Source organism: Callospermophilus lateralis, unplaced genomic scaffold (assembly GCF_048772815.1).
Source record: "Callospermophilus lateralis isolate mCalLat2 unplaced genomic scaffold, mCalLat2.hap1 Scaffold_862, whole genome shotgun sequence".
Lineage (NCBI taxonomy): Eukaryota > Metazoa > Chordata > Mammalia > Rodentia > Sciuridae > Callospermophilus > Callospermophilus lateralis.
In genome coordinates, this window is record NW_027516716.1 from 148338 (window position 1) to 725053 (window position 576716).

The 576716-nt window shown below is 37.4% G+C and overlaps 1 non-coding gene across 1 annotated transcript; it reads right to left on the bottom strand.

The window, feature by feature from the left end:
- Nucleotides 1-557862: 557862 nt before the first annotated feature.
- On the bottom strand, nt 557863-557935 carry Trnaa-ugc (transfer RNA alanine (anticodon UGC)). Its single transcript has one exon. It is a non-coding gene; the product is annotated as a tRNA-Ala (tRNA).
- Between the last annotated feature and the right edge of the window lie 18781 nt (nt 557936-576716).

Genomic DNA, 576716 nt, shown 5'->3' on the forward strand with positions numbered 1-576716 from the left:
CAGATTGTGTGGAGAAGACTGGAATAATTATCAGGAGAGAACCCCAAATCCATTTGTTGTACTCCTGAATGAGAAAGGCTGCTGATTTAGGGCTTGTTACTCACGAGGGTTTGTTTGTTTATTTATTTAATTTATTTTTGTGTGTGTAAGTGAGTGTGTGTTTTGTGTGTGTGTGTGTCTGTGTGTGTGTGTGTGTGTGTGTGTGTGTGTGTGTGTGTGTGTGTTGATTTCTTTTTGGTACCAGAAATTCAACCCGGAGGCATTCATCCACTGATTCCCATCCCCACCCATTTTTTATATTTTTATTTAGAGACAGGGTCCTTTTGAGTTTCTTAGTGTCTCATTAATTTGATGATGCTGGCTTTTAACTCATTCTCTTCATGAGTCCTGAGATTTTTAAATGTAGTGGAAGCAGTATCTCAAATCCAGAACAAAATTCTGAGATGCAGAACTTCAGCTGAGCTCTCCATAGGACTCAGAATAAACCCCTAGTTTTCTAGCTCTCTGTTCACATATCCAAATCTAGGATTCTCTCTTCACAGTGAATAAGTATAAAATAGATTAGATATTATAATGACCATGTAATCAGGAAAATGGGCCTCACTCAACAACACCTGGAGTCTAACTGGAAGATATATTAATTGGCACCATCAAGGCCTATTTCAAATATAAAAGACCTTGAAACCCACTTGTGGGAACACCTTCAACAAATTCCTTTTTGAAGAAAAAAGGATGGGTCACTGAAAGGATGAAAGTGAAACCATATGGTAGTCAGGATGCCTTTTCCAAAGCCTATTCTAAATGCATTTTGCTCCATGTTCTGCCCAAAACCATCAGGAAACTTCTAAGTTGGCACACTAAAATGAGTTTTTGTTTTCTGGTATCATTCCTCATACCAAATGATGGGAGTTCTATTTCTTCTTCCTTAAACAAATTTTTGTCTTCAAAATTTATGAGACAAGCACACAGATGGAATCAGCAAACTGAGAAACTTTGGTTCATCTCAAAACTCCATTTTCAGCATTATCAATCATTATTTTCTCATGTTTTATTTCAGATGTATGCATGGTTTATAATGTTTTTCTTCAAGAACTGGAGGGAAATATTAAAAGATTTAAATTTATCATTCTGAGATTTTCACATGAGAAGAAAGCAAAATAAAATTAGGTGATATTGAAAAGAATGAATATCTCCTAAGTAAGGTTTATGTGTCCCAAATAAAGATTTTTTAAAACTGTAATGGGTCTTCAATTCAGGGTTTATTTATTTATTTGTTAACTTGATAAGACTGTGGATTTGAATAACCAATTACTTTACCAAAGCAATCTTCAAAGAATCCATATTTGTGTCCACTTTTAGTATTGTTAAGAGCAACAGAAAGGATTACCTAAATTCAACCATGGGAAAAATAACATTGGACATGAAGGCATAAAACTGATCAATCTAAAGTTAAAATTTTGCACTGTGGCACAATTCAATGGTAAAGCATGTGTGCATAGTGTGCACGGTACTGGGTTACAACCTTAGCAACACACACAAAAAATGCAGATGTTAAGGGGGGAAATGATATTAAAAATAAAGCAAAATATTAAAATTATGTATCATTCTTCTACCTATATACACACTTAATAAAAAACTACTCATGTTATAAGTTTCTCTTTTTAAAGTCACAAATCAGTAGATGGATTAAGATACATTGGACAATCTAGAAAATATCTACCTTCAGTCAGCAGGAAATGCTGGAGTACACTGAGTGTTAGCTCTGTCTTGAGCAAAGTACCTCATTTGGCACCAAATCCCTAATAGCCAGAATTACCCTCAGTCAAGAGGGGCTGCACATACCAGTGACCCTGAGTACTCTTCTCTAGGTGACCCTACCATAATGCCTTTGATCAGACAAATACAGACCTCTGTCATGCCAAAAGGAACTCCTCACACTACTGCTGTGATTGTCCCTCCAGGGCCAGAGGCTGGGTTGATCTACACACCCTACAAATACCTTACACATTGGCATCAGCCACTTCAGTCCTTGAGTACCCTTTGAACCCAATGGTGTATGAGGTGCAGTGTCTACTAAAGTTTGAAGGCACAATATGTGTATTCATCCTTTCCAAAGAATTGTGACTGAAGGTGGAGCTGACACTGTCAACTAACCTATGAACTTCTATCTCTGAACTCTTTGCCCAAAAATGACCTGACCAGCCTGCCTGCTGATCACTTAAGTGATCATTGCCTTTGCTTTCCTGTGCTCAGTGCAGCAAGATGAGGGACTTGTTTGTTCATTTGTCTTACCATCTAGACAAACAAAATAAAAGAAAACATTGTCTTCCAGCTGAGCTTTTTGTCCACTAACTCCACCCCTGTGTAGATGAAAGTGGTTCTAGAACCTGTACTGAATAATAGTAAGGTATTAGGGACCAAATAATTCAAAGCACTGATGATCTTTCAATGTCTACCCCAAGAGACTCGTAAGAAGGCCCCATGGGAGACATATGGCCCTTGACTACACAGTGACAGAGGGAGTAACAGTGAAAGATTTCTAGGAAACTTTTCTTCTCATAGCAAAGGCACATTCTCTTTGAATTAACTGTGTGCTGATGCAACATTCATGAACTCGGTCAGGCAAGTCATTGGTGAAGTGATTTGAAAAGCATTCAAATTTCATGTACTGTTCAGTCACTACAGTGCCCTCCAAGGGCAGAAGGTGCATTTTTAAAAATACATTTCCTCTCATATCTGAAGTATACGAAGATTATGCCATGAGAGAAAAACTTAAGAAGATGTTTTTAAAATAATGCAAAGAACAAAAGTCCAAAAAATGATTTTTTAAAATTTCAGAGTTATTTAAGAGCTAAAATTTAAGAGTCATTGGGATAGAAGAAGGCATAGAGGAACAAATCACAAGAATATACGATCTATTCAATTAAATAATACCAGAAATCTTTCTAAAGATGAGGAATAAATTGGAAATCCAAATTCAAGAAGCCTACAGGATGCCAAATGTACAAAATCACAACAGATCCATATAAAGGCACAGTATAATGAAAATCCCAACATACAGAATAAGGAAAGAATTTTAAAAGCCACGAGAAAAAAGAATAAGTTTACATATAGGGGAAAACCAATTGGGATAATTGCAGATTTTTTAACCCAGACCCTGAAAGCTAGAAGATCCTGGAATAACATATATCAAGCTTTGTAAGATAATTGGTGCCAATCAAGAATCTTGTATCCAGCAAAATTAAGCTTTAGATTTGAAAATGAAATAGAAACCTTCCATGATAAACAAAAGTTGAAAGTATTTATAACTAGACAACTGGTGCTACAAAACATCCTTGGCAAAATATTTCATGAACAGGAAAAGAAAAACAGCAATGAAAATCAACAGAGGGAGGTATGCAGTAAAGGAAAAAACTAATCAAAAAGGAAAATCAAGTCAAGTTAAATAACAAAAAATAAGCAAATATGGCTGGAAATACAAACCATGTCTCAATAGTAACCCTAAATGTTAATGGCTTATACTCAAAAACAACAACAACAAAAACAAAGTTATGGGTTGCAGATTTGATAAAATAAAAGACCCAACAATATGCTGCCTAAAGGTAACTCATCTGATATGAAAAGACATATACAAACTGAAAGTAATAAGTTTGGAAAAACCATACCACTCACATGGACTGTGTATGGAAGCAGGGGTTTCAATACTCATATCAAATAAAGTAGACTTCAAGTCAAAGTTAATCAAAATGGATAAAGATTGACATTACATACTGCACAAGGAATCCTACACCAATATTCCATAGCAATCATAAATATAAATGCCCCAAAACTTGGTGCAGCTGTAATCATCAAACAAACTCTTTTCAAGTTCAAGAGTCAAATTGACCACAACACAATAATCTTGGTTGACTTTAACAGACCTCTCTCATCACTGGATAGATCTTCCAAACATAAGTTGAATAAAGAAACTATAGAACTCAATCACACAATCAATAACTTAGACTTATCTGACATATACAGAATATTTCAACCTGCCCCAAGTGCATACACTTTCCTCTAGCAGCACATGGATCCTTCTCTAAAATAGACCATACAATGTGCCACAAAGCAACTCTTAGCAAATACAAAATGTTAGAGATACTAGCATGCATTTTATTGGATCATAAAGGTATGAAATTGGAAATCAACAGCAAAATAGAAAACAAAATTTTCTCCATCACTTGGAGCCTAAACAATATGCTACTTCCAGAAGAAATCAAGGAGGAGATTAAAAAATTTTTAGAAGTAAATGAGAACATAGAGACAACATATCAAAATCTCTGAGACACTATGAAAGCAATACTAAAAGGAAAATTTATTGCATGGACTTTATTTCTTAAAAAAAAAGTCAAAAATATATGACCTCACCCTACATCTCAAAGCCCTAGAAAAGAAGAACAAATCAGTAGCAAAAGCAAAAGAAGACAAGAAATAATTAAAATTAGAGCTGGAATCAATGAAATCAAAATTAAAGGAACAATTGAAAAATTGACAAAACAAAAAGTTGGTTCTTTGAAAAAATAAATAAAATTGATAGACCCTTAGTCACGCTAATGAAGAGAAGAGAGAGCTCAAATTACCAGCATAAGTGATGAAAAAGGTAATATCACAACTGACACTACAGAAATACAGAGGAATATTAGAAATTATTTTGAAATCTTAAACTGCAATAAAATCGAAGGCATTGAAGGCATTAACAGATTTCTTAAGTCATATGATCTGCCCAGATTGAGTCAGGAAGATATAAACAATTTAAACAGACCAATATCAACTGAGAAAATAAAAGACGCCATCAGAGGCTTACCAACCACAAAAAGCCCAGGACCGGATGTTTACACAGGTGAGTTCTACAAGTCCTTTAATGAAGAACTAATACCAACACTCTTCAATGTATTTCAGGATATAGTAAAATAGGCAGTCATTCCAAACTCATTTTATGACGCCAATATCAACCTGATCCCCAAACCAGGCAAAAACATTTCAAAAAAGAAAACTTTAGACCAATATGTCTAATGAACATAGATGCAGATTTCTCAATAAAATTCTGGCAAATCTAATGCAAAAACATATCAAAAAATTTGTGCACCATGATCATGTGGGATTCATCCCAGGGATGCAAGTTTGGTTCAACATACAGAAATCAAAAAAATATAACTCACCACATCAATAGACTTAAAGGTAAAAATCATATGGTCACCGCAATAGACACAGAAAAAGCATTTGACAAAATGCAACATCCAGTTAAGTTCAAAACTCTAGAAAAACTAGGGATAACAGGAACATATCTCAACGTTTTAAAGGCTATCTAATGCTAAACCTCAGGCCAACATCATTCTAAACAGACAAAAATTGAATGCATTCCCTCTAAAATCTGGAACAAGACAGGAATGCCCTCTTTCACCATTTCTATTCAACATAGTTCTTGAAACATTGGCCAGAGCAATTAGACAGATGAAAGAAATTAAAGGAATACACATAGAAAAAGAAGAACTTTAATTAGCACTATTTGCTGACAATATGATTCTATACCTAGAAGACCCCCAAACCTCCACCAGAAAATTTCTAGAACTAGTAATTGAATTCATCAAATAGCAGTATTTAAAATCAAAACCCATAAATCAAAGGCATTTCTGTATATCAGTGACAAATCCTCTGAGAAGGAAATGAGGAAAACTACCCCATTCACAATAACCTAAAAAATAAGATAATTGGGAATCAACTTAACAAAAGAGGTGAAAGATCTGTATAATAAAAACTACAGAAGCCTAAAGAGAGAAATCAAAGAAGACCTTAGAAGATGGAAATATCTACCTTGTTCTTGGTTAGGCAGAATTAATATTATCAAAATGACTATACTACCCAAAGCACTATACATGTTTAATGCATTTTTCATCAAAATTCCAATGGCATTCCTCATAGAAATAAAAAAAGCAATCATGAAATTCATATGGAAAAATAAGAGACTCAGAATAGCTAAAGTAATCCTTAGAAGGATAAGTGAAGCAGGTGGTATCACTATACCAGACGTTAAACTATACTACAGAGCAATAGTATCAAAAACAGCATGCTATTCACACCAAATCAGACTTGTAGACCAATGATAGAGAATAGAGGACACAGAGAGTAACCCCCCAAATTACAATTATCTTTTATTAAAAAAGGTGCCAAAAACATACACTGGAGAAAAGAGAGCATCTTCAAAAATGGTACTAGGAAAACTGGAAACACATATGCAAAAATATGAAATTAAACCCTTATCTTTTACCTGCACAAGACTAAACTCAAAATGGATCAAGAACCTAGGAATGAAACCTGAAACTCTGTGCCTAATAGAATAAAAAGGTAGGCTCTAATCTTCATCATGTGGGATTAGGCCCAATTTCCTTAATAAGACTCCTATAGCACAAAAATTAAAAGCAAGAATCAATATATAGGATAGAATCAAACCAAAAAGTTTCTTGAAGCAAAAGAAACAATCTGTGAGGTAAACAGAGAGCTTACATCCTGGGACCAAATTTTTACTCCTCACACATCAGATGGAGCACTAATCTCTAGGATATATAAAGAACTCAAAAACCTAAGTACAAAAAACAAAACAACAACAACAACAAAAAACCTCAAAAAACTCAATCAACACATGGGCCAAGGAATTAAAAAAACACTTCTCAGAAGAGGACATACAATCAATTAACAAATATATTTTAAAAATGCTCATCATCTATAGCAATTAGAGAAATGCAAATCAAAACTACGTTAAGTTTGGGCTGGGGATGTGGCTCAAGCGGTAGCACGCTCGCCTGGCATGTGTGCGGCCTGGATTCGATCCTCAGCACCACAAACAAAAAAAGATGTTGTGTCCACTGAAAACTAATATATATATATATATATATATATATATATATATATATATATATATATATATATATAAACTCATTCTCTCTCTCTCTCTCTCTCTCTCTCTTTCTCCCTATCTCTAAAAAAAACAAATCTAAGTTATTATCTCACTCCAGTCAGAATGAGAGCTATTATGAATACAAACAACAAAAATGTTGGCGAGGATGTGGAGAAAAATCTATACTCGTACATACCTGGTTGGACTGCAAATTGGTGCAGCCAATATGGAAAGCAGTATGGAGATTATTTGGAAATGTGGGAATGGAACCACCATTTGACTCAGGTATCCCTTCTCCTTGGACTATACCCAAAGGAATTAAAAACAGCATACAATAGGGACACAGCCACATCAATGTTTATAGCAGCACAATTCACAATAGCTAAACAGTGGAGCCAACCTAGATGCCCTTCAGTGGATGAAAGGATTTAAAAATGTGGCACATATACACAATAGAATTTTTTCAGCAATAAGAGAGAATAAAATCATGGCATTTGCAGGTAAATGAATGGCGTTGGAGAAGATAATGGTAAGTGAAATTAGCCAATCCACACACACAAAAAAATGCCAAATGTTTTCTCTGATACAAGGAGGCTGTCTCATAGTGGGGTAGGGAGGGGGAGCATGGGATGATTAAATGAATTCTACATAGGAAATAGGAGTGGGAGGTAAAGGGAAGGACAGGGAATTAGAAACGATGGTGGAATGTGATGGACATCATTATTCAAAGTACATGTATGAAGACTTGAATTGGGCGTCAACATACTTTATATGCATCCTGAGATATGAAAAAAATGTGGTATATATGTGGGATAAGAATTGTAATGCAAAAAAACCCCAGAAAGTATTTGTGTTAAGGCATGAATTAGTGTGAACATACTTAATATACAAAGGTATGAAAAATTGTGCTCTATATGTGTAATAAGAATTGGAATACATTCCACTGTTGTATACATAAATATATAAAATCCATAAAAATTCATATGCCATTCAGTCACTACAGAGCCTTTCCAGGGGCAGAAGTTGCAATTTTTAAAAAAATTTCCTCTCATACACGAAGTATTAGAAGATTGTGCCATGAGAGAGAAACTTAAAAAGTTTTAAAAGTAATGAAAACACAATGCTGCAATACTATTTTTTAATAGATGGATACTTGATTTTAAATTATTGAACCTGTATTTTATACCTCCTTATTAAAATTTGAGAACAAGATACAATCATTCTGTGTCACATTACTAGGCAAACTGTTGAAGCACTGTTTTAAATCTCCCTGTATATAAAATTATCATGAAGGATGTAAAACCCATAATTTCCTGTTTGCTGTATGCATGTAATGAAATTGTAGATAGAAGTGTATTGCATTAAAAAATGAACAAAAACTAGACACTTTTACTATACAAGACTTCTGATGAAGAAATGTGTTTGTGTGTGTGTGTGTGTGTGTGTGTGTGTGTGTGTGTGTGTGTGTGTGAAAAAGATATCACGGGGACAAATGAGTTGTGGCTTTGAATTAAATGATGTGTGCCACATGACCTCAATGAAAATTTGACAAATTTGATATTGTAAAAAAATTGATAACTGTTCTAATATCTGAGTAGTAAGTTTTTAAAAAGTTTTTAACAACATGTAATCATGGACTAATTTTGGTTGTTACAGTCATCAATGTCAACCCAAAAAATTCAGAGGTAAAAAATATGTGTGATCAAAACACCAGTTGACAGACAAACTTAGAGCTTTATTCTATTCAGAGAAGGCAGATGCATTGGAAATCTTTATTTTTTTTAATTCTGGAGATAATTGTATACCTATCAAAGCTTTTAAAAATATGATTTTTTAATTTCCATTCTGGAAAACAGTGGTCAGCAGAATCATCAGTTGTCACCTTCATGGTGACCTCTCCATCACCTTGTCTCACTTGAACTCTTTTAATTTTATGCTCTGCAGTAGTCAATTATTTGTATTCAGCTAGCTCTCCTTTAATGTGCCACTGCTCTGTCTTTGTGTTACACATTCTGTTGTTTTGATTTATTTACAATACATGCTGTGCCATTATGATTTTAACTTTGTTGTGTTGGTTGAATAACTTGTAATACTTAAATACTTGAGGTCACAGTGAAAAATCATACCAGTGTTTCTTTCAGCTCCATTTCAAATATATTTATTTGATACCAGTATTTCTTTCAGCTTCAATTCAAATATAATTAACCTAAATATTTTGGATTTTTATCAAAGGTCTTTCATGAGGAAAGTAAATTTATGAAATAATAGATGTGTAACATATATGAGTAATGTTGGCTTAGAACAAATTTTGAAAAATTAGATGGCAAAATATCGGATCACCTGAAAAGAAGCATGAATTTTGAAATCTGAATGCCTTGGTTCTCAGTATTATCATTCTTTATATATATATATATATATATATATATATATATATATATATATATATATATATATATATATATTAATTATCAATGGACCTTTATTTATTTATATGAGGTGCTGAGAATCAAACCCAGTGCCTCACATATGCGAGGTGAGTGCTCTAGCATTGAGCTACAACCCAACACCATCATTCCTTTTTTAAAAAAAATACTTTTAATTGTAAATGGACTCAATGCCTTTATATTTTTGGTTTATTGTTTGTGGTGCTTAGAGTCAAACCCATGGCCTCACATGTGTGAGGTAAGTACTCTACTACTTAGCCACATCCCCAGTCCCTGTATTATCATTCTTTATTGAATTTATTTCTTATTAAAGTATATAGATTTTAAGACATTTTTTACAGTATTATGTAACTTTTAGCATGGTTAGATTAGAGTGATGCTCATATGTTACCATAGAGCAGACAATTATATTTTGTCTAGACTTTATTATATCAGTAGTTTTCATGCACTATATATATATATACAGGAAGCAACCTATTTCCAATGAGAAACATGTCAGTTAATGTATTTAAAGCCATTGTTACAAGTTTGTAATGTATGTTTTCCAACTTCTTTTATATGTATGTGATACATTACAAAAAATATTGTTCTTAATTGAAAAACGGATATAAAATGTAAAACCACAATTTTTCATAAATGAAAATTGCCAATTGTTTCCTAGCCCTTTTTTATGTTGGGTGTTTTGACTTGAGATTCAGTTATCTAATTAATGGATAAATTAATTAAACACATGAAATTTAGTTGGGATTTAATTTAGCTTGTAATTTAATTATTTGATTCTCTATTGCATCCATTCAACCACATCAATAATTTTGTGAATGTTATAATGCCAATCTAAAAAACAACCAAAAAAGCAAACTGAGGGATATGGGAGGAGAGGAGTGATGGTGATAGAAGTTACCAGGTACAATCTTTGTAATTCATCAAGATCTGCCTCAGGAACATATTCCTCTTTTAGTGTGTGTGTTGTTAAAATTTGTTTTAACTAGTTAAACATGACAGTACAATGATATTGACATATCATATTTTTGAATAAGATGGGGTATAATTTCTCATTTTTCTGAGTGTACAGGTTGCAGAATCACATTGGTCATACAGTCATGAATATGCATACAGCTATACTAATGTCTGTTTTATTCAGCTGACCTTCCTTTCCCTCCTTACCTTCCCTTCCCCTCCCATCAGTTCTCTCTACCCAATCTAATGTGACACACTTCTTTTTTTCCCCTCACATCATCATACATGTATTCTGTATAACGATGAGGGTCTCCTTCCATCTTCCGTGCAATTCCACTTCTCCCTCACTTTCCCCCCCACCTCTCTTCCCAAGTGTGTTTTATTATACAGAATGAATTTTAAAAGCAACTGTTACCATTAAATATAATTTAATAGAAAAATTTGACATGAAATAGTAATATTAAAATTATTAGACAAAGAACATATAAGTCTGAAAATTCCATATAATATAGACAGTTATGTCATTGGAAATGAAAAACAAGCTCCTGCTCCGAGTCTTACAGGTTAATTTCAGCTGCTGTGCACTGCAGGTATCATCTCTCCTGTGTTCCAGGGCCAAAGTCTCTGCTCTCCCTGGTGTCCTATGGGGTCTATAAAACAGAACAAGGTAAAAACGTCACTTGGGATGAGTTGCTGGCCACAGGGAGTGGCCAGGACCACAATTGTCCTGAGGAAATGCAAGATGAACTTGGACCCTGATCTCTCCTGGGGTCTGGGCAGGGAGCACTGAGACTGGTATGCTGCCTTAAGCTGAGGGTGTTGTCTGTGGGAAGAGTGTCTATGAATGTCCTCAGAAGGAAATTCTCATGGATATTCACCTTCAGATCCTTCTGACGCTGCTTTCCTAGAGAGTGAACATGAGGGAATGGGAAGAGTTCTCTAGGACATCTGGGTGTAAAGGCTGAGTAGCATACATCTGGAATCCTGAAGAGCAGCATCTGTGATGACACAGGGTGGAGCAAGGCCCCTGGCTCCTCCAGCCCTACCCTCTGTAGTGCCATTCCTCAGAGAGCTTCCTGCACTGATTTTTACCAAATTGTACCTTCCCTTGCATGGCCATGGTCACATGCAACTATAGAATCTTCAGTGCTCTAATTGATTCTGATGGATTGCAAAAAAGTGCAACAAAGAAACTTGAGAAAGCAAAGGAGAATATGTGGACTGATATGACCTCTGCTCTCCTTCCCATTCTTTCCAGACTCACATTTCCTCTTCCTAAACTGCTTTATCGCCTTTGCTGCATTAAGCCCATATATTGAATCAGGAGAGGACCCCTGGAAACAATTCATGTTAAGAGACCTACATTCCAATTGTGTAATCTTGACCTAGGAAAGGAAGGATACATTCATGCATGCCCAGAGCCAGCAAAGTCAGAACCCAGCTATTCAGTGGTCAGTAAACCAGAACCAGATTGATTGTGTCTCATGTATCAGGCAACAACTCAGTATTTCTGATGCTCCCTACAACTCAAACTCAGTATATGGGTATGCAGTATTACTCAGCATGATTCAGTGGTGTTGCTTGTGGTAAAAAAAAGTAGGGAAAGACTAAGAATGTTAGTGCAGAGAGATTTAACAGACATTGAAGGTCCAAGGACCTCAAAGATCTGGATGAGGAAAGCACCTTTAGAAAAGTCATAAAATGTGGGAAAGATGAAACATGGAAAACCTACAGAGTTTTTACATAAGAAAGAATAATTAAGAGAAACCAATAGGAAATCAATTACTTGCAGATTTCTTGTTCTTTTGTCCTCCTCCTCATCCTCTGAATCGCTTTCTATGTTTTCTTTGTGGACTATTGCCGTGATGGTCATGATGTGGCCTTAAAAAAAGGAAAGGCAGAGTTAAATTCAAGGTGAGAACTTAAGTTGCTCTTGCTCCTGGTGTTCTAGAATGCACAATCAAAGCTCTCCATTCTTCCTCTTGTCTGCATTCCTGTCTCCTGGTCTCCATCACCTCACCTCTGCAATGAGAAATGGATCTAGCATCCCAAGAGCTCTTTTCCACCAGTTCACATTCTGCCATTGTACTTGGTAGGGATTCTGTGTCATCCTGTTCTTCCAAGAGACAGCCACAGTCTTCCTGATTTTCTGGACTTAGGCCTCTTAAATACAAGCAAATTCAGATTTTCCCTAGTCCAAGTGCTTGGGAATTAGACAAAGACTGGAGGTTAGAAACATGTTCACGGAGAAACTTCTCCCCACACTTTTACAGGAGAACACAGTGGCCTGTCCAGGGTGCACAGAAACAATTTTCTTTAAGTTGCCACATTTGGGAGTTCATTTTCGACCAGAAATAGACAAAACACAGAAGAGAAAGTGCTGCTCGAAAAAGATAACATTCAGAGGGGAATTGTGACTTCTTACTCACTACTTATCACTAGTGAGAGCTTCAATTACAGGTTTGCAAAGTGCTTCTGAGAAAGTATGTCCCACTAGATTCTTTCCCTTGTGGGTCAAACCTAGAGTGCAGATCTTATTTCTTTCATGCACAATGCCAAAAAATAATCAATAATGAAAGCCAGACTACTTGATGTTTATTAGAGGCAAATTTAGGACAGAAAGGGACTTAACATGCAAGATTATGTTTACCTTTCAAAGCAAAAGTTGTCTTCTTATGAACAGGATGTCAGAAGGTCTACTAACCCTTCTTTTTATGAAAATAATACATATTTCTGTTTTCTCAATTTTATTCCCATTCCTTATTTCCCACATGAGTAGGCGAACTCAAATCTTACCATGAAACCTTTCCCATTTTGTCATACCCCAAGTGCTGTTCCTACCTGCAGGCTCTCCCTCGTCACAGCTTGAATCATAATCTTTGCTCCATGTCCAACCTTTAGAGACACAGACATCATCAACTGAGTTACTTAAGATTGACTGATTCTTTCTTCTACACAACTAAGCTTATGATGGTTGCTAGGGTTGGATGTTTTTTATCCCACATTGGATTGTGTGATTGAGGCTTGGTGCTCAGTATGGCCACAATGAGATTTGTGAAATCTGTGTGAGGAAGGGTCTGCTTGGAGGTGGTGAGGACATTTGACGGTATGAGAGTCAGAAGTAAGAATACAGATTTCTCAAACCCTTGTTAAATCCTGTTATATAAGAAGAGCAAATGAATCAACTGATCCCTGCTGGCTTCGTGTCTTGCCATGTGATGTCTCTCTACTGCACCTGCATCCCTGAAGACACCACCAATCACGCAATGCAGCTAAGAGGGTATTCACTAAAGAAAAGTGTTTGCTAGTGCCATGCTCTTGTACCTGCAGAACTGTAAGCTAAACACACCCACCTGTATAATTTATTCAGTTTCTGGGTTTTGTTATTGGAAAGAAAAATATAGTGATACTAATATTAATAGTCAAGATCATCTACATCTCTGTTCTGGGTTCTCAGACCCTCTCTGGGTTCTGGGGAGTCAGAGGCCTCAAACAGGATGCTGCAAACAATTGCAAACTTTCTAATGAGAGAGTGGAGCTGTAAGGAGTCAAATTTTAACTACTTTCTCCCATTGGGACATTATCCTTTCTCGTTGAAAAAGACCTAACTGACATGCAAACTGTGATGCCAACAGTTTCAGGAATATAAACTCACAGAACATACACTGTGCCATCATCAGAGCAGCGGTCCAGAAGAGAATGGGAATGTCCTCTGCTTTATCCACATGGGTCTACTGGCCACTTTGAAAGTTTTGTATAAAAATTAAAATTAAATTAAAAATACTGTTATTTTGGATGGCCAAGACCAGGAGTTCAAAGATGAAGCAGACAAGAATTTCCTTCCCCCGGCTTTCCGTGGACAGCAGTTTGCTAGCATGTTCTCAGTCCTCATACTCCTCATTTACAAGTAGACTGTGGAGTCAGTTTGCTAGAATGTTATCACTCTTCATACTCCTCATTTATAAGTAGACTCTGGAGTCAGTTTGCTAGCATCTACTCACTACTCATACTCCTCATTTATAAGTAGACTGCGGTGTCATGCAAAAGTGAAAAATGCCATGAACTCTCTGAGGGCCTGAGGAATCGACATAAACAAAGTCAACCTTAAGATCCAGATGGCTCCCATCAAATTCAAGCACATCCCAACTAGAGCTCATAAGAAATGTGTGTGAAAAGCTTGGACACAATGCTATCTTAACTTCCCTACTGATTCTGGCTGGTCCTGGTCAGATCTCTGGTGGATACCTGGTTCATTGTAGAGCCCCACATGCTGAACAAGTGGAATCTTAGCACAGAGTTGCATTTATCAAATGATGTCGTGGACTAAGATTAAGACACTCTGCACAGGGAGGAGTTCTAGGATGAGAAGGAATGAGGACCACAGTGGTTCTACCCTCACAGTGACCAGTCAGTGTCAGTATCCATGTATGTATGAATAGAAGGACCTAGACAGTACTTGAGACTGACAGTCTGAAGACGTTTCATATATACTGTCATTGTGATATTCTGCAGGCCACACAGGGGGCAGCACAGACCCAAACAAGGGATCAGACACCACTGCTGTGCTGAGCTGGACCTTCAATAGAGCCCAACTTTTGCTCTGTAACTAGATGAGCTGCAATTTTGCTGATCAGGCCCCATGAAAATCCATCCAGTTAAAACATGTTTCTACAAAGTAGTGTCTACAAAAAGACCCAATAAGGTATTTTTCAGTGTCAGTTGGCACATGCAAAGTAAGCCCTTACTTAGCTAAAGTAATCTCTGGTCTTTGAATCTCCTCTGTCTCAAATGTCCACCATAAGTGAGCATACTGCATTGGTGGACCTGAGAGTCACTGTTAAGGATTGGCCCAGTCCAGAAACTTGTGCCTAGAATGGGAATTGGAAGATGAATTCTGACACCTCACAAAAAAAAAATGTATATGAACTTGAAAATTTTTCATGAGTGAATTTTTCTGAACAATTACATGCACTGATTAAATCTAGGACCTACTGACACGTGAGGTTTGCTATTTAATGAAGTTGCTACTGTTGCAGTGACAGAAATGAAGTGGAGCTTTTTCTTTATAGAGTGTCGTGAAAATTTTCTGGGTTTTGATGGGATATGTTTTGCATGTTAATTGAGGTATTGGTGTGAAATGAACTGCACACATGGAAAGTTTACAGTTTGATCTATTTACACATATACAAAATCATGATCTAATGGAGATGGCTTTTTTTGTTTAAACATGTGGACATTGGCATCTTGGCATGTATATATCTAGAGAAACAGACAAATATGCAAAAACGAACACAAAGTCACACTCAGAATCATGTTGCAAGAATGCACACAGAGATACATGAATAAAACTCTCATTGACCTACCCACGTTGATCAACTCACAAAGGTGCTTCAAGGAAATACGCAGAATGGCCATAGATTTATTTTAATCAATTTAGACCACAAACCCCTCACTTCTCATTCTCAAGGAGGTAGTGGAATCACTGAGTCTCTGCATTCAAAAGGAAGGAAGACTCTCTGACCCTTGGCGTCATCTACATTTTGCAACAGGAAGAGAGTGAGCCCAGGATACATACCAATTATGGATCCTCTTGAATCCTCCTGTGAATTGAGAAAAGGAGTCACTATGAAGATCAAGTCATGCTCTGACCTGTGTGCACAAGTCTTTTGTTTACTTGGTGACATTCGAATATCCAATGAGAATGTGGGCAAATCAAGGGAACAGATAGCAAATGTACTCTCACCAAATGACACAAGCTTTTCTAGGGGATTTGTGTCACAGGTCTATATTATTTGATAATTAAGGAATTCGATGGCCAGGAGGAAAAAACATAGCCAGGCACAAAGCTTGTTATCATACAGTGTGTAGTTTATACTGTTTCTTGTTAATGTTGCTTTCAGTGAGATCTCATTTGGCAACAGACACCCCAATGAGAATCTGCACAGTCAGGAAAGTGTGTAGGTCATCTCCAGGAAACCATATCATATTACAAGAGAAAGAGAAACTAAAGAGCAACACTAGATTTCAGAGGAAGATAAGCAACCTTACCATGGCTTTTGATGGGGTCTCTCGACTCATGATTTCTCCAGGAATGAACTCCACCATGTCATTTGGATGAACTAGGAGGATGCAGAATAATGATTAGTATACTGATTTAAGGCTTATGAATAGTTCATGGCATTTCTTAATATGGACATCAGCGAAAATATACAGCAAAGATAAAAACAAGAATGAGAGATGGCTGCAAATAGAGTGTATCACACCCAGTGTACCGCATCACTGCACAGATGAATACAGGGTTAGAACGACAAAAAGCTATCTTGTTAGGAACTTCTAGCAAAATTGGGGTGCACCGAAACTTAGGGGAAGGATTCTATCATCGAGGACCGGTTACTGAGTCTCAAACGTGAGCCAACAGTGTGACCAGAGATCCAGGCTGACTGATCCGCCGCCCGCCCTGCGGTCCGCCCCGTGGCTACAGACAGTGGGGTGCTACCAAGAAGCGACCAGCAAGCAGAGAGAAACGGCGCTATGGATTCTGTGGAGTCCTCACGGCTGTGCCCTCACTGAGCTCTAGGCTGAGTTTGGGGTTTGAGATTGGGGAAGGAAGCAGTTCAGTTCTATTCCCAACAATGGAAAATCCACCAAGGAAGCCAGCAGACACCATCTTGAAGAGCTGACTTCACCATCGCCAGGTTCCGACAGATTGCAACAATAAAATAGCATGAACAACCAGACTACATATAACTTATCAAATGCAAATAGATGAATTCTACGAACAGGTCTATACTCCACCTAAGCCCTTAACTACCCCCAAGTACTCCTGTCTATTCTCTTGGTAATATCCACGTGCATTTGCGCAACACCCCAAAGAAGCTAACATATACTAACCTCCATACAAGCAAATCACCCGACCTTAACATAAAATCCTAAGTCCAAACCTCAGTTCTCTATACGCCATCAAAATCTGAAGGATTTAATAAAACCAATGAATTTACCTTAAATCACAATTAAATCCAACATCTCTAAACATCATCTCCTAACACAAAGGAGAGATAGTGGAACTATAAAAACCAAAACAAATTTAAAGGAGAAAAAAGATACACAGCAGTCAAAGAGAGTTGGAAAGTAACATGAGCACCATGAATAAACAAGGGAAAAAAAAAGAGCACAAACAATGCAGGACAACTTAAATACAAAAGAGAAGCTAGAGGCACCAGAAAATTGGAGGGAGAAAGAAGTCAAGGCATACCTAATTAAGATGGAATGGAATCTCAGAGAAGAGTTTATAGAGCAAGTTCAAACAATGAAAGTATATTTTGAAAATGAATTAAATAAGCAAATTCAAATGTCAAAGAATGAGCTCTATCATGAAATAGAGATTTCAAAAAAAAAAAAAAACAGTAATCCTAGAAATGCAGGAAACGATAAAGCAAATTAAAAATTCAAACGAGAATATTATGAATAGACTAGGTCAAGCAGAAGCCAGAACATCAGATAATGAAGACAAAGTTTATCAACTTGAAAAGAATATAGTCAACACAGAAATGATGCTTAAAAGACATGAGCAATCTATCCAAGAGAAATGGGATGTCATAAAAAAACCAAACGTGAGAGTCATTGGGATAGAAGAAGGCATAGAGGTTCAAACCAAAGGAATGAACAATCTATTGAATGAAATAATCCTAGAAAATTTTCAGATATGAACGATGGAATGGATTGCCAAATCCTGGAAGCCTACAGGACCCCAAACCTTCAAAACCGTAATAGACCAACTCCAAGACACATAATTATGAAGATATTTAAGGTACAGAAGAAGGAGAGAATATTAAAAGCTACGAGAGAAAGGAGGCATATTACATTCAGGGGTAAACAAATTAGGTTAACGGCTGATATTTCATCACAGACGTTGAAAGTGAGAAGATCCTGGAACAACCTATTTCAACTGCTAAAAAATAATGGATTCCAACCAAGAATACTGTATCCAGCAAAATTTAGCTTCAGATTTGACAATGAAACTAAAATATTTCATGATTAAAAAAAAAAACTTAAAAGAATTCACAGCCATAAAACCAGTACAGCATGGCATCCTTAGCAAAACACTAAAAGAAGAGGAATTGAAAAACAGCACCCCAAAACAGTGGGAGGTAACTCAGTAAAGGGAAGGGAAAAAATAAACAAAAAGGAAAAACCAGCCATATTAAAATAAATAAATAAACAAGCATGAGGTTAGTACTAAGCATATGTCAATAGTAACCTTAAACGTTAATGGCTTAAATTCCCCAATTAAGAGACATAGGCTAATAACCTGGATGATAAAAAACAAATCCAACAATATGCTGCCTACAGGAGACTCATCTGATAGGAAAAGACATACACAGACTGAAGGTGAAAGGTTGGGAAAAATCATACCACTCACATGGTGCCCCGAAGCAAGCAGGAGTGGCCATAGTCAAATCGAATGAAATCAACTTCAAACCTAAGTTAATCAAAAGGGATAAAGAAGGACACTACATACTATTAAAAGGAACCATCCACATACAAGACATAACAATTATCAATATGTATATGCATCAAACAATGGTGCTGTAACATTCATAAAACAAACTCTCCTCAAGTTCAATAGTCAAATAGACCACATCAGAATAATTATGGGTGACTTCAACACACGGCTCTCTCCATTGGACAGATCTTCCAGACAAAAGCTGAATAGAAACTATAGAACTCAATAACCCAATCAATAACCTAGACTTAACCAACATATATAGAATATATTAACCATCATCAAGTGGTTACACGTTCTTCTCAGCAGCACATGAATCCTTCTCAAAGATAGACCATATATTATGCCATAGGACAACATTTAGAAAATATAAAGGTGCGGAGATAATACCATGCATCTTATCTGATTACAATAGAATCAAACTGGATACCAATGATAAAAGAAGGAAGGAAAAATCATACATCTCATGGAAAATGAACAATATGTTACTGAATGATAAATGGGTTACAAAAGACATAAAGGAGTAAATCAAAAAATTCTTGGAGATGAATGGAAATACAGACACAACATATTGAAATCGATGGGACACAATGAAAGCAGTTTTAAGAGGGAAATTCATTTCCTGGAGGTCATTCCTCAAAAAATGAAAAAACTAACAAATAAATGAGCTCACACTTCATCTCAAAGCGCTAGAAAAAAGAAGAGCAAATCAACAGCAAATATAGTAGAAGGCAAGAAATAATTAAAATTGGAGCGGGAGTCAACCAAATTGAAACAAACAAATTAAAAAAACCATTAAAAATTGATAAAACAATAAGTTGGTTCTTTGAAAAAATAAATATGATTGACAGACCCTTAGCCATGCTAATGAAGAGAAGAAGAGAGAGAGCTCAAATTACTAACATACGAGGTGAAAAAGGCAATGTCACAACAGACACTACAGAAATACAGAAGATAATTACAAATTATTTTGAAAACCTATATTCCAATAAAATAGAAGATAGCGAAGTTACTGATAAATTTCTTAAGTCATATGATTTACCCAGATTGAGTCAGGAAGATACACACAATATAAATAGACCAATAACAAAGGAGGAAATTGAAGAAGCCATCACAAGACTACCAACCAAGAAAAGCCCTGGACCAGATGGATATACAGCAGAGGTTTACAAAACCTTCTAAAAAATAATACCAATACTTTTCAAGTTATTTCAAGAAATAGAAAAAGAAGGAGTTCTTCCAAATTCATTTTATGAGGCCAACATCACCCTGATCCCAAAACCAGACAAAGACACATCAAAGAAAGAAATCTACAGATCAATATCTCTAATGAACCTAGATGCAAAAATCCTCAATAAATTTCTGGTGAATCAAATACAAAAGCATATCAAAAAAATTGTGCACCATAATCAAGTAGAATTGATCCCCGGGATGCAAGGCTGGTTCAATATATAGAAATCAATAAATGTTATTCACCACATCAATAGATTTAACCATTTGAACCACATGATCATATCTATAGATGCAGAAAAAGCATTCAACAAAGTTCAGCATCCCTTTATGTTCAAAACACTAGAAAAACTAGGGATAGCAGGAAGTTACATCAACATTGTAAAAGCTGTATATGCTAAGCCTCAGGCTAGCATCATTCTGAATGGAGGAAAACTGAAGGCATTCCCTCTAAAATTTGGAACATGACAGGGATGCCCTCTTTCAACACTTCTATTCAATTTAGTCCTCGAAATACTAACCAGAGAAATTAGACAATCAAAAGAAATTAACGGCACAAAAATAGGAAAAGAAGAACTTAAATTATCAACATATGTGGATGATATGATAACATATCTAACAGACCAAAAAGGTTGTACAAAGAAACTACTAGAGCTAATAAGTGAATTGAGCAATATGGCAGAATATAAAATCAACACGCATTAATAAAAGGCATTCCTTTATATCAGTGACAAATCTTCTGAAATGGAAATGAGGACAACCACCCCATTCACAATTTTTTCAAAAATAAAATAAAATAAAATAAAACACTTGAGAATCAACCTAACAAAAGAGGTGAAAGATTTTTACGATGTGAACTACAGAACCCTAAAGAGAGAAATAGAAGAAGACATTAGAAGGTGGAAAAATATACCCTGTTCATGGAAAGGAAGAACTAACATCATCAAAATGGCGATATTACCCAAAGTTCTCTATAGGTTTAAAACAATGCCAATCAAACTCCCAATGGCATTTCTTGTAGAAAAAGATAAAGTAATCATGAAATTCATATGGAAAAACAAAAGACCCAGAATAGCAAAAGCAATTCTAAGCAGGAAACCCAGGAGGTATAGTGATACAAGATATCAAAGTGTACTACAGAGCAATAGTAACAAAAAAAGCATGGTACTGGTTTCAAATCAGGCGGGTGGACCAATAGCCAGATTACAGGACACAGAGACAAATCCACAAAATTATAACTATCTTATATTTGATAAAGGGGAAAAAAGCATGCAATGGAGGAAGGATAGCATCTTCAACAAATGGTGCTGGGAAAACTGGAAATACATATGCAACAAAATGAAATTGAATACCCTCCTCTCGCCATGCACAAAAATTAACTCAAAGTGGATCAAGAAGCTAGATATCAAATCAGAGACTCTGCGTCTGATAGAAAAAAAATTGGCTCCCATCTACATATTGTGGGGTCGGGCTCCAAATTCCTTAATAGGACACCCATAGCACAAAAGTTATTAACAAGAATCAACAAATTGGACTTACTTAAAATGAAAAGTTTTTTCACAGCAAGAGACACAATAAGAGTGGTAAATAGTGAGCCTACATCATGGGAACAAATTTTTACTCCTCACACTTCAGATTGAGCCCTAATATACAGAGTATACAAAGAACTCAAAAAATTAAACAATAAAAAAACAAATAACCCAATCAACACATGGGCCAAAGACCTGAACAGACACTTCTCAGAGGAGGACATACAATCAATCAACAAGTACATGAAAAATTGCTCATCATCTCTAACATTCAGAGAAATTCAGATCAAAACCACCCTAAGATATCATCTCACTCCTGTAAGATTGGCAGCCATTCTGAAGTCAAACAACAACAAGTGCTGGAGAGGATGTGGGGAAAAGGGCACTCTTGAAAATTGCTGGGGGCATTGAAATCTGATGCGGCCAATTTGGAAAGCAGTATGGAGATTCCTGGGAAAGCCGGGAATGGAACCACCATTTGACCAGCTATTGCCCTTCTCGGACAATTCCCTGAAGACCTTAAAAGAGCGTACTACAGGGATACTACAACATCGATGTTCATAGCAGCACAATTCAGAATTGCTAGACTGTAGAACCAACACAGATGCCCTTCAATAGATGAATGGACAAAAAAATGTGGCATTTATACAACATGGAGTATTACACAGAACAAAAAATGACAAAATCATGGAATTTGCAGGGAAATGGATGGCACTAGAGCAGATTAGGCTTAGTGAAGCTACCCAATCCCTTAAAAACCAATACCAAATGTCTTCTTTGAAATAATGAGAGCAACTAGAAATACAGCAGGGAGGAAGAGCAGGAAGTAAAGATGAATATTAAACATATACATGAGTGGGAGGGAAAGGGAGAGAAAAGAGAAATTGCATGGTAATGGAGGAAGACCCTCCTTGTTATTCAAAATTACATATAAGAAGTTGTGAGGGTAATGGAAAAATAAACAAGGAGAGAAATGAATTATAGTAGATGGGGTAGAGAGCGAAGATGGGAGGAGAGGGGAGGGGGGATAGTAGAGGACAAGAAAGGTTGCAGAATACAACAGTTACTAATAGGGCATTATGTAAAAATGTGGATGTGTAACTGATGTGATTCTGCAATCTGTATTTGGGGTAAAATTGGGAGTTCATAACCAACTTGAATCTAATGTATGAAATAGGATATGTCAAGAGCTTTGTAATATTTTGAACAACCAATAAAAAAAAAACGATCCTGATGGCTCCCCTCAAAGTCAAGCACTTCCCACATAGAGCTCATGAGAAATGTGTGTGAAAAGCTTGGACACAATGCTATCTTCTTAACATCCCAACTGATTCTGACTGGTCCTGGTCAGATCCCAGGTGGATACCTGGTTCATTGTAGAGCCCCACATGCTGAACAAGTGAGATCTTAGCACATAGTTGTATTTACCAAATGATGTCATCGACTAAGATGAAGACACTCTGCTCAGAGAGGAGTTCAGGGATGAGAAGGAATGATAACCAGAGTTCTTCTACCCTCACAGTGATCAGTGAGTGTCATTATCCATGTATGTATGAATACAGGTACCCAAACAGCATATGAGACTGACAGTATAAAGACCTATCATATATACTGTCAATGTGATATCCTGCAGACCACAAAAGGGGCAGCACAGACCTAAACTAGGGATCGGACACCACTGCTGTGCTGAGCTGGATCTTCACTACAGCCCAACTTTTGCTCTGTAACTGGATGAATTGAAATTGTGCTGATCTGGCCCCATGAAAGCCCATCCAGTTAAAACATGTTTCTACAAAGTAGTGTCTACAAAAACACACAAAAAGGTAGCTTTCAGTATTAGTTGTAACATGCAAAGTAAGACCTTCCTTAGTTACAGTAATATCTGGCCTGTGCATCTCCTCTGACACAGATGCCCACCATAAGTGAGCATAGTGCATTGGTGAACCTGAGGGTAACTGTTAAGGATTGGCCTGTCCAGAAACTTTTGCCTAGGATGGGGATTGGAAGATGAATTCTGACACCTCTCACACAAAATGTATATGAAAGTGAAAATTTTTCATGAGTGAAGTGTTGTGAATAATCACATGCACTGATTAAATATAGGACCTACTGACAGGTAAGGTTTACTATTAAATGAATTTGCTACTGGTGCAGTGACAGGAATGAAGTGGAGCTTTTTCTTTATAAAGTGTCATGAAAATTTTCTGGGTTTTGATGGGATATGTTTTGCATGTTAATTGAGGTATTGGTGTGGAATGAACTTCACACACGGAAAGTTTACAGTTTGCTCTATTTACACATATACAAAATCATGATCTAATGGAGATGGCTTTTTGTGTTTAAACATGTGGACATTGGCATCTTGGCATGTATATATCTAAAGAAACAAACAAATGTGCAAAAACGAACAAAAAGTCACACTCAGAATCATGTTGCATGAATGCACACAGAGACACATGTATAAAACTTTCATTGACCTAACCACGTTGCTCAACTCACACAGGTGCTTCAAGGAAATATGCAGAATGACCATAGATAATTTTAAATCAATTTAGACAACAAACCCCTCACTTCTCATTCTCAAGGAAGAAGTGGAATCACTCAGACTCTCCACTCAAAAGGAAGGAAGACTCTCTGACCCTGGGCATCATCTACATTTTCAACAGGAAGAGAGTGAGCCCAGGATACATACCAATTATGGATCCTTTTGAATCATCCTGTGAATAGAGAAAAGCAGTCACTATGAAGATCAAGCCATGCTCTGACCTGTGTGCACAAGTCTTTTGTTTACTTGGTGACATTCGAATATCCAATGAGAATGTGGGCAAATCAAGGGAACAGATAGCAAATGTACTCTCACCAAATGACACAAGCTTTTCTAGGGGATTTGTGTCACAGGTCTATATTAGGTGATAATTAAGGAATTCGATGGCCAGGAGGAAAAAACATAGCCAGGCACAAAGCTTGTTATCATACAGTGTGTAGTTTATACTGTTTCTTGTTAATGTTGCTTTCAGTGAGATCTCATTTGGCAACAGACACCCCAATGAGAATCTGCACAGTCAGGAAAGTGTGTAGGTCATCTCCAGGAAACCATATCATATTACAAGAGAAAGAGAAACTAAAGAGCAACACTAGATTTCAGAGGAAGATAAGCAACCTTACCATGGATTTTGATGGGGTCCTTCGACTCATGCTTTCTCCAGGAATGAACTCCACCATGTCATTTGGGTGAACTAGGAGGATGCAGAATAATGATTAGTATACTGATTTAAGGCTTATGAATAGTTCTGGGCATTTCTTGATATGGACATCAGTGAAAATATACAGCAAAGATAAGAACAAGAATGAGAGATGGCTGCTAATAGAGTGTATCACACCCAGTGTACTGCATCACTGCACAGATGAATACAGGGTTAGAACGATGAAAAGCTATCTTGTTCGGAATTTCCAGCAAAATTGCGGTGCACCGAAACCTAAGGGAAAGATTTCCATCACCGAGGACCAGTTACTGAGTCTCAAACGCAAGCCAACTGTGCCACCAGAGATTCAAGCTGACTGATCCACCGCCGGCCCTGTGGCCCGCCCCGCGTCTACAGATGGTGGGGTGCCGCTGAGAAGCTACCAGCAAGCAGAGGAAAATGGCGCTACGGATTCTGTGGAGTCCTGCTGGCTGTGCCCTCACTGAGATCTGAGATGAGTTCGGGGTTTGAGATGGGTTAAGGAAGCGATCAAGTTGTATCCCTCACAACGGAAAGTCCACCAAGGAAGCAACAGGCCAACATCTTGGAAAGCTGATGTCACCATCGCCAGGTTCCGACAGATTGCAAAAATAAAGCAGCATGAACAACCAGACTACCTATAACATACTAAATGCAAATAGATGAATTCTACAAATAGGTCTATAGTCCACCTAAGCCCTTTACTACCCCCAAGTACTCCTGTCTATTTTCTTGTTAATATCCGCCTGCATTTGAGTTAACCCCCCAAAGAAGCTAACGTATCCTAACCTCCAAACAATCAAATCACTGGACCTTAACATAAAATCCTACGTCCAAACCTCTGTTCTCTATATGCTTTCAGAATCTGAAGGCCTGTAATGAAACCAATGTATTTACATTAAATCACAATTAAATCCAAAATCTCGATACAGTTTCTCCTAACACAAAGGAGAGATAGTGGAATATAAAAACCAAAAAAAAAAAAAAAAAAAAAAATTAAAGGAGAAAACAGAAACACAGCAGTGAAACAGAGTTGGAAAGTAACTTGAGCACCATGAAAAAACAAGTGGAAAAAGGAACACAAACAATGCAGGACAACCTAAATACAAAGGAGAACCTAAAGGCACCAGAAAAATGGATGGAGAAAGAAGTCAAGGCATACCTAATTCAGATGGAATGTAATCTTAGAGAAGACTTTAGACAGCAAGTTCAAACAATGAACGTATATTTTGAAAACGAATTAATTAAGAAAATTCAAATGTCAAAGAACGCGCTCTATCACGAAATAGAGATTTAGAAAAAAACAAACAGTAATCCTAAAAATGCAAGAAACCATAAACCAAATTAAAAACTCAAACGAGAATATTACAAATAGACGAGATCAAGTAGAAGCCAAAACATCAGATAATGAAGGCAAAGTTTATCAACTTGAAAAGAATATAGTCAACACAGAAAGGATGCTTAAAAGACATGAGCAATCTATCCAAGATATATATGATGTCATAAAAAAACCAAACCTGAGAGTCATTGGAATAGAAGAAGGCATAAAGCATCAAACCAATGGAATGAACAATTTATTGAATGAAATAATTCAAGAAAAATTCCCAGATATTAAAGGTGGAATGGATTGCCAAATCCTGGAAGCCTACAGGACCCCGGACATTCAAAACCATAATAGACCAACTCCAAGACACATAATTACGAAGATATCCAACATAGAAAACAAGAAGAGAATATTAAAAGCTATGAGAGAAAGGAGGCAGATTACATTCAGGGGTAAACCAATTAGGTTAATGGCTGATTTTTCATCACAGAAGTTGAAAGCAAGAAGATCCTGGAAAAACGTATTTCCAACGATAAAAAATAATGGATTCCAACCAAGAATACTGTATCCAGTATTGATAATGAAATTAAAATATTTCATGATAAATAAAAGTTAAAAGAATTCGCAGCAGGAAAACCAGCACAGCATGGCATCTTGAGCAAAACACTACAAGAAGAGTAATTGAAAAACAGCTAGACAAACTAACAGTGGGAAATAACTCAGTAAAAGAAAGGAAAAAAAATAACCAAAAGAAAATGCTACCCATATAAAAATAAATAAATAAACAAGCACGACGGTTAGTACTAACCATATTTCAATAGTAACCTTAAACGTTAATGGCTTAAATTCCCCAATTAAGAGACATAGGCTAATAACCTGGATTAAAAAAACAAATCCAACAATATGCTGCCTTCAGGAGACTCATCTGATAGGAAAAGACATACACAGACTGAAGGTGAAAGGTTGGGAAAAATCATACTCCTCACATAGTCCCCCGAAGCAAGCAGGAGTGGCCATACTCAAATCGAATAAAATCAACTTCAAACCTAAGTTAATCAAAAGAGATAAGGAAGGACACTACATACTATTAAAAGGAACCATCCATCAACCAGACATAACAATTATCAATATATATGCACCAAACAATGGTGCTGCAACATTCATAAAGCAAACTCTCCTCAAGTTCAAGAGTCAAATAGACCACAACACAATAATTATGGGTGACTTCAACACACCGCTTTCTCCATTTGACAGATCCTCCAGACAAAAGCTGAATAAAGAAATTATAGAACTCAATAACACAATCAATAACTTAGACTTAACCGACATATATAGAATATATCAACCATCATCAAGTGGACACACATTCTTCTCAGCAGCACATGGGTCCTTCTCAAAGATAGACCATATATTATGCCATAGGACAACTAATAGTAAATATAAAGGTGTGGAGATAAAATCATGAAACTTATCTGATTACAATGGAATGAAACTGGGTATCAATTATCAAAGAAAGATGGAAAAATCATACATCTTATGGAAAATGAACAATATGTTACTGAATGATCAATGGGTTACAAAAGACATAAAGGAGTAAATCAAAAAATTCTTGGAGATGAATGGAAATACAGACACAACATATTGGAATCTATGGGACAAAATGAAAGCAGTTTTAAGAGGGAAATTCATTTCCTGGAGGTCATTCCTCAAAAAATGAAAAAAAAAAACAACAAATAAATGAGCTCACACTTCATCTCAAAGCCCTAGAAAAGGAAGAGCAAAACAAAAGCAAATGTAGTAGAAGGCAAGAAATATTTAAAACCAGAGCGGAAATCAACAAAATTGAAACAAAAAAACATTAAAAATTGATAAAACAAAAAGTTATTTCTTTGAAAAAATAAATAAGTTCGACAGACCCTTAGCGATGCTAATGAAGAGAAGATGAGAGGGATCTCAAATTACTAACATACAGGATGAAAAAGGCAAAATCACAACGGACACTACAGAAATACAGAGGATAATTCGAAATTATTTTGAAACCCTATATTCCAATAAAATAGAAGATAGCAAAGATATCGATAAATTTCTTAAGTCATATGATTTGCCCAGATTGAGTCAGGAAGATACACACAATTTAAACAGACCAATAACAAAGGAGAATATTGAAGAAGCCATGAAAATACTACCAACCAAGAAAAGCCCTGGACGACATGGATATACAGCAGAGTTTTACAAAACGTTCAAAGAAGAATTAATACCAATACTTTTCAAGTTATTTTAAGAAATAGAAAAATAAGGAGCTGTTCCAAATTCATTGCATGAGGCCAACATCACCTTGATCCCAAAACTAGATAAAGACACTTCAAAGAAAGAAAACTACAGACCAATATCTCTAATGAACTTAGATGCAAAAATCCTCAAAAAATTCTTTTGAATCGAATACAAAAGCATATCAAAAAAATTGTGCACCATGATCAAGTAGGATTTCTCCCCGGGACACAAGGCTGGTTCAATATACAGAAATCAATAAATGTTATTCACCACATAAATAGATTTAACCATAAGAACCACATGATCATCTCGATAGATGCAGAAAAAGCATTCGACAAAGTTCAGCATCCGTTTATATTCAAAACACTAGAAAAACTAGGGATAACAGGAACTTACCTCAACATTGTAAAAGCTATATATGCTAAGCCTCAGTCTAGCATCATTCTGAATGGAGAAAAACTGAAGGCATTCCCTCTAAAATCTGGAACAAGACAGGGATGCCCTCCCTCACCACTTCTATTCAATTTAGTTCTCGAAATACTAGCCAGAGCAATTAGACAGACAAAAGAACTTAACGGCATAAAAATAGGAAAAGAAGAACTTAAATTATCACCATATGCGGATGATATGATAATGTATCTAACAGACCAAAAAGGGTCTACAAAGAAACAACTAGAGCTTATAAGTGAATTTAGCAAAGTGGAAGGATATAAAATCAACACGCATAAATCAAAGGCATTCCTGTATATCAGTGACAAATCTTCTGAAATGGAAATGAGGACAACCACCCCATTCACAATATCCTCAAAAAAAAAAAAGGTAAAATACTTGGGAACCAATCTAACAAAAGAGGTGAAAGATTAATACAATGAAAACTACAGAACCCTAAAGAGAGAAATAGAAGAAGACTTTAGAAGATGGGAAAATATACCATATTCATGGATAGGAAGAACTAAAATCATCAAAATGGCAATATTACCCCAAGTTCTCTGTAGGTTTAATGCAATGCCAATCAAAATCCCAACAGCATTTCTAGTAGAAATAGATAAAACAATCATGAAATTCATATGGAAAAATAAAAGACCCAGAATAGCAAAAGCAATTCTAAGCAGGAAGTGTGAATCAGGAGGTATAGTGATACCAGATTTCAAACTGTACTACAGAGCAATAGTAACAAAAACAGCATGGTACTGGTACCAAAACAGGCGGGTGGACCAATGGTACAAATTAGAGGACACAGAGACGAATCCACAAAATTACAACTTTCTTATATTTGATAAAGGAGATAAAAGCATGCAATGGAGGAAGGATAGCATCTTCAACAAATGGTGCTGGGAAAACTGAAAATCCATATGCAAAAAAATGAAACTGAATCCCTTTCTCTCACCATGCACAAAAGTTAACTCAAAATCGATCAAAGAGCTTCATATCAAATCAGAGACTGTGCGCCTGATAGAAGAAAAAGTTGGTTACAATCTACATATTGTGGGATCGGGCTCCAATTTCCTTAATAGGACACCCATAGCACAGAGTTAATAACTAGGATCAACAAATGGGACTTACTTAAACTAAAAAGTTTTTTCTCAGCAAGTGAAACAATAAGAGAGGTAAATAGGGAGCCTACATCCTGGTAACAAATTTTTACTCCTCACACTTCAGATAGAGCCCTAATATCCAGAGTATACAAAGAACTCAAAAAATTAAAAAATAAGATAACAAATAACCCAATCAACAAATGGGCCAAAGACCTGAACAGACACTTCTCAGAGGAGGACTTACAATCAATCAACAAGTATATGAAAAAAATGCTCACCATTTCTAGCAGTCAGAGAAATGCAAATCAAAACCACCCTAAGATACCATCTCACTCCAGTAAGATTAGCAGCCATTATGAAGGCAAACAACAACAAGTGCTGGAGAGGTTGTGGGGAAAGGGTACTCTTGTACATTGCTGGTGGGACTGCAAATTGGTGTGGCGAATTTGGAAAGCAGTATGGAGATTCTTGGGAAAGCTGGGAATGGAACCACCATTTGACCCAGCTATTGCCCTTCTCGGACTGTTCCCTGAAGACCTTAAAAGAGCATAATACAGAGATACTGCCACAATGGTGTTCATAGCAGCACAATTCACAATAGCTAGACTGTGGAACCAACCCAGATGCCCTTCAATAGATGAATGGATTAAAAAGTTGCATTTATACATCATGCAGTATTACGCTGCACTAAAAAATGACAAATTCATGGAATTGGCAGGGAAATTGATGGCACTAGAGCAGATTATGCTTAGTGAAGCTAGCCAATCCCTTAAGAAAATACCAAATGTCTTCTTTGATATAATGAGAGCAACTAAGAACAGAGGAGGAAGGAAGAGCAGGAAGAAAAGGTTAACATTAAACAGATACATGAGGTGGGAGGTAAAGGGAGAGTAAAGACAAATTGCTGGTAATTGAGGGAGACCCTCATTGTTATACAAAATTACATATGACAGGTTGTGAGGGGAATGGGAAAATAAACAAGGAGAGAAATGAATTGCAGGAGATGGGTAGAGAGTGAAGATGGGAGGGGAGGGGAGGGGTATAGTAGAGGATAGGAAAGGTTGCAGAATACAACAGTTACTAATAAGGCATTATGTAAAAATGTGGATGTGAAACCAATGTGATTCTGCACTCTGTATTTGGGGTAAAATTTGGAGTTTATAACCAACTTGAATCTAATGTATGAAATAGGATATGTCAAGAGCATTTTAATGTTTTGAACAACCAGTAAAAAAAGGATCCTGATGGCTCTCCTTAAAGTCAAGCACATCCCACCTAGAGCTCATAAGAAATGTGTGAAATGCTTGGACACAATGCTATCTTCTTCACTTCCCTACTGATTCTGGCTGGTCCTGGTCAGATCCCAAGTGGATACCTGGTTCATTGTAGAGGCCCAAATGCTGAACAAGTGAGATCTTGGCACAAAGTTGCAATTATCAAAAGATGTCATGGACTAAGATGAAGACACTCTGCCCAGGAAGAAGTTCAGGGATGAGAAGGAATGATGACCACAATGGTTTTAACCTCACAGTGACCAGTCAGTGTCAGTATCCATGTATGTATAAATAGAAGGAACCAGAGAGCATTTGGGACTGACATTATGAAGACCTATCATATATAATGTCAATGTGATATCCTGCAGGCCACACAGGGGGCAGCACAGACCTAAACTAGAGATCGGACACCACTGCTGTGCTGAGCTGGATCTTCACTACAGCCCACCTTTTGCTGTGTAACTAGATGAGCTGCAATTGTGCTAATCAGGCCCCATGAAAATCCATCCAGTGAAAACATGTTTCTACAAAGTAGTGTCTACAAAAAAACCCAATAAGGTAGCTTTCAGTGTCAGTTGGAACATGCAAAGTAAGACCTTCCTTAGCTACAGTAATGTCTGGCCTGTGCATCTCCTCTGTCTCAGATGCCCACCATAACTGAGCATAGTGCATTGGTGGACCTGAGGGTCATTGTTAAGGATTGACCCTGTCCAGAAACTTGGGCCTAGAATGGGGATTGGAAGATGAATTCTGACACCTCTCACAAACAATGTATATGAACGTGAAAATTTTTCATGAGTAAAGTGTTGTGAAGTATCACATGCACTGATTAAATCTAGGACATACTGACAGATAAAGTTTGCTATTAATTGAAGTTGCTACTGGTGCAGTGACAGGATTGAAATGGAGTTTTTCCTTTATAGAGTGTCATGAAAATTTTCTGGGTTTTCATGGGATAAGTTTTGCATGTTAATTGAGGTATTGGTGTGGAATAATCTGCACATATGGAAGGTTTACAGTTTGATCTATTTACACATATACAAAATCATGATCTAATGGAGATGGCTTTTTTTGTTTAAACATATGGACGTTAGACTCATGGCATGTATATATATCTAGAGAAACAAGCAAATGTGCAAAAACGAACACAAAGTCACACTCAGAATCATGTTGCGTGAATGCACACAAAGACACATGTATAAAACTCTCATTGACCTAACCACTTTGCTCAACTCACATAGGTGCTTCAAAGAAATATGCAGAATGGCCATAGATATTTTTTAAATCAATTTAGACCACAAACCCCTCACTTCTCATTCTCAAGGAGGTAGTGGAATCACTGAGACTCTGCACTCAAAATGAAGGAAGACTCTCTGACCCTTGGCATTATCTACATTTTCAAACAGGAAGAGAATGAGCCCAGGATACATACCAATTATGGATCCTTTTGATTCCTCCTGTGAATACAGAAAAGGAGTCACTATGAACATCAAACCATGATTTGACCTGTGTGCACAAGTCTTTTGTTTACTTGGTGACATTCAAATATTCAATGAGAATGTGTGCAAATCAATGGAAGAGATAGCAAATGTACTCTCACCAAATGACACAAGCTTTTCTAGGGTATTTGTGTCACAGGTCTATATTAGGTGATAATTAAGGAATTTGATGACCAGGATGGAAAATCATATCCAGGCACAAAGCTTGTTATTATACGGTGTGTAGTTTATACTGTTTCTTGTTATATTGCCTTCAGTGAGGTCTCATTTGGCAACAGACACCCTAATGAGAATCTGCACACTCAGGAAATTGTGTATGTCATCTCCAGGAAACCATATCATATTACAAGAGAAAGAGATACTAAAGAGCAACACTTGAATTTCAGAGGAAGATAAGCAACCTTACCATGGCTTCTGATGGGGCCTCTTGATCCATGCTTTCTCCAAGAATGAACTCTACCATGTCATTTGGGTGAACTAGAAGGATGCAGAATAATGATTTGTATACTGATTTAAGGCTTATGAATAGTTCAGAGCATTTTTTGATATGGACATCAGTGAAAATATACAGCAAATATAAGAACAAGAATGAGTGATAGCCGCAAATAGAGTGCATCACACCCCGTGTAACACATCACTGCACAGGTGAATAGAGGGTTAGAACAACAGAAAGCTATCTTGTTAGGAATTTCCAGCTGAATTGGGGTGCACCGAAACCTAGAGGAAGGATTTCCATCACCGAGGACCGGTTACTGAGTCTCAAATGCAAGCCAACGGTGCGACCAGAGATCCAGGCTGACTGATCCGCCTCCTGCCCTACTGCCCGCCCCGTGGCTACAGACGTTGAGGTGCCGCCGAGAAGCGACCAGCAAGCAGAGAGAAACGGCGCTGTGGATTCTGTGGAGTCCTGCTGGCTATGCCCTCTCTGAGCTCTGGGATGAGTTTGGGGTTTGAGATGAAGGAAGGAAGCGGTCCAGTTCTATCCCCCACAACTTAAAGTCCACCAATGAAGCCAGCGGCCAACATCTTGTAAAACTGACATCACCAACGCCAGGTTATGACAGATTGCTACAATAAAACAGCATGAACAACCAGACTACATATAACTTACTAAATGCAAATAGATGAATACTACAAATAGGTGTATAGTCCACCCAAGCCCTTAACTACACCCAAGTACTCCTGTCTATTCTCTTGTTAATATCCGACTGCATTTGAGTAACCCCCCAAAGAAGCTAACGTATCCTAACCTCCAAACAATCAAATCAACCGATCTTTACATAAAATCTTTAGTCCAAACCTTAGTTCTCTATATGCCATCAAAATCTAAAGGCCTTTAATGAAACCAATGAATTTACCTTATATCACAATTAAATCCAACATCTCGAAACATTTTCTCCTAACACAAAGGAGAGATAGTGGAAATATAAAAACCAAAACAAATTTAAAGGAGAAACAGAAACACAGCAGTCAAACAGAGTTGGGAAGTAACTTGAGCACCATGAAAAAAACAAAGGGAAAAGTGAGCACAAACAATGCAGGACAACTTAAATACAAAGGAGAACCTACAGGCACCAGAAAAATGGACAGAGAAAGAAGTCAAGGCATACCTAACTCAGATGGAATGGAATCTTAGAGAAGACTTTAGACAGCAAGTTCAAACAATGAACGTAAATTTTGAAAACGAATTAAATAAGCAAATTCAAATGTCAAAGAATGAGCTCTATCACGAAATAGAGATTTAGAAAATAAAAAAACAGTAATTTTAGAAATGCAGGAAAACATAAACCAAATTAAAAACTCAAACGATAATATTAAAAGACAAAAGATTTATATGATCTGAAGAGAAACCAGAGTATAACAAACGAGAATATTACAAATAGACTAGATCAAGTAGAAGCCAGAACATCAGATAATGAAGACAAAGTTTATCAACTTGAAAAGAATATTGTCAACACAGAAAAGATGCTTAGAAGGCACGAGCAATCTATTCAAGAGATATAGGATGTCATAAAAAAACCAACCCTGAGAGTCATTGGAATAGAAGAAGGCATAGAGCATCAAACCAAAGAAATGAACAATTTATTGAATGAAATAATCTTTGAAAACTTCCCAAATATGAAAGGTGGAATGGATTGCCAAGTCCTAGAAGCCTACAGGACCCCAAACATTCAAAACCATAATAGACCAACTCCAAGACACATAATTATAAAGATATCCAACATACAGAACAAAAAGGGAATATTAATAGCTACGAGAGAAAGGAAGAAGATTTCTCTCAGGGGTAAACCAATTAGGTTAACGGCTGATTTTTCATCACAGACGTTGAAATTGAGAAGATCCTGGAACAACGTATTTCCAACGATAAAAAAAACTGGATTTCAACCAAGAATACTGTATCCAGCAATATTAAGCTTCAGATTTGACAATGAAATTAAAACATTTCATGATAAATAAATGTTAAAAGAATTCACATCCAGGAAACCAGCACTGCATGGCATCTTGAGCAAAACACTACAAGAAGAGGAATTAAAAAAAGCACCCCAAACTAACAGTGGGAGGTAACTCAGTAAAGGGAAGAAAAAAAAATAACCAAAAAGGAAAAACTATCCATATTAAAATAAATAAACAAGCATGACCGGTAGTACTAACCATATTTCAATAGTAACCTTAAATGTTAATGGCTTAAATTCCCCAATTAAGAGACATAGGCTAATAACCTGGATTAAAAAAACAAATCCAACCATATGCTGCCTTCAGGAGACTCATCTGATAGGAAAAGACATACACAGACTGAAGGTGAAAGGTTGGGAAAAATCATACCACTCACATGGTCCCCCGAAGCAAGCAGGAGTGGCCATAGTCATATCGAATGAAATCAACTTCAAACCTAAGTTAATCAAAAGGGATAAAGAAGGACACTACATACTATTAAAAGGTACCATCCACCAACAAGACATAACAATTATCAATATATATGCACCAAACAATGGTGCTGAAACATTCATAAAACAAACTCTCCTCAAGTTCAAGAGACAAATAGACCACAACACAATAATTATGGGTGACTTCAACAAACCGCTCTCTCCATTGGACAGATCCTCCAGACAAAAGCTGAATAAAGAAACTATAGAACTTAATAACACAATCAATAACCTAGACTTAACCGACATATATAGAATATATCAACCATCACCAAGTGGATACACGTTCTTCTCAACAGCACATGGATCCTTCTCAAAGATAGACCAAATATTATGCCATAGGGCAACTATTAGTAAATATAAAGGTGTGGTGATTATACCATGTAACTTATCTGATTGCAGTGGAATGAAACTGGATATCAATGATAAAAGAAGGATGGAAAAATCATACATCTTATGAAAAATGAACAATATGTTACTGACTGATCAATGGGTTGCAAAAGACATAAAGGAGTAAATCAAAAAATTCTTGGAGATGAATGGAAATACAGACACAACATATTGGAATCTATGGGACACAATGAAAGCAGTTTAAAGAGGGAAATTTATTTCCTCGAGGTAATTCCTCAAAAAATGAAAAAAACAACAAATAAATGAGCTCACACTTCATCTCAAAGCCCTAGAAAAGGAAGAGCAAAACAACAGCAAATGTAGTAGAAGGCAAGAAATAATTAAAATCAGAGCAGAAATCAATAAAATTGAAACAAAAAAAAAACATTAAAAAATTGATAAATCAAAAAGTTGGTTCTTTGAAAAAATAAATAAGATTGACAGACCCTTAGCCAAGCTAACGAAGAGTAGAACAGAGAGAGCTCAAATTACTAACATACGGGATGAAAAAGGCAATATCACAATGGACACTACAGAAATACAGAAGATAAATAGAAATTATTTTGAAACCTTATATTCCAATAAAATAGAAGATAGCAAAGATATTGATAAATTTCTTAAGTCATATGACTTGCCCAGATTGTCAGGAAGATACACACAATTTAAACAGACCAATAACAAAAGAGGAAATTGAAGAAGCCATCAAGAGACTACCAACCATGAAAAGCCCTGGACGACATGGATATACAGCAGAATTTTACAAAACCTTCAAAGAAGAATTAATACCAATACTATTCAAGTTATTTCAAATAATAGAAAATGAAGGAGCTCTTCCAAATTCATTCTATGAGGCCAACATCACCCTGATCCTGAAACAATACAAAGACACTTCAAAAAAAGAAAAGTACAAACCAATATCTCTAATGAACTCAGATGCAAAAATCCTCAAAAAAAATCTTGTGAATCGAATTCAAAAGCATATCAAAAAAAATGTGCACCATGATCAAGTAGGATTCATCCCCGGGATGCAAGGCTGGTTCAATATACAGAAATCAATAAATGTTATTCACCACATCAATAGATTTAACCATAAGAACCACATGATCATCTCAATAGATGCAGAAAAAGCATTCGACAAAGTTCAGCATCCCTTTATGTTGAAAACACTATAAAAACTAGGGATAACAGGAACTTACCTCAACATTGTAAAAGCTAAATATGCTAAGCCTCAGTCTAGCATCATTCTGAATGGAGAAAAACTGAAGGCCTTCCCTCTAAAATCTGGAACAAGACAGGGATGCCCTCCCTCACCACTTCTCTTCAATTTAGTCCTCGAAATACTAGCCAGAGCAATTAGACAGACAAAAGAAATTAATGGCTAAAAAATAGGAAAAGAAGAACTTAAATTATCACATATTCAGATGATATGATAATATATGTAACAGACCAAAAAGGTTGTACAAAGAAACTACTAGAGCTAATAAGTGAATTTAGCAATTTGGCAGGATATAAAATGAACACTCATAAATCAAAGGCATTCTTGTATATCAGTGACAAATCTTCTGCAATGGAAATGAGGACAACCACTGCATTCACAATATCCTCAATAAAAATAAAATACTTGGGAATCAATCTAACAAAAGAGGTGAAAATTTATACAATGAATACTACAGAAACCTAAAGAGAGAAATAGAAGAAGACATTAAAAAATGGAAAAACATACCATGTTCATGGATGGGAAGAACTAACATCATCAAAATGGCGATACTACAAAAAGTTCTCTATACATTTAATGCAATGCCAATCAAAATCCCAACAGCATTTCTTGTAGAAATAGATAAAGCAATCATGAAATTCATATGGAAAAATAAAAGACCCAGTGTGGTGAGCCGCTTCTGCAGATTATGGTCGCCATTGCAGGATGGCGCTGGCTCCACTGTGGTCTGTGACAAACAACTCCTTGTTTGGGAGAGTTGGTGCATAGTTTTTCAGCACCCTATGAGAAAGTTCCACGTGACAGCTTCGCATTGGGGCTTGGGATGCTTTATTAAGGCTGGGCGGGGCATCCGACCAGGAATTAGAAGAAATATCAAGGGCCTGAATAAACTGCTGAAAGAAGATTCCTGAGTTGCGTCTTCCTTGCGGGCAAGGGGTCACAACAAGTGGTGCCGAAACCCGGGAACCAGAACTTTCAGTAGTCAGGGGTGGTGCACCGGTTAGTCCCAGGTAAGTGGGATCCGCGATCAAAGCGGGGGTTAGTCCCAAGTAAGTGGGATCCGCGATCAAAGTGGGGGTTAGTCCCAGGTAAGGGGGACCCGCGATCAAAGTGGCATAGCTCCTCTGTAAAGCCAGAGAGAGCATTACATCTTATTGCAGCTGCACTGTGTACTTTCGCTTTTACTTTCACTTTTGTTTTTTGTGCGTCTTTTGTTGTGTCATGGGTGCCATATCTTCAAGTCCGCTTCTCCTGGCCCTAGATGACCTGTTACGTTCCAAGGGCCTAGAAGTGAAACGTAGTACTTTACAGAGATTTTTACAGAAGACAGATATTGCTGCACCATGGTTTGCGTTCTCGGGCAGCCTTACTATACCAAGCTGGGATAAGTTAGGCACAGATCTTGACTTTGCTTCTGAGCAGGGCATATTAGAGGGTGGGGTGATACCCCTTTGGAAGATGATCCGTAGTTGCCTCGCAGATGGCAGATGTCAGGAAGCACTTACTAAAGGACAAGAAGTTTTACAGCAATTACATGAGGAAAGATCAGAAACGGCAGGCAGTGAGGTATTTCAGGAGGGTGGGAGTGTGCGGAGCGAGACACAGGGGAGGAGGCGATTGTCTCCGGCACGAAGTGACGTATTTCAGGAGGAAGGGAGTGTGCGGAACGAGAAACAGGGGAGGAGGCAATTGTCTCTGGCACGAAGTGAGGTATTTCAGGAGGAAGGGAGTGTGCGGAGCGAGAAACGGGGGAGGAAACTATTGTATCCAGATCTCAGTACGCTGCGCACACTCCCATGCAAAAGTGGGTCAGAAGAGGAGGAGAATGAGGAGGAGGAGCTCGGGAGACTGTCTCGTCAGCTAGGGACTCTAACTATAGGAGAAGGGAACAAAAATAAACAGGAGCTCAAGAAAAATGATCCTCTGGATCCGCCACCGTACGGTGGGGGTGATTCGAGGAGAGCTTTCCATGCCCAAACATGGAGGGCTGTTAACGCTGAGATGGGTCTTGCTTATCCAGTTTCCCAGGATGAAAATAGGGGAAGATTCCATGAGCCCTTAGATTTCAAAATTGTGAAGACCCTGGCGGAGTCTGTGCGCACTTATGGGGTGGATGCCGCCTTCACTCTAACTCAGGTGGAGAGTCTGTCTAGATACTGTATGACTCCCTCTGATTGGGCTAGCCTTGTTTGGGCTTGTGTTTCTCCAGGTAAATATTTGGACTGGAGAGCCTTTGTGCTAGAGTGCGTGGTAGAGCAGGCCACCCAAAACTATGCGGCGGGACACCCCCATTGGGACAAGGATATGCTTTTGTTACAAGGTAGATTTGCTAATCAACAGACAGGATTCCCTCCTGAGGCATATGATCAAATTAACAACATTTGCATTCGGGCATGGAAGTCACTTCCAAATAGAGAAGAGGTGTCTGGTAACTTGACCAAGATTCTGCAGGGCCCCACAGAACCCTTTTCAGATTTTGTAGCAAGGATGGTAGATGCTGCTGGAAAGATTTTTGGGGACCCTAATAGACACCTACAGGGGCGTAAGCATCCTCTGCAAGGTCATCAAAAGCTTAACAGATTTGGTCTGGGTTTTTCCTAGGGGCCACTGGGGCTCAAATACCCATAACATGGCTCACCGTGGAGCCTGCTTGGGTGCCTCAGTGGCCTCTTCCCTTGGCTAAACTGGCAGCAGCCCATGATCTAGTCAAAGAACAACTTGATTTGGGTCACATCCTACCTTCTACTTCTCCATGGAATACTCCCATATTTGTCATTAAGAAAAAATCAGGGAAGTGGCGCCTACTGCATGATCTACGAGCAGTTAATACTCAGATGCAACTTATGGTTCCCATTCAAAGAGGGCTGCCTCTGATCTCCTCTGTTCCTCAAGGCTGGCACATAATTTTTATTGACATTAAAGACTGTTTCTTTTCCATTCCTTTGCATCCTAAAGATTCACAACGTTTTGCTTTCACCCTTCCCTCGTGTAATCACGAGGAACCAAATCAAAGGTTTGAGTGGGTGGTGTTGCCGCAGGGGATGGCTAACAGTCCCAGGATGTCCCAGATGTATGTGGGGAAGGCACTCGCACCTCTCAGACATAAGTATTCCCCCACCAAGATCATTCATTATATGGATGATGTGTTATTGGCCGCAAAATTAGAACAGACAGTTAATGAGGCTTATAAAGAACTCGTGATGCTGTTGGCTCAACATGGACTGCACATCGCACCTGAAAAGGTTCAAACGGGGGATTCTATCAGGTATTTGGGAGCGACAATTGGGTATGACAAATTAAAACTGCAAAAAATTACCATCAGGACTCAAGATCTCCAAACTTTAAATGACTTTCAAAAATTGCTGGGAGATATTAATTGGATAAGAGGATATTTACATATTCCTAATATTGTGCTCCAGCCTTTGTATGCTACTCTCAAGGGTGATCCAGATCTTGATTCCCGTCATAGCCTCACTACTGAGGCTAGAGTGGCCCTTATAAAAAGTAGAACAAGCTATACAGCATGCCACTCTATGCAGGCTCCAGAGTGATAAACCTTTCCAGTTATGTGTGCTTGCCACTATGCGGCAGCCTACTGGGGTACTGTGGCAAGATGGGCCTTTACTATGGATCCACCCACATGTATCCCCAGGAAAATCCTTAGAATATTATCCTGATGCTGTTGCAGCATTGGCACTTAAAGGGATTCAACAAAGCATTCAATTTTTTTGGCCAATCACCTTCTTCTCTTATCATACCCTACACTAAAGCTCAACTTAATGTTTTATGTGCTACTCTAGACAACTGGGCTATTCTGTGTTTCTCTTTTCAAGGGGGTATTGATAATCACTACCCTTCTCATCCATTACTCCATTTTGTTAAAGAACATCCCATCATTTTCCCTAAGGTAACTTCATCCAGTCCAATTCCGGGGGCTGTTAACATTTTTACTGATGGTTCCAAGTCTGGAATGGGAGCCTACGTAATTAATGACTCTCCCCCTATCCAGCATCAATTTGCTCCTGGAAATCCACAATTGGTAGAACTACAAATTGTTATTGAAGTGTTTAAACAGTGTTCTTTTCCTTTTAATCTTATTTCGGACTCCAGCTATGTGGTACAAGCACTAAGAGTCCTGGAGGCCGTGGGAGCTATTAGTGATGCCCACAATGTGTCTGCTTACTTTACTCAGCTTCAACAGCTTATCTCTAACCGCACTGCTTCTTTTTATCCAGTGCACATCAGGGCTCACACCTCTCTTCCTGGTCCGTTAACCCAGGGTAATGCCTGTGCGGACTTAGCCACTAGAGGTCAATTGATATGCTTGGCTTCCTCCTTAGAGGGGGCTAAATTGTTTCACCAAAACTTCCATGTTAATGCATTAAAGCTGCGCAGGCGTTTTTCCATTTCAAGAGCGGATGCTCGGCAGATAGTATTGCAATGTCCCCATTGTGTCACATTTCTTCATCCCCCTAATTATGGAGTAAACCCACGGGGATTAAAGCCATTGGTTGTTTGGCAAATGGATGTGACACATATACCTGACTTTGGTAACCTTAAGTATGTGCATGTTTCCGTTGATACGTGCTCTGGAATTATCCATGCTTCTGCTTTATCGGGAGAAAAGGCACGTAATGTCATTACTCACTGTTTAGAGGCATGGGCAGCATGGGGTGCACCTGCATCCCTTAAGACTGATAATGGACCTGCTTATACTGGCAGACAATTTACAGCTTTTTGTTCTACTATGGGAGTGCAACTTACTCATGGTTTGCCTTATAATCCTCAAGGACAAGGCATTGTTGAGCGTGCTCATCACACCTTAAAGGAAACTTTACAAAAACAAAAAGGGGGAATAAGAGCTGAACACACTCCTAAAGAACGCCTGTCCTTAGCTCTCTTTACCATTAATTTTTTAAATTTGGATATTCATGGTCGCTCTGCGGCCGATAGACATGTGTCCCCTCAGCCCTCTGTGATTGGCTATGTTAAGTGGAAGGATGTTCTTACGGGCCAGTGGAACGGCCCTGACCCCGTGCTGACATGGGCACGAGGATCTGTATGTGTTTTTCCCCAGGATCGTACGGAACCGTTGTGGGTCCCTGAACGCTTGACAAGAAGAGTCTCGACATCAACTGACCAGCAACAAGAGATACCACAACAATCCTGTGATGAGGATCTTCATTCTGCTAAGTGCTCTGGCTCTGGTACTGGTGCCGATGGCACAGGCGACACCAATGCGGTGGTGGGCAGTGGCACGGGCATGGCCAATGCCGATGCCGGTTCATGGTAATTCTAGTGTCCTCCCCACTCTTTTTTCTACCTCATGTGAGATGTCTGCTCCCTGTGCCTCTCCTAGAGGGGACATGGAGAGAATTTTTAATCAATCTCAAGTTAATCTCACAGGAGTTTTTTGTTTCAGCCTTAGAAACGCTAATTGCATTAGCCTTAAGACCAAAAATTTGACTAACTGGGAAGACCCATTACGGTCCAATAAGGTCTCAGGGAGCATTATCAGTGCTGTATTGAGCAAGGTAGTTTCGGGGAAGCAATCAGGCTCAGGGACCCCCGCAAACAGCAGCTCTGCTCTTAACATAACTACCTTGGCTGTTATCTCCGAGGTACTAATCCCAGTGCCTCCTTCTTCTAGTAGTATTCATGATGCCACTCATTTCAAGGCCTCTCCTTAATGTTCCCCTAATCTTGGTTTCCCCCCAACATTTACGCCTTGTCAGGATCATTCTTGGGAGAAACATCAAGTTGCTAAAGGTTTTTCCCTTTCCCCCTCTCTTAAGAGGTATGTATATAACTTTAACAATAGTGCCAGCTCCTCTACAGGAGTAGGTTGGTACTGGTTTCAATGGCTGATTTCCAATGAAAAGGGGGCTTCAGCCGATATTTCTGCACTGGCTCAGTTGGTAGGAGCCAAAAGTTGGCTGGCTAATGTTTCTGGTACTGTTAGGGAAAGTGAACGAAGTAATAGACTTACATCTGTTTCATTCAACTCTCTGTTGTATAATGCCACATTGCCTCCTGCAATGGTCTGTGTCCAATCCCCCTTCTTATTCCTTTTGGCTAAGGCCACCTCGTCGGGGATGCTGGATTGTTCTCATACTACCTGTCTCTTATCTGAGTGTTGGAATGGTTCCTGGACTGTAGCAGTGGTTATGAAAATTCCAACTTTTGTCCCAATCCCGGTCACTGCAGATCCTGATAAATTCCCTATTGTTGAGCTACTTAGAGTCCGCAGAGATTTTGGAATCACAGCGGCTATCGTGACAGCTGTGGTGGTGTCTGCTGCTGCAGCGGTTACGGCCGGAGTGGCTATGGCCAATCAAGTACAAACTGCTGCCACCATTAATCAAGTTGTCCAACAAACTTCCACCATACTTGAATCCCAAAATACAATTAATCAACATATTTTGTCAGGGATTATAGCTGCCAACCAAAGAATAGATTTACTCCAAGCTCAGGTAGAAGAATTGGCTGACTTAGTGCTTTTGGGTTGTGTTGACCAACGTGCACATTTATGCATAACCTCTGTCAGATTTAATGATTCCAGGAATGCTTCCTGCATCATTGGCAAATATTTGGCTGGAAATTGGTCCATGGAAGCGGAAGACATGATCCAGTCTCAACTAACCCAGATAGCTGTCTTGAATAACACCCGTGTTGATCCCGTGACTTTGGTTCAATTCACCGATTGGATATCTTCTGCTTTTTTCTTTTTTAAAGAGTGGGTGGGGGTAGGCATTTTTGGTGCAATGTGTTGCTTCCGTATGTTTCTCTGTTTGTGGTTTCTCTGTCGCCTCAAGGCCCGCAATGCTTACGATAAGGCTATGATCATCCAAGCTCTTGCAGCTTTAGACAATGGCAATTCACCTCAAGTCTGGCTTGCGCATCTTAAACAGTAAATCTTTGACATGGTCGTTGCACCCCAAGTTATTATAACATTTCACTGGGATCGGCATGTCTTTCCTCGTTATTCTCTTAGTGTTGGAAAGCCCTTGCACTCTGCCGGTCTCACTGCCATTGTACGCAGGTGGGTTTCCACACTAATGCTTCTCTATCGCCTTAAAGTCCGTGCCTTTCTTTCAGGGTGCTGTCAACTCGTTTGTCATTGTGTACAGCCACAGTTCAGCCTCAGCTGTCCCCCTTCGTCCACCTTCATCACGATACAGGATGCAAGGCAAGGCACTGCACTTGAGTGATCCTTGAAGTGGACCTCAAGGAGAGCATGTCCTATTGCATGCGGGTTTGATGTCCACGCCCCACCCCACGAAAAAGGCGTCGGCTGATATGGCTTCAGATAGGGGGAAGGGCCCTCCTTAGGACTGAGCCATACTATGCAGCCACTTCTGCACAGTGGGATAGGACCTCTACTCTCGCCTGTATTGTTTTCAGAAAACAGAAAGGGGGAACTGTGGTGAGCCGCTGCTGCAGATTATGCTCGCCATTGCAGGATGGCGCTGGCTCCACTGTGGTCTGTGACAAACAACTCCTTGTTTGGGAGAGTTAGTGCATGGTTTTTCAGCACCCTATGAGAAAGTTCCACGTGGCAGCTTCGCATTGGGGCTTGGGATGCTTTATTAAGGCTGGGAGGGGCATCCGACCAGGAATTAGAAGAAATATCAAGGGCCTGAATAAACTGCTGAAAGAAGATTCCGGAGTTGCGTCTTCCTTGCGGGCAAGGGGTCGCAACAACCCAGAATAGCAAAAGCAATTCTAAGCAGGAAGTGTGAATCAGGAGGTATAGTGATACCACATTTCAAACTGTACTGCAGAGCAATAGTAACAAAACCAGCATGTTACTGGTACCATAACAGGCAGGTGGACCAATGGTACAGATTAGAGGACACAGAGACGAATCCACAAAATTACAACTATCTTATATTTGATAAATGGGATAAAAGCATGCAATGGAGGAGGGATAGCATCTTCAACAAATGGTGCTGGGAAAACTGGAAATCCATATGCAAAAAAATGAAACTGAATCCCTTTCTCTCGCCATGCATAAAAGTTAACTCAAAATGGATCAAAGACCTTGATATCAAATCAGAGACTCCGTGCCTTAAAGTGAAAAAGTTGGTTACAATCTACATATTGTGGGATTGGGCTCCAAATTCCTTAATAGGACACCCATAGCACAGAGTTAATAACTAGGATCAACAAATGGAACTTACTTAAACTAAAAAGTTTTTTTTCTCAGCAAGAGAAACAATAAGAGAGGTAAATAGGGAGCCTACATCCTGGTAACAAATTTTTACTCCTCACACTTCAGATAGAGCCCTAATATCCAGAGTATACAAAGAACTCAAAAAATTAAACAATAAGATAACAAATAACCCAATCAACAAATGGGTCAAAGACCTGAACAGACACTTCTCAAAGGAGGACATACAATCAATCAACATGTACATGAAAAAATGCTCACAATCTCTAACATTCAGAGAAATGCAAATCAAAACCACCCTAAGATACCATCTCACTCCAGTAAGATTAGCAGCCACTCTGAAAGCAAACAACAACAAGTGCTGGAGAGGTTGTGGGGAAAAGGGTACTCTTGTACATTGCTGGTGGGACTGCAAATTGGTGCGGCCAATTTGGAAAGCAGTATGGAGATTCTTGGGAAAGCTGGGAATGGAACCACCATTTGACCCAGCTATTTCCCTTCTCGGACTGTTCCCTGAGGATCTTAAAAGAGCACACTACAGGGATACTGCCACAACGATTCTCATAGCAGCACAATTCACAATAGCTAGACTGCGGAACCAACCCAGATGCCCTTCAATAGATGAATGGATTAAAAAAAGTGGCATTTATACACAATGGAGTGTTATGCAGCACTAAAAATGACAAATTCATGGAATTGTCCGGGAAATGGATGGCATTAGAGCAGATTATGCTAAGCGAAGCTAGCCAATCCCTAAAAAATCAAAGGACAAATATCTTCTTTGTTATAATGAGAACAACTATGAACAGAGCAGGGAGGAAGAGCAGGAGGAAAAGATCAACTTTATACAGAGACATGAGGTGGGAGGGAAAGGGAGAGAAAAGGGAAATTGCATGGAAATGGAAAGAGACCTTCATTGATATACAAAATTACATATTAGATAATTTAAGTTATGAACTCCCATTTTTACCCTGTATACAGATTGCAGAATCACATCAGTTACACTTCCATTGATTTATATATTGCCATACTGGTGTCTGTTGTATTCTGCTGCCTTTCCTATCCTTACTATCCCACTTGAATCAAAGTGTGGAATATGATATATCAAGAACTATGTAATGTTTTGAACAACCAACAATAAAAAAAAGATAATTTTAGGGGGAAGGGAATAAAATCCAGAGAAAGAATTAAATTACAACAGATGGGGTAGAGAGCGAAGATGAGAGGGGAGGGGAGGGAGGATAGTAGAGGATATGAAAGGTAGCAGAATACAACAGTTACTAATATGGCGTTATGTAAAAATGTGGATGTGTAACTGATGTGATTCTGCAATCTGTATTTGGGGTTAAAATGGGAGTTCATAACCCACTTGAATCTAATGTATGAAATAGGATATGTCAAGAGCTTTGTAATATTTTGAATAACCAATAAAAAAGAACAAGAATGAATGGGAAGCACAGCTTTGGGTTTCCAGTAGATTGGAACCAGGTGTGATATATTTTTTGTTGTATTTTGTACCTTTAGGAGTATGTTTTTCTCTAGAGATGACCACTGAGGCCACTTTAAAATATGCAAAACATTTCACATCTCTGTAGGAGATTAGTTATTACTAATATATTGTAATAACCTGGAGTGTGTTATATCACTAAGTGATGTACACAGTTCCTAACCCAAAGCATCACCATCAGGATAATTTCCTGAACTCTTAATGCTTCTTTCACTTACAGAGTGAAGAACCTGGATCTTTTGGCTCAGCAACTTCTCTGTCTACAGAGAGGGCCTACTAACCAAAACTACATTTGGGTGTCATGAAGTGGGAAAAAATTATATCAAGCAAATCATGCATTAGTGTGGGTTTTTATTTTTAAAAAATGGATGTTTGTTCTGGGCATGTTAGAAGAGAATTTCTGAAGAAGCTCCCATAGCCTCACAAACACATACACAATTATTACACATGGACATGCTCAGAGATACCACCCCATGCTCATTCACATAAATGCACACCACACAAAAGACAGCTGTTTCAGGATCATGGTAGTGGGACACAATTCTTCACTGGATTATTACTTTGTCACCATATGCCTATCCTCATTTCCAAACGAAATCTAAATCCAGGATAACTTTTTACATAGAAACAGGAAGGAATGTGTGACCTATCTAAGTACAGAGGTTTTGCTCAGCATGTTAGGGAGTTGAGAATACTTACTTTGCTCATTTGTTGCAGAGGCTACCTGTAGTTACAGAAAGGAAGACAGCGTGAGCAGGAGATCATTTGCACAAGTCTACTGTTGGCTGTGGTGACATTAGATAACTAGATGGGAAACAGCAGTTGGGGCAAAGATCACAAAGTAAGGCAGAGAAGGCACTTGTGAAAATACATGAGCTTTGCATGAGGGATTTCTCAGGTACAATTTGGTGACATGCATAAAATTCTTTTTCTATCAAGGAAAAGTGCCACTGAAGAAAATGCTCACTACAATTATTTGACAATGGTTGTTCTCATATGTGAATGTCATCTTGAATCATTCTCACAGGGAATAGATGTGCAGTTGTAATTCCATCACCTGTGAGTCACCTATAATGAACACTGTCATATTTTCATGAAGGAATTTGAATTAAAAGGAAGAAAACAACACTTATATCTAAGACAAAGAAGGGTCACATTACCTTAGCAATGTAATTTTTTTGGTCTTCTGCCACAATGGGTACCACCTCTATTATGACTTGATAGCAATCTAGGGAACTATAGAGTAACTGTCAGTATATTGGTTTGCTGAAGAAACACTCCAGGGGCTTCCTAACTGTGGACATGGGTCTAGAGTGTATGGAGACGGTTGTTTAACACACACAGGCTCAATTAGTGCTGGAACATGATTGTTTCAGAATGGCAAGAGAAGGAGCAGATCAGGAAACAAAAATTCAAAATAGACAAAAAATGAAAGGAACTACAATGAGAAATTAAATATTCTACTGTTACACTAGAAGGTTTCAGCATTCTTTTTTTTTCAACAAAAAAAAAAAAACCACTTTATTGTGTACATCCAGAAACCTGGGATCCATATATTTAATGCCTTTAAAATGCCTTCTAAACGTTGGAGCATCAGTTTTGGAAATCAACCAGAGAATAAAGGATATTTGGCAATTCTCAGAACTGTTTTGGAGGCATCCAGGGATTGATAGATGTCATGGTACTCATTTTGTAATTTTTCATGGGTCTGAATCATAAGTCATTTTGGAATTCGCTTGATAGGACAAATCATTTTGAAATCATTTGGCAGGACAGTTTTTGCAACTTAGGATAGTCTTTACAAACTAAATCGCCATGCAAAGGTTGACAAATCAAATAATCCATTGGAAATAAATATGACTAGGAAAATATCTTGAAAATTTATTTAATCATAAATAAATTTCCCCTCTTTCACTCCATTCTTTTAAGGGATATAAAACTTCAGAAAGATAGTTTACATGATATGTTTTTGTCGGGCACATGTGATCAAACTCTTCCCTAATTTCCATTGTAGGTGAAAGATGAAACATGGATAGCAGCAAGACCTACAAGTGAGGGGAAAGGCCTAGAGTTTGGAGGGATTGAGAGAAATAACACTTGACACATCCATCAGGAAGTAAAGAAAATATACTTTTGAATCAATCATTTCTGTTATGGGTCAAATTACTTCCACACAAATACATGTTTAAATTCTAAACATGGTTAAGTTAGAACTTAAACCGTACCTCCAAATTTTACTGGGTTTTAAATGAGAGTCATTGTGATCTTAGCAATTAAAAGTATCCTCTTTGAACAGGGTGGACCCATTCTCCAAATAGGGCATCTGTTCTCATGAAGATGGGGCACATTCATGAGAGACTAATGCCATGTGATGATGCAAGCAGAGAGGAAAGTGCTGCAGTTGAAAACCAAGCAGATCAAGGATGGCCACCAAACCAGTAACAGTTAAGAATGGGCAGGAAAAATCCTTCCTTAAAGTTTTCAGAAGTAACATGTTTCTGCTAACAGATCAATGTGGGATTCCTAGGAAATAGAGCTCTAAGATAGTACACTTACATTACTTCAACCCAAGAAAGCTGGTACTTAGTTATGGCAACCCTAGGAATTTACCAAAACCATTATCAATCACATAGATCTATTTGGCATTTGTACAAATACTTCATACGACAGTGAGAGAATAAAATTTGTTTTCAAGTTAACATGAGGTATTCATCAAGATAAAATATAATTTGGCCCAAAATGTTCCTTGGCATGTTGAGAAATTGTGCAAATTTGCTGTCAGGAGAAGAGAAGTTGGCAAATGGAGGAAGGATGCACCCACGACAGTTCTTCAGTGCCAGACTTAGAAGGCAAGAAGACTGCTTCTCAGTGAGAGGGGAACTAAAGGAAGTCACCCAAACTTAACAGTGAATGGAAAAAATTATAGAGGAATATAAAGTCAAAAACTCAAGCAAAAGAAATAATACAAGACAGAAGCAAATTTAAGATAGAGAGAACCTTTATTTCTTGCAGCTCCACAACCTGTAATGCAAACAGTGCGAATAGTCGTTCCTCTCAGGTGTGCAAAAGAGGGGTTTCACGAAAACTCAATAGTGGACACTCAGGGAATCTTAGAGAATCAGAAACTTGGCTACATTAAACAAAGACAAAAAGAAAGTACATTAGATCCAAGCTGATGGTGGCAGAAGCAGCAGTAGCAGCAGCAGGATTAGTGGCACTGCTAGATCACCTAAAGAAAGAAATGGACAGAAACAAAATAGAAAGATTCAGTGTGAAAATCCTGAGATCAGGGAGGAAAGGTTTTCTACTGTACCTGAAGAAAGATCTGTGATTCATGCTGTCTCCAGAGAGCAAGGCAGGAGACACCTTGACACAGCCAAGCTGATGCTGCCACTGCAAGAGCCAGGAGCTGGAAGATCTGAGCAGGTAGGCACACATGGACCTGAAAGGCACCTGCCACAGCACCTAGGCTTTGCCGGGCTGAGCTAGAGCAAAAGGCATGGAGAGAATTCTCCCCAGGGCAACTCAAGTCAGAGATGTGCAGGCAAGCTCTGGTCCTTTCCTCCTTGAGTCTGGTGCCTCCCAGGACCAGCTGAAAGGGATTGAGAATTTGAAGGAGCAGGTGTAAAAATGGGCTGCTGGGAATAGATGCCCAGACCATAAGCCCAGGAAACATGTAAAGGTCGCTCCACAGGCAGCAGAGTGGGTGGGGAGAAGCTGACTAGCACACCCATAGTTGGAATTAAGGACAAGATTCAGAAAATCACCTCAATAGATGTAGAAAAACTCTTGATTAAAAAGGAGAAACAATTCATTTCCAAAATAAAGAAGAAACCTGGAAAAAAAGGAACTAAGTTTCAATATTATAAAAGCCATTTATGAGAAATTCAAAGCCAACATCACACTGAACTGAGATAAAAATGAACTGTCTTCTTCAAATATCAAGAACAAGAAAAGAATGTCTACTTTTGCCAATTTTATTCAATATATTTTTCTGAAAAAGTGTCAGAACAATCAGGCAAAAGTAGGAAATTAATATGATACCATAAGAAAAACTCAAATTGTCCACATTACCTGGTGACATGATTCTATATTTAGAAGGCCCTAAAATTTTCACCAGAAGAATTCTAGAAGTAATAAATTTAGCAATGTAGCAGGATAAAAGATCAACACAAATAAATCAATATTGTCACTATACTCCAACATTGATGGCACTGATTTAGAATTCAAGAAAAATTTTTTTTTATAATAATGTAAAAAAGCCCCTGAGGATAAATCTACCAAATAGGATGTAAGATGTCTACAACAAAAACTATAGAACACTGAAAAAAAATGGAAGAAGACCTCAGAAGGGGCAAAATAGTTCTGTGTTCTTGGATAGGCAGAATTAATATTGTCAAAGTGGCCTAATATCAACAATATCCAGGTTCAATGAATTCAATACAATCCCCTTCAAACTACAAATGATATTACTTACAGTATTGAAAAACTAACCCTGAAATTTATTTGAGATGATGATGATGATAATAATAGTAATAATAATAATTATTATAATATAATATTATATTAATTATTATATTTATTAAATAATAACAATAATAATAATAATTATTATTATTATTATTATTATTTGGCAAAGCAATTCTGAGCAAGAAAAAGTAAGGTGAAAGCCAGCACAATGACGAATTTTATATTTTACTACAAAGATGAGTAGCAAAAACAGTATCTTATTTTATTGAAAATAGATATGAAGATTCTTGAATTGAATATACCACACAGAGACAACCCACCTGATACTTACATTCACCTGATACTGGACAACAGCACCAAAATACATGTTAAAGGGGACATTATGGTTTAAACAAATGGTGCTGGGGAAACAGGATAAGCATAGAAATACCAGGAAGAATGAGAGAAAGAAGGTACACTGACACAATGTTGGTGGGTTTGTAAATTATTATGACAACTCTGGAAAGCAATGTGCAGATTCCTGACAAGCCCAAGAGTGGAACTCATAGGACTCAGCTATTACATTCCTCCCTGCTTATTCTATAAAACTACAAGTCAGCATACTACAGTGATACAATCACTTCAATGTTTCCAGCATTCACCATAAATACATTGTATGTTCAACCCAGATGTCCACCAGCAGTTGAAATAATCAAGTGCACAGAATTAAAAAAAAACTGGATCTTTACTTCTGGAGCTATAGCACTGCTGAATGACTCAAAGCACGTAAATTTGTACATGTTAAATAAAAGAAGAATTGGAAATCTGAATCAACTAGAATCCTTATTGCAGAATGGACACAATGACAGGATTTCCACAGTACCTTCGTTGGAATTCTCATTTGGAACAGCACTGTTTGGTGACCAGAGGTCTCCTCTGGTCCAAGGCCAGAGGCAACAGCCTGGGAAATGTGATAAAACAGAGTTAGCTGTTGACAATGTGCTAGCAAGAAAACATAGGGTCATCAATAGTAATTCAAATAACAGTTCAACCAGTTTTAATTGATAAGTGATCATTGTAAATATCTGGGGGTATAATCTGAGCTTTGAATTCAAGTATGTATTTATTCCCTAATAGCATGCCCAGAAACTTAAATATTTCTTGTATGTTTTTTTTCTGTCATTTTCAACAACAAGAGGTGATAATTATCTTATCAGAAATAGGTCTGGGACACAAAGATAAATGCTGCATAATATCACTCTTTCGTGGAAACTGAAAAATTGATCATAGAAGGTGAGAGTAGAGTATTAGTTAGCAGAGCAGGGGAGACAATGTTACAATTGAATATTAGAAAAAAAGTTTTGATGTATTTTTGCAGTCTGTTAACAGAGTTAAAAACAGTAAAATCTGGGTCTCGGGATGAGGCTCATTTGCAGAATGCTTGCCTTGCATGTCTGAGGCATGGGGTTTGATTCCCAGCACCACATTTATATAAATAAATAAATAAAGGTCCATGAATAACTAATAAAAAATTTTAAAAATAACAAAATCGATGTTTAATAAATTTTGAAGGAGGGATGTGAATGTTCTTAGATTTCACACTACTGAGTTTATTTTTCACCATTGGGGCAGCAAAGCACCTGAGTCAGATTGATCTTTAGGATAACAATGCAATGTGTGAGGTCTACAACCCAACACAATATTGTGTGGTCAAAAAGAATTACTGAGGCGGAATCATAGAAATCAGAGAAAACATTGACCATAAGCAGAGGCTGTGGTTATGTGGCTTTTGTTCAAATCCTACCTCAAAAATTAAATACCTGTTTAGTTAAATAAACCCCTTCTTAATTGTTGCAAAAAGTGTGGCATCTGATCCATGTAATGGTATAAGGCTGACAATGATCACATCCATACATTCTTAAGCGGACTGGTGCTTCATATGGGTGCTAATGTGTCCTGACATTAAATAGTACACTTCATTAAATGTGTGGAAAAATAAGCTCAATCGTTGACAGTGTTTGAACAGAGAGGTGTCAAACAGAGGTCATCCTCCAGATCAATGGGTAAAGAAAGTCTATTCCTCATTCTTTACAGATGGATATTTGTAAAGCTCATGGAGAATATCTGTGACCTCCTATGACTCCATATCAGCCTAAAGGGATGGGTGGAGCAGAGTCTGTCCACCACAATTTAGAGTTTAGGTGTTTGTAATTTGGAGATTTTATGTGTCTTGCCAAGATTCACAAGAATGATGAGCGGTGGATATGGGACAGGAATGTAGCTATTTACCTGGGACCAGAAATCCCTGAGCACTTGAGTCCTCTAGTGGATATCCTAGAACCAGGAAACCAGAACTCTTCTCAGTGCTTTTTGAATACTCCTTCCTTCAGGCCTCTTTGGCATGAGGTTTCAGTAGCAGACACCATGAGAAATGTTCAAGTTATAACCCCAGGCTCCTGTCTCTTCATTGCAATTACTGACTTAAAAATAATCATTTCATGTAAATGAAGCCTATCTGAAGGTCAAGATGAAAAGGGTAAGAATGTAAGAATTAAGTTCTGTTTTTCTGGAACCTGAAATTCATGTAGAAGTTGAAAACAACTCCCGGAAATGCCCACTAAATGTATGTTGAAATCTCCCCTGATCATCTGGTTGCTCTACAAAAACAACCCCCCTCCCAGAATCCATGCAATGATTGGCTATGCTGTATGTGAAGTCCCTGCCCTCTCCAAGGAATGTATATAAGCTCTGCTTAAGCTGTTTCCGGGGCTCTCTGCTCTATTCAAGTGAGCTCTGAGCCCCAGCATGCTGGACACCCCAATAAACCCTTTGCTGTTGCATGAGACAGTCTCTTGGTGGTCTCTTCCTCCGACGCTCGCCCGACCTTTACAAAGGGTAGAGTCCACAAATGGAGCCATCCTCCCCCAGGGTCTTCTCACTTCCAGCTGTCTCCAAGTGATCCTTCCTGACAAGCAGTTGACCATCTAAATCATCAGAGTTCTCTGGGGCTCACCAAGTTCTGAAACGTGGGACATTCTAAACCAACTGCCACTTGATGGCTGTGCCAAGAATGAAGTTTCCTTGAGCTTTTCCCTCCTGGATGGCCTGTTAGTGGGGATTAATCAGGGAAACAGATACTCTGGGCTGATGGTTTGATGTTTCCATGTCAGAAGCTGGCCTGCCCCATGTCTGCAGTCTAATATTCTGAGCCATAATCTGAGCAGTCAGACAAGGCCTGGTTGAAATATCATTTCTCCATATGCACCAGCTCTGATCAGGCATATTCCTGCTCCTGGCTTTACAAGCCTCTTCCTAGACCCTGCATGGCCAGGGGCCAGAGACTTACCTGCCTAGATGGAACCACCACTAACTATAACCTGTGAACCTCAACAAATGAATCCTCCCTGAAACCACTGAGGCCCTCATTTCCTCCATTATCAGACATCCACTCGACTGACCTCAAGGCACTGTCCTTTTTGCCTTTTTCCCAGTAGCCCCCAAACACCTGGGATCCTGTAGTTATCAACCAATTGGAAACGTTTTCTGAAATTTCAGTCCTCTTTTCTTTTACAAAAGTCTTGATTTAGATTTCTCTAACATTATTTTTAAATATTCATATACATTGAGATGGGTTTGGTTTCTAATTGCCCTTTCATGGTATGTATATCGCCTTACTTAGCATTCATATACTATGTCTCACGTTATTTTTTCATCTCATGAAAGCAAGGTGGGTGTCCTGCTCCTGTAATTCACTTTAAAGGCACACATGTTGTTGGCATTAGGAATGGTTCATTTATCTAAATTTAGAAAAACATTTTCAGTAACCAGGTCAATAGAACAAGCAAATATATGAATTGAGTGATAAAACAATATCACCAAATATTTAAATCTCAGGAGAGAAGATTCAGTGTTGAAGATGAAAAAATCAAGAGGAAAATATATTCAGTAAACATTAACTGCCCTTTGAAGGAACACACTTAAAAATATCACTGACAACATACCTTTCCCACAGCAGTTAAGATTTCCCATGGCCAACCAGGAACTCAAAACCTCCCTACTCTTCTCCAACTTTAACTTACACCAACTCACTCACCACACCAACTGAGTGGAAATAGAAGGTAAGATGTGCATTCCACATTACCATGGTGACTGGTCAACATGGAACTTTCATTGTGAGCACATGCCACATTCTGAGCTGCTACTATTAGAAAGTGTATTTTCATATCCAAGTGTGTTGTTGAATAGTTTGTGTATTGCTTCAAAAACTGAAACCTGGAACTATATATTAATATTTGTTGTTAATAAAAATAAGTTAAATTAGAAAAAAAGGATTTACTCCCAAAATTATTTCATTGATCAAAAAATCATGGGATGAAAGGGATGCATAGCTATAGTTTTGAGAATCAAAGAAGATTCCATTTCTGGTTTGTAATTCTAAACCAACACATGTCTCAATCTTTCTGAACCTCAAAACATTTGTAGATAGAGAAAATTAAATTGTCTTTTTGATTCAGAATGAAAATGTATACAAAGTATTATCTTTTAAGAGTTGAGAAAATTTTCAGGAAGGAGAAATTTTAAGATCACATCCCCCTTATTTTTAATTTGAAAACAAAACTATTTTCTATTTAGTAGGATTTAATCCAATCATTTGAATTAATCTTCCTCTTCCATGACTCCTGCTGTGGAATTTATTCTTTTGCTTCTCATCCTAACCGGTCATCTCATACCACAAACACTCACGGTTGAACATGCACATGGTGAGGTCTATACAAACAATGTATGCAAAGTCTTCACATTGTAAAAGCTATCTATGCTAAACCCAAGGCCAACATTATTACTAAATGAGAAAAGGAGAAAGCATTCCCTCTAAGGACAGAAACAAGACAGGGATGCCCTCTTTGAAACTCTAGTCAGAGTAATCAGACAGATGAATGAAATTAAAGTGATTTGCATAGAATAAGAACTCAAAATTTCACCCCTTGCTGAGGACATAGTTCTGTATTTAGAAGATCCAAAAAATTCCTCCAGAAAGCTTCTAGAACCAATAAATACATTCAGCAAATTAGGATATAAAATCAATACCCATGAATCAAATTAATTTCTATATATAAGCGATGAATCCACAGCAAGAGAAAGTAGAAAAACCTCCCCATTGACTCTAGCCACAAATAAATAGAACACTTGGGAATCAATCTAAAAATAGAGGTGCAAGACCTCTACAATGAAAACTATAGAACACTAAGAAAAAAAATTGAAAAAGATCTTAGAAGATGGAAAGATTTCTCATGCTCTTGGATAGGCAGAATTAATATAGCCAAAAATGGCCATACTACCAAAACTTTTACAAAGATTTAATGCAATTCATATTAAAATCCCAATGACATTCTTGTTTTTTAATTAAAAACACCAGGCAAAGGCTAATGCTCTGCCACATGGGGTATTTCTCTTTGGGTCTCTCCTGACCCTCTTTTTGGCTTTGGCTTATTCTTTCCCTCAGGGAAGTCATTCCATGTGGACCTTCAGGACCTTCTTTTTGCTTGGGGCTTTTTCTATCTCCCAGGTTGCATCTGCATGGAAGGTTCTCAGGATATTCATCCGGCCCCCAGCAACTCAGGCAACTCAGGACAAGGCAACTCTGAGAACTCTGGACCCACAGGTAACTCTGGACACATTGAAGAGCCATTTCCTCCTGGCACCCCACTGGAGCCCACAAGCCAGGTGGATAGCTGACAAGAGGAGGCACCCGGGGTGCAATTGCTGTCACTGCTCTGGCTGTTGTTCCTGCTGATTCTGATTTCATTACTACAGGGGCTTGTAGAGATGTTTAATATGGGAATCCGACGGGGATTGGCACTGAATGGGGCACAGACATTTTCACATGGGGTTGCAGTGCCTGGAGCTAAGGACCTGGGTGTCCTGGCACATAAAGCAAAGGTGCTGGGGCTGGCATCTGGGCCTCCAAATGTGGTATGCCCTGTGTTCCAGCTGCTACCACCTCTGCCTGCTCCTCTCCTTCCAGGGACCATGCCACAGCACCATGCTGTTGGGCTCCCATAACAGGTACAACCTTTGTGGGCAATGGATCTGCGAAGGCTGACCTCTCAGCCTAACGTAGCCTCTCACGTAGCACTTCACGCTCATCCATTGCCTGTTGAAACACAATCTAAGTGAAGTGCAGCTGAGTAGTAACATTATCACGGTCCTCACACAGCCACTGCAGCTCAGAGGCCAAAGCCCAGCAAGCCGCCTCACCCTCCTCCAGTTGGTCCTGTAGCAGACAGGCACGATGCCCCTGCTGCTCCCGCTGCCTTGCCACCACTCGCATGCCCAGGGCAAGAGCACTTCAGGTGAATTCCCTCTTGAGGTCTCGAGGCACCTGAAAGTCCACCACCACAGTGCGAATCCACTCCTCTACCTTGTTCCAGGGACAAGAGCGAAAGGCCATGTAGAACTCGGGGCCACCACTGTTCAGGAGAGCTTCATTATTAATGAATCGGACCACCTCCTTGTGGAGAAAGCCACTGGCATGCTCGCCAAATTCCACTCACATGGCTCTGGCGGCCTTTATTTCTTAATTTCATGAAAACAAGGTGGATGTCCTCCCCTTGTTTATTTATTCACTTTTCTATTAAAATATTTATTTATTTTAATTTGTTATATGTGATGGCAGAATGCAATTCATTTCATATTAGATGTAGAGAGCACCATTTTTCAAGTCTCTGGTTGTACAAAAAGTATTTTCACACCATTCGTGTCTTCATATATGTACTTAGGGTAATGATGTCTAACTCATTCCACCATCATTTGTACCCCCATGACCTCTCCATTCCCCTTCTTTTCCTTTGCCCTATCTAAAGTTCTTCCATTTCTCCCATGCCCTGCTATCATCATTATGAATCAGCATCCTCATATCAAATAAAGCATTAGGCCTTTGATTTTTTTCGATTGGCTTACTTCATTTAGAATTATATTCTCCTACTCCAACCATTTACTTGTAAATGCTATTATTTTATTCTCTTTTACTTCTGAGTAATATTCCATTGTGTATATATATAAAAGTTTCTCTGTGTATTCATCTACTGAAGGGCATCTGGTTTTGTTCCACAATTTAGCTATTATAAATTTTGCTGCAATAAACATTGATGTGTCTGTGTTCCTGTAGTAAGCTGTTTTTCAGTCCTTTACATCTAAGCCAAGGAGTGGGATAGCATGGTCAAATGGTGGTTATGTTGTAAGTTTCCATGAACTCTCCATACTGACTTCTAGATTGGCTACACCAAATTACAGTCCCACAAGCAATGTGTGAGTGTGGCTTTTCCCCTACATCCTGGACAACTCTTAGTGTTGTTTGTAATCTTGATGGCTGCCATTCTGATGGGAGTGAGAATCTTAGAGTACTTTTGATTAGCATTATATCTCTACCAATGAATGATAGTCTTCATATAACTAGAAAAAGAAACCACAATTTTCATTTCTAAAAATAAGAGGCCTAGAATAGACAAAGCAATCCTCAGCAAGAAGAATGAAGCAGAAGGCAACACAATACCAGAATTTAAACTATACTATAGATCAATAGTAACAAAAACAGCATGGTGTTGGTACCTAAGGACACATGTGGAACAATAACACAAAAATACAAGACACAAAGATGAACCCACATCTAGATGATCATATGGTCCTCATCTTTAAGTTTATTGAGGTGAAAGATTTATACAATGAAAACTACAAAACCCTAAAGAGAGAAATAGAAGAAGATCTTAGAATTTGGAAAAATATACCCTCTTCATTGATAGGCAGAACTAACATCGTCAAAATGGCGATATTACCCAAAGTTCTCTATAGGTTCAATGCAATGCCAATCAAAATCCCAACGGCATTTTTTCTAGAAATAGATAAAGCAATCATGAAATTCATATGGAAAAATAAAAGACCCAGAATAGCAAAAGAAACTCTAAGCAGGAAGTGTGAATCAGGCGGTATAGCGATACCAGATTTCAAACTATACTACAGAGCAATAGTAACAAAAACAGCATGGTACTGGTACCAAAACAGGCGGGTGGACCAATGGTACAGAATAGAGGACACAGAGACTAATCCACAAAGTTACAACTATCTTATATTTGATTAAGGGGCTAAAAGCATGCAGTGGAGGAAGGATAGCATCTTCAACAAATGGTGCTGGGAAAACTGGAAATCCATATGCAACAAAATGAAACTGAATCTCCTTCTCTCGCCATGCACAAAAGTTAACTCAAAATGGACCGAGGAGCTTGATATCAAATCAGAGACTCTGTATCTGATAGAAGAAAATGTTGGCTCTGATCTACATATTGTGGGGTCGGTCTCCAAATTTCTTAAGAGGACACCCATAGCACAAGAGTTAATAACAAGAATCAACAAATGGGACTTACTTAAACTAAAAAGATTTTTCTCAGCAAGAGAAACAATAAGAGAGGTAAATAGGAAACCTACATCCTGGGAACTAATTTTCACTCCTCTCACATCAGATAGAGCACTAATATCCAGAGTATACAAAGAACTCAAAAAATTAAGCAATAAGATAACAAATAACCCAATCACCAAATGTTCCAAGGACCTGAACAAACACTTCTCAGAGGAGGACATACAATCAATCAACAAGTACATGAAAAAATGCTCACCATCTCTAGCAGTCAGAGAAATGCAAATCAAAACCACCCTAAGATACCATCTCACTCCAGTAAGATTGACAGCTATTATGAAGTCAAACAACAACAAGTGCTGGTGAGGATGTGGGGAAAAGAGTACACTTGTACATTGCTGGTGGGACTGCAAATTTGTGCAGCCAATTTGGAAAGCAGTATGGAGATTCCTGGGAAAGCTGGGAATGGAACCAACATTTGATCCAGGTATTCCCCTTCTTGGACAATTCCCTAAAGACCTTAAAAGAGCATACTATAGGGACACTGTTACAACAATGTTCATAGCAGCACAATTCACATTAGCTAGACTGTGGAACCAACCCAGATGCCCTTCAATAGATGAATGGATAAAAACATGTGGCATTTATACACAATGGAGTATACTCTGCACTAAATAATGACATGGAATTTGCAGGGAAATGGATGGCACTAGGGCAGATTATGCTAAGTGAAGCTAGCCAATCCCTTCAAAATAAATGCCAAATGTCTTCATTGATATTAGGAGAGCAACTAAGAACAGAATAGAGAGGAAGAGCATGAGAAGAAGATCACCACTAAACAGGGACGAGAGGGCAGAGAGAAAGAGAGAGAGAAGGGAAATTGCATGATAAAGGAAGAAGACCCTCATTGTTATACAAAACTACATATAAGAGGAAGTGAGGGGAAAAGGGAAAAATAAAGAAGAGAGAGAAATGAATTACAGTAGATGGGGTAGGCAGAGAAGAAGGGAAGGGAGGGGAAGGGAGAGGAGGGAAGGGGAGGGTGGGGGGATAGTAGAGGATAGGGAAGGCAGCAGAATATAACATACACTAGTATGGCAGTAGGTAAAAAATGGTTGTGTAACCGGTGTGAATCTGCAATAATATGTATATAGGGTTAAAATGGGAGTTCATAATCGGCTTGAATCAAATGTGTGAAATATGATATGTCAAGAGCTTTGTAATGTTTTGAAGAACTAATAAAAAAAAGTAAATTAAATAAAAGAACATGTATTACATGGAGTTACAGTTTTTTTCTCATAAGCACTTAAGTGAGTGAATGCACCACAAGGAAGCTATCACAGGTGTGGTGAGCCACTTCTGCAGATTATGGTCGCCATTACAAGATGGCGCTGGCTCCTCTGTGGTCTGTGACAAACAACTCCTTATTTGGGAGAGTTGGCGCATGGTTTTTCAACACCCTATGAGAAAGTTCCATATGGCAGCTTCGCATTGGGGCTTGAGATGCTTTATTAAGGCTGGGAGGGGCATCCGGGGTGAGAAGAAGAAATATCAAGGGCCTGAATAAACTGCTGAAAGAAGATTCCTGAGTTGCATCTTCCTTGCGTGCAAGGGGTCGCGACAAGTGGTGCCGAGACCCGGGAACCAGAACTTTCAGTAGTCAGGGGTGGTGCACCGGTTAGTCCCAGGTAAGTGGGATCCGCGATCAAAGCGGGGATTAGTCCCAGGTAAGTGGGATCCACAATCAAAGCGGGGCAGCTACTCTGTAAAGCAAGAGAGAGCGTTACATTTTATTGCAGCTGCACTGTGTACTTTCACTTTTGTTTTTTGTGCGTCTTTTGTTGTGTCATGGGTGTCACATCTTCAAGTCCGCTTCTCCTGGCCTTAGATGGCCTGTTACGTTCCAAGGGCCTAGAAGTGAAACGTAGTACTTTACAGAGATTTTTACAGAAGACAGATATTGCTGCACCGTGGTTTGCATTTTCGGGCAGCCTTACTATACCTAGCTGGGATAAGTTAGGCAAAGATCTTGACTTTGCTTATGAGCAAGGCATATTAGAGGGTGGGGTGATAACCCTTTGGAAGAGGGTCCGTAGTTGCCTCACAGATGGCAGATGTCAGGAAGCACTTACTAAAGGACAGGAAGTTCTAGAGCAATTACATGAGGAAAAATCGGAGACGGCAGGAAGTGAGGTATTTCAGGAGGATGGGAGTGTGCGAAGCGTGAAACAGGGGAGGAGACAATTGTATCCAGATCTCAGTACGCTGCGCACACCCCCATATGAAAGTGGGTCAGAGGAAGAGGAGGATGAGGAGGAAGAGCTTGGGAGGCTGTCTCGTCAGCTAGGGAGTTTAGCTATAGGAGAAGGGAACAAAAATAAACAGGGGCTCAAGAAAAATGATCCTCCGGATCCACCGCTGTACAGTGTGGGTGTTCGGGGAGAGCTTTCCATGCCCAAACATGGAGGGCTGTTAACGCTGAGATGGGTCTTGCTTATCCAGTTTTCCAGGATGACAATAGGGGAAAATTCCATGAGCCCTTAGATTTCAAAATTGTGAAGACCCTGGCGGAGTCTGTGCGCACTTATGGGGTGGATGCCGCCTTCACACTAACTCAGGTGGAGAGTCTGTCTAGATACTGTATGACTCCCTCTGATTGGGCTAGCCTTGTTTGGGCTTGTGTTTCTCCAGGTAAATATTTGGACTGGAGAGCCTTTGTGCTAGAGGGCGCGGTAGAGCAGGCCGCCCAAAACCATGCGGCGGGACACCCCCATTGGGACAAGGATATGCTTTTGGGACAAGGTAGATTTGCTAATCAACAGACAGGATTCCCTCTTGAGGCATATGATCAAATTAACAACATTTGCATTCGGCATTGGAAATCACTTCCAAATAGAGGAGAGGTGTCTGGTAATTTGACCAAGATTCTACAAGGCCCTACAGAACCTTTTTCAGATTTTGTAGCAAGGATGGTGGATGCCGCTGGAAAGATTTTTGGGGATTCTTATAGAGCCATGCCCCTTATCAAGCAATTGGTCTTTGAGCAATGCACCAAGGAATGTAAAGCAGCAATCACTCCTTATAAAAACAAGGGCATAGAAGCATGGATGAAGTGTGAAGAGAGCTCTTAAGAACCATGGTAGGACCTGGGAATGTGGCTCAAGCTGTAGTGTGCTTGCCTGGCATGCGTGTGGTGCTGGGTTTGATCTCCAGCACCAAATACAAACAAAGATGTTGTGTCTTCTGAAAACTAAAATGAATAAATAAATATTAAAATTCTCTCTCTCTCTCTCTCTCTCTCTCTCTCTCTCTTTAAAAAAACAACCATGTTAGTTTTTTCAAAACTATCTTTATTAACTTTATATTTTAACCAAAATTTTTATCTATACATACACACATATACTCTGGAGTCCCTACTGTCTTTCAGATATTTGTTTGGTTTGGTGTGCTTTGGTGCTCGGGGGGTGTTTTCCACCGAGTTATGTCCCCAGTCCTTCTTTTTCTTTTTGAGACAGGTGATATATCACTAATATCTCACTAAGTTGCTTATAGCCTTGCTATGTTGTTAAGGCTGTCTTTCAAATCACAATCCTCCTCACTTGCCTGTCTAGCCTCCAACGTATTTGCCACCACACCTAGCTCCTTCGAATTATTACAATAACCTTTTCAACAACACTGCCCAGGCTATAGAAAATCTCTTTGACTGATGCATTTTATCCCTGTGGAAAGTTTATATGAAGTTGCCAATTTAGAACTATTATGTAAAGATTTATTGGAATAAACAGGAATCATTGTTTTTTAACCTCCTTTCTGAACTACTATTTGGTATCATATTCCATAAAAGCGCTGGGAAAAGAATGTAAATTCATTTGTTTGAAATCTACAGAGATTTACATAAGCTCAGTCACCTTTCATTCTGGAGATTGGTACTTCAGGACATAGTAACATAAATAAAATATGTTAAAGTTGAGACATTCAGTACACACATCCACACACACAGACATCCAAACACACACACAAAAAAACTTTCTAGGAGCAATTGTTAGTTCTGGCATTATTACTAGTGTATCAGGGACATAGTAACATAAACAAAATATGTTAAATTTGAAACATTCAATACACACATACACACACTTGTCGCGACCCCTTGCCCGCAAGGAAGACGCAACTCAGGAATCTTCTTTCAGCAGTTTATTCAGGCCTTGATTTAAGTATCTTTTAGTGACTCCCTTTCTTTCTCCTTCTTCCCTTCTCCTTCCTCCCGAGGGCCCAAGCACAGCCTAATAAAGCCTCCCACGTACCAATCTTAAACCGCCGCGTGGGTCTTTCTTATAGGGTGGCAAGAGATAGCGTGCCAACTCTCCACAAAGGAATTTGATTTATCACAGGCCACAGTGGAAGCCGGCGCCATCTTCTAATGGCGGCCACAATTTACAACAATGGCTTACTACAGTTCCCCCTTCTAATTTATAAAACAATGCAGGCGAAAGTAGAGGTCCTATCCTACTGTGCAGAAGTGGCTGCAATGTATGGTTCAGTCCTAAGGAGGCGCCTTCCCCAGACCTGACCCCATATCAGCCGACGCCTTTTTTCGTAGGGCGGGGGTGTGGACGTCAAACCCGCATGCAATAGGACATGCTTTCCTTGAGGTCCGTTGATAGATCACTCAAGTGCAGTGCTTTGCCTCGCATCCTGCATCGTGATGAAGGTGGACGAAGGGGGACAGCTGAGGCTGAACTGTGGCTGTACACAATGACAAACGAGTTGACAGCACCCTGAAAGAAAGGCACGGACTTTAAGGCGATAGAGAAGCATTAGTGTGGAAACCCACCTGCGTGCAATGGCAGCAAGACCGGCAGAGTGCAAGGGCTTTCCAACACTAAGAGAATAACGAAGAAAGACATGTCGATCCCAGTGCAATGTTATAACAACTTGGGGTGCAACGACCATGTCAAAGATTTACTGTTTAAGCTGCGCAAGCCAGACTTGAGGTGAATTGCCATTTTCTAAAGCTGCAAGAGCTTGGATGATCATAGCCTTATCGTGAGCATTGCGGGCCTTGAGGCGACAGAGAAACCACAAACAGAGAAACATACCGAAGCAACACATTGCGCCAAAAATGCCTACCCCCACCCACTCTTTAAAAAAGGAAAAAGCAGAAGATATCCAATCGGTGAATTGACCCAAAGTCATGGGATCAACACGGGTGTTATTCAAGACAGCTATCTGGGTTAGTTGAGAATGGATCATGTCTTCCGCTTCCATGGACCAATTTCCAGCCAAATATTCACCAATGATGTGGGAAGCATTCCTGGAATCATTAAATCTGACAGAGGTTATGCATAAATGTGCACGTTGGTGAACACAACCCAAAAGTACTAAGTCAGCCAATTCTTCTACCTGAGTTTGGAGTAAATCTATTCTTTGGTTGGCAGCTAAAATACCTGACAAAATATGTTGATTAATTGTATTTTGGGATTCAAGTATAGTGGAAGTTTGTTGGACAACTTGATTAATGGTGGCAGCAGTTTGTACTTGATTGGCCATAGCCATTCCGGCCGTAACCGCTGCAGCAGCAGATATCGCCACGGCTGTCACTATAGCCGCTGTGATTCCAAAATCTCTGCGGACTCTAAGTAGCTCAACAATAGGGAATTTATCAGGATCCGCAGTGACCGGGATTGGGACGAAAGTTGGAATTTTCATAACCACTGCTACAGTCCAGGAACCATTCCAACACTCAGATAAGAGACAGGTAGTATGAGAACAATCCAGCATCCCCGATGAGGTGGCCTCAGCCAAAAGGAATAAGAAGGGGGATTGGACACAGACCATTGCAGGAGGCAGTGCAGCATTATACAACAGAGAGTTGAATGAAACAGATGTAAGTCTATTACCTTGTTCACTTTCCCTAACAGTACCAGAAATATTAGCCAGCCAACTTTTGGCTCCTAGCAACTGAGCCAATGCAGAGATATCGGCTGAAGCCCCCTTTTCATTGGAAATCAGCCACTGAAACCAGGACCAACCTACTCCTGTAGAGGAGCTGGCGCTATTGTTAAAGTTATAAACATACCTCTTAAGAGAGGGGGAAAGGGAGAAACCTTTAGCAACTTGATGTTTCTCCCAAGAATGATCCTGACAAGGCGTAAATGTTGGGGGGAAACCAAGATTAGGGGAACAGTAAGGAGAGGCCTTAGAATGAGTGGCATTATAAATACTACTAGAAGAAGGAGGCACTGGGATTAGTACCTCGGAGATAATAGCCAAGGTAGTTATGTTAAGAGTAGAGCTGCTGTTTGCGGGGGTCTCTGAGCCTGATTGCTTCTCCGAAGCTACCTTGCTCAATACACCACTGATAATTTTTCCTGAGACCTGATTGGACCGCAGTTAGTCAAATTTTTGGCCTTAAGGCTAATGCAATTAGCGTTTCTAAGGCTGAAACAAAAAACTCCTGTAAGATTAACTTGAGATTGATTAAAAATTCTCTCCATGTCCCCTCTAGGAGAGGCACAGGGAGCAGACATCTCACATGAGGTAGAAAAAAGAGTGGGGAGGACATTAGAATTACCATGAACCGGCATCGGCATTGGCCATGCCCGTGCCACTGCCCACCACTGCATTGGTGTCGCCTGTGCCATCGGCACCAGCACCAGAGCCAGAGCACTTAGCAGAATGAAGATCTTCATCACAGGATTGTTGTGGTATCTCTTGTTGCTGGTCAGTTGATGTCGAGACTCTTCTTGTCAAGCGTTCAGGGACCCACAACGGTTCCGTACGATCCTGGGGAAAAACACATACAGATCCTCGTGCCCATGTCCGCACGGGTTCAGGGCCATTCCATTGGCCCGTGAGAACATCCTTCCACTTAACATAGCCAATCACAGAGGGCTGAGGGGACACATGTCTATCGGCCGCAGAGCGACCATGAATATCCAAATTCAAAAAATTAATGGTAAAGAGAGCTAAGGACAGGCGTTCTTTAGGAGTGTGTTCAGCTCCTATTCCCCCTTTTTGTTTTTGTAAAGTTTCCTTTAAGGTGCGATGAGCACGCTCAACAATGCCTTGTCCTTGAGTATTATAAGGCAAACCATGAGTAAGTTGCACTCCCATAGTAGAACAAAAGGCTGTAAATTGTCTGCCAGTATAAGCAGGTCCATTATCAGTCTTAAGGGATGCAGGTGCACCCCATGCTGCCCATGCCTCTAAACAGTGAGTAATGACATTACGTGCCTTTTCTCCCGATAAAGCAGAAGCATGGATAATTCCAGAGCACGTATCAACGGAAACATGCACATACTTAAGGTTACCAAAGTCAGGTATATGTGTCACATCCATTTGCCAAACAACCAATGGCTTTAATCCCCGTGGGTTTACTCCATAATTAGGGGGATGAAGAAATGTGACACAATGGGGACATTGCAATACTATCTGCCGAGCATCCGCTCTTGAAATGGAAAAACGCCTGCGCAGCGTTAATGCATTAACATGGAAGTTTTGGTGAAACAATTTAGCCCCCTCTAAGGAGGAAGCCAAGCATATCAATTGGCCTCTAGTGGCTAAGTCCGCACTGGCATTACCTTGGGATAACGGGCCAGGAAGAGAGGTGTGAGCCCTGATATGCATTGGATAAAAAGAAGCAGTGCGGTTAGAGATAAGCTGTTGAAGCTGAGTAAAGTAAACAGACACATTGTGGGCATCACTAATAGTTCCCACGGCCTCCAGGACTTTTAGTGCTTGTACCACATAGCTGGAGTCCGAAATAAGATTAAAAGGAAAAGAACACTGTTTAAAAACTTCAATAACAATTTGTAGTTCTACCCATTGTGGATTTCCAGGAGCAAATTGATGCTGGATAGGGGGAGAGTCATTAATTACGTAGGCTCCCATTCCAGACTTGGAACCATCAGTAAAAATGTTAACAGCCCCCGGAATTGGACTGGATGAAGTTACCTTAGGGAAAATGATGGGATGTTCTTTAACAAAATGGAGTAATGGATGAGAAGGGTAGTGATTATCAATACTCCCTTGAAACGAGCAACACAGAATAGCCCAGTTGTCTAGAGTAGCACATAAAACATTAAGTTGAGCTTTAGTGTAGGGTATGATAAGACAAGAAGGTGATTGGCCGAAAAATTGAATGCTTTGTTGAATCCCTTTAAGTGCCAATGCTGCAACAGCATCAGGATAATATTCTAAGGATTTTCCTGGGGATACATGTGGGTGGATCCATAGTAAAGGCCCATCTTGCCACAGTACTCCAGTAGGCTGCCGCATAGTGGCAAGCACACATAACTGGAAAGGCTTATCACTCTGGAGCCTGCATAGAGTGGCATGCTGTATAGCTTGTTCTACTTTTATAAGGGCCGCTCTAGCCTCAGTAGTGAGGCTACGAGGGGAAGTAAGATCTGGATCACCCTTAAGAGTAGCATACAAAGGCTGGAGCACAATATTAGGAATATGTAAATATCCTCTTATCCAATTAATATCTCCCAGCAATTTTTGAAAATCATTTAAAGTTCGGAGATCTTGAGTCCTGATGGTAATTTTTTGTGGTTTTAATTTGTCATACCCAATTGTCGCTCCCAAAAACCTGATAGAATCCCCCGTTTGAACCTTTTCAGGTGCGATGTGCAGTCCATGTTGAGCCAACAGCATCACGAGTTCTTTATAAGCCTCATAAACTGTCTGTTCTAATTTTGCGGCCAATAACACATCATCCATATAGTGAATGATCTTGGTGGAGGAATACTTATGTCTGAGAGGTGCGAGTGCCTTTCCCACATACATCTGGCACATCGTGGGACTGTTAGCCATCCCCTGTGGCAACACCACCCACTCAAACCTTTGATCTGGTTCCTCGTGATTACACGAGGGAAGGGTGAAAGCAAAACGTTGGGAATCTTTAGGATGCAAAGGAATGGAAAAGAAACAGTCTTTAATGTCAATAACAATTATATGCCAGCCTTGAGGAACAGAGGAGAGCAGAGGCAGCCCTCTTTGAATGGGCCCCATAAGCTGCATCTGAGCATTAACTGCTCGTAGATCATGCAGTAGGCGCCACTTCCCTGATTTTTTCTTAATGACAAATATGGGAGTATTCCATGGAGAAGTAGAAGGTTGGATGTGACCCAAATCAAGTTGTTCTTTGACTAGATCATGGGCTGCTGCCAGTTTAACCGAGGGAAGAGGCCACTGAGGCACCCAAACAGGCTCCTCGGTGAGCCATGTTATGGGTATTTGAGCCCCAGTGGCCCCTAGGAAAAACCCAGACCAAACCTGTTAAGCTTTTGATGACCTTGCACAGGATGCTTACGTCCCTGTAGGTGCCTTCCTAGTCCTAGACCTGGCTCATACCCCATATTTTGCATGATATGTTGAGACACTGGGGAATAGTCATTACTAAGAGTGAACCCCATGTCTTTCATCAAATCACGGCCCCATAAAGAAATAGGTAAATCAAGTACATAAGGCTGAAAGGTACCATCATGTCCTTCCGAGTCCTTCCAAGATAGATGTCTACAGCTGATTTGAGGGGCTTGGGCATATCCAAGTCCTCTTAAGGATTGATCAGAAGCCTGCACTGGCCATCCCCTAGACCAGTCCTTAAGGGCTATGATACTACGATCTGCTCCTGTGTCCAGCAATCCCACAATAGATTTACCTTCTATGCTTAGTTCCAAAGTGGGGCGATTGCTCATATCCAGTGACAAATAGGCACAATTTCCTCCGGTGGTACCAATCTGATTTCCTGTCCGTGACCTTGAGTCAGCAGGGAAGTGATTATGCAAACTAGGCAAAATTAGCAATTGAGCAATCCGATCCCCTGGGGAGATAGACACAATGCCCCTTGGAGCTTCCACCATAACCTTTATTGCCCCTACAGTATCAGGGTTTACAACTCCGGGGAAAACATGAAGACCTTGTAGGATAGAGGATGCACGTCCAATTAACAAACCTACAGTGCCAGGGGGTAAAGGCCCTTTGAACTCAGTTTCCACCAATTGGACTCCCATCTTAGGTGTTAATACGAGTCTGGAGGTGGAACAGAGGTCCAATCCCACGGCACCTGTAGTGGCTCTCCGCATCTCGTGGGATGGCGCAGAGAAGGCCATGTCTCGGGTTTGGGTGTGACATTCTCCATTGCCCCATATATTTGCGGGCCCTGGGGTCGGGGGCCCCTTCGGCCGTTTTTTGGCCCAGCTGAAATAGGCTGTCCATGGATGTCCCTCACTGATCTACACTCCCTTGCCCAATGCTTCCCCTTTTTGCATTTTGGACACAGCCCCGGTTGACGAGGGCCATTAGAAGGGCCACCGCGAGGAGGTCCAGTAAAATTGCCTTTTTTGGGACAGTCACGTTTGAAATGGCCGGATTGACCACAATGGAAGCATGTTCCAGTACCAGGACCGCCCCCTTTTGCAATCCGAAGGACAGCAGCTGCAAGACCTGCATTAGTTAAAGGTCCTCCAAGCTCTCTACACACTTTCATCCAAGCTTCCATGCCCTTGTTTTTATAAGGAGCGATTGCTGCTTTACATTCTTTGGTGCATTGCTCAAAAACAAGTTGTTTAATCAAGGGCATTGCTCTATCAGGGTCACCAAAAATTTTTCCTGCGGCATCCACCATCCTAGCAACAAAGTCTGAGAAAGGTTCTGTGGGGCCTTGCATGATTTTTGTTAAATTGCCACACACTTCTCCTCTATTTGGGAGTGATTTCCATGCACGGATACAAATGTTATTGATCTGTTCATATACCTCAGGGGGGTATCCTGTTTGTTGATTAGCAAATCTGCCTTGTCCCAAAAGCATTTCCTTGTCCCAATGGGGGTGTCCCGCCGCATAGTTTTGGGCAGCCTGCTCTACAGCACCCTCTAGCATAAAGGCTCTCCAGTCCAAATATTTGCCTGGAGAAACACAAGCCCGAACAAGGCTAGCCCAATCAGAGGGAGTCATACAGTATCTAGACAGACTCTCCACCTGAGTTAATGCGAAGGCGGCATCCACCCCATAAGTACGCACAGACTCTGCCAGGGTCTTCACAATTTTGAAATCTAAGGGCTCATGGAATCTTCCCCTATTGTCATCCTGGAAAACTGGATAAGCAAGACCCATCTCAGCATTAACAGCCCTCCATGTTTGGGCATGGAAAGCTCTCCTCGAAACACCCTCACCGTACGGTGGCGGGTCCGGAGGATCATTTTTCTTGAGCTCCTGTTTATTTTTGTTTCCTTCTCCCATAGTTAAACTCCCTAGCTGCCGAGACAGTCTCCCGAGCTCCTCCTGTTCATCCTCCTCCTCTTCTGACCCACTTTTGCATGGGAGTGTGCGCAGTGTACTGAGATCTGGATACAAGCGTTTCCTCCCCCGTTTCTCGCTCTGCACATTCCCCTCCTCCTGAAATATTTCACTCCGTGCCAGAGACAATCGCCTCCTCCCCTGTTTCTTGCTTCGCACACTGCCATCCTCCTGAAATACGTCACTGCCTGCCGGAGATAATTGTTTCCTCCCCTGTTTCTCGCTTTGCACACTCCCACCCTCCTGAAATACCTCACTGCCTGCCATTTCTGATTTTTCTTCATGTAACTGCTCTAAAACTTCTTGTCCTTTAGTAAGTGCTTCCTGACATCTGCCATCTGCGAGGCAACTATGAATCATCTTCCAAAGGGGTATCACCCCACCCTCTAATATGCCCTGCTCAGAAGCAAAGTCAAGGTCTGTGCCTAACTTATCCCAGCTAGGCAGAGTAAAGCTGCCCCAGAACGGAAACCACGATGCAGCAATATCTGTCTTTTGTAAAAATCTCTGTAAAGTACTACGTTTCACTTTTAGGCTCTTGGAACGTAACAGGTTATCTAGGGCCAGGAGAAGCGGACTTGAAGATATGGCACCCATGACACAACAAAAGACACACAACAAACAAGAGTGAAAGTAAGAGCAAAAGTACACAGTGCAGCTGCAATAAGATTTAATGCTCTCTCTGGCTTTACAGAGGAGCTGCCGCCTTGACAGCGAGTCCTAAATTACCTAGGACTAATCTCCGCTTTAACCGGGGTCCCAATTAACCTGGGACTAATCTCTGCTTTAATCGCAGGTCCCAATTAACCTGGGACTAATCTCTGCTTTAATCGCGGGTCCCACCTTACCTGGGACTAATTGGTGCACCACCCCTGACTGCTGAAAGTTCTGGTTCCCGGGTCTCGGCACCACTTGTCGCGACCCCTTGCCCGCAAGGAAGACGCAACTCAGGAATCTTCTTTCAGCAGTTTATTCAGGCCTTGATTTAAGTATCTTTTAGTGACTCCCTTTCTTTCTCCTTCTTCCCTTCTCCTTCCTCCCGAGGGCCCAAGCACAGCCTAATAAAGCCTCCCACGTACCAATCTTAAACCACCGCGTGGGTCTTTCTTATAGGGTGGCAAGAGATAGCGTGCCAACTCTCCACAAAGGAATTTGATTTATCACAGGCCACAGTGGAAGCCGGCGCCATCTTCTAATGGTGGACACAATTTACAACAATGGCTTACTACACACACTCACCAACAAAACCCAAAAAATTTTTCTAGGAGGAATTGGTAGTTCTGGCCTTATTACTAGTGTATCAGGGTTGGGGCAGGATTCAGGAAGTGCTAAAATCTCACTCAAGCTAAGAGAGGTTTACTGGATTCCTCCTTATTTCACCTAGAATTAAAGCTAGAGTGAACTTCATTTGTCAGCAACAGTAATTGGGAAAATATGCTGGCAGATGTTGTTTTGAGATAAATTGACAGCTTTGATATTTGGGTATTTTTGTGTCTTGGTCACAGCTGATGAAACACTTGTGAAGGCGTTTATGGCTCCTAGATATCACCATTTTTGGTATCATTTCTTTCATATTTCCTTCTTTCTTTTTCTTTTCTTTTTTTTTTTTTTTTGGTAGGGGTGTTGCTAGAGATTAAACCCAGGGCCTTGTGCATTCAAGGCAAGCCCTCTGAATACTGAGCTACATCCTCAGCCCCTCTCTCACATTTCTGTTCACTAGAGCTGATGATGGTATTTGGGGATTTTGTCCCAAATGTGGTACATTTTTTAAGACTGGACTAATATCTAGTGTATCTAAATCTCTCTACTCACTCATGATTTTGCCAAAGAGACACTCACAGTAGTTTTTTTCCTTAAATGTATCTATAGATGGAGGGAGAGTGTCTCATTTAATATTCTGCTTTATTTTCAACATCATTCCCTCTTAATATTTGCTTTTTATAGTGTTGCTAAGATTGGAACTGACTATCTTGCACATTCTGCACACACACTCTAACAGTGAACTTTGCCACTATGTCCCATTTCTAACTTTAGGTTGGATAGATTCATTCATTAATGTTTAATGTTAGTTTTCATATGGTTAGTTTTACATACACCTTTCTATTGCTCTTAACAATACTATTGATCTACATATGGTTTCAGATTTGATTAATATTATGATTTATTGGTCTGTATTATTGCAATATAGTTTCATAATATACATTAAGTATGTCTCAGTGCAATAACTATATTATGTGGTTTTTTAAAAAGGTTTTGGGGTATTTTACATATATTTTATTTCTACGATAAATTTATTCTTTTTTTTCGTCCCTTCTTTTCTTTAATTTGGTACTTGGAATTAAACTCAGGGGAATTTTTCCACATCCCCAAGCCTATTTTTTATGACATTTAGAGACGGTGTCTCACTGAGTTGCTTAGGGCCTCACTTTTGCTGATGCTGGCTTTGAGCTCACAATACACCTGTCTTAGCCTACCAAGGTACTGGGATTACAACTGTGCACCAACAGGTCCAGCTCTCTTCTTGTATTTAGAGAAAAACATGATAAAATTTTGATAGTAAAATATTATATATTAAATTGAGTTAAAATAGTTGTCTTTGTAATGATTAGTTTTATTTATGCACATGCTATTTTATGGGCTTTTGTAAATTTTTATTTAGTTTGTGATAAGTTCCACGTATTTTCCTTGAAATCCATTATACACGTGATGTATTTAACAGATGTAACTTCAATATAATACTTATGTGTTATTTTGTACTCTAATTAAACCAAAAATATTTCTGGGCTCCAGAAACCATTTTTTCTCAAACTGTATTTATTTATTTTTCTGAATGACCTCCTCTTTCTTCCTAGGCCCCAGATTTCCACTGCATTAACAAGTAGAGGTCTAGTCTTATGCTATCACATACTTGTACACTGTAATGGTACACACATACTATAATTTCCACAGGTCTAAGCATCTTGGTGAGGAGTATTTCATATGTGTGTGTGTGTGTATATATATATATATATATATATATATATATATATATATTTCATGATGAAATAACAGCAATTTTTACTCCATCTTTAGTTCATGAGAATTTGTTTTGTGTCCTCATCAATACTTTGTATTCTTTTTGTTTTTGTTGTTTCTTACTGGAAATTTAAATTAGGGGCACACAGAGACTGAGTCACACATAGTTGCTTGGGGCCTTGCTAAGTTTCTGAGGCTGGCCTTAAACTCAGGATTATTTTGCCTTAGCCTCACAATCCAGTGGGATTAGAGGTATGTGCCATGAGACCTGGTTCTATTTTACTATTATATTGAAATATATATTACTTCTGAAAATAATATATTCTTGATATTAAGAAAGCATAGAATACCATTTTCCCCACAAATCAACCCCCACTTTTTTGGAAAAGATGTCAATTTTTTTTTTTTGGAAAAGATGTCAGTAGTGCCAAATGTAAAATTTATTAATGTCTAAATGGCAAGTTCATTATTATTATTATTTTTATTATTATTCTATGCATTAGTTACAAAACTTTATCTCTTCATATTATTATAAGTTATATACTCTTTTCTATAACTTTATAGCATACATCAGTATGTATCAAAATGACCTGGGGGGGGGGGTTGGGAGGTGAGGGGAGGGATCATAGGGTTAGAAATGATGGTGGAATATGATGTATTTTGTTATATAAAGTACATGTACAAGGAAGTTAATTCATGTAAATATATTTTGTATAAAACCAGAGAAATAAAAAAAATTTGCTCTGTATGTGTAATAAAAAGTGTAATGCATTCTGATGTCATATATAATTTTAAAAGTATTTAAAATTTAAAGATAAATGATGGCATATGTTCTACCTGAAAATAAACACTACTCCTTTCAAAAATTGAAAAAAAAGGGTCTGTTGGTCAGTTGTAAACTTTAGAAAGTACAAAATGTATCCTGAACATTTGATAATACATAAACCCAGACATAGCTATTTATAGTGTTTTCAGCAAAATTAAAAAAAATATATACTGTAGAGTTCATTTTTTGCAATGTATACTCATAATTATATTAGATGCATTTTGTACATATACATATATACTACCATTATATATAATTAATAAATGATTACTACATCTCACATTAACGACATTTATTTCAAATTAATTTGTCTTTTGAAAGCATCAATATGTGACACTCTTTTATATATACACTTGGTGTGTCTTCAAATTTGTCGCTTTTATGTATTATGTTCTTTTCTTTATTCTCCTTTTTATAGAATTTCTTTTTCCAATTATTGAGATTAATGAATTTTAAACAATTCAGTTTAACAGTGCAGTCTGTAGATTTTCTTTTTTAACCTAAGACAGAATACATCCCAAATAATAGGCTTATTTTTATGTTAATGACTTGAAAAACCTGCATATATAACACCCTGGCCTGACCTTAATCTGGACTATTGATATCTGGGTGGAGGGGATCTGAAAGTGATCCATGGAAAATCAGAACAGGGATGGGACAGGATGTGAAATTGGTGAATATTTAGTATGTAGTAGGGAGTATTCATGAAAAAGTATTGGTGGAACAGGTACGGGTAGAGAAAAAAAGTGCTCTGAAGGAAAGAGGGGAAAGAATGACCAGCTGAAGAGTTCAGATTTAAAAAGTCTAATGGTGGATCAATGGTAGTATGAGGGTAAAGGGTAGTTTCTTTGGAGGCAGAAATAAGGTAGTAATAAAAGAAGAAGGTAACTCTGGCACGAACCCCAAGAGAAAGAGTCAAATGAACACTACCCTCTATATTCACTATATATATATATCAAACTTCTATAACATTAGATTAAAGTCAGCCAGCCTCAGTAACTTAGTGAGGCTCTAAGAAAAACAGCAAAACCCTTTTTCTTTATAGAATAATTTATGAAAGGCTGAGAGTGTTTCTTTGTGAAAAAGCATATCTGATTTCAATTTGTCATATGAGAGAGACAGAGAGAGAGAGAGAGAGAGAGAGATCTTGCAAAAATTAAAAAAAACGTAATCAGTGACACTCATAGTGTCAAGGATGTAAATAATTTAAAAGTAATAATGAACTAGTTGGAAATCTCACCTAGGTTATTAACTACTGCTTAGGAAGTTAGTCTACTCTCCAAAATATAAAAGTGAGAGAGGAATTCTTTATTAAACTGTATATAAGAAAATAGAGGACTTTTTACACAGTTTTTAGTTGACAAAGACTGCGTCAATTTTAGTGGGTGATTAGGGTTCTGCCAAGATGATAAATCCTTGAGTTATTTGGAATAATGTGATTTTATCTACTCTTCATAAATGAAGATTGACGTGTAATATAAATCAGGCTTGGCAAAGAAAAAACATTTCAAAGAAAATTAAATGTATGAATAAAAACATAAAACAATATTTAATAAAACTTCAACATTCAGAATATTTAGGCAATTATGTAATCACAAGTAATGTAAAAACAATGACAACTAAAGAATAAGTGAATTAATAAAAAAACAAATAAATAATGTAATGAATGAATTAATCACATGTAATGTGATTGAAATTGTCAAAGTCAGCTTGTAGCCATGAAAAAGTGTACAGGTACATAGAAATGGTGTTTTACTATTTACTGAGACATAACCTATGAACTATAAATTCCACTCCTAGGTGGGAAGAGTTGAACAAAGAACCATTCACCTGGCTCTCTCACTTGGGAACTGTGCAAAAAATTACCTTTTTCTTTCTCTCAAATTTTATTGCTGCTTCCAAGAACACTACCCTCTATATTCACACTGTCATTGTAGACATGGAACCTGTGAACCCCTCTACTGTTCAAGATTTTCTTCATTTTTCATTGCTCTTTTTCTCCCTACCCCATACTATCCACCAATACTTATTTTGTATTGCAAAATCTACATACTCACGAATCACCAGTCTTATATCTTACTATATCCATTTCCTACCTTGTGCATGACCACTTTGAGATCCCCTCCATCAAAACATCAATAGTCCAAAGTGATCAGAATGGGGGTAAAATTTGAAGAATATTAAAGGTCAGTTATACAACAAGAAAGCTATAAAAAGTGGGCTTCATTTAAAGGTCAAAATAAAAAGAAAATCTTTAGACTTCACTAGTTCAAATAAAGGATCAAAAATTTATGAGTCTCAATAATTTGAATTATACTTGTGAGTCACTTTTTTGGAGGAAGGAATATAAGGACATTGCTAATGAGTTTAATGCTCAAACTGTGTTTTTATTAGACAAAGAATAGAAAGATTTAAAAAATATTAAAATAATTGTGATATCATTTTCATAAAAAAAGATATACATATTTATTCACAAATTGCTTTAACCTTATAAACAGTTATAAGTGTCAATACATTTCTCTCTGGGATAGGACCTATTATTGGAAGAAAATTTTGCCTTAAAATAACCCCATACAGAGGCATTTAATGCAATTAACAGGCTAATAATAATAATAATAATAATAAGAAGAAGAAGAAGAAGAAGAAGAAGAAGGAGAATTGATTTGGGGACAATTTCAGGGTTGTGAAGCATACCTGTAATATTAGTTACTTGAAAAAAAATCACAGGAAAAATTTAAACACTGTCTGAAGACATATATGTACATATTATTTCTAAAATGTGTTTATGATTTATGTAGTGAGGCTGCACAAGTCCAATACACAGTCTTTTTATTTTCTTGAATATTTTTTGTTGTAGATGGACACAGTACCATTAGTAGTTTGTTGGCTTTTTTAAAATATTTTTTAGTTTTGGGCGGACATAACATCTTTGTTTGTATGTGGTGCTGAGGATCCAACCTGGGCTGCCCACATGCCAGGCGAGTGCACTACCGCTTGAGCCACATCCCCTCTAGGTTGGCTTTTTAATGCGGTGCTGGGTGTTCAACCCAGTACCTCACACATGCTAGGGAAGTTCTCTACCACTGATCCATAACCCTAGTTTCCAAAGTCCTTTACTCAATTTTTTTTGGGGGGGAGAGTATGCGTGTAGTACAAGGGATTGAATTCATGGCCTTATAACAGCAAAACAAGCACTCTACTGACTAAGCTATATTCTCAGTTCTGATCTGTAGTTGGTTAACAATGACAATGGAGCAGCCTGTCATTCAGACTTTGATTTTGTGCCCACTTGGCTCAGGTTGGAGGCAGTGCCTGAAGCCTTGACCAATCAGTCTCTTAGGTGAGAACTGTCCAATCCTCACGCAGCCGGTGATGAGGGGAAGGGCTTCCACAATCTTCTGTTCCCTTGGTGTCTGGAGCTCGCCATTTTTTCAATCTTTTTGTAGGCTTCTTCTGTCCTGGATCTGGAACCCAGGTGTCTGTTCTATGCAGAATCTGAAAACAAACCACAGGGAGAACGATGAGGACCCTGAAAGCCAGGAAATGGTAAGTGTGCCTTGCTACCTTGAGACTGGGTAGGAAGGTGGCTTAAAGCTGACAGGAGTGGCAATGGTGGAAACTGGGAGTTGTGGCTAGTGACTCCTCATGGTCCTCTCCAGAGTCTTGTGACCACAGGGTCACTCTGTGGAAGCTTAGCCTTCACCTCCCTCTGACTAGTCTAGTGAGGCTTAGATTGGCAGTTGAAAACCTTGGCATTTTGTTCCATCATTGTATGGTGTTTTCAGCTACTTTCTGAAACCCTATGTGAGCATCCATGTGCCATGAGTCCAGCATGTCCCAGATTGTGTGGAGAAGACTGGAATAATTATCAGGAGAGAACCCCAAATCCATTTGTTGTACTCCTGAATGAGAAAGGCTCCTGATTTAGGGCTTGTTACTCACGAGGGTTTGTTTGTTTATTTATTTAATTTATTTTTGTGTGTGTAAGTGAGTGTGTGTTTTGTGTGTGTGTGTGTGTGTGTGTGTGTGTGTTGATTTTTTTTTTGTACCAGAAATTCAACCCGGAGGCATTCATCCACTGATTCCCATCCCCACCCATTTTTTATATTTTTATTTAGAGACAGGGTCCTTTTGAGTTTCTTAGTGTCTCATTAATTTGATGATGCTGGCTTTTAACTCATTCTCTTCATGAGTCCTGAGATTTTTAAATGTAGTGGAAGCAGTATCTCAAATCCAGAACAAAATTCTGAGATGCAGAACTTCAGCTGAGCTCTCCATAGGACTCAGAATAAACCCCTAGTTTTCTAGCTCTCTGTTCACATATCCAAATCTAGGATTCTCTCTTCACAGTGAATAAGTATAAAATAGAATAGATATTATAATGACCATGTAATCAGGATAATGGGCCTCACCCAACAACACCTGGAGTCTAACTGGAAGATATATTAATTGGCACCATCAAGGCCTATTTCAAATGTAAAAGACCTTGAAACCCACTTGTGGGAACACCTTCAACAAATTCCTTTTTGAAGAAAAAAGGATGGGTCACTGAAAGGATGAAAGTGAAACCATATGGTAGTCAGGATGCCTTTTCCAAAGCCTATTCTAAATGCATTTTGCTCCGTGTTCTGCCCAAAACCATCAGGAAACTCCTAAGTTGGCACACTAAAATGAGTTTTTCTTTTCTCGTATCATTCCTCATACCAAATGATGGGAGTTCTATTTCTTCTTCCTTAAACAGATTTTTGTCTTCAAAATTTATGAGACAAGCACACAGATGCAATCAGCAAACTGAGAAACTTTGGTTCATCTCAAAACTCCATTTTCAGCATTATCAATCATTATTTTCTCATGTTTTATTTCAGATGTATGCATGGTTTATAATGTTTTTCTTCAAGAGCTGGAGGGAATTTTTTAAAAGATTTTAATTTATCATTCTGAGATTTTCACATGAGAAGAAAGCAAAATAAAATTAGATGATACTGAAAAGAATGAATATCTCCTAAGTAAGGTTTATGTGTCCCAAATAAAGATTTTTTAAAACTGTAATGGGTCTTCAATTCAGGGTTTATTTATTTATTTGTTAACTTGATAAGACTGTGGATTTGAATAACCAATTACTTTACCAAAGCAATCTTCAAAGAATCCATATTTGTCCACTTTTAGTATTGTTAAGAGCAACAGAAAGGACTACCTAAATTCAACCATGGGAAAAATAACATTGGACATGAAGGCATAAAACTGATCAATCTAAAGTTAAAATTTTGCACTGTGGCACAATTCAATGGTAAAGCATGTGTGCATAGTGTGCACGGTACTGGGTTACAACCTTAGCAACACACACAAAAAATGCAGATGTTAAGGGGGGAAATGATATTAAAAATAAAGCAAAATATTAAAATTATGTATCATTCTTCTACCTATATACACACTTAATAAAAAACTACTCATGTTATAAGTTTCTCTTTTGAAAGTCACAAATCAGTAGATGGATTAAGATACATTGGACAATCTAGAAAATATCTACCTTCAGTCAGCAGGAAATGCTGGAGTACACTGAGTGTTAGCTCTGTCTTGAGCAAAGTACCTCATTTGGCACCAAATCCCTAATAGCCAGAATTACCCTCAGTCAAGAGGGGCTGCACATACCAGTGACCCTGAGTACTCTTCTCTAGGTGACCCTACCATAATGCCTTTGATCAGACAAATACAGACCTCTGTCATGCCAAAAGGAACTCCTCACACTACTGCTGTGATTGTCCCTCCAGGGCCAGAGGCTGGGTTGATCTACACACCCTACAAATACCTTACACACTGGCATCAGCCACTTCAGTCCTTGAGTACCCTTTGAACCCAATGGTGTATGAGGTGCAGTGTCTACTAAAGTTTGAAGGCACAATATGTGTATTCATCCTTTCCAAAGAATTGTGACTGAAGGTGGAGCTGACACTGTCAACTAACCTATGAACTTCTATCTCTGAACTCTTTGCCCAAAAATGACCTGACCAGCCTGCCTGCTGATCACTTAAGTGATCATTGCCTTTGCTTTCCTGTGCTCAGTGCAGCAAGATGAGGGACTTGTTTGTTCATTTGTCTTACCATCTAGACAAACAAAATAAAAGAAAACATTGTCTTCCAGCTGAGCTTTTTGTCCACCAACTCCACCCCTGTGTAGATGAAAGTGGTTCTAGAACCTGTACTGAATAATAGTAAGGTATTAGGGACCAAATAATTCAAAGCACTGATGATCTTTCAATGTCTACCCCAAGAGACTGGTAAGAAGGCCTCCATGGGAGACATATGGCCCTTGACTACACAGTGACAGAGGGAGTAACAGTGAAAGATTTCTAGGAAACTTTTCTTCTCATAGCAAGGGCACATTCTCTCTGAATTAACTGTGTGCTGATGCAACATTCAAGAACTCGGTCAGGCAAGTCCTTGGTGAAGTGATTTGAAAAGTATTCAAATTTCATGTACTGTTCAGTCACTACAGTGCCCTTCAAGGGCAGAAGGTGCATTTTTAAAAATACATTTCCTCTCATATCTGAAGTATACGAAGATTATGCCATGAGAGAAAAACTTAAGAAGATGTTTTTAAAATAATGCAAAGAACAAAAGTTCAAAAAATGATTTTTTAAAATTTCAGAGTTATTTAAGAGCTAAAATTTAAGAGTCATTGGGATAGAAGAAGGCATAGAGGATGAAATCACAAGAATATACAATCTATTCAATGAAATAATACCAGAAATCTTTCCAAACACGAGAAATAAATTGGAAATCCAAATTCAAGAGACCTACAGGATGCCAAATGTACAAAATCACAACAGATCCATATAAAGGCACAGTATAATGAAAATCCCAACATACAGAATAAGGAGAGAATATTAAAAGCCACGAGAAAAAGGAATAAGATTACATATAGGGGAAAACCAATTGGGATAATTGCAGATTTTTTTAACCCAGACCCTGAAAGCTAGAAGATCCTGGAACAACATATATCAAGTTCTGTAAGATAATTGGTGCCAATCAAGAATCTTGTATTCAGCAAAATTAAGCTTTAGATTTGAAAATGAAATAGAAACCTTCCATGATAAACAAAAGTTGAAAGTATTTATAACTAGACAACTGGTGCTACAAAACATCCTTGCAAAAATATTTCATGAAAAGGAAAAGAAAAACAGCATGAAAATCAACAGAGGGAGGTATGCAGTAAAGGAAAAAACTAATCAAAGAGGAAAACCAAGTCAAGTTAAATAACAAAAATAAGCAAATATGCCTGGAAATACAAACCATGTCTCAATAGTAACCCTAAATGTTAATGGCTTATACTCAACAACAACAACAAAAAAGTTATGGGTTGCAGATTTGATAAAATAAAAGACCCAACAATATGCTGCCTGAAGGTAACTCATCTGATATGAAAAGACATATACAAACTGAAAGTAATAGATTTGGAAAAACCATACCACTCACATGGACTGTGTAAGGAAGCAGGGGTTTCAATACTCATATCAAATAAAGTAGACATCAAGTCAAAGTTAATCAAAACGGATAAAGATTGACATTACATACTGCTCAAGGAATCCTACGCCAATATTCCATAGCAATCATAAATATATATGCCCCAAAACTTGGTGCAGCTATGATCATCAAACAAACTCTTTTCAAGTTCAAGAGTCAAATTGACCACAACACAATAATCTTGGTTGACTTTAACAGACCTCTCTCATCACTGGATAGATCTTCCAAACATAAGTTGAATAAAGAAATTATAGAACTCAATCACACAATCAATAACTTAGACTTATCTGACATATACAGAATATTTCAACCTGCCCCAAGTGCATACACTTTCCTCTAGCAGCACATGGATCCTTCTCTAAAATAGACCATACAATGTGCCACAAAGCAACTCTTAGCAAATACAAAATGCTAGAGATACTAGCATGCATTTTATTGGATCATAAAGGTATGAACTTGGAAATCAACCGCAAAATAAAAAACAAAATTTTCTCCATCACTTGGAGCCTAAACAATATGCTACTTACAGAAGAAATCAAGGAGGAGATTAAAAAATTCTTAGAAGTAAATGAGAACATAGACACAACATATCAAAATCTTTGGGACACTATGAAAGAAATACTAAAAGGAAAATTTATTGCATGGACTTTATTTCTTAAAAAAAAAGTCAAAAAATATATGACCTCACCCTACATATCAAAGCCCTAGGAAAAGAAGAACAAATCAGTAGCAAAAGCAAAAGAAGACAAGAAATAATTAAAATTAGAGCTGGAATCAATGAAATCAAAATTAAAGGAACAATTGAAAAATTGACAAAACAAAAAGTTGGTTCTTTGAAAAAATAAATAAAATTGATAGACCCTTAGCCACGCTAATGAAGAGAAGAGAGAGCTCAAATTACCAGCATAATTGATGAAAAAGGTAATATCACAACTGACACTACAGAAATACAGAGGAATATTAGAAATTATTTTGAAATCTTAAACTCCAATAAAATCGAAGGCATTGAAGGCATTAACAGATTTCTTAAGTCATATGATCTGCCCAGATTGAGTCAGGATGATATAAACAATTTAACAGACCAATATCAAGTGAGAAAATAAAAGACGCCATCAGAGGCTTACCAACCACGAAAAGCCCAGGACCGGATGTTTACACAGGTGAGTTCTACAAGTCCTATAAAGAAGAACTAATACCAACACTCTTCAATGTATTTCAGGATATAGCAAAATAGGCAGTCATTCCAAACTCATTTTATGACGCCAATATCTCCCTGATCCCCAAAGCAGGCAAAGACACTTCAAAAAAGAAATCTTTAGACCAATATGTCTAATGAACATAGATGCAAATTTCTCAATAAAATTCTGGCAAATCTAATGCAAAAACATATCAAAAAATTTGTGCACCATGATCATGTGGGATTCATCCCAGGGATGCAAGTTTGGTTCAACATACAGAAATCAAAAAAATATAACTCACCACATCAATAGACTTAAAGATAAAAATCATATGGTCACCGCAATAGACACAGAAAAAGCATTTGACAAAATGCAACATCCAGTTAAGTTCAAAACACTAGAAAAACTAGGGATAAAAGGAACATATCTCAACGTTTTAAAGGCTATCTATGCTAAACCTCAGGCCAACATCATTCTAAACAGACAAAAATTGAATGCATTCCCTCTAAAATCTGGAACAAGACAGGAATGCCCTCTCTCACCATTTCCATTCAACATAGTTCTTGAAACATTGGCCAGAGCAATTAGACAGATGAAAGAAATTGAAGGAATACACATAGAAAAAGAAGAACTTAAATTAGCACTATTTGCTGACAATATGATTCTATACCTAGAAGACCCCCAAACCTCCACCAGAAAATTTCTAGAACTAGTAATTGAATTCATCAAATAGCAGTATTTAAAATCAAAACCCATAAATCAAAGGCATTTCTGTATATCAGTGACAAATCCTCTGAGAAGGAAATGAGGAAAACTACCCCATTCACAATAACCTAAAAAATAAGATAATTGGGAATCAACTTAACAAAAGAGGTGAAAGATCTGTATAATAAAAACTACAGAAGCCTAAAGAGAGAAATCAAAGAAGACCTTAGAAGATGGAAAGATCTACCTTGTTCTTGGTTAGGCAGAATTAATATTATCAAAATGACTATACTACCCAAAGCACTATACATGTTTAATGCATTTTTCACCAAAATTCCAATGGCATTCCTCATAGAAATAGAAAAAGCAATCATGAAATTCATATGGAAAAATAAGAGACTCAGAATAGCTAAAGTAATCCTTAGCAGGATAAGTGAAGCAGGTGGCATCACTATACCAGACCTTAAACTATACTACAGAGCAATAGTATCAAAAACAGCATGCAATTAACACCAAATCAGACTTGTAGACCAATGATAGAGAATAGAGGACACAGAGAGTAACCCCCCAAAATTACAATTATGTTATATTAAAAAAGGTGCCAAAAACATGCACTGGAGAAAAGAGAGCATCTTCAAAAATGGTACTAGGAAAACTGGAAACCCATATGCAAAAATATGAAATTAAACCCTTATCTTTTACCTGCACAAGACTAAACTCAAAATGGATCAAGAACCTAGGAATGAAACCTGAAGCTCTGTGCCTAATAGAATAAAAAGGTAGGCCCTAATCTTCATCATGGGGGATTAGGCCCAATTTCCTTAATAAGACTCCTATAGCACAAAAATTAAAAGCAAGAATCAATATATAGAATAGAATCAAACAAAAAAGTTTCTTGAAGCAAAAGAAACAATCTGTGAGGTGAACAGAGAGCTTACATCCTGGGACCAAATTTTTACCCCTCACACATCAGATGGAGCACTAATCTCTAGGATATATAAAGAACTCAAAAACCTAAGTACAAAAAACAAAACAACAACAACAACAAAAAACTCAAAAAACTCAATCAACACATGGGCCAAGGAATTGAAAAAACACTTCTCAGAAGAGGATATACAATCAATTAACAAATATATTTTAAAAATGCTCATCATCTACTGCAATTAGAGAAATGCAAATCAAAACTACTTTAAGTTTGGGCTGGACATGTGGCTCAAGTGGTAGCACGCTCGCCTGGCATGCTTGCGGCCTGGATTCGATCCTCAGCACCACAAACAAAAAAAAGATGTTGTGTCCACTGAAAACTTATATATATATATATATACACTCATTCTCTCTCTCTCTCTCTCTCTCTCTCTCTCTCTCTCTCTCTCTCTCTCTCTCCCTCTCTCTAAAAAAACAAATCTAAGTTATTATCTCACTCCAGTCAGAATGACAGCTATTATGAAGACAAACAACAAAAATGTTGGCGAGGATGTGGAGAAAAATCTACACTCGTACATACCTGGTTGGACTGCAAATTGGTGCAGCCAATATGGAAAGCAGTATGGAGATTATTTGGAAATGTGGGAATGGAACCACCATTTGACTCAGGTATCCCTTCTCCTTGGACTATACCCAAAGGAATTAAAAACAGCATACAACAGGGACACAGCCACATCAATGTTTATAGCAGCACAATTCACAATAGCTGAACAGTGGAGCCAACCTAGATGCCCTTCAGTGGATGAAAGGATTTAAAAATGTGGCACATATACACAATAGAATTTTATTCAGCAATAAGAGAGAATAAAATCATGGCACTTGCAGGTAAATGAATGGCGTTGGAGAAGATAATGCTAAGTGAAATTAGCCAATCCACACACACACAAAAAAAATGCCAAATGTTTTCTCTGATACAAGGAGGCTGACTCATAGTGGGGTAGGGAGGGGGAGCATGGGATGATTAGATGAATTCTACATAGGAAAGAGGAGTGGGAGGTAAAGGGAGGGTCAGGGGATTAGAAACGATGGTGGAATGTGATGGACATCATTATTCAAAGTACATGTATGAAGACTTGAATTGGGGGTCAACATACTTTATATGCAACCTGAGATATGAAAAAAATGTGGTATATATGTGGGATAAGAATTGTAATGCAAAAAAACCCCAGAAAGTATTTGTGTTAAGGCATGAATTAGTGTGAACATACTTAATATACAAAGGTATGAAAAATTGTGCTCTATATGTGTAATAAGAATTGTAATGCATTCCACTGTTGTATACGTAAATATATAAAATCAATAAAAATTCATATGCCATTCAGTCACTACAGAGCCCTTCCAGGGGCAGGAGTTGCAATTTTTTAAAAAATTTCTTCTCATATAAGAAGTATTAGAAGATTGTGCCATGAGAGAGAAACTTAAAAAGTTTTAAAAGTAATGCATACACAATGCTGCAACACTATTTTTTAAAAGATGGATACTTGATTTTAAATTATTGAACCTGTATTTTATACCTCCTTCTTAGAATTTGAGAACAAGATACAATCATTCTGTGTCACATTACTAGGCAAACTGTTGAAGTACTGTTTTAAATCTCCCTGTATATAAAATTATCATGAAAGATGTAAAACCCATAATTTTCTGTTTGCTGTATGCATGTAATGAAATTGTAGATAGAAGTGTATTGCATTAAAAAATGAAAAAAACTAGACACTTTTACTATACAAGACTGCTGATGAAGAAATGTGTTCGTGTGTGTGTGTGTGTGTGTGTATTTGTGTGTGTGTGTGTGTGTGTGTGCGAAGAAGATATCACGGGGACAAATGAGTTGTGGCTTTGAATTAAATGATGTGTGCCACATGACCTCAATGAAAATTTGACAAATTTGATATTGTAAAAAAATTGATAACTGTTCTAATATCTGAGTAGTAAGTTTTTAAAAAGTTTTTAACAACATGTAATCATGGACTAATTTTGGTTGTTACAGTCATCAATGTCAACCCAAAAAATTCAGAGGTAAAAATTATGTGTGATCAAAACACCGGTTGACAGACAAACTTAGAGCTTTATTCTATTCAGAGAAGGCAGATGCATTGGAAATCTTTATTTTTTTAATTCTGAAGATAATTGTATACCTATCAAAGTTTTTAAAAATATGATTTTTTAATTTCCATTCTGGACAACAGTGGTCAGCAGAATCATCGGTTGTCACCTTCATGGTGACCTCTCCATCACCTTGTCTCACTTGAACTGTTTTAATTTTATGCTCTGCAGTAGTCAATTATTTGTATTCAGCTAGTTCTCCTTTAATGTGCCACTGCTCTGTCTTTGTGTTACACATTCTGTTGTTTTGATTTATTTACAATACATGCTGTGCCATTATGATTTTAACATTGTTGTGTTTGTTGAATAACTTGTAATACTTAAATACTTGAGGTCACAGTGAAAAACCATACCAGTATTACTTTCAGCTCCATTTCAAATATATTTATTTGATACCAGTATTTCTTTCAGCTCCAATTCAAATATAATTAACCTAAATATTTTGGATTTTTATCAAAGGTCTTTCATGAGGAAAGTAAATTTATGAAATAATATGTGTAACATATATGAGTAATGTTGGCTTAGAACAAATTTTGAAAACTTAGTTGGCAAAGTATCAGATCACCTGAAAAGAGGCATGAATTTTGAAATCTGAATGCCTTGGTTTTCAGTATTATCATTTTTTTTCATATATATATATATATATATATATATATATATATATATATATATGATATATATTAATTATCAATGGACATTTATTTATTTATATGAGGTGCTGAGAATGAAACCCAGTGCCTCACATATGCGAGGCGAGTGCTCTACCATTGAGCTACAACCCAACACCATCATTCTTTTTAAAAAAAAAAATACTTTTAGTTGTAAATGGACTCAATGCCTTTATATGTTTGGTTTATTGTGTGTGGTGCTTAGAATCAAACCCATGGCCTCACATGTGTGAGGTAAGTACTCTACTACTTAGCCACATCCCCAGTCCCTGTATTATCATTCTTTATTGAATTTATTTCTTATTAAAGTATATAGATTTTAAGACATTTTTTACAGTATTATGTAACTTTTAGCATGGTTAGATTAGAGTGATGCTCATATGTTACCATAGAACAGACAATTATATTTGGTCTAGACTTTATTATATCAGTAGTTTTCATGCACTATATATATACAGCAAGCAACCTATTTCCAATAAGAAACATGTCAGTTAATGTATTTAAAGCCATTGTAACAAGTTTGTAATGTATGTTTTCCAACTTGTTTTATATGTATGTGATACATTACAAAAAATATTGTTCTTAATTGAAAAAAGGATATAAAATGTAAAACCACAATTTTTCATAAATGAATATTGCCAATTGTTTCCCAGCCCTTTCTTATGTTGGGTGTTTTGACTTGAGATTCAGTTACCTAATTAATGGATAAATTAATTAAACACTTATGAAATTTAGTTGGGATTTAATTTAGCTTGTAATTTAATTATTTGATTCTTTATTGCATCCATTCACCCACATCAATTATTTTGTGAATATTATAATACCAATCTAAAAAACAACCAAAAAAGCAAACTGAGGGATATGGGAGGAGAGGAGTAATGGTGATAGAAGTTACCAGGTATAATCTTTGTAATTCATCAAGATCTGCCTAAGGAACATATTCGTCTTTTAGTGTGTGTGTTGTTAAAATTTGTTTTAATTAGTTAAACATGACAGTACAATGATTTTGAGATATCATATTTTTTAATAAGATGGGGTATAATTTCTCATTTTTCTGAGTGTACAGGTTGCAGAATCACATTGGTCATACAGTCATGAATATGCATACAGCTATACTAATGTCTGTTTTATTCAGCTGACCTTCCTTACCCTCCTTAACATCCCTTCCCCTCCCATCAGTTCTCTCTACCCAATCTAATGTGACACACTTCTTTCTTTTCCCTCACATCATCATACATGTATTCTGTATAACGATGAGGGTCTCCTTCCATCTTCCGTGCAATTCCACTTCTCCCTCACTTTCCCCCCCCACCTCTCTTCCCAAGTGTGTTTTATTATACAGAATGAATTTTAAAAGCAACTGTTACCATTAAATATAATTTAATAGAAAAATTTGACATGAAATACTAATATTAAAATTATTAAACAAAGAACATATAAGTGTGCAAATTCCATATAATATAGACAGTTATGTCATTGGAAATGAAAAACAAGCTCCTGCTCCGAGTCTTACAGGTTAATTTCAGCTGCTGTGCACTGCAGGTATCATCTCTCCTGTGTTCCAGGGCCAAAGTCTCTGCTCTCCCTGGTGTCCTATGGGGTCTATAAAACAGAACAAGGTAAAAAGGTCACTTGGGATGAGTTGCTGGCCACAGAGAGTGGCCAGGACCACAATTGTCCTCAGGAAATGCAAGATGAACTTGGACCCTGATCTCTCCTGGGGTCTGGGCAAGGAGCACTTAGACTGGTATGCTGCCCTAAGCTGAGGGTGTTGTCTGTGGGAAGAGTGTCTATGAATGTCCTCAGAAGGAAATTCTCATGGATATTCACCTTCAGAACCTTCTGATGCTGCTTTCCTAGAGAGTGAACATGAGGCAATGGGAAGAGTTCTCTAGGACATCTGGGTGTAAAGGATGAGTAGCATACATCTGGAATCCTGAAGAGCAGCATCTGTGATGACACAGGGTGGAGCAATGACCCTGGCTCCTGCAGCCCTACCCTCTGTAGGGCCATTCCTCAGAGAGCTTCCTGCACTAAATTGTACCTTCCCTTGCATGGCCATGTTCACATGCAACTACAGAATCTTCAGTGCTCTAATTGATTCTGATGGATTGCAAAAAAGTGCAACAAAGAAACTTGAAAAAGCAAAGGAGAATATGTGGACTGATTTGACCTCTGCTCTCCTTCCCATTCTTTCCAGCCTCACATTTATTCTTCCTAAACTGCTTTATCACCTTTGCTGCATTAAGCCCATATATTGAATCAGGAGAGGGCCCCTGGAAACAGTTCATGTTAAGGGACCTACATTCCAATTGCGTAATCGTGACCTAGGAAAGGAAGGATACATTCATGCGTGCTCAGAGCCAGCAAAGTCCGAACCCAGCTATTCAGTGGTCAGTAAACCAGAACCAGATTGTTTGTGTCTCATGTATCAGGCAACAACTCAGTATTTCTGATGCTCCCTACAACTCAAACTCAGTATATGGGTATGCAGTATTACTCAGCATGATTCAGTGGTGTTGCTTGTGGTAAAAAAAAAGTAGGGAAAGACTAAGAATGTTAGTGCAGAGAGATTTAACAGACATTGAAGGTCCAAGGACCTCAAAGATCTGGATGAGGAAAGCACCTTTAGAAAAGTCATAAAATGTGGGAAAGATGAAACATGGAAAATCTACAGAGTTTTTACATAAGAAAGAATAATTAAGAGAAACCAATAGGAAATCAATTACTTGCAGATTTCTTGTCCTTTTGTCCTCCTCCTCATCCTCTGAATCACTTTCTATGTTTTCTTTGTGGACTATTGCCGTGATGGTCATGATGTGGCCTTAAAAAAAGGAAAGGCAGAGTTAAATTCAAGGTGAGAACTTAAGTTGCTCCTGCTCCTGGTGTTCTAGAATGCACAGTCAAAGCTCTCCATTCTTCCTCTTGTCTGCATTCCTGTCTCCTGGTCTCCATCACCTCACCTCTGCAATGAGAAATGGATCTAGCATCCCAAGAGCTCTTTTCCACCAGTTCACATTCTGCCATTGTACTTGGTAGGGATTCTGTGTCATCCTGTTCTTCCAAGAGACAGCCACAGTCTTCCTGATTTTCTGGACTTAGGCCTCTTAAATACAAGCAAATTCAGATTTTCCCTAGTCCAAGTGCTTGGGAATTAGACAAAGACTGGAGGTTAGAAACATGTTCACGGAGGAACTTCTCCCCACTCTTTTACAGGAGAACACAGTGGCCTGTCCAGGGTGCACAGAAACAATTTTCTTTAAGTTGCCCACATTTGGGAGTTCATTTTCGACCAGAAATAGACAAAACACAGAAGAGAAAGTGCTGCTTGAAAAAGATAACATTCAGAGGGGAATTGTGACTTCTTACTCACTACTTATCACTAGTGAGAGCTTCAATTACAGGTTTGCAAAGGGCTGTAAGAAAGTATTTCCCACTAGATTCTTTCCCTTGTGGGTCAAACCTAAAGTGCAGATCTTATTTCTTTCATGCACAATGCCAAAAAATAATCAATAATGAAAGTCAGACTACTTGATGCTTATTAGAGGCAAATTTAGGACAGAATGGGACTTAACATGGAAGATTGTGTTTCCCTTTCAAAGCAAACGTTGTCTTCTTATGAACAGAATGTCAGAAGGTCTACTAACCCTTCTTTTTATGAAAATAATACATATTTCTGTTTTCTCAATTTTATTCCCATTCCTTATTTCCCACATGAGTAGGTGAACTCAAATCTTACCATGAAACCTTTTCCATTTTGTCATACCCCAAGTGATGTTCCTACCTGCAGGCTCTCCCTCGTCACAGCTTGAATCATAATCTTTGCTCCATGTCCAACCTTTAGAGACACAGACATCATTAACTGAGTTACTTAAGATTGACTGATTCTTTCTTCTACACAACTAAGCTTATGATGGTTGCTAGGGTTGGATGTTTTTTATCCCACACTGGATTGTGTGATTGAGGCTTGGTGCTCAGTATGGCCACAAGGAGATTTGTGAAATCTGTGTGAGGAAGGGTCTGCTTGGAGGTGGTGAGGACATTTGACGGTATGAGAGTCAGAAGTAAGAATACAGATTTCTCAAACCCTTGTTAGATCCTGTTATATAAGAAGAGCAAATGAATCAACTGATCCCTGCGGGCTTTGTGTCTTGCCATGTGATGTCTTTCTACTGCACCTGCATCCCTGCAGACACCACCAATCAAGCAATGCAGCTAAGAGGGTATTCACTAAAGAAAAGTGTTTGCTAGTGCCATGCTCTTGTACCTGCAGAACTGTAAGCTAAACACACCCACCTGTATAATTTATTCAGTTTCTGGGTTTCATTATTGGAAAGAAAAATATAGTGATACTAATATTAATAGTCAGGATCATCTACATATCTGTTCTGGATTCTCAGACCCTCTCTGGCTTCTGGGGAGTCAGAGGCCTCAAACAGGATGCTGCAAACAATTGCAAACCTTCTAATGAGAGAGTGGAGCTGTAAGGAGTCAAATTTTAAATACTTTCTTCCATTGGGACATTATCCCTTTCTCGTTGAAAAAGAGCAAGCTGACATGCAAACTGTGATGCCAACAGTTTCAGGAATATAAACTCACAGAACATACACTGTGCCATCATCAGAGCAGCGGTCCAGAAGAGAATGGGAATGTCCTCTGCTTTATCCACATGGGTCTACTGGCCACTTTGAAAGTTTCGTATAAAAATTAAAATTAAATTAAAAATACTGTTATTTTGGATGGCCAGGACCAGGAGTTCAAAGATGAAGCAGACAAGAATTTCCTTCCCCCGGGTTTCCGTGGACAGCAGTTTGCTAGCATGTTCTCACTCCTCATACTCCTCATTTATAAGTAGACTGTGGAGTCAGTTTGCTAGAATGTTATCACTCCTCATACTCCTCATTTATAAGTAGACTGTGGAGTCAGTTTGCTAGCATGTTCTCACTACTCATACTCCTCATTTATAAGTAGACTGTGGGGTCATGCAAAAGTGAAAAGTGCCAGGAACTCTCTGAGGGCCTGAGGAATCGACATAAAGAAAGTCAACATTAAGATCCAGATGGCTCCCCTCAAATTCAAGCACATCCCAACTAGAGCTCATAAGAAATGTGTGTGAAAAGCTTGGACACAATGCTATCTTAACTTCCCTACTGATTCTGCCTGGTCCTGGTCAGATCTCTTGTGGATACCTGGTTCATTGTAGAGCCCCACAAACTGAACAAGTGGGATCTTAGCACAGAGTTGCATTTATCAAATGATGTCGTGGACTAAGATTAAGACACTCTGCACAGGGAGGAGTTCTAGGATGAGAAGAAATGATGACCACAGTGGTTCTACCCTCACAGTGACCAGTCAGAGTCAGTATCCATGTATATATGAATAGAAGGACCTAGACAGTACTTCAGACTGACAGTATGAAGACTTTTCATATATACTGTCATTGTGATATTCTGCAGGCCACACATGGGGCAGCACAGACCCAAACAAGGGATCAGACACCACTGCTGTGCTGAGCTGGACCTTCAATAGAGCCCAGCTTTTGCTCTGTAACTAGATGAGCTGCAATTGTGCTGATCAGGCCCCATGAAAATCCATCCAGTTAAAACATGTTTTTACAAAGTAGTGTCTACAAAAAGACCCAATAAGGTATTTTTCAGTGTCAGTTGGCACATGCAAAGTAAGCCTTTCCTTAGCTAAAGTAATCTCTGGTCTTTGAATCTCCTCTGTCTCAGATGTCCACCATAAGTGAGCATAGTGCATTGGTGGACCTGAGAGTCACTGTTAAGGATTGGCCCTGTCCAGAAACTTGTGCCTAGAATGGGGATTGGAACATGAATTCTGACACCTCTCACAAAAAAATGTATATGAACTTGAAAATTTTTCATGAGTGAAGTGTTCTGAACAATTACATGCACTGATTAAATCTAGGACCTACTGACACGTGAGGTTTGCTATTAAATGAAGTTGCTACAGTTGCAGTGACAGAAATGAAGTGGAGCTTTTTCTTTATAAAGTGTCGTGAAAATTTTCTGGGTTTTGATGGGATATGTTTTGTATGTTAATTGAGGTATTGGTGTGAAATGAACTGCACACATGGAAAGTTTACAGTTTGATCTATTTACACATATACAACATCATGATCTAATGGAGATGGCTTTTTCTGTTTAAACATGTGGACATTGGCATCTTGGCATGTATATATCTAGAGAAACAGACAAATATGCAAAAACGAACACAAAGTCACACTCAGAATCATGTTGCAAGAATGCACACAGAGATACATGTATAAAATTCTCATTGACCTAACCACATTGCTCAACTCACAAAGGTGCTTCAAGGAAATATGCAGAATGGACATAGATTTATTTTAATCAATTTAGACAACAAACCCCTCACTTCTCATTCTCATGGAGGTAGTGGAATCACTGAGTCTCTGCACTCAAATGGATGGAAGACTCTCTGACCCTTGGCATCATCTACATTTTGCAACAGGAAGAGAGTGAGCCCAGGATATATACCAATTATGGATCCTCTTGAATCCTCCTGTGAATAGAGAAAAGGAGTCACTATGACGATCAAGCCATGCTCTGACCTGTGTGCACAAGGCTTTTGTTTACTTGGTGACATTCGAATATCCAATGAGAATGTGGGCAAATCAAGGGAACAGATAGCAAATGTACTCTCACCAAATGACACAAGCTTTTCTAGGGGATTTGTGTCACAGGTCTATATTAGGTGATAATTAAGGAATTTGATGGCCAGGAGGGAAAACCATAGCCAGGCACAAAGCTTGTTATCATACAGTGTGTAGTTTATACTGTTTCTTGTTAATGTTGCCTTCAGTGAGGTCTCATTTGGCAACAGACACCCCAATGAGAATCTGCACAGTCAGGAAATTGTGTAGGTCATCTCCAAGAAACCATATCATATTACAAGAGAAAGAGAAACTAAAGAGCAACACTAGATTTCAGAGGAAGATAAGCAACCTTACCATGGCTTTTGATGGGGTCTCTCGACTCATGAGTTCTCCAGGAATGAACTCCACCATGTCATTTGGATGAACTAGGAGGATGCAGAATAATGATTAGTATACTGATTTAATGCTTATGAATAGTTCAGGCCATTTCTTGATATGGACTTCAGTGAAAATATACAGCAAAGATAAGAACAAGAATGAGAGATGGCTGCGAATAGAGTGTATCACACCCAGTGTACCGCATCACTGCACAGATGAATACAGGGTTAGAACGACAAAAAGCTATCTTGTTAGGAATTTCTAGCAAAATTGGGGTGCACCGAAACTTAGGGGAAGGATTCTATCATCGAGGACCGGTTACTGAGTCTGAAACGTGAGCCAACAGTGCGACCAGAGATCCAGGCTGACTGATCCGCCGCCCGCCCTGCGGCCCACCCCGCGGCTACAGACAGTGGTGTGCTGCCGAGAAGCGACCAGCAAGCAGAGAGAAACGGCGCTACGGAATCTGTGGAGTCCTCCCGGCTTTGCCCTCACTGAACTCTGGGCTGAGTTTGGGGTTTGAGATTGAAGAAGGAAGCAGTCCAGTTCTATCCCCAACAATGGAAAATCCATCAAGGAAGGCAGCGGACACCATCTTGAAGAGCTGACTTCACCATCGCCAGGTTCCGACAGATTGCAACAATAAAACAGCATGAACAACCTGACTACATATAACTTATCAAATGCAAATAGATGAATTCTACGAATAGGTCTATACTCCACCTAAGCCCTTATCTACCCCCAAGTACTCCTGTCTATTCTCTTGGTAATATCCGCGTGCATTTGCGTGACACCCCAAAGAAGCTAACATATGCTAACCTCCATACAAGCAAATCACCCGACCTTAACAAAATCCTAAGTCCAAACCTCAGTTCTCTATACACCATCAAAATCTGAAGGATTTAATAAAACCAATGAATTTACCTTAAATCACAATTAAATCCAACATCTCTAAACATCATCTCCGAACACAAAGGAGAGATAGTGGAACTATAAAAACCAAAACAAATTTAAAGGAGAAATCAGAAACACAGCAGTCAAAGAGAGTTGGAAAGTAACATGAGCACCGTGAAAAAACAAGGGAAAAAAAAGAGTAGAAACAATGCAGGACAACTTAAATACAAAAGAGAAGCTAGAGGCACCAGAAAATTGGAGGGAGAAAGAAGTCAAGGCATACCTAATTAAGATGGAATGGAATCTCAGAGAAGAGTTTATACAGCAAGTTCAAACAATGAAAGTATATTTTGAAAATGAATTAAATAAGCAAATTCAAATGTCAAAGAACGAGCTCTATCACGAAATAGAGATTTCAAAAAAAAAAAAAAAAAACAGTACCCTAGAAATGCAGGAAACAATAAAGCAAATTAAAAATTCAAACGACAATATTACAAATAGACTAGATCAAGCAGAAGCCAGAAAATCAGATAATGAAGACAATGTTTATCAACTTGAAAAGAATATAGTCAACACAGAAATGATGCTTAAAAGACACGAGCAATCTATCCAAGAGAAATGGGATGTCATAAAAAAACCAAACGTGAGAGTCATTGGGATAGAAGAAGGCATAGAGGTTCAAACCAAAGGAATGAACAATCTATTGAATGAAATAGTCCTAGAAAATTTTCCAGATATGAACGATGGAATGGATTGCCAAATCCTGGAAGCCTGCAGGACCCCAAATCTTCAAAACCGTAATAGACCAACTCCAAGACACATAATTATGAAGATATTCAACATACAGAAGAAGGAGAGAATATTAAAAGCTACGAGAGAAAGGAGCCATATTACATTCAGGGGTAAACAAATTAGGTAAACGGCTGATATTTCATCACAAACGTTGAAAGCGAGAAGATCCTTGAGAAACGTATTTCAACTGCTAAAAAATAATGGATTCCAACCAAGAATACTGTATCCAGCAAAATTTAGCTTCAGATTTGAGAATGAAACTAAAATATAACTAAAATATAACAGTTTCTCCTAACACAAAGGAGAGATAGTGGAAGTATAAAAACCAAAAAAAATTAAAGGAGAAAACAGAAACACAGCAGTGAAACAGAGTTGGAAAGTAACTTGAGCACCATAAAAAAAAACAAGTGGAAAAAGGAACACAAACAATGCAGGACAACTTAAATACAAAGAAGAACCTAAAGGCACCAGAAAAATGGATGGAGAAAGAAGTCAAGGCATACCTAATTCAGATGGAATGTAATCTTAGAGAAGAGTTTAGACAGCAAGTTCAAACAATGAACATATATTTTGAAAACGAATTAATTAAGAAAATTCAAATGTCAAAGAATGCGCTCTATCACGAAATAGAGATTTAGAAAAAAACAAACAAACAGTAATCCTAAAAATGCAAGAAACCATAAACCAAATTAAAAACTCAAACGAGAAAATTACAAATAGACTAGATCAAGTAGAAGCCAGACATCAGATAATGAAGACAAAGTTTATCAACTTGAAAAGATTATAGTCAACACAGAAAGGATGCTTAAAAGACATGAGCAATCTATCAAAGATATATATGATGTCATAAAAAAACCAAACCTGAGAGTCATTGGAATAGAAGAAGGCATAAAGCATCAAACCAATGGAATGAACAATTTATTGAATGAAATAACCCAAGAAAAATTCCCAGATATTAAAGGTGGAATGGATGGACAAATCCTGGAAGCCTACAGGACCCCGGACATTCAAAACCATAATAAACCAACTCCAAGACACCTAATTATGAAGATATCCAACATAGAAACAAGGAGAGAATATTAAAAGCTATGAGAGAAAGGAGGCAGATTACACTCAGGGGTAAACCAATTAGGTTAATGGCTGATTTTTCATCACAGATGTTGAAAGCAAGAAGATCCTGGAACAACATATTTCCAATGATAAAAAATAATGGATTCCAACCAAGAATTCTGTATCCAGTATTGATAATGAAATTAAAATATTTCATGATAAATAAAAGTTAAAAGAATTCGCAGCCAGAAAACCAGCACTGCATGGCATCTTGAGCAAAACACTACAAGAAGAGAAATTGAAAAACAGCTAGACAAACTAACAGTGGAAAATAACTCAGTAAAAGAAAGGAAAAAAAATAACCAAAAGAAAATACTACCCATATAAAAATAAATAAATAAACAAGCACGACGGGTAGTACTAACCATATTTCAATAGTAACCTTAAACGTTAATGGTTTAAATTCCCCGATTAAGAGACATAGGCTAATAACCTGGATTAAAAAGCCAAATCCAACAATATGCTGCCTTCAGGAGACTCATCTGATAGGAAAAGACATACACAGACTGAAGGTGAAAGGTTGGGAAAAATCATACTACTCACATAGTCCCCCGAAGCAAGCAGGAGTGGCCATACTCAAATCGAATAAAATCAACTTCAAACCTAAGTTAATCAAAAGAGATAAAGAAGGACACTACATACTATTAAAAGGAACCATCCATCAACCAGACATAACAATTATCAATATATATGCACCAAACAATTGTGCTGAAACATTCATAAAACAAACTCTCCTCAAGTTCAAGAGTCAAATAGACCACCACACAATAATTATGGGTGACTTCAACACACCGCTTTCTCCATTTGACAGATCCTCCAGACAAAAGCTGAATAAAGAAACTATAGAACTCAATAACACAATCAATAACCTAGACTTAACCGACATATATAGAATATATCAACCATCATCAAGTGGATACACGTTCTTCTCAACAGCACATGGGTCCTTCTCAAAGATAGACCATATATTATGCCATAGGACAACTAATAGTAAATATAAAGGTGTGGAGATAATACCATGAAACTTATCTGATTACAATGGAATGAAACTGGTTATCAATTATAAAAGAAAGATGGAAAAATCATACGTCTCATGGAAAATGAACAATATGTTACTGAATGATCAATGGGTTACAAAAGACATAAAGGAGTAAATCAAAAAATTCTTCGAGATGAATGGAAATACAGACACAACATATTGGAATCTATGAGACAAAATGAAAGCAGTTTTAAGAGGGAAATTCATTTCCTGGAGGTAATTCCTCAAAAAATGAAAAAAAAACCAACAAATAAATGAGCTCACACTTCATCTCAACGCCCTAGAAAAGGAATAGCAAAACCAAAGCAAATGTAGTAGAAGGCAAGAAATATTTAAAGTCAGAGCGGAAATCAAAGAAATTGAAACAAAAAAAAACATTAAAAATTGATAAAACAAAAAGTTATTTCTTTGAAAAAAATAGTTTGACAGACCCTTAGCCATGCTAATGAAGAGAAGATGAGAAGGATCTCAAATTACTAACATACGGGATGAAAAAGGCAATATCACAACGGACACTACAGAAATACAGAGGATAATTCGAAATTATTTTGAAACCCTATATTCCAATAAAATAGAAGATAGCAAAGATATTGATAAATTTCTTAAGTCATATGATTTGCCCAGATTGAGTCAGCAAGATACACACAATTTAAACAGACCAATAACAAAGGAGAAAATTGAAGAAGCCAGGAAAATACTACCAACCAAGAAAAGCCCTGGACGACATGGATATACGGCAGAGTTTTACAAAACGTTCAAAGAAGAATTAATACCAATACTTTTCAAGTCATTTTAAGAAACAGAAAAAGAAGGAGCTGTTCCAAATTCATTGCATGAGGCCAACATCACCTTGATCCCAAAACCAGATAAAGACACTTCAAAGAAAGAAAACTACAGACCAATATCTCTAATGAACTTAGATGCAAAAATCCTCAAAAAAATTCTTTTGAATCGAATACAAAAGCATATAAAAAAAATTATGCACCATGATCAAGTAGGATTCCTCCCCAGGACGCAAGGCTGGTTCAATATACAGAAATCAATAAATGTTATTCACCACATAAATAGATTTAACCATAAGAACCACATGATCATCTCGATAGATGCAGAAAAAGCATTCGACAAAGTTCAGCATCCGTTTATATTCAAAACACTAGAAAAACTAGGGATAACAGGAACTTACCTCAACATTGTAAAAGCTATATATGCTAAGCCTCAGTCTAGCATCATTCTGAATGGAGAAAAACTGAAGGCATTCCCTCTAAAATCTGGAACAAGACAGGGATGCCCTCCCTCACCACTTCTATTCAATTTAGTCCTCAAAATACTAGCCAGAGCAATTAGACAGACAAAAGAACTTAACGGCATAAAAATAGGAAAAGAAAAAATTAAATTATCACCATAAGCGGATGATATGATAATATATCTAACAGACCAAAAAGGGTCTACAAAGAAACTACTAGAGCTTATAAGTGAATTTAGCAAAGTGGAAGGATATAAAATCAACACGCATAAATCAAAGGCATTCCTGTATATCAGCGACAAATCTTCTGAAATGGAAATTAGGACAACAACCCCATTCACAATAACCTCAAAAAAAAAAAAGTAAAATACTTGGGAACCAATCTAACAAAAGAGGTGAAAGATTAATACAATGAAAACTACAGAACCCTAGGGAGAAAAATAGAAAAAGACCTTAGAAGATGGGAAAATATACCATATTCATGGATAGAAAGAACCAACATCATCAAAATGGCAATATTACCCCAAGTTCTCTGTAGGTTTAATGCAATGCCAATCGAAATCCCAACAGCATTTCTAGTAGAAATAGATAAAACAATCATGAAATTCAAATGGAAAAATAAAAGACCCAGAATAGCAAAAGCAATTCTAAACAGGAAGTGTGAATCAGGAGGTATAGTGATACCAGATTTCAAACTGTACTACAGAGCAATAGTAACAAAAACAGCATGGTACTGGTACCAAAACAGGCGGGTGGACCAATGGTACAAATTAGAGGACACAGAGACGAATCCACAAAATTACAACTTTCTTATATTTGATAAAGGGGATAAAAGCATGCAATGGAGGAAGGATAGCATCTTCAACAAATGGTGCTGGGAAAACTGAAAATCCATATGCAAAAAAATGAAACTGAATCCCTTTCTCTCACCATGCACAAAAGTTAACTCAAAATCGATCAAAGAGCTTCATATCAAACCAGAGACTCTGCGCCTGATAGAAGAAAAAGTTGGTTACAATCTACATATTGTGGGATCGGGCTCCAAATTCCTTAATAGGACACCCATAGCACAGAGTTAATAACTAGGATCAACAAATGGGACTTACTTAAACTAAAAAGTTTTTTTCTCAGCAAGAGAAACAATAAGAGAGGTAAATAGGGAGCCTACATCCTGGTAACAAATTTTTGATAGAGCACTAATATCCAGAGTATACAAAGAACTCAAAGAATTAAACAATAAGATAACAAATCACCCAATCAACAAATGGTCCAAAACCTGAACAGACACTTCTCAGAGGAGGACTTACAATCAACCAACAAGTATATGAAAAAAAATGTTCACCATTTCTAGCAGTCAGAGAAATGCAAATCAAAACCACCCTAAGATACCATCTCACTCCAGTAAGATTAGCAGCCATTATGAAGGCAAACAACAACAAGTGCTGGAGAGGTTGTGGGGAAAAGGGTACTCTTGTACATTGCTGTTGGGACTGCAAAATGGTGCGGCCAATTTGGAAAGCAGTATGGAGATTCTTGGGAAAGCTGGGAATGGAACCACCATTTGACCCAGCTATTGCCCTTCTCGGACTGTTCCCTGAAGACCTTAAAAGAGCATACTACAGGGATACTGCCACAACGATGTTCATAGCAGCACAATTCACAATAGCTAGACTGTGGAACCAACCCAGATGCCCTTCAATAAATGAATGGATAAAAATGTTGCATTTATACACCATGCAGTATTACGCAGCACTAAAAAATGACAAATTCATGGAATTGGCAGGGAAATTGATGGCACTAGAGCAGATTATGCTTAGTGAAGCTAGCCAATCCCTTAAGAAAATACCAAATGTCTTCTTTGATATAATGAGAGCAACTAAGAACAGAGCAGGAAGGAAGAGCAGGAAGAAAAGATTAACATTAAACAGATACATGAGGTGGGAGGTAAAGGGAGAGTAAAGAGAAATTGCATGGTGATTGAGGGAGACCCTCATTGTTATACAAAATTACATATAACAGGTTGTGAGTGGAATGGGAAAATAAACAAGGAGAGATGAATTGCAGGAGATGGGTAGAGAGCGAAGATGGGAGGGGACGGGGGGTAGTAGACGATAGGAAAAGTTGCAGAATACAACAGTTACTAATTAGGCATTATGTAAAAATGTGGATGTGAAACCAATGTGATTCTGCAATCTGTATTTGGGGTAAAATTGGGAGTTCATAACCAACTTGAATCTAATGTATGAAATAGGATATGTCAAGAGCATTGTAATGTTTTGAACAACCAATAAAAAAGAGGATACTGATGGCTCTCCTCAAAGTCAAGCACATCCCACCTAGAGCTCATAAGAAATGTGTGTGAAAAGCTTGGACACAATGCTAACTTCTTCACTTCCCTACTGATTCTGGCTGGTCCTGGTCAGATCCCAAGTGGATACCTGGTTCATTGTAGAGCCCCAAATGCTGAACAAGTGAGATCTTAGCACACAGTTGCAATTATCAAAAGATGTCATGTACTAAGTTGAAGACACTCTGCCCAGGAAGAAGTTCAGGGATGAGAAGGAATGATGACCACAGTGGTTCTACCCTCACAGTGACTAGTCAGTGTCAGTATCCATGTATGTATAAATAGAAGGAACCAGAGAGCATTTGGGACTGACATTATGAAGACCTATCATATATAATGTCAATGTGATATCCTGCAGGCCACACAGGGGGCCGCACAGACCTAAACTAGGGATCGGACAGCACTGCTGTGCTGAGCTGGATCTTCACGACAGGCCACCTTTTGCTGTGTAACTGGATGAGCTGCAATTGTCCTGATCAGGCCCCATGAAAATCCATCCAGTGAAAACAGGTTTCTACAAAGTAGTGTCTACAAAAAAAACCAATAAGGTAGCTTTCAGTGTCAGTTGGAACATGCAAAGTAAGACCTTCCTTAGCTACAGTAATGTCTGGCCTGTGCATCTCCTCTGTCTCAGATGCCCACCATAAGTGAGCATAGTTCATTGGTGGACCTGAGGGTCATTGTTAAGGATTGACCCTGTCCAGAAACTTGAGCCTAGAATGGGGATTGGAAGATGAATTCTGACACCTCTCACAAATAATGTATATGAACGTGAAAATTTTTCATGCGTGAAGTGTTGTGAACTATCACATGCACTGATTAAATATAAGACCTACTGACAGGTAAAGTTTGCTATTAAATGAAGTTGCTACTGGTGCAGTGACAGGATTGAAATGGAGTTTTTCCTTTATAGAGTGTCATGAAAATTTTCTGGGTTTTCATGGGATAAGTTTTGCATGTTAATTGTTGTATTGTTGTGGAATAAACTGCACATATGGAAGGTTTACAGTTTGATCTATTTACACATATACAAAATCATGATCTAATGGAGATGGCGTTTTTTTTGTTTAAACATATGGACGTTGGCCTCATGGCATGTATATATCTAGAGAAACAAACAAATGTGCAAAAACGAACACAAAGTCACACTCAGAATCATGTTGTGTGAATGCACACAAAGACACATGTATAAGACTCTCATTGACCTAACCACTTTGCACAACTAACATAGGTGCTTCAAGAAAATATGCAGAATGGCCATAGATATTTTTTAAATCAATTTAGACCACAAACCCCTCACTTCTCATTCTCAAGGAGGTAGTGGAATCACTGAGACTCTGCACTCAAAATGAAGGAACACTCTCTGACCCTTGGCATTATCTACATTTTCAAACAGGAAGAGAGTGAGCCCAGGATACATACCAATTATGGATCCTTTTGATTTCTCCTGTGAATACAGAAAAGGAGTCACTGTGAACATCAAGCCATGATTTGACCTGTGTGCACAAGTCTTTTGTTTATTGGTGACATTCAAATATTCAATGAGAATGTGTGCAAATCAAGAGAAGAGATAGCAAATGTACTCTCACCAAATGACAGAAGCTTTTCTAGGGTATTTGTGTCACAGGTCTATATTAGGTGATAATTAAGGAATTTGATGACCAGGATGGAAAATCATATCCAGGCACAAAGCTTGTTATTATACGGTGTGTAGTTTATACTGTTTCTTGTTATATTGCCTTCAGTGAGGTCTCATTTGGCAACAGACACCCTAATGAGAATCTGCACACTCAGGAAATTGTGTATGTCATCTCCAGGAAACCATATCATATTACAAGAGAAAGAGATACTAAAGAGCAATACTTGAATTTCAGAGGAAGATAAGCAACCTTACCATGGCTTCTGATGGGGCCTCTTGATCCATCCTTTCTCCAGGAATGAACTCCACCATGTCATTTGGGTGAACTAGGAGGATGCAGAATAATGATTAGTATACTGATTTAAGGCTTATGAATAGTTCAGAGCATTTCTTGATATGGACATCAGTGAAAATATACAGCAAATATAAGAACAAGAATGAGTGATGGCCGCAAATAGAATGCATCACACCCCATGTAACACATCACTGCACAGGTGAATACAGAGTTAGAACTACAAAAAGCTATCTTGTTAGGAATTTCCAGCTAAATTGGGGTGCACCGAAACCTAAAGGAAGGATTTCCATCACCGAGGACCGGTTACTGAGTCTCAAATGCGAGCCAACGGTGCGACCAGAGATTCAGGCTGACTGATTCGACGCCCGCCCTGAGGCCCGCCCTGTGGCTACAGATGGCGAGGTGCTGCCGAGAAGCGACCAGCAAGCAGAGAGAAACGGCACTATGGATTCTGTGGAGTCCTGCTGGCTGTGCCCTCTCTTAGCTCTGGGATGAGTTTGGGGTTTGAGATGAAGGAAGGAAGCGGTCCAGTTCTATCCCCCACAACTTAAAGTCCACCAATGAAGCCAGCGGGCAACATCTTGTAAAACTGACGTCACCAATGCCAGGTTATGACAGATTGCTACAATAAAACAGCATGAACAACCAGACTACATATAACTTACTAAATGCAAATAGATGAATACTACAAATAGGTGTATAGTCCACCCAAGCCCTTAACTACCCCCAAGTACTCCTGTCTATTCTCTTGTTAATATCCGACTGCATTTGAATAACCCCCCAAAGAAGCTAACGTATCCTAACCTCCATACAATCAAATCAACCGATCTTTACATAAAATCTTTAGTCCAAACCTTAGTTCTCTATATGCCATCAAAATCTGAAGGCCTTTAATGAAACCAATGAATTTACCTTATATCACAATTAAATCCAACATCTCGAAACATTTTCTCCTAACACAAAGGAGAGATAGTGGAAATATAAAAACCAAAACAAATTTAAAGGAGAAAACAGAAACACAGCAGTCAAATAGAGTTGGGAAGTAACTTGAGCACCATGAAAAAAACAAAGGGAAAAAGGAGCACAAACAATGCAGGACAACTTAAATACAAAGGAGAACCTACAGGCACCAGAAAAATGGACAGAGAAAGAAGTCAAGGCATACCTAACTCAGATGGAATGGAATCTTAGAGAAGACTTTAGACAGCAAGTTCAAACAATGAACATAAATTTTGAAAACGAATTAAATAAGCAAATTCAAATGTCAAAGAACGAGCTCTATCACGAAATAGAGATTTAGAAAATAAAAAAACAGTAATTTTAGAAATGCAGGAAAACATAAACCAAATTAAAAACTCAAACGATAATATTAAAAGGCAAAAGATTTATATGATCTGAAGAGAAACCAGAGTATAACAAACGAGAATATTACAAATAGACTAGATTAAGTAGAAGCCAGAACATCAGATAATGCAGACAAAGTTTATCAACTTGAAAAGAATATTGTCAACACAGAAAGGATGCTTAGAAGGCACGAGCAATCTATTCAAGAGACATGGGCTGTCATAAAAAAACCAACTCTGAGAGTCATTGGAATAGAAGAAGGCATAGAGCATCAAACTAAAGAAATGAACAATTTATTGAATGAAATAATCTTAGAAAACTTCCCAAATATGAAAGGTGGAATGGATTGGGAAGTCCTGGAAGCCTACAGGACCCCAAACATTCAAAACCATAATAGACCAACTCCAAGACACATAATTATGAAGATATCCAACATACAGAACAAAAAGGGAATATTAAAAGCTATGAGAGAAAGGAGGAAGATTTCATTCAGGGGTAAACCAATTAGGTTAACGGCTGATTTTTCATCACAGACGTTGAAAGCGAGAAGATCCTGGAACAACGTATTTCCAACGATAAAAAATATTGGATTTCAACCAAGAATACTGTATCCAGCAATATTAAGCTTCAGATTTGACAATGAAATTAAAACATTTCATGATAAATAAATGTTAAAAGAATTCACATCCAGAAAACCAGCACGGCATGGCATCTTGAGCAAAACACTACCAGAAGAGGAATTAAAAAACAGCACGCCAAACTAACAGTGGGAGGTAACTCAGTAAAGGGAAGGAAAAATAATAACCAAAAAGGAAAAACTATCCATATTAAAATAAATAAATAAACAAGCATGACCGGTAGTAGTAACCATATTTCAATAGTAACCTTAAACGTTAATGGCTTAAATTCCCCAATTAAGAAACATAGGCTAATAACCTGGATTAAAAAAAACAAATCCAACAATATGCTGCCTTCAGGAGACTCATCTGATAGGAAAAGACATACACAGACTGAAGGTGAAAGGTTGGGAAAAATCATACCACTCACATGGTCCCCCGAAGCAAGCAGGAGTGGCCATAGTCATATCGAATGAAATCAACTTCAAACCTAAGTTAATCAAAAGGGATAAAGAAGGACACTACATACTATTAAAAGATACCATCCACCAACAAGACATAACCATTATCAATATATATGCACCAAACAATGGTGCTGAAACATTCATAAATCAAACTCTCCTCAAGTTCAAGAGACAAATAGACCACAACACAATAATTATGGGTGACTTTGACACACCAATCTCTCCATTGGACAGATCTTCCAGACAAAAGCTGAATAAAGAAACTATAGAACTCAATAACACAATCAATAACCTAGACTTAACCGACATATATAGAATATATCAACCATCACCAAGTGCATACACGTTCTTCTCAACAGCACATGGATCCTTCTCAAAGATAGACCAAATATTATGCCATAGGGCAACTATTAGTAAATATAAAGGTGTGGAGATAATACCATGCAACTTATCTGATTGCAGTGGAATGAAACTGGATATCAATGATAAAAGAGGGATGGAAAAATCATACATCTTATGAAAAATGAACAATATGTTACTGAATGATCAATGGGTTACAAAAGTCATAAAGGAGTAAATCAAAAAATTCTTGGAGATGAATGGAAATACAGACACAACATATTGGAATCTATGGGACACAATGAAAGCAGTTTAAAGAGGGAAATTCTTTTCCTGGAGGTAATTCCTCAAAAAAATGAAAAAACCAACAAACAAATGAGCTCACACGTCATCTCAAAGCCCTAGAAAAGGAAGAGAAAAACAACAGCAAATGTAGTAGAAGGCAAGAAATAATAAAAATCCGAGCAGAAATCAATAAAATTGAACCAAAAAAACCATTAAAAATTGATAAAACAAAAAGTTGGTTCTTTGAAAAAATAAATAAGATCGACAGACCCTTAGCCAAGCTAACGAAGAGAAGAACAGAGAGAGTACAAATTACTAACGTACGGGATGAAAAAGGCAATATCACAATGGACACTACAGAAATACAGAAGATAATTAGAAATTATTTTGAAACCTTATATTCCAATAAAATAGAAGATAGCAAAGATATTGATAAATTTCTTAAGTCATATGATTTGCCCAGATTGTCAGGAAGATACACACAATTTAAACAGACCAATAATAAAAGAGGAAATTGAAGAAGCCATCAAAAGACTACCAACCACGAAAATCCCTGAATGACATGGATATACAGCAGAGTTTTACAAAACCTTCAAAGAAGAATTAATACCAATAGTATTCAAGTTATTTCAAGAAATAGAAAAAGAAGGAGCTCTTCCAAATTCATTCTATGAGGCCAACATCACCCTGAACCCGAAACAATACAAAGACACTTCAAAAATAGAAAACTACAAACCAAAATCTCTAATGAACTCAGATGCAAAAATCCTCAAAAAAATCTTGTGAATCGAATACAAAAGCATATAAAAAAAATTGTGCAGCATGATCAAGTAGGATTCATCCCCGGGATGCAAGGCTGGTTCAATATACAGAAATTAATAAATGTTATTCACCACATCAATAGATTTAACCATAAGAACCACATGATCATCTCAATAGATGCAGAAAAAGCATTCGACAAAGTTCAGCATCCGTTTACATTCAAAACACTAGAAAAACAAGGGATAACAGGAACATACCTCAACATTGTAAAAGCTATATATGCTAAGCCTCAGTCTAGCATCATTCTGAATGCAGAAAAACTGAAGGCATTCCCACTAAAATCTGGAACAAGACAGGGATGCCCTCCCTCACCACTTCTCTTCATTTTAGTCCTCGAAATACTAGCCAGAGCAATTAGACAGACAAAAGAAATTAATGGCTAAAAAATAGGAAAAGAAGAACTTAAATTATCACATATTCAGATGATATGATAATATATCTAACAGACGAAAAAGGTTGTACAAAGAAACTACTAGAGCTAATAAGTGAATTTAGCAATTTGGCAGGATATAAAATGAACACTCATAAATCAAAGGCATTCCTGTATATCAGTGACAAATCTTCTGCAAAGGAAATGAGGACAACCACTGCATTCACAATATCCTCAATAAAAATAAAATACTTGGGAATCAATCTAACAAAAGAGGTGAAAATTTATACAATGAATACTACAGAAACCTAAAGAGAGAAATAGAAGAAGACATTAAAAAATGGAAAAACATACCCTGTTCATGGATAGGAAGAACTAACATCATCAAAATGACGATACTAAAAAAAAGTTCTCTATACGTTTAATGCAATGCCAATCAAAATCCCAACAGCATTTCTTGTAGAAATAGATAAATCAATTATGAAATTCATATGGAAAAATAAAAGACGCAGAATAGCAAAAGCAATTCTAAGCAGGAAGTGTGAATCAGGAGGTATAGTGATACCAGATTTCAAACTGTACTGCAGAGCAATAGTAACAAAACCAGCATGTTACTGGTACCATAACAGGCAGGTGGACAAATGGTACAGATTAGAGGACACAGAGACGAATCCACAAAATTACAACTATCTTATATTTGATAAAGCGGATAAAAGCATGCAATGGAGGAGGGATAGCATCTTCAACAAATGGTGCTGGGAAAACTGAAAATCCATATGCAAAAAAATGAAACTGAATCCCGTTCTCTCACCATGCATAAAAGTTAACTCAAAATGGATCAAAGCCCTTGATATCAAATCAGAGACTCTGTGCCTTAAAGTGAAAAAGTTGGTTACAATCTACATATTGTGGGATCGGTCTCCAAATTCCTTAATAGGACACCCATAGCACAGAGTTAATAACTAGGATCAACAAATGGGACTTACTTAAACTAAAAAGTTTTTTCTCAGCAAGTGAAACAATAAGAGAGGTAAATAGGGAGCCTACATCCTGGTAACAAATTTTTACTCCTCACACTTCAGATAGAGCCCTAATATCCAGAGTATACAAAGAACTCAAAAAATTAAACAATAAGATAACAAATAACCCAATCAACAAATGGGTCAAAGATCTGAACAGACACTTCTCAGAGGAGGACATACAATCAATCAACATGTACATGAAAAAATGCTCACCATCTCTAACATTCAGAGAAATACAAATCAAAACAACCCTAAGATACCATCTCACTCCAGTAAGATTAGCAGCCACTCTGAAGGCAAACATCAACAAGTGCTGGAGAGGTTGTGGGGAAAAGGGTACTCTTGTACATTGCTGGTGGGACTGCAAATTGGTGCAGCCAATTTGGAAAGCAGTATGGAGATTCCTGAGAATGCTGGGAATGGAACCACCATTTGACCCAGCTATTGCCCTTCTCGGACTGTTCCCAGAGGACCTTAAAAGAGCATACTACAGGGATACTGCCACAACGATGCTCATAGCAGCACAATTCACAATAGCTAGACTGCGGAACCAACCCAGATGCCCTTCAATAGATGAATGGATTTAAAAAAGTGGCATTTATACACAATGGAGTATTATGCAGCACTAAAAATGACAAATTCATGGAATTGTCTGGGAAATGGATGGCATTAGAGCAGATTATGCTAAGCGAAGCTAGCCAATCCCTAAAAAAATCAAAGGCCAAATATCTTCTTTGTTATAATGAGTACAACTATGAACAGAGCAGGGAGGAAGAGCAGGAGGAAAAGATCAACTTTATACAGAGACATGAGGTGGGAGGGAAAGGATGAGAAAAGGGAAATTGCATGGAAATGGAAAGAGACCTTCATTGATATACAAAATTACATATTAGATAATTTAAGTTATGAACTCCCATTTTTACCCTGTATACAGATTGCAGAATCACATCAGTTACACTTCCGTTGATTTATATATTGCCATACTGGTGTCTGTTGTATTCTGCTGCCTTTCCTATCCTTACTATCCCACTTGATATCCCATATATCAAGAACTATGTAATGTTTTGAACAACCAACAATAAAAAAAAGATAATTTTAGGGGGAAGGGAATAAATTCCAGAGAAAGAATTAAATTACAACAGATGGGGTAGAGAGTGAAGATGAGAGGGGAGGGGAGGGAGGATAGTAGAGGATATGAAAGGTAGCAGAATACAACAGTTACTAATATGGCATTATGTAAAAATGTGGATGTGTAACTGATGTGATTCTGCAATCTGTATTTGGGGTTAAAATGGGAGTTCATAACCCACTTGAATCTAATGTATGAAATAGGATATGTCAAGAGCTTTGTAATATTTTGAATAACCAATAAAAAAGAACAAGAATGAATGGGAAGCACAGCTTTGGGTTTCCAGTAGATTGGAACCAGGTGTGATATATTTTTTTTGTATTTTGTACCTTTAGGAGTATGTTTTTCTCTAGAGATGACCACTGAGGCCACTTTAAAATATGCAAAACATTTCACATCTCTGTAGGAGATTAGTTATTACTAATATATTGTAATAACCTGGAGTGTGTTATATCACTAAGTGATGTACACAGTTCCCTAACCCAAAGCATCACCATCAGAATAATTTCCTGAACTCTTAATGCTTCTTTCACTTACAGAGTGAAGAACCTGGATCTTTTGGCTCAGCAACATCTCTGTCTACAGAGAGGGCCTACTAACCAAAACTACATTTGGGTGTCATGAAGTGGGAAAAAATTATATCAAGCAAATCATGCATTAGTGTGGGTTTTTATTTTTAGAAAAATGGATGCTTGTTCTGGGCATGTTAGAAGAGCATTTCTGAAGAAGCTCCCATAGCCTCACAAACACATACACAATTATTACTCATGGACATGCTCAGAGATACCACCCCATGCTCATTCACATAAATGCACACCACACAAAAGACAGCTGTTTCAGGATCATGGTAGTGGGACACAATTCTTCACTGGATTATCACTTAGTCACCATATGCCTATCCTCATTTCCAAACGAAATCTAAATCAGGATAACTTTTTACATAAAAACAGGAAGGAATGTGTGACCTATCTAAGTACAGAGGTTTTGCTCAGCATGTTAGGGAGTTGAGAATACTTACTTTGCTCATTTGTTGCAGAGGCTACCTGTAGTTACAGAAAGGAAGACAGCGTGAGCAGGAGATCATTTGCACAAGTCTACTGTTGGCTGTGGTGACATTAGATAACTAGATGGGAAACAGCAGTTGGGGCAAAGATCACAAAGTAAGGCAGAGAAGGCACTTGTGAAAATACATGAGCTTTGCATGAGGGATTTCTCAGGTACAATTTGATGACATGCATAAAATTCTTTTTCTATCAAGGAAAAGTGCCACTGAAGAAAATGCTCACTACAATTATTTGACAATGGTTGTTCTCATATGTGAATGTCATCTTGAATCATTCTCACAGGGAATAGATGTGCAGTTGTAATTCCATCACCTATGAGTCACCTATAATGAACACTGTCATATTTTCATGAAGGAATTTGAATTTAAAGGAAGAAAACAACACTTATATCTAAGACAAAGAAGGGTCACATTACCTTAGCAATGTAATTTTTTTGGTCTTCTGCCACAATGGGTACCACCTCTATTATGACTTGATAGTAATCTAGGGAAATATGGAGTAACTGTCAGTATATTGGTTTGCTGAAGAAATACTCCAGGGGCTTCCTAACTGTGGACATGGGTCTAGAGTGTATGGAGACGGTTGTTTAACACACACAGGCTCAATTAGTGCTGGAACATGATTGTTTCTGAATGGCAAGAGAAGGAGCATATCAGGAAACAAAAATTCAAAATAGACAAAAAATGGAAGGAACTACAATGAGAAATTAAATATTCTACTGTTACACTAGAAGGTTTCAGCATTCCTTTATAACACTTGACAGATCCATCAGGAAGTAAAGAAAAAGTATACTTTTGAATCAATCATTTCTGTTATGGGTCAAATTACTTCCACACAAATACATGTTTAAATTCTAAACATGGTTAAGTTAGAACTTAAACCGTACCTCCAAATTTTACTGGGTTTTAAATGAGAGTCATTGTGATCTTAGCAATTAAAAGTATCCTCTTTGAACAGGGTGGACCCATTCTCCAAATAGGGCATCTGTTCTCATGAAGATGGGGCACATTCATGAGAGACTAATGCCATGTGATGATGCAAGCAGAGAGGAAAGTGCTGCAGTTGAAAACCAAGCAGATCAAGGATGGCCACCAAACCAGTAACAGTTAAGAATGGGCAGGAAAAATCCTTCCTTAAAGTTTTCAGAAGTAACATGTTTCTGCTAACAGGTCAATGTGGGATTCCTAGGAAATAGAGCTCTAAGATAGTACACTTACATTACTTCAACCCAAGAAAGCTGGTACTTAGTTATGGCAACCCTAGGAATTTACCAAAACCATTATCAATCACATAGATCTATTTGGCATTTGTACAAATACTTCATACGACAGTGAGAGAATAAAATTTGTTTTCAAGTTAACATGAGGTATTCATCAAGATAAAATATATTTTGGCCCAAAACGTTCCTTGACATGTTGAGAAATTGTGCAAATTTGCTGTCAGGAGAAGAGAAGTTGGCAAATGGAGGAAGGATGCACCCACGACAGTTCTTCAGTGCCAGACTTAGAAGGCAAGAAGACTGCTTCTCAGTGAGAGGGGAACTAAAGGAAGTCACCCAAACTTAATAGTGAATGGAAAAAATTATAGAGGAATATAAAGTCAAAAACTCAAGCAAAAGAAATAATACAAGACAGAAGAAATTTAAGATAGAAAGAACCTTTATTTCTTGCAGCTCCACAACCTGTAATGCAAAGAGTGCGAATAGTCCTTCCTCTCAGGTGTGCAAAAGAGGGGTTTCACGAAAACTCAATAGCGGACACTCAGGGAGTCTTAGAGAATCAGAAACTTGGCTACATTAAACAAAGACAAAAAAGAAAGTATATTAGATCCAAGCTGATGGTGGCAGAAGCAGCAGTAGCAGCAGCAGGATTAGTGGCACTGCTAGATCACCTAAAGAAAGAAATGGACAGAAACAAAATAGAAAGATTCAGTGTGAAAATCCTGAGATCAGAGAGGCAACGTTTTCTTGGCTGAAAAGAGGCTTCTTTGCACTGCACACTGTACATGAAGAAAGATCTGGGATTCATGCTGTCCCCAGAGAGCAAGGAGCCACCTTGACACAGCCAAGCTGATGCTGCAACTGCAGGAGCCAGGAGCTGGGAGATCTGAGCAGGTAGGCACACATGGACCTGAAAGGCACCTGCCACAGCACCTAGGCTTTGCCGGGCTGAGCTAGAGCAAAAGGCATGGAGAGAATTCTCCCCAGGGCAACTCAAGTCAGAGATGTGCAGGCAAGCTCTGGTCCTTTCCTCCTTGAGTCTGGTGCCTCCCAGGACCAGCTGAAAGGGATTGAGAATTTGAAGGAGCAGGTGTAAAAATGGGCTGCTGGGAATAGATGCCCAGACCATAAGCCCAGGAAGCATGTAAAGGTCGCTCCACAGGCAGCAGAGTGGGTGGGGAGAAGTTGACTAGCACACCCATAGTTGGAATTAAGGACAAGATTCAGAAAATCACCTCAATAGATGTAGAAAAACTCTTGATTAAAAAGGAGAAACAATTCATTTCCAAAATAAGAAACCTGGAAAAAAAGGAACTTAGTTTCAATATTATAAAAGCCATATATGAGAAATTCAAAGCCAACATCACACTGAACTGAGATAAAAATGAACTGTCTTATTCAAATATCAAGAACATAAAAAGAATGTCTACTTTTGCCAATTTTATTCAATATATTTTTCTGAAAAAATGTCAGAACAATCAGTAGGAAATAAATAGGATACCATAAGAAAAATTCAAATTGTCCACATTACCTGGTGACATAATTCTATATTTAGAAGGTCCAAAAATTTTCACCAGAAGAATTCTAGAAGTAATAAGTTTAGCAATGTAGCAGGATAAAAGATCAACACAAATAAATCAATATTGTCACTATACTCCAACATTGATGGCACTGATTTAGAAATCAAGAAAATAATTTTTTTCATAATAATGTAAAAAAGCCCCTGAGGATAAATCTACCAAATAGAATGTAAGATCTCTACAACAAAAACTATAGAACACAGAAAATGAAATGGAAGAAGACCTCATAAGGGGCAAAATAGTTCTGTGTTCTTGGATAGGCAGAATTAATATTGTCAAAGTGGCCTAATATCAACAATATCCAGGTTCAATGAATTCAATACAATCCCCTTCAAACTACAAATGATATTCTTTACAGTATTGAAAAACTAACCCTGAAATTCATTTGAGTTGATGATGATGATAATAATAGTAATAATAATAATTATTATTATATAATATTATATTAATTATTATATTTATTAAATAATAATAATAATTACTATTACTATTATTATTATTATTATTATTATTATTATTTGGCAAAGCAATTCTGAGCAAGAAAAAGTAAGGTGAAAGCCAGCACAATGACCAATTTTATATTTTACTACAGAGATGAGTAGCAAAAACAGTATCTTATTGAACTGAAAATAGATATGAAGATTCTTGAATTGAATATACCACACAGAGACAACCCACCTGATACTTACATTAACCTGATACTGAACAACAGCACCAAAATACATGTTAAAGAGGACATTATGGTTTAAACAAATGGTGCTGGGGAAACAGGATAAGCATAGAAATACCAGGAAGGATGAGAGAAAGAAGGTACACTGACACAATGTTGGTGGGTTTGTAAATTATTAGGACAACTCTGGAAAGCAATGTGCAGATTCCTGACAAGCCCAAGAGTGGAACTCATAGGACTCAGCTATTACATTCCTCCCTGGTTATTCTATAAAACTACAAGTCAGCATACTATAGTGATACAATCACTTCAATGTTTCTAGCATTCACCATAAATACATTGTATGATCAACGCAGATGTCCACCAGCAGTTGAAATAATCAAGTGCACAGAATTAAAAGGTAACTGGATCTTTACTTCTGGAGCTATAGCACTGCTGAATGACTCAAAGCACGTAAATTTGTACATGTTAAATAAAAGAAGAATTGGAAATCTGAATCAACTAGAATCCTTATTGCAGAATGGACACAATGACAGGATTTCCACAGTACCTTCGTTGGAATTCTCATTTGGAACAGCACTGTTTGGTGGCCAGAGGTCTCCTCTGGACCAAGGCCAGAGGCAACAGCCTGGGAAATGTATAAAACAGAGTTAGCTGTTGACAATGTGCTAGCAAGAAAACATAGAGTCATCAATAGTAATTCAAATAACAGTTCAACCAGTTTTAATTGATAAGTGATCATTGTAAATATCTGGGGGTATAATTTGAGCTTTGAATTCAAGTATGTATTTATACCCTAATAGCATGCCCAGAAACTTAAATATTTCTTGTATGTTTTTTTTCTGTCATTTTCAACAACAAGAGGTGATAAATAGGTCTGGGACACAAAGATAAATGCTGCATAATATCACTCTTTCGTGGAAACTGAAAAATTGATCATAGAAGGTGAGAGTAGAGTATTAGTTAGCAGAGCAGGGGAGACAATGTTACAATTGAATATTAGAAAAAAAAGTTCTGATGTATTTTTGCAGTCTGTTAACAGAGTTAAAAACAGTAAAATCTGGGTCTCGGGATGTGGCTCATTTGGAGAATGCTTGCCTTGCATGTCTGAGGCATGGGGTTTGATTCCCAGCACCACATTTATATAAATAAATAAATAAAGGTCCATGAATAACTAATAAAAAATTTTAAAAATAACAAAATCGATGTTTAATAAATTTTGAAAGAGGGATGTGAATGTTCTTAGATTTCACACTACTGAGTTTATTTTTCACCATTGGGGCAGCAAAGCACCTGAGTCAGATTGATCTTTAGGATAACAATGCAATGTGTGAGGTCTACAACCCAACACAATATTGTGTGGTCAAAAAGAATTACTGAGGCTGAATCATAGAAATCAGAGAAAACATTGACCATAAGCAGAGGCTGTGGTTATGTGGCTTTTGTTCAAATCCTACCTCAAAAATTAAATACCTGTTTAGTTAAATAAACCCCTTCTCAATTGTTGCAAAAAGTATAGCATCTGATCCATGTAATGGTATAAGGCTGACATCCATCCATGACATCACATCCGTGCATTCTTAAGAGGACTGGTGCTTCATATGGGTGCTAATGTGTCCTGACATTAAATAGTACACTTCATTAAATGTGTGGAAAAATAAGCTCAATCGTTGACAGTGTTTGAACAGAGAGGTGTCAAACAGAGGTCATCCTCCAGAGCAATGGGTAAAGAAAGTCTATTCCTCATTCTTTACAGATGGATATTTGTAAAGCTCATGGAGAATATTTGTGACCTCCTATGACTCCATATCAGCCTAAAGGGATGGGTGGAGCAGAGTCTGTCCACCACAATTTAGAGTTTAGGTGTTTGTAATTTGGAGATTTTATGTGTCTTGCCCAGATTCACAAGAATGATGAGCGGTGGATATGGGACAGGAATGTAGCTATTTACCTGGGACCAGAAATCCCTGAGCACTTGAGTCCTCTAGTGGATATCCTGGAACCAGGAAACCAGAACTCTTCTCAGTGCTTTTTGAATACTCCTTCCTTCAGGCCTCTTTGGCATGAGGTTTCAGTAGCAGACACCATGAGAAATGTTCAAGTTATAACCCTGGGCTCCTGTCTCTTCATTGCAATTACTGACTTAAAAATGATCATTTCATGTAAATGAAGCCTATCTGAAGGTCAAGGTGAAAAGGTTAAGAATGTAAGAATTAAGTTTTGTTTTCCTGGAATCTGAAACTCATGTTGAAGTTGAAAACAACTCCCGGAAATGCCCACTAAATGTATGTTGAAATCTCCCCTGATCATCTGGTTGCTCTACGAAAACAACCCCTCTCCAGAATCCATGCAATGATTGGCTATGCTGTATGTGAAGTCCCTGCCCTCTCCAAGGAATGTATATAAGCTCTGCTTAAGCTCTTTCCGGGGCTCTCTGCTCTATTCAAGTGAGCTCTGAGCCCCAGTATGCTGGACACCCCAATAAACCCTTTGCTGTTGCATGAGACAGTCTCTTGGTGGTCTCTTCGTCCGACGCTCACGCGACCTTTACAAAGGGTAGAGTCCACACTTGGAGCCATCCTCCCCCAGGGTCTTCTCACTTCCAGCTGTCTCCAAGTGATCCTTCCTGACAAGCAGTTGACCATCTAAATCATCAGAGTTCTCTGGGGCTCACCAACTGTATCAGAACTTGGGACATTCTAAACCAACTGCCACTTGATGGCTGTGCCAAGAATTAAGTTTCCTTGAGCTTTTCCCTCCTGGATGGCCTGTTAGTGGGGATTAATCAGGGAAACAGATACTCTGGGCTGATGGTTTGATGTTTCCATGTCAGAAGCTGGCCTGCCCCATGTCTGCAGTCTAATATTCTGAGCCATAATCTGAGCAGTCAGACAAGGCCTGGTTAAAATATCATTTCTCCATATGCACCAGCTCTGATCAGGCATATTCCTACTCCTGGCTTTCCAAGCCTCTTCCTAGACCCTGCATGGCCAGGGGCAGAGACTTACCTGCCTAGATGGAACCACCACTAACTATAACCTGTGAACCTCAACCAATGAATCCTCCCTGAAACCACTGAGGCCCTCATTTCCTCCATTATCAGACATCCACTCGACTGACCTCAAGGCACTGTCCTTTTTGCCTTCTTCCCAGTAGCCCCCAAACACCTGGGATCCTGTAGTTATCAACCAATTGGAAACTTTTTATGAAATTTCAGTCCTCTTTTCTTTTACAAAAGTCTTGATTTAGACTTCTCTAACGTTATTTTTAAATATTCATATACATTGAGATGGGTTTGGTTTCTAATTGCCCTTTCATGGTATATATATCGCCTTACTTAGCATCCATTTACTATGTCTCACTTTATTTTTTCATCTCATGAATGCAAGGTTGGTGTCCTGCTCCTGTAATTCACTTTAAAGGCACACATGTTGTTGGCATTAGGAATGGTTCATTTATCTAAATTTAGAAAAACATTTTCAGTAACCAGGTCAATAGAACAAGCAAATATATGAATTGAGTGATAAAACAATATCACCAAATATGTAAACCTCAGGAGGGAAGATTCAGTGTTGAAGATGAAAAAATCAAGAGGAAAATATATTCAGTAAACATTAACTGCCCTTTGAAGAAACACACATAAAAATATCACTGACAACATACCTTTCCCACAGCAGTTAAGATTTCCCATGGCCAACCAGGAACTCAAAACCTCCCTACTCTTCTCCAACTTTAACTTACACCAACTCACTCACCACACCAACTGAGTGGAAATAGAAGATAAGATGTGCATTCCACATTACCATGGTGACTGGTCAACATGGAACTTTCATTGTGAGCACATGCCACATTCTGAGCTGCTACTATTAGAAAGTGTATTTTCATGTCCAAGTGTGTTGTTGAATAGTTTGTGTATTGCTTCAAAAACTGAAACCTGGAACTAAATATTAATATTTGTTGTTAATAAAAATAAGTTAAATTAGAAAAAAAGGATTTACTCCCAAAATTATTTCATTGATCAAAAAGTCATGGGATGAAAGGGATGCATTCCTATAGTTTTGAGAATCAAAGAAGATTCCATTTCTGGTTTGTAATTCTAAACCAACACATGTCTCAATCTTTCTGAACCTCCAAACATTTGTAGATAGAGAAATTAAAATGTCTTTTTGATTCAGAATGAAAATGTATACAAAGTATTATCTTTTAAGAGTTGAGGAAATTTTCAGGAAGGAGAAATTTTAAGATCACATTCCCCTTATTTTACATTTGAAAACAAAACTATTTTCTATTTAGTAGCATTTAATCCAATCATTTGAATTAATCTTCCTCTTCCATGACTCCTTCTGTGGAATCCATTCTTTTGCTTCTCATCCTATCCTGTCATCTCATACCACAAACACTCATGGTTGAACATGCACATGGTGAGGTCTATACAAACAATGTATGCAAAGTCTTCACATTGTAAAAGCTATCTATGCTAAACCGAAGGCCAACATTATTACTAAATGAGAAAAGGAGAAAGCATTCCCTCTAAGGACAGAAACAAGACAGGGATGCCCTCTTTGAAACTCTAGTCAGAGTAATCAGACAGATGAATGAAATTAAAGTGATTTGCATAGAATAAGAACTCAAATTATCACCCCTTGCTGAGGACATAGTTCTATATTTAGAAGATCCAAAAAATTCCTCCAGAAAGCTTCTAGAACCAATAAATACATTCAGCAAATTAGGATATAAAATCAATACCCATGAATCAAATGCATTTCTATATATAAGCGATGAATCCACAGCAAGAGAAAGTAGGAAAACCTCCCCATTGACTCTAGCCTCAAATAAATAGAACACTTGGGAATCAATCCAAAAAAAAAGAGGTGCAAGTCCTCTACAATGAAAACTATAGAACACTAAGAAAAAAAAATTGAAAAAGATCTTAGAAGATGGAAAGATTTCTCATGCTCTAGGATAGGCAGAATTAATATAGCCAAAAATGGCCATACTACCAAAACTTTTACAAAGATTTAATGCAATTCCTATTAAAATCCTAATGACATTCTTGTTTTTTAATTAAAAACACCAGGCAAAGGCTAATGCTCTGCCACATGGGGTATTTCCCTTTGGGTCTCTCCTGACCCTCTTTTTTAGCTTTGGCTTATGCTTTGCATCATGGAAGTCATTCCATGTGGACCTTCAGGACCTTCTTTTTGCTTGGAGCTTTTCCTATCTCCCAGGTTGCATCTGCATAGAAGGTTCTCAGGATATTCATCCTGGCCCCAGCAACTCAGGCAACTCAGGACAAGGCAACTCTGGGAACTCTGGACACACAGGTAACTCTGGACACATTGAAGAGCCATTTCCTCCTGGAACCCCACTGGAGCCCACAAGCCAGGTGGATAGCTGACAAGAAGAGGCACCTGGGGTGCAATTGCTGTCACTGCTCTGGCTTTTGTTCCTGCTGATTCTGATTTCATTACTACAGGGGCTAGTAGAGATGTTTAGTATGGGAATCCGACTGGGATTGGCACTGAATGGGGCACAGACATTTTCATATGGGGTTGCAGTGCCTGGAGCTAAGGACCTGGGTGTCCTGGCACATAAAGCAAAGGTGCTGGGGCTGGCATCTGGGCCTCCAAATGTGGTATGCCCTGTGTTCCAGCTGCTACCACCTCTGCCTGCTCCTCTACTTCCAGGGACCATGCCACAGCACCATGCTGTTGGGCTCCCATAACAGGTACAACCTTTGGGGGCAATGGATCTGCGAAGGCTGACCTCTCAGCCTAACGTAGCCTCTCACGTAGCACTTCACGCTCATCCATTGCCTGTTGAAACACAATCTAAGTGAAGTGCAGCTGAGTAGTACCATCATCACGGTCCTCACACAGCCACTGCAGCTCAGAGGCCAAAGCCCAGCAAGCCGCGTCACCCTCCTCCAGTTGGTCCTGCAGCAGACAGGCACGATGCCCCTGCGGCTCACGCTGCCTTGCCACCACTCGCATGCCCAGGGCAAGGGCACTTCAGGTGCATTCCCTCTTGAGGTCTCGAGGCACCTGAAAGTCCACCACCACACTGCGAATCCACTCCTCTACCTTGATCCAGGGACAAGAGCGAATGGCCATGTAGAACTCGGGGCCACCACTGTTCAGGAGAGCTTCATTATTAATGAATCGGACCACCTCCTTGTGGAGAAAGCCACTGGCATGCTCGCCAAATTCCACTATCATGGCTCTGGCGGCCTTTATTTCTTAATTTCATGAAAACAAGGTGGATGTCCTCCCCTTGTTTATTTATTCACTTTTCTATTAAAATATTTATTTATTTTAATTTGTTATATGTGATGGCAGAATGCAATTCATTTCATATTAGATGTAGAGAGCACCATTTTTCAAGTCTCTGGTTGTACAAAAAGTATTTTCACACCATTCGTGTCTTCATATATGTACTTAGGGTAATGATGTCTAACTGATTCCACCATCATTTGTACCCCCATGCCCTCTCCATTCCCCTCCTTTCCCATTGCCCTATCTAAAGTTCTTCCATTTCTCCCATGCCCTGCTATCATCATTATGAATCAGCATCCTCATATCAAATAAAGCATTTGGCCTTTGATATTTTTCGATTGGCTTACTTCACTTAGAATTATATTCTCCTACTCCAACCATTTACTTGTAAATGCTATTATTTTATTCTCTTTTACTTCTGAGTAATATTCCATTGTGTATATATATAAAAGTTTCTCTGTGTATTCATCTACTGAAGGGCATCTGGTTTTGTTCCACAATTTAGCTATTATAAATTGTGCTGCAATAAACATTGATGTGTCTGTGTTCCTGTAGTAAGCTGTTTTTCAGTCCTTTACATCTAAGCCAAGGAGTGGGATATCATGGTCAAATGGTGGTTATGTTGTAAGTTTCCATGAACTCTCCATACTGACTTCTAGATTGGCTACACCAAATTACAGTCCCACAAGCAATGTGTGAGTGTGCCTTTTCCCCTACATCCTGGACAACTCTTAGTGTTGTTTGTAATCTTGATGGCTGCCATTCTGATGGGAGTGAGAATCTTAGAGTACTTTTGATTACCATTATATCTCTACCAATGAATGATAGTCTTCATATAACTAGAAAAAGAAACCACAAATTTCATTTGTAAAAATAAGAGGCCTAGAATAGACAAAGGAATCCTCAGCAAGAAGAATGAAGCAGAAGGCAACACAATACCAGAATTTAAACTATACTATGGATCAATAGTAACAAAAACAGCATGGTGTTGGTACCAAAGGACACATGTGGAACAATAACACAAAAATACAAGACACAAAGTTGAATCCACATCTAGATGATCATATGGTCCTCATCTTTAAGTTTATTGAGGTGAAAGATTTATACAATGAAAACTACAAAACCCTAAAGAGAGAAATAGAAGATCTTAGAAGGTGGAAAAATATACCCTCTTCATTGATAGGCAGAACCAACACCATCAAAATGGCGATATTACCCAAAGTTCTCTATAGGTTCAATGCAATGCCAATCAAAATCCCAACGGCATTTTTTCTAGAAATAGATAAAGCAATCATGAAATTCATATGGAAAAATAAAAGAGCCAGAATAGCAAAAGAAACTCTAAGCAGGAAGTGTGAATCAGGCGGTATAGCGATACCAGATTTCAAACTATACTACAGAGCAATAGTAACAAAAACAGCATGGTACTGGTACCAAATCAGGCCGGTGGACCAATGGTACAGAATAGAGGACACAGAGACTAATCCACAAAGTTACAACAATCTTATATTTGATTAAGGTGCTAAAAGCATGCAGTGGAGGAAGGATAGCATCTTCAACAAATGGTGCTGGGAAAACTGGAAATCCATATGCAACAAAATGAAACTGAATCTCCTTCTCTCGCCATGCACAAAAGTTAACTCAAAATGGATCGAGGAGCTTGATATCAAATCAGAGACTCTGTGTCTGATAGAAGAAAATGTTGGCTCTGATCCACATATTGTGGGATCGGTCTCCAAATTTCTTAAGAGGACACCCATAGCACAAGAGTTAATAACAAGAATCAACAAATGGGACTTACTTAAACTAAAAAGATTTTTCTCAGCAAGAGAAACAATAAGAGAGGTAAATAGGAAACCTACATCCTGGGAACTAATTTTTACTCCTCTCACTTCAGATAGAGCCCTAATATCCAGAGTATACAAAGAACTCAAAAAATTAAGCAATTAGATAACAACCCAATCAACAAATGGGCCAAGGACCTGAACAAACACTTCTCAGAGGAGGATATACAATCAATCAACAAGTACATGAAAAAATGCTCACCATCTCTAGCAGTCAGAGAAATGCAAATCAAAACCACCCTAAGATACCATCTCACTCCAGTAAGATTGACAGCTATTATGAAGTCAAACAACAACAAGTGCAGGCGAGGATGTGGGGAAAAGGGTACACTTGTACATTGCTGGTGGGACTGCAAATTTGTGCAGCCAATTTGGAAAGCAGTATGGAGAATCCTGGGAAAGCTGAGAGTGGAACCACCATTTGATCCAGCTATTCCCCTTCTTGGACAATTCCCTAAAGACCTTAAAAGAGCGTACTATAGGGACACTGTTACAACAATGTTCATAGCAGCACAATTCACATTAGCTACACTGTGGAACCAACCCAGATGCCCTTCAATAGATGAATGGATAAAAACATGTGGCATTTATACACAATGGAGTATACTCTGCACTAAATAATGACATGGAATTTGCAGGGAAATGGATGGCACTAGGGCAGATTATGCTAAGTGAAGCTAGCCAATCCCTTCAAAATAAATGCCAAATGTCTTCATTGATATTAGGAGAGCAACTAAGAACAGAATAGAGAGGAAGAGCATGAGAAGAAGATCACCACTAAACAGGGACGAGAGGGCAGAGAGAAAGAGAGAGAGAAGGGAAATTGCATGATAAAGGAAGAAGACCCTCATTGTTATACAAAACTACATATAAGAGGAAGTGAGGGGAAAAGGGAAAAATAAACAAGAGAGAGAAATGAATTACAGTAGATGGGGTAGGGAGAGAAGAAGAGAAAGGATGGGAGGGGAGAGGAGGGAAGGGGAGGGGAGGGGGGATAGTAGAGGATAGGGAAGGCAGCAGAATATAACATACACTAGTATGGCAGTAGGTAAAAAATGGTTGTGTAACTGGTGTGAATCTGCAATAATATGTATATAGGGTTAAAATGGGAGTTCATAATCGGCTTGAATCAAATGTGTGAAATATGATACTTCAAGAGCTTTGTAATGTTTTGAACAACTAATAAAAAAAGTAGATTAAATAAAAGAACATGTATTACATGGAACTGTTTTTCTCATAAGCACTTAAGTGAGTGAATGCACCACAAGGAAGCTATCAAAGGCACATTGAGATACTCAGAACTGCAGCTTAACCCAGCTGATGCTCACTGTGGGTGGGGGTCTGCACTTGGCTGCAGAATTGGGTTTCTGTTTAAACCCAGGGGTGCAGGAGTTGTACAAGACTCACATCCACATTAGAATACCAACAATATCCTCTGGCGAAAAGGTAGACTCTGCCTTACAGCTGAATAAGAGTTGCAGAACATGGGGTGACTGGAGGACATCAGTGGCCAGCGTACCTGTTCCCTCAGCGACCATGGATAACTTAGTACCACCGGGCAGAAGGTAAGAAAACCAAGGCAGCAACACCTGGCCTTGACTCAGGGGACCAGAGGCCATGGCCTACAATCAGCACCCTTCTGACCCAGGAGGTGGGTGGCAGGAGGAATTAACAGCAGTGGCTCTGTCAATATTCAGAGCCCTGACTGGGCTGCAGCTCCTGGATGGCAGATATGTAGGTATGCAAGGCTTGTCCCCAGCACTGAGCTCTGGCAAATTTGTCTATGGAGAAAACCACCTAATTGGTGTACTTATTCACTTGTGTGCACAAATCAAGAAAAGGACAGTTAAAATGCAAATGCAGTGTGATCTCTTAGCATAATGATCAAACGAGAACAGCAGGTCTCCTACAAAAAGAGGTTTTTGTAGATGTTAGAATCACCTAGTGATTGCAGGAGACAGGACACAGAAGGACTAGGCTGCAGAGAGATCCACTGTCTCAATGGGGTCTCAAGAGGCACACACTGGCTGGTCAGTTTGCTTTCTAGTCACTGTGCTTAGAAACATTTGACTAATCCAAGGCTGTGATTACAATTTTAAGAGGAACTGCTCTGGCTGTTAGGGACCATTGTGTCTTTTATTAAAAGCATTGTTCTGGGAGCTTCTGACAGACACTAGGGCATTTTAGTGCTTCCCGGAAGGCGGCCACTGCCTCCTCAGACTTGAGCATCTGAACTACCAACTGACCAGATTTCCAGCCAGGGTGACCCTCACCGTGAAGGTAAGAATCAAACTGCATGTCCAGCAATGGCTCCTTAGTGGACCACAGAAAGACGCAGTTGGGAACACACTCCAAAAACAAAAGACAACATTTTTCAAAAATATTTTTTACAGCAGCATAATTAATTTAAAAAAAGCTACAAAAATCATATTTACCAGGACACATCTGTTAAATAAAAATATCATGTTAGTGTGCATTTAGGCAGGGCTATGTACAAGGATTCTTGTTCTTGCTCTCCTTAGAACAATAGCCCATGCCCAATGGGGCTCACCCTGGCAGGGCTGCAGGGAGGATAGCAGAGGCAAAACAGACCGTCCACACAGTGGCACCCTGCCCACCCTGTTTCCCCTAAAACTTACCCCGGCATCATGCAATGTTCCTGGCAGCCCCTGGAGGCCGGTGGGAAACAGGGCTCAGACTTCCCAGTCAGGGTGAGCAGCGATAACTCCTTTCAGCAGAGCATCCAAGCAGAAATAGAATTATTTCTGAATGAGAAAAGACAACATGTAAACCAAAAGTGTGACAGGTCTGTGGATACGAAAACAAAGTCAAATGAAAATTCTCCCCAATCCACACTGAAACCCACCCAGAAGCCCCCTGTCATGGTGCTGCTAGCCACAGTCTGATGGAGCCTGTTAGGAGTTTTTCTTTCATGAACTTTCAGATCAGAAAAGATTAGCACAGCACCCAGCAGCCTCAAGCCTAAGATTACCACAGAGCTGAGAACCTGGGCGGCACAAGGTCTGCTGTCCCCAAGCCCCAGGCAGCACAGTGTAGGAGCGCGGGCAATAGGAACTGCAGGGCTGAAGGGAGGGGCAGCAGCTCCAGGTCCCTGGAGCCCCAGCACAAGGTCTTGACTCCAGCAGCAATGATGGCATCCAAGAGGCCATCCAGCTGTGTCAGTTGGAGAAAACCAGGAAGGAGTACAACAACAAGAGCCCAGCTCATCAACAAGGGGCTGAAAGTTGCCAGCAGCCTGGGTAGCTCACTGAAAAGTGTCTTCCCTGAAGCCCCCAGGAGAACACCCAGCAAGAGGAACTCAGCAGTCTCCAGGGACACAGACCTCATGCCAAGGGGCTTGGACTCTTACCACCTCTCCAAGCCACCAAAGGATGCCACAGCTGCTGCACCTCCAGGAAACACCACCACCAGGAGGGAGCCAATGGAAGTGACCTTGGTGGGGCAGACACTTCTGCTGAGTTGATGTGCACTGAAGCAATCCGGGGTGTTTCCAAGACCACCCTGGAAGGCAGCAATGGGCCTGCATCTGTGAGCACACGCTTCTGCTCCTCCAGTGTGCCTTCCCACTCTAATGGGAACAGCAGCTCTTTGGATAATTATGACAGCATATAACAGAAGATCCAGGTGTTTTTGGCTCTGAAGACACAGTCAGGAAGCCTGCTGCTGAACTTGCAGAGATGCCTTCCCACTCCTCCCTGGCCTCTCCTTCCATGTCCACTCACATCATCCCTTAAGGCTCTTTGATCATGTTCAGTAACAGGTGGGGGAGGGGATACTTGGCCCCTTTCCTGGATGGAGCATGCACAGCCTCTTTGAGGAGACTCTGCAGAGTGCTCTACAATCTAACTTGCCTCAGAGCCTAAGGTATGATCATGGGCCTGAACTTGCTTAAGTGAAAAGATCCTCTTTGCTTAAGGGATATTTATACACCTACCTTCCAGAGATCCCTTCTAAGGTACTTGCACCTCAGCTTTGTTTCTTGTGTGATTTTCAGCCCTACAAAATCTACTCAGTTTGATACCTGAGGCCACGTTCCTCCAGGACCTTTCTTAGGTGAGTCTTGTTCTATGTCCTGGGCTTCTTTGAATGTCCTGGAGAGACCCAAAGATTCAGCCCTCAGACTCAGGTTACAGTCCAGGGCATAGGATGAACTGTTCTGACTTCCAGTTCAATGCCTGACTCTTAATCTTCTGTCCTGAACCCCCACCCTAGCCTCTTCTTTGTCTTTTCTGGGCAACTCTATCCTCTGACCTGGAGTAGTACCTCTGCTGCTATTTGTTGATAGAGGAGGCCAAGAGCTTGCCATTTCTTCTAGATGACACCAAAAGCCTCTGTCACCTGAAATAATGTGGACAGGAGTACTGCCTCGCTGTGCCAGCTGCACCCTTTCCTGCACAGCACAGAAAGGCAGCTTTTGTCCCATGCATGGAGGGACACTGGTGTATTTCCTGTAACTGAGTCTTAGTATGAAAATCTGTCTCTAAGCCTTGTGTTTTAATAGAAAGTGGAGCCTATTGAATAAACTATAGCTATTCTTTAATGTGTCCAGCCTACAGAAACTTTTGTGACACATTTTGGTGCATTTACCACCTTCACATTTTATGCTGGAATCAAGACTGATGCTTTCCTCTGCTCCAATAGCAATAGTAGAAATGTCATCAGAACAGCTATTGCTCTGGCACAGCAGTTCAACTGTGTGTATATCACCATCACCATCACCATCACCATCTTCTTCCTCCTCCTCATTATAACCTCTGATACAACTATTTTACTCCACCGTGCACATTTGCAGTGCATAGTGGAGAATTTCCCCATCAACTCAGTGTGTACTTTCTTCAAACTGGGGACTTCCTTCCCATATCTAAGGGGGAAGTGTTCTCCCACCACACATAAAAGCAACCATTTGTTGATCCAATTTTCCACATTTCTCCAGAGGAAGGTCAAGACTCCAAGAATCATCTCACTCACTGAGATCTAGGTGAGCCTTTTTTCAATTAATGAGGCCCTTTCTGTTATTATATCATTTAATTAGAAAACAAAATCAGAAAGCCATACATGTAGATATAGTTGAGGCCCAAGGATACTCTATTGACAGGATAACTGAGAACATTTCTTTTAAACTAAGAAAATTATGCTAAACATTTGTATTGCTTTTGTTGTAGCAGGATTTGTAAAGGTCATCTAGGGTCGGGGGAGGGCATGAGGCCAGGATGGGAGGCACAGCTGGGCACACACTTTATAACGGTGAACACAAATACATATATGCACACACTCAGATGAACAGTGATGTTTTTATTATATGCATAGGCTAGAAGAGGGTCCCTATGTCATGAGTAGATGGTTTTATGTTACAGGGACCTGGTCCTAGTTCTAGAGCCATCCCCAGGATGTGTACAAGAAGACCTAGAGCCAACTACTTTGTCTTGTCCACTCTGTGATGAGTGTGTAATTTCATTAGTTGCCTCACTAGACTTGAGGCTGGTGTGACATCCAGATTCTGGGAGGAGAAACTTACCTATGCAGTAAACATGGTTAACACAGCCTTAATAAGTTATGTCCTCTTACCTATTCACTTGGGCCAAGGGGTGGAGAATCACAACCCTTAGAATCCAGGATTTTTGATGAAAATAACCTTTTTAATTTAGATCCATAGTATTTATTGTTGCTTAATATAAATCATAGTGCTCTGAAGTCTTATTAAGAAAGTAAGGCTCTAACCAGATAGATTTGGGCCTATTTTTCTTTTAATATACACAGTGTCTCTGGTTCAATTTTTAGGTCCTTGATTCAATTTGGGTGGAGTTTTTTGCATGGTGAGAGAGAGGGGTTTAATTTTATTTTAATGTATATAAATTTCCAATTTTCCCATCATTATTTTTTGAAGAGGATATCGTTTTCTCCAATGTACATTTTTTATGCTTTTTGTCAAATATATGAGAGCTCTAATTATGGGCATTGGTCTCTGTGTTATCTATTCTATACCATTAGTCTACAAGTCTATTTTGTTGCCAATACCATACTGTTTTTTGTTACTATTGATCTGTAGCATAGTTTAAGGTCTAGTATAGAGATGCCACCTAATTCACTCTTCTTGCTAAAAATTGCTTTAGCTATCCTGGGTCTCTTATTTTGTCAGATAAATTTCATGACTGCTTTTTCTATTTCTCTGAGAAATGTCATTGGGATTTTGATTGAGATTACATTAAATGTGTATAGTGCTTTTGGTAGTGTGGTCATTTTGACAATATTAATTCTGCCTATTTAAGAAAAAAAATAGATCTTTCCATATTGTCATGTCATCTTTTATCTTTTTTCCATAGGGTTCTGTAGATTTCATTGGAGAGATCTTTCAACTATTGTTAGGTTGATTCCCCAGGATTTTATAATTTTTATACTATTCAAAGTTAGTAGTTTTTCTCATTTCCTTTGCAGAAGATTTTTTTATTGATATTCAGAAATGCCTTTGATTTATGGGTGTTGATTTTGTATCCTGCTACTTTACTGACTTCATTTACTAGTTCTAGCAGTTTCCTGATGGAATATGTCGAGTCTTTTAGGTATAGAATTATATTGTCTGCAAATAGTGCTAATTTGAGTTCTTCCTTACTTATCCATATCCCTTTAATTTATTTTATTTGTCTAATTGGTCTGGCCAGTGTTTCAAGAAATATGTTAAATAGAAGTTGTAAAAACGGGCATCCCTGTCTTTTTCCAGTTTTTAGAGGAAATGCTTCCATTTTCTGCCTTGGTGTCCTAGAATTGTGCTCCCCAATCTTGTGGCCATTGGCCATGTAATTCATCAAATTGACAAACTCAGCTTTTTCTGTCACAGGATCTATTTGCCAAAATATCATGTGCTTGAAGCTACTGAATTAGGCAGGATAGACATGGAACATTTCCATAATCGCAAAAATTATTGAATGATGATGCTCTATAAATCACCAGGAGCAAATATTATGGATAATATGACCTATTTGGAGTTCAAATTTAGTACCTTTCAACAAATACCTTGCTAACTGTGTTTCAATATAAATTTTTTGTTAAAAAGAATAAATAAATAAATAAAATAGAATGGTGTGGATACAGCTATCAGGAGCTACATTTATGAATTCTGTTCTCGAGCATCCACTAGGTTTTACCTGGCCTCTTTCAATCACAGGATTTCAAGCACCTCTCTTGAAGGCCCCCTCCCATTCTGGTAAAGGCCATTGACTCTTATGGTGTCCTTTGTCAGAATCCCTCTTACCTTCTAGGCTAATGAGGAAACTAGCCAATCAATAAACCACTACCCCCGCCACTCCAGATAATTCTTGTGCATGGGAATTCATAGCCATCCTAGAAGTATGAAGCTGCTGGCATTGGTACCACACTTAGAAAATTAGTAATTTTCTGGTTTTATAACAGGTCCTAGTAGAACATGACTCAAGCCCACTTAGTTATAGGCTGGGAATGCTACTGAAATAAGACAAAAGCCACCACCACCAACAACAATAACAATAACATAAAACCCTCTACATTTATGTGGGGATTTTTCTCTAAAAAAGACCTTGAATTTTTTAAAATTATCACATCTCCCTATGGCTTCAGCCCAATAAACCCCTCAATGATAAACAGTTTTTTCAAAGAATATTTTCTGAAATATTTTTTGAGGAAGTAAAGAGCAACCCACTTGGGAACAGTACAGAATGTGAGCACTTTTTTGCTAGATTATAACATAAAATTCTAATGAAGCTGTGGCGAAGACGAAGACCCTTCACAGACTTCAAGAACAGATAGGAGATTTCCTCCTGCTGACATGGTCTCAAGTCAGAGCTGCACCCAACTTGGATTCTCCTGAGGCAAAGAAGGCCCACAAGGTCATTGAACTAGCTGTTCTGTCACAAGGGGGGAATATATATCATAAATTACCAAATGATACATCTAATAAAACTAATAATTACAAAATGCTATCTTTGACATAGTTTAATTAAATTTAATTTTGAATGAAAGTGTTTAATCTTTAATACACCATATTTATCTTATTGCTGATAGATGAGATTTTACTACCAAAAAGGGATAACTTAATGATCTCTGTTAAAGAATGCAAGTCCAAAGAGACTTCAAGCATCAATTATTTATAAGCAGACTTGCTGCTGTGTCCCCATGTAAAGGTAGCAAAACTCCTCTCTTGAGGTTGATGCACCCCTGCATCACCTGACCATAATGATCTCATCTGAAAGAGACCAGAAGTATGGCACCACCTTGAACCTCAAGAAATCTTAGAGAGGTAAGGCCGCAATAATGTCTTAGAGTCAAGTTCATGGAATACTGCCTTCATAGCATACATTAAGAGTGCCTGAGTGTCAACACACTACCCCATGCTAGGTTGTGAGAACAGCAAACTACTTACCCCTTAGGCACAACCCTGGGCATGAGGCTATGTGTTAAATTTTCTGCTCTTACTCCATTGCTCACTCCTTGATTGGTCACTGCAGAAATTGCATTGGTGGCTGCCTGTAATCTGATAAGCTACTGCCTGAGTATATATACATGGTAACTTCACAATAAAATGAGACCTGCTTTCTGCTTGATGTCCAGAGGTCTTGATTAGTGACTTCACAGACACAGCCTCTTCTACAATTTTTCGTGAAACCCCTTGCTGGACCAGAAAGAGCCCACATAAACATCAGTACATAGCATTTGTCTTTTTTTTTTTTTGAAGGTTCAAAAAAAAGTCTTGTAATGTGACTCTTCTGACCTCTAATAAATGTCAGTATGTTTAGCATTTCCCTCACCACATGTTCAATATTTGGATATTTACTCACTTTCTCTTTGTATCAGAGAAGGTTATTCTTCCATTAGAAATGACTGGGTAATTTTTGCTTTTCTTTAAGCATTTATTAGGGTGGAGATAATGAAAAGAACTTTCTGTATCCTGCCATTTTCTAAGAATGACAGTTCCTTCATACTATTTTAAGCAGGATTCAGCTTGTCCATGAGTTCCTTTTTTTCTTTTAATCTATGCAGCAGGTTTTACTTTTCTTTACACTGCTTTTCACATCATACCTACAAGTCAACTGATGGAGCTTTGCTGAGTAAGAAAAAAATACCAATAAATTGATGATAGGTAGGCCTACTTACATCTTCTATGGAGGTTGTAACAACTGAGTTGTTGCCTCAGATTATTGGGAGAAAATAAATTCAGTGTAAACTCACTAAGCTTGTAATACTTTAGCCTAAATTCAATCTCCACAGAGAATTTTAGGTCCTCCAAGGCATCTATTTACCACAGGATTCTTCAAAGTAACCATGGATCCACTAGCTACAACATAAACCAGGGGATCATCCCAAAATTTATCGGGGACCAAACCAAACCAGTAACTGTTTCTCTTCTGCAGGATTCAACACCCTCACCATGAGAGTCATATTCACTAATGAAAAAAAAAATCTAGTACAATTTTCAACTGCATTGACCATATGCAACTTTGCTTTGATTTTGATCAAAGTATTAATATAATCACTAATGAAACATTTTAACTAGAAAAAAATCAGGATATACACTTTTAAAAATATTTATTTTCTAATTGTTTATTTTCTAGATGTAGGTGGACACAATATCTTTATTTAATTTATATGTGACACTGAGGTTTTAACCCAGTGCCTCACATGTGCTAGTTGATCACTCTACCTCTGAGGAAAAATCCCAGTCTCTCATGATATTCACTTTGATGTCTATGTTTTTGTTTAAAAGAGTGTTTTGATTCTTCCATGTTTTTCTGTGGATAAGCAGTTTACTTATTTTATTTATTCTATTTATTTATTTCCTTTGCACCTGCAATGAAACCCAGGGACACTTAATCACTGAGCCACATCCCTAGCCCTTTTATCTTTTTTTTTTTTATTTTGAGACAGAATCTTTCTAAAATTCTTAGGACATTTCTGAGTGGCTGAGGCTGGATTTGAATTATGATCCTCCTGCCTCAGCTTCCCAAGCTTCTGGGATTACAGGCATCATTTTCATTATGTTTAAATAATTTGACATTTTATGAATATTTAAAAAAACGTGCTGAACATTTGGAATCTTTAGTTGTAGGCACATTTTGAAATGGGCACAAACACTGGTAGGATTAACTTGTTCTTGTGTTTTATTCTATATATACAACAATATATGATATGATTCAAAATTACTAGAAGAAAGTAAATGTGATAAACAAAATGAGAAATGATAAGTATTTGAGGAGGCAAAATGATAATTACATCATTATCATCAGTATATGTGTCAAATTACTATATTGTATGATAAAGATATACTTGTGTCAGACTGGAGTGGTGGCTCAGTGATAAGCACTTTCCTTGCATGTGTAAGGCACTGTGTACAATCCTCAACATGACATAAAATAAAGAAGGATGTAACGATTTTCTACAACTAATCAAAGAAATTAAAAAAGATATATGTGTAAATTAAATTGTAAAGTTATGAATAGTTGCACATATATATCAAAGTATTTTCCCCAAGATATGTATTAATTCAAAAGAAAAATATAGTAACTTTATAGTGGATAGACCCTTTAGACTTCAACTTAACTAAGTAATCAAGGTCATCACCACCAGTAATCAGACATGTTGAAGACATGAGCCTCTTGATATGGTGAGCTGAGAAGGAGCCACCACCATTTCTGTGGTATTGCCAAAACTGCAGAGCCTCCCTCTGATCTAGAGAAAACACAAGGAAACCCACAGTTCTACAAAACACTTGTTCCTCAGTGCTGTCAAGATCATGAAAGATGAGTATAGGCTGAGGGAATGTCACCAATGTTAAGGTCTGTAAACAAGTCGAGATGGCGCCAGGCATTTTGCCAGAGGGAGTGGTTTGTGAGGTTGCGCCAGCGAGCCATTAACTGTGGAGATTTCTTATTGGTTGACTGCTGTATCTAGTTTATGTTAATTAAGATAAGCTGTGTGGAATGTATATATACCCCTCCTGTCCTACAATAAATGGCTCCGACTCCTGCTTTATCAATCTACACAAGTTGTTCGTCACCCCCTGGTTATTTTGCTGCAGCCGGACTGCTGCAACCAATTGATCAGGGACACAAAAGAGAAATGACAACTAAATGCAGTGTGGGGTCCAGAATGGGATGATGGAATAAGGAAAGGATCTTGGTAGAAAAATGGGAAATTCCAATAAGAGCTATTTTGTTTTGTTTTAGGTACTGGGGGTCTAACTCAGGACTGCTTTACTATTGAACTACATCCCCAGCCCTTTTTTATTTTCATTTTTTTTAAATTTTGAGACTGGGTCTCATTAAATTGCTTAGGGCCTTGTTAATTTGCTGAGGCAGGCCTCGAATTCCCTATCCTCCTATCTCAGCCTCCTGAGCTGCTGGGATTACGGACATGCACCACTGTACCCAGCATCCAATGAGATGTGAAGTTCAGGTGATAGTACTGAACTAAGGATAAGTTCACAGGCTTGATCATTTACTAGGGTTATGTAAGATGTGAATATTAGGGAAGGCTAGGTGAGGCGTGTACTGAAGCTATCTGTTCTATTTTTGGCAACTTTTCTGTAAATCTAAAATTAGGTCAAAATAAAAGTTTTAAAAAGTTGCCACATTGAAAATTTAGGGCAGATGCCTGGAAGGCCTCATTTGAAATTTCACTGCTCTGCCTGTCTTTGGATTTGAGATTGGGAGACCTCCTGTCCTCAGAGCATTAAAGCACCCACAAAGATTTATTCAGTCATTCTGGCCTATGGTTGGCCAAATGGCTTATACCTTTAAAACAGACAGGCCCCCCCTCCTCCTCTGCAGTATGGAGCCCTGAGCCCCCCACCCCACCTTGGGATTCTCATTCTGGCTGGCGGAGGCTGCGAGGTGAGGCTGCAGCAGTCTGGGGAAGGCTTGGCAGGTGAGTGAGAGGGTGCTCCAGAGGGAGGGAGGCTCAGACAGTGGTTAGCTGCAGAGTGGGGCTTAGCAGAGGCGAGGGGAAAAGGGAGGGGGGCTCTCCTTCTCAAGGGGCCCTTTCATGTTGAAATCAGCCATCATGAATGCTGGGGGCCCAGGATACCAGGCGTGGGAAATATGAGAGCCCCCTTATGTCCCCTCATGTGACAGTGCCATCTGTGGCTCCCAGCTGGCCAGCCAGGATGCATTAGGAGAAGTGTCGGTGTGCACCTTGGGCGGGTGAGGGTCCCATCAAGACGTTGACTCACTGAGGGAAGGGAGATTTGATGAAGGAAGTTCTAGACTCTCCTGGTGCTGGAGTAGAGGGTGGAGTGGGCACCCTGTGGGCTTCAGGATCAAGGGTTGGGCAATTGGCGAGAATCCAAGAGAAGGCTCTGGTCCCAACCCTCTCCAATGCCCTGAGTAGCCTGCTTCTCGCCAGCTCTGAAGGTGCAGACCCTGCTGACAAACCTCCGGGGACAAGGAGCTCACTCTATCCTGGGAGAGCGTAGGGTCCAGTCATTGGTTCCACCTCTGGATTCAGTTTTCATTCCCAGCCAGGAAATCTGAGACATTGGACAGGGGAGGCTGTGGCCCCATCTTCCCTGGTACACTCTCAGCCCAGGAGTGACCCCTGCTGTCCGGACAACCCTGGAGGCAGAGGACCATGCTGGCTAGCTGTGCACGGATTGTGCTGGGTGTCCTACCAGCCCCCTCCCCACCCGGCATTCTGTGTTGCTCTCCGCTGGCCCCCAAGTTCCTCTTCAAATGTACTGCCACAGAAGGGAGGTGGGTGAGGCCAACATCTGGACCAAGGGGACATCGTTGGCCCTCACAGCTCGAGCTATCAGCAGCCAATGTTTACCCAGACATTATTTGCCTTTGTAAGTTCCTGGCCTCCAACATGCCCCCCCACCCTAGGAGATGGTCCTGAGCCTTCTCCCCATGACTGGGCAGGGACGACCCGAGAGCGCCGTGGCTGGCTGGAGTTCAGATCCTCCCAGCAGCTTCAGCTGCCTGGGAGAAGAAAGGGCTAGCCAGCTGGGCTGTCTGTGCCGAGGTGTGGGCACGAGTAGGACAAGGCCATGGAGAAAGTGTGAGTGGACCCTGGACACAGCGTGGTGCAGAGAGAAGGGGCGGACCCCTGGAATGTTCCAGAACCTTGCTGGCTGACCTTGGGTCAGTCTGTTCCTCTGTATCATGTGCCACCATATGGGAAGATTTCTTTGCCACCTGATTGAAAATAGTATCTGTTTTAGTCAGCTTTTTTGCTGCAGGATGGAAGGACCCAACCAGAACAATTGTAGAGAGGGAAAAGTTGCCTTGAGGGCTCAGGGTTTTAGAGGTCTCAATGCACAGACAGCAGGCTCAATTCATCAAGGTTTGAGGTGAGCTGAACCTCATGGCGGAAGAGTGTGGTGGAGGGAAGGGGCTCACATGATGATCAGGAAGCAGAGGGAGGCTCCACTTGCCAAATACAAATATATATCCCAAATAATTGGCCCATGACCCTCCTCCCCAGCCACACCCCACCAATTCCGTAACCACTCAATCAATCACTATCAGGGGATTAATTCACTGAGGAGTTAAGACTCTCACAACCCCATCATTTGTCCTCCGAACCCTCTTGCATTGTCTCACAGCTAAGTTTTTTGGGGACCCCTCACATCCAAACCAGAACAGCCTCCTGCCACACCTATCCCCTCCCGTGCCTGTTTGCCCTTTGTAGCATATGTTCCAACATGCACCCCTCTGCTGGAGCACGACCACTAGGAGGGCAGGCAGGACCTCACTTTACTGTCACTGCTCCCTGGCATCCAACCAAGCTTCCACAGCTCTTCCCTAGCTTGCCCCTCTCATTCCATCTGCTTCAAGTGACATTGTGGATTGGGGTCAGAGAAGGACAGACTATTTTCTGGGGTGGCAGGCTCTGGCCAGAGGAGTTTTCTCCTGGAGCACAGTGAGTCCCAGGTGGGCACTAGGGTGGGAAAGACTATTATGCCTTCATGATAATAGAGTATGCATTCACATGAGGAACCAGATTCAGAGATGTTCACTATCTTACCTAAGGTCAAACAGCCCCAAAGTTACAGAACCAAGATATTAGCGCTGGTTCAAGGTTTCCTCTTTACTCTGCTGCCTTCTGTAAAAGATGTTCAAAGTTCTCATTTAATTTCCCAGGACACTTGTGTCCCATGCTTCATTGTATCTATACATTCTTTCTATATCATTGCATCCTCAACTCCAACCTTGTTGATGAGCACAGAAGACAACATGAGCCCGATTTCACAGACCAGAGAGAAGCCAGTAGTCACACAGCCAGTAAATGGCAACATCTGAACTAAGCTCAGGTCAGCCTCATGTTGGCACATTGCCCTTAACCTTCTACCAGGCTGGGACTAAGCTTTCAGGTCTCATTGGCTGGCATGGGGCTCCTGACCTCCCAGCCTGCATTAACACACCGTGCTGGAAGATTCCCAGGGACCTCACCCTGGACAGAACCTGCTCCATTTACGCCATCCACAGGGTCATTTCAAAAACCCCTGTTGGCCCTCCAGTGAAGAGGCAAAGGGTGTCCAGGCTGCCAGGGCCCAGGAAACAAGGTAAACCTTAGGCTACTACAGAGCACCTACAAAATACTCAGACTTAAGGCAGCTGCAACTTGACTCTTGCTGAAAGCCAAGCATCAACCCAAAGAATATTTACTGCATCTCTGCAATATGCCTGACATTCCATGAAATCATTTTCTTTTTTTATTTTGTGGAATTGGGGATCAAACCCACAGGTGCCTTTATCACTGAGCCTTATAACCCTGGCTCTTTATAATTTTTTATTTTTATTTTTTATTTTGAGGATCTCAGTAAGTTGCCCAAGCTCATCTGAAGCTTTTGATCCTCCTATCTCAGCCTCTTGATTCACTGGGATTACAAGGAATGTGTTTTTTTGAATCTGAAATACGTTTATGAAAAGACATGAATTAGTCCAGTGCTTGCTATGTGGGATATAGTCACCGCATACAATCCATAGGAATCTTTATAGAGTCTTGCAAGAGGGGCTACAGATATCACCCCCATTTTGCAAATAGGTAGAGTGAGACTCAGAAGAGCCAAGCCACATGTCCAGGATCTCCAAGGTAGCAAGTGGCAAGGCAGGGAATAGAACCCAGGTTTTCCCAACAAAAAGTCTATGTCTTTCAGGCCTATAATCCCAGCAGCTTTGGAGGCTAAGGCAGCACGATTGCAAGTTCAAAGCCAGCCTCAGCAACTTAGCAAGATGCTAAGCAAATTAGCAAGACCCTATCTCTAAATAAAATATAAGAAGAGCTAGGAATGTGGCTCAATAATTGAGTGCCCCTGAGTCTAATCCCCAGTTCTTAAGCCATGTGCTGTCTGTCCCTTCCTATGAGCAGAGGGCCCTGCATTTCAGCCTCACCTCCTCAGACATGCTTTTAGGAGCACATCCTAATTCCCCATGTCTGGACATGCTCACTTGAAAAGTGGGAGGAACCCTGATGAGGCTCCTAAGCAGGCCTCCGGGTATGGGGGTGGACCCAGGATGCCCACCCTTGTCACACCAAGTTCAACCAACAGGTCCCACTCACTGTCCTCCAAAGCAAAGGCAGTCTGTGTAGAAAGGAGTCCCCTTCATGATGGTCCCTCAGAGCTCCCAGGGGCTGCCTGGTGGCACCTAGGAGGGGGCTGGGTGGCTGTCCCTCCCTCTGGGTATTTGGGATCCGGTGCCCAGGAAGCCTCCAGAGGATGATGATGTGGAACTGGAGCCACTGGCCATTCCCTGTACATGATGAGCAGGGAGTGTGTTGATGGATATGCTGATTTCACTATCGCGCAAACCATTACCATCTAGAATTTGGCAGCCTTCTGGGTGAGAATGGGAGGGGAGGAAATTTACTAACTTCCTCATGTGTGTGGTGGCATCCTTTACTCTTGAATGAAGGCCAGGGACCTGATTCACTCCTGGAGGCCTGAGGATAGAGGCACCGCACTCCCTGGGTCTCTCCCTCCCATCCACCCTCCTCCTGCAGAGGTCTTGCCCTTGTCCAGGGCTTCCCCCCCACTTCTGGGGGTGCCAGGATGATGGGAAGCCAGCTGTCTACCTTCCCCACGACTCCACACTTCCCCATCTCATGGTCATGTTCAGGGAGCAAGAAATGGACATCTTGGTGTGGTAGGGGTGAGGTGCAGGCGCCTCTAGGCCACGAGGGAAGAGAACCCAGAGGGCTTCCTGGAGAGGGAGGCTAGGGGTCCTTGCTAAGGGGCGACTTGGGGGTAGGGAACAGCCTGGACAAAGGCTGAGAGGTGGGGCCACCAGCAGATGTGAGGGGCTGGGCGGGTGGAGAGGAAGGGAGGGACGGGTGGATGCTTCTAGAACAGGCCCCCCCGAGTGGCAGCCCCTGTCGTCTCTACCCACGCCCACTGATAAGTCCTGGGCAAGGGCGACGGGGCGAGGAGAAATGCCCGAGGCTCACTCATTGCCCAGGGCCCTGGCGGGAAAACCAACTAGGAGGGCAGGACAGCAGGTTCCCCCCGAGCACTGTCCTGGTTGACAAAGGCAGGCTGGGGGCAGGAGGGCCTGGAGAGGGTGACATTCTCCCTCGAGGCCGCCCATGGCCTGCTCCCCCAGCGCTCAGGGGACAAAGGACAGCTGTTCAAACACTGATCAGGGAGTGGGGCTCCATGAGGTGGGGTGCTGGGAGGTGGGGAGGCCACCGTCACTGGGTGCGCTACGCCCCATGTGTTTGGCCTGTGCTGGACGGGCACCTGCTGGGAGTGTGGGACGTGCGGCAGAACGAGGGTCTGTCCACCTGTGTGCACGTAAGTGGGCTCCTGAGTAAGACAGAACGGGTGTGGGGGGGGGGGCAGTGCATGCATCATGGGGTGGGTGCACATGGTCTGCACATGTGCAGGTGAACTGACCCTGCCAGTCCCTTCTGCTCGGGCAGTGATGCTGGTGCAGGGGTGTGACATCCACGCTAGTGAGCGTGCGCTGGCCCACACACATGCATGTGTGTGTGCGTGCTGCACTAGGAGGACATTGTGAGAGGCCGACACTGTGGAGGCCAGTGGCTGGCTTCAGTCCTGGAGCCCACGAATCCCCAGGGCATTGTCCCTTTCAGTGCCCAGCGAGTCCCCAGGCCCAGCACCTTCGCCCCTCACCTTGGAGAGGGCATAGAGGTGGCCCCAGGTCCTCCCTAGAATGGTCTCCGTGGACATCCGTCCCATGCCTCTGCACCCCACCCCGGGCTGCGCTCACTCCAGAGGTGCAGGTGATGGTGGGGGCAGGTGGCAGTGTTGCCGGCACGAGGCAGGTCCGTGTCCCTGAGCCACAGCTTGGCTGGAAAGCTGAGAGGACCTGATCCCTGGTCTCCTTTGGCCAGATATCATGCCTGTCCTCCCAGGACAGTCCCCCAGAGCCACCAGAGCCCCGCCAGTTGGGAACCTGATATAGGAGTCAGGGCACTCCAGGCTCATGGCCCTGCCCTCCACCCGCCCCTTCCCACCTCAACCTCCTGTTTGGTAAAGGGGACACCGAGCTGCAGCCCTTGGGTGACAGAGGAACCTGAGCCCTCCAGGTTGAGTGGAGATTAAAGGGACTGGTGTGGCTTCTCTCTCCTCCTCTCTCTGGGTCTCTCCAGCCAGTCGTGCCCCCAGTGCTCACACACTTTTTAAAATGTCAATAGACTGTCACTCACTTTTCTTGTTATACTTCTTAAAATGAGTGTTTCCTCTAGTCGATGGAGGGAGGTGACACTGGAGTCACGGGCTTGGCTTTATTTCTGTTGAGAGGAGATGGACTGTGGAGAGCTCAGCTTTCAAAGGAACTATTTTATTTATAAGGATTTTCCTAATGTCATGAATGTGCCATGCCTGGCTTCTTTGTGCCCACTCTGGAGAGAAGGGGGGACTGAGCATGGCCCAGGTGGGGTGGCTTTCTTTACCCCGAAGCCCAGTATCCTAGAGGAAGTGACCTTCAGCAGTGTAATGCAACAGTTTCTTTTTTTTTAAATTAATTTTTATTGTTGGGTGTTCAAAACATTACATAGTTCTTGATATATCATATTTCACAGTTTGATTCAAGTAGGTTATGAACTCCCATTTTTACCCTGTATACAGATTGCAGAATCACATCAGTTGCACATCCATTGATTTACATATTGCCATACTAGTGTCTGTTTTATTCTGCTGCCTTTCCTATCCTCTACTATCCCCCCTCCCCCCTCCCCTCCCCTCTTCTCTCTCTACCCCCTCTAGTGTAATTCATTTCTCCCCCTTATATTTTTGTCCCCTTTCCCCTCACTTCCTCTTGTATATAATTTTGTATAACCCTGAGGGTCTTCTTCCATTTCCATGCAATTACCCTTCTCTCTCCCTTTCCCTCTCACCTCTCATCCCTGTTTAATGTTAATCTTCTTCTCATGCTCTTCATTTCTACTCTGTTCTTAGTTACTCTCCGTATATCAAAGAAGACATTTGGCATTTGTTTTTAAGGGATTGGCTAGCTTTACTTAGCATAATCTGCTCTAATGCCATCCATTTCCCTGCAAATTCTATGATTTTGTCATTTTTTAATGCAGAATAATACTCTATTGTGTATAAATGCCACATTTTTTTAATCCATTCGTCTATTGAAGGACATATATGTTGGTTCCACAGTCTTTCTATTGTGAATTGTGCTGCTATGAACATGGATGTAGCAGTGTTCCTATAGTGTGCTGTTTTTAGGTCTTTAGGGAATAGATCGAGTAGGGTAATAGCTGGGTCAAATGGTGGTTCCATTCCGAGCTTTCCTAGAAATCTCCATACTGCTTTCCAAATTGGCCGCACCAATTTGCAGTCCCACCAGCAATGTATAAGTGAACCCTTTTCCCCACATCCTCGCCAACATTTGTTGTTGTTTGACTTTCTAATGGCTGCCAATCTTACTGGAGTGAGATGGTATCTTAGCGTGGTTTTGATTCGCATTTCTCTGACTGCTAGAGATTGTGAGCATTTTTTCATGTACTTGTTGATTGATTGTATGTCCTCATCTGAGAAATGTCTGTTCAGGTCCTTCCTTGGCCCATTTGTTGATTGGGTTATTTGTTATCTTATAGTCTAATTTTTTAAGTTCTTTGTATATTCTGGATATTAGGTCTCTGTCTGAAGTGTGAGGAGTAAAAATTTGTTACCAGGACGTAGGCTCCCTATTTAACTCTCTTATTGTTTCTTTTGCTGAGAAAAAACTTTTTAGTTTGAGTAAGTCCCATTTGTTGATTCTAGTTATTAACTCTTGTGCTATGGGTGTCCTATTGAGGAATTTGGAGCCGGACCCCATAGTATGTAGATCATAGCCAACTTTTTCTTCTTTCAGACGCCATGTCTCTGATTTGATATCAAGTTCCTTGATCCACATTACGTTAAATTTTGTGCATGGTGAGAGAAAGGGATTCAGTTTCATTTTGTTGTATATGGATTTCCAGTTTTCCCAGCACCATTTGTTGAAGATGCTATCCTTCCTCCATTGCATGCTTTTAGCCCCTTTATCAAATATAAGATAGTTGTAATTTTGTGGATTGGTTTCTGTGTCCTCTATTCTGTACCATTGGTCCACCCGCCTGTTTTGGTACCAGTACCATGCTGTTTTTGTTACTATTGCTCTGTAGTATACTTTGAAGTCTGGTATAGGTGTACTGCCTGATTCACACTTCCTGCTTAGCATTGTTTTTGCTCTTCTGGGTGTTTTATTTTTCCATATGAGTTTCATGATTGCTTTCTCTATTTCTACAAGAAATGCCATTGGGAATTTGATTGGCATTGCATTAAACCTATAGAGAACTTTTGGTAATATCACCATTTTGATGATGTTAGTTTTACCTATCCATGAACAGGGTATATTTTTCCATCTTCTAAGATCTTCTTCTATTTCTCTCTTTAGGGTTCTGTAGTTTTCATTGTATAAGTCTTTCACCTCTTTTGTTAGGTTGATTCCCAAGTATTTTATTTTTTTTTTTTGAGGATATTCTGAATTGAGTGGTTGTCCTCATTTCCATTTCAGATGATTTGTCATTGATATACAGGAATGCCTTTGATTTATGTGTGTTGATTTTATATCCTGCCACTTTGTTGAATTCATTGATTAGCTCTAATAGTTTCTTTTTCGACCCTTTTGGGTCTGCTAGGTAAAGAATCATGTCATCTGCAAATAGTGATAATTTAAGTTCTTCTTTTTCTATTTTTATGCCTTTAATTTCTTTCATCTGTCTAATTGCTATGGCCGGTGATTCGAGAAATATGTTGAACAGAAGTGGTGAGAGAGGGCATCCCTGTCTTGTTCCAGATTTTAGAGGGAATGCCTTCAATTTTTCTCCATTCAGAATGATGCTAGCCTGAGGCATAGCATATATTTCTTTTACAATATTGAGGAATGTTCCTGTTATCCCTAGTTTTTCTAGAGTTTTGAACATAAAGGAATGCTGTACTTTGTCGAATGCTTTTTCCACATCTATCGAGATGTTCATATGGTTCTTATTTTTAAGCCTATTGGTGTGGTGAATAACATTTATTGATTTCCATATATTGAACCAACCTTGCATCCCAGGGATAAATCCTACCTGATCAGGGTGCACAATTTTTTTTGATATGTTTTTGTATCCAATTCGTCAAAATTTTATTGAGGATTTTTGCATCTAGGTTCATTAGAGATATTGGTCGGTAGTTTTCTTTCTTTGAAGTGTCTTTGTCTGGTTTAGGAATCAGGGTGATGTTGGCCTCGTAGAATGAATTTGGAAGTTCTCCCTCTTTTTCTATTTCCTGAAATAGCTTGAAAAGTATTGGTATTAGTTCCTCTTTAAAGGTTTTGTAAAACTCTGCTGTATACCCATCCGGTCCTGGGCTTTTTTTAGTTGGTAGTCTTTTGATGGTTTCTTCTATTTCCTCCATTGATATTGGTCTGTTTAGGTTGTCAATATCCTCCTGACTCGATCTGGGCAGATCATATGACTTAAGAAATTTATGGATGCCTTCACTATCTTCTATTTTATTGGAGAATAAGGATTCAAAATAATTTCTGATAATCGTTTGTATTTCTGAGGTGTCTGTTGTGATATTGCCTTTTTCATCCCGTATGCTAGTAATTTGAGTTCTCTCTCTTCTGCTCTTCGTTAACGTGGCTAAGGGTCTGTCGATTCTATTTATTTTTTCAAAGAACCAACTTTTAGTTTTGTCAATTTTTTTCCTTAAAATGAGGTCACTTCTAAGGATCTCTGACATGATGTGGCCCTGCCTCCTCAGAGCAGTGGGGACTTTGCAGCTCAGGTAAGTGAACGTTCTGTTAAACCAAAAGGCTGGAAGGGGGCTCTCTTCTCCCCCAGGCTGAGTGGGCCTCTCAGGACCAGGTGAGGCAGCCCCCGAGTGGGGACACTGTCTGTGTCACAGAAGGCTCCACTCACCCAAGTCACCTCCTGCCATAGGTGGATCATATGTCTGATGTTCTCCTCCCACTTACTGCATCTTTGGTTTGAGGGGTCTGGAGTAAAACCAAATGGCCCGGGTTTAAAACCCCTATGGGCCTCTCTTGAGCTGTGTGATCATGGGTAAGTTAATAAATCTCTCTGTGCCTCAGTTTCTTTCTTAAATGGAGATACTGGTGTGTCTCCTGGGGTTTTTTAATGCAGAACAGTCCCTAGCTCATAGGAGGTGCTGCATCAACGTGGCTGCAATGACTATTAAGGCCATTTTTGGATGTTGTGGGTGGAGTGGGGTGGGGAACTTCAGTGAGGATCAGTGTGAACTCTTCTCTGTTAATTCATTTTCTTTTTTGTGGGAGGTATGGTGTCAGGGGCTAGAAGGAAATTCTCCTTCAAAGAATAGCCTGACATTTACAAGAAACAGCCCCCTGGGTGACATCCTGCCTGTGAGACATCCTGCAGCTACTTATCTCCCTGAAACATCCTGTGGCTATCAGGAACATCAGACATCTTGCAGCTGCCAGTTTTACCACCCACATCCAGCAATTGCTGATTAGAGAGCTTCCCCATCCCCAGCATATAAATACCCCTGTGTGAACAATAAAAGTTTGCAGCTTGATCAGAACTCCTGTCTTGCTTTCATCCTTCGTGTCTCTTGTTCCTTCATTCCTTCTCACCTAGGTTCACCACCCACGTTGATGTGTCTTGTGGGTCAGAACATTTGGCGCCCAAAGATTGGGGCTGGAGCCTTTGACTGAGAAGGAACACCATCCTCCTGGGACACTTGGCCAAGCGGAGCTCGTGATCGCCTTGGCAGACACGACCGAGAGACTGATCCAGGAGGAGAGTGGGGACGACGCACAGTGAGTGACCCACCATGGGACAAGCAGTTTTGTCACATTATTTGTTTTTGTCAGGCCTCAAGGAGGCCCTCAAGACACGGGTGGCATGTGTTAAGAAAAAGGACTTAAAATTATTCTTTTCATACATAGGAGAATTGTGTCCATGGTTTTCCCTTGAAGCGACCATTGATGGTAAAAGATGGCTTAGAGTAGGAGACTGTTTAAAAGATTATTATGAATCCTTTGGCCCAGAAAAGGTGCCTGTTCCCACCTTTTTCTTACTGGAACTTAATTAATGAAATTCTTAAAAGTTTACCCTTTGACAATGGTACCTTAAAACTTGTCAGGATTGGGGAAGAGGCTATGCAAAAGACCTCTCGTCTCTCTCATCCCCCCTCGGCATGCCCTTCAGTTAGTATAGACATAGATCCTTCTCAGTCTCCCCAGGACCCTGGGAACCTTCCTGAACCCCCTCAAAATCCCACCCTAATGAATAAGGCTCCAACAGCTACCAACCGCCTATATCCAGTTTTAAATCCCAGAGACACATTGACCCCTGGGGAGGAGGCTACCTTGGAGAAGGAAGCAGCTCGCTACCATTCAGAAGACCCCCCACCTCTTAGGACCCTGCCACAGCCTATAGCACTTACACATCCACCTCCCTCCTATATCCCTCCTGCCTTTTGTGCTCCGGCCCTTTAGGGGCCAACTGCCCCATCAGATATTTTTTCTCCACTTACCTTGCCTAACCTGGCTCTCTTGAGCAAGTCTCTCCAACAAAGACGGGAACACATCCAACTTCTAAAAGAATCAAGATCTCTTGACTCTGAGCTCCGCTCATTGGCCTTAGGCACAGAGTCAACCCGAGCTGGCCCAAGGCGGTCTAATAAAAAGGTTAAGCCGAGCCATTGGCCTATTCTCGTCTTCCCAGTCACCCACAGTCAGATAGATAAGCCCACCCAGGCTGAGGACAAAGAGGAGGATCAAGTGGAGGAAACGGATCTAGGGTTCATAGTTTGTCCCTGGTGAGCAGATTTCTCTCTCTCTGCTTCCTCATTGCCATATGCTGAGCTGCTTTCCGACTCCCTACACTTCCCCCACTTTGTTCTCCCTCACGGTGGCCCCAGAGCTATGCAGTTGGTGGTCAGTGGAGTGAGACCTGAAACTATGAGCTACATAAACTTGTCCTGCTCTAATTGTTGTTGTTAGATTTTTTTGGTCACAGTGATGTAAAAGGCAACTAAAAACACGGACTAATTTATCCAGCAGGGAATATTAAAGGCAGTACAGCATTTGAGATATGGCCTGGGTATTTCTAGCTGCTTTCAGCCTTATATACCATGGGGATCAGGGGCAAAAGCCAGGGTATAAAGATTTAAAATACTTGCAGGTTTTCCAGGAAAGAAAACTTTGTAATGTTGGGGCCAAAATGGTGTGGTTGGTAAAGAGATTAGTTCCATTACACAGAAGCCACCTTTAGGCATCTCAGGAATGGGAAGGACACCACCCTTAGCAGGCTCAATGACTTGTGGAGAGATTATCAGGGTGCCCTGCGTGCAAAAGGCAGCCTCAGAATCCTATGTCCAGATTCATTTTGCTGTGTAACTAACATCATATGGGCTCACAGAGGCCATGGTCTAGGTGGGTCTGGCTACTGTCCTCATTCTCAGCTGACCTTGTTATTGTCCATGTGATGCTGGTTATCAGGTTTACAGAGTGAAGAGTTGAGGGGTTGTGAAGGTTTGCATTCATACAGGCCTATGAACACCTGCTCAGGTAAGTGAAAGTCAGTGAGCACAGAAGCTCTAGGGAGTGGTCCCACATCAGACCAAGCTGGAGGGGTAAGGATGCTCAAGTTCTAGGGCACCCATATTACACCATCAGGTGCCCTAGTTTCACACCTGGAGCACTAGACTTAATGGAGCACTAGACTTAATGGAGCACTAGACTTAACGTGTGCCCTGCTGTGCTTTTTCAGTTTCCTCCTTACTACTGTCCTCTTCTTCCCTTTGGGGTTAGTTGTGTTTCCCCTGCGTAGACGTATCTTTGAAATGTGTTAACAATTTTTTGATTATTAATGAGGATTGCAGCCAATGCAGCTACAAAAGGTTTGATTCTTCTGCTTTGCTTCCACGCATGAAAGTTAGTAACTGAAGAGGCAGAGAGGTGGGAGAGGAAAAGGCTTCATTGGCAACAATTTAGCATTTCAGAGATGAATGGCTAGCTCCTGGTTTCATCTTGCTTAGTACTGCTGAGTGAAAGTGTATACAGTGTGTTATGTGGAATTGTTCTCGCAGTCTTGGCCAGGTGGACACAAGCACAGTTTACTAGTGTTGACAGACTGTCCTTTAGAGGGGTCTGGAGTCATGGCTCAGTGGTAGAGAGCTTGCTTGGCATGTGTGAGGCAGAGTGGTCAATTCTTAGAACCATATATAAATCAATAAATATTGATAGACAACTAAAAATAGATGTCACTAAGGAGCTGGGGATTTGGCTCAAGTGGTAGCGCACTCCCCTGGCATGTGTGCAGTGCTAGGTTTGATCCTCAGCATCACATAAAAATAAAGATGTTGTGTCTGCCCAACACTAATAAATAAATATTAGAAAATTCTCTCTCTCTCTCTCTCTCTCTCTCTATATATATATATATATATATATATATATATATATATATATATATGTATATATATATATATATATATTTTAAAAAACTGTCATTTAAAGTAGTTGGGATTCTGTGGGTTATATCTGGGTCCAGTGGACCCTGACACATCCCAGACCTGTGAATCTAAGATAATGTGATTTTTTATATGCTTGCAATTCTGAAGGTGTGTGTGTCTGGCTTCCCTCCTAGTCAGTGTCTTCTGTACACTTCTGCCAATACCTTTTAATTTGGACATTTCCTGTGACAGAGTAAGGTGGAGTGCCCAGTGCAAGGGCCCTTTTAACTGACTTTCGTGCTTTTAACTGACTCTATGGTTAGTCATTAAGATAGGGTTGAGGGTGTGGGGAGAAAAAAAAGCTATACTCATGAATTAAAAAGAAGAGAATGGCAGAAAAAAAAAGTTCAATTCAGGGTTCAGCGTCACTATGTTCCCTTGAGACTCAGAAGAGACTTTGGGCAAAAACTATTGAGAATGCACTGTTGATATTTGTGGACTCTTGGAGTCCAAATGCTTGTTTATTTATTTATTTTTAATTATTTATTGCTGTGAGACAGACATGAGCTTTTGGGGACAAGGGATAGATGTTCTGGCATTAACATTTGGTGATCCTCAAAGGCTCACCTCTTAAACATCTGGTTCCCAGCTGAAGTCATTATTGGGAGGAGTTGGAAGCTTGTGGAAATTGGGGCCCATTTGATGAAAATTACCTCATTGAGGATGTGCCACTGATGGGGTACTGGGACCCTAATGCACTTCTGTCTCTGTCTCTCTCTGCCTCCTAGCAGCCATGAGGTGGTCAGTTTTTCTATGCCATACACTCTTGGCCAGATGTTCTGCTTTGCTACAGGTCCAAAGGTAAGAGGGACAAGTGACCATGGACTCTAATCTCTGAAACCATAAGCCAAAATAAATCTCTGCTCCTTTGAATGTGGTGATCTCAGGTATATTATCACAGGTTTGGAAAGTGATTAAGACAGCTGCTGTCCTAAATTTTGACAAACAAACATGCCAGTAATATCACCAGATTATAATTTGGACATGTAAGGATGCCAAAGGCCTCTTGTGTGAGAACACTGCAGACCCCATTCAGAAATTGGAGCTGATGTGGCTTAGGGGGGAGCCCACGTGAACAAGTCAAGCCCTGGCATTGGAACACACATTGCACAATGGTCTGGCTTTCTAGCTAGAAGATATCCATCTCGGCTGATGGTGGATACTCAAAAGAATCTATTTGGGGTGATTCTCTTTTAGAAACCCCTTAAATGTCCCAGAGTACCTTCATCTCCAGAAGCATTATCTGAGAGTACTCTCTTATTATTTGAAGAGTTTTCTCTATATTGAGGAGTTATTGAGTGGCTGGCAAGTACCTTTCAGTTTTATAGGAGGGAATGTGCTCTTTCCTTTGCACTTTTATATTTTCTTACATTTTCAACAGCAAGGTATGTGCCTGAAATCTGCATCTTCACCCCTCTACCTCTGTGTGCAGGGCCCACAAGATAATATCCTTGAACTGGGTGTGTCAGTGTTCAGATTATGTATGTAATGTTCTGTATGTGTGTGTGTGTGTGTGTTTGTTTGTGTGTGTGTGTGTGTGTGTGTGTGTGTGTGTCTGAGAAAGAGAGAGAGAGAGAGACAGAGAGAGAGAGAGACAGAGAGAGAGAGAGAGAGAAAACACAAGAACTTGTTTCTCTAGCACCAGGACTTTGTGCTTTTATGTGTTTCATGTGTATACGTATGGAAAGGATATGAAACAAGACACCATAAATTCTCCTGTGTGGGACTGTTTGGTTGTCATGTGTAAATATTTTCTGAGTGATTTTTGGTCATTGTTGGCTGAGTACCTTTCTGGCAGGACATGTGTTTAGGGTTTTAGTGGTGCGTCTGTAGGTGTTGTTGGCATTGTGGACTATTGTGAACATGACTATTGTGAATGCATTTGAGAGGAGTTAGGATGTTGTCTTACTATTATGTGTTGGATCTGTGCATTTTCAGATTTTAGAATGTATGTGTATGTTGATGTCTAGGTCAGAATTTAGGGACATAATCTTTGGTGTTCAGAGATTTGGAGAGAATGGAATCATGGGGTATGTTGGGGTGTTTAGAATTATGTATATGTGGCACATAGATGTGTATAGATTCTGTTGATAATGTCTCAAGTGGACTGCTTTGTATTTTCTTGTTTAGGGCTTTGAGGTGATCATGATATTTTTGGGAATGGAGGGGTGTCCTTTGTGAGTATGTAGGAGGAGTTACCAGTGTCTGTACGTCTGAGATTTGTTGTTGAACTTCATATTCTGAGGCATTCTGTGTATGTGCATGTTTGCAACATAGAGGTGATTGTAAATGTTTTCATTTGAGAATACAAATTGTTGTCATGTTAATAAGTAATTTGTTTGCTCCATTCAGTTACTGAGGGAGTGTTTGTGTGATTGCTTTTTGGGTGATACTGATTGATGTGTGGTCTGAAAATGAGTGTATCTGAAGCACACCAGATACTCTCAACGAAAAGACCCTTGCCATAATTAAGCTTCTTCTCTTGTCAGATCAGCAGCAAGTATGCAAAGATTACTGTGGTTGGTAGCTTCCTCTTTTTTGTAAATGCCAGTTTTTTTTTGTTTTTTTTTTTGGTAAATACGTGTGAAACCTCTGTCTGGCCTAGAGAATGGAATGAAAAACACTTGTCAAGTGAATCTTCAAGCCCTTTTCCCGCATGGGACATAAAAGTCAAAATATTTTGAAATTATCTGTCCCTAGAATGTTTCAGGCATGAGCCACACTCTGGACTGATTGGCAACATCCAATAAACCTGCTTTCTGAAAATTCCTGTGGTATCCAGCCTCTTCAGTCCTACTTCATATCTATTTTAAGTGTTGCATGGAGGCGACTGGAATATGTGGGAGACTTTGTAAGGAAGGTGATTGATTGGAATTGTTTGGATTTTGCTGTGTATTTGTATTAATTTGGGCATGAGGAACTCTGGGTTTAGAGTCAGGCATCTGGAAGATAGGAAGTTTATGCTATTGAGGATTTTCAGAGCTCCACAGTGTTGTGTGCTGTTAACTGAGTATATCAGAAATAATGAGCAGTTTTGTACATTAATAGTGAGTTCTGTGCCCTTTAATAGTGAGAGAGTGGCTGAATGTACTTTGGGTCTGTGGGAGTACTGTGGGTTTGTAGATTCAGATGGACACGTGTGTTCCCAGACTTGTATAATCTAGGACTGTGAATGTATTTAGGAAGTGTGATGGCTGAGTATTCATTCTCAAATAGTAGATGGGTAGTGTGTGTTTCCACTGAGATAATATAGAAGTTATATTTATATGGGAATACAAGTTAGGAGGATTAGGTACTGACAGTGTATATGGGTTATTATGACATGGTGGGACTTGTGAATAATTATTAAAAAGAGTTTTTGAATGGAGTATTTTGGTGAATACTTTTTGATATTCACAAAATATTGATTTTTTAATTTAATTTAATTTTTTCTTTAGGGAAGGGTGTGACATTAGAGTGCAGGGTAAAATATGTGTATTAAGGCAACACATGTGTTATGTATGTATTTGGGAAATGACAATGAGTAGATTGTAGGTGACATCATTGTTGTGTACATTTGGAGAAGGTTGAGAAACTTTATGTGTTTTTTGGAGTTGGTGTTTGCGTATCAAGTGATTCTGGGAATATAGACTCATGTTTATGTGTGTATGTGGGTTGTTGTACCTGTGTCATTTAGGGTTAAGAATGTTACATTTTTGTAATCAGGGTATTTCTGGTTCCACTCAATCTTAGGGAAGTTCAAAGAGATTTTTATGCACACATGCCACCCAGCCACAGAGACCTGTGAACACCTCTTGCTGAGGCACATACATGGAAAGATGCACACTCATTAAAACCCCTTTCACCACAGATATCATTAAAACACCTCACATTTAGAAACAGGTGCATGACCCACAACTCACTGCCATTCCAACAAAAACACAGATGCATAAATCACCTTAATCCCTGCTTTTTCCGAATACACACACCACCACTTCCTTTCTAAAAAAATATATACATACCCACAAATACACCTGCCTGTTATCACCCAGGTACTGACGGACATGCAATTATAATGTATACTTTCCAAATGCAGGCTTATACATTCCTATATACTCTACACTTCCTGAAGGCATGCACATGATATAACCAAACACTGAGTATGCATGCACACAGAAATACAACATACAATCCCCCTACACACACACACACACACACACACACACACACACACACACAAAATAAACCCTATTTGTTACCAGAAGTCACATAAAAAAACCATAAGTACTCTGGAAAATCTCACAGACTTGATCCTCTCATCAGAAATACAGCATACACAACACCTTGCTTCTGTCTCTTCTTGCTTTACACAGAATTTAAAGTACACTGCAGAGCAGATAGGCTTAACTGAACTTCCCAACAAAACCCAAAAGATGACAAATTCTTCACAACAGTACCAACAACATTCTCCAGAATAGACAACAGATTAAGTCATAAAAAAACCTTAAAAATTTTTAAAAGCTAAAAATCATTTGAAATCACTTTTTTTCTAAACACAATGTAATAAAACTGGAAACCTACAACAGGTGGCACTTCAGAAACATCCTGCATGTCTGCGATTATAACAAAAAGCTCTCAAATAGCAGAGTCAATGACAAACAGAATGGAAATTTTTAAAGATTCTTGAGAAAAATGATAGAAACACAAAATAAAAATCCCTATATCATAGAGCAGAGGCAATTTTAAGATTAGATCAGTACATACCTACATCAAAAAAGAAAACAACCAAGACTTCCTCTTCAAGGAGGTAGAAAATCAAGAACATGCCTGACCCAAAGCTAGTAGAAGAAAAAATACTAAACATCAGAGAAGAGGTAAATAAAATAAAGATTAAATATTATTTTAAAAATATCAACAACAGAAAGAATTTATTTACTTACTTACTTACTTACTTACTTACTTACTTACTTACTTATCCCTAGGATTGAACTCAGAAGCAACCACTCACTGAGAGATGTCTCCAGACCTAGTTTGTTTTTTATTGAGAGACAGGGTCCCACAGAGTGGCTCACTGCCTTACTTTTGCTGAGGCTGTCTTTGAACTTGCCTTCCTCTTGCCCCTCCTTGAGGATCTAAACTGTTCATGTCAATGGTTAAGTGTACAGCTTTGCCATTGAACTCTCTTAAGCAGTGGGAAGATCATGATGCTGTATAATATGAGCATTCCCAGACGTGACACCTACGGACATCTTCGCATTGGCTTTGTCCACAGAAAGCATGAGACTCACCTTTCAGGACCCTGCTTGGTGCATGGTTTGGCTTCTTCGCTTTTTTGGTGGAGGTTTTCTGTTGGAGACTAAACCCAGAACATCATGCATGCTCGGCAAGTGCTTCCCCATGGAGCTGTGCCCCCAGCCCACCTTGGCCTTTCTTGGGGTTCAGAGAAAGTGTCTGTTGGACTCTATTTTTAATGACTTACTGGGAAACTTCATGTCCTCTGATTCTACCTCTTCTGCAGATCCAGTTGAAGGCAAAGGTGCTGTGGCAAGCCATCCCCCTTTTCATCTTCTTAGTGTACTGTCAGGTCAATCCGGTCTCCTGTGCTGTTGTTGGGCAAAGGGGGAGAGGGGGGAACCATGTGCCACTCCTTTTGTTTCTACTTGTTTCAAGATCCTTTGTTTGGTATTATGGCCTCAGATTCTGTGGACCCTTTCTACTGGATGTGAGGGATTCTGGCCTCCAACAGAGGGAGGCTCAGACTCACTGTGCCTCTTTTCTGCTGGACCAGCACCATTTAGTTGAACTACAGCCTTTCTGTGAAGCTCAGAGAATGGGCAGCTCTGTGGCCTGGAAAGTCTGCATGTGCCACGTCAAATAGCCTGATCAACGGTGCATTCAGCCTGGGAAACACCATCTTCTCTAGAGTTTGGTTTGAATGCAATACAAAACCTGGAAGAGCTAGATAAGTCTCTGCTTGAGAATTTCTGAAAACTTAAAAAAACTAGAGTGTTTGAAATCCCTGAAATGAGATGGTGAGTAGACATAGAACACTCTCTAGAACTCTCTAATGGTTTCTCAGCTGCATCTTTTTCATATCTACAGGTGAAATATATGGATCAATACCATGAGTGACAGTGGAGGGTCAAATCTAACCAGTCACCTGTGGGTCTAGAAATGATTTTCTTGTGTATGTTGATGGTGCATTTGATGGACACGGTTTAAAAATGGGGTTGCAAAAAGGTTCCAGTCACTCAGAATCAAAGCTCATCTGAACATGATGGAAAGGGAAGGTTGATTCCCAACTAGATCCAAATGTGCCAGCCTCATCTGCAGACTCAGGAAATGATTGAAATGTTCTCCAGTTTTATGAACTGATGAAGGACGGTCCTCTCTGTCCTCTTTCCATCCAGAATGGATCTGTCCATGGGGATGGGAATGCAGCAGGCTCTTGAGGGGTACATGAGTTTCCAAACAGAATGACATGGTGTCTGGTGAGCTCGACAGAGGGACTCAGTTGTGTTCTTATCTTTGGTTTTGGGGTGTTATGCTATAATTGCTGCCAGCAACCTGAAGCCCATCCAATGTGGAAAAGGGGTCACATTCAATTCTGTAGGTTCATTTTATTAAATAATGTCTTTCTTTATTGAGCTCACAGCGGCTTTGTGGCTGCCCGTTTCCTTAGGCACACTCATGGAGCTCGGTATCTCTGCAATGGTCGCCTTGGGCCTCATCATGCAGCTCTTGGCTTGCACCAAGATGATTGAAGTGGGTGACACCCCAAAAGACCAAGCCCTCTTCAACATGAGCCCAGAACTTTAAGAAAGATCATGGGTAAATTTCTGGTGTCTAGTTGAGAATTTGAATTGGCTCTAAAATTGGGGGCAAGAAAACAGCCCAGTTTGGCCTGTGTGCTTTGCCTGCCGACCCTGTAGGTGCTCCATGGCCTGTTAGTGAGAGAGCACTTCTGGGAGTTGCTGGGTGTGGGGGAAGGCCAGGCAGGGCAGGGGAGGGCAGGAATGCCCCAGAGCATGGACTTGAAGGATCAGTGCATGGAGGTCACCCCTTCACCAGCCATGATTTCCATACCTCACGAAGGAGGTGACATCTACTTCAGAGGTGTCATAAGAATTCAATCAAAGCCAGATGCTGTGGAGTATGCCTCTAATTACAGCAGCTTTGGAGGCTGAGGCAGAATGATCACTATTTGGAGGTCAACCTCAGCAACTTAGTGAGGCCCTAAGCACCTCAGTGAGACCCTGTTTCTAAATAAAATAAAAAAATGGCTGGGGATGAGACTCAGAGGTGAAGCTCGTCTGCTCAGTCCTCAGTATAAAAAAAAAGAGGATTAAATTAAATAATCACTCTCACAGTGCCTAACACATGGTACTTATTTAGCAAGTGTTATTTTTCCTTCTGTATTTAAAAGGATTTAATGAGCAAAAAGGTGATCCTCTCAGTCCAGCTCTGCTGTTGATTAGATTTTTTGATGTGGAAGAAATTTAGATAATAGTTCTGGATCTCCGTTTCTACATGCTGTTAAACTAGGTTAAGAGTATTGGCTGTATCAAATGATAGGCAGCCCCGATAATGGGGTCCAGCCTCAGAGTCAGACAAGCCTAGCCTCTGTTAACTGGAATGTGCTATTTAGAAAACAATATTTACAATTTTCTACTCTGCCATCTTACATACAGCATGTCTTAGAAATCTTAAGTTAGTAGGTTAAATAATTCAGTGAGAAATCCATCTAACTTAAATTGTGAGTTTCAGACACAAATCAAGTTTGTAGAATATATTTATGTAATAATGCATTAATCATTAATGAATTAAGTAATGCATTATTAAATATTAAGTAATGCATTTATTATTCAATGCCTTAAATTAATGCATTATCCTTCTAAAGCACTAATAAGTGGTTTTCTTTTTTTAATTTTTATTTTTGACATTTTATAATATACTTGGCTTAGTGCAGTGGTGCGCACCTCTAATTCCAGCAGTTTGGGAGGTTGATCCTGGAGGATTGTGAGTCAAAGCCAACCTCAGCAATAGCGAGGCCCTAAGCAGCTCAGTGAGACTCTGTCTCTAAATAAAACCAAAATAGGGCTGGGGATGAGGTTCTGTGGTTGAGTGACCCTGAGTACAATCCCTAGTACCAAAATCAAAACAAACAAACAAAAAATTTGCATTATTTTTCTAAAGCCCAAATTGGGTGTTTTTTTCTTTTTCTCTCTTTGTTTTTAATATTTTTTTGCAGACCTGAAAATGGAACTCAGTGCCTCTACCACTGAGCTACAGCCTCAGAAGTTTTCTCCTTACCCTTGACAATTTTTAAAAAATGTTTTTCCATATTAAGAATTCAAGATAATTTTTTAAAAAAAGAATTTAGGATGACTGGTCTGAAGTTTAGTAAAGCACTTGCCTATGGGCAGTGTCAGTATTTGTCATCTATATTCCTGCCACACTCTGCTCAAGATTTTCTTAGGACCCCAGTGTTTGGCATGATTGTCACCATCGACCAGTCCATTATGGATGTGATGACAGGCATGGACAGGGACCCCCTCAAAGATGGGTTCTGGGATCTGCCTTCTGATCACCACTCAGGTGAACCCCCACTCTCACCCCGCTTCCTGAGTGACCCTGTTGTCCCACTTCCTCCTCAGCAGTACTCATCCAGACCTGGTGCCATGCCAGGCTCAGGGCTAGGCTCAAGGCTAAACACTGGCCTGAGCAGGGTAAGGCCCCGGGTTGGAGGCTGGTCACTGCCCAAAAAGAAATCATTCAAATAAAGACACTGCCCCCATCTACAACGAGAAATATTGAAATCAATAAAGGCCTGCTGTCCACCTGCAAACCCAAAAACAATTAAGAAACAAAAAAAAATATTGGGGCTGGGGCTCAGTGGCAGAGGTTCACCTGGCATGTACAAAGCCTTGGGCTCGATCCTCAGCACCCGATAAAAATAAAAAAAAAGATGTTGTTTCCACCTCCAACTAAAAAATAGATTTAAAAAAAAATAGAGAATTGAAAGACCCTGGCTTTGGCTTCTGAATTTCCATGAGGCCCTCATAGCAGAGAGCCCTGTCATTGAAGATGGAAGGAACCAGGGCACTGGGGCCAGTAACACAGAGTTCACTTTCATTAATTAATTTATTTTAATTCTGCAGTTCTTTGTGGCAGGCTTGATCGTCCTCCTTTTGGATGAGTTTCATTATAAAGGGAACGGCCTGGGCTCTGGCTTTTCCCTCTCCATCTCAAGCAACATTTGTGAAACCATCCTCGGGAGGGCCTTCAACCCCACCACCATCAACACCGACCAAGTTAAGAGCCCTGCCTCCCGTTGGGCACATCTGCAGGAAGTTTTCATGTATGCAGAGTATTCCTCTGGGGGAAAATAACTGTTTCAGAATCATTTCTTCTGAATTTTCAGTGTGCAAATGTTTAAAATTATAGCTGAGTGCAGAAGCTCAAGCCTGTCATCCCAGCAGCTCAGGAGGCCGAGGCAGGAGGATCACAAGCTGGAGGCCAGCCTCAGCAACTTAGTGAGGCCCTGTCTCTAAATAAAATATAAAAGGAGCTGGGGACAGGGCTCAGGGGTAAAGTGGTCCTGGGTTAAATCCCTAGTACCAAATAATAATAATAATAATAATAATAATAATAATTATTATTATTATTATTATTATTATTATTATTATCATTATTATAACAATAACAACAACAACACTTACAATCAAAATGATATCTAAACTTTCATGTCTTATCAGAATATTTCAAGGACAGTTAGCATGCCACAGAGTAATCGTGCCTCAAATTTCTTAGCAGGAACCTGCACTGCAAGGATAAAGAAGTGTTGATTTTAGTCAATTTTCTTCTGGTGGACATTTCAGTTCTTTCTCAGTCACAGTTAGCATCAACGTGAATATCCTTGGGCAATCACCTGCACATATTTTAGCAGTTGTTGTTAGCGAATAAGATTCTAAAGATAAAATTTCTACACCAAACCACTTGTTCAGGCAAGGAGCAGTTAGTTCAATGATTACAAGTTCAAGGACAGCCTTGGCAAAGAAGTGAGACCCTGTCTCAAAACAGTCATGGGTAGAATGACTGTTCCTGGGTTCAACCCACAGTATTGCCATTTTGGGGAGGAAGGCACTGGGGATTGAAATCAGGGCCAGTTAACCCCTGAGCCCCATCTCCAACCCTCTTTTGTATTTTATTCAGAGACAGGGTCTCGCTGAGTTGCTTAGAGCCCCAATTTGGCTGATGTTAGCCTCCAATTTGCAATCCTCCTGCCTTAGCCTCCAGAGCCACTGGGATTGCAGGCATGCACCATGACACCTGGCTTACAAATCTTAATAAAATAAAAATTGAAAAACATGTGAGACTTCTTAGAAGAGGGAAATTGACTTTTTTTTCTTTTCTTTTTCTTTTGGCCTCTGATCCCTGAATCTGATTTTTGCTGGGAAGTCTCTCATGGAAAATATTTGTGTGCATTTTTTGTGTTTTTTTGGAATTGACTGTGTAGCTGGTTCTTGGCTTTCAGTGCCATGACATCAAATTGAGGAAACTGCAGATGAGTCCCTGCAGGGTGCCTGAGAGATCCCATGGGAAAGACTGGACCCCAGGTAGGAGTGTCGGCGACACTTACAGAAGAGTAGGCAAAGGTGACACGAGACTCTTCCTAGAATTTCAGAAAATCTAAGGTGAATTGAGGATCTGGGGGCAAAGCAGCTGGGCCCCAGCTGTGGATGTGGCGGTGAAATCTGGGTAGGAGTTAAGGAGTCTGCCAAGACCTTCTGGCTTTGGCAGGGGGCTGCCTTCAAAAAGAGTGTGAGCAGTGGTGACCACAGGGGACCAGTCAGTGAAGGCTTGGGCCGTGGCAGCCAGCCAGAGGATCACTTTGCTCTGGAGCAGGATGGTGAGTGAGGGGACAGTTTTGAAGGAATGATTTGCTGTCCCTTGGAGACAGGCTGAGAAAATGTCTGGCAAGCTGGCACAGCCATTCAGCCTGAGTCAGAAAGTGTGACATCAGAGTGAGGGCCTTAGGACTTAGTGAGAGATGAAGGCCACAGACAACTGAGAAATGGAGGTGGCTGCCTTGGCCACCTCTGGTACCTCGTTGGGGCAGAGATCTTACCTGGGGGGCTTTGAGTGGTGCTGTAAGGAGCCAAAATGGTGGAGCCACGGGGACAGCCCCAGGACGGGCAAGAGGATGGTGGAGCAGGCTCAGGTAGCTTTCAGCTGAAAGGCTTTCCTGTTAGCAGGAGTGCCACCACGGCTCAGCTTGTGACCTGGAAAGTGGGGTGTGGAAGGGCCCCTAGAGTGGAGAGTGCAATTGGTCCTTCTTCCCTGAGGTTTGGGACAGTCCAGGGTGGGAGGGCGGTGGACAGTACAGATGTCACATGGCTCTTGCCCCCTGTGCAACTAGTGCATGAAACAACCCATTTCCTAGAGATCAGAGGGTAGTGATTTGCAAGAAATGACCATGTTAAACATTCAGAAAGCTTCTAAAACCCACACCCTGCCATTGATGTCACCCACCTTTCATTCCAGACATTTGTCAGTAAGGTGCTGTTAAGCACTAGGCGCTTCTGTGGGTGCTAATAATACAAAGGGATAGAACGTAAGGTGTGTGAGCGTCAGTGTCATCCCAGGGCCCCGGGGTCAGAATAGAGCAGAGAAGGAAGATGGGGTGACTGGGAAAGAGTGATACAGGTCCATCTAGAGAACCTGGCGGGTGCAAAGGCCCTGGGGCAGAGATGACTTGGTCTGTTTGAGGGTCAACTTGTGGCTCAGCGGAGCAAGTGCAAGGAGTTCAGAGAGGTCATTGGTGGCAAGCGGAGCCAGGACAAGTCCCTACTCTCTCCCGCTGGGATTGCTGAACTTCCTCCTTTACAAAATGCTCAAGGTTTCATGTCTCCAGATTCTTTACCATAGGGACATCAGCGGTTGTCCTACACAGCCACAGGCAGCAGGGAGAGGGTCTGTTAGAAGACCACCATGGGTATGCCAGGGGGCCAGGGAAAGCTAGGACAGCGTTTCTGTCACAGATATCCTGTCCATGTGGTCTACAGGACAAATGGCCCATGTGAGTGGCCATCCAGAAGGTGACACGAGTCCTGCTTTGCCAACTCTGGGGTGACAGGAAAATGCAGTCCCAGGGAGAGACTGGGACATCTGAGTCCCCAGCTATTAGCCACTCTGCCCACAGATGCCACGTTTAGTGAAGCACCGATCTGGGCCGCAGGGGCCATGGTAAGAGCGTTTCCCACTGTGATCTTGTTCTAAAGTCAGTCTCATGCCATTTCTGAAGTGCTCAGACCTTGGTGCCCTGTGCTGCAGTGTCCCTGGCTGGTCTGTTGCCTTTTCCTCAGGCCAGGTCCATTTCTGCCTGTTGCTGAGGCTGAGGTAGGAGGATATCAACTTGGAGGCCAGCCTCAGCAACAGCAAGTCCTCAGCAACACAGTGAGATGCTGTCAGTGAATGAAATACAAATAGGCTGGGAGTGGGGCTCAGTGGCTGAGGGCCCCTTGGTTCCATCCTTGGTGCCAAAAAAAATCCAGATTGTGACCCTGTGACTGTTGGTGCCGTGAGTCTCCTGGCTGAGTCTCCTGGCTGATTCTGTTCTTCTGCCTCTGCTTTGGCCAGGAGGAGGCCCAAGACCCAGCAGAGTCCAGCCATTTGTTCTTCCCTTCATGTTTGTGTCCTCCTCTGCCAACAGGCATGGAATTGGAGGTTTCCATCTTGTACTGTTCCATCTCTGGGCCATGAACACAGACAAAGTCCAAGCCCTTATAGAGGTTTTCTCGCACCAGAATCTCCTCTACCTCATGAATCTCATTGCCTCCATCTTTGTCTTTGCTGTAATCATCCATTTCCAGGTATGTCCAGCATGAGCACAAGAAGTCTGGATTTTTTTTTAAATTTTTTGGTACCAGGAATGGAACCCAGGGACATTGAACTCCTGAGCCCCATCCCCAGCCTTTTTTATATTTTATTTAGAGACAGACTCTCACTGAGTTTCTGAGGCTGGCCTCCAATTTGCAGTCCTCCCGCCTCAGCCTCCAGAGCTGTTGGTGATGACAGGCCTGTGCCAATGTCTCTGGCTTCAGTATAATTGTTTATTTGTTTTTTGTTCTGTTTAGATATGAATGGCTGTAGAGTGAATTTTAGTATATTTTGAGACCAGTTTTTCTGGTTTCTTTCTGTGTGTTCCCCAAGCAGAGTGGGAGGAGGGAAAGGGCAGATGCTCTCCAGCAATGTCAGAAAGTTAGTATTCAATATTTTAAATAAAAGAAAGGGCAGGAATATTTAAAATAGTTTTGATTATTATATGCATGTAAAAATTAATAGGTAGTGTCCTGGCCTGATGTGGTGGTACATACCTGTAATCTGAAAAATCATAGAGGCTGAGGCCTTGAAGGATCACAACTTCAAGACCACCCTTGGTTACTAAGAGAGACCAGTTCTCAAAATAAAATATTGAAGAATTGAGAATATATATGAATGATAAAGCACCCCTGGTTTCAATCCCCAGTACCATATAAAACAGTAGTTTCTAAAATTTAGACCCAAATCAGCATCCTCCACTCTATCTGCAACTATGTAAAGTTCTAAAAGGCAATAAATTTAGCCATACATACTACTAGTTGTCTGATATTGACCATAATCTTGAAATATATACATAGAAGACCCTTCACAATGTATTAGGTGTTCCCATTATTTTTTCCAATAGCAATGAGAGAGCAAAGAAAACCAATTTAGCTTATGGGGCCACTTCTTTCTTTACAGGACTAATGAATCAAATATTAAAAGGCTTTAGTGTTTAATTGATTATCATTTATGAAATCAGAATGATATGCATTCTGTGATTTCTTGCTTAATCTACATTGGAAACTTTATTATTTCTGAGTATCAGCATCTGTACACACCACCACACCCCACTCTATTTTTCAATAGTTACAAGTACCTGTGTTCATGCTTCGTCAGTTAGTTATTCCCTTTTAAAAATAATTATGTGTAGCATTCTTTGTTTACAGAAAATTTATGAAGGTTAAAAACCAGTAATCATTTCCACAAATTTGACTTTAAAATAGATTTCATCACAAAACACACACAAGAAGTAAGAATGCTTTCTTTCTCTAATTTATTAGCCTTTCTAACATCCAATATCAGGACATAAATGCTGCTCATAGAGGGATGTTCTTACCATCAAGAACAATCAGTACTACTTTCTTCTATCTCATCAAATGTTACAAAGGGTGCACATTTTACTGTGTTTCATATGCAGAACTTGACTTTCCATTATTTGTTTAGTGGGTTTTTGCTTTCTTTTTTATCACTTTGTTTTTCCTGTATTTTCCAATACTCATTTTTTTGTGTGTGTGGTATGAAAAATAGATCACTAGAATTTTCTAACTTTTGCTGCATTCAATCACTTGATTACTTACTAGCTAATATTTCTATTAAAGCATCATTTTAAAGGTAGGACTAAGGTAAGCTAACAAAACTATTTTCAAGGTCTACTGCAGAATCAGCATAACTTTCTTGAGCTCTGTAGTTAGAACCACTATTTCTGTCCACAAACTGTGCTCTTTTTGTTTTATTTTTTTTCTATATTGAGTAACTCTCTTTGAAATGAGGCACAGAAAATTGCTTTTTTATAATTTTGTCATTAATGAAAATCCATTATTATTTGTCATTAATTGACAGTCTGCTTCAGTTTAGAATACCAGGTTGAATACGATTTTTTCTTTAAATCTTGTGGTTATTCTGTATGTATCATCTATAATCCATCATTAATGATAAATAATTGGGTTCTATTTTTGCTTTATTGAAGCTGACCATAGTTTTTTCTTTTAAAGATATTCTATTTGGTTAAAGCATTTTTCCCACTTCAATTGTCAACTCTCTCTAATATTCTCCAGGTGCCATTCGAATATTATTACCAAATCATGTCTGGATTGTGTAATAGTAGCTGTGCTCCCACTGTACATAGCCTTTCTTATAGATTCAGAATTACCATATATTCACAAAATATTTCTTGATATTATCTTCTTTTGAGATTTTCTGAGGTAGAGTGTTAAGTTGATTTCATCTTTCTCTTCTTGATTAAGCAGTAGGAATATATTGAAAACTCTACAATTTTCATTGAATTGAAATGGAATGATTGTACAAAAGTAAAGAATTGCTACCTTCTCAAAAAATGAATCTCAATGTAGTAGGTGTGCACATAGATGTATTTTTTAGATCTATCTTTTGACCATTTATTATCAGACTTAATGCCTTTAATATATCATCTAAGATGACACTGAGAAGCATATCCTCTAAGATGATTTTTTAATTTGTATTTGTAGTCTTTTATTGAGTTCAATGTTATGTTGGTGCTAAATCTGATCATCTTGTATTACATATATGGAGTCTTATTACATATATTCTAGAGCTATTGTGTATGAAAGAAGAACAAGGATCAAATATGGATGTGTTTCTGAAATAAAAAGTACTCAGTAGAAATGCTGCCCATTATCTTTTAATTATGTACTTCATCATCTATGTGATTTAATAGATTTAAAACTTTTCTTTTCATAATGGCTACATATGTTGTGGATTCAAATTATTTTCATGATATTAAAATTTTCTAGCAATATGTGTAGAAAGCTCTTTGACAGTATTTAAGGCCTGTTTTTGAATCCCCAATGTAGCTATCCACCTTGCATATATGCTATTATCATGACCAGAAAAACTATCTTAAGTGACCAAAGTCCAGCTATTGAATATCAGTAGAAATATATTATTATTGTTTTCTCCTTAGTCATCTGAAATAAAGGTGTAATTAAAGTCACAGTTCAGATAGACTCAAAGTCATTCCATTGTAAGGTTTTTAAATTAAAGGTCGAGAATTTGACCCAAGCCTACAAGACAAACTTCCATAAGAGTCCCAATATTCATCTGCTTGAAGTAAGCGATGCATTTCTCCAGTAAAGAAACCATGCATAAAATTGATACATAATAATTGATGTTAATCTGATGGAATTTTTTTTATACAAGGCATGTTGGATTTTAAGTCAAGTACCTGAAATAGTAGGTATGTATTTTAGCTTTTTTCCAGCCACATATTAAAAAATACCAGTCATCAGGGCTAAGATTGTGGTTCAGTGGTAGAATGCTTGCCTAGCACATGTGATGAACTGTGTTCAATCCTCAACACCACATAAAAATAAAATAATAAAATAAAGTGTAAAGAAGTTTTGAAAATAAAAAACAGTCATGAGAAATCCATGTAAATAAGTCTAAATCATTCCATGACTCTTTAGACCTTGCAGATCTAAAAGACATGACAGTAAGGGAAACCAAAACAGTGAAACATTCATGAACATAGGATACCATTTAAAAATCTGAGGTAATGTAGATATTTGGCTAAAACATCAAAGAATTTACTTCTATTTATTTTTATTTTTACCTGGAATCTACTCTTTGTACTTGGATATGAGACCCATTATTATAACTCGGCATGTTTACATAGTGTGTAATTATCAGATCAGGGTAATGTTCATCTCATTAAAATTATTATTCTGTGTTTGAAACTTTCTAAGTTCTGGCTATTTTGATTTATTTAAGTAGTTATTATACAATGTAATCACCTTATTGTGCTCTAAAACCTAAGAGTTACTTTCTGGACTTAATTATTTTTGCACTCCCTACCCAGAATCAGTCAGTTTCTCATTCTTATCATAAATCCAGGAAGTGTTTCTGTTCTCAGTTTCTGTGTAATTAACTTTTCAGCTTCAACACATAAATTCCACATGCTGTATTTGTGGGAAAATAAATGCCACTACTAGGAAAAATAAAATATTATTCTAAATTAGTAATTAGGGAAATTGGCATAAACCTTTGCATTCACTCATTTAGTGTTTAGAATTTGTCTATAATAATAAATATGGAAAACAGAATAAAATATATAAATCAAATGTCCATATGTGTTTAACATTTTATGGGTCATATTTGGTCACTGGGAACAAGTGTTGTGACATCTATTTTTATAAAAATGACATATTCTAATTCCTTTAACTTTATTTATAATAAGTGAATATATTGTAAGTATGTTTTTATATTGTAAGTTTCAATAGATCAACATTACCATGGAATAAATAACTTTAAAAATTGTATAAGAGTTGGCTCAGTGGTGCAGGCCTGACATCCCAGGGGAAAAATATTTTAAGAAAAAAATATTTTAAAAAATGGGGATGTATCTCAGTGTGTAACCACCAAAATGCACTCACGCTCTACCCCTTCTCCACCTGAGATGCCCATCACAACACATGAAAGAACAGTATCTCAGTCTGCCACCTATCCAGCAGTTCTACTTTCACAGCCCATCCGAACCCATTCCCCACTTGATGCCCATCTTTTTATGCCACCCTGTGAGTATGCATTGGGCCTGCACTAAGGCACACCAGCACAACTGGTTGCTAAGGTCCAGTTGGCAGGTATCCCTCATTCATTCCACTGAGACCTTATATTTTTTTTAAAATGGGTTGCTAATAATTCAATATGGCAAGTTTATGGCTGAAATTACAGCTCAGTAGTAAACAAATTTCACATGTGCCTGTCTCTGTGTTCCAACTCCAGCACCTAAAAAATCACAGGCAGGCCTAACGGCACATGCCTATAATCCCAGTGACTATAGAGGCTGAGGCAGGAGGCTCACAAGTCTAAGGACAGTTTCAGCAATCTAGTAAAGCCCTAAAAATCTGTCTCTAAAATTTAAAAAGGTTTGGGGATGGTTATTCAGTGATTAAACAATCATAGATTCAGTCCCCACAACCAAATACAAAAACAAACCCAAAGTAAAAGTGAAAAACAACTGTATTCCCCAATATCCTTTGCAGGTAGGGGTCTCTGTGATTTTGTGCTGGCCAATGAGATAACATTGGAAGCAACTGGGACTCTAGCTCTTTGTTTTTATTTTCCTTTTTCTTTTTCCCCTGATTGCTGTATTAAATGGATGGCACAATGAAAAACAGGAAGGGCCCTGGGACATGATGGAATAGCTGGATACCCATAGCAGCCCAGACTACCAATCACTGGGCTTTTTGATTTTCAAGTAAAAGTAAATATTTTTCAGTATTTGATGGGTTTACCTTTCCACTATTGGAAAGACAGATGCATTGATTTTCCTCCTTGTTCTGCTTTCTGTTCATTGTCTTCAGGTTCAGGAACAATGTAGGTCAAGAAAACCAGCCATCTTTGTCACCAATTGTTTTTCAGGTCTCTGAGGATGGAAGGAAAGTACAACACAGAACCTCTATAGTACCTAATTTGAGCCATTGGGACAGTGTTAGGCCTGAGTCATCTCCAGGGTCCCTCATCTGCTGCAGAAGGTTCACAGAGAGTGAGTATCTTTTCTCTTGATGCCAACACTCAAGTTCAAAATTTCAGGGCTCTCATGGTTCTCCTGATAACTATTCCACAACAGGCTGACACTGGTCCCAATCTCCATTTCTGCACTGATGGGCCATTGGGAAAGTGAGTTTAAGCACGCTTTACTGTCCCCAATTTTCAAGTGTGTCTTCTCCAAAAAAAAAAAAAAAAAAACTTGAAACTAAATGAGCACTGAAGGAAGAAGTCAGGTTCCAAGGACTGAAGAAGAACTCTGCTACCAGAGAAATCTAGGATTTGAAAAAAAAATTCCAATTTAAGTGAGGTGGCAGGTAAATTATAGACCTTGACATAAAGCAATAGCCTTACAGCAAAATGTCAGGTGTGGGCATGGAAGTATGTATGAAAGACTGACTTTTCACAGCCTCCACAACAGGTAAACATGAATGCTAATTTTGTAACACATAACAGAAGAAAAAGGAACCACATTTTTTCTTACTTGCCTATTTTTCTTTCCTTATTCTTTTTTTTTCTTTTTCTTTTTTCCTTTTTCTTTCTTTTTCTTTCCTTTTTTTTTTTGTACAAGGGTTTCAAACTAGGGGAACATAATGACTGAGCCTCATCCTCAGATTTTTTTAATGTTATTTTTTAACTTTTGAAAAACATTGTTAATCACAATATTGAGGTATTCTTATATCAAACAAGCCATACTACAGAGGTTCCAGAGCTAGAGAGAAAATCCTGCAATCCCAGAGTGTTAAATATGTCTGTGGAAGATGAGCCACATGGACAAAATGTAGAAGGTCAAATGGGTGGAGTGGGCATGGCTCTGCAGAACAGTGCAGGTAAGAGGCCAGATGCTGGGTGGAGCCTATGAAAAAAAGTGGAGAGGACATAGTGGGGCTTAGTTGTTTGGCAGAGTTGGTGAGGCAGAGTCAGGCTGAGTGAGTGGATCCCAACCCATAAGAACAGTGGATGGGGAGAAGACAGGTGAAGCATGTTAGAAGCAGCATCCCATCCGGGAGCCTTTAGGTGAGCACAGCCTAGGAACCAGGAGATGCAATGATGAAGGAGCAGAGGGCATGGTGGGTGCATCCACAGGAAGCAAAGGGAGTCAGGAGAGGCATCCAGTAATTCTGTCAGAAGTCACTGTTGACCCAGTGGGGAAGAAGGGTCTTAGGGCTCTGAGATAGATATGTGACCTCAGGGTCTGCTCCACAAGGGGGCTCAGTTTACCCTCTTACACACTGAAGCAATAGAGGGAGGCTGAAGATGCCACAGCACAGCCTTTTTTCTTCCTCCCTCTCATGGGATGCAGTGCACTTTCCATTAATTTTTTCTGTTCTTCCAGGTCCAGGAGAGTACCTAAATCTGTTCTCTAGACAACGATATTTGTAATAAACTCTTCAAAACCTTTTGGCAAGAGTATCCAGGGAGAGCACTGTTTGGCTCACAGGAGCAAATAGGTAATGGCAGAATATGAGCCAACAGGACCAGACACTGATTTATAGAGAAAGACACTTTCCAAGAAACTCTCATGTTATCCTGACTCGGTGCCAAAAAATTATTCCCAGGTCCTACCATGAAATCCTGAACTGAGGTCCCAAACTGGTAACCAGAGAAGCGCACCTAGCTCCAGGTTTTTGTTGGTTGGTTTTTCAGGTTTAAAATTTGCTTGGGGTCTGGGGCTGTGGCTCCGCGGTAGAGCGATCGCCTAGCACGTACAAGGCCCTGGGATTGATCTTCAGCACCACATTAAAAATAAATAAATAAATAAATAAATAAGATAAAGGTATTGTGTCCAACTACCACTAAAAAATAAATATTTAAAAAATTTGCTTGGAATTAGAACGCAATTCTTTTTTATATTTACTTTTTAGTTTTAGGTGGACACAATATCTTTATTTTATATTTATGTGGTGCTGAGGATCGAACCCAATGCCTCACACATACTAGGTGAGCCCTCTACCACTCAGCCACGACCCCAGCCCTAGAACGTAATTCTTAAGATTCAGGAAAGTTTGCACAAAAACTCACGTTTCTAACTGTCCTTCAAAGTCACCAGGAGATCTGGCAGCCCCAGACTGAGTTCTTACACAGCAAGGATCGCTGGCAGTGTCCTGCCAGTTTCCATGACTCCGGAGTGCAGCCGAGTCCTCTTTGCCCCTTTTGTGTTAGGTCCTGGAGGCCTTGATTTTTGCTAACACACTAAGGGTTAGATGAGCTGGGGCAGCAGGCAGAAGTCAGCATGGAACTTCTGGTCCAGCCCTGCTTCCTGCTTGCTGTGTGACTTTGCTCCAGTCACACCACCTCTCTGTGCTTCAGTTTCCCTATCTGTCTGGAGGCCAATAGACTAGATCAGTGGTTTCTCACTTTAAGCCAAGGCAAGGCTGAGAGGTGGCCTGCCTTGTCTCCCTTCTCTCCTTTCTGAATTAGGCCTGGGCATCAGATTTTGCTTAGGTGACTCCCTGTTTATCCAGGGTTGGAAAACTCCCAGGTAACTACTTGTGTTAACCCCATAGCCAGGGCCTTGAGGTGTATTACAACAGAAAAGGGAAATACCTTTTTTATTTTTATTTCTTTGGTGGTAGTGGGGATTAAACCCAGGGTGCCTTACTGCTGAATTCATTCCACAGCCTCCACCTCCTTTATTTTTGAGACAAGGTCTTCTAAGTTGCTGAGGCTGGCCTCAAACTGGTGATCTTCCTGCCTCAGTTTCCTGAGCTGCTGAGATTACAGGCATGCGCCAAGGCTTCTGGAAACATAATGTGTTTATTGATGGGGAAGCATATGCAGTATCCTGGGTTAAAAGGGAGAGTCCCTCAAGGTCCGCACAGGGAATAGTTGGGTCTTAGGGCACAGTCAGGGTGCTGGTAGCAGAGGCGGGGCAGAGGCTGCCTGGAGGCGCGGACACCTGCCCAAGCACTGCTGTTGTTTGGGTGTGCCATCCCAACATCTTGGGAGGCTTCAGCGGCCTAGGTCGGGGTCGTGGGGTGGGCTGGGTGGAGAGGTTTTTTGCACATCAGACCAGCTTTGGGCCCTGGATTAGGTTTACCGAGTCACAGCACATGGGACATTGGGATGGGTGGGGTCTGGGGGGAAACCTGGTCCAGTCTCACCTTGTACCACAGGGAAATGGGAGTCCAGAGAGGCCAAGAATTTCTCCAGGGCCCCACCACCCAGCAGGGACAGGTTGGAGAGAGGGGGTCGAGGTGGAGCACCACAATACCCTGTCCTCAAGGGAATATGGGCACCCTGGGGTTGGGACAGAGGGTTGTAATGAGGACACACACACACTTTTAAAAACACTGACTGCTCATAAATGCTTATGGCATAAAAATAAAAACAGCCCTCAGCCATCCTCCTGCCTTTCCCAGAGGCCACTGCCATTCTAGTTTCTGATACCTGGTAATAGGCAATTGCGTGTTCGACCACATGCGTGACAGACACAGACATCTTCCTCCTGTCACTGCACCGAGCTGTGGTCTGTGTTGGTAACAATTCCAAACCCGTTCATTCAGCACCACTTCAGGACTTTCTCTTTCCCTCCCTTCCTCTCTGCCTCCTTCCTTCCTTTCTCTCTCTCTCTTCCCTCTTTCTTTTTTGATACTGGATGTGTGTGAACCCAGGGCCACACCTGCTTGAGAAGCACTTGACCACATTGCCGCACCCTCAGTCCCTTCTGTTATTTTGGGAGGGGATGAACTCAGGGGCACTCCACCACTGAGCCACCTCCCCAGCCCTATTTTGTATATTATTTAGAGACAGAGACTCACTGACTGCTTAGCACCTCTCCGAGGCTGCAGCTGTTTTTGAGACAGGGCCGCACTGAGTTATCCAGGCAAGCCTGGAACTGGCGATCCCCCAGTTTCAGCCTTCCAAGTCACTGGGATTGCGGGTGTATGACACCACATCTGGGACTTTAGTACTTTGTAAGTCAACTTGTTTTTGTTGACACTCAAAACACAGGCAAGTCCACTGGCCACCAGCGTGTTCCAATGAGGAACAACAGGTCAAGCTTCCCAGGGGCCGACTCTGCTCCACCCTCTGCCCATGGACAGTGGCTGTCCTCACTTGGAGGTTTTAATTGCTATGTGTTTGGTTTAGTTGCTTTATGTTTGAAAAACCAAACCAAACCCCAAACCAAACCAAAACAAAACAAAACAAAAACCCAGCCGGCACACCCCACTGGAGATTTCCCAGGGAGGATTGCTTGGGATGGCAAGTGGGGTGCTAGGCCTGGGGCTCTGATTCTGTGACACAGGATGACTTAGGCTTCTCAAACCCAGTATTGACAGTGGGAAAACTGGGGGTCACAGGGACCTTATTTTCTCCTGCTCACCCTCATTCCAGTCCCACCCCCTTGACTGTCCACACACAATCCACCATTCCTGCAAGACATGGCTCATCTGTCATGCTGCAAGACACAGACTCCCCAGGACAAGTGGGGAAACTTAGGAAAGTGGCTTAGCCTCTGCCAGTGTATGTGTCCCAGCCTCTACCAATAACATGACTCGGGTCTCTATCCCCCCTGCACTGTCAGAGCCTTGAGCAGGATAGGTGGGGGTCATGGGTGGAGCACCCACAGCGTCTGCTACAGCAAGTTACCCAGCCCCAGCCTCCACAGCTTCATCTGTTAAATTGGGACATCAGAACAATCTTGCTTGTTTGTCTTTTTTTAAATCATGTTGTTGTATTTTTTAATGTTTATTTTATTATTTTTATGTGGTGCTGAAGATAGAACCCAGTGCCTCATGCAAGCTAAGCAAGGCAGCTCTACCATTGAGCCCCAGACCCAGCTCTAGACAGCCTTGTTTAAAAAATAAGAAGCCAGTCATGGTGGCATGACCTTGTAGTCCCCGCTGTCCCCACTGTACAGGATGCTGTGACAATGAGAATCACTGGAGCCCAGGAGTTGGAAGCCAACCTGGTCAACATAAGGAAGACCTCACCTCAAACATAAGATAAAGCCAGGCACGGTGATGCCCACCTGAAATCCCAGCTGCTTGGGAGGCTGAGGCAGGAGTATTGTGAGTTCAAAATTGGCCTCTGCAAAAGCGAGGCGCTAAGGGTTGGGGTTGTGGCTCAAGTAACAGAGCACACAGCTAGCACATGTGAGGAACAGGATTCCATCCTCATCACCATAAAAAGATAAAGATATTATGTCCACCTAAAACTAAAGAATATATATATATTTTTTAAAAAAACAGGTGCTCAGCAACTCAGTGAGACCTTGTCTTTAAATAAAATACAAAATAGGGCTGCAGATGTGGCTCAGTGATCAAGAAATTAGTCTTTTTCCCAATTGTCTTACTAATGAACACATGTCATTTAGAAAGTGGTTTTTCCACTATACCCTTCTTTCATAAATGTGCTTTTTCTCACTCTTTCCCTAAAGAGGCTGTGAATTCTCCATATTTTTCTTTTAAATTATACATTTCAGCTTTAGATTATCCCATTGGTTCCAAGTTCTATAGAATACAATTGAAAATTACCAGGAAGGAGCCTGAATGCTGTTTTGACTACATATTTTCTTCATTAGATATTATAGTCCATCACTTCTAGATTTGGCCCTCCATAAGCTTCAGAGCATGGACACAGTTCAGCCACATTCACAGCAGAGGTGTGACAATTGTTGATTCCAGTTTCCAGTAGAATAGTCTTCATTTGCATCTGAGTTCTCATCAGCATGGTCCTTACTGTCTGTATTTCTATCAGCATTCTGGTCATGGCCATTTATCCCATCTTTCCGATATTTCAGATCTTTACAGGTTTAAGGCTCTGAGAGGAGTCCCTCTTGGATGCATCACAACATGGCAGGCGCCATGTTGTGTATCTCTCAAATCTATATCTTATCTCTTTCTTTTTATAAAACCACCAGAACTCTATCAAAGGGGCTCCATCCTAATGAAGGAATCAAACCTAAACATTTTTCAAGGGCCCTACCACTAAACACCATAGTCCAATTAGTTTCTACCTTCTTTAATATCATTGACATAAGATTTTTGTAATTAAATTCCTTCATGAGTTCAGAGAGACAACCCATTTTCATACATAGCCTCCAACGTATATTCAATTCATCATGAAAGAATTACTTAGACAACTTCTATCATACAGTCGTCCAACAATACTTTTATTAAAAAGTGGAGAAGTTTTTAAATATCCTTCAATTTGCATTTTGAAAAACAAAAACCATAAATATGATAATAAATTCACCTGTATTTTAAGTTTAACATGGCTTGTATTTTAGTGTTTTATCATACATCTGTATGTAAGGTGTGTTTATGAAGACTTCTTTTTAAATACAAAAATAGTGTAAATTTAAACTTATATGCTTATATGTCTATATATGACCAAACACCCAATGAACATATTTTATACTTTTTTAACTTGAGCATTTGTAATCTAATGTCTCTCCAGATCAATAATCTTCAAAAATATTTTGAAACTATTTTGCTGTATACTATCATAGTAATAAGGTGTAAGATATTAACCAAAAGATTATTATTTATAATTCATACAAATTAAATTATATAACACATTTTAATATAAATATTTAACCTGCATATCAAGAATGAATGAAATTGGAATTACTAGATCAAAAGTATACAGTTTAATAAAAGTACACACATACTCCAAAATTTTGGCAAATTTTTTTAGAAAGTTTAGGAAGTGAAAATTCTTATATCAGTTTAACTTTATTTTCATTTTCTTTAATGATGGTTAAATATATATGCATATACACATATATTTATCTGCATATATAAAGAACAGAAAGTTTATAGCTTAAAATGTCATCAAAATCTTGTTTTACTCAGTGGCTCAGGAGGGTGAAGCAGAATAATCACAAGTTCAAAGCCAGGCTAGGAGACTTAGTAAGGCCCTAAGCAAATTAGTAAGATATATATATATATATATATATATATATATATATACACACACACACACACATACACATACATATGTAAATTTAAATTAGTAAGATATATATATGTATATATATGTATATATATACATACACATACATATATAAATTTATATAAAATATTTATTTATTTATAGGTTGTATATATGGAAAAGTTATAGATAATGTCATATATATATATATATATATATATATATATATATATATATATGATATTATCTATATTTTTTATTTCTTTTATTCCAAATGAGTATGTTCAGAGATTCTAATGTTTTATTATTTATACTGTAAAATATGATAAACTTTTGAATTGCTCCTCTACTCCTAGTCTTACAACCTTCTTCTCAATTGCAAAATTAGTTATTCCAATGTTAGTTATCCACATCTTTTTCTTTGATTTCACTTCTTTCATTCTAATTTTGTCATCTAAGTGTTGAGTCTTCCGGATGCAGTGACACACACCTGTAATCACAGCTGGTGGGTTGACCCCCCAAAAATGTGAATCCATCTGGGATTAATTATGGTATGTTATAAAGATCCAGTTTGATTTTCAAATGAAGCAAATTTGTTCATTGAAAAAATCCTCTTCTTTTTATTGAATTGCAATTCTCTTTATTTATTTATGTATTTATTCATGTATTTATTTTAAATATTTTTTAGTTGTAGGTGGACAAAATGCCTTTGTTTTATGTATTTTCATGTGGTGCTGTGGTCTGAACCCAGTGCCTCATATGTGCTAGGCAAGCATACTACCACTGGCCACAACCCCAGCCCCTGCAATTCTTTTTTTTACTGTGTACATGAACATGTGTACACACTTGGACATGCACACTTATATCCACATCTAAAGTAATATCTTCTCTAAGATTATTTGTTTGTTACCCATTTTTTAGGTTTTTAAAATGAGTTGTTTATTTAAATTATCTAATTCCGAAGCTTTCAAGATTTATTATCTATTATCTCTATTTCAAATAAAATGTAAAAGCATTACTTTCAGTAAAAAAGACTCAGTGAAAAACAATAAACTCTAAACCTGTTGATCTCCTAAAAGTTGAGAGTAGAACAGTGGTTAGGCAAGATTTAGAAGGGGTAGGGAAGTTGTCAATGGGAATAGTTTTATAGTTAGAAGGAATAATTTCTGGAGTTTTATTGTAAAGTAGAGTGACTTAGCAATAATGTATAAAGAATTGAAGGGAGAATTCTGAAGGTTCTAACTTTAAGAAATGATAAATATTTAAGAAGGATTTGTTGTTTACCATGAATCAATGATTATACAACGTATACAAGTGTTTAAACATCCTATTATATCAATCAGAAATAAAATAAAACCTAAAAAATCTCAATTGTTATTTTCTCCATTCTTGCACAACTCTTATAAATTAATTCTCAAATAATTGACACTTATGTAATAATTAGTTTTCCTATGTAGGAATAAGACTCTGAGGAATTATATAATCATCTAAGGAACTTAATAATTGCAAGAGTATTGCATCTATGGGACACAGAGAAAATAAATATTACTTTTGTCCTGAATTAAAATGAAAATGATGGTATAATTTATACTGCATCTCTGACATGAACCTTAAATTATTAGACAGTTTTCCTTCTCTGTGGACTAGGGTATCTCAGTGGCAAAGTGAGCTTGCAAACCTTCAGGACAGATCTGAGTATTGATAAAACCATTTTATTTTTAAAAATCAAATATAATATAGAGAGAACACATTCATTCTATTTGTCTTCATTCTGTTATGCACACTATACTCTCCCCGCATTTTGTAATATTGATCACTTTAGTTAAAGAAGAAAACATTTTATATCATGGAAGTTTTTGAATCATTTTGCTGAGGTAAATTTTAGTTTATTCAAGTTTTGAATGTTTGCTTTAGAACTGAAGGAAAAGGCATTGAATAGAAGGTTTCAAGAACTTAGCTAGGAACACTGGATGGGCAGTGATGTCAAGCAGAGCTCATTTTTCCTAACTGGGTGCTTCTGGGAAGTCCACCAGGAGGTCAGGGCCTTCTTTGGTTTTCATGCTAACTGTGTGAGTTCAAGACTGCTACAATTTCAGTTCTCAGGGTTCATGTGGCTTTTTAAAACTTATGTTGGCAGTAATTTTAGATTTAGTGAAAAAAAAAAGTCAATGAGTGTAGAAACCAGGGAATAGGATGCATTTTTCTTCTGAAAGGGATCTTCATGTGAGAAGTGAAAGTTTATCTGTGGAACAATATATTGATATAGGCAGGAAGGTTGATAAGGGCATGCTAACTCAGGTTGTTGAACAGAATAAAATTGAAAAGTAGTGTTATAATGTATTCATCAGTTATTTTTTAAAAATATTTTTAGTTATAGATGTGCACAATACCTTTCTTTTATTTATTTTTTTTAATGTTGCGCTGAGGATTAAAAAACTATCACTGAATACCCAAGCCCCACCAGTTATTTCTTGCAAAGGTTATTTTTGGGCTCATTAAATGAATGAGGTACATTCTAAGTGCCAGGTATTTAGCAGTTAACAGGCAAGTGTTTTCATACGTGCGAGGGGGTAAGTGGTTCTTACAGTTGCCTGATTTATAGAAGATGTTAAAATAAATGTCATTATAAAGAAAATAAAAATGAATGTAAGATCAAAGAAATTTTATCACAGAATATATGTGTATATTGACATTTGTATTTGACTTTTTGCAAATAAAAATAACAGTTAATTTAAAGTGCTCGCCAATTTTTTCTGATCCTCATGCAATAAATAACCACCATGTTTATACTAGCAACATGTCATAAAATATCTATAGGTTAAAATAAGCTTTTTTTTCCCATTTCCCTCACAACCTCTTGTATGTAATTTTGTATAACAATGAGGGTCTCCTTCCATTTGCATGCAATTTCCCTTTTCTCTCCCTTTCCCTCCCACCTCATGTCTCTGTTTAATGTTAATCTTTTCCTCCTGCTCTTCCTCCCTGCTCTGTTCTTAGTTGATCTCATTATATCTAAGAAGACATTTGGCATTTGTTTTTTAGGGATTGGCTAGCTTCACTTAGCATAATCTGCTCTAATGCCATCCATTTCCCTGCAAATTCCATGATTTTGTCATTTTTTAGGGCTGCATAATAGTCCATTGTGTATAAATGCCACATTTTTTTTTTTTAACAATTCGTCTATTGAAGAGCATCTGGGTTGGTTCCACAGTCTAGCTATTGTGAATTGTGCTGCTATGAACATCGATGTGGCAGTATCCCTGTAGTACGCTCTTTGAAGGTCCTCAGGGAATAGTCCGAGAAGGGCAATAGCTGGGTCAAATGGTGATTCCATTCCCAACTTTCCCAGGAATCTCCATACTGCTTTCCAAATTGGCTGCACCAATTTGCAGTCCCACCAGCAATGTACAAGAGTACCCTTTTCCCCACATCCTCGCCAGCACCTGTTGTTGTTTGACTTCCTAATGGCTGCCAATGTTACTGGAGTGAGATGGTATCTTAGGGTGGTTTTTCTTTGCATTTCTCTGACTGCTAGAGATGGTGAGCATCATGTCAGAAAATATCTATAGGTTATAATAAGCTTATGCTTGTTAGTATTTTTCCTAGTGTAATGATTCTGGTAGCACCAGATTCAAACTATAAAGAGCACTGCTTTTAAATAATAGACCATTATGAACAAATTTCCATTAGACTTTTAAGTTGGTTAATAATCATCTGCTATTTAAAAAACATCTAGCTCAGATTTGTGTTTCTGAGGTTAACTACAAAGGTCTGCACACAAATCATTAAAAATTCCTGGGCCATTTTATATTTTTTGTTAACATAGTATTTTTTTTTAATTACTGTATCATAATCTTACCTGGAATTTAAATTTTAAATTTCAGCTTTGCTAATACACTTAAATTATCCAGCCAAAATATTTTACAGAACATTTTCAAGAATATATTCTGATATAAATCCTATGTGTTGTTAATTATTCATTAGTAAGCAAATATTACCACAATAATATTATGTAATATTATTTAGAGTGTGAAAGTATGTAGAAATATTTTGAATTATATATATATATATATATATATATATATATATATATATATATACACACACACACACACACACACACACACACACACTCACACACACATACACACATCACACATACACACATCACACATACACACAAAGCTTGAAAAAATAATTTGGTTATCTATTGGATAGACAAATGAAAATTTAAATAAATTTAGCCTCAATCTTGCCAGAAATAGTTGTACATAGTACTGATTTACTTGTCATTTTCTATGTAACTGTATTGTTACTACATGTCATATTCAATTATAACACTATGAAATTTGTAATCAGTATGAGCATATCATTAACAAAAATCAATAATACATTATTGCATTTCTGTGAGTTTACAAATCTCCAGTCCTTCTTAGAAAGACTTACTAAAGGCTTTGAAGGATTTATAAATTTAACGTATTACTGCAATGTGTTGTTGGGGTCCATTACTAAGAAAATAGATATTTTCTAGATGGCATTGAGATACATCTCTAAAACTTTGATGAAAGTATGGAATGCAAGCTTGGAAGAAGAATAAAAACTATCTCAGGCATCAAGAACCACAGGAACTCAAGCACCACAGCAGCAAATTGTTGAATGAGCACTGCACAGTGCATCTTATCCATACTCATGATAACCTGGGAGTTCACAGCTATCAGACTGAGGGAAGATTGAATAATAGAGAGTTGACAATTCATGTTAAGAGTGAATTGGACCCAATTAATGGTCTGCCCTCAGAAAATTAATGTTTTTAAGGTACACATACAATAATATCCACATGTACCCAAAATGAAAATGGTAATTTGTTAAAACACAAAGACTATAAAAGTCCTGTTACATTTTCATTTTTAAATTTAATCATTTCATTTAGTTTACATGGCAATCTCTAGTCACATACTAGCTTACATATTTTTATGTGTTGTCAAATTCTTTTCATCAATTTCAATACTTAAAGATGAAACTAAATAATTCCATTATTATATTTTAAGAAATTACCACCATAAAGAAAATAGACAGGAAAATCATCTTGTCCTTAGTTTACTTTGCTTTCTTTGTGTATTCTCATGCTGTGCTTTTTATTTATGATCATGAGAAAGCCATGGGAAGGTGAATTCACCTTGTTGCAAAAAAACAGAGAAATGTATCATAGAATGTTTAGTTGTTTCCTGGTGGTATCTTTTTCAAAAGGTATATGGAAATGACATTATAGACAATATCAAGTTACAGTTAAATATTTTTCTGTCAAGGAGAGAGGAGATTTCAGAAATATGAATCTGCTCCTTTTTGGGCCTATTTTGAATTCTGGCTCTTACACCCAGCCAACTGTAAGGCACAGATCTATGTAAACATGAGTTCCTCACGGGTGGGCCTGAGATCTTTTAATTCCAGTCTTTAAAGCTAAAGTTTCTTGACCGAAGATATTTTAGGAAGACATCTCCTGAGACTTTCTCACTGTTCAATTAGGCATGTCTCGATTTGTATAGGAAAATCTCTGCATTTGCTCTATTGTTTCTTACAAGAGAGAGAGTGTGCTCCCAATGAGTAGACACATTAAGATTTGCCTTTATAGAAGGTTTATCCATGATTGTTTAAACATGATATTTATGCATTATTATTTTTGTGGGATAATAAATTCAACATAAAGTATTCATTCCCATTTTAAAATTACAACCTTGGTTTCAGAATGATAAGGGTATGTAAAATTTTCTAAAGAAAACATTTTATATAGAAGAAATCATGTAATACCTTGAATTTCAAAGAAGTTTCACATTTGACTGAACAATCATATGGAATAGAAAATATCTGAAAAGTCCAAAGTACAAAAACTACATGATAAAGGGTCCAGAATATGTAGGGATCTAAAACTATTTTTTTTTGTATGAAATACACTTAATGGTCTCTCCAATTTTACAAATTCATTGCTAGCTTATAAAACAAAAACTATTGAGTTACATTTACCTTTTCAGATGCAGAAAACACACAACAAAAGTCAGACAGATATTAAAATATTCCAGCCTTCCCATGAGATGATATTATTTCCATAAACTTTATAAAGCAAAATTAAATTCTTCTCTAATTATAGCTAAATATATTCACAAATTTTTAAAGATAAATAATGATTTAAGAAATTTTTAAGAACTTAAAAATTCACTTAAGAAAAGGTCCTGAGTTATTGTAAAAAAAAATATTTTAATGCTGTTTTGTTTTAGGCTTTACATAATAAATTTGCAAGAGAAAAATAAATGCTTTTTCATAATGATATAATATGTACTTAAGAGTATTCAGCTTAATATGTGTTTCCTTGTAGTGACATATTTCTAATAGTAAAAAAAAATTAAGAATTTAAATACTTAAGTGATTCTGTTTTTGTATGTTTTAGGAAAGAAATAAATGTGATGATCTTATAAGGGATATTATCTCTGAAGATCAAGTTCATATCCATGAAGAAATTACAACTAAAAATATGAACTACTTTGTAAAATGTCCAAGTTACATATTCAAGTTTCATTTAAAACTTTTTTTTCCTTCTCTTTTTCTGGGAGAGCAAGTGATCCAGTATTTGCCTCTTAGGAAAATTGAATTACTAACCAGTAATTACAGTTCTCTGAATGTAATATTCTCAGTGGATTTGTATCAATTGTCTTGGGGCATTTTGGCATATGAGTTCCAGTAATGTAACATTGTGAAATAAAGAAAATTAAGTTCTAATAGATTATATCTTAAATTTGTCTAGTATATTTCTATAAAGCCACTTTGAAATTTTTTTTTCCAACAGTCTTGTGAAATAGATTCAGTTAACCCAAGATGTAGTTCTTTAGCACACAGAAAGGTGAAATCCAAATCCAAGATCATAATGTAATTTATGAAGCTAGAAAAATCTGTGCATGATGAGGTAGCACAGATTCACTCTGCTATATTGAGTCTGCAATTCCATTTCTTAAATTATGTAGCAAAGCAATATAAATGGGAGATACTAATCTTTAGAACATTTAAAATACCCTCGCTATCATTGTCTTGTAATTTTTAAGCATTTAATTCATTATAACATGCTACATATTAAAGTATGAATTACTAATTAATATGTGTATTTAAAAACTGAGATAAATGTAGAAATTCAATTCTTAGGAGAGTTTTTGAAAATACAAGATATTATAATCTAGAATCTAAAGTGAAAATGTTTAAGCATAATTATTATATTTCCAGTTATATGAACAGTAAGAAATATCTTACCAATCTAGAACCCTTAAAGATAAAAATACATATTTCATTGAATCAGGATTTTGTTTTAGGGTATAATGTAACTAAGGATGAACTAGTGTTTTTTTGGAGAACAGAAAGATAAAAATTTTACCTTATGTAATATTGATTTTGGGAAATTTTTAAGAAATACTTTAAAAAGCTTAATTTCCTTTAAATTTTAAATGTTTCCTTCCTATTGCCAAATTAAAAGATCCTATTTCCTTGACTTATATTCAATCAGTAAGGTTAAGTATTATTTTAAAACACATGAGCTTACTTATTAACTAAGAGGTATGAAAATGAAGAAAGCTATTATTTTAGATATTTGGATGGTAAAAATTGCTATTATGCAAAGGGATTTTATCTTAATTATTCTGGAAGATGATTCACTTTATTTACATTGCATATCGTAAAATTAGCATACATGATTTATTTATTCATATGATTATCTGGAAATAAATATTGAACTAAGAAAAGATTAAGTTTTAAAATAAAAAATTTGGCTCTTGCCCTCTGAGTCAGTCTGAGTCAGGGGATAGGGGACTTTTCCAAAGAGCTTTGCAACTCTAGGCCACATAACCTCCCGATCAGGGAGATTAATGAGATCAGTGGAGGACAGAAAGCCAATCAGTGCATTTGCTGTGAAGAGGAGGGTCATCAGAAAATTGAGACATCCCTGATGCTTCCAAGGGAAGCCACATGGTCAAGCAAGGCCTGGACCCATCCTAGCACAAATGGCACTAGCAGATCTGAGAAGCTGCTGCAAGTTCCCGAGGACTCCCAAGGAAACTCAGCTGACTGTTAACAATAGATAGAAACAAAAGTCAGTTTGACTTGCTTCATCTTAAACACTTAGCAAAGACAGTCAAAGCCAAAACACAGCTATTCCTGGGCATTTTAAATAAAATAATAGTTAAATGTAACTTCCATAAATAAGTAAACAGGAGGCTTCAAAAGAGATTCTCAGACAGGAATGCCTGATTACTATCAAAAGAAACTGCCAGAGTAGTTTTTAGTTCAAGGCCTTTATTTCTAACCTATGCAGGTAGCCTTAATGTTTGCTAGTATGATTATCCAGCCCTAAGTAACAGAATTAAATATTTCTCTATTAGACACAGAGGTCATACTAGTAAAAGGATTTTGCAAGCTCAGATGACATTAAGTTATTAAACTGTATCTTAAGGAAAAGGACATCTGTAACCCTAAAAATTAAATGTTGTGTTTACACCCCTGACAATTCTGGCAATGTGACGAATATCCTTAAAGATTTACATGCTCAGATAGAAGTCATGTCCTCAGCAAATTTGTCATGGAAACAATATCTTAGCTCCTGGTTCTTGGTACTTCCTGGTGGAAAACATTGTTAGTCTTTGTCTTTGCCATCATACTCATTGGCATATTCCTGTGCTATGAGATTTATTGCTGCATCAATCTGGTTCCAGTACTAATGAATTCTTGTTTCTCTTATAGACCACCCATCACTCAAATGGCCTTCCAGTCTATTACTTCTCAATCAGACTTCTATCATGGACCCACTCGATAGACCCGATTTTTAAAGGGAGATTCCAAACTGCTTGCCCCACACGGTCCCTTTTCAGCCTGAAGAAGCCAGAAAGATTTTCTTCTGCCCCCTTGCTTACAGCAGTAAGGAGTTCCCAAATTAGAGGGGGGAATGAAGCCCAATTTAAAGTTAGGTAGTCAGTGTAGTTAGGTAAATCAGGTCTAATATCGAGTGAAATCTAAAATGAAGGCCATGCTGGGAATGACTCAGGGAAAATGCAGGACAATTCATGGAATGTTAATGAAGTCCTGAAAAGGCCCTAGGCCAAAGTCCACCTCAAAGAAATGTTAATGGAGCTCAGGAAACAGCCCCCAACAGATTTGGAGATAGCCCATCCTAGAGAAAAGATAAGCCCATCCCAAAAAGTGATAATTGGGTCCACCTGTGTCCTAACCCCTTCAACCTATATTCCATCACCAAAACTATATAAAGGGGAAAGAACAGCCCTTTCACGAATTTCCACCTTTTGGGTCCCCTTCTTCCTCCGGGAGAAGTCTTTTCTGCTGTCCTTTAATAAATTTCTAATTTCTACTCTGAAAAAAAAATTCATCTTGTAATAAGCATATTTTGTTACTAATGACATACATAACAGATTTTTTGAAGAGATTGCATGCAATACATATATTTGGGACTGGGAGTATACCTCAGTGGTAGAGCATTTGCCTAGCAATTGTAAGGCCTTGGGTTTAATCCTCACCTTCACAGAAAAGGAAAAACAACCACAACCAATTGTTCCCTAACACTTTTGTCCATATGTTTGTGAGTATAAAATAACTTGTATTTCAAATGAAGGGTTGTGTTTCTTATTTAAAGGAATGAGTAGTTTCAAGTTTCCAGTATCAAAGATGACTTCCAGGTAGACATGTTTGTCATTGCCATGAGAACTGGTTGCCTTTTTTCACTACCCTAGAATAATATGTTAAGTGGAAAATACAATATAAATTGAGTGAGTATTTGCCCAGGTCCAAGTATGAGTTAAATGTTTAGAAATTTTTTATTGTCAAAAGAGTACAAAGTGTGAAATGTCTAATAGTTTGTAGGTTGTTCATTTTATTAAAATTAGGTTTTAAGGTAATAATAAAAGCAACTATCCTTTGAAACTAACTATGAGTGCCAAGTACCTTGCAAGCACTATTGTATTTGAGGTTTACAACACCATTGTCTACAGAGCTGTGTTCCTTGTTAAGTAGGAGAGGCAGAGATAGAATTCAGACTCAGAAAAGCATAACTCTAAAATGCAAACTTTCAATCCATGTACTATATTCCCTTCTGAGCCCCAAAGTTTTTTTTTTTGGTTACTAAAAATGAAATCTATTCTAAGTCTTAATTTACTTTTAATTGTATTAAAATTTTTTTGAAAGGGAATATTCTTATTACAAAAGTAGAACATCCTGTGAAGTCTATAAAAAAAGGTAAATAAAAGAAAAAATTAATTACCCATAGTCATAATACTCCCAAATTAATTCATTCAATAACTGGAAATTCTGTAGTTTTTTTAACATTAGGTATCTGTAGGCCCACATAGCCAAAGACTAGTGATGGTCTTCTTCTATCTAAAACTTAGACCCTAAAATGTGAAGGCATTAAGATTAAATGATGCCTCCCTGTTGTTATATAGCAAGTGACAATGTTAAGTGTAATGTTTAAAAAATATTTTTTTCTGATAACATTATAGTTTATTAAATGTTCATGTTGTCAATGTTTACAACATAATTGATAATAGTTCATGGTATTCCAGTAAATATCTATGTATTTTAACACTTAGTTTCTTTAATTTTTTTTTTACCAACTATTGGAGTTTAGTAAAATTTTACCATGTTTATTTTTGTTTAAACTTGAATCCATGTACTTACGCATTATGCATGCCTACATGATTGCAGGAATGCATTCCTAATTTATTTATTTATTTATTTTGGTACCAAGGATTGGACCCAGTGATGCTTAACCACTGATCCAGATACTCAGCCCTTTTTTGTATTTTAATTAGAAACAGGATCTCACTGAGTTGAGTTGCTGAGGGACTCGCTAAATTGCTGAGGCTGGCTTTGAAATCACACTCATCCTGCCTCAGCCTCCCAAGACTCTGGCGTGTACCACTGCAACCAGCTACATGAATTCATGTACAAGAGACCACATTGCAGTTAAATTCTCCAGGTATACTAAACACATTATCCTTAAAGTAATTTTTATGTAAGCAATGTGTGGGGGTATATATATATATATATATATATATATATATATATATATATACCCATAAATTACCTTAAAGAATTTTATATATAATTGTATACAAACATATATAGGTATAAAAACTTGAAAAACAAGATACTTCTTTCCACTCTTTATTAGGATTATAAGATGATGGAAGAGGATTTCCCTGTAGGAAGTAAAAGGTCTCAGTATTCATATTTTTCAGGAATACCACCAAAGGAATTTTGAAGTAAGACTGCTAACAATGTGTAATGGTTTTCAGTCTATTGAGAAAACAGTGGATTGAGCAAGACTATATAATAGCACTATTTTAGAGTAGAAATTTTTTTTGAGACAATTATTCACTCAAAGAAACTTGAGAAAATAATACATTTTTTGCCTTAGAGAATTCAAAAGATGTGTTTTCTACTGTGCTGATAGTATGATACTATTTTCACAAATTAAGAGCCCTCAATAGAGAAATGGTCCGACTCTCTAACTACTGTCAATGGTAATAGCTCAAGATCAACTACTTTAAAATTAAAATGACAATTTATTTTTTCAGCTCTTCTCTCCTGTTTAATTGGAATCTATTCAAAAATTCCATACATGGGTCAAATTATTTATTTACCTAGAAATACATTCTGCAATGAATTTACACTGGAGCCTTTTAAAGTGAGTTGTGGTGCAGAAAATTAGATGTCTCCTGGGTAAAACATTGTGATTTTCAATAAATGCAATGGTAGATTGGTAACATCAGTTTTTAACATTTTTGAAAGAAAATTATTCATGCTGTTTCTCTGCAGTGCTGAACTTTGAGGATTCCTATAATCATTTGACCTTATGTTACATGAAGCTGATCCAGATTTGCATGCAGAGAAAAAACATTTTGGCTCAGACAGCAATCACTAAACTCACTTAACTGAATAAATTGGTTGTTCAGTAAAAAGTCTTGGTTAAATTCCTGTATATTGAGGCATTGGGGTTTTGATGCTATGTTCAGCTTGTTAGAAAAGAAAGATATATAAACTTAGTATTACTACATAAACAAAAGCACTATTTTACTCAGGTATTAATTGCCTGAAACTTTTGTTCAATTGATTGGTTTCTATAGATAGTAACATTTAGATACCTAACCAAGCCAATAACTATTGATAGTAAGTGAATTTACAAGTGTTATCTTTCTGACAAAATTATGGCTTTCTTCTTATACTGTATTCAATGAGTATCTTGCTTTAGGCTAAACAGTCATAGTAGATGACTTATACTTTAGAATTTTTGATTGAAAAAATCTGGGTCAAATAACCATTTCACCCAGCTATTGCCCTTCTTGGACTATTCCCTGAAGACCTTAAAAGAGCGTACTACAGGGATACTGCCACATCAATGTTCATAGCATCACAATTCACAATACCTGGACTGTGGAACCAACCCAAATGCCCTTCAATAGATGAATGGATAAATAAATGTGGCATTAATACACAGTGGAGTATTACTCAGCACTAAACAGTGACAAAATCATGGAATTTGCAGGGAAATGGATGGCATTAGAGAAGATTATGCTAAGTGAAGCTAGCCAATCCCTAAAAATCAAATGCAAATGTCTTCTTTGATATAATGAGAGCTACTAAGAACAGAGCTGGGAGGAAGAGCAGAAGGAAAAGATTAATATTAAACAGAGACATGAGGTATGAGGGAAAGGGAGAGAAAAGGGAAATTGCATGCAAATGGAAGGAGACCCTCATTGTTTAACAAAATTACATATAAGAGGTTGTGAGGGGAATGGGAAAAAAGCAAGGAGAGAAATGAATTACAATAGCTGAGGTAGAGAGAGAAGAGGGGAGGGGGGATAGTAGAGGATAGGAAAGGTAGCAGAATACAACAGTTACTAATGGCATTATGTAAAAATGTGGATGTGTAACCGATGTGATTCTGCAATCTGTATTTGGGCTAAAAATGGGAGCTCATAACCCACTTGAATCTAATGTATGAAATATGATATGTCAAGAACTTTTTATTGTTTTGAACAACCAATAAAAAAGAGAAAAAAAAAGAAAGAAAAAAAAAGAAACACCATAATGTGGTGAAAATAATCGAACAAACATTGTTGAAATAGTAATACTGAATGGAGAAAGAATTTTAAGTATGACTAGCTTCATAATAACTATAAGTTCAAACTATGGTGATGTTTTTTTTTCATTAAAGGAAAAGAACGACTGTTCTTTATAGGTATAGCATCTCTGTGGTTCTTATTTACTACTATATAATAAAATTACAAATTATGGTTAGTTATACAATATTTTTATACATGTCCAAAATCATTAAACATGTCCAAAATAGATTTTTCACATTTAAAGTTCTTTATACATAATAATGATTTTTAATCACTTCCCACTCAAGAAAACGATCACTATCCCCTTATTTTAGTGATTAGACACAGAGAAGTTTACCTTCTTGCTTATTGACACATGAATATAGAGACGGAGATCAGAGTATTCATCTAGATTTGGTTCTCATTCATTTTTGGCAAATGTCATTAGTAGTTTGTTTGTTGGCTTTTTTTAAAATATTTACTTTTAGTTTTTGGCGGACACAACATGGGGTGCTGATGATCAAAACTGGGCCCCCCACATGCCAGGGAGTGCTGTATCATTTGAGCCACATCCTCTCTTGGGTGGCTTTTTAATGCAGTGCTGGGTGTTCAACCCAGTACCTCACGCATGCTAGAGAAGTGCTTTACCTCTTATCCATAACCCTAGTCCCCAAAGTCCTTTACTTATTTTTTTGGGCGGGAGTAGAGTGTGTGTGTGTAGTGCAAGTGATTGAATCCATGGCCTTAATCAGCAAAACAAGCACTCTACTGACTAAGCTATATCCTCAGCCCTGATCTATAGTCTTTTAACAGTGACAATGCAGCAGCCTGTCATTCAGCCTTTGATTCTGCACCCACTTGGCTCAGGTTGGAGGCAGGGCATGAAGCCTTGACCAATCAGTCTCTTAGGTGAGAACTGTCCAACCCTCATGCAGCCAGTGATGAGGAGGAGGGCGTCCACAATCTTCTGTTCCCTTGGTGTCTGTAGCCCACCATTTTTTCAGTCTTTTTGTTGGCTTCTGTCCTGGATCCAAGCGCAGGTGTCTGTGCTATGCAGAAACTGAAAACAAATCACAGGGAGAACACTGAGAAACCTGAGAGCCAGGAAATGGTAAGTGTGCCTTGTTATCTTGAGACTGGGTAGGAAAGTGGCTTAAAGCTGACAGAAGTGGCAATGGTGGAAACTTGTAGTCATGGCTAGGGAGTCCTCATGGTCCTCTCCAGAGTCTTGTGGCCAGAGGGTCTCTCTGTGGTAACTTAGCGATCACCTCCCTCTGACTAGTCTAGTGAGACTTAGATCAACAGTTGAAAACATGGGCATTTTGTTCCATAATTGTAAGGTGTTTCCAGCTTTTTTCTAAAGCCCTTTGTGGGCTTCCATGTCCCATGATTCCAGCATGTCTCCAGAATGCATAATGAAGACTGAGATAATTACCAGGAAAGAACCACAACTACATTTGTTGTATTCAAGCATGAGAGAGGCTGCTGATTTTAGGGCTTGTTACTCATGAGGGTTTGTTTGCTTGTTTGTTTGTATATTATTTTTTTTTTTTTTGTGTGTGCATGTTTGTTTCTTGTTTTCTTTTTGGTACCAGAAATTCAACCCAGAGGTGTTCATCCACTGATTCACATTCCCACCCATTTTTAATATTTTTATTTAGAAACAGGGTCACTTTGAAGTTCTTAGGGCCTCACACATTTGATGATGCTGGCTTTTAACTCATTCTCTTCATGAGTCCTGAGATTTTTAAATGTAGCAGAAGCAGTATCTCAAATCCAGAACAAAAACCTGAAATCCAGAACTTCAGCTTATCTCTCCATAAATCTCAGAATAAACCCCTAGTTTTCTAGCTCTCTGTTCACATATCCAAAACTAGGGTTCTCTGTTCACAGAGAATAAGTTTAATAATGACCATGTAATGCAGATAATGGGCCTCACTCAAAGACACCTGGTGGCTAACTGAAAGATGTTAATGAGCACCATTAAGGCCTATTTCAAAAGTAAAAGACCTTGAATCCCACTTGTGGGAACACCTTCTACAAAGTCCTTTGTCCCAGGAGTGATTCCTTATTGAATTTGAAGGAAAAAGGATGGGTCACAGAAAGAATAAAAGTGAACCCATATGGTAGTCAGGATGCCTTTTCCAAAGCCTATTCTAAATGCATTATGCTCCATGTTCTGCCCAAAACCATCAGTAAACTTCTAAGATGGCACACAAAAATGATTTTTTTTCTGATATCAATCCTCATACAACATGGTGGGCGTTCTATTTCTTCTTGCTTAAATTTTTTTTTTCTTCAAAATTTATGAAACAAGCACCCAGATTCATGAAAAAATGAGAAATTTTGGTTTATCTAAAAACTCCGCTTTCAGCATTATTAATCATTATTTAACCATGTTTTATTTCAAATGTATGCATCATTTATAATGTTTTTCTTCAAGAACTGGAGGGCATTTTTAAAAGATTTTAATTTATCATTCTGAGATTTTCACATGAGAAAAAAGCAGAATATTATCAGGTGACATTAAAAAGAATTAATCTCTCCTAAATGCGGTTTATGTGTCCTATATAAAATTTTTTTAAAAACTGTAATGGGTCATCAATTGAGGATGTATTTATTTATTAATCAATATGTTTATTTACTTATTTATGGTCAGACCATTTCATTAAAATAACCCACAGAAAATGCTGGGGTTGTGGCTCAGTGATAGAGCACTCACCTATTACATGCAAGGTCCTGGGTTCGATACTCAGCACCAAATAAAAATAAGTAAATAATAAATAAATAAATAAATAAATAAATAAATAACCCACAGAAATTTTCCAAACATTTAAAGAAACGCTTTTATTCTGGTGTGGCAGGAAAAAATAGAAGTGGGACTAACTTGAATTAAAATTACATGCAAGTACAATCTCTCTCTCTCTCTCTCTCCCCCCTTTCTCTCTCTCTCTCTCTCTCTCACTCACTCACTCTCTGTACTGAGGATTGACCCCAGGGCCTCATACTTAGAAAGCAAGCACTCTACCAGCTGAACTATTTACTCAGTCCCATTTTTTGGGGGGGAGAGACCAGGGATTGAAGTCAGGAGCACTCTACCACTGAGCCACATTCCTACACCTATTTTGTATTTTACTTAGAGACAGGGTTGCACTGACTTGCTTAGTGCCTCACCATTGATGAGACTGGTTTTGAATTCATTAATTTTATTTCTCAGTCTTGTGAACAGCTGATATTACAGGCATGCACCATTATGCCTTGCCAACTTCAATCTTAAGGGCTAAAGTACAGGCAAATTAGATCAAAGTCCATGTCAATATCTTGGTACTATATATATAAAGGTGTTGATAGACCTTATGTTTTATTTACTTATATGTGGAGCTGAGAATTGATTCCAGTGTCTCACATGTGTCAGACAAGAGCTCCACTGAGCTCCAGCCCTAGCCCCCTGGAACATTTTTTATTGGGGATATTGGAGATTGAACTCATGAACACTTCACTACTAAGACAAATCCCCAGAATTTTTGTTTTGTTTTGTTTTTTACTTTATTTTGTGAGAGGATCTCACTGAGTTTTTTAGCACCTCGCTTCTGCTAAGGCTGGTTTTGAACTTTTGATAACTCTTCTTCAGCCTCTTCAGCAACTGGGATTACAGGCTTGCACCCACACACCCAGCCCCTGCTACATTTTTAATACCTGTTATAGGTAGATTTTAACCAGTAGCCTTAACTTTTTTCTAATATATATTTGATTTTAATACATAATAGTGAAACAGTTTCTATTTTTTATCTCCAACACTGCTTTTGGTTATGACAGTGTCTGAGTTAAGACTCCCCATTAAAGAATTTACTGTGTGTTGTGTTCTCATTCTGACTTCCCATATGACCTAGTTCTGAGTTTTAGAATATCTGAAACAAGGTTCTCAGAGATTCCAAATTTTTTGGAGTATTTAGAAAACACCACTATCTGAGTCTTGCCTTCTAGCGACCAGTTTGAATTTTAAGTATGTAGCTTCTGAAGGGATGGACTAATTGGATGCTTTGCAGCTGGAAGGCATTTTCTGATATACTTTCTATCTAAAAGGTACTTCATTTGTTTCCTTTTATTAGATACTGTGAATAAAGTTACAATAAAAATAGATGTGTGGCAATATATTTAGCAAAAGGATTCCAAATTTTTTACATATATACCCAGAGTTATTATTAGTGGATTGTATTTCATTTTTTTCCCAGAATTATTATTTATATTTTTTATTTATTTAAATAATGGAAATTAACCCCAGGGAATTTTACCAGTGTGCTACATACCCAATCTCCAACACTTTTATTTATTGATTGATTTTTGAGAGAGGGTTTCACTGGGTTTCTTAGGACATTGCCAAGTTCTTGAGGATGGTCTTTAACTTGAGAATAAACCCCTAGTTTTCTACCTCTTATTCTCCTAAGCCACTGGGAGTACAGGCATGTAGGACCTTGCACTTCTACCCCAAATTATTACTAGTGGATTATGTGCACTTTTGTTTAGGGCTTTTAAAGAATCTTAACCCTTTTATTAAAGATATTTATTAAATTTATTTAAAATATATTTATTAAATGTATTTAAAAATGTCACCAACATTTTTAAATATTTGTGTACCGTGGAATCCCTATTAATTATGTGATATTTGCTTGGTTTTGTATGGTTTGGTGCTGAATATTGAACCCAGAGTTGCATATCACTGAGATACATCCACATTCTTTTTTATGTTATATTTTGAGACAGGCTCTCATTAAGTTGATTGTAGCCTTGTTATGTTAATGAGGCTGTCTTTGAACTAACAATTCACCTGTGTCATTTTCCATAGCTTCTAGAATTTCAGGCATATTCCACCATGCATGACAATTTTAGATTTTGATAATAGCCATTCCAATAGAACTGCATAGGCTGCAGAAAATTTTTTGATTACTGCATTAAATCCCTGAGGCAGTTTATGTGAAGTAGCCAGTGTAGGAGTGTTGAGTAAAGATTAGCAAGGATTGTGGAATGTGATAGACATTATTATCTAAAGTACATGTATGGGGCTGGGGATGTGGCTCAAGTGGTAGTGCGCTCACCTGGCATGCGTGCGGCCAGGGTTTGATCCTCAGCACCACATACAAACAAAGGTGTTATGTCCGCCGAGCACTAAAAAATAAAAATATTAAAATTCTCTCTCTCTCTCTCTCTCTCTCTCTCTCTCTCTCTCTCTCTGTCTCTCTTTAAAAAAAAGTACAAATATGAAGACAGGAATTGATGTGAACATACTTTATATACAAACAGAGGTATGAAAAATTGTTCTATATGTGTAATAAGAATTACGATGCATTCTGCTGTCATGTATTTAAAAAATAAAACAAAAAAAATATTTATATGTATTGCTGAGAATCAAACTCAGTGCTTTTGCACATGCTAGCAAAGTAGTCTACCACTGAGACACAACTCCAGCCCATGTAACCAGCTTTTTATACTCTCTTTGTAGTAATCAGAAACAACTTTAAAAATTGAAATTGCATTTATATCACTTTTCCTAGTACAGTAATGCATTACTAACTAAACTTATTCTTAGTATTTTTTAAAAATAATCTAATGGATGACTGTTATTTTTTTCCAGAGACTATTTTATCACTTCTTTAGGCCTTGGTGAAGGGTCTTTTTTTTCAGAATATAGATGTCTTCTATTATCAAATGGGTCCATGCTAAGTGTGTTGAAAATAGTGATTCTAAAACTTCACACAATCTACACATTTCCAAGACTATAGGGGAAAGGGAAAGACAATATTCATAACCAAGAAACCATTTCTATTGGAAGCATAGTATCAGTGTCCAACCTGGAGTATAATCCAGGTCTTTCAGTAGTAAGGTTGTTTAAGAACCACAACCATAGGTTTTTGGGATTCTCTAAAGTACACTGAATGGCTTTCAATCATTACTCTTATTCAAAATAAAATTTCTGCTACCTACTTAAAAATAAAGCACTATGAATGAGAAAGGAGAATGAGACATAAGTTCTGTCCAGGTACTGAGGTTGACCTTTAATTATAGTTTATAAATAGTCAAATAAGAAGGGCCTTAGGGTGGTCTCATCTTTTTCAACACATGATATGGAATACTTAGATGAACTGACATGAAATAATGAAAATGCATTTCAGGAAAGTGATGTCATAGAAATTTTCAGGGTAGAATCTTGGAAATGTGGGAAAAATATATTCATATTCATATGCATTTCTATAGAAAAAAAATAAGTGATAAGTACATGAGTAGGGTAAATTCAGTATGCCTCATGCATTGTAGGTTGAAGGTAATTATAAAGTAATAACTGAGGAGATCCAGAACTCTATAATTGTGGGAGACATTAATAGCAATTTAGAAAAAGAAAATATAGTTAAATCCCTTTAGATTTGCCTCAGTCCTCTGTTTCTCTAATGAATTTGATTCTGTCAAATGAGATTATGTGGGTATGGTTCTCTCTGAATTTATGTTTTCTCTTGTTTTTAGGATTTTGTCAGCTATGTCATGTAAAGCCCTGCCTAAACTCCCTTTGGGGGCTCTTTTACCTCCTGTTCTGGACTGCAGAGCAGAGACCCACCTCACTCATTCTGTGCAATGAATTGACTTTTGTAAGTCTTTGCCAACAATGGTTGGAAGAACAAGCATATTGGAGGGTCTTTCATATCATATAATATGGTTGTCAAACCCTGTGGGTTAAAAGGTAGTTACTTGCTATGTTAGAAACATCTTCCCTATGAGAAGGGCTTACCTATATTGTTTGGTTTGTAAGCCCCGTGAACACAGAAGAGACGCATTTATGCTCACAAACAAAGGAATACCAAAAGCCATTAGATATGAGAAAATACATAAAATAAAATCTTCTCTTAGAGCTTTCAGAGGTAAAAAGTTTATTTCTGTTTTCTGTAAGAAAACAAAAATTTCTCTTTGGCCTGACAATATTTTGATGTTTTAAACTTGCTTGCAATTTCTACCTGTGTTTTGAATTCACCTATGCCTGGCTATCCCTTTCCAGATAGCAACCCTCTCTAAAACCTTACTAGTGTCTCATAAATTCTGGCTCCCACTGACCCAATAACAATTCTCTCTAAATCTCAGTGGCAGCTCATACATTCTAAGTCTGGAGCTGAATTTATTCCCTCCCTTGAAATGTTAGCCATGTAGATCCTTAACCTGCTATCTGCCTTTATATTATGATTTTCAAAATATTGTTAGCTGTAAGTACCTTAGCACCCACCTCCTTTGTAACTTTTTGTGCTGTAAAAATATTTTCCTGAAGATCAGGGCGATGATCTCTAGCATGGGGTCTTGTAAGAGACAGTCCTGGCCAGCTTTTGTCTACACAATACAATCTTGATTTAATTTGATTTAAAATTGGAGTTGGTGGTCTTTTCTTTGTGTTTTGGTTTAAGATTAACCTTTTTTTTAACTTTACTGTAAATAAAACCAAAGAACACAACAAAACTCCTGTAAATGAGCCAGGTGCATAAGAATAGTCATTCCTTACTGAAAGCACAGTATTCATTATAGAAATGATTTAAAGATCTCTCAAATATCAAGAGAGTTTAGGAGGTAGAAATTTTCTTTCTTTCAGAATATAGGTAGTAAAATAGTACTAATAAGAAAATGTGAAACATAAATATATTAAGTAATATGCAAAAAAATCACAAAAATATTTATTACAAAAAATCATATCTACAGAAATGGTTCAAAGAAGCTGTCTTTTTGTTAGGAATAAACATTTGGATAAAAATGGAAGTTTTGGTTCTCTTTTTAAGTAGTTTTACTCATAGTGAATTATCTTTACACTATTTCTGCATTTTACTGGTTGGAACTAATTATAATTCATATATCTTCAAAAAAGGTACTGAATGCAGAAAAATATTATTGCTCATGTTTGAATCACCTACATTATTTGATCTTTCCCTTTTTAAACCAAAAATCTGCATAAAACCATCTCTTAATAAATATCTCTATCTCTGTATATTAGCAGCAACTGGGTTATAAAATTTGCTATGATAACTTGTCTCTTCATGTACTTAAAGACTATGAATTTGCTGCTTAGCACTTAGGTATAATTCTCTATGGTGTTCTCTAGTTATTTTTGTCTCTACGTTTTATACCAAGCTCTTAGTATCTGCCTTAATTACTCTGTGTAGCAATGTAGGATTTATGTCTTATTTGTGACACTTTGTTCCCAGAACTGTGTCTAAAGGGAAATATTTACAAAATGATTATTGAGGAAAAAATTTGTTTAATATTATATCTTATTTTATATTTATTTATATGTTTATGTATACATATTTTATTATTTAGAAACACACTTTGATCTGAAATTATAGTGCTACTAGTGTATGTTAGCTTGAATTGGTTGTGAGAAACAAACTAAAAAGACTTTTCTCTGTGTTGGTTGGTGATTTCTGGAACCTCAGGAAACTAGTGAATAATGGCAGAAATAAGTAACTCTCTAGTTTGAGGCAGAACCACCAAACTAGATGATGTTTTGCTCCTGCTTTCTATCTTGATCATTGGAATCATAACTTTAAATATACATGGAAGACTTTTGGAATTCTGTACTGTTACTTCTTTAAAAAAAATCAATGAAAGTGAAAAATAATGCAGGAAAGATAGATAATTAATTTCAAACTATTCATTTGTTAAAATAAATAATTTTTTTAAATCACCAGAAATTCTGAAAAGTTAGAAAAGTTGAAAGCTTTAGAAATAGCCTAAGGCAATTTCTCTTTACTCAGAATAGTAGACTATGTATCTCTTTTCTCAGGACAGCATACTATGTCTCCAACTCATTCCTCTATAGAATTGGACTGTGTGCAAATATGAAAAATAAGTGCTAAGATGCCCCACATGGCTTAGAAGTTTAAAATCCTGACAGAAGCTCAAATCTGCCATTTTTCTACTTTAGAGAATACAAAATCTTAAATTTATAAACTTCACAAACATTTAAAAAAGTGTAATTCAAAATGACCTAAAAAATGAAAAAATTATTGAAGGATGACCCACTGAACATGAGGACTTATAATATTGAAGCCCTTATATTAAATGTCTTCTTATCATTGTCAAAATTTTCCATGTTCATATAATCAATATATTAATCAAAATTTTATGCATTTAATAACAAATATCTAATTTCCTATTTTATTCTCTCTTTTAAAAATTATTAGTAATCAATATTAATAATTTAATGCTCATACTTTTAAAGTATGAAACATATACTTTAAAAGCTATGGCTATAGCAAGTGAAAAATCCAGCCTAATTTTTTTTAAGACTGGAAGCCATCTCATCACAAAGGCATGAAAAGTTAATTTCTGCTTCATTATAAATTACCTTGATTTGTAACCTTGCTTGAAATGCCTTCCAGTGCCTTGAACTCATCCATGTCTGGTTTTCCCTGATGAGATAACAACCCTCACTGAAAATTTAGTGATGACTCATAAATTCTGGCTTTTCCTGACCAAATAACAACTCACTCTGAAACTTTAGTGGTGCATCATAAATTCTGATGTTGTTATCTAAATTTACTCCCTAAGTGATGAACCATTTAGACCATTAACCTACTACCTGCATTTGTATTATGCTTATGAAAATCCTGTTATTCGTGTAAGTTCTCAAGACACCCCCCTTTTGTAACCTTTTGTGCTATAAAACTACAGTCCTAGAGAACTGGAATGGTGTCTTCTTTTCCCATGGGTTTCAGGAGAGACTGTTATGCTCAAATATGGGACCCCCAAAAGACCACCAGAGACCAAGATCGATGTAAGCACCAAAGAGATGTTTATTGGAATCTAGCTCAGTCCTCCACACACACAGCAACTGGTGGCTTAGAGGCCCTGAGCCCAGGGTTAGCAGTTTTATAACTCTTTGGGGAAGGCAGGGACCCCACATACATCATAGCATCTCTTAGCAAATCATCACGCACCTTGGGAAAATCATAAACAACAGTAAAACATGATTAGCACATTCACTGGTGGGAACAAGTTGGGTAAGCGTGATTAATTAGTACAAGATGGGTATTCATTTGAACAGACTGGCTTAGGCCATGAGGGGAGTGTATGCTGAATTGTATGGTTTCCCAAAATGTTATTAACCACCATAAACTAGTGTAAGGGTCTTTTGGAATCCCAGGAATTTTCCTTGCTTCATGCTGATTGGTGGCTGCTAAGGGGTTGCTATGGATCCCCACCTAGCCTGACTGAGTCACAGACACCAGGTCCAGCAGGTGTCTCATGTTGTTTGTAGATAAACAACTCAGCAGGTTGGGTATGAGCCTAGGAGTGCTCTGTGTGTCTTTCCAACGACAAGAGTCAAGCCCCCTTCCTTCAACAGTCTTTGCTCTGAGGTAAAGGATGGTTTCTCACCTTATATCTTATGGATTTTTTATGTACTTTTTTAGCTATAGCTGGACACAATACCTATATTTCACTTATTTATTTTTATGTGGTACTGAGTATTGAACCCAGGGTCTTGCACATGGGAGGTGAGCACTCTACTGCTGAGCCACAATCCCAGCCCCTTATGTCTTGTTTTTATTAGGCATTTTTACTTTAGGAGGTTTCTTCCCAGTTCAAACTTCAATCTGTCACCTAAAAAGAACAGAGATCAATCAATCAATCGATAAAATTTTATAATTATTGTCATTATTTTATATTAATTCCTAAATAATATACAAACATATATAATTCATAAACTGAAATGACTTTATATGTAAGTTTAAATTTAAATTAGTTCCCACTTATGGGAAAACAACCTTGTCTTAAAATAACAGCAGCCTGAGACACTGGGGTACATTTCTCAGATTAAAAAAAAAAAAAAAAAAAAAAAAAAAAAAAAACAGCACTCAATGACCTGGGATTCTAGCCTTTATTCTTGCCTGGATTGGATAATATTCCCTGTCACTCAAAAAAGGGCTCAATTCTCTAGATCCAATGTTCATGATCTGAAGTCCCTTCCAATCAAGAGCATTTTGTGGGAACTGTCCAATCCTGTGTGTCATCAGGCAGTAGGAGGGTGGGCTTTCACTTCTTATCTCCTGAGTCCTCCATTTTTGCCATCTGTAGTCTCATACTTAAGAGTCACAGGCTGTTCTGCTGTGCAGGAACTGAGGATCCCAAGTAGCCCTACTCCTGAGAACCAGAAAATGGTGAGTGTGCATTGGCCTAGCAAGGGAGGCTGGGGGAGGAAGACTATTGGAACCACAAGACTGGCTGTGTTGAAAACAGGAGCTAGCAGATTGGGACCCTGGGCAGTCTCTGGAGTCTGCAGGCTTAAGTCCTCCACTGGGCCACTATGTCCTAAGTCCTACTGGCCAACCAGGTGGGGAACATGTCACTGGCAGAGACTCTTTGCTGCCTTCCTTAAGCTCAGAGGGCATCCTCAGAATCTGCATAAAATACTATGTGGCAGATGTGTTCCTGCAGCCCAGTGTCTTACCAGATGCTGGAGACTGACAGGTGGAATAATTATCAATATCAAATCTCCAAGGGCAATTCTCCTGCAGGAGAGGGGCTGTCATTTTGTCATTATGGTACCTAATTTCCTTTTGGGCTAGCTAATTTTCATTTTGACATTCTTTTATTTTTACTTTCTTCATTATTATTATTTTGTAAAAGTTAGGTGAACTCAGGGATACTTTACTACTTCCATATCCTTGGAAGTGGAGCCAGATTTACAGATAGGTAGTTAGTGTATTTAGGTAAATTGGGTCTAATAGCCAGTAAGATCAAGAATGAACACCATATTGAGGATGGAGTCCAGAATAAGGGGAATTGAAATTGTCCCCAAGGCCCTGAGCCCATCTCAAGGAAATTTTAATGAAGCAACTCACAGCAAACATGAGGTTGCTAATCCAAAAGCCCTTCCTGACCAGATTACTCCTTCAGCCCACCTGTCCTCCACACTTTGGGTCTTCCCACCTACATTCCAACACTGCAAGATAACAGAACAAAGGACAGGAATGTGATAGGAATGAGGGATAGCTGAAGGAAGACCTTAGCTATAAAAAAGCTAAAAAGACCTTAGTTTAAAAAAAATACCTTTCATGGATTCTACCTCTTTGGCCCCCCTTTTTCTTCTTGGGAAAAGTCTTTTCTACTGTCCTTTAATAAAGCTTCTACTTTCCGCTCTAAACCTGCCTTGGCACACTTCTCTGGTGTTATACTTCAGCATTGGGGAAGCAAGGACTCTTCACCCATAAACAGCCCTAACAGGTTTAAATTTATTTTGAGAAAGGCCCTAGCTAAGTTGCTGAGATTATTTTTGTTATGGTTTGATTTATCTAAAATTTTCTATTGCAATAAAGCATACTGTTTTTACATATATATATATATGTATATATATATATATATATATATATATATATATATATATATGTGTGTGTGTGTGTGTGTGTGTGTGTGTGAGTGTTCATATGGGGATCTTATTTATATTGTGATTCTTTGATGATTATTGTAATATTATAATTTCACAATATCTATGAATAGTAGGTCATGATAAGTTCGTTTTTTGCTCTTATAATTGAAAAGGTTTTTGACTAAAGTTACATATAAATTTGTAGATGAATTTTTAAAATTTTTGCTTATTGCATTATTGCTGTATTTAATAGTCAGGTTTATTTTGACATAACCATAAAACATGGAATATAATTTGCCCCCCTTAGGTATCCAGTAGTTCCCTTTTTCCCTATTCTCCTACTTTCTTCTATCTTATATTTATTTATCATTTTTTTAAAAAAGAATTATTGCTTTATAGAATACACATAAAAGTAGACGTCATGTGATATGTTCATATTTGTACATAGCAATTTTGGTGAGATATATTGTTTAATTTGAAAGAAAATTATCACCTTTATAATGATGAGCTTTATCCTCTATACATGGGATGTATAATTCAGTCTTTTATGTGCTTTTTGTGATTTTCATTTTCTCATAATTTCTACATATTTAGTTTCTAAAAATGTACACATATGAAATACCACTTGCATAAGGCACCTATGTAAAATTTATGAATAGTGTTTTATGCTCTTTTGTAAACTGGATATATTATGGAATGTAACTGGCTCTAGTTACCAATTTTCCTACAGATTATTATTTATCTCTTCCATGATCTATATTGTATTGAGCCGTGTCCTTGGGCTTCAAGTGTTTGGGTGAGTACCATTGAGTACTTATATGTTATCATGATCACATATGCTCTAATATCAGTAAGTCTCTGTGATGGGGAATATCATGTATATTCAATAGCAAAATAGTTTCCACAAATAGATACTAATTTAAACTTTTTTTGAGTTAATGATTATTGATTTGTTTTAAATATTTATCAATATTACTTAACTTTTCCCATGATGGGTTTTTATTTTGTATTTCTTAAGTTTCTAAAGTTTTTGAATTTTATACTTAATAAACATATCTCATGTATAAATTTGTAGTTCAAACTTCTGTCCTTTATATCTTTTTGGCTTAAAAGATGAGAAAAGAATCTAAAAATGCAGCTAGCGATTGATTTCAAGAAAAAGAAAAAGTTTTAAATTATTTTTTTAAATTGACATTTTTCTTTACTCATCTTTTATTATAGATTTTTTGTATGATTGTAAAGGTAGGTTATTTAAAGTGGATTCTAGGGCTTATATTTCTTAATTACTACAGGAAAAATAAATAAGAAATTTCTCTACACTAAGGCTGCATGAAAGTGATTAAATTTCTTTAAAATCATATGTTAATAAAATTGTTAAATGACATATTTACTAAACATCCACTCATTAAAATTTTTTTCTGTAATATTTTTGGCAGTGAATCATGAACTCTATTATCTGGATTTTGGAGTTTAATATAAAATCATATGGAATAAAATTTGGCCACTCCTAGAAATATTTATACATAATTTGTTGTTTACTTAATGACATGTTGTGGAGATAGCAACTAATGAACATATTTATTTTTAGAAATACTTACTTTTTTCCTTTTCAGTTTCTAATAAGCCTTTTAGATTTATTTCCTTACTGAGTCACTCAGGGCCACTGATGTGGTTTTTTTTTTTTTTTTTTTTTTTTTCATTTTGTAATCTCCAGGCATTTATCCTTCTAAGAAATCTGTCTTCTGAGCTCTGTTTCTGAAGATTTTCTTAAAATGACAGAAAAAAAAGTATTTGTGTTGCCCCTGAAATGTATTCTCAAAGCACTGTCTTCAAAATGGAGAGAAAATAATATTTCCCTAGACTGACATCCCTGTGTCAGGAGCTTAATATACATTGATGATCTTTGAAGAAATTTCTACAATTCTGTCTCTGGGTAGTTTTCTCTTGTCTGCTGAATTGCCATTTAGTATCCACATACACATGTTTTTTCAAATGCTATGTGAATAATTTTAGAGGGTACAGATGAATAATGCTCTTCATTGACGCTATGAATACCTGTGTGATCTGTAGTGCACAGCTGACAAAGCCCTGGGAGACACTGTGCAGATTCTAATTGGTTAACCATTATCTGCCACTCACATGAATTTTCTTTGAAAAGCTTGTAATAATCTTTTCACTTTAGGCATCCATGTCATCCACATTCCCAAGTATAAAAGTTTGAATCTTTCTTTTCTGAACTCCAGGTTCCATTTCTCTTATGGTTCAATGTGGTGCAAATAATTATGTTTTTTGTCTTTCTTTTACACTGTGTTTCTAATAAAAATGTTCTCTGCTTCATGCCAATATTTTCCATGTTCAGCTATGTTTAGAAAATGACATAGAAAATTGTATTTAATAATTTATAAATGAGAGTTGAGAATACTTCTTTCTTGTATTCCTCTTCCTTCGAAACTGAACCAGAACTATGCTTGGCCTTTTGAAGGGGGCACCATAACCAATCAGATATATAGAAAAAATGTTGATTGATTGTATATTCTCTTCTAAGAATTCTCTGTTCAGATTCTTGGCCCATTTCATGATTGGGTTGTTGTTGTTGTTATTATTATTATTATTATTATTATTATTATTATCATTATTTTCTTAGCTTTTTGAGTTCTTTGTGTACCCTAGAGATTAGTGCTCTATCTGATGTGTGATGGGTAAAAAATTCATTCTAGGATGTAGGCTCTCTCTTCACCTCACAGATTGTTGCTGTTGCTGAGAATAAACTTTTTAGTTTGATTCCATACCATTTATTAATTATTTGTTTTAATTCTTATGCTATAGGTGTCTTATTAAACAATTTGGGGCCTAATCCCACATGATGAAGATTAGAGCCTGCATTTTATTCTGTTAGATGTAGAGTCTCTGGTTTAATTCTGAGGTTCTTGATACACTTTGAGTTGAGTTTTTTCTGCATGGTGAGAGATAATGGTTTGTTGAAGAGGCTATCTTTTCTCCAGTGCATGTTTTTGGCACCTTTGTCTAATATATTATAATTGTAATTTTGTGGGTTAGTCTCTGTGTCCTTATTCTGTACCATTCGTCTACCAGTCTTTTTTTTTTTTTGCCAATGACCTGCTGTTTTGTTACCATTGCTCTGTAGTCTAGTTTAAAGTCTGGTATAGTGATGCCACCTGCTTCACTCTTCCTGCTAAGGATTACTTTAGCTATTCTTGGTCTCTTATTTTTCAGATAAATTTCATGGTTGCTTTTTTATTTCTATGAGGAATGCCATTGGGATTTTGATCACAATTGCAGTAAATATGTATAGTGCTTTGGTAGCATGGTCATTTTGATTATATTAATTCTGCCTATTCGTGAGCAAGGTAGATCTTTCTATCTTCTATGGTATTTATTTTATTTTTTTCTTTAGGGTTCTGTAGTTTTTCTTGTTTAAATCTTTCACCCAAAAAGTGATAATTGGGTCCACCTGTGTCCTAACCCCTTCAACCTATATTCCATCACCAAAACTATATAAATGGGAAAGAACAGCCCTTCCACGGATTTCCACCTTTTGGGTCCCCTTCTTCCTCCGGGAGAAGTCTTTTCTGCTGTCCTTTAATAAATTTCTAATTTCTACTCTGAAAAAAAAATCCATCTTGTAATAAGCATATTTTGTTACTAATGACATACATAACAGATTTTTTAAAGAGATTGTATGCAATACATATATTTGGGACTGGGAGTATACCTCAGTGGTAGAGCACTTGCGTAGCAATTGTAAGGCCTTGGGTTTAATCCTCACCTCCACAGAAAAGAAAAAACAACCACAACCAATTATTCCCTAACACTTTTGTCCATATGTTTGTGAGTATAATATAACTTGTACTTCAAATGAAGGGTTGTATTTCTTATTTAAAGAAATGAGTAGTTTCAAGTTTCCAATATCAAAGATGACTTCCAGGTAAACATGTTTGTCGTTGCCATGAGAACTGGTTGCCTTTTTCACTACCCTAGAATAACATGTTAAGTGGAAAATACAATATAAATTGAGTGAGTATTTGCCCAGGTCCAAGTATGAGTTAAAGGTTTAAAAATATTTTATTGTCAAAAAGAGTACAGAGTGTGAAATGTCTAATAGTTTGTAGGTTGTTGATTTTATTAAAATTAGATTTTATGGTAATAATAAAAGCAACTATCCTTTGAAACTAACTATGAGTGCCAAGTACCTTGCAAGCACTATTTTATTTGAGGTTTACAACACCATTGTCTAGAGAGCTGTGTTCCTTGTTAAGTAGGAGAGGCAGAGATAGAATTCAGACTCAGAAAAGCATAACTCTAAAATGCAAACATTCAACCCATGTACTATATTCCCTCTGAGCCCCATAGTTTTATTTTTGATTACTAAAAACTAAATCCATTCCAAGTCTCAATTTACTTTTAATTGTATAAAATTTTTTTTGAAAGGGAATTTTCTTATTACAAAAGTAGAACATCCTGTGAAGTCTATAAAAAAGGTAAATCAAAGAAAAAAATTAATTATCCATAGTCATAATACTCCAAAATTAATTCATTCAATAACTGTAAATTCTGTGGATTTTTTAACATTAGGTATCTGTAGGCCTACATAGCCAAAGACTAGTGATGGTCTTCTTCCATCTAAAATTTAGACCCTGAAATGTGAACGCATTAAGATTAAATGATGCGTCCCTGTTATTATATAGCAAGTGATAATGTTAACTATAATGTTTAAAAAATATTTTTTTTCTGATAACATTATAGTCTATTAAATGTTCATGTTGTCAATGTTTACAACATTATTGATAATAGTTTATGGTATTCTAGTAAATATGTAAATATTTTAACACTTAGTTTCTTGAATTATTTTTTTAACAACTATTGGATTTTAGTAAAATTTTACCATGTTTATTTTTCTTTAAACTTGAAACCATGTACTTATGCATTATGCATGCCTACATGATTGCAGGATTGCATTCCTTATTATTTTTTTTTTTTTTTGGTACCAAGGAATGGACCCAGTGATGCTTAACCACTGATCCACATACTCAGCCCTTTTTTTGTATTTTATTTAGAAACAGGATCTCACTGAGTTGAGTTGCTGAGGGACTCGCTAAATTGCTGAGGCTGGCTTAGAACTCACAATCATCCTGCCTCAGCCTCCCAAGACTCTGGCGTGTACCACTGCAACCAGCTACATGATTTCATGTACAAGAGACCACATTGCAGTTAAATTCTCCAGGTATATTAAACATATTATCCTTAAAGTAATTTTTATGTAGGCAATGTGTGGGTAAATACACACACACACACACACACACATATATATATATATATATATATATATATATATATATATATATATATATATATTTATAAATCACTTTGAAGAATTTTTATATATAATTGTATACAAACTTATATAGGTATATAAAACTTGAAAAACAAGCAACTTCCTTTTACTCTTTATTAAGATTATAAGATGATGGAAGAGGATTTCCCTGTAGGAAGTACAAGGTCTCAGTATTCATATTTTTCAGGAATACCACCAAAGGAATTTTGAAGTAAGACTGCTAACAATGTGTAATGGTTTTCAGTCTATTGAGAAAACAGTTGATTGAGAAAGACTATATAATAGCAGTATTTTAGAGTAGAAATTTTTTTGAAACAATTATTCACTCACAGAAACTTGAGAAAATAATACATTTTTTGCCTTAGAGAATTCAAAAGATGTGTTTTCTACTGTGCTGATAGTATGATACTATTTTCACAAATTAACAGCCCTCAATAGAGAAATGGCCAGACTCTCTAACTACTGTCAATGGTAATAGCTCAAGATCAATACTTTAAAATTTAAATGACAATTTATTTTTTCAGCTCTTCTCTCCTGTTTAATTGGCATCTATTCAAAAATTCCATACTTGGGTCAAATTATTTATTTACCTAGAAATACATTCTGCAATGAATTTACACTGGAGCCTTTTAAAGTGAGTTGTGGTGCAGAAAATTAGATGTCTCCTGGGTAAAACATTGTGATTTTCAATAAATGCAATGGTAGATTGGTAACATCAGTTTTTAACATTTTTGAAGGAAAATTATTCATGATGTTTCTCTTCAGTGCTGAACTTTGAGGATTCCTATAATCATTTGACCTTATGTTACATGAAGCTGACCCAGATTTGCATGCAGAGAAAAAACATTTTGGCTCAGACAGCAATCACTAAACTCATTTAACTGAATAAATTGGTTGTTCAGTAAAAAGTCTTGGTTAAATTTCTGTATATTGAGAGATTGGGGTTTTGATGCTATGTTCAGCTTGTTAGAAAAGAAAGATATATAAACTTGGTATTACTACATAAACAAAAGCACTATTTTACTCAGGTATTAATTGCCTGAAACTTTTGTTCAATTGATTGGTTTCTATAGATAGTAACAATTAGATACCTAGCCAAGCCAGTAACTATAGATAATACCTGAATTTACAAGTGTTATCTTTCTGACAAAATTATGGGTTTCTTCTTATACTGTATTCAAAGGGTATCTTGCTTTAGGCTGAACAGTCATAGTAGATGATTTATACTTTAGAATTTTTGATTGAAAAAATCTGGGTCAAATCATCATTTCACCCAGCTATTGCCCTTCTTGGACTATTTCCTGAAGACCTTAAAAGAGCGCACTACAGGGATACTGCCACATCAATGTTCACAGCAGCACAATTCACAATACCTAGACTGTGGAACCAACCCAGATGCCCTTCAATAGATGAATGGATTAAAAAAATGTGGCATTTATACACAGTGGAGTATTACGCAGCACTGCAAATGACAAAATCATGGAATTTGCAGGGAAATGGATGGCATTAGAGCAGATTATTCTAAGTGAAGCTAGGCAATTCCTAAAAATCAAACGCAAATGTTTTCTTTGATATAATGAGAACAACTAAGAACAGAGCAGGGAGGAAGAACACGAGGAAAAGATTAATATTAAATAGAGACATGAGATGGGAGGGAAAGGGAGAAAAAAGGGAAATTGCATGCAAATGGAAGGAGACCCTCATTGTTTTACAAAATTACATATAAGAGGTTGTGAGGGGAATGGGAAAAAAAACAAGGAGAGAAATGAATTACAGTAGATGGGGTAGAGAGAGAAGAGGGGAGGGGTAGTAGAGGATAGGAAACATAGCAGAATACAATAGTTACTAATGGCATTATGTAAAAATGTGGATGTGTAACCGATGTGATTCTGCAATCTGTATTTGGGCTAAAAATGGGAATTCATAACCCACTTGAGTCTAATGCATGAAATATGATATGTCAAGAGCTTTTTATTGATTTGAACAACCAATAATAAAAAGAGAAAAGAAAGAAAGAAAAAAAAGAAACACCATAATGTGGTAAAAATAAACCAACAAATATTGTTGAAATAGTAATACTGAATGGAGAAAGAATTTTAATTATGACTAGCTTCATAATAACTATAAGTTCAAACTATGGTGATGTTTTTTTCATTAAAAGAAAAGAATGGCTGTTATATATATATATATATATATATATATATATATATATATATATATATATATATATATATACTTATATATAAATTTCTCTCTCTCTCTCTCTCTCTCTCTCTCTCTCTCTCTCTCTCTCTCTCTCTCTCATATAGATTATTTTTGAATGGAGTTTTCTCACCCCTTAATAGTTCCTGAAAGAATCAAGACCCACAGTGCCATCTACTTCATCCTTGAACGATGTCTAGACAAATACAGTGAATATTTGAAATTCTCATGACCAGGAATTTCTGAAATGGAGATCCATCCGATCTCCTGTTGCTAATCATTACTGAACCAGATAGTTCCTTTATTGACTGGAATTCATAAAAATGGTGTAGAACAGAGATGCAATTGAGTTGGAGCCTGCTGGGAACTAATCTTGGAGCAGTGGAGTGCAGGTGTCTGATAAAACATCTGTGGTGGAGCCATGTGGATCTGTCATTGGCTTCCAAATAACATGTGACTGACATGGGACAGTCAGCAGACCCTTATATGTAAAGGCCTCTTGTTTTGGGGAGAGGTTTGGGGGTGATAATCAGAGTCAGATTGCTACTCTAAGTAGGAAAGATGTATGGGATAGCAGCCCAGTTGGTGTTTTCTCTTGCAAAACCTGACTCATCACATGTGACAGTACTCCCTCCAGTGCTGTGTCCTAGTTTGTTGTAGGGACAAATGAAGCAAGGCACTGAAGATAGAAAGAAACAGTTTCATTTGGCTGCATCCAGGTTCAGAAAGCACAGCTTTTGCTGTTATCAATCAATCCCTCCAATTTCAGGGAATTTCAGAGTTTTATACCCAGCATGTAAGTAGAGGGGCGCAGAAGTTTACAGTGTGCAGAAGTTCACATAAAAGCAGCTTTTTTCTTTCACTGTCTGGGCAAGTTAACCCTTCAAGGACAACACTTGAGAAGAGGAGAACTTTTTCTACCCTTTCTTCCTCCCTCTGCCAGCTGTTACTATGGAGCCAATTTGTAACTTATCTTAAAAATGTAGACATCTCTGTGAAGCCTAGCTCAAGGCCAGAGGCCTTGTTTGCAATTTCTTCAAAGTACTATACTGGATATATTTGTGAAAATAGTAAGGGGGTGTCCAGCACCTTGGTCAGTGGCCAAGTAAACAGGGCAGCACAAAAATAGAAAGTTTACCTACATTGAACTATTTTGCAGAGACTCTTTGGCTGACAGTTCCCAAATCAGCCATGGTGAAGTGGACTTTTCTGTGGAGAAAGCGGGTACCACTAAATTGGGCCCCCTCTTCCTCCAGGGAGAATCTTTTCTGCTGTCCTTTAATAAAGCTTCAACTTTCCACTCTAAACTTGTCTTTATGTGCTTCTCTGGTGTTATACTTCAGCATTGGAAAAGCAAGGCCTCATTACCAGTTAATAGCCATAACAATAACAGTGAAAGGAAAGAGATAATGCCAAAAGTAAATTCAACATTTAGAATTGAAGATAATAATAATCTTTAGTGATAAGAATTCCTTAATTTAATACTTTAAAAATAATAACAACATGTTTCCAGGGAGCAAATTTGTGACATTGCAGTCAAGGGGAGAAATAAAAAATATCCATGCATTTCTGCCCCTTTCAATTCTTTATTCACTCAAATTCTTAATACAACTTTACTCTATAGGTTCCTAATGAAGAAAACAACAATCCTTAATGATAGGCTCTGCAGTGGAGATAATCAAATAACACCAAGCAATTGTAGATTAATTAATTCCCAGAAAACAATTTTAGATTAATTCTGAACATTGCAAAACAGATTTAATCATGACAGGCTAGTGACAGACATTTCCTCTGAATGCTAAGTTCAAAACTCTCAAGCCTTTGGCTTTATGTCCTGCAGATGCACACCCACTCAGACAGCAGTAATCAGGTCCCAAACCAAAACAGGCTTTTTCTGGTGGGGAGTGGATGACCAGTTGAGGAGAGGGTCACAGGGAGAAGTTGCAGCTCTCACAAAGATCCAGACAAGGCGGTAGAGTTTGAGAGCAGTGAGGATCACACAGAGAATAGGAAAATGATGGCAAGTGATGGGATGTCAGTGTAGGTCCACATCAGGCTCTCCAGCTGGAGTACATACTCATTTAGGCTGGCTAAATCCCTGTTTTTAGCTCTATTTTTATACTAAATTTTGTTTTATTTTTTATTTTTTACCATACCTTGTAATTATCAGGTGCCACCAGATTTCTCATTTACCCTGAGGTCAGAAATATCTGGTCTGGTGGTCTCCATCCTGATATTCTCACCTTTCACTCTTATCAGGAGAGGAAAGCCTGCCAGAGGCTTTATTCAGATTATCAGGGTGAGGGCAAGTAATTTGTCTGAGGCCATATTAGAGGGCTCTGTGGGTGTGCCTGGTGAAAAGTGACCTCTATTAATGACCTCAGGTTTCAAAATGGAGTTTTTTAAATGGAATGAGAAACTGATGAGACTCCATTTTTGAGAAACCAGCCACTTCAGAGCAAAGCCTGTCCAAAAGGGGGAGTTACCCTTGTCCATGGAAAAACTCAGAGTGCTCCTAGGCATATACCAACCCTGCTGATTTGTTTGTCTGTAAATAACTGGAGCGATCTTCCATGCCAAGTGATCCTGACTCAGTTACACTAGGTTAGGACCCACAGCAACCCCCTAGGTACCACAAAAATCATGAGACACAGAAAATACCTGAAACACCAGGTGACCTTCCCAGTAGTTTTGTTGACTGGTAACATGATTAGGCAAGTTTATCATATACACTCTTGCAACCTCTCATGGCCTAAACCAATCGGTTCAAATGTATCCACAACTTGAACTAACCAATCACCCTTACACAACTTGTTTCTGCCAATGAATGTGCTAATCAATGTTAAGAGTTGTTGTTTGACTTTTCTGTGATGTGAAATGATTGGCTATGTGATGCTGTGATGCATACAATATCCCCCAAAATCTATTAATCCTCAATGAATTAAGGGTCAAGACTCACTCTTTGGGACCACTGTATCTGAAATGGTTGTGAGTCCAGGCTTGAGCTTACAATAAACACTCTTGTGTGACTGCATCAGATTCAGCTCTTGGAGGTCTATTGGGGTCTCATGAATCTGGCATTACAGGAGTTGCTTAGGTTCAGGCCTAAGGCCATTCTCACACAACCCCTTTCACCTTGACAGCTCTTCTGCAGATAAACAGAAGCCATAACACATAACTCCTGTCTTCATAAACTTGATAACTCTTGAGTCCAGTGTCATTTCAAGTTCTGGGTTTAAAAAGACATATTCATTTTCCTTGATGTTTTCAATAAATCACACTGAATTCTTAGAAATGGCTTGCAAGGATAACAATGTTATGTTGCAAACCTTCATGAACTTTCAAATTGCTTGCTGTGTGTGACTGACCAGTATGTGAAAGGCCTTGGGAATATGTGAATATATTATGAATATAATAGAACTCTTGAGACTTTTTTTCTTACTGTACACACATCCTGAGGCCAAATGAGGCTGTTTACTAGAGGTCATTTCTCAAAGAAGAGATAGTGATCATAAAGGAATAAATTAACCTATATATTATAAGTAAATCTAATATATATTTGATTAAAATTGATGACATATATGGCCATGCCTAATAGTTTGCTGAATCATTTCAATTACAGTTATTTAGTTATTTTAATGTTTTGCTTACTGTCTGCATTAGAGACATCGTTGACCTGCAATTCAGGAAAACTGTTAATTCTAGCACTGAATTTATCAGGTTTTGACACTTTGATATATTACTTATTGCCATAGGATCTATTGTTTCTCAATGTGTATATTTATAAATTTACACATTCTAGAAGGTTTTAGAAAGATAAAAGAAAATATGTATTAAAAGTGTAGTTTATAAAGCTCTTTAATATACCATTGCTATGGTTATTAAATAGCATTTTCTTTTTAAGAATGTATTAACCTGGGGCTGGGGATGTGGCTCAAGCCGTAGTGCACTTGCCTGGCAAGCATGCAGCCCAGGTTCGATCCTCAGCACCACATACAAACAAAGATGCTGTGTCCGCCGAAAACTAAAAAATAAATATTAAAATTCTCTCTCTCTCTCTCTCTTTAAAAAAAAGAATGTATTAACCAGCAATATGTATACAACAATAACATAATAAATAAATATGGTACAAACAAATAAACATAAATTAATAAATGTTATATGATTTATTTTATAATAAAATTGGTAAAATATACCCAGAGGTGAAAATAAATATTTAAATAATGATACATATACATGTCCATTTTTATTAAGGTATAGTGAAATACATCTATTTTTGTAATATACTTTTGTTCATGAAAGCATCATTAATATTGTTATCAAATAATATTGTAGCTGCACAAAATTAAAAATCCAAATTGGACATATATCAGTAAATAAATGGCGTTTAGTGACTGAAATTTCTGAGTCTGTTATTGTGAAACACAAATATTCAGTAAAATATGCTCTGAAGAAAACCTCAATTTGAAAATGTAAAAACATAGAAAGGAGTATTTAGAGTTGTTTAACCATGACATTAATTTAAAATACCTTTGATACCCAAACAAATACTCTGAAGTTTTTGCTCTTAAGAAATACATATGAAAGAATACAGCAATTCTGTCTCTGAGTAATGCAAGCATAAGAGAAAGATGATAAGAATATTAAGTAAGCCTCAAAAATCTGAGGATCATGAAATCAATAAATTCTTGGCAAGAAAATATCAATCAATTTTGATGTAAAGTCAAAACTATTAAGCATTCTAATTTACCAAATCTTAATGATTTTATATATTAGAGAAAAAAAGTCAGAATTTTAAGCAAATACATGAGAAATGGGTGTGCACAACAAGGTTTAACCTCAGAAAGTTTTATACATCCCCTGTGTCTGTCCATGTGTCTCTCTCATGTCTTTCCAGTGTGACATCCAAAAAAAAATGAAGAACAAGTTTTTGAGTAATTATATTTAGGTCTTAAAAAAGTTAAAGAAAATAATTAGCTCTCTTTATCTATTTTTAGAAGTAATTTGCCTTCGTATTTCTTCAATAATTAATGATTACCCTGTGCTTGTTGCTGATAATACAGAATGTGTAGAACCACCCAGAATGAGAGCACTATTTAAATAATGTCAGAACAAAAAGTGCTACAGAAGAGTAGGAACTGAAAAACAAGGCCAAAGCCAGTGCAGGACCACACAGCATTTAGGGGTATTTCAAAGAGGAATGGAGTTGGTCTTAAGAGGTCTGACTTCCCTTAGCCAAGACAAATAACTAGTACAAACTGTCTTAAAATATTTTTCTTCAAATCTTATAATTTAATGGATACATGTTAAGAATCCAGAAGTTAAATGTAAACTAGCAAATTTACATTCATTTCTGGGACACTTTTACTTCTAGTTTTATAGATTAATTAATTTTAATGCCTTTCTAGATATGGTAGATAACGTTTTCTTATTCAACATTTATCAGGTAATTAACAAAGGACTCCATTACAGAATTCGGTCATTTTTAAAAATTCATAAAGCAACAGATGAAATTGTTTAAAACATAGACACAGTAATATCACAGGATATAAAGTCTGTGTAGACACCATGGTCTTTATGTTTAGCTCCTAGTTTAAAAAGAGCTTAACTGGCTTGTGTGTTTAGTATTAAACCAAATTTTATTTTTTCATGTTCTATCTCCCCTTTTCCATATCTAATTTCTCTCATTTTAGAATCATGTTAGGAAAATTTAATGTCCTTGTCTAATCTTCTGTTTTCATTCTGAAGGATCTTTTCAACATTATCTTTCAGGTTTTATAATATCCATCTATTTAAAAAAAAATTAAACTTGTTCTTAATATACAAATTCTCTGCCTTCATTTTTGAGTTTTGCACCTGGTGAGGTGTGATTCATTGAGTTTAGGTTTGAAAAAATAATCTTTAAGTTATAAAGTTTCAATTATATATTTTAAGATAAAGAAACAGTTTTAAAGTTACCGTTTTTGCTATAATATTTTAAGTACAATAATTTTAAATTACAAATATTTTAACTACATTAAATTTCTTTCTCATTTGGCAATCCTAATAAAGGCGTAATGGCTCATTCTATTTTTACTTATAATTTTATTCTATTAAATATGCCTTTTCATTTATTATTCATGTAAAATTATTAATAGAAATTCATCACTGGTTAAGAGACATGAGTCAGCCATGAGGCAAGTTAAATAAAAATTCAAGTTTATCTCCATACACAAAATAACTCTCTAAGCATACTTTTTGCTGGAAAAAATACTTTAAGATGGCAAGTAGCACAAAGAAGTGTGCTGAAGGCTGAAACTGATTCTGAAAGCTAATGCCTCTCCCACAGCACACCATCACAAAGTGAAGATTTCTAAAGTCTGGGAGACTAAGGTGGATATTTTTGATGGAAACACATACTCTTGTGATACTAACAAATTGCAGAGAAAAAATGATTGATAAAACCCATGAAATGCAGGAACCCCAGAGTTCTAAAAACTATCTCAGATGTAAGCCACACAGTATACCTGCCTGACCATTAGATTTTGTTCACTTTAGACCTTTTAGAGTGGGAAATAAACATTGATTAAATAAATCACTGAGATGTGGGGTTCTAAACAACATTTATTTTCTCAACTATACAGTCTAAAACATTAGTCCTAATAGATTAAAGCACAAGTATCTGCGACATATTTTTCAAGGCTTTTTAATTTTATTAGAATATACATTTAATGTGCCACATTCTTTTCCAAATTTCTTATGGAACAATATCAAAGATTTGACATTTTGTTTGATGATACTTAGGGAGTCACTTAAAGAACTGTAGAGTCATTCCACTCACGCCAAGATGATATCATATTTACATAAAGAGTGAGTTTTTAGGTTATTTGTGGTATAAGGCACAGATTCTATTCAAAACATTAGCAAAAGAAAATACAATCATTGTCAGATGAAGTCCTGATATATAAAAATAAAATAACATAAAAAAATTCCAAGCTGGGCATGTTGGCAAATGCCTGTAATCTTGGTTGGCTCTAGAGACTAACGCATGTGAATTGCAAGCTCAAAGCCAGTCTCAGAAATTCTGCAAGATTAAGTCTCAAAAACAAAAAAAGAAAGAAAGAAAAAAGAAAAGAAAGAGCTGAGGTTTGGCTCAGTAGTTAATCACCTGTGGGTTCAAATCCTGATTTAAATAATAATACTAATAATAGTTCTAAATGACATCATGATAAACACAATAAAAATTTGTAACTGAACTTTTTTTTTTTTGGTGTTACTGGGGATTAAACACAGGGCCTTGTGAATGAGAGGCCAGCACTCTACCAACTGAGTTATATCCCCAACCCTATAACTGAACATCTTACTAGACTCTAGCTTCCTTCTGTGACTTTTGTGTTTTTGCTATTCCTTCTATTATTCTATACTTTCTGCCAAAATTTTCTTCAGAAATGAAAAACTCACTCCTTCCACAAATGACCTTCATAAAGGAAAATTTCTGGACATCTTCACCCCTTTGGTAAGGATTGTCAAGTCTTCTGTTATGAGTTAAAAACTCTATCCTGTTCTTTAATTTGATACCTCTGCCTGTTTTCTGTCCTTTTGTTTAAAATTGTGATTTATAAGTGTATAGTTACAATTATGGTTTACATTGCTTCCTTGTCCTAGAACAAATATGCCTTTTGCACACTTATCTCTAAACACCAAAACTCATGCTTTCATTTTTCTTTGTGTTCAGCTACATCACCAAGGTGGCTACAGGTCTTAATGCAAGCAGTTTCTGTTTGATCTGATCCTGGCTTCCTCCCTCCGATGTATGGTGTCCAAATTTTTTTGAGCTTGGTGAGACTTTTACTGAGGTTACATCTCATATACCAGTTTTGATGTAATGAGATGTTTTTTGAAAATATGGTGCAAGTGATAAGTGGATGTGATATTGGGACTTCATGGGGATATGTGACTGCAGTGTCTACCTGTCCTGCTATGAGGTCTTCTTCATGGTACAAAAACATTGTCTTATCCCTTGTTTACAAAACTTGAATTGATGGGGTATACGAAACCAAGGTTCATGTAGTTCTGATCTCAAAGGTTATGACCACTGCATGTCTACATTGTATAGAGCGCTTGCTTTTTTTTCAGGGCTACTTTACTTTAGAGAACTCTGAAAATTTCTTTTATAACATATAAGTAAAGAAAACAGGGCTGGTGATGTGGCTCAAGAGGTAGTGAGCTTGCCTGGAGTGTGTGTGGCCTGGGTTTGATCCTCAGCACCACATACAAACAAAGATGTTGTGTCTGCCAAAACTTAAAAAAAAATATTAAAATTAAAATTCTCTCTCTTTCTCTCTCTCTCTCTCTTTAAAAAATAAATAAATAAATACATATTTTTAAAAAAGAAAAAGAAAACAATGTTGGGCATATTCAAATTTTCCAGAAAATCTGAGAGCAATTATTAATGATTGACAGACAAGCAAACTGAGAATCCCCGAGTTAAGTGATATATCATAGTTTATAAAGTTACTAAATGAGAAAAGCTAAGATTCTAATGAAATCTAGTTAAGGTTTTACACCTAAAAAATACTATAATATTCACAAAGTCTTACACCTAATACATTATGAGGCAAGGCTATTACTTTATTGACTTCTCCATTTAATATTTTCATTTTAGAAACATTCTATTAGTAGAAATAATAGTATTTCTGATGATACATATATAAGAAAATATTCAACACCTTCAACATCCACAATGTTCAATAGAAACCATGTAGAGTTTTCATACCTTTATATCAGATTTTTAGAAAAAGCATTTATAATCAGATAGTTAAAATCATTTTTTAAATTGTAGTAGTATAAACATTGTTGTAGCTGCATTCATGTAGTGTGCTGTGATGCCCTCCAGTATATGAATTGATAAAGAAAATGTTCTTTTTATACAAAATGGAATAATGCTCATCATTTAAGAGAATGAAATCATGGCATATGCAAGTAAATGGATGGAGCTGAAGAATATTATGCTAAGTGAAGTAAGCCAATCCCCCAAACCAAATGCTGAATGTTTTTTCTGACATAAAATTTCTGATACATAATGGAAAGGAGTGAGAAGCATGGGAGGAACAGAAAAAACTATAGATAAGGCAGCGTGGAGGAAGGAGAAGAAAGGGAGCATGGGGATAGGAAAGTGATGAAATGAGATGGATGTCATTATCCTAAGTACATGTATGAAGACATGAATTGTGTGACTCTGTTGTGTACAAGAGATATGAAAAATTGTACTCTGTTTGGGTAATATGAATTACAATGCATTCAACTGTCTTTTATAATAAATTAGAGTAAAATCTAAAAATTATGTCATAAAAGATTGTGAGCAAATTCAGAGGAAATAAAATATTTAAATACAAAAATAAAAAAGCATGTTTATATATGTTGAAATGTTGTATATATTCCATTGTGGAGTTTGTAATACTCAAGAATAACTATAACATATTATGAAAAAAAGCAAATACTTTTGAAGCAACTAAAATATATTCATTTATTAAAAAATAATATATGTCTCATTTAAATCTATTCTTTGAGTGAGATGCAGAAAGACAGAATACAAAGAGTGATTAAGAAAGTAAAACAAAATAGTTAGAAGTGAAAAACTAAATATACAAATGAAGAAAGAAGTCTTAATGTACTAGAGAATCCATGCTAAAAATAAGAAAAGAAGTGAATGCATGATAAGACAGTGAGGAATGACAGATTATGTATCCTCTGATAAATCTATGAAAACTTATTTTTTTTGGATAAAGATAACATATGAAACTATTTCTCACAAGTTTAGACAAGATTTTCTAATTAATTATTCATGAAAGTGTATTAAATAATATCAATACTAGATACTTCCTGAAATTTTTCTCCAAGTCGATGAAATCTTATATATATTTTAGAATATGTATTTGCATGTGCACTCTAGAACACTATGTATAAATGTATATATGTTCTATCTAAGGTTAACTTTTATATGTTTGTGAAATAATTTGATTCTTTTATATTTTTCTAAATATAATGGTAAATAAAATATTTTTGTAGAAAATATAATGTGAGTGATTTGTTTATTTTAAAGTGTCTGAATTTTTTTTACATAACTGGCTTTGTAAAGCCAATCATTTCTATATTTTAAATAAAAGGTGTGTTTGAGGAGGCTGGGGATATGTCTCAAGCAGTAGTGTGCTCACCTTGCATGCGCATGCCTCTGAGTTCGATCCTCAGCACCACATACAAATAAAGATGTTGTATCCGCCAAAAACTAAAAAAATAAATATTAAAAATCTCTCTTTCTCTCTCTCTCTCTCTCTCTCTCTCTCTCTCTCTCTCTCTCTCTCTTTCTCTCTCTCTCTGTCTCTTAGAAAACATGTGTTTGAATAAAAGTATTTTAAGAAAGCCTCCACTCAATGATGAATAAAATTCTCTATTAAAGAGTATTGGCCATTTTCATTTTTTTTAAGTAGAAAATGTTTCCCATAAAAAGAAGAAATGGATGTTAGCCCACCACAGTACGCTAAATCACCTTTCATAAAAACCTATGTCAAGGATGCTAAGAAGATTATATTTCAAAGCACAATGGATCTCAAACATCAAATAAAACTTTTGGCTTAATGAAAGCAAAAGAATAGATTTGATCAGCATTTTCTATTTACCACAGAGCCTTCTGTCAAAGAAGTAGGCAGTCCTATGCAAAGTATTTGATAGCATACCCTCGGTGTCAACATTTCCTATTCTTCTATAACAATCACTGGAGGTCTAGATTTACCCTCACAGTCAGAATTCTATTTTCTTCTATAGGGTATGCTCACAAAGCAAAACAAATAGGATTTCATGGAAAAGGAGTTTTTAACTCATATTTTTCTTACTCTTTTTTCTGGAAACAAACAGAATGCATCTGTCTTCAAAATTACTTTCACCATAGTTTACTACAATTTTCTAATCCCAATATTGGACTGCAGGACTCTCTTTTGTGGGAGCCAGTGTTGAGGGTGTTCTGCTGCCAAACAGAGGCCTCACAAGCCATGTGGAATTTGGATGATCCATGTCATGTCTTGTGAACTGCATGGCTTACACATTTGCTTTCCAAAAGAGTCAACCTGATGTGATCTAAAAGGTCCTGTATTATATAAAATATGATTTTCTTTGAAATTGCCCATCTTTATTCAGCTCAGCTAGTGTGCTGCTCCTAATGGTCTCTGAATTAATATTAGTGAAACACAAAAGAGCAGTGGGCCTCAACCATTATTTTTTACCTGTTTCAATCCAAATATTCTTCAGGACTACTTCAGGATTTTTTGTATAAAAAGCCCAACCATCTTAAATAGTTTAATATACCAGTGGATTAAAAGGCCCTATTATTATAGCTTTATGACTCTAATTAGCTTGAATGCTTAAAATTGATTTAAGTTGTAAACCATGCTGTTTTTTTGCATAAATGGTATTCTGTATGTGCATCAAATCACTGTATCAATGTGAAGAAAATGTATGGATACTTAGATCAAGACAGCAGAGGCATGGGTGAGAAATTCTACACATCAAGAAAGAGCTGAAAGACCTGTGTCTGTGCCTGGATCTGGGATTGTGACTCAATGGTAGAACACTTGCTTAGCATGTTTGAGGCACAGGGTTTCATTTCAGTACTGCATATAAACAAAATAAACAAAATAAAGACCCATCAACATCCAAAAATATATATAAATAAATAAAGTGCTTAAGTACATTCTCAGAATTAGTCTATGTCATTTTAAGAAAATAAAAACAAAATAAAATGTTTCACCCCTTGTAGAAAAGCTATTACCTTCAATAAAGTGCAGGTTATAAATTTATTTCTTCTTTGTTATCCTGTGAGGAAATTACTTCATGTTAAAAATTCAGTTGTATGTTATCACCCAAAAGAATGATTGAATATCAGAGTTTTTCTTCCTATGCAATAATCACCACCCTTACTGTTATTGTAGGAGAAATTAATAAACACAGAAAGCTTGGCTATTCTCACAAAGTTTATGTAAACATGTTACTCTAAATTAAATTTATATAATCAATTATGATTTGCTACCAATGCAGATATCTTGTTACCATTTGGAACACATGAAGAGGTGATGAATTGATTGCTATTTCAGTTTCAAGAGAAACATTTCCTATAAGCGCATTTGTATTTTGTCAAGAAGATAAAACAAGAACAGTAAGGACTTATTGATTCCTGATCCATGCAAAAATAACTGAGAAAGAAGGGAGATATCACTTAGAACATGTACACAAGTCTATAAACCACTTTTTAAAAATCATATTAAAAATACATACAAAGAACTACAGATCCAGTTAAGAAAAAATCAGCTACTCCATGCAATAAAACTACAGGAGATATCACAATATCAATACTTGACAGAATAGAAGATGGCGGCGAAGGGAGTGCATTACCCCCGTGTACCGCATCTTTGTGTCAGGAGAATGATGAGTTAGAAAGGCTAAAAGCTATCTTGTTAGGAATTTCCAGCAAAATTGGGGTCCTCCAAAAGCTAGAGGAAGGATTTCCATCGCAGAAGACGGGGCTTGTGAGGACCGGTCAGGACTCACCCGTTGCTTTGGTCAGCCGGCAAAGGAGACAAAATGCTGCCATTCCCGTGGGATACCAACACAGCAGAGATCTGATGTCATCAGAAAGCGGCGGAGGAGAGAACTTCATCGATACCAGCGGTGACACAAACAGTTGGTCTCGTGGTAAAGAAAGTGAGTCACAAACACCCGAGTCTCTCTCACTTTGTCATCAAGCCAGAGGGGCAGAGCAGAGCTGCTGCCCGCTCCTGGAACAGGCCCAGCGGCCCGCCGGCATGACCCCAATTGGAGTAGGGACAGAGCAGAGCCACCACCCACGCCCGCAAAGTAGGCAGTCCTGTGACAGACCAGCGGATGAGACCCAGAGGCCTGCCAGCATGGTACACACGTCACCCCAACTGGAGTAGGGGTAGAGCAGAGCCTTCGTGCCCAGATCAGGGCAGTCCTCAGGTGTGGTACGAGGGGCAGGGCAGAGCTGCCGCCTATGCCTGCAAGGTAGGCAGACCTGTGACAGACCGGCAGATCAGGCCCAACAGCCTGCTGGAGTGGTACACACGTCACCCCAATTGGAGTAGGGGCAGAGCAGAGCCACCACCCACGCCCGAAAGGTAAGCAGACCTGCAACCGACCAGTGGAACAGGCCCAGTGGCCTGCTGGCACGATAGACACGTCACCCGATTTGGAGTAGGTGCAGAGCAGAGCCGCCGCCCGTTCCCGCAAGGTAGGCAGACCTGCAACCGACCGGTGGAACAGGCCCAGAGGCCGGCCGGGGTGGTAGGCACGTTACCCCTATTGAAGTAGGAGCAGAGCAGAGCCTTCGCCCGCGCCCGGAACAGGCCCAGCGGTACATGGGTGTGGTAGACAAGTCACACCAATTGGAGGAGGGGCAGAGCAGAGCAGCCGCCCGCATCTCCAAGGTAGGAAGACTTGCAACTGACCAGCGTATCAGGCCCAGTGGCCTGCCAGCGTGATACACACGTCACCCCAATTGGAGTAGGGGCAGAGCAGAGCTTTCGCCCGCGCCCGAGAAAGGCCCAGCGGCCCGCCGGAGCGGTAGTCACATCACCGCAATTGGAGTAGGGGCAGATCAGAGCCACCGCCCGCGCCTGCAAGGTAGGCAGACCGCCGCCCAACCCTGCAAGGGAGACTTTTCAACTATAAAAGAGCAATATAAATATATAGGGGGAAATTTTTTTCAAAAACTCAACAGTTTCACCAAGCAGAAAGAAACGCAAGCAATATGAAAAGACAAGGAAAGAAAGGACCACAAGCAATGCAGGTCAACTCAACTTTAGAAGAGGTAACAGCTGCAGCAGGTGGAATGTCAGATAAAGAATTCAGGATATACATGCTTCAGATGATCTGGAGTCTCAAGGAAGACATTAGACAGCAAAATCAGACAATGAAAGATTACTTCGACAATGAATTACACAAACAAATCCAGGCAGCAAAAGATCAACTATACAGGGAGATAGAGGTTATAAAAAACAAACAAACAGAAATCCTAGAAATGCAGGAAGCAATAAACCAACTTAAAAACTCAATTGAGAATACTACCAGCAGAGTAGAACACTTAGAAGATAGAACATCAGACAATGAAGACAAAGTATTTCACCTCGAAAAGAACATAGACAGCTCAGCAAGACTGTTAAGAAACCATGAGCAGAACATCCAAGAAATATGGGATAACATTAAGAGACCAAACTTAAGAGTCATTGGGATACAGGAAGGTATAGAGCTCCAAACCAAAGGAATGAGCAATCTATTCAATGAAATAATACGAGAAAACTTCCCAGACTTGAAAAATGAGACAGAATCCCAAATCCTAGAAGCCTACAGGATGCCGAATGTGCATTTTGATCCTAAAGGAGAAGTTTACTTGAAATTTAAAAATTATGTGTCACTGAAAAGGTAGAAGATATATTAGACCTTATTGTTTAAAAGATAGAAATATGCCAATGAAATTCTTTCCAGGTATTTGGTCATTTTTGATGTACTGATCTGTGCATGATAAATAAAATTTAATTGCATTTGTAGATTTAAGGAAATATGCTTCAAAATAAATGTGCCTTGAGAAAGAATATTAATGTATTTAGCTTCTATATCTATGTCTAGAAAATTTAGATAATATCACAAAAATTACATGATTTGTGAAGAAATGCTATTCACTGTATCTTTATAGTATTTTGAGGAGATTCATGGATTTTGAACTTTTGCTTCAAATATATTTTGTCAAAAATAAACAGAATTGGTCATAAAGGTTTTTCTTTTATATTATATCATCAATTTATGGTGACATTATTATTCTCTTTCAAGCACAACTAAATATAAAAAATAGTGATTCTTTTTCTTGGTGCTATGTTATCTTCCAAAATTCTTATCCTTTGTGAAAAACAATGATAACTTTGTAGTGCAGAATTACATCCTTATAAAGTATTTTATTTCCTCCAATTTTAATCATGGATCTAAATTCATAATAAAATGTATTAAATATTTTTGACTATAAGCCTATAAACTCAGCTAACTATTTTACCTAGAGATCTGGATTTTCATATATACAAGTCTATTTTACCCACAATGAATTAAAGTAACAGTCAAAGAGAAACATAAAATGAGATAAACACCACATCAACAGAGGAGGTGATCTCCAGTGACAAAAGACTTCAAAGAACTTTTGGAAAACAGAAAGTCTGGAAGCAGATGAAGGATGCATTTGAGTTCTAATTAGGTCTCCCCAGGAGGGAGATTAAGACCATGACTAGGCATCTTGGAAGTCCATAAGTGAGTGTGCTTCAGATCAGCACAATGGAAATAAAGAGAAGGAACCATCACAGAATCTGGGTTTGCAGTCTTATCTCAAAGGAGGCTTCTGCTTACTCAAAGTGAAATTTTGGGGCTGTCTTGCACTCTCATTTGTATTTCTACATGAGACATGGACTGTGATTTACATGCGTCTCAAATAGTCTTTAGTGTAGAAAGCCTTGAATGGTCATCACCAGAAAAACTCTCTTCTACTGATGAAAGTATTTTGAAAAGATCACTTTCAACAATTGTCTGGGAAATGAATCCTTCAGTCCTAATGGTGCCATAAAAAAACAGTTCCCTATAGTGACACCTCAAAAATTCACTTTTCAGTCTAAGTTCTGTACGTAGTTCATGGTACTAGTGAGACTGTATTCCTTATAAAAAGGGAAGACAGTGCAATTAATTACAGTTTTGACATCTGTGTAAACTGAATATCAAATTAATGGTCATCTTATGTCTTTTCTGCTGTTCATTTTAAATCCCTTAAAAATACTTCTTTTGATCTTTATAACTTAGCTGAGTGAGTGAAACTCATACTCTTCCCCAAATCATTTGAGCCTGCTCACCATAATTTTCTCAAGAAACAAATACAACACTGTTTTTTTTTTAACCATTCCTGTAGGGCAAGTGAGTACTAAAAAGTAGAAAATAGGATCATCTGTTTTCAGATTGAATCATCTGATTTTTGTCTTTATTGCAACATGGAATAAATGTCCTTCTGGTAAGGAGAGTGAAGTGACCTAGCTAGGATTGTAATTTCTTCTGCTCCTTTGTGTTTTCTTAGTACATAGAATTTAAAGTTCTCAGGTGCAGTTTAAATTTTATTTGGAATCTTGTTCAACATCCTGTTGGAAAAGTGTCCTCTTAAATAATTAGAATTTCTAAAACTGCAGGCTGCAGAGGAATGGTGTAAGAAAATATAATTGCCAATTTATCGAAGTGATCATGAGTGAAGACTCTTCAACTTTGACACACTGATTCCTGAATCTATGTAGTCTATCTCTTGGTAGCACAATCTGATATGATGTGAAATTTAACAAGTGTTAGCAACACCATCACATTTTCCAATATCCTACCATGCCAGTTGCTTTTTGTTTCTTTTGTAGATGACAATACAGTGGATACCATGGTCATAGACAATAGTAATATCTTTATTTTTGTTAAATGTGGTCTGATTCAATTTTAGGCATGATCTATTGATACTTTATTAGTGATGCTTGCTTAGCATTTATTATCTGTAAAAGCAAAATGTAAAAAAAATGTTTGGGGTTTTCTGGTTAAAATTATTTCTGAGGTCCACTTGTTAATTTATTATGAGAGAATGATGAAAAGAATTATGCTCTAACAAGAACCTAGAGATAGACCTTTCCTCCTAGCTGGTGGATATTTGGAAGAGGAATTTGATAGATAAAATGTGGTGATGGAAACCATTATGGTACTCAGTCCTCATTCATCCTGTGCAGCATCCGAGGCTGGATAAAAACAACTAGCCAAATCCAGTTGTCAACTTGGTTGTCTTGTACATTGTCCATGATGTATGTGCTTTGGTATGTGATAGCATCAAATTCCATGATATTAACACTGCATTGACTCTCTCAGAGATGCATCCTTATTACTGTACCCCCCAAATTTTATAGTCATCAAAAGTTCTTTCTAGACCCTTGACCAAGTCTTGATTTCTTTCTATTAGTTTATGTACCTTCTTACCTGAGGTAACTTCTTTTTCTACATGAAAGTGTGGATGAAGTGTGCTGCCAAGTATTCTGCTCTTTAGAAAAAGTTTTTTTTTTCCATTTTTTTTTAAAGGCTAACCCTGAAAGATGCTGTACAATGGTGTTATTTTATTTCAGTTTACTTCTAAATGAAGATAACTCATATTTATTTCTAGTAATATTTTGATAGAGGTTGGCCAATTTAGTTTTCTATCTGATTTGCAAAAGGGACCTTTTCCCAAAGAAGGAAATGAAAAGGTGTTGTATCACACCTTTGCTCTGAAATTGATTGGGGTCTTATGAGAAAGAGTGTAGGTTCATGACTAACTTCTTGGTTAGTTTTTTGCTTAGTGATTGGTCACACTCTACAAGTGTGACCTCAGGGGAAATGCCAAGGAAGATAGACAGTAAAATAAGTAGAAGCTATCAATTGATTATGCTTTTGTAACTTAAGTAGGGTTTTTGACTTACATATCTCTCTGCCATCCATTTAAAGTGAAAATATAAAATTCATCTTTATTTTTTATGTATCATCAATAAATTTCTAAAAATAAAATTTACACCTATTTTTTTCTAATCCTGTTCATGATTTCTCTATTTTCATGATTATATGAATTTTGTATAACTGATACTAACTTGATAATCTGTATCAATTCCTGCTTTACAAACACTTATTGATATTTGCCTCTTTTTAGTTATAGTTGGCCTCCAGTAACAAAGGGAAAGATCCCTTTCTGTCTGTTCCTCCCAGCCCTGATCCAGCCTGTCAGCTTCCCAGACCCTTATGCAGTTGGTTTTAAATTCTGCCAAAATTTTTCACTATTTTTCAAGATTAAAAAAAAATCAAAAACTTTAAAAAATACTTTAAAAAGAAAAATGTGCAGGGAGAAAGCAGCAATATATTTTTTCATAATTAGGCGTTTTAAATTTTTTTAATATTTGTGTGTATTTAATGTAGGTCAGCCACTGATACTTCATCAAAAAAACAGTTTCTTTGCTGAGTTCAGGTGACCAAGGAATAGCCACACCCTATGAAAAAAACAGAACACACACACACACACACAAAAAAAAAAAAAAATAAAACACAGAATCATCTTTAACCTAACATTTTATATGATGTTTCAGATCCCCGTAACTTTGCACACAAGATTCTGTGTTCAGTTGAATTTTAATTTCTTTTTGTATTTGTATAGAGTGTGACTATTGAATTGAAACATTTTTTTCTAAGTGTCTTTGTGGTTTCTTGTGAGGTTAAGTGGGTGAGAGGGAGAAGGGAAAGTGGGGGATTCTTTTGTATCATAACATGAAGTTTCCCACACAGTCTGCTCCCAGGTGCCAGACTTCAAGTTTTTCTTTCACTGGTATACTTTGATTATTCTTACTTCCCCTTTACCCATAAGTTAAAACTTATGGTAACAGCACTTTATCAAACTGCACTTATTAAGAACAATTTTAAAAATATAGTTATAGTTCACTTCACCAGTCTGCACTTATTGCTTATGGTTTCACTCATCTGCTATGCCTGTTTTTGGTGTCTAAAAAACCAACATTGTATTTTCAATATTTTACCCAGTTTCCTACATGTATATACTGGAAAGAAAATCTGGTCTGGAAATATTCCATTTTGATTGAATGCTATAATCAAGAAAATAAAATTTAAATATGCTAAATATATCTCCAGAATTTCTCAAGTAGCTATGCTTAAAACAAAGAGAATATCCTGAAAAGAAAAACCATGGTCAGCTTCAAGAAAGCATTAATAGACCCCAAGTACTTATCACTAATGATGGATTATAGATGATAAATAAAGAATAACCTCAAGATTTAAAGGAAAACTAGTATTCAACCTGGTATTCTTAACTGAAGCAGACTGTCCATTAATGATAAATAATAATAGATTTTCATTAATGATAAAATTCTAAAAAGCTGTATTCTGTGCCTCATTTCAAAGAGAGTTACTCAATATAGAAGAAAAATCACACAAAGGAAGCAGAGTTTTTGGATGAAACAGTGGCTCTAACTGCAGAGCTGAAGAAAGTTATGCTGATTATGCAGTAGACCTTGAAAATAGTTTTGTTAGCATACCTCAGTCTTACCTTTAAAATGATGCTTTAATAGAAATATTAGCTAGTGAGTAGTCAAGTGATTGAATGTAGCAAAAGTTAGAAAATTCTAGTGGTCTATTTTCTTCACCACACACACACACAAAATTGAATATTACAAAATATAGAGAAAAACAAAGTGATGAAAAAGAAAGTAAAAACACACTAAACACAAATAATGGAAAGTCAAGTTTTTCGTATGAAACACAGTAAAATGTGCACTTTTTGTAGCATTTGATGCGATAGAAGAAAGTAGTATTGATTGTTCTTGATGGTAAGAACATCCCTCCATGAGCACCATTCATGTCCTGATATTGGATGTCAGAAAGGCTAATAAATTAGAGAAAGAAATCATTCTTACTTCTGGTGTGTGTTTTGCGATGAAAACTAGTTTAGAATCAAATTTGTGAAAATGATTACTGGTTTTTAACCTTCATAAATTTTCTGTAGACAAAGAATGCAACACATAATTATTTTTAAAATAGAATAACTAACTGATGATGAATGAACACAGGACTTGTAACTATTAAATAATAGACTGGGGTGTAGTGGTCTGTACAGATGCTCATACTCAGAAATAATAAAGTGCCCAATGCAGATTAAGCAGAAAATCACATAATAATTATTACATAAATGATAATCAATTAAACACTAATGCCTTTTAATATTTGACTCATTGGCCTTAAGAGAAAGAAGTGGCCCCATAAGCCAAATTGGTTTTCTTCCCTCTCTCATTGCCATTCGAAAAAATAATGGGAACCCCTAATACTTTGTGAAGGGTCTTCCATGTATTTATTTCAAAATTATGGTCAATATCAGACAACTAATAGTAGGTATGGCTAAATTTAGTTTCCTTTTAGAACTTTACATAGTTGCAGATAGAGTGGAGGCTGCTGATTTGGGTGTAAATTTTGAAAACTACAGTTTTATATAGTCCTGGGGTTTGAACCCAGGGGTGCTTTATTACTCATATATATTCACAATTCTTCAATATTTTATTTTGAGACCTGGTCTCTGTTACCAAGCCTGGCCTTGAAGTTGTGATCATTCAGCCTCATACTCTATGATTTTTGAGATTACAGGTATGTACCACCACATCAACCTGGACACTTCCTTTTATTTTTTTACACGAATCTAATAATCAAAAGTATTTTAAATATTTCTGCTTTTTCTTTGATATAAAATATTCAATACTAACTTTCCAAATTGGTTTTCACCATCACATTCTTTTTTTTCAAAAGGCCAATATTCATGTTGTGTAGTTGTACATTTTTTTTACCCCAAAAGGTATACTCAATAGATTGTATTCTGAGTTAGCAAGTCAATTTTATATGTTTCAGAAAAACAAATTGCCATAAATTGTTCTGGTTATGCTCTTAATAGAAGTACCTTACTCTTAGTCATTATAAAAAAAAAAGAAGGGAATTTAGTAAAGTCAAAAGGTAAGATCCAACAGTTGGCTAGTTGTTTCAACCAGATGTTTATGATTTGATTGTTTCTCTTTTAAATTTCTTATTCTGATTGCTCTGATGGCTTTTCCTATGATATATAGTAGTCAGCTCAATTTAAAAGAACTAGTTTATGTGAAATCTGGATACTAAGGGAAATAAATATCTGGAACAAATTAATAGTACTCAATATGTTTCTGATGATTATATACAGCTTCCTCCTACCATTCTGAGATTGCAATTCATAGAGCTTTAAATTACTTTCATTCCTCACTATATTTCACTAATTAGCACATGCAGAAATAATTTTTCAACAAATTTATATTAAAGAAGTAGCAATTTAAAGAAAAACAGATATAATTCACACCTGTGAAATTAAAACATGACATTTTGCCAAAGAATATTTGGCATATTCAAATAATAAAATGAAGAATTGTTGCTTTTCTTTATGTGGTACAACACAGTTTATTGTCATGTTGTTTCAAAAAAAAAACATTGACAGTTTTCTTATGAAAAAACAGTTGTTATTGTTTAACATGGATTTTACTTGAATTTTTTTTTTATTTTTACCCATTTGAACACTGAGAAGCTATTTGCTGCGGTCAAACACAGTGAGATACTGTTGTAAGATGTATCTCTGAAACATCTGCAGTTCTTTTCATTTTATGTAACAGCATCATGCCCACCCAGCATGAGAAGAGGTTGCTCATTAATTTTGGTATCAATACTGGCTTAGGTACATTGAAAAGATGTTGAGAAAATTACATCTATAATGGTGGAATCTCCCATTTCTTTGTTTTCATTTTTCCTGTGGTGCTTCTGCTCTTGATATTAGTTATGTTAACTTTAATTTGAATTGTCCATACAGTTTCTTAAAACATAAGACACTTAGAATTGAGGAAATTACTTATAGCATATTTATTTCATAAACTGATATAAGATTCAATGAAAGACTTCAGCATTATTAATGCACATTTTATCAAAATTCCTTTAAGTCACAACTTGAGATACAGTATTAAAATCTTACATAGCTAAAGGTTTTTTAACAATGAATTATAGGCACCCTAAGCAAGTATGTAGTTCCAATTATTCATTTACTTTACTTCATTCATTCATAATATCATAGTTGATAAATACCACACATCAGAGTGTCTGTTTTTGAAAATAAATTGCTTGGTAAATTACTAACAATGCAGCATGCAATTTTTATTTATTATTGGTTCATCATACCCACATCTTACCCACATAGTAAGATTGCTATAATATTCAATAAGTTGTAGCTAAAAACATGAAATACCACATAACCTATTGTACAGATTACATAAATGCTCTTATTATTTCTTCATCCTTTTCACAAATATTTATCAGGAATTTACTATATGATAATTAGAACTAAGATCATCCTAATTATTTCAGATATTTGAAAAAAGTGCAAGACCTCATTTAAAAAGGGCAATATAGATTTCAGAAGTAACTACTGTTTCTCTAGTGAATAATGTGTATAGAAATCTGTTAAGGTCTTGGGGTATGCAAATATATTTGAGATGCATCAGAGTGCATATGAAAAAACCATAGTATTTATCATGTTACATAAATGAAGTGAAATATCATACCAAAATGTTAAAAAAATTAACTTTTGGGAAAAAAGCGAAAGTGTGCACTAGTATTTGAAATAAGGTAATAATAATTTTTACCATAATTAGTTGTTTCTGAGTCTCATTTCACTCTTTACTTTAATTATCAATCCATTTTGTTAAGTACCCCTATAGGTGTTATTGGAAAATATTGGCATTTAGTGAATAATGCCACCAATTTTCTGTTCTGCAATATTAAAGAACTATTTCAGATTTATTGCAATGAATAGTTTTGCTTAAATGTAACAGTAGTTTTTCAATGTAGAAATTACTAAGATAACTCTGGGTGTTCTCAAAGTCTATAACAACCATATTTGATGAAATTTGTGGCATAGTGTATAAGAAAAGATGCTTCTCTAGCACAAAGCAGACATCATTGAAATAACCTTGTGTAGTATCAGCATATACAAGTTTGGATGAGGACTTTTGCATCTTTTCTCCTTTTACTTCCCACCTACAACATGGCTTATTTTTCATAAGCAAATTTCTATACTTGTTAAACCTCTCATACATCTCAGAATTTACTAGGAGGGATCCATGACAATCTAGAAACAAACATGTGAGACAGTGTGTAGATTAATATATGATGATGTTCAAGAAAATATTGGTCTGGTCAAGAGATGGTGCAGCAACTATATAGAAAGCTTAAAATTGAAATTGAAAGAAAGATAATACTGCCAAGATTTACTAAGAATCATGTAGTCTTTGGAAGCAGATATTTTAATACGAAGCTCTTGAGACTGATGTCCACTGCATCTTTCTTATGAATATTTGCTCTGGTTTTGAGGGCCACCACATCTAGCCAGTACACATTTGGCTTGATATAGCATATTCAGAAAGCACACCATTTTCTTTATAAACCTAGGCATGGTTTACTATACATCCACTGAGTTTTTGCACAGACTTTTCCCTTCTTTTAATATACCTAGCCCATTAGTCTTGTCATATTTAAATTTATTCATTCTTCAAGAAGTAGTTTAATTGAATTCCCTATTGTCTTTAAAATAAATTCTCCACCTAAAATAATTTATATATTTTAAAGCATTTTTTGTAGTATCTAGAATCTTTATAAGTACAAAGAAATGACATTCTATGTCTCATTTTTACCATTGTCTTTCTCATATAACTTTCATTATGAATTGAGTATGTCCCTCAAGTACTCATGTGTTGGGAACTTGGTTTCCAAGGGGAGAGAGTTGGAAAATAGTAGAATGTGTAAAAAGTGAGATCTAGTAGATTGTGGTTAGATCATTGGGGGAGATGCCCTTGAAAGAGTTAATGAAATTTTCATGGGACACAAGATAGTTCCTATTAAAGCAGATTGTTACAAAAAGAGCAAGTCTTCTTACTGGATTTCTCTGACTTCCTGTGTCCTTATGTTCTCTCTACCTCTCAAATGAGCCCTAATCATAATTCCATCTCATGTGTAATGCTGGTGAAGGGGCTGTAACAGGAGCTGCGAAGATTCTGGTACAGAGCACTTAAATCTTCAGAAGTATGTACTCAAAAAATATTTATTTATTTATCTATTTATCTGTTTATTTGTTGTAGTTGGACAGATAACTTATTTTATTTATTTATTTATTTTTATGTGGTGCTGAGGATTGAACCCAGATTCTTGCATGTGTAGGTAAGCACTCTACCACTGAGCCGAAACACCAGCCCCTCAGAAAATATTTTTATGCATTTATACCTCTTTTTATACATTGGCCTGGTTCTGGTATTTTTCTATAGCATTATAAAATAGACTATAACAACAAAAAAAATGACTTTGAGTCTAAGGCTTCTTACTATAAGAGTGAGTAGAACATCTAAGATTACATTTTATAAGCCCTGGTATAGTTTAGATGGTAATGGCTTAGCATTTATGATTCTTATTTTTTTTATATTTCAAAGGTGATATCTTGTATTTCTTATATTCCTCACGGTGCTTAGGTTAATGTATTGCCATATACTTTGGGACTCAACAGTGTGGAATTGATTCTGTTTTGCTAAACAGAATCAAGAGTGGCTCCTTAAAATATAACAAAGACTCTATGAAAATGTTTTGAGTTTTAATGGGAAGAATTACTATTGATTATAGAGGGAATTTGAATACATGGCTCCATCTTGATGATACTCATTAATCAGAAATGGTCTGAACTGACTAGATTAAAATCATTAGAATACCATGAATAAAGAGGCAGATTAAAAAAAATAGGTTTATCTAGTACCATTTTGAGTCTCCTATTACAATACAAATTATAGTATTTTTTTTTACCAGTGAAACGACTCAAACTCATGTAGCTGCATTTTAAGCCTCATGTATTCACCCAAGTCATATAGGTAAAGAATCCACTATAAGTTGGGCAGGATGGTCCATGCTTGTAATCCAAGAAAATTGGGAAACTGAGTACTTTCAGAAGTTTAAATTCAGCCTCAGCAACTTAGTGTGGTTTCAAGCAACTTAGCAAGACAGTCTCAAAATTTGAAAAAGTGGGGAGAGGGCTTAGGAATGTGGCTCCGTGTTTAAAAATCCCTAAATATAAACTGAAATACAAAAAAGAAATACAGTTTAAAATGCTACAATTTCGTGTTAAAACTAATAAAAAAATATTTCATATAATTCTTTTCTCCAGTATTCAAAAATGAAAATAGTAATTTTTTATTTAAATAGGTAATGTCTTTTACTGATCCTCATATACATCAAGGTGTAATGTAGAGATAATGACTTTACTATACTCTCTTATTTGTCAAAGTGTTTATTATAAATGATTCATTTTTATATAAGGTATGCATTTTGGACAAAATCTGTTCAATGTTCACTACTGGTATGAGTTTTCAGATGTTCAATGAATTTAAAATTTGAATAAGTTTTCAAAATATCATTTAACTTTTTAGGGTTTCTGGGCACAATGAATCCTCCAAAAATAAGTAGTGTTAAAGAAACATGTGGTTATGACATGTTTTTTTCCATTTGTATTCTCTCTAACTAGTATGTATCCACAGGTGCTGAGTATTGGTGAATAAATTTTGGAAGCATTGTCAATTGTCAATTTTCACATTTCACAACTTTGTCTCTTCTATGGTTGTTGTGGTGAGGATTAAATGTTGACTCTTCCTTAGAGAAATGGTACGATGGTCTCATTTGTAAAGCTTCTCTTCAGTGTGTTTTCTCTGATGTCTAATAATATATGATATATAATTTAAAATATTTCTATATTATCTACATTTATGTCTTCTTTCCAGAATAAATAGTTTAGTGGTGAAAATGAATTGATTTCTTATTAAAAAGTTTGCTAATTTGTTTTCATTTGTAGGGGTTCTTTTCTGTATAAATTCTGTTGTTAATGAAGTTTAGTTTTTCTTTAAAAGTATTATCACTTTATTTACATTTCACATTCACCAGGGTGTCTTCTGCTGTGGTGAATAAATTTTTATTTTTTATTAAAAGTTTTGCCACTCATTCACATTTGTAGGGCTATTCTCCAGTGTGAATTCTGTTCTGGCAAATAAGGGTTGATATTTGAGTAAAAACTTTGTTACATACTTTGCATTTGTTAGGCTTCACTCCAGTGTGAGTTCAGCTGTGGAAAATAAGGTGTGATTTTTGACTGTAAGCTTTTCCACATTCATAAAATTTGTAGGGCTTCTCTCCAGTGTGAGTTCTGCTGTGCCTAAAAAGGTCTGGTTTTTGACTAAAAGCTTTGCCACATTCTTTACATTTGTAGAGCTTCTCTCCAGTGTGTGTTCTCCTGTGGCAAATAAGGTGTGATTTTTGACTGAAAGCTTTGCCACATTCTTTACATTTGTAAGGCTTCTCTCCAGTGTGAGTTCTGCTGTGCCTAAAAAGGTTTCCTTTTTGACTAAAAGCTTTGCCACATTCTTTACATTTGTAGGGCTTCTCTCCAGTGTGAGTCCTGCTGTGGCCAATAAGGTGTGATTTTTCACTATAAGATTTTCCACATTCTCTACATTTGTCAGGCTTCTCTCCAGTGTGAGTTCTGCTGAGGCCAATAAGGTGTGATTTTCAACTGAAAGCTTTGCCACATTTTTTACATTTGTAGGGCTTCTCTCCAGTGTGAGTCTCCTATGGCCAATAAGGTTTGTTTTTTGACTGAAAGCTTTGCCACAATCTTCACATTTGTAGGGCTTCTCTCCAGTATGTGATCTGCTCTGGCGAATAAGGTGTGATTTTTACTGTAAGCTGTGCCACATTCTTTACATTTGTAGGGCTTCTCTCTATTGTGAGTTCTTGTGTGGCAAGTAAGGCCTACTTTTTGACTGAAAGCTTTTCCACACTATTTACCTTTGTAGGGCATCTCTCTAATGTGGGTTTTTCTGTGGTAAATAAGACCTATATTTTACTATAAGTTTTGCCACATTGTTTATATTTGTAGGGCTTCTCTCCAGTATAAATTCTCTGGTAGTGAACAAGGTCTGAATTTTTATATGATTTCTGGTGTTCACTCTCACTAGTAGTTTTCCATATTTTCTCTTGTTGTAAACAGTCAAGATTACAACTTCTATATTTTCCACTTATCACACTGTGAAACATATGTTTTATGCCCTTTTCTGTTGAATATTCTTGAATATCTTGAGGAGTCATGGCTGAAATAAACAAAAAATAAAATTAACAATACCTATTAGAGTAGGATGGATATACTTTGCATACATAACTTGAAATTAAGGTAAAATAAGTACATCAGGAGTGTAACAGATTAGTACATTCAAAGTCATCATAAACTCAAAAATATATCAGTTCATTAAAAATGTACAGACACAATTAATTTGAGAATATTACCAAAATTCTTTTAGAGACCACAGTATCCAAGAGGAGTACATCATTAAGAAGAGTATTATAATAAAGACAAGGAAAGTATGTTACTCTTATCATCCACAGCTTTTTGTTCTTCATAATATAGCATTACATATTTAGGAAATATCTACCAGCTACCTTTACTCTCAGTAGAATAAGAGAAATGTAAAACATATACAAACATTTGTGGCTTTTTCAAAGAGTGTCCAAAAACTGTTTTTTTTCTAAGATGACATAGAGATGTGAAAATAACTGGCAGATTTTGTGTGATAATGCCACAAATAGTCAATAAGGGTAAAGAGGCTATGGACTCTTAACAAGAAATATGAACAAAAAATTTACTAAGAAATATACACATATATGTCTCTAAAATTTTCCATAAAAACATTTTAAAAGACTATAAAAACCTGGCATAGCCTATGCCATAATACTTGGCTGAAGTCAACAGTTGACAATCAAGTATAATAAATTGATTTTCATATTTTTAAATTCATTTGATATGATGATTTTTTTCACTGACAAATACTACTTTATTTACTAAATGTATCATGGTATTTCATACTATATATAAAAGGTAAAATGACTAAACAGAACTGATTAACAAAATCATTATTTAATATAAATATCAGTTTTGTCTTACAAGGTATTGTATTCCTTCTACTAGTAGTATTAATGAAGAACATAATACACTCAACATTTGGTAAAAAAAAACAAAAAAACAAAAAAAAACTCTTGACCCTCTTAAGCTCAATAAAATAAAAAATAATATAAATAATATTAATAAATATTATAATATTAATTATAATATTATAATATTATAAATAAATAAAATTAAAATACGGAGACTTTGACTATAATATCAACCATACAAAAAACACAGTACCTGGTGAGCACAATTTTTCTCACTTAAATTTTGACTTCCAGATGCGAATCAAATGTTCCTGCAACTTAATCCCTGCCTGTCACATTTCACTTAATGCAAAGTCCTGCATGTATTTTTTAAAAAACTATGAGAACAAATATTTTCATAACTAAATAATAATTGTATATAAGTGCAATATTTTTACTCATTTGATCATTGATGGGCACACACATTGAGTCCCTAGCTTTAATACTTAGAACAATGTTTGCACTAATCACAAAAGCAGAGGTATCACTCCAATTTGCTAATTTAATTGTTCATAGATACATATTTAGTACTGGCATTTCTGAATCTTTAGGTCATCCAACTGTTAATTTTTCATGTGTGGTGCTTGAGATTAACCCCCAAAATTCTATATCCCTGAACTACAACACAATTTTTTAAAATTTGTTTGAGTCATGCTGTTTCTAAATTTCTGCGACTTCCCTCAAAAATGAAGTAATTTTGGATGGCCTCTCAATTCTCACATATTACAAGGATACAGCACTGTTCTTGTGTATTTTTATTTATTTAAATATTTTTATACTTTTTTCCCCAAAATGGACTATATAATCTACTGCTGACTCCTTTAATGAACAAATAAAAAATAGTACAGCAATATAAAGAAAGAGAAGCATGGCTTAATCCAATTAACAAAAGAAGAAAAAAAAACTTTAAGAACTGAATATTAGGATATTGACAGTTATTAATTACTCAATAAACTCTAAATAACTATTTAAAGAAAGTTTAGAGAGTAAAATTGAGACAAAAAATATTAATATAATTAGGCACAAATCGTGTATGTGAATAATTCTTTAAGATTAAATGAGAGGGGGATTCCTAGTGTGCAAAGCTGAAATTCTACCAATATGGGAGAGCCTTATCAAACAGGACTAAGGTTAAGACAAGTCTAAACAACTTGTGAAATACTGTAATAATTAAAAACCTGTAGGATATATAAAGGGAAGATATCTATATATATCTATATCTATATCTATGTCTATATCTATCTATCTATGTAAAGAGAAGTGTGAAACGAATCCAAGCATGTTCCAGAAATTAAATCATTAATAAAAATAAAAATAAAAAAAATAAGAAATATAGAAAACAGCTTACAAAGTAAAAGTATAATGAGGTATTCACTTCAAAATATTTATGATTATTAATGCATTGTTGCAAGCCACAAAACAAAAGAAAAAATTGACTAATAGAATTAAATCTAATAAAAAAAATCCACCAAGTCAATTCCAACAGAGAGCATGGAGAGAAACCAAGCATGATCTGCTCCTTGAAGCCCTATTTGTTTAAAGATAGGTAATGACCCTGCCTTTGCATCTCATCATTTTGCACAATTTTTAATCAATGAGATATAGTTTTAAATAATAAAATTTCTCATAATCTTTTTGGACAAGCTTTTTTGAGTGAGCAAATTGTATCCTAATACTTGCCTTTTAAAACAGAGACATACAAACAAAGATATAGCCTCTCTCATTTTAATATGCATTAAATATTGTTTTATTTACTGTTACTATGCTCAATATACAACATAAAGTTTATACTCATAGTTAGTCATCTGCATTGAATAGACATTCTATTCTGAAAAAGTCATTACCAAAATAAAGTATGCAATATATAAGATTCCACCTGACCAGCATGATGAGATCCTATGCCTTTGATCACCTGGGGAAAAGCTTACACTGCTACACTTATGTCAACATGTCCTGTTTGGACTCTAGCTTGATGTATGAAATATAGCAATTATAAATGTAAATCAAGGACTTCTAAGCTGATTCATAAGTTTCATTTAACCCTGAAAGAGAAGAGTCCCTTCAAAGAAGAGAATAATCATTCTCCTCAAATGAGGAGAAACATTATAAGAGGAACCCATGATACTATAATTATTTCCAGGTACTTGGGGAGATATAAAACCATTACCAGCCTCAGCTAAAAAGATGTTGGCTCAAATAGGTTAGAATGTACTTTGGATAAATTAGTTACTGCTTTGGTTGCTAAACTCACACAAAACTCTGTAAATGTTTTGGTCTTAATAATAATGTTGCTCTGTTTTTTTACACCAGCTATGGGAAATTCAGTACTGACAGATCCTGGACTTCTATAACCCAGTACAATATCTTGTCTCACTTGAATGGAATTGTTATATACCTGAAAAAATATCTCATGGTATTCTTTGTTGTCTTAGCAGAATAACTGTTTCCTTATCATAGTATTTAATAGGTCACCATCCTGTGAAATTTGTTTATTAAAGAGCTATTCCTCTTGATAAAAACTGTGATAATTCAGTAAACCTTCTCTCTAAGGCAAAATTTGATGTTTTGCATTCTCTTTATAGGGTTTCCCTGGACTAGCCCTATGGGCTTAGAAAACTATTATGAAACTCACTTATGCTATCATAAAAAGTATTAGCCATGCCTCCATGGCCGTTAATATGCTTAATAAAGAACAAAAACAACCTTGTCAAGCCATACTTGACATTCATGCTGCAATTGATTGTCTGGTATTGTTACACCATAATGGATATTCAAAGTTTAATAACATGTGTTCCTTCAATTTAAGTGATAATAGTAATTTTATTTGAAAAGGGTTCAATTACCTTAAAGATATCATTAATAAGGTCCAACAAGATGATTGATGTTTAGACTTGATGGATTGGATAATTTCATGTTTATTCAATTTCATCTGTGTCAAAAAATATTCATAGGTGGATATTTACTCATGTTGGCACTTGCTATTGTCTATAGCTGCCTTATTTTTTGCACCCACCAGCATTAAGAAGATAAGTTACATTATTTATTCAAAAGGCCTTTAAAAAGAGGGAAGACTGTAGGTATTCTGACCTTAGAAATAGACAGGAAAGTGTGGGGGTGATGATAACTGGCACCGTGATATCCACAATTAGTAATGCCTAGCAGTTTCTCCCTGAAGCTATTGAGACAACTCTACAGGTGCACTATCTAGTTTCTCTGGTAATGTCGTTAGGGAGAAAGGGCTCTATGTTTGTAGTAACTGTACCTTATCATGGTTAGCTAGCACTTGGGGTTAAAATAACACTAGGTTAGAATGTAGTCATGGTAACAGAAGCTATGTAATTCTGGAGTATACTATGTGCAGCCATGAAGAGGAGTGGCCAGTATTTTTTTCCTTATTTCTTTTTACTGTGAGTGTGTCTCTCTCTTCTGTTAGCTTCTTTACAGGTTTCCTCACAAGATTTGTAACTGATTATGCTGGCCCTCACAACAAAAGGTAAGTTTTGATGGTTAATCTGAATGAACTGGGACATCAGTGAAGAAGAAAACTGAAGAGTACAAAGAATTTGAAAATGTAATAAATGTAGGGCAGTATGTGTTCAATGATTAAAATCAAAAGAAATAAAGCTAAGCTTCTGAAAATTGTTTTCTGCTGAATAACTAGTCTTTCAACATTTTTTAGTTTGGTTTTCTCCATTTGAACTTCTCAACTCTGTCCCCTGCTATGTGTAGGCTACAATAGTTTACATCACTAAATCATGCTAGGTACTATTTATCTAAAGTGAAGGATGTATAACACACTGAGAAAGAGAAAGATTAATGTGCAAAATAATATATATTAAAGAGTAAAATATCTATATAAAAATGCCCTTTTTCTTTGAAACACAAATCTGAAACTCATTCTTATTGAGAAGTTCCCAGAAGATACAAGATAAGTAAATTAAATAATAATTATTAATTAAAAATTTTAAAGGAAAATTAAACTTACCAAGCAAGGCAAAGTTTCTATAGTTCTTTAACATCACATCTTTATATAAGTTTATCTGAGCAGGCTGAAGGCATTCCCACTCCTCTTCAGTAAAATCAATGGCTATATCCCTGAATGTTAACGGTACCTGAAATAAGAATATGTAAATAAATAACACATTGACCACATGAACTTTTGCACAGTCTGTAAGGTAATCGAAGTTGAAATGAGAGTTAGTAGACTATCATGTAGGTGGTTTTGGAACACAATGATACTATTATCTACTTCTGCAGATAAAGTGATTTAAGTTCAAAAAAATATATATAATCCGCATTTATGAAACACAATATGAAACTCAGACATTACTACAAAAATACATATTTTGTAATTTTTAAATATTATGATCTAAAATATACATATTTTTCAGATGAGAAAATTATGGTAATTAAAAAAGGGAATCCTCAAATTTTAATTGTACAACCACTAATCAGAGATTTACTAAAGTGTAGAATCTTATTTGTAATTTCTCTGATGGAGCTGGCTCTTCTGAATATGTAGTGAGAACTCTAACAATGGTATAAGAGAAATTTTGAAATTTAACAAGGTAGACAGACCACTTAATGGAAATATTTAACAGTGAATTTAAGTTCAAACATTTTATGGTACTTATGCATGTTTTTAATATAAAAAATAGCAAAAGCAATCCTGTTTGGATTTTCCTTTTTATAATTTTAACAATTTATAACATACAAAATAATATATACATATGCATAAAAACTTTGTTTGATGTATATATTGTATGATGTTTATAATAGAACATACATATAGCTTTTCAAACAAATATAATTTGTTTTTTTATTTTATTGGTTCTTTCTAATTCTACCTGATTGTAAAATCAATTTTTATGACATTATGCAAGCATAGGATATATCTTATCCTAAATAAAATCCTGTTCTTGTTGGTGGCTATCATGGTAGGATTTATATATATATCTTTAATATTTTCATCCCCTTCCCTTTTATTTGTTAATTCATTGTTTACCATTGTGAAATCTACTGATTTTTTTTCTTACCCTTTTCCGCTTTATGAGCTTTAGATTTCACATATCAGCAAAAACTTTCAACCTTTGGTTTTAAAGAAATGGTTTGTTTTACTTAGCAATAAAATCTCCAGATTCATCCATTTACTGACAAATATCATAAAGTCATTCTTCTTTATGGCTGATTCATAGTTTATTGTGTACATAGCATAAAGCAACAATTTTTTATCCTGTCATCACTGAATGGACCCATTTATCATGGAATGGTTGGCTTTATAGCTTAGCTATTGTGAATTGTGCTGCTATAAATATTAATGTGACAGTTTCAATGTAGTATGCTGATTTTATGTTCTTTGGGTATATACTGTACAGTCAAAAAATGGGCAAAATTGTGGTTCCATTTATTTAACAATATCCATACAGGTTATTATGTTTCACTTAGACCTCCTTACAGCTAAAAAAATGAAAGTCATCTAAACCTGAGGTTGAAATAAAACATACAAAAAAATATTAAGCCGTAAAATGACTAGAATTTATTATCAAATCATCCATCCCAATAAAAAGTAAATTTTATAAACTAAAAGTAAGAAAATCTTTAAAAAATGAGCAAAATTAGAAGCTATTAAAGATGAACATAGCAGAGAGAGAGTTAGCAATATCCATGTTGGTGCTTTTATAAAGCAAATGAGCCAGGTCTAGTGATAGATAATTTTAGTTCCAGTGACTGAGGAGGATAAAAAAAGATCATAAGTTCTAAGACAATATTATATATATATATAAATAGTACTGAGCAACTTAGTGAGCACTTAGCAACTCAGCAAGACTCTGTCTCTAAATAAAATATAAAAAAAGGACTGAGGATGTGGCTTCATGGTTAAGCACTTCTGAGTTCAATCTTCAGTACAAATAAATAAAAAGCAGATACAATTTAAAAAGCACTAGCCAATTTGAAAATTCAACAAATAAAAATTATATCAATTATACAGTTTATAATTGCAAAAATATGCCTATATACTAATTTCTCACTTGATGGAAATACACTCTGGAAAATTTCTCCTAAGAATCTTCTGCAATTTTTCAATTCTCTGAGTGTAATGACAAGAATCTAGATGGTATAGACTAGTACATGGCTAAGATATTTGTTATATCCACTGTTGTAGATAAAGTCTCCTCCTGACCAAACTACCATGATGCCACATGATTGATGTTATGAAATTAAATCAATCAGAGTAAACCTCCTAATAAAATAAATGGTGGAACTACAGAAAACCAGAATAACAAAACTCTTTATAAGTCTCTTGTTATTTAGGCAGTGATACATAATGAAGATTACAGTGCAGGGAAGAGAAAAAAATGGTATTCATTTCAAAGAACGATGCTCGCATATTGGGAAAAACAGTGTGATAATAAAATGCTATTTTATGCCTTCACTCATTAAATATTACAACATATTTTGACTTTAAATTCTGAATATAAGTTATTAATAAATAGTACTGAAATATATAAGAAAGTACAAAGCTCAGAAGTTTTCATACAAAAGATAGGGTGCATATGGTGGTGCACACCTGAAATATCTTCTATTCTGGAGTCTAAGAAATGAAGTTGAAAATTTAAGGCCAACTGAAGAAATTGAGCAAACCTCATCTGAAAATAAAATTTAAAACAGAATTGAGAATATGCTCAGAAATACGACACTTTGGTTGATCCCTAATATCACAAAAGAAAAACAAGTTTTTGTTTTCAAAATTATACAATATAATATGTGTAAATTTATGAATTACAAAATATTAATAAAAAATCTATTAATCAAATTATTACATTAAATGTACAAAAGTGACAAGGTAAAAAAAATCTAATTTCCTCATATAATCAAGAAACAAAATATAAAACAGACTGCAAAAGAAAAGCAGAATAAATTCTTGAAGAGACACTTTTAAAAGGATATATCTAAGTGTTCAATAACCATAAAAACTCAAAATCTTTAGAAATTTGGTAACATTGAATAAAATCACATCATATAGATGAATTAAATAGTATTGATGAATATGTGGAATGAATGCATTCACAAAAGTGGGAAATAATAATTTAAGCTTTTATTATCCATTTGTACAAACTGCTTTGTAATCAAATGTATATGATGTACCCACACAAGAAACAGAGACTAAAATTAAAACAACTGTATATATGAGAATACAGCCATATTCCTCCAGTGTTGAAACCAACGGGCATGGTTACAGAGAAAGAAATAATTATTAAATTTTATAAATAGTAAATTCAAAGAACTAGAATTATTGTTCATGTATTATATTCAGTTTGACAAAACTACAAAATACCATGTATGTTTTATGCCAATGTCACATGAATATTGCATTTCAGATGCAAGTATATTTAGAAAATGAATATGCAATATTTGAGAAAATAAAAATATAGAAAAGCATATAAAAGACTCAAATATTTAACATATTTACAAAGGATAAATCTATTGTAAAAATGACCATTTTCCCAAGTTAACCTATAATAATAACTGGTCAAAATTTCACCATGCTTTAGTTTTTGTTAAAGAAGAAATCAAAGCAAAATCTTCTAAGATTTTCCTGGAAATTTAAATGTATACAAAATTAGCCAAGAACTCTCTCATATATAAGAGCAAATGTACTAGTGATTATTTCCTGACACTAATACATGTTATAATATTGCAACAGTGTAGTAATTTTAAGATAAAGAAATCACAATACGGAAAACTACATAGGGAAATTCATATGTAGGCAAATATCTTTTTATTGTTAAGTATAATAAGTGTATAAATCAAAACATATCAATAAAATATTTAATATAAGTGAAAAAATGGTATTCATTTCAACCTCAATCCAACCTGAATGTAGATGTTAGAACCATAGGCACAGATCACAAGTAGGGACTTGTGTGCAGAATGTGTGTGACACTGGAATTATACACAAGCATCCACCAAACCATAGATATAAAGAGATAATTTTAAAAATAAAATAAAAATAAAAGCAGAATATAAGCCTCCCTCTGTTTATGAATACACCAAATAAATATTTACTCCTGTTTTGAGGCCTTCTTAAAACTGTAAAGGAATTAGGGGCACACACATTGGAAAAAAGAAAAAATATATATATCGACCAAGAGATAAGTAGAATGCACTTGAAGATTTTCCTGATTTGAGCAATATGCAAAATTACTGGAACAAAATGCCCAAATCCAGTGTTAATATAAATAAAGGAAGATTGATTTGGTTTTGAAATATATTATTTAACTCTAAATTGCCTGTAGTTTAAATGCTAATTTATCTGTACACAGAGAGGAAGAAATAAGATATACATGAGTATCAACTCCAGAGGGAAAAATAAGTGGTTTTCTATGGTCATGCAAGATCCATGGGCTTTATTCCATTAGACTAGAGTGAAAAATATGTTAAATCTTAAGGAAACCCCTTAATCCCTTAGAGGGATTTGCCAACATTCTCTAAAAATGCAAAGAGCTGTTGTTGACAGTTCAACTTTTATCTAGACAGTACCAAAAAATTAACAGGGAAATACAGACCACCACTGAAAACTGAAGTGTCAGTTTAGCACTTCCTCAGCTCTCTCACCCAGCTCACTTTACTAATAACACCAGAACTAACCAATTCTTTCTGTAAGTAATTTTTCCCGATATTAACTTTTTCCATTCAATAGACTATATCTGAAACCTCAGAGCATTGAAAGCTCTGGTAACTGTGCAGGTGCAAATCTCCCTAGATCAAAAAGGAGTGGTTTCACATTGGTGTGCAAACATTCTAATGGGCTAAAATCTCAAATGTTATGGAAAAAATATGGTTACAATCACAGATACCTCTTTATTTCTAATATAGGTGTATATCTTTTTTTTTCCAGTGAGCATAAGGCACCCTGGAATCTAAAAAGCTTACATCAGAATTTTAGTGCACAGGCCAACTATAAGATCTTCTGCATTAGCACATCTGTTAGAATGGCAACTCTCAAAAAGTGGAATAGTACATAGTACTCCAAGTGTATTGATATGGTAGAAAGAAACACTGTGCTAGACAATAAAATTAGTGGACATTAAAAAAAAATGGAAGTTGAGAGTTCTCTCAGTTACTTCCTTGAGAAACTATACTATCTACATTTATACTGCTTTTGAATAAAATAAGCCCCTAATACTGGTCTGGACTTATGAGAGGCATTAGATTTGACAGGTGTGGGATCCTCATATTACATACGTTCTGAAACACAGTTCCAGGAAAATACCAGAGTAGGGAATGAGAATGCTCTCATATACATTTCACAAAAGAAAATCTGAGCATAAAGACACTCTGATAGGTTGACTGCCCTTGGAGACATAAAGAAAGAATAGAAACACATGATTTTTCCAAGATCAAAGGATTCTTCTTTACTTTTCAATCATGTAAAATGCTCATAAACAACAACAAAATTTTTGCTTTTGATTTTTATCCATGGTACTGGGGATTTGAAACAGGAGCATGTTAATTCTGGGCAACATACCCAGCCATGTTTTAAAATTTTGAGACAGGTTTTTCTAATTGTCTAATTGGTCTACCTAAGTTCCTGATGCTTACCATGAAATTGCAATCTTTCTTACTTAGACACTTGACTCTCTGGAATTAATATGCATGTATCATTGCACCCAGAGGAAAAAAAAAGATTATTTTAAAAGTCTCATCCAGTTTTTGGTATAACAATTGAAAATACCATGTTCATTTGAAATATAATATGGGTAAAGTAACTGATAATACTGCAAAAATGTAACTGATAATACTGGGAAGGGGGAAGTTGTCATTGAACAGTAAGCTAAAATTTTATATATAAATACAACTCACAATACTGGCACACAAATTTAAAATCACACTCAGCAACTGTCTGGAGATAAAAAAAAAAGTACCAGGTATGTAGCTAAATGGTACAGTACCTCTGGCTTAATCCACAATACCACAATCTCCAAAAAGAAGGAGAATGTATTCAGGAGTAAAGAAAAACTGAGATACCTATAGAGTATCTCATCCCTCTCCTGGAGGAAAAAATACATGGAGTTGTGATTGTGATGATGTCCTGACTCCAGAATCCATAACACAATCTGAGAAGATTCGGAAATATTGCCACAAATGTTCTCAAATAGAATTTAAAGTAGGGGATGAAGATATTCTATAGAATACTATAGAACTTGCAGGGTCTACTGTTAATATATGGTCCAGTTGACTGGCCAGTGGAGATTCATGGCTGACCTTTCTCAGAAGAAGACACAGGACTGGAGAAACCAAAGATTACACCAGGGATTCTAGCCAACAATTGCCAGTTCCCACCATAGTAAGTGCAGCCAGTTACAACCAGACTCACCATCCAGTCTCAGGATTTCACTGCACACTCATCATTTACTGTATTTTTAGGAACCAAGTGTCCTCTCTATAAATCACACAGTACCTATACAGGAGCAAAAATCAGGTTCACTGAATATAAGTGAGAGAGCCTAGAAATGGATACTCACACTAGCAGGCTTCACACCAGATGGTCAAAACTTGCTTCTCTTTACTGAATATGTGTAGATTGGACAATGCTTATATAAGGGCTCCTGATTGGACACAACTTATGTCATCATATGCTCAATCTGAGCCTAGTGAGTTTTTTGAGTGACAGGAGATAACATCAAATCTAAAAATAAATGATGTCACAATTATAGGGTCTTGTCTGTACATTTATTTTTTTTTTCTTTTGAGGCTGCAGCTAATTTAAGGCTAGGTATCCTTGGAGAAGTAAAATCCAGCCAACCCAGAAAAGCATTTGCATTTAAACTTGCATATGAGGCCTTTTGAATTTGTAGATTATATATGTAAATATATTATTTATGGAGGAAAATAATACAGTGAAAATCCCGTAAAATTTCAGTTAACTTCTGTTGTATGGAAACAGATTGAGCATTAAAATTATATGGGGTGGAAAGTTAATTATTTTTTAGAATTCATATAAAAAATAGTAAAAATTGAATTTTATAGTATAACCCATAATTTCCACTATGTGAAAATCACCATTATGTATTTAAAATATTCCTAATAAAGTAGATGTATTTTTGGAACAGCACCTTCAAATTGGTGACGACTCTAAATTGGTGACACCAATCTTGGAAAGAATAAGGAGATTCCTTAGAAAACGTGGAAAGGAACCAAAATTGATCCAGCTATCCCAATCCTCAGTTTAGACCAACAAGAGCTAAAAATAGCATAATACAGTGGCATATCCACATCAATGTTCATAGCAAAATAATTCACAATAGGTAAACTATAGAACCAATCTATATGCTCTTCAAGAGATGAATGGATAAAGAAAACATGGTCTATATACACAGTGAAATATTACTGAGCATAAAGAGAATAAAATTATGGAATTGGGAAGTAAATGGATAGAGTTGGAGAATATCATGTTAAAGAAAGTAAACCAATCCACTAAACCAAAGACCTAATGTTTACTCTGCTAAGTGGATGCTGATCCACAATGAGTGAAGTGGGAGGTAGCATGGAAGAAATGAAGAAACTTTGAATAAGACAAAGGGGAGGGAGGTGTTGGTAAATGGTATAGAGGTAAGTAAGATGGTGGAATTAGATGGAAATATTTTGTACACAGAGTTACATGGGTTTTGTAATTATACTTTCTGTATAAGAGAAATAAAATTTTGTGCTCCACTTGTGTACTATGAAGTTAACTGCATTCTGCTCTAATAGCAAATTATAACAAATTCATAAATTAATTGATTTTTTAAAATTCAGGAAAGAGACTTGCTTTCTCCTAGATCTATACATAAACATATATATTTATATATATATATATATATATTCTATGTATAACATGCACATATTTAATATATATAATTTATAAACATTTTTTTCATATTATTTCAATTTTTTAAATAAATGATAACAGAACCATTACAATTCTTATTCCATGTATAGAGCACAATTTTTCATATCCCTGGATGTATATAAAGTATGGTAATACCAATTTGTGTCTTCATACATGTACTTTTGATGATGAACTCTATTACATTCCACCATACTTGCTAATCCTTTGCCCCCTTTTTTTTTTCTTCCCACCTTTCTGGTCTATCTAGAATCCATCTATTTCTCTCATGCTCCCCCTCCCTACCACATTATGAGTCAGCCTCTTTATATCAGACAAAACATTTGGCCTTTTTTTTTGAAATTGGCTAGCATCACTTAGCATTATCTGCTCCAATGCTATCCATTTACCTGCAAATGCCAGATATGATTATACACCTAAAAAACTCAAAAAGCTCCACCAGAAAACATCTAGAACTAGTAAATAAATTTAGCAAAGTAGCAGGATATAAAATCAACACCTATAAATCAAAGGCATTTCTGTATATTAGTGAAAAATCTTCTGAGAAAGAAATGAAGATAACTACCCCATTTACAATAACTTTGAAAAAATAAGATACTTGGAAAGCAACTTAATGAAAGAGGTGAAAGATGTAAACAAGAAAAACTACAGAACCCTAAAGAAAAAAAAATTAAAAAAAATACCATAGAAGATGGAAAGATGTACCTTGCTCACGAATAGGCAGAATTAATATAATTAATATAATCAAAATGACCATGCTACCAAAGCACTATACAGATTTACTGCAATTCTGATCAAAATCCCAATGGCATTCCTCATAGAAATAAAAAAAGCAACCATGAAATTTATCTGGAAAAATAAGAGACCAAGAATAGCTAAAGTAATCCTTAGCAGGAAGAGTGAAGCAGGTGGCATCACTATACCAGACCTTAAACTAGACTACAGAGCAATGGTAACAAAACAGCATGGCATTGGCAATAAAAAAAAAAAGACTAGTAGACGAATGGTACAGAATAGAGGACACAGAGACTAACCCACAAAATTACAATTATAATATATTAGACAAAGGTGCCAAAAACATGCACTGGAGAAAAGATAGCCTCTTCAACAAACCATTATCTCTCACCATGCAGAAAACTCAACTCAAAGTGTATCAAGAACCTCAGAATTAAACCAGACTCTACATCTAACAGAATAAAATGCAGGCTCTAATCTTCATCATGTGGGATTAGGCCCCAAATTGATTAATAAGACACCTATAGCATAAGAATTAAAACAAATAATTAATAAATGGGATGGAATCAAACTAAAAAGTTTATTCTCAGCAAAAACAACAATTTGTGACGTGAAGAGAGAGCCTACATCCTAGAATGATTTTTTTACCCATCACACATCAGATAGAGCACTAATCTCTAGGGTACACAAAGAACTCAAAAAGCTAAGCAAATAATGATAATAATAATAATAATAATAATAATAATAATAATAATAATAACAACAACAACAACCTAATCATGAAATGGGCCAAGAATCTGAACAGAGAATTCTTAGAAGAGAATATACAATCAATCAACATTTTTTCTATATATCTGATTGGTTATGGTGCCCCCTTCAAAAGGCCAAGCATAGTTCTGGTTCAGTTTCTACGGAAGGGGAATACAAGAAAGAAGTATTCTCAACTCTCCTTTATAAATTATTAAATACAATTTTCTATGTCATTTTCTAAACATAGCTAAACATGTAAAATATTGGCTTGAAGCAGAGAACTTTTTTATTAGAAACACAGTGTAAAAGAAAGACAAAAAACATAATTATTTGCACCACATTGAACCATAAAAGAAATGGAACCTGGAGTTCAGAAAAGAAAGATTCAAACTTTTATACTTGGGAATGTGGATGACATGGATGCCTAAAGTGAAAAGATTAATACAAGCTTTTGAAAGAAAATTCATGTGAGTGGCAGATAATGGTTAACCAACTAGAATCTGCACAGTGTCTCCCAGGGCTTTCTCAGCTGTGCACTACAGAACACACAGGTATTCATAGCGTCCATGAAGAGCATTATTCATCTGTACCCTCTAAAATTATTCACATAGTATATGAAAAAACATGTGTATGTGGATACTAAATGGCAATTCAACAGACAAGAGAAAACTACCCAGAGACAGAATTGTAGAAATTTCTTCAAAGATCATCAATTTATATTTAGCTCCTGACACAGGGATGTCAGTCTGGGGAAATATTATTTTCTCTCCATTTTGAAGAGAGTGCATTGAGAATACATTTCAGGGGCAACACAAATACTTTTTTTTTCTGTCATTTTAAGAAAATCTTCAGAAACAGAGCTCAGAAGACAGATTTCTTAGAAGGGTAAATGCCTGGAGATTACAAAATGGAAAAAAAAAAAAACCACATCAGTGGCCCTGAGTGACTCAGTAAGGAAATAAATCTAAAAGGCTTATTAGAAACTGAAAAGGAAAAAAGTAAGTATTTCTAAAAATAAATATGTTCATTAGTTGCTATCTCCACAACATGCCATTAAGTAAACAACAAATTATGTATAAATTTTTATAGGAGTGGCCAAATTTTATTCCATATGATTTTATATTAAACTCCAAAATCCAGATAATAGAGTTCATGATTCACTGCCAAAAATATTACAGAAAAAAATTTTAATGAGTGGATGTTTAGTAAATATGTCATTTAACAATTTTATTACCATATAATTTTAAAGAAATTTAATCACTTTCATGCAGCCATAGTGTAGAGAAATTTCTTATTTATTTTTCCTGTAGTAATTAACAAAGATAAGCCCTGGAATCCACTTTAAATAACCTACCTTTACAATCATACAAAAAAATCTATAATAAAAGATGAGGAAAGAAAAATGTCAATTTAAAAAAATAATTTAAAACTTTTTCTTTTTCTTGAAATCAATTGCTAGCTGCATTTTTACATTCTTTTCTCATCTTTTAAGCCAAAAAGATATAAATGACAGAAGTTTGAACTACAAATTTATACATGAGATATGTTTATTAAGTATAAAATTCAAAAACTTTAGAAACTTAAGAAATACAAAAAAAACCATCATGGGAAAAATTAAGTAATATTGATAAACATTTAAAACAAATCAATAATCATTAACTCAAAAGGAGTTTAAATTAGTATCTATTTGTGGAAACTAGTTTGCTATTGAATATACATGATACTCCCCATCACAGAGACTTACTGAAATTAGAGCATATGTGATCATAATAACATATAAGTACTCAATGGTACTCACCCAAACACTTGAAGCCCAAGGACACGGCTCAATACAATATAGATCATGGAAGAGATAAATAATAATCTGTAGGAAAATTGGTAACTAGAGCCAGTTACATTCCATAATATATCCAGTTTACAAAAGAGCATAAAACACTATGCATAAATTTTACATAGGTGCCTTATGCAAGTGGTATTTCATATGTGTACATTTTTAGAAACTAAATATGTAAAAATTATGAGAAAATTAAAGTCACAAAAAGCACATAAAAGACTGAATTATACATCCCATGTACAGAGGATAAAACTCATCATTATAAAGATGATAATTTTCTTTCAAATTAAACAATATATCTCACCAAATTTCTATGTACAAATATGAACATATCACATGAAGTCTACTCTTATGTGTATTCTATAAAGCAATAATTTTTTAAAAAATGACAAATAAATATAAGATAGAAGAAAATAGGAGAATAGGCAAAAGGGAACTACTGGATACCTAAGGGGGGCAAATTATATTCCATGTTTTATGGTTATGTCAAAATAAACCTGACTATTAAATTCAGCAAGAATGCAATAAGCATAAATTTTAAAAATTCATCTATAAAGTTATATGTAACTTTAGTCAAAAACCTTTTCAATTATAAGAGCAAAAAACGAACTTATCATGACCTACTATTCATAGATATTCTGAAATTATAATATTACAATAATCATCAAAGAATCACAATATAAATAAGATCCCCATATGAACACATATATATGTAAAAACAGTATGCTTTATTGCAATAGAAAATTCTAGATAAATCAAACCATAACAAAAATAATCTCAGCAACTTAGCTAGGCCCTTTCTCAAAATAAATTTAAACCTGTTAGGGCTGTTTATGGGTGAAGAGTCCTTGCTTCCCAAATGCTGAAGTATAACACCAGAGAACTGTGCCAAGGCAAGTTTTGAGCGAAAAGTAGAAGCTTTATTAAAGGACAGTAGAAAAGACTTCTCCCAAGAAGAAAAAGGGGGGCCAAAGAGGTAGAATCCATGAAAGGTATTTTTTTTTAAACTAAGGTCTTTTAGCTTTTTTATAGCTAAGGTCTTCCTTCAGCTATCCCTCATTTCTATCACATTCCTGTCCTTTGTTCTGTTATCTTGCAGTGTTGGAATGTAGGTGGGAAGACCCAAAGTGTGGAGGACAGGTGGGCTGAAGGAGTAATCTGGTCAGGAAGGGCTTTTGGATTAGCATCCTCATGTTTGCTGTGAGCTGCTTCATTAAAATTTCCTTGCGATGGGCTCAGGGCCTTGGGGACATTTTCAATTCCCCTTATTCTTGACTCCATCCTCAATATGGTGTTCATTCTTGATCTTACTGGCTATTAGACCCAATTTACCTAAATACACTAACTACCTATCTGTAAATCTGGCTCCACTTCCAAGGATATGGCTAAGTAGTAAAGTATCCCTGAGTTCACCTAACTTTTACAAAATAATAATAATGAAGAAAGTAAAAATAAAAGAATGTCAAAATGAAAATTAGCTAGCCCAAAAGGAAATTAGGTACCATAATGACAAAATGACAGCCCCTCTCCTGCAGGAAAATTGCCCTTGGAGATTTGATTTTGATAATTATTTCACCTGTCAATCTCCAGCATCTGGTAAGACACTGGGCTGCAGGAACACACCTGCCACATAGTATTTTATGCAGATTCTGAGGATGCCCTCTGAGCTTAAGGAAGGCAGCAAAGAGTCTCTGCCAGTGACATGTTCCCCATCTGGTTGCCCAGTAGGACTTAGGACATAGTGGCCCAGTGGAGGACTTAAGCCTGCAGACTCCAGAGACTGCCCAGGGTCCCAATCTGCTAGCTCCTGTTTTCAACACAGCCAGTCTTGTGGTTCCAATAGTCTTCCTCCCCCAGCCTCCCTTGCTAGGCCAATGCACACTCACCATTTCATGGTTCTCAGAAGTAGGGCTATTTGGGATCCTCAGTTCCTGCATAGCAGAACAACCTGAGACTCTAAAGTATGAGACTACAGATGGCAAAAATGGAGGACTCAGGAGATAAGAAGCGAAAGCCCACCCTCCTACTCCCTTATGACACACAGGATTGGACAGTTCCCACAAAATTCTCTTGATTGGAAGGGACTTCAGATTATGAACATTGGATCTGAGAGAAGTGAGCCCTTTTTTGAGTGACAGGGAATATTATCCAATCCAGGCAAGAATAAGGGCTAGAATCTCAGGTCATTGAGTGCTGTTTTTTTTTTTTTTTTTTTTTTTTTTTAATCTGAGAAATGTACCCCAGTGTCTCAGGCTGCTGTTATTTTTAAGACAAGGTTGTTTTCCCATAAGTGGAAACTAATTTAAATTTAAACTTACATATAAAGTTATTTCAGTTTATGAATTACATATGCTTGTATATTATTCAGAAATTAATATAAAATGATGACAATAATTATAAAATTTTATTGATTGATTGATTGATCTCTGTTCTTTTTAGGTGACAGATTGAAGTTTGAACTGGGAAGAAACCCCCTAAAGTAAAAATGCCCAATAAAAATAAGACATAAGGGGCTGGGACTGTGGCTCAGCAGTAGAGTGCTCACCTCCCATGTGCAAGACCCTGGGTTCAATACTCAGTACCACATAAAAATAAATAAGTGAAATAAAGGTATTGTGTCCAGCTACAGTTAAAAAAAAATACATAAAAAACCCATAAGGTATAAGGTGAGAAACCAGCCTCTACCTCAGTGCAAACACTGTTGAAGGAAGGGGGCTTGACGCTTGTCCTTGGAAAGACACACAGAGCACTCCTAGGCTCATACCCAACCTGCTGAGTTGTTTATCTACAAATAACAGACGACATCTGCTGGGCCTGGTGTCTGTGACTCAGTCAGGCTAGGTGGGGATCCATAGCAACCCCTTAGCAACCACCAATCAGCATAAAGCAGGGAAAATTCCTGGTATTCCAAATGACCCTTACAGTAGTTTATGGTGGTTGATAACATTTTGGGAAACCATACAATTCAGCATACACTCCCCTTGTGGCCTAAGCCAGTCTGTTCAAATGAATACCCATCTTGCACTAGTTAATCACGCTTACCCAACTTGTTCCCACCAGTGAATGTGCTAATCATGTTTTACAGTTGTTTATGATTTTCCCAAGGTGTGTGATGATTTGCTAAGAGATGCTATGATGTATGTGGGGTTCCTGCCCTCCAAAAGAGTTATAAAACTGCTAACCCTGGGCTCAAGGCCTTTAAGCCACCAGTTGCTGTATGTGTGGAGGATTGAGCTAGATTGCAATAAACATCTCTTTGGTGCTTACATCGATCTTGGTCTCTGGTGGTCTTTTGGGGGTCCCATATTTGAGCATAACAGTCTCTCCTGGAACCCATGGTAAAAGAAGACACCATTCCAGTTCTCTAGGACTGTAGTTTTATAGCACAAAAGGTTGCAAAAGGGGGGTGTCTTGAGAACTTACACGAATAACAGGATTTTCATAAGCATAATACAAATGCAGGTAGTAGTTTAATGGTCTAAATGGTTCAGCACCTAGGGATTAAATTTAGATAACAACATCAGAATTTATGATGCACCACTAAAGTTTCAGAGTGAGTTGTTATTTGGTCAGGGAAAGCCAGAATTTATGAGTCATCACTAAATTTTCAGTGAGGGTTGTTATCTCATCAGGGAAAACCAGACATGGATGAGTTCAAGGCACTGGAATGCATTCCAAGCAAGGTTACAAAAGGACTCATGAAGAGAATGAGTTAAAAGCCAGCATCATCAAATGTGTGAGGCCCTAAGAACTTCAAAGTGACCCTGTTTCTAAATAAAAATATTAAAAAAGGATGGGAAAGTGAATCAGTGGATGAACACCTCTGGGTTGAATTTCTGGTACCAAAAAGAACACAACAAACAAACACGCACACACAAAAAAATAATAAACAAACAAATAAACAAACCCTCATGAGTAACAAGCCCTAAAATCAGCAGCCTCTCTCATGCTTGAATACAACAAATGAAGTTGTGGTTCTCTCCTGGTAATTATCTCAGTCTTCATTATGCATTCTGGAGACATGCTGGAATCATGGGACATGGAAGCCCACAAAGGGCTTTAGAAAAAAGCTGGAAACACCTTACAATTATGGAACAAAATGCCCAGGTTTTCAACTGCTGATCTAAGCCTCACTAGACTAGTCAGAGGGAGGTGAACGCTAAGTTACCACAGAGAGACCCTCTGGCCACAAGACTCTGGAGAGGACCATGAGGACTCCCTAGCCATGACTACCAGTTTCCACCATTGCCACTTCTGTCAGCTTTAAGCCACCTTCCTACCCAGTCTCAAGATAACAAGGCACACTTACCATTTCCTGGCTCTCAGGGTTCTCAGTGTTCTCCCTGTGATTTGTTTTCAGTTTCTGCATAGCACAGACACCTGGGCTTGGATCCAGGACAGAAGCCTACAAAAAGATTGAAAAAATGGTGGGCTCCAGACACCAAGGGAACAGAAGATTGTGGACGCCCTCCCCCTCATCACTGGCTGCCTGAGGGTTGGACAGTTCTCACCTAAGAGACTGATTGGTCAAGGCTTCATGCCCTGCCTCCAACCTGAGCCAAGTGGGCGCAGAATCAAAGGCTGAATGACAGGCTGCTCCATTGTCACTGTTAAAAGACTATAGATCAGGGCTGAGGATGTAGCTTAGTCAGTAGACTGCTTGTTTTGCTGATTAAGGCCATGGATTCAATCCCTTGCACTACGCACACACACTCTCCTCCCCCCCAAAAAATAAGTAAAGGACTTTGGGGACTAGGGTTATGGATAAGAGGTAAAGCACTTCTCTAGCATGTGTGAGGTACTGGGTTGAACACCCAGCACTGCATTAAAAAGCCACCCAAGAGAGGATGTGGCTCAAATGGTACAGCACTCCCAGGCATGCGGGCAGCCCAGTTTTGATCCTCAGCACCCCATGATGTGTCCGCCAAAAGCTAAAAGTAAATATTAAAGAAAAGCCAACAAACAAACTACTAATGACATTTGCCAGAAATGAATGAGAACCAAATCTAGATGAATACTCTGACCTCTGTCTCTATATTCATGTGTCAATAAGCAAGAAGGTAAACTTCTCTGTGTCTAATCACTAAAATAAAGGGATAGTGATTGTTTTCTTCAGTGGGAAGTGATTAAAAATCATTATTATGTATAAAGTACTTTAAATGTGAAAAATCTATTTTGGACATGTATAATGATTTTGGACATGTATAAAAATATTGTATAACTAACAATAATTTGTAATTTTATTATATAGTAGTAAATAAGAACCACAGAGATGCTATACCTATAAAGAACAGTCATTCTTTTCCTTTAATGAAAAAAAACATCACCATAGTTTGAACTTATAGTTATTATGAAGCTAGTCATACTTAAAATTCTTTCTCCATTCAGTATTACTATTTCAACAATGTTTGTTAGTTTATTTTCACAACATTATGGTGTTTCTTTTTTTTCTTTCTTTTCTTTCTCTTTATTATTGGTTGTTCAAAACAATAAAAAGTTCTTGACATATCATATTTCATACATTAGATTCAAGTGCGTTATGAACTCTAATTTTTAGCCCAAATACAGATTGCAGAATCACATCGGTTACACATCCACATTTTTACATAATGCCATTAGTAACTGTTGTATTCTGCTACCTTTCCTATCCTCTACTATCCCCACTCCCCTCTTCTCTCTCTACCCCAGCTACTGTAATTCATTTCTCTCCTTGTTTTTTTCCAATTCCCCTCACAACCTCTTATATGTAATTTTGTAAAACAATAAGGGTCTCCTTCCATTTGCATGCAATTTCCCTTTTCTCTCCCTTTCCCTCCCACCTCATGTCTGTGTTTAATATTAATCTTTTCCTCCTGCTCTTCCTCCCTGCTCTGTTCTTAGTAGCTCTCATTATATCAAAGATGACATTTGCATTTGATTTTTAGGGATTGGCTAGCTTCACTTAGCATAATCTTCTCTAATGCCATCCATTTCCGTGCAAATTCCATGATTTTGTCACTTTTTAGTGCTGAGTAATACTCCACTGTGTATAAATGCCACATTTTTTTATCCATTTATTGAAGGGAATCTGGGTTGGTTCCACAGTCCAGGTATTGTGAATTGTGCTGCTATGAACATTGATGTGGCAGTATCCCTGTAGTATGCTATTTTAAGTTCTTCAGGGAATAGTCCAAGAAGGGCAATAGCTGGGTGAAATGGTGATCTGACCCAGATTTTTTCAATCAAAAATTCTAAAGTATAAATCATCTACTATGACTGTTTAGCCTAAAGCAAGATACTCATTGAATACAGTATAAGAAGAAAGCCATAATTTTGTCAGAAAGACAACACTTGTAAATTCAGGTACTATCTATAGTTACTGGCTTGGTTAGGTATCTAATTGTTACTATCTATAGAAACCAATCAATTGAACAAAAGTTTCAGGCAATTAATACCTGAGTAAAATAGTGCTTTTGTTTATGTAGTAATACTAAGTTTATATATCTTTCTTTTCTAACAAGCTGAACATAGCATCAAAACCCCAATCTCTCAATATACAGGAATTTAACCAAGACTTTTTACTGAACAACCAATTTATTCAGTTAAGTGAGTTTAGTGATTGCTGTCTGAGCCAAAATGTTTTTTCTCTACATGCAAATCTGGGTCAGCTTCTTGTAACATAAGGTCAAATGATTATAGGAATCCTCAAAGTTCAGCACTGCAGAGAAACAGCATGAATAATTTTCTTTCAAAAATGTTAAAAACTGATGTTACCAATCTACCATTGCATTTATTGAAAATCACAATGTTTTACCCAGGAGACATCTAATTTTCTGCACCACAACTCTCTTTAAAAGGCTCCAGTGTAAATTCATTGCAGAATGTATTTCTAGGTAAATAAATAATTTGACCCATGTATGGAATTTTTGAATAGATGCCAATTAAACAGGAGAGAAGAGCTGAAAAAACAAATTGTCATTTTAATTTTAAAGTAGTTGATCTTGAGCTATTACCATTGACAGTAGTTATAGAGTCGGGCCATTTCTCTATTGAGGGCTCTTAATTTGTGAAAATAGTATCATACTATCAGCACAGTAGAAAACACCTCTTTTGAATTCTCTAAGGCAAAAAATGTATCATTTTCTCAAGTTTCTTTGAGTGAATAATTGTCTCAAAAAAATTTCTACTCTAAAATAGTGCTATTATATAGTCTTGCTCAATCCACTGTTTTCTCAATAGACTGAAAACCATTACACATTGTTAGCAGTCTTACTTCAAAATTCCTTTGGTGGTATTCCTGAAAAATATGAATACTGAGACCTTTTACTTCCTACAGGGAAATCCTCTTCCATCATCTTATAATCCTAATAAAGAGTGGAAAGAAGTATCTTGTTTTTCAAGTTTTTATACCTATATATGTTTGTATACAATTATATATAAAATTCTTTAAAGTAATTTATATATATATATATACCCACACATTGCCTACATAAAAATTACTTTAAGGATAATACGTTTAATATACCTGGAGAATTTAACTGCAATGTGGTCTCTTGTACATGAATTCATGTAGCTGGTTTCAGTGGTACACGCCAGAGTCTTGGGATGCTGAGGCAGGATGATTGTGAGTTCAAAGCCAGCCTCAGCAATTTAGCGAGTCCCTCAGCAACTGAACTCAGTGATATCCTGTTTCTAAATAAAATACAAAAAAAGGGCTGAGTATGTGTATCAGTGGTTAAGCATCACTGGGTCCAATCCTTGGTACCAAAATAAATAAATAAATAAAATAAATAAATAAGGAATGCATTTCTGCAATCATGTAGGCATGCATAATGAATAAGTACATGGATTCAAGTTTAAACAAAAATAAACATGGTAAAATTTTACTAAACTCCAATAGTTGGTAAAAAAAAATTAAAGAAACTAAGTGTTAAAATACTTACATATTTACTGGAATACCATGAACTATTATCAATAATGTTGTAAACATTGACAACATGAACATTTAATAAACTATAATGTTATCAGAATAAAATATTTTTTAAACATTACACTTAACATTATCACTTGCTATATAATAACAGGGAGGCATCATTTAATCTTAATGCCTTCACACTTTAGGCTCTAAGTTTTAGATAGAAGAAGACCATCACTAGTCTTTGGCTATGTGGGCCTACAGATACCTAATGTTAAAAAATCTACAGAATTTACAGTTATTAATTGAATTAATTTGGGAGTATTATGACTATGGGTAATTAATTTTTTCTTTGATTTACCTTTTTTTATAGACTTCACAGGATGTTCTACTTTTGTAATAAGAATATTCCCTTTCAAAAAAAATTTTAATACAATTAATAGTAAATTAAGCCTTGGAATAGATTTAGTTTTTAGTATTCAAAAAAAAAAAACTTTGGGGCTCAGAAGGGAATATAGTACATGGGTTGAAAGTTTGCATTTTAGAGTTATGCTTTTCTGAGTCTCAATTCTATCTCTGCCTCTACTACTTAACAAGGAACACAGCTCTCTAGACAATGGTGTTGTAAACCTCAAATACAATAGTGCTTGCAAGGTACTTGGCACTCATAGTTAGTTTCAAAGGATAGTTGCCTTTATTATTACCTTAAAATCTAATTTTAATAAAATGAACAACCTATAAACTATTAGGCATTTCACACTTTGTACTCTTTTTGACAATAAAATATTTCTAAACCTTTAACTCATACTTGGACCTGGGCAAATACTCACTCAATTTATGTTGTATTTTCCACTTAACATATTATTCTAGGGTAGTGAAAAAGGCAACCAGTTCTCATGGCAATGACAAACATGTCTACCTGGAAGTCATCTTTGATACTGGAAACTTGAAACTAATCATTCCTTTAAATAAGAAACACAACCCTTCATTTGAAATACAAGTTATATTATACTCACAAACATATAGACAAAAGTGTTAGGGAATAATTGGTTCTGGTTGTTTTTCCTTTTCTGTGAAGGTGAGGATTAAACCCAAGGCCTTACAATTGCTATGCAAGTGCTCTACCACTGAGGTATACTCCCAGTCCCAAATATATGTATTGCATACAATCTCTTTAAAAAATCTGTTATGTACGTCATTAGTAACAAAATATGCTTATTACAAGATGAATTTTTTTTTCAGAGTAGAAATTAGAAATTTATAAAAGGACAGCAGAAAAGACTTCTCCCAGAGAAAGAAGGGGACCCAAAAGGTGGGAATCCGTGGAAGGGCTATTCTTTCCACTTTTTATAGTTTTGGTGATGGAATATAGGTTGAAGGGGTTAGGACACAGGTGGGCCCAATTATCACCTTTTGGGATGGGCTTATCATTTCTCTAGGATGGGCTATCTCCAAATCTGTTGGAGGCTGTTTCCTGAGCTCCATTAACATTTCTTTGAGGTGGACTTTGGCCTAGGGCCTTTTCAGGACTTCATTAACATTCCATGAATTGTCCTGCATTTTCCCTGAGTCATTCCCAGCATGGCCTTCATTTTAGATTTCAGTGGATATTAGACCCGATTTACCTAACTACACTTACTACCTAACTTTAAATATGGCTTCATTCCCCCCTCTAATTTGGGAACTCCTTACTGGTGTAAGCAAGAGGGGCAAAGAAAATCTTTCTGGCCTCTTCAGGCTGAAAAGGGATGGTGTGGGGCAAGCAGTTTGGAATCTCCCTTTAAAAATTGGGTCTATCGAGTGGGTCCATGATAGAAGACTGATTGAGAAGTAATAGACTGGAAGGCCATTTGAGTGATGGGTGGTCTACAAGAGAAACAAGAATTCATTAGTACTGGAACCAGAATGATGCAGCAATAAATCCCATAGCACAGGAATATGCCAATGCGTATGATGGCAAAGACAAAGACTAACAATGTTTTCCACCAGGAAGTACCAAGAACCAGGAGCTAAGATATTGTTTCCATGACAAAGTTGCTGAGGACATGGCTTCTATCTGAGCAGGTAAATCTTCAAGGATATTCGTCACATTGCCAGAATTGTCAGGGGTGTAAACACAACATTTAACTTTTAGGGTTACAGATGTCCTTTTCCTTAAGATACAGTTTAATATCTTAATGTCATCTGAGCTTGCAAAATCCTTTTACTAGTACGACCTCTGTGTCTAATAGAGAAATGTTTAATTCTGTTACTTAGGGCTGGATAACCATACTAGCAAACATTAAGCCTACCTGCGTAGGTTAGAAATAAAGGCCTTGAACTAAAAACTACTCTGGCAGTTTCTTCTGATAGATATCAGGCATTCCTGTCTGAGAATCTCTTTTGAAGCTTCTTGTTTACTTATTTATAGAAGTAACATTTAACTATTATTTTATTTAAAATGCCCAGGAATAGCTGTGTTTTGGCTTTGACTGTCTTTGCTAAGTGTTTAAGATGAAGCAAGTCAAACTGACTTTTGTTTCTATCTATTGTTAACAGTCAGCTGAGTTTCCTTGAGAATCTTCGGGAACTTGCAGCAGCTTCTCAGATCTGCTAGTGCCATTTGTGCTAGGATGGGTCCAGGCCTTGCTTGACCATGTGGCTTCCCTCGGAAGCATCAGGGATGTCTCCATTTTCTGATGACCCTCTTCTTCACAACAAATGCACTGATTGGCTTTCTGTCCTCCACTGGTCTCATTAATCTCCCTGATCGGGAGGTTATGTGGCCTAGAGTTGAAAATCTCTCTGGAAAAGTCCCCTATCCCCTGACTCAGACTGACTCAGAGGGCAAGAGCCAAATTTTTAATTTTAAAACTTAATCTTTTCTTAGTTCAATATTTATTTCCAGATAATCATATGAATAAATAAATCATGTATGCTAATTTTACGATATGCAATGTAAATAAATTGAATCATCTTCCAGAATAATTAAGATAAAATCCCTTTGCATAATAGCAATTTTTACCATCCAAATATCTAAAATAATAGCTTTCTTCATTTTCATACCTCTTAGTTTTTAAGTAAGCTCATGTGTTTTAAAATAATACTTAACCTTACTGATTGAATATAAGTCAATGAAAAGCAGAATCTTTTAATTTGGCAACAGTAAGAAAACTTTTGAAATTTAAAGGAAATTAAGCTTTTTAAAGTATTTCTTCAAAATTTCCCAAAATCAATATTACATAAGGTAAAATTTTTATCTTTCTGATTTCCAAAAAATACTAGTTCATCCTTAGTTACATTATACCCTAAAACAAAATCCTGACTCAATCAAATATATTTTTTTATCTTTAAGGCTTCTAAAATGGTAAGATATTTCTTACTGTTCATATACTGGAAATATAATAATTATGCTTAAACATTTTCACTTTAGATTCTAGATTATAATATCTTGTATTTTCAAAAACTCTCCTAGTAATTGAATTTCTACATTTATCTCAGTTTTTAAATACACATATTAATTAGTAATTCATACTTTAATATGTAGCATGTTATAATGAATTAAATGCTTAAAAATTACAAGACAATGATAGCGAGGGTATTTTAAATGTTCTAAAGATAAGTATCTCCCATTTATATTGCTTTGCTACCTAATTTAAAAAATGGAATTGCAGACTCAATATAGCAGAGTGAATCTGTGCTACCTCATCATGCACAGATTTTTCTAGCTTCATAAATGACATTATGATCTTGGATTTGGATTTCACTTTTCTGTGCACTAAAGAACTACATCTTGGGTTAACTGAATCTATTTCACAAGACTGTTGGAAAAAAAAATTCAAAGTGGCTTTATAGAAATATACTAGACAAATTTAAGATACAATCTATTAGAACTTAATTTTCTTTATTTCAAAATATTACATTACTGGAACTCATATGCCAAAATGCCCCAAGACAATTGATACAAATCCACTGAGAATATGACATTCAGAGAACTGTAATTACTGGTTAGTAATTCAATTTTCCTAAGAGGCAAATACTGGATCACTTGCTCTCCCAGAAAAAAAGAAAGGAAAAAAAAGTTTTAAATGAAACTTGAATATGTAACTTGGACATTTTACAAAGTAGTTCATATTTTTTGGTTGTAATTTCTTCATGGATATGAACTTGATCTTAAGAGATAATATCCCTTATAAGCTCATCACATTTATTTCTTTCCTAAGACATACAAAAACAGAATCACTTAAATATTTAAATTCTTAATTTTTTTTACTGTTAGAAATATGTCACTACAAAGAAGCACATATTAAGCTGCATACCCTTATGTACATATTATATCAATATGAAAAAGCATTTATTTTTCTTTTGCAAATTTATTATGTAAAGCTTAAAACAAAACAGCATTAAATATTTTTTTACAATAACTCAGGACCTTTTCTTAAGTGTATTCTTAAGTTCTTAAAAATTTCTTAAATCATTATTTATCTTTAAAGATTTGTGAATATACTTAGCTATAATTAGAGAAGAATTTAATTTTGCTATATAAAGTTTATGGAAATAATATCATCTCATGGGAAGGCTGGAATATTTCAATCTCTGTCTGACTTTTGTTGTGTGTTTTCTGCATCTGCAAAGGTAAATATAACTCAATAGTTCTTTTTTTATAAGCTAGCCATAAATTTGTAAAATTGGAGAGACCATTAAGTGTATTTCATACAAAAAAAAATAGTTTTAGATCCCTACATATTCTGGACCCTTTATCATGTAGTTTTTGTACTTTGGACTTTTCAGATATTGTCTATTCCATATGATTGTTCAGTCAAGTGTGAAACTTCTTTGAAATTCAAGGTATTACATGATTTCTTCTATATAAAATATTTTCTTTAGAAAATTTTACAAACCCTTATCAAGTCTGAAACCAAGGTTGTAATTTTAAAATGGGAATGAATACTTTATGTTGAATTTATTATCCCACAAAAATAATAATGCATAAATATCATGTTTAAACAATCATGGATAAACCTTCTCTGAAGGCAAATCTTAATGTGTCTACTCATTGGGAGCACAGTCTTTCTCTTGTAAGAAACAATAGAGCAAATGCAGAGATTTTCCTATACAAATCGAGACATGCCTGATTGAACTGTGAGGAAGTCTCAGGAGATGTCTTCCTAAAATATCATCTGTCAAGAAACTTTAGTTTTAAAACTGGAATTGAAAGATCTCAGACCCACCCGTGAGGAATTCATGTTTACATACATCTGTGCCTGACAGTTGGCTGGGTGTAAGAGCCAGAATTCAAGATAGGCCCAAAGAGGAGCAGATTCATATTTCTGAAATCTCCTCTCTCCTTGACAGAAAAATATTTAACTGTAACTTGATATTGTCTATAATGTCATTTCCATATACCTTTTGAAAAAGATACCACCAGAAAACAACTAAACATTCTATAATATATTTCTCTGTTTTTTTGCAACAAGGTGAATTCACCTTCCCATGGCTTTCTCAAGATCATAAATAAGAAGCACTGCATGAGAATACACAAAGAAAGCAAAGTAAACTAAGGACAAGATGAATTTCCTGTCTATTTTCTTCATGGTGGTAATTTCTTAAAATATAATAATGGAATTGTTTAGTTTCATCTTTAAGTATTGAAATTGATGAAAAGAATTGGACAACACATAAAAATATGTAAGCTAGTATGTGACTAGAGATTGCCATGTAAACTAAATGAAATGATTAAATGTAAAAATGAAAATGTAACAGGACTTATATAGTCTTTGTGTTTTAACAAATTACAATTTTCATTTTGGGTATATGTGGATATTATTGTACGTGTACCTTAAAAACACATTAATTTTCTGAGGGCAGACCATTAATTGGGTCCAATTCACTCTTAACATGAATTGTAAACTCTCTATTATTCAATCTTCCCTCAGTCTGATAGCTGTGAACTCCCAGGTTATCATGAGTATGGCTAAGATGCACTGTGCAGTGCTCATTCAACAATTTGCTGCTGTGGTGCTTGAGTTCCTGTGGTTCTTGATGCCTGAGGTAGTTTTTATTCTTTTGCCCAGCTTACATTCCATACTTTCTTCAAAGTTTTAGAGAAGTATTTCAATGCCATCTAGAAACTATCTTTTTTCTTAGTAATGGACCCCAACAACACATTGCAGTAATACGTTAAATTTATAAATCCTTCAAAGATTTTAGTAAGACTTTCTAAGAAGGACTGGAGATTTGTAAACTCACAGAAATGCAATTATGTATTATTGATTTTTGTTAATGATATGCTCATACTGATTACAAATTTCATAGTGTTATAATTGAATATGACATGTAGTAACAATACAGTTACATAGAAAATGACAAGTAAATCACTACTATGTATAACTATTTCTAATATACATGGCAAGTTTGAGGCAACATTTATTTGAATTTGCATTTGTCTAATGCAAATAGATAACCAAATTGTTTTTTCAAGCTTTGTGTGTATGTGTGTATGTGTGATGTGTGAATGTGTGATTTGTGTATGTGTGTGTGTGTGTGTGTGTGTGTGTGTATATATATATATATATATATATATATATATATATATATTTAAAAATATTTCTATATACTCTCACATTCTAAATAATATTACATAATATTATTGTGGTAATATTTGCTTACAAATGAATTATTAACAACACATATGATTTATATCAGAATATATTCTTGAAAATATTCTGTAAAATATTTTAGCTGGATAATTTAAGTGTATAAGCAAAGCTGAAATTTAAAATTTAAATTCCAGGTAAGATTATGATACAGTAATTTAAAAAAAAATACTATGTTAACAAAAAATATAAAATGGCCCAGGAATTTTTAATGATTTGTGTGCAGACCTTTGTAGTTAACCTCAGAAACACTAATCTGAGCTAGATGTTTTTAAATAGCAGATGATTATTAACCAACTTAAAAGTCTAATGGAAATTTGTTCATAATTGTCTATTATTTAAAAGCAGTGCTCTTCATAGTTTGAATCTGGTGCTACCAGAATCATTACACTAGGAAAAATACTAACAAGCATAAGCTTCTTCTAACCTATAGATATTTTCTGACATGTTGCTCACCATCTCTAGCAGTCAGAGAAATGCAAAACAAAACCACCCTAAGATTGGCAGCCATTAGGAAGTCAAACAACAACAGGTGCTGGGGAGGATGTGGGGAAAGGGTACTCTTGTACATTGCTGGTGGGACTGCAAATTGGTGCGGCCAATTTGGAAAGCAGTATGGAGATTCCTGGGAAAGCTGGGAATGGAATCACCATTTGACCCAGGTATTGCCCTTCTCGGACTATACCCTGAAGACCTTAAAAGAGCGTACTACAGGGATACTGCCACATCGATGTTCATAGCAGCACAATTCACAATAGCTAGACTGTGGAACCAACCCAAATGCCCTTCAATAGATGAATGGATAAAAAAAAAATGTGGCATTTATGCACAATGGAGTATTATGCAGCACTAAAAAATGACAAAATCATGGAATTTGCAGGGAAATGGATGGCATTAGAGCAGATTATGCTAAGTGAAACTAGCCAATCCCTAAAAAACAAATGCCAAATGTCTTCTTTGATATAATGAGAACAACTAAGAACAGAGCAGGGAGGAAGAGCAGGAGAAAAAGATTAACATTAAACAGAGACATGAGGTCGGAGGGAAAGGGAGAGAAAAGGGAAATTGCATGCAAATGCAAGGAGACCCTCATTGTTATACAAAATTACATATAAGAGGTTGTGAGGAAAATGGGGAAAAAACTTATTCTAACCTATAGATATTTTATGACATGTTGCTAGTATAAACATGGTGGTTACTTATTGCATGAGGATCAGAAAAAATTGGCAAGCACTTTACATTAACTGTTATTATTATTTGCAAAAAGTTAAATACAAATGTCAATACACACACATATATTCTGTGATAAAATTTCTTTGATCTTACATTTATTTTTATTTTCTTTATAATGACATTTATTTTAACATCTTCTATAAATCAGGCAACAGTAAGAACCACTTACCCCCTCGCACGTATGAAAACACTTGCCTGTTAACTGCTAAATACCTGGCACTTAGAATGTACCTCATTCATTTAATGAGCTCAAAAATAACCTTTGCAAGAAATAACTGGTGGGGCTATGGTATTCAGTGATAGGGTTTTAATCCTCAGAACCACATTAAAAGAAATAAATAAAAGAAAGGTATTGTGCACATCTGTAACTAAAAATATTTTTAAAAAATAACTGATGATTACATTATAACACTACTTTTCAACTTTATTTTGTTCAACAACCTGAGTTAGCATGCCCTTATCAACCTTCCTGCCTATATCAATATAGTGTTTCACAGATAAACTTTCTTTCTCACATGAAGTTCCCTTTCAGAAGGAAAATGCATCCTATTCCCTGGTTCCTACACTCATTGACTTTTTTTTTCTTCACGAAATCTAAAATTACTGCCAATATAAGTTTTGGAAAGCCACATGAACCCTGAGAACTGAAATTGTAGCAGTCTTGAACTCAGACAGTTAGCATGAAAACCAAAGAAGGCACTGACCTTCTGGTGGACTCCCCAGAAGCACCCAGTTAGGAAAAATGAGCTCTGCTTTACATCACTGACCATCCAGTGTTCATAGCTAAGTTCTTGAAACCTTCTATTCAATGCCAATAAAACTCCAGAAATTATTCCTTCTAACTATAAAACTATTCCCATTGACAACTTCCCTACCCCTTCTAAATCTTGCCTAACCACTGTTCTACTCTCAACTTTTAGGCGAACAACAGGTTTAGAGTTTATTGTTTTTCACTGAGTCTTTTTACTGAAAATAATGCTTTTACATTTTATTTGAAATAGAGATAATAGATAATAAATCTTGAGAGCTTCTGAATTAGATCACTTAAATAAACAACTCATTTTAAAACCCTAAAAAATGGGTAACAAACAAATAATCTTAGAGAACATATTACTTTAGATGTGGATACATATGTGCATGTCCAAGTGTGTACACATGTTCATGTACACAGTAAAAAAAAGAATTGCAGGGGCTGGGGTTGTGGCCAGTGGTAGTATGCTTGCCTAGCACATATGAGGCACTGGGTTCAGACCTCAGCACCACATAAAAATACATAAAACAAAGCCATTTTGTCTAACTACAACTAAAAAATATTTAAAATAAATACATGAATAAATACATAAATTAATAAAGAGAATTGCAATTCAATAAAAAGAAGAGGATTTTTTCAATGAACAAATTTGCTTCATTTGAAAATCAAATTGGATCTTGATAACATACCATAATTAATCCCAGATGGATTCAACATTTTTGGGGGGTCACCCCACCAGCTGTGATTACAGGTGTGTGTCACTGCATCCGGAAAACTCAAAACTTAGAAGACAAAATTAGAATGAAAGAAGTGAAATCAAAGAAAAAGATGTGGATAACTAACATTGGTATAACTAATTTTGCAATTGAAAAGAAGGTTGTAAGACTAAAATTAGAGGAGAAATTCACAAGTTTATTATATTTTGCAATATAAATAATAAAACATTAGAATCACTGAACAGACTCATATGGAATAAAAGAAATAAAATAATATACAATATCATATATATATATGAAATTATCTATAACTTTTCCATATATACAACCTATAAATAAATAAATATTTTATATAAATTCATATTTGCATGTGTATGTATATATATACATACTTATAACTTACTTATAACTTATATATTATAACTTACTAATTTGCTTAGGGCCTTACTAAGTCTCTAAGCCTGGCTTTGAACTTGTGATTATTCTGCTTCACCCTCCTGAGCCACTGAGTAAAAGAAGTTAAACTGATATAAGAATTTTCACTTCCTAAACTTTCTGAAGAAAAATTTGCCAAAATTTTAGAGTATGTGTGTACTTTTATTAATCTGTATACTTTTGATCTAGTAATTCCAATTTCAATCATTCTTGATATTCAGGTTAAATATTTATATAAAAATGTGTTCTATAATTTAACTTGTATGAATTATAAATAATAATCTATTGGTTAATATCTTACACCTTATTGCTATGATAATATATGGCAAAATAGTTTCAAAATATATTTGAAGATTATTGATCTAGAGGGACATTTGATTACAAATGCTCAAGTAAAAAAAATATAAAATATGTTCATTGGGTGTTTGGTCATATATAGACACATAAGCATATAAGTTTAAATTTACACTATTTTAGTATTTAAAAAGGAGTCTTCATAAACACACCTTACATACAGATGTATGATAAAACACTAAATTACAAGCCATGTTAATCTTAAAATACAGGTGAATTTATTATCATATTTATGGTTTTTGTTTTTCAAAATGCTAATTGAAGGATATTTAAAAACTTCTCCACTTTTAAATAAAAGTATTGTTGGAAGACTGTATGACAGAGGTTGTCTAAGTAATTCTTTCATGATGAATTGAATATACGTTGAAGGCTATGTATGAAAATGGGTTGTCTCTCTGAACTCATGAAGGAATTTAATTACAAAAATCTTATGTCAATGATATTAAAGAAGGTAGAAACTAATTGGACTATGGTGTTTAGTGGTAGGGCCCTTGAAAAATGTTTAGGTTTGATTACTTCATTAGGATGGAGCCCCTTTGATGGAGTTCTGGTGGTTTTTTAAGGAGAAAGAACTAAGATATAGATTTGAGAGATACACAACATGGCCCCTGCCATGTTGTGATGCATCCAAGAGGGACACCTCTCAGAGCCTTAAACCTGTAAAGATCTGAAATATCTGAAAGATGGGATAAATGGCCATGACCAGAATGCTGATAGAAATACAGACAGTAAGGACCATGCTGATGAGAACTCAGATGCAAATGAAGATATTCTACTGGAAACTGGAATCAACAATTATCACACCTCTGCTGTGAATGTGGCTGAACTGTGTCCATGCTCTGAAGCTTATGGAGGGCCAAATCTAGAAGTGATGGACTATAATATCTAATGGAGAAAATATGTAGTCAAAACAGCATTCAGTCTCCTTCCTGGTTACTTTAAATTGTATTCTATAGAACTTGGAACCAATGGGATAATCTAAAGCTGAAATGTATAATGTAAAAGAAAAATATGGAGAATTCACAGCCTGTTTAGGGAAGGAGTGAGAAAAAGCACATTTGTGACAGAAGGGTAGAGTGGAAAAACCACTTTCTAAATGGAATGTGCTCATTAGTAAGACAATTGGGAAAAAGCCTAATTTCTTGACCACTGAGACACATCTGAGCCCTATTTTGTATTTTATTTAAAGACAAGGTCTCACTGAGGTCCTTAGCACATTTCTTGTAAAAAAAAAAAAATATTCTTTAGTTTTAGGTGGACATAATATCTTTATTTTTTTATGGTGATGAGGATGGAATCCTGTTCCTCACATGTGCTAGGTGAGTGCTCTGTTACTTGAGCCACAACCCCCACTATTAGCTCCTCGCTTTTGCAGAGGCCAATTTTGAACTCACAATACTTCTGCCTCAGCCTCCCAAGCAGCAGGGATTTCAGGTGGGCATCACCGTGCCTGGCTTTATCTTATGTTTGAGGCGAGGTCTTGCTTATGTTGACCAGGTTGGCTTCCAACTCCTGGGCTCCAGTGATTCTCATTGTCACAGCCTCCTGTACAGCGGGGACAGCGGGGAGTACAAGGTCATGCCACCATGACTGGCTTCTTATTTTTTAAACAAGGCTGTTCCAGAGCTGGGTCTGGGGCTCAGTGGTAGAGCTGCTTGCTTAGCTTGCATGAGGCACTGGGTTCGATCCTCAGCAGCACATAAAAATAAGTAAAATAAACATTAAAAAAATACAACAAGATGATTTAAAATAGACAAACAAGCAAGATTGTTCTGATGTCCCAATTTAACAGATGAAGCCGTGGAGGCTGGGGCTGGGTAACTTGCTGTAGCAGACGCTGTGGGTGCTCCACCCATGACCCCCACCTATCCTGCTCAAGGCTCTGACGGTGCAGGGGGGATAGAGAGCCGAGCCATGTTATTGGTAGAGGCTGGAACACATACACTGGCAGAGGCTAAGCCACTTTCCTAAGTTTCCCCACTTGTCCTGGGGAGTCTGTGTCTTGCAGCATGACAGATGAGCCATGTCTTGCAGGCATGGTGGACTGTGTGTGGACAGTCAAGGGGGTGGGACTGGAATGAGGGTGAGCAGGAGAAAATAAGGTTTCTGTGGCCTCCAGTTTTCCCACTGTCATTACTGGGTTTGAGAAGCCTAAGCCATCCTGTGTTACAGAATCATAGCCCCAAGCCTAGCACCCCAATTGCCATCCCAAGCAATCCTCCCTGGGAAATCTCCAGTGGGGTGTGCCGGCTGGGTTTTTTTGTTTTGTTTTGTTTTGGTTTGGGGTTTGGTTTGGTTTTTCAAACTAAAAGCAACTTAAAAAAACACATAGCAATTAAAACCTCCAAGTGAGGGCAGCCACTGTCCTCGGGCAGAGGGTGGAGCACAGTCGGCCCCTGGGAAGCTTGACCTGTTGTTCCTCATTGGAACACGCTGGTGGACAGTGGACTTGTCTGTGTTTCGAGTGTCAACAAAAACAAGTTGACTTACAAAGTACTAAAGTCCCAGATGTGGTGTCACACACCGGCAATCCCAGTGACTTGGAAGGCTGAAAATGGGGGATCGCAAGTTCCAGGCTGGCCTGGACAACTCAGTGAGGCCCTGTCTCAAAAACAGTAGGGGCCACACACGTGTGGGAGGCTGAGATGGGAGGATTCCAAGTTCAAAACCAGCCTCAGCCTCGAAGAGGTGCTAAGCAGTCAGTGAGTCTCTGTCTCTAAATAAAATACAAAATAGGGCTGGGGAGGTGGCTCAGTGGTGGAGTGCCCCTGAGTTCAATCCCCTCCCAAAATAACAGAAGGGGCTGAGGGTGTGGCTATGTGGTCAAGTGCTTCTCAAGTAGGTGTGGCCCTGGGTTCAAATCCAGTACCAAAACAGAAAGAGGGAAGAGAGAGAGAGAAAGGAAGGAAGGAGGCAGAGAGGAAGGGAAGGAAAGAGAAAGTCCTGAAGTGGTGCTGAATGAACGGGTTTGGAATTGTTACCAACACAGACCACAGCGTGGTGCAGTGACAGGAGGAAGATGTCTGTGTCTGTCACACATGTGGTCGAACACACAATTGACTATTACCAGGCATCAGAAACTAGAATGGCGGTTTCCTCTGGGAAATGCAGGAGGGTGGCTGAGGGTTGTTTTTAATTTTATCCCGTAAGCACTCATGAGCAGTCAGTGTTTTTAAAAGTGTGTGTGTGTCCTCATTACAACCTCTGCCCCATCCCCACGGTGCCCATATTCCCTTGGGGACAGGGTATTGTGGTGCTCCACCTCGACCCCCACTCTCCAACCTGTCCCTGCTGGGTGGTGGGGCCCTGGAGAAACTTTTGGCCTCTCTGGACTCCCATTTCCCTGTGGTACAAGGTGAGACTGGACCAGGTTTCCCCCAAGACCCCTCCCATCCCAATGTCCCATGTGCTGTGACTTGGTAAACCCAATCCAGGGCCCAAAGCTGGTCTGATGTGAAAAAACCTCTCAACCCAGCCCACCCCACGACCCCGACCTAGGCCACTGAAGCCTCCCAAGATGTTGGGACAGCACACCCAAACAGCAGCACTGCTTGGGCAGGTGTCCCCGCCTCCAGGCAGCCTCTGCCCTGCCTCTGCTGCCAGCACCCTGACTGTGCCCTAAGACCCAACTATTCCCTGTGCGGACCTTGAGGGACTCTCCCTTTTAACGCAGGATAGTGCATATGCTTCCCCAAGCCCTTGTTCTGCAGCCCAGGGACACAGCGACACCAGGACAAGGGCCTCTCCCCACGATGGGGTTCCCTGGAGGGTGGTCCATTCCTTAGTCCCCTAGGGTCTGGAGCCAACCAAGCCCTAGTCCTTCTCCCATTCATCCCAGCAGCTCTCCCCGGCCAGGAAATCCCTCTTGGGCCTATGTTGTCACCTCTGTCATGTGCACCCTGAACCCTGATGGACAGAAGAGCGCCCTGTTACTAAGACAGCCGCTAAGACCAAGCACATCTCCACACAAATCCCACTCAGGAGCCACCTGGGAAGGGTGATCTCAGCAGGCCCGAGAGCCTACAGCCCTCCACTCCGCCCTGGAGAGTCAGGAAGAGAGCCCCACAGCCCTCCAGGAATTGCTTTCACCTAGAGGAAGAAAGCAATCTCTTCCTTCCTGGAGGGCTGTGGGGTGCCGCAGTCTCTGGCTGGGCACAAATCACGAGTCTCCACACAGCTTGTAGATTCAAACAGCAATTCTTTATTCCCGAACTCACACCGGCCGTCTACAAACACGCTCTGGGGGAATCCACGTTCTCTCCCCAAATCCACTCCGCATGGGCTTCTGACTCCCAAAATATACTGTCTGACCCTAAGCACTCAAGAGGAACTCAGCACCAGGATACGCCCTATTCTAAAGGGGGAACACCCTAATCTCCTATTATGCTAAACCGCCCTATTCTAAAGGGGGAACACCCTAAACACGGATCCTGCCCTGGTCCTTGAGCAAGGTCACCTTTCAGAAGTCCTTCCACTAGACAGCATGGGAGTAAGCTGGCAAGGAATTTGTCATACCTACTTGGCTGATGGCTCCCAGCATCTCCCCCCTTCTGATTAATTAAACAACAAGTAATGTGGCTTAAGGACCGTGCCTGGTAGGTTGTCCAGTTCAACATATGGCTCTTACCCGTCATTGGAAAACTGACCTTTAGGCATCAGCCTCCTGTCTTAGGTTGATACCAATGCAACTGGATCATACCCGTCACTGACTACCGGTCCAGCATACAGCCATACTTGTGGATAGGTCTATGCACCAGTGGGGGGGTGAGGTTCTTTGCCTCACCTCTGTTGGCCCCCAAATTTGGCCTTGGTGCCAGTGGGGGAGTGAGGTTAATGTGGCTTAAGGACCGCGCCTGGTAGGTTGTCCAATTCAACATATGGTACTTACCCGTCATCGGAAAACTGACCTTTAGGCAACTGACCTTTAGGCGTCAGCCTCCTGTCTTAGGTTGATACCACTGCAATTGGATCATACCCGTCACTGACTGCCGGTCCAGCATATAGCCATTGGCCCCCAAATTTAGACCATCACTAGCAGAAGGGAGGAGGATACAGAAATGCCACGACACCAAGCCAATTGACAGTTCCTTTGGAAAAATTGCATCATTGGTGACACCATCAGCAAAGATCACTGGTGACACCATCAGCAAAGATATGCCAGCATTACCACAATTTGCTGCACTAAACGTAGTTACATAGTCCAGGCAAGTTCTGTAAGCAGTTCAAAGGGGAGGAATCTATCAATCTGTCCGTCTCCTCCCAAAGTCCGTTTCCTCCCAAAGTAAGTTGACTCCTTGATTGAGCATACTTGTTGAGTTATATTCATTGGGATGAAGATAGGAATTCTGGCAATGATGCTAAAAAGACATTATCCTGAAAAGAATTATTAAATATAATGAAAAGGAAAGGTGAAAGTAAACAAACAGATCTGTTAACCTTCTTAAAAAACAATCCTTAACAGCTGTTTACCTGATTTAAATTAGTAAACAAGCAGATCTGTTAACCACCTTTAAAAATAATCCTTAACAGCTGTTTACCTAATTTAAATTAAGCCATTTAAATCACGTGAATAAAAAAAAAAATTCGGATCCATTTTCTCATGAGCGCTCCTCATATATGAAATACGCACACACAGACATACAATACAAAACACAAATGTGCAAACAAACGTACAACACATAAGATAATAATAAAGGCCTTGTAGCTTTACCTAGGTGAAATCTCCATTGCAATGTTTAAAAACTCCACAGTCAAAAAATAAAACTGATCAAAAAAACATTAACCTAGGTTTGTATGAGCTCAAAAAATAAAAATAGAACCTTATGATGTGGAAAAATGCAATAATAAAATAGATATTGAAAAAAACATCCTGGTTAATCACAGTCGCAGACATAAGAATGGCCAAGCTGGAGTTCTGGATATCAGCTGTTATGGATTTGAGTCAAATCATCTTCTTTTCGATCTGTAGAAATCATTTTAGTTAGTCTTTCTGGAATCCAAATCGGCTGCTGTTCTCCCTGTGGAAACACACAGACAGAGCCCCGACTCCAGACGATTACTGGGTCAGGACCTTTCCATTGTCCTGTTAGAATATCTTTCCAAAGAACTTTAGGCTTATGCACATTTTTTGGATACATATGCCTTTCTGGCACTAAGTCCTGATGAATCCAAATTTAAAAAGTTTAGAGTAAAAAGTGTTATTTTAAGTTTATCTTTGGGGGATATATACCCCTTTCCAATTCCCTCTTTTTGCTTTAATAAGTACGTTTTAATAGTTTGATGAGCTCTTTCAACTATGCCTTGTCCCTGTGGATTGTATGGAATTCCTGTTATATGAGTAATACCAAATGATGAGCAAAATTGTTTAAAAGAGGTAGAGGTATAGCCAGGACCGTTATCAGTTTTTAACTGTTTAGGAACACCCAAAGTGGCAAAATTTTGTAAGCAATGAGCTATAACATCTTTAGTTTTTTCTCTGGCATGAAGGGAGCCCATCAAAAATCCGGAAGAAGTATCAATTGTAATATGTAAATATTTTAATTTTCCAAATTCTGGCAAGTGTGTGACGTCCATCTGCCAAATATGGTTAGGTATCAGTCCTCTAGGATTGACTCCAAGATTAACTTGTGGTAAAAAGGTCACACAATTTTTAAATTGTTTTATTATATGTCTGGCTTGTTCCTTAGTTATTTTAAAACACTTTTGTAAAGTATTAGCATTAACATGGAATTTTTTATGAAAATTCGTAGCTTCTTCTAGTGTAGAGAAAATATGTATGTCATGCGTAGTTTTATCTGCTAAATCATTGCCCAAACTAAGGGCTCCAGGCAATCCTGTATGTGCTCTAATATGTCCTATAAAGAATGGATCTTTTCTGTCCCAGATTAGACTTTGTATAGTGGAAAACAAAGAGAAAACAGTAGAAGAAGGGGAAATCCTACCAGCATCTTCAAGAGATACTATAGCATTAACTACATACTGACTATCAGAAAATAAATTAAATACAGAATCTTTAAACATTAAAAAGGCTTGTAATACTGCATTAAGCTCTACCTTTTGAGCTGATTGTTTGGGTACTAAAAATGTAAAAGTTTGATCAGGGGTAACTACTGGTGCTGTACCATTATTTGACCCATCAGTGAATATATTTGGAGCATTCATGATAGGGGTTTTTCTTGTCATTTTTGGAAAAACTACAGGATGCTTAGACCAAAAAGACAACAAAGGATTAGATGGTAAGTGATTATCAAATGAAACATTAGATTTACACATGATTATTGCCCAAGTATTTAACTCATTAGCTAACTCATCAATTTGATCCATAGTATATGGAGTAATAATTTTATTGGGAGAAATTCCAAACACTCCCTTCGCTGCTTTTATTCCTTTGAGTATTAATTGTCCTACAGCCTCAGGATACCTAGTAAGAATAGTGTTAGGAGAATAAGATAAATGTATCCACAATAATGGACCTTCTTGCCAAAATACTCCTGTCGGAATATTTTTTGTTGGTAGTACAATAAATAATAAAGGCAAACTTATATCAATTCTATCCAAATGTATATTTTCCATATATGTTTCAATAATTTTCAATGCCTTTCTTGCTTCAGGCATTAACATGCGGGGTGAGTTAGGATCTGATGGACCTTTTAGAATATCAAATAAAGGTCCCAACTCTCCTGTTGGTATGCCTAGATAAGGCCTTATCCAATTTATGTCTCCCAATAACTTTTGAAAGTCGTTATGTGACTTGAGTTGATCTACTCGTATTTGAATTTTTGGTGGACGGACCATGGTTGAGGATAATAGAACTCCTAAATAATTAATTGGAAAATTTAATTGTACTTTATCTATTGCTATCTCTAGATTATAATTTTTTAATAAGTTTGTAAGTGTGGCATAACATTCCAGCAATATGTTTTTATCTTTATGTGCCAATAATACATCATCCATATAGTGAAATATTTGTAGTTCAGGATTTTGATTTCTAAGTGGCTGGATTGCTTTATTAACATATATTTGACACATAGTTGGACTGTTAGCCATCCCTTGAGGGAGTACTTTCCATTCATATCTCTGATCAGGACCTTCATGATTTAATGCAGGGATAGTAAATGCAAAACGTGGACTATCCTCGGGATGAATTGGAATTGAAAAGAAAACAATCTTTAATACCTATGGCTAAAACATGCCAGGTTTTTGGCAAAGCAGACAATTGAGGAATCCCTGATTGAGCAGGTCCCATAATAACCATTTCATTATTAATGGCTCTTAAATCTTGCAATAATCTCCATTTACCAGATTTCTTTTTAATGACAAAAATGTGAGTATTATGGGGAGATATGGAAGGTTGTATATGTCCTTCCGCTAATTGTTGTTTGACCAGATCATGGGCTACTTGTATCTTTTCTTTAGTCAGGGGCCACTGAGGAACCCACACTGGTCTTTCTGATTTCCAAGTAATTTTTATTGTCTCAGTGGCCCTTTCTGAAAATCCAACCCATGTCTGTCTGTTCCTTGATCTATTTGAATTGGTGCTGCTATACCTTGTCCTTGTTTTCCTAATCTTTTTTCTTTCCTAAAACCTTGTCTAGCCCTAGTAGTGGGCGCATTAGGATTGATGTTATTTGTTAATGTCAAACCTAATTGATCTAGGACATCTCGTCCCCATAAATTTATAGGAAGATGATCCAATACATAGGGCTGTATAGTTCCCTCACAACCTTCAGGATCCTTCCAATCTAATATCATTGCACTTCTATGGGGATTAGTAGCCACACCTAGGCCTCGAAGCGTTTGAGTGGCTTGTTGTAATGGCCAATGTTTTGGCCATTCCTTACTAGATATGATGCTAAGGTCTGCACCTGTGTCCAGTAGCCCATTAAAGTCGTGTCCTTGAATATTTAGTTTTAACATTGGGCGAGAATCTAAATTTAAAGACAACATAGCCCAATCTACACCTGTGGAGCCTAATCCCCTGGAACCTCTTTTTACACTATGACTAGGAAATTTATTATGTAGGCTGGGTATTATTAACAACTGTGCTATTCTATCTCCAGGTGAAATTACTGATATACCTCTTGGAGAACTAGCTATAATTTTTATTTCACCTACATAATCGGGATCAATTACCCCAGGACTTATCATAAGTCCTTTTAATGTAGATGAACTACGTCCCAATAATAAGCCTACTGTCCCTTGGGAAAGAGGTCCTTTTATTCCTGTGGGAATGATTTGAACTCCCATCTCTGGAGTTAGTACTGCTCTGGCAGAGGCGCAGATGTCCAACCCTGCGCTCCCTCGGGTTTGTCTGATGAGGGATTTAATGGACATTGTGTCCTGGGCACTACTCTGATGGTGTTGCTGGGTTCCTCCACTGCCCCGTATATTTGTGGTTGTGGGCCCCGGAGCATTGGGCCCGGCTGTCCGTTTTTTGGCAATGGAGCCTGATGCCTTTCTCCATGATATCGTGGGTAAATACCTGGTCCTTTTCCGTTTTTTGGTAAGGGAGTACCCTCTATGGTAGTTTGAGAACGGCATTCATTAGCCCAATGTCTCCCTCTACGGCATCGTGGGCAAATACCCGGTATTCTATTTCTTTGATACCTAGTTTTGTTAAATCCTCCTCCTATGGGGCAACTCCTTTTAAAATGTCCTGTTTGTTCACAATCATAGCATGTTTTTGGCCTGGTATCTAAAGCCTGTTGTACTGCAGCTGCCAAGACTTGCCCTTGTTCATTAATATCTCTACATAATTTAATATATGTGTTTAAATCTTCATGTCTCCATGGTCTAATAACCTCTCTGCAGCAACGATTTGCTTGGTCATAAGCCAGTTGTTTTATTAATGGCATTGCTTGTTCCGTATCCCCAAATATTTTGGCAGCCGTTTGAATTAGCCTATCTACAAAGTCAGCGTAAGGTTCATTAGCTCTCTGTATTACCTTAGATAGCTGACCTTGTAAATCTCCATGTCCTTGTAAAGTCTTCCATGCCCTAACTGCGTCTGCAGCAATTTGTGCATATATAGCAGGATCATATTCAATTTGCTGCCGTTGACCCTCATAAGGTCCTTTCCCTAGCAGCATTTCTAGATTTCTTTGAGGGTAACTGGCTGCTGCATTTCGCCTAGCTGTCTCTGCACAAAATTCCTCATTGGCAACCTTCCATAACAAATATTGTCCTCCATTTAGCACAGATTTACACATACTAGCCCAATCTGCTGGCGTCATGTCCAAGTTAGTAATGGACTCGACCATGCTCACCGTGAAGGGAGCTTGGGGACCATAGGTTGTTACAGCCTCCTTTAACTGCTTCACTGTTTTAAAATCTAAAGCACGGTGAATTCACTGCCCTCCTACCTGTTCAAGTACAGGGCATGCTAATCTTTGAGGTCCTCTCTCAGGATTCCATTTATCAACTACGGGGTTTGAGGGCCACTCAGCTGTCTCTATCGGTGGGGCTGTTGGTTGAATTAAACCCTCTTGTGATAAAACGGAGTTAGTAACAGCCTCCTGTTGTGGCCTTTTTCCTAACAACCCCTTTTCCTTTAAATTTTCTTCCTCTGTCTGACTAGCTGGAGAGACCTTCTCTTTTGCTTGATCTAAAATGTCTTTCACCATGTTCTGAACCTCTAACAATTTACTTAACATCTTTTCAGTTTGTTTTAATCTACTATAAAGATAACGCAACCCAATAAGATAACACAAAACAAAACCGAAACTGAATGAAGCAAAAACAGAATAAAAAATCGTTGTATCAATTTTCTCTTCCTCAGGGCCGACAAACTTCAAACATTTAGTCAACCATTTTTTCCAGTTTGCCTGAGAAATTTCTAGGGATAGGCAGCTTGAAAGAAAAACAAAATAAATCAAAAGAAGAACACATTGTTTTCTGAAATGGTCACCCATTCTCTCGCCTTCCCTCAGGGGCGAGCAATTTCACTTACCTCCAAGTTTCAGACGTTCCGCGTACGAGCCACCAGATGCCGCAGTCTCTGGCTGGGCACAAATCACGAGTCTCCACACAGCTTGTAGATTCAAACAGCAATTCTTTATTCCCGAACTCACACTGGCCGTCTACAAACACGCTCTGGGGGAATCCACGTTCTCTGCCCAAATCCACTCTCTCAAAATCCACTCTCTGCCCAAATCCACACCGCATGGGCTTCTGTCTCCCAAAATATACTGTCTGACCCTAAGCACTCAAGAGGAACTCAGCAGCAGGATACGCCCTATTCTAAAGGGGGAACACCCTACTCTCCTATTATGCTAAACTTCCCTATTCTAAAGGGGGAACACCCTAATCTCCTATTATGCTAAACCGCCCTATTCTAAAGGGGGAACACCCTAAACACGGATCCTGCCCTGGTCCTTGAGCAAGGTCACCTTTCAGAAGTCCTTCCACAGACAGCATGGAAGTAAGCTGGCAAGGAGATTGTCATACCTACTTGGCTGATGGCTCCCAGCAGTGGGGCTCACTGAGAACCCACTTTTTTTCCCTGGAGCCCAGAGCACTCAGGAAGCAGCGAGCACAGGAAGGGCAGCCTGCACCCAAGGACTGGCTAGAGGCTGCCAGGAGTTCCTGACTGGTTCCAGGCTCCCCCAGCCATTGGGAACCCAGGCCTGGGATGGACGGGGCCTTGGAAAAAGTCACAAGCTGTCCTCAGCAGTTGAGGACATTGGCCAGAGCCTATAACATTAACCTTTACAGATATCACCAGTAAATGGGAGGATTCAGCCCCTTTCCTGAGAGGAGCTGCAGAAGGGATGAGCTGCATTGGGAGCCTGGCAGAGGAGGTTACACTTGCCCTTTCCATCAAAGGGACACAGGCTGGGAGTGGGAATGGACAGGGGTTCTCCTTTCTCACATGGGAGAACCAAGACTCAGACAGAACACGCTGGGTCCTGAGAACTACAAGAACCACCATTCTTCAGGATTCTCGTAAAAACCATAGCAGTTGTCTGGGCTGCAAAATGTGGCTTGTGGAGCTCGGTGAGCAATTGTTACACCTGCAAAGAACCACAAGGGTCTTTTGACTCAATGGGCCTCGTGTGCATCTCCCTATCCCATCCAAGGGCAGCGCAGAGCACCACAGACCCTTGCTGTGCAAGAACTCAGTCCAGGGCTGCCAGATCTTTTGATCACCTGGAGCCTGGGAGCCCAGCCAGGGTCAGCCCTGGGGGAGGTAAGCCTGGTCCTGAGCACAGAGCCTGAGGAGGACTCCCCTGTGTGTGCCGATGGCCTTCAAGGAGGGCTAGTGCAAGAGGTGGCAGGGTCTCCCAGGGCACTGGCCTCCCCTTTGCTGCAGGACACCTCTCTACACCCACCTCCTCCCAAGCCACCTAAGGGACAGAAAAAGTAGTTAGGGCCTCATTGTCTGCAATGACACAAACATGGGCTCTTGGCCACTTGTAGCTGTGTGACCTCTGGCTAGTTACTCAGCCTCTCAAAACTTCACTTTCTGCATCTGTAAAACAGGGGAGGAGAGCCTCTCTTTGTAGGAGAATAATGCTGCTCATCAAATTCCATCATTCCTATCTATAAACACATTATGGTTCCAGAAGCCTTGGCGCATGCCTGTAATCCCAGCAGCTCAGGAAACTGAGGCAGGAAGATCACCAGTTTGAGGCCAGCCTCAGCAACTTAGAAGACCTTGTCTCAAAAATAAAGGAGGTGGAGGCTGTGGATAGAATTCAGCAGTAAAACACCCTGGGTTCAATCCCCACTACCACAAAAGAAATCAAAATAAAAAAGGTATTGTCCCTTTTCTGTTGTAATACACCTCAAGGCCCTGTCTATGGGGTTAACACAAGTAGTTAACTGGGAGTTTTCCAACCCTGGATAAACAGGGAGTCACCTAAGCAAAATCTGATGCCCAGGCCTAATTCAGAAAGGAGAAAAGGGAGACAAGGCAGCCCACCTCTCAGCCTTGCCTTGGCTTAAAGTGGGAAACCACTGATCTAGTCTATTGGCCTCCAGACGGATAGGGAAACTGAAGCACAGAGAGGTGGTGTGACTGGAGCAATGTCACACAGCAAGCAGGAAGCAGGGCTGGACCAGAAGTTCCATGCTGACTCCTGCCTGCTGCCCCAGCTCATCTAACCCTTAGTTTGTTAGCAAAACTCAAGGCCTCCAGGGCCAGACACAAAAGGGGCAAAGAGGACTCGACTGCACTCCGGAGTCGTGGAAACTGGCAGGACAGTGCCAGCGATCCTTGCTGTGTAAGAACTCAGTCTGGGGCTGCCAGATCTCCTGGTGACTTTGAAGGACAGTTAGAAACGTGAGTTTTTGTGCAAACTTTCCTGAATCTTAAGAATTACGTTCTAGGGCTGGCGTCGGGGCTGAGTGGTAGAGGGCTCACCTAGTATGTGTGAGGCACTGGGTTAGATCCTCAGCACCACATAAATATAAAATAAAGATATTGTGTCCACCTGAAACTAAAAAATAAATATAAAAAAAGAATTGCGTTCTAATTCCAAGCAAATTTTTTAAATATTTATTTTTTAGTGGTAGTTGGACACAATACCTTTATCTTATTTATTTATTTATTTATTTATTTATTTATTTTTAATGTGGTGCTGAAGATCAATCCCAGGGCCTTGTACGTGCTAAGCGATCGCTCTACCACGGAGTCACTGCCCCAGACCCCAAGCAAATTTTAAACCTGAACAACCAACCAACAAAAACCTGGAGCTAGGTGCGCTTCTCTGGTTACCAGTTTGGGACCTCAGTTCAGGATTTCATGGTAGAACCTGGGGATAATTTTTTGTCTACGAGTCAGGATAACATGAGAGGTTCTTGGAAAGTATCTTTCTCTATAAATCAGTGTCTGGTCCTGGTGGCTCATATTCTGCCGTTACCTATTTGCTCCTGTGAGCCAAACAGTGCTCTCCCCGGATATTCTTGCCAAAAGGTTTTGAAGAGTTTATTACAAATATCGTTGTCTAGAGAACAGATTTAGGTACTGTCCTGGACCTGGAAGAACAGAAAAAATTAATGAAAAGTGCACTGCATCCCATGAGAGGGAGGAACAAAAAAGGCCGTGCTGTGGCATCTTCAGCCTCCCTCCATTGCTTCAGTGTGTAAGAGGGTAAACTGAGCCCCCTTGTGGAGCAGACCCTGAGGTCACATATCTATCTCAGAGCCCTAAGACCCTTCTTCCTCACTGGGTCAACAGTGACTTCTGACAGAATTACTGGATGCCTCTCCTGACTCCCTTTGCTTCCTGTGGATGCACCCACCATGCCTCTGCTCCTTCATCACTGCATCTCCTGGTTCATAGGCTGTGCTCACCTAAAGGGTCCCGGGTGGGATGCTGCTTCTAACGTGCTTCCCCTGTCTTCTCACCATCCACTGTTCTTATGGGTTGGGATCCACTCACTCAGCCTGACTCTGCCTCACCAACTCTGCCAAACAACTAAGCCCCACTATGTCCTCTCCACTTTTTTTCATAGGCTCCACCCAGCATATGGCTTCTTACCTGCACTGTTCTGCAGAGCCATGCCCACTCCACCCATTTGATCTTCTACATTGTGTCCATGTGGCTCATCTTCCACAGAAATATTTAACACTCTGCGATTGCAGAATTTTCTCTCTAGCTCTGGAACCTTTGTAGTATGGCTTGTTTGATATAAGAATACCTCAATATTGTGATTAACAATGTTTCTCAAAAGTTAAAAAATAACATTAAAAAAATCTGAGGATGAGGCTCAGTCGTTATGTTCCCCTAGTTTGAAACCCTTGTACAAAAAAAAGAAAGAAAGAAAGAAAGAAAAAGGAAAAAAGAAAGAAAAAAAAAAAGAATAAAGAAAGAAAAATAGGGAAGTAAGAAAAAAATGTGGTTCCTTTTTCTTATGTTATGTGTTACAAATTTAGCATTCATGTTTACCTGTTGTGGAGGCTGTGAAAAGTCAGTCTTTCATACATACTTCCATGCCCACACGTCACCTTTTGCTGTAAGGCTATTGCTTTATGTCAAGGTCTATAATTTACCTGCCACCTCACTTAAATTGGATTTTTTTTTCAAATCCTAGGTTTCTCTGGTAGCAGGGTTCTTCTTCAGTCCTTGGAACCTGACTTCTTTCTTTAGAGCTCATTTAGTTTCAAGTTTTTTTTGTTTGTTTGTTTTTTTGTTTTTTTTTTTTTTTTTTGGAGAAGACACACTTGAAAATCGGGGACAGTAAAGCTTGCTTAAACTCACTTTCCCAATGGCCCATCAGTGCAGAAATGGAGATTGGGACCAGTGTCAGCCTGTTGTGGAATAGTTCTCAGGAGAACCATGGGAGCCCTGAGATTTTGGACTTGAGTGTTGGCATCAAGAGAAAAGATACTCACTCTCTGTGAACATTCTGCAGCAGATGAGGGACCCTGGAGATGACTCAGGCCTAACTCTGTCCCAATGGCTCAGATTAGGTACTATAGAGGTTCTGTGTTGTACTTTCCTTCCATCCCCAGAGACCTGAAAAACAATTGGTGACAAAGATGGCTGGTTTTCTTGACCTACATTGTTCCTGAACCTGAAGACAATGAACAGAAAGCAGAACAAGGAGGAAAATCAATGCATCTGTCTTTCCAATACTAGAAAGGTAAACCCATCAAATACTGAAAAATATTTCCTTTTACTTGAAAACCAAGAAGCCCAGTGATTGGTAGTCTGGGCTGCTATGGCTATCCAGCTATTCCATCATGCCCCAGGGCCCTTCCTGTTTTTCATTGTGCCATCCATTTAATACAGCAATCAGGGGAAAAAGAAAAAGGGAAAAAAAAAAAAAAACAAAGAGCAAGAGTCCCAGTTGCTTCCAATGTTATCTCATTGGCCAGCACAAAATCACAGAGACCCCTACCTGCAAAGGATATTGGGGAATGCAGTTGTTTTTCACTTTTACTTTGGGTTTGTTTTTGTATTTGGTTGTGGGGACTGAATCTATGATTGCTTAATCACTGAATAACCATCCCCAACCCTTTTTAAATTTTAGAGACAGATTTTTAGGGCTTTACTAGATTGCTGAAACTGTCCTTATACTTGTGAGCCTCCTGCCTCAGCCTCTATAGTCACTGGGATTATAGGCATGTGCCGTTAGGCCTGCCTGTGTTTTTTTAGGTGCTGGACTTGGAACACAGAGACAGGCACATGTGAAATTTGTTTACTACTGAGCTGTAATTTCAGCCATAAACTTGTCATTTTGAATTATTAGCAACCCATTTTAAAAAAAATATAAGGTCCCAGTGGAATGAATGAGGGATACCTGCCACCTGGACCTTAGCAACCAGTTGTGCTGGTGTTCCTTAGTGCAGGCCCAATGCATACTCACAGGGTGGCATAAAAAGATGGGCATCAAGTGAAGAATGGGTTCGGATGGGCTGGGAAAGTAGAACTGCTGGATAGGTGGCAGACTGAGATACTGTTCTTTCATGTGTTGTGATGGGCATCTCAGGTGGAGAAGGGGTAGAGCGTGAGTGCATTTTGGTGGTTACACACTGAGATACATCCCCATTTTTTAAAATATTTTTTTCTTAAAATATTTTTCCCCTGGGATGTCAGGCCTGCACCACTGAGCCAACTCTTATACAATTTTTAAAGTTATTTATTCCATGGTAATATTGATCTATTGAAACTTACAATATAAAAACATACTTACAATATATTCACTTATTATAAATAAAGTTATAAGAATTAGAATATGTCATCTTTATAAAAATAGATGTCACAACACTTGTTCCCAGTGACCAAATATGACCCATAAAATGTTAAACACATATGGACATTTGATTTATATATTTTATTCTTTTTTCCATATTTATTATTATAGACAAGTTCTAAACACTAAATGAGTGAATGCAGAGGTTTATGCCAATTTCCCTAATTACTAATTGAGAATAATATTTTATTTTTCCTAGTAGTGGCATTTATTTTCCCACAAATACAGCATGTGGAATTTATGTGTTGAAGCTGAAAAGTTAATTACACAGAAACTGAGAACAGAAACACTTCCCGGATTTATAATAAGAATGAGAAACTGACTGATTGTGTGTAGGGAGTGCAAAAACAATTAAGTCCAGAAAGTAACTCTTAGGTTTTAGAGTACAATAAGGTGATTACATTGTATAATAACTACTTAAATAAATCAAAATAGCCAGAACTTAGAAAGTTTCAAACACCAGAATAATAATTTTAATGAGATGAAAATTACCCTGATCTGATAATTACACACTATGTACACATGCCGAGTTATAATAATGGGTCTCATATCCAAGTACAAAGAGTAGATTCCAGGTAAAAATAAAAATTAATAGAAGTAAATTCTTTGATGTTTTAGCCAAATATCTACATTACCTCAGATTTTTAAATGGTATCCTATGTTCATGAATGTTTCACTGTTTTGGTTTCCCTTACTGTCATGTCTTTTAGATCTGCAAGTTCTAAAGAGTCATGGAATGATTTAGACTTATTTACATGGATTTCTCATGACTGTTATTTATTTTCAAAACTTGTTTACACTTTATTTTATTATTTTATTTTTATGTGGTGTTGAGGATTGAACACAGTTCCTCACATGTGCTAGGCAAGAATTCTACCACTGAACCACAATCTTAGCCCTGATGACTGGTATTTTTTAATATGTGGCTGGAAAAAACTAAAATACATACCTACTATTTCAGGTACTTGACTTAAAATACAACATGCCTTGTATAAAAAAAAATATTCCATCAGATTAACATCATTTTTTTTGTATCAATTTTATGCATGGTTTCTTTACTGGAGAAATGCATCGCTTACTTCAAGCAGATGAATATTGAAACTCTTATGGAAGTTTGTCTTGTAGTCTTGGGTCAAATTCTTGTACTTTAATTTAAAAACCTTACAATGGAATGACTTTGAGTCTATCTGAACTGTGACTTTAATTACACCTTTATTCCAGATGACTAAGGAGAAAACAATAATAATATATTTTGACTGATATTCAATAGCTGGACTTTGGTCACTTGAGATACTTTTTCTGGTCATGATAATAGCATATATGCAAGGTGGATAGCTACATTGGGGATTCAAAGACAGGCCTTAAATAGTGTCAAAGAGCTTTCTACACATATTGCTAGAAAATTTTAATATCATGAAAATAATTTGAATCCACAACATATGTAGCCATTATGAAAAGAAAAGTTTTAAATCTATTAAATCACATAGATGATGAAGTACATAATTAAAAGATAATTGCCAGCATTTCTACTGAGTACTTTTTATTTCAGAAACACATCAATATTTGATCCTTGTTCTTCTTTCATACACAATAGCTCTAGAATATATGTAATTAGACTCCATATATGTAATACAAGATGATCAGATTTAGCACCAACATAACATTGAACTCAATAAAACATTACAAATACAAATTAAAAAATCATCTTAGAGGATATGCTTCTCAGTGTCATCTTAGATGATATATTAAAGGCATTAAGTCTGATAATAAATGGTCAAAAGATAGATCTAAAAAAATACATCTATGTACACACCTACTACATTGAGATTCATTTTTTGAGAAGGTAGCAATTCTTTACTTTTGTACAATAATTCCATTTCAATTCATTGAAAATTGTAGAGTATTCAATATATTCCTATTGCTTAATCAAGAAGAGAAAGATGAAATCAACTTAACACTCTACCTCAGAAAATCTCAAAAGAAGATAATATCAAGAAATATTTTGAGAATATATGGTAATTCTGAATCTATAAGAAAGGCTATGTACAGTGGGAGCACAGCTACTATTACATAATCCAGACATGATTTGGTAATAATATTCGAATGGCACCTGGAGAATAGTAGAGAGAGTTGATAATTGAAGTGGGAAAAATGTGTGTTGGGTGAATCCACATATATCCCTAATAATAGGATAGGCTGAGATTGATAAAGATGACACTATTTGAAATAAGGGCTTCTGCTTCATTTTCTCTTGAGATATATACTATTAATATGGAATTTGAAAATAAAGATCAACAAAATATATTATTTTATTAGTATAAGAAACATTTCCTCTGAAGTTCATCTTGAGATCTCAGCTAACACCATAATTTTCTTCTGCAACTTCACGTGCCTTTTCTAGCACAAGTTCTAACCCAAGAACTTTACCATTGGTATCTTGGCCGTAACATATCTAGGGATGCTGATAATGATGGGGTTTATAGTTACAGATGTTTTTGTCTCAGAATTTTGGAGATGACATCAAATATAAATTAATAATCTACTTTCACAGGTTTGGAGAGGGGGCTTCTCCATTTTTACCATCTGCCTGCTGAGTGTTCTCTATGACATACACCTCAGCCCCAGAAGCTCTTGTTTGGCAACGTTCAACCATATATTGTCACATCAGAGCCTGTGGTTCCTTGTTTCCTGTGGGTATTCTGCATGTATGTGACCTGGTGTGATCTTATATATATTACTGAATGCTGAATAATCATACAGATGCATTACTTTCTAAGGCATTTATTTTAAATATTTGGGATGTTCCAGGAATTCTTTTTATAGGGTTCATGTGCTCAGGTCTTTCTAAAGTTCAATAAATAGAAAAACCTCTAACTAAAAAATAAATGATGTTATCACTATTAAAATGTGAACATTAATATAAATAAACAATATTTAAATCTCTCAGCCCATAGGTATAAGGACTTAGATTACAAAGATCAATTTTTTGGGAGACATAAACTACCAAATTGCATTGTGTCCTTGGTGATCATTGTACTGGGAAGAAACTATTGGTTTCAGCATTGGACTCTCACCAAGCCATGGTTTTATTAAGGGTAGGACACTGATGTTTTCTTCTGTAACCATGACATGGTATCAATCATATGTAAAAAGAAAAAAAAAATTACAGAAAGAGAAAATGGTTCCCACAGAAAAAGAAGGCATTACCAGCATTCTGTAATAGTGCAAAGAATATCCAAAATGTGGCCTCTGTCTACTGGGGCATCTACAGAAAGCATGAACTTGTATACTTTCTGGCAGAAAAAAAAATGTTCTAACCTTCCAAAGAATTGGGCTTTATTACTTGAAATTATAAAAAGTAGCTGTGGATAAAGCAATATTTCTTGCAGGACTGAACATTCAATGTACATTTGCAAGAATATAAAATAGATTCCCAGAGCTATTCAATACAGAAATATTGTTAATACATAAAGCTCAGGAATAGCCCAAATGTCCATCATTTGTTTAGTTCCAACTTTGGTCTATCTACACCATGGAAAGGTAAGATTTTTGCATATGTGGGTTGTTTTCCAGGTTGTTTCATTGAGTAATAAATAAGGGGCAGACAGGATATACAGGAGCACTCCCTTTTGGGTAAGAAAGAAATTTACCTAATAACTTATTATTGTTATTGACTCCTACCAGAACAAGAAACAGTAAGAATATATACTAAAAACAATTAAAACAGATGTTCATGAAGGGCAATGGGAAAAGGTTAGTGGGGATGGAATAGAGTTGAGTCTTTAACATGGGTTTATATTTGAACCACATAAGCAACAACCATGTTGAAAAGATAGAATTAAATCAATAACAAAAATCAAGCCCAAAAGGTAAGAGTCTGACAACCCAATCATGAACCACACTATTCGGTGACTAATATCCTTTTGTTTTTCTTTTTTTTTAAAGAGAGAGAGAGAGAGAGAGAGAGAGAGAGAGAGAGAGAGAGAGAGAACTTTGAAAAAAAAATATATATATATATATTGTTTTCAGGGGACACAACATATTTATTTTATTTTTATGTGGTTCTGAGGATAGAACCCAGTGTCCCGTGCTTCCCAGATGAGCATGATACCACTTGAGCCAGATCCCCAGCCCCTAATTAGTTTCCTAAGCTTGCCTGATTTCCAGGATCTTTTTCTCCAATGTGAACAATAGTTTACCTAAATTTTTTACCACATGCTTGTTGCAATGTAATATTTACTGATTAGTAATTAGCCAAAAAGGAGCCCAGGATTCATATGCAATGTTTAGTGTCAGTGCAGCAAGGGACAACATGGGTTTTATGCTTTCTCCATTAGACTGGAGTTTACAATGGAAGGGGCCACTTCTTATCTTGAGTGAGCAGCCTGATGAATACACAGATACGACTATTAATATGCATGAAGAATTCTTTGAAAGTTTATTGCCAGGAACACATAGAGGACTTGACAGTTACTTCCAGGTCCAGATTTCAGAAACTTGGCTATACACACTTGGGGCAAAATGACCAGTCCTACACCCTGTGTGAATATGTATTGTAATATTGTGGTAGTTTATCATAAGCCTAGGCAGAAAAAGGTTGCGTCTTGAAGGTTATACAGTCATGTGGGTAGAGCTATGGAATGGGATTAATGTCCTTTATTTAAAGAGAGCTGCAAAGAAACTTCTCAATTTATCCTGTGAGGACACACATGGTGCACTTCCTTACTCTCATCAAGCTGCTATAATAATTTATGGTAGACTGGGTGGTTTATAAGCCACAGACACTCATTTTTCACATTGTAAAAGATCAAGGCACAAGGCTATTCAATGCTTGTTGAGAAAATTTATAATGGGTAGAAGCTCCTGGCTGTGTCATAATGTGGTGGAAGAAGCCAGCTAGCCTGTAGCACCTGTTCATTAGAGCATTAATTCCACTGATGAAGTCTTCAGCCTCAGAAACTCAACACCTCTCCAAAGACTCACCTTCTAATACCATCACCTTATTGGAGAGAAGTTCAACCAAGATACTCAAAGGGACACAAACCTTCATATTACAGCTTTCTATGAAAAATCAGGATCTCAATAGTCAATAAATCTGTTGGAAAGTTGATCTTAGAAATCTGAGCTTTCAGAAGTCCACAAATAAAATTTGTTTTTTGCTTGTAAAGTATGTAGTTTCTAGAACTCCCTTAGAGCAGTCCAATCCGACTAAAGTATATTTCAAATGATGATATTGTCTTTTCAATTGTTCCTCCATTATGAACAGTTCTCTGATTTTTACACAGGTTATCAACTCTCTGGGCATCTCTCTCTCTCTGCATGAGCCTATGTACATGCACATACAACAGAAAGGAGTTTGGGACTTTCTGCCAAGCCCAATCCTCATATTCTGCATTTCTACATGTCAAATTTGAAAACCACCCGCTTGGCCCCATCCCTGCAAGGCAGGCCCAGGCCTCCTGTGGTGTTATTCTCTGAGCTACCTCTTTATGGTTGGAGTGAAGCCTGCTTCTACCCTGTACTCTGGACTCTGCTCTCTCCTCCTCAGTCTTTGCCTATACCCTGGTTAGAGCCAGGCCTTCCATTGCACCCGTACCTCCTTTTACTGCTCTATAACCTGATCATTATGTGCCAATGCTTTACCATGCTCATTTGTGCATTTCTTCCCCTCTGTTCCCACAGATACAATGAAGCTGCCATTTGCTAGCTGTGTGACCTAAATCAAGTTAACTTGACACAGCTGAGCATCTTTGTCCTGCAACATTAGTGTAAACATGGCTTCTGCTCATGGAGTTCTTATTGCCAGTGAAGAGGGCAGGGATAAAAGTCTCAAAAACAATGTCCAGTACATGGTCATCAAGGGCTCCTGATGTCATTAAATGTTACCACTACTAGCTGTCAATCTCATTTCACAACTTGGGAACATGAATCACTGAAAAGTAAAAAAAAAAAAAATAATAATTATACTTAACTTCACCTGGCCAGTGGGACCAGGTCTGCTCTGACTCTAGATTCTCTGTCCCAACCAGAGCTCAGGGCCAAAATGAATACAAATGTGCCACATTAATAGAGGACTAATGTAAACCTGGTAAAAGCAGTTTCATGAATGGACAAAAGGGAAAGAATTGTGGGAAGGAACCATATCCTATATCTGACACCTGGAGAATCAGGAGATTTTTACCTTCACATTGATTCCCTTCTCTTGAGAACAAAACTGTACTGAAAACAGACCCCAGAAACAGGTTAGTCATCAATGCAGACAATAAAGGACACTCTGGAAGTTACCAGGCTGTTTGGTGCATGTACAAGCAGTAAGAGCCACAGATCGGAAGACCTCAAATGGTTCACATGAGACCTCATTATTCCTGCATCTTCATTCCCTGGCTCACACAATGGCAGGCTGAGCTTGGAAACTCAAGGTTCTGTGTGCTGGAAGGTGATATACCCAAAAAATAGCATCTACACATCTTTTCACAAGTTTACTCATTCCACTCAGCCATAAACAACAGAGGAATTATATCATTTGTGGGAGATGGAGGAACCTGGAGCACATCAAATTAAATTAAATAAATCAGCTGCAGAAAGTCAATTTTCAAGTGCATTCTCTGATATGTGAAAGGTAAAAAGAAAAATGGAGTGAAAAAAGAAGTGGATCTCGAAAAAATTGGAGAGAGAATAGTTGAGTTTAGATTGATGGAAGAGAGGATAAGAGAGATGATTCAGGCACTGAGAAATGAGACTGATCAATGACGTTATGCCCATACATGTATATATTACAAAAAATATACTAATAAATTAATATAATGTCCTAATATAAATGACATTTTTGGCACCTGTGACTGAAATTCACCATGCTTCACAATTGAGCAACATTTCTTCACCACTCCTTTTATGTATATTTTTTTTAAATAGGTTTCTGCTAAGTTGTTCAAGGCTTTGCCAACAGACAAAAAGCTGGGTGACCACTTTTTGTCTTTGTAAAAATACAAAGGTCTGTCATCCCCCTGGCTTATGGAGCAGTCACTAGGCAACAAGTGCCAACTATTTATGACTTCATTTAATTCTCATCATAGTCTTGAGAAGCAAGTGGCATCATCCCCATCTTTAACATAAATAAATAATAGTGGCGAGAAATTAAAGATCTATTCAGGCTGAGTGAGGTGGCACATGTCTGCAATACCAGCAGATTAGGAGGCTGAGGCAGAAAGATTGTGAGTTCAAAGCCAACCCCAGAAAAACTGAGGTGCTATGCAACTCAGTGAGACACTGTCTGTAAATAAAATACAAAATAGGACTGGGGATGTGACTCAGTGGTCATGAGCCCCTGAGTTCAATCCCAAGTACCAAAGGAAAAGAAATCTATTCAAGCCTTAAAAATATATAAAAGCCAGAATACAAATATACAATATGTATTCAAGACCTTGGTCCATTAACATTTATTTTATACTAATCATAACATCTAGGAACCTCCCTGAAAGCTTAATAAATCCAATGCTTGAGAGTACTCCCCAGAGATTTTTGTTTCACTGTTTGGAGCTAAAGTCCAGGTATCAGGATAATTGACTCTAATGCTCACAATTAGGAATGGAATCACTTTTCTATTAAAAATCAGGGAAGCACAGACAAAGAGATTGGATTCACCTGCTCAATATTGTGTGTCAAGTCGACAGGAAAACCAGGGTATGTGTATATACTTCTGTAGCTCTCCAAAGAGCACTCTGTGGCTCCAAAGAAAAGAAGACTCCACAAAGCTGGAGGCGGAACACAAGCCAAACCCTCTGCCACAACTCACCCCACAATACTCCAATTCTCCTAGACAATAAGTGTGCATATAGGAGACAATTCCAGATGGTACCTTGGTGATCAATGGGCGACATGCAAAGAAATAGGGCACAACCAACTTTAGAAAAGGCAGAGGTGTGGCTGGGCCAGGGTGGGTACTAGTCTAGAGGATAAACTTTTCCAGGGCACATGAAGTCCAGGGCTTCCTCCTCCCCAAATGAGCCTTGCCTTATCACACATATGCTTGTTCAACTATTTATGCCCTTCTCCTATTTTATATTTCTCTTGCACATGGCTTTGGAGGTCTTGTGCTTTGGCATTTCTTATATTTTTTAATGCATCTTTCAAACTACCACAAAATCAACCATGAGGAATATTACCTGTACAGGTTACAGTTTTATTTTATTACCATTTAGGTCAAGTTCCCAAATCTCTCTGAAATACACATTTTTTAGTTTTTATAATTTTATTATCCCTTTACATATTGACAATGCTTGTGATAAAGCAGTATTCTCTGATTTCAACACTTGGAATATCAGTGACCTGCTTAAACTGATTGTACTTTCTTTTGATTCTCCATCATAAGCCTCCTTTTTATTTTTTTACAGTATATATAACTTTATATATAGTACAGAAAAGCCCAAGCTAATATTACATGGTTTCTCTCAGAGAAAGGGCAGGTAAATCCATTAGTGAGTATGAGGGCTCATCACAGCTTCCTTAGTTTGGCCTTCCACCATGGGCTATGACTCAGCTCAATGTTCAATCTTCCTGTGATCTCCTCAGCCTGTGGCCTTCAGCTCATCTTCTTCTTTTAAAATTTTAGATTAATTTTAATATTTTACAAAGACCCTGAATGACAAAAATGCCAGTTTGAAAATGGTGGCATACATAAACAACACTACCCAGAAATCAGGTGCTTCATGTGGGAACAAGCAAGGGAAGAGGAGCCTATCACACATGATAGACAGAGGATCCTCAGAGCTATAGTGGAACCATTGGAGGATACAGAAATCCCTCACCTCAAAGTTGAGGCATTGTAAGTTGTTTAATGGGTCTGAACTAATGTTATCATACAATCAGAACAATAGCAACTGTGATTGGTACATGATTCCAATTGAGATGCCTTTCCAAATATGTCCAGAAAAATGTTTGGAGACCAGCTATCCCAGGATTGGTGTTATCAACCAAAAAAGAAAGTAAAATTAAGAGACAGCTGACATGTTACACTGGGAAAGCCACAGTTCTGTGTTTTCCAGGGGGATGTTTGTCATCTTTCTATAGACATTAAAATTATAGGCCTGCAGGGAAAGAACTTAAAGATGTCTTTCCTTAAAACATGCAACTCTTGAGGCTATTACCTGCACCACATTCTTCCTGGCCTCATCCATCTGGGTAATTGCCTCTGCATTCTTAGATTCAGAAGTAGTGTGCAGTTGGGCCATGGAAAGGCTGTGGAAGAAGGGAATTTTAGCATATTGCTGAGGTTTCTTGTAGATGAAGAAGAGAGACTTCAGCTCCAACAGTTCAATGCAGCCCAGAAAACTTTGTTCTGTATGATACATTGAGGATATTTTCTTCTAACAATGTTTGCTTTTTAATTCATATCCTCCTAAAATGAGTCATTTTTTAAATAGGGATTGATGATTAATTTTAGTTTCTCATTTGTTCTAAGTTTAATGAGTTCTACTGATACAACTTACATATAGAATGTCATCTAGAGATTTTAAACATTACTTATTTGTATACATATTATAAAAGAAGACATGAGTTTTAACTTGATATTTAATAAACATTTATTTTATTTACATGTGGATCTGAGGATCGAACCCAGGACCTCACACATGCTAGGCTCACACCACTGAGCCATATCATCATCTGTAATTTAGCATTTTTATTTATAAACTTGCTTCTGTAATATTAATAAATAAAATAGAACTACTATTGATGTGATTTCTATAATTTGAGTAATTATAAGTTTTTAAACTTTTAGAAGAAAATGAGATTCTATGTTCAAAACTTCATTTCATAGAGGGCAATATCACAATGCCATAAACTACATATATTTCTTATAAAGACTTTGGATCCAATTTAACTCAAAGAATTAAAAATTTCCTGACCCTGTACTCTCTCAGTTAGGAAATGTCAAATGAGAGGATCATAATAAAAGTGTTTGGAAGCACACTGAAAATTTTTGAAAATCAAATGAACATACTAGTAATTTCCTAATCCTGGATTAATAATACACAGGAATATAATTTCCAAGTTTAGAGGAGGAATATTGGTGTTGATTAGTTCTTTATGTATTAGTTTTATGTGTATATATATGTGCCTATATACACACATATGTCTTTTCCAATTTCTATTACAATGGAACTGTCTGACTCTAACTTTTCTTAAAGGAACATTTAGGTCAGTGGAATCTCATCCTACCCTGTCACTGTATTTCAATTTCTGATATTTTCACAAACTCAGGTTATTTTTTAGTTGTTTTTTTTTACTTGTTTGCTTGATTCTTTACATGAACAAGTAATTGTGAACCTGTCTCCTTCTCTGGTCACTGAAACACAAAGAACAAGATGACACAGAAAAGCCAAAGTTGTGGGGAAGAAAAGCAGGACTTGAATTTTACATAAGGACATCAATCAGAGAGACAGACTGCCCTTTAGGAATCCATGGGTTTCCCAGTAATGAAAGCTTGGCATCTGTGAAAAAGCACTCTCTGGCTTTTTATTTCTTTACTTTACGATTAAACAGATGTTAACTTTATGAACCATATAAATTTATTGCCCATCAACTATGTGAAAAATTTAAGGCTAAACTCTTGGATGAAGAGTTCTTTAAGCCACTGTGCATTTTCTAGCTTTCATGGTAATTGCTCTCTAATTTAGAAACTGTGAAGAACAAGAATTTCTAGACAATTCTATAATTAGAAAGAGGCATATAATTTCAAACTACTCATATAAGCATATATTACATTAATACATCTGAATAAATGAAGCATGTGAGATGACAAAACAAAAACATGGTCCTAAAACTCCACACACAGTTATGAAAAGTGCTGTAATGACAAAGCAAAATAATTGTCTTTTGGGTCCAAAGCATGAGGTTTCAAAGTCCTGTAGCTAATAAATATCTATACCCTCTTTATTTCAAATTGATTGCTGTGCATGCATTATCATAATTTGTTTGAAGGATCATGTGTTGATCTAGTGTTTCATTTCAAACAACTCTCTTAAAAGTACTAAGAATTTTTTTCTAATATCCATCACTAATAGTATTAGTACCATAGTTATATCGTGATTTTTGAGCCTAAAGGAGAAGTTTACTTAAAATTTAAAATTTATGTGTCACTGAAAAGGTAGAAGATATACTATATTAAAGCTGGCTTTATTGTCTAGGAAATAGAAATATCAAAGGAATTATTTCCAGGTATTTGGTCATTTTTGATGTACTGATCTGTGTATAATAAATAAAATTTAATTATATTTGCAGATTTATGGAAGTATGCTTCAAATTAAATGTTCCTTGAGAAAGAATATTAGTGTTTTTAGCTTCTACATCTATGTCTAGAAAATTTACACAATATCATTAAAATTATATGTTTCCTGTAGAAATGCTATTCACTGTATTGTATTTGGAGGAGATTAATGGATTTGATATTTTTGCTTCAAATATGTTTTGTCAAAAAAAAAACAGAACATGGTTATAAAGCTTTTTTTATATTATATTATCAATTTATGGTGACGTTTTTATTCTCTTTCAAGCACAACTATATATAAAAAATAGTGATTCTTTTTTTTGGTGTCATGTTATGTTCCAAAATTCTTATCTTTTGTGAAACAAAATGATAATTTTGTAGTGCAGAATTACATCCTTATAAAGCCTATTTTATTTCCTCCAATTTTAATCATGGATCTAAATTCATATTAAAATGTATTGAACATTTTTGACTGTGTATTATAAAGCCATAAACTAAGCTAACTATTTTACTTAGAGACCTGGATCTTCAAATATACAATTCTATTTTACCCACAATGAATTAAAGTAACAGTGAAATAGAAGCATAAAATGAGATAAACATTCACAATGAAAAGAGGAGGTGATCTCCAGTGACAAAAGACTTCAAAGAACTTCTGGAAAACAGAAAGTATGGAATCAGATGAAGGATGCATTTGAGTTCTAATTAGGGCTCCCAAGGAGGGAGATTAAGACCATGACTAGGCATTTTGGAAGTCTCTAAGATAGGGTGCTTCAGATCAGCACAATGGAAATAAACGGAAGGGAGCTTGCTTGGGTGCACAGAATCTGGGTTTGTAGTCTTAGCTCAAAGGAGGATTTTGCTTACTCCAAATGAAATTTTGGAGTTGTCTTGCACTCTCATATTGGGTCCTAATTGAGACATAGAGTGTGATTTACATGAGTCTCAAACAGTCTTGAGTGGTGGAAGCCTTGAATGGTCATAGCCAGAAAAACTCTCTTCTACTGATGAAAATATTTTGAAAAGACCACTTTCAGCAATTGTCTGGGAAATGAATTCTTCTGTCCTTATGGTGCCATAAAGCACAGGTCCCTATAGTGACACCACAAAAATTCGCTTTTCAGTCAAAGTTCTGTACTTAGTTTATGGTACTGGTGACAGTCTGTTCCTGAAAGAAAAAATAAAAAACGTATAAAAAGGAAAACAGGGCAATTAATTACAGTTTTGACAGCTGTGTAGACTGAATGTCAAATTAATGTCATCTTGTGTTTTTTCTGCTCTTCTTTTTAGATCCCCTAAATGGACTTTTTTTGGTCTCTACAACTTAGCTGATTGAGTGAAACTCATACATATGTCCAAATCAATTGAGCCTCCTCACCATGATTTTCTCAAGACACAACTACTTCACTGGTCTTTTTACAATTCCTGTATGGAAAGTGAGTACTAAAAAGAAGAGAATTGGATCATCTCTTTTCAAATTGAATCATCTGAGTTTTTATCTCCATTGCAACATGGAATCAATGTCCTTCTGATAAGGAGAGTGAATTGACCTAGCTAGGAATGTACTTTCTCCTCTTGCTTTCTGTTTTTTTTTTTAGTACATAGAATTTTGAGTCCTCAGGTACAGTTTAAATTTTAGTTCGAATCTTGTTAGACATCCTGGTGGAATAGTGTCCTCTTAAATAATTAGGATTTCTAAAACTAGAGGATGCGGAAGCATGGTGTAAGAAAATGTAATTGCCAAGTGGGTTAATGGGAGTGATAGAGAATGAAGAATCTTCAACTTTGACAGTCTAGCTCCTGGACCTATGTAGTCTATCTCTTGGTAGCACAAACTGATATAATGTTATGTAATTTAAGAAGTATAAGCAACATCATCACCTGTTCCAGAATTCTACCAGGCCAGTACCTTTTTATTTATTTCTTTTTTGTAGGTGAAAATACAGTGAATACCATGGTCATAGACCCATATAATATCTTTGTTTTTGTTAACTGTGGTCTCATTCACTTTTATGCATGATCCCTTGGCACTTTATTAATGGTGCGTGCTTAGGATTTATTGTCCCTAAAAGCAAAATGTAAAAAAAAAAAAAAAGTTTGGGTTTTTCTGGTTGAAATTATTTCTTCATTAAAAGAGGTCCACTTGTTGATTTATGATGAGAGAATGATGAAAAGAATGATGCTGTCACAAGTACATAGAAATAGACCTCTCTTCCTAACTGGCTGGATATTTGTAAGAAGTATTTGATGGATAAAATGCAGTTACTGGAAACCACTATGGTACTCAGTGCTCATTCATCCTGTGCATCATCAGAGGCTGGATAAATAAAACTAGCGAAGTCAAGTTGTCAAGTTGGTTGTCTTGTACAATGTCCATGATATATTTGCTTTGGTATTTGATAGCATGAAATCTCATGATATTTACACTGCATTATCTCTTTCAGAGATCCATCCTGATTACTGTACCCCCCAAATTTTATAGTCTTCAAAAGTTCCTTCTAGACTCTTGAAAAGTCTTAATTTCTTCCTATAAGTTTATGTACCTTCTTAGCTGAGGTAACATTTTTTACAGTGTAATTAAGGGTGAAGTGTGCTGCCAAGTATTCTTCTCTTTAGAAAGAGCTTTTTCCACTTTTCATTTTTCAAGGCAAACCCTGAAAGATACTGTACAATGATGCTATTTTATTTCCATTTACCTCTAAATGAAGCTAACTCATATTTATTTCTAGTAACATTTTGTTAAAACTTGGCCAATTTCTTCTTCTACATGATTTATAAAGGGACCTTGTCCCAAAGAAGGGAATGAATAGGTGTTGTAGCAATTCTTTGCTCTGAAATTTATTGGGGTTTTCTGAGAAAAGTGTAACTTCGTGATTATCTTCTTGATTAGTTATTTGCCTAGTTATGGTCACACTTGTAGAGTGTGAAATGCAAAGGATGATAAAGAGTAAAATAAGTAGAAGCTATACATTTATTATGCTTTTGTAACTGAAGAAAGGTTTGTGAAGTACTTTATGACTTGCATAACTCTCTACCTTCCATTTAAAGTCATAAGATAAAATTCATCTTTATTTTTTGTGTTTCACAAATAAACTTCTAAAAATAAAATTTACCCCTATTTTTCCTAATCCTGTTCATGATTTTTCCATTTTCTTGATTATATGAAATTTTCATAACTCATACTAACTTGATAATCTGTGTCATTTCCTGGCTTACAAACAATTATTGATTTTTGTCTCTTTTTATTTATAGTTGGCCTGCAGTGACTAAGAGGAAGACTCCTTCCTGTCTGCTCCTCCCAGGCCTGCTCCAGCCTCTCAGCTTCCCAGACCCTCATGCAATTGGTTGTAAATTCTTCCAGAAGCTTTTTTACTGTCTAATTTTCAGAACTAAAAATAAAAAATAAAATAAAATTTTTTAAAAAAACCTTAAAATGCAAAATGTGGAGGGAGAAAGCAGTATATATATATATATATATATATATATATATATATATATATATATATATATGTATATATTTGCAATTAGGCTTTTTTAAAATTTTGAAAATATTTTTCTTTTTTTAATGTGGGTCAGCCACTGATATTTCATCAAAATATAACAGTTTCTTTGTTGAGTTAAGGTAACCAAGGAATAGCCACACCCTCAGAACAAAATAAAACACACACATACAAAAAAAAGAAAAAAAAAACCAGAATCATCTTTAACCTAACGTTTTATAAAATGTCTCAGATCCTCGTAACTTGCACACAAGCTTCTGTGTTCAGTTGAATTGTAACTGCTTTTTGTATTTGGAGAGAGTGTGACCACTGAACTTGAAACCTTTTATTCTGAGTGTCTTGGTGGTTTTTGGTGAGATTAAGTAGGTGACAGGGTGAAGAGAAAGTGGGGAGCTCTTCGCTTTTATAACATGAATTTTTCTCCACAGTCTACTCTCAGCTGCCAGACCTCAAGTTTTTCTTACACTGGTATACTTTAACTATTCTTATTTCTCCTTTACCAATAATTTTTAACAGCAGTTTATCAAACTACACTTATTAAGAACAATTTTAAAAGTAAAGTTATAGTTCACCTCACCAGTATACACTTATTGCTTATGATTTCACTCACCTGCTATGCCTGTTTTTAGTGTCTGAAAAACATAGATATTATTTTCCATATTTTATCCAGTTTCTTACATGTATATACTGGAAAGAAAATCTGGTCTGGAAATATTCCATTTTGATTGAATGCTATATTCAAGAAAATAATATTTAAACATGCTAAACATATCTACAGAATTTCTCAAGAAGCTATGCTTTAACCAAATAGAATATCCTTAAAAAAAAAAAAAAAAAACTATGGTCAGCTTCAATAAAGCAAGAATAGAACCCAAGAATTTATCATTAATGATAGATTATAGATGATACATACAGAATAACCACAAGATTTAAAGAAAAAATCGTATTCAACCTGGAATTCTAAACTGAAGCAGACAGTCAATTAATGAAAAATAATAATAGATTTTCATTAATGATAAAATTCTAAAAAAGCAATTTTCTGTGCCTCATTTCAAAGAGAGTTACTCAATATAGAAAAAAAATAAAACAAAAAGAGCACAGTTTGTCTACAGAAATAGTGGTTCTAATTACAGAGCTCAAGAAAGTTATGCTGATTCTGCAGTAGACCTTGAAAATAGTTTTATTAGCTTACCTCAGTCATACCTTTAAAATGATGCTTTAATAGAAATATTAGCTAGTAAGTAATCAAATGATTGAATACCGCAAGTTAGAAAATTCTAGTGATCTATTTTTCATACCTCACAGACAAAAAAATGAGTATTGGAAAATACAGGAAAAACAAAGTGATAAAAAAGAAAGCAAAAACCCACTAAACAAATAATGGAAACTCAAGTTCTGCATATGAAACACAGTAAAATGTGCACTCTTTGTAACATTTGATGAGATAGAAGAAAGTAGTACTGATTGTTCTTGATGGTAAGAACATCCCTCCATGAGCAGCATTCATGTCCTGATATTGGATGTTAGAAAGGCTAATAAATTAGAGAAAGAAAGCATTCTTACTTCTTGTGTGTGTTTTGTGATGAAATCTATTTTAAAGTCAAATTTGTGGAAATGCTTACTGGTTTTTAACCTTCATAAATTTTCTGTAAACAATGAATGCAACACATAATTATTTTTAAAAGGGAATAACTAACTGACAAAGCATGAACACAGGTACTTGTAACTATTGAAAAGTAGAGTGGGGTGTGGTGGTGTGTACAGATGCTGATACTCAGAAATAATAAAGTTTCCAATGTAGATTAAGCAAGAAATCACAGAATGCATATCATTCTGATTTCATAAATGATAATCAAGTAAACACTAAAGCCTTTTAATATTTGATTCATTAGTCCTGAAAAGAAAGAAGTGGCCCCATAAGCTAAATTGGTTTTCTTCGCTCTCTAATTGCCATGGGAAAAAATAATGGGATTTCATTGTGAAGGGTCTTCTATGTATATATTTCAAGATTATGGTCAATATCAGACAACTAGTAGTATGTATGGCTAAATTTATTGCGTTTTAGAACTTTACATAGTTGCAGATAGAGTGGAGGATGCTGATTTGGGTCTAAATTTTAGAAACTACTGTTTTATATGGTACTGGGGATTGAAACCAGGGGTGTTTTATCATTCATATATATTCTCAATTCTTCAATATTTTATTTTGAGAACTGGTCTCTCTTAGTAACCAAGGGTGGTCTTGAAGTTGTGATCCTTCAAGGCCTCAGCCTCTATGATTTTTCAGATTACAGGTATGTACCACCACATCAGGCCAGGACACTACCTATTAATTTTTACATGCATCTAATAATCAAAACTATTTAAAATATTCCTGCCTTTTCTTTTATTTAAAATATTCAATACTAACTTTCTGACATTGTTGGAGAGCATCTTCTCCTTCCCTCCTCCCACTCTGCCTGGGGCACTCACAGAAAGAAACCAGAAAAACTGGTCTGAAAATATACTAAAATTCACTCTACAGTCATTCATTTCTAAACAGAACAAAAAACAAACAAACAATTATACTGAAGCCAGAGACAGTGGAACAGGCCTGTCATCACCAACAACTTTGGAGGCTGAGGCAGGAGGACTGCAAATTGGAGGCCAGCCTCAGAATCTCAGTGAGAGTCTGTCTCTAAATAAAATATAAAAAAGGCTGGGGATGGGTCTCAAGAGTTCAATGTCCCTGGGTTCCATTCCTGGTACCAAAAAAATAAAAAAAAATGCAGACTTCTTGTGCTCATGCTGGACATACCTGGAAATGGATGATTACAGCAAAGACAAAGATGGAGGCAATGAGATTCCTGAGATAGAGGAGATTCTGGTGCGAGAAAACCTCTCTAAGGGCTTGGACTTTGTCTGTGTTCATGGCCCAGAGATGGAACACTACAAGACGGCAACCTCCAATTCCATGTCTGTTGGCAGAGGAGGACACAAACGTGAAGGGAAGAACAAAGGGCTGGACTCCGCTGGGTCTTGGGCCTCCTCCTGGCCAAAGCAGAGGCAGGAGAACAGAATCAGCCAGGAGACTCAGCCAGGAGACTCACGGCACCAACAGTCACAGGGTCACAATCTGGATTTTTTTGGCACCAAGGATGGAACCCAGGGGCCCTCAGTCACTGAGCCCCACTCCCAGCCTATTTGTATTTCATTCACTGACAGCATCTCACTGAGTTGCTGAGGCCTTGCTGTTGCTGAGGCTGGCCTCCAAGTTGATATCCTCCTACCTCAGCCTCAGCAACAGGCAGAAAGGGGCCTGGCCTGAGGAAAAGGCAACAGACCAGCCAGGGACACTGCAGCACAGGGCACCAAGGTCTGAGCACTTCAGAAATGATATGAGACTGACTTTAGAACAAGAACACAGTGGGAAACACTGTCACCATGGCCCCTGCGGCCCAGATCGGTGCTTCACTAAACGTGGCATCTGTGGGCAGAGTGGCTAACAGCTGGGGACTCAGATGTCCCAGTCTCTCCCTGGGACTGCATTTTCCTGTCACCCCAGAGTTGGCACAGCAGGACTCATGTCACCTTCTGGATGGCTACTCAGATGGGCCATTTGTCCTGTAGACCACATGGACAGGATATCTGTGACAGAAACGCTGTCCTAGCTTTCCTTGGCCCCCTGGCATACCCGTGGTGGTCTTCTTACAGCCCCTCTCCCTGCCACCTGTGGCTGTGTAGGACAACCGCTGATGTTTCTATGGTAAAGAATCTGGAGACATGAAACCTTGAGCATTTTGTAAAGGAGGAAGTTCAGCAATCTCAGTAGGAGAGAGTAGGGACTTGTCCTGGCTCCTCTTGCCACCAATGACCTCTCTGAATCCCTGCACTTGCTCCACTGAGCCATAAGTGGACCCTCAAACAGACCAACTCATCTCTGCCCCAGGGCCTTTGGACCCGCCAGGTTCTCTAGATGGACCTGTATCACTCTTCCCCAGTCACCCCATCTTCCTTCTCTGCTCTATTCTGACCCCGGGGCCCTGGGATGACACTGACACTCACACACCTTAAGTTCTATCCTTTTGTATTATTAGCACCCACAGAAGCGCCTAGTGCTTAACAGCACCTTACTGACAAATGTCTGGAATGAAAGGTGGGTGACATCAATGGCAGTTTGTGGGCCTTAGAAGCTTTCTGAATGTTTAACATGGTCACTTCTTGCAAATCACTACCCTCTGATCTCTAGGAAATGGGTTGTTTCATGCACTAGTGTTATGGGGGCAAGAGCCATGTGACATCTGTACTGTCCACCTCCCTCCCAGCCAGGACTGTCCCAAACCTCAGGGAAGAAGGACCAACTGCACTCTCCACTCTAGGGGCCCTTCCACACCCCACTTTACAGGTCACAAGCTGAGCCGTGGTGGCACTCCTGCTAACAGGAAAGCCTTTCAGCTGAAAGCTACCTGAGCCTGCTCCACCATCCTCTTGCCCGTCCTGGGGCTGTCCCCGTGGCTCCACCATTTTGGCTCCTTACAGCACCACTCAAAGCCCCCCAGGTAAGATCTCTGCCCCAACGAGGTACCAGAGGTGGCCAAGACAGCCACCTCCATGTCTCAGTTGTCTGTGGCCTTCATCTCTCCCTAAGTCCTAAGGCCCTCACTCTGATGTCACACTGGCTGACTCAGGCTGAATGGCTGTGCCACCTTGCCAGACATTTTCTCAGCCTGTCTCCAAGGGACAGCAAATCATTCCTTCAAAACTGTCCCCTCACTCACCATCCTGCTCCAGAGCAAAGTGGTCCTCTGGCTGGCTGCCACGGCCCAAGCCTTCGCTGACTGGTCCCCTATGGTCACCACTGCTCCCACTCTTTTTGAAGGCAGCCCGCCGCCAAAGCCAGGAGATCTTGGCAGACTCCTTAACTCCTACCCAGTTTCATCGCCACATTCACAGCTGGGGCCCAGCTGCTTTGCCCCCAGATCCTCAATTCAACTTAGATTTTCTGAAATTCTAGGAAGAGTCTCGTGTCACCTTTGCCTACTCTTCTGTAAATGTCGCCGACACTCCTACCTGCGGTCCATTCTTTCCCATGGGATCTCTCAGGCACCCTGCAGGGACTCATCTGCAGTTTCCTCAATTTGATGTCATGGCACTGAAAGCCAAGAACCAGCTCCACAGTCAATTCCAAAAAAACACAAAAAATGCACACAAATATTATCCATGAGAGACTTCCCAGCAAAAATCAGATTCAGGGATCAGAGGCCAAAAGAAAAAGAAAAGAAAAAAAAGTCAATTTCCCTCTTCTAAGAAGTCTCACATGTTTTTCAATTTTTATTTTATTAAGATTTGTAAGCCAGGTGTCGTGGTGCATGCCTGCAATCCCAGTGGCTCTGGAGGCTAAGGCAGGAGGATTGCAATTTGGAGGCTAACGTCAACCAAATTGGGGCTCTAAGAAACTCAGCGTGACCCTGTCTCTGAATAAAATACAAAAGAGGGTTGGGGACGGGGCTCAGGGGTTAACTGTCCATGAGTTCAATCCACAGTGCCTTCCTCCCCAAAATGGCAATACTGTGGGTTGAACCCAGGAACAGTCATTCTACCCATGACTGTTTTGAGACAGGGTCTCACTTATTTGCTAAGGCTGTCCTTGAACTTGTAATCATCAAACTAACTGCTCCTTCCCTGAAAAAGTGGTTTGGTGTAGAAATTTCATTTTTAGAATCTTATTCGCTAAGAACAACTGCTAAAATATGTGCAGATGATTGCCCAAGGATATTAACTTCGATGCTAACTGTGACTGAGAAAGAACTGAAATGTCCACCAGAAGACAATAGACTAAAATCAACACTTCTTTATCTTTTCAGTGCAGGGTCCTGCTAAGAAATTTGAGGCAGGATTACTCTGTGGCATGCTAGCTGTCCTTGAAATATTCTTATAAGACATGAAAGTTTAGATATCATTTTGATTGTAAGTGTTGTTGTTGTTATTGTTATAATAATAATAATAATAATAATAATAATAATAATAATAATAATAATAATAATAATAATATTATTATTATTATTTGGTACTAGGGATTTAATCCAGGACCACTTAACCCCTGAGCCCTGTCCCCAGCTCCTATTATATTTTATTTAGAGACAGGGCCTCACTAAGTTGCTGAGGCTGGCCTCCAGCTTGTGATCCTCCTGCCTCGGCCTACTGAGCTGCTGGGATGACAGGCTTGAGCTTCTGCACTCAGCTATAATTTTAAACATTTGCACACTGAAAATTCAGAAGAAATGATTCTGAAACAGTTATTTTCCCCCAGAGGAATACTCTGCATACATGAAAACTTCCTGCAGATGTGCCCAACGGGAGACAGGGCCCTTACCTTGGTCGGTGTTGATGGTGGTGGGGTTGAAGGCATTCCCCAGGATGGTTTCACAAATGTTGCTTGAGATGGAGAGGGAAAAGCCAGAGCCCAGGCCATTCCCTTTATAATGAAACTCATCCAAAAGGAGGACGATCAAGCCTGCCACAAAGAACTGTAGAATTAAAATAAATTAATTAATAAAAGTGAACTCTGTGTTACTGGCCCCAGTGCCCTGGTTCCTTCCATCTTCAATGACAGGGCTCTCTGCTATGAGGGCCAAATTAGAGACCCTTCTCAATCTGACTCATGGGAATTCAGAAGCCAAAGCCAGGGTCTTTCAATTCTCTATTATTTTTTTTAAATCTATTTTTTAGTTGGAGGTGGACAAAACATCTTTTTTTTTTATTTTTATGGGGTGCTGAGGATCCAGCCCAAGGCCTTGTACATGCCAGGTGAACCTCTGCCACTGAGCCCCAGCCCCAATATTTTTTTTTGTTTCTTAATTGTTTTTGGGTTTGCAGGTGGACAGCAGGCCTTTATTGATTTCAATATTTCTCGTTGTAGATGGGCACAGTGTCTTTATTTGAATGATTTCTTTTTGGGCGGTGACCAGCCTCCAACCCGGGGCCTTACCCTGCTCAGGCCAGTGTTTAGCCTTGAGCCTAGCCCTGAGCCTGGCATGGCCCCAGGTCTGGCTGAGTACTGCTGAGGAGGAAGAGGGACAACAGGGTCACTCAGAAAGCGCGGTGAGAGTGGGGGTTCACCTGAGTGGTGATCAGAAGGCAGATCCCAGAACCCATCTTTGAGGGGGTCCCTGTCCATGGCTGTAATCACATCCATAATGGACTGGCTGATGGTGACAATCATGCCAAACACTAGGGTCCAAAGAAAATCTTGAGCAGAGTGTGGCAGGAATATAGATGACAAATACTGACACTGCCCATAGGCAAGTGCTTTACTAAACTTCAGACCAGTCATCCTAAATTCTTTTTTTAAAAAATGATCTTGAATTCTTAATATGGAAAAACATATTTAAAAAATTGTCAACGGTAAGGAGAAAACTTCTGAGGCTGTAGCTCAGTGGTAGAGGCACTGAGTTCCATTTTCAGGTTTGCAAAAAAAAATATTAAAAACAAAGAGAGAAAGAGAAAAAAACACCCAATTTGGGCTTTAGAAAAATAATGCAAATTTTTTGTTTGTTTGTTTTGATTTTGGTACTAGGGATTGTACTCAGGGTCACTCAACCACAGAACCTCATCCCCAGCCCTATTTTGGTTTTATTTAGAGACAGCGTCTCACTGAGCTGCTTAGGGCCTCGCTGTTGCTGAGGTTGGCTTTGACTCACAATCCTCCAGGATCAACCTTCCGAACTGCTGGAATTAGAGGTGCGCACCACTGCACTAAGCCAAGTATATTATAAAATGTCAAAAATAAAAATTAAAAAACAAAACCACTTATTAGTGCTTTAGAAGGATAATGCATTAATTTACAGCATTGAATAATAAATGCATTACTTAATATTTAATAATGCATTACTTAATTCATTAATGATTAATGCATTAATACCTAAATGTATTCTACAATCTTGATTTGTGTCTGAAACTCACAATTTAAGTTAGATGGATTTCTCACTGAATTATTTAACCTACTATCTTAAGATCTCAAAGACATGCTGTATGGAAGATGGCAGAGTAGAAAATTGTAAATATTGTTTTCTAAATAGCACATTCCAGTTAACAGAGGCTAGGCTTGGCTGACTCTGAGGCTGGACCCCATTATCGGGGCTGCCTATCATTTGATACAGCCAATACTCTTAACCTAGTTTAACAGCATGTAGAAACGGAGATCCAGAACTATTATCTAAATTTCTTCCACATCAAAAAATCTAATCAACAGCAGAGCTGGACTGAGAGGATCACCTTTTTGCTCATTAAATCCTTTTAAATACAGAAGGAAAAATAACACTTGCTAAATAAGTACCATGTGTTAGGCACTGTGAGAGTGATTATTTAATTTAATCCTCTTTTTTTTTATACTGAGGACTGAGCAGACGAGCTTCACCTCTGAGTCTCATCCCCAGCCATTTTTTTATTTTATTTAGAAACAGGGTCTCACTGAGGTGCTTAGGGCCTCACTAAGTTGCTGAGGTTGACCTCCAAATAGTGATCATTCTGCCTCAGCCTCCAAAGCTGCTGTAATTAGAGGCATACTCCACAGCATCTGGCTTTGATTGAATTCTTATGACACCTCTGAAGTAGATGTCACCTCCTTCGTGAGGTATGGAAATCATGGCTGGTGAAGGGGTGACCTCCATGCACTGATCCTTCAAGTCCATGCTCTGGGGAATTCCTGCCCTCCCCTGCCCTGCCTGGCCTTCCCCCATACCCAGCAACTCCCAGAAGTGCTCTCTCACTAACAGGCCATGGAGCACCTACAGGGTCGGCAGGCAAAGCACACAGGCCAAACTGGGCTGTTTTCTTGCCCCCAATTTTAGAGCCAATTCAAATTCTCAACTAGACACCAGAAATTTACCCATGATCTTTCTTAAAGTTCTGGGCTCATGTTGAAGAGGGCTTGGTCTTTTGGGGTGTCACCCACTTCAATCATCTTGGTGCAAGCCAAGAGCTGCATGATGAGGCCCAAGGCGACCATTGCAGAGATACCGAGCTCCATGAGTGTGCCTAAGGAAACGGGCAGCCACAAAGCCCCTGTGAGCTCAATAAAGAAAGACATTATTTAATAAAATGAACCTACAGAATTGAATGTGACCCCTTTTCCACATTGGATGGGCTTCAGGTTGCTGGCAGCAATTATAGCATAACACCCCAAAACCAAAGATAAGAACACAACTGAGTCCCTCTGTCGAGCTCACCAGACACCATGTCATTCTGTTTGGAAACTCATGTACCCCTCAAGAGCCTGCTGCATTCCCATCCCCATGGACAGATCCATTCTGGATGGAAAGAGGACAGAGAGGACCGTCCTTCATCAGTTCATAAAACTGGAGAACATTTCAATCATTTCCTGAGTCTGCAGATGAGGCTGGCACATTTGGATCTAGTTGGGAATCAACCTTTCCTTTCCATCATGTTCAGATGAGCTTTGATTCTGAGTGACTGGAACCTTTTTGCAACCCCATTTTTAAACCGTGTCCATCAAATGCACCATCAACATACACAAGAAAATCATTTCTAGACCCACAGGTGACTGGTTAGATTTGACCCTCCACTGTCACTCATGGTATTGATCCATATATTTCACCTGTAGATATGAAAAAGATGCAGCTGAGAAACCATTAGAGAGTTCTAGAGAGTGTTCTATGTCTACTCACCATCTCATTTCAGGGATTTCAAACACTCTAGTTTTTTTAAGTTTTCAGAAATTCTCAAGCAGAGACTTATCTAGCTCTTCCAGGTTTTGTATTGCATTCAAACCAAACTCTAGAGAAGATGGTGTTTCCCAGGCTGAATGCACCGTTGATCAGGCTATTTGACGTGGCACATGCAGACTTTCCAGGCCACAGAGCTGCCCATTCTCTGAGCTTCACAGAAAGGCTGTAGTTCAACTAAATGGTGCTGGTCCAGCAGAAAAGAGGCACAGTGAGTCTGAGCCTCCCTCTGTTGGAGGCCAGAATCCCTCACATCCAGTAGAAAGGGTCCACAGAATCTGAGGCCATAATACCAAACAAAGGATCTTGAAACAAGTAGAAACAAAAGGAGTGGCACATGGTTCCCCCCTCTCCCCCTTTGCCCAACAACAGCACAGGAGACCGGATTGACCTGACAGTACACTAAGAAGATGAAAAGGGGGATGGCTTGCCACAGCACCTTTGCCTTCAACTGGATCTGCAGAAGAGGTAGAATCAGAGGACATGAAGTTTCCCAGTAAGTCATTAAAAATAGAGTCCAACAGACACTTTCTCTGAACCCCAAGAAAGGCCAAGGTGGGCTGGGGGCACAGCTCCATGGGGAAGCACTTGCCGAGCATGCATGATGTTCTGGGTTTAGTCTCCAACAGAAAACCTCCACCAAAAAAGCGAAGAAGCCAAACCATGCACCAAGCAGGGTCCTGAAAGGTGAGTCTCATGCTTTCTGTGGACAAAGCCAATGCGAAGATGTCCGTAGGTGTCACGTCTGGGAATGCTCATATTATACAGCATCATGATCTTCCCACTGCTTAAGAGAGTTCAATGGCAAAGCTGTACACTTAACCATTGACATGAACAGTTTAGATCCTCAAGGAGGGGCAAGAGGAAGGCAAGTTCAAAGACAGCCTCAGCAAAAGTAAGGCAGTGAGCCACTCTGTGGGACCCTGTCTCTCAATAAAAAACAAACTAGGTCTGGAGACATCTCTCAGTGAGTGGTTGCTTCTGAGTTCAATCCTAGGGATAAGTAAGTAAGTAAGTAAGTAAGTAAGTAAGTAAGTAAGTAAGTAAATAAATTCTTTCTGTTGTTGATATTTTTAAAATAATATTTAATCTTTATTTTATTTACCTCTTCTCTGATGTTTAGTATTTTTTCTTCTACTAGCTTTGGGTCAGGCATGTTCTTGATTTTCTACCTCCTTGAAGAGGAAGTCTTGGTTGTTTTCTTTTTTGATGTAGGTATGTACTGATCTAATCTTAAAATTGCCTCTGCTCTATGATATAGGGATTTTTATTTTGTGTTTCTATCATTTTTCTCAAGAATCTTTAAAAATTTCCATTCTGTTTGTCATTGACTCTGCTATTTGAGAGCTTTTTGTTATAATCGCAGACATGCAGGATGTTTCTGAAGTGCCACCTGTTGTAGGTTTCCAGTTTTATTACATTGTGTTTAGAAAAAAAGTGATTTCAAATGATTTTTAGCTTTTAAAAATTTTTAAGGTTTTTTTATGACTTAATCTGTTGTCTATTCTGGAGAATGTTGTTGGTACTGTTGTGAAGAATTTGTCATCTTTTGGGTTTTGTTGGGAAGTTCAGTTAAGCCTATCTGCTCTGCAGTGTACTTTAAATTCTGTGTAAAGCAAAAAGAGACAGAAGCAAGGTGTTGTGTATGCTGTATTTCTGATGAGAGGATCAAGTCTGTGAGATTTTCCAGAGTACTTATGGTTTTTTTATGTGACTTCTGGTAACAAATAGGGTTTATTTTGTGTGTGTGTGTGTGTGTGTGTGTGTGTGTGTGTGTGTGTGTGTGTAGGGGGATTGTATGTTGTATTTCTGTGTGCATGCATACTCAGTGTTTGGTTATATCATGTGCATGCCTTCAGGAAGTGTAGAGTATATAGGAATGTATAAGCCTGCATTTGGAAAGTATACATTATAATTGCATGTCCGTCAGTACCTGGGTGATAACAGGCAGGTGTATTTGTGGGTATGTATATATTTTTTTAGAAAGGAAGTGGTGGTGTGTGTATTCGGAAAAAGCAGGGATTAAGGTGATTTATGCATCTGTGTTTTTGTTGGAATGGCAGTGAGTTGTGGGTCATGCACCTGTTTCTAAATGTGAGGTGTTTTAATGATATCTGTGGTGAAAGGGGTTTTAATGAGTGTGCATCTTTCCATGTATGTGCCTCAGCAAGAGGTGTTCACAGGTCTCTGTGGCTGGGTGGCATGTGTGCATAAAAATCTCTTTGAACTTCCCTAAGATTGAGTGGAACCAGAAATACCCTGATTACAAAAATGTAACATTCTTAACCCTAAATGACACAGGTACAACAACCCACATACACACATAAACATGAGTCTATATTCCCAGAATCACTTGATACGCAAACACCAACTCCAAAAAACACATAAAGTTTCTCAACCTTCTCCAAATGTACACAACAATGATGTCACCTACAATCTACTCATTGTCATTTCCCAAATACATACATAACACATGTGTTGCCTTAATACACATATTTTACCCTGCACTCTAATGTCACACCCTTCCCTAAAGAAAAAATTAAATTAAATTAAAAAATCAATATTTTGTGAATATCAAAAAGTATTCACCAAAATACTCCATTCAAAAACTCTTTTTAATAATTATTCACAAGTCCCACCATGTCATAATAACCCATATACACTGTCAGTACCTAATCCTCCTAACTTGTATTCCCATATAAATATAACTTCTATATTATCTCAGTGGAAACACACACTACCCATCTACTATTTGAGAATGAATACTCAGCCATCACACTTCCTAAATACATTCACAGTCCTAGATTATACAAGTCTGGGAACACACGTGTCCATCTGAATCTACAAACCCACAGTACTCCCACAGACCCAAAGTACATTCAGCCACTCTCTCACTATTAAAGGGCACAGAACTCACTATTAATGTACAAAACTGCTCATTATTTCTGATATACTCAGTTAACAGCACACAACACTGTGGAGCTCTGAAAATCCTCAATAGCATAAACTTCCTATCTTCCAGATGCCTGACTCTAAACCCAGAGTTCCTCATGCCCAAATTAATACAAATACACAGCAAAATCCAAACAATTCCAATCAATCACCTTCCTTACAAAGTCTCCCACATATTCCAGTCGCCTCCATGCAACACTTAAAATAGATATGAAGTAGGACTGAAGAGGCTGGATACCACAGGAATTTTCAGAAAGCAGGTTTATTGGATGTTGCCAATCAGTCCAGAGTGTGGCTCATGCCTGAAACATTCTAGGGACAGATAATTTCAAAATATTTTGACTTTTATGTCCCATGCGGGAAAAGGGCTTGAAGATTCACTTGACAAGTGTTTTTCATTCCATTCTCTAGGCCAGACAGAGGTTTCACTCGTATTTACCAAAAAAAAAACAAAAAAAAACTGGCATTTACAAAAAAGAGGAAGCTACCAACCACAGTAATCTTTGCATACTTGCTGCTGATCTGACAAGAGAAGAAGCTTAATTATGGCAAGGGTCTTTTCGTTGAGAGTATCTGGTGTGCTTCAGATACACTCATTTTCAGACCACACATCAATCAGTATCACCCAAAAAGCAATCACACAAACACTCCCTCAGTAACTGAATGGAGCAAACAAATTACTTATTAACATGACAACAATTTGTATTCTCAAATGAAAACATTTACAATCACCTCTATGTTGCAAACATGCACATACACAGAATGCCTCAGAATATGAAGTTCAACAACAAATCTCAGACGTACAGACACTGGTAACTCCTCCTACATACTCACAAAGGACACCCCTCCATTCCCAAAAATATCATGATCACCTCAAAGCCCTAAACAAGAAAATACAAAGCAGTCCACTTGAGACATTATCAACAGAATCTATACACATCTATGTGCCACATATACATAATTCTAAACACCCCAACATACCCCATGATTCCATTCTCTCCAAATCTCTGAACACCAAAGATTATGTCCCTAAATTCTGACCTAGACATCAACATACACATACATTCTAAAATCTGAAAATGCACAGATCCAACACATAATAGTAAGACAACATCCTAACTCCTCTCAAATGCATTCACAATAGTCATGTTCACAATAGTCCACAATGCCAACAACACCTACAGACGCACCACTAAAACCCTAAACACATGTCCTGCCAGAAAGGTACTCAGCCAACAATGACCAAAAATCACTCAGAAAATATTTACACATGACAACCAAACAGTCCCACACAGGAGAATTTATGGTGTCTTGTTTCATATCCTTTCCATACGTATACACATGAAACACATAAAAGCACAAAGTCCTGGTGCTAGAGAAACAAGTTCTTGTGTTTTCTCTCTCTCTCTCTCTCTGTCTCTCTCTCTCTCTGTCTCTCTCTCTCTCTCTTTCTCAGACACACACACACACACACACACACACACACAAACAAACACACACACACACACACATACAGAACATTACATACATAGTCTGAACACTGACACACCCAGTTCAAGGATATTATCTTGTGGGCCCTGCACACAGAGGTAGAGGGGTGAAGATGCAGATTTCAGGCACATACCTTGCTGTTGAAAATGTAAGAAAATATAAAAGTGCAAAGGAAAGAGCACATTCCCTCCTATAAAACTGAAAGGTACTTGCCAGCCACTCAATAACTCCTCAATATAGAGAAAACTCTTCAAATAATAAGAGAGTACTCTCAGATAATGCTTCTGGAGATGAAGGTACTCTGGGACATTTAAGGGGTTTCTAAAAGAGAATCACCCCAAATAGATTCTTTTGAGTATCCACCATCAGCCGAGATGGATATCTTCTAGCTAGAAAGCCAGACCATTGTGCAATGTGTGTTCCAATGCCAGGGCTTGACTTGTTCACGTGGGCTCCCCCCTAAGCCACATCAGCTCCAATTTCTGAATGGGGTCTGCAGTGTTCTCACACAAGAGGCCTTTGGCATCCTTACATGTCCAAATTATAATCTGGAGATATTACTGGCATGTTTGTTTGTCAAAATTTAGGACAGCAGCTGTCTTAATCACTTTCCAAACCTGTGATAATATACCTGAGATCACCACATTCAAAGGAGCAGAGATTTATTTTGGCTTATGGTTTCAGAGATTAGAGTCCATGGTCACTTGGCCCTCTTACCTTTGGACCTGTAGCAAAGCAGAACATCTGGCCAAGAGTGTATGGCATAGAAAAACTGACCACCTCATGGCTGCTAGGAGGCAGAGAGAGACAGAGACAGAAGTGCATTAGGGTCCCAGTACCCCATCAGTGGCACATCCTCAATGAGGTAATTTTCATCAAATGGGCCCCAATTTCCACAAGCTTCCAACTCCTCCCAATAATGACTTCAGCTGGGAACCAGATGTTTAAGAGGTGAGCCTTTGAGGATCACCAAATGTTAATGCCAGAACATCTATCCCTTGTCCCCAAAAGCTCATGTCTGTCTCACAGCAATAAATAATTAAAAATAAATAAATAAACAAGCATTTGGACTCCAAGAGTCCACAAATATCAACAGTGCATTCTCAATAGTTTTTGCCCAAAGTCTCTTCTGAGTCTCAAGGGAACATAGTGACGCTGAACCCTGAATTGAACTTTTTTTTTCTGCCATTCTCTTCTTTTTAATTCATGAGTATAGCTTTTTTTTCTCCCCACACCCTCAACCCTATCTTAATGACTAACCATAGAGTCAGTTAAAAGCACGAAAGTCAGTTAAAAGGGCCCTTGCACTGGGCACTCCACCTTACTCTGTCACAGGAAATGTCCAAATTAAAAGGTATTGGCAGAAGTGTACAGAAGACACTGACTAGGAGGGAAGCCAGACACACACACCTTCAGAATTGCAAGCATATAAAAAATCACATTATCTTAGATTCACAGGTCTGGGATGTGTCAGGGTCCACTGGACCCAGATATAACCCACAGAATCCCAACTACTTTAAATGACAGTTTTTTAAAATATATATATATATATATATATATATATATATATATATATATATATATATATATAGAGAGAGAGAGAGAGAGAGAGAGAGAGAGAGAGAGAGAGAGAGAATTTTCTAATATTTATTTATTAGTGTTGGGCAGACACAACATCTTTATTTTTATGTGATGCTGAGGATCAAACCTAGCACTGCACACATGCCAGGGGAGTGCGCTACCACTTGAGCCAAATCCCCAGCTCCTTAGTGACATCTATTTTTAGTTGTCTATCAATATTTATTGATTTATATATGGTTCTAAGAATTGACCACTCTGCCTCACACATGCCAAGCAAGCTCTCTACCACTGAGCCATGACTCCAGACCCCTCTAAAGGACAGTCTGTCAACACTAGTAAACTGTGCTTGTGTCCACCTGGCCAAGACTGCGAGAACAATTCCACATAACACACTGTATACACTTTCACTCAGCAGTACTAAGCAAGATGAAACCAGGAGCTAGCCATTCATCTCTGAAATGCTAAATTGTTGCCAATGAAGCCTTTTCCTCTCCCACCTCTCTGCCTCTTCAGTTACTAACTTTCATGCGTGGAAGCAAAGCAGAAGAATCAAACCTTTTGTAGCTGCATTGGCTGCAATCCTCATTAATAATCAAAAAATTGTTAACACATTTCAAAGATACGTCTACGCAGGGGAAACACAACTAACCCCAAAGGGAAGAAGAGGACAGTAGTAAGGAGGAAACTGAAAAAGCACAGCAGGGCACACGTTAAGTCTAGTGCTCCATTAAGTCTAGTGCTCCATTAAGTCTAGTGCTCCAGGTGTGAAACTAGGGCACCTGATGGTGTAATATGGGTGCCCTAGAACTTGAGCATCCTTACCCCTCCAGCTTGGTCTGATGTGGGACCACTCCCTAGAGCTTCTGTGCTCACTGACTTTCACTTACCTGAGCAGGTGTTCATAGGCCTGTATGAATGCAAACCTTCACAACCCCTCAACTCTTCACTCTGTAAACCTGATAACCAGCATCACATGGACAATAACAAGGTCAGCTGAGAATGAGGACAGTAGCCAGACCCACCTAGACCATGGCCTCTGTGAGCCCATATGATGTTAGTTACACAGCAAAATGAATCTGGACATAGGATTCTGAGGCTGCCTTTTGCACGCAGGGCACCCTGATAATCTCTCCACAAGTCATTGAGCCTGCTAAGGGTGGTGTCCTTCCCATTCCTGAGATGCCTAAAGGTGGCTTCTGTGTAATGGAACTAATCTCTTTACCAACCACACCATTTTGGCCCCAACATTACAAAGTTTTCTTTCCTGGAAAACCTGCAAGTATTTTAAATCTTTATACCCTGGCTTTTGCCCCTGATCCCCATGGTATATAAGGCTGAAAGCAGCTAGAAATACCCAGGCCATATCTCAAATGCTGTACTGCCTTTAATATTCCCTGCTGGATAAATTAGTCCGTGTTTTTAGTTGCCTTTTACATCACTGTGACCAAAAAAATCTAACAACAACAATTAGAGCAGGACAAGTTTATGTAGCTCATAGTTTCAGGTCTCACTCCACTGACCACCAACTGCATAGCTCTGGGGCCACCGTGAGGGAGAACAAAGTGGGGGAAGTGTAGGGAGTCGGAAAGCAGCTCAGCATATGGCAATGAGGAAGCAGAGAGAGAGAAATCTGCTCACCAGGGACAAACTATGAACCCTAGATCCGTTTCCTCCACTTGATCCTCCTCTTTGTCCTCAGCCTGGGTGGGCTTATCTATCTGACTGTGGGTGACTGGGAAGACAAGAATAGGCCAATGGCTCGGCTTAACCTTTTTATTAGACCGCCTTGGGCCAGCTCGGGTTGACTCTGTGCCTAAGGCCAATGAGCGGAGCTCAGAGTCAAGAGATCTTGATTCTTTTAGAAGTTGGATGTGTTCCCGTCTTTGTTGGAGAGACTTGCTCAAGAGAGCCAGGTTAGGCAAGGTAAGTGGAGAAAAAATATCTGATGGGGCAGTTGGCCCCTAAAGGGCCGGAGCACAAAAGGCAGGAGGGATATAGGAGGGAGGTGGATGTGTAAGTGCTATAGGCTGTGGCAGGGTCCTAAGAGGTGGGGGGTCTTCTGAATGGTAGCGAGCTGCTTCCTTCTCCAAGGTAGCCTCCTCCCCAGGGGTCAATGTGTCTCTGGGATTTAAAACTGGATATAGGCGGTTGGTAGCTGTTGGAGCCTTATTCATTAGGGTGGGATTTTGAGGGGGTTCAGGAAGGTTCCCAGGGTCCTGGGGAGACTGAGAAGGATCTATGTCTATACTAACTGAAGGGCATGCCAAGGGGGGATGAGAGAGACGAGAGGTCTTTTGCATAGCCTCTTCCCCAATCCTGACAAGTTTTAAGGTACCATTGTCAAAGGGTAAACTTTTAAGAATTTCATTAATTAAGTTCCAGTAAGAAAAAGGTGGGAACAGGCACCTTTTCTGGGCCAAAGGATTCATAATAATCTTTTAAACAGTCTCCTACTCTAAGCCATCTTTTACCATCAATGGTCGCTTCAAGGGAAAACCATGGACACAATTCTCCTATGTATGAAAAGAATAATTTTAAGTCCTTTTTCTTAACACATGCCACCCGTGTCTTGAGGGCCTCCTTGAGGCCTGACAAAAACAAATAATGTGACAAAACTGCTTGTCCCATGGTGGGTCACTCACTGTGCGTCGTCCCCACTCTCCTCCTGGATCTGTCTCTCGGTCGTGTCTGCCAAGGCGATCACGAGCTCCGCTTGGCCAAGTGTCCCAGGAGGATGGTGTTCCTTCTCAGTCAAAGGCTCCAGCCCCAATCTTTGGGCGCCAAATGTTCTGACCCACAAGACACATCAACGTGGGTGGTGAACCTAGGTGAGAAGGAATGAAGGAACAAGAGACACGAAGGATGAAAGCAAGACAGGAGTTCTGATCAAGCTGCAAACTTTTATTGTTCACACAGGGGTATTTATATGCTGGGGATGGGGAAGCTCTCTAATCAGCAATTGCTGGATGTGGGTGGTAAAACTGGCAGCTGCAAGATGTCTGATGTTCCTGATAGCCACAGGATGTTTCAGGGAGATAAGTAGCTGCAGGATGTCTCCCAGGCAGGATGTCACCCAGGGGGCTGTTTCTTGTAAATGTCAGGCTATTCTTTGAAGGAGAATTTCCTTCTAGCCCCTGACACCATACCTCCCACAAAAAAGAAAATGAATTAACAGAGAAGAGTTCACACTGATCCTCACTGAAGTTCCCCACCCCACTCCACCCACAACATCCAAAAATGGCCTTAATAGTCATTGCAGCCACGTTGATGCAGCACCTCCTATGAGCTAGGGACTGTTCTGCATTAAAAAACCCCAGGAGACACACCAGTATCTCCATTTAAGAAAGAAACTGAGGCACAGAGAGATTTATTAACTTACCCATGATCACACAGCTCAAGAGAGGCCCATAGGGGTTTTAAACCCGGGCCATTTGGTTTTACTCCAGACCCCTCAAACCAAAGATGCAGTAAGTGGGAGGAGAACATCAGACATATGATCCACCTATGGCAGGAGGTGACTTGGGTAAGTGGAGCCTTCTGTGACACAGACAGTGTCCCCACTCGGGGGCTGCCTCACCTGGTCCTGAGAGGCCCACTCAGCCTGGGGGAGAAGAGAGCCCCCTTCCAGCCTTTTGGTTTAACAGAACGTTCACTTACCTGAGCTGCAAAGTCCCCACTGCTCTGAGGAGGCAGGGCCACATCATGTCAGAGATCCTTAGAAGTGACCTCATTTTAAGGAAAAAAATTGACAAAACTAAAAGTTGGTTCTTTGAAAAAATAAATAGAATCGACAGACCCTTAGCCACGTTAACGAAGAGCAGAAGAGAGAGAACTCAAATTACTAGCATACGGGATGAAAAAGGCAATATCACAACAGACACCTCAGAAATACAAACGATTATCAGAAATTATTTTGAATCCTTATTCTCCAATAAAATAGAAGATAGTGAAGGCATCCATAAATTTCTTAAGTCATATGATCTGCCCAGATCGAGTCAGGAGGATATTGACAACCTAAACAGACCAATATCAATGGAGGAAATAGAAGAAACCATCAAAAGACTACCAACTAAAAAAAGCCCAGGACCGGATGGGTATACAGCAGAGTTTTACAAAACCTTTAAAGAGGAACTAATACCAATACTTTTCAAGCTATTTCAGGAAATAGAAAAAGAGGGAGAACTTCCAAATTCATTCTACGAGGCCAACATCACCCTGATTCCTAAACCAGACAAAGACACTTCAAAGAAAGAAAACTACCGACCAATATCTCTAATGAACCTAGATGCAAAAATCCTCAATAAAATTTTGACGAATTGGATACAAAAACATATCAAAAAAAATTGTGCACCCTGATCAGGTAGGATTTATCCCTGGGATGCAAGGTTGGTTCAATATATGGAAATCAATAAATGTTATTCACCACACCAATAGGCTTAAAAATAAGAACCATATGAACATCTCGATAGATGTGGAAAAAGCATTCGACAAAGTACAGCATTCCTTTATGTTCAAAACTCTAGAAAAACTAGGGATAACAGGAACATTCCTCAATATTGTAAAAGAAATATATGCTATGCCTCAGGCTAGCATCATTCTGAATGGAGAAAAATTGAAGGCATTCCCTCTAAAATCTGGAACAAGACAGGGATGCCCTCTCTCACCACTTCTGTTCAACATATTTCTCGAATCACCGGCCATAGCAATTAGACAGATGAAAGAAATTAAAGGCATAAAAATAGAAAAAGAAGAACTTAAATTATCACTATTTGCAGATGACATGATTCTTTACCTAGCAGACCCAAAAGGGTCGAAAAAGAAACTATTAGAGCTAATCAATGAATTCAACAAAGTGGCAGGATATAAAATCAACACACATAAATCAAAGGCATTCCTGTATATCAATGACAAATCATCTGAAATGGAAATGAGGACAACCACTCAATTCAGAATATCCTCAAAAAAAAAAAAATAAAATACTTGGGAATCAACCTAACAAAAGAGGTGAAAGACTTATACAATGAAAACTACAGAACCCTAAAGAGAGAAATAGAAGAAGATCTTAGAAGATGGAAAAATATACCCTGTTCATGGATAGGTAAAACTAACATCATCAAAATGGTGATATTACCAAAAGTTCTCTATAGGTTTAATGCAATGCCAATCAAATTCCCAATGGCATTTCTTGTAGAAATAGAGAAAGCAATCATGAAACTCATATGGAAAAATAAAACACCCAGAAGAGCAAAAACAATGCTAAGCAGGAAGTGTGAATCAGGCAGTACACCTATACCAGACTTCAAAGTATACTACAGAGCAATAGTAACAAAAACAGCATGGTACTGGTACCAAAACAGGCGGGTGGACCAATGGTACAGAATAGAGGACACAGAAACCAATCCACAAAATTACAACTATCTTATATTTGATAAAGGGGCTAAAGCATGCAATGGAGGAAGGATAGCATCTTCAACAAATGGTGCTGGGAAAACTGGAAATCCATATACAACAAAATGAAACTGAATCCCTTTCTCTCACCATGCACAAAATTTAACGTAATGTGGATCAAGGAACTTGATATCAAATCAGAGACATGGCGTCTGAAAGAAGAAAAAGTTGGCTATGATCTACATACTATGGGGTCCGGCTCCAAATTCCTCAATAGGACACCCATAGCACAAGAGTTAATAACTAGAATCAACAAATGGGACTTACTCAAACTAAAAAGTTTTTTCTCAGCAAAAGAAACAATAAGAGAGTTAAATAGGGAGCCTACGTCCTGGTAACAAATTTTTACTCCTCACACTTCAGACAGAGACCTAATATCCAGAATATACAAAGAACTTAAAAAATTAGACTATAAGATAACAAATAACCCAATCAACAAATGGGCCAAGGAAGGACCTGAACAGACATTTCTCAGATGAGGACATACAATCAATCAACAAGTACATGAAAAAATGCTCACAATCTCTAGCAGTCAGAGAAATGCGAATCAAAACCACCCTAAGATACCATCTCACTCCAGTAAGATTGGCAGCCATTAGAAAGTCAAACAACAACAAATGTTGGCGAGGATGTGGGGAAAAGGGTTCACTTATACATTGCTGGTGGGACTGCAAATTGGTGCGGCCAATTTGGAAAGCAGTATGGAGATTTCTAGGAAAGCTCGGAATGGAACCACCATTTGACCCAGCTATTACCCTACTCGATCTATTCCCTAAAGACCTAAAAACAGCACACTATAGGAACACTGCTACATCCATGTTCATAGCAGCACAATTCACAATAGAAAGACTGTGGAACCAACATATATGTCCTTCAATAGACGAATGGATTAAAAAAATGTGGCATTTATACACAATAGAGTATTATTCTGCATTAAAAAATGACAAAATCATAGAATTTGCAGGGAAATGGATGGCATTAGAGCAGATTATGCTAAGTAAAGCTAGCCAATCCCTTAAAAACAAATGCCAAATGTCTTCTTTGATATACGGAGAGTAACTAAGAACAGAGTAGAAATGAAGAGCATGAGAAGAAGATTAACATTAAACAGGGATGAGAGGTGAGAGGGAAAGGGAGAGAGAAGGGTAATTGCATGGAAATGGAAGAAGACCCTCAGGGTTATACAAAATTATATACAAGAGGAAGTGAGGGGAAAGGGGACAAAAATATAAGGGGGAGAAATGAATTACACTAGAGGGGGTAGAGAGAGAAGAGGGGAGGGGAGGGGGGAGGGGGGATAGTAGAGGATAGGAAAGGCAGCAGAATAAAACAGACACTAGTATGGCAATATGTAAATCAATGGATGTGCAACTGATGTGATTCTGCAATCTGTATACAGGGTAAAAATGGGAGTTCATAACCTACTTGAATCAAACTGTGAAATATGATATATCAAGAACTATGTAATGTTTTGAACACCCAACAATAAAAATTAATTTAAAAAAAAAGAAACTGTTGCATTACACTGCTGAAGGTCACTTCCTCTAGGATACTGGGCTTCGGGGTAAAGAAAGCCACCCCACCTGGGCCATGCTCAGTCCCCCCTTCTCTCCAGAGTGGGCACAAAGAAGCCAGGCATGGCACATTCATGACATTAGGAAAATCCTTATAAATAAAATAGTTCCTTTGAAAGCTGAGCTCTCCACAGTCCATCTCCTCTCAACAGAAATAAAGCCAAGCCCGTGACTCCAGTGTCACCTCCCTCCATCGACTAGAGGAAACACTCATTTTAAGAAGTATAACAAGAAAAGTGAGTGACAGTCTATTGACATTTTAAAAAGTGTGTGAGCAGTGGGGGCACGACTGGCTGGAGAGACCCAGAGAGAGGAGGAGAGAGAAGCCACACCAGTCCCTTTAATCTCCACTCAACCTGGAGGGCTCAGGTTCCTCTGTCGCCCAAGGGCTGCAGCTCGGTGTCCCCTTTACCAAACAGGAGGTTGAGGTGGGAAGGGGCGGGTGGAGGGCAGGGCCATGAGCCTGGAGTGCCCTGACTCCTATATCAGGTTCCCAACTGGCGGGGCTCTGGTGGCTCTGGGGGACTGTCCTGGGAGGACAGGCATGATATCTGGCCAAAGGAGACCAGGGATCAGGTCCCCTCAGCTTTCCAGCCAAGCTGTGGCTCAGGGACACGGACCTGCCTCGTGCCGGCAACACTGCCACCTGCCCCCACCATCACCTGCACCTCTGGAGTGAGCGCAGCCCGGGGTGGGGTGCAGAGGCATGGGACGGATGTCCACGGAGACCATTCTAGGGAGGACCTGGGGCCACCTCTATGCCCTCTCCAAGGTGAGGGGCGAAGGTGCTGGGCCTGGGGACTCGCTGGGCACTGAAAGGGACAATGCCCTGGGGATTCGTGGGCTCCAGGACTGAAGCCAGCCACTGGCCTCCACAGTGTCGGCCTCTCACAATGTCCTCCTAGTGCAGCACGCACACACACATGCATGTGTGTGGGCCAGCGCACGCTCACTAGCGTGGATGTCACACCCCTGCACCAGCATCACTGCCCGAGCAGAAGGGACTGGCAGGGTCAGTTCACCTGCACATGTGCAGACCATGTGCACCCACCCCATGATGCATGCACTGCCCCCCCCCCACACCCGTTCTGTCTTACTCAGGAGCCCACTTACGTGCACACAGGTGGACAGACCCTCGTTCTGCCGCACGTCCCACACTCCCAGCAGGTGCCCGTCCAGCACAGGCCAAACACATGGGGCGTAGCGCACCCAGTGACGGTGGCCTCCCCACCTCCCAGCACCCCACCTCATGGAGCCCCACTCCCTGATCAGTGTTTGAACAGCTGTCCTTTGTCCCCTGAGCGCTGGGGGAGCAGGCCATGGGCGGCCTCGAGGGAGAATGTCACCCTCTCCAGGCCCTCCTGCCCCCAGCCTGCCTTTGTCAACCAGGACAGTGCTCGGGGGGAACCTGCTGTCCTGCCCTCCTAGTTGGTTTTCCCGCCAGGGCCCTGGGCAATGAGTGAGCCTCGGGCATTTCTCCTCGCCCCGTCGCCCTTGCCCAGGACTTATCAGTGGGCGTGGGTAGAGACGACAGGGGCTGCCACTCGGGGGGGCCTGTTCTAGAAGCATCCACCCGTCCCTCCCTTCCTCTCCACCCGCCCAGCCCCTCACATCTGCTGGTGGCCCCACCTCTCAGCCTTTGTCCAGGCTGTTCCCTACCCCCAAGTCGCCCCTTAGCAAGGACCCCTAGCCTCCCTCTCCAGGAAGCCCTCTGGGTTCTCTTCCCTCGTGGCCTAGAGGCGCCTGCACCTCACCCCTACCACACCAAGATGTCCATTTCTTGCTCCCTGAACATGACCATGAGATGGGGAAGTGTGGAGTCGTGGGGAAGGTAGACAGCTGGCTTCCCATCATCCTGGCACCCCCAGAAGTGGGGGGGAAGCCCTGGACAAGGGCAAGACCTCTGCAGGAGGAGGGTGGATGGGAGGGAGAGACCCAGGGAGTGCGGTGCCTCTATCCTCAGGCCTCCAGGAGTGAATCAGGTCCCTGGCCTTCATTCAAGAGTAAAGGATGCCACCACACACATGAGGAAGTTAGTAAATTTCCTCCCCTCCCATTCTCACCCAGAAGGCTGCCAAATTCTAGATGGTAATGGTTTGCGCGATAGTGAAATCAGCATATCCATCAACACACTCCCTGCTCATCATGTACAGGGAATGGCCAGTGGCTCCAGTTCCACATCATCATCCTCTGGAGGCTTCCTGGGCACCGGATCCCAAATACCCAGAGGGAGGGACAGCCACCCAGCCCCCTCCTAGGTGCCACCAGGCAGCCCCTGGGAGCTCTGAGGGACCATCATGAAGGGGACTCCTTTCTACACAGACTGCCTTTGCTTTGGAGGACAGTGAGTGGGACCTGTTGGTTGAACTTGGTGTGACAAGGGTGGGCATCCTGGGTCCACCCCCATACCCGGAGGCCTGCTTAGGAGCCTCATCAGGGTTCCTCCCACTTTTCAAGTGAGCATGTCCAGACATGGGGAATTAGGATGTGCTCCTAAAAGCATGTCTGAGGAGGTGAGGCTGAAATGCAGGGCCCTCTGCTCATAGGAAGGGACAGACAGCACATGGCTTAAGAACTGGGGATTAGACTCAGGGGCACTCAATTATTGAGCCACATTCCTAGCTCTTCTTATATTTTATTTAGAGATAGGGTCTTGCTAATTTGCTTAGCATCTTGCTAAGTTGCTGAGGCTGGCTTTGAACTTGCAATCGTGCTGCCTTAGCCTCCAAAGCTGCTGGGATTATAGGCCTGAAAGACATAGACTTTTTGTTGGGAAAACCTGGGTTCTATTCCCTGCCTTGCCACTTGCTACCTTGGAGATCCTGGACATGTGGCTTGGCTCTTCTGAGTCTCACTCTACCTATTTGCAAAATGGGGGTGATATCTGTAGCCCCTCTTGCAAGACTCTATAAAGATTCCTATGGATTGTATGCGGTGACTATATCCCACATAGCAAGCACTGGACTAATTCATGTCTTTTCATAAACGTATTTCAGATTCAAAAAAACACATTCCTTGTAATCCCAGTGAATCAAGAGGCTGAGATAGGAGGATCAAAAGCTTCAGATGAGCTTGGGCAACTTACTGAGATCCTCAAAATAAAAAATAAAAATAAAAAATTATAAAGAGCCAGGGTTATAAGGCTCAGTGATAAAGGCACCTGTGGGTTTGATCCCCAATTCCACAAAATAAAAAAAGAAAATGATTTCATGGAATGTCAGGCATATTGCAGAGATGCAGTAAATATTCTTTGGGTTGATGCTTGGCTTTCAGCAAGAGTCAAGTTGCAGCTGCCTTGAGTCTGAGTATTTTGTAGGTGCTCCGTAGTAGCCTAAGGTTTACCTTGTTTCCTGGGCCCTGGCAGCCTGGACACCCTTTGCCTCTTCACTGGAGGGCCAACAGGGGTTTTTGAAATGACCCTGTGGATGGGGTAAATGGAGCAGGTTCTGTCCAGGGTGAGGTCCCTGGGAATCTTCCAGCACGGTGTGTTAATGCAGGCTGGGAGGTCAGGAGCCCCATGCCAGCCAATGAGACCTGAAAGCTTAGTCCCAGCCTGGTAGAAGGTTAAGGGCAATGTGCCAACATGAGGCTGACCTGAGCTTAGTTCAGATGTTGCCATTTACTGGCTGTGTGACTACTGGCTTCTCTCTGGTCTGTGAAATCGGGCTCATGTTGTCTTCTGTGCTCATCAACAAGGTTGGAGTTGAGGATGCAATGATATAGAAAGAATGTATAGATACAATGAAGCATGGGACACAAGTGTCCTGGGAAATTAAATGAGAACTTTGAACATCTTTTACAGAAGGCAGCAGAGTAAAGAGGAAACCTTGAACCAGCGCTAATATCTTGGTTCTGTAACTTTGGGGCTGTTTGACCTTAGGTAAGATAGTGAACATCTCTGAATCTGGTTCCTCATGTGAATGCATACTCTATTATCATGAAGGCATAATAGTCTTTCCCACCCTAGTGCCCACCTGGGACTCACTGTGCTCCAGGAGAAAACTCCTCTGGCCAGAGCCTGCCACCCCAGAAAATAGTCTGTCCTTCTCTGACCCCAATCCACAATGTCACTTGAAGCAGATGGAATGAGAGGGGCAAGCTAGGGAAGAGCTGTGGAAGCTTGGTTGGATGCCAGGGAGCAGTGACAGTAAAGTGAGGTCCTGCCTGCCCTCCTAGTGGTCGTGCTCCAGCAGAGGGGTGCATGTTGGAACATATGCTACAAAGGGCAAACAGGCACGGGAGGGGATAGGTGTGGCAGGAGGCTGTTCTGGTTTGGATGTGAGGGGTCCCCAAAAAACTTAGCTGTGAGACAATGCAAGAGGGTTCGGAGGACAAATGATGGGGTTGTGAGAGTCTTAACTCCTCAGTGAATTAATCCCCTGATAGTGATTGATTGAGTGGTTACGGAATTGGTGGGGTGTGGCTGGGGAGGAGGGTCATGGGCCAATTATTTGGGATATATATTTGTATTTGGCAAGTGGAGCCTCCCTCTGCTTCCTGATCATCATGTGAGCCCCTTCCCTCCACCACACTCTTCCGCCATGAGGTTCAGCTCACCTCAAACCTTGATGAATTGAGCCTGCTGTCTGTGCATTGAGACCTCTAAAACCCTGAGCCCTCAAGGCAACTTTTCCCTCTCTACAATTGTTCTGGTTGGGTCCTTCCATCCTGCAGCAAAAAAGCTGACTAAAACAGATACTATTTTCAATCAGGTGGCAAAGAAATCTTCCCATATGGTGGCACATGATACAGAGGAACAGACTGACCCAAGGTCAGCCAGCAAGGTTCTGGAACATTCCAGGGGTCCGCCCCTTCTCTCTGCACCACGCTGTGTCCAGGGTCCACTCACACTTTCTCCATGGCCTTGTCCTACTCGTGCCCACACCTCGGCACAGACAGCCCAGCTGGCTAGCCCTTTCTTCTCCCAGGCAGCTGAAGCTGCTGGGAGGATCTGAACTCCAGCCAGCCACGGCGCTCTCGGGTCGTCCCTGCCCAGTCATGGGGAGAAGGCTCAGGACCATCTCCTAGGGTGGGGGGGCATGTTGGAGGCCAGGAACTTACAAAGGCAAATAATGTCTGGGTAAACATTGGCTGCTGATAGCTCGAGCTGTGAGGGCCAACGATGTCCCCTTGGTCCAGATGTTGGCCTCACCCACCTCCCTTCTGTGGCAGTACATTTGAAGAGGAACTTGGGGGCCAGCGGAGAGCAACACAGAATGCCGGGTGGGGAGGGGGCTGGTAGGACACCCAGCACAATCCGTGCACAGCTAGCCAGCATGGTCCTCTGCCTCCAGGGTTGTCCGGACAGCAGGGGTCACTCCTGGGCTGAGAGTGTACCAGGGAAGATGGGGCCACAGCCTCCCCTGTCCAATGTCTCAGATTTCCTGGCTGGGAATGAAAACTGAATCCAGAGGTGGAACCAATGACTGGACCCTACGCTCTCCCAGGATAGAGTGAGCTCCTTGTCCCCGGAGGTTTGTCAGCAGGGTCTGCACCTTCAGAGCTGGCGAGAAGCAGGCTACTCAGGGCATTGGAGAGGGTTGGGACCAGAGCCTTCTCTTGGATTCTCGCCAATTGCCCAACCCTTGATCCTGAAGCCCACAGGGTGCCCACTCCACCCTCTACTCCAGCACCAGGAGAGTCTAGAACTTCCTTCATCAAATCTCCCTTCCCTCAGTGAGTCAACGTCTTGATGGGACCCTCACCCGCCCAAGGTGCACACCGACACTTCTCCTAATGCATCCTGGCTGGCCAGCTGGGAGCCACAGACGGCACTGTCACATGAGGGGACATAAGGGGGCTCTCATATTTCCCACGCCTGGTATCCTGGGCCCCCAGCATTCATGATGGCTGATTTCAACATGAAAGGGCCCCTTGAGAAGGAGAGCCCCCCTCCCTTTTCCCCTCGCCTCTGCTAAGCCCCACTCTGCAGCTAACCACTGTCTGAGCCTCCCTCCCTCTGGAGCACCCTCTCACTCACCTGCCAAGCCTTCCCCAGACTGCTGCAGCCTCACCTCGCAGCCTCCGCCAGCCAGAATGAGAATCCCAAGGTGGGGTGGGGGGCTCAGGGCTCCATACTGCAGAGGAGGAGGGGGGGCCTGTCTGTTTTAAAGGTATAAGCCATTTGGCCAACCATAGGCCAGAATGACTGAATAAATCTTTGTGGGTGCTTTAATGCTCTGAGGACAGGAGGTCTCCCAATCTCAAATCCAAAGACAGGCAGAGCAGTGAAATTTCAAATGAGGCCTTCCAGGCATCTGCCCTAAATTTTCAATGTGGCAACTTTTTAAAACTTTTATTTTGACCTAATTTTAGATTTACAGAAAAGTTGCCAAAAATAGAACAGATAGCTTCAGTACACGCCTCACCTAGCCTTCCCTAATATTCACATCTTACATAACCCTAGTAAATGATCAAGCCTGTGAACTTATCCTTAGTTCAGTACTATCACCTGAACTTCACATCTCATTGGATGCTGGGTACAGTGGTGCATGTCCGTAATCCCAGCAGCTCAGGAGGCTGAGATAGGAGGATAGGGAATTCGAGGCCTGCCTCAGCAAATTAACAAGGCCCTAAGCAATTTAATGAGACCCAGTCTCAAAATTTAAAAAAAATGAAAATAAAAAAGGGCTGGGGATGTAGCTCAATAGTAAAGCAGTCCTGAGTTAGACCCCCAGTACCTAAAACAAAACAAAATAGCTCTTATTGGAATTTCCCATTTTTCTACCAAGATCCTTTCCTTATTCCATCATCCCATTCTGGACCCCACACTGCATTTAGTTGTCATTTCTCTTTTGTGTCCCTGATCAATTGGTTGCAGCAGTCCGGCTGCAGCAAAATAACCAGGGGGTGACGAACAACTTGTGTAGATTGATAAAGCAGGAGTCGGAGCCATTTATTGTAGGACAGGAGGGGTATATATACATTCCACACAGCTTATCTTAATTAACATAAACTAGATACAGCAGTCAACCAATAAGAAATCTCCACAGTTAATGGCTCGCTGGCGCAACCTCACAAACCACTCCCTCTGGCAAAATGCCTGGCGCCATCTCGACTTGTTTACAGACCTTAACATTGGTGACATTCCCTCAGCCTATACTCATCTTTCATGATCTTGACAGCACTGAGGAACAAGTGTTTTGTAGAACTGTGGGTTTCCTTGTGTTTTCTCTAGATCAGAGGGAGGCTCTGCAGTTTTGGCAATACCACAGAAATGGTGGTGGCTCCTTCTCAGCTCACCATATCAAGAGGCTCATGTCTTCAACATGTCTGATTACTGGTGGTGATGACCTTGATTACTTAGTTAAGTTGAAGTCTAAAGGGTCTATCCACTATAAAGTTACTATATTTTTCTTTTGAATTAATACATATCTTGGGGAAAATACTTTGATATATATGTGCAACTATTCATAACTTTACAATTTAATTTACACATATATCTTTTTTAATTTCTTTGATTAGTTGTAGAAAATCGTTACATCCTTCTTTATTTTATGTCATGTTGAGGATTGTACACAGTGCCTTACACATGCAAGGAAAGTGCTTATCACTGAGCCACCACTCCAGTCTGACACAAGTATATCTTTATCATACAATATAGTAATTTGACACATATACTGATGATAATGATGTAATTATCATTTTGCCTCCTCAAATACTTATCATTTCTCATTTTGTTTATCACATTTACTTTCTTCTAGTAATTTTGAATCATATCATATATTGTTGTATATATAGAATAAAACACAAGAACAAGTTAATCCTACCGGTGTTTGTGCCCATTTAAAAATGTGCCTACAACTAAAGATTCCAAATGTTCAGCACGTTTTTTTAAATATTCATAAAATGTCAAATTATTTAAACATAATGAAAATGATGCCTGTAATCCCAGAAGCTTGGGAAGCTGAGGCAGGAGGATCATAATTCAAATCCAGCCTCAGCCACTCAGAAATGTCCTAAGAATTTTAGAAAGATTCTGTCTCAAAATAAAAAAAAAAAAAAAGATAAAAGGGCTAGGGATGTGGCTCAGTGATTAAGTGTCCCTGGGTTTCATTGCAGGTGCAAAGGAAATAAATAAATAGAATAAATAAAATAAGTAAACTGCTTATCCACAGAAAAACATGGAAGAATCAAAACACTCTTTTAAACAAAAACATAGACATCAAAGTGAATATCATGAGAGACTGGGATTTTTCCTCAGAGGTAGAGTGATCAACTAGCACATGTGAGGCACTGGGTTAAAACCTCAGTGTCACATATAAATTAAATAAAGATATTGTGTCCACCTACATCTAGAAAATAAACAATTAGAAAATAAATATTTTTAAAAGTGTATATCCTGATTTTTTTCTAGTTAAAATGTTTCATTAGTGATTATATTAATACTTTGATCAAAATCAAAGCAAAGTTGCATATGGTCAATGCAGTTGAAAATTGTACTAGATTTTTTTTTTCATTAGTGAATATGACTCTCATGGTGAGGGTGTTGAATCCTGCAGAAGAGAAACAGTTACTGGTTTGGTTTGGTCCCCGATAAATTTTGGGATGATCCCCTGGTTTATGTTGTAGCTAGTGGATCCATGGTTACTTTGAAGAATCCTGTGGTAAATAGATGCCTTGGAGGACCTAAAATTCTCTGTGGAGATTGAATTTAGGCTAAAGTATTACAAGCTTAGTGAGTTTACACTGAATTTATTTTCTCCCAATAATCTGAGGCAACAACTCAGTTGTTACAACCTCCATAGAAGATGTAAGTAGGCCTACCTATCATCAATTTATTGGTATTTTTTTCTTACTCAGCAAAGCTCCATCAGTTGACTTGTAGGTATGATGTGAAAAGCAGTGTAAAGAAAAGTAAAACCTGCTGCATAGATTAAAAGAAAAAAAGGAACTCATGGACAAGCTGAATCCTGCTTAAAATAGTATGAAGGAACTGTCATTCTTAGAAAATGGCAGGATACAGAAAGTTCTTTTCATTATCTCCACCCTAATAAATGCTTAAAGAAAAGCAAAAATTACCCAGTCATTTCTAATGGAAGAATAACCTTCTCTGATACAAAGAGAAAGTGAGTAAATATCCAAATATTGAACATGTGGTGAGGGAAATGCTAAACATACTGACATTTATTAGAGGTCAGAAGAGTCACATTACAAGACTTTTTTTTGAACCTTCAAAAAAAAAAAAAGACAAATGCTATGTACTGATGTTTATGTGGGCTCTTTCTGGTCCAGCAAGGTGTTTCACGAAAAATTGTAGAAGAGGCTGTGTCTGTGAAGTCACTAATCAAGACCTCTGGACATCAAGCAGAAAGCAGGTCTCATTTTATTGTGAAGTTACCATGTATATATACTCAGGCAGTAGCTTATCAGATTACAGGCAGCCACCAATGCAATTTCTGCAGTGACCAATCAAGGAGTGAGCAATGGAGTAAGAGCAGAAAATTTAACACATAGCCTCATGCCCAGGGTTGTGCCTAAGGGGTAAGTAGTTTGCTGTTCTCACAACCTAGCATGGGGTAGTGTGTTGACACTCAGGCACTCTTAATGTATGCTATGAAGGCAGTATTCCATGAACTTGACTCTAAGACATTATTGCGGCCTTACCTCTCTAAGATTTCTTGAGGTTCAAGGTGGTGCCATACTTCTGGTCTCTTTCAGATGAGATCATTATGGTCAGGTGATGCAGGGGTGCATCAACCTCAAGAGAGGAGTTTTGCTACCTTTACATGGGGACACAGCAGCAAGTCTGCTTATAAATAATTGATGCTTGAAGTCTCTTTGGACTTGCATTCTTTAACAGAGATCATTAAGTTATCCCTTTTTGGTAGTAAAATCTCATCTATCAGCAATAAGATAAATATGGTGTATTAAAGATTAAACACTTTCATTCAAAATTAAATTTAATTAAACTATGTCAAAGATAGCATTTTGTAATTATTAGTTTTATTAGATGTATCATTTGGTAATTTATGATATATATTCCCCCCTTGTGACAGAACAGCTAGTTCAATGACCTTGTGGGCCTTCTTTGCCTCAGGAGAATCCAAGTTGGGTGCAGCTCTGACTTGAGACCATGTCAGCAGGAGGAAATCTCCTATCTGTTCTTGAAGTCTGTGAAGGGTCTTCGTCTTCGCCACAGCTTCATTAGAATTTTATGTTATAATCTAGCAAAAAAGTGCTCACATTCTGTACTGTTCCCAAGTGGGTTGCTCTTTACTTCCTCAAAAAATATTTCAGAAAATATTCTTTGAAAAAACTGTTTATCATTGAGGGGTTTATTGGGCTGAAGCCATAGGGAGATGTGATAATTTTAAAAAATTCAAGGTCTTTTTTAGAGAAAAATCCCCACATAAATGTAGAGGGTTTTATGTTATTGTTATTGTTGTTGGTGGTGGTGGCTTTTGTCTTATTTCAGTAGCATTCCCAGCCTATAACTAAGTGGGCTTGAGTCATGTTCTACTAGGACCTGTTATAAAACCAGAAAATTACTAATTTTCTAAGTGTGGTACCAATGCCAGCAGCTTCATACTTCTAGGATGGCTATGAATTCCCATGCACAAGAATTATCTGGAGTGGCGGGGGTAGTGGTTTATTGATTGGCTAGTTTCCTCATTAGCCTAGAAGGTAAGAGGGATTCTGACAAAGGACACCATAAGAGTCAATGGCCTTTACCAGAATGGGAGGGGGCCTTCAAGAGAGGTGCTTGAAATCCTGTGATTGAAAGAGGCCAGGTAAAACCTAGTGGATGCTCGAGAACAGAATTCATAAATGTAGCTCCTGATAGCTGTATCCACACCATTCTATTTTATTTATTTATTTATTCTTTTTAACAAAAAATTTATATTGAAACACAGTTAGCAAGGTATTTGTTGAAAGGTACTAAATTTGAACTCCAAATAGGTCATATTATCCATAATATTTGCTCCTGGTGATTTATAGAGCATCATCATTCAATAATTTTTGCGATTATGGAAATGTTCCATGTCTATCCTGCCTAATTCAGTAGCTTCAAGCACATGATATTTTGGCAAATAGATCCTGTGACAGAAAAAGCTGAGTTTGTCAATTTGATGAATTACATGGCCAATGGCCACAAGATTGGGGAGCACAATTCTAGGACACCAAGGCAGAAAATGGAAGCATTTCCTCTAAAAACTGGAAAAAGACAGGGATGCCCGTTTTTACAACTTCTATTTAACATATTTCTTGAAACACTGGCCAGACCAATTAGACAAATAAAATAAATTAAAGGGATATGGATAAGTAAGGAAGAACTCAAATTAGCACTATTTGCAGACAATATAATTCTATACCTAAAAGACTCGACATATTCCATCAGGAAACTGCTAGAACTAGTAAATGAAGTCAGTAAAGTAGCAGGATACAAAATCAACACCCATAAATCAAAGGCATTTCTGAATATCAATAAAAAAATCTTCTGCAAAGGAAATGAGAATAACTACTAACTTTGAATAGTATAAAAATTATAAAATCCTGGGGAATCAACCTAACAATAGTTGAAAGATCTCTCCAATGAAATCTACAGAACCCTATGGAAAAAAGATAAAAGATGACATGACAATATGGAAAGATCTATTTTTTTTCTTAAATAGGCAGAATTAATATTGTCAAAATGACCACACTACCAAAAGCACTATACACATTTAATGTAATCTCAATCAAAATCCCAATGACATTTCTCAGAAATAGAAAAAGCAGTCATGAAATTTATCTGACAAAATAAGAGACCCAGGATAGCTAAAGCAATTTTTAGCAAGAAGAGTGAATTAGGTGGCATCTCTATACTAGACCTTAAACTATGCTACAGATCAATAGTAACAAAAAACAGTATGGTATTGGCAACAAAATAGACTTGTAGACTAATGGTATAGAATAGATAACACAGAGACCAATGCCCATAATTAGAGCTCTCATATATTTGACAAAAAGCATAAAAAATGTACATTGGAGAAAACGATATCCTCTTCAAAAAATAATGATGGGAAAATTGGAAATTTATATACATTAAAATAAAATTAAACCCCTCTCTCTCACCATGCAAAAAACTCCACCCAAATTGAATCAAGGACCTAAAAATTGAACCAGAGACACTGTGTATATTAAAAGAAAAATAGGCCCAAATCTATCTGGTTAGAGCCTTACTTTCTTAATAAGACTTCAGAGCACTATGATTTATATTAAGCAACAATAAATACTATGGATCTAAATTAAAAAGGTTATTTTCATCAAAAATCCTGGATTCTAAGGGTTGTGATTCTCCACCCCTTGGCCCAAGTGAATAGGTAAGAGGACATAACTTATTAAGGCTGTGTTAACCATGTTTACTGCATAGGTAAGTTTCTCCTCCCAGAATCTGGATGTCACACCAGCCTCAAGTCTAGTGAGGCAACTAATGAAATTACACACTCATCACAGAGTGGACAAGACAAAGTAGTTGGCTCTAGGTCTTCTTGTACACATCCTGGGGATGGCTCTAGAACTAGGACCAGGTCCCTGTAACATAAAACCATCTACTCATGACATAGGGACCCTCTTCTAGCCTATGCATATAATAAAAACATCACTGTTCATCTGAGTGTGTGCATATATGTATTTGTGTTCACCGTTATAAAGTGTGTGCCCAGCTGTGCCTCCCATCCTGGCCTCATGCCCTCCCCCGACCCTAGATGACCTTTACAAATCCTGCTACAACAAAAGCAATACCAATGTTTAGCATAATTTTCTTAGTTTAAAAGAAATGTTCTCAGTTATCCTGTCAATAGAGTATCCTTGGGCCTCAACTATATCTACATGTATGGCTTTCTGATTTTGTTTTCTAATTAAATGATATAATAACAGAAAGGGCCTCATTAATTGAAAAAAGGCTCACCTAGATCTCAGTGAGTGAGATGATTCTTGGAGTCTTGACCTTCCTCTGGAGAAATGTGGAAAATTGGATCAACAAATGGTTGCTTTTATGTGTGGTGGGAGAACACTTCCCCCTTAGATATGGGAAGGAAGTCCCCAGTTTGAAGAAAGTACACACTGAGTTGATGGGGAAATTCTCCACTATGCACTGCAAATGTGCACGGTGGAGTAAAATAGTTGTATCAGAGGTTATAATGAGGAGGAGGAAGAAGATGGTGATGGTGATGGTGATGGTGATATACACACAGTTGAACTGCTGTGCCAGAGCAATAGCTGTTCTGATGACATTTCTACTATTGCTATTGGAGCAGAGGAAAGCATCAGTCTTGATTCCAGCATAAAATGTGAAGGTGGTAAATGCACCAAAATGTGTCACAAAAGTTTCTGTAGGCTGGACACATTAAAGAATAGCTATAGTTTATTCAATAGGCTCCACTTTCTATTAAAACACAAGGCTTAGAGACAGATTTTCATACTAAGACTCAGTTACAGGAAATACACCAGTGTCCCTCCATGCATGGGACAAAAGCTGCCTTTCTGTGCTGTGCAGGAAAGGGTGCAGCTGGCACAGCGAGGCAGTACTCCTGTCCACATTATTTCAGGTGACAGAGGCTTTTGGTGTCATCTAGAAGAAATGGCAAGCTCTTGGCCTCCTCTATCAACAAATAGCAGCAGAGGTACTACTCCAGGTCAGAGGATAGAGTTGCCCAGAAAAGACAAAGAAGAGGCTAGGGTGGGGGTTCAGGACAGAAGATTAAGAGTCAGGCATTGAACTGGAAGTCAGAACAGTTCATCCTATGCCCTGGACTGTAACCTGAGTCTGAGGGCTGAATCTTTGGGTCTCTCCAGGACATTCAAAGAAGCCCAGGACATAGAACAAGACTCACCTAAGAAAGGTCCTGGAGGAACGTGGCCTCAGGTATCAAACTGAGTAGATTTTGTAGGGCTGAAAATCACACAAGAAACAAAGCTGAGGTGCAAGTACCTTAGAAGGGATCTCTGGAAGGTAGGTGTATAAATATCCCTTAAGCAAAGAGGATCTTTTCACTTAAGCAAGTTCAGGCCCATGATCATACCTTAGGCTCTGAGGCAAGTTAGATTGTAGAGCACTCTGCAGAGTCTCCTCAAAGAGGCTGTGCATGCTCCATCCAGGAAAGGGGCCAAGTATCCCCTCCCCCACCTGTTACTGAACATGATCAAAGAGCCTTAAGGGATGATGTGAGTGGACATGGAAGGAGAGGCCAGGGAGGAGTGGGAAGGCATTTCTGCAAGTTCAGCAGCAGGCTTCCTGACTGTGTCTTCAGAGCCAAAAACACCTGGATCTTCTGTTATATGCTGTCATAATTATCCAAAGAGCTGCTGTTCCCATTAGAGTGGGAAGGCACACTGGAGGAGCAGAAGCGTGTGCTCACAGATGCAGGCCCATTGCTGCCTTCCAGGGTGGTCTTGGAAACACCCCGGATTGCTTCAGTGCACATCAACTCAGCAGAAGTGTCTGCCCCACCAAGGTCACTTCCATTGGCTCCCTCCTGGTGGTGGTGTTTCCTGGAGGTGCAGCAGCTGTGGCATCCTTTGGTGGCTTGGAGAGGTGGTAAGAGTCCAAGCCCCTTGGCATGAGGTCTGTGTCCCTGGAGACTGCTGAGTTCCTCTTGCTGGGTGTTCTCCTGGGGGCTTCAGGGAAGACACTTTTCAGTGAGCTACCCAGGCTGCTGGCAACTTTCAGCCCCTTGTTGATGAGCTGGGCTCTTGTTGTTGTACTCCTTCCTGGTTTTCTCCAACTGACACAGCTGGATGGCCTCTTGGATGCCATCATTGCTGCTGGAGTCAAGACCTTGTGCTGGGGCTCCAGGGACCTGGAGCTGCTGCCCCTCCCTTCAGCCCTGCAGTTCCTATTGCCCGCGCTCCTACACTGTGCTGCCTGGGGCTTGGGGACAGCAGACCTTGTGCCGCCCAGGTTCTCAGCTCTGTGGTAATCTTAGGCTTGAGGCTGCTGGGTGCTGTGCTAATCTTTTCTGATCTGAAAGTTCATGAAAGAAAAACTCCTAACAGGCTCCATCAGACTGTGGCTAGCAGCACCATGACAGGGGGCTTCTGGGTGGGTTTCAGTGTGGATTGGGGAGAATTTTCATTTGACTTTGTTTTCGTATCCACAGACCTGTCACACTTTTGGTTTACATGTTGTCTTTTCTCATTCAGAAATAATTCTATTTCTGCTTGGATGCTCTGCTGAAAGGAGTTATCGCTGCTCACCCTGACTGGGAAGTCTGAGCCCTGTTTCCCACCGGCCTCCAGGGGCTGCCAGGAACATTGCATGATGCCGGGGTAAGTTTTAGGGGAAACAGGGTGGGCAGGGTGCCACTGTGTGGACGGTCTGTTTTGCCTCTGCTATCCTCCCTGCAGCCCTGCCATGGTGAGCCCCATTGGGCATGGGCTATTGTTCTAAGGAGAGCAAGAACCAGAATCCTTGTACATAGCCCTGCCTAAATGCACACTAACATGATGTTTTTATTTAACAGACGTGTCCTGGTAAATATGATTTTTGTAGCTTTTTTTAAATTAGTTATGCTGCTGTAAAAAATATTTTGAAAAATGTTGTCTTTTGTTTTTGGATTGTGTTCCTAACTGCGTCTTTCTGTGGTCCACTCAGGAGCCATTGCTGGACATGCAGTTTGATTCTTACCTTCACGGTGAGGGTCACCCTGGCTGGAACTCTGGTCAGTTGGTAGTTCAGATGCTCAAGTCTGAGGAGGCAGTGGCCGCCTTCCGGGAAGCACTAAAATGCCCTAGTGTCTTTCAGAAGCACCCAGAACAATGCTTTTAATAAAAGACACAATGGTCCCTAACAGCCAGAGCAGTTACTCTTAAAATTGTAATCACAGCCTTTGATTAGTCAAATGTTTCTAAGCACAGTGACTAGGAAGCAAACTGACCAGCCAGTGTGTGCCTCTTGAGACCCCATTGAGACAGTGGCTCTCTCTGCAGCCTAGTCCTTCTGTGTCCTGTCTCCTGCAATCACTAGGTGATTCTAACATCTACAAAAACCTCTTTTTGTAGGAGACCTGCTGTTCTCCTCGTTTGATCATTATGCTAAGAGATCACACCGCATGTGCATTTTAACTGTCCTTTTCTTGATTTGTGCACACAAGTGAATAAGTATAGAAATTAGGTGGTTTGCTCCATAGACAAATTTGCCAGAGCTCGGTGCTGGGGACAAGCCTTGCATACCTACATATCTGCCATCCAGGAGCTGCAGCCCAGTCAGGGCTCTGAATATTGACAGAGCCACTGCTGTTAATGCCTCCTGCCACCCACCTCCTGGGTCAGAAGGGTGCTGATTGTAGGCCATGGCCTCTGGTCCCCTGAGTCAAGGCCAGGTGTTGCTGCCTTGGTTTTCTTACCTTCTGCCCGGTGGTACTAAGTTATCCATGGTCGCTGAGGGAACAGGTACACTGGCCACTGATGTCCTCCAGTCACCCCATGTTCTGCAACTCTTATTCAGCTGTAAGGCAGAGTCTACCTTTTTGCCCGAGGATATTGTTGGTATTCTAATGTGGATATGAGTCTTGTACAACTCCTGCACCCCTGGGTTTAAACAGAAACCCAATTCTGCAGCCAAGTGCAGACCCCCACCCACAGTGAGCATCAGCTGGGTTAAGCTGCAGTCCTGAGTATCTCAATATGCCTGTGATAGCTTCCATGTGGTGCATTCACTCACTTAAGTGCTTATGAGAAAAACAGTTCCATGTAATACATGTTCTTTTATTTAATTTACTTTTTTTATTAGTTGTTCAAAACATTACAAAGCTCTTGACATATCATATTTCACACATTTGATTCAAGCCGATTATGAACTCCCATTTTAACCCTATATACATATTATTGCAGATTCACACCGGTTACACAACCATTTTTTACCTACTGCCATACTAGTGTATGTTATATTCTGCTGCCTTCCCTATCCTCTACTATCCCCCCTCCCCTCCCCTTCCCTCCTCTCCCCTCCCCTCCCTTCTCTTCTTCTCTCCATACCCCATCTACTGTAATTCATTTCTCTCTCTTGTTTATTTTTCCCTTTCCCCTCACTTCCTCTTATATGTAGTTTTGTATAACAATGAGGGTCTCCTTCCTTTATCATGCAATTTCCCTTCTCTCTCTCTTTTCCTCCCCCCTCTCGTCCCTGTTTAGTGGTGATCTTCTTCTCATGCTCTTCCTCTCTATTCTGTTCTTAGTTGCTCTCCTAATATCAATGATGACATTTGGCATTTATTTTGAAGGGATTGGCTAGCTTCACTTAGCATAATCTGCCCTAGTGCCATCCATTTCCCTGTAAATTCCATGCCATTATTCAGTGCAGAGTATACTCCATTGTGTATAAATGCCACATGTTTTTATCCATTCATCTATTGAAGGGCATCTGGGTTGGTTCCACAGTCTAGCTAATGTGAATTGTGCTGCTATGAACATTGTTGTAACAGTGTCCCTATAGTACGCTCTTTTAAGGTCTTTAGGGAATTGTCCAAGAAGGGAAATAGCTGGATCAAATGGTGGTTCCATTCTCAGCTTTCCCAGGAATCTCCATACTGCTTTCCAAATTGGCTGCACAAATTTGCAGTCCCACCAGCAATGTACAAGTGTACCCTTTTCCTCACATCCTCGCCAGCACTTGTTGTTGTTTGACTTCATAATAGCTGCCAATCTTACTGGAGTGAGATGGTATCTTATGGTGGTTTTGATTTGCATTACTCTGACTGCTAGAGATGGTGAGCATTTTTTTATGTACTTGTTGATTGATTGTATGTCCTCATCTGAGAAGTGTTTGTTCAGGTCTTGGCCCATTTGTTGATTGGGTTATTTGTTATCTTATTGCTTAATTTTTTGAGTTCTTTTATACTCTGGATGTTAGGACTCTATCTGAAGTGAGAGGAGTGAAAATTAGTTCCCTGGATGTAGGTTTCCTATTTACCTCTCTTATTGTTTCTCTTGCTGAGAAAAATCTTTTTAGTTTAAGTAAGTCCCATTTGTTGATTCTTGTTATTAACTCTTGTGCTATGGGTGTCCTCTTAAGAAATTTGGAGACCAACCCCACAATATGTGGATCAGAGCCAACATTTTCTTCTATCAGACACAGAGTCTCTGATTTGATATCAAGCTCCTTGATCCATTTTGAGTTAACTTTTGTGCATGGGGAGAGAAGGAGATTCAGTTTCATTTTGTTGCATATGGATTTCCAGTTTTCCCAGCACCATTTGTTGAAGATGCTATCCTTTCTCCACTGCATGCTTTTAGCCCCTTAATCAAATATAAGATAGTTGTAACTTTGTGGATTAGTCTCTGTGTCCTCTATTCTGTACCATTGGTCCACCCGCCTGTTTTGGTACCAGTACCATGCTGTTTTTGTTACTATTGCTCTGTAGTATAGTTTGAAATCTGGAATCGCTATACCGCCTGATTCACACTTCCTGCTTAGAGTTTCTTTTGCTATTCTGGGTCTTTTATTTATCACCGTGATGATGCTACTACTCAGCTGCACTTCACTTAGATTGTCTTTCAACAGGCAATGGATGAGCGTGAAGTGCTACGTGAGAGGCTACCTCAGGCTGAGAGGTCAGCCTTCGCATATCCATTGCCCCCAAAGGTTGTACCTGTTATGGGAGCCCAACAGCATGGTGCTGTGGCATGATCCCTGGAAGGAGAGGATCAGGCAGAGTTGGTAGCACCTGGAACACAGGGCATACCACATTTGGAGGCCCAGATGCCAGCCCCAGCACCTTTGCTTTATGTGCCAGGACACCAAGGTCCTTAGCTCCAGGCACTGCAACCCCATGTGAAAATGTCTGTGCCCCATTCAGTGCCAATCCCAGTTGGATTCCCATACTAAACATCTCTACAAGCCCCTGTAGTAATGAAATCAGAATCAGCAGGAACAGCAGCCACAGCAGTGACAGCAATTGCACCCCAGGTGCCTCTTCTTGTCAGCTATCCACCTGGCTTGTGGGCTCCAGTGGGGTGCCAGGAGGAAATGGCTCTTCAATGTGTCCAGAGTTGCCTGTGTGTCCAGAGTTCCCAGAGTTGCCTTGTCCTGGGTTGCCTGAGTTGCTGGGGCCAGGATGAATATCTTGAGAACCTTCCATGCAGATGCAACCTGGGAGATAGAAAAAAGCCCCAAGCAAAAAGAAGGTCCTGAAGGTCCACATGGAATGACTTCCCTGAGGGAAAGCATAAGCCAAAGCCAAAAAGAGGGTCAGGAGAGACCCAAAGGGAAATACCCCATGTGGCAGAGCATTAGCCTTGCCTGGTGTTTTTAATTAAAAAACAAGAATGTCATTGGGATTTTAATAGGAATTGCATTAAATCTTTGTAAAGTTTTGGTAGTATGGCCATTTTTGGCTCTATTAATTCTGCCTATCCAAGAGCATGAGAAATCTTTCCATCTTCTAAGATCTTTTTCAATTTTTTTTCTTAGTGTTCTATAGTTTTCATTGTAGAGGTCTTGCACCTCTTTTTTTAGATTGATTCCCAAGTGTTCTATTTATTTGAGGCTAGAGTCAATGGGGAGGTTTTCCTACTTTCTCTTGCTGTGGATTCATCGCTTGTATATAGAAATGCATTTGATTCTTGGGTATTGACTTTATATCCTAATTTGCTGAATCTATTTATTGGTTCTAAAAGCTTTCTGGAGGAATTTTTTGGATCTTCTAAATATAGAACTATGTCCTCAGCAAGGGGTGATAATTTGAGTTCTTATTCTATGCAAATCACTTTAATTTCATTCATCTGTCTGATTACTCTGACTAGAGTTTCAAAGAGGGCATCCCTGTCTTGTTTCTGTCCTTAGAGGGAATGATTTCTCCTTTTCTCATTTAGTAATAATGTTGGCCTTGGGTTTAGGATAGATAGCTTTTACAATGTGAAGACTTTTCATACATTGTTTGTATAGACCTCACCATGTGCATGTTCAAACATGAGTGTTTGTGGTATGAGATGACAGGTTAGGATGAGAAACAAAAGAATGGATTCCACAGCAGGAGTCATGGAAGAGGAAGATTAATTCAAATGATTGGATTAAATCCTACTATATAGAAAATAGTTTTGTTTTCAAATTTAAAATAAGGGGGATGTGATCTTAAAATTTCTCCTTCCTGAAAATTCCCTCAACTCTTAAAAGATAATACTTTGTATACATTTTCATTCTGAATCAAAAAGACATTTTAATTTTCTCTATCTACAAATGTTTGGAGTTTCAGAAAGATTGAGACATGTGTTGGTTTAGAATTACAAACCAGAAATGGAATCTTCTTTGATTCTCAAAACTATAGCTATGCATCCCTTTCATCCCATGATTTTTTGATCAATGAAATAATTTTTGAAGTAAATCCTTTTTTTCTAATTTAACTTATTTTTATTAACAACAAACATTAATATATAGTTCTAGGTTTCAGTTTTTGAAGCAATACACAAACTATTCAACAACACACTTGGACATGAAAATACACTTTCTAATAGTAGCAGCTCAGAATGTGGCATGTGCTCACAATGAAAGTTCCATGTTGACCAGTCACCATGGTAATGTGGAATGCACATCTTACCTTCCATTTCCACTCAGTTGGTGTAGTGAGTGAGTTGGTGTAAGTTAAAGTTGGAGAAGAGTAGGGAGGTTTTGAGTTCCTGGTTGGCCATGGGAAATCTTAACTGCTGTGGGAAAGGTATGTTGTCAGTGATATTTTTAAGTGTGTTTCTTCAAAGGGCAGTTAATGTTTACTGAATATATTTTCCTCTTGATTTTTTCATCTTCAACACTGAATCTTCTCTCCTGAGATTTAAATATTTGGTGATATTGTTTTATCACTCAATTCATATATTTGCTTGTTCTATTGACCTGGTTACTGAAAATGTTTTTCTAAATTTAGATAAATGAACCATTCCTAATGCCAATAACATGTGTGCCTTTTAAGTGACTTACAGGAGCAGGACACCCACCTTGCTTTCATGAGATGAAAAAATAAAGTGAGACATAGTATATGGATGCTAAGTAAGGCGATATATATACCATGAAAGGGCAATTAAAAACCAAACCCATCTCAATGTATATGAATCTTTAAAAATAATGTTAGAGAATTCTAAATCAAGATTTTGTAAAAGAAAAGAGGACTGAAATTTCAGAAAACGTTTCCAATTGGTTGATAACTACAGGATCCCAGGTGTTTGGGGGCTACTGGGAAGAAGGCAAAAAGGACAGTGCCTTGAGGTCAGTGGAGTGGATGTCTGATAATGGAGGAAATGAGGGCCTCAGTGGTTTCAGGGAGGATTCATTGGTTGAGGTTCACAGGTTATAGTTAGTGGTGGTTCCATCTAGGCAGGTAAGTCTCTGCCCCTGGCCATGCAGGGTCTAGGAAGAGGCTTGGAAAGCCAGGAGCAGGAATATGCCTGGTCAGAGCTGGTGCATATGGAGAAATGATATTTCAACCAGGCCTTGTCTGACTGCTCAGATTATGGCTCAGAATATTAGACTGCAGACATGGGGCAGGCCAGCTTCTGACATGGAAACATCAAACCATCAGCCCAGAGTATCTGTTTCCCTGATTAATCCCCACTAACAGGCCATCCAGGAGGGAAAAGCTCAAGGAAACTTCATTCTTGGCACAGCCATCAAGTGGCAGTTGGTTTAGAATGTCCCAAGTTCTGAAACAGTTGGTGAGCCCCAGAGAACTCTGATGAATTAGATGGTCAACTGCTCGTCAGGAAGGATCACTTGGAGACAGCTGGAAGTGAGAAGACCCTGGGGGAGGATGGCTCCAAGTGTGGACTCTACCCTTTGTAAAGGTCAGGCAAGCGTCGGAGGAAGAGACCACCAAGAGATTGTCTCATGCAACAGCAAAGGGTTTATTGTGGGGTCCAGCATGCTGGGGCTCAGAGCTCACTTGAATAGAGCAGAGATCCCCGGAAACAGCTTAAGCAGAGCTTATATACATTCCTTGGAGAGGGCAGGGACTTCACATACAGCATAGCCAATCATTGCATGGATTCTGGGAGGGGGGTTGTTTTCGTAGAGCAACCAGATGATCAGGGGAGATTTCAACATACATTTTGTGGGCATTTCCGGGAGTTGTTTTCGACTTCTAAATGAGTTTCAGGTTCCAGGAAAACAGAACTTAATTCTTACATTCTTAACCTTTTCACCTTGACCTTCAGATAGGCTTCATTTACATGAAATGATCATTTTTAAGTAAGTAATTGCAATAAAGAGACAGGAGCCCGGGGTTATAACTTGAACATTTCTCATGGTGTCTGCTACTGAAACCTCATGCCAAAGAGGCCTGAAGGAAGGAGTATTCAAAAAGCACTGAGAAGAGTTCTGGTTTCCTGGTTCTAGGATATCCACTAGAGGACTCAAGTGCTCAGGGATTTCTGGTCCCAGGTAAATAGCTACATTCCTGTCCCATATCCACCGCTCATCATTCTTGTGAATCTGGGCAAGAAACATAAAATCTCCAAATTACAAACACCTAAACTCTAAATTGTGGTGGACAGACTCTGCTCCACCCATCTCTTTAGGCTGATATGGAGTCATAGGAGGTCACAGATATTCTCCATGAGCTTTACAAATATCCATCTGTAAAGAATGAGGAATAGACTTTCTTTACCCATTGCTCTGGAGGATGACCTCTGTCTGACACCTCTCTGTTCAAACACTGTCAACGATTGAGCTTATTTTTCCACACATTTAATGAAGTGTACTATTTAATGTCAGGACACATTAGCACCCATATGAAGCACCAGTCTGCTTAAGAATGCATGGATGTGATCATTGTCAGCCTTATACCATTTCATGGATCAGATGCCACACTTTTTGCAACAATTGAGAAGGGGTTTATTTAACTGAACAGGTATTTAATTTTTGAGGTAGGATTTAAACAAAAGCCACTTAACCACAGCCTCTGCTTATGGTCACTGTTTTCTCTGATTTCTATGATTCCGCCTCAGTAATTCTTTTTGACCACACAATATTGTGTTGGGTTGTAGACCACACACATTGCATTGTTATCCTAAAGATCAATCTGATTCAGGTGCTTTGCTGCCCCAATGGTGAAAAATAAACTCAGTAGTGTGAAATCTAAGAACATTCACATCCCTCCTTCAAAATTTATTAAACATATTTATTTTAAAATTTTTTATTAGTTATTCATGGACCTTTATTTATTTATTTATATAAATGTGGTGCTGGGAATCAAACCCCATGCCTCAGACATGCAAGGCAAGCATTCTCCAAATGAGCCACATCCCGAGACACAGATTTTACTGTTTTTAACTCTGTTAACAGACTGCAAAAATACATCAGAACTTTTTTTCTAATATTCAATTGTAACATTGTCTCCCCTGCTCTGCTAACTAATACTCTACTCTCACCTTCTATGATCAATTTTTCAGTTTCCACGAAAGAGTGATATTATGCAGCATTTATTGTTGTGTCCCAGACCTATTTATCACCTCTTGTTGTTGAAAATGACAGAAAAAAAAACATACAAGAAATATTTAAGTTTCTGGGCATGCTATTAGGGTATAAATACATACTTGAATTCAAAGCTCCAATTATACCCCCAGATATTTACAATGATCACTTATCAATTAAAACTGGTTGAATTGTTATTTGAATTACTATTGATGACCCTATGTTTTCTTGCCAGCACATTGTCAACAGCTAACTCTGTTTTATCACATTTCCCAGGCTGTTGCCTCTGGCCTTGGTCCAGAGGAGACCTCTGGCCATCAAACAGTGCTGTTCCAAATGAGAATTCCAACGAAGGTACTGTGGAAATCCTGTCATTGTGTCCATTCTGCAATAAGGATTCTAGTTGATTCAGATTTCCAATTCTTCTTTTATTTAACATGTACAAATTTACGTGCTTTGAGTCATTCAGCAGTGCTATAGCTCCAGAAGTAAAGATCCAGTTACCTTTTAATTCTGTGCACTTGATTATTTCAACTGCTGGTGGACATCTGGGTTGATCATACAATGTATTTATGGTGAATGCTAGAAACATTGAAGTGATTGTATCACTATAGTAGGCTGACTTGTAGTTTTATAGAATAAGCAGGGAGGAACGTAATAGCTGAGTCCTATGAGTTCCACTCTTGGGCTTGTCAGGAATCTGCACATTGCTTTCCAGAGTTGTCATAATAATTTACAAACCCACCAACATTGTGTCAGTGTACCTTCTTTCTCTCATCCTTCCTGGTATTTCTATGATTATCCTGTTTCCCCAGCACCATTTGTTTAAACCATGTGTCCTCTTTAACATGTATTTTGGTGCTGTTGTCCAGTATCAGGTGAATGTAAGTATCAGGTGGGTTGTCTCTGTGAGGTATATTCAATTCAAGAATCTTCATATCTATTTTCAGTTCAATAAGATACTGTTTTTGCTACTCATCTCTGTAGTAAAATATAAAATTGGTCATTGTGCTGGCTTTCACCTTACTTTTTCTTGCTCAGAATTGCTTTGCCAAATAATAATAATAATAATAATAATAATAATTATTATTATTATTATTTAATAAATATAATAATTAATATAATATTATATTATAATAATTATTATTATTATTATTACTATTATTACTATTATTACTATTATTATCATCATCATCTTCTCAGAAAGAAATATCATTTGTAGTTTGAAATCATTTGTAGTTTGAAGGGGATTGTATTGAATTCATTGAACCTGGATATTGTCGATGTTATGGCCACTTTGACAATATTAATTCTGCCTATCCAAGAACACAGAACTATTTTGCCTCTTCTGAGGTCTTCTTCCATTTCTTTTTCAGTGTTCTATAGTTTTTGTTGTAGACATCTTACATCCTATTTGGTAGATTTATCCTCAGGGGCTTTTTTACATTATTATAAAAAAATTATTTTCTTGAATTCTAAATCAGTGCCATCAATGTTGGAGTATAGTGACAATATTGATTTATTTGTGTTGATCTTTTATCCTGCTACATTGCTAAATTTATTACTTCTAGAATTCTTCTGGTAAAAATTTTTGGGCCTTCTAAATATAGAATCATGTCACCAGGTAATGTGGACAATTTGAATTTTTCTTATGGTATCCTTTTAATTTCCTACTTTTGCCTGATTGTTCTGACATTTTTTCAGAAAAATATATTGAATAAAATTGGCAAAAGTAGACATTCTTTTCTTGTTCTTGATATTTGAAGAAGACAGTTCATTTTTATCTCTGTTCAGTGTGATGTTGGCTTTGAATTTCTCATATATGGCTTTTATAATACTGAAACTAAGTTCCTTTTTTTCCAGGTTTCTCCTTTATTTTGGAAATGAATTGTTTCTCCTTTTTAATCAAGAGCTTTTCTACATCTATTGAGGTGATTTTCTGAATCTTGTCCTTAATTCCAACTATGGGTGTGCTAGTCAGCTTCTCCCCACCCACTCTGCTGCCTGTGGAGCGACCTTTACATGTTTCCTGGGCTTATGGTCTGGGCATCTATTCCCAGCAGCCCATTTTTACACCTGCTCCTTCAAATTCTCAATCCCTTTCAGCTGGTCCTGCGAGGCACCAGACTCAAGGAGGAAAGGACCAGAGCTTGCCTGCACATCTCTGACTTGAGTTCCCCTGGGGAGAATTCTCTCCATGCCTTTTGCTCTAGCTCAGCCAGGCAAAGCCTAGGTGCTGTGGCAGGTGCCTTTCAGGTCCATGTGTGCCTACCTGCTCAGATCTCCCAGCTCCTGGCTCCTGCAGTGGCAGCATCAGCTTGGCTGTGTCAAGGTGGCTCCTGCCTTGCTCTCTGGGGACAGCATGAATCACAGATCTTTCTTCATGTACAGTGTGCAGTGCAAAGAAGCCCCTTTTCAGCCAAGAAAACGTTGCCTCTCTGATCTCAGGATTTTCACACTGAATCTTTCTATTTTGTTTCTGTCCATTTCCTTCTTTAGGTGATCTAGCAGTGCCACTAATCCTGCTGCTGCTACTGCTGCTTCTTCCACCATCAGCTTGGATCTAATGTACTTTCTTTTTTGTCTTTGTTTAATGTAGCCAAGTTTCTGATTCTCTAAGACTCCCTGAGTGTCCACTATTGAGTTTTCGTGAAACCCCTCTTTTGCACACCTGAGAGGAAGGACTATTCGCACTGTTTGCATTACAGGTTGTGGAGCTGCAAGAAATAAAGGTTCTCTCTATCTTAAATTTACTTCTGTCTTGTATCATTTCTTTTGCTTGAGTTTTTGACTTTATATTCCTCTATAATTTTTTCCATTCACTATTAAGTTTGGGTGACTTCCTTTAGTTCCCCTCTCACTGAGAAGCAGTCTTCTTGCCTTCTAAGTCTGGCACTGAAGAACTGTCATGGGTGCATCCTTCCTCCATTTGCCAACTTCTCTTCTCCTGACAGCAAATTTGCACAATTTCTCAACATGCCAAGGAACGTTTTGGGCCAAAATATATCTTATCTTGATGAATACCTCATGTTAACTTGAAAACAAATTTTATTCTCTCACTGTCGTATGAAGTATTTGTACAAATGCCAAATAGATCTATGTGATTGATAATGGTTTTGGTAAATTCCTAGGGTTGCCAAAACTAAGTACCAGCTTTCTTGGGTTGAAGTAATGTAAGTGTACTATCTTAGAGCTCTATTTCCTAGGAATCCCACATTGACCTGTTAGCAGAAACATGTTACTTCTGAAAACTTTAAGGAAGGATTTTTCCTGCCCATTCTTAACTGTTACTGGTTTGGTGGCCATCCTTGATCTGCTTGGTTTTCAACTGCAGCACTTTCCTCTCTGCTTGCATCATCATATGGCATTAGTCTCTCATGAATGTGCCCCATCTTCATGAGAACAGATGCCCTATTTGGAGAATGGGTCCACCCTGTTCAAAGAGGATACTTTTAATTGCTAAGATCACAATGACTCTCATTTAAAACCCAGTAAAATTTGGAGGTATGGTTTAAGTTCTAACTTAACCATGTTTAGAATTTAAACATGTATTTGTGTGGAAGTAATTTGACCCATAACAGAAATGATTGATTCAAAAGTATACTTTTTCTTTACTTCCTGATGGATCTGTCAAGTGTTATAAAGGAATGCTGAAACCTTCTAGTGTAACAGTAGAATATTTAATTTCTTATTGTAGTTCCTTCCATTTTTTTGTCTATTTTGAATTTTTGTTTCCTGATCTGCTCCTTCTCTTGCCATTCAGAAACAATCATGTTCCAGCACTAATTGAGCCTGTGTGTGTTAAACAACCGTCTCCATACACTCTAGACCCATGTCCACAGTTAGGAAGCCCCTGGAGTGTTTCTTCAGCAAACCAATATACTGACAGTTACTCTATATTTCCCTAGATTGCTATCAAGTCATAATAGAGGTGGTACCCATTGTGGCAGAAGACCAAAAAAATTACATTGTTAAGGTAATGTGACCCTTCTTTCTCTTAGATATAAGTGTTGTTTTCTTCCTTTTAATTCAAATTCCTTCATGAGAATATGACAGTGTTCATTATAGGTGACTCATAGGTGATGGAATTACTACTGCACATCTATTCCCTGTGAGAATGATTCAAGATGACATTCACATATGAGAACAACCATTGTCAAATAATTGTAGTGAGCATTTTCTTCAGTGGCACTTTTCCTTGAGAGAAAAAGAATTTTATGCATGTCATCAAATTGTACCTGAGAAATCCCTCATGCAAAGCTCATGTATTTTCACAAGTGCCTTCTCTGCCTTACTTTGTGATCTTTGCCCCAACTGCTGTTTCCCATCTAGTTATCTAATGTCACCACAGCCAACAGTAGACTTGTGCAAATGATCTCCTGCTCACGTTGTCTTTCTTTCTGTAACTACAGGTAGCCTCTGCAACAAATGAGCAAAGTAAGTATTCTCAACTCCCTAACATGCTGAGCAAAACCTCTGTACTTAGATAGGTCACACATTCCTTCCGGTTTCTATATAAAAAGTTATCCTGGATTTAGATTTTGTTTGGAAATGAGGATAGGCATATGGTGACAAAGTGATAATCCAGTGAAGAATTGTGGCCCACTACCATGATCCTGAAATAGCTGTCTTTTGTGTGGTGTGCATTAATGTGAATGAGCATGGGGTGGTATCTCTGAGCATGTCCATGTGTAATAATTGTGTATGTGTTTGTGAGGCTTTGGGAGCTTCTGCAGAAATTCTCTTCTAACATGCCCAGAACAAGCATCCATTTTCTAAAAATAAAAACCCACACTAATGCATGATTTGCTTGATATAATTTTTTCCCACTTCATGACACCCAAATGTAGTTTTGGTTAGTAGGCCCTCTCTGTAGACAGAGATGTTGCTGAGCCAAAAGATCCAGGTTATTCACTCTGTAAGTGAAAGAAGCATTAAGAGTTCAGGAAATTATCCTGGTGGTGATGCTTTGGGTTAGGGAACTGTGTACATCACTTAGTGATATAACACAGTCCAGGTTATTACAATATATTAGTAATAACTAATCTCCTACAGAGATGTGAAATATTTTGCATATTTTAAAGTGGCCTCAGTGGTCATCTCTAGAGAAAAACATACTCCTAAAGGTAAAAAATACAAAAAAAAATATATCACACCTGGTTCCAATCTACTGGAAACCCAAAGGCTGTGCTTCCCATTCATTCTTGTTCTTTTTTATTGGTTATTCAAAATATTACAAAACTCTTGACATATCCTATTTCATGTGTTAGATTCAAGTGGGTTATGAACTCCCATTTTAACCCCAAATACAGATTGCAGAATCACATCAGTTACACATCCACATTTTTACATAATGCCATATTAGTAACTGTTGTATTCTGCTACCTTTCCTATCCTCTACTATCCTCCCTCCCCTCCCCTCTCATCTTCGCTCTCTACCCCATCTGTTGTAATTTAATTCTTTCTCTGGATTTTATTCCCTTCCCCCTAAAATTATCTTTTTTTTTATTGTTGTTGTTCAAAACATTACATTGTTCTTGATATATCATATTCCACACTTTGATTCAAGTGGGATAGTAAGGATAGGAAAGGCAGCAGAATACAACAGACACCAGTATGGCAATATATAAATCAACGGAAGTGTAACTGATGTGATTCTGCAATCTGTATAAGGGGTAAAAATGGGATTTCATAACTTAAATTATCTAATATGTAATTTTGTATATCAATGAAGGTCTCTTTCCATTTCAATGCAATTTCCCTTTTCTCTCCCTTTCCCTCCCACCTCATGTTTCTGTATAAAGTTGATCTTTTCCTCCTGCTCTTCCTGCCTGCTCTGTTCATAGTTGTTCTCATTATAACAAAGAAGACATTTGGCCTTTGATTTTTTAGGATTGGCTAGCTTCGCTTAGCATAATCTGCTCTGATGCCATCCATTTCGTGGCCAATTCGATGAATTTGTCATTTTTAGTGCTGCATAATACTCCATTGTGTATAAATGCCACTTTTTTTAATCCCTTCATCTATTGAAGGGCACCTGGGTTGGTTCCACAGTCTAGCTATTGTGAATTGTGCTGCTATGAGCATTGTTGTGGCAGTATCCCTGTAGTACGCTCTTTTAAGGTCCTCAGGGAACAGTCCGAGAAGGGCAATAGCTGGGTCAAATGGTGGTTCCATTTCCAGCTTTCTCAGGAATCTCCATACTGCTTTCCACATTGGCCGCACCAATTTGCAGTCCCACCAGCAATGTACAAGAGTACCCTTTTCCCCACAACCTCTCCAGCACTTGTTGTTGTTTGCCTTCAGAGTGGCTGCTAATCTTACTGGAGTGAGATGGTATCTTAGGGTGGTTTGGATTTGCATTTCTCTGAATGTTAGAGATGGTGAGCATTTTTTCATGTACATGTTGATTGATTGTATGTCCTCCTCTGAGAAGTGTCTGTTCAGGTCTTTGACCCATTTGTTGATTGGGTTATTTGTTATCTTATTGTTTAATTTTTTGAGTTCTTTGTATACTCTGGATATTAGGGCTCTATCTGAAGTGTGAGGAGTAAAAATTTGTTACCAGGATGTAGACTCCCTATTTACCTCTCTTATTGTTTCTCTTGCTGAGAAAAAAACTTTTTAGTTTAAGTAAGTCCCATTTGTTGATCCTAGTTATTAACTCTGTGCTATGGGTGTCCTATTAAGGAATTTGGAGACCGATCCCACAATATGTAGATTGTAACCAACATTTCACTTTAAGGCGCAGAGTCTCTGGTTTGATATCAAGGTCTTTGATCCATTTTGAGTTAACTTTTATGCATGGCGAGAGGAAGGGATTCAGTTTAATTTTTTTGCATATGGATTTCCAGTTTTCCCAGCACCATTTGTTGAAGATGCTATCCCTCCTCCATTGCATGCTTTTATCCCCTTTATCAAATATAAGATAGTTGTAATTTTGTAGATTCGTCTCTGTGTCCTCTAATCTGTACCATTGGTCCACCTGCCTGTTATGGTACCAGTAACATGCTGGTTTTGTTACTATTGCTCTGCAGTACAGTTTGAAATCTGGTATCACTATACCTCCTGATTCACACTTCCTGCTTAGAATTGCTTTTGCTATTCTGGGTCTTTTATTTTTCCATATGAATTTCATGATTGATTATCTATTTTTACAAGAAATGCTGTTGGGATTTTGATTGGCATTGCATTAAACGTATAGAGAACTTTTTTGTAGTATCGCCATTTTGATGATGTTAGTTCTTCCTATCCATGAACAGGGTATGTTTTTCCATTTTTTAATGTCTTCTTCTATTTCTCTCTTTAGGTTTCTGTAGTATTCATTGTATAAATCTTTCACCTCTTTTGTTAGATTGATTCCCAAGTATTTTATTTTTATTGAGGATATTGTGAATGCAGTGGTTGTCCTCATTTCCATTGCAGAAGATTTGTCACTGATATACAGGAATGCCTTTGATTTATGAGTGTTCATTTTATATCCTGCCAAATTGCTAAATTCACATATTAGCTCTAGTAGTTTCTTTGTACAACCTTTTTGGTCTGTTAGATATATTATCATGTCATCTGAATATGTGATAATTTAAGTTCTTCTTTTCCTATTTTTTATCCATTAATTTCTTTTGTCTGTCTAATTGCTCTGGCTAGTATTTCGAGAACTAAATTGAAGAGAAGTGGTGAGGGAGGGCATCCCTGTCTTGTTCCAGATTTTAGTGGGAATGCCTTCAGTTTTTCTCCATTCAGAATGATGCTAGACTGAGGCTTAGCATATATAGCTTTTACAATGTTGAGGTAAGTTCCTGTTATCCCTAGTTTTTCTATTGTTTTGAATATAAACGGATGCTGAACTTTGTCGAATGCTTTTTCTGCATCTATCGAGATGATCATGTGGTTCTTATGGTTAAATCTATTGATGTGGTGAATAACATTTATTGATTTCTGTATATTGAACCAGCCTTGCATCCCGGGGATGAATCCTACTTGATCATGGTGCACAATTTTTTTGATATGCTTTTGTATTCGATTCACAAGATTTTTTTTGAGGATTTTTGCATATGACTTCATTAGAGATATTGGTTTGTAGTTTTCTTTTTTTGAAGTGTCTTTGTATTTTTTCGGGATCAGGGTGATGTTGGCCTCATAGAATGAATTTGGAAGAGCTCCTTCTTTTTCTATTTCTTGAAATAACTTGAATAGTATTGGTATTAATTCTTCTTTGAAGGTTTTGTAAAACTCTGCTGTATATCCATGTCGTCCAGGGCTTTTCGTGGTTGGTAGTCTTTTGATGGCTTCTTCAATTTCCTCTTTGGTTATTGGTCTGTTTAAATTGTGTGTATCTTCCTGACAATCTGGGCAAATCATATGACTTAAGAAATTTATCAATATCTTTGCTATCTTCTATTTTATTGGAATATAAGGTTTCAAAATAATTTCTAATTATCTTCTGTATTTCTGTAGTGTCCATTGTGATATTGCCTTTTTCATCCCGTATGTTAGTAATTTGAGCTCTCTCTGTTCTTCTCTTCGTTAGCTTGGCTAAGGGTCTGTCGATCTTATTTATTTTTTCAAAGAACCAAATTTTTGTTTTATCAATTTTTTAATGTTTTTTTTTGTTTCAATTTTATTGATTTCTGCTCTGATTTTAATTATTTCTTGCCTTCTACTACATTTGCTGTTGTTTTGCTCTTCCTTTTCTAGGGCTTTGAGATGAAGTGTGAGCTCATTTATTTGTTCATTTTTTCATTTTTTGAGGAATTACCTCCAGGAAATGAATTTCCCTCTTTAAACTGCTTTCATTTTGTCCCATAGATTCCAATATGTTGTGTCTGTATTTCCATTCATCTTCAAGAATTTTTTGATTTACTCCTTTATGTCTTTTGTAACCCATTGATCATTCAGTAACATATTGTTCATTTTTCATAAGATGTATGATTTTTCCATCCTTCTTTTATCATTGATATCCAGTTTCATTCCACTGCAATCAGATGAGTTACATGGTATAATCTTCACACCTTTATATTTACTAATAGTTGTCCTATGGCATAATATATGGTCTATCTTTGAGAAGGATCCATGTGCTGTTGAGAAGAACGTGTATCCACTTGGTGATGGTTGATATATTCTATATATGTCGGTTAAGTCTAGGTTATTGATTGTGTTATTAAGTTCTATAGTTTCTTTATTCAGCTTTTGTCTGGAGGATCTGTCCAATGGAGAGAGCGGTGTGTTGAAGTCACCCACAATTATTGTGTTGTGGTCTATTTGTCTCTTGAACTTGAGGTGAGTTTGTTTTATGAATGTTTCAGCATCATTGTTTGGTGCATATATATTGATAATTGTTATGTCTTGTTGGTGGATGGTACCTTTTAATAGTATGTAGTGTCCTTCTTTATCCCTTTTGATTAACTTAGGTTTGAAGTTGATTTCATTCGATATGACTATGGCCACTCCTGCTTGCTTCGGGGGACCATGTGAGTGGTATGATTTTTCCCAACCTTTCACCTTCATTCTGTGTATGTCTTTTCCTATCAGATGAGTCTCCTGAAGGCAGCATATTGTTGGATTTGTTTTTTTAATCCAGGTTATTAGGCTATGTCTCTTAATTTGGGAATTTAAGCCATTAACATTTAAGGTTACTATTGAAATATGGTTAGTACTACCGGTCATGCTTGTTTATTTATTTATTTTAATATGGATAGTTTTTCCTTTTTGGTTATTTTTTTTTCCTTGCCTTTACTGAGTTACCTCCCACTGTTAGTTTGGGGTGCTGTTTTTAATTCCTCTTCTTGTAATGTTTTGCTCAAGATGCCATGCAGTGCTGGTTTTCTGGATGTGAATTCTTTTAACATTTATTTATCATGAAATATTTTAATTTCATTGTCAAATCTGAAGCTTAATATTGCTGGATACAGTATTCTTGGTTGAAATCCAATATTTTTTATCGTTGGAAATACGTTGTTCCAGGATCTTCTCGCTTTCAACGTCTGTGATGAAAAATCAGCCGTTAACCTAATTGGTTTACCCCTGAGAGAAATCTTCCTCCTTTCTCTCGTAGCTTTTAATATTCCCTTTTTGTTCTGTATGTTGGATATCTTCATAATTATATGTCTTGGAGTTGGTCTAGTATGGCTTTGAATGTTTGGGGTCCTGTAGGCTTCCAGGACTTGGCAATCCATTCCACCTTTCATATTTGGGAAGTTTCCTAAGATTATTTCATTCAATAAATTGTTCATTTCTTTGGTTTGATGCTCTATGCCTTCTTTTATTCCAATGACTCTCAGGGTTGGTTTTTTTATGACATCCCATGTCTCTTGAATAGATTGCTCGTGCCTTCTAAGCATCTTTTCTGTGTTGACAATATTCTTTTCAAGTTGATAAACTTTGTCTTCATTATCTGATGTTCTGGCTTCTACTTGATCTAGTCTATTTGTAATATTCTCGTTTGTTATACTCTGGTTTCTCTTTAGATCATATAAATCTTTTGTCTTTTAATATTCTCGTTTCAGTTTTTAATTTGGTTTATGGTTTTCTGCATTTCTAAAATTACTGTTTGTTTTATTTTCTAAATCTCTATTTCGTGATAGAGCTTGTTCTTTTACATTTGAATTTGCTTATTTACTTCGTTTTCAAAATATACGTTCATTGTTTGAACTTGCTGTCTAAAGTCTTCTCTAAGATTCCATTCCATCTGAGTTAGGTATGCCTTGACTTCTTTCTCTGTCCATTTTTCTGGTGCCTGTAGGTTCTCCTTTGTATTTAAGTTGTCCTGCATTGTTTGTGCTCCTTTTTCCCTTTGTTTTTTTCATGATGCTCAAGTTACTTCCCAACTCTGTTTGACTGCTGTGTTTCTGTTTTCTCCTTTAAATTTTTTTGGTTTTTATATTTCCACTATCTCTCCTTTGTGTTAGGAGACAATGTTTCAAGATGTTGGATTTAATTGTGATATAAGGTAAATTCATTGGTTTCATTAAAGGCCTTCAGATTTTGATGGCATATAGAGAACTAAGGTTTGGACTTAAGATTTTATGTAAAGATCGGTTGATTTGATTGTATGGAGGTTCGGATACGTTAGCTTCTTTGGGGGGTTACTCAAATGCAGTCGGATATTAACAAGAGAATAGACAGGAATACTTGGGGGTAGTTAAGGGCTTGGGTGGACTATACACCTATTTGTAGTATTCATCTATTTGCATTTAGTAAGTTATATGTAGTCTGGTTGTTCATGCTGTTTTATTGCAGCAATCTGTCATAACCTGGCGAGGGTGACGTCAGTTTTACAAGATGTTGCCCGCTGGCTTCATTGGTGGACTTTAAGTTGTGCGGGATAGAACTGGACCGCTTCCTTCCTTCATCTCAAACCCCGAACTCATCCCAGAGCTCAGAGAGTGCACAGCCAGCAGGACTCCACAGAATCTGTAGTGCCGTTTCTCTCTGCTTGCTGGTCGCTTCTCGGTGGCACCTCGCCGTCTGTAGCCACGGGGCGGGCCGCAGGGCAGGCGGCGGATCAGTCAGCCTGGGTCTCTGGTTGCACCGTTGGCTCGCATTTGAGACTCAGTAACCGGGCCTTGGTGATAGAAATCCTTCCTCTAGGTTTCGGTGCACCCCAATTCAGCTGGAAATTCCTAACAAGATAGCTTTCTGTTGTTCTAACCCTGTATTCACCTGTGCAGTGATGTGTTACACGGGGTGTGATGCACTCTATTTGCGGCCATCACTCATTCTTGTTCTTATATTTGCTGTATATTTTCACTGATGTCCATATCAAGAAATGCTCTGAACTATTCATAAGCCTTAAATCAGTATACTAATCATTATTCTGCATCCTCCTAGCTCACCCAAATGACATGGTGGAGTTCATTCCTGGAGAAAGCATGGATCAAGAGGCCCCATCAGAAGCCATGGTAAGGTTGCTTATCTTCCTCTGAAATTCAAGTGTTGCTCTTTAGTATCTCTTTCTCTTGTAATATGATATGGTTTCCTGGAGATGACATACACAATTTCCTGAGTGTGCAGATTCTCATTAAGGTGTGTGTTGCCAAATGAGACCTCACTGAAGGCAATATAACAAGAAACAGTATAAACTACACACCGTATAATAACAAGCTTTGTGCCTGGATATGATTTTCCATCCTGGTCATCAAATTCCTTAATTATCACCTAATATAGACCTGTGACACAAATACCCTAGAAAAGCTTGTGTCATTTGGTGAGTGTATATTTTCTATCTCTTCCCTTGATTTGCACACATTCTCATTGAATATTTGAATGTCACCAATAAACAAAAGACTTGTGCAAACAGGTCAAATCATGGCTTGATGTTCATAGTGACTCCTTTTCTGTATTCACAGGAGGAATCAAAAGGATCCATAATTGGTATGTATCCTGGGCTCACTCTCTTCCTGTTTGAAAATGTAGATAATGCCAAGGGTCAGAGAGTCTTCCTTCATTTTGAGTGCAGAGTCTCAGTGATTCCACTACCTCCTTGAGAATGAGAAGTGAGGGGTTTGTGGTCTAAATTGATTTATAAATATCTATGGCCATTCTGCATATTTCCTTGAAGCACCTATGTGAGTTGAGCAAAGTTGCTAGGTCAATGAGAGTTTTATACATGTGTCTTTGTGTGCATTCACGCAACATGATTCTGAGTGTGAATTTGTGTTCGTTTTTGCACATTTGTTTGTTTCTCTAGATATATAAATGCCATGAGGCCAACGTCCATATGTTTAAACAAAAAAAGCCATCTCCATTAGATCATAATTTTGTATATGTGTAAATAGATCAAACTGTAAACCTTCCATATGTGCAGTTAATTCCACACCAATACCTCAATTAACATGCAAAACTTATCCCATGAAAACCCAGAAAATTTTCTTGACACTCTATAAAGGAAAAACTCCATTTCAATCCTGTCACTGCACCAGTAGCAACTTCATTTAATAGCAAACTTTACCTGTCAGTATGTCCTATATTTAATCAGTGCATGTGATAGTTCACAACACTTTACTCATGAAAAATTTTCACGTTCATATACATTTTTTGTGAGAGGTGTCAGAATTCATCTTCCAATCCCCATTCTAGGCTCAAGTTTCTGGACAGGGTCAATCCTTAACAATGGCCCTCAGGTCCACCAATGCACTATGCTCACTTGTGGTGGGCATCTGAGACAGAGGAGATGCACAGGCCAGACATTACTGTAGCTAAGGAAGGTCTTACTTTGCATGTTCCAACTGACACTGAAAGCTACCTTATTGGGTTTTTTTGTAGACACTACTTTGTAGAAACATGTTTTCACTGGACGGATTTTCATGGGGCCTGATCAGCACAATTGCAGCTCATCTAGTTACACAGCAAAAGGTGGGCTGTAGTGAAGATCCAGCTCAGCACAGCAGTGTTGTCCGATCCCTAGTTTAGGTCTGTGCTGCCCCCTGTGTGGCCTGCAGGATATCACATTGACATTATATATGATAGGTCTTCATAATGTCAGTCCCAAATGCTCTCTGGTTCCTTCTATTTATACATACATGGATACTGACACTGACTAGTCACTGTGAGGGTAAAACCACTGTGGTCATCATTCCTTCTCATCCCTGAACTCCTTCCTGGGCAGAGTGTCTTCATCTTAGTCCATGACATCTTTTGATAATTGCAACTGTGTGCTAAGATCTCACTTGTTCAGCATTTGGGGCTCTACAATGAACCAGGTATCCACTTGGGATCTGACCAGGACCAGCCAGAATCAGTAGGGAAGTGAAGAAGATAGCATTGTGTCCAAGCTTTTCACACACATTTCTTATGAGCTCTGGGTGGGATGTGCTTGACTTTGAGGAGACCCATCAGGATCCTTTTTTGTATTGGTTGTTCAAAACATTAAAATGCTCTTGACATATCCTATTTCATACATTAGATTCAAGTTGGTTATAAACTCCCAATTTTACCCCAAATACAGATTGCAGAATCACATTGGTTTCACATCCACATTTTTACATAATGCCTTATTAGTAACTGTTGTATTCTGCAACCTTTCCTATCCTCTACTATCCCCCCTCCCCTCCCCTCCCATATTCGCTCTCTACCCATCTCCTGCAATTCATTTCTCTCCTTGTTTATTTTCCCATTCCCCTCACAACCTGTTATATGTAATTTTGTATAACAATGAGGGTCTCCCTCAAAGACCATGCAATTTCTCTTTACTCTCCCTTTACCTCCCACCTCATGTATCTGTTTAATGTTAATCTTTTCTTCCAGGTCTTCCTTCCTGCTCTGTTCTTAGTTGCTCTCATTATATCAAAGAAGACATTTGGTATTTTCTTAAGGGATTGGCTAGCTTCACTAAGCATAATCTGTTCTAGTGCCATCAATTTCCCTGCCAATTCCATGAATTTGTCATTTTTTAGTGCTGCGTAATACTCCATGGTGTATAAATGCAACTTTTGTATCCATTCATCTATTGAAGGGCATCTGGGTTGGTTCCACAGTCTAGCTATTGTGAATTGTGCTGCTATGAACATCGTTGTGGCAGTATCCCTGTAGTATGCTCTTTTAAGGTCTTCAGGGAACAGTCCGAGAAGGGCAATAGCTGGGTCAAATGGTGGTTCCATTCCCAGCTTTCCCAAGAATCTCCATACTGCTTTCCAAATTGGCCGCACCAATTTGCAGTCCCACCAGCAATGTACAAGAGTACCCTTTTCCCCACAACCTCTCCAGCACTTGTTGTTGTTTGACTTCAGAATGGCTGCTAATCTTACTGGAGTGAGATGGTATCTAAGGGTGGTTTTGATTTGCATTTCTCTGACTGCTAGAAATGGTGAGCATTTTTTTCATATACTTGTTGATTGATTGTAAGTCCTCCTCTGAGAAGTGTCTGTTCAGGTATTTGGACCATTGGTTGATTGGGTTATTTGTTATCTTATTGTTTAATTTTTTGAGTTCTTTGTATACTCTGGATATTAGGGCTCTATCTGAAGTGTGAGGAGTAAAAATTTGTTACCAGGATGTAGGCTCCCTATTTACCTCTCTTATTGTTTCTCTTGCTGAGAAAAAACTTTTTAGTTTAAGTAAGTCCCATTTGTTGATCCTCGTTATTAACTCTGTGCTATGGGTGTCCTATTAAGGAATTTGGAGCCCGATCCCACAATATGTAGATTGTAACCAACTTTTTCTTCTATCAGGCGCAGAGTCTCTGATTTGATATGAAGCTCTCGGATCGATTTTGAGTTAACTTTTGTGCATGGTGAGATAAAGGGATTAACTTTTATTTGTTTGCATATGGATTTTCAATTTTCCCAGCACCATTTGTTGAAGATGCTATCCTTCCTCCATTGCATGCTTTTATCCCATTTATCAAATATAAGAAAGTTGTAATTTTGTGGATTTGTCTCTGTGTCCTCTAAGTTGTACCATTGGTCCACCTGCCTGTTTTGGTACCAGTACCATGCTGTTTTTGTTACTATTTCTCTGTAGTACACTTTGAAATCTGGTATCACTATGCCTCCTGATTCACACTTCCTGCTTAGAATTGCTTTTGCTATTCTGGGTCTTTTATTTGTCCATATGAATTTCATGATTGTTTTATCTATTTCTCCTAGAAATGCTGTTGGGATTTTGATTGGCATTGCATTAAACCTACAGAGAACTTGGGGTAATATTGCCATTTTGATGATGTTAGTTCTTCCTATCCATGAATAGGGTATATTTTCCCATCTTCTAAGGTCTTCTTCTATTTCTCTCTTTAGGGTTCTGTAGTTTTCATTGTATTAATCTTTCACCTCTTTTATTAGATTGGTTCCCAAGTAATTTACTTTTTTTTTTTGAGGATATTGTGAATGGGGTTGTTGTCCTCATTTCCATTTCAGAATATTTGTCACTGATATACAGGAATGCCTTTGATTTATGCGTGTTGATTTTATATCCTTCCACTTTGCTATATTCACTTATAAGCTCTAGTTGTTTCTTTGTAGGCCCTTTTTGGTCTGCTAGATATATTATCATATCATCCACATATGGTGATAATTTAAGTTCTTCTTTTCCTATTTTTATGCCCTTAAGTTCTTTTGTTTGTCTAATTGCTCTGGCTAGTATTTCGCGGACTAAATTGAATTGAAGTGGTGAGGGAGGGCATCCCTGTCTTGTTCCTGATTTTAGTGGGAATGCCTTCAGTTTTTCTCCATTCAGAATGATGCTAGACTGAGGCTTAGCATATATAGCTTTTACAATGTTGAGGTAAGTTCCTGTTATCCCTAGTTTTTCTATTGTTTTGAATATAAACGGATGCTGAACTTTGTCGAATGCTTTTTCTGCATCTATCGAGATGATCATGTGGTTCTTATGGTTAAATCTATTGATGTGGTGAATAACATTTATTGATTTCTGTATATTGAACCAGCCTTGCATCCCGGGGATGAATCCTACTTGATCATGGTGCACAATTTTTTTGATATGCTTTTGTATTCGATTCACAAGATTTTTTTTGAGGATTTTTGCATATGACTTCATTAGAGATATTGGTTTGTAGTTTTCTTTTTTTGAAGTGTCTTTGTATTTTTTCGGGATCAGGGTGATGTTGGCCTCATAGAATGAATTTGGAAGAGCTCCTTCTTTTTCTATTTCTTGAAATAACTTGAATAGTATTGGTATTAATTCTTCTTTGAAGGTTTTGTAAAACTCTGCTGTATATCCATGTCGTCCAGGGCTTTTCGTGGTTGGTAGTCTTTTGATGGCTTCTTCAATTTCCTCTTTTGTTATTGGTCTGTTTAAATTGTGTGTATCTTCCTGACAATCTGGGCAAATCATATGACTTAAGAAATTTATCAATATCTTTGCTATCTTCTATTTTATTGGAATATAAGGTTTCAAAATAATTTCTAATTATCCTCTGTATTTCTGTAGTGTCCATTGTGATATTGCCTTTTTCATCCCGTGTGTTAGTAATTTGAGATCCCTCTCATCTTCTCTTCATTAGCATGGCTAAGTGTCTGTCGAACTTATTTATTTTTTCAGAGAAATAACTTTTTGTTTTATCAATTTTTAATGTTTTTATTTTATTGTATCAATTTCGTTGATTTCCACTCTGACTTTAAATATTTCTTGCCTTCTACTACATTTGCTTTTGTTTTGCTCTTCCTTTTCTAGGGCTTTGGGATGAAGTGTGAGCTCATTTATTTGTTGTTTTTTTTTTTCATTTTTTTAGGAATGACCTCCAGGAAATGAATTTCCCTCTTAAAACTGCTTTCATTTTGTCCCATAGATTCCAATATGTTGTGTCTGTATTTCCATTCATCTCCAAAAATTTTTTGATTTACTCCTTTATGTCTTTTGTAACCCATTGATCATTCAGTAACATATTGTTCACTTTCCATAAGATGTATGATTTTTCCATCTTTCTTTTATAATTGATACCCAGTTTAATTCCATTGTAATCAGATAAGTTTCATGGTATTATCTCCACACCTTTATATTTACTATTAGTTGTCCTATGGCATAATATATGGTCTATCTTTGAGAAGGACCCATGTGCTGCTGAGAAGAATGTGTATCCACTTGGTGATGGTTGATATATTCTATATATGTCGCTTAAGTCTAAGTTATTGATTGTCTTATTGAGTTCTATAGTTTCTTTATTCAGCTTTTGTCTGGAGGATCTGTCAAATGGAGAAAGCGGTGTGTTGAAGTCACCCATAATTATTGTGTTGTGGTCTATTTGACTCTTGAACTTGAGGAGAGTTTGTTTTATGAATGTTGCAGCACCATTGTTTGGTGCATATATATTGATAATTGTTATGTCTGGTTGATGGATGGTTCCTTTTAATAGTATGTAGTGTCCTCCTTTATCTCTTTTGATTAACTTAGGTTTGAAGTTCATTTTATTCGATTTGAGTATGGCCACTCCTGCTTGCTTCGGGGGACTATGTGAGTAGTATGATTTTTCCCAACCTTTCACCTTCAGTCTGTGTATTTCTTTTCCTATTAGATGAGTCTCCTGAAGGCAGCATATTGTTGGATTTGGTTTTTTAATCCCGGTTATTAGCCTATGTCTCTTAATTGGGGAATTTAAGCCATTAACATTTAAGGTTACTATTGAAATATGGTTAGTACTACCCGCCGTGCTTGTTTATTTATTTATTTTTATATGGGTAGTATTTTCTTTTGGTTATTTTTTTTCCTTTCTTTTACTGAGTTATTTCCCACTGTTAGTTTGGCTAGCTGTTTTTCAATTCCTCTTCTTGTAGTGTTTTGCTCAAGATGCCATGCAGTGCTGGTTTTCTGTCTGCGAATTCTTTCAACTTTTATTTATCATGAAATATTTTAATTTCATTATCAATACTGGATACAGTATTCTTGGTTGGAATCCATTATTTTTTATCGTTGGAAATACGTTGTTCCAGGATCTTCTTGCTTTCAACATCTGTGATGAAAAATCAGCCATTAACCTAATTGGTTTACCCCTGAATGTAATCTGCCTCCTTTCTCTCATAGCTTTTAACATTCTCTCCTTGTTCTCTATGTTGGATATCTTCATAATTATGTGTCTTGGAGTTGGTCTATTATGGTTTTGAATGTCCGGGGTCCTGTAGGCTTCCAGGATTTGGCAATCCATTCCACCTTTAATATCTGGGAATTTTTCTTGGATTACTTCATTCAATAAATTGTTCATTCCATTGGTTTTATGCTTTATGCCTTCTTCTATTCCAATGACTCTCAGGTTTGGTTTTTTTATGACATCATATATATCTTGGATATATTGCTCATGTCTTTTAGGCATCCTTTCTGTGTTGACTATATTCTTTTCAAGTTGATAAACTTTACCTTCATTATCTGATGTTTTGGCTTCTACTTGATCTAGTCTATTTGTAATATTCTCGTTTGAGTTTTTAATTTGGTTTAGGGTTTCTTGCATTTTTAGGATTACTGTTAGTTTTTTTCTAAATCTCTATTTCGTGATAGAGCGCGTTCTTTGACATTTGAATTTTCTTAATTAATTGGTTTTCAAAATATACGTTCATTGTTTGAACTTGCTGTCTAATGTCTTCTCTAAGATTACATTCCATCTGAATTAGGTGTGCCTTGACTTCTTTCTCCATCCATTATTCTGGTGCCTTTAGGTTCTCCTTTGTATTTAAGTTGTCCTGCATTGTTTGTGTTCCTTTTTCCACTTGTTTTTTCATGGTGCTCAAGGTACTTTCCAACTCTGCTTCACTGCTGTGTTTCTGTTTTCTCCTTTAATTTTTTTTTTTCTGGTTTTATACTTCCACTATCTCTCCTTTGTGTTAGGAGAAACTGTTTCGAGATTTTGGATTTAATTGTGATTTAATGTAAATTCATTGGTTTCATTAGAGGCCTTCAGATTTTGATGGCATATAGAGAACAGAGGTTTGGACTTAGAATTTTATGTTAAGGTCCGGTGATTTGATTGTTTGGAGGTTAGGATACGTTAGCTTCTTTGCGGGGGGTAACTCAAATGCAGCCAGATATTAACAAGAAAATAGACAGGCGTACTTGGGGGTAGTGAAGGGCTTAGGTGGACTATAGACCTATTCGTATTTTTCATCTATTTGCATTTAGTAAGTTGTAGGTAGTCTGGTTGTTCATGCTGTTTTATTTTTGCAATCTGTCGGAACCTGGCGATGGTGACGTCAGCTTTCCAAGATGTTGGCCTCTGGCTTCCTTGGTGGACTTTTTGTTGTGGGGGATACAACTTGACCGCTTCCTTAACCCATCTCAAACCCCGAACTCATCCCAGATGTCAGTGAGGGCACAGCCAGCAGGACTCCACAGAATCCGTAGCGCCATTTTCCTCTGCTTGCTGGTAGCTTCTCGGCGGCACCCCACCATCTGTAGATGCTGCGCGGGCCGCAGGGCCGGCAGTGGATCAGTCAGCCTGAATCTCTGGTGGCACAGTTGGCTTGCGTTTGAGACTCAGTAACTGGTCCTCGGTGATGGAAATCCTTTCCCTAGGTTTCGGTGCACCGCAATTTTGCTGGAAATTCCTAACAAGATAGCTTTTTGTCGTTCTAACCCTTTATTCACCTGTGCAGTGATGCGGTACACTGGGTGTGATACACTCTATTCGCAGCCATCTCTCATTCTTGTTCTTATCTTTGCTGTATATTTTCACTGATGTTCATATCAAGAAATGCCCTGAACTATTCATAAGCCTTAAATTAGTATACTAATCATTATTCTGCATCATCCTAGTTCACCCAAATGACATGGTGAAGTTCATTCCTGGAGAAAGCATGAGTCGAAGGACCCCATCAAAATCCATGGTAAGGTTGCTTATCTTCCTCTGAAATCCAGTGTTGCTCTTTAGTTTCTCTTTCTCTTGTAATATGATATTACAAGAGATGACATACACAATTTCCTGACTGTGCAGATTCTCATTGGGGTGTCTGTTGCCAAATGAGACCTCACTGAAGGCAACATTAACAAGAAACAGTATAAACTACACACTGTATGATAACAAGCTTTGTGCCTGGCTATGGTTTTCCCTCCTGGCCATTGAATTCCTTAATTATCACTTAATATAGACCTGTGACACAAATCCCCTAGAAAAAGCTTGTGTCATTTGGTGAGAGTACATTTGCTATCTGTTTCCTTGATTTGCCCACATTCTCATTGGATATTCGAATGTCACCAAGTAAACAAAAGACTTGTGCACACAGGTCAGAGCATGGCTTGATCTTCATAGTGACTCCTTTTCTCTATTCACAGGATGATTCAAAAGGATCCATAATTGGTATGAATCCTGGGCTCACTCTTTTCCTGTGAAAATGTAGATGATGCCCAGGGTCAGAGAGTCTTCCTTCCTTTTGAGTGCAGAGTCTCAGTGATTCCACTACTTCTTTGAGAATGAGAAGTGAGGGGTTTGTTGTCTAAATTGATTTAAAAATATCTATGGTCATTCTGCATATTTCCTTGAAGCACCTGTGTGAGTTGAGCAACGTGGTTAGGTCAATGAAAGTTTTATACATGTGTCTCTGTGTGCATTCATGCAACATGATTCTGAGTGTGACTTTTAGTTCGTTTTTGCACATTTGTTTGTTTCTTTAGATATATACATGCCAAGATGCCAATGTCCACATGTTTAAACAAAAAAGCCATCTCCGTTAGATCATGATTTTGTATATGTGTAAATAGATCAAACTGTAAACTTTCCATGTGTGCAGTTCATTCCACACCAATACCTCAATTAATATGCAAAACATATCCCATCAAAACCCAGAAAAATTTCACGGCACTCTATAAAGAAAAAGCTCCACTTCATTCCTGTCACTGCACCAGTAGCAACTTCATTTAATAGCAAACCTCACCTGTCAGTAGGTCCTATATTTAATCAGTGCATGTGATTATTCACAACACTTCACTCATGAAAAATTTTCACTTTCATATACATTTTTTGTGAGAGGTGTCAGAATTCATCTTCCAATCCCCATTCTAGGCAAAAGTTTCTGGACATGGCCAATCCTTAACAGTGACCCTCAGGTTCACCAATGCACTATGCTCACTTATGGTGGGCATCTGTGTCAGAGGAGATGCACAGGCCAGATATTACTGTAACTAAGGAAGGTCTTACTTTGCATGTTCCAACTGACGCTGAAAGCTACCTTTTTGTGTTTTTTTGTAGACACTACTTTGTAGAAACATGTTTTAACTGGATGGGTTTTCATGGGGCCAGATCAGCACAATTTCAATTCATCCAGTTACAGAGCAAAAGTTGGGCTCTAGTGAAGATCCAGCTCAGCACAGCAGTGGTATCTGATCCCTAGTTTAGGTCTGTGCTGCCCCTTTTGTGGTCTGCAGGATATCACATTGACAGTATATATGATAGGTCTTTATACTGTCAGTCTCATATGCTGTTTGGGTCCCTCTATTCATACATACATGGATAATGACACTCACTGGTCACTGTGAGGGTAGAAGAACTGTGGTCATCATTCCTTCTCATCCCTGAACTCCTCTCTGAGCAGAGTGTCTTCATCTTAGTCCACGACATCATTTGGTAAATACAACTATGTGCTAAGATCTCACTTGTTCAGCATGTGGGGCTCTACAATGAACCAGGTATCCACCTGGGATCTGACCAGGACCAGTCAGAATCAGTTGGGACGTTAAGAAGATAGCATTGTGTCCAAGCTTTTCACACACATTTCTCATGAGCTCTATGTGGGAAGTGCTTGACTTTGAGGGGAGCCATCAGGATCGTTTTTTTTTTTTTATTGGTTGTTCAAAATATTACAAAGATCTTGACATATCCTATTTCATACATTAGATTCAAGTTGGTTATGAACTCCCAATTTTACCCCAAATACAGATTGCAGAATCACATCAGTTGCACATCCACATTTTTACATAATGCCCTATTAGTAACTGTTGTATTCTGCAACCTTTCTTATCTTCTACTATCCTCCCTCCCCTCTCCTCCCATCTTCGCTCTCTACCCCATCTACTATAATTCATTTCTCTCCTTGTTTATTTTTCCATTACCCTCACAACCTCTTATATGTAATTTTGAATAACAAGGAGGGTCTTCCTCCATTACCATGCAATTACTCTTTTCTCTCCCTTTCCCTCCCACTCAGGTGTATGTTTAATATTCTTCTTTACTTCCTGCTCTTCCTCCCTGCTGTATTTCTAGTTGCTCTCATTATTTCAAAGAAGACATTTGGTATTGGTTTTTAAGGGATTGGGTAACTTCACTAAGCCTAATCTGCTCTAGTGCCATCCATTTCCCTGCAAATTCCATGATATTGTCATTTTTTTGTGCTGTGTAATACTCCATGTTGTATAAATGCCACATTTTTTTGTCCATTCATCTATTGAAGGGCATCTGGGTTGGTTCTACAGTCTAGCAATTCTGAATTGTGCTGCTATGAACATCGATGTTGTAGTATCCCTGTAGTACGCTCTTTTAAGGTCTTCAGGGAATTGTCGGAGAAGGGCAATAGTTGGGTCAAATGGTGGTTCCATTCCCGGCTTTCCCAGGAATCTCCATACTGCTTTCTAAATTGGCCGCACCAGATTGCAATGCCACCAGCAATTTTCAAGAGTACCCTTTTCCCCACATCCTCTCCAGCACTTGTTGTTGTTTGACTTCAGAATGGCTGCCAATCTTACAGGAGTGAGATGATATCTTAGGGTGGTTTTGATCTGAATTTCTCTGAATGTTAGAGATGATGAGCAATTTTTCATGTACTTGTTGATTGATTGTATGTCCTCCTCTGAGAAGTGTCTGTTCAGGTCTTTGGCCCATTTGTTGATTGGGTTATTTGTTTTCTTGTTGTTTAATTTTTTGAGTTCTTTGTATACTCTGTATATTAGGGCTCAATCTGAAGTGTGAGGAGTAAAAATTTGTTCCCATGATGTAGGCTCACTATTTACCACTCTTATTGTGTCTCTTGCTGAGAAAAAACTTTTCATTTTAAGTAAGTCCAATTTGTTGATTCTTGTTAATAACTTTTGTGCTATGGGTGTCCTATTAAGGAATTTGGAGCCCGACCCCACAATATGTAGATGGGAGCCAATTTTTTTTCTATCAGATGCAGAGTCTCTGATTTGATATCTAGCTTCTTGATCCACTTTGAGTTAATTTTTGTGCGTGGCGAGAGGAGGGTATTCAATTTCATTTTGTTGCATATGTATTTCCAGTTTTCCCAGCACCATTTGTTGAAGATGCTATCCTTCCTCCATTGCATGCTTTTTTCCCCTTTATCAAATATAAGATAGTTATAATTTTGTGGATTTGTCTCTGTGTCCTGTAATCTGGCTATTGGTCCACCCGCCCGATTTGAAACCAGTACCATGCTGTTTTTGTTACTATTGCTCTGTGGTACACTTTGGAATCTTGTATCACTATACCTCCTGATTCGCACTTCCTGCTTAGAATTGCTTTTGCTATTCTGGGTCTTTTGTTTTTCCATATGAATTTCATGATTACTTTATCTGTTTCTACAAGAAATGCCATTGGGAGTTTGATTGGCATTGTTTTAAACCTATAGAGAACTTTTGGGTAATATCGCCATTTTTATGATGTTAGTTCTTCCTTTCCATGAACAGGGTATATTTTTCCACCTTCTAAGGTCTTCTTCTATTTCTCTCTTTAGGGTTCTGTAGTTTTCATCGTATAAATCTTTCACCTCTTTTGTTACGTTGATTCTCAAGTATTTTATTTTATTTTTTGAAAAAATTGTGAATGGGGTGGTTGTCCTCATTTCCATTTCAGAAGATTTGTCACTGATATAAAGGAATGCCTTTTATTAATGCGTGTTGATTTTATATTCTGCCATTTTGCTCAATTCACTTATTAGCTCTAGTAGTTTCTTTGTACAACCTTTTTGGTCTGTTAGATATGTTATCATATCATCCGCATATGGTGATAATTTAAGTTCTTCTCTTTCTATTTTTGTGCCGTTAATTTCTTTTGTCTGTCTAATTTCTCTGGTTAGTATTTCGAGGACTAAATTGAATAGAAGTGTTGAAAGAGGGCATCCCTGTCATGTTCCAAATTTTAGAGGGAATGCCTTCAGTTTTCCTCCATTCAGAATGATGCTAGCCTGAGGCTTAGCATATACAGCTTTTACAATGTTGATGTAACTTCCTGTTATCCCTAGTTTTTCTAGTGTTTTGAACATAAAGGGATGCTGAACTTTGTTGAATGCTTTTTCTGCATCTATAGATATGATCATGTGGTTCTAATGGTTAAATCTATTGATGTGGTGAATAACATTTATTGATTTCTATATATTGAACCAGCTTTGCATCCCGGGGATCAATTCTACTTGATTATGGTGCACAATTTTTTTGATATGCTTTTGTATTTGATTCGCCAGAAATTTATTGAGGATTTTTGCATGTAAGTTCATTAGAGATATTGATCTGTAGATTTCTTTCTTTGATGTGTCTTTGTCTGGTTTTGGGATCAGGGTGATGTTGGCCTCATAAAATGAATTTGGAAGAGCTCCTTCTTTTTCTATTTCTTGAAATAACTTGAAAAGTATTGGTATTATTTTGTTTTTGAAGGTTTGTAAACCTCTGCTGTATATCCATCTGATCCAGGGCTTTTCGTGGTTGGTAGTCTTGTGATGGCTTCTTCAATTTCCTCCTTTGTTATTAGTCTATTTATATTGTGTGTATCTTCCTGACTCAATCTGGGCAAATCATAAACTTTTGAAATTTATCAGTAACTTTGCTATCTTCTATTTTATTGGAATATAGGGTTTCAAAATAATTTCTAATTATCTTCTGTATTTTCTTCGTGTCTGTTGTGACATTGCCTTTTTCATCTCGTATGTTAGTAATTTGAGCTCTCTCTCTTCTTCTCTTCATTAGAATGGCTAAGGGTCTCTCAATCATATTTATTTTTTTAAAGAACCAAATTTTTGTTTTATCAATTTTTAATGGTTTTTTTTTGTTTGTTTCAATTTGGTTGACTTCCGCTCCAATTTTAATTATTTCTTGCCTTCTACTATATTTGCTGTTGTTTTGCTCTTCCTTTTCTAGGGCTTTGAGATGAAGTTTGAGCTCATTTATTTGTTAGTTTTTTCATTTTTTGAGAAATGACCTCCAGGAAATGAATTTCCCTCTTAAAACTGCTTTCATTGTGTCCCATAGATTTCAATATGTTGTGTCTGTATTTCCATTCATCTCCAAGAATTTTTTGATTTCCTCCTTTATGTCTTTTGTAACCCATTTATCATTCAGTAACCTATTGTTCATTTTCCATGAGATGTATGGTTTTTCCTTCCTTCTTTTATCATTGATATCCAGTTTCATTCCACTGTAATCAGATAAGATGCATGGTATTATCTCCGCACCTTTATATTTTTTAAATGTTGTCCTATGGCATAATATATGGTCTATCTTTGAGAAGGATTCTTGTGCTGCTGAGAAGAATGTGTAACCACTTGATGATGGTTGATATATTCTATATATGTTGGTTAAGTCTATGTTATTGATTGGGTTATTGAGTTCTATAGTTTCTATTCAGCTTTTGTCTGGAGGATCTGTCCAATGGAGAGAGCCTTGTGTTTAAGTCACCCATAATTATTCTGTTGTGGTCTATTTGACTATTGAACTTGAGGAGAGTTTGATTTATGAATGATACAGCACCATTGTTTGATGCATACATATTGATAATTGTTATGTTGTATGTGGGTGGTTCCTTTTAATAGTATGTAGTTTCCTTCTTTACCCTTTTTGATTAACTTAGGTTTGAATTTGATTTTATTCGATTTGACTATGGCCACTCCTTCTTGCTTCGGGGCACCATGTGAGTGGTATGATTTTTCCCAAACTTTCACCTTCAGTCTGTGTATGTCTTTTCCTATCAGATGAGTCTCCTGAAGGCAGCGTATTTTTGGATTTGTTTTTTTTTTCATCCAGGTTATTAGCCTATGTCTCTTAATTGGGGAATTTAAGCCATTAACGTTTAAGGTTACTATTGACATATGCTTAGTACTAACCTCATGCTTGTTTATTTATTTATTTTAATATGGCTAGTTTTTCCTTTTTGTTTATTTTTTCCCTTCCCTTTACTGAGTTACCTCCCACTGTTAGTTTGGGGTGCTGTTTTTCAATTCCTCTTCTTTTAGTGTTTTGCTAAGGATGCCATGCTGTACTGGTTTCATGGCTGTGAACTCTTTTATGTTTTTTTTTTATCATGAAATATTTTAGTTTCATTGTCAAATCTGAACCTAAATTTTGCTGGATACAGTATTCTTGGTTGGAATCCATTATTTTTTAGCAGTTGAAATACGTTGCTCCAGGATCTTCTCGCTTTCGACGTCTGTGATGAAATATCAGCCGTTAACCTAATTTGTTTACCCCTGAATGTAATATGCCTCCTTTCTCTCGTAGCTTTTAATATTCTCTCCTTCTTCTGTATGTTGAATATCTTCATAATTATGTGTCTTGGAGTTGGTCTATTACGGTTTTGAAGGTTTGGGGTCCTGTAGGCTTCCCAGATTTGGCAATCCATTTCATCGTTCACATCTGGTTAATTTTCTAGGATTATTTCATTCAATAGATTGTTCATTCCTTTGGTTTGAACCTCTATGCCTTCTTCTATCCCAATGACTCTCACGTTTGGTTTTTTTATGACATCCCATTTCTCTTGGATGGATTGCTCATGTCTTTTAAGCATCATTTCTGTGTTGACTATATTCTTTTCAAGTTGATAAACTTTGTCTTCATTATCTGATGTTCTGGCTTCTGCTTGATCTAGTCTATTTGTAATATTCTCGTTTGAATTTTTAATTTGCTTTATCGTTTCCTGCATTTCTAGGATTACTGTTTTTTTTTTTTTTTGAAATCTCTATTTCGTGATAGAGCTCGTTCTTTGACATTTGAATTTGCTTATTTAATTCATTTTCAAAATATACGTTCATTGTTTGAACTTGCTGTATAAACTCTTCTCTGAGATTCCATTCCATCTTAATTAGGTATGCCTTGACTTCCTTCTCCATCCAATTTTCTGGTGCCTCTAGCTTCTCTATTGTATTTAAGTTGTCCTGCATTGTTTGTACTCTTTTTTTTCCCTTGTTTTTTCATGGTGCTCATGTTACTTTCCAACTCTCTTTGACTGCTGTTTTTCTGTTTTCTCCTTTAAATTTGTTTTGGTTTTTATAGTTCCACTATCTCTCCTTTGTGTTAGGAGATGATGTTTAGAGATGTTGGATTTAATTGTGATTTAAGGTAAATTCATTGGTTTTATTAAATCCTTCAGATTTTGATGGCGTATAGAGAACTGAGGTTTGGACTTAGAATTTTATGTTAAGGTCGGGTGATTTGCTTGTATGGAGGTTAGTATATGTTAGCTACTTTGGGGTGTTACGCAAATGCACGCGGATATTACCAAGAGAATAGACAGGAGTACTTGGGGGTAGTTAAGGGCTTAGGTGGAATATAGACCTGTTCGTAGAATTCATCTATTTGCATTTGATAAGTTATATGTAGTCTGGTTGTTCATGCTGTTTTATTGTTGCAATCTGTCGGAACCTGGCGATGGTGAAGTCAGCTGATCAAGATGGTGTCCGCTGGCTTCCTTGGTGGATTTTCCATTGTTGGGGATAGAACAGGACTGCTTCCTTCCCCAATCTCAAACCCCAAACTCAGCCCAGAGCTCAGTGAGGGCACAGCCGGGAGGACTCCACAGAATCCGTAGCGCCGTTTCTCTCTCCTTGCTGGTCGCTTCTCGGCAGCACCCCACTGTCTGTAGCCGCGGGGCAGGCCGCAGGGCGGGCGGCGGATCAGTCAGCCTGGATCTCTGGTCGCATTGTTGGCTCACGTTTGAGACTCAGTAACCGGTCCTCGATGATAGAATCCTTCCCCTAAGTTTCGGTGCACCCCAATTTTGCTAGAAATTTCTAACAAGATAGCTTTTTGTCGTTCTAACCCTATATTCATCTGTGCAGTGATACGGTACACTGGGTGTGATACACTCTATTTGCAGGCATCTCTCATTCTTGTTCTTATCTTTGCTGTATATTTTCACTGATGTCCATATCAAGAAATGCCCTGAACTATTCATAAGCCTTAAATCAGTATACTAATCATTATTCTGCATCCTCCTAGTTCACCCAGGTGACATGGTGGAGTTTATTCCTGGAGAAAGCATGAGTCGAGAGACCCCATCAAAAGCCATGGTAAGGTTGCTCATCTTCCTCTGAAATCTAGTGTTGCTCTTTAGTTTCTCTTTCTCTTGTAATATGATATTACAAGAGATGACATACACAATTTCCTGACTGTGCAGATTCTCATTGGGGGTGTCTGTTGCCAAATGAGACCTCACTGAAAGCAACATTAACAAGAAACAGTATAAACTACACACTGTATGATAACAAGCTTTGTGCCTGGCTATGGTTTTCCCTCCTGGCCATCGAATTCCTTAATTATCACCTAATATAGACCTGTGACACAAATCCCCTAGAAAAGCTTGTGTCATTTGGTGAGAGTACATTTGCTATCTGTTCCCTTGATTTGCCCACATTATCATTGGATATTCGAATGTCACCAAGTAAACAAAAGACTTGTGCACACAGGTCAGAGCATGGCTTGATCTTCATAGTGACTCCTTTTCTGTATTCACAGGAGGATTCAAGAGGATCCATAATTGGTATGTATCCTGGCCTCACTCTCTTCCTGTTGCAAAATGTAGATGACGCCAAGGGTCAGAGAGTCTTCCTTCCTTTTGAGTGCAGAGACTCAGTGATTCCACTACCTCCTTGAGAATGAGAAGTGAGGGGTTTGTGGTCTAAATTGATTAAAATAAATCTATGGCCATTCTGCATATTTCCTTGAAGCACCTGTGTGAGTTGAGCAACGTGGTTAGGTCAATGAGAGTTTTCTACATGTATCTCTGTGTGCATTCTTGCAACATGATTCTGAGTGTGACTTTTTGTTCGTTTTTGCATATTTGTCTGTTTCTTTAGATATATACATGCCAAGATGCCAATGTCCACATGTTTAAACAAAAAAAGCCATCTCCATTAGATCATGATTTTGTATATGTGTAAATAGATCAAACTGTAAACTTTCCATGTGTGCAGTTCATTTCACACCAATAGCTCAATTAACATGCAAAACATATCCCATCAAAACCCAGAAAATTTTCACGACACTCTATAAAGAAAAAGCTCCACTTCATTTCTGTCACTGCAACAGTAGCAACTTCATTTAATAGCAAACCTCACGTGTCAGTAGGTCCTAGATTTAATCAGTGCATGTAATTGTTCAGAACACTTCACTCATAAAAAATTTTCAAGTTCATATACATTTTTTTGTGCTTGGTGTCAGAATTCATCTTCCAATCCCCATTCTAGGCACAAGTTCCTGGACAGGGCCAATCCTTAACAGTGACTCTCAGGTTCTCCAATGCACTATGCTTACTTATGGTGGACATCTGAGACAGAGGAGATTCAAAGACCAGAGATTACTTTAGCTAAGGAAGGGCTTACTTTGCATGTGCCAACTGACACTGAAAAATACCTTATTGGGTCTTTTTGTAGACACTACTTTGTAGAAACATGTTTTAACTGGATGGGTTTTCATGGGGCCTGATCAGCACAATTGCAGCTCATCTAGTTACAGAGCAAAAGGTGGGCTCTATTGAAGGTCCAGCTCAGCACAGCAGTGGTGTCTGATCCCTTGTTTGGGTCTGTGCTGCCCCATGTGTGGCCTGCAGAATATCACAATGACAGTATATATGAAACGTCTTCATACTGTCAGTCTCAAGTACTGTCTATGTCCTTCTATTCATACATACATGGATACTGACACTGACTGGTCACTGTGAGGGTAGAACCACTGTGGTCATCATTCCTTCTCATCCTAGAACTTCTCCCTGTGCAGAGTGTCTTAATCTTAGTCCACGACATCATTTGATAAATGCAACTCTGTGCTAAGATCCCACTTGTTCAGCATGTGGGGCTCTACAATGAACCAGGTATCCACCAGAGATCTCACCAGGACCAGCCAGAATCAGTAGGGAAGTTAAGATAGCATTGTGTCCAAGCTTTTCACACACATTTCTTATGAGCTCTAGTTGGGATGTGCTTGAATTTGAGGGGAGCCATCTGGAACTTAATGTTGACTTTGTTTATGTCGATTCCTCAGGCCCTCAGATAGTTCCTGGCACTTTTCACTTTTGCATGACACTGCAGTCTACTTATAAATGAGGAGTATGAGTAGTGAGAACATGCTAGAAAACTGACTCCACAGTCTACTTATAAATGAGGAGTATGAGGAGTGATAACATTCTAGCAAACTGACTCCACAGTCTACTTATAAATGAGGTGTATGAGGAGTGAGAACATGCTAGCAAACTGCTGTCCACGGAAACCCGGGGGAAGAAAATTCTTGTCTGCTTCATCTTTGAACTCCTGGTCTTGGCCATCCAAAATAACAGTATTTTTAATTTAATTTTAATTTTTATACGAAACTTTCAAAGTGGCCAGTAGACCCATGTGAATAAAGCAGAGGACATTCCCATTCTCTTCTGGACCGCTGCTCTGATGATGGCACAGTGTATGTTCTCTGAGTTTATATTCCTGAAACTGTTGGCATCACAGTTTGCATGTCAGCTTGTTCTTTTTAAACGAGAAAGGGATAATGTCCCGATGGAAGAAAGTAGTTAAAATTTGACTCCTTACAGCTCCACTCTCATTAGAATGTTTGCAATTGTTTGCAGCATCCTGTTTGAGGCCTCTGAATCCCCAGAACCCAGAGAGGGTCTGAGAACCCAGAACAGAGATGTAGATGATCCTGACTATTAATATTAGTATCACTATATTTTTCTTTCCAATAACGAAACCCAGAAACTGAATAAATTATACAGGTCGGTGTGTTTAGCTTACAGTTCTGCAGGTACAAGAGCATGGCACTAGCAAACACTTTTCTTTAGTGAATACCCTCCTAGCTGCATAGCGTGATTGGTGGTGTCTGCAGGGATGCAGGTGCAGTAGAGAGACATCACATGGCAAGACACGAAGCCAGCAGGGATCAGTTGATTCATTTGCTCTTCTTATATAACAGGATCTAACAAGGATTTGAGAAATCTGTATTCTTACTTCTGACTCTCATACTGTCAAATGTCCTCACCACCTCCAAGCAGACCCTTCCTCACACAGATTTCACAAATCTCAATGTGGCCATACTGAGCACCAAGCCTCAATCACACAATCCAGTGTGGGATAAAAAACATCCAACCCTAGCAACCATCATAAGCTTAGTTGTGTAGAAGAAAGAATCAGTCAATCTTAAGTAACTCAGTTGATGATGTCTGTGTCTCTAAAGGTTGGACATGGAGCAAAGATTATGATTCAAGCTGTGACGAGGGAGAGCCTGCAGGTAGGAACAGCACTTGGGGTATGACAAAATGGGAAATGTTTCATGGTAAGATTTGTGTTCACCTACTCACGTGGGAAATAAGGAATGGGAATAAAATTGAGAAAACAGAAATATGTATTATTTTCATAAAAAGTAGGGTTAGTAGACCTTCTGACATCCTGTTCATAAGAAGACAACTTTTGCTTTTAAAGGTAAACACAATCTTCCATGTTAAGTCCCATTCTGTCCTAAATTTGCCTCTAATAAACATCAAGTAGCCTGGCTTTCTTTATTGATTATTTTTTGGCATTGTGCATGAAAGAAATAAGATCTGCACTTTAGGTTTGACCCACAAGGGAAAGAATCTAGTGGGACATACTTTCTTAGAGCACTTTGCAAACCTGTAATTGAAGCTCTCACTAGTGATAAGTAGTGAGTAAGAAGTCACAATTCCCCTCTGAATGTTATCTTTTTAGAGCAGCACTTTCTCTTCTGTGTTTTGTCTATTTCTGGTCGAAAATGAACTCCCAAATGGGGGCAACTTAAAGAAAATTGTTTCTGTGCACCCTGGACAGGCCACTGTGTTCTCCTGTAAAAGAGTGGGGAGAAGTTCCTCCGTGAACATGTTTCTAACCTCCAGTCTTTGTCTAATTCCCAAGCACTTGGACTAGGGAAAATCTGAATTTGCTTGTATTTAAGAGGCCTAAGTCCAAAAAATCAGGAAGACTGTGGCTGTCTCTTGGAAGAACAGGATGACACAGAATCCCTACCAAGTACAATGGCAGAATGTGAACTGGTGGAAAAGAGCTCTTGGGATGCTAGATCTATTTCTCATTGCAGAGGTGAGGTGATGGAGACCAGGAGACAGTAATGCAGACAAGAGGAAGAATGGAGAGCTTTGACTGTGCATTCTAGAACACCAGGAGCAGGAGCAACTTAAGTTCTCACCTTGAATTTAACTCTGCCTTTCCTTTTTTTAAGGCCACATCATGACCATCACGGCAATAGTCCACAAAGAAAACATAGAAAGCGATTCAGAGGATGAGGAGGAGGACAAAAGGACAAGAAATCTGCAAGTAATTGATTTTCTATTGGTTTCTCTTAATTATTCTTTCTTATGTAAAAACTCTGTAGATTTTCCATGTTTCATCTTTCCCACATTTTATGACTTTTCTAAAGGTGCTTTCCTCATTCAGATCTTTGAGGTCCTTGGACCTTCAATGTTTGTTAAATCTCTCTGCACTAACATTCTTAGTCTTTATCTGCTTTTATTTTACCACAAGCAACACCACTGAATCATGCTGAGTAATACTGCATACCCATTTACTGAGTTTGAGTTGTAGGGAGCATCAGAAATACTGAGTTGTTGCCTGATACATGAGACACAAACAATCTGGTTCTGGTTTACTGACCACTGAATAGCTGGGTTCTGACTTTGCTGGCTCTGGGCATGCATGAATGTATCCTTCCTTTCCTAGGTCAAGATTATGCAATTGGAATGTAGGTCCCTTAACATGAATTGTTTCCAGGGGCCCTCCCCTGATTCAATATATGGGCTTAATGCAGCAAAGGCGATAAAGCAGTTTAGGAAGAGGAAATGTGAGTCTGGAAAGAATGGGAAGGAGAGCAGACGTCATATCAGTCCACATATTCTCCTTTGCTTTCTCAAGTTTCTTTGTTGCACTTTTTTGCAATCCATCAGAATCAATTAGAGCACTGAAGATTCTATAGTTGCATGGGACCATGGCCATGCAAGAGAAGGTACAATTTGGTAAAAATCAGTGCAGGAAGCTCTCTGAGGAATGGCATTACAGAGGGTAGGGCTGGAGGAGCCAGGGACCTTGCTCCACCCTGTGTCATCACAGATGCTGCTCTTCAGGATTCCAGATGTATGCTACTCAGCCTTTACACCCAGATGTCTTAGAGAACTCTTCCCATTGCCTCATGTTCACTCTCTAGGAAAGCAGCGTCAGAAGGATCTGAAGGTGAATATCCATGAGAATTTCCTTCTGAGGACATTCATAGACACTCTTCCCACAGACAACACCCTCAGCTTAAGTCAGCATACCACTCTCAGTGCTCCCTGCCCAGACCCCAGGAGAGATCAGGGTCCAAGTTCATCTTGCATTTCCTGAGGACAATTGTGGTCCTGGCCACTCTCTGTGGCCAGCAACTCATCCCAAGTGATTTTTTTATCTTGTTCTGTTTTATAGACCCCATAAGACACCAGGGAGAGCAGAGACTTTGGCCCTGGAACACAGGAGAGATGATACCTGCAGTGCAGAGCAGCTGAAATTAACCTGTAAGACTCGGAGCAGGAGCTTGTTTTTCATTTCCAATGACATAACTGTCTATATTATATGGAATTTTCAGACTTATATGTTCTTTGTTTAATAATTTTAATATTAGTATTTCATGTGAAATTTTTCTATTAAATTATATTTAATGGTAACAGTTGCTTTTAAAATTCATTATGTATAATAAAACACACTTGGGAAGAGAGGTGGGGGGGGAAAGTGAGGGAGAAGTGGAATTGCATGGAAGATGGAAGGAGACCCTCATCGTTATACAGAATACATGTATGATGATGTGAGGGAAAAAAAAGAAGTGTGTCACATTAGATTGGGAAGAGAGAACTGATGGGAGGGGAAGGGAAGGTAAGGAGGGAAAGGAAGGTCAGCTGAATAAAACAGACATTAGTATAGCTGTATGCATATTCATGACTGTATGACCAATGTGATTCTGCAACCTGTACACTCAGAAAAATGAGAAATTATACCCCATCTTATTCAAAAATATGATATGTCAATATCATTGTACTGTCATGTTTAACTAGTTAAAACAAATTTTAACAACACACACACTAAAAGAGGAATATCTTCCTGAGGCAGATCTTGATGAATTACAAAGATTTTACCTGGTAACTTCTATCACCATTACTCCTCTCCTCCCATACTCCTCAGTTTGCTTTTTTGGTTGTTTTTTTAGATTGGTATTATAACATTCACAAAATTATTGATGTGGGTGAATGGATGCAATAAAGAATCAAATAATTAAATTACAAGCTAAATTAAATCCCAACTAAATTTCATAAGTGTTTAATTAATTTATCCATTAATTAGCTAACTGAATCTCAAGTCAAAACACCCAACATAAGAAAGGGCTGGGAAACAATTGGCAATATTCATTTATGAAAAATTGTGGTTTTACATTTTATATCCTTTTTTCAATTAAGAACAATATTTTTTGTAATGTATCACATACATATAAAACAAGTTGGAAAACATACATTACAAACTTGTAACAATGGCTTTAAATACATTAACTGACATGTTTCTCATTGGAAATAGGTTGCTTGCTGTATATATATAGTGCATGAAAACTACTGATATAATAAAGTCTAGACAAAATATAATTGTCTGCTCTATGGTAACATATGAGCCTCACTCTAATCTAACCATGCTAAAACTTACATAATACTGTAAAAAATGTCTTAAAATCTATATACTTTAATAAGAAATAAATTCAATAAAGAATGATAATACAGGGACTGGGGATGTGGCTAAGTAGTAGAGTACTTACCTCACACATGTGAGGCCCTGGGTTTGATTCTAAGCACCACACACAATAAACCAAGTATATAAAGGCATTGAGTTCATTTACAATTAAAAGTATTTTTTTTAAAAAAAAGAATGATGGTGTTGGGTTGGGTTGTAACTCAATGGTAGAGCACTCGCCTCGCATATGTGAGGCACTGGGTTTGATTCTCAGCACCTCATATAAATAAATAAAGGTCTCTTGATAATTTATATATATATATATATATATATATATATATATATATATATATATATATATATATGAAAAAAGAATGATAATACTGAGAACCAAGGCATTCAGATTTCAAAATTCATGCTTCTTTTCAGGTGATCCGATATTTTGCCAACTAAGTTTTCAAAATTTGATCTAAGCCAACATTACTCATATATGTTACACATCTATTATTTCATAAATTTACTTTCCTCATGAAAGACCTTTGATGAACATCCAAAATATTTAGGTTAATTATATTTGAAATGGAGCTGAAAGAAATACTGGTATCAAATAAATATATTTGAAATGGAGCTGAAAAAATACTGGTATGGTTTTTCACTGTGACCTCAAGTATTTAAGTATTACAAGTTATTCAACCAACACAACAAAGTTAAAATCATAATGGCACAGCATGTATTCTAAATAAATCAAAACAAAAGAATGTGTAACACAAAGACAGAGCAGTGGCACATTAAAGGAGAACTAGCTGAATACAAAAAATTGACTACTGAAGAGCTTAAAATTAAAACGGTTCAAGTGAGACAAGGTGATGGAGAGGTCAAAATGAAGGTGACAACCGATGATTCTGCTGACCACTGTTGTCCAGAATGGAAATTAAAAAAACATATTTTTAAAAACTTTGATAGGTATACAATTATCTCCAGAATTAAAAAAATAAAGATTTCCAATGCATCTGCCTTCTCTGAATAGAATAAAGCTCTAAGTTTGTCTGTCAACTGATGTTTTGATCACACATAATTTTTACCTCTGAATTTTTTGGGTTGACAATGATGACTGTAACAACCAAAATTAGTCCATGATTTCATGTTGTTAAAAACTTTTTAAAAACTTACTACTCAGATATTAGAACAGTTATCAATTTTTTTAGAATATCAAATTTGTCAAATTTTCATTGAGGTCATGTGGCACACATCATTTAATTCAAAGCCACAACTCATTTGTCCCCGTGATATCTTCTTCACACACACACACACACACACACACACACACACACATTTCTTCATCAGCAGTCTTGTATAGTAAAAGTGTCTAGTTTTTGTTCATTTTTTAATGCAATACACTTCTATCTACAATTTCATTACATGCATACAACAAAGAGGAAATTATGGGTTTTTACATCCTTCATGATAATTTTATATACAGGGAGATTTAAATCAGTACTTCAACAGTTTGCCTAGTAATGTATTGTATCTTCTTCAATGATTGTATCTTCTTCTCAAATTTTAATAAGGAGGTATAAAATACAGGTTCAATAATTTAAAATCAAGTATCCATCTTTTAAAAAATAGTGTTGCAGCATTGTGTTTGCATTACTTTTAAAACTTTTTAAGTTTCTCTCTCATGGCACAATCTTCTAATACTTCGTATATGAGAGGAAATTTTTTAAAAAATTGCAACTTCTGCCCCTGGAAGGGCTCTGTAGTGACTGAATGGCATATGAATTTTTATTGATTTTATATATTTACGTATACAACAGTGGAATGTATTCCAATTCTTATTACACATATAGAGCACAATTTTTCATACCTTTGTATATTAAGTATGTTCACACTAATTCATGCCTTAACACAAATACTTTCTGGGGTTTTTTTGCATTACAATTCTTATCCCACATATATACCACATTTTTTTCATATCTCAGGTTGCATATAAAGTATGTTGACCCCCAATTCAAGTCTTCATACATGTACTTTGAATAATGATGTCCATGACATTCCACCATCGTTTCTAATCCCCTGTCCCTCCCTTTACCTCCCACTCCTCTTTCCTATGTAGAATTCATCTAATCATCCCATGCTCCCCCTCCCTACCCCACTATGAGTCAGCCTCCTTGTATCAGAGAAAACATTTGGCATTTTTGTGTGTGTGTGTGGATTGGCTAATTTCACTTAGCATTATCTTCTCCAACGCCATTCATTTACCTGCAAATGCCATGATTTTATTCTCTCTTATTGCTGCATAAAATTCTATTGTGTATATGTGCCACATTTTTAAATCCTTTCATCCACTGAAGGGCATCTAGGTTGGCTCCACTGTTTAGCTATTGTGAATTGTGTTGCTATAAACATTGATGTGGCTGTGTCCCTGTTGTATGCTGTTTTTAATTCCTTTGGGTATAGTCCAAGGAGAAGGGATACCTGAGTCAAATGGTGGTTCCATTTCCAGATTTCCAAATAATCTCCATACTGCTTTCCATATTGGCTGCACCAATTTGCAGTCCAACCAGGTATGTACGAGTGTAGATTTTTCTCCACATCCTCGCCAACATTTTTGTTGTTTATCTTCATAATAGCTGTCATTCTGACTGGAGTGAGATAATAACTTAGATTTGTTTTTTTTAGAGAGAGGGATAAAGAGAGAGAGAGAGAGAGAGAGAGAGAGAGAGAGAGAGAGAGAGAGAGAGAATGAGTATGTATATATATATTAGTTTTCAGTGGACACAACATCTTTTTTTGTTTGTGGTGCTGAGGATCGAATCCAGGCAGCACGCATGCCAGGCGAGCGTGCTACCGCTTGAGCCACATCCCCAGCCCAAACTTAAAGTAGTTTTGATTTGCATTTCTCTAATTGCTATAGATGATGAGCATTTTTAAACATATTTGTTAATTGATTGTATATCCTCTTCTGAGAAGTGTTTTTTCAATTCCTTGGCCCATGTGTGGATTGAGTTTTTTGAGGTTTTTTTTTTTGTTGTTGTTTTGTTTTTTGTACTTAGGTTTTTGAGTTCTTTATATATCCTAGAGATTAGTGCTCCATCTGATGTGTGAGGGGTAATAATTTGGTCCCAGGATGTAAGCTCTCTGTTCACCTCACAGATTGTTTCTTTTGCTTCAAGAAACTTTTTGGTTTGATTCTATCCTATATATTGATTCTTGCTTTTAATTTTTGTGCTATAGGAGTCTTGTTAAGGAAATTGGGCCTAATCCCACATGATGAAGGTTAGGGCCTACCTTTTTATTCTATTAGGCACAGAGTTTCAGGTTTCATTCCTAGGTTCTTGATCCATTTTGAGTTTAGTCTTGTGCAGGTAAAAGATAAGGGTTTAATTTCATATTTTTGCATATGGGTTTCCAGTTTTCCTAGTACCATTTTTGAAGATGCTCTCTTTTCTCCAGTGCATGTTATTGGAACCTTTTTTAATATAAGATAATTGTAATTTGGGGGGTTACTCTCTGTGTCCTCTATTCTCTATCATTGGTCTACAAGTCTGATTTGGTGTGAATAGCATGCTGTTTTTGATACTATTGCTCTGTAGTATAGTTTAAGGTCTGGTATAGTGATGCCACCTGCTTCACTTATCCTGCTAAGGATTACTTTAGCTATTCTGAGTCTCTTATTTTTCCATATGAATTTCATGATTGCTTTTTCTATTTCTATGAGGAATGCCATTGGAATTTTGATGAAAAATGCATTAAACATGTATAGTGCTTTGGGTAGTATAGTCATTTTGATAATATTAATTCTGCCTAACCAAGAACAAGGTAGATCTTTCCATCTTCTAAGGTCTTCTTTGATTTCTCTCTTTAGGCTTCTGTAGTTTTTATTATACAGATCTTTCACCTCTTTTGTTAAGTTGATTCCCAATTATCTTATTTTTTAAGTTATTGTGAATGGGGTAGTTTTCCTCATTTCTTTCTCAGAGGATTTGTCACTGATATACAGAAATGCCTTTGATTTATGGGTTTTGATTTTATATACTGCTATTTGAGGAATTCAATTACTAGTTCTAGAAATTTTCTGGTGGAGGTTTGGGGGTCTTCTAGTTATAGAATCATATTGTCAGCAAATAGTGCTAATTTAAGTTCTTCTTTTTCTATGTGTATTCCTTTAATTTCTTTCATCTGTCTAATTGCTCTGGCCAATGTTTCAAGAACTATGTTGAATAGAAATGGTGAGAGAGGGCATTCCTGTCTTGTTCCAGATTTTAGAGGGAATGCATTCAATTTTTGTCTGTTTAGAATGATGTTGGCCTGAAGTTTAAGCATAGATAGCCTTTAAAACGTTGAGATATGTTCCTGTTATCCCTAGTTTTTCTAGTGTTTTGAACTTAACTGGATGTTGCATTTTGTCAAATGCTTTTTCTGTGTCTATTGCAGTGACCATATGATTTTTACCTTTAAGTCTATTGATGTGGTGAGTTATATTTTTTTGATTTCTGTATGTTGAACCAAACGTGCATCCCTGGGAGGAATCCCACATGATCATGGTGCACAAATTTTTTGATATGTTTTTGCATTAGATTTGGCAGAATTTTATTGAGAAATCTGCATCTATGTTCATTACACATATTGGTCTAAAGTTTTCTTTTTTGAAGTGTCTTTGCCTGGTTTGGGGATCAGGGTGATATTGGCGTCATAAAATGAGTTTGGAACGACTGCCTATTTTACTATATCCTGAAATACATTGAAGAGTGTTGGTATTAGTTCTTCTTTAAAGGACTTGTAGAACTCACCTGTGTAAACATCCAGTCCTGGGCTTTTCGTGGTTGGTAAGCCTCTGATGGCGTCTTTTATTTTCTCACTTGATATTGGTCTGTTTAAATTGTTTATATCTTTCTGACTCAATCTGGGCAGATCATATGACTTAAGAAATCTGTTAATGCCTTCAATGTCTTCAATTTTATTGCAGTTTAAGTTTTCAAAATAATTTCTAATATTCCTCTGAATTTCTGTAGTGTCAGTTGTGATATTACCTTTTTCATTACTTATGCTGGTAATTTGAGCTCTCTCTTCTCTTCATTAGTGTGGCTAAGGGTCTATCAATTTTATTTATTTTTTCAAAGAACCAACTTTTTGTTTTGTCAATTTTTCAATTGTTCCTTTAATTTTGATTTCATTGATTCCAGCTCTAATTCTAATTATTTCTTGTCTTCTTTCGCTTTTGCTACTGATTTGTTCTTCTTTTCCTAGGGCTTTGAGATGTAGGGTGAGGTCATATATATTTTGACTTTTTTTTTTAAGAAATAAAGTCCATGCAATAAACTTTCCTTTTAGTATTGCTTTCATAGTGTCCCAGAGATTTTGATATGTTGTGTCTATGTTCTCATTTACTTCTAAGAATTTTTTAATCTCCTCCTTTATTTCTTCTGGAAGCAGCATATTGTTTAGGCTCCAAGTGATGGAGAAAATTTTGTTTTTTATTTTGCTGTTAATTTCCAATTTCACACCTTTATGATCCAATAAAATGCATGCTAGTATCTCTAATATTTTGTATTTGCTAACAGTTGCTTTGTGGCACATTGTATGGTCTATTTTAGAGAAGGATCCATGTGCTGCTAGAGGAAAGTGTATGCACTTGGGGCAGGTTGAAATATTCTGTATATGTCAGATAAGTCTAAGTTATTGATTGTGTGATTGAGTTCTATAGTTTCTTTATTCAACTTATGTTTGGAAGATCTATCCAGTGATGAGAGAGGTCTGTAAGTCAACCAAGATTATTGTGTTGTGGTCAATTTGACTCTTGAACTTGAAAAGAGTTTGTTCGATGATTATAGCTGCACCAAGTTTTGGGGCATATATATTTATGATTGCTATGGAACATTGGTGTAGGATTTTTTGAGCAGTATGTAATGTCAATCTTTATCCATTTTGATTAACTTTGACTTGAAGTCTACTTTATTTGATATGAGTATTGAAACCCCTGCTTCCTTACACAGTCCATGTGAGTGGTATGGTTTCTCCAAACCTATTACTTTCAGTTTGTATATGTCTTTTCATATCAGATGAGTTACCTTTAGGCAGCATATTGTTGGGTCTTTTATTTTATCAAATCTGCAACCCATAACTTTTTTGTTGTTGTTGAGTATGAGCCATTAACATTTAGGGTTACTATTGAGACATGGTTTGTATTTCCAGCCATATTTGCTTATTTTTGTTATTTAACTTGACTTGATTTTCCTTTTTGATTAGTATTTTCCTTTACTGCATACCTCCCTCTGTTGATTTTCATTGCTGTTTTTCTTTTCCTGTTCATGAAATATTTTGCCAAGGATGTTTTGTAGCACCAGTTGTCTAGTTATAAATACTTTCAACTTTTGTTTATCATGGAAGGTTTCTATTTCATTTTCAAATCTAAAGCTTAATTTTGCTGGATACAAGATTCTTGATTGGCACCAATTATCTTACAGAGCTTGATATATGTTATTCCAGGATATTCTAGCTTTTAGTGTATGGGTTAAAAAATCTGCAAATATCCCAATTGGTTTTCCCCTATATGTAATCTTATTCCTTTTTCTCGTGGCTTTTAAAATTCTCTCCTTATCCTTTATGTTGGGATTTTCATTATACTGTGCCTGTATATGGATCTGTTGTGATTTTGTAGATTTGGCATCCTGTAGGCTTCTTGAATTTGGATTTCCAATTTATTCCTCGTGTTTGGAAAGATTTCTGGTATTATTTCATTGAATAGATGGTATATTCTTGTGATTTGGTCCTCTATTCCTTCTTCTATCCCAATGACTCTTAAATTTTAGCTCTTAAATAACTCTGAAATTTTAAAAAATCATTTTTTGGACTTTTGTTCTTTGCATTATTTTAAAAACATCTTCTTAAGTTTTTCTCTCATGGCATAATCTCCGTATACTTCAGATATGAGAGGAAATGTATTTTTAAAAATGCACCTTCTGCCCTTGGAGGGCACTATAGTGACTGAACAGTACATGAAATTTGAATACTTTTCAAATCACTTCACCAATGACTTGCCTGACCCAGTTCATGAATGTTGCGTCAGCACACAGTTAATTCAGAGAGAATGTGCCTTTGTTATGAGAAGAAAAGTTTCCTAGAAATCTTTCACTGTTATTCCCTCTGTCACTGTGTAGTCAAGGGCCATATGTCTCCCATGGAGGCCTTCTTACCAGTCTCTTGGGGTAGACATTGAAAGATCATCAGTGCTTTGAATTATTTGGTCCCTAATACCTTACTATTATTCAGTACAGGTTCTAGAACCACTTTCATCTACACAGGGGTGGAGTTGGTGGACAAAAAGCTGAGCTGGAAGACAATGTTTTCTTTTATTTTGTTTGTCTAGATGGTAAGACAAATGAACAAACAAGTCCCTCATCTTGCTGCACTGAGCACAGGAAAGCAAAGGCAATGATCACTTAAGTGATCATCAGGCAGGCTGGTCAGGTCATTTTTGGGCAAAGAGTTCAGAGATAGAAGTTCATAGGTTAGTTGACAGTGTCAGCTCCACCTTCAGTCACAATTCTTTGGAAAGGATGGATACACATATTGTGCCTTCAAACTTTAGTAGACACTGCACCTCATACACCATTGGGTTCAAAGGGTACTCAAGGACTGAAGTGGCTGATGCCAATGTGTAAGGTATTTGTAGGGTGTGTAGATCAACGCAGCCTCTGGCCCTGGAGGGACAATCACAGCAGTAGTGTGAGGAGTTCCTTTTGGCATGACAGAGGTCTGTATTTGTCTGATCAAAGGCATTATGGTAGGGTCACCTAGAGAGGAGTACTCAGGGTCACTGGTATGTGCAGCCCCTCTTTATTGAGGGTAATTCTGGCTATTAGGGATTTGGTGCCAAATGAGGTACTTGCTCAAGACAGAGATAACGCTCAGTGTACTCCAGCATTTTCTGCTGACTGAAGGTAGATATTTTCTAGATTGTCCAATGTATCTTAATCCGTCTACTGATTTGTGACTTTAAAAAGAGAAACTTATAACATGAGTAGCTTTTTATTAAGTGTGTATATAGGTAGAAGAATGATACATAATTTTAACATTTTGCTTTATTTTTAATATCATTTCCCCCCTTAACATCTGCATTTTTTGTGTGTGTTGCTAAGGTTGTAACCCAGTACAGTGCACACTATGCACACATGCTTTACCATTGAATTGTACCACCAGTCCAAAATTTTAACTTTAGATTGATCAGTTTTATGCCTTCATGTCCAATGTTATTTTTCCCATGGTTGAATTTAGGTAGTCCTTTCTGTTGCTCTTAACAATACTAAAAGTGGACACAAATATGGATTCTTTGAAGATTGCTTTGGTAAAGTAATTGGTTATTCAAATCCACAGTCTTATCAAGTTAACAAATAAATAAATAAACCCTCAATTGAAGACCCATTACAGATTTAAAAAATCTTTATTTGGAACACATAAACCTTACTTAGGAGATATTCATTCTTTTCAATATCATCTAATTTTATTTTGCTTTCTTCTCATGTGAAAATCTCAGAATAATAAATTAAAATCTTTTAAAAAATTCCTTCCAGTTCTTGAAGAAAAACATTATAAACCATGCATACATCTGAAATAACACATGAGAAAATAATGATTGATAATGCTGAAAATGGAGTTTTGAGATGAACCAAAGTTTCTCAGTATGCTGATTGCATCTGTGTCCTTGTCTCATAAATTTTGAAGACAATCATCTGTTTAAGGAAGAAGAAATAGAACTCCCATCATTTGGTATGAGGAATGATACCAGAAAAAAAAACTCATTTTAGTGTGCCAACTTAGAAGTTTCCTGATGGTTTTGGGCAGAACATGGAGCAAAATGCATTTAGAATAGGCTTTGGAAAAGGCATCCTGACTACCATATGGTTTCACTTTCATCCTTTCAGTGACCCATCCTTTTTTCTTCAAAAAGGAATTTGTTGAAGGTGTTCCCACAAGTGGGTTTCAAGGTCTTTTACATTTGAAATAGGCCTTGATGGTGCCAATTAATATATCTTCCAGTTAGACTCCAGGTGTTGTTGAGTGAGGCCCATTATCCTGATTACATGGTCATTATAATATCTATTCTATTTTATACTTATTCACTGTGAACAGAGAATCCTAGATTTGGATATGTGAACAGAGAGCTAGAAAACTAGGGGTTTATTCTGAGTCCTATGGAGAGCTCAGCTGAAGTTGTGCATTTCAGAAATTTGTTCTGGATTTGAGATACTGCTTCCACTACATTTAAAAATCTCAGGACTCATGAAGAGAATGAGTTAAAAGCCAGCATCATCAAATTAATGAGACCCTAAGAAACTCAAAGGGACCCTGTCTCTAAATAAAAATATAAAAAATGGGTGGGGATGGGAATCAGTGGATGAATGCCTCCGGGTTGAATTTCTGGTACCAAAAAGAAATCAACACACACATACACACACACACACACAAAAAAAACACACTCACTTACACACACAAAAATAAATTAAATAAATAAACAAACAAACCCTCGTGAGTAACAAGCCCTAAATCAGCAGCCTCTCTCATTCAGGAGTACAACAAATGGATTTGGGGTTCTCTCCTGATAATTATTCCAGTCTTCTCCACACAATCTGGGACATGCTGGACTCATGGCACATGGATGCTCACATAGGGCTTCAGAAAGTAGCTGAAAACACCATACAATGATGGAACAAAATGCCAAGGTTTTCAACTGCCAATCTAAGTCTCACTAGACTTGTCAGAGGGAGGTGAAGGCTAAGCTTCCGCAGAGTGACCCTGTGGTCACAAGACTCTGGAGAGGACTATGAGGAGTCACTAGCCACAACTCCCAGTTTCCACCATTGCCACTCCTGTCAGCTTTAAGCCACCTTCCTACCCAGTCTCAAGGTAGCAAGGCACACTTATCATTTCCTGGCTTTCAGGGTCCTCATCGTTCTCCCTGTGGTTTGTTTTCAGATTCTGCATAGAACAGACACCTGGGTTCCAGATCCAGGACAGAAGAAGCCTACAAAAAGATTGAAAAAATGGCGAGCTCCAGACACCAAGGGAACAGAAGATTGTGGAAGCCCTTCCCCTCATCACCGGCTGCGTGAGGATTGGACAGTTCTCACCTGCCGCAGTCTCTGGCTGGGCACAAATCACGAGTCTCCACACAGCTTGTAGATTCAAACAGCAATTCTTTATTCCCGAACTCACACGGGCCGTCTACAAACACGCTCTGGGGGAATCCACGTTCTCTCCCCAAATCCACTCCGCATGGGCTTCTGTCTCCCAAAATATACTGTCTGACCCTAAGCACCAGGATACGCCCTATTCTAAAGGGGGAACACCCTAATCTCCTATTATGCTAAACTGCCCTATTCTAAAGGGGGAACACCCTAATCTTCTATTATGCTAAACCACCCTATTCTAAAGGGGGAACACCCTAAACACGGATCCTGCCCTGGTCCTTGAGCAAGGTCACCTTTCAGAAGTCCTTCCACTAGACAGCATGGGAGTAAGCTGGCAAGGAATTTGTCATACCTACTTGGCTGATGGCTCCCAGCACTCACCTAAGAGACTGATTGGTCAAGGCTTCAGGCACTGCCTCCAACCTGAGCCAAGTGGGCACAAAATCAAAGTCTGAATGACAGGCTGCTCCATTGTCATTGTTAACCAACTACAGATCAGGGCTGAGAATATAGCTTAGTCAGTAGAGTGCTTGTTTTGCTGATATAAGGCCATGGATTCAATCCCTTGTACTACACGCATACTCTCCCCCCAAAAAAAAATTGAGTAAAAGACTTTGGAAACTAGGGTTATGGATCAGTGGTAGAGAACTTCCCTAGCATGTGTGAGGTACTGGGTTGAACACCCAGCACCGCATTAAAAAGCCAACCTAGAGGGGATGTGGCTCAAGCGGTAGTGCACTCGCCTGGCATGTGGGCAGCCCAGGTTGGATCCTCAGCACCACATACAAACAAAAATGTTGTGTCCGCCCAAAACTAAAAATATTTTTAAAAAGCCAACAAACTACTAATGGTACTGTGTCCATCTACAACAAAAAATATTCAAGAAAATAAAAAGACTGTGTATTGGACTTGTGCACCCTCACTACATAACTCATAAACACATTTTAGAAATAATATGTACATGTATGTCTTCAGACAGTTTTTAAAATTCTCCTGTGATTTTTTTTCAATTAACTTATATTACAGGTATGCTTCACAACCCTGAAATCCTCCCCAACTCAATTCTTTTTCTTCTTCTTCTTCTTCTTCTTCTTCTTCTTCTTCTTCTTATTATTATTATTATTATTATTATTAGAGGCCAGTTAATTGCATTAAATGCCTCTGTATGGGGTTATTTTAAGGCAAAAATTTCTTCCAATAATAGGACCTAGTCTAGAGAGAAATGTATTGACAGTTATAACTGTTTATAAGGTTAAAGCAATTTGTGAATAAATATGTATATCTTTTTATGAAAATTATATCACAATCATTTTAATATTTCTTAAATCTTTCTATTCTTTGTCTAATAAAAACACAGTTTGAGCTTTAAACTCATTAGCAATGTCCTTATATTCCTTCCTCCAAAAAAGTGACTCACAAGTATAATTCAAATTATTGAGACTCATAAATTTTTGATCCTTTATTTGAACTAGTGAAGTCTAAAGATTTTCTTTTTATTTTCACCTTTAAATGAAGCCCACTTTTTATAGCTTTCTTGTTGTATAACTGACATTTAATATTCTTCAAATTTTACCCCCATTCTGATCACTTTGGACTATTGATGTTTTGATGGAGGGGAACTCAAAGTGGTCATGCACAAGGTAGGAAATGAATATAGTAAGATATAAGACTGGTGATTCGTGAGTATTTAGATTTTGCAATACAAAATAAGTATTGGTGGATGATATGGGGTAGGGAGAAAAAGAGCAATGAAAAAAAAGAAGAAAATCTTGAACAGTAGAGGGGTTCACAGGTTCCAAGTCTACAATGACAGTGTGAATATAGAGGGTAGTGTTCTTGGAAGCAGCAATAAAATTTGAGAGAAAGAAAAAGGTAATTTTTTGCACAGTTCCCAAGTGAGAGAGGCAGGTGAATGGTTCTTTGTTCAACTCTTCCCACCTAGGAGTGGAATTTATAGTTCATAGGGTATGTCTCAGTAAGTAGTAAAACACCATTTCTATGTACCTGTACACTTTTTTCATGGCTACAAGCTGACTTTGACAATTTCAATCACATTACATGTGATTAATTCATTCATTACATTATTTATTTGTTTTTTTATTAATTCACTTATTCTTTAGTTGTCATTGTTTTTACATTACTCGTGATTACATAATTGCATAAATATTCTGAATGTTGAAGTTTTGTTAAATATTGTTTTATGTTTTTATTCATACATTTAATTTTCATTGAAATGTTTTTTCTTTGCCAAGCCTGATTTATATTACACGTCAATCTTCATTTATGAAGAGTAGATAAAATCACATTATTCCAAATAACTCAAGGATTTATCATCTTGGCAGAACCCTAATCACCCACTAAAATTGACGCAGTCTTTGTCAACTAAGAACTGTGTAAAAAGTCCTCTATTTTCTTATATACAGTTTAATAAAGAATTCCTCTCTCACTTTTATATTTTGGAGAGTAGACTAACTTCCTAAGCAGTAGTTAATAACCTAGGTGAGATTTCCAACTAGCTCTTTATTACTTTTAAATTATTTACATCCTTGACACTAAGAGTGTCACTGATTACGTTTTTTTTTTTAATTTTTGCAAGATCTCTCTCTCTCTCTCTCTCTCTCTCTCTCTCTCTCTGTCTCTCTCATATGACAAATTGAAATCAGATATGCTTTTTCACAGAGAAACACTCTCAGCCTTTAATAAATTCTTCTATAAAGAAAAAGGGTTTTGCTGTTTTTCTTAGAGCCTCACTAAGTTGCTGAGGCTGGCTGACTTTAATCTAATGTTATAGAAGTTTGATATATATATAGTGAATATAGAGGGTAGTGTTCATTTGACTCTTTCTCTTGGGGTTCGTGCCAGAGTTACCTTCTTCTTTTATTTCTACCTTATTTCTGCCTCCAAAGAAACTACCCTTTACCCTCAAACTACCATTGATCCACCATTAGACTTTGAATCTGAACTCTTGAGCTGGTCATTCTTTCCCTCTTTCCTTCAGAGCACTTTTTTTCTCTACCCGTACCTGTTCCACCAATACTTTTTATGAATACTCCCTACTATATACTAAATATCCCCCAATTTCACATCCTGTCCCATCCCTGTTCTGATTTTCCATGGATCACTTTCAGATCCCCTCCACCCAGATATCAATAGTCCAGAGTAAGGTCAGGCCAGAGTGTTATATATGCAAGGTTTTCAAGTCATTTACATAGCAATAAGCCTATTATTTGGGATGTATTATGTCTTAGGTTAAAAATGAAAATCTACAGACTTCACTGTTAAACTGAATTGTTTAAAATTCATTAATCTGAATAATTGGAAAAAGAAATTTTATAAAAAGTAGAATAAAGAAAAGAACATAATACATAAAAGTGACAAATTTGAAGACACACCAAGTGTATATATCAAAGAGTGTCATATATTGGTGCTTTCAAAAGACAAATTAATTTGAAATAAATGTAGTTAATGTGAGATGTAGTAATCATTTATTAATTATATATAATGGTAGTATATATGTATATGTACAATATGCATCTCATATAATTATGAGTATACATTTCAAAAAATGAACTCTACAGTATTTTTTTTTAAATTTTGCTGAAAACACTATAAATAGCTAAATCTAGGTTTATGTATTACCAAATGTTCAGGATACATTTTGTACTTTCTAAAGTTTACAACTGACCAACAGACCCTTTAGTTCAATTTTTAAAAGGAGTAGTATTTATTTTCAGGTAGAACATATGCCATCATTTATCTTTAAATTTTAAATACTTTTAAAATTATATATGACAACAGAATGCATTACACTTTTTATTACACATATAGAGCAAATTTTTTTATTTCTCTGGTTTTATACAAAATATATTTACATGAATTCACTTCCTTGTACATGTACTTTATATAACAAAATACATCATATTTCACCATCATTTCTAACCCTATGATCCCTCCCCTCACCTCCCAACCCCCCCCCCGAAAGGTCATTTTGATACATATTGATGTATGCTATAAAGTTATAGAAAAGAGTATATAACTTATAATAATATGAAGAGATAAAGTTTTGTAACTAATACATAGAATAATAATAAAAATATTAATAATAATGGACTTGCCATTTAGACATTAATAAATTATACATTTGGCACTACTGATATCTTTTCCAAAAAAAAATTGACATCTTTTCCAAAAAAGGGGGGGTTTATTTGTGGGGAAAATGGTATTCTATGCTTTCTTAATATCAAGAATATATTATTTTCACAAGTAATATATATTTCAATATAATAGTAAAATAGAACCAGGTCTCATGGCACATACCTCTATTCCCATTGGATTGTGAGGCTAAGGCAAAATAATCCTGAGTTTAAGGCCAGCCTCAGAAACTTAGCAAGGCCCCAAGCAACTATGTGTGACTCAGTCTCTGTGTGCCCCTAATTTAAATTTACAGTAAGAAACAACAACAACAAAAAGAATACAAAGTATTGATGAGGACACAAAACAAATTCTCATGAACTAAAGATGGAGTAAAAATTGCTGTTATTTCATCATGAAATATATATATATATATATATATATATATATATATACACACACACACACACACACACACACACACACACACACACATACATGAAATACTCCTCACCAAGCTGCTTAGACCTGTGGAAATTTTAGTATGTGTGTACCATTACAGTGTACAAGTATGTGATAGCATAAGACTAGACCTCTACTTGTTAATGCAGTGGAAATCTGGGGCCTAGGAGGAAAGAGGAGGTGATTCAAAAAATAAAAAAAAAATACAGTTTGAGAAAAAATGGTTTCTGGAGCCCAGAAACATTTTTGGTTTAATTAGAGTACAAAATACCACATAAGTATTATATTGAAGTTACATCTGTTAAATACATCACGTGTATAATGGATTTCAAGGAAAATACGTGGAACTTATCACAAACGAAATAAAAATTTACAAAAGCCCATAAAATAGCATGTGCATAAATAAAACTAATCATTACAAAGACAACTATTTTAACTCAATTTAATATATAAATATTAAAATATATAATATTTTACTATCAAAATTTTAGCATGTTTTTCTCTAAATACAAGAAGACAGCTGGACCTCTTGGTGCACAGTTGTAATCCCAGTACCTTGGTAGGCTAAGACAGGTGTATTGTGAGCTCAAAGCCAGCATCAGCAAAAGTGAGGCCCTAAGCAACTCAGTGAGACACCGTCTCTAAATGTCATACAAAATAGGCTTGGGGATGTGGAAAAATTCCCCTGAGTTTAATTCCAAGTACCAAATTAAAGAAAAGAAGGGACCAAAAAAAAAAATAAATTTATCGTAGAAAAAAAATAAATATGTAAAATACCCCAAAACCTTTTTAAAAAACCAAATAATATAGTTATTGTACTGAGACATTCTTAATGTATATTATGAAACTATATTGCAATAATACAGACCAATAAATCATAATATTAATCAAATCTGAAACCATATGTAGATCAATAGTATTGTTAAGAGCAATAGAAAGGTGTATGTAAAACTAACCATATGAAAACTAACATTAAACATTAATGAATGAATCTATCCAACCTAAAGTTAGAAATGGGACATAGTGGCAAAGTTCACTGTTAGAGTGTGTGTGCAGAATGTGCAAGATAGTCAGTTCCAATCTTAGCAACACTATAAAAAGCAAATATTAAGAGGGAATGATGTTGAAAATAAAGCAGAATATTAAATGAGACACTCTCCCTCCATCTATAGATACATTTAAGGAAAAAAACTACTGTGAGTGTCTCTTTGGCAAAATCATGAGTGAGTAGAGAGATTTAGATACACTAGATATTAGTCCAGTCTTAAGAAATGTACCACATTTGGGACAAAATCCCCAAATACCATCATCAGCTCTAGTGAACAGAAATGTGAGAGAGGGGCTGAGGATGTAGCTCAGTTTTCAAAGGGCTTGCCTTGAATGCACAAGGCCCTGGGTTTAATCTCTAGCAACCCCCTACCAAAAAAAAAAAAAAAAAAGAAAAGAAAAAGAAAGAAGGAAATATGAAAGAAATGATACAAAAAATGGTGATATCTAGGAGCCATAAACGCCTTCACAAGTGTTTCATCAGCTGTGACCAAGACACAAAAATACCCAAATATCAAAGCTGTCAATTTATCTCAAAACAACATCTGCCAGCATATTTTCCCAATTACTGTTGCTGACAGATGAAGTTCACTCTAGCTTTAATTGTATGTGAAGTAAGGAAGAATCCCACTTTCAGGAAGTGAGATTTTAGCACTTCCTGAATCCTGCCCCAACCCTGATACACTAGTAATGAGGCTAGAACTACCAATTCCTTCTAGAAAAAGTTTTTGGTTTTTTTTGGTGGGTGTGTGTATGTGTGTATTGAATGTTTCAAATTTAACATATTTTGTTCATGTTACTATGTCCCTGATACACTAGTAATAATGCCAGAACTAACAATTGCTCCTAGAAAGTTTTTTTGTGTGTGTTTGGATGTCTGTGTGTGTGGATGTGTGTACTGAATGTCTCAACTTTAACATATTTTATTTATGTTACTATGTCCTGAAGTACCAATCTCCAGAACAAAAGGTGACTGAGCTTATGTAAATCTCTGTAGATTTCAAACAAATGAATTTACATTCTTTTCCCAGTGCTTTTATGGAATATGATACCAAATAGTAGTTCAGAAAGGAGGTTAAAAAAACAATGATTCCTGTTTATTCCAATAAATCTTTACATAATAGTTCTAAATTGGCTACTTCATATAAACTTTCCACAGGGATAAAATGCATCAGTCAAAGAGATTTTCTGTAGCCTGGGCAGTGTTGTTGAAAAGGTTATTGTAATAATCTGAAGGAGCTAGGTGTGGTGGCAAATACGCTGGAGGCTAGACAGGCGAGTCAGGAGGATTGTGATTTGAAAGACAGCCTTAACAACATAGCAAGGCTATAAGCAACTTAGTGAGATATTAGTGATATATCACCTGTCTCAAAAAGAAAAAGAAGGACTGGGGACATAACTCAGTGGAAAGCACCACCCGAGCACCAAAGCACACCAAACCAAACAAATATCTGAAAGACAGTAGGGACTCCAGAGTATATGTGTGTATGTATAGATAAAAATTTTGGTTAAAATATAAAGTTAATAAAGATAGTTTTGAAAAAACTAACATGGTTCTTTTTTTAAAGACAGAGAGAGAGAGAGAGAGAGAGAGAGAGAGAGAGAGAATTTTAATATTTATTTATTCATTTTAGTTTTCAGAAGACACAACATCTTTGTTTGTATTTGGTGCTGGAGATCAAACCCAGCACCACACGCATGCCAGGCAAGCACACTACAGCTTGAGCCACATTCCCAGGTCCTACCAGGGTTCTTAAGAGCTCAAAATAAAAATGCCATATAATCCACTAATAATAATTTTTTTGAAGCAGGGTATTATTGTGAATATATGTACTCTCAGTAGCTCGGGAGGATGAAACAGGAGGAACTTAAATGCAAGACCAGCCTCAGAAACTTGGCAATAGCTTAAGTGACTCAGTGATATCCTGTATTATTTAAAAAATAGGGATGTAATGATAGACCCAACCTGATCTTTTCTTAAAATTGGGAGCCATCTTGCCACAAATCCATGAAAAGATAATTTAGGCTTTTCTATAAATTACTGCAAATTCTGAATCTGCTTGGAATGCCTGCCCGTGCCTTGAACCCACCCATGCCTGGCTCTCAGACAAGAGAGCAGCCCTCTCTAAAACTTTAATGACACCTCATAAATATTGGCCTTCCCTGGCCAGACAATGACCCTCTCAGAGGCTCAAATGGTCCTAATAAATTCTTATGTTGTGTCCAGCAATAAATGTAAACTACCATTAGTGTGATCCTTATCAGAGTTCTGTTATCTGTAACCCCCCTTTGTGTAACTTTCTGGCCTATAAAGCTGGGCTGCAGAAAAGCTGGGGTTTCTGTCTTGTTCCCACGGTTTTGGGATGGAGAGGTAGCCAAGCCAGTCAAAATAATAAGCTTTCTTTAAATTGATTTTAATTGGAGTCAGTAGTCTTTTCTTGTGTCCTGGACTAACATTTTGGAGGCCCCAGCAAAATGACCCTGCCGACCAGATCACAAGACCAGACTGCTGGAAATTCTGAAGCCAGCATTTGCTCCAGGGCTCTGGGCTGGAGAGCCACTCTAGGGGGTGCGCGCCTTGAGATGTTCCAAGGCCTTGGAGTGAGCCTCAGTCTCTGGAGCACTGCAGTGAACTGCCGCACTAAAAATATTAGCAAGCACCTGGTGGAGGAGGCCTCCATAGGTAAATGGTGCCATTATAACATCTATTATCCAGTTAAGGGAGATCTCTTCTGAAGACCGAGGGGTGGCCTGAAAAGGCTCACATATACTCCTCTTCAGGACAGTAATGAGAAATTGTTCTGTCCTCTGTTCTGTTCTGTAGGGAATTCCTCTGGAAGGATAGAGAGGTGCCGACGGGCATGCACGCGCTCCTGCCCTGGAGCTTTAGCAAGACGATGCATTGCTCCTCTGTTTTTCTGTTTTGGCACCGGGTTTCTGTTTTCTTGTGTTTTGTTCTGTGTTCTATATGTTTTTTGTTTGTTTGTTTTTGTGCCTTTTGTTGTGTGATTTCTGTGGTAAAAACTTAAGGATATTGGATGTGAAAATGGGTAATAAAGCAAGTAAGTCTGAAACCCCTTTGGACTGTGTTTTAAGGAACTGTGATGAACTTTATCCCCCTTTGTTAAGCAGGATGAGAGAACCCCTAGCTGGCTGCTGGAGCACACCCACTGCAGAGGGCAATGCCTGCTGGGGATCTAAGAACTGAGTATCTCCTAGGTTAACAAGTGAACCTCCTTTAAAACCCCTTGTCCCTCCAAATCAAGAGAGTCACAACCTTTGGGCAGAGTCCCTGTGTTTCTTCTTTGTTAGAAAAGCAATAAACCTCCCTTTTTCTTTTTCTCAAAACCCTGTTCTCATTTTTAAATTGCCATTAATTGGTTTCAAGTTCAGGAACCAAACTTTCAGTTACAAATGTTGATACCACACCCCCCTGGAAATTTTTCAGAGCTGACTACTGAAGTGTTAGGAGATGGAGCATGCCTGGGATGGAGTGGAACCAGAGGATCTAATCCTGTAAGTAAAAGGAGGGACTGAGGGACTCCCAGCAGCTGCTGAAGCCCTGTTTCTTTGGGGAATTCCCTCCTTTTTTTGTTGCACTGTAAGGATTATGCCACCTCTGTCTTCTTAAAAAAATAAAAAAGAAAAAGGGGACACTAAATGCAGTAAAGTCGCCATGGAGACCCTTGATTTTACATTTCTGGTTGCTCCTCTGTGAAAACATCTGGTCCCCTTGTGGGGGCATCTATAGTGCACTGGTGAAGGAGATTTTTTTCTTATCTGCTCTGTTTTAAAGGTTTCTGTTTGTCAGCCACAGTCTGGAGCTCCTTTCTGTCTGTCTGACCTGTGTCTTTGTTTCTGGCCCTTTAAGACATGTGCAATAGTGTATTGATATCATAAATTGTTTCTTGGGAATGATCTTTGCTGAATGTGTGTCTAAAAGATGATGTTTAATTGTAACAGTATGGTATCTGAATGGGTTTTTGAAGCATTGCACAATCTTGCAGTTAAAAGTTGGGATTAGGTAATTGTTTAGTTTATGATTTCAGATAATTTATGCCAGAGAACTTAAATACTTAGAATGGAAAACTAACTCTACTTCCAAGTTGGCAAGTTACTTCCAATCATTCAGTTTTTTTCACCAATTTTGAATTGAATAGCCTGGGAAAATGTCACTGTGTACCAGTGCATTAATTTGGAAAAAGATAGTAAATCATAGTATGGAATCTGTTGACAAAACGAGATGTAAAGATATAAAATTTTGTGAATTGTATCTTAAACTTGTATCATTATTTTCAACATCCGAACCTGAAAATTATGACTTATGGTTAAAATGCCTTAGGCCTGAGGTGTCTCCTTGGAATAGCAGTTTTTCTTTCCAGACCTCAGCCAGGACTTATGTTGAAATGCAAATGAAAGAAGCCTGCAAGCTCAGTATGAGACTGATCTGAGGCCTTAACAAAAAAGGTAAATTGTATGGTATTTACTAAATAGTGGCCAGTCATTTTTTCTAGGATTCTTTTTTTTTTCTTCTTAGATTCTGTATTTTTTTGAGCTCATGATTTTGATCCTACAGACATAGGTTAATGTTTTTCTGATCAGTTCTATCTTTGACCAACCTTGGAGTTTTTGAAATGTTGCAATGGAGATTTCACCTGTGAAAATCTACAAGGCCTTTACTATTGTTATGTGTGCACACTTGTGTTAAGTGTTGTATGTCTATATATATACATATGTCTGTATATCATATATATGATATACAAATTAACATATATAAGAAGCGCTCATAAAAACAAAGTTTAAAAAGTGGATCCAAAGATTTAAATCATGTGATTTAAATGGTTCAATTTAAATTGAATAAACAGATAAAATAAATGTCTTTAAATTTAAGCTTACATGTTTTTCTAGGTGTTCAAAAAACTCATAAAATATTAATGTCTATAAAATGTCTAATATGCCTTGGTTCTAGGATTTTTCCTTCAACAACAACAACAAAAAATGGCTAGCACTGTTCAACTCACTTGTCTAATATTTTGGTGAAATAAGTAAAGTAAATTTCATATGGGTTTACTCATTCAAAAGTACTTTTTTTACATATCTGATTAATTTACTGTAGTCTGTATGAGTTTGTTTTTACAATCAGTCATGTGTGAAAGAGACAAAAATTTCTTAAAACACAAGTTTACCCATTACATTGTGTTTATTAAGATTTTTTTATTTTCTAAAGCAAGCAACCATAAAAATTAAACAACTGGTTAAATAAAAACTGTTATTTTAGAGCATCGTACTGTCATTTTTTAAAAGCTAAACTTGGTTAATATTAAAACATCAAAGTAATTGTGATGCTATTAATGTGCTCATATCTTCCAGGTATACAAGTCTGTAAGGGAGAAACTTTAAAAGAGCATATATCAAGCTAGTGTTCTGAAGTTGTATGGTAAAAAAATATATTGGGGATTTATTTACTTGTTATCAACAAGATATGTAAAGTTTTATGTTACTTTTTACATTGGGGAACAATTTACATGTATTTTTAAGTTAATGAGAGCCTAAACTATGTAAAGGTTAAAAACTTTTTTAACCTTTCTTTAAGCCTTTCTTTAATTCATGTTTTAAATGTGATATCATATGGTGTTAGCTAATGTTCATGTGACCTCAAACAATTTATGTAAACTTTGTAAAGTGATATTTAAAAAGCAAATATCAGCTTTAGAACTGGAACACTTACGATTTATAAAGAGCCGGGCCTTACCTGAGTTAAGGTTCTGTGTTCCATCTTACTATATGTGAGAATGACTACAAAAGCAATACGCCAGATTTTAGTTCCTTTAAAGTTATGTTCAAAAGTTTTTTTTTTATCTGTCAAGACTCCTAGGATCTCAAACAGGGGATATAATGTATTCCTCAGCCAAAATTCAGGGTAGCTATTAAATGAACTAAATATTTTCACTCTAGTTAATTTTATTTTGTAATTTCCTTTTAAGTGATCTAAAGATTCCCTGTTATTATTTTACAGAAATTTTGCATTAAGAACACAACATGGATTAATTTAAGATAATAAGCCATCACCTAAAAGACAGATAGGATAATACAGATCCCATTTAATAAAAAAGATAAATAATTGTAAAGTTATACACATTAAAGCCCAGTACTCTTAATATAAGGGTGTTAAGATTTATTTGTTGGATGTTTAAGATTAAGTTTTAAAATGTTGAAGCCTTGTGAGGGAATTTCTGTACAGTGACATGCGCCAGTTGCTGCAACATTTATTCAGTACTCATGGTCTTTTTTTCTCTCATCGAAGCACCCATCCCCAGATGACTTTACAACCTGTTCTTCCCCAACCAGACTTCAAACCGAACTGACTTCTAAAAGGAAACTCATGTCCCTCATGGCGTGTCTCCTCACATCACCCCCTCTCAGCTCAGAAGAAGCCAAGACAAGTGATGCCCCTTTCTTACAACAATGGAGCCAAAAATAAATAGACTGTCAATATAAGTAATTAATTAAGTCAGATCAAATCAGGAAGACCAGTTTTGGGTGAGTTCAAAAAATGTTGGAGACTGTTACCTAAGGAATTAAAATTCTCTCAGTGCTCTTTCCCTACCTTATCAAGTATTAGAAAAAATACATAAAAAGGGGGGGGGAGTGATAGACCCAACCTGATTTTTTCTTAAAATTGGGAGCCATCTCGCCACAAAGCCATGAAAAGATAATTTCAGCTTTACAATAAGTTACTGCAAATTCTGATCCTGCTTGGAATGCCTGCCTGTGCCTTGAACTCAACCATGCCTGGCTCTCTGACCAGATTGCAGCCCTCTCTGAAACTTTATTGATGCCTCACAAATCCTGGCCTTCCCTGGCCAGATAACGACCTCCTCTGAGGTTCTAATGACCTTCCTAAATTCTGATGTTGGGGTCAGCAATAATGTAAACTACCATTAGTGTTATGCTCCTCAGAGTTTTGTTATCTGTAACCTCCCTTTTTGTAACTTTCTGGGCTATAATGCTGGGATGCAGGAAAGCTTCGGGTCTGTCTTGTTCCTGCAGTTTTGGGTGGGAGAGGCAGCCGTAAGTGGTCTTTTCTTGTGTCCTGGTCTAACACCACCAGACACTGAAAACAATTATGATGAGTTCCTGGCCACAAATTTCAGTTCCTGACATTGCCAGTCTCAGTGGCTTCAAACAGCCTCCCTACCCAGTCTCAATATAAGAACACACACTTGCCATTTTCTGGCTTTCAGTATGCTTAGTGTCCCTGCTGTAGTTTTTTCAGCTCCTGTGTAGCACAGAAGCCTGGAGCTCCAGATCTACAACAGAAAACATAGAAATGGATTAAAAGAATGGCAGGCTCCAGAAACACAAGGACAGGAGAATGTGAAAGCCCACCCATCATCACTGGCTCTGTGTTGATTGGACTGTTCTCACCTAAGAGAGAGATTAGAAAGGGCTTCAGGCACTTCCTCCAAACTGAGGCTAGTAGGTTTACTGTTTGAGTGACAGTAAATTGCATTCAGACCAGAAACAAAGTCACAAAGACTGGTTCTTGGTTGCTTTTTTTGTTGATAAAGACTGGGGATCAACCATGTGCTGTGGTGCATGACTGTAATCCCAGCAGCTTGACAGGCTGAGGAAGGAGGATTGTGAATTCAAAGCCAGCCTAAGCAATAATAAAACATTAAGAAACTCAGTGAGACACTGTCTCTAATATAATACAAATAGGCCTGGGGATGTGGCTCAGAGGTCATGTGCCCCTGAGTTCAATTCCCAGTAGGAAAAAAAAACAATAGGGATCAGATCAAGAGGTACTCACTACAGAGCCCCATGACAACAGATGAATGCATTCATGGATGGGTAGACACAGAGATAGAGTGTTGGGACAGGTTCTCATATTCTCCTGTGATGGCTTTATTTTTTTAATTTGCTGTGAATTGCACTAAGTGCTCAGGACCATATTATTTCATGGCAGAGTTTCCTCCAAATACATGGATCCAGCACTGAGAGAAGTGCATTTGTCATGTATATAAGGATAAATCAATTCATGAATACATATGTGTATATTTTTATAAAAAAGAAATATTACAATTACTTTAAATTTTCTTTAATATTCATGTTCTCTGGTCTTATGAGAAAACAGCTTGAGATTTCAACTCATTATTAATTCCCTGAGGCAGTAATATCCCCACTCCGTTATAAATTAGGAGACACAGTAAAATGCTAAAGTTTCTAGTATTAACATTAATAAAGAGAAAGATGTGGAGTGGGCCAGGTCTCTAGATCTGTCAGTATCCCAGACCCTGGAGTATAAGTAACTAAATAATAATTATGATTGGAGACTAATCATAGGATTTTGTCTTTTTTTTCTTTTGGTATGGGGTACTATGAGAATATTAGCACAAATCACAGGCATTTATGTCTCTCTGTGTATATATATATATATATATATATATATATATATATATATATATATATATATATTATTTTCATAACTTAATACATCCCATCAACAGAGTCAACTTTAGATTTAAATGAAAAAAAAAGTAAATCACTATTGCCAAGGTCAAGCCCCAGTACGGATCAAGGGATCCTGAGGGACAAGTGGTGTCTGGTGCTGAAGGATAAGTAGCGTCCATGAAAGAAAAGGAGACAGGATGATGGTTTCAAGTTATGAGCAGCCTTCAGAAGGATCTGCTGCCCCTAGAGGGCCTTTATTATTTTTTTGTTTGTTTGTTTTACAAGTTTTTTTTCCTTTTGGTAGTTAATGGATAGCATCAAAACTTCTTTGGTTTACATAACTTTCAAGAGTTACAATCTTGTCAAACATATGTTAATTATCAAAGATATTAAGCACATTATATAGAATTTTTCGTGTAACTTTGCCAATCATGATTAGTCTTTTACATTTTCACCTCAGTCTCTAGGGGCTCGAATACAAAACTTGACTACCTGTCTCTTGACCTATTATTATCTTTTAACTTTAAATCATACCTATAATTATTCCATTGACCTTTAAATTTAAAATATACTTATAATTATTTGTAAGCTTTCTTACTCCTAAAGTTCCCATAAATAACACTAAAACAGTGAAAGCCTATTTTTTAGAAGCCTACTACTCTGAACTGTCTCAAAAATATATCTATATTAATTTTACATTATTTTGTTTTTAATTTCCAACTAATTTCCTTTGTTCATATGACCTATTTAACCACTTTCTTAAAAGAGTTTCTTTGATCATTGTTCAAAGTATACCAATCCTCATGACTTTGTGATCTTTAATTAAAAGGCAGGCTCTGCACCTCAAACCATTTGTCATTTTTATTAACTATTTTTTTTCCTATTTTCTTTTTTTTAATTTATTTTTTAGTTTTCAGTGGACACAACATCTTTATTTGTATGTGGTGCTGTGAATCGAACCCAGGCCGCACGCATGCCAGGTGAGCGCGCTACCACTTGAACCACATCTCCAGCCCTTGTTTCCTATTTTCATCATGAATTCCTGTGTAAAGTAAGAGAGTATGTTAGTTGGAGGAATATATGTCACAAAAGTGTGACTTTAGGATTGGGGGCTTAGAGTAAATTGTTAATTTTTTCTCAGGAAACTTGATTTGAAATCTTTTCCCCATAAACTTCTTGAGAAATAAAACTATTTTGTGTCCTCAGAGATATTGAAATACATCTCAGGGCATGTCTTAATTGTACCCTTAGTCTCATTCTGGGAGTTTTCCTGCAATCTCAAGTAACACATACTTTTATTATTGATTGATGTATACCCTTTTATTTATATCATGAGTATCATAAACAAAGCACTTAACATTCCTTATGGTTCCAGATTCCATATGGTTCTGCTCTGCCCCAGCATCCCGCAGTGTGACTGTGTCAGTGGGTTCAGGAACACTTCACCACAAACACTATCTATAAGTCACCATATGACTTCATATGACTTCTGTGAACCTTGTGATTGAATCTTGGCACCCAGTCTATAGTATTGGAATAGTTATGTATCACTGGATATTAAGTCATTGTATAACTTATTGGCACATTTGAACCCTGAGCCAAATCCCCATCCCTATTTTATATTTTATTTAAAGAAAGAGTCTCACTAAGTTTCTTAGCACCTGATGTTCACTGAAGCTGGAATTGAACTCATGATCCTCCTGCTTCAGCCTGACAAAATACTGGGATTGATTTCAGTGTGCACCACTGCACTCGGTTCTGTTCACATATTTAATGCCAGCATTCCCTCTCTGCATTGTCAACTATTTTATTTTTTCTATTCAACATTCCAAATGAATGCAGTATTTTTAATTTTTTTGAAAAGAACTTCATTGCAGTTTAAAGATTTTGCTTTCTCTTTGTGAACATTTTACATGAAAGAAAAGAAGACAAGTAACTTGAAAATTTAAAAAATAAAAACAATGTCTGTCTCCTCCCTCTGTCTTCCCAGGCACATTCACCTTATCAAAATGTCTGATTTAAAATTTTTCTTTTATTACGTTCCTGTGTGATGCATCCTCATTCTAACCTCCCATATTGTGTTAAATGGGGGTTTCATAACTGCCTGATAAAATTGTGAAGAGATATCATATCTAAAGTCTGTTGAAGTTTCTAGTGAATATCGTTCTTTTGTTTTCTTCCAGAGAGCAGTATAAAGTATGAAGTTAAGGCACTTAAGGAAGTCTCTGATAGCCGTTCAGATGTCAATGATCTTTTAGTTATACAGGGCTGGGACCCTCTGGGAAACTGAGGTACTGTGAAGACCATGCCCCTTAAAATGCAGTTTTTTTTCCAATGAAGACATAAAGTTCTCAAACTTATCGATCAGAGTAGCAACCAATTAGTTTATTAGAAGTGAAGTGAAAGAGGAAACAGATGACACTCTGAAGAGAGAGAATTTTCTGTCTGAAAAGAGAACATGTCTCTCTTGCAGGCTCTCTTGCATTCCAGTTTTCTTCGAGATCTAAACAGAGATTCCAAAGGGTCCTTCCCAGGTACAGTTCTTGATTTTGTACTGATAGTTAGAATAACATAAAACTCTCAAGTATTCACTGCCCTGACAACTTTAGGTTAATTAGATTCATGCTCACCATTTCTAAATTAACTCATAAGCAAAATTGTTGCAGATTTTTTGGTTATTAAGAATTACCCTTGTTTCTCTGTTTTTCAGAATCTGGTCTTTAGCACAGTCAAAAAATTCTCCTGTTTAGAGTAACATAGGTTGCTTTTATAAACATTATTTTGAAACTGCATTTCTCTTGCAGATAACAGTTTGTTAAGGAATGTGACATATCCTTTCCAGCTAAGCCAGAAAGGATGCAAGTAAATTGCTTCATAGAAAATAAAGAATGGGGTCAGTATGTTGGTCCTATTCATTTCTTTCTTTCTTTGTTTGTTTCATTATGGTATTGTGTGTTGAATCCAGAGCTATCCTACCACTGAGCTACATCGCCAGCCCTATATTTATATTTTATTTAGAGACAAGGTCTCACTGATTTTGTTAGTGTCTCTTGGAGAAGTTACTAAGACTCGCTCTAAGTTCATAATCTTCCTGCCTCACCCTCCCAAGCTACTAAAAATACAGGCATGTGGCACCATTACCAACCTAACATTTATCTAAAAAAAGTACTTCATTTTTTTTACCAGGTTCTGTAAATAATACTATAATGAAAATAGCCATGCAGTGGTTCTATGATGTAATAACTCCAGTATTTTTTTAGATTCATACCCAGAATAACATCTAGTGGCCTTTTTTTATTTTAACTTTCTGAAGAACCTTAATACCATTTTCAAAAATAGCTTTATTCAATTGATATTCTCACCAATATTTTTTTCAACTGAGTCGTTTTATATGATGCTTGCATGCTCTGGAGTACCTATTATCTTTCAGATTTTTATATTTTAGTTCTTAATATTTTATTTACGTTTTGTTAGTCATAGATAGACAAATTACTTTTATTTTATTTATTCATTTTTATGTGGTACTGATTCTTAAATATAGTGCCGCTGATGTGCTGTGCAAGCACTCTACAACTAAACCAGAACTCTATCCTCAGTCTTTGAGATTTTAAGCATAGGCATTCTGACAACACTGCACAAAGTGCAGGATACTTTTTATTTTATTGATACTTTAAATTACTTATGCAAGTGTGTTATATTCCAGGATTTCAAGTAGCCAGAGGAAGAGTGTCCTGTAAATATTTTCTGTGATGAAATGAAACAAGGATCTGCGATTTGTAAACTTTGTTAACACTACTGCTGAAAATTTTTGTCTTTGGAAGTGTTACAAACAATGCAAATCCAACGGCTTGAAATACATCAAGATTTGCCCATGCTCGTCTCTATTGCTTTTAGCAATTGAAAGTTTAAGATATTCTCCCTTGAACAGAAGTTGCTAATGTTAGACATTCAGTGCATGGAGAAACTTATTCTGAAAACCTACTGGTAGGCCTGGAATTATTACTGGTGTAAACAAGGGTAGGTCAGGTCTCAGAAAGTGCTCAAATCTTACTGAGTCTATCAGGAGATTGATTAATTTTCCCTTTTGTACCCTTTATTGATTCAAGAGTGAAGTAATTCTTCCAACAAGAGAAGTTAGTAAAACCACTGGTAAATCTCTTTTTGGGACAAACTGACACCTTTGAGATGTAATTTTTCTGCCTTGACTTCAGGTTGTGAAACAAATCAAAAGACTTACTTGGTCATAGAAGAAAACCACTTTGTAATTTTCACATTTACATTTCACTTCTTCTTTAACCAGTGGATAAGTTAAGATAAAAATTACAGAAAATTTTAAAGTCAGTTTATATATTATCTCAATCTCCCCTTATTTAAGGTGCCTTCAAACTTGTAGGAATATTTCTCAAATATGTGGCACTTCAGTAAACAACTCAAATGCCCATGTGTACCCTAGCTTTTTCTACTCATTTGATTGTAGATATTCTTTCACTTGTCCAATGTATGTAAATCTCATAATTCATTTATGACTTTGTCAAAGTAACACACATAACATGAGTAAATGTGTATTAATATAATAGTAAAGAAAGGGTGGGTTAAAAGCCTTCTATTTTGCTCTATTTCTGTTATAGTCCAGCTGTGACGTGTTCCCCAAAAGCTCATATGTGAAACAATGCAGGAAGGTTTGGAGGAGAAATGATTGGGTCATAGCTTTAAAGTCCTCAGTGAATTAATCCCTGAATGAATTAACTATGTGGTAACTGAATTGATAGTGTGTGGCTGAAAAAAAGTGAGAATTGGGGATAGAGCTTTGGAATCTAAATTTGTATATTCTCCCCAAAATGAATCTGTCTCTTTACTGTTATCACTATGTCAGTTGATTCCCTCTACCACACCCTTTAGCCATAATGTTCTGCCTCACCTTGAGCCCTGAGAAATGGAGCAGTATTCTATATGCTAAGACTTTTGAAACCCTAAGCCTGTAAATAAACTTTTATTCCTCTACAATTTCTCTGGTCAATTTGTTAGTCACATTGTTGAAAAAGGCAACTAAAACAACTTCTAACTTGATCTCTCCTTAATATCTGCTCTTTGTGATGATTTTGAACCCAGTACCTTACATATTCTGCAAACAAACGCTCAGGAAAATGTGACCCATCTAACTTTAGATTGTATTGTATTATCCATTTACTTCTAGCCTTATTTTTCATACGGATAGGCTTAGACCATTTTATTTATCTTAAAAATAGAAGAAATTACATGCATATGGATTCATCTTTGTGTTTGGTTCATACTATGACTCCTTGGATTTCAGTATTGTATTATACATTCATTATATACATCAGTTTCTCTTAATGATACTAATAGTTAATTTGATTCTCTGAAGCATAGGTTTTGGAGGTATTTCATAAATACTTTTCATTCCATGTAATTTTTTTTTTCAGTCTCTTTCTTTTAATAGAGAAGCATGCTGAAATTTCTTTGTTAATGTTTTTTTTCTTAGTTGTAATCATAATAACTTTATTTTATCTATTTACTTTTAGGTGATGCTGATGATTGAACCCAGTGCCTCATATGTGCTAGGTAAGCACTCTACCATAACCCCAGTCCTACATGCTAAAATATTGATGAAAATGTTACAGATTTCATTCAAGGAAAATTGTTTTCTTTGTAGTGATGTATAGTATCTAAACACATGTGTGTAATTGGTTTTTTTAATGTCCTAATTCAAGTTTTATTTACCAGTAAATTCTATATATTTCCCTTTAAAATGTATATGCAATGTGTGAAGTAGTATCAAAAAGTTACCTTTATATAATACTGATGTGGTGTTTTTTACTGTTTGTTAGGCTGAATGTAGTGTGGTAAAAAATGTGTCTTGACAGTAGAAACCACTTTACTCACACTTTATTATTTTTACGTTTCTTATGTGCACATTATATTTTCTTTCACCTTACAGATTTCAACTCTATGGACCATGCAGCTCTTCTTTTATATATTATTATGGTTTTTAAGAGCAGTCATATTTATAAGTTAATGTTACCGGTGGGGAAGTGTCATGTCCTTCAATAGGCACACATTTTTTTACAAAAAGATAGCCACTTATAATTAATCTGTAGTTCATGAGAACTTTTCACTCCACATCTTCATGAATACTGTTTAATTTTATGTATTTGGTTATATTTTATTTTTTATGAGTACTGAACCCTTAGATATCACCTGTATAAAGAGAATATTCAAGTTATTTGACTGTTCTTCTCATGATGTCCTTGTCTTTTTCTTCCTGAATGTATTTATTCATGCATCAGGCAATTTATCTTACCTGTTACTTTGTGCCATTTAATGGTATAACTTCATTTATTGATTATTTTAATGCCCAATTTATTAATTTGTTTAACATTTTGTTTTGTGCAACTTTGAAAAGAAATAAGTTTCCCATTGCTGTGTGCTTCTTATGACTGAAATCAAGGGTGCCTTTCCATTCAAAACTAGACTCTAGTCTTAATATTATATGAGACAGAGTCTCAATAAGTTGTTAATCATCTCTGTGAAATTTCTTTTATTATTATTATTGTTGTTATTATTTATATGAGGCAGTGGAATGCATTATAATTTTTATTACACATGTAGGGCACACGCTTTATGTCTCTTGCTGTATACAAATATATTCACATCAATTTGTGTCTTCATTAATGTACTTTAGAGAATGGTTTTCATCAGATTCCACCATAATTGCAAACCCTCTGCCACCTCTCTTCTCCCCTACCCTGCTACCCTATCTAAAGTTTGTCTATCCCTCTCATGTCCCTCCCTACACCACTATGAATCAGTCTCTTTGTATTAAAGAAAACATTCAGCATTTGTTTTTGGGGGATTGGTTTTGTCATAACTTCTTAAGCAGTTGATACTATGAGCAATACCAACACATTCACAATAAAACTTACTTTTTCTTATAGTAACTATTGAATGTTTTATAATTACATATTGACTATCTTTGAAAGACTTATTATGTTGCACTAAGCAAGATTAAAATCACTTTGTGTGTGTTTGTGTGTGTGTGTGTGTGTGTGTGTGTGTGTGTGTGACACAGATACCCCATAGATATAAAACTTTATTTAGAAAGGATGGCAATTTTGTACTCTTCAGCAGTGGAAACTTTCATTTTTCATTGTCTAATTGTAAAGATTTTTTTTAAAGATTCTGTTTTAGGGATAGGATTAGGGCTCAATAGTAGGGTGCTCACCTAGTACATGAGAGGCATTGGGTTTGATCCTCAGCACCGCATTAAAATAAAATAATAATAATAATAAATGATATTGTGTCCACTAACAACTAAAAAAATTTAAAATTCTCTTTTTGGTACACTGATCTCTCTAAGTTTATAACATACAATAATGTGTGGCATAGTGATCTTTTAGTCAGTGATGGAATTTATATACAACAACAGCTACAATATATAGCCTAAGATTGTAGTAGTATACAATCTAAATGTCAGTATACAGTATGATATTTGCAACAATGGAAAAGTCATTTTGAGTGCATTTCTTAGAGTGTATGCCTGTCTTTTAATGAGGCATTTTTATACACATACTATACATTACAAGAACTGATATAATTTTTGTATGACTGTTATATCTCAGATTTACCAAAGCATGCATGAAATTTTATTTGTCTATCAAAGATCAAGAATTTGACACCACTGACACATTAATGGCCATTACTGGAGATTAGTTTATTTTGAATATTATATTATTGTTGTTGTTGTTATTATTATTATTATTATTATATGGTATTGAACTCAAGGGCACTGAACTCCTGAGCAACATTGCCGCCTTCATTTGCATTTTATTTAGATATAGGCTTTCAGTGAGTTGCTTAGTGCCTCCCTTTCGCTGAGGCCGAGTTTCAAATTATGACCCTTCTGCCTCTCCTACCTTGTTAGTTTCACAAGATTCTTACCTGCTTTTTTTTTGACATCACATGCCTGCTATCCTCTCATGCTGTTCATTGCTGGACTCAGCAGTTTTAGATATTCTCCTTTTCACATTTTGACACCATTGTTGGCAGATCCAAGATCTTTAATTAGATAGTCCTTAATACACAGTTTCTCATTTTGACTCCTTGGTGTTCATGCTCATGAAGAACTTGAAAAGTGTTCAACAGATATCTATAAATGGTATAAAATGTGAAGAAAAGAAAATCTATAAAAAAAGTTAAAACATACTAACATTTATCTTTGGATAAATAATAAATTGTGAATTAAGGTAGCACCAGCACTATCTTATGGAGAAAAGTAAGCATATTCCAAGAAAGATAAGAAAAAAATAATGAGAGAAACAATAGAATAAAAATATATTTTTACTTTGAGAAATTGATTTTTGAGAACTTTCCAGCTAAATCTGGCACATAATTTTATAGGGGTAAGAGACACCCATGAAATTGATGCCTCACAAGTATCTAAACAAACTCATGGTAAGGAAACCTTTGACAGTAATACCTATAAAGCATGAGAATGAATCAAAGAAGGGTGATGAATACTCCTCTGTGAAAGTGCTTATAAAACATAATTTTTCATTGAATCCTAATGTAAAAGATTATTTGTGTGCATAGTGACTAGATAGTACTTTTTTCAGATGTACAAAAAGGGTAAGATGCTGATTAAAGTCACATCTTCTAGCTAGAATCATATGGAAGAGAACATAATTAATATACGGAAAGAATTCTGTTTTATTTTTGGTCCTATTATTTATTTGTATTTGAACTTAATCTTCCACTAATGTTATATGCAACTCAAAATAATACAGTTATTTCTCTGAGTCCCTCATTTCTTGACTATAGAATGACAAAATTTAGATTTTGCCATTTCTTATATTCTTTATACCAGAAATCAGAGGGCTAAATGTTACTTTAACTATACTTGGAGTTGGGGTTTTGGCTCAGAGAAAGAGCACTCACCTAGCATGTATGAGGAATGCAGTTTAATGTTCAGCTCCATACAAAAATAAATAAATAAATAAATAAATAAATAAATGTATTTTGTCCACCTACAACTAAATAATAAATGTTAAAAATTACTGACTGATCTTTACTCAGACAATAATATTTTAACTTTACGTCTTTTATAAACAGTTCCATGAAGGGGCTGGGGTTGTGGCTTAGAGGAATATCACTCACGTAGCATATGTGAGGAAATGGGTTTGATTTTTTGCACTACATATAAATAAATAAAATTCTCTATAAAAAAACACCATGACACAAATCAAAAGAAAACGAGATTATTTATTTATTAACGAATATTTAATAACACTGACTTCTCAGGAGAGTTTTGGTTTACACTTAGACCAGCACAAAAAAAATTCGAGAGTTCTGTCAAAATTATGATTCTTTGTCTTACAAAAGTAGAGGATATATTTCAATCAGTGTATATACTTTTTGTTAGCTTAAAAAATAACTTTTTACTATGTAATTATATACTATTCTTAAGAGTCATGAATTTTTGGTGGTTGTGCCAAGATTAATATATAAATAATAAATTCTACATTGGAAAACATTTTAAGGTAGTATTTGTTTTAAAAAATTGGTAAACTGGGTAGTCATGGTGGTGCATGACTGAAATCTCAGTGGCTTTGGAGCTAAAACAGGAGGATCACAAGTTCAAAGCAAGCATCAGCAATGGCAAGACACTGTGCAACTCATTGAAACTGTCATAAATGGAATACAAAATAGTGCTCAGAATGTGACTCTGAGTTTAATCTCTATGACCCACCCCCCCCCCCAAAATTGCTAAAATCCCAGGAACATGCCTGTCATACCACCGGCTTGAGAGGCAAAGGGAAGAGGAGAATTAAAAAAAAAAAAAACAGGCTTAGAAACATAGCAAAACCCCACGCAACTTTCTGATAACCCTTTCTGAAAATTAAAATAAATAAATAAATAAAATTTTGGGGATGTGACCCGGTGGTAAAGTGTCCCTGTGTTCAATCCATAAATTCTCCAAATGGTAAACTAACTATCATGCAAATGAAAACAACAAAATATATTTATATTTTTAAAAATCATTTAGTTAATACATACATTCCATTTTCAGATGCCACACACAAGCAACCACATATCTAAAAACAGGTTTTATATTAAAGTTATGAAACTTGCAAATGTCTCTCAAAACTAGATCAAGACTTCTCAGCAGACTAGACACTTTCTATTGAGCTGCTTGTGCTATCACTTGGATGCTTCTTAACTAAACTTTTCCTAGATAAAAAAAAAACTGCAAAAAAAAATTTAAAACTAACAGGGATATCCTCCATGCAAGCCTCATAGATATACACACATATATGTCTTGATATTATATACCTCTTTTTGCCACTTCATAAATTATAACATTTTAGTGACAAATTGAATGGAAGAAACACTTTATAATCGTATGTCATGGGTGAGCTGTATTTGGTCCTGTAAGGAACAAGATTTATCTGTTAAAAAATTAGGGTTACTACTCTCTGAACAGAAGGATAAGAACTGTCATGAAATTCAGACATTTCAATGATTCACTGAAGACAATTTATTTATTCATTTATTTTAGGTACCAAGCTTTTTCATTTCTAACCAATAATCTGGACATGTCTCCACTTTTTTAAATCTCTTTTTGTTAGACTTTTAATCATGTAATGACATGAGACAGCGATTATGTCACAAAGAATGATAAATATATCATGGCAATCCCCATTTCAAAACCGTACAATGATATCACCATTCAGATATCTGTGACTTGTGAATTTTTACTGTGGAAATTATAATTGTTTTACTGTAGGTGACTGAGCATTCAAAACTAATAGTCACATTTTAAACAAATCCATAAAATTAATTATTATTATTAAATTTTATTAGGAATTTTGATTTGATATGCTCTAATATTATTATTAGAGCATAGTGATTAATTTTAATTGATAGTTGAATAATAATAATTAATTTTATTGTTTTAAAATTTTAATACATTTACCAAGGTAAAATACATTATTTCATTCACATTTTAACATATTAAGTATGAGCAACTATGGTTGCAAGAGTTTTTTGTTTGTTTGTTTGTTAGTTAGTTTTTGTGTTGTTCTTGTTGTTGTTTTTCAGAAAAGCCTTTAAATGAAAAAAAAAATAACTGAATTGGCAATTTCAGGTGGATTTCCTAATTTTTCACAGAAGAATTAATTAAGGCACTGGGTGATGGTCACTGCACCCAGACATCATTTTCAATATAGACCTAGAACATTATCAGGAGAGCATGTCAAGATTTACAACATCAAACAAGGGTTAGATATAAACATAGATATTAGGCCAGGGTAAAGAGCTCATGAATTACATCTTGGAGCATTTCAAGTAAAACATCTGAACATATACTTTAAAATTTAAATGAATACATAAATTAAGACTGAAATATTTCACAATAATTTTATAACTGAAATATTAGATCATTATTTCATGCATAGCAACTTGTAAATTACAGAGCAGACATCAATTGTAAATGATCCAAATGCTAATGAAAGTTAAATGATAAACCTTGTTCTAAAAGATAAGCATTGCAAATCTAAAAATAGAAAATTCTCAGAAATTTGAATTATTATGAGAGGTATGAGAGGTGACATGATGCTGCATGTGGAAAATTCTACAACAGACCTATGTGACGTGGTCACAGTCAAAACACAGGTGCATTAAATTATTTTATGAAATTACCTTCACACCATGTATAAAAACTATCGGAAAATTATAAATTTTTGAAAATTACAATGCCATCCACAAGATATTTCTGTCTCTCTGACTCTTAAAATAAAGTTATTATATATAAATCTCTTTGAATATTCTCATTTGAAGCATTTGGATAAAAAATATTGAATTCTAACAAGTGAGGACTTAACGACACTAATGAAACACTCAGAACATAAGTAAGTATCAAAATAATTACACTAAATGAAATAAGTTAGACACCAAAAATGGTATTGAGTAGTTTGATTTATTTAAATTCTTGATGATATGAGTTTAAGGTACAAAAACAGCAGCAGAAGAAATATTCCTGAGAATGTGGAAATTGATCCATAGGGTATACTTATATCAAAACATACTCATACGTAGGATAAATGTGTGTGCATAATTCTAAGTGTACCTAAATGAAGCTATTAGAACATTATAGCTATTAAAGCAAACTTTCACTTCGTTGACAACTACTCATTACAAATGTAAGAGTTACCCTTTAACATTTTCTTACGTTGCAAAGCAATCCACATTAGATTTAACTAAAAAAAAAATAAAAGACAAAAACTCTGTTAAAATAAATTGGACACTCCAAACCTTGTGTTTATGAGAAACCAATGGCCACACTGAGCTTCTCAGTTATGGACCTTTGCTCTCTGCAGAGCTACAAACACCATCTTCACCATTACTTCAAAACCTTAGAATGTTTTCTCTTGAAAGCAGTTGTGGTGAGCAGTAAACTGGTAGCATGTCATACTGGTTTTTCTAATTTATTCATTTCCTTATTATTTTTGACAGAAAGCCTATTTAGCGTCCTCTATGTCTTGAGATTTGTAGGCCTTGGCTTTATTTGGAGGGGATGAGGGTATAGAGATAATATAATGCTCTTTGGATTTGACAGGAGGAAGAATGAAAAGAGTCTCTACACCCTGTGTTTTCAGGGATGTGCTATAGGAGAACCATCAAATTTCTGTTTGCCATTGTGAAGTTGAGTTGATTTCCCACTTTGTTATAATTTAGAAGATGCAGAAAATAAAGGGGATAATGAGAGGTGCTTGGGTCCATGTTGACTAGGTGGCAGATGAGGTAATGGGTAGAGTTTGCTATAGAGTTCAACTTATTGAAATAAGTATATGTGGGTGCTGAGAGACTGGCTTAGTATCACTCTGAGAATATGTGCTTTGCTAGTTTGCAGAAATGGAAAAAAAAGAGGCTATATATAGCACAAGGCAAGTATATGTGTTAGGTTTCTCAGAGCAGGAAACAAACCAGACCTCTGTGTAGGGAACTAGGCAAAGGGAATTGGCCTATGTTCCTGTGTGGAGGGGAGGTTTTTCTGTAGAAGACCAAGCCACCTAAAAATTGCTAGCCTCGGTACCTGTACTTTTCCATATTGCCCTTAGTTAACTGGCTCTCTCTTGACTCCACCTGCAAACCAATACTACACCTTCTATGGTATAAATGCCAGTGCATATTCCTACACTAATCACACCTCCCTTTATGAATCTTCCATCATTCTTTAATTACAGTCTGCCCTGAGATAGTAGGAATGCCATCCATCAAGGCCAGTTCACTGCAAACACCATAGTTTCTACCTATCCCCCACTCACTATCAATAACTTCTTAACAAACAGAAAGTACCTGTAAAGGCTCAGTGCTATCACTATACAACACTTGAATGTTCAAAGTCAGTCATATTATCAATGCAAAACAAAAGGTCAACCACCAAAATCTACTTCTGTCAAATGTTATTATCTTTGAAGGTAGTGTTTTAATTTTCTTTTAAAATGAATTATTAAATTTTTCAGTATACCTTTATGTATGAATAAGATGTTGGGGATTGCTTAATTTATGACACCACTTAATGACCTAATATTTATGTTATTATTTTTTTATGTATTCATTTCTTAAATTATTTTTTAAATATGATAACATAATGCATTACAATTCATGTTACATGTATTTATGCTTGCCTTATGCTCTATATAACCTCTTTTTCCCCTTTTTTCCAAACTAGCAAAACACATATTCTCAGAATGATACTGTGCCAGCCTCTCAGCATGCATACATTCTTATTGCAATAAGCTGAACTCTAATGCAAAACAAACCCATAACCTCATCTGTCACCCAGTCAACATGGACTCAGCACCTATCATTATCCACTTCATGTTCTGCATCTTCTAAATTTTAGCAAAAGTAGAATATCAACTCAACTTCCTTCATTTATTACATGTATTGAACACAATTTTTCATATCTCTGGTTCTACACATAGTAGATTTATATCTTGTGTGGCTTCATACATGTACTTAGGGTATTGATAACAATTACATTCCACTGTCCTTTTTTACCTCCATGCCCCCTTCCTTCCCTTCTCTCCCCTTTTATCCTTTTCCTTATCTGAAGTTAATGTAATCTTTCCATTCTGTTCCCTAACACATAATGCTCTGAATTAGCATCCTTACTGAGAAATCATTTGGTGTTTGTTTTAGGGTGATTTGTAAATTTTACTTAGCATTATATTCTTCAGCTCCATCAATTTTTTCTGCAAAAGCCATAATTTTTTTCCCTTTAATGGCGAGTAATATTCCATTGTGTACATATACTACATCTTTTTCCATTTATCTACTGAAGGGCATCTATTATGGCTACACAGTTTAGCTATTGTGAAATGTGCTGCTATAAGTATTGATGTGACAGTGTCCCTGTAGTATGCTGTTTTTAAGTCTTTTGTGTAAGAACAAGGAGTGGGATTGCTCTGTCAAATGGTTCCATTCCAGTTTTTTCAAGGAATCTCCATACTGCTTTCCAGATTGGCTGCACCAATTTGAAGTCCCACCAGCATTGTATGAGTGTGCCTTTTACCACACCCTCATCAACAATTATTGTTGTTTTTTTTCTTAAATGACTGGAGTAAGATGAAATCAGAGTAGTTTTGATTTGCATTTATCAAATTGCTAGACATGTTGAGCAATTTTTTATATGTGTGTCAATTGATTGCATATCATCTTTTGAGAATTGTCTGTTCAGTTATTTGGCTCATATATTGATTGGGTTATTGTTGTTTTGGTCAGCAAATAGTGCTAATTTGAGTTCTTCCTTACTTATCCATATGCCTTTAATTAATTGTCAGCAAATAGTGCTAATTTGAGTTCTTCCTTACTTATCCATATGCCTTTAATTAATTTTATTTGTCTAATTGGTCTGGCCAGTGTTTCAAGAATTATGTTAAATAGAAGTGGTGGAAACGGGCATCCCTGTCTTTTTCCAGTTTTTAGAGGAAATGCTTCCATTTTCTGCCTTGGTGTCCTAGAATGGTGCTCCCCAATCTTGTGGCCATTGTCCATGTAATCCATCAAATTGACAAACTCAGCTTTTTTGTCACAGGATCTATATGCCAAAATATCATGTGCTTGAAGCTACTGAATTAGGCAGGATAGACATGGAACATTTCCATAATCGCGAAAGTTATTGAATGATGATGTTCTATAAATCACCAGGAGCAAATATTATGGATAATATGACCTATTGAGAGTTCAAATCTAGTACCTTTCAACAAATACCTTGCTAACTGTGTTCCAATATAAATTTTTTGTTAAAAAAGAATAAATAAATAAAATAGAGTGGTGTGGATACAGCTATCAGGTGCTACATTAATGAATTCTGTTTTAGAGCATCCACCAGGTTTTACCTGGCCTCTTCCAATCACAGGATTTCAAGCACCTCCCTGGAAGGCCCCCTCCCATTCTGGTAAAGGCCAGTGACTCTTATTTTGTCCTTTGTCGAAATCCCTCTTACCTTCTAGGCTAATGAGGAAACTAGCCAATCAGGAAACCACTACCTGCGCCACTCCAAATAATTCTTGTGCATGGGAACTCATAGCCATCCTATGAGTATGAAGCTGCTGGCATTGGTACCACACTTAGAAAACCACTGCTCCAGCAGAATCCAACATCTAGGACATTGGGGTGTTTTCATAAAAGGTCCTAGTAGAACATGACTCAAGCCCACTTAGTTATAAGCTGGGGATGCTGCTGAAATAAGACACAAACCACCACCACCAACAACAATAACAATAACATAAAGCCCTCTACATTTATGTGGGGATTTTTCTCTAAAAAAGACATTGAATTTTTAAAAATTATCACATCTCCATATGGCTTCTGCCAATAAACCCCTCAATGATAAACAGTTTTTTAAAAGAATATTTTCAGAAATATTTTTTGAGGAAGTAAAGAACAACCTACTTGGGAACAGTACAGAATGTGAGCACTTTTGTGCTCGATTATAACATAAAATTCTAACTGAAGCTGTGGCAAAGACCCTTCACAGACTTCAAGAACAGACAGGAGATTTCCTCCTGCTGACATGCTCTCAAGTCAGAGCTGCACCCAACTTGGATTCTCTTGAGGCAAAGAATGCCCAAAAGGTCATTGAACTAGCTGTTCTGTCACAAGGGGGGAATATATACCATAAATTACCAAATAATACATCTAATAAAACTAATAATTACAAAATGCTATCTTTAACATTGTTTGATTAAATTTAATTTTGAATGAAAGTGTTTAATCTTTAGTACACCATATTTATCTTATTGCTGATAGATGAGATTTTACTGCCAGAAAGTGATAACTTAATGATCTCTGTTAAAGAATGCAAGTCCAAGGAGACTTCAAGAATCAATTATTTATAAGCAGACGTGGTGCTGTGTCCCCATGTAAAGGTAGCAAAACTCCTGTAATGAGGTGGATGCACCCCTGCATCACCTGACCACATTGATCTCATCTGAAAGAGATCAGAAGTATGGCACAACCTTGAACCTCAAAAAACCTTAGAGAGGCGAGGCCACAATGATGTCTTAGAGTCAAGTTCATGGAATACTGCCTTCATGGCATACATTAAGAGTGCCTGAGTGGCAACACACTACTCCATGCTAGGTTGTGTGAAGAGCAAAATACTTACCCCTTAGGCACTGCCCTGGGCATGAGGCTATGTGTTGAATTCCCTGCTCTTGCTCCATTGCTCACTCCTTGATTGGTCACTGCAGAAATTGCATTGGTGGCTGCCTGTAATCTGCTAAGCTACTGCCTGAGTATATATACATGGTAACTTCACAATAAAATGGGACCTGTTTCCTGCTTGATGTCCAGAGGTCTTGATTAGTGACTTCACAGACACAGTCTCTTCTACAATTTTCCGTGAAACCCCTTGCTGGACGAGAAAGAGCACACATAAACATCAGTACATAGCATTTCTCTTTTTTTGAAGGATCAAAAAAAATCCTTGTAATGTGACTCTCCTGACCTCTAATGAATGTCAGTATGTTTGCATTTCCATCACCACATCTTCGATATTTGGATATTTACTCACTTAGTCTTTGTACCAGAGAAGGATTTTCTTCCATTAGAAATGACAGGGTGATCTTTTCTTTTTTTTTAAGCATTTATTAGGGTGGAGATAATGAAAAGAACTTTCTGTATCCTGCCATTTTCTACGAATGACAGTTCCTTCATACTATTTTAAGCAGGATTCAGCTTGTCCATGAGTCCCTTTTTTTTTCTTTTAATCTATGCAGAAGGTTTTACTTTTCTTCATGCTGCTTTTCACATCATACCTACAAGTCAACTGATGGAGCTATGCTGAGTGAGAAAAAAATACCAATAAATACAAATAAATTGATATTATTTAGGCCTGCCTACATCTTCTATGGAGGTTGTAACAACTGAGTTGTTGCCTCAGATTATTGGGAGAAAATAAATTCAGTTTAAACTCACTAAGCTTGTAATATTGTAACCTAAATTCAATCTCCACAGAGAATTTTAGGTCCTCCAAGGCATCTATTCACCACAGGATTCTTCAAAGTAACCATGGATCCACTAGCTACAACATAAACCAGGGGATCATCGCATAATTTATTTGAGACCAAACCAAACCAGTAACTGTTCCTCTTCTGCAGGATTCAACACCCTCACCATGACAGTCATATTCACTAATGAAAAAAAAACCTAGTACAATTTTCAACTGCATTGACCATATGCATTTTGATTTTGATCAAAGTATTAATTTAATCACTAATGAAATATTTTAACTGAAAAAAATCATGATATCCACTTTTAAAAGTATTTATTTTCTAAATTTTTATTTTCTAGATGTAGGTGGACACAATATCTTTATTTAATTTATATGTGACACTGAGGTTTTAACCCAGTGCCTCACATGTGCTAGTTGCTCACTCTACCTCTGAGGCAAAATCCCAGTCTCTCATGATATACACTTTGATGTCTACGTTTTTGTTTAAAAGAGTGTTTTGATTCTTCCATGTTTTTCTGTGGATAAGCAGTTTACTTATTTTATTTATTCTATTTATTTATTTTCTTTGCACCTGTAATGAAACCCAGGGGCACTTCATCACTGAGCCACATCCCTAGCCCTTTTATCTTTTTTATATTGAGACAGAATCTTCCTAATTTTCTTAGGACATTTCTGAGTGGCTGAGGCTGGATTTGAATTATGATCCTCCTGCCTCAGCCTCCCAAGCTTCTGGGATTACAGGCATCATTTTCAGTATGTTTAAATAATTTGACATTTTATGAATATTTAAAAAAACGTGCCGAACATTTGGAATCTTTAGTTGTAGGCAAATTTTGAAATGGGCACAAACACTGGTAGGATTAACTAGTTCTTGTGTTCTATTCTATATATACAACAATATATGATATGATTCAAAATTACAAGAAGAAAGTAAATGTGATAAACAAAATGAGAAATGATAAGTATTTTAGGAGGCAAAATAATAATTACACCATTATTATCAATATATGTGTCAAATTACTATATTGTATGATAAAGATATACTTGTGTCAGACTGGAGTGGTGACTCAGTGATAAGCACTTTCCTTGCATGTGTAAGGCACTGTGTGCAATCCTCAGCACCACATAAAATAAATAAAGATATAGCAATTATCTACAACTAAACAAAGAAATTAAAAAAGATATATGTGTAAATTAAATACAAAGTTATGAATAGTTGCACATATATATCAAAGTATTTTCCCCAAGATATGTATTAATTCAAAAGAAAAATATAGTAACTTTATAGTGGATAGACCCTTTAGACATCAACTTAACTAAGTGATCAAGGTCATCACCACCAGTAATCAAACATGTTGGAGACATGAGCCTCTTGATATGGTGAGCTGAGAAGGAGCCAGCACCATTTCTGTGGTATATCCAAAACTGCAGAGCCTTCCTCTGATCTTGAGAAAACACAAGGTAACCCACAGTTCTACAAAACACTTGTTCCTCAGTGCTGTCAAGATCATGAAAGATGAGTATAGACTGAGGGAATGTCACCAATGTTAAGGTCTGTAAACAAGTCAGGATGGCGCCTGGCATTTTGCCAGAGGGAGTGGTTTGTGAGGTGGTGCCAGCAAGCCATTAACTGTGATTCGTTGACTGCTGTATCTAGTTTATGTTAATTAAGATAAGCTGTGTGGAATGTATATATACCCCTCCTTTCCTACAATAAATGGCTCCGACTCCTGCTGTATCAATCTACACAAGTTGTTCGTCACCCCCTGGTTATTTTGCTGCAGCCGGACTGCGGCAACCAATTGATCAGGGACACAAAAGAAAAATAACAACTAAATGCAGTGTGGTGTCCAGAATGGGGTGATGGAAGCAGGAAAAGATCTTAGTAGAAAAATGGAAAATTCAAATAAGAGCTGTTTTGTTTTGTTTTAGGTACTGGGGATCTAACTCAGGACTGCTTTACCATTGAGCTACATCCCCAGCCTTTTTTTATTTTCATTTTTTTTAAATTTTGAGACTGGGTCTCATTAAATTGCTTAGGGCCTTGTTAATTTGCTGAGGCAGGCCTCGAATTCCCTATCCTCCTGTCTCAGCCTTCTGAGCTGCTGGGATTACAGACATGCACCACTGTACCCAGCATCCAATAAGATGTGAAGTTCAGGTGATTGTACTGAACTAAGGTTAAGTTCTCAGGCTTGATCATTTACTAGGGTTATGTAAGATGTGAATATTAGAGAAGGCTAGGTGAGGGGTGTACTGAAGCTATCTGTTCTATTTTTGGCAACTTTTCTGTAAATCTAAAATTAGGTCAAAATAAAAGGTTTAAAAAAATGCCACTTCGAAAATTTAGGGCAGATGCCTGGAAGGACTCATAGTAAATTTCACTGCTCTGGCTGTCTTTGGATTTGAGATTGGGAGACCTCCTGTCCTCAGAGCATTAAAGCACCCACGAAGATTGATTCAGTCATTCTGGCCTATGGTTGGCCAAATGGCTTATACCTTTAGGACAGACTGATCCCCCTTTCTCCTCTGCAGTATGGAGCCCTGATCCCCCCACCCCACCTTGGGATTCTCATCCTGGCTGGCAGAGGCTGCGAGGTAAGGCTGCAGCAGTCTGGGGAAGGCTTGGCAGGTGAGTGAGAGGGTGCTCCAGAGGGAATGAGGCTCAGACAGTGTTTAGCTGCAGAGTGGGGCTTAGCAGAGGCGAGGGGGAAAGGGAGGGGGACTCTCCTTCTCAAGGGGCCCTTTCATGTTGAAATCAGCCATCATGAATGCTGGGGGCCCAGGAGCCCAGGCGTGGGAAATGTGAGAGCCCCCTTATGTCCCCTCATGTGACATGTCGTCTGTGGCTCCCAGTGGGCCAGCCAGGATGCATTAGGAGAAGTGTCGGTGTGCACCTGGGGCAGGGGAGGGTCCCATCAAGACATTGACCCACTCAGGGAAGGGAGATTTGAAGAAGCAAGTTCTAGACTCTCCTGGTGCTGGAGGGGAGGGTGGACTGGGCACCCTGTGGGCTTCAGGATCAGGGGTGGGGCAATTGGCAAGAATCCAAGAGAAGGCTCTTGTCCCAACCCTCTCCAATGCCCTGAGTAGCCTGCTTCTCGCCAGCTCTGAAGGTGCAGACACTGCTGACATACCTCCAGGGACAAGGAGCTCACTCTATCCTGGGAGAGCATAGGGTCCTGGCATTGGTTCCACCTCTGGATTCAGTTTTCATTCCCAGCCAGGAAATCTGGGACATTGGACAGGGGAGGCTGTGACCCCATCTTCCTTGGTACACTCTCAGCCCAGGAGTGACCCCTGCTGTCCGGACAACCCTGGAGGCGGAGGACTATGCTGGCTAGCTGTGCATGGATTGTGCTGGGTGGCCCTGCCAGCGCCCTCCCCACCCCGCATTCTGTGTTGCTCTCCGCTGGCCTACAATGTTCTCCTCAAATGTACTGCCACAGGAGGGAGGTGGGTGAGGCCAACATCTGGACCAAGGGGACATCATTGGCCCCCACAGCTGGAGCTATCAGCAGCCAATGTTTACCCAGACATTATTTGCCTTTGTAAGTTCCTGGCCCCCAACATGCCCCCCCTGAGGAGAGGGTCCTGAGCCTTCTCCCCACGACTGGGCAGGGATGGACCCGAGAGCGCCGTGGCTGGCTGGAGTTCAGATCCTCCCAGCAGCTTCGGCTGCCTGAGAGAAGAAAGGGCTAGCCAGCTGGGCTGTCCCTGCAGAGGTGTGGGCACGAGTAGGACAAGGCCATGCAGAAAGTGTGAGTGGACCCTGGACACAGTGTGGTGCAGAGAGGAGGGCCAGACCTCTGGAATATTTCAGAACCTTGCTGGCTGACCTTGGGTCAGTCTGTTCCTCTGTATCCTGTGCCACCAAATGGGAAGATTTCCTTGCCACCTGATTGAAAATAGTCTCTGTTTTAGTCAGCTTTTTTGCTGCACTATGGAAGGACCCAACCAGAACAATTGTAGAGAGGGAAAAGTTGCCTTGGGGGCTCAGGGTTTTAGAGGTCTCAATGCACAGACAGCAGGCTCCATTCCTCAACGTTTGAGGTGAGCTGAACCTCATGGCGGAAGAGTGTGGTAGAGGGAAGGGGCTCACATGATGATCAGAAAGCAGAGGGAGGCTCCACTTGCCAAATACAAATATATATCCCAAATAATTGGCCCATGACCCTCCTCCCCAGCCACACCCCACCACTTCAGTCACCACTCAGTCAATCACTATCAGGGGATTAATTCACTGAGGGGTTAAGACTCTTACAACCCCATCACTTGTCCTTCGAACCCTCTTGCATTGTCTCACAGCTAAGTTTTTTGGGGACCCCTCACATCCAAACCAGAACAGCCTGCTGCCACACCTATCCCCTCCCGTGCCTTATTGCTCTTTGTAGCGTATGTTCCAACATGCACCCCTCTGCCGGAGCACGACCACCAGGAGGCCAGGCAGGACCTCACTTTACTGTCACTGCTCCCTGGCATCCAACCAAGCTTCCACAGCTCTTCCCTAGCTTGCCCCTCTCATTCCATCTGCTTCAAGTGGCATTGTGGATTGGGGTCAGAGAAGGACAGACCATGTTCTGTGGTGGCAGGCTCTGGCCAGAGATGTTTTCTCCTGGAGCACAGCGAGTGCCAGGTGGGCAATATCATGGGAAAGAGTATTATGCCTTCATGATAATAGAGTACGCATTCACATGAGGAACCAGATTCAGAGATGTTCTGTAACTTACCTAAGGTCACACAGCCCCAAAGTTACAGAACCAAGATTTGAGTCCCTGTTCAAGGTTTCCTCTTTACTCTGCTGACTTCTGTAAAAGATGTTCAAAGTTCTCATTTGATTTCCCAGGACACTTGTGTCCCACACTCCATTGTATCTATGCATTCTTTCTATATCATTGCTTCCTCAACCCCAACCTGGTTGATGAGCACAGAAGACAACATGAGCCTGATTTCACAGACCAGAGAGAAGCCTGTAGCCACGCAGCCAGTAAATGGCAACATCTGAACTAAGCTCAGGTCAGCCTCATGTTGGCACATTGCCCTTAACCTTCTTCCAGGCTGGGACTAAGCTTTCAGGTCTCATTGGCTGACACGGGGCTCCTGACCTCCCAGCCTGCATTAACACACCCGTGCTAAAAGCTTCCCAGGGACCTCACCCTGGACAGAACCTGCTCCCTTTACCCCATCCACAGGGTCATTTCAAAAACCCCTGTTGGCCCTCCAGTGAAGAGGCAAAGGGTGTCCAGGCTGCCAGGGCCCAGGAAACAAGGTAAACCTTAGTCTACCATGGAGCACCTACAAAATACTCAGACTAAAGGCAGCTGCAACTTGACTCTTGCTGAAAGCCAAGCATCAATCTAAAGAATATTTACTGCATCTCTACAATATGCCTGGCATTTCATGAAATCATTTTTTTTTATTTTGTGGAATTGGGGATCAAACCCACAGGTGTCTTAATCACTGAGCCTTATAACCCTGGCCCTTTTTACTTTTTTATCTTTATTTTTTATTTTGAGGATCTCACTAAGTTTCCCAAGCTCACCTGAAGCTTTTGATCCTCCTACCTCAGCCTCCTGATTCACTGGGATTACCAGGAATGTGTTTTTTTGAATCAGAAATACTTTTATGAAAAGGCCTGCATTAGTCCAGTGCTTGCTATGTGGGATATAGTCACCACATAAAATTCATGTGAATCTTTACAGAGTCTTGAAAGAGGGGCTACAGATATCACCCCCATTTTGCAGATAGGTAGAGTGAGACTCAGAAGAGCCAAGCCACATGTCCAGGATCTCCAAGGTAGCAAGTGGCAGGGCAGGGAATAGAACCCAGGTTTTCCCAACAAAAAGGCTATGTCCTTCAGGCCTATAATCCCAGCAGCTTTGGAGGCTAAGGCAGCACGATTGCAAGTTCAAAGCCAGCCTCAGCAACTTAGCAAGATGCTAAGCAACTTAGACAGACCCTATCTCTAAATAAAATATAAGAAGAGCTAGGAATGTGGCTCAATGATTGAGTGCCCCTGAGTCTAATTCCCAGTTCTTAAGCCATGTGCTGTCTGTCCCTTCCTATGAGTAGAGGGCCCTGCAATTTAGCCTCACCTCCTCAGACATGCTTTTAGGAGCACATCCTACTTCCCCATGTCTGGACATGCTCACTTGACAAGTGGGAGGAACACTGGGGAGGCTCCTAAGCAGGCCTCTGGCTATGGGGGTGGACCCAGGATGCCCACCATTGTCACACCAAGTTCAACCAACAGGTCCCACTCACTGTCCCCCAAATCAAAGGCAGTCTGTGTAGTAAGGAGTCCCCTTCATGATGGTCCCTCAGAGCTCCTGGGGGCTGCTGGGTGGCGGCTAGGAGGGGACTGGGGGGATGTCCCTCCCTCTGGGTATTTGGGAGCCGGTGCCCAGGGAGCCTCCAGAGGATGATGATGTGGAACTGGAGCCACTGGCCCTTCCCTGTACATGATGAGCAGGGAGTGTGTTGATGGATATGCTGATTTCACTATCCCACACACCATTACCATCTAGAAGTTGGCAGCCTTCTGGGTGGGGAGAGGAGGGGAGGGAATTTACTAACTTCCTCATGTGTGTGGTGGCATCCTTTACTCTTGAATAAAGGCCAGGGACCTGATTCACTCCTGGAGGCCCGAGAATAGAGGCACCGCACTCCCTGGGTCTCTCCCTCCCGTCCACCCTCCTCCTGCAGTGGTCTTGCCCTTGGCCAGGGCTCCCCCCCACTTCTGGGGGTGCCAGGATGATGGGAACCCAGCTGTCCACCTTTCCCACAACTCCACGCTTCCCCATCCCATGGTCATGTACAGGGAGCAAGAAATGGACATCTTGGTGTGGGAGGGGTGAGGTGCAGGCGCCTCGAGGCCAAGAGGGAAGGGAACCCAGAGGGCTTCCTGGAGAGGGAGGTTAGGGGTCCTTGCTAAGGGGCGAGTTGGGGGCGGGGAACAGCCTGGACAATGGCTGAGAGGTGGGGCCACCAGCGGATGTGAGGGGCTGGGCGGGTGGAGAGGAAGGGGAGGGATGGGTGGATGCTTCTAGAACAGGCCTCCCCGAGTGGCAGCCCCTGTCCTCTCTACCTGTGCCCACTGATAAGGCGTGGGCAAGGACAATGGGGTCAGGAGGGATGCCCGAGGCTCATTCATTGCCCAGGGCCCTGGCGGGGAAGCCAGCTAAGAGGACAGCATAGCAGGGTCCTCAACTCCCCACACAGCCTCAAATGTACCAAGCCCACTGCTGCCTCAGGTCCTTTACACATGCTAAAAATCCACTTTCCAGCTACATCCATATGATGCATGGTAGTGGCTCAACAAACAATGCATAAACTGCTGTGAGATGGAGGCCCTTGATGTCTTCCCCTGCTGGCCACCATCCTGCTCATGCCCATAATCTGATGAGGCCTGAAATCTTCCCTGTCCTACCCTGAAGCTGGAGCAAGTAGGGCCTCCCATGCATGCACCTGAAAATCACCATGAAGGCAGTTTCCAGGATCTCCCGGACAGGGAGGATGTCAGCTGGGAGCCACTGGGCCGTGCCCAGGCCGTGCTCCAGGCCCCTGGACCCTGCTCCGGCTCATCTCTTCAATGGTGTCCCCTCTGCTGGCTGCCTGTGCTGGCCCCTGACTTAGTCAATCTCGGACAATTGGCCACAGGCTTGTTTCCTTAAAATGAGGTCACCTTTAAGGATCTCTGACAGGACGTGGCCCCAACTCCTCAGAGCAGTGGAGACATTGCAGCTAAGGTAAGTGAACATTCTCTTAAACCAAAAGGCTTGCAGGGGGCTCTCTTCTCCCCCAGGCTGAGTGGGCCTCTCAGGACCAGGTGAGGCATCCCCCGAGCGGGGACACTGTCTGTGTCACAGAAGGCTCCACTCACCCAAGTCTCCTCCTGCCATAGGTGGATCATATGTCTGATGTTCTCCTCCCACTTACTGCATCTTTGGTCTGAGGGGTCTGGAGTAAAACCAAATGGCCCGGGTTTAAAACCCCTATGGGCCTCTTTTGAGCTGTGTGATCATTGGTAAGTTAATAAATCTCTCTTTGCCTCAGTTTCTTTCTTAAATGGAGACACTGGTGTGTCTCCTGGGGTTTATTTATGCAGAGCAGTCCCTAGCACATAGGAGGTGCTGCATCAACGTGGCTGCAATGACTATTAAGGCCATTTTTGGATGTTGTGGGTGGAGTGGGGTGGGGAATTCAGGAAGGATCAGTGTGAACTCTTTTCTGTTAATGCATTTTCTTTTTTGTAGGAGGTATGGTGTCAGGGGCTAGAAGGTAATTCTCCTTCAAAGAATAGAATGACATTTACAAGATCAGCCTCCTGGGAGACATCCTGCCTGGGAGACATCCTGCAGCTACCTATCTCCCTGGAACATCCTGTGGTTATCAGGATCATCAGAAATCTTGCAGCTGGCAGTTTTTCCACCCACATCCAGCAATTGCTGTTTAGAGAGCTTCCCCATCCCCAGCATATAAATACCCCTGTGTGAAAAATAAAAGTTTGCAGCTTGATCAGAACTCCTGTCTTGCTGTCATCCTTCATGTCTCTTGTCCCTTCATTCCTCCCCACCTAGGTTCACCGCCCACGTTGATGTGTCCTGTGGGTCAGAACATTTGGCGCCCAAAAATTGGGGCTCGAGCCTTTGACTGAGAAGGAACGCCGTCCTCCGGGGAGACTTGGCCAAGCGGAGCTCGCGATCGCCTTGGAAGACACGACGGAGAAACAGATCCAGGAGGAGAGTGGGGACGACGCACAGTGAATGACCCACCATGGGACAAGCAGTTTCGTCACATGATTTGTTTTTGTCAGGCCTCAAGGAGGCCCTCAAGACACGAGTGGCACGTGTTAAGAAAAAGGACTTAAAATTATTCCTTTCATACATAGGAGAATTGTGTCCGTGGTTTCCCCTTGAAGGGACCATTGATGGTAAAAGATGGCTTAGAGTAGGAGACTGTTTAAAAGATTATTATGAATCCTTTGGCCAAGAAAAGGTGCCTGTTCCCAACTTTTCTTACTGGAACAAAATGAAATTCTTAAAAATTCACCCTTTGACAATGGTACCTTAAAACTTGTCAGGATTGGGGAAGAGGCTATGCAAAAGACCTCTCATCCCTCTCGTCCCCCCTAGGCATGCCCTTCAGTTAGTATAGACATAGATCCTTCTCAGTTTCCCCAGGACCCTGGGAACCTTCCTGGATGCACTCAAAATCCCACCCTAATGAATAAGACTCCAACAGCTACCAACCGCCTTTATCCAGTTTTAAATCCCAGAGACACATTGACACCTGGGGAAGAGGCTACCTTGGAGAAGAAAGCAGCTCGCTACCATTCACAAGACCCGCCACTCTCAGGACCCTGCCACAGCCTATAGGACTTACCCATCCACCTCCCTCCTATATCCCTCCTGCCTTTTGTGCTCTGGCCCTTCAGGCGCCAACTGCCCCATCAGATATTTTTTCTCCACTTACCTTGCCTAACCTGGCTCCCTTGCTCAAGTCTCTCCAACATAGACGGGAACAGATCCAACTTTTAAAAGAATTAAGATGCCTTGACTCTGAGCTCCGCTCATTAGCCTTAGGCACAGAGTCAACCCAAGCTGGCCCAAGGCGGGCTAATACAAAGGTTAAGCCACACCATGGGCCTGTTCTCGCCTTCCCAGTCAACCACAGGCAGATAGATAAGCCCACCCAGGCTGAGGACAAAGAGGAGGATCAAGTGGAGGAAACGGATCTAGGGTTCATAGTTTGTCCCTGGTGAGCAGAGTTCTCTCTCTGCTTCTTCATTGCCATATGCTGAGCTGCTTTCCCACTCCCTACACTTCCCCCACTATGTTCTGCCTCAACATGGCCCCAGAGCTATGCAGTTGGTGGTCAGTGGAGTGAGACCTGAAACTATGAGCTACGTAAACTTGTCCTGCTCTAATTGTTGTTGTTAGATTTTTTTGGTCACAGTGATGTAAAAGGCAACTAAAACACAGACTAATTTATCCAGCAGGGAATATTAAAGGCAGTACAGCATTTGAGATATGGCCTGGGTATATTTTTCTGCTTTCAGCCTGATATACCATGGGGATCAGGAGCAAAAGCCAGGGTAGAAAGATTTAAAATACTTGCAGGTTTTCCAGAAATGAAAACTTTGTAATGTTGGGGCCAAAGATGGTGTGGTTGGTAAAGAGATTAGTTCCATTACACAGAAGCCACCTTTCGACGTCTCAGGAATGGGAAGGACACCACCCTTAGCAGGCTCAATGACTTGTGGAGAGATTATCAGGGTGCCCTGTGTGCAAAAGGCAGCCTCAGAATCCTATGTCCAGATTCATTTTGCTGTGTAACTAACATCATATGGGCTAACAGAGGCCATGGTCTAGGTGGGTCTGGCTACTGTCCTCATTCTCAGCTGACCTTGTTATTGTCCATGTGATGCTGGTTATCAGGCTTACAGAGTGAAGAGTTGAGGGGTTGTGAAGGTTTGCATTCATACTTCAGAGGAAACGCTGGTGAACAGGATGTGCATATCACATTCAGAGTGCAACCCAGTAACCCCAAAAACAGTGATTTATCAAACTATGAGAGTGGAGCCAGTGTTGTGGTGGAAGTTATCAGTGGCAGGCCTATGAACCCCTGCTCAGGTAACTGAAAGTCAGTGAGCACAGAAGCTCTAGGGAGTGGTCCCACATCAGACCAAGCTGGAGGGGTAAGGATGCTCAAGCTCTAGGGCACCCATATTACACCATCAGGTGCCCTAGTTTCACACCTGGAGCACTAGACTTAATGGAGCACTAGACTTAACGTGTGCCCTGCTGTGCTTTTTCAGTCTTCTCCTTACTGCTGTCCTCTTCTTCCCTTTGGGGTTAGTTGTGTTTCCCCTGCGTAGATGTATCTTTGAAATGTGTTAACTTTTTTTTGATTATTAATGAGGATTGCAGCCAATGCAGCTACAAAAGGTTTGATTCTGCTGCTTTGCTTCCACTCATGAAAGTCAGTAACTGAAGAGGCAGAGAGGTGGGAGAGGAAAAGGCTTCATTGGCAACAATTCAGCATTTCAGAGATGAATGGCTAGCTCCTGGTTTTATCTTGCTTAGTACTGCTGAGTGAAAGTGTATACAGTGTGTAATGTGGAATTGTTCTCGCAGTCTTGGGCAGGTGGACACAAGCACAGGTTACTAGTGTTGACAGACTGTCCTTCAGAGGGGTCTGGAGTCATGGCTCAGTGGTAGAGAGCTTGCCTGGCATGTGTGAGGCACAGGGGCCAATTCTTAGAACCATATATAAATCAATAAATATTGATAGACAACTAAAAATAGATGTCACTAAGGAGCTGGGGATGTGGCTCAAGTGGTAGCGCACTCGCCTGGCATGTGTGCAGTACTAGGTTTGATCCTCAGCACCACATAAAAATAAAGATGTTTTGTCTGCCCAACACTAATAAATAAATATTAGAAAATTCTCTCTCTCTCTCTCTCTCTCTCTCTCTCTCTCTCTCTCTCTCTCTTAAAAAACTGTTATTTAAAGAAGGTGGGATTCTGTGGGTTATATCTGGGTCCAGTGGACCCTGACACATCCCAGACCTGTGAATCTAAGATAATGTGATTTTTTTATATGCTTGCAATTCTGAAGGTGTGTGTGTGTCTGGTTTTCCTCCTAGTCAGTGTCTTCTGTACACTTCTGCCAATACCTTTTAATTTGGACATTTCCTGTGACATAGTAAGGTGCCCAGTGCAAGGGCCCTTTTAACTGACTTTCGTGCTTTTAACTGACTCTATGGTTAGTCATTAAGATAGGGTTGAGGGTGTGGGGAGAAAAGAAAGCTATACTCATGAATTAGAAAGAAGAGAATGGCAGAAAAAAAAAAAAAACGTTCAATTCAGGGTTCAGCGTCACTGTGTTCCCTTGAGTCTCAGAAGAGACTTTGGGCAAAAACTATTGAGAATGCACTGTTGATATTTGTGGACTCTTGGAGTCCAAATGCTTGTTTATTTATTTATTTCTAATTATTTATTGCTGTGAGACAGACATGAGCTTTTGGGGACAAGGAGTAGATGTTCTAGCATTAACATTTGGTGTTTCTCAAAAGCTCACTCTTAAATATATGGTTCCAAGCTGAAGTCATTATTGGGAGGTGTTAGAAGCTTGTGGAAACTGGGTCCCATTTGATGAAAATTACCTCATTGAGGATGTGCCACTGATGGGGTACTGGGACCCTAATGCACTTCTGTCTCTGTCTCTCTCTGCCTCCCAGCAGCCATGAGGTGGTCAGTTTTCCTATGCCATACACTCTTGGCCAGATGTTCTGCTTTGCTACAGGTCCAGAGGTTAGAGGGCCAAGTGACCATGGACTCTAATCTCTGAAACCATGAGCCAAAATAAATCTCTACACCTTTGAATGTGGTGATCTCAGGTATATTATCACTGGTTTGGAAAGTGATTAGGAGAGCTGCTGTCCAAAATATAAGAGGCCCCAGACCTTCCTCTAACCAGATTCACCTCTTCTGTCTGAAGGTAACACAGAAAAGCTGACAATTTACTCACTAATTTTTTGACCAACAAACATGCCAGTAATATCTTCAGGTTAGAATTTGGGCATGTAATGATGCCAAAGGTCTCTTGTGTGAGAACACTGCAGACCCCATTCAGAAATTGGAGCTGATGTGGCTTAGGGGGGAGCCCAGGTGAACAAGCCTAGCCCTGGCATTGGAACACACATTGCACAATGGTCTTGCTCTCTAGCTAGAAGACATCCATCTGGGCTGATGGTAGATACTCAAAAGAATCTATTTGGGGTGATTCTCTCTTTTAGAAACCCCTTAAATGTCCCAGAGTACCTTCATCTCCAGAAGCATTATCTGAGAGTACTCTCTTATTATTTGAAGAGTTTTCTCTATATTGAGGAGTTATTGAGTGGCTGGCAAGTACCTTTCAGTTTTATAGGAGAGAATGTGCTCTCTCCATTGCACTTTTATATTTTCTTACATTTTCAACAGCAAGGTATGTGCCTGAAATCTGCATCTTCACCCCTCTACCTCTGTGTGCAGGGCCCACAAGATAAATCCTTGAACTGGGTGTTTCAGTGTTCAGATTATGTATGTAATGTTCTGTATATGTGTGTGCGTGTTTGTTTGTGTGTGTGTGTGTGTGTGTGTGTGTGACAGAGAGAGAGAGAGAGAGAGAGAGAGAGAGAGACAGACAGAGAGAGAGAGAACACAAGAACTTGTCCCTCTAGCACCAGGACTTTGTGCTTTCATGTGTTTCATGTGTATAAGTATGGAAAGCATATGAAACAAGACACAATAATTTCTCCTCTGTGGGACTGTTTGGTTGTCGTGTGTAAATATTTTCTGAGTGATTTCTTTGGTTATTGTTGACTGAGTACCTTTCTGGCAGGACATGTGTTTAGGGTTTTAGTGGTGCATCTGTAGGTGTTGTTTGCATTGTGGACTATTGTGAATGCATTTGAGAGGAGTTAGGATGTTGTCTTACTATTATGTGTTGGATCTGTGCATTTTCAGATTTTAGAATGTATGTGTATGTTCATGATGTCTAGGTCAGAATTTAGGGACATAATCTTTGGTGTTCAGAGATTTGGAGAGAATGGAATCATGGGGTATGTTGGGGTGTTTGGAATTATGTATATGTGGCACATAGATGTGTATAGATTCTGTTGATAATGTCTCAAGTGGACTGCTGTGTATTTTCTTGTTTAGGGCTTTGAGATGATCATGTTATTCTTGGGAATGGAGGGGTGTCTTTTATGAGTATGTAGGAGGAGTTAGCAGTGTCTGTACATCTGAGATTTGTTGTTGAACTTCATATTCTGAGGCATTCTGTGTATGTGCATGTTTGCAACATAGAGGTGATTGTAAATGTTTTCTTTTGAGAATACAAATTGTTGTCATGTTAATAAGTAATTTGTTTGCTCCATTCAGTTACTTCGGGAGTGTTTGTGTGATTGCTTTTTGGGTGATACTGATTGATGTGTGGTCTGAAGATATGTGTATCTGAAGCACACCAGATACTCTCAACCAAAAGACCCTTGCCATAATTAAGCTTCTTCTCTTGTCAGATCAGCAGCAAGTATGCAAAGATTACTGTGGTTGGTAGCTTCCTATTTCTTGTAAATGCCAATTTTTTTTTTTTTTTTTTTTTTGGTAAATACGTGTGAAAGCTCTGTCTGGCCTAGAGAATGGAATGAAAAACACTTGTCAAGTGAATCTTCAAGCCCTTTTCCCCCATGGGACATAAATTCAAAATATTTTGAAATTATCTGTCCCTAGAATGTTTCAGGCATGAGCCACACTCTGGACTGGTTGGCAATAGCCAATAAACCTGCTTTCTGAAAATTCCTGTGGTATCCAGCCTCTTCAGTCCTACTTCATGTCTATTTTAAGTGTTTCATGGAGGCGACTGGAATATGTGTGAGAGTTTGTAAGTAAGGTTTTTGATTGGAATTGTTTGGGTTTTGCTGTGCATTTGTTTTAATTTGGGCATGAGGAACTCTGGGTTTACACTCAGGCAGCTGGAAGATAGGAAGTTTATGCTATTGAGGATTTTCAGAGCTCCACAGTGTTGTGTGCTGTTAACTGAGTATATCAGAAAGAATGAGCAGTTTTGTATATTAATAGTGAGTTCTGTGCCCTTTAATAGTGAGAGACTGACTGCATGTACTTTGGGTCTTTGGGAGTACTGTGGATTTGTAGATTCAGATGGACACGTGTGTTCCCAGACTTGTATAATCTAGGACTGTGAATGTATTTAGGAAGTGTGATGGCTGAGTATTCATTCTCAAACAGTAGATGGGTAGTGTGTGTTTCCACTGAGATAATATAGAAGTTATATTTATATGGGAATACAAGTTAGGAGGATTGGGTACTGACAGTGTATATGGGTTATTATGTCATGGTGGGACTTGTGAATAATTATTAAGAAGAGTGTCTGAATGGAGTATTTTGGTGAATACTTTTTGATATTCACAAAATATTGATTTTTTAATTTAATTTAATTTTTTATTTAGGGAAGGGTGTGAGATTAGAGTGCAGGGTAAAATATGTGTATTAAGGCCACACATGTGTTATGTATGTATTTGGGAAATGACAATGAGTAGATTGTAGGTGACATCATTGTTGTGTACATTTGGAGAGGGTTGGGAAAATTTATGTGTTTTTCAGAGTTGGTTTTTGCGTATCAAGTGATTCTGGGAATATGGACTCATGTTTATGTGTGTATGTGGGTGGTTGTACCTGTGTCATTTAGGGTTAAGAATGTTACATTTTTGTAATCAGGGTATTTCTGGTTCCACTCAATCTTGGGGAAGTTCAAAGAGATTTTTATGTATATTGTATTTCTGATGAGAGGATCAAGTCTGTGAGATTTTCCAGAGTACTTAGGGTTTTGTTTATGTGACTTCTGGTAACAAATAGGGTTTATTGTGTGTGTGTGTGTGTGTGTGTGTGTGTGTGTGTGTGTGTGTAGGGGGGTTGTATGTTGTATTTCTGGGTGCATGAATACTCAGTGTTTGGTTATATCATGTGCATGCCTTCAGGAAGTGTAGAGTATATAGGAATGTATAAGCCTGCATTGGAAAAGTATACATTATAATTGCATGTCCGTCAGTACCTGGGTGATAACAGGCATGTGTATTTGTGGGTATGAGTATAGTTTTTTAGAAAGGAAGTGGTGGTGTGTGTATTCGGGGAAAGCAGGGATAAAGGTGATTTATGCATCTGAGTTTTTGTTGGGATGGCAGTGAGTTGTGGGTCATGCACCTGTTTCTAAATGTGAGGTGTTTTAATGATATCTGTGGTGGAAGGGGTTTTAATGAGTGTGCATCTTTCCATGTATGTGCCTCAGCAAGAGGTGTTCACAGGTCTCTGTGGCTGGGTGGCATGTGTGCATCTGTGGCCGTAAGGGATGGCAGAAACACATTGGTTATGGCAAGCCTTTCCCAAGAGCACTAATGCTTGTTCCTGTTGATCTGGAGCTCCAACAGTGATTTCTGCATTCTCATTCTTATCTGACATCTGTCTACATTACTTGTGGTGGTGAGTGGATGTGCCTCTTGGATCCTGGGCTGGTGGATGGGAGTTGATCAGGGATGGTCCCTCATTAGTGGTTGGGGGACCTTTTTCTCCAAGATGTAAGGTATGGCCATTGTGATTCAAAGGGACTGACTCTGGAAGAAAACTGCCAGGAGTTTCACAGATTCAAGGACAATTGTTGAGAGAGTTGTTTGTTTGCCCACATGTTGCATCCTCCCTTGCATTTTTCCCTCTGCCAAGACAAAGACAGAGACCCTAAGACCAAGTCTCCACTGGCCCTCACAGCTTGGTGGTGTCCTAGGCCCATATGTGCACATGACTGGCCTCATGGTGTGCATCTCTGGCAACATCACAAGCTCTATAATTATTACACCACTGCACCTCAGTCAGATTAGGAGAGGAGTTAAGAATTGATTGTACAATAATACTTATTTTAAATTTTCCTGTGGAGCTACCCTCATTGTATTCTTTTTTTCTTTGCATGACCAAGTGAGTGATTCATCCTTTCAACCTGAATGATCCTTTCACATTTCTACTCATAGAGAACTTCCTTTTAATAAGTTTCTACTAGTGGAGAATTTACTTGGTTTTTGTTTGTGTGGAAATAAGCCGAATGAGTTTAATTTTATATACATTTTCAAATATTCACAGCAAAGTTTTGCCATGTCAGCTATTTGGGAAAGCACATCAGTGGTGTTTTGCAGCCACAAAACTTTTCTCATCTTGCAAAATTGAAGCTCATTTGTTAGACAGTAATCATCAATTTCCCTCATGCTCCAAGAAGTCACCATTCTCCTTTCTGTATTATTTTAATTATTCTGTGTACTGTACTTCATATAAGTAGGATCATACAGTATGTATTCTCAAGGTCCATCCCTACTCTACTATCGGTCAGGATTTTCTTTGTTTGTTAGACCAAGTAATACTTCATCATGTGCTACATGTAAAAAACAAATTTTTCCTTGGGATAGGAAAAGGGCAAAATTTTAGAATGAAATTGACCATACTATCCTATATACATATATGAAGAGACCACAGTGAGTTTTATCTTTATGTATATCTGTAAAGCACAAGTTAAGAAAATTATAAATACATGGATGGAAGACCAGTATAGAAGAAGAAAGGAAACTGGGTCAGGGAGGAAGGGAGGGAAAGGGCAAGTTCTCGAGACTGAATTGGAACAAACTATATTCCATGCTTTTGTATAACTATAATGCACAGCTAAAAATAAAAAGATTCTTCCTCAATGTACCCTTGAGTATAATAAATAACCCTGTAATAATTACAAGCATATAAATATCTCTTCAAAAGAAGTAGAATTGAATGGTCATTTGAATGATCCTTTTGATAATTTGGGGAACCACCAATCAGTTTCCCATAGAGCCTGCACTACTTTGCATTCTAACCCACTAGGGTTCTGGCTCCATCACATTCTCAGCAGCACTGGTGTTTTCTGTTTTAGTTGTGGTGGTGGGTGGATGTGCCTCTTTGTTCCTGGACTGGAGAATGGGAGCCGATCAGGGATTTTTCTGTTTTCTGTTTCTTTCTGTTTCATCTTGTGTTTGAAGCTGGATCTCATTTTGATTTTGATTTTGATTTTGATTTCTCCACTTAGTATTGATATTGAACATCTTCCGATGTGCTTCTCAGCCATTTGCATATCTTCTTTGGAGAAATATCTGTGCAAGTCCTTTTCCCATTTTAATATTGATTTGCTGTTTTCTTCTTATTGAGGTATAAGGGCTCTTTATATCATAGATCTTAAATTCTAATCACAAATATAATTTTCAAATGCTTTCTTGCATTTAGTGAGTCATCTTTTCACTAATGAATGTGTCCATTGATGAATCAAAGTTTTCGGGTTGATGTAGTTCAGTTTGTTTCTTCCTTTTGGTGCCTGTGCTTTTGATGTGCTGTTCAAAAAGTCTCTGTCAAAATCCCTTGTCATGGGCTTTTTCTATTGTGTGTTATGAGTTTTATATTTCAGATCTTACATTTAGGTCCCCTATTTATGTTGAGTTAATTTAAGTCCATGGTGTCAGATAAGGGCCCAACTTCCTTGTTTCATGTGTTGCTATCATTTCAGTCTTCTCAACAGTATTTGTGGAAAATACTGTCAATTTCCGTGGAATGCTATTGACAGAAATCACTTGAGAACTTATTTTCTTTCATTTCTGAATTTCTTACCCTGTTTTATTAATCAACATTTCTATATTTTGTATTTGTATGACTGGTAAATTTATAGCATGGAGTCTTGAAATTATGACAGGTTAGACCACCAATTTTGTTCTTGTTCAAAATGTTCCTGAAGTTGGTTGTTTTCACATTCCCTATCATTTTAGGATGGAATTTTAAATTTTTGCAATGAATAATTTCTGCATCATGTACAACAAGACTGGGATCTTAATTAGAATAAGATCCATTCCATGTTTTTATGAATAAATCAAAATATTCTCTACTCTCATGTAAAACGAATATGAGTAAATAAAAACATGAAATAAAAATGGTATTCATGAAAAAAAGAAGTTTGGAATTTTTTTAGGGATGGAACAGAAACTGTAGATTTCTTTGGATAGTGTTGATATGTTAACAAGTTTAAGTGTTCCTGCCCATGATCATTTGATATCTTTCACTTTTTGTTGTTATTCTAAGTTTCATTGCTTGTTTTAAAGTCTTCATGTTTGATCTACTTGATTGGGTAGTAATACATTGGGTGTAGTATTACATTTTATTTTACTTGTCAGATGAAATTGTTTTCTTGATTTTCTTTTCATATATATAAATATTTATTATTTGTGTATAGAAACACAGTTTGTGTGTGTGGGGTTTTTGTATTGGCACCTTTGCTGAATTTATTCATTGTGGTGATTATTTTCTTGGAATCTTGAGATTCTCCAGATATAACTTTATCTCACTGATAAACAGAGGTTTTTATACTTCTACCTTTCCATTTGGCATGCCCTCTGCCTGTACTTCTTTCAGATTGATCTGACCAGGATTTCTAATATGTTAAAAAGAACAAGTGAAAGCATGTAAAATTGTCTTCTTTCCATTTTGGGAAGAAAATATTTTGTTTTTTTGATTAGTTAATGTATTAGAAGGTAATTTCTCATGTGTGATCTTTATTTTGTTGTTGTTTGCATTTTTCATTTTTTTCAGTATCAAGAATTGCATTCATGGTCTCACATATACTAGACATGCATACTCCCAGCAACAGAATTAAATCCTGACCCTTTTAAAAATGTTGAGACAGAATCTGGTCAAGGGGTTCAGGGTGGTTTAGAACTTATGTGTTTTCTGACTTGGACTTTGAATAGCTGGGATCACAGGTATACACTATATCATCCAGCTGTTTTTCTTTCTTCTATTTCTAGTTGTTTTCAACTTCTAATCATGAAAGATTTTCTTGCAAGATGGATGCAATGACAAGGTTTGTAGTTCAAGGTTCTTTTTGTGAACAGATAATTGAAGGAGACACTCACTAGACAGAGCATGAGGAGTTACTGAAGTGAGAGTACACTGCCTTAAATAAGGGGCAGTGGGCTCACCCATGGGAATGGGACGCCTTGAGGCAGAGAAGGAACTGGGGAGCTGGCTTTGACAAATAAAGAGACCAGATCTGGGATGCTAAAGTTAGTGATAGAATATGACTATCACTCCATAGGATATGACTACAACTGAGTTTGGCAAATAAAAATTTCTATCAATAGAGAATATTGATAGAAATTTTGTTTCTGTAGCTTCATTGGGAACTTGACTAATTTTAGATGAGATTAAGTAGAAGAATTTGTTTAATACTGCCCTACTTCTCAAATTAGAAGCCTACTGACTGCTGGGGGTAGATTCTTTATGTGTAATGATATGGTGTATACCTGTTATCCCAGCTATTCAAAGTCCAAGGCAGAAAACACAACCACTTATATGCTAGCTACTTCAGGGCTTGGAACACCTCATTTGATGAATAAATCCCTTTTCAAACTAAATGGAGGTCAGGAGCCTTACCAGAAAGAGGTGAAAGACTTAATCCAAAATTACTGTTCTTTTCTGTAATTTTAGTTTTGGATGGACATATAGGATCTTTATTTAGTTTCATGGGGTGCTGAGAATCTAAGCCACAGCCTCACCCAGTGCCAAGAGGTTGATTCAGACACATCCCTTCACAAAGCACTTTACCAAAAAACCACAGGTGAGGCCCCTTAATTTCCATTTTGAAACTGTTTTCTTGAGGCTTCACAAAGGTGTGGCCTGAGGCAAAGACCTTCCTTACTTGCAGGGGAATTGAACAATAGGTAAGAACACAGCTGGGGGACAGACTTCTGCACAAGATGTACACTATGGCACTGACAGCTCCTGATGATGCTACTTGAGTTGCTATCTAGCCAAGCAGGGTTTCTCCACTGAGACCCTTACCGGTCACACTGATTACTGAGTTTTCTAAGATGCTTGAAATTCCTTTCAACAATCCAGGAAATGGCCATTTCACAGAGCTTGGAGCTGGTACATATCTTGGACACAAAACCACAAGCCCATTCTGGAGAGTGGCCAAAATTCAGGAAAAATACAGGAACTTAGGAACATAGTAGGTCTTTCCCATCTGCAAAGCAAGCAGCAGTCTATTTATATATTCACCAAGATGAGTGCTGGAAAGCTTTCCACTAATGCATTCTGTTTCTCAATTCTTTGTTTCCAGAGACTCAGTAAAATACTACCTGAGATCAGGTTTTGGAAGGGCACAACCAAGAGTAGGAGAGATTAAAGGCTCAGTCACTGTAATCTCCTCTGCCACCTACAAGGTTGTGAACTGCTGAGCATTTTCCATTCCAGTATGTATTCACAGATATTCTTCTTCTTCTCCCTCTAATTGTGTATAACTTGGGGTGATGGTAATGTCAAGGCATTTTTCTGGATGACAGTGGGAGGTGATCTTGTGTAGCACATGTTCATATACACATTGGATTGATTTTAATATTTTCTCTTTGAAGTATTGAATCTCTGACCCTAACCCATACCCTACTAGACTCTGAGTACTAATCCTAACATATGCATAAAAGCAAACCTAAAATAGAGAAATGCAGAAAGTTCATAGGAGGAATTGTGTATTTTGATTTTCCTTTTGCTTTATCAAGGGAATGTGTTATATCACTAGTCACATTTTCATTCTAATGCTTCTCCATGTATCGTCAAATTTAACAAATATATAACTTATGGATTCCCTTTCTCTGTAGGTTGGGTAAGAACATGTATTGTTATATACATATAGATTGCCCTTCCTGCTATCACAGGTACATTCATGTGAGTATTCTGACTTTGGCAAATACAAATTCCATGAACAGATCACTTCCACCAAACCCCAGGGGAACTGAAAGTTCAACCAATGGTGAGCTCCATATTTGAACAAGTTTATACATAACCCTATGTAAAGTCAAATAAATAATTTTGAGATCTTTGAATGTTATATATTCCATTAAGAATTTGAATTTGCAAATCTATTGCTCCTTTTACATGTCTTTAATATATATTTCTCTCTCTCTCTCTCTCTCTCTCTCTCTCTCTCTTTCTCTCATATATATTATTCTTTGAATGGAGTTTACTCACACCTAATGGTTCCTGAAAGAATTGAGACCCACAGTGCCACCTACTTCATCCTTGAATGATGTCTAGACCAATACAGTGAAATATTTGAAATTCTCATCACCAGGAATTTCTGAACTGGAGATCCATCCGATCTCCTGTTGCTCATCATGACTGAACCAGATAGTTTCTTTATTGACTGGAATTCATGAAAATGGTGTAGAACAGAGATGCCATTGAGTTGGAGCCTCCTGGGAACTGGCCTTGGAGCAGTGGAGTGCAGGTGTCTGATAAAACATCTGTGGTGGAGCCATGTGGATCTGTCATTGGCTTCCAAATAACATGTGACTGACATGGGACAGTCAGCAGACCCTTATATGTAAAGGCCTCCTGTTGTGGGGATAGGTTTGGGGGTGATAATCAGAGTCAGATTGCTACTCTAAGTGGGAAAGATGTATGGGATAGCAGCCCAGTTGGTGTTTTCTCTTGCAAAACCTGACTCATCACATGTGACAGTAGTCCTTCCAGTGCTGTGTCCCAGTTTGTTGTAGGAACAAATGAAGCAAGGCACTGAAGATAGAAAGAAACAGTTTCATTTGGCTGCATCCAGGTTCAGAAAGCACAGCTTTTGCTGTTATCAATCAATCCCTCCAAGTTCAGGGAGTTTCAGAGTTTTATACCCAGCATGTAAGTAGAGGGGCTCAGAAGTTTACAGTCTGCAGAAGTTCACATAAAAGCAGCTTTTTCTTACACTGTTCTGGGCAAGTTAACACTTCAATGACAACACTTGAAAAGAGGAGAACTTCTTCTTCCCTTTCTTCTTCCCTCTGCCAGCTGTTACCATGGAGCCAATTTGTAACTTATCTTAAAAATGTAGACATCTCTGTGAAGCCCAGCTCAAGGCCAGAGGCCTTCTTTGCAATTTCTTCAAAGTACTATACTGGATATATTTGTGAAAATAGTAAGGGGGTGTCCAGCACCTTGGCCAGTGGCCAAGTAAACAGGGCAACACAAAAATAGAAAGTTTATCTACATTGAACTCTTTTGCAGAGACTCTTTGCCTGACAGTCCCCAAATCAGCCATGGTGAAGTGGACTTTTCTGTGGAGAAAGGGGGTACCACTTCATTGGGTCCCCCTCTTCCTCCAGGGAGAAGTCTTTTCTGCTGTCCTTTAATAAAGCTTCAACTTTCCACTCTAAACTTGCCTTGATGTGCTTCTCTGGTGTTATACTTCAGCATTGGGAAAGCAAGGCCTCATTACCAGTAAATAGCCGTAACAATAACAGTCAAAGGACAGAGATAATGCCAAAAGTAAAGTCAACATTTAGAATTGAAGATAATAATAATCTTTAGTGATAAGAATTCCTTAATTTAATACTTTAAAAATAATAACAACATTTTGCCAGGGAGCAAACTTGTGGCATTGCAGTCAAGGGGAGAAATAAAGAATGTCCATGCATTTCTGCCCCTTTCAATTCTTTATTCAGTCAAATTCTTAATACAACTTTACTCTATAGGTTCCTAATGAAGAAAACAACAATCCTTAATGATCGGCCCTGCAGTGGAGATAATCAAATAATACCAAGCAATTCTAGATTAATTAATTCCCAGAAAACAATATTAGATTAATTCTGAACATTGCAAAACAGATTTAATCATGACAGGCTAGTGACAGACATTTCCTCTGAATGCTAAGTTCAAAACTCTCAAGCCTTAGGCTTTATGTCCTGCAGATTCACACTCACTCAACAGCAGTGATCAGGTCCTAAAGCAAAACAGGCTTTTTCTGGTGGGGAATAGACGACCAGTTGAGGAGAGGGTCACAGGGAGAAGTTGCAGCTCACACAAAGGTCCAGACAAGGTGGTAGAGTTTGAGAGCAGTGAGGATCACACAGAGAATAGGAAAATGATGGCAAGTGATGGGATGTCAGTGTAGGTCCTCATCAGGCTCTCCAGCTGGAGTACATACTCGTTTAGGCTGGCTAAATCCCTGTTTTTAGCTCTATTTTTTATACTAAATTTTGTTTTTATTTTTTATTTTTTACCACACCTTGTAATTACCAGGTGCCACCAGAATTCTCATTTACCCTGAGGTCAGAAATATCTGGTCTGGTGGTCTCCATCCTGATATTCTCACCTTTCACTCTTATCAGGAGAGGAAAGCCTGCCAGAGGCTTTATTCAGCTTATCAGGGTGAGGGCAAGTAATTTGTCTGAGGCCATATTAGAGGGCTCTGTGGGTGTGCCTGGTGAAAAGTGACCTCTATTAATGACCTCAGGTTTCAAAATGGAGTTTTTTAAATGGAGTGAGAAACTGATGTGACTCCATTTTTGAGAAACCAGCCACTTCAGAGCAAAGCCTGTCCAAAAGGAGGAGTTACCCTTGTCCATGGAAAAACTCAGAGTGCTCCTAGGCATATACTAACCCTGCTGAGTTGTTTGTCTGTAAATAACTGGAGAGATCTTCCATGCCAAGTGATCCTGACACAGTTAAACTAGGTTAGGACCCACAGCAACCCCCTAGCTACCACAAAAAACATGAGACACAGAAAATACCTGAAACACCAGGTGACCTTCCCAGTACTTTTGTTGATTGGTAACATGATTAGGCAAGTTTATCATATACACTCTTGCAACCTCTCATGGCCTAAACCAATCGGTTCAAAAGTATCCACAACTTGAACTAACCAATCACCCTTACACAACTTGTTTCTGCCAATGAATGTGCTAATCAATGTTAAGAGTTGTTGTTTGACTTTTCTGTGATGTGAAATGATTGGCTGTGTGATGTTGTGATGCATACAATATCCCACAAAATCTATTAATCCTCAATGAATTAAGGGTCAAGACTCACTCTTTGGGACCACTAAATCTGAAATGGTTGTGAGTCCAGGCTTGAGCTTACAATAAACACTCTTGTCTGACTACATCAGATTCAGCTCCTGGAGGTCTATTGGGGTCTCATGAATCTGGCATTACAGGAGTTGCTTAGGTTCAGGCCTAAGGCCATTCTCACACAACCCCTTTCACCTTGACAGCTCTTCTGCAGATAAACAGAAGCCATAACACATAACTCCTGTCTTCATAAACTTGATCTCTTGAGTCCAGTGTCATTTCAAGTTCTGGGTTTAAAAAGACATATTCATTTTCCTTGATGTTTTCAATAAATCACACAGAATTCTTAGAAAGGGCTTGGAAGGATAACAATGTTATATTGCAAAACTTCATGAACTTTCAAATTGCTTGCTGTGTGTGACTGACTAGTATGTGAAAGGCCTTGGGAATATGTGAATATATTATGAATATAATAGAACTCTTGAGACTTTTTTTTCTTACTGTACACATATCCTGAGGCCAAATGAGGCTGTTTACTAGAGGTCATTTCTCAAAGAAGAGATAGAGGAAATAAAGGAATAAATTAACCTAAATATTATAAATAAATCTAATATATATTTGATTAAAATTGAGGCCATATATGGTCATGCCAAATAGTTTGCTGAATCATTTCAATTACAGTTATTTAGTTATTTTAATGTTTTGCTTACTATCTGCATTAGAGACATCGTTGACCTGCAATTCAGGAAACCTGTTAATTCTAGCACTGAATTTATCAGGTTTTGATTCTTTGATATATTACTTATTGCCATAGGATCTCTTGTTCCTTAATGTGTATATTTATACATTTACACATTTTAGAAGGTTTTAGAAAGATAAAAGAAAATATGTATTAAAAGAGTAGTTTAATAAGCTCTTTAATATTCCATTACTATGGTTATCAAATAGCATTTTCTTTTTACGAATGTATTAACCTGGGGATGGGGATGTGGCTCAAGCAGTAGCACACTTGTCTGGCATGCATGCAGCCCAGGTTCGAACCTCAGCACCGCATACAAACAAAGATGTGTGTCTGCTGAAAACTAAAAAATAAATATTAAAATTCTCTCTCTCTCTCTTTAAAAAAAAGAATGTGTTAACCAGTAATATGTATACAACAATAACATAATAAATAACTATGGTACAACCAAATAAACATAAATTAATAAATGCTATATGATTTATTTTATAATAATATTGGTAAAATATACCCAGAGGTGAAAATAAACATTTAAATAATGATACATATACATGTCCATTTTTATTAAGGTATAGTGAAATACATCTATTTTTGTAATATACTTTTGTTCATGAAAGCATCATAACTATTATTATCAAATATGATTGTAGCTGCACAAAATTAAAAATCCAAATTGCACGTATAACAGTAAATAAATGGCTTTTAGTGACTGAAATTTCTGAGTCTGTTATTGTGAAACACAAATATTCAGTAAAATATGCTCTGAAAAAAACCTCAATTTGAAAATGTAAAACATAGAAAGGAGTATTTAGAGTTGTTTTACCATGAGATTAATTTAAAATACCTTTGATACCCAAACAAATACTCTGAAGTTTTTGCTCTTAAGAAATACATATGAAAGAATACAGCAATTCTGTCTCTGAGTAATGCAAGCATAAGAGAAAGATGATAAGAATATTAAGTAAGCCTCAAAAATCTGAGGATCATGAAATAAATAAATGCGTGGCAAGAAAATATCAATCAATTTTGATGTAAAGTCAAAACTAATAAGCATTCTAATTTACCAAACCTTACTGATTTTATATATTAGAGAAAAGAAGTCAGAATTTTAAGCAAATACATGAGAAATGGGTGTGCACAACAAGGTTTAACCTCAGAAAATTTTATACATCCCCTGTGTCTGTCCATGTGTCTCTCTCATGTCTTTCCAGTGTGACATCAAAAAAAAAATGAAGAACAAGTTTTTGAGTAATTATATTTAGGTCTTAAAAAAGTTAAAGAAAATAATTAGCTCTCTTTATCTATTTTTTAGAAGTAATTTTCCTTCGTATTTCTTCAATAATTAATGATTACCCTGTGCTTGTTACTGATAATACAGAATGTGTAGAACCACCCAGAATGAGAGCACTATTTAAATAATGTCAGAACAAAAAGTGCTACAGAAGAGTAGGAACTGAAAAACAAGGCCAAAGCCAGTGCAGGACCACACAGCATTTAGGGGTATATCAAAGAGGAATGGAGTTGGTCTTAAGAGGTCTGACTTCCCTTAGCCAAGACAAATAACTAGTACAAACTGTCTTAAAATATTTTTCTTCAAATCTTATAATTTAATGGATACATGGTAAGAATCCAGAAGTTAAATGTAAACTAGCAAATTTACATTCATTTCTGGGACACTTTTACTTCTAGTTCTATAGATTAATTAATTTTAATGCCTTCCTAGATATGGTAGATAACTTTTTCTTATTCAACATTTATCAGGTAATTTACAAAGGACTCCATTACAGAATTCGGTCATTTTTAAAAATTCATAAAGCAACAGATGAAATTGTTTAAAACACAGACACAGTAATATCACAGGATATAAAGTCTGTATTGACACCATGGTCTTTATGTTTAGCTCATAGTTTAAAGAAAGGTTGACTGGCTTGTATGTTTAGTTTTAAATCTTATCTGAAAAAACATGAAACAACTTCTCCTGTGTCTTTAGACAGAGAGACTGGTGGTAACACAGGGACAACTGTGGGTTTGGCACCTTTATTCATGATCACTTTTTACTTTGTGGAAAGACTTAAAACTCTTTCAAGATTCACATTCCCACTCAGCAGTAGGGAATTTTATTTTTTCATGTTCTGTCTCCCCTTTTCCATATCTCATTTCTCTCATTTTAGAATCATGTTAGGAAAATTTTATCTCCTTGTCTAATCTTCTGTTTTCATTCTGAAGGATCTTTTCAACATTATCTTTCAGATTTTAAAATAGCCATCTATTTTTTTAAAAAAAATTAATCTTGTTCTTAATATACAAGTTCTCTGCCTTCATTTTTGAGTTTTGCACCTGGTGAGATGTGATTCATTGAGTTCAGGTTTAAAAAAATAATCTTTAAGTTATAAAGTTTCAATCATATATTTTAAGATAAAGAAACAGTTTTAAAGGTATTGCTATAATATTTTAAGTACAATAATTTTAAATTACAAATATTTAAAATACATTAAATTTCTTTCTCATTTGGCAATCCTAATGAAGGCAAAATGGCTCATTGTCTTTTTACTTATAATTTTATTCTATTAAATATGCCTTTACATTTATTATTCATGTAAAATGATTAATAGAAATTCATCACTGGTTAAGAGACATGAATCAGACAAGAGGCAAGTTAAATAAAAATTCAAGTTTGTCTCCATACACAAAATAACTCTCTAAGCATACTTTTTGCTGGAAAAAATACTTCAAGATGGCAAGTAGCACGAACAAGTGTGCTGAAGGCTGAAACTGATTCTGAAAGCTAATGCCTCTCCCAAAGCACACCATCACAAAGTGAAGATTTCTAAAGTCTGGGAGACTAATGTTGATATTTTTGATGGAAACACGTACTCTTGTGATACTAACAAATTGTAGAGGAAAAATGATTCTTAAAACCCATGAAATGCAGGAACCCCAGAGTTCTGAAAACTATCTCAGATGTAAGTCACACAGTATACCTGCCTGACCATTAGATTTTGTTCACTTTAGACCTTTTAGAGTGGGAAATAAACATTGATTAAATAAATCACTGAGATGTGGGGTTCTAAACAACATTTATTTTCTCAACTATACAGTCTAAAACATTACTCATAATGGATTAAAGCACAAGTATCTGGGACATATTTTTCAAGGCTCTTTAATTTTATTGGAATATACATTTAATGTGGCACATTCTTTTCCAAATTTCTTATGGAACAATATCAAAGATTTGACATTATGCTTGATGATACTTAGGGAGTCACTTAAAGAACTGTAGAGTCATTCCACTCACGCTAAGACAATATCATATTTACATAAAGAGTGAGTTTTTTGGTTATTTGTGGTATAAGGTACAGATTCTATTCAAAACATTAGCAAAAGAAAATACAATCATTGTCAGATGAAGTCCTGACATAATAAAAATATAATAACTTTAAAAAATTCCAACCTGGGCATGGTGGTGAATGCCTGTAATCTTGGTTGGCTGTAGAGACTAAGGCATGAGAATTGCAAGCTCAAAGCCAGTCTCAGAAATTCTGCAAGATTAAGTCTCAAAAAAAAAAAAAGAAAGAAAGAAAAAAGAAAGAAAGAGCTGGGCTTTGGCTCAGTAGTTTAACACCTGTGGGTTCAATTCCTGATTTAAATAATAATACTAATAATACTTCTAAATGACATCATGATAAACACAATAAACATTTGTAACTGAACTTCTTTTGGGTACTGGGGCTTAAACCCAGGGCCTTGTGAATGTGAGGCCAGCACTCTACCAACTGAGTTATATTCCCAACCCTTTAACTGAACATCTTACTAGACTCTAGCTTCCTTCTGTGACCTTTGTGCTTTTGCTATTCCTTCTCTTATTCTATACTTTCTGCCAAAATTTTCTTCAGAAACGAAAAACTCACTCCTTCCACAAATGACCTTCATAAAGGAAAATTTCTGTACATCTTCACCCCTTTGGTAAGGATTGTCAAGTCTTCTGTTATGACTTAAAAACTCTATCCTATTCTTTAATTTGATACTTCTGCCTGTTTTTCTGTCCTTTTGTTTAAAATTGTGATTTATAAGTGTATAGTTACAATAATGGTTTACATTGCTTCCTTGCCTTAGAACAAATAAGCTTTTTGCACACTTATCTATAAACCCCAATACTCATGCTTTGATTTTTCTTTGTGTTCAGCTACATCACCAAGGTGGCTACAGGTCTTAATGCAAGCAGTTTCTGTTTGATCTGGTCCTGGCTTCCTCCTTCCCATGTATGGTGTCCAATTTTTTTTTGTGCTTGGTGAGACTTTTAGTGAGGTTACATCTCATATACCAGTTTTGATGTAATGAGATGTTTTTTGCAAATGTGGTGGACGTGATAAGTGGATGTGATATTGGGACTTCATGGGGATAAGTGACTGCAGTGTGTACCTGTCCTGCTATGAGGTCTTCTTCATGGTATAGAAACACTGTCTTATCCCTTGTTTACAAAACTTGAAATGATGGAGTATACAAAACCAAGCTTCATGTAGTTCTGATCTCAAAAGTTATGACCACTGCATGTCTACATTGTATAGAGCGTTTGCTTTTTTTCAGGGCTACTTTACTTTAGAGAACTCTAAAAATTTCTTTCATAACATATAAGTAAAAAAAAAACAGGGCTGGGGATGTGGCTCGAGAGGTAGTGCACTCGCCTGGAGTGTGTGTGGCCTGGGTTTGATTCTCAGCACCACATACAAACAAAGATGTTGTGTCCACCAAAAACTAAAAAAAAAAAAAAAAAAAAAAAAAAAAAAAAAAAAAAAAATTAAAATTAAAATTCTCTCTCTCTCTTTAAAAAATAAATAAATAAATAAATATTTTTAAAAAAGAAAAAGAAAACAATGTTGGGCATGTTCAAATTTTCCAGAAAAATCTGAGAGCAATTATTAATGATTGACAGATAAGTAAACTGAGAATCCCCGAGTAAAGTGATATATCATAGTTTATAAAGTTATTAAGTGTGAAAAGCTAAGATTCAAATGAAATCTAGTTAAGGTTTTATACCTAAAAAATACTATAATATTTACAAAGTCTTACACCAAATACATTATGAGGCAAGGCTATTACTTTATTGGCTTCTCCATTTAATATTTTCATTTTAGAAACATTCTATTAGTAGTAATAATAGTATTTCTGATGATAAATATATAAGAAAATATTCAACACCTTCAACATCCACAATGTTCAATAGAAACCATGTAGAGTTTTTATACCTTTATATCAGATTTTTAGAAAAAGCATTTATAATCTGATAGTTAAAATCATTTTTTAAACTGTGGTAGTATAAACATTGTTGTAGCTGCATTCTTTTAGTATGCTGTGATGCCCTTCAGAATATGAATTCATGAAGAAAATGTTCTTTTTATACAAAATGGGATAATGCTCATCATTTAAGAGAATGAAATCATGGCATATGCAAGTAAATAGATGGAGCTGAAGAATATTATGCTAAGTCAAGTAATCCAATCCCCCGAAACCAAATGCTGAATGTTTTCTGTGACATAAAATTTCTGATACGTAATGGAAAGGAGGGAGAAGCATGGGAGGAACAGAAAAAACTATAGATAAGGCAGCGTGGAGGAAGGGCAAGAAAGGGAGCATGGGGATAGGAAAGTGATGGAATGAGATGGATGTCATTATCCTAAGTACATGTATGAAGACATGAATGGTGTGACTCTGTTGTGTACAAGAGATATGAAAAATTGTACTCTATTTGGGTAATATGAATTACAATGCATTCTACTGTCTTTTATAATAAATTAGAATAAAATCTAAAAATTATGTCATAAAAGATTGTGAGCAAATTCAGAGGAAATCAAATATTTAAATACAAAAATAAAAAAGCATGTTTATATATGTTGAAATGTTGTATATATTCCATTGTGGAGTTTGTAATACTCAAGAATAACTGTAACATATTATGAAAAAAAAAACCAAATACTTTTTAAGCAACTAAAATATATTCATTTATTAAAAAATAATATATTGTCTCATTTAAATCTATTCTTTGAGATACAGAAAGACAGAATACAAAGAGTGATTATGAAAGTAAAACAAAATAGGTAGAAGTGGAAAACTAAATATACAAATGAAGAAAGAAGTCTTAATGCACTAGAGAATCCACACTAAAAATAAGAAAAGTAGTGAATGCATGATAAGACAGTGAGGAATGACAGATTATGTATCCTCTGATAAATCTCTGAAAACTTACTTTCTTGGGATAAAGATAACATATGAAACTATTTCTCACAATTTTAGACACGATTTTGTAATTACTTATTCATGAAAGTTTATTAAACAATATCAATTCTAGATACTTCCTGAAATTTTTCTCCAAGTCGATTAAATCTAATATATATTTTAGAATATGTATGTGTATGTGCACTATAGAACACTATGTATAAATTTATATATGTTTTATCTAAGGTTAACTTTTATATGTATGTGAAATAATTTGATTCTTTTATATTTTTCTAAATTTAATGGTAAATAAAATATTTTTGTAGAAAATATAATGTGAGTGATATGTTTGTTTTAAAGTGTCTGAATTTTTTTTTACATAACTGGCTTTGTAAAGCCAGTAATTTCTATATTTTAAATAAAAGGTGTGTTTGAGGGGGCTGGGGATACGTCTCAAGCAGTAGTGTGCTCACCTGGCATGTGCACGGCCCTGAGTTCGATCCTCAGCACCATGTACAAATAAAGATGTATCCACCAAAAACTAAAAAAAATATATAAAAATCTCTCTCTCTCTCTCTCTCTCTCTCTCTCTCTCTCTCTCTCTCTCTCTGTCTCTCTCTCTAAAAAAAAAGATGTGTTTGAATAAAAGCATTTTAAGAAAGCCTCCACTCAATGATGAATAAAATTCCCTATTAAAGAGTATTGACCATTTTTATTTTTTTTAGTAAAAAATGTTTCCCATAAAAAGAAGAAATGGATGTTAGCCCATCACAGTACGCTAAATCACCTTTCATAAAAACTTGTGGCAGGGATGCTAAGAAGATTGTATTTCAAAGCACAGTGGATCTCAAACATCAAATAAAACTCTAGGCTTCATGAAATCAAAAGAAAAGATTTTACCAGCATTTTCTATTTACCACAGAGCCTTCTCTCAAAGAAGTAGGCAGTCCTATGCTAAGTACTTAATAGCATACCCTTGGTGTCAACATTTCCTATTCTTCTATAACAATCACTGGAGGTCCAGATTTCCCCTCACAGTCAGAATTCTATTTTCTTCTATAGGGTATGCTCACAAAGCAAAACAAATAGGATTTCATGGAAAAGGACTTTTTAACTTATATTTTCCTTACTCTTTTTTCTGGAAACAAACAGAAGGCATCTGTCTTCAAAATTGCTTTCACCATAGTTTACTACAATTTTCTAATCCCAATATTGGACTGCAGGAATCTCTTTTTTGGGAACCAGTGTTGAGGGTCTTCTGCTGCCAAACAGAGGCCTCACAAGCCATGCGGAATGTGGATGATCCATGTCATGTCTTGTGAACTGCATGGCTTACACATTTGCTTTCCAAAAGAGTTAACCTGATGTGATCTAAAAGATCCTGTATTATATAAAATATGATTTTCTTTGAAATTGGCTATCTTTATTCAGCTCAGCTAGTGCGCTGCTCCTAATGGTCTCTGCATTAATATCAGTGAAACACAAAATAGCAGTGGGCCTCAACCAATATTTCTCATCTGTTTCAATACAAACATTCTTCAGGACTACTTCAGGATTTTTTGTATAAAAAGCCCAACCATCTTAAATAGGTTAATATACCAGTGGATTATAATGCCCTATTCTTATAGCTTCATGACTCTAATTAGCTTAAATGGTTATGTGTGTATGTGAGTGGTTGTACCTGTGTCATTTAGGGTTAAGAATGTTACATTTTTGTAATCAGGGTATTTCTGGTTCCACTCAATCTTGGGGAAGTTCAAAGAGATTTTTATGCACACATGCCATCCAGCCACAGAGACCTGTGAACACCTCTTGCTGAGGCACATACATGGAAAGATGCACACTCATTAAAACCCTTTTCACCACAGATATCATTAAAACACCTCACATTTAGAAACAGGTGCATGACCCAAAACTCACTGTCATCCCAACAAAAACACAGATGCATAAATCACCTTTATCCCTGCTTTCCCCGAATACACACACCACCACTTCCTTTCTAAAAAAATATATACATACCCACAAATACACCTGCCTGTTATCACCCAGGTACTGACGGTCATGCAATTATAATGTATACTTTCCAAATGCAGGCTTATACATTCCTATATACTCTACACTTCCTGAAGGCATGCACATGATATAACCAAACACTGAGTATGCATTCACACAGAAATACAACATACAACCCCCCTACACACACACACACACACACACACACACACACACACACACACACAAAATAAACCCTATTTGTTATCAGAAGTCACATAAACAAAACCATAAGTACGTTGGAAAATCTCACAGACTTAATCCTCTCATGAGAAATACAATATACACAACACCTTGCTTCTGTCTCTTCTTGCTTTACACAGAATTTAAAATACACTGCAGAACAGATACGATTAACTGAACTTTCCAACAAAAACCAAAAGATGACAAATTCTTCACAACAGTACCAACAACATTCTCCAGAATAGACAACAGATTAAGTCATAAAACAAACCTTAACAAATTTTAAAAGCTAAAAATCATTTGAAATAACTTTTTTTCTGAGCACAATGTAATAAAACTGGAAACCTACAAAAGGTGGAACTTCAGAAACATTCTGCATGTCTGCGATTATAACAAAAAGCTCTCAAATAGCAGGGTCAATGACAAACAGAATGGAAATTTATAAAGATTCTTGAGAAAAATGATAGAAACACAAAATAAAATCCCTATATCATAGAGCAGAGGCAATTTTAAGATTAGATCAGTACATACCTATATCAAAAAAGAAAACAGCCAAGAATTCCTCTTCAAGGAGGTAGAAAATCAAGAACATGCCTGACCCAAAGCTAGTAGAATAAAAAATACTAAACATCAGAGAAGAGGTAAATAAAATAAAGATTAAATATTATTTTAAAAATATCAACAACAGAAAGAATTTACTTACTTACTTACTTACTTACTTACTTACTTACTTACTTATCCCTAGGATTGAACTCAGAAGCAACCACTCACTGAGAGATGTCTCCACACCTAGTTTGTTTTTTATTGAGAGACAGGGTCCCATAGAGTGGCTCACTGCCTTACTTTGGCTGAGGCTGTCTTTGAACTTGCCTTCCTCTTGCCCCTCCTTGAGGATCTAAACTGTTCATGTAAATGGTTAAGAGTACAGCTTTGCCATTGAACTCACTTAAGCAGTGGGAAGATCATGATGCTGTATAATATGAGCATTCTCAGACGTGATACGTACGGACATCTTCGCATTGGGTTTGTCCACAGAAAGCATGAGACTCACCTTTCAGGACTCAGCTTGGTGCATGTTTTGACTTCTTCGCTTTTTTGGTGGAGATTTTCTGTTGGAGACTAAACTCAGAACATCATGCATGCTCGGCAAGTGCTTCCCCATGGAGCTGTGCCACCAGCCCACCTTGGCCTTTCTTGGTGATCAGAGAAAGTGTCTGTTGGACTCTATTTTTAATGACTTACTGGGAAACTTCATGTCCTCTGATTCTACCTCTTCTTCAGGTCCAGTTGAAGGCAAAGGTGCTGTGGCGAGCCATCCCCCTTTTCATCTTCTTAGTCTGCTGTCAGGTGAATCCGGTCTCCTGTGCTTTTGTTGGGGAAAGGGGGAGAGGGGGGAACCATGTGCCACTCCTTTGGTTTCTACTTGTTTCCAGATCCTTTGTTTGGTATTATGGCCTCAGATTCTGTGGACCCTTTCTACTGGATGTGAGGGATTCTGGCCTCCAACAGCGGGAGGCTTCGACTCACTGTGCCTCTTTTCTGCTGGACCAGCACCATTTAGTTAAACTACAGCCTTTCTGTGGAGCTCAGAGAATGGGCAGCTCTGTGGCCTGGAAAGTCTGCATGTGCCACGTCAAATAGCATGATCAACGGTGCATTCAGCCTGGGAAACACCATCTTCTTAAGAGTTGGGTTTGAATGCAATACAAAACCTGGAAGAGCAAGATAAGTCTCTGCTTGAGAATTTCTGAAAACTTAAAAAAACTAGAGTGTTTGAAATCCCTGAAATGAGATGGTGAGTCCACATAGAATACTCTCTAGAACTCTCTATTGGTTTCTCAGCTGCATCTTTTTCATATCTACAGGTGAAACATATGAATCAAAACCATGAGTGACAGTGGAGGGTCAAATCTAACCAGTCACCTGTGTGTCTAGAAATGATTTTTTTGTGTATGTTGATGGTGCATTTGATGAACACGGTTTAAAAATGGGGTTCCAAAGAGGTTCCAGTCACTCAGAATCAGAGCTCATCTGAACATGATGGAAAGGGAAGGTTGATTCCCAACTAGATTCAAATGTGCCAGCCCCATCTGCAGACTCAGGAAATGATTGGAATGTTCTCCAGTTTTATGAACTGATGAAGGACGGGCCTCTCTGTCCAGCCAGAATGGATCTGTCCATGGGGATGGGAATGCAGTAGGCTCTTGATGGGTACGTGACTTTCCAAACAGAATGACATGGGGTCTGGTGGGCTCGACAGAGAAACTGAGTTGTGTTCTTATCTTCGGTTTTGGGGGGTTATGCTATAATTGCTGCCAGCAACCTGAAGCCCATCCAATGTGGAAAAGGGGTCACATTCAATTCTGTACGTTCATTTTATTAAATAATGTCTTGCTTTCTTGAGCTCACAGAGGCTTTGTGGCTGCCCGTTTCCTTAGGCACACTCATGGAGCTCGGTATCTCTGCAATGGTCAACTTGGGCCTCATCATGCAGCTCTTGGCTTGCACCAAGATGATTGAAGTGGGTGACACCCCAAAAGACCAAGCCCTTTTCAACGTGAGCCCAGAACTTTAAGAAAGATCATGGGTAAATTTCTGGTGTCCAGTTGAGAATTTGAATTGGCTCTAAATTTGGGGGCATTAAAACAGCCCAGTTTGGCCTGTGTGCTTTGCCTGCCGACCCTGTAGGTGCTCCATGGCCTGTTAGTGAGAGAGCACTTCTGGGTGGTGCTGGGTATGGGGGAAGGCCAGGCAGGGCAGGGGAGGGCCAGAATGCCCCAGAGGATGGACTTGAAGGATCAGTGCATGGAGGTCACCCCTTCACCAGCCATGATTTCCATACCTCACGAAGGAGGTGACATCTACTTCAGAGCTGTCATAAGAATTCTATCAAAGCCAGATCCTGTGGAGTATGCCTCTAATTACAGCAGCTTTGGAGGCTGAGGCAGAAGGATCACTATTTGGAGGTCAACCTCAGCAACTTAGTGAGGCCCTAAGCACCTCAGTGAGACACTGTTTCTAAATAAAATAAAAAATGGCTGGGGATGAGACTCAGAAGTGAAGCACGTCTGCTCAGTCCTCAGTATAAAAAAAAAAAAAAAGAGGATTAAATTAAATAATCACTCTCACAGTGCCTAACACATGGTAGTTATTTAGCAAGTGCTATTTTTCTTCTGTATTTAAAAGAATTTAATGAGCAAAAAGGTGATCCTCTCAGTCCAGCTCTGCTGTTGATTAGATTTTTTGATGTGGAAGAAATTTAGATAATAGTTCTGGAGTCTCAGTTTCTACATGCTGTTAAACTAGGTTAAGAGTATTGGCTGTATCAAATGATAGGCAGCCCCAATAATGGGGTCCAGCCTCAGAGTCAGCCAAGCCTAGCCTCTGTTAACTGGAATGTGCTATTTAGAAAACAATATTTACAATTTTCTACTCTGCCATCTTCCATACAGCATGTCTTTGAGATCTTAAGTTAGTAGGTTAAATAATTCAGTGAGAAATCCATCTAACTTAAATTGTGAGTTTCAGACACAAATCAAGATTGTAGAATATTTTTTGTATTAATGCATTAATCATTAATGAATTAAGTAATGCATTATTAAATATTAAGTAATGCATTTATTATTCAATGCCTTAAATTAATGCATTATCCTTCTAAGGCACTAATAAGTGGTTTTCTTTTTTAAATTTTTATTTTTGACATTTTATAATATACTTGGCTTAGTGCAGTGGTGCGCACCTCTAATTCCAGCAGTTCGGGAGGTTGATCTTGGAGCATTGTGAGTCAAAGCCAACCTCAGCAACAGCGATGCCCTAAGCAGCTCAGTGAGACTCTGTCTCTAAATAAAACCAAAATAGGGCTGGGGATGATGTTCTGTGGTTGAGTGACCCTGAGTACAATCCCTAGTACCAAAATCAAAACAAACAAACAAAAAATTTGCATTATTTTTCTAAAGCCCAAATTGGGTGTTTTTTCTCTTTCTCTCTTTGTTTTTAATATTTTTTTATGCAGACCTGAAAATGGAACTCAGTGCCTCTACCACTGAGCTACAGCCTCAGAAGTTTTCTCCTTACCGTTGACAATTTTTTAAAAATGTTTTTCCATATTAAGAATTCAAGATCATTTTTTAAAAAAAAGAATTTAGGATGACTGGTCTGAAGTTTAGTAAAGCACTTGCCTATGGGCAGTGTCAGTATTTATCATCTATATTCCTGCCACACTCTGCTCAAGATTTTCTTAGGACCCTAGTGTTTGGCATGATTGTCACCATCGGTCAGTCCATTATGGATGTGATGATAGGCATGGACAGGGACCCCCTCAAAGATGGGTTCTGGGATCTGCCTTCTGATCACCACTCAGGTGAACCCCCACTCTCACCCCGCTTACTGAGTGACCCTGTTGTCCCTCTTCCTCCTCAGCAGTACTCAGCCAGACCTGGGGCCATGCCAGGCTCAGGGCTAGGCTCAAGGCTAAACACTGGCCTTAGCAGGGTAAGGCCCCGGGTTGGAGGCAGGTCACCGCCCAAAAAGAAATCAATCAAATAAAGACACTGCGCCCATCTACAACGAGAAATACTGAAATCAATAAAGGCATGCTGTCCACCTGCAAACCCAAAAACAATTAAGAAACAAAAAAAAAAAAAATTGGGCCTGGGGCTCAGTGGCAGAGGTTCACCTGGCATGTACAAGGCCTTGGGCTTGATCCTCAGCACCCCATAAAAATAAAAAAAAGATGTTGTGTCCACCTCCAACTAAAAAATAGATTAAAAAAAAATAGAGAATTGAAAGACCCTGGCTTTGGCTTCTGAATTTTCATGAGGCAGATTGAGGAAGGGTCTCTTATTTGGCCCTCATAGCAGAGAGCCCTGTCATTGAAGATGGAAGGAACCAGGGCACTGGGGCCAGTAACACAGAGTTCACTTCTATTAATTAATTTATTTTAATTCCGCAGTTCTTTGTGGCAGGCTTGATCGTCTTCCTTTTGCATGAGCTTCATTATAAAGGGCACGGCCTGGGCTCTGGCTTTTCCCTCTCCATCTCAAGCAACATTTGTGAAACCATCCTGGGGAAGGCCTTCAACCCCACCACCATCAACACCGACCAAGGTAAGGGCCCTGCCTCCCGTTGGGCACATCTGCTGGAAGTTTTCATGTATGCAGAGTATTCCTCTGGGGGAAAATAACTGTTTCAGAATCATTTCTTCTGAATTTTCAGTGTGCAAATGTTTAAAATTATAGCTGAGTGCAGAAGCTCAAGCCTATCATCCCAGCAACTCAGGAGGCCGAGGCAGGAGGATCACAAGCTGGAGGCCAGCCTCAGCAACTTAGTGAGGCCCTGTCTCTAAATAAAATATAAAAGTAGCTGGGGACAGGGCTCAGGGGTTAAGTGGTCCTGGGTTAAATCCCTAGTACCAAATAATAATAATAATAATAATAATTATAATAATAATAATTATTATTATTATTATAACAATAACAACAACAACACTTACAATCAAATGATATCTAAACTTTCATGTCTTATAAGAATATTTCAAGGACAGTTAGCATGCCACAGAGTAATCCGGCCTCAAATTTCTTAGCAGGACCCTGCACTGAAAAGATAAAGAAGTGTTGATTTTAGTCTATTGTCTTCTGGTGGACATTTCAGTTCTTTCTCAGTCACAGTTAGCATCGAAGTGAATATCCTTGGGCAATCATCTGCACATATTTTAGCAGTTGTTCTTAGCGAATAAGATTCTAAACATAAAATTTCTACACCAAACCACTTGTTCAGGCAAGGAGCAGTTAGTTCAATGATTACAAGTTCAAGGACAGCCTTAGCAAATAAGTGAGACCCTGTCTCAAAACAGTCATGAGTCGAATGACTGTTCCTGGGTTCAACCCACAGTATTGCCATTTTGGGGAGGAAGGCACTGTGGATTGAACTCATGGACAGTTAACCCCTGAGCCCCGTCCCCAACCCTCTTTTGTATTTTATTCAGAGACAGGGTCTCGCTGAGTTGCTTAGAGCCCCAATTTGGCTGACATTAGCCTCCAATTTGCAATCCTCCTGCCTTAGCCTCCAGAGCCACTGGGATTGCAGGCATGCACCATGACACCTGGCTTACAAATCTTAATAAAATAAAAATTGAAAAACATGTGAAACTTCTTAGAAGAGGGAAATTGACTTTTTTTTCTTTTCTTTTTCTTTTGGCCTCTGATCCCTGAATCTGTTTTTTGCTGGGGAGTCTCTCATGGAAAATATTTGTGTGCATTTTTTGTGTTTTTTTGGAATTGACTATGGAGCTGGTTCTTGGCTTTCAGTGCCATGACATCAAATTGAGGAAACTGCAGATGCATCCCTGTAGGGTGCCTGAGAGATCCCATGGGAAAGACTGGACCCCAGGTAGGAGTGTCGGTGACACTTACAGAAGAATAGGCAAAGGTGACACGAGACTCTTCCTAGAATTTCAGAAAATCTAAGGTGAATTGAGGATCTGGGGGCAAAGCAGCTGGGCCCCAGCTGTGGATGTGGCGGTGAAATCTGGGTAGGAGTTTAGGAGTCTGCCAAGACCTCCTGGCTTTGGCGGGGGGCTGCCTTCAAAAAGAGTGGGAGCAGTGGTGACCACAGGGGACCAGTCAGTGAAGGCTTGGGCCATGGCAGCCAGCCAGAGGATCACTTTGCTCTGGTGCAGGATGGTGAGTGAGGGGACAGTTTTGAAGGAATGATTTGCTGTCCCTTGGAGACAGGCTGAGAAAATGTCTGGCAAGGTGGCAAAGCCATTCAGCCTGAGTCAGCCAGTGTGACATCAGAGTGAGGGCCTTAGGACTTAGGGAGAGATGAAGGCCACAGACAACTGAGACATGGAGGTGGCTGCCTTGGCCACCTCTGGTACCTCGTTGGGGCAGAGATCTTACCTGGGGGGCTTTGAGTGGTGCTGTAAGGAGCCAAAATGGTGGAGCCACGGGGACAGCCCCAGGACGGGCAAGAGGATGGTGGAGCAGGCTCAGGTAGCTTTCAGCTGAAAGGCTTTCCTGTTAGCAGGAGTGCCACCACGGCTCAGCTTGTGACCTGTAAAGTGGGGTGTGGAAGGGCCCCTAGAGTGGAGAGTGCAGTTGGTCCTTCTTCCCTGAGGTTTGGGACAGTCCAGGCTGGGAGGGAGGTGGACAGTACAGATGTCACATGGCTCTTGCCCCCATAACACTAGTGCATGAAACAACCCATTTCCTAGAGATCAGAGGGTAGTGATTTTCAAGAAATGACCATGTTAAACATTCAGAAAGCTTCTAAGGCCCACAAACTGCCATTGATGTCACCCACCTTTCATTTCAGACATTTGTCAGTAACGTGCTGTTAAGCACTAGGCGCTTCTGTGGGTGCTAATAATACAAAGGGATAGAACGTAAGGTGTGTGAGCGTCAGTGTCATCCCAGGGCCCCGGGGTCAGAATAGAGCAGAGAAGGAAGATGGGGTGACTGGGGAAGAGTGATACAGGTCCATCTAGAGAACCTGGCGGGTGCAAAGGCCCTGGGGCAGAGATGAGTTGGTCTGTTTGAGGGTCCACTTATGGCTCAGCGGAGCAAGTGCAGGGATTCAGAGAGGTCATTGGTGGCAAGAGGATCCAGGACAAGTCCCTACTCTCTCCTACTGAGATTGCTGAACTTCCTCCTTTACAAAATGCTCAAGGTTTCATGTCTCCAGATTCTTTACCATAGAAACATCAGCGGTTGTCCTACACAGCCACAGGTGGCAGGGAGAGGGGCTGTAAGAAGACCACCACGGGTATGCCAGGGGGCCAGGGAAAGCTAGTACAGCGTTTCTGTCACAGATATCCTGTCCATGTGGTCTACAGGACTAATGGCCCATCTGAGTGGCCATCCAGAAGGTGACACGAGTCCTGCTGTTCCAACTCTGGGGTAACAGGAAAATGCAGTCCCAGGGAGAGACTGGGACATCTGAGTCCCCAGCTATTAGCCACTCTGCCCACAGATGCCACGTTTAGTAAAGCACCGACCTGGGCTTCAGGGGCCATGGTGACAGCGTTTCCCACTGTGTTCTTGTTCTAAAGTCAGTCTCATGCCATTTCTGAAGTGCTCAGACCTTGGTGCCCTGTGCTGCAGTGTCCCTGGCTGGTCTGTTGCCTTTTCCTCAGGCCAGGCCCCTTTCTGCCTGTTGCTGAGGCTAAGGTAGGAGGATATCAACTTGGAGGCCAGCCTCAGCAACAGCAAGGCCTCAGCAACTCAGTGAGATGCTGTCAGTGAATGAAATACAAATAGGCTGGGAGTGGGGCTCAGTGGCTGAGGGCCCCTGGGTTCCATCCTTGGTGCCAAAAAAATCCAGATCATCACCCTGTGACTGTTGGTGCATGAGTCTCCTGGCTGAGTCTCCTGGCTTATTCTGTTCTCCTGCCTCTGCTTTGGCCAGGAGGAGGCCCAAGACCCAGCGGAGTCCAGCCCTTTGTTCTTCCCTTCATGTTTGTATCCTACTCTGCCAACAGGCATGGAATTGGAGGTCGCCATCTTGCACTGTTCCATCCCTGGGCCACGAACACAGACAAAGTCCCAGCCCTTAGAGAGGTTTTCTCCCACCAGAATCACCTCTACCTCAGGAATCTCATTGCCTCCATCTTTGTCTTTGCTGTAATCATCCATTTCCAGGTATGTCCAGCAGGAGCACAAAAAGTCTGCATTTTTTTTTTTTTATTTTTTGGTACCAGGAATGGAACCCAGGGACATTGAACTCCTGAGCCCCATCCCAGCCTTTTTTTAAATTTTATTTAGAGACAGACTCTCACTGAGATTCTGAGGCTGGCCTCCAATTTGCAGTCCTCCTGCCTCAACCTCCAGAGCTGTTGGTGATGACAGGCCTGTGCCACTGTCTCTGGCTTCAGTATAATTTTTTGTTTGTTTTTTGTTCTGTTTACATATGAATGGCTGTAGAGTGGATTCTATTATATTTTGAAACCAGTTTTTCTGGTTTCTTTCTGTGTGTTCCTCAAGCTAAGTGGGAGTGAGGGAAAAGGCAGATGCTCTCCAGCAATGTCAGAAAGTTAGTATTCAATATTTTAAATAAAAGAAAAGGCAGGAATATTTAAAATAGTTTTGATTATTAGATGCATATAAAAATTAATATGTAGTGTCCAGGCCTGATGTGGTGGTACATACCTGTAATCTGAAAAATCATAGAAGGTGAGGCCTTGAAGGATCACATCTTTAAGACCACCCTTGGTTACTAAGAGAGACCAGTTCTCAAAATAAAATATTGAAGAATTGTGAATATATATGAATGATAAAGCACCCCTGGTTTCAATCCCCAGTACCATATAAAACAGTAGTTTCCATACTTTAGACCCAAATCAGCATCCTCCACTCTATCTGCAACTATTTAAAGTTCTAAAAGGCAATAAATTTAGCCATACATACTACTAGTTGACTGATATTGACCATAATCTTGAAATATATACATAGAAACTTGAAATATGTACTTGAAATATATACATAATCTTGAAATATATACATATACACAATGTATTAGGTGTTCCCATTATTTTTTCCAATAGCAATGAGAGAGGGAGAAAAACCAATTTAGCTTATGGGGCCACTTCTCTCTTTTCAGGACTAATGAATCAAATATTAAAAGGCTTTAGTGTTTAATTGATTATCATTTATGAAATCAGAATGATATGCATTCTGTGATTTCTTGCTTAATCTACATTGGAAACTTTATTTTTTCTGACTATCAGCATCTGTACACACCACAACATCCCACTCTATTTTTCAATAGTTACAAGTACCTGTGTTCATGCTTCATCAGTTAGTTATTCCCTTTTAAAAATAATTATGTGTTGCATTCTTTGTTTACAGAAAATTTATGAAGGTTAAAAACCAGTAATAATTTTCACAAATTTGACTTTAAAATAGATTTCATCACAAAACACACACAAGAAGTAAGAATGCTTTCTTTCTCAAATTTATTAGCCTTTCTAACATCCAATATCAGGACATGAATGCTGCTCATGGAGGGATGTTCTTACCATCAAGAACAATCAATACTACTTTCTTCTATCCCATCAAATATTACAAAAAGTGCACATTTTACTGTGTTTCATATGCAGAACTTGAGTTTCCATTATTTGTTTAGTGGGTTTTTGCTTTCTTTTTTATCACTTTGTTTTTCCTGTATTTTCCAATACTCATTTTTTTGTGTGAGAGGCATGAAAAATAGATCACTAGAATTTTCTAACTTTTGCTGTATTCAATCATTTGATTACTTACTAGCTAATATTTCTATTAAAGCATCATTTTAAAGGTAGGACTGAGGTAAGCTAACAAAACTATTTTCAAGGTCTACTGCAGAATCAGCATAACTTTCTTGAGCTCTGTAGTTAGAACCACAATTTCTGTCCACAAACTGTGCTCTTTTTGTTTTATTTTTTTCTATATTGAGTAACTCTCTTTGAAATGAGGCACAGAAAATTGCTTTTTTAGAATTTTATCATTAATGAAAAATCTATTATTATTTATCATTAATTGACAGTCTGCTTACGATTTTTTCTTTAAATCTTGTGGTTATTCTATATGTATCATCTATAATCTATCATTAATGATAAATACTTGGGTTTTATTCTTGCTTTATTGAAGCTGACCATAGTTTTTTTCTTTTAAGGATATTCTATTTGGTTAAAGCATAACTTCTTGAGAAATTCTGTAGATATGTTTAGCATGTTTAAATATTATTTTCTTGAATATAGCATTCAATCAAAATGGAATATTTCCAGACCAGATTTTCTTTCCAGTATATACATGAAAGAAACTGGATAAAATATGGAAAATAATATCCATGTTTTTCAGACACTAAAAACAGGCATAGCAGGTGAGTGAAACCATAAGCAATAAGTGTAGACTGGTTAGGTGAACTATAACTTTATTTTAAAAATTGTTCTTAATAAGTGTAGTTTGATAATCTGCTGTTAAAAATTATTGGTAAAGGGGAAGTAAGAATAGTTAAATTATACCAGTGTAAGAAAAACTTGAGGTCTGGCAGCTGAGAGTAGACTGTGGAGAAAAATTCATGTTATAATAGGGAAGAACATCCCACATTCTCTTCACCCTGTCACCTACTTAATCTCACCAAAAACCACCAAGACACTCAGAATAAAAGGTTTCAAGTTCAGTAGTCACACTCTCTCCAAATACAAAAAGCAGTTACAATTCAACTGAACACAGAAGCTTGTGTGCAAGTTACGAGGATCTGAGACATTTTATAAAATGTTAGGTTAAAGATGATTCTGTTTTTTTTTTCTTTTTTTTTTTGTATGTGTGTGTTTTATTTTGTTCTGAGGGTGTGGCTATTCCTTGGTTACCTTAACTCAACAAAGAAACTGTTATATTTTGATGAAATATCAGTGGCTGACCCACATTAAAAAAAGAGAAATATTTTCAAAATTTTAAAAAAGCCTAATTACAAATATATATATATATATATATATATATATATATATATATATATATATATATATATATATGGCTTTCTCCCTCCACATTATGCATTTTAACGTTTTTTTTTAAGTTTTTATTTTATTTTCTATTTTTAGTTCTGAAAATTAGACAGTAAAAAAGCTTCTGGGAGAATTTACAACCAATTGCATGAGGGTCTGGGAAGCTCAGAGCCTGGAACAGGGCTGGGAGGAGCAGACAGAAAGGAGTCTTCCTCTTAGTCACTGGAGGCCAACTATAAATAAAAAGAGACAAAAATCAAGAATTGTTTGTAAGCCAGGAAATGACACAGATTATCAAGTTAGTATGAGTTATGAAAATTTCATATAATCAAGAAAATGGAAAAATCATGAACAGGATTAGAAAAAATAGGTGTAAATTTTATTTTTAGAAGTTTATTTTTGAAACACAAAAAATAAAGATGAATTTTATCTTATGACTTTAAATGGAAGGTAGAGAGTTATGCAAGTCATAAAGTACTTCACAAACCTTTCTTCAGCTACAAAAGCATAATAAATGTACAGCCTCTACTTATTTTACTCTTTATCATCCTTTGCATTTCGCTTAGGGCCACACTTGTAGAGTGTGACCAATAACTAAGCAAATAACTAATCAAGAAGATAATCACGAAGTTACACTTTTCTCAGAAAACCCCAATAAATTTCAGAGCAAAGAATTGATACAACACCTATTCATTCCCTTCTTTGGGAAAAGGTGCCTTTATAAATCATATAGAAGGAGAAATTGGCCATCTTTTAACAAAATGTTATTGGAAATAAATATGAGTTAGCTTAATTTAGAAGTAAATGGAAATAAAATAGCATCATTTTACAGTATCTTTCAGGGTTAGCCTTGAAAAATGAAAAGTGGAAAAAGCTCTTTCTAAAGACAAGAATACTTGGCAGCACACTTCACCCTTAATTACACTGTAAAAAATGTTACCTCAGCTAAGAAGGTACATAAACTTATAGGAAGAAATTAAGACTTTTCAAGAGTCTAGAAGGAACTTTTGAAGACTATAAAATTTTGGGGGTACAGTAATCGGGATGGATCTCTGAAAGAGATAATGCAGTGTAAATATCATGAGATTTCATGCTATCAAATACCAAAGCAAATATATCATGGACATTGTACAAGACAACCAAGTTGACAACTTGACTTCGCTAGTTGTATTTATCCAGCCTCTGATGATGCACAGGATGAATGAGGACTGAGTACCATAGTGGTTTCCAGTCACTGCATTTTATCTATCAAATACTTCTTACAAATATCCAGCCAGTTAGGAAGAGAGGTCTATTCCTAGGTTCTTGTGACAGCATCATTCTTTTCATCATTCTCTCATCATAAATTAAAAAGTGGACCTCTTTTAATGAAGAAATAATTTTAACAAGAAGAACCCAAACTTTTTTTTTTTTTTTTTACATTTTGCTTTTAGGGACAATAAATCCTAAGCACGCACCATTAATAAAGTGCCAAGGGATCATGCATAAAAGTGAATGAGACCACAGTTAACAAAAACAAAGATATTATATGGGTCTATGACCATGTTATTCACTGTATTTTCACCTACAAAAAAGAAATAAATAAAAAGGTACTGGCCTGGTAGAATTCTGGAACAGGTGATGATGTTGCTTATACTTCTTAAATTACATAACATTATATCAGTTTGTGTTACCAAGAGATAGACTACATAGATCCAGGAGCTAGACTGTCACAGTTGAAGATTCTTCATTCTCTATCACTCCCATTAACCCACTTGGGAATTACATTATCTTACACCATGCTTCCGCATCCTCTAGTTTTAGAAATCCTAATTATTTAAGAGGACACTATTCCACCAGGATGTCTAACAAGATTCGAACTAAAATTTAAACTGTACCTGAGGAATCAAAATTCCATGTACTAAAAAAAAAAAAAAAAAAAAAAAAAAAACAGAAAGCAAGAGGGGAAAGTACAATCCTAGCTAGGTCAATTCACTCTCCTTATCAGAAGGACATTGATTCCATGTTGCAATGGAGATAAGAACTCAGATGATTCAATTTGAAAACAGATGATCCAATTCTCTTCTTTTTAGTACTCACTTTCCATACAGGAATTGTAAAAAGACCAGTGATGTAGTTGTGTCTTGAGAAAATCATGGTGAGGAGGCTCAATTGATTTGGGCATATGTATGAGTTTCACTGAATCAGCTAAGTTGTAGAGACCAAAAAAAGTCCATTTAGGGGATCTAAAAAGAAGAGCAGAAAAAACACAAGATGACATTAATTTGACATTCAGTCTACACAGCTGTCAAAACTGTAATTAATTGCCCTGTTTTCCTTTTTATAAGTTTTTTTTCTTTCAGGAACAGACTCTCACCAGTATCATAAACTAAGTACAGAACTTTGACTGAAAAGCGAATTTTTGTGGTGTCACTATAGGGAACTGTGCTTTATGGCACCATAAGGACAGAAAGATTCATTTCCCAGACAATTGCTGGAAGTGGTCTTTTCAAAATATTTTCATCAATAGAAGAGAGTTTTTCTGGCTATGACCATTCAAGGCTTCCAACACTCAAGACTGTTTGAGACTCATGTAAATCACACTCTATGTCTCAAGTAGGACCCAATATGAGAGTGCAAGACAACTCCAAAATTTTACTTGGAGTAAGCAGAAGCCTCCTTTGAGATAAGACTGCAAACCCAGATTCTGTGCACCCAAACAAGCTCCCTTCCCTTTATTTCCATTGTGCTGATCTGAAGCACCCTACCTTAGAGACTTCCAAGATGCCTAGTCATGGTCTTAATCTCCCTCTTTGGGAGCCCTAATTAGAACTCAAATGCATCCTTCATCTGATTCCATACTTTCTGTTTTCCAGAAGTTCTTTGAAGTCTTTTGTCACTGGAGATCACCTCCTTTTTTCATTGTGAATGTTTATCTCATTTTATGCTTCTATTTTACTGTTACTTTAATTTATTGTGGGTAAAATAGAATTGTATATTTGAAGATCCAGGTCTCTAAGTAAAATAGTTAGCTTAGTTTATGGGTTTATAATACACAGTCAAAAATGTTGAATACATTTTAATATGAATTTAGATCCATGATTAAAATTGGAGGAAATAAAATAGGCTTTATAAGGATGTAATTCTGCACTACAAAATTATCATTTTGTTTCACAAAGGATAAGAATTTTGGAAGATAACATGACACCAAAAAAAAAAGAATCACTATTTTTTATATATAGTTGTGCTTGAAAGAGAATAAAAAAGTCACTATAAATTGATAATATAATATAAAAAAAGCTTTATAACCATGTTCTTTTTTTTTGACAAAAAATATTTGAAGCAAAAATACCAAATCCATTAATCTCCTCCAAATACAATACAGTGAATAGCATTTCTACAGAAAATATATAATTATAATGATATTGTGTAAATTTTTCAGACATAGATATAGAAGCTAAAAACACTAATATTCTTTCTCAAGGAACATTTAATTTGAAGCATAGTTCCATAAATCTGCAAATATAATTAAATTTTATTTATTATACACAGATCAGTACATCAAAAATGACCAAATACCTGGAAATAATTCCTTTGATATTTCTATTTCCTAGACAATAAAGCAAGCTTTAATATAGTATATCTTCTACCTTTTCAGTGACACATAATTTTGAAATTTTAAGTAAACTTCTCCTTTAGGCTCAAAAATCACCATATAACTATGGTACTAATACTATTAGTGATGGATATTAGAAGAAAAATTTTTAGTACTTTTAAGAGAGTTGTTTGAAATGAAACACTAGATCAACACATGATCCTTCAAACAAATTATGATAATGCATGCACAGCAATAAATTTGAAATAAAGAAGGTATAGACATTTATTAGCTACAGGACTTTGAAACCTCATGCTTTGGACCCAAAAGACAATTATTTTGCTTTGTCATTACAGCACTTTTCATAACTGTGTGTGGAGTTTTAGGACCATGTTTTTGTTTTGTGATCTCACATGCTTCATTTATTCAGATGTATTAATGTAATATATGCTTATATGAGTAGTTTGAAATTATATGCCTCTTTCTAATTATAGAATTGTCTAGAAATTCTTGTTCCTCACAGTTTCTAAATTAGAGAGCAATTACCATGAAAGCTAGAAAATGCACAGTGGCTTAAAGAACTCTTCATCCAGGTTAAATAATTCAGTGAGAAATCCATCTAACTTAAATTGTGAGTTTCAGACACAAATCAAGATTGTAGAATATATTTATGTATTAATGCATTAATCATTAATGAATTAAGTAATGCATTATTAAATATTAAGTAATGCATTTATTATTCAATGCCTTAAATTAATGCATTATCCTTCTAAAGCACTAATAAGTGGTTTTCTTTTTTTAATTTTTATTTTTGACATTTTATAATATACTTGGCTTAGTGCAGTGGTGCGCACCTCTAATTCCAGCAGTTCGGGAGGTTGATCCTGGAGGATTTTGAGTCAAAGCCAACCTCAGCAACAGCGAGGCCCTAAGCAGCTCAGTGAGACTCTGTCTCTAAATAAAACCAAAATAGGGCTGGGGATGAGGTTCTGTGGTTGAGTGACCCTGAGTACAATCCCCAGTACAAAAATCAAAACAAACAAACAAAAATTTTGCATTATTTTTCTAAAGCCCAAATTGGGTGTTTTTTTTTTCTCTTTCTCTCTTTGTTTTTAATATTTTTTTTTTTTTGCAGACCTGAAAATGGAACTCTGTGCCTCTACCACTGAGCTACAGCCCCAGAAGTTTTCTCCTTACCCTTGACAATTTTTTAAAAATGTTTTTCCATATTAAGAATTCAAGATCATTTTTTTTTTTGAAAAAAGATTAAAGATGACTGGTCTGAAGTTTAGTATAGCACATGCCTACCGTCCGAAAGGCCCTAGGTTCAATCACAAAAGCCACAAAAAAGATGAAAGGTGCTTTCACTAGAAAGCCTCTGAGTTCTCATGCGCTTTGACGTGTGACAGTTGGACACTCCTCAACAAGGTTTCCGTGGGCAGTGTCAGTATTTGTCATCTGAATTACTTCCAGTCTCTGCTCAAGATTTTCATAGGACCCTAGTGTTTTGCATGATTGTCACCATCGGCCAGTCCATTAAGAATGTGATGACAGGCATGGACAGGGACCCCCTCAAAGATGGGTTCTGGGATCTGCCTTCTGATCACCACTCAGTTGAACCCCCACTCTCACCCCGCTTCCTGAGTGACCCTGTTGTCCCTCTTCCTCCTCAGCAGTACTCAGCCAGAGCTGGGGCCAGGCCAGGCTCAGGGCTGGGCTCAAGGCTAAACACTGGCCTGAGCAGGGTAAGGCCCCGGGTTGGAGGCTGGTCACCGCCCAAAAAGAAATCAATCAAATAAAGACACTGCGCCCATCTACAACGAGAAATACTGAAATCAATAAAGGCATGCTGTCCACTTGCAAACCCCAAAACAATTAAGAAACAAAAAAAAAATATTAGGCCTGGGGCTCAGTGGCAGAGGTTCACCTGGCATGTACAAGGCCTTGGGCTCGATCCTCAGCACCCCATAAAAATAAAAAAAAAAAAGACATTGTGTCCACCTCCAACTAAAAAATAGATTTAAAAAAAAATAGAGAATTGAAAGACCCTGGCTTTGGCTTCTGAATTTTCATGAGGCAGATTGAGGAAGGGTCTCTTATTTGGCCCTCATAGCAGAGAGCCCTGTCATTGAAGATGGAAGGAACCAGGGCACTGGGGCCAGTAACACAGAGTTCACTTTTATTAATTAATTTATTTTAATTCTGCAGTTCTTTGTGGCAGGCTTGATCGTCTTCCTTTTGCATGAGCTTCATTATAAAGGGCATGGCCTGGGCTCTGGCTTTTCCCTCTCCATCTCAAGCAACATCCTGGGGAAGGCCTTCAACCCCACCACCATCAACACCGACCAAGGTAAGGGCCCTGCCTCCGGTTGGGCACATCTGCTGGAAGTTTTCATGTATGCAGAGTATTCCTCTGGGGGAAAATAACTGTTTCAGAATCATTTCTTCTGAATTTTCAGTGTGCAAATGTTTAAAATTATAGCTGAGTGCAGAAGCTCAAGCCTGTCATCCCAGCAACTCAGGAGGCCGAGGCAGGAGGATCACAAGCTGGAGGCCAGCCTCAGCAACTTAGTGAGGCCCTGTCTCTAAATAAAATATAAAAGGAGCTGGGGACAGGGCTCAGGGGTTAAGTGGTCCTGAGTTAAATCCCTAGTACCAAATAATAATAATAATAATAATAATAATAATAATAATAATAATATTATCCTCACCCCTGAAGTTTACCTTGTAGTTGCAGTGTGCTTTGTTCCTTTATGAGATTTTATGTTGTATGGGCTGCCCACCACTTCCTTCCCAATTTCCAGACTTCTTACTCAGTTACTTTCCTCAAAATGCAGTCAATCTTAAGCATTTTGTTTCTTCTCTGTGGCAGATGACTGCAGGCTCTCTATTAAACTATCTCTCTTTCTCTCCACCCCCCCCCTACTTAAAAAAATACAGTTAAACTTTTCCTTTGAATCATTACTGGGAAATTTGATTTTTACAAGAACATACAGATAACACTGCATAAGATACTGGGGAGTGGGCATTTCAGCTGTTCTGGATGCTGTTGTTTGGTGTGTGGTCCTCCTGAGGGGCTTTCTCTGGAGGGCAGCCAGTGCAGGCCACAGTGACAGGGCCATTCGCCCCTGCGCACCCTGCCTCTTCCCTGGAGCAGCGTCTGCTGGTGTCTTCCACCTCCTGCAGGCCTAACACGGTGCAAGAGGTGTCAGAGTTCCTGAGCCAGAACCCGTGGGTGGCCGCCTGGGTGGCGGTGCTGTGCTGAGAGGGCAAGACTGACAAACACTGGCGCCACCACTGGGAGTTTTTGTTCCACAATGCTGGGCACCTGGCCCCCTAGGGTGGCCTTGCCTCTGCTAACCCGGAGGAAGTGGGACCTGCAGTCGGCAGATGCAGCAGCTAGTCTCCTTTTCCATGACCTAGGCAAACCACATCTTGCTTTGGTGCTCGTACCCTCAAAAAGTTATGGATAAAATTCTTAGTATGGCTGAAGGCATCAAAATGACCGATGCTCCAATCCATACAACAAGAGACAAACTGATTGCTAAGATGGGGTATAAGAGCTATCCAAAAAACAAATCAGAAGGAAAAAAACAACTGTGCAGTTGAGCGAGATCTTGCAAAAATTTCTGGCAAAACAGAAGGTACATCAGCTCAGTTGGAAAAGAGTTCTACATGTTCCGGGTCATTCACCAAACAGAGAGTAGTGGAAACTCCACTCAGAGCTCTGGCATCTCTGGTCAGAATAGCTCTACACGTGAGGGAGAGCGATCTGTTTCCAGTCAAAGCAGTAGCAGCATTTCCTCTCAGGTAACAACGGCAGGATCTGGAAATGCTTCTGAATCAGAAGCTCCAGATAAGCATGGTTCAGCATCTTTGTTTCTTTATTGTTGAAATCCAATGTGAATAGTCCGTGACCCAGTCCACTGATTCCAGACAACAAAGTGGCTCATCTAAAATGAGTGCTATGGAAGATTCTTCAGTCTCTGCTTCTCAGAGCAGCAGGCCAGGATCGGTGACTCTCCTGGAACTTATTATCCTTTGTTATTTTTGCTTTGAAAGTTTATCTCATTTGTTTAAAGCCCTATACATATTTTTTTGCAACCCTGTGACACAAATGAAGGTGCCAAGAACCTGGGCAGAGCATTCTGCAGGCACCAACTCTCAATTGTTCCATTCAGGTCCTAGACGTTGAACTTCCATTGTTCCTTCTTCAAGTTTCCCCAGATCTGTTCCTCTGAATGCTAAGAAGCTTTTTCTCCTCTCTCCCAATCTCCCCAGCAGACAATGCATTGCAAATCCCCATGTCTGACCTGATAGCTTGTGATAGATTACCACATCAAATGTCAGCTTGGAGGAGGAAATTTCTATGAGGAAGTCACCAAGATTCACAGCCATCTTTCCTACTCTGATTTCTGATGTCCCCCCTCTACACATTGCCACTACCACCAGTAAGATCAGCTCTCTACAGACACCCCTGATTATGATGAATATGTGTGACATCTCTCTTCCTCATGGCAGTGTTCTCCATGAGAGTGACAGGCTCAGGATGCAGCATCTCAGCCTAGCTTCTCTTAACCCTCTGCGTGGATGTGGCCATTTTTTTTCCCAGGAGCCACTGCATGGCTGGACATGGTTGATGTGGCTATGGGGGGTTGCAAGGGAAGTCAAAAACTCTGTACAGGGAACATAGTTACAATTCCCCAGGGAGGATAAAGAGGGGCCAGAGATAGCTCCTTCCAGAACTTGACATCACATATCTGGATCCAATGTTTGCTGTTCACAAGAGCATCCCCTTCTATGGAAGCCTTCCTAGATGAAGCTGCTCATTTGCCCTCCAATTATGGTCAGCTCCCTTGCTTTATCTTCATAGCAATTCACAATCTAATGCCAGTTGACATTTGTTCTGTCTCTGTCTGTTTGCCTCTAGATTTTGTTAGGACAGAGATTAAACCTTGTTCCTAGCTTCATTCAAGTTGTCTCACCCAATATCTAACACATAGGAGAAACTTACATATATTTGTTGAGTGGATGGATAAGTGGGTTCCATTTGTAATTCATCTGAACTCTATAAGGTGTTGTTGGCTTTATGAAGAAACAGAAATGGACCTTGGATGAGCTAAGTATACTCTTAATTGTGCAAAATTTTCTGAAGTTCTAAGACACTCAGAAAATGTGAATATTCTTAATGCAATATTTATTTTAAATGAGTGTAAAAACTTCCACAATAATGAAAACTTCAAAACTTTATTAAATGAAGTCACACAGGGCACCACATCCTCTTGATCCTAATCCTGAGCCACAAATTTTACATTTATTTAAAATGTTGATAATTTGCTCATCATGGATTTTTGCATTCATTTGCAATTTAAAGATACCGCACTCAAATATTAATTACCTTGCTTATATTTTTGGTAACCCTTTAAACTGTGTCCCTCAGACAAGTGTTTCCCACACCTCACTCTAGTTATGGACAGAAAATTCTAGTTGAAACATCAGCTTTGCCTCAAACAACTCGTTTTTATTTATTATTATGTGGTGCTGAGGATCAAACCCAGGGACTCGCATGTGCTAGGTGAGTGCTCTACCACTGATCCACAACCCCAGCCCAAACAGCTCTTCTTTGTTCTACCCAGAGCTTACTAGTGGCACACCACATAATTGGAGTCTGTCTTTAATTTTTAGAGGATTTCTTGAGTGCCAGAACTTTGTAGTTCTTTCATACATCTGCAGTTCATGAACATAACACTCAAACAAAAAGGGGAACTAGAAGCATTGCAATCACGCACACAAAAACCTGACCTCCGATCACATGACCCTTTTGGTACCCAGGAAACCACTGCACTGGATTTAGTTTTATTTTTCCCATCAATCTTGTTACACCATCAGCTATATAGCCATATAACAAATATATAGTAATTTTTATGGTTTGAATGTGTTCCCTCCCATGTTATTGTGTTGGAGACTTGATCCTTAGTGTAGCAGTGCTGAGAGGTATGACCTTGCAGAGGGGATGACATTGCAGGCCTTATAGATGGATTAATGTGGTTACAACCTGTTTTTCATGAAAGTGAAGATGGTCCCTCTTCCTCTTTCTTACCAGCCCTCTCATTGTGTGTTGTGTTTCAGCAGGGGATGATGACAGAAAGAGGCCATTGTCAGATATGACCACTTGATCTTGGACCACCTAGCCTTCAGAACCATGAATCAAGTAAACTTCAATTGTCTACAAATTACCTAATCTGTGGCATTTTGGAATAGCAGCACCAAATGGATTAAAACAGTAATGTACAAATTTAAATGTCCATCCTGTAATATTTTAAATATTCCTCTATAGCTTAATCTTTTCTTTCATATCACATTTGCAAGGGCAATTCATGTTGATGACTCTCTAGTTTAAGTATCAGGAAATTTTTCTGTAAATATGCAACTAGTAGAACTAAGTGCCGTGGCACATGCCTATAAACCTAGCATCTTAGGAGGCTGAGGCACAAGGATTGAGAATTCAATGCCAGCCTCAGCACTTTATCCAAGCACTAAGCAACTCAGTGAGACCCTGTATCAAAATAAATATAAAAAAGTGTTGGGGGTGTGGCTCAGTGATTAAGCACCCATGATTTCAATCCCTGGTACCAATCCCTGGTACCAAAAAGAAGGAAGGAAGGAAGGAAGGAAGGAAGGAAGGAAGGAAGGAAGGAAGGAAAGAGAGAGAGAGAGAGAGAGAGAGAGAGAGAGAGAGATAAAGAAAGAGAGAGAGAGAGAAAGAAAGAGAGGACTAGTAAATCGTTAGTTTTTGCAGGCCATATGGTTTCCAGTTGCAGCCACTCAGCCCAATCATGCTAGCAGGAAGGTGCCCTTATTCTATAAGTTAATAAATGGGCTCTAATAAACTTTATCTGCCAAAAAGCAGGAAATAAACTGGATTTAATGTGGGGGCCATAGCTTGGAATCTCTTCACACACTCTCCCTCTGGGGAACTCATTTTTAAAGTAAATAACTGTGTCCCACCCATTCTCCTATTAACAAACTCTCACCTGGACATTACATCCCTTTGATCTGCACATGCTTCTGCTATGAACTCTCTGGCTTTTTGTAGACACATGGGTGATATTCTCCAGCACATATCCATAGAATTGAAATTGCTGGCCATCAGCTATGAACATCTTCATCTTCCATAGACAATGTCAGGTTGGTTAAGAGCAGTGAGACGAGTGTGACTCCCCTTCGTAGTGCAGAGAGTTCATGCTGCTGTGCATCTTGGGCAACATTTGGCTACATTGGACTTTTTGGTTTTGCCAGTCTGAAATGTGACCTGGTACCTAGTTTTGTGATTATTTGCCTTTCCTGCTTGCTAGTTAGATTAACATCTTTTCATGACTTTATTGGCCATATGAGTTGTTGACCACATGAACATTTGAAATAAGAGCCTCCTACACAACTCCAAGGATATTCTTATTTATATTTTTGAACCATTTCTTTTCCTATTTGAATGTTTGTTTTCAAATTGATTTGAGGAAGTTATTTACACTTTGTGGTTTCTCTTTGACAGTTTTATGAGCTGCCCATTTTTACTCCAAGTACATATTGTGTCTTTATGTTTTGATCAATGGAATTTCTTAACTTTAGTGTAGTCAGAATGTCATTTTCCCTTGTGATTTGTGCTTCTGTGACTCATTTAAGAAATTCTTCCTTTAGAGCAGATGAGGTTGGCATGACTCTCACTTTTAAATTAGTTTTACACAATTTCCCAGAGCCTCAGTTTTCTCCTCTGTGAAATAGGCATAACAGTGGCACATGCCTCATGTATTATTCCCAGGGTGTGTGAAGCAAGTAGCAGAGCATGAGGCAGGTAGTCATTCTTCCCTTCAGCTGACTCCACACCTATGGAGCCCCACACAGGGACTTGTGAGATGGCATGTAGATAGACACCTGGCTCTCTGGCCCACTTGTGTTCTGCTGGAGTTCAGTACTCAACTTTTCTGATTTTTCTAGCTTCTGTTTCAGCATTGTTAGCTCCCTGTGCAAAAACAGACACTTTACCAGAAACCATTCCAGCCCAGAAACTCACATCACACTCTTGTTCAGTGGATTAAAATGGCAGTCAGAAAAGAGAAATATGGCCTAGTGATCTCTTGCAAATAAACCACAATGTTTTATATGTTTCAAAATTGTAAAAGAGTAGATTTTAAATGTTTTCACCATACCCTCAAAAGTTGAGTATATGAGGTGATGGATTAGTCTCATTTCATCACTCTCCATAAATAGGTGGAGTTATTATTTATCAATCAAAAATAAAATTTAGCATGTGCAAAGTCCTGGGTTTAAACCAAAGCACTTCAAAATAAATGATTAATTAATTGGTTAATTAATTAATATGTCTAAAACAGAATGGTTGGGGAATGGTGTGGTGACCAGCCAGCATGTCGTAATGATGCCTAAGTGCTCAGTTCCAAAAGACTTCTTTTTTCACCATTTCAAAAAGTCCACATCTGGCCTGGGGTTTTGGCTCAGTCGTACAGCACCCGCCTAGCACATGCAAAGCCCTGGGTTCAATCCTCAGCACCACATAAAAATAAACAAATTTTAAAAAGTCCATATATCTTCTCATATCAGTCTGGCCAAAGAATCCCAGTCTAGGAGATGTGTGTCAATCCCCAGAAGGGGTCCATTGTTCACCCTGAGATGGGACAGGCTGTTGTGGACATGTGCTCAGTGCTTCATTCTCCAAGGTAGATCACTCTTCTGCCAGTTCCCCTGCCCTAACCTATGATGCCACCATTGGGAGAAGCTCACATACTCACTGAAGGCTAGGGAAAATAAACTACATCCACACAGAGAGAATCATGCCACTGTACAGAGGAAAATGAACAAGACTAATTTAAAACATATATATATATATATATATATATATACACACACACATAAATATATAATATATGTAAAAACACACATCAATATATATAATATATGTAAACACACACATAAATATATATAATATATGTAAACACTCACACACATATACACACACATTTAGGTATATTGGTACCAGGGATTGAACTCAGGGGCAACCAACCACTGAGTCATATCCCCACCCTTATTTTGTATTTTATTTACAGATAGGATCTCATTGAGTTGCTTTGTGCCTCACTTTTGCTGAGGCTGGTTTGAACTTGAGATCCTCCTGCTTCATCCTCCTTGTCACTGGGATTACAGGCATGTACCACCACTTCCAGTTTCAGAATATATTTTTAAGTGCAAAATGTAAGGTGGTAAGGAGAATATATAGGTTTAGTATCCTTATCCAAAACAAAAGGGGCCAGAGTTCTCTGGTTTTCAGAGATTTTCAGATTTTGGAATATTTCCTTTTATTTTACCTGTTGAGATTTCAGAATGCTGATGTTCAACTGGCATAGTATTCACTTTTTACAAAAGAAAGAACAAAGTGTGTGTGTGTGTGTGTGTGTGTGTGTGTGTGTGTGTGTGTTTGTGCATGTGCTTGTGCATCCCTAGATAGTGCTGTTGGAGGATGGCTTGTGTCAATGGAGGCACCCAGAAGGAGGCATTGAGGAATGCTTGGAAGAACATTTCCAGGTCAAAAGTTCTCAGGATTAAGCCACCAGGTTCTAGGTGCCAGATGGGGTACAGGGAGAAACATCCACCCTTCTGCTGCTTCATGGGCTGACCTCTTTGGCTTGAAGCTGCTCATTCCTGATGGTGGCACTCAGCAGTGCCTGAAGGAAATCAAAGAGCTGTCACCATGGCCAGTCCTTGACTGCCAGGAACATGGCCAAGTTCTTCTGGATGCACTGGGCAGCTAGGCAGTGAATCTGCCAGGGATGGAGAGGACACAAGGAGTTCCCTCCCTACACAGCTGAGAGAAAAAAAGGAGAGGAAGCAGGGAGTGGCCCTGGGAAAGGAGGAAATGGCCCTAATCCAAATCTATTTTCCAAATCATCCCAAGGAAACATATAGTTGAAAGTGTTGTGGATCAATGGGGTTGTTCACAATATCTCAGTTATTTATGTTTTCTCCTTTTCCTGCCTTTGTCATGTGCATATAGTTGAATTCACAAGTTCATATAAACTGGTGGTGCATGTAATGGGGAAACTGAATTCTGGTAGTAGCATTCATAATTACAATGTCAAGGTCACAGTAGCTAGATTTTTTTGAGCATTTGCCATGCGCTTCCTTCCTTACTAAATCCCTTATTATGTGTCTCCCCTTTCCCAGTTGGTAAGAGAAAGAGGCGGGATTTGAACACAGGCTGTGTTTGTCCTGAAAATACAGCCATGCTGTTTTCTTTCCATTATGCAGGTAGCAGAGAGGAAATCCAGGTTCCAGATGTCTCTGAAGCTGTGACCCAGGATGACTCACATCTTTAGAATCAACTGGAGCTTGCGTCCCAAAGACCTCTAGCTGGAACCTGCCTATATCCTGTCTGCTCAAACTAGAGAATGATTTCCTCAGATAGGGGATAGGTTGAGACCATGAATAGGCTTAGTAAGGCATGGGTGAGATTGTGTATACCTCGATCAAGGCTGCCACTTCAAATATACCTGAGAAATAATAAAAATATTCTGCAGAACATTACTTGCAAAGCATCATCACACTGCTTAGGTGGTTTTTGAGCCAGTAGTTTAAGCATTGTCCAGGGAGATGGATTGCACTTCCTGCTCATCCCACATCCGGAGGATCAGCATCTTCAAGCCAACACTGAGCAGTACCTTCAGATTCTTGAATTCCTGGTGAGATAAGAAGCTCTTGCAAGTTGCCTGGGAGAGAATGATATTCTGAGAGCCAGCTTCTTTCAATGCTTCTATAGCCTGGAGACCACATCTGCCTTGAAGGAAGACCTGGGAGAGAGAAAGGCTGCAGGTGACTCCTGGACTCCATGATGGTGACTGGGGTGAGAGATGCTTGCAACTCAGACACCAGCTCATGTACTTCCTTCCCCAATATCTGTTGGTAGTATCCTTTATGAAGGGTCTGAAGTATCAAACAATTTTTTTCCAATAGCTCCTCTTTCCCTTCTTATAGTCCTGGGCATTATTCTCAGTGTTGTCCAGGCACCAGAAGCTTGGGCAGGCATGGAAGCTTGTTTGATGTGCAGAATCTCTGATCCTACTAATCTGAATCTGCAACTTAACCCAGGGCGGATTACATATATCTTAGTTTGGGAACCACTTCCAGGACAGATGTGCTTAATATTGTCTTTGCACCAGGCTCACCCAGGCAATGTGGTAAGTACAGATTCCCATGCCTCACCAGGAAAGGGGAGGTGAGGGCCACTTTCCTTGCCCTGGAAAGGGTGAGGCTGAGATAGCTCCCCATATGACAGTGACTGGAATATCTAGTAGAAAATAGCTCTCCACTCGCCACCAGGCTGTGGCTCATAAATAATGGATGGTGGCCTTCATTACACCATGTTCAAGGGATTCTTGTCTCCCCATAGGGTTGCGTCTAGTAGGCTGCAGGGAACAGGACGAAGAAAACCCAGAAACCCAGGCTGCCTGTGAGCCAAATATGAAGGCCAAGAGTAATGGAGGTTTGGACTAAAGGATTCTTCGGAGAGAACTTGATACTCTGGGGACATATCTACTCAATAGAGTATGGGTAGTCAGTGTTTCTGGTTCCTCAGCTCCCCACAGGCAAAGGAAAGATGCTGTATACATGGGGTCTGGATCAGAGGCAGCGGGAGACAAGTTCCTTTTCAGATGAACCTATGCTCTTTATTTCTAAGAACAGTCAAGTAGTTTTCTTGGTCAGATGTGTCTTGAAATCTTTCAAGTGTCCATTTCTCAGGACACTTGAGAAATGAAGCTCTGTCTTCATTGGTGAATTTATCAGCTAATGCCTAACATTCATTCAGTAATATTTGGGGGACTTCACATGCATGATCCCCTGTACTGTGATTCTGCAATGTCACAGAGGGAGAAACTAATGCTCAGGGGCATTCACCCATGATCCTCCCCTAGTGACGGGAAATGCCAGGATTCTTTTCCTTCTGTGTTACTCCAGATAAGGCCACTATTGTTACTGAATGTAACTGACACCTGCATGACTTCTACATTCACAAAGTTTTCCACCCATGACCCATTTTAGCCTTCCCAACTACCCTGGAAAGAATTTGTCATGTAATTGACTCAAATTCATACATCCAGTGAGCAACAGAGTTTAGACTTGAACCTGGGACCTCAGTTGTCTCTCTCACACCAATTTCTCATTGTTGACTTCAAGCTTCATTTCCTCACTAACTAGGATACAAATATCTGCAACTTGAGGTTCAACTGCAGTTTGATTACAGGTGGAACCAAGGGTCTCAATCAATTCTCCATTATCTGAAACATATTTTCAGTAAAAGAGATCATTTTGCCAATCATATTATAAGCCATCTCTCAATACACAGACGAAAATCAGCACATGCCACTGGTACTAACCTTGTGTTGCAACTGTTCATTTGTTTTTCAGAAATAACACTTGCTATCAGTCAGGGCCACCAGGATAATTAGTATCAATGAAATAAAGACAAGAATGGCTCATTACCCATCAAATTGCCTTGATAATGACTGTATTAATTTCACAAGCTATCAAGTCCCACAAGCTGCTATAAAAATATCAATGATAAAAATGAGGGCAACATCAATTTGCATATTACCCTGGGTGGCAGAGGCCATGTGAATCATTACTGAGTAAGTTTTAAGTTTTTGTATAATTAATTCAAGCAATATTTTTTTAAAAAGGATAATTTGAAACAACCATACACAGAATGGGAATAAGTAGTCACCTCCAAAGAATCGTATTTTATTTTTATTTTTTGTTTTTTTCTGCCTTTTAAGAGCATATGGCCAATGAGAGGTCCAACCATAAATGGAATCACACCTTTTTCATAATATGTCATGACCTGGGGAACAAGACTGCAGAAGTTTGAAAGAACACAAAGAAAAATCTGAATTATTCACATTCACAAGTCCAGCTGCTTATTGGACCCTAGCAGAGCCCAACATCCTGACATTCCAATCATTAAGGAATCCATGTAGATAGCAGCTGTGCCAGCAGATTTTCCTCCAAAAATGCTGATAGCTAAGGTTTTAAGCTCCTCTCTGCTTTAGTCTATATATATATATATATATTTTAGAGGAGTTTCTTTAAACAGTAAAATGTTGCCCTATTTAATCCTTGCCTTGCCCCACTGACAATTGTGTTCTGTGATTAATGACAGCTAACTTGTTAAATGACCATACACTGGTTCCCATACTTGGGATGCAGAAAGTTGTGGCCCCATTTTACAGGTGAGGTAACTGAAGGTCAGAAAGGTTTAGTCACTCACTCATGGTTCACAGTTAGGAAGTGGTAGATCCTGGGCGTGGGCCAGGTCTGTCTGTTCTCTTTTCCACTGTGCTTTACAGACTTCCCAGCTATGAATAACCAGCCCACAAAGTATAAAACTTTGTACCTGCCCTAGGGGATCAATCTATTGTCTAGTCTGGCTTCCAAAAGGATACTTTGACCTTGAATTGGTCTTGACAGCATCTTAGGAAATACCAAGTATGGATTTTTCACTAGTAATAACATTTTATTATTGAGATACTTAGGTTTATAGACTTCTAGCTTCTGTCACTAGAAAAAAAAGGGTCTGAAGTATCAAACTTCTATTTTCTGCCTCACTATATGGTAGCTTCTGGGATTGTGGGAACTGATTTTTGTCTTCCTGCAAGAGGTAAACAATTATTCCTTTTCTATCCCCTGGCTAAACACCATTGGTCCAGAACATTAGGCAAAAACCCAATTGGTTTTTATTGCACCTAACAAGATAATTCTGGTGAATGCAAAGTTTGAGAATTTGGGTGAAAACTCTCAAAGATGGTATGAAGCAGTGACATTTTCTCATGGGTGCTGGAGGGGCCTGACCTCTAGATGGGCCTCTAGGTGGGAAATGGTGACATAGGATTCTAGGTCAGCAGCAAGAGAAGTAGCCCAATTCAAAATGGGGAAATGAGAAGGGGGAACCAAGATGCAAATCCTGAGGGACTCTGGAGCAGAGTTCTTTTTTTTAAAATATTTTTTTATTGGTTGTTCAAAACATTACAAAGCTCATGATATATCATCTTTCATACATTTGACTCAATTGGGTTATGAACTCCCATTTTTACCCCAAATACAAATTGCAGAGTCACACTGGTTACACACTCACATTTTTACATAACGGCATATTAGTGACTGTTGTATTCTGCTACCTTTCCTATCCCCTACTGTCCCCCCTCCCCTCCCCTCCCATCTTCCCTCTCTACCTCATCAGCTATTGTTCAATTCTCTCCCTTGTTTCCCCCCCTTTCCCCTCACAACCTCTTATATGTAATTTTGTGTAACATTGAGGGTCTCCTACCATTTCCATATGCTTTCCCTTCTCTCTCCCTTTCTCTCCCCCCACTCGTCTTTGTTTAGTGTTAATATTTTCCTCATGCTCTTCCTCTCTGTTATGTTCTTAGTTGTGGAGCAGAGTTCTTGAGGATGGCCCCAAGTGGTCTTGTTCACAGCAGTAACCATAGGACGTGTGTCTCTACCAACCACCTTATATATTTTCTCTCTGTCATTCCTGAGGCAGCTGTCGCTATACTTACTTCACAGATGAAACTGCTGGGGCTTGACGCACTGCCAGGGGCTATCAGGTGTCAGAACTGGGATTCAATGCTCTCTGAACCACTGTATTTTGCCTCTATACAGAGCAGGAATTACAGAAATATTGATTGGACAGATGATGGATGATCTATGTTGGGATGGAGGAAACTGGTATCATAAATTGGAAACTGATTGCAGAGGAGGGATTTTCACTTGTTATCCTCTAGTACCTTTAAAATATTACACGAATGAGTGTTATTTTCAAAGTAAATATATGAAATAATAAAGATATCTCCCAAAATGAATAAAAGGCCACTTTTTAAAAATCTTTATTTATTCTAATTTTGACAACAGAATGCAATTCAATTTATATTACACAAATAGAACACAATTTTTCATGTCTCTGGTTGTACACAAAGTAGAGTCACAACATTTGTGTTTTCATACCTGTACTTAGGGTATTTGAAGTCCATCTCATTCCACCATCTTTCCTATCACCATGCCCCCTTCTTTCCTCCCCCTCCTCTTTGCCCTATCTAAAGTTCATCTATTCCTCCCATGTCCCCCCATCCCCATTATGAATCTGTACCCTTATATCAGAGAAAACATTCCACATTTAGTTTTTGATAGTCTTACTTCATGTAGCATTGTGTTCCCCAACTCTATCCATTTACCTGCAAATGCCATGATTTTATTCTCTTTTAATGCTAAGTGATATTTCATTGTGTATATATACTACATTTTCTTTATCCATTCATCTCCTGAAGGGTATCTAGGTTGGTTCTTCAATCAGGTTATTGTGTATTGGGCTGCTATAAACATTGATGTGGCTGAGTTAATATAGTGTTTTGATTTTAAGTTCTTTCAGTATAAACAGAGGAGTGGGATAGCTGGGTCAAATGGTGAATCCATTCCCAGTTCGCTAAAGAATAACCATGCTCCTTTCCACATTGGCTGCACCAATTTTCAGTCCCACCAGCAATGTATGAGTGTGCATAAAAGGCCAGTTTTGATGGATTTACAATCAGCAGAGTTCCTATTTTCATTTTTTTCAAAAATACATTATTCTAAACCCAGCATGATGCTTTGACTGCTATTCAATTCTCGTACCTTAAAAAGAATTGAGGCAGAAGTGGCAGGAAATTGTTTTCAGCAAAAAGTATAGAAAGCAGTTAATATTATATTTTATTTTATTTTTTAAATTAAAAATTATAATTTTATTTTTTAATTAACAGATAAAAATTGTATCTATTTTGTTGAAAAGCATGTTCTGATATAAGCATTCATTGTGGATTGATGAAATCAAGTTAATTAATATTCCCATTGCTTCGTATACTTATTTTCTTGTGTCAAAAACATTTAAACCTACTCTTTAAGCAATATTCTAGTGTACAATACATCCTTATTTATTATGGTCACTATGTGTACAAGAGATCTCTGAAATTTCATCTTCATGTCTAACTGAAATCTTATCTTGTTTGAAAAACATCTCCCTGATCCAACACCTTCAACTCATACCTCAAGTAACCACTATTCTACTCTTTATTTCTATGGATTCAACTACTTTAGTTTCCAACCTATAAATGAGATAATGCAGTATTTAATTATACATGATCAGTTTCTTTCACTTAGCACAATATCCTTTGAGTTCATTCATGTTATCACAAATGACAGGATTTCTTTGTTTTTTAAGGCTGCATAGTATACCATGGCACATTTACTCCATTTTGTTTACCTATCTGTCCATTGATGGACAGTTATGTGATTTATGTCTTGGCTACTATGAGTAGTGCTGCAATAAACACAGTAATGCAGGTGCTTTCTGACATACTGATTACTTTTCCTTTGAACATATATGCAGAAGTGGAATTGATGGATCATAATATAGTAACTATATAATCTATAATTATTTGAAAAATATCCATATTGTTTTTCATACTAGCTGTACTAATTTACATTACCTCCAAGAATGTACAAGGTGTAACATTTTCTCCACATTCTCACCACAGTTATTTCTTGTCTTTTTGATAATAATCATCTTCAGATATGGGTTGATATCTGATTATAGATTTAATTTGCAATATTACACTTTAATAAAAGTTTTTACTATCTGGACTGAAGACCTGGATTGAAAACCTTAACAGAAAATTGGATAATTCTCATATAAAAGCAAAGTACTAAAAATAAAATACAATTATAGCATTTCATATATTAGAACATCTGTAGTAATCATACAAAGGTAATTAAAATAAAAATGAGGCACTGTTTTTAATCACTGAAGTGTGTAAATGTATTCTATTTTCATGTATAGCTAACTAGAACAGATTTTTAAAAGTACTTGGAACAGAATGTTAACTATGTAATAAAGGTAAAACTCTCAAAAAATAGATGTCATTGTTTAAAAAAACATAATAACTAATTCTAAAAGAAGTATGGTTTTGGAGCAGAAAAACAAATTGTTACAATATGTTTGAAATAATACTGTACATACATACACATATATGATGTGTATCAATTGTCATAAAATATTGATATACTATGATTGATAAATCTTGAGTTAGAATAATCTGTCTAAGGATATTTTCAAATGGAGCTTAACAAAATATATCAAAAACATTATTGCAACAGTATTTATAATGTTAACAAAATTGGATGTAATTACTGTATGGAAATTAATGGAATATTAATATCAACAAAAAATTTTCCAAATAATGCAGGGGCAAAGATTAATTGCATTTTATAGTAACAAAACTCACCATGTGGTATTTTACATTTTTATTTAAATTTGTGTTATAGCATTTGTTGACATGAGAATGTGAGTACTTAAAAGTTTTTGAAGTGAAAGTTTACAAAGGAGTGGTTAAAGGTGAAAATCATACTTCTCAATTTCAAAACTTATTATAAAGCATGACAAGGTTGTATAGGCATAAGGATAGATTTATAGATCAATGAATTGAATTGAAGACCAGAAAAAATACACCTCTTTGGTCAATTAATTTCAACAAGGGTACTGAAGCCATTGAATAGGAGAAGAGTCTTTTCAACAAATGGTGCTATACAACTAGACATTCCCATGCAAAAGAGGGAATTTGGACCCTTGACATCATGTCATATACAAAATTTTAACTAAAAAAGATTAAAAAATATAAATATAAAAACTAAAACCTTAAAACTCTCAAGAGAAAAGAAAGGCATAAATCTTCACAAAATATAAATGATAAAAAACTAGATAACTTGGAATTTATCAAAAGTGAAACATTTTGAGGGAGGGGGTGGTGGGCATCAAAGGACTTTGTTCACATAATGAAAAGATAACCCAAGAAAAGGGAGAAAATATTTGTTAATCATATATCTGGTAAGAGTCTATTATCCAGAAAAGTACTATTTCAATTCAATAAAAATAAACTAAAAAAAAAGTGGGTGAAGAACTTTAAGAGACATTTCTCTAAAGAAGTTATACAAATGGTCAATGAGCACATGAAAAAATGCTCACTAGCCATTAGAGAAATGCAAATTAAAACTACAGAAAATACCACTTCATCAAACAACACAGCCTCCTTTAGACTTGCTATACTAAAAAGAAAAAAAAAAAAACACCACTATTGCAAAAAATTGTGAAGAAGTTAGAATGTTTAAACTTTGCTGGTAGCAATGTAAAATGGTGAATTATTGATCCAGCTTTCAAGACCCCAAAATCCTACTCTTGCATACACACCAAAAGAACTGAAAAAAGATATGCCCATGCAACCATGTGTACAAGAATATTTACAACTTTATATATAATTATCAAAAAGTGGGTTTGGGGTTTTAGCTCGGTGATAGAGCACTTGCCTAGCATATTTGAAGCACTGGGCTTGATTTTCAGCACCACATACAAATAAATAAAATAACGATCTATATTTTTTAAAAGTGAAAAAAAAATTCAATGTCCATCAGCTGATGAATGGATACACAAAATATGGTCTGTGCATACAATAGAATATTATTAAGCTATAAAAAGAAATCAAGTATTAATTCATACTACAACATGAATGAACGTCAAAAATATGCTAAGTATAAGAAGCTTTTCACAAAGAGATGACATATTATGATTCTATTTATTAAAATATCCAGGATATTAAAGAAAAATTAAATTATGACATTTTCAGGTAAATGGATGGAGCTAGAGGATATCATGCTAAGCAAAATAAGCAAAATCCAAAAAAAAACCAAAGGTGAAATATTTCCTTTGATAAGCAGATACAGATCCATTATGGAGGTGGGTAGGGAAGAATGAAGGAACTTTGGATTTGGCAGAGGGGAGAGAGAAGAGGAGAGGGGTTTGGGGTTGGGTAGGATGATGGAATGAGAGAGACAGTATTATCCTATAATTATTCTACTGTCATATATAACTAATTAGAACAAGTTTTAAAAATGTCCAAAATAGAGAATTCCACAGACAGAAAGTAGATGGTTGCTTGAATCACATTTTGAAGATGGCAGGCAATGGGGAGTGATTACCAGTGGGTATGGGGTTTCTTTTTGTTGTGATTGAAAATATTCTAAAATTGATAGTGGTGTGATTGCACGTTATGAATACACAAAAAATCTTGAATTGTACACTTGAGCACTGTCTCCTTTGTTGAATAGTATGTCAATTTTAAAATTTAGAAAAAGAGGATTCTAATCCAAATGTACTATTTTATCTCTGTCTCTAGTTAGTGGAATTACATATGTATTTTTAGTTTCTTCATAACCCAATGCATTATCTAAGTTAGTTCCAATAATTATTTACCATTTTTTTTAAAAAAATATTTTAGTTTTAGATGAATACAATACCTTTATTTTATTTATTTACTTTTTATGTGGTGCTGAGGATTGAATCCAGTGCCTTACATGTGCTAGGCAAGTGCTCTACCACCGAGCCACAATCCCAGCCCCAACATTTATAATTTGTAAAATAAGTAATACATTTGAATTGTTAATTTTAAATATGGCAATTTTAATATTCAACTTATAAAAGAAAGGATAAAAGTAGTCACACTCTGTACAGCCTTGCAACATAAGGGTATAATACTAATAATGGAAAAGGGGATAAAATGAAAATAAGTATGCAAAAGTGATTAAATTGGCATGAATTTATTGTAACATTTTTGGTAATGTTTATCTTTACAAGTATGGGAAATGGCCACATTTGCATCACAAATTAAATTGGAGTTTTATTTGACATTGAAAATGACAACATTTTCAGGGGCAGGTGCCCTCTTTTACTCTTCAATTCTTTATTGATTATGATTCCCATTATTTCTTCCTGGAATTTTCCCTTCTCCTTATCTTTCCCTGTTGTTCATTCTGAGTTTTCTTTTTTCTAATTGTGTTACTTATATCCAAAAGTTTTCATTTCCTCTAATGCTCTAAAGATTTGAGTTTATAACTTTGGATATTATTTCTTAAAAATTTGAACTTTTAATATTTATTCAGCTTTTTGAATTTTGTTCTATTCTTTTGACTCTTTAATTATTCAGTGGTTAATAAATATCACATTTATTTTTATCTCAGTTTTGGATGCTAAATAATCTTTCCTAATTATTTGATTTCATGCTTATTGCTTTTTGATTTTAAATTTGCTATATATATTTAAATTAGGTATAGATCTCATTATTCTTTTTTTCATTCTTGTTAACATCTGGCGAAAGATAAAAGTTCTTCTGATTCAATACACACACACACACACACACACACACACACACACACACACACACATTGTGACACCCTGCTAGGTGACACACAGCTCCAGGGTCCCCTGGAGCACAGTGCCCTTTGGTGAAGGAGGGGTCCCCACTGGGCAGGAAGGTATCTCATGGACCCCCATTCACTGAAGCCTTCAGCAACAGCGAATTCTCCCGGTGCTGTGAGGTCAGATAAGCAGCTGCTACCTCTTTTGCACCATTTCACCTGGTGACATGGGAGCACCATTGGATGAACTCCACTGCACACTCACCTGCGTGCACCACATTTGGCTCCACCTGGCTGCCTTCACTCTCTAGAGAGCGTGTCTGTGACCCAGAAGAGCATTCTTCTGGGCAACTCTGGGATCAGCATTGGACTCGGCTTTTTGGAAGCAACAGTGAGTCCCTCCCTGACCCCTCACTATCCGCCCTGGGCCACTGGGCCAGGTCTCTCCAGGCGCCTTGAAGCTTCATTCTGCACCTAAGGCTGCGGCCCTGGGCGAGCATTCTATGTCTCTGGCGGCTTTCCATGTCCCTGGGGACTCTGCTCCTGGAGCCCTGCTCCTGGGGCCTTGATCTCCTGGATGGCATTCACCTCCCCCTTCTCGGCAGAAAACAGCCTAACAGGCCCGTGGAGACTGGCAATCCAGGTGCTAGCAGGGCAACTGGGCATTCACAGAAGCTAGGCAGGTATGGCTTGCAAATCAGGCAACTTGTGAATTACTAGAGTACTAGGAGAAGGAGGGGAAGAGGAGCAGGTCTGTGGTAGTTATCACCACCATCACAGGGAGTGAAAAGAAAGTGACCAGGACACTCAGAGCAACCCAGAGGTCTGTATTGTGGCAGTGTCAGATTCACAGGGTAGGAAGAGAAAAAAGAAAGAGCTGGAAAAGAGAGAGAGTGGGTGTGAAAGAGAGAGCAAAGTGTGTGTGTGTGTGTGTGAGAGAAGAGAAGAGGAGAGGGGAGAGTGAGAGAGAGGGGAGGGGTATGCCGGGAGACTTTTTATAGCCAAAATCTAATGGTTTATCTGGTTGGAAAACAGTGAATGGATCATGCAGTATTTGCTAAGGGGGTCATCTTCTGCCTTCAGGCATACCTGGCAGGGGTGAGATGTGGGTTTCTGTTGCATCAAATGGGGTGGGGGGATGATTTTCCATCCTTGAGACAGACAAGAGATAAGGAACCAGATGGATGGGGTTTGGGTGTTCAGCCCACCCTGCAGCTAACAGGGAGAGGAAGATTTCTTAGGATGGGGGAGACCCTCCTACCACTTAGAGTGTCTTTGGTTTGTTTTTGAAAAAGGGAATACAAAATAAAGGAAACAGAAAGGAGAAGGGGAAAAGCTAAAAAGAATGGGTGGGAGGAGGCCTGACCAGAAATGGCAAGAGAATGCAGGGGAACCAGGGGCGTAGGGGGGAATGGCTCTTCCCAGCCAGATCACTGCTATTTGCACAGGTGCCTGGGCTTCTGCTTGGAGGAAGCCACAGCTGTACATGTGCTGAGCACTCTTGGAGGCAGGGGAACCCACCAAGGGGAAACTCAGAGCCATACCTGTTCCCATACAGTTCCTTGTTCGACAAAGATTCCAGCAGGGTTCTAAGAAGGCAGGCATGGAAGCATGACACCTCACAAGTGACTCAAGAGCCTAACAACAGTGGCTTCCTAATTAATGCCAAGAGGCAGAAGACCAAGATGTGGTGGACCTGATGACCCTGGCGTTTTGGGGCTTAGAGAACTGTCATGGGAAGGCCACCTGGAGCTAAACTGCCAGGTCAGGACTGCTCTTACCACCCAGCTCTCAGAAGCAGGTGGTGGTAGCAGGTGACCTATTTCTTGGCTTATCTTCTTATTAAAGGAGGAAAACATTTTCTGTGCTAGTAAGAAATAATTTTTCTATAGGAATTAAAAGAAGGAACTGTGGATGGTACAAAAATGACTGTTCTGTTAATTTGAGGCTTGGGGTAGGGCTTGAGCCTCAAGAGGGCCTTATGCTATGGGATTGAAGCTCCCCAACTGAGGGTGGGAAATTCAGAGGTGACAAACAATGGAATGTATCTGTAATGGGACATGAATAAGGCAAGAGGTGGCCAGGCCATAGCTGAGATTACCTCACCCAGCAAACTTTTGCTTAGATTTTCTCTCTGTCCCATGTGGGATCTAAGGCAAAAAGCATCAGGTTTGGTGAAGCTCATAAGCTGTGTACATGTGTTTGTGTGCATGTCCATAGTTGTATGCAGAGTGCCAGTTGGGGTCCTTGTTTGATTTTCTATGTTCTTTAGGAAAGCACCCAGATCAACCTCCTGGAGGAGCTGCTTGTTTGAATTACACTTAAGGGATGGAAGAGGGAAATGTGGCTCTTAGAGTAATGCAGGTAAAGGTTTAGCATTGTTATGCTTTTTGACCCACCCAGCCAGTCTATACTTGATTAACTGTGGCTACTGCATTGCACTTGATCTCCTCTCTGGAACCCTCTGCAGGCACAACCACCTTACAACAAGGCTGATTTCTGGTTTTTAAAGGGTGGAGGTTTGGAGGGGGGAAATTGACTGGAGTCATTTTTCAAGAAGAGTCTACTGTCTACCTGGCTAGGTGCAGGTTGAAGTTGTGATCTTGATCTGTGTGCTTGTGCATGAATGCCACTTGCTGCATGCAGATTGGAAGTGAAGAGAAAGCAGGAATTTTGGCATTGATTGCATCCAGATGGACAGATGCCAAGCATGCAAACCTTTATTTGCATACAAGTATGCAAATGTATGAACCTGTTGGAAATTCATGAGGCTATGTGCTGCCTACCTCATGCTGCTGATTGTGTTTGCAGTGTGAATGGATGGGTCTCCTTGGGAGAAAAATGTATGTGTCAGAGCAATTGTGTTGTTAAGCAGACTGACTATTTCACAGTGTGCTTTGCATAGACCTTTACTTCTCCCTTGGCTTCTGAATTCCCAAAAGGCAAATAACCTATGCCCCATTTTAGCCTTTTATTTTCTGGGTTACTATTTAAAAAGAAAGAAAGTGTGGTTCATAATTATGTAGACCAAATAACTATATATTGTGAGATAATTATATTCTGTGAACCATTTAGGACTATTTCCTATGTTTGAAACATTGCCTATGTATTTGCTTTAGAGAGAGATCATGCATCTGTAAGTACTTTTCCAAAGAGAGAATGAGGAAACTACAACAAATATGTACACGTAAACAGAATTGTTGGGGCCACAAAATTTAAAAGAAAAAAAAATCAAATTCTTTCTGTTTCAAATACCATAGGATAGATTTGATATGGGATGCACCCTCTTGTTCTGGAAGCCGATATTGCAAGATACACATGTGTATGGAACACGTCTTCCCCTTCAGTGTGTGTTTCAACACAAGTGGTTCCCACCTCATGTTTCTAACATTAAATAGCCTGTCTATAGGTTTTCTTTGCATAGTTCATCTGCATTCAATGAATATATATTGATTTTTTTTATAGTTAATGACTGTGGAGCTCCAAGGCATTGTATTTTTTAGGGGGTTTACATATTAAAATAAACTTATATTACTAGTTGAAAAGTAATTATGTTGTAGGTCTGATTTAGATGCTTTTTTGTATGATGGTTATTGTGAGATTGAACAGAAATGTAAATAGTGATGATGAAATTTTTTTCCCAATAAAGTAGGATAACAATTCAAATGGGCTTGATAGGTGAAAGGCATTCTAGAATGAAAAGGAGACTTACAAAAATCTTTGTTATGGAAAATTACCATGGGGAAAAAGTGCAAGTTGGGAAAATTAATGAATGGAATTGGTTAAGATTTAGAGAAAGATCAAATGTTAAAATAAAAGTTTTGTATTAAGCACACTTGAAACTTATTTTTAAAAAACTTAGTTTAAAGATTAGAGAAATATATGAATATGCTTTACCCTCTTTCTTCCTGGGGAGGGGGAATACTAAAATATCACTTTATTTATTTACTCTAAAATGTGCACATCTTTTGAATGGAATTTCAATTTAGAAATAATTCAGCATTTAAAGACATCTATTTCAGATATGCCTAATTCCATTTTTAGACATCAACCCAGAATTAATTTATTAATTCTAAGTTCCATAGGTTTCCCTCTTAACTGCAGACAATTTGAAAAATAGAGCAAATTTCAGACTCTATACAGATGAACATGATGAAGAAAAAAAATAGGCTACAGATTTTGTTATAACTATTTGTCAGAGGATAACCAGATCTAACAAACAGTTTATCCTTTTTTAAAAAATATTATTTTTAGGTTTACATGGACACAATATTTTACTTTATTTATTTTTATGTTGTGCTGATAATTGAACACAATGTCTCACATGTGTGAAGCAAGCACTCTGTCACTAAGCCACAACCCACTCCCAGTTTTTCCTTTTTGAAAGAGTTTTAATTTCTCATTACCAAAGATTCATTTCTGAATGAAAAACTATATAGATTTGATGCCACTACTTCTTGATTTGAAATGAAGTGGCATTTCCTAGACTATAATGTGTGGTACATTAGCTAAATGTTTTCTAAAGGTTTGCAAAAATGTATCTACATTTAGGGGTTGAAATAGAAGTTCTAAAAGTCATTTGCCTGAAGCAGCAGTGCAGTGGGACACTTAAGGGCACATTACCCCCTTGGAGAGGACTTTGGTTAGACAGGTAGTGTATGCCCTTTTGAAGGCCACACATTGCCAAATTGGAGTCTTCCTTCATTTATTTACTTACTTTTTAAAAATTTTCAGGTGACAATTATGCATCTGTATGGGGTACAGTGCATTTATACACTGCATCATAATCAACTGAGGATATTTGGTGAGATGTTCATTTCAAATGTTTCATTTCTTTTTAATATATATATATATATATATATATATATATATATATATATATATATTAGATGAACACACAAATGTCTTTATTTATTTTTAATGTGGTGCTGAGGATCAAACCCAGCGCCTCACATATGCAAGGCTCGTGCTTTATTACTGAGCTACGGCCCTAGTTTAATGTGTTTCATTTCTTTGTGTTGAAATTCCTCAAAAGCCTCTCTTCTAGCAGTTTTTAATTATACCCTGCAGTTTTAGGAATACTGGTCATTCTTCAGTTTAGTAGAAAACAAGGCCTTTTTTTTTCCTGTCTGGCTGTGGCTTTGTACCCACTGGCCAACCACTCTCCACCCCTTCTTCTTCACTCCTATCCTGGTCCTGGTCTATGATAAACACTATCCTTGAGCCTGTCTTTAAAAATGCAAGAAGGAATGCAGACTCTCTGTTGCTAGAGCCTCTGTGTTTTTTACGAGAGGCATAAAATTTTTTTTTAGGATGACTTTTACTAATGTTTGAATATCACTTTGTAGTTGAGTTTGTGTGCATGATATATGATATATAAAATATATTTAATTAAAAATACATTGAATGGGAAACAAGATTCCCAAGTTTCAGACCTCTCTGGTGGACCTCCACTTTTTAGTGTCTGGATTAAGGAAAAATATCTGTATGAATGACCTATAATATTGTGCAAAAAATGTCATCTTTCTTGAGCCATGCTAATTGTCTTAGAAGCAATTGGTGATTTTTGAGCAAATGAGTTGTTCTTATGTTCAGGAGAAATATGAGGGCTTTCTTTAGGATTCTCTTGTTAATGCTTTCAAGCTTTGAAAGTTTTTGATTCGTGAAAGTACAATTCTTTAAAATTTATTTGCTTCTTGGAAAAACAAATGAACTGACCTTTTTCCATGCATGTTTCTTCACTCTCAGTGTTTTTCAGGGGAAATTTCTAGTGCTATTGTTGTTGCAGTGGGACAATGTTTCAATTTTGAGAACGAATACACTGCCCATGATCATCAGTCATTTGGGTGGTTGATTTCCTTGCAGCTGCTTTGACATTAAGCCTAATTTATTTTATAGGATGGTGGTTTATTGGAAGGAAGAGAAAATCCAGTGTGTACTAAGCATGGGGTGGCAACTGAAATAGGTCCTGAAGGAGGGATGGAATTTTAGAAGTACAGATGGTATGATGGAAAAGGGCATGAGATAAAGGAGGAGGGAAGAAAGTAAATGGCAAGATTCATAGCCACACTGTAGTCCTGCATTGCTTATCTCAGGTGTTTTATTGCCTCTGTGAACACAGAGACACTTCTTTCTGCTGTCCATGGTCCAATGTCTGCCTCAATAAATGTTTTGATTTGACTGGATCTGACTTTCTAAGTTGCCCAGCTCTCAAGAGAATTCTTTTGAGTACAGTCCATTGACTACAGTTATGTCCATACCAAGAGCTCTTTCCCAGCCTTTCATAAAGACTGACATTTTCCAAATAGAGTGGAAGGATAATGCTTTTCATAGATTTGATCATTTGGAAATACATCTTGTCCCAACATTTGGAGTTTGCTTTCAGTTAGTGATGATAAATGCAGTGGGATCTGAAGTTTGGCATCAGAAAATCACAGGAATATATATATATATATATATATATATATATATATATATATATATATATATATATATATATATATATAGTTTATCTTCCTGATATTTTGAAACATAATTGTAGAAATATAGATAAGATTATATATGATTAAAGCTTTCAGACTCAGGAATCCTCTGATCTGTTTTGTTCATATACCCTAGCATTCAATAAAAATGTTAACAATGTCCACATTATCCATCAAAGTGTGAAAGGGGATCAATTTATTATAAAATTCAAATACCTTAAATCTCTTTCTTCTACAGTGCATCATTTTTAATGATCTTATTGACCTTTTTGTTAGAGTAAAATTACTTGGCATAAATTTGTATTTAGTTTCATAAATGTTTCCATGTTTTTGCTAATAAGTGTTTATCTTTTTAAAATTAAATATTATATTCTCCTTTAAAACACTCTATGAATGATATCAATTTTTAAAAGCTATACACTTTTTAATGTGTTATGTATGTGACTTGCTATGTATAGATTCAGTTTCCCTGCTTTCTAAAGATGCCTACTGATCGTTCATGATTTGATCATTATAACATGAGTTAGAAAATAAGTTCTTAATCTTTTATTCTGACATTCCAGCTCATAGTGTGGAACTTCAGTTTTGGAATGCATCATATCTGTGTTCCCTATCCCTATATGTCTCTGTTTTGGGCTAGTGCTTTAGTCTCAGGTCTTCATTGCCAGATCATCCTATTCATGACAGGTTTTTTTACTGGGCTAAAGAGTTTTTTTTGGGGGGGACTGGGGTTTGAACTCAGGAGCACTCAACCACTGAACCACATCCCCAGCCATATTTTTATATTTTATTTAGAGATAGGGTTTTTTCTGTCCCTTTTTTTTTAGGGCAGTCTTTTTTTTTTTACAGCAGGTGTGCAGTGTTCATGATTTTACTTTTTAAAAAAATCATTCGTAGTTAAGTTAAAATTTTCATGATGATGATAACTTATTTATAGTATTTTAATGGGAATAGGAACTCCACCATGTGTCCTTAAAGATCACCTGGATGCCATTGATCCAGAGGTGTGTATTAACCACGTAGCCTGGGTCTGGTACAGCAATGTGGAGGTGAATGAAGAACAGAAATGGAGAAAACACACCACCTTGGTTTTCAGCTTTTGAGTAGTATTTTGTGATATTAAGTGAAGCAATTTAAATAATGACCACATGCTATATACTTGAATGGTATTTTGTTATAAAATCATGTCACTGAAATTTACAGTAAGAAATGCTATGAAGTAAATTTAAATAGTAATTTATGGAAAACTTTAATCATAGTGACTGGTACCAAGTAGAAGCCCAATAAGTAGCAATTATTATCAAAACTTTTGCTTATAAATTGGGAAGTATTAAATTAGAAGAACTTAAAAATGTTAGACAAGTGTTTCTTCCATTGTGAAGCTCTTGAATGTCCAGAGACACTAATTGATCTCTCCAGTGTGCTGCTTTGGATTTTGGCCATTTCTTCATTTGTGCCTCTCCCATAGGATGAAGATGGTGGCTCCTCTTCCTGGCAGAAGAGGCATTCTTCAGTGAGCTGTTGAGGTCTTAGGCAGCCAGGCAGTCCTTGTCCTTAAGACAGGATCTAGAACTTACTTTCATTAATGACTATTTGTTAACTTAAAATGACTTCTGTGCTGGGCATAGTAAGAAACACTAAGTTTGCATTTTGGGCAGAGCTGAAGGTTCCTTAGGAACTGGAACCATCTTTAAAGATGTGGAAGTCAAAATGAACATATCAGGTGATACATTCATTCAACAAGCAGGTATGAAGCTATGAATTAAAAAGAGATAAATGTCTCTCTCTGGGACTTAGGGACCAACATTAACCATCCCATCAAGAGAGTAAATACACAGTGAAAATTGAAATGATGTCCACAGTGGAGAGATTGCTGATTCCCTAAAGCAGTCTGACCTTATCACAGAAGGTAGAAAGTGTGAAATACATAGGGGTAGCAAATGAAATTAGGGAAGAATATTCCCACTACTAGGAGTGGTGCATGAGACTCCTCTGGAAAGTTTGAAAGTTCTTGGGGCTGGAGGGGAAGGTGGGCTGTCAGACTGAGGAAGCCAGTTGGGACCATGGTGGGATTTGGATGCCACATTTAGGACTTTCAACCTTCTAATAGCAGGAACTTGGACTGTTGAGAAACCCTACCCAAGAGTGGGTGGAACAGGGTGGCAACAATCACAAGATGTTCTCACTGACATTTAGAAACACTCACACTGTCTGCAGCATAGGAAATACATTGTAGAGATCAGTGGATTCTTTTGGAGAACTGAGGGGTGTTGGAGACATCCAGCTGAGAAATGGTGAAAACTTGGCAATAGGTGTTATTGTTGGAGGCAGAAAAATAGATGGACATGGGCTCATGAAGAAGAAATGTTAACTGCACTGTAAGTAATTTAGGAGTGCTAGGAGTTAAGGTTGAGTGGGTAATGTTGGGACCAGGTGGTGCAAGACTCAGCCTTTTGAGCCTGATATATCCACCTAGTAAAACTTCTTTTTGTGTGTCCATCTTTACCTGTGGTTTTGTTTTCATTCATGTACTCATTCATTCATTTGTTCCTTTACTCAACTGTCTCTTTACTCAAATTGCTCACAACCTAATTAGTGTGACACAATGACAGAGACTTCATACATAGGCTCACTCTGAAGTATAAAATGCTGGTGTAGAGGCAGTAATACATTTGAGAACTATAGAGGAAGGAAAACCAAGAAGATTTTTTTAACTGGCTGAAGGAGAGAGGAATGATGGAGGTGGGGGTAATTGAAAATCTTCTAGATTGTGCAGGTGGGTGGATGGTTGTCTGTTCTTTAAATACAGACTGAGAAATGGGTTGAAAGGAGGTGTAGGTGAGAAAAGAAGAGGTCCATGAGGGAGGCAGACCCAATTTGGGGCATGCTAATTTTAAGCTTTATTTGAGGATATGTACAAGGCAGTTGGAAATGCATGTTTGAACATTGTAAAGAAATCTTGAGATAGTAACTTAAAGTCATTTTCATGTGGTAGGAGTTAAAGATGAGAATAAAATGGAGCATTAGTCTGGATTCCAGCAGGAAGCAGATGCCAACCATAAATTAAGTACTGAAAGAAATTTTGAAGGCAAGACAATTCGTAAAGATTGTGAAGATGGACAGAAACTACTAACAGAAGAGAGAAAATAATTGTCAAGAGAAGAAAAATGCAACCATTTTCACAAAATAAACATACCAGATACGAAAAACCAATACATCATCATCATTGTAAAAGACCAAAGCATAAAAAAACATTGTGCCTCACACAGGAGTTCTGCAGTGGGACAAGGTTTAAACAAACCAGCTGTGATGAGAAACACACTGGGACTAGCATCAGCAGAGTCATTACCACTTCTGGTCCTGGAGAGTTGGCTTCTGCTTGAAGAGGGAGAAGCTGGAGCTGTGGGTATGGCTATAGGTCCATCACACCTGTAGACATGTGTTACTCAGGGAGGAACTCAGATCCTAACAGCACTTGACTTGGTGGGCAAGGAGCCTAGGGAATACCTACCATGACTACCTCTCTTCTACTCTGTGACTTCTGGCTTCCCACTGGCCCAGCATACCATGAAGTCAGAAGGTACTGAAACCCCTGGAGATCTCTGAGGCCATCTTCCTGCAGCACAGGACAGGATATAGAAGGGGGAGCAGTGGGGTGGTGGGCTTAAATGGCTGTGGGATACAACCAATGAAATGACTGAAGAAACTGAGGCAAGAAAGATCTTTGTGAAACACCAGCATTCATGAGACAAGTAGAGGAGGAGCCTGAGGAGTTAAATGCATAAAAAAATTTGTAGTCAGCCTGTCTCAGCCTCAAGATTATAGGTATATGCCACCATACCCAGCTGGGTGTGTTTCTCTCTTGCCAACCTTGTCCCACTGCAGAACTCCTGTGTGAGGCACAACATTTATGTGCTTCAGTCTTTTACAATGATGATGATGTATTAATTCTTTATATCTGGAATGTTTATTTTGTGAGTATGGTTGCATTTTTCTACTTTTAACACTTATTTTCTCTCTCGTGTTAGTAGTTTCTGCCCATCTTCACTGTTTGAATTTTCTCTCCTCCCATGTATCAATTTACATCATTAAATTTTCCAAAAATTCTACACATGGGTTATGCTATCTCTTTACTTCTTAAACTTGCTGAACATTGGATTAAAATTAAATGATTTAAGTGCTCAAACTGGATAAAGTTATCTAAGTAAATAAATACCCAGATGCTTCTTTAAATATTTTGCACTGTATAAAAACAGATATAATTGCTAACTTTACACATTTTGTTTAATTTTTCACATTTGGTTGCAGATTAAGTAAATATATGCCCAAAATGCGTATGGCTTTATAAGCTCTCACAAGCTACTTATGCATCTGTCCAAAAGAGGTTCAATGTGAATTGGTCAATTTTCATGTGACCACTACTTTTTTAGTCATGGCCAAGGTGATGATAGGCATATCATGTTTGGCTGAATTTTGGGAAAACATTGATTAAACACTGAAATTTGTAGACCTAATATAAAGAAGTAGTTTTCATGCCTGAAATCACAAATTCTCCCAATGTGTGTTTGTTTCATATACATATATGTATGTGTGTGTGTGTATATATATATATATATATATATATATATATATATATATATATATATATATTTTACCTATGTATGTATATACACATAAATATGTTTATGAGTATGTATCTATATTTGTATTGTATGTGTGTGTGTGTGTGTGTGTGTGTGTGTGTGTGTGTGTGTAAACCCTGATTTGAGTTTAGGTTTTTTTTTTTTAATTTTTCCTCTTTTTGCATTAGAATGTTTCCTAATTTTTATTATTGTTGTTGTTATTGTTAGGAAAATTTGTTGGAAGACATGAGTTTTCAGACCAGAATAGAAAATAGCTAGAATGGTCTTAGTTATTTTTAATATTAATTGAATAATATAAAAACATTTTAACTTTCTGATATTATATTGAAAATCATACCATGCATTTATTACTTTTAACTCAAAACAGAGTTTATTTCAAACAAATTTCTGCCTCTGATATGAGTTACATTTTACTGGGGAGCCAGACTTCCCCCTGTGGATGATAAATCATCACCGTCATGATCCTTACATCTTGAGAAGTCTAATGAAATTCATTCATTTATTGAATTTACCTCTTCATGAAATATTTGAAGGTGCCTGCTGTGCCTGTGAAATGCTCTAATGTTCCTTAGGAGTAAAATTAATTTGCATAATAAATCTATGCAACATAATGTATTCCCCCCTAAAATAAATCCATAAGGGTTGCCTCAGAGACTTTTTGTTCTGTCAGTCTTCCTCAGATGATCAAGTCTATTTGATTGATTTTTCATTCTGAAGAAAAAGTTTTAAAGTCTATGAAATACCAGTTAAGATACCTGTATCTCTGAGCAGTTCCACTAAACAAAACAGTTAGTCAAGTTCAGAACATCTCTGTGATACAATGTATGCTTTTCTAACAATGAAATAATTCTCTCCCTTCAAACTACTATGTATAGACCTGGGTCTGAGCAATTTAAACCCACTCTTCAAGGTCAATCACTACATTGTAAAGAGAAAAACTGACTATAGTGTAAGGTCCACTTTTCCTGTGTTCTGAACCTGACAGTGAGAGAACTCCAGACTCCACTGTGTGGGCTACAACTCACTCCTAATTCATTAAAAGATTGTTAAGCATTGATACAAAGAAGGAGAGAACATCTAGTACTCTTTGGAAAAATTAAGCTGACAAGGATAATTTTGCCTGTTTTAGAGATTTTCAAATGTTAATTAATGAATGGCATGTCTGGGCTCTAATCCTGAACTAATTTCACTTTCCTCTTTCTGGATCCAGGTATGTCCCCCACCCACCTGCGCTTGAACCCCTAAGACTTTCTTCAACCCCTGAGCCCCCTAATGTTCCACTCAGTGTACATCTTGGAGAAATGCTGGAAACTGGAGCTGTAGCTCATTCTAAAACCCAGCAAGCCCCTGAGGGTGTAGAGTGCAGAGCCCTCCCTCATCACATCACTGTACATGCAGCCATCTCCATCCTGGAAGGATGTTAAGAGCAGAGTGGCTAGGAAGGGCACCATGTTACTCTAACACAGTGTGCAGGTGGTGACTGTCAAGGAAGAAGTGGAAGGGAGAAGAAAGAGTTGAGAAACTCAGATTCAAAATCCCCTCTGATGTAGCAATGACTGGCTCAGTCATACTATAGTAGTTTTCTTATCTCTTGATAAAGACCTGAAGCATCTTGTGATTTGCTGATAACTTCTAAGGGGCACCTAGACAGCCATTCTGTGCTCTTGATGATCTGGTGTGATAGGTCTAAAACTCATTAATACTTGCATTTGTATTTAACTGTATTGATCCTTTCCTTCAGTCATCTGTCTTTACTTGTGACTAATCTTTCCAAATTAGAAGCTAGTGAAGCTGCTACTCCTTGTCATGTGAAAAGTGAATGAGGATGCTCTGGGTGTGTCTGTGAGCAGAGGGGCTGTTGTGAAGTGAGGTCAATTGGGCTTACTGTGGCCCCAAGACCTCTCATTTATAAGTTGCATGCCAGTACATCTATTCATTGATATTGAAAAGCTACTTTTGCTGTTCATTTCATAAACATGTGGTGCAACAAAAGAAAGACAAATGAATTTGTGTAAATCAATTATGGTATCATTTAGTAATTTAAATGTATGATTGAGTTTTCTTTGATACTTCAAAATTGAAAGTAAATAAATTTATTCAACAACATTTTCTATCTAAAGATCATAACATGCAAATGTTGCTTCCATAGGCCCTTAAATTTTTCAATATCTGTGCTTTCCAGAATGGTTTTCTTGGTCCTTTCAGTAATTAGTCATTTATTGATCTCTGTTCCCTTCATTATTCATGTCCCCTCACTTCTGATATCACATCTCCATCTTAACTTCATCCTCTAAATCTCCAGCCATAACTTCACATTGTGTTTATCCAGTCCAATGCTGTCTCCATCTCTCACTGTTTTACTGGCTGTCCACTCCACTTCTCCATCAATACCCTAAATAATCATCAGTTGGAGACTTTCAAAAACACTATTTATAGACTGTAAGAGGGTATATTCTTATATTAGGTATTTGGTTCTTATTCTACGTTATGAAGGATCTACCTATTTTTTTTTCTGTGATCTCAGCAATTTTCAGTTACCCAAATTGGGAAACACACAGGCCACCTAATTCTCTTGCTTCAGCTCTAACCAAATCCTTTAATCAGTCATGCAGCCTCATCAATTATGTCCTTAAATACTTCATATATTCACCTTTTTCTTGAAGATACCTCCATTGTCCTAGTATGGGAACTTCTCACTTCTTGCCTAGCTAAATGTGATTGATCCTTAATTAAGTCATAGATTTCCAGACTTTCCAACCCTCCCCATCCTCCTATATCAAAACTGTCTTTGAGCATCACAATCTGAAGAAATTTATGCCCTGTTTGAAATTCTTGAGGGTTTCCTATAGGTGCACTTTTGCTGTGATGCCCAGACACTGCTGTACCCTCATCTCTAAACAAGTTCCCAGGCAGTGTTGCAGTCTCATCCTCCATGTCCTTGTATAACCTGGTTCCTCTGCCTGGAAGGCTTTTCCTTGCCTTGTATGTTTTGCTACCTGCTATTCCGCTTTCCCAACTCAAGATTAAAGCATTATCTCTGGAAAAATTCCCAGATATTCAGAAGTACAATTATTTTTCTGCCCTTCAATATTACAAGAACATTTTGTGCACGGCTTCTCTAATATGTCACATCTGTTGATATGATAACCCTGTTTATTTCCTCAGATAGATAATGGTTGCCTTAAGAACTGGAACTCTCTTATGTATCTCCCTCTTCTCAGGAATGGCACATTCAGTTCAGTTTATTAACTGTTTATTGAGCACCTGTACATGTTCGATACTAAGGACTTACAACACATCCATGAATGAAAGACAAAAATCCCTACCTATGGGAATTTATATGGTAACATATAATATTCACTTGGTGTTGAAAGAGGGAGGAGAAGAGAGAGAAAGGAGAAATAAAAGAGGGAAGAAATTGAGATTAAATTGTGGGATTCAAAGTTCTTTGAAAAGAAACAATAGTGGGAATTCTGGTGGGGAATTTGAGATTTCCAAATCATGGATTCACAGAAGGGGAAGTGTACCCCTTGAGTCTCTGTAGAGGAAAGCCTTTTGTTCTTTGGCTTCCTGACTTTATTACAGTAGCCCCCTTCCCTTCCACTCCATTTATATTCAGTAAAACCTGAGGTAAAAAATATTATATGCAGTTATATGATTTTTCTCTAATTAAAAAACAACGAAGGGGCTGGGGTTTTGGCTCTACATTAGAATGCTAGTCTACCATGTGCGAGGTGCTGTTAGATGTTCAGCATCATCTAAAAATAAATAAATAAAATAAACATATTGTGTCCAACTATAGCTAAAAATATTTAAAGTAAATAAAGTTAAAAAAGTACCCAAAATCTAGTTAGTAATAGTAATGCCCAGTGCTTTAGAGTGTGATAAAATGTTTTCTCCAATGCTTCCAAGAGTATTGTCACTTGATGTGATCTCCAGAAAACACTCAATAAAGATGTGAATGAATGCCTGTGTTTACAGCTCCTCCTTGAAATTAATAGCTGTTAACTAATAGACTAGGCATTTGTAAGTTGCCTGTTTCTTTCTGGTAAGCTCCTTTACTTTTAAAATTGCACTCAGTGTTTTCTGTTTCTTATAGAGTGTCCTATTAGCAGCAAATTCTACCATGTATATATCAATTTAAAATAAAAAATATAGATTTTGTTTCTGACTCAAATTTGAAACTTTGATTTTCCTGGAAATCATTTCATGCTATTTTTTATTTGCATATATCCATAATGTGATATTTTGTACTGTCAAGACAATAAATAATCATTGTTAATATATACACAGTTTCTTTGTCCATTGATCTATTGAAAGACATCTAGGTTGATTCCACAGTTTAGATTTTATGAACTGTGCAGCTATAAACATTGAAGTGGCAGCATCACTGTAGTATGCCGTTTTTAATCCTTTTGGTATAAGATAAGGAGTAGGATAGCTGGGTTAAACGGTGGTTCCAAACTAAGTTTTCTAAGCAACCTCTATACTGCTTTTCAGAGTGGTTGCACCAATTTGCTGTCCCACCAGCAATATAAAATTGTGCCTTTCCCCTTACATCCTTGCCAATACTTATTGTTCCTGTTCTTGATAACTACCATTCTGACTGGTGTGAGATGATATCTTAGAGTAGTTTTGATTTGCATTTCTCTAATTATTAGAAATGTAGAAAATTTTTTCATGTATTTATTTATTGTGTATCTTCTTCTGAGAAGTATCTGTTAAGCTCCTTAGACCACTTATTGATTTGATTTTTTTGTGTGTTTTTTGTATCCCTTGTATATTCTGGAGATTAGTGCTCTAAATGATGTGCATGTGGCAAAAATTTGCTTCCCAAAATAGATTCTCTTTACCTCATTGATCATTTCTTTTCCTAAGAAGAAGCTTTTTTAGTTTGAATACATCCCATTTATTGATTTTTTATTTTATTTCTTGTGCTTTAGGAGTCTTGTTAAGGAAGTCAGTGCCTAATCTGACATGATGAAGATCTGGGCCTGCTTTTTCCTGTATTAAGTGGAGGGTCTGTGGTCTAATTCCTATGTCTTTGATCCATTTTGAGTTGAATTTTGTGCATGGTGAGAGATAGGGGTGGAATTTCATTTTGCTACACATGGATTTTTAGTTTTCCTTGCACCATTTATTGAAGATGGTATCTTTTCTCCAATGCAGGTTTTTGGCACCTTTGTATAGTATGAAATAACTATATTTATGTGGGTTTGTTTCTGTGTCTTCAATTCTGTGCCATTGTTCTAGATGTCTATTTTGTTGCCAATACCAAACTGTTTTTGTTATTTCAGGTTTGTAGTATAGTTTAAGGTGTGGTATTGTGATGCCCCCTGCTTCATTTTTCTTGCTAAGGATTGTGTTAGCTATTCTGGGTCTAATTTTTCCACATGAATTTCATGATTGTTTTTTCTATTTCTATCAGGAATGATGTTGGGATTTTATTTGGAATCACATTGAATCTGTATAAACCTTTGGGTATTATGACGATTTTGGTAGTTCTGCCTATCTATCTTTACATCTCTAAGGTTTTCTTCTAATTCTTTCTTTAGTTCTGTAGTTTTCATTGTAGAAGTGTTTCACGTCCTTTGTTAAGTTAGTTCCCAAGATTTTTTTTAGATGATGCATAAAGGGGGATATGCATGGGAAAATGGAGGAACTTTGATTGGGCCAAGGGGAGGGGAGGAAAAGGGAGTGTGCATGGGGCTAGAAAAAATGGTGGAATGGGATGAACATCATTACACTATGTAGGTGTTGACTGCACATGTGATGTGACTCTATATCCTGTACAAGGAGAGAAATGAAAAGTTGTGCTCCATTTATGTACAATGAATCAAAACGTTTTCTGCTGTCATGTATAACTGATTAGGACTAATAAAAATAAATTTCAAAAAATAAATATTGTGAGGGTGATTACATTTCAATTTTAAGGAACAATAATATGGCATTTTGTGAATATAAGTTTGGAAGATATTGAAAATAATAATTATATGAAAAATAAATTTTTATCTCTGTGCACATGTGAATTCAAGAGCATATAAGAAGAAAAGTGAGAGAAATTATGACTCTTAAGCTTCATACTTTAAAAGGTAATAAGGTTTGTTTGGGGTGTTTTTCCTGAAGTTTTCCAGCATATTTTAAACACAAATTATAAAGATATCTTTTGAGCTTGTCAATCATTTGACCTGATGAGTCCAAGAGACACCAGAAAATTTGAATTTGTTGTAACAATAAAAAGTTTGTCCAAAGTGTTGCAAAATAGGACTGCAGGCTATACTCCTGCTTTCCTCACAGGAGACAGAGCTGTGTGTCCTGTATTGCTCTCACTAGACCATTACCAACCTGCCCCAGCACAGTATTATATAGCTAGAGATGACACAGTTTCTTGTTCTGTGGATTAAACTTCAGGGAGCTCTACTGCTGAGCTCATCTCTAGTCTATTTTAATCTTCCCACATTATCTTCCCAAGTCACTGGCATTACAGTTGGTCACCATAGACCATACAGTTTTATTTGTTCTTTGGTATCAACTGTTTTACTGGTTCATGGGTCCTATCACCATTCCAGAAACTGCCAGGGAATTACCACTCAACCTTATTGTGATTAAAGGTGGGAAGGCTTTATCAATTTCTTTCATGTCAATTGTGTTCAGATATTTTCTCTGTATAGTGTTCTTTTAACCTCCACCTTCAAATTCTTAATATTCCAAAACCTCAAAGTAATTGACAGTTATTTTTTCCAGGATAAACATATTCCTTTTGGCAGCAATTTGGATTAATATCTTTGTGCCTTATTCTTTTCCCCAGCAAATTAAATTTCTCAAAATATAACTCTGAAATGAGTGTTTCTGTTAGTCCATGTTTATCAGAACTTTTTTCTCTACCCATTTTTTTTAACTTTATCATTAAGGATGATCCCAAGAAAGTGACCTCTCATGGAATTTCCAATTCTAGGCCAACACATGAAACACTCACAGGGCATATTTTATCTGACCATTGCTTACTCTAGAACTCTTCAAATAAACAAATGACACCAAACTGTTTACAATGTAAATTTGGACACTATTTTTGTGTTTCTTCCAGGGTTTTGAATCCCCTCCTCTGACAGTGTTGGTAAACTTGGGGGTTGTGGTTGCTGACAGCTTTCTCATAGGGCCTGAGCACACCATTTAAGTGAGGAGGAGGAAGATGCAGAATGGATGTGAGGGGCCAAAGTGTTCATCAAGACAACACAGGGTGTCTGAATATGAGATCTGAAAATAGAGGTCAAGGTTCCAGATATCTGCTAGATGGTACTAATCCAAAAACTCTCTTCTCTGGAATTAATATAACAACCAGAGCAGTTTTGAATTGGACTTTGAACTGTTTATTGGATCCAAAAATTCAAATTTGCTGTTGTCTCTTGGACTCATTAGGTCAAATGATTGACAGGCTAAAGAGATATCTTCATAATTCATGTGTTTAAAATGTGTTAGAAAACTTCAGGAAAAAATCTCTAAAGCAAAGCTTATTACTTTTATCATATGAAGCTTTAGAGTCAAAATTTCTCTTACTTTCCTTCTTATATGCTCATGAGCATACATGATCATATAAAAATTTCAAGGCCTTATTACATCTCCAATATGCATCTCTTACTGGGAAACTCTGATGTTTACTGGTATTCAAGATATAGGGATCACAATACTAAAGGTCACATAGGCATTAAAGCTAATTAATGACTTTCTGTTCACTGTGTTTCTCCTTCAGCCTTAATCAAATTAAATTTTAAAATATCACAAAATTTTCTAATGATCAAATCTAAGTGAGCTTTCATTTTGTTATATTTTTAAGTGCATTTACATTTATTTTCCCCTTCTGTGTTTTCTTAATAGTTAAGATTTACACTCTGAATCTATAACTAAGACACTGAGAGGCAAACCTTACACTTTATCTAAAAGGCATATTCAAGTAAAACTAGCACAGTATATAATTTCAAACCCATATACAATTGAAAATGGAATTACACTTTAGCAAATAACTCCTAAAGAACAAAATTCTGCTTCAAATTGGCATAGCCAAATCGGGCATGGGTGTGTCCATTTGACATCTCTCTGCTTTATCTTGGTGGAGAGAAAATGGAGGAGTTCCTATATTTGATTTTGATCATGGCAGCTAATATCTCCTCACTGATTTTCTTTGTGACACAACATCACAGCGAATGCCAAGATTACTACAAATGATAGAACCATTGTGTCAGCATTAATGAGATTTGGAAAACTTTCAGAGAAGAAAAATTCAATCTGTGAAAAGAGATATGTTTACTCATATGAAGACAGGAATCCATTGTAAATACCCTGAGTCTTTCTGCTCGAGCATGCAACCTAAGAAAAATATAATTATTTTTCAGTTTGCTCGTTCTCCATAGTGATGTGCTTCTGAAACTGACTTCAGAATTCTTCATATTGCATCAGTAAAATGTTCCCAAATGTGGATTACACATTATAGAATAGAAAACAAAATCAAGACATATTAGGGACTCTGGAATAAAGCATGTTACATGAGGAACTTAGGTGTGTTCTCGGCTGTAATGTCCTTCATGATCATACTACAGGGACCCTCTCATAAATAGCTATCTAAGTTGGGCCTGGATTCCTAGCTGATTTCTGCAATAGCTGTGGCAGTGTCTCCAACATATTGAGTGTCAATATCTGCAGGTTCAGCTGAGTCATGGCAGAAAAGGTACCCTATAACCTAGGTTTGTCAGAGATTCCACTGTTCCTATAGGTCTGGTCACTAAAAATGCAATTTTGAAAAATGGTCTTGAGGTATACATTAGACTGAACATCTGTATTACCCAATAAGGTAAGTTCTAAATAGTAACTCTCTCCTCACACCTGTGTCCAAATAACTCTTCTGACAATCTTAATAATAACACTCATATTTCATAGTTTTTGTAGTTCATCACTTCTAGGAAACTGGAGTTGAGGAAGGAGAAGTAATGTAAAAAATTTGGGAACTTATGAAGACAGTAATCAAGGGGGAGAGAATATGGGGGTACAGTGGTCAGTTCTTTGGACTGCTGATATATGGTTCTAAACCTTGGACACTGGAAACTGTGCAACAATGAAGAAGGCCACAATTGAAATAGAGTCAAAGGAGAAGAAAACTGGGCTCATTGAACAATTTTAATTATTTGGTAGATTTTTTTATAATAATGGAGAATGCAACCAGTCAATAAGCTACTAAAAATTCATCTCTAGGGCTGGTTTTGTGGCTCAGAGATAGAGAACTCACCTAGCATGAGCAAGGCCTTGGTTCTGATACTCAGCACCACATAAGAATAAACAAAATAAAGGTATTGTGTACAACTAAAAAAATAAATATTTAAAAATTATTGATCTCTAAATGGTACAGAGATCATTTGAATTCAAGCCTTTGAATTCAAGCCTCCCCAGCTTACCATGATCTATAATAGTTATTGCATGTTATTACAGCCTAGGGCCTTCCTTGAAACTGAGTGGTATGGACTGGCCACGTATAAAATACAGGGTCAGACCGTCTGTTCCAGAAAGTTACAACAGGACCCACAGACAGTCAACTTGCCTTTTATCAAGTTGTGGAATCAGGTTAGCTAATTTAAGAAAATAGTATGTAAATGTCAGGAATAATTTCTCTATTGGGGCAGGAATTTAGAGGCATATCCAGTTATGTTTAGACATAAGCAAAAAGTGTAGAAGGTTGTTTCTGGAAATGAATCACACAGAAAAGAGAAATAGAAACAAAAAGTCCAGAAGAGGCAAGAGGGAAACTCAGCTCCGGTCTTGGACAACATGCATATTCTCTGCTGAAATGAAGAATTAGAATTATGAATGAGTCAGATTTAATATTCACATGTTAAACTTCTCTGTTTGGAACATATTTATTATTAAAATGATGTTTGCCCAGATCTCTTAGTGAAGGTATTCTTGTTTCATAATAAATACTCAGTATTTATTGAATGAATTATTTTTGTGAGAGAACAGATCTTAATTTTCTGTAGCTCTTCAATTTACAAATCCATCCTTTACAATAGAATAAAAATGGTTTGCAACTGTCAACTATATTTAATTATTTTTTTAAAATCCTTGTCTGGAAACTTGTGTTTAGCACAAATATATTGTTGTTAAACTCTGTAAAAAGTTTCGTGGTTTGGGGGCTGGGGATGTGGCTCAAGCGGTAGCGCACTCACCTGGCATGCGTGCGGCCCGGGTTCGATTCTCAGCACCACATACAAACAAAGATGCTGTGCCCACCGATAACTAAAAATAAATATTAAAAAAATTCTCTCTCTCTCTCTCTCTCTCTCTCTCTCTCACACACACACACTCTCTCTCTCTCTCTCTCTTTAAAAAAAAAGTTTCGTGGTTAAACTCATTGGGGTGAGGGGATTTACTCTTTGTTAGGTAGACAAGATATCCACTGGTATTTTACTTTGTCAGTGTTTTAATGCCAGGCCCATTTCACATTGACAGTAAATTCATAAACCAGCAGATTGAGGATAGATGTGAAAGTAAGCAAAACTCTGATACTCCTGATGGTGATTATCAGCTGGTGGAAAGGTCTGAAAGTATGGCATTCTTATTTTAAGTACACTTCATCATTAGCTGATGGATAGATCTGAAATGAGAAAGATGAAGGACGTTTTGCAGTTGGGAAGACTATTAGAGATGTTGGTTCTGACTGAGTTAAGCAAAAATAAGACAAAAAATTTCAAAGCCTAACACATCACTCCCTAAAAGGAGCTAGTCTTCATGCTCTTCTGTGCCATTCCAAGCACAGTTTTAGATGATTATAACTTTCATCAATATATGTATCAAGATGTTTTAAAATCTTTTATGCCTTAAAATATTCAGAGGGCAAGACGATGTTCTCATTGCTTTATTTCTCATTGAGAGCATCCAGTATTTCTCTACATTTGTCCAAAAATAAATGTATAAATAAAGGATGTAGGAGTTTGCACATTTATCTTTGTCACATCTATCTTTAAACCAATAGACTGGTCTTGTACAAATGAGGGAACAAGATGGACATTAAAAAGGACATTCAAAACCAACTACCTGAATATTTTCAAAAAGTCTCTATATAATGTAAATGTTCTTTCTGACCCTTGATATACTATAGAAGTGTAAAGATTCTTTTCAACCAGTCTCCCAGGAGACTGGCAAAGTTTTCCAGATTATTAATTCTTTTACTAAATTTTTAAAGTTGTAGTTAATACTGTTAAAATAAAATTATTTTTCCAATCTTGCCTTGACTAGTTTGTTCACAAAACTGATTAGTAAGTCTAATAATCCAGACTTCTTAAAAGCTGAACTGTTGCCTCACTTTCAAGCATAGGAATGGTCTATACATCTTTGATAGTAAATTAACATAAAGTGAAATTCAGAGAAACTAAAATAAAATTTCAAATACATCATTTAGCTTTCTGGCACTCAGAATATTTGAATATTATTGTATACCCAGAATAGAGACAGCTTATGTGTTAATTTTAAAATTATATAATTTGCATATTTCCTCAAATGCCTGACTTTCAATAAAATGTTTAATATTATTCTCTAAGATCATTATTTGAGCTGGACATGGTGCCACATGCCTGTAATCCCAGCAGCTCAGAAGGCTGAGGCACGAGGGTCTTGAGTTCAAAGCCAGCCTCAACAAAAGTGAGGGCTAAGCATTTCAGTGAGATCCTGACTCTAAAAAAAATACAAAATAGGGCTGTGGCTATATTTCAGTGTTTGAGTGCTTACTGAGTTCAATCCCCAGTATCCCTCCACCACCACCTCAAAATATAATTGTTTGACTAAAAGACAGATGAAATATGTGTTGGCTTTCATTTTCATGCATAGGTAAAGACAACTTTTTTTCTGTTTGTATTAAATAATTTTTCAGGTTGAGAGATGTGAACTAACTGGAAACAAATGTGTCTAAGCTGGAGCTAGTTTCACTTTTTTATCTTGTCAGTCAAAATTTAAAGCATAAGTTAGGAATTTGAATTGTAGCCTTTGAGTTTTTTCTGGGAGAGCATCATCTCACTAATTTGTCCTGATGGGTAATGGAGAAAGAAAAAAATAGAAGCATTGAGTTTTATAATTAGATTGAACTAATGAGCCAGGTTGTATTTTCGGATTTAAAGGGTTCAAGAAGTGGCAGATATTTAAACATCCTCAGAAAGTCAACATGCATGGAAGGAGAAATAAAATGCTCTTAATATCTCAGGTCTGTGTAAGATCTTTCTGGAGAATTCTCTGCACTGAGGCTCAGTGGTGGACATGCAATCCTTGGACTATGGTATGGAGGGAACATTGACTGCAGTTTGGCCAAGCAGGAGGTTTTAACAAATGTATTTACAAATAAGGATGAAATACCAACTAAAGTAGGTTGGCCTGTCATGAATGTTTTTAAACGGTTGTGTGAGATCTTACTGCTTGATGGTTTTATATATTTAACTTGTTATGAGATAACAAAGATTATTATATTGTGTTTCAAAGTGAGCTACTAAATTCTGAGTTAATCATTCTCAGTAAAATATTGGAAATAATTTCACAATATTTTTTCATGTGTAATTGCAGCTTTTGGTGTTTATAGAGGATGAAAGTCATGCACTGGATACTCAAGAATCATCTGATGATTATGTATTTTGTCACATAATTTCCTGGTATGGTATTAAAATTTAGTATTTCTTCTTTGTGTTTACCACAGTTTGCTAAGGAATGCTGACCTTTGTAGTGTTATGACTGTGTAATGGGCATTAATTATGAGAATAAATATGGAAAGCACTTCCAATAACCAGCAGTCATGGAAGCCCAACTGTCACTGCAAATGTAGAGTCACAACCAGGGTGAGCACAGGAGGAGCTACTAGAGTAGGATTCAAACAGCTGTGCAAGTTGAGTAGTGAGGAAAGCTGCGTATAATAAATCCAGAGTATTTTGATAGAAAGTGCTTATTTTAATGCAAAACTAAAGAAATTATTAGGAAATGAACATGTTAAGAAAAATACTTAATTTTAGCATTAGTATTCTATTTTAAATATTCAAAGGCCACATATACCTAAAATTAGTGGAGTCAGAACTCAGTCATCAGAAACTCTTTCAGAATTCTCCAAGGAATCATAGAGATTTTCTTTCTCCAAATTATATTACTTTGGTTCTGTAGCAAAATACATGTTTCATATTTAATAATTTTAAAAGTATTTCTACATTTATCTAATGTTACCCACACAAATACCTTATTAGGTATTTGGTTTTAATAACTGCAGTTCTGGTGTTTGAATACTAAGAACAAATCACCAATCAAGGCCTGTCAGATGTCACTCCTCTTGTTCTTTCCAGAACTGCACAGCTGAGGCCCTGGGTGAATCCTCTACTGAGCATTAAAGGCCTTAGACTGGTATGATTTTCCCTGAGGATCATACAACCAGTATTTTTAAGAGAATATATGAAAGCCTGCTATGTATTACACCCACACATTCTGTCTCTCACTCTCTTTCCCCCGATATATATTTCTCTTGTCACACAAAACAAGACATTAGCAGAGACAGTCATTTCATAAATAACTGTAATAGGTGAATGTTTTGAGTAAATCAAAGAGCATATAAAATACTAGGGATTTCCAAAGTGTAAGCAACTAATTTGTGCTGGAAGAATAATATAATTATAATTATAACTCTGCATAAAAAATATAAAGCATGTATGATGAAGACAAAACAAATTAAAAAGACCAAAGTGTATTATACATTTCCCAGGAACTCACAGAAATGGCAAAAACTAAGAGTGTGAGTACAGAATAGAAAGAAAATCTCTCTGAAGAACAGGGGTTGAATTTTATGATTATTTGCCTTTAAGGAAGATGGCATGAAAAAGCAAAAATCTCCCCCATTTCTGGAAGAATACATGGCTATTTTCAGTTTGAACTCATCTTGGCACAATGTTCTCAAAAAATAGACAATAACAAAAAGTAAAAGCAAGCAAAAGTGACTACTATTCAAAATAAGAGGAAGTCAATAGAAATCTATAAATAAATACAGACATCAGCAATATTTGATGAAGACCTTAAAATTCCAGTAATAAATATGCTGGGGTTGAGACTGTGGCTCAGTGGAAGAGTGCTCACCTAGCAGGGCAGGACATGCATTCAATTCTCAGCACCACATACAAATAAAGGCATCATGTTGTGTCCATCTACAATTAAAAAAAGGATTCTCTCTCTCTCTCTCTCTCTCTCTCTCTCTCTCTCTCTCTCTCTCTCTCCCTGTCTCTCTTAAAAATTATAAATATGCTGAAAGATCTGGTTGAAAATGTAGACAATTGTGAATCAGCACATTGGAACTTTAGCAGATCAGCAGAGACTAAAAAATAACCTAAATTAAATATGTGCTTGGAAAATATGATATAAGATATAAAGAATTTTTCGCATTATTTTAATAGCAGAATAGATGCAGCACCTAGGAATAAAATCTTAAAGACAAGTGTAAAAGGAAAGAACCAGTAAAGTTGATGGTAGGTAAATAAAAATTTCCTAAAATAAAAAATAAATGAGGAATAAAGTGAAGAAAGAAGAATACCTAAAGACTATGGAGCAATATCAGGCATCTGATAATGGTGCAACTGTAATCTCTATAGGAAGCAAGAGATAAAATGAATCAGAATAAGTATAAGAAAAAATAAAGACCCATTTTAACCTCATTAAACAAAAACTGAAATATACAGATCCAAAAATCTCAATGAACCTCAACAAGTAAATCTGAAGAAAATTATGCTTATGTGCATTGTATTCAAAGTCTGGAGGCAAGTATTAGAACAAAATCTTAAAGACAACTAGAAAAGAAAAGATACATGATCTACAATGGAACACAGATGAGAAGACAACCATCTTCACATCAGATACATCAAGGCCAAGAAACAATAGAACCACATTTTCAAAGTGCTGAATGCACACATCAACCTAGAATTCTACATCTAGGAAGAAATATCCATGAGGAATAAATAAAACACTTTCAGGCAAAAAAAAAATCTAAGCTGCTTTTTGAGATCCAACTTGTACTAAACAAAATACTGGATGAAATGATTTAAGCTAAAGGGAAATTATGATTCTTAGATCTATAGAAAAAAATGAAAAAATATAAAGGGAAAAAGGTAGGTAAAAAGAAAAGACTTTTTGTTTATGAACATTTATTTTTGTATTCTTTTATTTTTTGAACTTACTGCTCAAAATGTCTGATGTAATTAATACTTAATACTATCCTATAAAAATAAGGGATACAATTTATTGTGTACCATCTGTGTTTCATGTACCCATTATAAATTGAGTAATACTACAATAGCCTTTATCTTACAGAATAAGAAACAGAATCTCATGACTGATGATAATTTGACTAATCAATAAATTGTAAAACAAGAATTTCAGCCTTTGCCCTGATATTACAAAATGAATGAATAATGTATTAATATTTCTCATAGGATCAAAAGATTTAATAAATTATGCTTGCTATTCAGAAGATTCATATATACCTGCTAAGTAGAAATGTGTAGATCTAAATGTGGTGACCTAGAACAGTATCCATGAAATAAAATTTTGATTAGACAACATCAGACTGAGTACATCAAGATCATATGTCCAGCTGTATATGTGTGTAATTCAGTCCTTTGATGTGTATGTGTGTGTGTGTGTGTGGATGCATGTGTGTGTGTGTGTGTGTGTGTGTGTGTGTGTACACATGATGTTTCTCAACAATACATAAGAACAATTACTAGGTCTTGAATTTGGGAAGAATAACTTAGAATATGCAATCAATACTTCTTCACATCTTGTTGGTGCTACGTAAAATTTTACCACGTACTATGACACTTTTTTTCTGTTTTAAAAACCTAGTCTTTCAATAAGACCTTTGCTCAATCACTGCACTAAGATGAAGAACTCAAAGCAAAAGCTGGTTGAGAAGAAGGCCATATTCTTTCACAAAGGAAATTGTTTAGATAATCTAAAATGTTCATGCCCCAATTTTCATGTCTGAAGTTGATTGAAAAAGAATGATGCAAAAAAAATCAAAGAAAATCAATCATACATACATTGTAATACCCTGGGACACATCTGCTGCATTTTCACTTTCACACTCCTCCACCAGGATGGTGGAGGAACTCAGGAATGAACCAGGATAATGTAGAATAACTGGCAGTACATTTGTGCTGTTGAAGAAATACCTATAGAGCTTTCTTTGTATATATAGAGGGATAGAGTAGATGGAGGTTGTTGATTAAAGCATAGACTATGTTGCTGGTAGATGTATTTCCTAGTGGATAAAGGAGGGAAAGGAATAAAAACTAAATGAAATTAAAATGCAGAGCCTGATTTTCTAATTAACAACAACCTAATCAATGTGAAATAGTTCATTTGTAAATGGGTTTTAAAAAAATGAACTATATAATTGCATGTCAATTCTCTGGTGCATTTTTGAGGCCAGGAAACTTCTCCTTTATCTTTTTTTCATGTGGCAACATTATTTGGCTTCTTTGGATCTATATTTACTACTACATTTATAATGTGTTCTGTTTGATCATTAAATATTTTTGTGGTGAAGTGTTCTTAATATTTATCCTTTGAATCAATTTTAAGTATACATTTCAGTGACACAAAAGCCTTAAAACTTTCCACATAATCAGCAGCAGGTCAAAGATACCTACTTTTACCACTACTATTTACCATTGAACTTAAAATTTTAGCTAGAGTAATTAGACTATAATCACATTAAAGGCACCCAAGTCTGAGAGGAAGAGCCAGACCATCTTTACTTTCAAAGGACCTGATCCTACACATCACAGTTCTCTAAGAGTTCACAAGAAAATTGACAAGAACAAGCATATTCCACAAAATCAGAATGTATAAGTCAAGGTAAAATTATTTTGTCTGAATGTATTAGTGATGACCAATTCAAAAATAAACTTTAGTAATTCCATTTAAAATGTCATACAAAATAATAGAAAACATTATTGAATGAACCCAAATCCCTAAGTAGTTGAAAGTGCTGTTCAAATTGTTCAAATAATTCCTATAGATTATATTTTGTAATGATGGCTTTTATTTTCTAAAATATGTTCACACGTGGAGTGGGAAAAAAAGTTAGTTAAATAACTGAGGATGTTAATATTTTACCAAACAGAAACCTTGAAGTGGTCCTTGGTCATCAGCTTCCTTCTTGTCTGACTATTGAAGGATTGTTTGTAATCACTGCATCTTTTGGGTAACTTAAGATTTTAGATCTTATAACTGCCAGGACTAGACTAAATAATAATAACTTCTCTTTCCCTCTTTGACACTAATTTTAATTGGGCAGGGAAAGAGGCATATTATTGCTGCCTCCTGAATCTCAACTCTATCCAAGGTACCTTAATTTCCTTAAACCTGTGAAATGAAAGGTTATCTTGACTTCATCAGCCATGTAGTTTGTGAAGGGAACCCTGTCTACAAGTTCTGTTTTGATTGTTTGTTTTTCCTTTTCTTTCAAGATTTCTCTGTTGAATTCTTCAGCAAACCACCTTCAAGCCATTGTTAAGGCAGCTGCAGACTTAATTAGCCTGCATACCACTGTAGAGAAACTTCAGAAGTAAGTACTTTAATATGGATACAGTTATTAATCTACTGCTGGAATTATAGCTTCTTAAGTGTCTGGTATTTAAAATCAGCTGTTAAGAGGAGACAATGATAGAATGTTGGCCTTGTGTTCTACAGAGTTCAGAAAACTTTGTTTTGGTCTGGTTAATTGGACCTTTAATTTGCAACACACTACTTTAAGGATGGTTTATAGGGTTCACACATTTTTGTTTTGTCTTCTGGAGTTCTAGATTTACTCTGCCAGGACTCTAATGTAACCTTATATGGTCTTGCTTTTCAATACTTCCTTTTCAATTTTACTTTCATATTGTCTTTATAAAAGCCAACCATTTGTACATAAATGTTGGCCTAAATCTCTGCTATTTTTCCATGGTTTAAAAAGAGTTTGTTTTTCTTTTGGTTTCCAGGGACACAGACATATGTATTTCAGAAATCAGATACACACCCAAAGAAAAATTGGGGACATCTCCAGAGGGACAGATGGTTAAGAGTTGTTTAATTTACATTTTTTTCCTGAAAAAAAGTTCTAATTGAAAGCAAAAAGTAATAATTTAAGGAACAACTATTGCTAAGTTTGTGAAGCAAACTTCTGCTGAAAATTTCAATTGAAAAAAAAATCACTTTGGGAAATAATTTGACATGTTATAAAGGTAAGAATACACATCTTCTAGTAGTTCACTTGTAAGTATATATTCATATTCTAGGGGCTAGGTGAGCAAATAGTTCAGAAATTCTCATTACTTTATTCCTAGGATTCAAGCCTAGAGTAGGAGGCATGAACCAACCAGATGTTTGATGCTCGGGAATCCTGAGAACTGGATTTGTGTTGAAAGGGCAAAGAATATACCTAACTGAACATAAGAAACCCATCCCTGTAGCAGGAAAAAAAAAGAAATTATTCAGGAATATGAATATCCCAAATAGTGAGTATTAAATCTAGGATCATTAACCTTTAAAAGTCCATATGTGATAAGTTTGATTCAGGTATATGCCAGTGTTTATTTATAAATCTTTAAGTTGTTTCATTAACAGAAATAGAAATTCCTGAGCCAATAAATAAATAAATAAATAAATAAATAAATAAATAAATAAAAACTTGGAATTTTATAGTCACAGCATTAGTATGTGTTCATTCATTAGTTTGCTTCTTGTCTGTTTTGGTGGTCTACTTTATTTTTTATTTTTTATGTGCTGCTGGGGATCGAACACAATGCCTCATGCATGCTAGGCAAGCACTCTACCACTGAACCACAACCACAGCCCCTGTGATCTACTTTAAACATTAGGGGAAAAAACAAAAGTAGGGACAACTTTTATGAAGCCAGATTCTTGCCATTATTCCCAAGGGTCAAGTAGAAAAAAATGCCTTTGTAGGCATTTGTACAGAAGCAACTCTGGCATTCTTTCACTAAAAAAGTGTAAGAATGTTATTTTTACATTCAGAATTCAACAAATATTTGTGCAGCTTTCTCTAGTGTGTACCAGGCCCTTTGCAGTTGATGATGATGCTAGTTTCAGAGTTACATTTCAAAGTTTATATGGTTCTATTGGGTGCCTTTTATCAAAAAGATGTCTTAAGAGCTTACTAACTTCAGGCATCTTCCTAGGCTCATCCAGCCAGTAAGGACTCTCTAACAGTAAGTGTCTTTGAATGCCTGTAGTTTTTGTAACAACAGAGTTTACATAGCATTCCAACTTAGAGACTTCTACTCTTGTCTCTTTGCAGTCCCTTGTATTGATAATGCTAGACACTGCTTTTTATTACAAATGGCCCAGTTTTGATGTGTTAAGTAATCTCAAATACCCAACTTCAATGTATGTATGTGATTGTTTAATGCTGAAATTGTTGTCTCATTCTCTTTGATTCTTGTATATCAGTATGATAAAATATTACCTTGGTCAAAAATACTAATCTGATACTATAAATCATCAGCATTTTTAAAACAAAATATCAGAACCCACTAAATAGTAACATTCTGTGGCTGTTGCCTTAAGACAGCACTTCAAAAAAATGGCTTCTGAATCATGTCCCCAGTACACTTGGGTTCCTTAGGCGTAAGAAAGCAAAATAAGTTACTTCCTGTATTCTATTCTGCCAAAAGTTGCTGACATGATTCTACAGAAATGGAGTTTTTCTTTCATCTGTGCAATGCTGGGTTTCTCAGACCTAAAATTTTTTCACAGTTATTTTGGCTCAAAAGTCATCATTTTCTCTGACCTCACTGCAGTTCATGCTTTAGTACATGACCATTTGACTACCCACAGCATGTCTTGACAGATGCAGTTATGGATGAATCTAATCTGTGGGTCCCACATTTGTAAACCAATAGCTTTTATTAGAAAATATTTTATTTTCCTCTTGCAAACGTTCTTTAAACTGAGAAAAAAGTTGACTTCATATATCTATAGGAAATTATACATGCTCAGTTTTTCCCACTAACAGGGAAAAAATATATAAGTATGTATACTTCAGTCTCTGCACAAAGACTATAGCAGTGGGAAGGGAATAGAACCATAGATCTATGGGAGAGCTCAGGAGAGAATATTTTTCATTTTTGAGGGATGGCCCTCAAACATAGATATTGTATGTGCTATTAGGAAAAGAAACTAAAAATGGGAGGAATTACAGAAGGGCATGGAGAAACTTCTGGGAATGATAGATGTATTTTGATTTTGTTGTGTTAAAAGTTTTATTGTTCTATTTATGTCAAAATAATTAAACCATTTTAAATCTGTACAGTTTCTGTGGGTAAACTCTTGGGGAGGATAGAATGTTAAAAGACATTTCCAGATAGTTAAGTAGAACTAGTAATTATTGCCTACACTACCCTCTATTTGTGTTAACAGATTTAGCACTTTTCAAAGAGGACCAATAGAAGCAACCAAATCATTCCATCACCTAAGCTAAATCAGAATTTGATAATTATCCTACAGTGATAATTTTAAACAAGTGCTTTTTATCTCTGGACTACAATGGGCTGTGTTGAAGGCCTGGAATTTGGTCCTAGGTTCATGTACCTTAGAAGGCACATCAAACCTATTTTCACTTGCCAGAGAGCTAAGCAGAGAAGGATGCATGTTGAAATCTTGAAATCCAGAATGTGCCTGGTCTCTTCTTGAGCACTCTGCTCTTTCTCCTGCATGTCAGTCAATGGAATAAATTCCTTTTCACATCTTGAAAGACATGAATAACTAGATTATCCTGAAACCATGAACAATAGCAAGGTTGGCAAATCAAGGATGGAAGGATAGCAGATTAATCCACAGTAATGGCTGTTTTAAGCCACAGTGTTTTAAGACTGTTAGGAACCTACCCTTGAAAATTAGGATTTTTCTATAGTCTGAAGATGGAAGGCAAGATAACAGAAAAAGGGATATTGATTTTGGAATTACATTAAAGAGAATAAAAGAAATCTTCACTAAGAAGAATTTCTGTCCTGCTTTTAATGCTCTTTAATTCCTACAGTAATCATTGTTTTAAATAGCAATCAGTTCTAGAGGAGTTCAATAAAAATAATTGAATCTTGTATTAAATAATGCACTACCCGCTATGGTTTCATTAAAAGTCAATTCAATAATTGGTATGGTTCCTAAGGTATTTTTATACAGATAAATTAACTTAATGGAACTTTTCATTTAATACACTAGCTGTTTTTCCTGCCATAAGGTGATATTAAACATTGGAAAATTAATTCTCAAATGCTCCACTTTCTAGGAGGAGAGAATGAATTACGTAGGCAGCTATCTTTTCCTTCCCCTCCTGTTGAGCTGAGATGGAACAATTCCAGAGTCAGTAAACTAGGAACAATTTAGAGTGGGAAGTACAGAGCAGAAATAGACAACTGGTGGTCACAACCAGGAAAAGGATTTTACTTCCGTTACTTTACATAACAATGGTTATTTGCTTCTGCTCCTCTGCTATGCATAATATTCATCTTTAGCTGAATTCTACAACTTGGTTTGTTTTCATTGCAGGATATCTTATATCTTCATAAATCTTCAGAGGAGGTAAACAGTGTCCTTCTGGCATACCAGGGACAGAGTATGAATGAGACACTCAGTAATCTCACTGAGAGAATCAACCAGATAGAAAGCAATGTGGTTGCTCTGGTGAGGTATAAAATACAGCAAACCTGACCTCCAGCTTGGTAAGTCTTTTCAAATCTATTGTGAAATGTTTTGTGTTGTGCTATGCTTTATTTGTACCTATATGGTATTCTATCACTTCTGAGAACAGTTTTCCAGAATATTTGAGAGGCTGCACTTTTGGAATGTGCTTATTCCATGTCTCTTAGTTTTTTCATTAGGTCTATGATGTCAACAGCACAAAAGTGCTAGACCAGATTTGGAAAGGGAAATGTGGAGGGGTAAGGTTGTCTGAGAAGGCCTCACCAGAAGTTTTTGGAGGAGATGACAATTTCATTGTTACCAGTGATAATAATGGTAGGAAGTTCCAGCACATACTTTCAAAGGAGGTCTTGTTGATCTTTCTAAGTCATAAAGCAGGAGCAGTAAAGAGACACTTACCCCAAATCTTTTGTTATTTCTTCTCTGGGGATTGGCGAGTAATGGGAGTGAATCCAGGGGTACTCAACCACTGAGCCACATCCCTAGCTCTTTTTGGTATTTTATTTAGAGTCAGGGTCTCACCAAGTAAATTAGTGCCTCACTAAGTTGTTGAGACTGGCTTTGAACTCTGCATCCTCTTGCCTCAGGCTCCTGACTTATTAGGATTTCAGGCATGGGCCACCAAATCTGGCTGTCTTTTGCTATTTCTTTAAGCCTGGATTTGACTCTCAGATTCATAGTTACTTTTCTCTGTATATTTGAAGGAATATTTTTCTTATAATGTCAGGAAATCCATTTAAAACAGATCAGGTCAGACCAGCTCAACTTATGAGGTCGCTGATTCCAGTCCCTTATTTTACATATAAGAAAACCGAGTAACCTACTGTGTTGTTTAATACTATAAGTCCTTTTCTAAGATAAAGGAAAAACCAGGGAGATGGTTACTCAAATACTACAATGTCATCTGAGATGCACCTTGCATTTGAGAAGTTCAGAGGATATGAGGTTGAGAGGTAGTGAACTTGGAGTAGAACCATAGTGCAGACATTTTTTGATGTAATGCTTTTCATCTTATTCTTTTTATCCTTTGCATTTTGATATCATCTAAAGTCATATATTTAACATTTTCAAGAATTGTAACCTGGGCTCTTATTGAATTTTCTGCCTCTGACAATTTTTTTTAAACCTCACTTAGAGAATAAGCAAATTTAAAAGCTAGATAGTAAGTGTTGAGTACAAAATGGTAAGAGTTGGTTACTATTAGATAGTAGTGGTTTCAGCAGTTTTTCACAATTTAACATAAAATATACACCACAACACCAAGAATATACTTTTGCCTAAAATTCTTGACTTGATTTTTCACACCCTTTACATTTTTAAGTGTCATCTCCATGTACCTGTCCCATTTCCTAACTAATCTAAGGATCCTAACCAGATACAATTTGTTCTTACCATTCTTCAATCATTTAATACCTTTTTTTCTTTACCTGTATTCATATTGGAGCTCCCTAAATAGAGTGACCTTCTGTACAGTAACTATTAATGTAGAAGTAGCAATAGAAGAGAGAAAAATCAATACATATTGAATAAAAGAAATAAGAGATGAACTGATGTTCTAATGCTCCTGAGTACAGGCCTCTCCACAGAAGCATAAGCAGTTAGAAAATTGCATTATAGAAGGAACACATTGTCTCCCTTTTCATAATTAAATTTATTTTTCTGTGCCATTGTAGATCATCCTGGGAATAAAACAAAGTGTAGGGTAAAAATTTTTTTAAACGATTTAAGCAAATAAGACTGAATTAGAACTATTATAGCTCCTTTAGGTTTCTGACAATTATTGCCATCAGTTGACTGCAGGGAGAACAGAGGGAAGTGTGGGGCATACTTATGGTTTGTTTTTGTTCAGGTGTTGTTGTTATTGTTTTGGAGGGTTCTTTAGAGTGTTATGAGCATAAATATTTGCCTCAAGTAGTCTGTTCATGAGGCTGCATGAGATATTTAGGACAGATATTTAGTAGAGTGACCTAGCTCCTAAAAACCAATATCCTCCTCATTTAGGAAAAAGGTGTCAAACATGTACCTGAGAAAGGTTCCATTTTTTTTTTTACTACTGACCTTGCATGCCCTCTCCCATCAGCCAAATGTTCATAGCCAAACAAATCACCTGGAGCATAATGTTACCTTAATGTTCTAGCCTCAAATCCAGATAGACACACATCAACACTGAACAACACAGGTATCCCTGATATTTCTTCATTCATTTCTTCAGTGCCTTTAGAGGGAACTTTCTTAGGGTCAGAAAACTTAGTGGAGACTCAAGTGAGGTCTGAATTATACATTAAATCTTCCTTGATCTTTGTTTTGGGCAGAAGGAAGATACTCCATTTTCTCAGGTATCCAAGCTATGACAGAAACTGCAGCTGATCAGTACTCTCACAATCAAACCTGACAGCAATAAGCCTTCGGAGACTGCAGATAAAAGTGAATGCTGAGCTGGCTTCTGAATATTTCACGCAGGCTGGATCAGCTGCCTCCCACATAGGGAGTGAGAAAGGTGTTTCACCAGCTCTGATGGAACCAAATGAGTGATACCTTAGCACACAAAAGTGAAGCTGATGAACTTTGCTTCCATTTAGAAAAATCCCATTTTGTGCACGATTTTTAATTTAGTCTATTAAGGGAAGAATGGGGAATATTCAGCTGGAAATATATTTCTCCATGCTCTCTGCATACAATAATAGCCAAAACTGTTAGTGTCATAACATATCAAAACAGTCCTATATGTTGTTGATGGGACTCTTTATTTCTGTATAAAATTTACGTAAAAATAAATTTTAGTCCTTCTGAAAATTATTAACATATAATGGTAGGATTATTGGATTAGAAGGGCACTTGACTTTGGGTAGGGACACAATAGTTAATATTAGCAAATGAATTTACCTCATTATGGACATAACAAAGGCACTAAACTGTGTTGGTTTTGACTCCTCCTCCAATAAATGTTATTCAGTTAGAAAAACCAACATAGCCTCCCCTTGACTTCTTTTGGTTTGGAAACAGAACTACAATGGAGGGCTTGTGCCAAACTTTGGTGCTACATAATCTTATGCTAACACTGTTGTAGCACCAGATTACCTGGTAGCAGTACTTTCTGACCAGGCTTATTGCGTATCTCCCAGCATATTAAAGATCTTTAAAATCCAACTTCTATTGCTATTGTCACTTGGTTACCTAAACTCTTACCATGTAAATACGTATGATGCTAACTTGTACTATGGCTTAAGTATCCCTTATCAAAAATGTTTGGTACTGGGAATGTTTTAGATTTTCAGATTTTGTAATATTTTCAATATATAATAAGATATTGTGGATGTGGGTAGCCAAGTCTCAACATGAAACTGGTTTATGTTTCATATACACCTTATAAATGTAGTCTGATAGGTATTGTGGGAGGGTGGGAATCATTTTATTATTATTATTATTATTATTATTATTATTATTATTATTATTATTATTATTATTTTGTTCTGGGGCTTGAACTGAGGATCTCACAAATGCTAGGCAAGCAGTTTTCCCTGAGCTACATCCCAAGCACCTGATAGTAATCTTATGCAATATTTTTATACACCTCTTGTTTTTGGGAGGGATTTGGGATTTAACCCAATGGTGTTTAACTACTGAGCCATATCCCCAGCCTGTTTTACATTTTTTAAGAGATTGTCTTACTGTATTGCTTAGGGCCTCACTAAATTGCTGAAGCTGGACTTGAACTCAAGATCCTCCTGCCTCAGCCTCCTGAACTGCTGGGATTATAGGCATGTGCCACCATGCCCAGCACACATTCATTTAGTCTGTGTTTCATCACAGGAGATCACATGTGGAATTTTCCAGTTGTTTCATGTTGGCACTCAAAACCTTATTTTGGAGCACTTCAGATTTTTCATTAGTTAGGTTCAACCTGTATAACATATTCCAGTGGAAATTCTACTTGAAAACTCAATGTAATATAATCTTGATTTGCCTTCATTTATCTATAGACATCTCAATACAAGCCTTGAACTTCAAAAAATCACTGTGCTTCTTATATCAGAGAAAACATTTGTTTTTTTTTGTTTGTTTGTTTTTTGGATTGTCTAACTTCACTTAGCATTCTTCTCTAATGTCATCCATTTACCTGCAAATGCCATGATTTTATTCTCTTTAATTGCTGAATAATATTCCATTATGTATATATACCACATTTTTTATTCATTCATGCAATGAAGGGCATCTAGATTGGCTTCACATTTTAACTATTGTGAATTGTGCTGCTATAAATATTGATGTGGCTGTGTCCCTGTAGTATGCTGTTTTTAAATCTTTGGGGTATAAACCGAGGGGGATAGTGAGGTCAAATGGTGGTTCCATTCCCAGTTTTACAAGGAATCTCCATAGTGCTTTCCATGTTGGCTTCAACAATTTGCAGTCCCACCAGTATGCTACTTAATTCTCAACTATTTATCTTAATTACATAGCAATTGCCCTAAAAATTACCTTTGATATTAGTTTAATTTGGTGTTAATTTGATGATACTAAAGCATTCTGTGTTCACTAAAATAAGTACAGACTTTCACATCAAAGCCATCAGAATTGCCAAAAGTTTTACAATTTCTTGGAGATCAAATTGAGAAAGCTGCCTCTTCTGCTACATTATCAGTTCTGTGAGAAAGGCTGTGTTGTGGTCTGAGTTTGGCTTTTATTTTAAATCCTTTTACCTGTTTAGTCTGGCAGGTACTTAGTTTTTTTTTTCCTTAGTTTCCCAAAGCACTATTTTATTTGGTCTATTTATTCTATTGCCTTATATATATGAATGACATAATGTTTATTTAACGAGCCTTTTTATAAGTGAGACAGGCAACAGATACTATAGAAAGAGAAGACACAAAGGAATTGAGTTCTGGGCTTCAAGATGACTGCAGAGTACCCAGCACTTGGAATGGGTCTGAGGCAACAAAGCTGAGGTGCGGATAGCTTTCCCCTGCTGCTTGCTGATTTGCTTTCTGCTGAAATTTCTATGCTTTGCATTGCTGGACATGATCCCTCATGCTCCCCTGGATGGTCCTGCTGGTCGAAGTTGAGGATTTGGATAATGATGGGCTCATACTTGTAATGGCTTCTTTAACTATTTCTAATGACAGCATTTGTTTGCTTCACACCTCACTGGCTTTCTTACCAAAATCAAGTAGATGTCTCAGGTATCCTGAGATTTATAGAGAGTGTGTTGTTTATTTTATGAACCTAACTTGCCTTGTTTTCTCATATTAAGGAATGAAAATATACTTTCTTTCTAGTGGAGCTATTTTGGTAACATAGCAATTTTGGTTGTTTAGACAGTGAATTCAAGGTTACACGACTCTCTTTGAGCTTTATTTTATATCAGTGATATAGCCATTATAATTTATCTGAACAAAGCATTTTCTCTTTTCTCTCACTGTGTCTTACTAATGCCTCTCCCCACTCCTTTGGTTATTAAGAGAGAAAAAAAAATCTGCTTTGTTCCCTATGTTTATGGATTCCTTCCTCCTTTGAAATCAAGGGCTATCAGAAAGTGTGAACAAAGCAATGTTCTAGAATTTATTTTCTGAATTAGAGTATTGGGCCTGAGAAAGTGATCTTGGGGTTTAGGCATCTGCAGGGTTGTAGAGGGCAAGGAGAAGAGAGGCCAAGGTGAAGGAAGAGTGAATCTCCACCCCTGTTCTACCAGAGAAGATCCATTTAATCTTATTCTATATTTTGAGATACAATATAAGATGTTTTTACAAGGGGAAAATGTTTACAATTATCTTTAAAAAAATAAAAAGGCTTAAAAATCCATTGGAAGAGGTCATATAAATAGGGATATAGCTTTTCTTGCCTTTGCTGCACCTAATCTCTTCAGCCCACACACAGGAGAATAAAAAGAAAAGAAAAATTTATCTCCGTGTTCACTAAGTTCTGAGAATCACTATCACACACAAGTTTGTGCATACACACAAACACATACATACACACACACACACACACACACACACACACACACACACACCATACTCCACAAAATAGACAAAAATTGGTCCTACCTCTCCAGGCAATCCACATTAAAAGTTTAAATCAATTAAGGTGAGTGGGTTTGCTCAGTTCAAAAGTAAATGGAGGTAATTTGTGTGACAGAACAGGGCTTTCTTATCTTTAAACTTAGGTCAAATAGTTCATAATTATCTTCGTCTCTCCTTTTAGAACCATTTCCAGAGAGTATATCAAAAAACTAACAAAAAACACCTTTTAATGTTTTTTTTTCTTTTGTTTTGTTTTTTTTAAGGGAGGAGCACTCAAAATACTTCCCCTGTTTGGGGAAAGCTAGGCCCCTAGCTCTGCCACCCAGCCTCCAGTATAAGGCCATTTTAAAGCCCTAGGTAATATCTGTAGCATCAGGTGCCTAATGTCACAAAGGAGAAGTGCTATTCAGGGAACACAAGAGAGCTGACAATGAAAGACCCTTTCAACAGAGGGTGGACTGAAATACAGACAATATTCAGATCTTGTTTGAGCATCAACTCTGATAGAAGACTAAAGAATTAAAGAAGTGGTGTTTTTTTTTTCATTTGATATTGTGAAACTTCTATTACGTTACAATTAACATACTTAAAGTGAAATCTCATTCAGAGTAATGAGTTATAGCAACTTTTGGCATATCTTAAAGCTAAATTTCTTTGTAATATTGATCATACTTTCCTTAAAATCATGCATGCATACACAGAGGCACAAAGTACTGATTAAAAAGTACACGTGTATATATGCTGTTTATCGTTATGAATTATAAATCATACAATTATAAATCATTCATACATCTACATTTTTATGTGATAAATATATTTAGGAATCCTTAAAGATATGTAAAAATATATATTATATATGTATACATGCAAATGTAACATCAAAATTCTCTTCATTCTGAGTAATGAAGACTTTCTTTTTTTCAGTTATATATAACACTATGTGCCAAAAACTTCTAGTCAGTTCAATCTTTCAAAGTGTAGGATTTGGATCCTCTTTTGATTTCAACATTTATGTTTTATTTTTTTTCCCCATTCAGAGTTCAGCAAGTTTAAAAAAAAAAAAAAAAAAAAAAAAGAAATCATTCCTAAAATCATCTGAATACCATAAAAAAATTGGGCTTTTTTTTTATTAAAATAAGCCAAATTTGGAAGTGACTTGTGAATTACATGTTCTTCTCGGTGATTGAGGAATAAATGGGTATAGTTTAGAAATCCATTGGCTTGTTGTCAAGTACCAATCAGCAAATGACAAAATCTGTGCTCAGCAGAACAAAGTATAGCAAGCACTATGGATGTGATTATAAAACAAAATGGAAATTGGATTCCACAATAGTTATCTTTTGAGGGATTATTAGCAGATGACTAGGAAGATAATAATGTATGAGAGCAAATATGAGAGCAAAAGCAAATTTTTGAAGATTCTATGCTTTGATTTATATTACCTATTAATAATGCCTAACTTCTATATGATAAAAGTGAGTATCTTCCACTATAATTAAGTATAATTTCTGAAGTACTTTAAATGTTTAACTATTTTAAAATATATTTAAAAAATACTTAATGAGAGATAAGGAAAGTTAACATTTAAATAATAAAAATTAAATAAAAAAATTATAAGTGTTTGGGGCTGGGGATGTGGCTCAAGTTGTAGCGCGCTTGCCTGGCATCATGTGGCCTGAGTTCAATCCTCAGCACCACATACAAAGATGTTGTGTCCACTGAAAACTAAAAAGTAAATATTAAAATTCTCTCTCTCTCTCTCTCTCTCTCTCTCTTTAAAAAAATTTATAAGTGCCATGTTATATACATTTGTTAAATTTATGAACTCCCCAAACCATAATCTATATTTAAAAAGACTAATTTTAATTCTTGCAAATTAAAAATCAGTAAGTTAACAAAATATCTCATTATGTCTTTAATTATCTAACTTATTAATTATTATTCATTATATATGTTTATATTCTTGTTTCCCAAGGACATTTATCACTTCTTTGATGTGGAACTATAAACACAATTATGTAAATATTATCTATTTTAGACATTCTTCAACAAACATTTTAATTAATCATGATAAAATGATTAAAATCTACTAAGGAAACACATTTCTGTCTCATTTAAATGATAGAAATGTGGTAATTCACTTTAGAAATTCAAATATTTTTAGACAAAATACATTTCAATTTCTTGATGTGCAATGAGAATGCACTAAATATCACTATATACAATCTAACTAAAATTTTACTCAATAAAATATTACATAAGAAACTGAAGAGGTGTGGAACAGATGTTATGGAAATTGGTGTTTCTATAAATATTGGGAAAAAATATTGAATATCTAATATTCCCAAGAGCTCAGACACAAGATATCTGTTAAAATCATGGCATACTTTAAAGAACTCCCACCTTCTCTTGATTTCTACCTGGGTCCCAATAAGGTGTTGTCACAGTTTTCACATGATGCCTCACTGTAGTTAAAGGTGAGTGGAACAGAGAGGCATATGACCTAAGATAGAGATGTAGTCTAATTCAAAATCTACCTAATAAGGATCACAGAAAGTAATTCCCACTGTCTAGTATACTCCCTGTTGTAGGAAGATAAGGAGTTAACCAGAATACTAAAGAGAGATTTTTTAAAGTTGTAAACTAGAACAGAAGCTATGAGATTGAAACAAAACCAACAAAACAAATAATAAATATAGAGTTGGGATCAAATGAGCATGAGTCAGTTATTTACTAGCTATATCATTTTGGTTCAGCTATGTCAGGGGAAATTTTAGTTGGAAACCTATAAAAATTTTTCAAACTGATGAAAAATGTATATAAAGTATAAAATATTACTACCTGGCAAATCAAATAGGCAATATATGTTAGCTAGTATTATTATTACTCCTATTAGATATTTAATGACATTTTTGTCACCCAACTGCTTTCTATTACCTGAGTTAACAGGGTGTTTAGACATTCCTGTGTTTCTATCAAATCTGACTTTCTAATGGTTCCTGAGTATCTGTAAGTTCTAGCTGCAAATACAAGATTTTGATTTCTCTTTTCCCACATGTACTTGAATTAACTCAAGTAAGAAATACACTTTATTGTTGTTGCTGTTCTTAAGAGTGTGTAACATAAATAAGAATTACAAGGAAAATAATTGAAAATGTGATTTATCAGAAGCTGCATTCCACTGCTCTGTTTCTCTGTCAAGATACACACTTGAGTATAGCAGTCTTTTTTGTCCTTCTGCTATGATATAAAGAAGGAACTGGATTGAGAGATATTTAGATCTTACTTTTTGAATTAGTTCATACTATTTAAAAGAAAGTTTTCAATAAAATTATTTTCAATGTATGTGTGAGACCTTGCTTATGCCCAAACTAATTATTAAAAACTTTCATCAATTTGATTTTAAATATTCTGTATAGTTCCAAAGATATAAAGAAAATTATTTCATTTTGAGAAATTTTTGGGTTGGGCCAAATGTTTGCAAATTTATGCAAATGTCCTATAATAAACAGAAGGAAAATGACACTACTGTCAATGGCGAAAAAAATATTGGGTAGTTATGTGAAGGTGTGAAGGGAAGAATAAAAGTCCACATTTTAAACTAAAATTCACATTTCACTTGACTTATGTATTGTTTATTTACATTCAAATTATATACTTAATTGATATGATAAACTGTAAGTATTCCTTCTCTGATGAAAATTTTAACCGTGGAAATTTCTACAAACCTAAGTTGGCTACTCAAGAAATATATATAACTGAAACTCTAATTCAAGAAAAAGCACCAGTTCCAGGGACATCCAGAGTTCTAATAACCTGTGGTCTTTTCCTTGCCTCATTTCCACAATATCCCAAACAGTCACCCAGTTCAGAATGCATGCTATGTGTTGTAAGCACATAATTACAGAAAGAGTTTTAACATCTCCTTAATATTTGTCTATTTCAGTGATTTACAGTGGGAAATAAAGCTAAAAACCTTTCTCTCATCCTAATGTCTCAAACAGCTCCTTCGGTGGGACTATAATTTAAGTGTACAAAACACCTGCACTAGTATTCGTTAGTTTATGTAAATATGAAAAGTGTGAACTCAGTGGATTTTCACATTGATACAAATGTGAAAATCAACAGATTAATACAACCCATGTCACAAAAGTTTCATGTAACTTAAAAAAAGAAAAAAGTTTTATAAATGAGAGGGTGGGACACTAGGTTCCAAACTAATCTCCCAGGCTTTCTTCTGGGCAAGTGGCTCAGGGCTCTGTCCTCATTTTCCTCATCTACAAAAGTGAACATCAGAGGCTGGGACTGTAGCTAAGTGGTAGAGCACTTGCCTGGTACATACGAGGATCTAGGTCCAATCCTCAGCACCATGTTAAAGAAATAAAATAAAGTTATTAAAAAAACGTGAACATAAGCCAAGGGCATCTCTAAAATCTTCCCAGTGCTAATATATTTTAAATACAGTTCTGTATATACATATACACTGAATAATTATGAAAGGTTTGACTTTTTCTTTCAAAATTTTCTGTAGAGAATTTTAGTTTCCTTAAGATACATTAAATTCATACTTAATGCTCTTATCTTGTGCTTGAACAAATTACTTCTACTTTATTTATCTACTTTCTAATTTGTTTACTTTTTTAATTTCAAAGAACTAAATTGCAAATTCAAGGATTAAAACACATCTACCGCTTTATATATTCAAGTATTCTGGCAATATAAATCATACCTTAGTAAAGTTGACTTTAAAAAATATGACAAAGTTTCTTAATTCAATTTTAAAATATTCATTGTAACATGCTTTTAAAAATTTGGGATAAGGCGATTTAATTTGGGATTAAGAGATGAAGCCTGGCTGAAATGATTATTCAAACCTACAATACATCTATTATATATATGTATATATATATATATATATATATATATATATATATATATATATATATATATATAAATTTAAATCAGGCAGTGATTTTCTTTCTCTTTTTTTAGTACCACTACTAATTCCAGAGATTTTTGAGTAAAAACCTTTTATGTTGGCATGTTACAAATTTATATACTTATGTATAACAACCTTGTTATTGTTTCTGGTGTTAAATCACATATTATTCTATTATTTTGACTTCAAATACATTTACTTATTAACAATATAATGAAGATGTTTTACTTGGCATCTTCCTTCAGTTCCTCAAATCAGAGGGAAAAAATTTTGAAGAGAGATATGCCAAGCAGGATACATGTACTTCCTCACTGATTTGATTTTCAGATCCTCTGCATCAAAATCACTGGAATGTGGATTAAGTAAGCAATTTTTGGTTGTTGGTTAGCATCTCTTGCTGTTAAGATACAGAAACCAAAATTTGATATAGGTCTTCATGCAATCTTTAGGCACATTAAAGTTTGGGGATCTCTAATGCACAGTGTCCATGTTCCTCTGTTAATATTAAATCATGTGTTTATATAATTCAGACATTATTCTAAAAAAATTTTATCTTCATTACATTTAAAGCAATTCAATACATGACTCAGAGTATCCTTGAACTAAAACAACTAGATCTCTTTTATTAATAAAAGACCCCAATTATTGACACTAAAGCCCAATTGTGCTATTGAGGAAAATGTCTAGTATCTTGCCATTGACTCTTCTTCCATGTTTTTCTTTACAGATTGCATCAGTTCCTACAGAAACAGACCCAAGTGTAGTGGGCTCTGATTTATTACTGTTACTTGGGCATTCTTTAAGGGAAAGGATATAAGACCTCAAATGAAAAATTAAGTATAAAAACAGTTATTTAAATGTGAAAAGATTACAATACATTAGAAAATTTAAATCATATTACATAAAAAAAACAATTAATTAAAAAATGAACACAGGGCTGGGGTTGTGGCTCAGTGGTAGAGCGCTCACCTAGCATGCACGAGGCACTGGGGTCTATCCTCAGCACCACATAAATGTAAAATAAAGATATTGTGTCCACCTAAAACTTAAAAATAAATAAATATTTTAAAAATGAACATAATGTTTTTATGAATTAAATCACGGATATAGCTCTATAAAAAATTTTCCCCATATTTATTTTACCTAAAGTGACTTTAATTGTCTATTAATCATGTTTGCTGCAAAGAGATTAGAAATTTAATCTAGTCTTTTCTCTTGAATATTTGATCACGTTTTTATTATCATCTTTGACTTAGAAAAGTTTCCTTAAATCTCATCACATGTTATTGAAAGACCATGGAAAGTACATGATTATCAAATTTTTGGAAACCTCTCTTATAGCTGCAAGATTTGAAAGAATTTTCCACAAATTAACTTCTAACTCTACTTTTCAAATATTGTTCCTTTTTCACTACCTCCATAAAGTGCCACTAAGATAATTCATATTGTGACCTGCCCTCTGGCTCTTTACCTGCATGCTGAAATATTAGGAGAATCCACCCAGTGAGTAGAAGCTAACCATCTGCTTGCTACATGCATATTACATAGTAGTGGTGAAAAACTGAAGTATACAAGGGGTCACATAATTATTTCACTAAACACAATTTAAACATGTTATTTCCTTATTTCCCTCAAATAAGACTCCCAAAATGTCCATAGTAATTCTCATCTCTGACTCATTCTCATTTGTATTCTCACCTTTCTAAGTAATAGGCAATACAGTTCAGTCTTGGTTCTATTTCTTTCTCTTAATATTCTTCAGCAGAATGTAATTCACCACTGACCATTTCACTTCTCTGCTTAAATTCTTCATAAACTCAGAATTTTAAAATGTCCAATATGTGTTAACAAAGAGCAAGGACCTCTAATCTGAGCCCTTGCCTACTATCTCCCTTTTCCTTTTGCAAACTCAGCAGTCTAGTCCAACCTGTCTTATTTGTGGTCTTTCATTACTTCAAGCATTTCCTCATCTCAGTGTTTTGGATTTTATATGTTTTGCTTAGACCACCCTCCTTTCCACTTTCATACCTGATCTACCTTGTAGCTCCATTCTGTGGAATGTGACTCATAAGCCCCATCACAGCTCACTCTTGCACACTTGATCAATTGTCTTAATTACCTACTTTGCTTCCTAGAACATAAGCCTAAACGAAAGCAGGAATTATGTTTTGTTAATCATGCTGCATTACATATATAAATGCACAAGTACTTACAGGAATAAGAAAACTGAAATGAAAAAAAAAATCTAATCGAATCAATATGTTGGGGCATTTTTTCTGAATTCAGTAAATTCTTTAAATTATCTATAATTTGGTTTTCTTATGCATGAAACATGAATAATAATATGTACTTCCTGGTTGTATTTTGAAAATTATAAAATATTACATATGAATCATCATAGTCTGTGGCATTCAAACTGTGTGGTTGCAAAATGAAAGGATATTATTAATACTTATTACAAGATAAAAAATTAGCTTTATCTCCTCAGTTCTTGAAAGTACATTAACTTTGGCTAGCTGAGAATACATTCATAATTTCAATTTCCAAACACTGCTTAAGAAATTCTAATCTTTCCCTGCTCCCTCCCTTGGTACCTCACTTCAGTTCCTTGTCTTTCTACCCTGGAAATCCTGGCCAATGGTCACTTTGATGGTATGGGTAGCTTGACAAGCACTGAAGTCCCATCCTTACACTAATACAGTGATGGTCTTTTCTACTCCTATATGCTATTCTATTCTAATCAGCTTTCTTCTTCACATTATTTTTATAAGAAATAGTAGCTTTTGTTGATAGGGTAATTAGAATGATTACTATACATTTCTTAAACATCCCCTATCTCCAGCTTATTTATCATTTCCTTAAGAACTAATCCCTTTGCAAAATTCTAGTTTATAATCAAAATCTGACTTTGAAATTGACTTATAATAATGGTGCAATTTTATTCTCACATACATGCACATTTGTTAAATAAACAGAACAAATAATGAATAACTGGCAAATAAAAACAATACTATTTAAATCAAGGCAAGTGGATGGCAATATAGTCTTTCACAAAAATACCCTTTTCCTCTCTTCCAAACTGTCTTTTTGTGAGTTTCAAAAGATTGTACTGTTTTGTTAAGTTTAAATAATTTTGATGACTATTTTGACAATGCATTCAGTTGAATCACTCTGTGATCACAAGATTCTTGAGCAGAATCAAAGTCACAGAAAGAGCCTAATGCCATGAATATTAAAGCGCGTCTGAAATACAGTCCATTAGTTGTGAGCCTACTTTTTCTCACAGAACTCTCATCAACAACACAAAAAATGGACTGAATATGTATTTTCAGGCATGATGAGAAAGTAATTCCAAATGTATCATGAATATTAGAGGGAAAGACTCATCAAACATATTGTAAAGTAAAACAGTGACAGAGAAATTCTATATTACCAATTAAATAACATTTGAATAGCTTCTTAGAGTCAAATCCTTCCCTAAGTTCACACTAACCCTAATAACCCTTAGACAAGAACAATTTAGCAATGAGAATGAACATCAAATAAAAGTAGCAATATGAGATTCCAGAAGCAAGCCAATAGAGTAGAAGGATCACTATCATATTTCCATCACCTAGGACATAAAAAGGATTCAATAAATAGTGGTAGAAAAAGAAACATAAATAGCCATTTTAATAGAAGTATTTATAAAAGGTTAGGGTGTTGAGAGGAGGGTACACATTGTTTCTTTCAAGGGTGAAGAAAGGCAGAATGAAATACAAATGGCCTGGACAGGAAGGATGAAGCTGGATTTCTCATGCCTAGACGGGAATGGCACAAGAGGTAAAATCTACACCTGGGAAAAGACTAAAAAAAATCAGAGATATTTCATGAAGAAGAAATAGTTGAAACAAAGTTACAGAAATACAGACTACACACTCTCTCCAGGTAGGGGTCCAGACTTATGAGTGTAGTGAGCTTGACAAAGCTCTGAGATGTGGCAAGACAATGGTGTCCTAGTTATAAAGTACAGTGCTTGGTATGCTTAACTAGATTGGATTTTATTTCATCAATAGAAAAGAAAGACTGAGTATTTAAAAACAGTGTTTTAAAGAAGCATCTGTCTATGTTACAAAATAACTTGGTGAGCAGTTTGGAAAAATAAATAAAAAAAAAAAACTCTTCATGACAATAAGCTCCTTAAGAAGGTATTTCAATACCGCCCCAAGGAAGGGTCTAAACCAAGGTAGTTAAAATAGGAGAGGAGAAAACAAAGTGGTCATTTCAGAAGTAAAACTGGTGGCACCATATGGACCTGTAGGAAAACATAACAGAAAAGCAAGTTTTTGTAATGTCAGTGTTTTTCTGAGTGGATGAACCATAAATGAGCCAGGAAGTGAAAGGAACAAACAAGTAGGAAAGATCATGAGTTCTGTTTGCGTGGTTCAGTCTGAAATTTCACAGATGGAGCAAGGAGGATTGGAACCAACTGATGATGCACGTTTGGAAAGGAGAAAACTAGGAAATCTTCAAATAACTACGATGATGAAAAAGAAAAACCCTACTTATAGTAGCCTGAGGAGGTGCAGATGAGAGAGTAACTGTAGAATGATATTTCCAAAATAAAAAAGAACATACAGGTGAATTAAATTGACTTGAGGCTGGAGGGAATATTCTGGCTTACTTGTTATATTTCTTTCTTTCTTTTTTTTTTTCTAGAAAATAGACATGGAAATAGATCTTACACTTAGGATATAAAACCAAGGATACATAATAGATGTTTTACAGAGAAATCTCATAATGGAGTTAACAGATATAAGATTAGAGTAAAATGTTAAAAAGGTAATCTATAAAAATGGTTTTTGGAAAACAGAAGAACATTTTAATAAGAAGTTAAAGTATGTTATAAAAACGGTGGTAGAGTGGAAGAGAATTGAAGGATTTATTTGATTATTTTGACTGTAGGGTAAGTGGAATTGGGGTAGAAGCGTAACAGGGTAAAACTTTGTAACAGCTCTTGTTTAAAATATTTTTGAAACTGAGAATTAGGCAATGTTCTTAAATAACTCAATTCTGGTTCAGTAATAACATTTGTTTTTGTGGTTAAATTAATATTTCTAAGGTAGCATTCAGTAAACTCTAACAATTCTCTCCCAAGATTTGAACAACATCATTACCCTTGTCTTCAGACTCCTATCAAAGTATTTATTTCTTCTTCTAACTTTTTCTACTTTTATAGGGTTTGGGGTATCACTAACTATTTTCTATCCTAGAGGAAATTATTCTAACACCAAATATATTATCATTGATATCATTGCTTGAAGAAGGTCAGTATCATTGATTCATGTGGCTTGGCATGGATCTTAAGAAGTCAGTAGGATCCATGTTTAGATGCTTGTTCCTCTATGCACATGTTCTATGCCTTTAAAATACCTTGTTTTCTCTTCATTAGGCATTCTAAGAGTATATATATTGTATCAACTGAATAAAAAAGTATATGTAAAATATAGAGGATTTTACAACTATAAACTCTTGGCCAATATTTTTTGGGGGAGGGGGGTAGGTGTACCAGGGATTAAACTCAGAGGCACTCAAACTCTGAGCCACATCCCCAGGACCTATTGTGTGTGTATGTGTGTGTGTGTGTGTATGTGTGTGTGTGTGTGTGTGTGTGTGTATGTGTGTGTGTTTTATTTAGAGACAGGGACTCACTGAGTTGCTTAGTGCCCCTCCATTGCTGAGGCTGACTTTGAACGCTAGATCCTCCTGCCTCACCCTCTTGAGAAATTAGGATGGCCAATATTTTTATAAGGTAATATTTCCTCCAGAAAAAATATCATCATTTCACTATTCAGTGTTTGCTGATGCCTCATCCTCTCCCGCCCTACTTGTCTAAGAGCTAGCTGTTTGTATATCTTGCTTTGTTTTTGCTAGTAATGAGAATGAAAGGATATGCACAATTGAAAGAAGAATAGTGAAATTGATTTACTTTGGAAAACAATCAGATTAAACACAGAACAGACTCAGCAGATGAGTGAAGGAGGCAAAAGTAAAATTCAAGAATTAGTAGAATAAAGAGGAAAGAATGAAAGTTTTGTGGAAATCATGGAGGAAAGGATGGGATGTTAGTATGACTTGTTCTGTTTTATGCAATAAATTTTTTTTACTAATTATCATAGGTCTCTAGTACAAATATTCTGGCTATTTCTTTACATGAGACAACACAGGGCTGTGATATCTATTATTTTAAGAGGTTATAAAAAATGAGAGACAATATCTCAGTTGATAAATTATTGTCCAAATTATTTTACTAGAATGAAAAATTTTTATGAACATTTTTAATACTAGATATGTGTTGAATATCTGATAAAAAATCAAAAGAATGAATAATTTTTTTTTCTTCCAGAGACACAATACAATGGAACAAATCCTATGCATACACTATGAAATACCTGCCTAAAAAGTGTTTGTATTTGGGAAAAGAATCCTCTCTATATATTTACCTTTTGAGAAACTAGAATGACTTAAATCCAAAGGCAAATTGAATTGAAATGTTTGTAAGAGGATAAGTAAAAATATTACAACTATTTATATGCACTGATTTAATTTACACTGCTTTAATTTGGTATTTATTAGGATGATTATATGTGGCATTAAATTCAAATTTAAAACTACTTGGAAACACTTGTATAGGTTCATTGTTAATTGTAATTGAAAGCATTTAACTTTTCAGGCATATAAACAGGGAGAAAATGTGAAATGGATATATCTGTTAAATAAATTCATGCAATAAAATTTATATACTCTTGTTATATTTTTTCTGAATTCTTTGTAAGGGTTCATGTTTTCTTATATTTTTTAAATCCTTCTTCTAAGCAGGAAGGATCCCGCAGCTGCTACAGATAAAATTAGCATAACTGGCAAATATTAAAACTGTCACCTAATGGAAGCTTGGGATCACCATTTAGGCCTTCAAGCAATAACCTGCATTATAATTGTGTAACTCATATATCAATTAATTTTATATTACTGTCACACATGACACTAATAGTTAACACTATTTCTCCATGCTACTATCTTAATTAGTATGTATTTGTGCTGAACATGGATATCTCAAGATCAAGTATATTCTATAAGAAAAATAACTAAGCTATTTTGGTGAAATTTGTTAAAAATGTATATATTTAAGAATAGAAAGTTTGGGTCTTATTTTTAAATCTTTGTAATTAATTGTGCATTTGGGCCAATTACTTAAGTGATATATCAAAAATTAGCTTATTCTAATTTGAACACATGAACATATATTTGTTCTCAGTGATTTACCATAAAATAAATAATTTTATGTAAGTAAATTAAACTTGAAAGGGAGAAAGATGCTCTTGCATTTTCAACAACTCATTATTTTGGGGTGGTGGGAGTGTTGGAGGATTCAGAGAAATGAAGTTGATGTTGACATTACTCAGCATTTGTGAAGGACTGGAAAAGACAAACACATTTAGATGATCAGAATATCTGGAGAATATCCCAGGAAATGGACTGGCAGGGAAAAGCAGCAAGTGCTATTCAAGAAACAGTAAGGTACAGCAAGAAGAGATATATTAAAGTGAATTTATAAATTTCATCAAAAAAAATTAGTAGTGATGGGCAGACACCTTACTTTTCAATTGTCCTTTTTCAATCTTTATACTATCTGTTTGTTAGACCAACATTAGAGGATCTTTCTTATCCTTCCACCATTGTGTTTTTCTATAAACCCTGTGGAAAAAATGCAAAAATGTACATATGCAAAATATATCATTGTGAGAAAAATTTTAACTGTCATAATTATATTAAAGTGTCCTTGACCTTAAAAAATGAGTGGAAACACTGATTGATTGTCTTAACATTTCTATAATAATGTTGCCTTTGTGAACACAGATCAGTTGAGGCCACAAAACAAAGTTCTTTGCAGAAACAGAATTTTTTTCTTTCATCTTTGCATCTCCTGGAGTACTTCCTACCATGCTCTGTACATAGTAATGGAAGCCAAGTACTGCTGTCTGCATGAGTATAGAATGGATAGATCGATGTGTAGATGAAGGGATGGAGGGTGGATGGATAGCAGGGTGAATGAAGAGACTAGATGGATAAGCTGAGAATTAATTTTTGTAGTACTGGACAATTAAATCCCACAAACATATTAACCTGAATGATCTTTGATTAAAATGCAGCTAAGAAATCAATTATTTTCCGTCAAATTCAGAATATGCAGTTTTAAATACTGCCAAAAAGAACTGAAACACAGAGGACAAAGTAGGGAATAGGAACAAAAGCTGACTCAAGAAGATTCTTATGAGTTTAGGAAAACAAAGGGGGTGACTTGTCCCCCAGAGTTTCACATCTCATATTTACTTACTAAATGCATTCCTTTGGTACCTACCACCTCTCAGATCTTGTATTAGGAGTGGAAGATAGAGAAATTCAAAGGTATTCTAACTACAATCTAAGCTACATCACTGCCTAGTGAAAACATAGATATATCGAATAAAATATTATCAGTGGAGTTTTCAACAAAATGCAGTGTTAAGGAAGTAGCACCAACATAACCCAGCTGACTTATGACTATGAGAGCACTGCATTCAACCTGGGTACTTGATAGAAGTTGTGATTATTCTCATTGATTTATTTCCCAAGGTCTCACCCTCATGTCTTCCATCTCAGCATGAGGTTACTTCCATCCTGGTTCCTCCCACATCACTCTATTGAATAATGATAAGTCTGGTTTACTTTTGACATTGGGGAGGAAAAAATTAGGGAATCAGTGATAAGCACAACCTTAAATACATCTCCCTTCATAGTCATCATATTTGGACTTTTGATTTCTCACATACATTCTCAGTGATGCTTGTATGGAGGACTTTTCTCAGCATTTTGGTTGAATGATTTAGCATGCCTGAGTGACTTGATAATTGAGCATTGATATACACATTGTAACCTTTCAGGATGAATTTCACTTATTTGCTCTCTTAGTGGAGAAAATATGTTTTAAGGCAGGCTAGATTCATTTAGGCCAGAAATCCATTCACTTTCTAGGACAGTAAAAGTGTTACATTTGAGCTGAATTGGACTCTTCTAAAGCATATAGAAAGGAAACTTTAATTGGAGTGGGTGAGAAAAATGATGGAAAAATTTGTATTAGCATTCGGTCTTTCCTTTTTCAGCTAGGAATATTTTGTTAGGTGAACACTCTACCACTGAGCCACAACCCCAGCCCTCTGAAATATTTTGTTACAACTTCAAAAATTTATGAAATTGAGTAATTTGGCCCATTGAGTGCTAGCTTTGGTTTAGATATGAAGTGTTCCCCCAAAGCTTGGGAGACAATGCAAGAAGTTCAGAGGAGAGATTATGAGGTTATGAGAGTCTTAACCTAATCAGTACACAAATCCACTGATAGGAATTAACTGGGTGGTAACTTTTAGGCAGGTAGTGTGTGGCTGGAGAAGGCAAGTCCATAAGAGTGTGCCTTAGGTTTATATTTTGTCCTTGGTGAGGGGATCTCTCTTTCTCTGCCTCTTGGTGTCCATGTCCTGACATGCTTTCCTTCAAAACACTCTTCTATCATGACATTCTGCCACATATTGAGCCTGGGCAATGAAGCTGGCAGTCTAAGGACCGAGAACTCTTAAGCCCGGTACACCCAAATAAATTTTTCCTCCTCTAATTGTTCTTATCACATCTTTTGGTCACAGTTTCAAGAAAGCTGACTAAAATAGTGCTTAAGGAGAACTACTGAAATGTAAGGGTTGCAATTCTTGTTTGGACAAAAAAATTATTGATTGCTTTTGGTTTTTTTTTCTTTATATATTTAAGTTGCTAGACAGAATGTATTATATTTTTGCAAAGATGTTTTAAGTCCTGAATAGATATTCATGTTATTTTTACTAGATTTAAAAGAGGTCTGAGTTACATTTCCTCAATGCCTGAATCCATTCAATTTTGTTGAAAAAGAGACTGTATATAAATGGAAAGGATGATTGCTAACATGTACCTTTTTATAATGGGAATGCCAGTCAAACAAGAAAAAATGTTTAATGCTTCTATCAATTGTAAATTAATGTTCCCCAACATGTGTGACTTACTTTTCATATATAAACGCACAAACATGGATCACTGATTGTACACACATATTGTAAATGCAGCCCAAACACTGAGAGGAATCATATCGTAGGTTATTTAAAATTACATTTGAGATGTTTAAAAACTTTACATTTTATTAGGAGTCTAATGTTGAAGCCAGTCACCATAAATTAACCTGAATAATTCCCTATAGATACTAAGTAGTAAAAAGTAATTCCATTGCTCAATCCTACTCAGCAAATAGCCCAATTAACTGAACACAGAGTCACAACAGATGCACCCTGACTTAGCAGATCAATTGTTTACTACAATTAATTAATGAAATATATCTAAATGAAGGACTTTAATAATTTAATATTACAATAATCTACAAGTATTTGCCTTCCCAGCATTTGTTAAAAAAATTAATTATTGACTCTGGAATGAGTTTTTATGTCTTCTAACAAGAGCTGCTGATGCTTAGAATGTACCATTCACTTATCAACTCAGGTACAATCAAACAAATATGTTATTCAATGAATGAATACATTTTATACTAAATAATTAAGTAAAGATAAATATGATTTACTAATTAATGATTAAAAATTGAATTAGCTATGTGTGTACACATTTCATTCATTGCAGTTATATTTGGGAAAAACATAAAAATCCTCTTTATAAAAATAATTTTATTCTCTAAGTATTTATTGAGTAACTACTTCAAACCTAGCACTGTCTTAGGTAATAGATAAGTAATAAAAATAGTCAGAGATCCTTGTTCTCACTGAAGATAAAAAATAAAAAATAGCCACAATAAGTTAATTCTATCCTATTTAAGAAGGTGGTAAGTTAGGGCTGCCAGTTAAAATATAAAACTACCAGATTTATTTAAAAATTAAATACATATAGGCAAATAAAATAATCTTTTTACTATAAAGTTGTCCTAATATTGCATATATGTGTAAATTAATATATGAAAATATATCAAATTTACAAGTATATGTATATCATATGTATTTTATCTATTATTTATCTGACACTGAAATTTAAGTGGATATACTCTACTTTTATTTGCTTAATCTAGCAACATCTTGACATATACTATAGAAAAACAGTTAAGTAAAAAATAAAACAGGATTCGAGAAATGGGGTGGGTTATGGTAGGTGGGCAGACTAAGTGAAAATTTATAAAGATTTAAAGAATAAGATTTTCTTATCCAAAGGGTTATCTAAGAACAAAATTTTCTAGGCACAGGGAGAACTAATACACAGTATTGTGTCTGGTTTCATTGTGAATGTTTAATCTATGACTTCAAATGCAATGTCTGAGATTTAATATATACCCTGCAGCAGAGGTCAGGAAATTTCTTAGGAAGATTGCTTTATCTGGTCAGTGCTGCAATCACATATGTGTGTCCCTATAGAATCATAAATCCCAATGACAAGTGCCTGTAATACCTTATTTTGAAAGAAATACTGATCCCAATGCATCTGAAGGAGAAAGTTGGTGAATTATTTTTTCTCTCTTCCAGAGATTAAACTGGATTCTAACCACAGGTAAAATATTTCTCCCAGTTATGAGGTATATATATGGCTTAGCTTTAATACTTCTCTGAACAAAGTAGCTTAGTTGTCTTACAGTATTTTATCCAGGCTAATGTAGTTTTGTTTAAAATTAGTGGGTTTTTTTTTTCAAAGAAATTTTACAAATAGTTCTAGTTGGACTAAGGGTTTGTCGTAATTGTGTAATTGCATGCCTTAATCAAAATTGGAAAGGTTTAGTGAGTGATAACTCTTATGACCATATACAAATTTAACTAAATTTTAAAATAGGTAGAATTTTATTTAATCCTTAAATTTAGAAAAAAAATGACTTTTTTATTTAATAAACGTAAATTTCTAAAAGACATATGTAATTCAAGTTTTATCAGCTTCTCATTTGTTACATCATAGAAGTGCGTATCTATATTTGCAAAATTGAGTATTAAATTTGAAAAAAATATACAAAATTATAGTTCCCCTTTTGAGTGTGAGGATATTAGAATAACTAGTTGCCTAAATTTACCAGATAAATGGATCCCCATTCCCATCTTTTATTTCTGTGTGTAATCACTGCTTTCTGCCTTTTTAGACAATACTTTTAAAGTTTTCTTTATTTTCCTTGAAAGAAGAATTAATGAACATTTTACATAGCACAGTGTACTGTAGCATTAAACAACAACCAAAAGTTCATTCAGCCTTAAGTGGAATTCAATGAGTAATTACCAAACCAATTCAACTCATGGGTGATCTCTATAAGTAATGATGCTCTTGAAAAACAAGATAGATTGGTAACATATTCAATTTCCTCACATAGTTGTAGCAAGAGTGTTATCTGTTAAAAATATTATATAATATCATAACTAAAATATACTAAATTATGAAGCCACAGTGACAAATATATGTGTATGTGAAATAGCCAATCTCAAAGGATTAGTAATTCAAATTTGAATATTAGTATATGTTCATTTTTTACTGATCCAGCATCAAAGAGTAAAAAAAATCCTGGCAGAATATCTAAAACTAAGATATGTATCCCTGTAATAAGATATCTGTAAAATGATTTAGGTTTCCATTACTTTATTTTTAGTGTTTTAGGATTTTGTTGGTAATTGGATGACTGTCATTTTTGGCAGAGAGAATCTCTGTTGTATGAGATCATATTCTCTGAAGGATACCCAGTTTCTCTTTTGCACCCTGCTATACTTCTAGAACTTAATTATAATAGATGTTATTATGGTGAATTCTAATCATCTACTTATGTGTTCATATTTACTACCAGATTAATTTAAAAGCTTATGTTATACTTCAGATTTAAAAAAATGGATATTTGTTCATCTTAGAGAAACAAGAACTTAATGAATTAAGAGCATTCTTACTCAGAATTTTTCAATATATTAATTGTATAACTTTTCAACTAGTTGATCTGAATCTTACTCACTTTAATTAATATTGGTATGGAAAAGTTCTTTCATGTGTCTTTCCTTGAGTTTTCTCAGCACAAATGGGGTTAATTATGATACCTGTCTTATACAGTTTTTGTTTGTTTGTTTGTTTGTTTAGTACTAGGGATTGAAATCAGGAGTACTTAACCACTGAGCCACATCCCCAGTCCTTTTTTGTATTTTATTTAGAGGCAGGGCCTCACTGAGTTGCTCAGGTCCTCACTAAGTTTCCAAGGCTGGCTTTGAACTCATGATCCTCTTGCCTCAGCCTCCCAAGCTGCTGAGATTATAGGTATGCCCCACCATGCCCAGCCCTTTTACAGGTATTGATGGATCATATGTATTATTATACATAAAATAGTTAAAGAAGATCATGATACAAGACGTATATTATTAAGCATTAAAGCTTATCATTATCTATTTTATTTATCCTCACAAATTATCACCCAATAAGCAGTTAATAAATATTTTGTAACACAGTAGTGGTTAATAAATACATGAGTAGATGCATAAATGGGTGGATAATGAAAAAAACAATCTGACAGAGAAGCATGTGTTATTAAAGTTCAAATATTTTACAAATAAATGTTTTCTGTTTGTTATATGTATCTTAGTTTAAAAATCTACCTAACATACTTAGAACTGAAAGTCCTAGTAAACAATTAATTCTGATCAATGATATTGATCACATTTTGCTAAATGTTACAATATCTTAAATGCTTAAAGTAAATGCTTCAGTTGATATTTTAGGTAAAATCTCAGAAATATCAAATGCAAATTATTGAGCAACTAACATGACAGTTTAAGAGTAATAATTAAAATATGTATTCAGTTTTAAATTGAGAGGGATAATGACATCCATAGCTTCTTTAACATTCTTGTACTATTTGAACTTGTAGATAGAAATATCATCACAGTGAATTCTACTGTCATTAGAACAACATTAGAACAACAACAACAAAATACTTAGCTCCTTAATAATTGTTTTCTTCTTCTGTTCAATGAATATTTTACACATGATATCTTGGCTATATTTATAAATGTGCTTGAAATATCATTATTAATAACACCTATGGTAAAGATTGTACAGTAACTTTTAGAAATCAATCCTCTGAAATGAAGCAAGCATTTAACACATTGATAAGCAAGGACTTGGATATATATAATCCATCAGTATTATAGAATGTTGCTGTCCTGCATTTCATTAATTTAAAGGGGTCACTCTGTAATTCCAATGAAGCTTTTAGAAATAGTTTAACCAGCTTGTACACAAGATAATGCCAAGGCTAATGTCTACATTTTAATTAAGTGCATGATCACAAACTCAGTTGTACCCTGAGTAAGAATATAATACAACACGAGGGTACAGCTTATTTATGCTATACTTGATTGCAAAGTGTTTGCTTGAATGACTAAAAATAACCTATGCCAATCATAATAATAAAACTTGCAAATATTTTCTTCTATATATTACTTTTTTATAATTATTAAATTAATATACCCTTCAGAAGTAATAGACTGGAGAAGGTATTATTTCTAAATATAAGGGTTTAACAAGAAGGCAAAGCATATTCCATGGTGCTGTAAATTATTGCAAGGGACCTTCTCTTGCTTGGAAGCTGTAAATTTCCTTGTCCTTTTAATCATCGGCCTCTATGCTGAGACAGTCAGTCAGTATGAGTGGGAAGGCTACAGATTATGAATGTATGTTCTTAACCTCATTTTCTCAGCAAATACTTTACCCAGAAAACAGTAACATCTCCTGGCAGGAAGATAATTGACATCCACCAATACAAAACGATCCTAGGGCTTTTATTCATTAATCCTTTGTAGACTACATTAAATGCCATTTGGTCACATCTTCCCATTTTACTTGGACTCATGATTGGCAAGGAAAACCTGGAGCCAGGAAGAAAAGCTAAGAGCCTCCCTTAGATCTGACTCTTACTGAGAATCAATTAGGGGTGTAGTTAGGGGTATAGACAAGGAGAGTGGGAGAATTAAAAACTTCTTCTTCTGTTTGCTTTCCCCCTAACTCTGGCTACCCTCCCACATCCTTCAGACCCAGGTTTAATGTGTACGTTTTTTAAGAGGACGTCTCCTGCCTGAGTACAGCTAGTAAAATTCTCTCACTCTCCATTCATATGTTTTTATAGTGCTCTCTGCTTTATCATTTTTACTAGTATCAATATTCAAATTAAATAATTCAGGGTATAATTTTTGCGTGGCTATGTTCTTTACTAATACTCTGATGCTTATAATAGCCAGACATTTTCTGTTATTTCACTGAAAATAAGTCAGCACTCAAAACATTATCTGGTATATGGCAGGGGTGGAATAAAGATTTTTCAGATAAATACATTTATGAGCAAACTTGTTTATTTCTAACCTTAAAATACTCCCAGTTTTCTATACCAAGTTTCAATGATTACAATAAAAAGAAAATTTATACTGAGAGTTCTTTGTTTTGGAACACTTTGTGGGAAAAATACTCATTGTATCAAACTGCTATAAAGTTATATAATAAAGAAAGATCATCATAAATTGGAAATTCTATTATTTAATAGAGTGCTAAATGTTGATAAAAGTTAATGCTTTTCTTATTAGGAATCTTTAATCAAAGATTAATACCAAAGAGACAACATTATAAAGCACTGAGATTCTATGTTGATATAGATACGGATTCTTATTCCAGTGTAGTTGGGATTTCAAGAATTTCTTCATGTATGACTCACACCTATTGGGTACTTTGTTAACTTCTTGAATTGATTTTTTGTCAATTAAGTGCAACTTAATTCCTCTTACTCCATTTAAATATTGTCTTCAATATCTTCAAAATTAGGTAAACTTCATTAATCTATGACAAAAAAAATGCCCTAGAAACAACTCAACATTGTTATAATCAACAATTCCAGGACAAGTGAAAAAATCACTAATGGGTATTTTAATAATCTTTTATCTTCATGGTTCTATTTTAGATATAAAGAAGTATTGAAGTCATCAATATAATACCATAATCTCGTTTCCCTATAAGGAAAAGAATCTCTTTTCCTGTAGTAGTTTATAATAAGCCAAATGCATTATTTGAAATTAACACATATGAGATTAGGGTTAAATAAGAACATAAACCTCTAATAAGGAGGGAACATATAGAATAAAGAATATTTTTTCCTCACCACATGTTAATTATTTCTTTATTTTAATGGAATCTGGAACTGGGAATGGGTAAATTTTTTAAGAGAGATAAGTTAATTCAATTCATGATTCTTCAATAAATGTTTGAGGGTCATCTATATTTGGTAGGAATCAACAAGTTAGAGTTTTTGCTCATCTTTATTAGTCTATTTCATAGGTAGGACACACAGGACTTTGAAATTGAAATGCAATGGCGATGCTTACCTAAGCCTAACAAAATGATATGGAAGTAATATTATTTTAAAAGTGGAAAGAAAATATTCAAAAAAAGAACATGTTATGTTCTTTGGACATATCAATGAAGCTTCTAGTTGATTTTGACAATAGTACTAAATTATTTATCTTCCTATGATAGTTATTTATCTTTCCAAGAAGGTTAATATTTAAGAAAATATTAATGTATATTATAAAGTATATAAGGGAGCATGTGCAGAGAGTGGTTGAGGCAGGTTTTCAGTCCTTGAGGCTTTCCTTCCATAGGATACCCACTCCATTTGAAGTTCTGAGTAAGAAATAAAATTAGCATTTCTAGTCAAGGGTGAATCTTCATGAACAAAATGTAGGAAGAAAGGCAGACATTTTAAAAATGAAAGACAATGAATATAAATCATATGACAGAAGAAGCAACATTAATGCAGTAAAAGGAAAATGAATATAAAGCAAATATTATAAATATACTAAAAAGGATAGAGGTGGAAAATATTGCAAAAGCAAACAGGTTTTTTTAAAGCAAGAAGGAGGTGGACATGGAGTTAATAAACAGAAAAAAATTAATAACAAACCCATAAGCTTTGAGAAGACACATTCCTGTCATAAATTGAAAGACAAAGAGATGAGGAGATGAAAAAATATAGAAAGGAAAACAAAAAATATCTGTAGATGTTGCAAAAAGTATATTTTGTTAAAGAATAAAACTAGCAACAATGCATTATTATGTTTAAAATTCTAGCTAAAACTTTAAAAAATAATATATAAGTAGATTACAAGAAATAGAGTATGAAAATAAAATTTTAATCATATAAGAATTTGAAATGGTAATCAGAACTCCACTCACCCCAAATTTTTTAAAAAATTCTCAAGAACTTTTAGATGTGTTTTACTAACATTTTTGGAATAGGTTATGCCTACATTTAAGTAAACTGTGTATTAGAAGTTTCTTTCTTTTTTAAAAGATGGGGGATTTTCTACCTTTTAATCTACACCATGTACAGAACTAAACCATTGTAGGCAATAGCAGAAAGAAAAATTATATTTCTATTTGGTTTATGAATATAATTATAAAAATCCTAATTTTTTATTAACTAAACCAACAGTGTATTAAAATATGATATATTTAAGTAGAATGTACTTCACAATTATTTAATGTCAGAAAAATCCACCAATGCAGTTATTTATACTAATTATTTACAATAATAAAATCATATTATCAATTGGAATAATCTAAAATATTTCATAATATGCAATATATTTAAATAATAAAACAGTTTATAGATATGTGGTCCTGGGTTCAACCTCTAGCCCAAACATAATTTGGAAGTTTTAGTATACTGATCTGGCCATTGTTTTTGTATTAAAACTGCTGTTTCAATTGTTCCATCTTACAATATTTTATATATACCTCCCAACTAAATTTTCTCATTAATTTAAAACTTTTTTTCAGCTGATCATTTCAGGTTTTATTTAGTGTATAACTTAAATGTCCATGAATATGAAGATGTCCCTTCTTAATCATGTCATGTCTATTTACTTTGTCAGAATGTTAAATGTGGAAGTAAAGTTTTTTTTTTTTCTTTTACAATGCCTTTGACTTTTCATAACCAAGTTATAATTCATTTTCTAAAATCTTAATTATGGTATTGACTTTGGCTTAGGAAAGTTGTTAAATTCATCAAAGAAGCAGACTATTCCCAGATATCTGAAATAACTACTTTAAAATTTTATCTTTTTTTTTTCAACTTTATCTTCATGGCCTGTAATGCCTTTCTAAGGAAATAGATAATTTGTTTCAAAAGAATCAATATAGAACATGCTATCCTATGATGTAAAGTTTCAAGAATTTTTACATAGAAAAATAGAAAAATAAAGTTGCTCTGCCAAACATTTATCTTATAATGAATAAGGCTTTTATCATGCAAGAAATAAACGATACTCTGTATAGATAGAGATAATGGCTACTGCAAAGTTCCTACATTAGAAAGTCAAATTTAATAACCCCCCTGACCATATCTCAACTTCATAGTGAGATCTTAAATTTTCAATATTCTATCTGGGAAACAAATACCAATTACAGAACTTCTCTTTAAACCTGATTCTAATAAAACCTAGACAAGTGATTGACATAAAAACACCTGATGATGGAGGAAGTTTCAGATAAGTGAAGAGCTCATATGCTTTTTAGAAGAAAACATTTGTTAAGATCTTCAAAGCTGAATAGGGTCCAGTATACATTTCTCATAGCAAAATCAACAATAGATCAAACATTTGCTATATGCTTAGTGCTTGAGTTTGTTTGAAGCCAAAACTGGATGATTCATTCAATTTTGCTGAAAGGTCAGTCATATTAGTTAACTGAATAATTTTTCATTATTAAATCAGTTGCTTGTCATTTGTAAAGATTAATTATCAACCCAAATGCCCCTTTGCCTTTACAGGTCATTTTCATGCTTCTTTTCACAGTTCTCAGCAACAAGAATAAAATAGAAGTGGTACTTAGCAAAACAAACTGATGAGAATCCAGCTGATGTAAAGCCTGTCACAAAGAACATATTCCAAGACTCTTTTACGGTCTTGTGTTTTGAGACATGTATAGTATTTTGCAGAGATTATATTATTAGTGGGATAATTTTCTGAACACCCATTATCCACAATAGTTGTGCATGTGTGCGTGTGTCATTCTGCCTTAGTTTAAATTACTTGTCTTTGTGTGCAAAGCTATCACATGAAATTCTCTTTCCTGGCACAGTTCAACAGGCAAAGAAAAAAACAGGTTAACCTGTAAACCACTGAGAGGCATCCATTGCATATCTGTCCCTCTGGTCCCCAAGCATTCACCTAGAGAAATAGGAATTTCCTGAAGCATTAAGTTATTCTTATTTGACGAGTCTGGAATTCTTTATGTTTTTTCTCCTTAAAAATCAAAGGAATCCTACAGATGCTGACATTAACCATACTGATGGGAATTATGATTATGTCAGAAAAAATATATAACTCCTTTGGACTCTGTAAGAAGCTGACAGCATTCCCATAAAATATTAACTACTGACAATAAAATCCCTTCACAAGGAGTGAGAGGTTAGTAGAAAGAATCTGGAAGCCCTCAACAATGAATTTTGATTAACTGGGTGAGTTCAATTCCCTTGTTCTAGATGTTTTCAGGCTTCACATAGATGGATTAAAATGCATGGAAATCACTAGAGTATTCTCATTTGGCAAATGTTTGGAAGGTATAAAAGATGTGAACGGTCTCTTCCCAAAAGAATATATGAATAATAAATTGGCAATATTATATTTGACAGAAATAAAGAAGGTGAATCAATATCTGTTTCACTAACTTTCAGCAAAGCCAAGAGGTTTGTAACTGGCTGACCTGCCCCAAGGTGTGCACAGCACAATCTTTCCTTTCCTAAAACACAGCAGTTAAGTCTTTCAGGAATACTGCTTCCTATTTTGATGCATTCTAAAATAAGGTTTGCTCAGGAATATTTGAATTAGGATTTATTTTATAGTTATTCATCTAAATGAGAAATTTAGATACCTATGTGAAAGTTTGCTGGTATGAAAAATCAAAACACAGCTTGAAATGAAATGGATTAGCAATGCAAAAATAAAATTAGATTTCCCAGAAAATATGCATACCAAATAAAGCAGTCAAAACATCAGATGAGGATTAGAGTCCCTTACTTTGATATTTTGAAAGGCATTAAATTAATTTCAATTGGACAGTAGTTTATTATTGCTTTAGTTTTACAATTGAATTCCAAGACGTAACAGAAATAAATTTGTATTAATATGGTACTTTTTGCTAAATGGTCAGGGTTAGTCCTGATATGCCCAGGCAGACCTGCCTGTCAGGAAAGACACTTATTTCTGGAATAGAACTCAAAAATATGCTAGATTTTAATAACTATTTTTCCCCTAACAGAGTGGGAATGGACATCTTGGATAAATGTTTCTGAATTTGATGTAAAGTTTACCATTCAACCTAGCACTAAAACTCATGGTCTCCAATCCCACTGTCTTTGAGGAATTAACTATAGCCCTATTAAATGAACTTAAGATGCCCTGAAAATTCTGATTTTCACATAATACCATAAAACTCAATAAATTTAATCTTTTAATTTTTAATATATAGATTATTGTATTATCATAGTTAAGCATTTTGTTAACTATAAAATGTTTATGTTTATATACTGAGGCCTAGGAAATTATTTTCTTGACATTTCTTCAAAATTATTATTTGTCATATGTATATTCAATATTTATTAATTTAATGGTTAGTGTGATAAATTTATATATATATATATATATATATATATATATATATATATATATATATATATATATATACAAACAAATATACATGTACATATGTATGTATAGTGACCTTTTAAAAATTTGTGTTCATATAAGGTAGGTAAAGAGGTCAGTATATTATGATAATTGTGCAATAAAAACTGTTATTTGGTGTGTGAGTTCATGTAAGAGTTATTAAAATATAATATAAAACAAAATTGTCTTAAAATACTACCATGAAAGAAAATCATTATAGTAATGAAGAAAGAGACAAATAGGTCATGGAGCAGAGTAGAATAGTATAGAGGCTCAAATATTTAGATTATATAAAAGGGTATCTCTAATCATTTGGAAAAACACCAGTATTATTTTATGTTGCAGCCTCAGTTAGCTAGTTAGTCATTAAGTAAAAACAAAAAGGACCATGCTTTACTTCAAAAAAAGAAAAACAACGAATGATTCAAAAAATTCATAACAATATGAAAAACTTGAAGTTTTAGGAAAAAAAAACAGCATGCTAGGTTTTCAAAATTTATCAGAAAGAAGGGGACATTCTAAGTCTAATTTTAAAAATGGAAAAAGTAAATTAAAGGACAGACTAAATTGCCTACAGTGAACGTCAATATATATTTAGTTAATATATAAGGAATGGATTTATTATTTTAATTTCAATTTTATTACTATAGAGATATTTTATTATTACATGTATAAATAAAATAATTAAAATTTAAAAACTAAAACAATAATCATAGTGTGTTTCCCATGGCAACAACAAGTAGCAAGAATATATGCTTCTATTTATTATATCAATACTAACATCCTTGGTGATTATTAGTTACCCATCAAAATAATGTATGACATAAAAAGAAAAATCTCCTTGACTTAAAATCTGTCAGTTTTACCAAGTGGTTTCATTTCTTTGGACTGATAGGAACATTATATTCTGGAAAGCCTGAGCTCCGGTTACCACATAACAAGTTAAATGATTATGAAGGTTCATAAGGTCATGATGTAATATAAAAAAATATATATACTTTAATTGCCAAATACTCAATTTCAATTGTGCCTGCTTGATTTAGGTTAATGTTTTGTCAAGTTTTGCAGATGAGTGTTTTGTACATTCTCAGGTAATCTTCAAAAAAAATTTTTAAGTGTATGTGCATGTTTCAAAGTTTCAGTATATTTACCAAGGCCAATAAAGAAAATAAAAACCAAAAAAACTTCTCAAACATAACTATCAGTGAAAACTGTATACATCTCTAGAGCAGCTGTCAATGAATGTCATATATAAGCTCAAGTTTTTGCTTTATTTAAAAAATCATTGTTAAGTATATCCATTTAAATGAATTTGTAAAAATTCATGGAGCTATAAAAAGGCATCTCTAGCAATATGGAGACAAAAGGTTAATAGTGAACACAAGTAAAAGAAACCATTATCTAAGAGGTCTGAAGTATGTCTTTCTGAGTAAACAGTTTGAATGCATACATATGGATATGTCATATTTGATGTAGTTCGAGTTAGATATATATTCCAATTCTTAAATTCATGGAGCAGTACATGTTTGCAAGGTTAAGAAAGCAACTATGATTATCCTAATTTAAAAGTTTAAGGTTATTTATAGGATAATGCAAGGAAATGAAATTCATTATCCTGCAAAGTATGCAACAAACCATTAAATATAGTGATAAAATCACGATCACAATTTTATTATTTATTTATTTATTTTTAAAGATCTTTATTTTATTTATTTATTTTTATGTGGTGCTAAGGATCGAACTCAGTGCCTCTTGCATGCAAGGCAAGCGCTCTACCACTGAGCTACAACCCCAGCCCGATTTATTCTTAACAACTGATTAAGCCGTATTTCAAAAATTTCTAACACCACACATGACTAACTCGTAAGCGATCAAGGCATTAGATGAAAATTAAAAGCAAGCATATCATAAAGTGTTGATGATCTACACCTGCATTACACATCTGTTCATGTTCAATTTGTAGGAAAAATAAACTAATCATTCGTCCATCATTTTGTAATGTTACCTAAAATATTTCTTAATCCTTGTTTTCTTTTTTAAAAGCCAGTTCATAAGTAGGAAAATTTAAAAAGAATAATCTAAAATTGGAAAAATATTGAAAAATTTCTTTGAAAAAGATTGCATATAAATAATAATAAGCAATGTTAATAATGTGGTCCTATTTTTCACTACATAACATTTTTAGGAGTTAATATTTAAAATGTATTATCTATAACAGATTTCTTATTTTAATAAGTCTCAGATACATTTAATTGACAGAGATAATAAGAGCTCAAAATATCATTTGTAATTCTCAGGGAAGATATGCCTTCTTAAGAGAGACATTCATACATTTATATAAACATAAAATAATTTAGAAAGTAACATATAGCTTCCAATTCTATAGAGGAAGAAACAAAACAACAACAACAACACAAGTGTTTTGTTTGTTTGTTTTCCTTCTTGCAAAGACATGAGTGGGAAAGGTGCCAGTTAGAAAGTGGGGGTTGAACAAATCTCTCCCACCAACAAGTTTGTGTGAATGAACATAGAAATGGCTCCTTAAAATAAAACAACCACATAAAGCTTCCAAAGATGTCTCATTAAGTATTTGAATTTTGGTAGGAACAAATATAACAGGTTTTCTTTCATTTCTGTTATTTCTAATCAAAACTGCTTTCAAAGAAGGGTGAATCTCCCATCAATCATCTTAATAAGATATGATGTTCAGATTTGGAAAATCCAGTTGAGAAGTGGTAATCTGCTTGGCATGCCAGAAGGGAGAAATTTGGGCTGAATACAATCTTGGATTGAGTTTCTAGCAGAGGCTATTTGTAAAGAAAAGCAAAGGTCAATGACACTGTGATCTCAAAAGTTCCAAAAGACATTTACTATTTACCAAGCTCATGAACATTTGTGTGAATTTTAGTATTTAATATTTTAAAAGGAGACTTCCTTCATATCAGACATTTTGTGATGTGAATGAAGCACTATTCCAAGAATAAACCTATGCCACTTCTATCCTTCTCCTGGGACTGGTGAAATTGTTAAGAGTTGGTGGTCTATCTAGCCATATCTTGAAAGGTTCAAAGTAAAATTATATACATAACAACAAGAAAACAACTTCCCTCCTACTCCCATAACCCCAACAAATTTGCCGAAGTCCAGCTGCAGCAAAATAACCGAGGGGTGACGAACAGGGACGAGCAGATTTGCTCCCGTCCTATAACGAAAAGTATTCAGTAATACCCTTTTGCTGCAACATTTTTCCTGATAATCCTTCTTCTTCTGATCTTTCTTTTTTCTGACTAGAGTTTCTGGGCTTTTATCAACACATGCCCTAACTATTCTTGGTTTCATTGGGGTGCCTCCTTTTTTCAACAATTTACTTAACACCTCTTCCATATTTTCGTCACAAAGACAATACAACATTTCAAGACAAAACAACACACAAACATACTGTATCAGGAGTGGGAGCCTTTTTCAGCTGGATATTTCCTATTTCTTCTTTTAGAGTCTCTATTTCCTGTTTCAAATCCTGAACAGTTTTCTCCTTATTAGCAACTTTGAGAACTTCAGCTTCCAGAAGCTCTTCCACAGACTTGATCTCTCCATTGATTATTTTACAGAATATTTCAATATTCCTTATGATTGGGAAAGAATGCCAAGATGGTGTATGCTTTTGGCAAGATGCTTTGGCTGTGCAGTCATTGAGGATACCTGGCACCAAGGATTTGGGGGCCAACAGAGGTGAGGCAAAGAATCTCACCCCCCCACACACTGGTGCATAGGCCTATCCACAAGTATGGCTATATGCTGGACCAGTAGTCAGTGATGGGTATGATCCAATTGCAGTGGTACCAACCTAAGACAGGAGGCTGACGCCTAGAGATCAGCTCATCTGATGACGGGTAAGTACCGTATGTTGAATTGGACAACCTAACAGACAGAGACAGGGTCCCTAAGCCACATTGCTTGTTGCTTAATTAAACAGAAGGGGGGAGATGCTAAGAGCCATAGCCAAGTAGTAATGATGCATGGCATTTTTGGTTGAAAGGTGACGCCAGGAAGCCATTGAGATGATATGATTATGTTAAGATGTGCATTCAAAGGGATATTAGACCCCTGCTGTCCACCCTAGCCTGCTTTGGGACTACTGGAGCATTCCCATTTGTTGGGGAAGTGCGGTAGGAGGGAATTCCAGAGAAGGTATTTGCTATTGGTGTGGGCCCAGGAGTACGCTGCGTGTGGGGGTCGACATATTTCCAGGGAAGCATACAGGGCATTGGCAGGAGTTTCAAAATAAAGTTTGTTCCTGTTTGAGTGGCTCGTGATTTTCTGCCCAGCCAGACTGCGGCACAAATTAAGCCTGGATTTAAAACACACATTAATTTGAAAATATAAGACATGATTTTTGAATTAATAATTGAATAAAATATGAAGAAAAATTGCCTTAACAGAAATTGGCAAAATTAAAGATCATCCTGTATTAATCAATCCTGAAATTCAAAGTTACTAATGATAACCATGGATTTTCATATATACTAAGATCAGATAAAGTAAAACAAGACATAGATATCAGTAGTAGGACACACCCAGGTGTCTTAAGTGAAGGTGCTATGTAAATGCAAAGACAATTACCTAAAGTGCTTTATTTTTTCATCCACAAGAGAATACGTTTAAAACATGTAGAAACAGATCCCGCATATGAAGAATGTCTTCTAGTGATAAATGGTTTTCATTTTATGCAAACTTCTTGAATTACATTTGGTGTGTTTACAAATATATAGCAAGCTTCTTAGATACTGGCAAAAGAAAAGTACAGCCTATTAAAAATTTTTCCATTTATATAAAATGTACAAATGACTGCTCAGAAATGTAATAACTTTATTTTAGTAATTCCATAGTCTCCAAGTTTCAAAGTACAGCTAGAAGGGATCTCAAAAGAATAATTTGATCCAGTATTAAAGAAAAAATATTGTTTAAAATATTCCAACAGTAGGATGCCTATTTCTTCTAGTGTATTTGTGCTTATTCAGAACTAGAGTTCCACCACTAACCATATTTCACCTGCTAACCATCAAAGTGTCTATATGTAATACAAGGATTATTCCCAGATGCTATTTCTCAAAGTTAAACATATATTCTTTGGCTCTTTTTTCATAGAATCAAGTTATGGAGACCTGGATTAGTTTTGCTACTTTTCTTCAGAGACATGAGATTTCTTCTATGAATTTTTATATGAAAACCCAGAGTATCCCAAACTGATAGATAGTAACCCAAGTTGCATGATCAGGAGCTGTCAATGCCACAGTGTTCAATTAAAGAAAAGTTTTTCTCCAGGCTTCTTTATTCCTTATTGTTCTGTCCCCTGAATGTCAGAGAGGTGTTTGCCTTAGGGCACTCCTTTGGGCCTTCTCAAGAAAATGGTTTCAAATGGAAATGAAGAGGCCTAATCTGTGCCTTTGAAGTAAAGTGCTTTGTAAAAGCTGTGGCTGAATCAGACTCTTGGCCCTGTGTGTGGCTGTGAATTACATTCTCAGCACCCCAGGAAACCCAAGAAAAATCCCATGTGTCCATCCCAATCTAAAAGAATGAAAAAGAAGTGTACTATTGGATGAAGTCTCTTGCCTTCCTCTGTTCAGGCTCCTGACCCCTATGAAGTCAGAACAGGGATCCTCTGGGTCAAATGAGTTGTTGCAAGCCCTCCAGTAACTAGCACACAGGAGTTTGGGTTTTTTCATGAGTCCAGTACACATAAAGAATCTACCCCTGGCAGGCAGGAGGCCTCTAATTTGAGAAGAAAAGCAGTTATAACTACAGGCCCATTTTATCTATCCTGTTTCTCAGGAAGGGTGTCCAGGCCACCATGACATTTGGCATATAATGGGCATGAGAGCTTTCTTTTCACACCATCTAAGACTGTTCACCCTATAGAAACCCCCAGCCAGAATGTTATGATGAGTGTCTGTATGGAAGAAGATGAGGGCCATGTGGGAGTGTTTTTGTTAGAATAGTGGTCTTTTGTGTGGTGGTTGGAAAAAATGACTGGGTCCACCTCAGCTTGAATTCTGGTGTGATGCCATTAGAGACTGAGTACTGGAACTGATCTCAGAGAACTATTGCCATGAATTGTGTTGGGATTTTAGAAGGCCAGGCATTAGGGGAGCCTTTGGAAACTGAGATCTAGGCCGAGGGTGGCTTTCTCCACAGCACTGGGAATCTCAGCTAGGATTTCACATGATTTTGCTGTGAAAGCCTTCTCAGCTATAGTTGAGAGCCAAAACTCACAGGAACCTCATGTTTTAGACCCCAATGGGCCTGGATTCCTGTGACCTTTCGCCACTCTTTGGGAACCTTGCCTGCATGCAATCTCCAGAGCTTTTACTGAAAGGAGATTCCTCAACACTCAATGGCTCCTGAATGAAGTAAAACCCACAGTGTCAACTTCTTCATTCTTGAAATATGGCTAGGCCAATACCATGAAGTTTTTGAGAATCCCAAGACCAGAAATCCCTGGAGAACCTTTAGATCTCTGGTTGCTCATCATGACTGAACCAGCAAGTGCCATTTTTGACTGAGTGGAATTCATGACCTTGGTGAAGAACAGAGAGGCCAGTGAGTAGGAGCCTGCAGGGAACTGGGCCTGGAGCAATGGGGTGCAGGTGTGTGGTCCAAAATCTGTGGTGGGCCCCTGGGCTTCTGTCATTGGCTTCCAAATGACATGTGACTGACAAGGTGCAGCCAGGAGACCCGGAAATATAAAGGCATGTTGTTGTGGGGAGAGGATTTGGTGCAATGCTCAGAAATAAGTTGCTACGCTCAAGTGGGAAAGATATATGGGGTAGCAGCCCAGTTTGTGTTTTTGCCTTCAGACCCTGACTCACACCATGTGGCAGATCTCCCTCCAGCACTGTGTCCTGGTTGACCTTTTTGTATTTCAAAAACAAACACCAATTTTCCAGGGAAGCTGTAAGATATGCCATTAAAACTGGGCAGTGAGCCAAAGGCTTCACAATGCACCCAGGGAGACATTCATACCACAACGGCCACAGTCACTTGCATAGAGAGGATTCAGCTCTGCTGCCTCCTGTTCCTATTGGAAAATATGAACCCATGTCCTCCTCTTCACATAGATTCAGACCAGGCTTTCATGATATCACTACAAAGGAATCTAAAAGAAAGCTATATTTCTAGTAAACGAATGTCAGAGGCAGATAATCAAGAAGTCATTAGGCCAGCAGGGTTCCATGTTTGTGGAATGTTTACCCTGTCCTCAACTTTTGAGATCTCTTCTGCCACACCCAGGTTTGTGAGCTCCTCAGAATTTCCAATTCCAGATATGTATTCACAGATTTTTTTCCTCTTCTTTTCTCATTGTGTCTTCTTTAGGGTGATAGTAATGTCCAGGCATTGTGGTGGATGACAGTGGAAGATTTTTATGTGCCACGTGTTCCTATATGTATTAGACTCATTTTCCATTTTGCCATTTGAAATATTGAATCTCTGACACTAACCCATAACTTTCTAGGCTCTGACTACTTACCCTAACATCAATAAAAATAATCCTAAAGGAATAGAAGTAGAGGCATTTGATAGGAGGCATGGTGTATACTTGGCCTTGCCTTTTGCTTCATCAGAGATACATATTATAAAACCTGTGACACATTTTTCTCCTTTTACTTCTCCAAGAATTTTCAAAATCAACAAATATGTAACTTCCTGACTCCCTGTCTCTGTCGCCTGGGTCACAATGTATATTTTTATATACATATATATAATCCTACTGCCATCACAGGTATATTTTTGAGAGTACTCTCACTTTGGTAAATACAAATTTCATGAAGAGATCACTGCCCCCCAATACACTGATGTAACTGAAAATTCAAGCTGTGGTGAGCTTTATACTTCAACAAGTTTAGACATGAAACAATGTAGAGGAAAATGAATATTTGGAGTACATATGTGAAGGATATATATATATATATATCCCCTTATGAATTTCGATTGGCATACATACTATTACATTTTAATGTATTAAATATATATATATATATATATATATATATATATATATATATATATATATATATTAGTATGAATTTGCAAACATGAACTATGTGTGTCATATACTTATACTACCTTGATTCTTTCATGTCCATCTGTGTGGATTTATAATCAACTTTTCAGGAGATATTTTTCAGAAATATTCAATTTCTTGATATACATATTCATTTCAGAATACTCAAAGTGAACTTCAGTGAATATTGAGTACTAACCCTAATATTTCTACAGTAAGAGACACAGTTTAACATCAATAAAAGTATATTCATATGGGACATGATGCGTATTTTTAATTAAATTTTTATTCAAAATTGTTATATTCCTATTTCTTCAGTATATATACATCATAGGATGTATCATTTCATCCACAATTCACAAATTGATATGCATATGATTCACTTTCATTCACTCCTTGAATCAGATCCCATGCATTTCTCCATGTTGCTTTACTTGCTTTTTCATGAGATTTCTTTTATATCACATAACTTTTGAATTCCATCATCATTTTCAAAGCAAAACTCAAACACAGTTTGTTATAATTAGTAACCCTAATATTACCACTACATGTATAACTACTTGGATTGAATGTTTGTATGTGAATACCAGATTTCATGTATTTTTTAAAATATCAATTCAATCCATTATTTAAAATAGTAACCTGTTATATTTTTTATTCACCATATGGTCTATTCATGCATCATCTCTATACACATAAACCCAGGGTACACCTATTTTTACCCCCAAAGTCTAAATTGTAGGGTTTCAAAACATGCTCCCAGAAATGGTGGAAGAAATACGCATGTCACCTGCTCCATGTATTCCTTTATCACATCATTTTCTGGACACAAAATGCAAAACTCACACTTATCTTATTCTTCTCCCAAAGCCTCATTTTAAAGAGAGCATGGATTACTAAAATCATCTACATCTGCATTGCCTATTGTTTTCAAATTTCAATCCTATGGTGAGTATACACTTGATTCTTTCAATGATAGTGTGTTCAACTATCCCCCTGTGGAAATTATCCCTGATCTTATCACTCTTTTTGTACTTTGCCTGATCTCCTAACATCCTTATTGATATCTATTTCCCCAAGTGCCTTGTTGTGACTGACTCTTCATGTGTGCTGAGATTCCCATTTACACTTCTTCTCTGCATGGTCAGACAGATTTGCAGGGAATTGTTGGGCGGTGTGCTAGATAGGACATTTGGGTGCAGGTGGATGTGGGGCAGCTGTTTTCCTGTGGACAGTGGCTGATTCATCCACAAAAGCAGCCTGTTGTCCCCCACCAGAGCTGTCCAGAGTGATGACCTTTTAATTTTATTATCAGGACCATGAGGCTTCTAGCAGTTATCACACCTCCCTAAGAGGTTGTAAGGAAACTCTGTGAATAGAAATCCACATAGTGGTGGAAAGATCTCAGACCAGCCATCCCTTGGGAGGTGGAAGTTAAAGGTTTGTTTCACTCAGTTGGCAGAAAAAATTTGAGGGAAAAGTTCATTTTCATAACGTTTCTTTTGGCTGGAGATAGGATAAATGGGGCAAAGATGAATGTGCTTTTGTACATTGGGCTAATTGGGTTAGATTGATGAATGTGGTTACATATCCAGGGCACAATATGAGCTACTTTTGTATATACAAATTCTTTTACTTCCCACTATAATCTCAGAGGGTAGACATCATCACTCCCCATTTCTTAAAGATGGGGAACTGAGATGTGGATAGATTGAGGAGCCTCCCAGATTACCCAGATGGTAAACGGCAGAGCTAAGATTTGAACTGCAGTATTGTGACACAGTCTCTGGTTGTGGCCAGTGTACTGCATTACCTGGACATGCACGGAGGGTCAAGATAGTATGGCTGGATATGTTCCTGAGCTCTATGGCATTCTGTGAAGCAGTGTCCCATTAGGTGTAAGTCATCAATTGCATTTTGTCACTTCCAGTAGCCTCCTGGAGGGAAGGGTTCTATTCTGTGTCCTGGCACCCTGCTTGATGCCTGCCATTTAGGACCTGTATCCATTTGCAGATCTCCATGTCAGCAACCTGAGTCAGAGTGGAACAGGAAGGCAGAGGGCTTCAAGTGGTCTCCCTGGCTCTTGTCAGCTCTTATCAGGATGAACAGAGGTAATGTCTTGGATCATTGTTTAGGGTTCACTGAAATCAAAGCTAAAATATGATCTTAAAAAAGGAAAGCACTCATTTCTGATGTGTTTGGTTGCTCTCCCTCTTTATCATTAATGTTTTCCTTTTTTTGGAACCATGTACAGGCAGGAAAACTCCCCTGCTCCTCTGTAAAAGTTAAGACAGCAAGGTGTTTGGTTATCATTGCCAAATAAATTAATTGAAAACTACTATTATCATCTTAATGCTTAATTATTTCCCTTTGTACTTCCTTGATGCTTATAGGACATTGATTCCTCTCCAATCTGCTGGGCTTCTGCAGGAGTTCCAGATTTTTCTCCCCACTGTGACAGTTTTGTGCGTTGAGTGCAAAGCTTCAGTTACCAAGTGCTTAGTTTAGCTGTGGTTTGTCCACCCAGAGTTCCTGTGTTGGAAGCTTGCTCCTGAGTGTGGTGATATGGGGGATGGTGGAACCTTGAAGAGGTGGAGCTAGTGGTAGTTCACTGAGGACACTGCCCTCAGAAAGGGAGACCTGAAGATGCTGCCCTTAGAAGAGACTCTGGTTAGTTCTTGCATCTTGAGAGTCATTATGAAAGAGTAAGACTTCTCCACAGTCTCTGGCTTCCTAGCTAATCATGTGATCTCTCCTTTTTGCTTGTATTCCTGCAACAATTCGATCTGCCATGATGTTATATAGCCAAAGAAGTTACCCTCATCAGAGGCTGAATTAATAAGAACGTCTGATTTTGATTTTTTCAGCTTCCCAAACTGTAATATATAAACCTCTTTTCTTTATAAAGTACATAGCCCACAACCTCAAATATACAGGTCACTGGAGGAACCCAGAAACACCATGGAGGAACCCAGCAACACCATCAGGGTAGTGCCCAAGACACATTATCCATCAGATCTCTCATCAGACGAACCAGATGGAGCACAGGGTTGGACATCTGCACCTCCACCAGCACAGTACTAACACCAGAGTTGGGAGTTCAAATTATTCCCACAGGAGTAAAAGGACCTCTTCCCCAAGGAACAGTAGGCTTATTATTGGGACACAGTTCTTCTACTACAAAAGGACTTATGATAAGTCCTGGGGTAATTGATCCCGATTATGAAGGTGAAATAAAAATTATAGCTAGTTCTCAAAAGGGTATATCAGTAATTTCACCAGGAGACAGAATAGCACAGTTAGTAATAATACCCAGCCTACATGATAAATTTTTCAGAAGTACAATAGAATAGTTCCAGGGGATTAGGCTCCACAGTTGTAGATTGGTCTCTGCTGTCTTTAAATTTAGATTCTCTCCCAATGCTAAAACTAAATATTCAAGGATATGAATTTAATGGGCTACTGGTCACATGCAGACCTTAGCATCATATCTCATCAAGAATGGTCAAAACATTGACCATTACAACAAGCCAGTCAAACACTTTGAGGCCTAGGAGTGGTAACTAATCCCCATAGAAATGCAATGGTGTTAGATTGGAAGGATCCTGAAGGATGTGAAGGAACTATACAGCCATATTTATTGGATCATCTTCCTATAAATTTATGGGAACGAGATGTCCTAGATCAATTTGGTTTGCAATTAACAAATAATAGCAATCCAAATGCACCCACTATTAGGGCTAGACAAGATTTTAGGAAAGAAAAAAGATTAGGAGAACAAGCACAAAGTATAGCAGCACCAATTCAAATAGATCAAGGAATAAATAGACATGGATTGGGTTTTCAGAAGGGGTCACTGAGACAATAAAAATTAGTTGGAAATCAGAAAGACCAGTATGGGTTTCTCAGTGGCCCCTGAGTAAAGAAAAGATACAAGCAGCCCATGACCTGGTCAAACAACAATTAACGGAGGGACATATGCAACCTTCCATATCTCCCTATAATACTCCCATTTTTGTCATTAAAAAGAAATCTGGTAAATGGAGATTATTGCAAGATTTAAGAGCCATTAATAATGAGATGCTTATTATGGGACATGCTCAATCAGGGATTCCCCAATAGTCTGCTTTGCCAAAAACCTGGTATGTTTTAGCTATAGATATTAAAGATTATTTTTTTTAATTCCAATTCATCCTGAGGATAGTCCACGTTTTGCATTTACTATCCCTGCACTAAATCATGAAGTTCCTGATCAGAGATATGAATGGAAAATACTCCCTCAAGGGATGGCTAACACCCCAACTATGTGTCAAATTTTTGTTATCAAAGCAATCCAGCCACTTAGAAATCAAAATCCTGAACTACAAATATTTCACTATATGGATGATTTATTATTAGCACATAAACTTAAAAACACATTGCTAGAATATTATCCCATACGTACAAATTTAGTAAAAAAAATATAATCTAGAGATAGCAATAGATAAAGTACAAATAAATTTCCAATTAATTATTTAGGAGTTCTATTATCTTCAACCATGGTGCATTCACCAAAAATTCAAATACAAGTAGATCAACTCAAATCACTGAATGACTTTCAAAAATTATTAGAAGACATAAATTGAATAAGACATTATTTAGGCATACCAACGGGAGAGTTGGGACCTTTATTTGCTATCCTAAAAGGTCCATCAGATCCAAATTCACCCTGCATGTTAATGCCTGAAGCAAGAAAGGCATTAAAAATCATTGAAACATATATGAAAAATATGCATTTGGATAGAATTGATATAAGTTTGCCTTTATTATTTATTGTAACACCAACAAAAAAAATATTCCTACAGGAGTATTTTGGAAAGAAGGTCTATTATTGTGGATATGTTTATCTTATTCTCCTAACACTATTCTTATTAGGTATCCTGAGGCTGTAGGACAATTAATACTCAAAGGAATAAAAAGCAACAAAGAGAGTGTTTGGAATTTCTCCCAATAAAATTATTACTCCATATACTATGGATCAAATTGTTGAGTTAGCTAATGAGTGAAATACTTGGGCAATAATCATTTGTAAATCTAATATTTTATTTGATAACCCCTTACCATCTAATCCTTTATTGTCTTTTTGGTCTTCACATCCTATAGTTTTTCCAAAAATGACAAGAAAAACACCTATCATGAATGCTCCAAATATATTCACTGATGGATCAAAAAATGTTACAGCAGTAGTAGTTACCCCTGATCAAACTTTTACATTTTCAGTACCCAAACAATCAGCTCAAAAGGTAGAGCTTAATGCAGTATTACAAGATTTTGTGATGTTTAAAATTCTGTATTTAATTTATTTTCTGATAGTCAGTATATAGTTAATGCTATAGTATCCCTTGAAGATGTTGGTAGGATTTCCCCTTCCTCTATTGTTTTCTCTCTTTTTTTTCACTATACAAAGTCTAATTTGGGACAGAAAAGATCCATTCTTTATAGGACACATCAGGGCACATACAGGATTGCACATACATAGTCTTCATTTTCTCCCAAACTTAATTTGCCCACTTATACCTCAGTGTTGTAGCAGTGCTGTGTACCTGACCTAGTGCTTTGATCTTATCATACCATTGTAGTGACCTGGAAGAGATTTAAGAGTCCTTTCTCTTTTTGAGTTTGAATCATAGCTTTGATGTGGTCTTTCTTATTTTATGTTCTTGTTTGGGTAGTAGGGGGATAAGGTTTTAACTGGTTATTCTTGAATTGCTTTTACAATAAACCAATTTTATAATCTTCAAATCCATCAACTTATATATATATATATATATATATATATATATATATATATATATATATATATATATATTTAGTTAGGGCTTCTTAACTCTACTTATGATTGATGGAACACATTGATTTGGAATTTCAGATCTTCCAAAGCACTATTTGTTGCAATATTATTTTTTAAATAGAGTGCCTTTTAAAAATAACATAAGGAAGTGACTGTAATACAAATAATGTTGATGTTTTAAGTTCTACTCATTTTAGGTAGATGCATTCTATATAGAACATGGCAGAAAGATGAAAAGCAACAGTAATTGTGTATTCAGAATTCATACCAATCAGTGGTGAAACAGTGCAAAAGCAGGAGGCAATATCCATTGATTGATTTCATAGCTTTTGTATGTCTGAGAAATGAGTGCTCAGATGAATTTTATCTTTTCAAGCATGTTTTTGTAAGAATTGTGGGTGTGCCTATCTTAACATTTATTTTCTGTATTTTAAAATCAAATATTCTCCACGTTTTAAATGTTTTATATTAGAGACTTCTCTAATGCACACTTGTCAGATATATATATCTCCAATGTACCAATATTGTACCTTTTGTTTTTAGATGTTAAGCACATGCTCATGTTAGGTACTTACAAAAATTGTTACATTATGTTTTCTTATGTAATTTATTTTTTTGGTTAGTTTATGTGATCCAAATATATTCTTTCCTTAAAAAATCATGCTAAAATAAGTAGAGCACATCTAAATTTACATTTAAATACAAACGGAATTCTAATTTAGTGACCTGAAAAAATATGGACCTGTCCTTTAAAAAGCCCCCTTTCCAAAATTAGTTATCTCTCTGCCTAAATTGTGCTTAACAATGTTTTTTAAACTTAAATATTCTGAGTTAATGTGCATATTAGATTACTTAAGAATTACAATAACATTTTATTTATTGACATAAAATTGCTTGAACGACTAGTGGGTTTTTTTTTTTTTTGCCATCCTAGATATGTTACTGTAGTTTAATAAATATTAGCCAATTTGGTGTGGAAGTTAACTTATATATGAGTGTTGTTTTAAGAATGTTGCTTTACATTTCATGCAAAACTATTGATGATTTTGCCATTTTTAAGTAGAAAGCTTAGGACTTTACGACAGCAATTTAAAGTTACCTCAGTATGAAATACACATAGCCTTACCTGTTATTTCTTGTATACTCAGTATGGTATTGCTAAATTCAGTGATGTTTTGAAGTTTAAAAATTATTATTCCTGAATCTATGTAAATGCACCTGAACCGGTATTTAAAATAACCCCCATGGGAACACACTTTCAGAAATACTGTATTCCATGGAGTGTGGTGGTGCACCCATGTAATCCCAGCTACTGTGAGCCTGACTCACAGGTCATGTCAAGGTCAAAAGGGTAGAATTTAAACCCTGCTGAAGCAGGGTTTTGAATTTGAGGCCAGCCTCGGCAACTTAATGGGACTTGGTTTTAATATAAACAGTTAAGAAAGGTTCTACAGGGGTAGCTCAGTGGTGGAACAACCATGGATTCAATCCCCAGTATTGTAAAAAACACAAACACATTCCATAAACATTTGTCTTCATATTTTTCTAAATATGCAACTGTTGTAAAATCAGGGCAGGCATGTTTAGAACAGTATTTTCTGCTAGATGAACAAGGAATTTCTGAGTTGTGAAGCTTCCTAAGCTGCTTGTTTTAAGAATGTAGAGCTTGGGTCAGAGATTGTGGCTCAGTGAGCAGAGCGCTTGCCTAGCATGCATGAGGCACTGAGTTCAATCCCCAGCACCATATAATAATACACAAATGAAATAAATGTATTGTGTCCATCTATAATTAAAAAAGAGAAAGAATGTAGACCTCTTCATGAGTCTTTCTGGATAGGCCTTCTGCTTTTTGTGCCATGGTTCAGTGGTTCTGAAGCCTATCTGTGCATTAGAATCACAGTGGGACCTTAAAAAAAATCTAGGTACATTAAAATAGATCCTGATTTACAGGGTATGGGGTAAGGACTGAGAATTGTTAGTTTTTAAACTGTTACCCAGGTGGTTTTAATGTGCATCCATGGGTAAAAACTATCATCAGCCTTGGAGGAGAATGTGAGCAAACAGACTCAAGGTCTTTTGAGTTTTAACACACAGCTCACTTCTCCCCAGACCCCAGCGGCAGACATAAGTGAAGCTTCCAGGCTCTGAGTCCTACACCTTGGCCCAAGGTTATCTCCAAGAGATGGCAGTACAGGGAATTTCATCTAAACTTATTTGTGTTTTCTTTAATAGCAGGCAATTTATGGAGGTACTGAGCTACATACTTGCTGTCAGAATCATGTTTAATTCTCCCCAAACCCTACAAAGTAGTTAGAATTATAATTTTATAAGGAGAAAACAAAAGGGCAGAATGAACAAAAAAAGAAATATGTCCAAGCTTACACAACTAGTAGATGGTAGAATTTAAACCAAAGCAAGTCTGACTGCAGCATTTACATGACTCACCTTCACACCAAGGGAACCCAATAAGGATATTCTTGATATAAGACAGGGAGCAGAAATGAAGGTTGGACTTTAGGGAGTAGTGGGGTCTGGGGAATGCAGAGACTCATTGTCACTCAGCTCTGGCCAGTTGTTACCAGGCCTGGACGTGATCCCCAGTATAGATGAGACATCTCATTTCCTAGGAAACAGTATAAAGGGTTTGAAATTTTAAGCATGAATATTTTACAACTTTAAAACAAGCCATTCAACCTTTATTACAGACTACATTCTCCTCATTATTTTTCATTCTTGCTAAAGAAAGCTCTAGCCAAGACAGAGGTGCTGAATGATAGCACACATAATACATTAAGCTTTCTACTTTCTTGGTGAGGGATTGATATTTCCCATAGACAGGGTCTATCCTGACCTATACTTGCTCTTTATCTTTTTTTCTCTGGAATTGCTATAGACAAGTGTTCTGGGAAGTCAAAGCCGAGCTATGAATACTGAAAAACCATTATGTTCTGAAGGTTATGATGTCAAGGTCAAGGCCTAGTTCCCTTGCCATCTCTATGGTCAGCAAGGATGAGAATATTATAATGTCACAGACAGGTGTTAAGATATAAACCTTTAGCCAGGCTAGTGATGGAGAACTGTAATCCCAGCTACTTGGGTGGCTGAGACAGGAGGATCACAAATTCGAGGTCACCTGGGAAAGTTAGTGAGAGGCACTGTCCCAAATAAAATAAGTTTCGGGGTATACTTGGTGGTAGAGCTTTTGCCTCACACGTGTGATGTCCTGGGTTTTAACTCAAGTACCAAGAATGTTGTAGATATAGAAACAGACACACACACATGTACATTCACACACACACACACACACACACACACACACACACACATACACACTCACACACACAAAGCAAACAAAAAAGAAAAAAGATACAACTCTAATCAATTTACTGCAGAGCATAGATTTTGCTCTATTTTCTTGTATCATTTTCTAATTTGTGTATATTAATTAGGCATGGCTGAGAAGCATGATTAATGTTTCTCTAGCATGTATTCATTCAGTAAGCATGTAGGCTGAGAAGCATTTTAGAACTTGGAGAAATATAGCATTTGTAATTTCATGGGGCATTGCTTAAAATCTGACTTGATCAGATGTGGACCTTTTCTTTTTTCCCCTGGGTACTGGGAATTGAACCTAGCTAGTGGTACTATATGCAAGGAAAGTGTTCTACCACTGAACTACATTCCTAGCCCTTTTTTTTGAGACAGTGTCTCCTGAAGTAGATTTTGAGCCTTTTTATAAAAAGAATTTCAGACTAAAGAGTGTCAAAAGCAAATTTTAAGACATTCATTTCTTTTTCATTATAATGCATTAGGTACTTTTATAAAAACAGTGCAGTATGTTGCAACAAATACATCATAAGTGGCTATAAAACTACAGGATCTGAATGTTGGCACTTTGATGTTGAAGAGGACAAAAGCTTATTTCCATAACCGCTATAGCAATGGTCCAGATTCCTTTAGTTTGGGTTATTCATCTGAACATAATAGTAGCTGTCTTCTTGTTAGCAGAACCAAACTTTATTCTTTCAGGGGATATAGGGGGCCATAACTGGTACCCTACAAAAACAGATGCAATGTAATTAGTTATTCTTAAGGAGGAATTTCAGATAAACACATTTCAGTTGAAAATTCTAAGTTCATTAAAAATTGCAGTTTTTAACTTGAAGGAAAATACATATTTGAAGAATATGAATGGCTTATTTCAGAACTCGAGCCATTTGAAAATAGTGTGGATTATGCTTAGAAGAAAATTTCAGAATGTTCTGGATTTTTTTTTAGTAATGAAAAAACAATGATTGAAAGTGGTTCTGGATTTTTAAGTATTTATAGATTAATGTTATAACTAATAATTCTGTACAAATCTGCATCTTTAAATACAAATAGTTTCTCAAATTAAAACCTTGCTTTGGCTGTATTTTCTAATATTCACAACCTGTTTTATTGGATCATCCACCTATGCCAGGATGCCTTTAGAATTTATGACTGAGAATGATATATTTAATTTGTAATTAAATGTTTCAATTTGCAGTTTCTTAGAATACTACCTCTTGCAATTATTTTTTTGACATTTTAGACTGTTACTTCACTTTAGTAGCTGTTTATTGAATATTTTATACAGTGCCAAATCACCATGGGAGCATTTGAATATTAAATGATAAATAAGCATTTTATCTAATATGTTCTATCAGTGAACTAATTAAGAGAAAAATGTCTGGGTTAAAGAAATTAGGAGAAATATTCATGGAGAAACTGGTCTTTGACTTAGGGATTCAGGGATGGGTTGAATGGTATATAGACAAGTGGATGCATTTGTTAATCAGTGTTTAACTTAGATATTTGAAGAACATGAATGGCTTATTTCATAACTTGAGCCACTTGAAAATATTGTTGGATTATGTTTCAAAGAAAATTTCAGAATATTCTGTAACACTGATGATGACGATTGAAGGGAGAAGTGATTAGAGTGACTGTAGGAAAGTAATTTAAAGATAATATTAAATTAGGTAATAGATAATGTTTGAAAAGGCAAATTAAGGACTGTAGAAATTGTGCATAGCAATTGTATTTATCTTTAAAATGAGTATTACTCAGTAATTGTCAACTGGTTCTGGGTGATTCCATTGATACAGCATATTTCTAATGGATGTGTTTGCTCTTGTCCAAGATGATAGACAACACTTAACTGCCTCAGAAATATGCCACTGCAGGTGAAGTGGCGTGATCACCACTATTCCGTTAAAGAAGAAAGCCTGTGTTAGTCCAGGTCATCTTGTTTGCATTTGGCAGACATTACACCCTGGAGTGGATAGAAAAACCGAAGTTCAGTTGTTGTAATCACCTTAAATTATATACTGGATGTGTTATTTTAAATTTGGGAGGGTAGAGTTATAAGAGGAGGGTGGAGAACAGAGGAGATTCATTGATTGCAGACTTTATGTTTCAACTGGTTGGTTTCCGTATATATAGAATGAAGTATCTTTCTATACTTAAAGAAGATAAGGCTGGTTATGAACTATTGTCACATTAATAGTGCATTAAAAATTGTTGGAAAGATCAATTCAGAAAGAAACCTTAGAGAAATAAAATATTTGCATACTGTAAATTTAGCGTGCCTGTGTTAAGCATTTGATTTTATTATCTAGTGTTGTGCTAGATTCTGTAGACAAATCAGAGAAATAGATTTAATGTTGGTCTTGAATTTTATCAATAACCTAGCATTCCTGGCTACATTTTCAGGGAGACAATTTCACCATAAGGTGGAGGCAGTGAGTTAGCACAGGTAAATGCTATGTTCCAGGCACAGTCAAATTTAGGGGTAATTAAAAAAAAATAAAGAAATAAACTATGAAAATGAAAACCAAAAAAAAAAAAAAAAAAAGAAAACATAACAACAGAAATAGGAAGTTTCTCTGTAGATTTCCTAGGGGTTAGTTCCCAGAAGACATTTTATACTAACAGTTCTATGAAATTTTAGATAATTCCACGTGTGTATAGCTCTACCTAACACTGAATTTTAAGCATGATGAGGGGAGGGGCTTTATTTCCTTTGTGTGTGTGTGTGTGTGTGTGTGTGTGTGGTGCTCGGGATTGAACCCAGGGCTCTATCATGTGAAGCAAGCACTCTACCAAGTGAGCTATGTCCCCAGCCACTTTGTTTCCTTTTATTTATTTCTTTTCTTTTTATTTCTCTTTTTCTTCCTTCTACAGTCTTCTCTTATTTCCCATTTTAAGACTGATTACTTGATGAAGTCTTTATGTCTACTGCTCTCCAAACATAGGGATGCCTAATAAATGTTTTATGAATAATGAAAGTATACATTTAGAATTATGTAAAGCCAAATAGAATTTACATGGCATTTTATTATTATGTTCTTTATCTTGAATACAATGACTAATATTTTCTTTTTATAAGCCCTTTTATTACTAGTTTTAAGTTTTTTATTTTCATTAATATGAATCAAAAACAGAATATAAGGCCCTGATTTGAAGACAATTGATGATTGTCCCTTTAACTTATTTTTGTATTCCAAAAAAGCCATATGCACTTGATTATGTAATACTGCAATTTGAAGATAGTTATCTTTGCACAACAGATCAAATTAGTTTGTACTTTCACTGTGTTTCATTATCCATGCTGAACCTATTTAGAGAAAACTTTATTTACATGGAAAACATTCAGAGTCAAC